At 40.5% G+C, this 576,716-nt stretch overlaps 16 protein-coding genes and 3 long non-coding RNA genes across 47 annotated transcripts; 10 read left to right on the forward strand and 9 right to left on the reverse strand.

The window, feature by feature from the left end:
- The first annotated feature begins 1,283 nt into the window (after positions 1-1,283).
- Positions 1,284-28,740, forward strand: prrc2c (proline-rich coiled-coil 2C). 2 transcript variants are annotated; one of them, XM_028027079.1, is made up of 34 exons: positions 1,284-1,677; positions 5,111-5,280; positions 5,985-6,159; positions 6,271-6,380; positions 8,108-8,233; positions 9,511-9,809; positions 9,902-9,981; positions 10,102-10,247; positions 10,352-10,439; positions 11,947-12,112; positions 12,205-12,814; positions 12,886-13,058; positions 14,299-14,554; positions 14,774-14,984; positions 15,059-17,524; positions 18,037-18,200; positions 18,309-18,463; positions 19,127-19,520; positions 19,834-19,919; positions 19,997-20,191; positions 20,270-20,527; positions 21,183-21,275; positions 21,367-21,468; positions 21,553-21,724; positions 22,505-22,729; positions 22,808-22,929; positions 23,688-23,842; positions 23,931-24,162; positions 24,241-24,351; positions 24,435-24,629; positions 25,167-25,267; positions 25,711-25,837; positions 26,533-26,775; positions 26,884-28,740. In XM_028027079.1, the coding sequence occupies exons 2-34, from the start codon at positions 5,166-5,168 to the stop codon at positions 27,136-27,138; spliced, it is 8,406 nt and encodes a 2,801-aa protein (XP_027882880.1). In that variant the 5' UTR covers positions 1,284-1,677; positions 5,111-5,165; the 3' UTR covers positions 27,139-28,740. The 2 variants fall into 2 exon arrangements, with proteins under 2 accessions (XP_027882880.1, XP_027882881.1); XM_028027080.1 differs by having other exon boundaries at positions 10,111-10,247.
- An 865-nt stretch (positions 28,741-29,605) lies between these two features.
- Positions 29,606-39,190, reverse strand: myoc (myocilin). 2 transcript variants are annotated; one of them, XM_028028963.1, is made up of 5 exons: positions 38,665-39,190; positions 34,380-34,445; positions 33,765-33,857; positions 32,537-32,748; positions 29,606-30,902 (listed from the first exon to the last, which is right to left on the reverse strand). In XM_028028963.1, exons 1-5 carry the CDS (start codon positions 39,158-39,160, stop codon positions 30,321-30,323), a joined length of 1,449 nt encoding a protein of 482 aa, XP_027884764.1. In that variant the 5' UTR covers positions 39,161-39,190; the 3' UTR covers positions 29,606-30,320. The 2 variants fall into 2 exon arrangements, with proteins under 2 accessions (XP_027884764.1, XP_027884766.1); XM_028028965.1 differs by lacking the exon at positions 34,380-34,445.
- Positions 39,191-39,255: 65 nt separating this feature from the next.
- vamp4 (vesicle-associated membrane protein 4) lies at positions 39,256-58,066 on the reverse strand. Of its 5 annotated transcripts, none has more exons than XM_028028969.1 (9): positions 57,842-58,065; positions 54,805-54,920; positions 53,460-53,561; positions 52,023-52,069; positions 51,123-51,173; positions 49,758-49,858; positions 46,461-46,540; positions 45,878-45,929; positions 39,256-45,782 (listed from the first exon to the last, which is right to left on the reverse strand). In XM_028028969.1, exons 2-9 carry the CDS (start codon positions 54,805-54,807, stop codon positions 45,754-45,756), a joined length of 465 nt encoding a protein of 154 aa, XP_027884770.1. In that variant the 5' UTR covers positions 54,808-54,920; positions 57,842-58,065; the 3' UTR covers positions 39,256-45,753. The 5 variants fall into 5 exon arrangements, with proteins under 5 accessions (XP_027884770.1, XP_027884768.1, XP_027884772.1 ...); XM_028028967.1 differs by having other exon boundaries at positions 57,835-58,065; XM_028028971.1 differs by lacking the exon at positions 54,805-54,920 and having other exon boundaries at positions 57,842-58,066.
- Positions 58,067-58,542: 476 nt separating this feature from the next.
- Positions 58,543-60,724, forward strand: rangrf (RAN guanine nucleotide release factor). The gene is made up of 2 exons (XM_028028966.1): positions 58,543-58,913; positions 59,023-60,724. The coding sequence occupies exons 1-2, from the start codon at positions 58,883-58,885 to the stop codon at positions 59,628-59,630; spliced, it is 639 nt and encodes a 212-aa protein (XP_027884767.1). The 5' UTR covers positions 58,543-58,882; the 3' UTR covers positions 59,631-60,724.
- A 3,794-nt stretch (positions 60,725-64,518) lies between these two features.
- itpa (inosine triphosphatase (nucleoside triphosphate pyrophosphatase)) lies at positions 64,519-66,363 on the reverse strand. Its single transcript, XM_028027840.1, has 8 exons — positions 66,204-66,363; positions 65,981-66,038; positions 65,659-65,723; positions 65,488-65,561; positions 65,366-65,397; positions 65,147-65,259; positions 64,989-65,065; positions 64,519-64,801 (listed from the first exon to the last, which is right to left on the reverse strand). The coding sequence occupies exons 1-8, from the start codon at positions 66,264-66,266 to the stop codon at positions 64,669-64,671; spliced, it is 615 nt and encodes a 204-aa protein (XP_027883641.1). The 5' UTR covers positions 66,267-66,363; the 3' UTR covers positions 64,519-64,668.
- Positions 66,364-66,376: 13 nt separating this feature from the next.
- Positions 66,377-71,593, forward strand: mettl13 (methyltransferase 13, eEF1A lysine and N-terminal methyltransferase). Its single transcript, XM_028027839.1, has 9 exons — positions 66,377-66,671; positions 66,780-67,052; positions 67,134-67,605; positions 67,695-67,894; positions 68,530-68,713; positions 69,634-69,789; positions 69,896-70,108; positions 70,212-70,343; positions 71,235-71,593. Exons 1-9 carry the CDS (start codon positions 66,519-66,521, stop codon positions 71,516-71,518), a joined length of 2,067 nt encoding a protein of 688 aa, XP_027883640.1. The 5' UTR covers positions 66,377-66,518; the 3' UTR covers positions 71,519-71,593.
- A 302-nt stretch (positions 71,594-71,895) lies between these two features.
- dnm3a (dynamin 3a) lies at positions 71,896-99,960 on the forward strand. 4 transcript variants are annotated; one of them, XM_028027834.1, is made up of 21 exons: positions 71,898-72,501; positions 75,426-75,499; positions 75,761-75,910; positions 76,020-76,223; positions 77,230-77,328; positions 79,147-79,307; positions 79,384-79,526; positions 79,611-79,746; positions 79,858-79,925; positions 80,009-80,147; positions 81,320-81,406; positions 81,516-81,586; positions 81,665-81,725; positions 82,361-82,387; positions 84,285-84,398; positions 91,367-91,476; positions 95,806-95,917; positions 96,529-96,687; positions 96,837-97,060; positions 98,385-98,543; positions 99,589-99,960. In XM_028027834.1, exons 1-21 carry the CDS (start codon positions 72,341-72,343, stop codon positions 99,620-99,622), a joined length of 2,493 nt encoding a protein of 830 aa, XP_027883635.1. In that variant the 5' UTR covers positions 71,898-72,340; the 3' UTR covers positions 99,623-99,960. The 4 variants fall into 4 exon arrangements, with proteins under 4 accessions (XP_027883638.1, XP_027883635.1, XP_027883637.1 ...); XM_028027836.1 differs by lacking the exon at positions 98,385-98,543; XM_028027835.1 differs by lacking the exon at positions 82,361-82,387.
- A 1,787-nt stretch (positions 99,961-101,747) lies between these two features.
- pigc (phosphatidylinositol glycan anchor biosynthesis, class C) lies at positions 101,748-105,677 on the reverse strand. The gene is made up of 3 exons (XM_028027978.1): positions 105,601-105,677; positions 103,877-104,110; positions 101,748-103,782 (listed from the first exon to the last, which is right to left on the reverse strand). The coding sequence occupies exons 2-3, from the start codon at positions 104,102-104,104 to the stop codon at positions 103,126-103,128; spliced, it is 885 nt and encodes a 294-aa protein (XP_027883779.1). The 5' UTR covers positions 104,105-104,110; positions 105,601-105,677; the 3' UTR covers positions 101,748-103,125.
- A 3,002-nt stretch (positions 105,678-108,679) lies between these two features.
- On the reverse strand, positions 108,680-113,606 carry tmed5 (transmembrane p24 trafficking protein 5). The gene is made up of 4 exons (XM_028027979.1): positions 113,257-113,606; positions 112,067-112,164; positions 111,806-111,989; positions 108,680-110,535 (listed from the first exon to the last, which is right to left on the reverse strand). The coding sequence occupies exons 1-4, from the start codon at positions 113,443-113,445 to the stop codon at positions 110,317-110,319; spliced, it is 690 nt and encodes a 229-aa protein (XP_027883780.1). The 5' UTR covers positions 113,446-113,606; the 3' UTR covers positions 108,680-110,316.
- Positions 113,607-115,127: 1,521 nt separating this feature from the next.
- On the forward strand, positions 115,128-152,021 carry suco (SUN domain containing ossification factor). 6 transcript variants are annotated; one of them, XM_028027403.1, is made up of 24 exons: positions 115,128-115,411; positions 128,130-128,244; positions 128,885-128,980; positions 129,232-129,575; positions 130,171-130,311; positions 130,611-130,809; positions 132,357-132,468; positions 133,557-133,684; positions 133,867-133,934; positions 134,017-134,124; positions 134,739-134,844; positions 136,107-136,127; positions 136,412-136,467; positions 137,706-137,797; positions 138,082-138,147; positions 139,223-139,306; positions 142,113-142,197; positions 142,958-144,322; positions 144,441-144,528; positions 144,630-144,734; positions 145,583-145,737; positions 146,004-146,095; positions 147,695-147,750; positions 149,106-152,021. In XM_028027403.1, exons 1-24 carry the CDS (start codon positions 115,359-115,361, stop codon positions 149,679-149,681), a joined length of 4,311 nt encoding a protein of 1,436 aa, XP_027883204.1. In that variant the 5' UTR covers positions 115,128-115,358; the 3' UTR covers positions 149,682-152,021. The 6 variants fall into 6 exon arrangements, with proteins under 6 accessions (XP_027883204.1, XP_027883205.1, XP_027883206.1 ...); XM_028027404.1 differs by having other exon boundaries at positions 147,698-147,750; XM_028027405.1 differs by lacking the exon at positions 136,107-136,127.
- Positions 152,022-152,596: 575 nt separating this feature from the next.
- On the forward strand, positions 152,597-159,476 carry mysm1 (Myb-like, SWIRM and MPN domains 1). 2 transcript variants are annotated; one of them, XM_028028793.1, is made up of 20 exons: positions 152,597-152,745; positions 152,868-152,940; positions 153,023-153,093; positions 153,857-153,928; positions 154,015-154,096; positions 154,394-154,492; positions 154,583-155,081; positions 155,389-155,614; positions 155,701-155,831; positions 155,921-156,024; positions 156,100-156,177; positions 156,256-156,338; positions 156,420-156,474; positions 157,374-157,424; positions 157,555-157,629; positions 157,698-157,886; positions 158,185-158,317; positions 158,488-158,593; positions 158,693-158,750; positions 158,820-159,476. In XM_028028793.1, exons 1-20 carry the CDS (start codon positions 152,690-152,692, stop codon positions 159,114-159,116), a joined length of 2,538 nt encoding a protein of 845 aa, XP_027884594.1. In that variant the 5' UTR covers positions 152,597-152,689; the 3' UTR covers positions 159,117-159,476. The 2 variants fall into 2 exon arrangements, with proteins under 2 accessions (XP_027884594.1, XP_027884595.1); XM_028028794.1 differs by having other exon boundaries at positions 154,583-155,048.
- A 606-nt stretch (positions 159,477-160,082) lies between these two features.
- oma1 (OMA1 zinc metallopeptidase) lies at positions 160,083-170,342 on the forward strand. Its single transcript, XM_028028468.1, has 8 exons — positions 160,083-160,802; positions 161,992-162,220; positions 162,404-162,577; positions 162,704-162,811; positions 163,971-164,099; positions 164,284-164,358; positions 164,762-164,911; positions 168,285-170,342. Exons 1-8 carry the CDS (start codon positions 160,453-160,455, stop codon positions 168,594-168,596), a joined length of 1,527 nt encoding a protein of 508 aa, XP_027884269.1. The 5' UTR covers positions 160,083-160,452; the 3' UTR covers positions 168,597-170,342.
- Positions 170,343-222,645: 52,303 nt separating this feature from the next.
- dab1a (DAB adaptor protein 1a) lies at positions 222,646-483,024 on the forward strand. 11 transcript variants are annotated; one of them, XM_028028174.1, is made up of 19 exons: positions 222,646-222,953; positions 272,461-272,534; positions 314,685-314,780; positions 351,701-351,757; positions 407,416-407,701; positions 439,307-439,446; positions 443,105-443,203; positions 451,481-451,612; positions 456,512-456,631; positions 457,039-457,077; positions 457,562-457,624; positions 459,752-459,805; positions 470,100-470,162; positions 470,270-470,366; positions 472,660-473,066; positions 473,546-473,741; positions 473,840-473,988; positions 475,231-475,327; positions 480,175-483,024. In XM_028028174.1, the coding sequence occupies exons 5-18, from the start codon at positions 407,632-407,634 to the stop codon at positions 475,309-475,311; spliced, it is 1,710 nt and encodes a 569-aa protein (XP_027883975.1). In that variant the 5' UTR covers positions 222,646-222,953; positions 272,461-272,534; positions 314,685-314,780; positions 351,701-351,757; positions 407,416-407,631; the 3' UTR covers positions 475,312-475,327; positions 480,175-483,024. The 11 variants fall into 11 exon arrangements, with proteins under 11 accessions (XP_027883975.1, XP_027883976.1, XP_027883977.1 ...); XM_028028175.1 differs by lacking the exon at positions 314,685-314,780; XM_028028176.1 differs by lacking the exons at positions 272,461-272,534; positions 314,685-314,780.
- LOC114151161 (uncharacterized) lies at positions 389,662-390,314 on the reverse strand. The gene is made up of 2 exons (XR_003596892.1): positions 390,208-390,314; positions 389,662-389,880 (listed from the first exon to the last, which is right to left on the reverse strand). It is a non-coding gene; the product is annotated as an uncharacterized LOC114151161 (long non-coding RNA).
- LOC114151160 (uncharacterized) lies at positions 432,751-433,237 on the reverse strand. Its single transcript, XR_003596891.1, has 2 exons — positions 433,098-433,237; positions 432,751-433,067 (listed from the first exon to the last, which is right to left on the reverse strand). It is a non-coding gene; the product is annotated as an uncharacterized LOC114151160 (long non-coding RNA).
- Positions 483,025-485,339: 2,315 nt separating the features above from the next.
- LOC114150900 (titin) lies at positions 485,340-500,476 on the forward strand. The gene is made up of 20 exons (XM_028027684.1): positions 485,340-485,687; positions 486,489-487,765; positions 487,852-487,994; positions 489,801-489,992; positions 490,074-490,344; positions 490,439-490,566; positions 490,975-491,003; positions 492,300-492,334; positions 492,523-492,691; positions 493,953-494,112; positions 494,199-494,313; positions 494,410-494,444; positions 494,546-494,624; positions 495,075-495,109; positions 496,700-496,766; positions 496,855-496,926; positions 497,018-497,040; positions 497,144-497,177; positions 498,967-499,075; positions 499,159-500,476. The coding sequence occupies exons 1-20, from the start codon at positions 485,679-485,681 to the stop codon at positions 499,180-499,182; spliced, it is 3,006 nt and encodes a 1,001-aa protein (XP_027883485.1). The 5' UTR covers positions 485,340-485,678; the 3' UTR covers positions 499,183-500,476.
- A 464-nt stretch (positions 500,477-500,940) lies between these two features.
- prkaa2 (protein kinase, AMP-activated, alpha 2 catalytic subunit) lies at positions 500,941-512,610 on the reverse strand. 3 transcript variants are annotated; one of them, XM_028027685.1, is made up of 10 exons: positions 512,438-512,610; positions 510,592-510,733; positions 509,539-509,632; positions 508,274-508,418; positions 506,860-506,947; positions 505,473-505,697; positions 504,553-504,715; positions 503,986-504,324; positions 503,770-503,896; positions 500,941-503,249 (listed from the first exon to the last, which is right to left on the reverse strand). In XM_028027685.1, the coding sequence occupies exons 1-10, from the start codon at positions 512,535-512,537 to the stop codon at positions 502,999-503,001; spliced, it is 1,674 nt and encodes a 557-aa protein (XP_027883486.1). In that variant the 5' UTR covers positions 512,538-512,610; the 3' UTR covers positions 500,941-502,998. The 3 variants fall into 3 exon arrangements, with proteins under 3 accessions (XP_027883486.1, XP_027883488.1, XP_027883487.1); XM_028027687.1 differs by having other exon boundaries at positions 502,999-503,249; positions 512,502-512,594; XM_028027686.1 differs by lacking the exon at positions 512,438-512,610 and adding an exon at positions 510,848-512,426 and having other exon boundaries at positions 502,999-503,249.
- Positions 512,611-514,465: 1,855 nt separating this feature from the next.
- On the forward strand, positions 514,466-554,421 carry plpp3 (phospholipid phosphatase 3). Of its 2 annotated transcripts, none has more exons than XM_028027688.1 (7): positions 514,466-515,030; positions 534,694-534,851; positions 538,435-538,527; positions 539,719-539,906; positions 540,004-540,061; positions 545,772-545,948; positions 552,316-554,421. In XM_028027688.1, exons 1-7 carry the CDS (start codon positions 514,892-514,894, stop codon positions 552,439-552,441), a joined length of 939 nt encoding a protein of 312 aa, XP_027883489.1. In that variant the 5' UTR covers positions 514,466-514,891; the 3' UTR covers positions 552,442-554,421. The 2 variants fall into 2 exon arrangements, with proteins under 2 accessions (XP_027883489.1, XP_027883490.1); XM_028027689.1 differs by lacking the exon at positions 534,694-534,851 and adding an exon at positions 534,053-534,207 and having other exon boundaries at positions 552,316-552,483.
- A 3,298-nt stretch (positions 554,422-557,719) lies between these two features.
- Positions 557,720-563,259, reverse strand: LOC114150463 (uncharacterized). Its single transcript, XR_003596753.1, has 2 exons — positions 560,846-563,259; positions 557,720-560,807 (listed from the first exon to the last, which is right to left on the reverse strand). It is a non-coding gene; the product is annotated as an uncharacterized LOC114150463 (long non-coding RNA).
- Between the last annotated feature and the right edge of the window lie 13,457 nt (positions 563,260-576,716).

Below are 576,716 nucleotides of genomic sequence, written 5' to 3' on the forward strand. Positions count from 1 at the left end.
AATAAACTATGTAAATTACAGAGATTTAAATGACAAGCTAGAGAAAAAGTTACCTCCCGTTCTGTAGCAGCCTTTCTTATGAAAAGATTTTTACAAATTGGAAAATAACTGAAAAGAGGCCAGGGTGTGGACCTGATTGCAAAATATTATTTATTAAAGTACCCATTGTCTTAAAGGGGTATCAAAAATAACATGAAAATCATCAATGATATCAAATCTAAAGGTTCTGCTCAGATTTTATCATCTTCAGCCAAATGAAAAACTAAAGTTAATGAGGCCTCCAACTCATTTGTCTGTTCTATTCAATTATGTAAAACCAGTATTTTCAAATCCTTGTCGCAAAAGACATTTTGCATCAAAATTAATCTTAATGAACTTGCAAATTGTTCAGCTATCGTTTGACACACTGATTGTTTTTTGAATAGCCAAAAAACAACAACATTTTCAAAAATCAGACTGTAAATTTTTATAAATATTTGCCTCTTCCAGAGTTAAGCAAGTGAAAGTCTGACAATTTTTTCTCATGTTCTAATATCAAATAGAAAATAGCCAACAAGGTCTATGTTGTAAAAAATGATATGAAGAAACAAAAACAACTGAAAACAATGTGTGTCCCAGTCTACCATTTTAACCTTACAGTAATTATTATTATGCTTCATTAGTTGCTACATTGGTTCATTAGGTTATAAAGAGTTTATACTTGCTGTTTTTAAATCAACTCAGTTTTAGTTTTTATATGTTTAAATTAATTACCTTTAATACATTTTTTTGTATACATTTTAATGAACCTCAGCACACATCTCTGAGCATCAGCAACCGTACACTTAAAGAAGTTGAGAACATTACATTCCTTCAAACACAGAGCTCTGTTTACCTCTTAGTAGGCATTTTCATAAAGTTCCAGAAGGGTTTTTTTTCTCTAGGTGTTCTAGGTATTGAATCAAAAATCATAATGGGATTTATCATGCTTTTGGGACAATGTCTTGGAATAGGAGAGGAAGCCGCTATATTGTATTGGTTTTGTAGGTCTGTACCAAAACCAATACAATATATTATAAACGTATTAAAAAAATAAATATTACTATTACTACTAATAAACTATTTTTGCTTCACAATGAAGTGACAATAAATGAATATGTTTGAATATGACCTTATTTTATTTGAATGAATGCTTCCCAGCGGAAGCTTACTCGATAAAACAGCAAACGCAGCTGGCTATACATGTTTGATCTCCTATGCAGACTGTTGAAGCTCTGAAGGGGGATAGCAGGCGATAAATCTGGCAACCTGCGTCTGCCATCTTTGATTTTTTGGGGACAGGCCGCGGCGCGAGCGGGGCCTCACTCAACCAGAAAAACGGTCTGGCACGAGATAACGGAGCCACGGGACAACCGGGAATACCGCGCGCCGGCTCCCGCATCAAAGGCCGAGCACACGAGGACAGACGGGGGGCTAGAAGCGTCGGAGGACGCAGAGAGCAACCAGCCGCCCCCCCCGCATTTTTGCATGTGGACAGCGGCTTGTTGGCAGCTAGCGACCAGAGCTAAACGGAGCTAGCCAGCTTTTGTAATCCGCCGGCCAGACAGACAGTCGTTCACCTCCGACCAGGCCGAAACCGGACTTTGAGTGGTGGACGCGAAACATCGCAGAGGACAAGGGACACAGCGACGGTGGCAGGTGGGTCTGCGTTTAACGCTGGAGTGTGTGGCTTCCCTGCTCTCTCTCTCTCTCACACACACACACACACACACACACACCGCACAGCGCTAGCTGGTTAGCATACGGACGGGCTGTGAGTGGATGTGATGGCGACCAGTGAGGAAACGAAACTACGCTGAAAGATGCGAGCTTGTGGCCTGCTCTGTTGCAGCACCACGTTCAGAACCACACATGTCGGGTCGAGCTGCCGAGGACACTACAGCACTTTTAAGTGCGGCTTTTGTGGACTTAGGAGGTGGCATTTGGTTCGTTTCTGGTGTATTTCTGGGCGAAGAAGGCCTGTACCCCCCTGCCGGTATGAGCCACCCGCCCTGTCCGTTGTTTGATTCATGGGAAAGGATGTTGACCCATCAGCGGCAGTGGGTCTGAAAACTTAAAGAAAGCTGCCAAATGTGCTTTGTTCAAGCAGCGAAACCTGTGGTTCTTATTGGGTTAGATACGCGTTTAATTGTGAGTAACGTGTGAATTAAGTCAAAATGGCTTTTCTTGTGAAACTAGTAGATGATCTTATGGGTTTTGTTCATTCAAAAACTCACTAATTGATGAGCAGGAAGCTGTTCAGATATCGATTGAAGCTTTGCTTATCGATTGACTGGTCCGACATATGACGGGGCTCATGGAAAAATATGGAAGTAGTTTCCAGGTCTGGATCAGCATGGGGAAAATCAAAATGGGTTGGGGATTTTTAAGTCTCACCTTTTCCTAAAGTTGCATTCATCCATCTGAATACTTATCAGGCTTTCAGCTCATCTATGCTGACATCCAGCCATCGATCTGTCCCATCCATTCCTCCATCAGTGCAGCGATCCACCCATCAATCCACGCATCTGTCCATGCATCCATCTTTAAACCTGTTGACTATTCACTTTTCCATCCTTCTCTCAAATTTTCTGTCCTCTATCATCTATTCCGTCTGTCCATTCATCCTTCCTTCCTGGTCCAATCTTTGGTTTGTCCAGCCATCCATTTATCTTTTATGGTATCCTTTCATTCGTCATCATCTTTCATTCTTGAGTCCTTTTCACTCAGATGTTGGCAGGTGCCAGATTTAAAGTTTGACCATTGTTGCAGTAACTACACAAAACTAAAAATAAAAGGGTTGCAAACCAGAAAGGTATGGAGTCTTCTGAAAAATGTGCAGGAAACAAGGATGCCTTGTTGAACAAGAGTGATTTATTTTTTAATAAATACATTTTCAGGAGTCGTACTTGGGGTTTCTTCTGACAAGAATCAGACATGGGTGAAGTCTCACTTTATGTTCCACTTTCCACACTTTAGATAAGTTAATTAACACTTGTATTTACCACAATATTTGCACTTGTAAACTTAAAGATATCCACTTCCCTTTAAGACTGACGAAACTATAGTTTCTTTGACTGAACAACCTGATTTGAACCACAGTAATTTGACATTATCTCCATTGCAAATCCCTCTTGATGACTGTATGGACTGGAAAATCAGGATGATGGCGAAGATGCTTAAGCCTTCTTCTTGTATTTAATTGAAAAGGAGACTGGATCCATGCTGTATCTGGTCATCAGAGCATTTTCTTTACACAAGATTCCAATTAGCAGTATAGGAAACCATTATCCTCAGAATGTTTGGTTGTTCTGTATCAGCGAAGGAGCAATTGTTTTAAAGAGCATGTGGCTTAACGATTGCCTGATTTGTACAGGTCTTTCATTTTAATCTCGAGCCTCATAGCCGTTCCTGAAATTTGCCGAGTTGGATGGAGTTTGTCTGTCTGTACGATAGAAAATGCCCGTGATTAAGATGTTGCTCGATGACATCTGGCAACCAGGGTTGCAGCTAAAAAGCTAAGTCCGGCCGTCCTAATGCACTTGGAGACGGATCTGCGGACTTTAATGGTCCGTCTTTGTCCCGGTCTTCCTGTGCTGACCTTTCATTAGGGAGGAAATTAGTGAATTCCTCAAGGGATTTACCCTGATTCATGCCTTTCGACGGTGTTGCTTTCTGAATGTTTGATCCTACCACCTTCGTGCCTCTCTGTCATTAGCAGTAGTTCATACGTCTGCGTTTGCCCTTTTATTTTGTCTCTGAGATGAGTGATTTGTCTCACCTTAAATTTCACATCAAACTGCTCACTTTTCTGTCTTGCTTTTAGAGCATTTAGGTTAATTGGGATTGAGAATTTTGACTCATCTTGTCGTTTATAGTATTTTAAAAAGTGTTGGTTTTTTTGGCACTTTTCCAACTTTAGTTTAGCTTTTCTTTTCTATTTTTGCATCGCATACCTCCATTGATTGAAATATTAGCAGCAATGGTTTTGCTGGAAAGATCACAAAAAGATCAGTTGCATTTACTGCAAATTCAGTTTTATACTTTTGACATTTTACTGACTGGTAACATCTGTTTGCTTTCCTCTTGCTTTCCTCTCGCTCGCTGATTCCGATTACAGCCAAATTCCTTAAAAAGAAACTCCTCTACAGACATTTCTGTTCCCGTTGTTAAAGAGAGAGGTGTGAATATAGTGGTGCTCTGATAAAAGCTCTGTTTGTTTTCTGTTTAACGAGATATCTGCAAAAATATCAGTCGTCTTTTGTTTAAAAAGGTGTTCTATAACATGATATAAAAGATGTAAACAGGGTTTTTTTCTGACCTTTTATTTCTGTAGTTCCTCGTAAGAAAAGACGAGGACAAGTCAAAGCAGGAAGTCGCCTCAGCTGTAGCTAGGCGTGCGTCAGTGTGGCGGTATAACCTTGAGTAAAATTACCTTGGTTTTAAGTCGCATCATTCCCAGCAAAAAAGACATAAAATTTTACTGTAAAACGGAAACGCAGCAATTGTTCGTAGTGCTGCTAAAACAATATACAGTTGGTCTAGTTCTAATTTTGCTGGACCATTTGATACCAAGACTTCATCTGAATGTCGGCTCCCTGGTCGTAGCTAAATAGGTCTTTATAAATATGGTTACTTTGTGAGCCTTTGTTTTTAGGGAGATGTACCTTCTGCCTATTTAAGGGGCGAGTTCAAACATTTAGCCCCGACTGATCAGAGCTGTCAGGTCTTTTCAGCATAATGCACACTTCAACTACAATGGTCACAAGCTCTGTTACGCCAATCCACTGTTAATAATAAATGACCTCTGTGTTGCTTGAGAAAGACACTGCAGTCCCAAATGTGTTGTGTCTCTTGTCTTTGACGATCCACATTTTAATTCACATTCTGGACTATGAGCCTAGCAACATTCCCTTCAAATATCGTATTATTGTTTCCTTCCTGCCGTGTTGACATAAAACTGCAACTATAGGTGAAATTCACCTTCCCTCATAATGTCTGTGTTTAAAATCAGCAACAAAGCTCAATATTATAAAAAAAACCCAACAATCTTCTGCTCTATTTGAGATGTTTTTTCTTCTTCTTCGTGCAGGAGGCTGGTTCTGGGGGCGAGGCCAAAGGACCAGACTCAATGAGTTTCCAGCGAAATGTCAGAGAAGTCAGGGCAGAGCACCAAGGCAAAGGATGGCAAAACAAAGTATGCAACCCTTAGCCTTTTCAACACCTACAAAGGCAAATCTCTGGAGACCCAGAAAACTGCTGGTAAGAGTCTGCCGCCGTCATTTGCTTTGTTTTAACTAAACCATGCTGGTTTTGACTAAGCCTGTTGCAGTTAATCACCTAAATCAAAATGAGCTTGATGATTTCCATTCTGATGTTTTTGAAGGGCAGTTTTGTTTACAGAGACTTCATGATCAGTTTTTTTTATTATTTGATTGTGTGTGGTCTTTTTTACCTTTTTCTTTATTAGGGTTTTATTTAAAATGCCTCCCAGTTCCAGTGTGAAGATTTCTGTACAAAGCCTATGAGATGGTGAACTTGCATTATTATGCCATTATCTTTATACTTGTTGAATATATTGTCTCAAAACCACTAAATTATTATTTATCACAATAATTTCTAGGGCAATTTAGCATCCAGGAGAATTTGCTATTGTAACATGCCTACTTTTAACTAGTATAACCAGTGTTATACAGGAAATTACCATCAGCTGTTTGACGCAACATATTTGATGTATGTTGTCGAACGCTAAAGAAGAAATTGTGAAACTAGCTCTTTTTGTAATGGAGTTTTAAGGCCCTGTTTTGCATAACTTAATGTCAAAGAGCTTTAATTGGCTGATCAGTGATTTTCATTTTCAGAGTTGCTTCCAAGCAGACCTGTGTTGACTTTTCGTTTGTTTTCTGAAAACCGTATGAAAGCTTCTGATAGTGATACTTTTTTTATGTCTGAAATGTTCCCTCCAGTGGCTGCCAGACATGGCCTCCAGAGTTTGGGTAAAGTTGCGGTCAGCCGGCGCATGCCCCCCCCAGCTAACCTGCCCAGCTTGAAGGCGGAGAACAAGGGAAACGACCCCAACGTCAACATCGTCCCCAAAGACGGCAGCGGCTGGGCGTCCAGAACCGAGGCAGGAGACGAGAGGTACACTACTGTTTGCTTTGGTTAAAAAAAAAAAAAAAATGTTGACTTAAAGAGGAGTTGGTGATTTAATTAAAAAAACAATTTGTTTAATAATGCCATTATCTTCAACAGGCAGCAGGAAACGCCACCACCCCAAAACAAACCAGCACCACTCCAGTCTCAAGAGCTTCCTACCGGGGGAAGCCGCTCCTGGGCAAACAACAAGCAGCCGCAGGTTGATGGTAAATATTGTTCCCATCTGCTCCCAAAATCTCATATCTACTTAAAAAAAAACTTTCTATGTTGCAGCTTCATCTGTTACTGTTAAACAAGAGTTAAACATAATTCAAACTCTCCCCATTGATGAAATTTATTAAGACCGAATTTGGCAAATTGCCTCAAATGTGACTTTTGGTTTAATGTAGGGCTGTTGTAAAGAAATATTTTAGTAATCGCGTTATCTATCGATTATTCTTACGATTAATCGAGTAATCGGATAAAAAAAAAAAGATAAAGTAAAACATTGGTAAATCTAACATAACAGCAGTAGTACTATTGTATATCAACATCAGTCCAATTTTTCAGTTGAGCTTCCCTAACAATAACTTTTCTGTAGTTTAGAAAATGAACTCCTAACAATAATAGCTCACTTTCCAAATCAACCTGAAGAAAAGTTATACAAGAATCTGAAATTATAGAGGCAGGCTCACAAATAAGCTTATAAATTGTCTATACTCCAGCTTTTCATTTCTGTATTCATCTTCAGTCAATTTAATAGATGAACTCTCACCTTGCCCAGACATTTAAAGCGTTTGTGTTCATGTTAGCGATGGGATTTGACACATTCGTTCGTCACACACAGAAACTCATCTACCTGCTGCGTGCCGTCACGATGCACTACGCCACCCATTTGTTGAGACCGAGATGATATGAAATTAATTTTCTGTTTCGTCCGTAAAGCTACAATTACGTTAATCATCTAATGCGCAGCCGCCCGCAATGTTCAGTCTATCCGCTCACCTGTATAAATACACCTGCAGCGCTCTTCCCCGCTGTTCGCTCTTCCCCGCCACCAGGCAGCAGCTCCGGGAAGAGAAAAGCTGCCGTACTCCAGGCATCGCGCCAGTCATTTTAAGGATGCTTATTGGTCCCCCGAAAAACGACAAAAACCCAGACATTATCATGAATTAATCAAATCCTCCCAGGCCGAACTTGAAAACTGCACGTTATGCTGCTAACACTTAGCTTTCGTTAACAACTCAGGCGGAAGTGAGAGCTCTGTGCAACGCAAGTAATAAACCAGCTGGAACATGGTGCGCTAAATAATAAAACATAAATTAACGAAGCTTCGAGGCAGGTAAATTTTCCTTAAGAAATTGTAATAATCGAGGTACTCAAGTCACTCGAGGAATCGCTGCCGCCCTAGTTTAATGTTAGCAAAGTTTTTGCATAAGAGCATCACACACTGCCACCACCATGTTTCCCTGTGGAAGCATGGTAATATGCACTGCACAGTTTCCCAATAATTTAACCCAAAAGTTACATTTTTAGATCACGTTACTGGTCAAACTTCTCTGTTTCCTGGTTTTCCGCTATACGACTTGTGGGAAATATTAAACTGGATTTCTTTTCAGTCACCATTCATTCATTAAACCTTTTTTTTTTTTTTTAAGTTTGCGACTAATTGTCTTCTAGTGATTCTCTCGCCTGAGCCGTAGATCTCTCCAGATTTAGACATTAAGAGTTTTCCCTTTCAAATTTTTAATGTGTGCCTTTTGTTTGACATAATATTAAGACATACTTATTTCTGTGATTGCAATGTGAAAAAGTTCTTTTTGTGTACTTTTTGCTAATTCTGAATTAAAATGACTGATTTGTCCCTGTTTTATTTGGTTACAGCTTTCATTCAGCTCCATAATCTGTAAAACCTTCTAACATTATGGTTTTTTTGTTGTTGTTGTTGTTGAAGGAGCTCCTCGCGTAAGCACCCAGTTTCACCAAGAGTTTCCCAGCCTGCAGGCAGCTGGTGAAGCAGAGAAAGGCGATGATCAAGATGAAGAGCCCTATGGACCAGGCCCAAGCCTCAGACCACAAAGTAGGGCCACACTCACACACATAAGCATGAGGCTGTGTTAAACCAAATGGTTTAAAGAGGAAGCTTAAGGAAAGGGGGAAAAAAAAGAGTAACCCCTCTTAGAAGAGGGAATGTCTTCAAAGTTCAGCTTATGTTGTATTTGTAGCACAGATGGAAACACTAAAGTTTTGTTTGAATCACCTTACAGAAGAAAAGTCTTTCATTCCTCCGTTGCGTATAAACAAACCTTGGCATGTACTGTAATTTATGAGATTTGTATTGCTGTCTTATTATGACTTTGGCATTTTTGTTTTACTTTATTCCTTATGTGACGTTTAACAATCTCTGAGATTGTAAGGATTGTTTCAAGTTGTCAGCTGTTTGTGAGTTGTCAGACCTTATTCCCTGTTCCATTGTCTTAAATATATGGTCCGTTTCATTCATTCTTTACTCGCCTGTTAATTTCTCCATGAAATACTTCATTGTCTGTTATCTGTTCATGACCTTTTATCAATTTTTTTATTTTATTTGTTTTTGATCCATCAATCTGGCCATCCTTCCTTCCTTTCAGACACTTCTATAGCATCACCTTCATAAAACAAGTCATTTTTTGCCAAGAGGGATTTTATTTGGAAAAACGGAGGTGTTCATTTTTTTAATTATTATTATTTGCCAAATCAAAAAATGCCTAAAGCCTTTATTTTAGGAAGGTGACGATGTGTAAAGCTGGACCACAGAGCTTCTATATTTATGCCTTAAAATTGTTCACAAGTGACTGGGAACCAGGATTAATGCGTCTAACCCAGTCTTCTGCATCACACGTTTCAAACTCGAGGCTTGGGGGCCGTATTCGGCCCGCCATGAGTTTAAATGTGGCCCTCTAGGCTACATTTGGGCCACGTCAATGTAACTGTCAAGATTAAATTTGAGAGATTAAGTACTATCTGTCAAAGTACTTATCTGTATACCGCTAAATTCCATCAATGTGCAAAGATGTTCAATATTATTTAACTTTAAGAAGTACTAGTGTGATGCAGATACTGCTATTTATTAATATTTTAACAGTTTGGTAATGCGCAGTTTTATCAATGCACTCTGCCACACCCTTTGAGGACTTTCGTAATCTTGATGTGACCCGAAATGAAAATGAGTTTGACGGCCCTGTTTGAGAAAATCTGCTTTCACTTTCAATTAAACCACACATTTTTATATGTTTGAATGACTCCAAAGTCGGCTTAATGTGGCCCTGTCTCACAAACAGGAACTGTCCAACACCTCCTTCCTTCTTGTGATTTCAGACGTTGGCAGTTGGCGTGAAGGTGGAGGCAGGAATCTGAACAGTGCATCCAGCCCACCTGAAATGGACGCCAAGCCTCAGGAGGAGGGCAGCACGAGCCTCGGTACCACCACGCCCCCCGCGGAGGCTGAAGAACCCGGCCGAAATGCAGCAGGTGACGCTCAAAGGGAGAAAAGGGACGCCCGAGAGAGGTTTCCCCCCGCCGCTGCTTCTCAGCCTAAACTCAACGGGGGGCAGCAGCCTCCTGCGGGGGTGCCAACCCACTTTGACCCGGCTTTCAGGAGCATGATGCCACCTTATGTAAGTCTCGTTTGGCAAAGACGTCAATAGCAGCAGAATCACTAACTTTTCGATTGTTTTTACCCTGTATGACAATATTTGTTGTTGTGTAGATGTTCCATGCCTACCCACAAATGTCGTTTGCCCCGGGACAGGGTAACTTCAGATACCCTGTGCCACAAGATGGGGGAAAGTGAGTTTTTTTTCTATTCAGAATCATTTAAATTACATTTAATAGTCGCACTAAGATGGCACAATTAATCTCCTGCTTGAGCCAAAATATATAAGCTTGTTTCTGCTTTACCCTCCGTTGGATCCTCAGGGGTCCTCGTTCGGCCCGCCCCCAGCAGCCGCCCCCTCAGTCTTGGCTCCAAGACCCCGACAGACCCTCAATCATCAGCGCAACAGAACTGAAAGAACTCGACAATTTGGACACCGATGCAGATGAAGGCTGGGCAGGTCAGTAGCTTCAGCTTGGCTCATTTTTACAACTCATTAACCACATTTAGGCGGATTAAAGATCATTTCAAGTATCAATGGATTGCGTCCTGTGTGCCATTAAGGAGCTCAGATGGAGGTCGACTACACCGAGAAACTGAACTTCAGCGACGACGAGGAAAACCAAGCTGCTAAAGACAAAGCAGAAAACTGGTGAGGATTTGAGCCATCTTTTCAGTTTTTTGTTTTAAACTTATTGGGCTTGCTTCTGTCTGTAACTTCAGCAGCAGGTGCCAGTGCTTTAAAGAACAGAAAGCTTTTAGAGACTTGAATCTTTCTCCTACCTGGAATTGTGCCTGAGAATCATTGCTAAATTATATTGAGTGAAGAACAATGCAGTGAATTACAGGTCCCTCTCTGAAACTACTCTACAGTAAAAGCTTTTTTTGCTGTCTAAATGCTGGAGACAACTGTTTGGTAATTTATTATTTTAGAGTAATCTTAAACAACCATTTTCTAAGCTTTCTGGAGGGCTTTCAAATCTGTTTATAAATGTGTGATTCTTTCATTTTTGGAGAGAGCATGGCCAGATTTTGATGCGACCAGTTTTAAACTTGAGTACTATGAAGTCAGTGTTGGATCATCTCAATATGGAAGATGAGGAGCAGCATCTGACATGAAAGAATATCTGTGAAAGTCTTGTTTTAGAGATCTTCATGAATAACTTGGACAAAAATACAACAAAATGTTCCTAAATGTCCAGATATTATTTCAGAACAACCCCTCTCTTACCAAAAATTTAATTTAAAGAGGGTTATCAGGCAAATAGCCTATTTTTTTTTTTAGCTTTGTTATAATGTTATTCCTTCATCAAAAACACACCGGGATTGTTGCTTTCATTCCTTCATGCATTTTTGAGGAATCCTTGAATGGCACCCATTCAAATCTGCAAAGCAATTTCTCTCACCAAGCTGCACTTATTTCCACAAAACTCTTCTCTGGCCCTACGGTCTCCAAGCCGAGCTTCCGCCTCACAAAGCACCCCTCTCCTCCGACTGCCCCTCTCAGCTCCTCCAGACTAGCCAGTAGCAATTAGCAAACATCTGATGGAACTGGGTGTCTCCTGAGCTCAGCATAGGATTTACTGCTGAGTCCAACTCAACTGAGTGGTTGTAACTTTAAGGGTGAAACTTTGTTGAGATGTGCTGAAGGCGGAGTGTTGGAAAGAGCAATAGCTTCTTAAAGAAACAGAGGCCCCATTTCAAGGAGACAAATTTATTTTAGGTTTGATGTCTGCAGCATTTTCATAATAATTGAAGCTCACTTAATTACTTGATTGTGCTATAAAATGACACAAAGTGCCTGGAACATGCATAATACCAGTCTTAAAACACGTTTTGAATTTCCACACTGACATGGCTTTGTCACCCATAGCAATGACCCCACTGTGATTTGGCATACAGAAAAAAGAAGATGACCAATTACCAGCTCATCACCTTAGAAATCTGAATATTTCTAAGGTGAAATTTACTGCAATTTGCAGTAAATTGCTGCAAACTATAAAACCTAAATGGTGGCTCAGGATTTTCCATAATTACCATAGACTTTTTAGCCACAGTATAAAGTTAATTGTGTTGTCGCATTTGAAGCTTCAGAGCAGAGATTAGTGAGAAGACTGTTGATTCTGCCTAGTTGACTGCTTCTTTAATGATATTCTCAGGGAGTGGATGAGAGCTCGGATATCGGACAATCAAGAAGGCTGGAAGGAGGGACCTGAAGACCGTGGGGGCACCAAGGCCTCCTGGGCTGACAGCGGTGATCCTAGAGCGCCCTCACCTGGCAGTGTGGGGCAATACAATAAATCAGCTGCTTCACAGGACTACCAGGTAGAGCAGGTTTGGATTGCATGAGCCCAGTGTGAGGTGCTCACTCCTCCTTAATGGTTTCTCACGCTGTGTGCGTTTGTTTTCGTCCGTAGAGCGGCGCTCGATCCGTCGGCAGCGGCGCTCCACGGGGGAACAAGCCACAGGCGACCGTCGCACCAGGAGCTGATGAGGATTCTGACGCTTGGCGACAGAAGCGAAAGAAGCAGTCCGAAGTCTCTGAGGCGGTAGAGCGAGCAAGACGGAGGAGAGAAGAAGAGGAGCGGCGCATGGAGGAACAGAGGCTCGCTGCTTGCGCTGAGAAACTAAAGCGTCTAAATGAAAAACACAGACAGGCCAATGAGGGAAAAGCGGCCGTTGGCGATCAGACCACTAATGAAGAAGCGGGAGCTGCTGGGGAGGAAGTCCTGTCGGCATCTGACCCTGCGTCCAGCCCTGTGCCGGCGGTCCCAGTCCCACAGCCAGAGCTCCCAGTTGTTCAAGCTGAGAGGGAGCGAATGGAACAAGTGGAAACAAATGCTGAGGAAGAGCCTGAGCTGGCCCGTCAGGCCAGTCCCCCTATCCAGAGACCTGTAGCTGTAGCCCCGGACCCTCCAGGCGATGGAGAGACTGCTCTGGCTGAGGTCGGACCCTTGGTGCCGGAGAACCAGTCCGATCGGGCTGCAGCGCCTATTCGGGACTATTTCAACATGGAGGACAACAGAGGTAGGCCAAGTCCTATCAGATGTTTTAATATCTGGATTCCTTCCTGGTCTTAGACTGTGATGTGTTTGCAGTGGATGAGCCCCACCTGTCCCTGTCTCACATGGAGCCTCCTGGAGGGGACGAAGTCTCCATCGCTCCTCCACAGCTGGAAGGAGAGGCAGCCGCTGCTATGCGTCCCTCTGTCATGTCAGGCTACTCGAAACAGTTTCAAAAGTCTCTGCCTCCGCGTTTCCTCAGACAACAGGTAAAACTGTCTCAATCAAGCGCACTGATTTCTTCCAGGCTTGAAGATGCAGTTATGACATTATTATTTGCTGATGGCTCAATGTGTGGAGAATATTTATGGTCGCCATCAATTACTAGAATATAAGATGATCTCCGATCACTTTAAATATATATATATATACCTTATATATATATTTTAGTTTTCCTGTAGTGTGTTATCAATGATTATATTGGGAACTGTATGTGTGAGAACAGCTGCTGAAGAAAATGTGATCTTATTTTAAAATGGTAGAGCTGACATCAACTTCATCATCTCATTTTAGATACCTTAGCATTGCATAAAAGATTTTCTTCAATTTATCACCTCAATGATACTGAAAAGCTTTATTTCTGTATCGGATTATTCCCCCCTGCACCTAAAATCTTCGATAGTAGCACCCCGCCCCAGCATTTCTATCCAGCAGCATTTGAAACCCTCACCAGACTCATTGGTTACTAATTAATGGATGGATTGTTCTCATAACTATTGTTGTATTGTTTTCTGTAATCTCACTTGGGCAAGCCTTTTCTAACATCCACACTACAAAATAAGTAATAAAAGTATTTATTTGTGCCGATATTAAATTGGGTTAATATTTGCAGTGAACGATACTTGGACTGCAATATCAATATTGTATTGGAAGTGAAATAGCTGTAATGGGGCACCCATATTAGTAGCAGTACCTTTTTAAAAGAAAAAAAAAACACAACCAGCAAACTGTTGGCATTGTGAGAGTGCAGCAAACAATCTCTTGCAGATTATTTTTATATGTTTGACCAGGCTTGTGAAGCTGTTAATGTATTTAAGTGTACTATGCTGGAGCAGAGATATCAAATAAATTTGTAATTAAATACTTTTATGTGTGCATTTTAAAAGCCAATGTTTTAAGTCAGTTTAGCTGTATTTCTTTACCAAATTTCTTACCGGCAGATACTAAATTTCAGATATCTGCATTGGTATCAAAAGTGAAAAAAAAACAGCCAAAACGTATTCATACATTTCTAAAATTATTGAGGAGTCGTCAGATTTGTTAGATCACATTCGTATGTTAACATATTTATTAACTCAGCATTATTCAGTGGATTCCTACATTGTGTTCTTTATGGTGATCTAATTATTACAGGGAAAGCCTAATTTTCTTTACGAAAATGTATGCTTGTCTGTCACTGATGAAAATGGAGCAATGTGTTGTTAAAACGGTAAATCGTTGTCTCCCCAGGAGCAGATGAAGCAGCAACAATGGCAACAGCAGCAGCAGCAAAGTGGAGGAACTGTGTCTCCGTCAAGTGGCAGCAACGTTGCAGCTACCCAGCAGCAGCAGCAGCACCGCTCCATGTATCAGCCTATGGGCCCCCACCACCAGCACTTGCCCTCCATGGGGTTCGACCCCCGCTGGCTCATGATGCAGCCCTACATGGACCCCCGCATGATGTCGGGACGCCCCCCTATGGACATTCCTGCAAACATTCACCCTGGTGAGCGTAAATAGAAATAAGTTTGGGGAAACTGGTTGAAAAGTGATTTTTACATAGCAAAATGCCACAATAATTCACATAATTTTGGTAATCCTGACTTAAAGGCGTATGCACAACTCTCAGACGTCGAGCGAAGAAAAAGGCAGTCTGCCTTTCTTTAGTGTAATGATGGTTGTCAGATCAGCTGAGCAGATTTGCTCTTGCTCTCAACGTTTTCAGGGCGAATGCCTCAGAAGCAGATTGTCCGCAGAGAACCAGGTGACAACTCCAGTTCCAGCTCCGATTCATTCGACCACCTGTCGCGACCAGTTCGAGACCACGGCTTCCCCTCTGACTCACGGATGGTATGGGGATCGGACCCGTACCCTCCGTCAGAACCGCTGCCATCTGTAACTCCTCCAAAAGGACGTGAGGATAACAAGGAGCAACGGTATGGCAAAACGTTTTGCACTAGAACTGTTAGTTTATTGTAACAGTGTGGTGAAACTCCCTTCTTCTCTTCAGGATGGACTCTGGTTTGGATCTGGACAGGGGTCTTCCAGCTATTTACGCTCAGGATCACGGTGCTGTGGACTCTCTGAAAAATAACTTCTTTCGGGACTCGGATTCCCTGTCTGCGTTTACTCAGGGCCCAGAGGATGTGCCGGGGCCTCTAGATAGGCCGCCTGTAAGCTCGGCCTTTGACGCTGATGAGCGAGGCCTGCCTAGTGGGGAGGAGGTGGAGGCCCTTGGTCACGCCATGCTCCAGAGAAGTGTCTCTCAGGGTTCCAGCCACTCCATTAAGCTGGATGAGCCCAGGTTTGACGGGTTACCCCTAGCAACAAAATCACTCGAGCTCCAGGACGCAGGGGACCGGGCCTCTGATAAGCCCCAAAGCGAGCTCTACTCCCAGGCTGCCCTTACAAGCAACAGGGCGACTCCTCCAGCAGATGGATTACACAAACCGGAGAAGCTCCCTCTGCCAGCTCCCAGCAAGCAGAAAGCCGAGCTGCGTTGGGGCGGGAGATCCGGGTCTGGTCGCAGAGATGGACCGGGAGGAGAGAGACCCGTTCGCAGGTCGGGCCCCATTAAAAAGCCCGTCCTGAGGGACATGAAAGAAGAGCGGGAGCAACGAGAGGAGCGGGAGAAGCGTCACGAGAGAGGAGACAGAGGGGATAAAAGCGAGCGGTCCAAAAAGGATCAGTCGACCAAAGCTCCGTCAGCAGCTGCAGCGGTGTCCGAAAGCTCTCGGGCTCAGGGCGATGGGAAGAGGGAACCTACCGAGGCAGACGAAGCCCCGGCGTCCCACCATAGGGCCAGAGACTCGCAGCCTTCCTCGGGGGTTCCTACCTCTTCCTCCCAGGAGGAGAAAGCGGACAAACTGCCTAGTAACGACAAACATCCAGAACCAAAACTACCCAGTCGGAAAGAGTCTCATCTTCCTGCACGTGCCTACAGAAGAGAGGAGAGGGAGAGGGAGAGGGAAAGGGATCGGGACCGGGACCGAGACCGGGACAAGGAGGCTGACAAGGAGAGGGAATGGCCCATTGACTCCAGTTTCAAAGGACGCGGGCGAGGGGAGTACTACTCCAGAGGACGGAGCTACAGAGGAACTTACAGCGGTCGCAGCAGAGGGAGTCGCGGTCGTAGCCGGCCAGAGTATCCCTACCGAGAGCCTCGCTTGCGCTCTGATTTACCCTCCGCTGGAGGCGCAGCTGCCTTTCGCAACAGGGAGGAAAGCGAAACGCGTAGCGAGAGCTCGGACTTTGAAGTCATTCCGAAACGTAGGCGGCAGCGCGGTTCAGACACAGACTCTGAAAGCGAAGGTGGGAGAGAATCAGCCAGCGACACCGGACCCTCCGACCGGGAGCCAAGCACTAAACCTAGCCGTCCGCTAAGAAGAGATCTCCCTGGTGACGGGCATACAGGACCCCACAAGCTGAGCTTTGAGCCGCCTCACATTGGTGAAAAGGGTGGAATGAGAGGGGATGACGACAGCCGGCCCAAACCGGGGTTTCTTCCCAAGGGGGAGCCTTCCCGCCGAGGAAGAGGAGGATTATATAGCAGACGAGGCGGCGCAAGAGAGCGTGGCGGTCCTCGCTCAGCCCCCCTCAGAAGGCCAGGACCCAGAGACTCTTCCTCTCAGTGGCCTTCCAAACCGATGGAGACGTTCAGGCTGGAGGATGCAGAGTCCTCAACAAGATACAACAATCCTCCTACTGACCGTCGACCCCCGAAGTTGGAGGGAAAGAAATTTGGAGAAGTGGCTCCTCAGGGCAGCAGAGAGCGGCCTCGTCGATCTCGACCGGCCCGACCCCCGCGGCAGGACAAACCTCCTCGCTTCAGGCGCTTGAAAGAGCGGGAGGCTGGCGTATTGGGTACCGGAGATCCTGCTACGAGTCCTTCTGCAACTTTGGCATCTGTGCCCTCTTCAACCACCCCAAGTTCTGCTCCCGCTCCGGCATCCCTCTCTCCAAAGATGTCCAGAGCTCCAGGGACTCCTCTTACTGTGCCTGCAGATGTGGCAGCCACCACATCTGCACATGACCAAACGTCTCTTGTCGAAGCCTCCCGGCCTGAGGCCAGCAGCCCCACCATCACCGCAGTGGGCAGCAAGTCCCCTGACCTGTCCAACCAGAACTCCTCGGATCAAGCCAATGAGGAGTGGGAGACCGCTTCCGAGAGCAGCGACTTCAACGAAAGGCGAGAACGGGAAGAGAGGAAAGGAGCGCTGGAGGCTGCCAACGAGGCAACCTCCGCCTCTGCCCCAGCACCCACTCCCTCTCAGGGCACACTGACGCCCAATAAGAGTCTGCTGGATGGAGGTGTGACTCCGAAGCGAGAGGGGTCCCAGGCAGCCAAGAGGAGCTTCTCAAGTCAGAGGCCCACAGAGAGGCAGAACCGCAGGGGCAACAGCGGCGCCAAACCAGGCCGGAGTTACGCAGGAGGCAAGGGGGAGAGGAGAGGCGGCGGCAAGGCTGGCCGCAAAGGGTGAGTCTCAAACAAGGGGCCTCTGTCTGCTGTCACTCTTTCTGTTCTTCCATTAACATTTGCACAAAGAAATTGACTCGATGAAACAGTGTGCCACAAACTGAGATCTTCAAACAATAAACCTTTGTGAAATTTGGCTACACGATTGAGATCAGACTACCCAAACATTTGTGGGAAAGAGGATTTGATTGGAGTATTTTCCAAAAATAAATAAATAAATAGATTAGAGATATATTTGCATTTCCAGACTTTATATAACATCTAATTATCCAATAATAATGCGAGTTTTGGCACCTTTTACATTAAACCTGTTGACTTAAATCTCTGTGAATCATATTTATTGACCTTTTATTTACTTTTTTTTTGCTTATCTTATGTTAGAAATTAGATGAGAGCAGTCCTAATACTTGGTGCATCAGCCTTCTTCCCATCTAAATTTACTACTGTCCAATACATTTACAGGTTTATCCTATTCTGAAGTTGTTGTTGTTTTTTTTTTATCTGAATAACAGCCCTCCAGCCCAGCAGAACTCCGAAGCATCAGCCCCAACATCTGGAGGAACCTCTCAGCGGCCTGCCAAAGAGCAGCCTGCACGACGCAAGGATGAGGCCAAACAGACCGCCAAGAAACCAAAGGAGAACGCTCTTTCCCAGTTTGACCTCAACAATTATGCAAGTCAGTAAATAATGTTTTTCAACCGGGTCGTTTCGTTTACCAGTAAATAAGCATGCATTGGTTTGATGGACACACAAGGGCTAAAACGCATATTTCTGTTTATTGTAGGTGTTGTGATTATTGATGACCATCCTGAGGTGACCACCACAGAGGATCCACAGTCCAGTGCCAACGACGATGGTTTCACCGAGGTCGTTTCCCGCAAGCAGCAGAAACGGCTGCAGGATGAAGAGAAACGCAAAAAGGAGGAGCAGACATCTCAAGTAAAGATTCCCTGAAATATTAAGAAATGTCACCTTCTAAAATGTCTGGATTTAAATTAGATTTCATAACTTTAATTGAAGCTTCCAGAATTTCTACTTTTCTTAAAGGATTTGTTTTTACTTTTCGTCACCTTTTCTTAGTTTATTTGTGTGGTGTTTTTGGGGGGCTTCCTGACAAAAATCCCACAGAAAGAAATAATCCATGCAAAAGTCAAACATGGACCTGTCACTGATTTCAAGTTTAAATTTGGGCTTTTAACATGATCTGTAGTTTGTATTTTTTTGGCCATTTCAATTGGACTCATTTTACAAGTATTTTTTGCTAAGTAAGAATCAAAGATTACAAACTGTGCTTGAAAGAATCAATATTTAGTGTACGGTAATGCAGTAAGGGTTTGAGAAATGTGAATGTTATGAATATTAAAATACATCACAGTTCAGGCTCAGATCCTCTAAAACACTGTTAAATAGCTTAATCCAAATCCAGGTGTCCGAGAATTGTATAGCTGTATAAAACCCAGCTAGGTAAGTATTTCAGAATGCTGCAAAAAAAAGTAGTAAAAATTTTTTAGAAATGTCATTCTGGGAAAGTAGACGCAGAGATTTGTAGAAATTTTGATATTGTCATCAAGCCTGAAAGTAAAGTTGTTGCTTCTCCTTCAGAACTGGGGTAAGAAAGGCGAGAAGAGCAGAGGAAGCGGAGGAAAGCTGCCACCTAGATTTGCCAAAAAGCAGTCTTCCCAGCAGCAGCATCCTCAGCAGCCGCCACAGCAACAAGCGGCGCAGCCTCAGCCTCCTGCAGCCTCGGCGCCCTCTGCCCAGCAGCAGCTGGCTGCTTCTGCTGCACAGCATCCCCACCACTCTCCCTCACAACCTGCTGCTTCTCCTCAAACTCTGGACGGGCCGCCAGCTCCTCTGCCCTCCATCTCCACAGCAACTGTGGAGTTCGCCTCAAAGAGCCTCCCCCCTGCGCCTGCACAGCCGCACAGCGCTCTCGGTACAGAACTGTGGGAGAACAAGGTGGCAGGCTCCACTGTCCTTACTGATGTCAAGAAACGTAAGCATTAGGGATGAAAGTTATCGATTAGTGAGTTTATCTGATGTTGGTTTATCTTATACATCAACCCGCTATTAATTGATAAGCGGCCATTTTCTTAAAAACCTGAGTTTTCACTTGCATCGAGAGGGCTGACCCTATTTCCATAGCATAACATGCTAATTTAATCATAACTGTCTAATGAACTATTAATTGACAATTAATCGTAACTTGATTAATTGTTTGCATCTCTTAACTGTGAAAGTTTTACTTTCCTGCTGATAATAGGATTTATCAACACAGTACGTGTGAAATGTTGCTTTGTTTATTCCAGTGGGTCCCATCAGCCCCCCACAGCCACCCTCTGTGAGCGCTTGGAACAAACCTCTAACCTCCTTTACAGGCACCGTGCCGTCTGAGGTAAGTTGAATAAATAAGCTGGTTTGTTCTGACTGGTTCTGCCACCTGATATTCTTCATTAACATGTCTCCCTGCAGGGTGGGAAGCCTGGCGCTGACGGCAGCGTGGAGTTGGGCATAGACAGTATTCAGTTTGGCGCGCCGTCGTCTGCAGGAAGCACCGACAGTGACGGAGGACCAGCGCTGTTGGAGACGGTCTCCGAAAGCAAACTACCTGCTCCCAAAGAACAAAGACAGAAACAACCTCGAACCGGTCCAATCAAAACGCAAAAGGTAACCCTCGCTTTCCAGGTGAATAATGTGGATTCATTATCTGTCCCCTCTCTTAACATTTGACCTGTCTTGGTTAAGCTGCCCGAAATGGAGCCAGTAGAACCCAAGGAGTACAAGCCGGGTCCAATCGGTAAAGAGCGCTCTCTGAAGAACCGCAAGGCCAAAGACGCACGTGGAGGCGAGGCCGAAGGGATGGAGGGAGCAGTGACTGGAGGAGGGGTCAGCAGAGCCACAGACTCCAGTCCTCCCACCAGTGACACCACAGTGCCAGAACTGGGAGGGGACATTGAGGGTATGATCACGGTCCCCTCAGCAGAGTACACTAGCAACTCTAAGGTATGTTGTTCCTCTGTTCCTAAAATAATAAATACATTTAGGGTGCATCCACACCAGCCCTGTTAGTCCGCTTTAATCAAACTCTAGTTCTTTTGTCCAGAAAGTTTGGTTCGATTGGGGAGATGTGAATGTGAAAGCCAACCATGATGTGGACAAAAAAAAAGTAAACTGTGTCTCGGTCTCAGTTCAGTTGAGTGAACTCTGGTGCGGTTTGAATGCATATGTGGATACGAGCGGACTGGAGACTACTAAAAAAGCAGGAAGAGAACTATAGCGTAGTTGGTTGTATTCTGGGTAAATACAACAAAAACAACCGCACAAGCCTGACGCTAGTGAGAGAAATGACTTGTGGTCTTTTACCAAAAACAAAAGAGAAATCCTACAAAAGCTTCATGTTTGTTTACATTTGGCGAAGAAGATGGCTGTTCTCGTGTCTTCTTCAGAGGTTTTTGTGATTTCCTTCAGTAGTTGTTGGTGCAACACAGGCGAGGGGAGGGGAACAGGTCTTTCCATTTGTTTGGATGGTTTCACACCAGCGAACCACACCAGCTGAAAATGTAACAATGTTGCAACTTTGGTCCACAGTCAAACCAGACTATCAGGTGTGAAAACGCCCTTAAGTTGTTGAATCTTGATTCACTTTTTGTTCTCCCAGGAGTCTGTCACAGACTACACCGCCCCCTCTTCTTCTCTGGCTGACAGCGTTCCCACAGGAGGCAACAAAATGGAGGAGAGCATAGTGGCTAATGTGGGTACAAATCCTTTTTCCTGCACACATTTTCTAAAAAAAAAAAGTATAAGTATTTCAGGTTGTGTGTTAACTGCAATTTGTTTCCCAGGTGGCTCTCCCCCACTCACTGCCCCTTCCACGCAGAGAGACCCTCCAACAGAGCTCCAGCCTCAGCACAGTTTCTCCTGCTACTGTTGACCTAACACTAAAGGTAAGGGAATCATTTTGGCCTCAACCAGGAAACGATTTGAACTCCAATGAAATGTTACGCCCCCGTTTTGCTGTCCCTCCTCAGATGGAGTCGGCTCGGAAAGCTTGGGAAAACTCCCCGAGTTTGGAGAAAAGCTCCCCAGTCACCTCCTCTTCCTCGCCCATCACTTCCTGCGCTTCCTCGTACTCGTCTTTCTCCTCAGCCTCCATGCCCCAGATCCCTGTGGCTTCTGTTACCCCCAGCACCTCACTGTCAGGTAACGAGTCCCTCACTTTAGAGTGTACAGTGCCTGGTTAATGGATTCAGATGGAGAACCTCGTCAGAGGGTAATTAGCTGGAAAACCGTTTGTCCACCCGGATAACCACCCTAAACATGCAGCTAGAACTATACTGGAATGGTTTAGAAGAAAGCATGTACACTTGTTAGAATAACCTAGTCAAAGTCCTAGATCCCTAAATCTATTTAATTACGTGAAAATGAGTCTAAGCCACAGGGTCTGTAACCTTTAAAACCTAAACATCAATTTTCTTCTCCGGACTGCCAAATAATTTGAGAGCCGCAAACGCCATATGCACATTTTTAGACAAATATCTGCTTTAATAAAATTCTTGTCATGTTTTAAAAAAGAAATGGTTTTATTTCTGTTTTTAGGATTTAAAATAAGCATAAAATAGGAGGATATGTTTTGTTTTTTTAACTCATCCTTAAGCATACTATTGGTACTTTTCGTGTCATTCTTGGTGATAATTAAATTCAAATATTGCAGGAAAAATTAGTTAAAAATCTGCTTCATTGTATATGTATTTAAATACATTAACTGGTTCCTTTTAGTTTTTATCCAGTTATTAAAAGCCGTTTTGGGAGACCCAAAGAGCCACTTGTGGTTCCGGAGCTGCGGGTTGCAGACGTTCTCCATCTACTCCGACTGAGCTTGAGCTGATTTGTAAAAGAATGGGCTGAGCTTTCATTCTGAAGATGTGCAAAACAAAAAAAAAGAAAAAGGTGATTAATGTGTGCTGCCTCTTTTCCAAGCAGCAGGTTCTGGTACCTACACCACCTCATCTCTCAGCACGAAGACCACCTCAGCCTCCGACCCCCCTAACATCTGCAAGGTGAAGCCGCAGCAGCTGCAGGGCGGGAGCCTGTCCTCCTCCACCAGCAGCAGCAGTAGCAGCAGCTTCTCCCAGCTCGGCTGCGTGCCCCCTCTCCTGCCTCAGCAGCAGCAGACGCCGCAGGTGTACGTCTCCCAGGCTGCAGCGGGTGAGAGAAACTACAGCTGCTCGAATACAGTTTGCTGCATATTAGGAGCTTCTCGTGACCAGGTGATTGCTTGTTCAGGTTCTGCAGCTCAGATTCCAGCCTTCTACATGGACACTAGCCACCTCTTCAGCAACCCGCACCCCCGCCTGGCGGCGCCTTCGCTGGCTCAGCAGCAGGGCTTTCAGCCCGGCCTCTCGCAGGTGGGACTTTATCGCTTCACAGTTACAATGCTGAAACGATTAAGTGTTGCTGAATCAATTGTTAAAATAATCAACTAATTTAATAACCGATTAACAGGAGTACACAGACAAAACTGGCCAACAAATGTATACATTTTCCATTTAAAATAGAAATCTACTTTGTCTGTAAATATGTCCTACTCAGAACTCGAGGGGCATAGACGTAGCTTCACCTGGTTCCAATTCTGTCTCGTGTTAAGCCCCTTGTGAAATAGAATTTATTAATTGGTTAATCAAAAAATAACCAATTTTTTTCTCAAGTGGTGAAACAAACATTGGATTATATTGGTAAATCTAGCAGAAAGAGCCGAGCTTTTCACATGTTGGAATTATTGTTTTAGCTGCAGATGCATCCTTTGCTACAGATGATTAAGCTTAAACTGTAGCATTGCATTTCAGACATTAAAATATTTATTTTCTTGTTTAAAAAATGAATTGAATTATTTATTTGCATCTTTTATTGTATGTATTTCTAATATTGTATAAAGAGGCTCAAGTGGTTAAACAAAAAAATCTGCAGAATGTCTCCCCCCCCCCTTTTTTAAAAATCCAGAATAATTGATAGACTAAATTATTAAATTATAATAATTTAATAATTATTAAATTATTATAATAAAAGAAAAAAAATTCAAAATGGTGCTCTAAAAAGAAAAGATGAGACAGGAAGAGGGGGTTGCTTGCTAGGATGTGGTGTTGAATGTTTCGCCTTGCTTTCGTAGCCAACAGCAGTGCAGCAGATTCCCATTCCCATCTACGCTCCCCTGCAAGGCCAGCCTCAGCACCAACACACCCACCAGGCTCAGCTCGGACTCGGCACAGGTCCTCCGGTTTCCCAGCCGCAGGACCTGTTCAGCTCTTCACTTCAGCCCTACAGGTAAAACCCACTCCTCTCCAGTTCAGGCTCCTACGCTCCAGATTTGATCGTTTCTGTCGTCTGATCCCTCCGCTCCGTCCTCTCCCAGGTCGCAGCAGGCCTTCATGCAGGGCAACCTGTCGCAGCCGTCTATGATGGTCTCCGGCCCGTCCCTGCACAGCTACCCCGGAGTGCAAGCTCCCGAACTGGGCAAGCCTCAGTCCAGTCTGGCCTACCAGCAGCACTCCTCCACCCAGCACATTCCCATTCTGTTTGAGCCGCAGCTCAACCAGGCCTCAGGGATGGGAGGCTCCCAGCTCATCGACACGCATCTGCTGCAGGTAAACCTCGCCTTGCTGTGTCGCAAAGCTGCTGCGCGTCGTCACGTTCCTCCACCTACAGTGTTGCTTTCTGCTCAGGCTCGACAGGGCATGAATCAACATTCGAACATTTACTCGGGGCAGGTGCAGCAGCACGGTCAGAGTAGCTACTATAGCAACACTCAGTCTCCCAGCTCTGCAATGCAGCAGGTAATGCAGCCATAAACGGATCTGTTTGTGTCAAATAAGCTGCCAAGTTTCTTCTCAGGTCATTAATTTCTCTCTGTCTGCAGGTGAACGTCCCTCTGCCGGGCTCCCAGTTGTCTCTGCCTAACTTTGGGTCGGGGGGAGGTCAGCCCCTGCTGGCTCTGCCCCCCACTCCTCCCCAAGCCCAGCCTCCCAACATCAACCGGCAGCCCCCTATTTCTCAGCCCTACCGAGGCATCATGGGTCCCAACCATAACATGATGCAGCCGCCGACCAGCAAGGTGCTTTCCTTCATATGGGTCTCACCGTGCAGTGACTGCACACCATTAAACGGTCTTAAAGTCATTGAAAACAATAAATTGGCCTTAAGTACGTTAATCACTGGTCTTAAATGTAGGGCTAGCAGAACTATGTAATCTCGTATTCTATGTTGTTTTTTATTTTCTTGCAGGACTTTACTATGGTAGATCTCAGTGCGTTCTGTGACTCAATTCAATTGCAGCTACTGCTAACTAGCTGCTAAGAGATCCTTAGCAGCTAGCTGGATATATTTTTTTTTAATCATCTCCAAGTTCAAAATTACCACCAGTTGGCTGGACAATGTCTGTCTTAGTCGTTGACTCACTTCTGTTACCAAACCAAAAGATTTATTTAATGCGATTTTTTTTTTTTTACAATTTTTTGTACACCTGTGATTCGGGTCTTAAATTCGATTCATAATGATCTTAAAACAAATCCTAAATTTGAGTTGGTGAAACCTGCAAGTACCCAAGTTTGGGCATCAGGTTAATGAGTTTCTGTTTTTTTTCTTTATGCAGATGGACATGGATCTCAAACTGTTTGGCAGCGGGATGGACGTGAAGCCTGGAACTCCTCCGATCAGTGGCCGGAGCACCACACCCACCTCCAGTCCTTACAGGTAATCATCTTCATTTTTCTGTGGATCTGGTGGATCACCCCTCCCTTGGACTCTTGTTTTTATGAATTGCCTTTCAAAATAAATGTCCTTTATGACATAGCTGTGGTCCCTCAGGGCTCATTTTTAATCTGAGTTGTGTTTATGTGACAGCATAATCTGCCAAAGACGCTGACATGAAGTAGCTGGAGGCATTACATGATGCAGTTCTTGTTTATCATTTCAGATGGTTTGTTTTAAAGATTGGAGGCAGTGTTTTTTTTATTTTTTTATTTGGATTGTAATGTGTCTTTTACATGTAAAGAGAGTAAAAATAAAATCAGTTCCTGCGCAACAGAGCCCTCACACCAGACCTTACTTGATTGTCTTTAGCCACTGAAAGCCTTTCCTCTGCCTTTGTTTTGCTCTTTGTGTCACTGTAATGGTTTCCTGTCTGTGCGCTGCAGGGCCAGCTCCACTTCTCCCAGTAGCCAGTCCAGTAAGATGAACAGCATGCTGTACCAGAAGCAGTTCCCGCCGAGTTCTGCAGGCATGAGAATAACTCCGCATTTCCCTGGCCAGTTCAACCCACAGGTAACGCATTAAATAATATGGATCAGCATATTTGTGTGTTTTTATGCACGGGCTAGTTGGAAAAATAACAAATGGAAAAAATACTCTTGGGTTATGATTGACCCACTTTTTTCTGACTGGTATATTCCCCCACCATATTTCTGAGAGCTTTAGCATCTTATGATACATTTGGTTTGTAGTACAGATATTTAATAACCATTAAATTGACTTTTTACTTTCAGAGGTGAATTGCAGTCTGGTATTTGCAAAATAGAAATCTAAAATAAACACCTGCATAATTGTGTGATTCTAAATTAAATTGATTAAGCAGAATATTATCCGTCTTAGTTTTTCTGCTCTTCGCAGAGTAGCAAGAAGTAAAACAAGCTAACATGAGCAAGGTAATTGCTAAGACATCCTTAGCAGCTAGCTGGATTTTTTTCTATTTTATCCAGCTAGCTGGATAAAATATAACCTTGCTCATTACCTAACATGGGCAAGGTAATTGCTCATGTTAGCTTGGTCCAGCAGAGCCTGATAACCTGTAACCTGTACATTCATAACATAATTTGTGATTTAGCTTTAGTCCCATGATTCCTTGAGTTATTGCTATCAGAAAAAAATCCAAAAAGGGAAATATCTGAGCCAGCTGACTGGCAGTGCTCTTCACCCACTGAGTCATTGATATTGCCGTGTCTTTTTCTTTCCTCTTTTAGATCCTGTCTCAGCCCAGCATCGTGTCTCCTCTGGTTCGCCCTCCTCACGCGAACTCCTTCGGCGGAGGCGTTCAGCGCTCTCCCATGGGTCCCCCCATTTCACCCAACGTGAGCGGGGGCCTCATGCCCCACCCGCGGCCTCAGCACCCGCAGCACAGTCAGCACCCTCCCCGAGGGCCTCCCGGTTCTTCCCTTCCACCCAGAGGCACACAGGCGGCTCTGAAGGCCGAGCAGGACCTCAAGGTGAGGCGCTGCTGGCGTTTTTTTTTTTTTTGTTTGTTTGTTTTTTGTTTTTTAACAACGCGTCGCTCTGTCCCGATTGGTTGATTCATTTCCTCGTTTCCTCTAAAGGCAAAGCAGCGAGCCGAGGTTCTTCAGTCCACTCATAGGTTCTTCTCAGAGCAGCAACAGCAGCAACTGAAGGCGCCTCCGGTCAGCAAGCCTCGGCTCGATCAGGGAGGAAAGGCTCCGCTCGACCCTGCGGCCTCAAACCACCAGGCCGGCGCCGAACGGCCAGACGCAGACAAACCCCCCATCTCCATGGCTAAGCCCATCCGAACTGGCCCCATTAAACCGCAAGCCATCAAACCGGAAGAGGGCAAATAAAAAGACGACTGAACATCTAGATGGAAGAGAGACTCGACCCCCCCACCATTTCCGCAATCACAGCCTCATATCAGCCCAGGAGGACGGTGTGGGGGATGAGGACGAACCCGTTGGCGTCACGAACAGGAAGCACTGTCATATACAAGTGTAATCCTCTTCCTCCTCTTTCTCTCCCTGCCTCGCCTTGCTGCAGGTGGGGCGACTTTCATCACACTTAGATGCTGATAAAATTGCTGCTCAAGTTGTTCCATAGAAATCCACCATCTGACTGAGAGTTAGAGAGAAATCTGAGAATTGCTGCTGAGTTAGCCATTTTTATAGCTAATTTTAGTTCTTTTTTTCCCCCCAACCCACCTAATAGCTTGAGACATATTATTGGAGAAACATGTTTTTGTTTACAAAATAATAAATAAATCAAATTTGTTTTCTTAAGATATCATTTATTGGAGCACACCTTCTTGTTTGACCTGTCGTAACTAATCCAGAAAATTTAGTGCTGAACGGTTGGAACATGATGCCGCAGGAAGACGTGAAATCAGAAATAATGATTTTTTTTGTTGTTTTTGTTTTTATCAGAATGAAAATGTGAAAATCTGCAGCATTTGATTGACTGTAATGATCGATTTCTTGATTTGTGAGCCTTCTGCTCCTGCCTTCTGCTCTCATCTCCTTACCTGAGAAGTGCTTGTGTGTGTGTGTGTCTGTGTGTATGTATGCGTTCAAGGGGAGAGGGGAAAAGCATGGCGCCGGACTCTCGCGTGTTTTCTTTTAGCCAAAGGTTAAAACGGCGCAGAGGTGGCATCAGAACCCTGCAGGGTCGCTCGTTCCCGCTGCAGCAGTTTGCATGCAGGATGGAGTCGGTAACTAGGATCGTTTATTTACAGCTGCTCCGTTCTCAGAGCAGTCCTCCACACACAACCTTGCACTGCTTTCACACCCATCCCAGTGTGGTCACACGAATACTCGTATACACACACCTGACTGTAAAAAAACCCCCAACAAAAACAAACAAGAAAAGCATCCAGAGCTGCTGCTAACGACTGATTTCAGTGCCCTTAGCTAGTGTTTTAGCAGGACAGGGCTGTTTAGAAGAAATGAGGCAGAGAGTTAACTTTTTGTTTTGTTTTTTTTGAGCGTGCATGTTGACCTTCATAACGAGAAGGAACAGGACGAAGAACAAGGAAAAAAGATGAAATGCAAAGCCAGAAGTACTAAAGCGGTTGTGCAGAAGGACACTTGCTGTTTCGTTTTGTCTCTACTGATGAGAGCAATCAGCGCTGTTTTCCTTTCTCTGCCTCGGTCCCGTCGGCTGTCCTACCCGCAGCAAAACTCTCATCCGGGGGGCTTGCAGATACGAGACGGTCCTTCAGAAATGTATAATAGTATACACCCCGAGATGGCGAGGGGACTCCCTTCACATCTGCCCTAGCTGGGGGGAGACTCCTTTATTTGGAGAATAAAAGAGGGAGGGAAGGTAATGACTTTTTTTTCTTTCTTTTTTTTTTTGTTGTACAGGGGTTTCATCACTGTATTAAGATATGTACGGTCTTATTTACATTCTCTTGGTTTGGTTACAGAAACTAATAAAAATAATATACTGTTGAGATTTGTGTTATGTTCTCTTTGTTAGGTGTGCCACGTTTGACCACAAGGTGTCAGTAGAGAGCCTTTATGTCACATCGACAAGCACGTCATGTGCAGTGATGCGCAGGGACTGGAGGCTGAAACTGCTAATATTTATGCAGGCTTAGGATGTGATAACATGATTCCCGTTTGTTTGGTTGTTGTTTTTTGTTTGGATAAGTATCTGAAAACATAAGAGGAAGGAAAGATATTTGTATTTATTTATTTTCTATATGTTGAAAACTTCTATCCTTCCTTCCTACCATCATTCCTTAATATTTTTAGGCCCGAGCAGCTAATCGCTGCGAACGCCTGTTATAATCGTACTGTTTATTATTACGATTCTGCCCCCCTAAAGAGGTGGACATTGGCTCAATAACCACCAGTTTTGGCACCTCGCATGAACTATGTGACCTTTAAGGAGTTTTTCCACTGGCAATTTTGTGCGCTAACCACTTAGTATCTGGTTCACTTCTACCCCAAGCAGTGAGCTTTTCCATTATCTGCTCTGTTCCTCACTGGGCGGGACGTGAGCAGATCTGCAGTGACCACAGCTGCGAGGCACACTCAACGATGAGAACCTTCACGTTTTGGTTCGGATGAACCAAAATAAACCCAAATATTAAATTTTGTCTAACAGAAATTAAGTAATTTGACTCCAATACGCCCCCTTGGTTATCCCATCAGCTATATCTCCTCACTGCGTCAGTCGATCTCCACCAGATTTTTGGTGCATTAGAAAGTGGTGCATGTTGTCTCTATTTTTAGTTCATCATCTTGTTGAAACCTCCTGGATGAAATTGTTTCTAATCTTTTGATTCAAAAGTGAAACAATAAACAGGGCCGTCGTTAATAAACTTTATTTTATGAGGATTTTGGACACATGTTGCAACATTCAATACATGCTTTATTGGAGCAGTTTTATAGAGGGATGTTGGCTGGTAAATCCCTGCGGGGCATGTAAAACCACAGGAGTTTTCATCATAGCGTTACTGAATCAAATGCATCTCATGTTTTTGGTTAAACTGATTCGTGGTTTATTTAATTCACAAATATATAGCTTTACACGGAAAACAACGAAATCACATACATGGATTAAAGGCGGTACAAAAATAATTCCTCTGAAAACAACATCGTGGACCATGCCACGGCGAAATAAGGAACGGGAATAAAGGAAAAGCAGGCCTGCGGGAGGCACCGTGCCTCCAATGTTTATGGAGTTTGGTAGTTTTCCTACAGGTGAACTGGCGTTAGCTTTCTATGGAAAGACAAAAGGGCCACAATTTGTCCGACTCACTTTAAGAGATTATGTACAAAATCAGCGGATTGAGTCAGGATGCTGTAAAAGGTCAGAAAACACTATTTTATTCTGTTTTAAATCATCCTGACTAATTAAAGAAGGATTTTCTTTTCATAACTTCTTACACATATTGGGTGGAAACTGACTAATTGTGAGCTTTTTGCTTTTCCATATCTTTGTAACTGCTGCTCATGTTATGGTCTAAAACTGAGAGTCTCTGAAGCAGGAACAGGTGAGCAAACAGTCATTGATGCTGGCCTCAGTTAGCCTGCTGACGACCCAGCCTGAGGTCGTAGGACACTAGGTGGAAGTTGTCCCAGGCAAACAGCTTCCTTTGGGCCAAGCTGTAGTCAATCATGCTGTTGTAGCCGTACTTGTTCTTGAAGGGAATGGACACGGCCTTCAGCTGGCTGGTTGCTGTGTCGTACACCTGGTTGATGGTGGTGTCACGGGCTGCGTAGCTGGCCACGGTGTAAAGCTTCCCGCAGATCATGAAGGAGTTGGCCACGGACGCCTTCCTGATGCTCGTCTCCCAGCTCCTCTTCACCTCCAGACTGTGTGGGTCCAGCTTCGAGATCACAATGGCTCCTTGGGCCTTGCTGGTGGAGTATACGGCCCACAGCCCCTTCTCGTCCACAGACAGGTCGATGTCCGTGTACCCGCCCCAGGAGTAGGGGAACTGGCCATGGAAGCCAGCGTGGGGGAGTTCGCGACGGGCCGCCACGTTCTCAGAGGCCAGGTCATAGCGGATCAGGGTGCGACTCAGCCGTCTCTGGTAGTACAGGGACCCTCGGTATATCGTGGCCCCGGTGCTTTCCAATGGGTCTGGCAGCAGCAGGACCTGTCACAGCAAAACATGAGGCAATAACTAGGACTGATCCGAGACTTTGAGGCGCTGTCCAGGCACCTCAAGGGATTTGAGGCACCTTGATTTTCACAAATTAGGACATAATTATGAAGTGGAAGGGGAAAGACCCATGGTTTTCAAGAGGGTTTGCAGAAGAAAGCCATAAGAGTCAAGAATATATTTTTATACACATGTTAAGGGGTTGTCGTCCTGTTGGGAGGTGAGCCTCTGCCCCAGCTGGAAATACATTGCAACCTTTAGCAGCCTTCATTTTCCACAACAACTCTAACCAGTTTTCCTGTTTTGGTAGAAAAAGCATCTGCTTACCATGACGCTGCCACCAACATGTTTCACTGCTGTGGTAGTGTGCTCAGGGCGATGTTCAGATCTGCATGCAGGGTCTGGTCTCTCACCAACTCAAAATTAAGGCTATTCAAGGACTTTCTAAGACCAATATGAATAATATTTAAGACCTGCATCATGATAGAAATGTACAAAAGAAAACTACATATTTTACATTACTAAAAAGCTTGGCACTTTAGAAACTACCAATGCTTGGTGCTACTGTATGCCCATCGGTATACAATACTTGGCATTGTATGCTAATGTATGGGTTGGCATCAGAAGTGAACCAGTGGCAAACACAGATAAATTTGCACTTACCCATGATAGAAGGGTATATTAGAAGTTAGCTTAAGACAGAACATAATGAAGATATCTAAGTGCGACCCAAACGTTTGCCTGAATAAAAATGCACCGGAGAAAAAGAAACTACATAGAATACACAAGATTAAATAGTTCAGGCACAACAAAATGTAAGACTTGTGATTAATGTATTTAAGGCAAACTTGCATTTTTAAACTGAATTTAAGACATTTTAAGGCCTTAATAGATTAATGTAAGACCTAAAATGTTTTAAGGATGTGTGGACACCCTGACAGATAGCATTTTACATGTTGGCTAAAAGTTACAGAAATGATCCAAAACTGTAAACTGTATGTTTTATGGTTTTTGCTTAACAGAGTCTTTCTTCTTGCCACTTTTCCATGAAGACCAGAATTGCAGAGAGCTCAGCTAACAGCTGTCCTGTTAACAGCTTTCCCCACCTAAGCTGTGCAGCTCCTCCAGAGTGACCATGCACACCTTGGCTGTTCCTGATTATATTGGAGCTTTCTGTCAGGTAATCTGGCCGTGCTTTTTTCGTCTTAACCATGCTTCATGAGATGAAATCTAAAAATTGTTTTCTAACCCAATTCTTTCTTAAAACCTTTCCACAACCTCAGTACTGTCCTGCAGTGCTTTGGTCATCATGATGACAAACCTCTGAGACCTTAACAGAACAAATGTGAAGGTCTCAAATACTGACATCAAATAACTCACCAGTCATTTAAAGACTACCATTGATCATTAATTTGGCATCTTCTAAAGGCAAATGGCTAGATTTATGTTGGGTTATCTGTGTTGGGAAGCTCAACACAAATGCATGTTACGACTTTCAGATTTTAATTGTACGTAGTTCTGAAAACCATGTATAATTTTCCTTCCCTTTCATAAGTATGCACTGCTTTAGTAGTGCACTAGTTTGTGGTAGGAGCATGAATACTTTTGCAAGGCCCTGCTACACCTACCTTGGAAGGGAAGCCTTTGGAGAGCTGCTCCATGTCATCATACCCATACAGCTGCCTGACCTCGGTGCCAATCGTGTCGATGCGCCAGAGCATGCTGGCTCCATAGGGGGAAACGGCCTCAGGATCCTGCATCCAGACACCGTATTTACCTGCGATGTTGTCGGCCTTCCTGTGGGTGACCGGCTCGCCCACGGAGATCAGCTGCCCGCATCCTGCAGGGCAAGGAAGACGAGACGCGGGAGACGGGAACGATGAAGAGACTCAACGTAGTTGTCACAAGTCAACAGAAGCTGTGATGAAAGACAAGTCTTAAATCATGTCAAAGCTTTGAGATGTTCAGTCTGCAAGACTTTGAAGGTCATTGGATGGCCCGAATCTGGCAGGCCTGCGATATAGAGCTACACTTCCAGAATCAAACCAAACATGGAACCGCAGTGGTTTTTAAACCAAATACGCGTGTTTCATCCTCAAACAGACTTGCGTCAAGGAGGTAACACAACCGTTTGGTTTTCTCTGAGTCACTACCTTCAGAGGAGAGGCTGCGTGACGCAACTCATCCAGGATCTCAGAGAAAACGATAAGGTTGGCTTTATATTTATCTCTTCCTAAAATACCACCTTCCTCTCGGGTTCCGGATGTAGCCCCAGATTTAAGATTGGATGGCAATGTGTCTTATAAATACGCCCAATTACTATGTTGCCTCAGAGCGCTTTGGTCTCAAGGAAGATGGAAAGATGCGACGCGTTGACTCTTTGTGTTTCCCTATAGAAAGCTGTGAGACGCAGGGTGTGGGTTTGGGGGGGAGCCCACCCGAGGAAACGTTTAACAGCCACATTAAACGACAGCCTTGTTAAAGGTGCTTTCCCTCTTCATTTATGAGGCAAACATGAAACTCAGAGGGCGCCTCATACCGACGGTTCGGCATGACGTCGGTATTCTCACCCTGAATGCCTCGGTATTAATAGTCGTATTTGCTTTGAGGCTGTCAGCAGGAGGGGTGAGTGTCATGTTTGCCCGGTCACACCAAAGGAGGACGATGAAACGGGGCCTGTCTTTAAATTTCAGCTTCTTTTATGTCTTTTTATGGACACATTGGCTTCTAATTGTGTGTGATATTCTCTCTCTCTCTCTCTCTCTCTCTCAAAAAAATAGAAGCTGGATTTGGGTTAGTGCGCTTGGTGGAGAACATCCCGTATGTTTAGCTTATTTCAGGCTAAAGAAGAAACACCTGTGTTGTCGACATTGCCGTCTGGTGCAGGCACCTCGGTCACCTCAGCCTTCACCTCCTGAAAGCCCTGGGCTCCATGCAGCCAGGTTGAATCTAAACCAACAAGAGAAACACTGATTTATATGCAAATAATTACAACATTCATTCAAATAAGAATTGTTAGGGATTAACATCTAAAAAAATTTTTTTTAAAAACTCCCACAAAAACACAAAATGTTTTTTTGTCTAGTTTGCAATAAGACAAAACTAACTTACAAGTACATTTTTAGCAACGTATAGGAGTTTGTGTTATGTAAGTAATTCCTCAATATTGATTTTTAAAAATACTATTCAACTGGCAGATTTGTTTTCACTTATAACAAGACATTTTCCCCATGATATAAGTGTAATAATCTGCCAGTGGAACTAGTATTTTTTTTTAGCAAACATTGAGGAATTAGTGATTCAAAACAAGCTCCTATTTCTTGCTGAAAAGTTGCTTGTGAGTCAGTTTTGTCCTGCTTCAGAGGTACTAGGATACTTGCTCTAGGAACTAGGCCAGAAATACTTGGTGACATTTTGCGTTTTTACAGTGCGGCCCCAGGAAGGAAATGTTCTGCAGAAAACCGGCCTCACCTCTCGGGTTGCTGCTGTCGCCCTGCCGGTTGGGCCTCGTCATCAGGTGGGACATCTGACTGGAACCTAAATGCACAGACACACCGCAGCTGACTGATGCGTGTCGCGGGTTTTGAGGTTTGTGCAGAGTGCCTTGGAGTGTGACTCCAACCACCTGACGAGCTGAACAAGTCTGGGTCTGGCTCTGTACTTTGACTAGGTCATTCTAACACACGGACAAACATTTATCGAAACCATTCAGTAGTAGCTGGGACTTGTGTGCTTGGAGTCGTTTTGTTTGGGGGATTTTTTTAGCCTGCAACCAGTTTCCTTAATATTACTTGGCTGCATTCAAATAATATGCAGCCAAAGTGGCTTTCCCCACAGCATGATGTAGCCACTGCCGTGTCTCATCGTGAAGATCATGTGTTCAGGGTGATGTGCAGTGCTAGTTTTCTGCTACGTAGGCCAAAGGGTTTGATTCTGGTCTCTAACTCCTTTCGCATGTGAGCTGTGATCGTTACTGTTGTGGTTTACAACTGGGATTGAAGTGGAAACATGTATAATCTATTTGAATCAGTCTGTGTGAATGAATCAATTTGATTATATTTAAAAATATATATATAAATAAATAAATTGGATCTGCTTGCCTTGAGTTGATGTTTGTTGTAAATTAGGGCTCAACTCTTAGTTGTTTTTGCCTAATTAGGGGAATCTGGAAAGTCACGTAGTCGCACAGTTTGCCATTATTTCTTTGAAATGAAATATAAGCTATTTATCATTTTTCTTCACCGTTTCGAACTACTTTGTGTTAATCTGTGATGTGGGATCCACAGAAATAAAACACAGGGTGTGGTTGTGGACAAAGTTATAGTTAAGTGGGTATGATTACCTCTAAAAAAGCTCCGTATGTCTTTCATTTACCACTATGACTTTGTTATATTTTTGCTCTCCTCCGACCAATTTCTTTTTCTTTTTTTTTTTTTTTAGCTTGTTTACTTCCCAAACCCATCACAGCGAAACGTAAACCCTGTCAAACTGAATCTGACAAACTGTAAACAGCTCCGTACGGAGGCTCCTCACGGTCTAAACACTGCCTTGATTACAAAAGAGAAAGTGAGACGCCTGGATGTGTTTTGGTGAAAGCTGTTGGTGCGCGAGTCCACATGGGATTTTTATTTATTTATTTTTCTCCGCAGCTTATCGCACACGCCTGTTGCGCAAAAATGTTCCGCCGTGTCGGGCAGGCAGCGAACCCCAACGACCCGGAGAGCATTAAGAGTCAACATCTGGAAGCTGATGTTGATTTTTTTCCCCCGTTAATCAACAGAAGCAGCAGGTCCGTAAATGGGCCAGATGATGACCAACAGGTGCTGTCGGAAAAAACAAAACCGGTGCAAAGAGTCTCGGTCGCTCATAGACTTTGACTCGTTTCCTTGTTTTTACGACGGAGCTTCGAGAAGCATTGATGGTTTGGGGATTTCATGTGACAAACCAAACCAAAATAGTCCGTAACTGTGAAGCGGGATTAAGGGTTGTGTTCGTAACTTTTGGAAAAAGTCTGAAAGGTTTAGCATTCATTTGATTACGGGCTCATATCCGGATAGCACTTTTAAAAATGAGTACAGCTGATTGGCTTCAGAAGTCAGCTGTAGGTCTCTGCACATCTGCAGGCCTAAATCATCCTGTGTAGCCTTGCAAAAATAGCTCAATCTCAGTCAGATTAGACAGATTAGAGCGAATGTGAACATCTATTTTCAAGCTTCTCCACAGGTTCTCAGAAAGATTTAAGTTTGGACTTTGACTGGGACGTTCTTTGACATGAAAATGCTCTGAGCTAAATCATTTGGATAAAGTTCTTGTTGTCGTCCAAGATGTTTGCTTCCAGGAATGTGTTTAACTCCATCCGTTGTCCCTTCAGCTCTAAGAATTTTCCTTGGATTGTGGCACATCGATAACTGACTTGGTTTCACAGAATTTCTCTTCGGGGTGTCTGAGTGAAGAGGCTGAGTACAGGTGGATTACACACTTTTCAGATTCTTTCTATCCTCCAATTCACTATTGTGCTTTACTTTGTGTTGGTCTACCGTTAAAAAAAAAATCCAGACATTTATGGCTGTGAACATTTGGAAAATGTTCTTTGGGTGTTAACATATTTGAAAGGCACTGACTGTATCGACAAGTTATTTAAATAGTGACTCCATCGCTGAAGTTCAATCTTCATCCCGCACTCCTCCAGAAATTTGTTATTTTTTTCTCTTCTTTTCTTCATCCCGTGTGCTCTCTTCTATCTTGCCACCTTTTTTTGAGGGGTTGCGAGTCAAAACTCTGCATGTTTTTTGAAAGTCACGTATCGATGCTGTTGCAGCGACATTAACGACCGTTTTACGCCTTGGCAGCACTTTCAGAAATCACCGTGACCCGCTGTAATCTGGAAAGGAATTTGGTGCAAATCACGCCTCACTTTTCGATCTGGATTCAAAGTCGTGAAACACTGAAATATGTCGGACCTCGGTGATCCTCAAACTTGTAAATTCGACTGAGCGCAACAGGCCAGGCCTCATATAAGAAAGATTAATACCGTTTGCAGCGTAGGGTTAGCACGTGCGCTGGCGGCTGTATTTAAAAGCCTATTTTCAGTGCAAAACATAACAATCAGAGAACATCAACTCGTATGTTTTAACTGTTTAAAAAGGTCAACGAAATACTGTGGGAGTTGTGAGAGATAAAAATCCTCCTGTCAAGGGTTTCACTCTTCACTACAAGCCAAAATGGTTTGATTTATGTTCTCTCTCTCTCTGTCTGCTCTGCCCTGGTCCTGCAAGCCTCGCTCTGAGCATGATCTATCCGGCATCTGCCTGTCACCCATATGGGGCCCTCCCTGTGTATTTCAGTCTGCGGGTGAAAACACGAGGAGCTACACCCACAGCTGAGAGGATGTCGGAGGTATACAAGCATCCGGAAGCAGAAGGGGTAGAGGTGGTTTTGTAGGACGACGGGAAAAAAAAAAGATTTATCGGTCCAGGAAATCTCAATGTTAAAACCCAATGATGCATAATTCCAGGTGGGTAAACAGAGAGACGCTTCGCTGGAAAGTAAAGGAGGAGCGGTGACTAAAGAGGGAGGAGGAGATGGAGGTGGAGGGGCAGGGGAAGGATTTGCACCGGGGCACGTCGTCCTCCTCGTGCTCTCTCCTTTTATGGCCGCTCGCGCGCATTTCCCGCCATGCTGAAGGGGGGAAACACCAGCCATAAAGGCAGCAGGGCCTGCCCTTAAATATAAAGCTGATCCTCCATGGCTGCCCTCCAGCGTTTCTAAAAGTAAAGGCAGGAAGACGGGACGGTTGGGAGGGGGGGAGGGAAACCCGAGCCGGGGGTCTCTGCGGTATAAAGGGGAAACCAAAACATTACCATGCAAACGCAAACACACAAAGACGTATGTGGCATGAAAACATGGAGGTCATCCATTTTTGGTTTTTTAACCCTTAAAAGCCTGACGCAACTAGTCCGAAATAATCAACTTTGCTGTTTAAATGCTTTAGACAAAATACCTGTTTAATTATTAATAGTGCTACACCGACTAGCTATAGTGACAATTACAATAGAAATAAATGTCAAATTACAATCAAAATATGTTGAAATCTAGATAAAGTTTTCAGTATAAATAGAATAAATTTAACATCCACTAAATAGCACGCTGTACACTGATGAATGAAATTTACTTAGATAAGTTTTTTTAAAAAAACAATACACATTTTGACCAGTCTTTCTGTAAAGCTGTCAATGATAATTATGTTTGGGTCTTTTGGTTTGTTTTTTCCTGTATGACTCTAAAACCAATTTTTTTTAGTTAACATCTTCTCATTCCTTGGAAATAAACTTTGTAATCCATGCAAACTGTTTCTTATTAGCTGCTCACAGCCACTGTGGGTCTTTGAATAAAACTGACACCTGTCCTCTGCAGGACCTGCAGGATGAGACAAGCTAGAGGGTTTGATAGAGCAGATTTAGTTTTTAGAGGTTTCAGAAATATCTGTATAAAAAGTGCAACATTTCGCGATGCAGGATTATCAAGCCAGATATACATTTGTCATTATGAATAAAAGCTATCAGAAATGCATGTATCAAAAACAATACATTTGGCAATATAAATTTTAATATTGATTAAATGAATGCAGATCACAAATTGTGGAAAACTAAGCAACATTTTTTAAATTGAGAAATGAATTTTATGGAATAGTTTTTTAATTTTCCTGATCAACATTTAAGCAGATGGAGAGGGGGGGGTTGTTTGTATTGTCTCTTACCAGCAGCCAGTCTGCCTCTGCCCCAGTCTTGCTGGGTGGCGGTGGCAGCTGCCATTGGGCTCTGAGACAGGCAGGGTCTGCTCCTCAGCCTCTCCGTCTCCCGCCTCATCTCCTCCATCCTGAGCTTCAGCGTGTCCAGCTCCCTCTGCAGCCTCTCTTTCTCCCCTTGCAGCAGGTTCCTCTCTGCCACCGCTCGGCTGAGAGCCTCCTGGAGCTCGGGCTGCGGTCTGGCAGCGGCCCCCGGCTGGCCTCCCCGCGGCTGAACGTCCTTCCCGCCGAGCTGGGCCACCAGCGCCTCCAGCACACCGAGCCTGGCCTTCAGGCCGTCCAGCTCTGGACCTCCAGCCTGAGGGCAGGTGGCCTCCGCGGGGCTGGGCACGGTGAAGGTGTACTGGCATCGGCCGCTCCGGTCATTCCCCCTCCACAGGGAGGCTCGGTCCTGGGCATCACCTCGCAGCAGGAGACCACATATGCACAGCAAGGAGAGGAAGAACATCTTTCAAACACACCTGAGCAATTTATACTAATATCTTAAGTCTTTTTGTTTGTTTGTTTTCCCACAATCCAACTTTCTGTTCCTGTGCAAATTGATTTTTTTTTTTTTTATCCAAGCCAATTTCCAGATTTAACTCAGAGGTTTTTTCTCTTATCAGGTCGTCTTGCCCTCTCCCCTTGTCTTGTTCTCTCTTCTATGAGCAGCTCTGCAACACTGAGCTCTTCCCATCTGCTCTCAGATATTTATACAGTCTGGAAGGGACACAAGGAGGGAAACTGGAAAACAGGGAGGAGAGGAGAGGTGAAAGGAAGAGAGGGGGGCAGAGGGGGAAAGGAAAAGGTGTAGGGAAAAGGACAAAAACACAGGATTTTTTTTTGAATGATGCTAAATTTGCAAAATGATGTTTTGGGATATTAGGATGTTAAATCTGACGCTTTGTAATAGTTGGGATTTTGGAGATCTCATCTGGAAAAACTGTCCTTTTTTTACGTGTCGTGCATAAAAAAAAGAAAGTTCCTGTTCAAATTCTCAGGAATTTAAAGAAAACTTCTTTTTTTTTAAAGGGTTTGTTAAAAGTTTACAAACAGTTGTAGTAAATTACTCTTTTGGCTTCATTATTTGGTATAAAAACAGATTATTTGATCCCAGAGGCTGAACACCTAGCTCAGGAGTTGGACTGCTCCCAGCGTAAAATGTCTCAGCAGTGCATGCAGACGCTGGTTAAATGGTTATTGACAAAAAAAAAAAAAAGCTGATGATTTTTTTAAGCATAAATTTGGAGGTAGTGCGTCATAAATGATGTGTGGTCAAGTTGACTGGCTCCACCTCCAACCTCCACATCCACAGTAAATAATCATCAGCATCGGCAAGACAGTTATCACACTTAAAACCTTTCAACAGGACCTTCCTTCAACTACCCCTGCAAGGTTTGGGTCCAACATGGTGGCGAGACATGATCCCTGTTGGACACAGTTTCCTCCTGAGGAGCCGGTGTCTCCTTACATATGGGGGGCATTAGTGATCGGATAGGACGCTGACCCCCCAGCACACAGTGTCCCTCAGAGCTGAGACTCTTAGGTGTGAAGTGTGAGTCCGTGCTTCAGACTCCACACTGTCTCTGCAATGCGTTTATACTCTCTCACGTTTAAAACAACTAAAATTAGCTTCTTTTTTTTCTTCTTCTTCTTTTTCTTTTACGCTCGCTTCCTCTCCGGTCACCCAAAATTTAACACGGTATCTCATTGCGTCACCTCTTGCCCTTCACATTTTCACTTCTCCTTTCTTTCATGTGCATAAATTTCTCATCCATCCGTCTCTGCTGACCCGACCGGCCGTGACGTCCAAAGCATCTCTGGGTCGCAAAGGGCCTGAACGCCCGAAACCGGATGAAAACTTTTAGTTTACTAGCTGAGAAAGGCAGCGTCAACAGTAGTAACATGGGAACAACAGTAGCTAAAGCTAAAAAACAAGGGGGGGGGGGGAATGTTCTTGGGAAAATGATGGGACGGAGAAAGTAGTTTGAAAACATTGCAAAAGTCGATGTTATGATACAGTAATTAATTAGAGTAATTTAGCCCTATCTCCAAAGAAAATACAAGTTCAAACAAAAACAATAGAAAGGCTGCCACTTTCTCTGGGCCTCAACTCGTTTCAATAAATCATCATGCAGGTGGACCAAATCATTTAATTGCTTTTATAAATCATAGATGCGGCACTATGCCTTATACACACACCAAATAATAACAACGTACGTCTAGACAACATGACTTGCCGTGCAGATTGTCTATCTATGGATAAAAACAGCAAGACTCGACATACATAAGCCCACAGAGTTGAACTGTGGATTCATTTGTCTACACTATAACGAATATATTTACTTTTAGGATGTATTGTCCTTTTTTTTTGTGGCTATTCTCATTTTTGGACGCGTGAAGCCGAGCTGGTGAAGCGCTCCAGAACAGAGTTACCTTTGTCGTACAAAAGCAGAGAGGTATATGAAAAAGAATATGGCAGCAGTTTCACTTTAGATGTACTTTCTTACATGTCTGAGAGGCTTCACAGAAATTGTTTTGAAATTTTACAGGGAGGTTTGGTAAAACGGTTATAAGCAGTTAATATCTTTCTTCCAGTATATAGCTCTCTTGGTGACCACGATAAGCAGAAATCCATGTTGTTCACAGAGGCGGAAGCTGCCAGCCCAGAGAGGAACCAAAACCAAAGTGGACGTCTGCTGTCTTAAAATACCTCAAATTGGAAAACATTATTGTGAACCTAACACTGTGAACCTTTGAAGTATTGTGAGAGAGGGAGTATTTAAAGAAAAGTTGATCATTACTTATAAGTTGGGGGCAAAACCAGCAATCTTCCTGCGTAGAACAACTTAAAAAGAAAACTTAGATAGAAGCATGTAAGGCTTTTTAAGTCAGAGTAAACTGTCCAACAATATGTATAGCATTTAAAAAAAATGTGAAATAATATAGCAATTTAATTGAAACCTATTTATTTTTTAAAGGGCTTATTTCTCTTATCATGTAGATACTCAAACATGTCTTGTTCTGAATTCTTGCTTCAGACAGGAAGATTATTAGTGGCGCACACCCTCCAACGTCCATTAATGTGAACATAAACACATTAATGGATGTGTTTATGGACACACGGTTTGTTTCTGTGTAACAAACTGACCAATCCAAACGTGACAAAGGTTTAAAGATTCTGGAAACAGTATTGACATAAACTATGCCACATGGATTGGAGCAGTGATCCAATCCATGGTCCGCCCTGGTCCAGGCTCCTCTGAAGCTAGCAGCTAGCTTTAGCCTCCAGAACCCGGGTAAACTAGAGTTATACTGTATGAAGACGACAAGAGATCTACTGCAGAGACAGACATTAACTTTTTCACGTTCTCATAAAAAGTCTTGGATAATCCCTTTAATAATTCACAGCTGTTTAGTTCTGAAAGATTGACTCATACTCTGATAAACGTACAAAGTGATTGTTAGCCTTAATTTGGTCAATATCCTAAGTTGTTGTACTTGCTAGAGCAGTCTGACACAGAGAAACATCTTTGCCATTACACAAGTTGAGTTTTTGTTTTGTTTGTTTCTGCTATATTGTTGAGTGAATCTGAAATTAATCCCTGTCATCGAGTTAGGTGTTGGTCTCTGAAACCTTTTATTAGTCAGCATAGTATTACTATTTTCCAGTGCAAGGCTCTGTTTATTTTCTAAAATACACATGAAGCCCAAGTACTGCCAAAACTGCTACTGTCCCTGCTTTGTAGTATCATAATGAGAATAAGCATATTTATATTTTTATCACAACCTTTCTGTGACCTGAACTGTGAAATGTAATAGACCAGGGACTTATTCATCAGTGTCAAAATGTCTGGGCAGGCTGGTTGGCACATTGTCCACTCTCCTCCCCCCGTTAAATTAACTCACTTTTATGTGACTCATATAACCATCACTATGCCCGGAATCTGAGGTCATCCAGCCGAAGGATCAAAACATCCTCTGCTGCCAGCGTGGGTGTGTTTGTGTAGGCAGACAGGAAAAAAAGACCGTCTCATTTATGGGTTGTAGTAAAATCTGTCTAAACTGCACAGGTACTGGCCCAAGGCAAGCTCTTTCAATAACAAATGCGGCGTTGCCACTATTAATCCGACCATCATTGGTTCTCAAAATGAGGCACCTCAAATGACCAATATCACATTATATCTTAAACGTTGTTTTTATTTAATTAAAAAAAAAAAAAAAAAAAAAAAAAGCAAAAATCTATAAAAAAGGGAAAGGAAAAAGTAAGTAAGTACTCACTGTTTCCAAAGGACTTTGGAGGGTAGGGAGCAGTCATGTGTAGCTCGTAAAATGCACCGAGTAAGTAAAGATGTGCTGGTGGCCAATGGCTCGGGGAGTTTATGAGCTTTCACGTGCGGTAACTCAAAGCAGACAAGAAAAATTTCATCTGTGATTGATGCTATCCATCAGTTTGGAAACTATATGATTGTCAACAAACAAACAAAAATTGACAATCTTTCCAAGAGTTGACAGGAAGATATGCAAATGAGCTGATTAGAAAGGAATTCAGCAAGAAGTTCCTGAGCTCAGATCCTGGCTTATGGTTTTTAGAGGCTCTCCTGGTGCATGTCTGTCTTCTCCTGAGGGACGATGAATTAATTATGCCACCTTCAGTTGTCATAAAAATGCTGTATGTGTCCAACAGGACTTAAAAGAAATTTGATTTTGCAATTTCATGCCTTAATATTGGGCCTCTGTCTCTTTCTTTCTTTCTCTAGCGTTCCTCTATCGAGGCTTTACAAACATTCAGGGGAGCACTGGACATAGAAGTAGCTCATACAATGAGGTCAGCAGACGCGCAGCTTCACCAGGTGTTGGCTAATTGCTGCTGGCTAGTCTGGAGGAGCAGAGTGCGGGGAGTCGAAATCCCTGAAAACTGTAGGTCTGTGGAGGAGCTGCGTATTGAAGGTGCCACTTGGTTCCCCCAAGCGTTTTACAAACCTGAATGGTTGCCAAGGGAGATTTTACTAACAGGTATGAAATGTTTTTGATTAGGGAACAACTCTATAACACGGTGCAAAGCTCAAAAATGTCGACTTTATGTTATAATGCCCCTTTAACCATGACAGACTGGGAGATGCCTTGCATGCAGCACCCCGTCCAATGAGTTGAGATTGATTTAAGGCTTTTAACACATCTTTTCCACAACTTTCCATAAATGTGGCTAGCATTGTATGCACAAACAAAACCTGTCAAGTTCTGGAATCATAAATTCAGTTACCATTTTAGCACTCATTGAACGTACTGAACTTTAGGAATTGGTAAGGATCAAAAGGTCTTTAATATGTGCCAGTCCATAAAACCTTAGACCTGAAAGAAGGTCTGCTTACTTTGAGTTTCTTTGACCTATGACCTTTCTGGAGTGTTACTGATTTATAGGTGCTGGTGCAGCCAGGGGGGAGGGGCTCTGAACAGCTTTACCTATGCCTGCTTTAATCAACATCCAAACAGTGCGTAGCGGATTAAATTACCGCTTCGACTTCGGAGCGGAAACAAAGCCACCGTCACTGTTGTGTGCATCAGTGGCAGATGTGACCCCTAACGTCCAGCCGCCATATATCAGCAAAGCAAATTGTCCCTCGGGGCCAGTTTAATGTCTGTTCCTGCAGTGGAGTTGGGCAGTTCTGGCTCAGTGTTTGTGCCTGCGGTACTGGGAGGAAGAAAGGCCGAGGGTCTGTCAGAGCAATAACGCTTCATGGGCTCCAGACCCCTCAACTTTAATGCCATCTGGGGACTCGGCGATGCCAGTAAAGTCACGAGCCAGCAACAGTCGGATAAATGAGAAGATAAAAGTCCTGGAATTTTGCAAGCTCTGTAAGCTATTGGACACTTAACCTGTGCTTAAAACTTTAGGGATGGCATGACGATTGTTTCTGTTTTTTGTTTTGTTTTTTTACTTCATCCACTTTTTCCTACTGCTGATTCTCGTTCAAACCAGAACAAACCAGACATATTGCCCTTTAATATCACTTTATTCCAGAGCAAAAGGAATCACAGTCTTCCAATGCAATGCCACAGAGTACTGTACAGTATCGTTACAGAATCCATATTTACAGCTAAAATAAATACACAAAAATAATCAAATTACCATGTAGACTTTAACCAATCACAACTACACCTATGGTTTCCATTCACATTACATAAGACCTTCCATCTCAGTCATAACAGTGCAGAGATAAACCGTCCCCCTCAGTAGCAAATACCAGCGCTCATACAGAACTTCATAAACCAGAAATAATAGTAACAACTTAAAAGGGAAAGTAAGCAAAAAGCAGCTTTAAACCGAACAGAACCGGTTGCAGAGTTGGGAGTAAATTGAAAACCTGAACAGTTGTGATCAAAGGAGTCCAGAGATCAGCACAGTCCTGCAGGAAGTAAGAGGTTTAGAGCACAGAACGGTGAACAGACATTCAGAACGTGGCTGTTTTGGTTTCCCATTGTTCTTTTCTTCACATTAAAATGAAAAAAAAAAAAAAAAAGAACCTCAGATGAGACTCAGATGTCTTCTCGCTTCGTGCGGGAGAGAATTTTAAAAATGTGCTTTGTACTACTTAGGTGTCCCCTTTAAAACTGTCTCTGCCGTTGGTGTTTGAGATGCACATGTGGGAAGACATCAGAGGTTCATCTGCTCGGAGTTTACAGCCTCTTCATGCGAGGGTGCTGCAGCAGATTCACAGGAGATAAACTAACGCAGACTGTCGGATTCCCCCGGTCCTGGAGAATTTATCTGAGATGCAACACGAAGGACAAAGGCCCAAAACCCCCAGCGCCTGTGATATGTGTCGTGGCACGAAGCGTTCCCTTTACACGGACAACAGGGCCAAAACATAAGTCAATGTTTTTGCTTTCCCTTAACTTCATCGAGCAGAACTGATCTCGGATCAGGATGTGATTGTAAGATCTGAACTGAGGGTGAAGAGGAGAACTCTGAAGATGGTTTGGACAGTTGAGAAGCTGCAGGTGGGCCGGGAGCGGGGGGTGGGGGGGATGAGGAGGAACGGTCCACCTCATCCTCATCGGTCACTTACGATATCGAAGGATTACTGGAACTGGAAAACAGAAGAGAGGCGTAACATTAAAGGACATAACTACGTGTTTGTAGATTTCAACTCTGCCGAAGTTTATAAGACATTCAAATGCTCACTGATGATGATCAGCAGAAGAGCGACGACTACCAGTGCAATAATCATCTTCATCTGTTGGGGAAATAAAACATTTGTCTCAAAACAAAACGTGGACAAAAGCCAACAGACATAGAGCCTTGCAGAAGTCCTCAGATTATTAAGGCCAACGCAGAGCGTTATATAATAACTGGAAAGTGATGCATGGTTTACAGTTTTGACCCTTTATTCAATACTTTTAGAGACGCAAAATCACTCATGATGCTGCCGCCGCCATGGCCCACCATAGTGAGTTCAGTGTTAGTTTTTCACCACACAGTTGTAAGAGGAGGTGCAACCCTCCTCTTACAACCCTCCTTCCTTTCTGGCTTTATTTAACACACACACACAAAAATCGATATCAGCAGGTCAGGTTTTTTTAAAGATCAGTGATCAGCCAGAAAACTACAATTGGTGCTTGTAGTCCAGAGAAAGTTCCTTTTTGATGGGGCTAGAGCACATTCTTCCACATGCTTGGTGGGTACACTACATGACTTGGGTAAAAATCAGGGACATTTTTTTAAATGTTTGTATGCAGATAGTCTGAAAACAAGACAGATACCCCACCTTCATGTCTCTCCACCACATCCTCCTGTGCAGCTGTTTGGCTCGGCTGCTGAATGCAGACGCATGGTCCGACAAGCTCTCTGCACCACGATGCGACCGCAGCGCAGAGCCAGGGAGCACACAATGAGAGACGACAGAACAAAAAGGACAAGTCAGTCACCGAAAAAACAAACAGGTTTCACTTAAGGCGTTGGATACACTGGCTTTACTGCCCTGGGTAGATGCGACAACTCTTTTGGCACGGGCTCATACATTTCCAAAATAGCAACATTTCCTCCAGCTTCCTTGTCGTAACATCTCCCCGCCGCCAGCTCGCCCCCGCGCTGCGGTCTGTTTCTGCGATATCGTTGTTAACGTGGTGTCTCTGAATGTTAACAGGAAGTGTCCGGCTCCCTAGCGTGCGGCGCTGCTCACCCTCTCTCTCTCTCTTTTTGCGTCTGCTGTTTCCATCTCCGTGTGCCTGTTTACGACCCGTCCCTACTACAAAGCGGCGCGCCCACACAGGGGCTTCTGGGAAGACGCTCGTTAATCCCGAGGAATTTGACGAGGGGTCACCTGCCCGCGCGAGGTGTCAGCCGGAGCGCCGCGTCGTTCACGCGTTAAGGATGAGACGCGCGGTCGAGACGGGCCATAAGTCACAAACGCGTCGCATAAACAAGCAGACAAGAATGTCCTCCAGATGTGCATCATTGTTGTGGCAGGCGGGTCAACATGAGAGAGCGGAGCGCCTGTGTAGCATCTGTGTGTGTGAGTGTGTTGACGATGCACGAGACAGGAAACACAAACACGTGGATTTCAGCATCGTGTCTTCATCAGCGAGGTGAAACAGCGGCGGTCTCTTTGTTTGGAGCCTGGCTAGCGCGTAAATGTTACGTAACGGAGGGAAGACAACACAGCAGAGAGAGCTAGAGTCGTTCAGAGTTTTCAGATGGACAGCTGGGAAATCACTCAGAACCTGAACATAAAGCGAACAGCGCGTATTTACACAGAGACATCTACTCACTACAAGGGAAGTGTCTTTAATCAACCATGGAAAATGGTTTTGCTGTTTAATCTAGCTGTAATGTATAATCAATTGTTTTCTATTCGAGACTATATGAAAATATTTACAGGGGCTCCTTCACGATCTGATTAAGTCACTCAATCAGAAAGGAACAACTATTTGAAAGAAATCCCATTCACTTCATAACACACACCTGTTCTGCTGCTCATTTACAAGTTCAATATGATGTGTAAAGCTGCAGAGTATTTAGGTAGAAAGCTGAAAAGACGCATCTATTTTAGTTCTGATGCTCTTGATCATCTCATACCGCTTCACTGTTTGTCTTCGCTTCACTGAAGATAAACAGTGATTCGGACTTTTCCCTCGCAACCCTGTGCTGCGGTGTGCCTCGGGTTAGTAGTTGGACCTGTTTCTTCCTTTTCTCTCTGTGCCTCTCGTGTTTTTTACCACTTCTACGCTGATGACACACAGATTGACCCTTCCCTAAAGCCAGATGATCTCCCAACTCTCAAGAGCTCCACACTTATGCTTAGCAGATATTAGCAAATTTAGTCCTGAGGACCATTAAACTATCATTAATGGTCATAAAATAATGTTTTCTGTTACTGTTGGACCGGATTCTAGTGCAGACACCTCACAAATGCATCACACTTTACCTTGTGACGACTTGAATTGCCTCCAACTGAATGGACCTGTTCTGACTTTCTGTACAAACAGTTTTTTTTAAGTGGATTCTCACTCAATAATACTTATTGGAAAAAAAATTTACAAAAACATATTTGTTGGTGTATTTCAGCCAATATCTAATCAGTCTATTTATATAGGAAAATGAGGACATGCAAATATGGCTACCTGGATCTAGTTAAACTAAAGCAAAGGATCAGAAAATACAAAAAAAAAAGAAAACTTGAGAGAAATTGTACTCAAATGTTTTGTCACTCACAGAAATACTGCCTCAGTGTTCTTATATCTTTTTGTCATATGTTCTTACTGTATACTGAAGTCCTATAATAGTTTTTTGAGTACTTTAAAAGGTTTTCATTAAAAATCATTTCTGTCAATATTTACAGATTTGGTTTTTCTTTTTTCTTTTGGTGGTGTGGCCACAAGTTCTTAATATGATGAAGATGTGAAGAGTTTCCTGGCCTCACCCCAAAAGCGTCCATGTTGTGATCTCCGTACCATTTATGACTTTTTTGCTTCGTTACATGCTGTTCCCTTACGCATAAAAACAAACGTCCTCCATCGTCAGATTTTTACTGGATGTGTGAGCGAGCCGGTTCCCGTTGAAGGGGAGGCGCTCCCACTCTCATTAAATCCATCACGACACCGAATAGTGTCGTGATCATTCACCTCTTCATCTGCAGACAGTTTCTAATTTTCCACATTTCCTGAACAGATGCTGCCCTTCCCCCGTCCCACAGAAAATTGATTTTACCCCCATCCAATCAAATCCTGGTTCTTTCTACAGAATCTCAGTCTTTCTTGGACAAAAATGGTTTCTTTATGCCCGGACGTTGTTTAAAAGTGCCAATCCTGAGCAAGCTCTGCAGTGATAACGATAATCTGCAACCAGATAATGCAGTTGGATGCTCTTAAGGGAAAAAAGCAAAGAGTAGATTTGTAGTAATCATAGTTGAGAAAAGAATGATTTCAAGGAGAACTTCCTTTGTTCAAGCATTCAATCTGCTCTTCTGCACTCACTAGAGAATTCGCTCAGAGACAAATAGACTTACGAGTTATTAGATCTAAACCTTAACATTAATAAATGATTGGTAATGATGTTTAGGTTTAGATCTGGACAGCGTACTGTCTAATTTTAACTGCGGCACCTATTTAACTCTCTATGTCCGAGGCATTGTTTTGTTCATTCTGCACAGAGAAGTCAAGGTGGTCCCAAGGACAAAACGGGACTCGGCCCAGCATGACGAATCCTAAGTCAGGCGGATAATGCTCTAAAATCCGGCATCTTTTGCAGTAGCTGTAACTTCAACTACTGCCTGGTAATTTGAGGATTTTTTTCCCTTTAGAAACGAATAACCCTAATTATATTAATTGTGTTTTTCTCTTAAATTGGAAGCACATTGCGGAGAGTCTCAGTCCCACTCGAGTGTTTCCTTGACGCCGTTGTACGCCCCCAGGGCCCGAGAGCTCTGATTGCAAAGTAAATGTTAGTAAAAACAACACTGATGCTCTCTCTGTGGAGTCGGTTCGAGTGGATGAAAAGCACAAACGTCCCGCGCACGCGCAAAACCCAGAAGAAGTGTGACAGAAGGTGTGACATTGCGACTCACCGGACTTGACCTGCAGGTCATCGAGGTGTTCGCCCCTCTCTATCACCTTGGAGATGTTCTCCTGCATCACGTCGATCACCTCGTCAACCTGGGACTGCACACTGAGGACACAAATTAAAGCAGGGCACATACGGAATAATTTTTTCTTTTTTTTTTAAAGTATATTTGTTGCAAAAATCTAGAGTTATTGCCTTGTTGAAAAAGAAGCACAAGCTCTTCTGCTTACCCCTGATCTACCGTATTAACATTTTGAGGATTCAAAATAAAATTAAACTGAAATAATTTTCTTTTTATGTGATGTCATGCAAAAGCAGATGCATAAAAGACTCCAGTCAGGAATTGGACGGGGGCGGGAGGGGTGGCATAAGAAAACAGGCCGCCGTCGCAAACACCTGAGGAATCTAACGGCCCGGGTTCAGACGAGCGGACGCATTGAAAGCCTGAACTTCTTACACAGGACATTCCTGCCCTCAGTAATGACGGCGTCTAATTTCACGTGGGCACGACTGTGACAGACTGCAAGGTATGGAGCGAGCATGAAGAAACAGCTTTGCGTGCCAGACGGTCTCAACAATGACCTCCTCTGTTCTCCGGCTGTCTGCGAGGCGCTGGCAAAGATCGAAACAGAGCCTGCGCGATAAATTCTCTTGCACAACAACCAGCCACTTCTGGTAAACACGTCGGAGCCACGGTTACATAACGGCAGCTTCAAAAAGTGTGGGGCCTCTGCCCCGGCCCCCGGTGTTTTACGGGGTTCGTACACTTTTCCCACAGTAAAATCCAAGCGTTTTCAAGTGCTTTCAAGGCAGCTTTTCAAACTTTTCCAGCACCACCAGCGTCTGGAGATAATATCAGTACAAATGAACTAAAGAAAAAAAAAAGATAGTTTCAATTCACTGTTATATGGCTTCATTTAATACTGTTATTAATAATATCTTGTGACAGTATTCCACATTCTACAGCCGAGACAAGATTTGAAATGTGTCTCTTTTACACACGTGACTGGGTCCAAGAAAACTACAACAAAAAAAATCTATAAAGAAATGTTCTTGCTACATTTTTTGACATTTTTCAAATAGAAATAATTTTGGCAATTCCAACTGGCCTAAAACAAGAGATGTTTGGTGTGATTTAACTTCACACCCTGAGAAAAAAAAAATGTATGTGTCCTTTTATTATCCTTCAAATACAGTACTTGTTTTCAGCCGTTAACAACAAGCATTATCAAGCACTTTCAAGGACTTTGTAGAGATACCAAGCACTTCCCAAATCTTGATGACACCTAAATGAAATCTAATCATTTTCAAGGATTTCAAAAACACATGCATATCCTGTTTTTAGCTGCGATGAGGAATCCGTACTTACTGCTTCATTTTGTCATTCTGAGGTCCAAATCTGGGTCCGGTTGGACCTCTCCTGGAAAAAAAATATATTAAGGAAGTTAAAGTTACCAGGTAATGTTTGAGTTGGGCCACTCAGGAAATCTAAACTGCGTTCTAAGATTAAGAACTGAGGTGCACAAGAACTTAGCTATTGTGGATTTCCTCCAGTTCACACATGGTCAAACATAAAAATACACCCCTACTAATATTTGGTTAAAAAAATCAAACTAAAATGAGACAAACCACTAATTTTCAGTGGGGTTCAGTGGGTCGGATCTCCCTGCTGTCCTGGTGGAACACACACTTCTCTTCTTATTTACACAGAATAAAACATTTCAGATAGCCCTCCGTTCTTTAATTTGTCCAATTGTTTAATGTACATGTGCTCAGGGTTTCTGCAGGTTCCACCAACTCAAATTTACTGCTTTTTAAAACCCCTTACAAATGGAATTTAAGACCTACATCTCCACAGAAATGCACCACATCAGTGGTAAAGCGTCTCGCAGCATCTTCAAGTTTGCAACAGGCCTAACTTTTGGTAGTTTTTTGTTTTGTTTTGTTTGTCCCAGTTTGGATTGCATGAGTGAAACTTGGGACGCATAGCTGCGAGTTCCAACTGGAAAACTACTCCAAACTGGTTTTGGAACAGATGAAACAGGATAACGGTTCATATCTGAAGAAGGCCCTGATCTCAACTCTGTTGAACATTCTCAGGCTGTTGCTTAAAAGTGGAACTCTTCACAGAAAAGAAAACAATTTAAATGAGTTCTACAATTTTTGTGGTGAAAACTGAACAAATATCCAGTTAGGTTTATGCCAGGAACTGGTAGATGGCTACAAAAAAACAACAACAAAAAAACCATATATTCCAACACAAACTCACAGAAAAAAGTCTTCCTCTTCATCAGAGTCTTCCTCCAGCAGATTCCTCTGTCGAAAAAAGAAAATATTGCAGCTCAGACAAAGATAAGATCAAGATGAGGCATCCTTGGAGTTGAGAACACTGATAAAAGAAATGGCTTTTTCCCCCCTCCAAAACACTATTTCAATGTTTATTTTTCTTTTCTTATTAACATGAATAAATTCAGTTTAGAGTTTAATAGATTAACACCTGTTTATGGGGATTATTTTGTTTCGGGACACTACCGCGCACGCAGCATCTCGTCTGTTTGGTGGATGACAGGGTGTGGTTCATCCGAGGCGCCTAGTGGTGATGCTGCTGATGCAGAAATAGAAACATTTCCCTACAATACGGCCGAAATAAGCGATCGATAGGAGCCTTTTTCCTTTTGCTCTCTGACGGCAACGCCAATAGTGAGATCAATCTGTGATGACTGGATGTCGTCTGTGCAGCTGTGCGTGCCAAAGCTCGATCCCCTGAACGTCGTCTAACTCCGAGCAAAAACAATCAATACGCTGGGAAGTCAAAGTCAAAGTAAGAACAATACAACAATTATGAGATCTTAAAGTTGATTATTTTTCTAAGGCACAATCTTGGCCCAAAACCTCTGATTGCTTTAATCTGGGCACACAGTGCTTTTGTGTAAAATCCTATTCAGTGGGGGAAAAAAACCCCCAAAAAGCTGCATTAAATACTCATAGGAGCGGACGGATGAAGAAAAACAAAACTCAGCTCTGCTTAGACGGAGTTTCTTTTGTGAGTAGTTTAACTAATAACATTCCAGTTATAGAAGCTGCAGCCATTACCATCGTCTTCCGAGCACTTCAACGCTACAAAGAGCAGAGAGACGAGGAAGGACCCGCATACCTTAATACACGTTCTACACACGCTTCATTTCCTTTGCAGGTCATCTGCAAGAAATCTGAAAAGATGGCGGCCACGTGAACATAAGGCTCTTCATGAGTGCGAGGGCTAATGCTCTCCTTCTGCGCGACCTCCCTCCCGGTACCGGAGATGCGAGGAGAACTGGTAGTAATTATCAGAAGCAGAAAACTAGAAGGAGAGGAGAATGTTACGCAAGCGTCCCACCCGCAAGGTCCCCCGACAGTAATCGTGGCTTTGATCCGAGTTAAAAACAACACAAAAGAAGAAGGGATGGGTGAGGAAGAGGAGGTGGGACAGGATGGGCAGCCTGATGAGGAGCAGATATTTGGCCGCGAGACTTTCTGGAGACTCCACTGTGTCGCCAATATTTTTATTGTTTGTTTGCTGTTTAATCCAAACCGTGATTTCTATTTATTCCATCTCTCTCTTCCATCATCATGTATGTTTGCGTCTGTCGCTCCTTGTTTACTCGAGCCCTCCTGACAAACCAGAACCCCAAAACGCGTGATTTTTTCCACCGCGTCTGGACCTCACCCTCTCGCTGCGGACGGATCCGGTGACCTCGTCGTCGTTGAGGTGTCGCTTAAACTTGGGGGGCATGTTGTCTTCGGGCTGCTCCTCCCGTTCTGGCTCCCTCTGTAGGACAGGAGGAGAAGATCACCAGTTTGAACAGAAAAGAGGGAGAGGACGGTTTTGATGTTTTCCATCCTCCAACAAGAGAAAACGAGTTAGCTGCCAACGCTGCCAATTGATCCATCTAAAATATAAAGATTGACTTATGAAGTCAATTATTCAAAGGGGCATCTCAAGAAATTAGATAATTTAAAAAAAAAAGGCAGAACCAGGATATCCTGAACACCTCTCTGAGAGGTTTTTCTTTTATATATGCTAAAAGCTTTTCAATAAAATGTATTCCAAAACGTGATATTTCAGTATTAAATTATTTTTTCTTTGTCTTATGTCATATTATGGCTTAATTATCAAATTAAACAAAAACAAAGCCTTCCCTTAGGACTGGACAATAAATCAATAACAATATACATAATGATAGATGCTTGATCAACATCAATAGATAACCCGGCATAGGAATGACTTTAGCTGGCAACCTCTCACGGCCAACTTCGAAAGGTGAGTGGCATCAACTAACTAACTCACTCGCTCACTCTTTGGTTACCTAGCAACAGCCTGTTGAGCACCTGGCGCATTAGCAGTTTCAGGTTTTGCCACCGCGCCACATAGCTGCTTAAAAATAAAAAAAACAACAAACAGGAAAGGTCGTGGCACCAGTTTGATAGTATATCTAATATTAAAAACAAAAAACTAATCAATATTAAACGCTTATGTTTTTGATTCGTTTTTCAGCCATATCATCCAGCCTAACCTTTCAAGTAATGAGTCACTATATTATGTATTACATAAGTATAGTATATCAACTGAAATATGTTATCTTTTCGCTGATATTCTCAGAATTTGTATGAATTTGTACAGCTTTTAAATTATTTTTAATTTTTACATTTCTGACAGATTTAAAACTAAGATTGACTGGTTACTAAAAAAAGGAAATGTCATCACTGCTCTGGATGCCACTGGGCCAAAAACAAATTCTACGAAGCGGATCTGGGAAACACGCTGTCCTTCCAAAAACACATCCTTGAATCTTAGTTTGGGTGCTATGTCTTCCAAAGAGGGAGGGAGGGAGGGAGAACACACAAACACAACTCAATAAAATCCCTCTGTGACACTGAGCTAAAAAACATGTGACCCAAGAACAACGAGCAATCATCCGAGGGGCGGGGAAGCATTCACACACACATACACACACACACACACACGCATACACACACCACCCCATTTCTCACTGCGACAGTAAGACTTGTACCATTGATTCCGGTTAAGTCTGATACTTTCTTAACGTCCGCTTCTGGCGTTGCGTTTGGAAAAAAACAGCCTTTCCCCAGCCAAGAGAGCAGAGGGGAGGAGAAGCAGGGGACAGATCTGAAGAAAGTGAAGAAACACAGAGAGAAACAGGAGACTGCAGACTGAGCTAACGGGACGATTTACAGAGACAAATGCACTAATTCAACTAAATTCTTTGAAAGCCTCTACCAATGAAAAACACTGCAGAATTCACATCAAAGCACACAGATTTTTTAGCTAAACTTTGACAAGAATTGCTTAATAATTAGGCTTGTAAAGTAGTAATAATTATGAGGGGGTTTATAGATAATAGTCTTAATTAAATGGAAAGAGAGAACAGAGTTTCTACACATCTTTCATTTCAAAATGACATTTTTTTTTACCTTTATTTCCCAGTTCTGGACATTTCATTTGAAGTCATTAACACTCATGCAACAGACAGATTATTTTCTCTGTATGATCCATAAAATACAAAATAACTTGATGGAGGGGTTGACGTTTGAGCAGTGTAGTGAAGCTCTGTTTCACAACTCTGAACAAAATTACGTCACTTCAAAATCACTGAGGCTCAGATTTCTCAAATCAGGACAGATTTGGAACTTTGAAATTATTATTTTTTTAAATTTAACTCTCTTAAATTAATTAAAAATAATTTTAAAAATAGCTCTTCCATTGCCTTTTCATTTTCAAATGAGTGTGTGTTAACGTGAGGCCTCTTGGCTAGAAGCTTAAAATCCCCAAAAAGGATGACTAAAATATTAAAGCTTCATCTGGCAATTGAAAGATAAAGAATGTCAAATATATATACGTATATGGAAACTGAGATTTGTATCTAAAACAAATTAAGTGAGAACATTGGGAAGAATGCATTTTCTAAAAGTCCTGTCAGCCTGCTGCACTTTCCCCTGAATTATTATTCAGCTTCATCAATGTAATTTCCCTTGAGAATTAATTAATGAAGTATTTCTGACTCGAAGTTGAACTGAATAAGTATTTATGGAAACATTTAGACGAGGGGTTCCCATCTCCAGTCCTCAAAAGCCAACACGCTGCTTCAACACGACTGAATAAATGGATGAATTCCCTGCGACGCAGGCTGCCAAGCTCTGCACAGGCCTGACTTCCAAGCATAAAAACATGCAGGACTCTTGAGAACTGGAGTTGGACACTCTTGGTTTGGATGCATGTGTGTGTTAATGTGCAGCCTCTTTCACATGTAATTGTGTAGATGTTGATATCTAAAGTGCATTAAAGTGAAACGAATAAACTCAGAAATTCCTCACACGGTGTACATGAACACAAAGCACTTGCAAGATGCATGGAAATGCTAGTCTCTGTTATTTTGTAAATAAATGTCGTAATAGAAAGACATTGTCTTCTGTTTGAGTTCATTCTCATTTAAAATTTTTGAGTAATATTGATTAGCAATGCTAACATATGGGCATTAAGATCAAAGTTAGTCATTTTCAACATACTGGTAGCTGTTCAATAAGTACAGCTGGGCCGATGTTAATGACCACTGTTTATTTCCATCTTGTTGACATTTGTGTATATGTTTCTAGATGGGCGGACATTTGGTCATGTCACAGTGATAGTGATGCAGTAAAGGACTGTAGGATGTTTAACTGAAGTAAAGATGTAATGTCAGCAGTGTGGTCATTTTTCATGGTGGAAAAAAGAGTACAGAAACATATACAATATAAATAACATTGGGAAATATCAAATATCAGCCATGATGTCGATATTGGCCTAAATGTTCGTATAGGTGCATCACTAGTATTGACAAAGACATAAATAATAAAAGCTCAATTTGAGCTTTTATACAACAATGTATTTATTGCTTTAATAGTTAAATCGGTGTATTGAAAATACACTTTCAAATTTACAATATTCCTAAAAAAAATATATAAATAAATTCCTACAAACATTTTCCATTCTTGTAGGAACATGTGAAAGAGCAGAGCTACTCAATATCATGGAAACATCACGTTCTGATGTGAATGTGAAGAATATTGTTTACCCTTGTAAACAATATTCTTCATCATAACTCCCTTTTCATTCAACTGGATGTTTTCACCATCTCTCTGAGACTGAGGTTATCTCTCCTCAATATCAAGTGAGGGCGTAAAGGACAGTAAAAGTCCATCCATGTGGACAAATACATTATTGGAAAGCAGGAAGTTTCGATGTCCCGCATGTACTACTGAATATTCTTTCCATGCACTCTTTTGTGGCTGAGATACCGCAGACTTTGATGGCAGACATGATGTCGTGTGCAGCTCCGACTTAAATGAACGGAAAAATTTTAATTGCTTTATTTTGATGTTATTTATAGATGTTTTCAGCACACAACAATTTATATATATATATATATATTTTTAAAAACGAGGTAAAAGTTTGTTGTTGCTTCTTAATGTCAAATCCAAACAGCGTTTTCTTTAAAAGATTAAATAATCTGGTGCAGGAGTGACCCTATATTCAAACAACAATTGCCATTTCCTTTTTTTTTTTACCTACTTTCTATGTCGTTGCTCGTGTCTATCAACTATTATTTTAACGGCACAATCTGCACAAATCTTCATTGTGAAGCTGTTATAGCCAGTTGTGTCTTCTTGTGAAGTTTGGGTGGTAGGACGCGGGGAGAGCCCAAAACACACCCTATTAAAAGCAGATAGTACAGCAAGATGCTTATTTTTAACCTGCGCGTATCCAGAAACACTGATTTATGTCACATCACACCCATTTCAACTTTAGCTTTTCATTAAGCTTTGTTTATATTACCCTGAAAAAAACAACCTCACTCGAGTCTCGTTTTCTACAACACACGTAACTTATTATAGACGTTTAAAGCAGAAACTACCGTAAGAACTAGTCAACTGCAAAACCCCACAGAGTAATTACAATATAATAAACCCATGTAAAACAGGCCGCTTCTAGGCTAGGCTAGGCTAAGCTAAAGTAAGCTAGGTTAGGCTAAGGATGCCAACGTCACCAGCTACCTGCTGTTCGTCCGGAGATCCGCTGAATAAACTCCTCCACACAGAGCTCTGTTGCCAGTCCAGAGATGTCACACTTTTAGAAGCCTTATAGATCGCTCCGGTTCATTTTACAGGCTGTCCTGAACGATGGGACACCGTAATCATTGTGGATGTTAGAGCTGAACCTCCGGCCTCTTTCCTCGGTCTGAATCAGCTGACCACAGGCTGGCAGGAAGTCGCAAACAGCTGGATGAGGAGAGAGATCGCCACCGATTTTTGAGGGTTGCGCGATTATTTCCGCCTCTTCTTTCAGTGTTATTTCATATGCTTTTATATGTTCCGGTTCTACCCAACAATGTGTTGATGATTTATTGGTTATTGGTGGTGGTGACTGAGTGGAGTAAAATAAACAGAACATCGTTTTGAGAACATCGTTCTCAAAAAGATACTGATGGAGTCTATTAAATCAAAAGTTTTCATAAATTACAAAATTTTGCTCATATATAATTGTAAAAGTATAAACCGATTTTTTTTTAGGTCATCTTCCTCCAAAGCAATAATTTCTGATAAATATCTACCATAAGAAATATATTGCTGTTACCCCCCATTTTATTCGTACTTTTAGGTTTTAAAATGAAGAAAAACTCAAAACCTTTGCAGAAAAAAAAGAAAAAAGTGTAGACACTTTTTATTTTATGGGACATTGGTATTTGTGGGAAATTGTGTAGAAAAATAGACATATTAATGCAGTTTCAAATCTAGGCCCAGATAACTGCTTGTGGCGTCTGGTTGGTGATGTTTAGGTCACTATCTTAAGCCTCAGGAAAAGTTCAAAAGTATTTCACTACATGAAATCTCAGAAAGCCTTTGATAAAATACAGGTTTTATATTGCTTTCCTTCCAGACTTCTTAGTTTCAATCTGTCTACTGTTGCTCAGTTTGTCAGATTTTTATCAGCACGTTTGGCGCTCCACGTCCTCCTCGCCTTTAGGGGGCAGCAGAACGCCTGTTGAACACATAGGAACCAAAACACGAAGCAGCGCAAAGGTTGAACCAGAGTGCATGTGGATATTTTTGCACGACTACGCCGCATGTAAGTCAATGTGTATTTCGGTTCTAATCCTTTAAACATGTAGTGTTTGTGTGCCTGTAGTTAGTCCGTAATACTCTACGTGTTAGCTGACGTTTCTCTTCCTCGGCAGCTGTCTTTATCCCTAAAAGTGAGATGCAGACCGCAGCAGGAGTGGGCTCTCCTCAGCTTCGCCCTCTATTTGGCGGAGCTCTGTCGGCGGTCATCCCCTACAACGTCACCGACATTAGCGAGCTGAGGGAGATCCCGGACAACCAGGAGGTGTTCGCCCACCCCCACACCGACCAGAGCCTGATCGTGGAGCTGCTGGAGTACCAGGGCCAGGTGGCCGACCAGGACGCAGCCAGGTACCACTTTGAGGACATCGCGGGCAGCAACAAAGCTCAGGAGCCAGGAGCCTTCGACGTGAGTAATGTTGCGGCCCTACCCAAAGCCGAGGTGTCCCTGTCGGAGTGCAGCAGCGCCTGGATGCTGAAGGGGACACAGTGTGTGTCCAAGTTCAACGAAGAGGCCAGGAACACGGTGAGCATCCACTTGGGTCTGCTCCGCCTGCCGCAGTTCTCCACAGATATCCTGATAACCTTCAACGACCCGCAGAGCATCAGCCCCGACAGCAGCAGCGCCTCTGCAGCGCTGACACACAGAGAGCCGTGGACCGTGGACGACTTCCGGCGCACTTTACTGTCTCTGACTTTGCACGACCCTGGCCTGTTTGGCTAGGACTTTCACTTCTTGCACCACCAGACTGGGACTATTTATTGTTTTTCTCTCACACACGTTATAGAAAAGACATGATTTTAAGAACCAGAGATTATAGGTGAAATACGGTCTCCTTTTTTTCTGGCAGGCAAATTAAATTATAATCAAACTTCTTGTCATGTGGTCATAGCTTTTGTTATAAATGATGTTTCATGTAACTCTGACCTATGAATGACTGGCACGCAAACGTCCCCTTTAATATCCATCCTATTGAGTATTAAAAACGACATGCTTGTATAATTTATATACTTTATACATCTGAATAAGCATGATGGAAGTTCAGAATTAAAAAGAATAAGACGCTTAAAAAAAGCACTGAGTTTGTCCCGCTGTAGCATGCCAGCTACAGTTGCAAAAGCATCAGTTTGTTGAGATTTTGTAAACCACAAACTTCAGTTTGTTTCCTAGAATCTTATGCAACACACCACCTCACGTTAGTGCATAATTGTTGAGTGAAAGGGAAATTATATGTTCATCTTCATTTCTATTTCGATCCCCGTAAACAGAACCCAGTGCCACTAATTGACTTCAGAAGTAGCGTATGTAAATTATCCTTACTAGAATAACTCCAGTTCTTCTGTGAAGGCCTGAGAGGTTTGCTAGAGAACAAGCAACATCACGAAGATCAAGCAACTTCAGACAGTTATGGGAGAAAGTTGTGGCAAAGTTTAAAGCCAAGTTAAGTTCTTCATTCCAAATTTTGGACATCTTACGAAGAATTCTTTAAAATATCTAAAAACATAAAAAGTTCAAGAACACTGAAATCCTAAAGACCCACAGTTGTCCAAAAAGAAAAAAAAAAGAAACACGATGGAAGGTGTTTTGGTTAGATAAGATCAAAAGACAATTTTTGATCAATATCCCAAATTATGTAAATGTAGAAACACTAACACTGGATTTTTATTTGATCATTTATAATTCTAGTTTATTGTCACAATAAATTCCAGTTAATGTTTAGAAGAAAAAAAAACAACTACCCATATTGTCAGGATTGTTAGGTTTACTGTTTTCTCCACTGTTTGTTCAATGGGATCAATAAAGTATTTTTGAATAAATATCAGCAAACTTGAAAATATGATTAAATGCAGCTGCTGAGTGCAGATTAGTGATACAAATCACAATTCTTTATGTGGCTCCTAAAGAAGTCTTTTTTTTTTTACAAATCGGTATGTTTTTCAAGAGCTGCAGTTGTGTTTGTGGGGCTATGATTACTGTACCATACCTAAAAAAAATGTCCTAAATAGTTCTAATCATCACTTTTGTTATTATCACAATAGAACCTTGAATATTATGATAAAACTTTAAGTCCATATCATCTCCCCCACCCCCTGCTTACAATGCCCATAGCGTCATGCTAGCACAATGTTTTTCTTCAGCAAAGACGAGGAAGCTCAGAGTTGATGGAAAGATGGAGCTAAAAACGTGAGCAGTCCTGTTTACGCCTACAAAAGACTTGAGGTGGAGGATACAGCCGTAGGTGCAGCTACAGATGTGTTTGTGGTATTAAATCTTGGCTTATGCTTTCTGAATTCTGCTGCATCAGAATCTGCATGTGTGACCGCAGGCTTGAAGAAAGTAACTACAAAACCAGAAATTGTTAAGATTTTTATGTTAAGCATTAATTAAAAAGAAAGACATGGACATATTTATGCTTGTCTGCGGTAGGACCTGGCCTGATCATCACCATAGAATCATTATGAATTCTATTATGTATCAGAGGGTGCTTGGGGAAAATATGAGACCAGCTGTTAAAAAAAAAAATTAAAAAAAAGATCAAGTAAAAGCTGAAGCAGAATGGGGCCCTGTGGCATGACAACGACCCGAAACCTGCCAGGAAATCCACCGAGGACTGGTTGAGAGTTAATGGAAGAAATGGAAAGTCTTGGAAATGAGTCAGAGCCCAGACCTTTTTACAGACTGTGCATAATAGTTCTTAATCATTAATTTATTCAACACAATCTTTGTTGTTTACTTGAAGCAGTGTGGGTTTTGTGTGTGTGTGCTACAGAAATATCAGGTAGATGCGCAACTGTGTGTCAACCGGGTCGTGGCAGAAACACATTCTGGCCCAGAGCGACTCTTTAGAAGTGCACTTAAACCATAACCTTCCGTCGCAGACTATATTATTAGTCCGGTTAGTGTCTGCCAGCTTGGACTCCACAGTTTAAATCACCATATTTCTAAGAGTACAGTGGTAATACAAACTGTCTCAATGGTAAAGTTCATATTAGTTAAGGGGAAATGTGATCACACAGATGGGGAAGGGGGAAAAGGTAAACTGTAAGTACTAAACCACAAAACTGAGTGTTTCGGTGCTCTGGATTTGGTCATAAACAGAGAGCAGCCTGGGGATGACTCTCAGCAGGAATATGTATTAGGTCATGTGTTTCCATCATTCACAGCAGCGGGTTCATGGTGGAATAATTCATCCTTCTGAACCTTTTAAATGTCTTGGAGAGACTTCATTCACAAGAGAGTTTGTTGAAACGCAAAATTTATGGGACGGAAAATGGACGTCGCTTTGAAAGGTGAAACCAGTCTTTTCAGATTTGAAGTCGCGCATAACATATTTTGAGCTGTTTTAAGGACGAGGTTCAATCATTAGAAAGAAAAGAAAAAAAAAAAGAGTCAAGTATCAGCAGGCGTTTACTGTTTTAATAAAACCCGCCACAGCGGGAGACGGCAGGTAAGTCTTGCATACCAGTTAAAAGGAAGTGCAGCTTGTCTCCCCAAAGCCACATCAAACTCTCCTCTTCCTCTGGCTTAATCCTAATGGATGAAAAGCTCATAAAGTCAGGCATCCTTTTCTCCTGGAGCAACGCATTCCTTTAGCAAACACAACATTGCAGCAGCAGTCTCCTTCAGATCACTTTGGATAAACCGGCTATTACTGGTTCTGCTTGTCGTAAAGTTGATAATGTCCTGTTTGCCGGGCCTGATGAAGAGGTTTCGGGAAAATGCATCCAAGTTAATGTCCGGAGATGGTTTTCCAAACTCTTATCAGGCTGAGGCTTTTCCGGAGCTTAAAAACATCATCAAGTTTCCCTACTCGTAATCACAGCAATCATTTTTAAATGCTGTCATGAAGGTTTATGTCCTAACTACTGAAAATGTTGCCAACATGTCCACGCCGAAAGGATGTGAGTATGAATACTAAACATGCTTTGCCCCAGTATATCTGATACTTGCTTTAAAACAAACTGGTTTTCATTAGTCAAGCAAAACGCATGAGTTTTTATTGAAACGTAGCAGTTTGTCAAGACATGTCTTCACTAAAATGCTCCAGTTTTACAGTAAGACATTTCATATCTTACATATGCTTATTGCATATTAACCCAGAGCCAACCTGAAGCGTAAACAAGCTGACCATCTGCTTCCTAAAGATTCTGACGACAAATTAGAGAAGTTTGATGTTTTTTAGGTTTTGGGCCCATCTTTTGTAACTCTAATAACTTCAACTCTTCTGAAGAGGCTTTCCACAAGGTTTATGGTGATGTTTATGGGAATGTTTTTTGACAATTTCTTAATTTATAAGGCCTGAGTCACAGTCCTTGCTTCATATTTATCCCAAATGTGCTCGCTTGGGTTGATGTCAGGACTCATTTCTTTTTGAACCTTGCGTCGTGCGCTGGTGAGCAGTCCTGTTGGAACAGGAAGGGCCCATCCTGAAGCTGTTCCAACAAAGTTGGGAGCATGAAATTGTCCAAAATGTCTTGGTTGAGTTATTGAGTTCATATGCTGACACAACATATAAAGCAAGAAGAAAAAAGTTATTTTTACATCCTATCAAGGTTCAGGGACTACTGTTATTCAGGATTGAAAAAAATACAACATTCATTAAATTAAAACTAGAATTAAATGCATAAGTGTGAATTTATTGTGATTTTTTTTTTATTTAGTCATGGTAAAAATTACCACCACATATGGAACAAAAGGATGGTATAGCCAGCCAGTTATTTCAGAAGCTTGTTGATGGCTTCAGAAACATGTATCAAAGGTACAACATGGTAAAGGACATTTGATTAAAGATTAGTGAGTGTGTGTGTAACTTTGATCCCTTTTAAACTAGACAAAACTCTAAATTCAAATTTGTCCACCAAATTGTTTTTTAAAACTCGTTTAAGTTGTTAGCTGGATTATCATTTCATCTGGATAAAACAGCAGCTTAAATAAGTCACTAAAAATCAAATCTAACCAAAGTTCACTAAAAACAACACTCGTTTATGTGATAAGCATGCGTGGAGTGCTTATCTGGTATATCTATATATATACCAGAACTGTACCAATATAAGTATTCCAGACATGTTCCAACTGGTCTAAAAGAAAACACGTTTATGAGCCTGACTCTTCCTCAGTGCTTCTAATAGGCATCAGTCACAGGTGAATGCGTAGTTCCTGTTCAGAGACCAGTCTTTTTTTTTTTACCAAATCTCTTCTGGTATCACTGTGCTATGTCCACTGAACACCCCACTCTCCCCATCAGGGGCCGTCTCCTCCCAAACTCCCTTCCCTCCATCTTTTTTGGACTCCATCTTGAACAACTTTCTGCTTCTTGTGCCAAAATCCACAGGCCCAGCCTTAGAAACAGAGAGATCTGCTGCTCTCATCAGGACCCAGGAGCTTTTCATTTTATGAATTATGGTCTTTTCTGAGTCTATCTTTGTCAGTCCCAGGAAACTAAAACTCAAACAGGCGACTTGGAGATTCTACTTTGGCACAGGAGAGCAAAACTGGAGGAAGTGATCGCTGCCTTTTTTAAAAAAAATTACCTTACAGTTATTGTGATCATGGTATTTATAAATAAAACATATTCCAAAACAATTTGTGTCAAAGACTGACTCACAAAATAGAACCTTCGAAAATAAAAGTTTATTCAAATTAAGACAGAAACAGATATAACCCAAGCCCCGTTCAGCGGTAGGCTTCACAACACAGTAATTACAAGGTGAACCATCTAATTTCAATCCAGGTCGGTGCACTTTTTGAAACCAAAGAACTTTTACTCATTCTGCTTGTTCTTCTTGCTCTCTTGTGAGGTACGGTTGATTTTTGCAAAGTGCTCGGACATGGCCGCAAGTGCCCGGTAGCGGTGAGAGATTGAATTCTTTACTTCTTTGGGAAGTTCGGCATAACTACAGATAAGAGAGAAAAGAAAACGTTAGAGGACAAAGAAAAAGTAAGCATTTCTAAAACAGTGCATTGACAAAGGCACTTTATCCCTAATAGGATGGGGGTTCTGATTTGGTATTTTCTATATCCACTCTAACAGCGTGTTATCCTCTGGCTCCCTCTTGTGGTAAAAAGCAAATAGTTGTTTACGTTTTGTCATATCCGTCTGGCTCGAAACAGGGATCCCATCCAAAGTCTGGAGGCCCCCTGGGCTCCACAATCATCCCCTAAATTATGTTGAGAAGTATGTCAGAGGCAAAACTACACAACGCAGCCACTAAAGAAATGTCAGTGAGACCGAATCTAACCTCAACTTTCCCTCTGAAGAGCTGCACGGGTTCACCTCTACCAGCGCTGAATGCAAAGGTGCAGAGAGCCCACGCTGATTTATCCTCAAAGCCAGCTAAGAGCGTGTGGAGGCCTGAATTACAATCCCACAACCAAATACCAAAAGATTAGAAATATTGCAGAGCTTTAATCACAATTTGTTTACCCAACATTAAATGAACAATTACTTTACTACTTACCTGTTGGCTTTAGTTGATTAAGAAACCATTTGCTAGAAACAAACAAAAAAAAACCTGTTAACTTTGGTAAAGTTTTCTGATCTGAGATGTACGACTTTATTAGGAATAGGAACTGCACTTACATGTAAGGACCAGGCAGTCCTCCTAAAGCCCGGAAACACAGACAGGTGTCCTCCACTATGACTGGTCCATCAATCTTCAGGATAAAAACGGCAGTTTCACTTTTATGCTGACAAAATTAGGTGAAAATGAGGGGGGGGGTCTTGCAGTTATACAGTTACAATATAATGTACCTGCCGTGCGGCCTCCTTACACTTCTGTATGCAAACTTCGTCCGGCTCCCCCTGGTACTCAGGCACTGGAGTATAGTGGGCAGAGCGTGAAGCGTGGGCAGAGACAGAGAGTTATATTGTTTATATGTATCTTGACTTGTGGTGAACACGTAAAACACACAAGTAAAACAGAACGTTTTACTTTTGCCACGTTGCTACGTTTAACTTAACGTAGCAACGTTTTACTTGTGGTCACAAAATGCCTCTGCTTCCTTAGCTGCTACTGAATGAGGCTGTTCAGTAGCAGCTCATTTTAAGTCAGGTGTCTCCTTTAAGTACTTACAATCAATCTTTTTCGACACGACTTTGTAGGGAAATTGGTCTCCGAGTATATGGACAACCTGAAAGATGTGGGGGGGGGGGGGGGGGAACGAAGTTAGAAATATAAACGGTACATCTAAAACGCAGCTCACGGATGTAACAAACAAATTTGATACGTGTAAGAAAAATAGAGACTTTAAACATAAAACAAGACAGTAGCAAATAACAAAATGTCAAACTCTTACTTCTTCGACTTTCTTTGGGTTTCCAGTCACAAAGACGACAGTTTTTCTTGCTGGGGCAGCCATGTTTAACCACACCGGGAGAACTAAAAAAACCCGAACCTTCAGAGTTCCACTTTAGCCAATGAAATCACTCCCTTCACCTCGCAGCGAATCAGGTACCAGCAAGCGTCCTCGCGAACGAAAGAATTCACCAATCACCTTGAGGTACTGTCAGAAATGTTGTCCGGGCAGACAACCGAGTCCGAGGAGCCATGCGGAGTGAAAAATAGTTCTGGAAAGTAGCTGTAGAAACGAGTTCACACCCTAGAGGACAAAATGAGCCTTTTACCTCGCACCGCCGAGGAGTTCAGCTCTGCAGAGTACTGGGAGAGGTTCTTCAAGAAGCGAGGGGAGAGAGCTTTTGAGTGGTATGGAGACTACAACAAATTGTGCGGCGTTCTTCACAAATACATCAAAGTGCAGGATAAGGTGGGAGAAACAGTATCCTGCCACAGTTTAAAACTTTTATAAACCCATGACTGCAGAACACAAGCCTTTTATTTACAGTTCTCCATGTCGTTGCATTCCTCCCTGTAGGTTCTGGTCGTCGGCTGTGGTAACTCTGAGCTGAGTGAGCAGCTGTATGACGTTGGCTACAAACACCTGACTAACATCGACATCAGCGAGACCGTAGTGGCTCACATGAGCCAGCGAAATGCAGAGCGCCGACCAGACCTGACCTTCCATCAGGTGGATGCCACCCAGACTCCCTATGAGGATGCCAGCTTCCAGGCCGCTCTGGACAAAGGCACTCTGGATGCAATGGCATCTGAAGAGGAAGGAGCTCTGGCCAGGAGGATGATCACTGAGGTAAGACAGCAGCAGATGCAGCACCAGACAAAATATGAAAAGGATTTACGTTTTTGTCCACCCGTCATTGTGTGCTTCCAGGTTGGTCGGGTCCTTAAAGTCGGTGGGCGGTATGTGTGTGTGACTCTGGCTCAGGAGGTTGTGGTCAAGCTGGCTGTGGAGCACTTTGTTCACATGGGCTGGGCGGTCAGGCTTCACTGTCTGCAGGAAGAAAGGGGGAAAGAAGAAGAAGACACCTTCGCTTTACCTGTTTTTGTTCTCATCTGCACCAAGTTCCGCCAACCCATGCCTACTCCCATTCTAGAGATGTGTGTCGGCGATGATGGAGCGCCTGTCAGACACACACAGGTGTGTGAGCTGTTGTCTGCTGTGAGGGAGTATCAGGCTTATTCTGTTCTGAGGAAGAGACTTCGTACAAGCACAGACCCTGGCTCGAGTCTTTCCCTTACGCTCTGTAATGCCAAGACAGGTCTTCCCAGATACACTCTCACAGTGCAAGATTGTCCGCCTGGAGCCAAAGTGCCGAGATCCAACCAATTTGCTATATTTATAGGTGAGCTCTTCATTTCTCCATCACATTGCTTTTATATTTTGTTTGTTCTTACATTGATTCTAGTTGCCTGACTTGTCTTGTTTTGACAGTACCCAGAGGGAGTGAGACGGCTTGGCTCTATAGCTCCACTGAGGGCAGGAGGCAGCTGGCTGCCAGCGCCAATTTTCGTCGCCTGGTTATTGCTTCAATGCACAGGAATCAGGAGTACACAGACATGCAAGCAGTCCAATCAGAGCTCTCACCGGTGGTGATGGACTTGGCTCCACCGGGTATGCCAACCAACCAGCAGGTAAACACGCAAGTATTCGTGTCCGCGTAAGTGTTTTTGCATTTTGTCACTGTACGACCACAAATTTCAAAGATTTTATTTGATAGATAAACACAAAGCAGTATATCATTAAAAAAATATGGAATGCATTTGTATCTATCCCTCATGAGTAAATAGTTTGTAGAGCCACCATCTTTCTGGGGTATGTTTGAGTTAGCTTTGGACATCTAGGACATGAAGGGTTTCCCCATGATTGTTTGCAAAATAGCTCAGACTTTTTCAGGCTGGTTGAAGAAGAACATTTCAGAAAATCAACTTTCAAGTCTTGTCATAAATTGTTATATGGATTTATTTGAACTAGGTCATTCTAACTCATGAATATGCTTTGATCCAACCAACCCCTCAGAAGCTCTCCTGCATTATAAGCATTACGATTGTTCTGGAAGTGAAACCACTTTCATGGCCTCAAGTTTTTTTCTGCTGCACCTAATGTTTTGTATGCAAGACAAAAAGTCAAACATTGGTCTCACTCGACCAGAGCGCCTTCCTCTACGTTCGGATGTTGTTTTCTAAAACTGCCTTCAACAAAAATGAGCTTGTTGTGGCTCTAGAAAAGCTCATCCGGTAATCCATTGGGACCCTGGTTCTTCTTGTAGGTGCCGTTTCTGTCAGTGGGAGGGGATCTCGGTTGGCGAGAAGAAGTCAGCAGGGGTGTGAGTCAGCTCAGTGGGGAGTACTGTGTGGAGAACGTCAGAGGAGAAGATGGAGAACTGTATCGCAGGCTGGTGTTCCTGTCCAACATTTCCTTGGTTCAGTCAGAGAGCCGACTCGTCCCATCAAGTACTGGTCATTCTTTTTATTTTGCATGTAGATTTTCTTTACCGTACTGCATTAAAAAAATAATCTTTTAACATTTAAGCAAGATCAGCACATTTGCAGTGCATTGTTAAACATTTAGTGGGACATTTCCCATTGTGCCACATTTTGTGGCACAATGGAACCAAATGAAAATCAACAAGGCAACTATTAGCCATCAGCTCAGCAGTTACAGTAACACAAAAATCTTCACACAGATATTATTTATGGAAAATAATAAAAAGTGAGAAAAACTCAATCATAACATTAATAAATGTATATATGTGCCATCAAGACATTTGTAGTTTCCTTAAATTAAATATTCAAATGGGTTTGTTTGCAACTCTAAGCAAAATTAGCAGCATATTTGAATTTATTATTAGAATTAGGAACTCCCTAGTTACATGACAGTGTGCAGCCCTGAAAGGAGGGGGAGCAGAAAACAGCTGCACACTCACATGAACACACTTCTTGCACTGTCACTCGGTTTGGGAAGATGGCTTGATTTAGGCAGATTTACACGTGCCATATGCCTTCCATCTTTTGATGATGGATTAAACTGAACTCTAGATTTTTTTGTATCCATTCCCTAACATATACTTTTCAATAACCCTTTCTCTGATTTGCTTGGAATGTCCTTTTGTCTTCATGCTATAATGGTAGCCAGTAATACTGATTAACCAGTGAGTGTTTGTGCTGTTGTTGCAGTCAAAGGTGCATCTACCAAGTACTGACTTGAATGTGGCAAATATTTAAGCAATCACTTATTTTATGCTACATATTTTTATTTAACTGTCATTATGTTGTACAAATTAGTTTTCACTTTGACATTAAAGGTTTTATTTTAATATAATAAAATGGGGAGCAATAATATGAATAAATTAAATGGATGAAAATTTGTGCAGCATCAAGTCACAAGAAGAAGAACAAAAAGAAGACCAAGGCAGCAGTTACACCTTCAGCCTGTGTGTCAGTGGACAGCGGCTTCCTGTGCTGTGCTCACCATGAGGTCATGGTGGCTGGTCTTTCTATGCTTGGCGTGGGGACCCCACAGAACAAAGGTGTGTGTCTGTGCAGACCCCTCCATTTTTGGATCTAGCAGAACCTCTGCATGATTTAGCATTGGATTCATCTTTACAAACGTCTTCTGACCGTCTTCCTTCCTAGACGCTCCGGTTTCGGTGCTCCTGGTGGGCCTCGGCGGAGGAGGCCTGCCTCAGTTCCTCCGAGACTTTGTGCCTGATGCCGCCGTCGAGATAGTAGAATTAGACCCAGTTGTGCTGGAGGTGGCAAAGGAATGGTTCGGATTCCGACCGGACGATCGTTTGACCGTCACCCTTGGCGATGGCCTGGAGCGCATCTGTTTCCTGGAGAAAGAAGGTCAGCGTGAAAATAAGGCGTCAGGAACGTTGACAGAAAAAAAAAAAAGTGGATATATCAACAAACTCACATCTGACTGGGTTTTTTTTTCTTTCTTTACAAGGTGGCCATTTATTTGATGTCGTCATGTTTGATGTAGACAACAAAGACAGCTCTGTGGGGATGAGCTGCCCTCCTGCTGCCTTTGTAGAAACTGCTGTTCTGCAGAAAGTTTTTAACTTGCTCACTCCTAGAGGTAAACAAGGGTTCAATTTTACTACATATATATTTCTGGGGGAAAAAAAGCTTAGAATAATCTGCAATAGTCTTGAGATCAAAGTGGAAGTACACATCTAGCAAAAAGGTACAACAGCACGGTTTTGATAAAACCTAGACCCTTCTCAAAGTCTTGACCTACTTGCAATTAAAGATCACTGATGAGACTTGGAATCTGCTAATCTCAGACACCCACTATTAAGTCTATATGTGATTGAACTATTTTGCAAAGAAGAATGATTTCAGTTTCTAGATGTACAAAACTGATAAAACGTTTTGACTTGGGGTTAATTACACTTCAGATTTATTTTTATGAAGAAAGAAAAACATTGAAAGCCTTCATCACTCTCCTTCCATTTAAATTGACTTCAGTCTGCAGCACTTTGTGTTCTGTCACATAAAATCCCGATAAAATACACTTAAGTTTATAGTTGCAACGTGACAAAATGCGGAAAAGTTCAAGGATTATAATAATTGTATTGGAAGCCACAGAATCCCAAACATGCCTTATTGTAGCTTTTAATTCCAGAATGATTTAAGATGTGTGGCAGTGTCTTTACATATGTTTTGGGATTATGTTATAATTCTGGAATGCAGAAGTAGAGGAATCAAGTGTGTGTGGGGGTGTGTGTGCGTGTGTGTTTGGGAAGTGGGAAGGTGCCTGACAAGACCAAACAGGAAATAACTTGGGATCACGTATCCGAAACAAAACTAAAAGTAAATGCAATAATTTTATCTTCATTTGAGTACATTAAATGTTACCATTGCATTTTACACACATCCCCGACTTATTTAGATTTGAGGCTATTAAAACGGAAATATAGTTTTTCATTTGTTTGTAATACCATCCTTTTGAATCTTTTGCTGCCAGGTCTGTTCATATTAAACCTCGTGTGCCGCGATCCAGTCCTGAGGACGGACGTGCTCGAGCGTGTCAAGAGCGTGTTTCCCACTGTGCTCTCTCGAAAGATCGCCGAGGAGATCAACGAGGTCCTCCTGTGCTCCCGAGAAGAAAAGAATGCCGCGCACATCCTTCCATCCTCCAGCCAAGCAGCCAAGAATTTCCAGAGCATGTTGTCCTGTGACAGAACTGAACCCAAACGAAGGCCACTCATAGACATTGCAGAGATGATAAAAGATCTGAAGCTAGAGTAACTTTTTAAGCACAGGGTTAGACTGATGGAAAAAAAAATGTATCACTAATAAATATCGTGTACATTTTTTCTTTCACTTGCCTCTGGTTTCTCTTTCACTCCATGAGTGCACACTCCCTCACAGGCTAAGAATGCAGCAGCGTTATTTACAGTGGATGAACTACACACTCTGGCTCTGGTTGCTGTGTTTATAGGGCTGCAGCTTGTGCCCTACCCTACTCCAGACCTGTGGAAGTTTAAATAGCTGCAACCCCAGAGCAGTGATTGCATTTTTAGGTGCTAGCTAATTGGCTACAAAGTTTGTCTGTCTTCTGATTTCGGAGAAGGAGGGGGGACAGAGGAAGGGCTGCTCAGGGGAGGCAGATTTGTTCGCTTATGCGCATGCGCAGAAAACTTCATTCCGTTAGCTGTCAAAGCAGAACGTTCCTACTTCTGTTTTCCATGGAGCTACCTTAGGGAAGAGGGGGAACTACGGAAACCTGTCCGGAGTTTTAAGGAGAGGAAACACTACAAATGTTTTAAGGTTTGAGTGAAGAAACATGTCTTTAGCGAACTTTATAGGGGATATTCTTTCTTTGACAACGACAAGGACCGATGTTACTTTCTGTACTCTGAAGTGCTAACGGCTGGTCCTGCCTTGGAAAAAGCAGCAGCAGCCCTGTTTCGCGTGTTCTGTGTTTTAAGTTTTTATGTTTTCACTTCATAAAGACTTTATAACCCCGAGTAACATTAAAATATGGTAGTTTCGCTGTCGAGTGGCGTTGACTAGAAAGGGTGGGGAAACGGGAAAATTGGGGCTGGACAGGTAGCAGCCCTCGTTGCGATGGGCAACCGTGGGATGGAGGACCTGATCCCGCTGGTCAACCGCCTCCAGGAAGCTCTGGGCACCGTGGGACAGAGCTGCAGCCTCCACCTGCCGCAGATCGCCGTGGTGGGCGGCCAGAGCGCGGGTAAGAGCTCCGTGCTGGAAAACTTTGTTGGCAGGTAAGATCATCATCACTCAAATGTTAACCGAAAGAACAACAACAACAAAAAATTCCCCTTTGTGCGTGAATCACTCCACGTGGAGTTTCACTATCTGCAGGGGCGCATCCAGAATGAAGGGGGAATCTCGGAGTGGCCCACTAAAACAAAAAGCTAAAACAGGACTTCAGGTTTATTTATGTATTTACCGTATATGTTCTGTTGGAACTTTACATCTTTTACATTTTAAACAACCTAATAATTTGTATATTGTGTTTGTTAGTAGCTACACACTAAAAATCAGCTATTTTAATATGTTAAGACATTTTTAAATCCCTGCAAAAAGTTGAAAATCATGCTATTACATGAATATCTATATTCACAGAGGAATGTTATCCCTCTCCCTAAAAGCCATGCATTAAAATATTAGGAGCGGGGGGGGGGTACGTACTAATATCATAAGATGTCCATTCCCGGCCACCTCTTGGCTGTCCCACTGCATAACTGTGAAAATGTGGAAAAATAAAAAATGCACAGGTGGGTTTAGTTTTTCAGCCAAAGTTACTCATCACATCCTTATGATTGGGATTTATTCATGCTTATCGAATAATATGCTGTAAGTAATTTGACATGTTTTATAGTTAGATAACTGATGTTTCTATTGACATAATGCCATACAGAGAAGAAACTCTTACCGCTTAAGAAAAATTATGAATTACCATCTCTTGTAGAACTTGGAGGAAGACTGGAAAGGCAAAGGATAAATGCTATGCCTTCCACAATCTAGTATTGGTGGTTCTAACCTGAATTGTGTGCTGGGTGAACCCCTCTTGTTGCTGACTCACACACATTCGCACCAAAAAACCCCCCACATTTATTTGTCCATTATCTATACCAGTTACATTTGCAAGGTGCCGGACCACAGTGGAAGAAAACTGGAGTATCTGGTGAAAACCCACTTACGCATGTGGAGAACATTCAGTCTCTATAGAGGAAGGGTGCAGGCTAGGATTCAAAATTAGAACCTCCTTGCTGCAAAGCAGAAGTTCTAACAACTGCTCCACCAACACATTTTATTATGTATAATGTCAGAAACATTGAAAAAAAAAAAAAAATCTGAATCCCCCTTTTCCAAATATATTGCTTTCAGTATAAGCCTTCTCAATATGAAGTGGTAAACAATGGCATACAAGCATTCAAATTCTCTTTGGTATTTACAAAACAAAAAGAAATATTTTGTAAATCTCAAATTGTGTCTTAAAAAACTTTGCTCACTTTTGTGAAGTAGTTTTGACATCTGACTCGTCTAAATATGCAAGATACTGAACTAGAGATGGTAAAATGTCTGCACTACCTAAACAGCTCTTCAATTTTGAGTTGCGTCACAAGCTTTAAATCATATACCAACTTCAGTAGCATATGCCAACAGCCATATTTTCTCCACTGTGCGCAGCAAAGGTGGTGCCTACTTCCTATTGACTGGACATGCAAGTAGGAAATAGAAAGCTATTTCTGGGTTTAACTGCGTCAAAACCGTACCACTAAAGTTAAAAACCGCCACTGCTACATTTTATTAAATACTTCTGAACGCCAATAACTTAATGCTCTTAATTAACAGCGTAAAAAGAAGTGTAGGGAGTGAGGAATAGAAAAGGTCTAATGAATATGATCTAAGCTTCTGCCTAATTTGTAGCTATCTAGTTTAGATTTTTCTTGCTTTTGTTTGTGTCTCACTCTGAATATTTTATTTTTATTCAGAGAAGGGAAGGATGGATATTTATTTGCTGGTGTTTGAGTCGTCACCCTCTTGTGGGTCAATTTATCAGCAATTTGTCTTTAAAACATCTGTATGTTTGTTGTTATTGGTCACTCTCAGAACTACTTCTGAGTCTTTATTAATTTATCCTCTATTCCTTTAAACTCCCATCCAAAAATAACCCCAACAAATAATCAAATCTATTGATACTGCAAGTCTTATATGCATAAATTTGTAAAGTACTGCGGGGTGATTTATATGGTCAAAAGTAAAACAATGAGGGCCTCTCAGCGACCAGGACATGATCAAGTGAAACGTATATTTCAGGCATCTCCCAGTGTTTGTATGTTCTACATCATGGAGTCCGACAGAGCGTCCTGGACATGTTTGCCAGTGTGAAGTGGTGGGTGCCAGACGTGGTGGTGTGACGGCACTCAGAGCACCATGAGCACTCAGAGTTTATCTCACACGCAGACTTTGTTGAAGGCAGTAAGGAGGACTGAGGTCAACGTGACTCCTGGAGCACAACCCTAGTCAGCTTACAAGTTATTCATGTGAATAAAAATGGCCCGAACAAAGCCTTATTTTGTCCCATCTTGACTAGACGGATGAAAGATGTTATGGTTTTAACAATATTCCTGCTCTCTGGTGAATAGCGTGGTTGTTTGAATAAGTTACAAAGCAAACTGAAGCAGCAGTTGTGATGAACACACTAGTTCCCATCTGTGTCCATGTTGATATTTTAGCCCTGATTTGCAGGCCTTTGTTTCAGGATTGTGTTATGACAACCCTTTCTGTAGTGAACTGTCTGACCGGCAACAGGATGTAGTAAAACAAACTTCCTGAAAAGGATTTTTAATAGGAAAGGGGAGGGTTATTTTGCACCCGCTGCGTCACTTTCCTCAAACAATAATCTGTGTGTTTGGTGAAAACCATTTTTGTGGTCTTTGTCATCACGTTTATCCTGTAAATGCTGCGTAAATTGTATGACGCTTTGTATGAGGAAATCATGATATCATCATAGCAGTTATTGTCATAGCTTGGTTTGCTCCAAATAGAATTAAACCCATGTTTCTGAAACACTGACTGCTTCTTGCCCATTGTCTGTCTGTGTGTGTGTGTAGGCGTGGGGGTGTGTCTGCATATATATATATATTTTTTTTCAAAATCGATCTTTCTTATCTAACAGAGACTTCCTTCCACGGGGTTCAGGAATTGTCACACGGAGACCGTTAATCCTTCAGCTCCTAAACTCAAGCGCAGGTAAACATCACAGATGCAGTTCATGTGTCACTCCTTAGTACGTCCTCCCTGTTACCACTAGATGGCAGCATATGTTATACCTTAAAACGCTGGAGTAGTGTTCAACACTCCTGTATTTCTTCTCGTTTAATAAAATGCTTGCAAATAGAAATAGAATTGCTTTAGCACTGTGTCGGTGATAACGAGAGTCAAGCAGACTTCTATTGATGACGTTGCGCTTGTTTCACTCATGTTTCTTTTGCTTACTGTGTATCCTTCAAGAATACGGGGAATTCTTCCACTGCAAGGGAAGGAAGTTCACAGATTTCGGTGATATCCGCAGGGAAATTGAGTCAGAGACACGCAGACTCACAGGATCAAATAAAGGCATCTCTCCTGTTCCCATCACCCTCAAGATTTACTCGCCTCATGGTAACGCAGCTTGTTTTTCTGTGTTACTCATTACCCATCCACTAGATACCATATATCTGGTATAGCTGGTATAGATGTGACCTGCATGTGCTTATTTCTGTGCTTAAAGTGCTGAACCTGACTCTTGTGGACTTGCCTGGCATCACCAAAGTACCTGTGGGAGACCAGCCAGCGGACATAGAGTACCAGATACGAGACATAATCATGCAGTATATCTGTAAGGAGAACTGTCTTATTCTGGCTGTCACGCCCGCTAACACTGACCTGGCCAACTCAGATGCACTTAAGCTGGCCAAAGACGTTGACCCGCAAGGTAACTTGCATCTATGTGGGGGATGACTGGCAGATCAATGTTGGCGTTAACTTTTTTTCTTTGTACTGTTGCTCATACAGCTACACAACTGCGTACAACTGTTTGGATAATTGTGTCTGAACTTAAAACACACCAGGCATGGCGCACTGGTGCAGTAGATCCACTCCCCTCTTCTTCAAAACTGTAATTCTGCAATCGACCACTAACTTGCACTTGGATATTTTTCCTAATTTTTACTCATTAAGTTCTTGTTTTTGATTGAAAACTCTCGATTGTGTGTAAATATCCCCAGCAAATGGAATACCAGAAGTGATGTTGACCAATGAAAGTGTTAAAGATTCTCCTACTGACAAATACTGGTTAACCAAGCTCAGCTGATTAGTACCCAGTATAGATGAAAAGCACTGGAATAACTTGAAACTGACAAAAAGGAATTTGTTGAAACAGAATCATTAAAAAAAAAAATAAGGAGACATTATGAAATCTTGAGTAAAACACTTAAAATCAATACGATTGATAGTAAAACACTAGGACTGAGACAGTAAACCATCTTAAAACTTTACTGCAGAGGCTGCCTTGGTGGAATAGTTTTGTTGCTGATTTATTCTTACAGATGGAACAGGAACGCTAGTTCCAGAGATATATGTGCAGCAGGGAATCTAAGTGGAAAAACACAACAATAATTGTACATTATGAATCAATATATTATGTTAAATGTTTGTAACTGTTTTTGTAACAAATTTATTTTTTTAATGCTGTAGACCCAAGGAAGAGTGGTCATTATTACAGCAATGGCTAATGAGGATTCAAATAAACAAACAAACAAACCATGAAACTGTGCGAAAACAAATAAGCATCTCTTATAAGAATATCCTCCTGATTAATAAAAAAATATATTTGGCCAAAGTTTTAGAATGTATTTGAAAACTGATATAACATTGAAATAATATATTGTAAAAAATAAAAAAATAAAAATTTAAAGATAGTTTTTTTTTCTTCGCCCCAGGTCAGCGGACAATTGGTGTAATCACAAAACTGGATCTGATGGATAAAGGAACTGATGCCAAGGAAATACTAGAAAACCGGTTGCTCCCCTTACGCAGAGGTGTGTTGACAAAAAGAAATGATCTTTTTTTTATATATAATTTGTCACACTTCCAGTTTTACCCTTTTTTATTATTATAACTGAAATAGTGTGTAGATCATGCCTACGTGCATGCATTTGTACTTTGTAATAATATACATTGTTGTTGAGTGGTTAGGGGTGAGAAATGTGGGCAATGTAGACTGCAGGCGTTTGAGTGTGTGAGGGAGAGAGTGTGTCTGTGTGCAGAATGAGTAAAGCACTTCCAGTTGCTGGGATCCTTCATGCTTCTCCTGCAGTGGAAATCCATTAGCCATGGGAGCCCACTGGTATAAGTGCTCATGTAGCAGCACTGAGCTGCTGCATTATATTTGAAGTCTGCTGCTATTACATCTATCACTGTTCTAAGTCAGGGATTTGGTCCACTTCGTACAACATGCCCCTCTGTTATACATACACACACATTTCTCACTGTTGTCATAATGGGAAAAAAAAATGGCTGTAAGGGGAAAGTTCCCAAGGACACATCAGAAAATGCAAGCTGAATTTGTCTCACATGAGAAGACTGTGTATCTTGCAAAAGTGTCCATATCATTCAAACTTTTCCACATTATGTCATGTTACAACTACAAACTTTAGCATGTTGTAAATTTTCTGATTATCATACACAAAATAGTACATTATTGTAAAGAAAATGATGCATGGTTATATTTCTTTTTTGGTGTTTTATGGTGGTGTTGGCCACAAGTGTGGCATGCTTTTGAATACAGTCTCCCCGAGGCAATACATTGTAGATCCACCTTCTGCAATCAAAGCTGTAACTCTTTCTGGGTGTGTCTGTATCATTTGGTTGGAGGCTGAAATTGTTGCTCATAGCTCAAGCTTAGTCGGGCTGGATAGAGAACAACCAATTTTTTCAAACATATTGCCACAGTCTATCAGTGGGATTTGAAGTCTAGACTTTGACTGGGCCATTTTGTCTGTTGAAAAGACTTTGACACAAACTGTTATATTACTGACAGGGTATTTGTGCGTTTGCAGTTATGCCACACTCCATTGTCAGATGAATTAAACAGTTAGTTATTGAAGCTTGGGGTATTGTTTTATTACCTAACAAACCTCTGAGGGGTTCACCGAGTAGCAACTCATAGTAACATAGTAACATTAAACTACTCACAGGTGTAGAAGCTACTTGTGAAGGAAGCTGGTTGCACTGCAATTGATTTAGATGTATCAAAGTAAAAGTGGTTATACACACATAATATGCACTCCACACATTTTCAAAATTATTTACACAAAACAAATCATTTTCCTTTTAATTACTGACATCAAAACCAGATTAAATCATGAAAGTTTGTGAATGTAACATGTACAGGGTTGAAAACGTTCAAGTGATGTGAACTTGAACTTTTTCAAGTTCACATCACTTGAACTTGATGTGAACTTGAGAAAGTTCACATTAAGTGAAAAAGTTTTATTTTTTACTTTTCCTCGTAGTAGAGCTGTGCAGGTAATTCGTGTCATCTTTGGTTGACTGCAGTACTGAAGAGAAAGTTAATATGATCTGAAAATAAACTCCAAACAAACAAAAGTGTTGTTGGGAAAACGGCATCAACTCTCGGCAGACAGCTGCGCCTCAATGCCCGCTCTCCACTGGTTTACCAGTAAACATGGACCCGCACGTGTTTAAAATAAACAAAAACATCAAACTCACTTCCACAAGAAGCATAGTAAAGCTGGTACTTATATACACATATACAGTATGTTCCTCATATTACTGTTGGTGTTGCCTACAGTGACCAGATGCTCATTGCTTGTGCTTTACCTCTTTCTCCCCAGGTTACATAGGGATTGTGAACCGCAGCCAGAAGGACATTGATGGGAACAAGGACATCATGGCAGCCCTGGAATCAGAGAGAGATTTCTTTCTGTTCCATCCAGCTTACAAACACATAGCAGAACGCATGGGGACCCCATATTTACAAAGAATACTTAACCAGGTTAACGTCAATTCACGCATGCCCACTTGGGAATAGAAACGCATTGCACCTGAGCATTGACAGTACTTGTTTGCAGCAACTGACAAACCACATCAGGGAAGCGCTGCCGGCCTTTCGTAGCCACCTACAGAGCCAGCTTCTGGCCTTGAATAAAAAGGCTGAAGAATACAGGAAGTTCAGTCCAGACGATGCTTCACGCAGGACCAAGACACTGCTACAGTTAGTCGTTCTTTGTGTTTATTCTTATGTACACCTTTTAATTGATGTGCATGTGGATGTCCAATGTGTTTTTTCTGTCTTTAGATTGGTTCAGCGTTTGGCTGTTGACTTTGAGAAGCTAATCGAAGGGTCCGGTGACAAAGTGGACACAGTGACACTCTCTGGAGGGGCTAGGATCAACCAAATCTTCCACGAACGCTTCCCCAGCGAGCTGGTCAAGGTTTGTGTGTTTGAGTTGCACTTGGCAAGCGGCTATACAACTGTTCTCTGATAAATTATGACCCTCAGTAGCTGTAATGTTTAACTGTAATGGTGCGATGTCCTCACCAAGATTGAGTCTGACGAGAGGAAGCTCCGCCAGGAGATCAACTATGCCATACGAAACATACATGGAGTCAGGTGCAGTACAGAGTTCAGCCCCCTTTCCTCATTTGTAGTTTTCAGTTCCAAAATATAATTCTATGTTTTTTCTCCCCTCACAGGACAGGCTTGTTTACACCTGATATGGCATTTGAAGCCATAGTAAAGAAACAGATAACAAGTCTTAAAGGGCCGTGCATTAAATTCATTGACATGGTCAGTCAGGAACTGATTACGACTGTTTACCAGTGTATTAGCAAGGTATGAAAATGCTGTACTTTGCAAATGTGTTCAGACCCATTAAACTGTCTCTTTTTACAAAAATGAAAAAAAAAAAGTCTGAAAAGTGTGGTGTGCATTTATGTTCAGCCCCTGTTACTGTGATACCTCTAAATAAAATCCAGTCCAACCAAATGGCTTAGACGATCACCTAAGTAATAAATGAAATCCGTCCTTGTGCAATTCAATCACAGTTTTCTGTAAAGAACATAAGAGAACAAACGCATCATGAAGACAATGGAACACAGCTGACAGGTTAACAATAAGGTTTGGGGAACATTTTATGTAGTGTTAAATAAAAAAATCCATCATCAAAATGATAGAGAATATGGATCAACTGGAAACCTAGCAACAAATGGCTGCCCTCCGAAAACTGAGAATGCAGACAGAGGATAATTGTCAGAAGGCCCATTATTACTTTATTGCAGCTGCAGAGATTCACAGCTAAGGTGGGAAGAATCTATGAACAGGACAGTTATTAGTCCTGTAATTCACAAATCTGACCGTTACGGAAGAGTGGCAAGAAGACTTATCGTTTAAAGTCACAAGCCATACAGGAGACACAGCAACCTGTGAAGGAAGGTTGTCTGGTCACATTAAACCAAAGTAAAGTCTTTTGGCCTGTATGTGTGGAGGAAAAGTAGCACTAGACCTAACCTGGAACACACCGTTGCTGCAGTAAAAAGTAAAATACAACGGAGGTAGCATTATGTTGCGGGGACTCCATTTTTTCAGTAGGGATCATCTTTTTTCCTCCAATAAAAGATGATCGGAGGATGAATGGAGCTGAAAGACTTGAGACAAATGTTCTACTTCCAGCAGTACAACAACCTAAGTCTACAGTCAGAGATACTTGAAATATTTCAAATCAAATCCTTGCCCACTTTTTTTAGACAAAAATTTGTTAAACAAAATTTTTACAAACATGTCTCATTTTCCTTCCACTTGTTGTACGTTGGTTCAGACTGTCACATAAAATCCAGAGAAATTACATTGGGAGTTTGTGGTCATATTGCTAAAACTAATGCGGCGGTGTTAAAGGGGTTATGAATACGTTTGAAAGGCACTCGACATGTCTGGTGTGTGTTCGTTGTATATTTACACGGTGTCGAAGCCGCCCCGTATGTGATTTCCTCTCTGTTTCTGCCACACAGCTCAGCGCCTTTCCCCAACTGCGAGAAGAGACGGAGAGGATTATTATCACTGAAATCCGAGAGCAGGAAAATAAATGCAGAGAGCAGGTTGTTCACACACACTTACACAGTGCAAAGGAAAATATTTTAGGTAATTTAGCTAAAATAACAACGTGTATAACGGCCCATTTCTCTGATTAATGTCTCCTCTGTTTAGGTCTTGTTGCTTATTGACATCCAGCTTGCCTACATAAACACCAAACATGAAGACTTTATTGGCTTCACTAAGTGAGTCGCTGAATTTGTATTATTGGGAAATAGAAGTTGAAACAAGGAGTGAGAATATGTGCTATTTATCCCTCTCAGCTCCCAGCAAGTGAACAGCCAAAGCAATATGAACTCGTCAGTACAGATTGCAAGGAACCAGGTGAGGTTTAAGCAGATAAGTTCATTTCTTGTTATTTGCCGTATTTCACAAAAATTAAGACAGATCAAACATGCTTTTTAAAGAGATTTTCAACTGGACTATCTTGTAAAATTCAATTATTATACAGTGAAATTGGGCTCATTTAATTTTTCTACATTATACTATATCTTAAGCTATATTATTGTGCCATGCGTTATTGATGGAAGTTTTTTCTGTTCTGGTAGCTTCAAGTGAACTTGTTTTGTATGAACTGGAGTCTTGGGTCCTGCAATGAAACCATAATTGTTTTTGAATTTTCCCAGAAATGAAGACTTTTTTTTTTTGTCCCAGTCTGCTATGATTTATTGGTAACACATTTATGCAAAAGCAGGAATAATGGAAAACACATTTCCCGTGTCTTGCATCGGGAACCTTGACGTATGAAGCTGACAGTATTTGTTCAACAGCAGCAGATTGTAACTACGGCCTGGGGAAAATAAAAAAAAGAACATCGTGCTCTTGCACAATCTATCACAGAGCTTTTACAGTAGTTAGCTTAGAAAGGATCAGCATCTATGAGAAATTCTCAAAAACACAGTAGATAAAAAAGCCAAGTTAACGTTAATGGTGGTACTTTATCTTCTGCTTTTCTACAGGGTGTGGTGTTTCGCTCGAATCGAATAGTAGGAGTCAAATCTTTTTTTAGTTTTTGTTGTTTTTTTTACATACACTTCTTTTTCACTGCCGCTACTTCTTTTAAAGATTCGTGTGCCAGATTCAGGCTCCAGGGCTTCGGGGTCAGCATGCTGCTTCTGTTGAACCTCGTTACTTCTTCACATTTTTCTCAGTCGCAATACCTATACTGCACTACCGTAACAATATGCATGTGCTGTTCTTTTCTTATTTTTAAAATATCTACAGATGTCATGCAAGGTTTTCCTATTTGCAGGATGTATGTGCCACATCATGGCATTATGTCCTGTTTCCTCTGGTTTTACTCATGGTACATCTTTCCTCTACAGTGCATTGTCTGTCACCCATGTTGAACTCTTCCTTCCTGTTGTTGTTTTTTTTTTCTCTCAGATGAGCTGTTACTCCTGTCTTTGCTTATTACAAAGTCTTTACCTGTTTAATAGATCTTTGATTACTAAATCCTAACTGGTGGTAAAACATTCTGGGCACCATGCAATATCAGAAAACATATGTGATGCAAGTTTACAACTTACTAATTTGCACAATCTTTTTTTTTCACTTAGGTTTAAGCTGTTTTTTCTACCAGCAAGGTCTATTCTCTTTGTGTTACTGAGGGGAGAATAAACATTGAAGCTATCAGTGTTTTTTCAAGTAAATTTATTTCTGAAAAGGCCAGTTGACATGAAATGAAACAGACCAGTTGTCGGGACAACCCAAACGATACACACATACAAAGAAATAAAAAATAATTGAATAAATTAATCAACTCGTTAAGCTATGTTATTTGTAATAATGGGATGCAAACTCCAGAATGTTAAGTTCTTTCCATTGGATTCTTTTGGTGATTGACTTGGCCACTGAGCAGCTTTATTTTCTTTAGCTGAAACCATTTAAAACTGTACTTGGCGCTGTGGTCGGACACATTATCTAGCTGAAAAAAATCCACTGTTGTTTTATCTTCACGTTCTTATCGAGAACACTTACGTAAAATTCATTCTTTCTTTAATTATATGAAAGCCTGCATTGCTAGAACCATGTGCAAAAAAACAGTGATATTATAATATTCCCACCTCCAAACTTTATTGTTGTTATAGGACTTTTGGGGTGATGTGCAGTTGTGTTCCTGCTCCAATTACGGTCCATGACAGATATATCCAGGAGATTTAGCTTAGGACTCGTCTGTATTAAATTAACTGCTGAGTCCAGGTTTTTATGAAGCTCTTTGCCATAAGCAGCTGTCTTTACAGATATTCTAATTATTCTTTTTGACTATCAGAAATCTCACAAGGAAAATCCAGTTGCTGCTGGTTAATGTTGTTTTTTCACTTCTAAATTATGATCCAACATTTAGAAATTTAGAATTATGCCTGCAACCTGTATCATTTGTATTTTTTCCAAAAACAATGTTGTGATATTCTTTACTGTTAGCTATTATTATATGTTTCTTGTGAGATACTTTGATAATAAGAAGCATGTTTTTTGGCACCCATTTAGATCTGAATCAGCTTATGTTAGTTTGAATTTCTATGATGCAATAATTCTTTCTAAATATGACAGATTTCAGCTATTTTATTTGCTTTCAATAAGTCTTTGCACCTCATTTTCTTTCAGTTCTTTTTCATTTTTTTCCCCACTTCATTACAAATATTTTCTGAAATGTTTTTGGTGGTTTCTTTTTATTTATTGTTTGTCTGGGTTGTCACCAACATTTGGTGTGAGTCTCAATGTGCCCATTAGAAATATATTTACTGAGATGGTCAATTATTATTCTCCCCGCCATATTTGCTTTGCTTAGCATCTCACTGCTTCCAACAAGCCAAACCTCTCAACTTTTCCGCGGTGTTGTCATTGTGCTTTCTCAGCTTCTTGTTCTTGGCTGATTTTCAGGTCATACAAAAGGGCTGGCTCACCATCAGTAACATTGGCATAATGAAAGGTGGAGCCAAGGAGTTTTGGTTCATCCTCTCTACAGAGAGCCTATCCTGGTACAAAGATGGAGAGGTGAGGCCCCAGATGTTCACATTTTTTATTTTTATGTTCATTAAACAAGAAAATCAGCAGTCCAGTCAGTTCACCCAAAGTTTATTAACACACATCACAGCTTGGAGCAGTATGTTGAAGTGGTTAAGCACAGGGAATTAGACAGAGTGACGAGCTATTACTTTTGTGATCACAGCTTGAAAAGGTCGTTAAGCCATTCTGATGTCAGTGGGGCTGCCATCTGTCTGCCTGTCTGTGCCTGCTGTACAGGAGCAGAAGGTCTGCACAGCAAGTGTAGACAGGCAGACACACCACAACAGTCTCATCCGGTCACTGCTGATGACACTGGAAGAAGGGACGGCCTGAGTATTGGGATGTTGGTCAGAAAAGATGGAAAAAGGCATAGCAGCAAAGATTCCAATCAACACCCTAAAACTTAGGAAAAATAATAGTAATGCTAATGAAATTTTACTTCACTCCTAATTAACTTTCAAATAACGTGGTTTGTTGAGCATTTTCGTAGCATGCTTTTGCATATACTGTGGCTGAATAGTTTGAAGACCGTGTTAAATAGCTAATTAAGGTTTCTGTCTCTTTAGAAAAGTTATGACTGCATTACTTGCAGAACTGAAAGAGCATCTTGAAGCTTTTTTTCTCTGACCAGCTAACTCTTACTCTCCTCTCCTGCCACCTGGACCTGCAATTGACCCCCACCATTTCCCCCATTCATTCCTCCGACAACCCCCACTTCCCCGTCTTCCTCCCAGTTCCCCCCTCGCTCGTTCCCCCTTTACTCCTCCTTTTCTTCCTCTTCTGGGAGTTCAGGCATTTGGAGCGGCTCACTTTGACACAGCTGGAGCTGCCCCAAGCCAAACTAAGACACACACACTAACACTGAGTGGCCTGAGTTGTATACACAGCATACAGAGCACATGTTGGCTCTGATGTAAACAAAGTGGCATGCAAATAGCAGAGAAAAATATACACTCACTCAGACATACACACAGTCACTTTTCAGATAAACAGTGGATTGCTTGAACACAGCGTTCCAGATGCAGCCCCAGGCATACACGCCGTACACACACTGTGTGTGTTAGAGAGGCCTCTGCTGGTATGACCTTACTAAGCATTTACTTACTCATAGAACATCTGCTAGGAATGATATAAATACAAGCACCCTTTGGTCACATCAAAACAACAATGTCTTGCTGCTTGCAGAACTCAGATTTGTTCTGCAACATCATCCATTGATGCATCTAAGTTGCATCAATGGATTTTGGCATAGTCAGACAAGTTCCTGGTCAACGCTCGCATCCCCTCCCCGTTTTGAGGTTTATCAGCTGTTTGTGTTTGGAAGGCCTGATTACATTCTCAGTCACGCGTGTTATCACAGTAGATCAGATCCACGGCCTTTGTGTGAACACCCGCGCGCAGACACGCACGTACAGAGAGTTGCACAAATCAAAACTTCTGCTTCTTCTCTCGCTCGGTTCCCGCCCTCGTAACTCCCCCACCCACGCTCTACCTCCACAGACATTTCTCTTTTCTTTGACTGCTGCCTTCTTTTATTTTCTCTTTTCTTGGGCCTCCGTTGCCTTTTACTCCTCCTTTACTCTGCCTCTCTCAGTCTGGCTCACCCCTTCCCCAAACGCCCCCCCCACCTCTGTGGTTGGCAGTCTCTCTGGGACTGTGCACATTCCTGGCTGGAAAATCTGAAGCTTTGTCCAAACACCAGCGTCCAAGATCTGCCCAGAGAAATCCCACATGGCTGAACCTATACTGCAGGCCTCCCCTTTGTGACACTCCCCAGCCCCTCCAACTCAGTCCCACCTTTTCTTTTCTCTACTTCTCCACAGCAAATACTCCACCTCCCATCTCTCCCACCATCCTTGTGTCAGCTAATTACAAGTATCCACACTTTAAAAAAAAAAACTGCAGCTGTGCATTGCATCTGCCTTCTATGCATTTGCGCCCTGCATTGACCTCATACCGAGGGCATAGAATAATAGTTCAGAGTTTAAACTGAGCAGCACACTGAGCAGACACACATTCCTGCACCCATTTCACTGCCAGGGCTCCACCAGGCATCCTGAAGAAAAACAGACGGCTCATGCCTATATACACTCAATCTGGATGCTACTACTCTGTGTGTGTGAGAGAGGCCTGTTCCATATCACAAATCCATTAGTTTCAAGGAAAAGGAGTGGACGACTTCAAACACCACAGCTCGGATCCACAGTGCTTCGCAAACCGTCCTGATATCACAGAAGACGACTTCCACACACATATGCACCAACATATGGTACATTCCTGCGAATAAAAACTATGATTAAGAGCTGCTATCTTCCAATTGAGATCCAAAAAACCTAAAAAGGTTGCTGTACAGTTATTGATGCAAGACGTTTACATTTAATACTAAGGGATTATCACAATGGTAGTCACTTTAAGTCATGCATTCTCTTCCTTTAGCTTGTACTCTCTGACTTAGACATCCCTTCACTTTTACAGACGACAGCTGAAAAATCTACAAAATCGATATCACTTGTCTTGACATTGAATTGATTTCTATGTAATAAAAATTAGAACTGAACAGACTGTTGAAAGCATTTGAACATCTTGCACAACACGGCAATGCTAGACCGACAATGTTAGACCATACAGACTCAGGCGACTGAGTCTTTGCTCAGTTGCCTGAGCAAAGACTACGTGCTAGTTGTCATGTCCTTGCAAGCAGATGCTGCTGATGTCTTGGCTGTTGATGCTCTTCCATGCACAGTCTAACCAATGTGCAGACTACTGTACACCAGAAAGATCCTGAACAGGTAGTCTGAACACTGGGATGACGGAGCAGGACCCCTTTTCTCGTTTTCTCTTCCCTCTCTCCGGCCTCGCCCCTTCCATCAGTGGTCGTCTGCTAGCTCTCCCTCCAGAAGCTAGAGGAAGAGTTGGCGAAAAGTTTCCTCTATAATTCAGCTGCTTTTCCCGCTATCCGGTCTGGACGCCAGGTCGAGGGAGCAAGAGGTCTTCATGTGCATCGGACATCCACTCCAATGGGTGTCTGTCCTGCACGGATGTTAGCGTATTTCAGGCCGGCTGTCCACAGGACTGTGTCCCAGCTTAGTATCCAGTCTTGACGTGGCACATTCGCTCATTCAGCCAGAGATCTGCCTGTTCACTCTGGGAAGGCATAAGGAAATAAGGGGAGTGAGAGAAGGAGAGAGAGTTAGGGAGGAACTTAGCAGCCATATATGGGTTGATGGAACCCATGGGGAATCAACTTTGCAGTGGTCTGGATTTTTTCGCCATTTCTTCTTCACTGCCTCCTCTGCTTTCCATGTTCCTCAAAGTTTCCTTGTCTACTTTTGTAAAATTCACGTCCCTCTATCCCTCTTGTCATCCCCTATCCGTCCACTTCCTCTCTTTTTACATCTATACTTTCTACTTCTACCCCATCAGAGCACCCTTTACTCACTCCATTCCCCTCCCCTCTTTCTAAAGCGATCCCAGATGTTGCTGTACTAGCGCCAATCGCGTTCTGTCATTTTTTTTCAATGCCTGTTACAGGAAGTGGGCCTCTTTTGGAAAAAAAAGGAAAGGGGAGAAAAGGAAGAGAGTCATAGGGTTCAGGGGAGCACTGAGAGAGGGAAGACCTAAATGTAGTGTCAAATGTCAGTACGCATATTTGCACATTTTTACTCACAGAGCATCCAGGACAGTTAGCAGATCCTCTGAGTACCCAGGTTTCTATGGATGTCATTATTTGTTTTACAACATCCATGGCTGTTCCTATGACTAGTGTTTCTGGAAGGCCTCTTCTCCAAGGTTAGTCAGAGGGGCTGGGGAAGAATGAGGGGGAAGGGTTGCATTTCAGGAGAAATGTTGTGTTAGAGCTTTAGTCCTGAGTAATGACTTTCACATGTGGGCCCGGCATCTTTCTTGTTTTTTTTTTTTTTGTACTCCCCTCCTTGTCTCCCTCCTCTCTTCACTTCGACATCATACCCTGCCTCCATACCGTCTGCTTCTCCTCACACCGGCTTCTCAACTCCTTCAGCTGTTTTCTGCCATTCAAGAGTCTCAGTGTAGAAACTTATAGACATCTCTTTGGCTCTTTTCTGTGGTGTATCTGTTGTCTCTCTTTTATCTGTGAGTGAGTAACTGGGTAGCAGAAGAATTATCTCATAAACAGTGCCTTGAAATGTATGCATACCTCTTTTTGTCATGTTAAAGCAATACATTTTAATTTAGTTTATTGAGATGTTATGGGATGGTTCATCACAAAGTAGTGTGGAAGGAAAATGATACATGGATATCAAACAGTTTTACTAATAGAAATCTGAAAAGGCGTGGCTCCCATTGCCTTCAGTTTCCCAAAAAGTCAATACTTGGTAAAACCACATGAAATTATAGCTTCAGGGTTTTTGCTGTATGTCTCAGCCAGTTTTGAACATCTCAATACTTTTTTTTGGTCCTTTGCTGCATGTGCATCTGTGAATATCAGTTTTTAGGTCTTGCCACAGATTCTCAATTATATATGGGCCCAGACTCTGACTGTACAGTTCTAGTACATAATTATGCTTTGATCTGAACCAGCTCTGATTGAACGGAGCATCCGGAAAGTTTTTTGACGCCGCTTCACCTTTTCCACATTTTGCTATGTTACAACCTTATTCCAAATAATTAATCTCTTTTCTCAAAATTGTACACAAAATACTTAATTATGGCCATGTGGAAAACATTTGCAAAAACATTTGTCAATGTCTTTTGCAAATTCATTAATAGTGGAAAATGAAGACCTGACATTTGCGTAAGTAATCACAGCTCATAAAGCTCACAATTAAGCTGTTTCCACTGATCATCCTTGAGACCTTTCCACAACCTAAATGGTAAATTTAGTTGATTGGATTTGATTTGGAAAGGCACACATCTGTCTATGTAAGGTCCAACAGTTGATGGTGCAGGTCAGAGGTCAAGCACCACGTATGAAATCAAAGAAATTGTCTGTAGACCTCAGAGACAGTATTGTCTTGAAGCACAAATTTGGGGAAAGATACAGAAAAAATCCTGTTGCTTTGAAGGTCCCAATGAGCTCAGTGGCCATCATTGGTTAATAATAGAACCTTGGAACCTCCAGGACTCTTCCTAGAGCTGGTCGGCCATCTGAACTGAGCAATCTGGGGAGAAGGGCCTTAGTGAGGGAGGCGACCAAGAACCTGATGGTCACTCTGTCAGAGCTCCAGTGTTTCTCTATGGAGAGAGGAGAACCTCCCAGAAGGATAGCCACCTGCAGCAATCCACCAGTTGGGCCTGTAAGGTAGAGAGTTCAGATGAAATACACTTCTTAATAAAGGACACATGGCAGCAACTCTGGAGTTTGCCAAAAGGCACCTGAAGAACTCGGATCAGGAGAAGCAAGATTCTCTGGTCTGATGAGACAAAGATTGAACTTTGGTGTGATTGCTAGGCACATCATGTTTGAAAAAACCAGGCACGACTCATCCCCAGTTCAATACAGTCCCCACAGTGAAGCATGGTGGTGGCAGGATCATGCTATGGTAATGTTTTGCAGCTGCAGGGAACTGTCAGACTAGTCTTGATCTCATACTGGGGGTGACGGTTCATTTCTCAGCAGGACAACGACCCAAACTCATGGCCGAGATCTCAAAGGAATAATTTCAGAATTACTCACCTGGAGTGGCCAAACCAGAGTCCAGACTTGAATCTGATTGAATATCTTTGGAGAGATCTGGGGAGGGGAAAAACGTCTGCACAGACATCTCCATCCAACCTGATGGAGTGTGTGGAAAAAACTACTTACAGATACAGTAGGTGAGCTATTTCAATTTCATCAATTTCAAAAAGACTTCAAGCTGTAAATGCTTCCAAAAGCAGATCAATAAAGTATTAAGCAACAGCAGTGAATACTCTGCATAAATGTGATTTATTGGTTTTCTATTTGGATCAAATTAGAAACAATTCAAAAATTTTTTCCACATTTCCATAATGAGATATTTGTGTATAGAATTTTGAGGAAAGGCATTCATTTAGTTCTATTTGGAACAAGGCTGTGACGAGGCAAAATGTAAAAAAAAAAGCTTCTGCCTAAATTTAAAACCTTTTCCAACCTCAAATAGTTTATCTTTTAGAATCGTCATGTACGTACGTAGAAACTAATAGTTCTCCCCTTGATAGATTCTCCCACCCGTGCTGTGGATTCCCGCAGCTGCTCCAGAGATATCTGCCTTTTTTTTTTTTCTTGTTAATTAGTTCTCCGGCCTGCCAGGTTAGGTGGATAGTAATGTCTTTACAGGTATGCAGTTGTGCCTCTCTTTTTTGGAGAATGTCTTGAACAATCCTCTGTACATTTCTACGAGCTTTGAATTTTTCTTTACAGTCTAACCCTACTTTAAATTACCTTTAATTCTGATTTCCCCGGAGTGGTCCTTGGTCTTCATGATGTTCACTAATATTCTTTCACAATCTTCTAAGCCCTTCATTGAACATTATGGTGGCATATCAAAGTAAACGGCGCTCACTATAAATGCATGCTCAACTTTTCATATTTGTATTTGTAAAACAACTTTGGAAACCTGAACCTAAAGTGTCATTTTTCTGATTTACAGTTTAATACAACTTGGTGTTGGTCCATCGCATAAAAAACCCAATGAAATCTGTTAAAGTTTGTGGTTCTAACATTACCCAATGTAAAATAGCTCTGTGAAAGTACTGTATAATTGAGAGGCTCTATTAATACAGTAGTCAATAAGCCCTCCTCCCCTCTCCTTGCCCTCCCGTCTCCTGGCCCTTCTCTCTTTAAGGCAGAGAGTGGGATGTATTTACTACCAGACAACTTTTTATCTTTAGCCCCCAAATGAACCTGCTTCAGTCTCTGTTGTCTCTTGCTATCAACACTAATGTTGCCTTTTTTGTGATGTCATATTTTACTCTGCGTGCCTCTGTCAAATTTTATCTTTCCACACTCTCTTTTCCAGGAGAAGGAGAAGAAGTACATGCTTCCTCTGGACAACTTAAAGCTCAGAGATGTGGAAAAGGGCTTCATGTCCAGCAAATTTGTTTTTGCTATCTTCAACACGGAGTTAAGGTTTGTGTGCTTGGGGGCCTGGGGGCGTGTGTGTCTGTGTTTGTTTGGTGAGTCAGCGTCTGAGTCAGAAATGGGAGTGCTGCTCATGTCACCTGTGTGTTCGAGTTGTTGGTGATATTTTATGAGGGTGGACAGCGTCAGGCAAGGAAAAGGAGGAGATGTTAGATTGGTAATTTGCCCTTGCACTAACCCTCTTTCATTCAGCTTCGCCACTTTAACTAAAAGCATTTGCATTTGGGCACTGGAGTATGTCCCAGGCTGTTAAGGGGAAGATTTTATGAGTGTGAAAAAGGGAGAAAAAAGTGAAAGCAGTTGAGAAATGAGAACAACAGTGTTTAGGAGCTGGAGCTGGAGCTGACCCAAAGCCTGGCTGATTGTACAAAAGCATATGGGCTTTGTCTATAATTCTGCTCGGTGCTGTGATTCGGACGCAAAAACCCCCCAAAGTTTGAAGGTGGCCACAGGCGTTTGTGCGTTTGTGTACGCGTCTTTGCAAAGAATGCGCCTGTGGACCGCAGCATACCGACGGCAGGCTCATTAAGCAGCTAATCAAAGCCAGAGAGCTTGGATCAGAGATGAGGCTGCTCATGTTTGGAAAGAATTGCTCGACTCACCACAAAAAGGAGAAGGGGGGAGAAGAATTGGAAGAGCAGAGAGAAGAAAGAAGGCAGGAGAGAGAGTATCAGAGCCATCAGCCAGGAATGTGTCAGTCTGTCCTGTGGCGCCCCCCCCACCCTCCTTCACACACACATGCGCGCACGCACGCACACTCCCCACCTCTTTCTGAGACCTCATGCTCTCTGTTTCTCTTTCTGTGTTTGTGTGTGTGGAGGGGGTCCCTACATGACAGTAATCAAAAACCTCAGGAAACTTTAAATCTGAGGCGGTTGTGGCTCTGCAAAAATTCCCAAAGTGAGTGAGTGAAAAAGAAAAAAAATAAATAAAAAAATAAAAACCTCCCAATGGTTATGAGCAGAGCAGAGGCTAGTAAAGAAAATGAGCGAAATCATGATGTAGGTGATAAATCAGACATGAGAACATTTATAGTGTATGTACGGATGTTAGTATCTTTCTTGTAGCGTAGTAGCGGTCCAGTATTGTCATGGTTGGCCTAACTCCCTCTCCGTTAGGCCACCACACCCTGACATATTAGCCTCACCCATCATAGACCAGTTATAAGCCTACCAACTGAAAGACCATTTCCTGATCTTTCTATATAACTCTCTCTTTTTTTGGTACAGCCTTCCCAGTTTCTCGTTTTTATTCCTACTGTTTTTTTATACAAAGGTTTCGCATTTTTGAGGTTCATTGCTGCATGTTCCGAATGTGAGAGAGGAACAACAAAACAACTGGGCGATTAAAGAAAAATGTTTAACAGATGGGCCACGGCCCGCTCCGCTGCCTGAAGTTGTGTCTTACTTCGCCGTGCTGGCTCCACAGCCGCTGCACAGAGACTGTAATGCAGACTAAAGTGGGTGTGATATTTAAGACCAACAGCTAAGAGAAAGATGAGTTTTAAAAGTGGGAAGGTGCATGATGGAAATAACAGCAAAAGGTTTTCAAGCAAATTTATGGGGGCTGAAATTCAGAAATCGTCTTTCTCTTTAAGTGCAGGACTGTTTTTGAATGTGTGAATGAGGGGCTGTTGCTGGAATCAAGGTATTGCAAGGATTTAATACATTTAAGAAACACAAAACCTTTACATAATACCATTCCCACGGTCCTTGTAATGAGACGCCACAGAAAGAATGAGTGAGTTTTCCCAACTTACAGGAAAGCAGTGCCGATCAGCTGGCAGTAAGAAGACTCCCACATTTTGCCTTCACTTACAAGAAAAAAAATCATTCATGGTGTGTAAACTAAAAGAGCCCCACCTATCACTCCTATTATTTAGAATGCTTCGTTTAGCTAACTCTCTAGTATTTGGAATTTTCTTGCTTAGACTTGACTTGATTCATTTTTTTAAATATATTTACAACATGCAAAATGACTTGTTGTTTTGTTGGGATTTTTTTTTTTTTTTTTACACTAAAGCTCTTGTATATCTTCTCAACCCTAAAACCAAGCCCTTCTTTTCTTTGGTTAACATTTATTTTTCAAGAGTCTGGTCTCCAAGGGAAAATCAAGAAAAATGCCGCAAAAACAGATCGCACGGTAAATGCATTCCAAAGTCCAAAGAAATACGAGACTTTAAGTTATTTTCAAGTGTTTGGTATGCATCGTAATTTTTAGCTCTTAGGATACGAGCGCTATGTCTGTAAAGCAGCTGACTGCAGGCTACGTACCCAAGAGATAGCCCAACCTTGTAACTATCTACTTTCAGTTCGTCATACTCGCAGTACCATACAGAGAGTAAAACGATTAGAATTTTCTGCATAATAAGCACTTTAAAATCACATTCAATTTTGAGGGATGCTTCTTCAATATTTTTCCTATAGTCTATGACTCAAAATCAGATTAACATGTAATAGTGTTATCATAACTGTAACAATCAAATTGTGCTGTTTTAGCACCAGCAGGAACAATGTGTATGTGTAAAATGTTTTTTCTTTGTCTTCTTCTGCATCAGTTTCTCTTTACACTTGATTTGACTGCAGCCCATCAAGTAAATCTGCTGAATACAGCCCAACCACGGAAATGTCTTCTGCTTCTTTTTTTTATTATTATTTTTATTTTTTACAAGAAGCTGTTCTCCCTCTGCGGTTCCCATATTAAAGCTGACCCAGCTTCGTTTTACACAGAACAATCATGCTGCGGTAATCATTACAGTGTATCCAGTCATTCAAAGAGAACACGGGGGAGGCCAGTCCGACTTTCACGAGTCTTCCCGCCGTAAATTGGATTGGTCGTAAACATCGTCCGGTATTTTGTTCAAGTGATATGTTTGTAATGACTCGATAATAGCTTTCCCTTACCTATTGATTCAAACTGAGTCCAATGGCTGAAATCTCGAAAACCTATTAGCATAGAGAGCAATATTTACAACACACTTAGGGTATAGTTGTTCTGGTGACATTTACTTTGTGACATGGGAAGCGGTGGCAGTCATGATAATTTAAAACAAATACACCTCAATCAATTGGAATGTGTCTTCCAGTGACGGTTGCTGTCACAGTAAAACTACATTTTTGTGTTTACCTCCCTGATCAATGCTAAGTAGAGCCACATTTTCCTGCTGTTTCAGCTACGAGTCTTTAGGGGAATGTCTCTTACAACATTGCATATGATGTGACCCATTCTTCCTTGAAAATATCTGAATCTCAGTCAGAGGGGATAGAGAGCATTTGGAAGCACTCATTTTTCAAAGATTCTTAATGGAATTTAAGCCCAAGTTTTGACTGGGCCATTTTTTTTATTTTTTTTTACCCTTCCAGGGGGTCTTTTTGTGGGCTCTAGTGTCCCTTTTACGAAAGTAGGCTGACAGGAATGGGGAAGGAGAGGAGGGAAGACATGCGGCAAATATCGTCGGGTCCGGGAGTCGAACCCGCGACGGCCGCGTCGAGGACTCAAGGCCTCCAAATATGGGTCGCGCTAACCGCTATGCCACCACGGCACGCCCCTGACTGGGCCATTTTAACACATTGATATGCTTTGATCGGAGTCATTCAATTGAAACTTTGGCTGAATGTTTAGGTTGTCCTGCTGGAAGACGAACCTCTGCCTCAAGTCCTACGGACTCTGTTTCTCTCTCTCTCTCTGTCTCTCTCCCGGACTTACCTCCATCTATTTTCCAGTCAAATCTGACCAACTTCTCTGTCCCAGCTGAAGAATGATCCCCACATCATGAGACTGCCACCTCCATGTTTTGCAAGGGAGAAGACATGATTAAGACATGATGATTGCTGTTGATGTGCACCAATCATCAAAGTGTGCACATAATGTTTTGCTTGTTGGCCCAAAAGTTAAATATTCAGCACCTTCTTCCACATGCTTGCTGTGTCCCCAGTATGGCTTGTGGAAAACTCAAAATGAGACTTCTCGTACGTTTCTTTTGACATCAGTTTATTTAAGGGCATGACAATAAGGGAGGCTGAAAAGAAATTCACACTTTTCATTTATTTATTTTTTTTTAAGTGAAGGCTTTATTTTTTTCTATATCTACTCCACAAATTTGCATTGCATTGTGTTGGCTTATGACATAAAATCCCATAAAATGAAATATATGACAGTGTGTGGTTGTAACATGACTAGGTATAAACAAAAAATGAAAGGTATAAATGATTTTCTACCAGCCAGTGTTTACATTTTTTAGGGATTTGGAAATATCTGTCTGCGTGTGTGTGTTTTTTTTCTTTTCTCCACTTCTAACATTATTGTAATGAATTGCAGAAACGTGTACAAGGACTACAAATGCTTGGAGTTGGCCTGTAACTCTCAGGAGGAGCTGGACAGCTGGAAGGCATCTCTGCTGCGGGCCGGAGTCTACCCCGAGAGAGACGCCGTCAGTACTTTAACCCCCGATTCAGCCTAAATAAATCAAAGCCTGACCTTTGACGCACCGGGGCACCACCTGCATGCACCGTACCTTTGTGTCCCATGCACCCCATTGCCTTTGCTAACCTTAAACCTGAGGAACAACCCTGCAGCCCTCTCTCTCCATGCTCCCCTTTTACTCCCCCCCCTTTTGCCAAAGTGAAAAAGTGAGCCCTCCACCCCTTCCATCCCGCTCTGTTGTTGGCTCTTTAGCCCACATTCTTGGTCAGTGATGTCACTGCAACGTGTGTGTGTGTGTGTGTGTGTGTGTGTGAGAGAGAGGGAGCGAGAGAGCGTGTGTGTTCTAGTCTGTTTCTAATCAGCAGCTCTCCAACCCTTACCAGTTCAACTTTTTTTTCTTTCCTCTTTTCCCCCTCCTCTCTCCCTCCATCTTTTTGTGTTCACCCCATTCTTGTCTCTTGTTCTTTTTCTGTCAATTGTGTTTCTTCTTGACTCCCTACGTGACACAATATTACGCTGCATACACATTTATGAGTAACTTTATCCCCGCACTACTTCATGCTGTGCTATTTATTGTCAGTATGTCAGGTATACTGAATTGTTTCCTATGTCACACAGGCAGAGGAGCAGGAAAGCGGAGCTCAGAGCTTCACAGATCCTCAGCTGGAGAGGCAGGTGGAGACCATCCGTAACCTGGTTGACTCCTACATGAGCATCATCTATAAGACCGTGAGGGATCTGATGCCAAAGACCATTATGCACCTCATGATCAATAGTGTAAGCTCTTTAGACTGCACTGTTGGATCGTTTGTCATTTGTGCTTTCCACCATATGGACTGTAGCACATGAAATTTTGAAATTCGAAGCCAGATTGCTTTGCCCCTCGGTTAAGGCTCATCACGTCAGTGTCCGGTCCCTTTGTGCAGGTGAAGGAGTTCATTAGCTCCGAGCTCCTGGCTCAGCTCTACGCTCTGGGGGAATCCTCGGCTCTGATGGATGAGTCACCAGAGCAGAAGCAACACCGCGAGGAAGTGCTCCGTAAACACTCTGCCCTGAAGGAGGCGCTCACCGTCATCGGAGAGATCTCCTCCTCTACCTTCACCACCCCGCTTCCTCCACCCGTAGACTCTTCCTGGATACAGCACCAAAGGTACAAATCTGATGCGTTTAGAGGCTCTTGAAGCTGCTGAAATGTCAGGTTTTTATGATGTATAAAACAAAGATTAAACTTTGATAACCGATTGTTGACTTTCTTCCACATATGGGACATAAATCCAAAAGACGAAGCACCTTCTTCGAGAAAGAAAAAGGAAAAGTTGCAATAATCTTGCGTATAAATGAACATTCTGAAGCGGTTACTTAATTAAAGCAGCTTTTGATTTCTGAATCCAGTTGGAGTGAATCTGATGAGCCAGAAATAAATTCAAGCATTCCATGTAGAAATTTCATGCCATTTGCGTCTTTAGCTAAAGTGAACCTTAAAGGAATCTCACTGTACTACGGTATCAGTCAGGACAAGGGTAAAACAAAATTGACTGCATCACATGTTGACCATGGCACTGAGAAGACAACCACCAATAAATGAGAGACAACACTGACAAAAAGAGACATTTCAGAAAATTAGAGAAACTAACCAGAGAGCCTGACAAGACGAAGGAAAGGCCTGCAGAAACTTCTTAAGTACTGGTTGTGTTGTACAGGTGACAACAATCTCCTGCACTCCATGTTTCTGGACAAGACGGCATTCTTTTCTTCCAAAGTGACCAAAACAAAGCTGATATTTTACGCCACAGTTCTATAAAGTAAATTTGGCCAAAATAAACAACAACACAACATTCGCAGAAAGAACACTACGCCCACGTTGCATTTACGTTGTAACACTGTGAGTAACTAGCATCATCATCTGGGGTTACTTCTTGGAGATGATGCTGTTTTCGTCTCTCTGGGTGAAACTGCGAAAAGTTTCAAATACCAGTTAGTTTGACCCAAAACCTTCAGGTTTCTGCTGGAATGGTGAAGATTCCAGCAGAATCTGGAATCTGGTCTCGTTATCCAAATAAACAAAAGAATGACTTAATTCGATGAAAATGCAAAAGGTTTGAAAATCGTCCAGCTGTCACTGGGAAATTTGTAGGGTCACCCAAAGAGTGCTGTGGACAAGAGATGTTCGTACAATCTGGTGGACTTGGACGCAACTTCGGGTCAAGACAGAAGCATGAGTACTGATACTGAACCAAAAGGTGTTTTAAGAAAGGGTGTGCATACGTTTACAGCCAGCTTATTGCTGATTGTTGATATTTTTTGCCCATCCTAAGAGACCTAATTCTATTTGGGGGGGAAAAAAGTTTGAGAAAGTTTTTCATAGTTTTGATTTTTACATCACAAAAGCCTGGGATTTGAGCAGGATGTCATGGATGCAGGACATAAGGGGATGAAAGTTAAGTTATTTGAGGTTCTCTTCTCCCTCAACACAGCTCAACACAACGTAAAAACTCGGCGACCGCTGGCAGGCTGGTGATCCGGGGCCACGCTCCGCCTGTTCCTCGTGTAAATCCCTCCGGACCCAACTCTTCCTCTGACGGTCTCCAGCAGCTCACCGGTCAACACAACCGCGTCACAACCAGTGTGCCAAGGTGACTTCGAAACAGAGAAACCCTAACCGCAAACGCAACTCTTTGTATCACTTTGAGCCGAAGGTCTCGAAAGATCTGGATATTTAGGCACTCACTCTGAGCAAGTACACAATCACCAGCTACTCTGCAGAGGCACAGGGGCAGAGACTTGATATTTGAGCTGGGTGGGGGTCTGCTGGAAAATGTGTTTCTCATATTCCCCCCCCCTTCCCAACAGCGTCAGTAGACAGGACTTTTCTTCTTGCAGCTTTCTACGAGAGCCAGAAACAACAGGCTGAGTTCTTTGTCAAGTTTTCATCTTTACATCAGTCATTCATCTCCCCCCCATTTTCCCCTTTTCCTCAAGCATGCATTTGTTTTATGGCCGTTCAGAGTTTCCCCTCATGCAGTAACAATTATTTTTCCGTTTCTCCATATGCCTCTTTCTGGTGCTTTTTCTTCATTTCTTCTCGCTGGTTCCTCCCCTGCTTTTGGCGTGGCTCTTCTTTTTCGCTCTGCCTCATTTCCTCTGTGCTCTCCAATGGTTCCTTAGGTGCTTTCGTGCACTCAGTCTTTCTTTCACTGCTTCTTGCAACCACACTAACCTCTCTTTAGGATTCTCTACACATTGCAGTGCTTCTGGAATTATGAGCTAATAGAAATAAGTCTTGCAAAAGTATTCATAGCCTTTGAACGTTTTTGCGTTTTGTCTGCAACGAACATTTGACGCCTTCAGGAGTAAAATAGTCCTGCTTGCTTTTTAAAAGTGGTTTCAGAGTAAAACTGACTGGGTACAAAATGAATGACGAGCTTTTCAAATTTTATTTGAACAACAATTTTGAAAACATATATCCTTTCCCGACCAATTAGATTTATTTCATGTTGGTCTTTTGCGAGATTGAGGTTAAAATGTGAGATAATCTGGAAAACGTTCGCCATGCCCTGCATGCACAGGAACTGCTCTGGCCAAAGGCTGTCCAAATTATCTTCCTCAAATGATTTCTCTCTAACATACTCCTCGTTGTCCAACCCTACAGTGATATATTGTGTCTGATCTTCCCTCCAGGAGGCAACCCCCAGCAATCCCAGGTGTGAAATAGGTCCGTTCCGCAGGGCTTCCTTCCAGCTCTCGTTGACCACTACCAAGAAACGCCCATGACCTGCATGATGTATAATCCGGCTGAAGCACTTTCCTGGGCTTCTCTCCTTCTCCGCTGGGAACTGATGTCTGCAAAATTCACTCCGTCCTGCAGCCTGTCTTGTATATGATGTGTCTGCCCATTAAAAGCTGGAATGTGTGCGGCTGTCTGCTGATTTTTCTCAAGTGCCTCAACTATGTATTATATAAACCAATATGCTTGAAATTATTCTTATACAGAAGAATACAAATGTATTGTTCTCACTTCTATTGTTTGTGAATAAAAGTGAGTTTATTTTCCGTATGTTTTGTTGTTTGAAAAAGCCCCAGGAGGGGTAAAAAAAAAAAAAAAATCACAATCATTGTTAGTTATTTTTGTTTTTCAAAATATGTTTATATGGCTGGACATTTTCAGCCATACATCCTTTAACGGTGTCACCACCAGGAGAGGGCCAGAGTTCCTTTTGTGGGTTGAAAGTTTGTACTATTAGGAAGTCTGCTGCAGTTTTTGCCCCAACTGCTTAATCTGTGATTACGCTGCAGCACATCCCCTCAAGAACAGCTTCTTGTCTGCTACTGTGGAGTACAGTCTTGAAAATCCTTGTGGATAACAAAAGAAAATACCCAGAATATAAATTGGTGTCTTTTTTTTCAGCTCCATTAGCAAAACTTGCAGCGACTTGTTAATTTACTTGACGATGGGTGGACTTTTTTTTTTTTTAAGTTAAAGACTATGGTATGTTTTCAAGTATCCATATGGTAAAGTTAATTTAATGCAGGAGCACAGGCTTGATTATCCTACAAGTGCCAGGTTCCATTGAAAATCGTATTTTCAGAATTTGTGTTTCTTGAAAAAGAACATTTTCAAATGTTAAGTAGAATTTTTTTTCTGTTTGTTTTTTTATTGGCAGAATATTTCTAAATAATGAAAATATGTTTAACATTGAGTTTGACCTTTTGGGAAAAAAATGAAAATGTCAATTAACTAACATTCAGCTACTAAAAGAAAAAAAGCATGCAATGTTCAAAACGATGTTTATGTCAATGTTTTTGTGTGTGTGTCACATATCAGTTCAGCTTTCCATGTGAGTATTAGCCATTAGCCAAGAGTTTCATCTTTTAACACTCTAAATTTTGAATCTTTCCCGCTCATTCTGATTGATATTTGAAACCACGGAGGAATTTAGAAATGTTCGAAACTACCTTGTTAAGAATCCGGCATTTTCACCATAGCAACAGCATAACGACGCTCAAATTCCGTTATGACTTTTTGTTTTTGTCTGACCTCCATAACTATTAGGAGTCCGTTTGAACTATTTTCTTGATGCCCCTCCCCCCCTTTTTTTAGGCTTTTTAGGAACGTTTTTTTTTATTATTATTTTACAGAAATACAACTTTTTGCTCCTCCTGAATTTCGAAACCACCGTCATCTCCAAACTCCCCGACATGATTCACTCAGTTTAAGACAGGCTTGTTTCCATGACGACCTCTGATCCTTGCGGTTCTCTGAGGACGCCGCACTGCTGAAGACGGGTGAATCCGTATTGAAAGTGCAGCTTCTTCCGCAGCGCTGTTTCAGCCATGGCACCGACTAGGTTGCCAACTCCAAAGCCCCCAGTCACATCCCGAAGCAAGACGCACCGAACTGAGGTGAAGGTATGACACCTAGCGACCACAGCGCACTACTGGTAGACCGGCTGCATTCAAGTTCTTTATCAAGTTAGCGGAACATGCAATTCATAACTGACAGCTAAAAAAAAACACCAAAATCTTCGCTGTAGCGGTTTTATAACACATTGCCTCTTACAACCGCACTGAAAGGTAAAATGAAAAAAAAAACAACACTTTGTCTTGTTGATTTGTACTTTATTTAGACCCACTATATATATATATATATATATATATATATATATATATATATATATATATAATTAACATTAAACAACAGTAAAAGTCAGCGACAAGTTTGATCAGCTTACTCAATATAAGATTAAAATTGGCAATAAAAAGTGACTTTTATGCGAGATATTTCAATTAGCCAAACAGCTGTTTGTAATCAGCAAAAAGCTGACGTCACTGTCTTTTTTAAATCAACATGGCGGACTTTCTGCTCATCAGGGACTGAGTGAGCCGAATATAACCGTGGCCTAGCTAAGCAGTCCGACATAAAAACAGAAGTTCTGTTTATATAAATAATGGCTCACATTGTTGCAACTAATAGCTTAAGAACTTGACCTTTCCCTAAAAAAATAAAATAAAATTGCAACATTGATAGTGGTTTTTAAAAAAAATATTTCTGCCCTTTATTTTACAGAGTGATTAATTATTCACATAAGAAAAAGAGGCAAATTGTTCAACTGTGCTTTTTTTTAAAAAAATAATGTTTTAAAACAAAGATAACATTTGGAGTTAGAACATTTTTAATGTTCTTTAGCATCCTATTTTGACCAGTAGTGTGTGGATAGCATTACTTACTGTAAAAACAAACCGAGGGTAGGTCATATACCTAAACTCTTAAGATGTCTAAAAGGTTGCCAGCATTTCTAAAAACAGGATCTCCTAAAACGAAGGGCTCAAAACAGTAATGTTTCTGTAATTAAATAAATTTGGCAAAATGTTGCAAGGTCTTCTTTTTGTTTGAAATGATGGAGCAAAATGACCCTCGCCTGATGAAGTCTAGTTCTTTGTTACAGGAGCCTGAATGAACACCTGCCAGAAAATACAGTTTCATTTTAAACAACTGTTGTGACTCCTCTGACAACAGATTTGAACACCTCATTGAACGTTAAAACAACAACTTGGAGTCTTCTCCCCGCAGTAACAACTTGCACAACTTGGACTTTGGTACTTAGTGCAACTTTGAAGCACTGAGTAGGTGTATCCACTTGTCAAAGAAGAATGGACTTTTCTAGTTTTTGGCAGGCTGATTTTTTTTAGTGCACCTCTTAAGAAACTGCGGCAATTTCAAAACCGTTTCTAAGTACCACATTCTAAGCAAATAAAAGTTACAATCATGCACATATCACTGTTAAAACCGAGCTAAAACTTCCACCGTAAGTTACACACAGCATCACTGCAGCCCAGATAGGAAAATTATTCTCAGTACATCATGAGGTTTACTCAACTGAAGTAAAATAACCCAGGTAATCGGAGCCCTTATTCCTATGTACAACAGACGTCCTTAAAACTCAGAACATTAAAAACTGGATGCATGGCTTCATATTGTTCGGTAGTTCAGGTCAGCCCAGCACACTGATTCATACCTTCTGTAGAAGAATTGAGGTCAGTGCGTGGAAAACAGTAGCAGCGTTATCATTAGGAACCATCTGTGGAAAGCAGTTTGCTGTGGCTGTCCAAACAGACCATTGAGAAAATCTGTCAGAAAAGACATACAGTACCAACAGGAGTGGTGTAAAATTAGCCAATTGCCAGTTTGCTCATAACTAGTTTAGTTTGTTCTGTTCTTCAGTGGAGGAAGCGGCTGAGGTCCTCGTGAATCTCAGCCTCATCCCACGGCCCGTGGATGTTGTCCTTGTGCCTTTGCAGCCTGACCAACAGCAGGGGACAGATTAATGTGACACTCACTAAGGCCAGGGATAAGAGCACAGCTCCCCCAAGTGACTGGGATCCCAGACCCCCTACTCCTCCGACACACACTCCCACACACACCCCAGTAAACTGGCCAGGCGCATTCGCCCTTATCCTCTGGAGTAGACAAGGCCACAGGGCGAACACTAGCAGTGCACAGGTGAGCATGGCGAAGGTGTGCAGAGCACCAGGTAACCTCGAGGCCAAGCACACAGAGGCAAACAACGCAGCGTTCAAAGAGAGGCTGCCCGGGGGAGAGGGGTGGGCGTAGGGAAATGACACCAGGTGGGCCAACAGCATCAGAGCTGACATGGCGTACACAGTGTCTGTGCTAACAGACTCTGTTAACGTTTTGAGTACTGGCGAGAAGCCGAAGGTGAAGGAAAGGAACAGGGCGGCGCTCTGTGAATCCGCCAAATGTGTGCGGTGGTCACTGCAGGATTCAGTCTGAGAGGTCAATGCTTGGTACAGTCCATAACCCAGGAGGGCACATGTGAGACTGGTCCAAAACAATGTCTCAGGAGCAAGGAGACCCTGTGAGAGAAACAAAAGAACAAGATGTCGACCAATCAGAGGTTTCCTTCAGAACAAGAACAGTATGAAGTTAAAAGCTGTTCTACAGGTGTACCTGCTCCATGTAGAACCAGAGGGTGATAAAAATGGCCACACAGGACAGCTGTTGTCCCACAAAGCCTGCTTCTTTCACTACGGCCCAGTAGCGGTACTGCCGGATTCCCTCGTTCCTCCGTAATTCCTCCAGGAACCTCTGGTCCACGTAGTTGTCAGGAAACGGCTGCCATTCCCATAGCACCTTCCGCCAGGGCACAGACTGGCTCGGGGCCCCATCAGGCCCCATTGCCCTCTTTACCAAACAGAAACATACAGAGAGCAGCACGGTCAAAGTAGCTGTTAGTTGATTTTTTCCTTTTGCAAAGCACTTAAAAAACAGGCAAATAAAGTGAACAGCTAACTAAATGAGTACCTAATATTAGGTCTTGTCTTTAATTACTTTAAATATCTTGGACACTTCTGTTTACGAACCACACTTAGTGGTGTTTATTTGTTCTTCACCCACACACCCATGAAGCTCTTAATCAATGAACTCCAAAACATACTTTGCTAAAATTTGTAATGTTATGTGTATTTTCACCAGTCCTGGGAGAAAGTTTGTGTTTGTACAACATACCTCATGGATGTAGGAGCACCTTTTAAATGGTTCATAAACTTAAATTAGACAGAAAAACACTAATATCCATATTGGTGGGAGTCGATGAAGGGGTAAGAGCTTCTCGTTTAAACCTCCCTTTATTGACCACTAGGTGTCCTACTTGAGCAATGTTATTGAAAGGCTCAAGTAGTAAACCATTTTATGAATGAAGTAAGGATCACTAACTGAAGGGGAATGCATGGTGGTGCTAACAGCTACCGTTACCTACTCATAGGCAACTCTGTCTGCCTGGCAATTGTTTTGGATGGAAGTCTCGAGTTGGACCCTAGTTCTTCAGAAAATTCTTGAAAATCCTCTTAATGTAACACAGCTCAAAACGACCAATGAATATATTTTACAATCAAATCTGGCCATTCCAATTTGTCCTGTATGTTTAATAAAAGCATACTATGATATTCATAGTAGGTCATATAGAACACATGGGAAATGCAAACCATCAAGCATTTAGTTGATCATTGAAATCTGTCTTTTAATTATTTAACAAAAAATAATAAATAAATAGGTAAATAAATAAAAAGAAAGACAAAAATCCAAATCGCCCCGAGTCTGAAATAAAGCAACAGGGACAAGAGAAATACAGATAAATGCAAGTCTTATCATTTCTTTTATGCCTTCTGTGAGGTCACCGGGGTACAGGTACATGTGGTCGTTTTGGGGAGAGATTTTAGTTTCTTAAAATGACGATATAAAACAAACGGCCAAACCAATAGGAAACCAAACAGACGGCAACTTGTTGCTTCATAGATGAAAAGAAAACTGTACTGGAAATGAATGCTAAGGCTAGTAGCTTTAACGCCAGTAAAGCATCTAGCGATATTTAGCCCAGTAAGCGAATTTAGTTTCAAGTTATTGATAACTTTGGATGTAATTTAAGAAGTTGTTATTGATAATCACTGCTATTACTATTAAAAGAAGGAAGTAAAGGATAAAGCTGGGATGTATGATTAGCGTTTTCTGTTAAATTGATGTTAAGCTGATCAGGCTTGATTCACAGGCTCTTCCGGTTTGGTGTGAATATAAAACTAGCCTTGTTCTACTGAAGACGCATTTAGAGATAAATATATATTCAGGGTTGGTTATAATCCTCCTGTAGTTGAATATGATCAAAAACATTATCCACCTACCTAGGCTGCTTTTATTCGTCGCTATGGGCGCAGACGCTTTAACTTCATCAAATGATTATCCCGGAAGTAAATCAATCCGTTGGTGCTCACAGCGCCCCCTGCTGTTAGAGGTTTCTAAAGTAATGAATCGATTATTTCTGCTCTGTCCAGCTCCAGAAGTTTTGTAATTTAATTGATAGATAAATGAGTCGCTAACTTAATAACTACGCGTGATTGAAAATTGAAAAATCATACACTAACCAAATAAAAGATTCTCAGAAATTAACGTTGACAACTGTCTGAATGTTTAAATAATTTGACTTACATAAATCTTTACTGAAATGTGAGAATCTTTATTTGATTATTTTTTCAATTATTTCGGCCCAATGCAGCACAATAAATATATAGCATCTATATATTATATAGTATACAGTACATGGCAGTTAAGTTTTAATTCACATTTTACAAATGTAGTTAATTTCATTTCAAAATTATTGACACATATATGTAAATATCGTTAGAATTTTGTTGTATTTGTTCATAAATATGTAAATAAAATTGCATTTCTAATTCTGAATATCTGCCAGCCATTTTCTCATTAATTTTATCTGTTTCTTTTTTTTTTGTTTGACAAGATGTCTATAGTGAACATATGTGGCCCTTTCTCCACTGAACTTTTAAGTCGGAATCAACAGATCAGCCCATCCCACCAAAGGTATCCTGATATTTTTCAGCTTACAAGTCTTACAGTTAAGAGGGCCTGTGTCCCACTTTTACACATTCTTGTGTTTTACACAGCTTCTCAGAAAATGGACAACAGCCGGAAAAGAGATCTATCGAAGTCAGCAGGCGATTTGAGGAACTGCAAACATCCAGAACAGCAAGTTCTACCAAAATTCCAACCCAATGGATAGAAATCACTTAAACAGTTTAAAGGCTATTAATGCCGGAAATGTCTCCGATGCATCTTAATTAGGATAATTATGCAAATAAGAGTGAATCTAATTAATTGCTAGTAATTCTAAATGCTCGATGGTACTTAGCAACACCAATTACTAAGCTTAGGAGACACTTTTTCACCAAGAGTGAAGTTGATTTGAGTAGTTTTATTTCATCTTACTGAAATCAGTTAAAGCTGCTCTTTGCATTTACTGAGATTATGTCCTTTTTTGATGATATGAAACACTTAAGTGTGGGGAAAACCCCTCAAGAAGAAATCTGTAAGGAGAGAAATGGCTCAAGGTCATCTATTTCTGTTCTCGGTGTGGTTCACCAAATACTTCTCCACTGCACTTTTTCCTTGAGCAGTTTTTGATGAAGCTAAGATCCATATCCTTGAACAATTCTTCTTTTTTTGCTGTTAGCTCTTCTAAGCTCTTAATTAATTAGATTACATTTACCTGAAATAGATAGTAAAAAAAAAAAATCTACCACTAAGAGAGAACCAGTGGTGATTGTATGCCAGTTTGAGAACAATTGAAGGTCCTTAGTTTCATTTTAGGAAAAAAAATAAATACTCCAGACATTTACTGGTTTGCATTTCCATTTCATATGACATATATTTCTTTCAGACGGCGTCAAACTTCAACAGCGTTTCCAGGACTCGTTCATCCACATGGTACCTAATAGAAGGTTAAGCATTATGGGTCAAAATGAAAAACATTTCAAACATTTCTGACAAGAATCCCAAATATTGTGTTTCAACTCTCCAAGCATTCACTGCGCAGAAAGGCCGTCTTCCGCTGAACTGAAGAACTGTCTAATCATCTCGTCTCTGCAGCTTCACTCAAAGAAAAAAGCAGATATCCATTAAAGCTTTTCTCTCTACCAGTAAACCAGAAATACTTTATTCTGTTCTGCTGCGACATCTGAACTACTGACTGATATAGAATCTCTTTAGCAGTCCAGCATTTCTGAAACCTCAGACCTCAGGTTTAAAGTGTATTTTCATGAGATAGCAGAGAAAGTGCTAAAGTGTAGAGTAATACAACATTGCCGCTGTAGCTTTTGCTGCTGCACACTGAAACCCAGCAGACAGAAATAAGCTATAGGACACTGTACTCATGCTTACTAAAAAGACAAATTTGTTGTTTGGAAATATTAACAATTGCAAAAAAAAAAAAGAAAAAAAAGATCTAAAACAGTCTAGGAGTGAAAACTAAGTAACCATCTATAGCTTCTTTTTTTAAAAACAGCATTTCTGTTAAGCAGTTCACTGCAGGCTGTACGGAGTAGATAGCCTAACTAATTTTTACACCATAATTATTCTAGTCTTGAATTGTGACGCTCATGGTGGCAACATGTTGAAGGAGCTCTCTCATGCACTGCATGTTTAGACAATTATTCTGTCTGTATATGCTGCTGGATTTTTGCTCTAGCGTATATTTTTTCCAGACAATTGTTATGACGAGTAACAGGGACAAAGAGGTATTCTTCTTACAACTGGAAGCAGCTGATGAGGATTTTAAAAGCTGGAATAACACCTGCCCTACGAGGCTCCATGTATGGAGAGCAGGATCAATAGAGAGAGAGAGAAGGAGGAAGTTCGAATCTCTGAGGGGTTTTCACCATTCGGCAGACATGGACCTAAAGAGGAGTGGCAAAAGCAAATGAGGTGGATTAGCAGTGCTTGTCAACAACAGATGGTGCCATGCAGGAAATTTTAATATATCTGCTGCCTGGAAATAGAGAAATTAGTGTGTCACACAGCATTCCGATCAGAGCCTTCTTCAGGCTCACTGGGATGCCGACTGCTACTGGAGATCCTTCCCATCCACAACAACAATGGCTTGAAGACACATGGACGATACGACTTATGACACCTGGTTTCCTTTTAGGATAAAGAAGAATTTTTTGAATTGAATTGCATAAGGAAGAGAACGACACAGTCATCTGAAAACCACAACTAAATTTAGCGGGTGTTAGATTTTTGTCTATGTCTGAGACAAAATAACAGTAAAAGGTATGTCATTTTTTCAACAATAATTGAAATGTTACATAAATATTGTTTAAATCTTCAAAACTGTGGTATTTCTACCGAAGGTCCCCTTAAAAAAAAACCTCCTGCCTGCCTGTGTAGACACACAAGGAAAGACACAGATCAGAAAAGATAGATTTGTTTAATTTATACACATCTACAAGTGCAGGACATTGGTGGAATAAATGTCACATTCCCTCAACCTGCCTCCACTGCTTCATCAAAATAGTAGAAAATATATGTTTTAAAAGAGTAACAGAGTACTTTATTCCTTCTCAGTAACATAGAAATACTATTAGAAATTTTTTTTAATCTACCAGGATTGCAAAAGCGTTTTAAATCGACCTTTTGTAAGAATACCAGAATCTTAACAAACACGCCCACACAGTGATGAAAGCCGAGCAGATGAATGCTTCATATAGATTAATGATAAACAAATTACACAGTTAATTTGCATAATATTAATACAGCTAGTAAATGTTTGGTTTTAAGAACTTTAAACATAAGGCTCTGAAGTAAAGGCCTGATCTCATGATGCGTCTTTACTCTTATAGCACAAGTCGTTTAACAGTGAAGTCAAGTATAAAGAAAACATTTAGGGGAAAAGAAAAAAAAAATCAGCATAATTTTAACAGAGAAAAGGCACAAAAAAAAAAAGAATGAAGACCTTCAGTAGGCGGTCCGAGATGGAGCTCTGTTCTTTACTGGACCTTCCTCTAACCCACCTCCAAAGTTCCAGTCCTCAAAGTCAATTTGTCAACAATGTTTTTCAAAGGCAGTGCAATAATCATGAGTTGTTTTTGTTTTTTTTAAAGTATAGATTTAGCACAGATAGTAGCATCTAAGAGAACACTGAAGTAGGGGAGGATCATGTTAAACGGAGTGAGTTTTCATTGACCTTCCAGGTGTCAGTCACACAGAAATAGCCCTCTGTCACTAGAGAGACAAGCGGACCCGTCGTCTTCACAGAGTAGGCAGACTAAGCAGACACCCACCAGCAGCCACGGGCCTTCACAGCGGGATGACTGTGCCGTGGACACCGTGGCGCCCATCTCTTCTGCTCCACAGTCCCTAGGGTTAGCAGCGCAGCCCCACCCCACCTATCCACACACCTGACTGTTCAGCAGCTGTGTGGAAACAAAGCATGGCTAATTTTCAACAGCATTCATACTTGCTGCCAACTTCACAGACCTCAGAGATGAGTTCAAAACTGACCGGTAGATTTGTCTTTTTCTCTAGAGTAGTTAAGACATGCTACCTAACTGGTTGCTCCTCCTCTTCCTGTTTGGCAAAAATAAGTTATCCCAGCAGCAGGCGACTACTTCAACTACTTTCATTCAAGAAAAAAACAAGACAATATTTGCAAATTGGCCACTGGCCTGGTAACGCTCCGGCTCTATTAGAAAAGTAGTTGCATATCGTAAACTTGTTATGACGTGTTGTGTAAACCACTACAGCAGCTAAGAAGGACCTTAAAACGGTATAAAGCTATAAAGAGAGAGAAGAACATTTTTCTTGTTAAAAGGTTGTTGAGTGGAGGTATGGCTAGTCGACACTTGTGATTCATTCCCAAACTCCAGTGGACAGAAAACTTGAAGCAACAACAGTGGCGAATTAGTCCTGAACCTCTGTTGGTTTCTGCAAACATTTAAAAGACATAATGGAAAACAAAAACAAACAAACAAAAAAAAGCATCTCTAATGTAACCGTGTTAACGTGTGTTAGTTTCATGATTTCTGTTCGTCCAGTTCTAGGCGATGTTATGTGCGAATTTTCCTCTTGTCCTCGAACAACGAGCGGACTAAATAGACCTGGACGGCCGACACCACCATCATCATGACGAGGTTGAAAACCGACCAAAAGTTCACCCTGTCGAAGTTGCTCTCCTGGATGTTCCGGTCGCGAGCCTCGAACGCCCGCAGCAGCGTCTGGATCTGCGCGCTTTTCCCCAGGCGAGACTTCACGTTGTTGATGGTGTCCTGGGAGACAGAAGATAAAAAAAAAAATTAAAAAAATTATATATATACTTATGAAGGAAACCGAACAAGGGACACTGTTACAAATACTTTAAACGTCATACGCATTTATGTTTAACTCCCTTCACTCTGATGCCACTAAATAAAACCCAGAGGAGCCACTTGCTTTCAGATGTCACCTCATTATTTTATAATTAAAGTTGATAAAGTCATGTGCACTTTAATCTCAGAATAAATCCACCTGGATTAATGAACACTTAATGTTTGTCGACATTAATTGTTCATTAATGTTGAACAAGCAGCGCTGTGAAAACCAAGGACCACAGCAGATATGGTGATCCACATCACCTTATAAGAATAAGGATCCCATTCAACCTGTTCAACTTTGCTTATATACTGCAAAACACAAAATCTTACCAAGTATTTTTGTTCTAGTTTCTGGTGCAAATATCTTGGTACACTTGGAATAAGATAAAACTAATTTACAAGTGACTTTTGAGCAAGAAACAGGAGCTTGTTTTAAGTCAATAATTCCTTAACATTGATGAAACCGTGCTAGTTATGAAATAATCTGCCAGTGGAACAAGACATTTTTGCCATATTATAAGTTAAAAATTGTTTTTCCACTGGAGGATTTTGTCACTTATAACTAGTACTTTCTAGTAACTAGTAAAAAAAATATTAAGTTATTGACTTAAAACAAGCTCCTATATCTTGCAGAAAATGTCCACATGAGTTAGTTTTGTCCTATTTCAATTGTCCTAAAATATTTGCACTAGAAACTTGACCAAAAATACTGGGTAAGACTTTGTGGGTTTGCCGTGCATCTGCAAAGCAAAGCTGGAGCATATTCCTAAGCAAGCTGTGGGAGTCAGGTATACTCCTTCCTTTCGTAAGAAAGCAACTTCCTCCACTTCTGGAAAACACGTTTCCTGCTCTTTACCACGTCATGGCTCTGTGACTTCTGACACAAATAAGAGCCATTCATAGTGACGGGGCAGTGCTAGTCACTGTGGCGAAACGAATAACAAGCTGAGTGTTCATGGCGCTCTACGTTCTTGTGACACATGCTGAATCTCTTAGGATGCTGCTTTGTGGGGAAATTATTGGGTCATTAATGGGATTGTGTCAAGACAATAGAGGGACAACGTCTAAAACACTAAAGTGGAAATATAAAGGAAAACTATGCATGTCAGATTTTTTGTTATGCTACTGAGATCAGATGGTTTAGAAACATGTTAAACTATACGTTGTGTCAAAATGTCTGCCTCACCATAATGTCTTCCAGCTTCATGTCCAGCGAATCTGTCCCAATGATGTGCTCCTTCCAGTTGTCGGAGTCTTCCTCCTGGTCCATGTTGTCCAGGATCAGCTCGAAGAAGACGAGCTTCTCGGATATGGAGCTGAACGTGTTGTCAAAGCAAAACACGTAGTCCCCGTCCTCATGGGTTTCCACGCTGAAGGACAGAACGAGCTGTAAGGACACCTTGGACGTGCAAAATAAATCAATGGACGTGCTGTTCGAGACGCTCACGTGTGGACGCCGTCCGACTTGCGCTGATCGCTGAAAAGCAACTGGCCGGAAGGAGAAGAGATGGAGAAGTCCACGTCGAGACCGGCGCCGTCTAACACCTGTTGATGGCGAAGGCAAGAGAAACGGGCACAGGTGTCACCAGGGCTCAAACACACAACTTACCAGAAGACAAAATAGTTAACCTGCCAGTATTCAGAGCCTTGCAAAAGTATTCACACTGCTTTAATCTTTTACGTGCTCCCATATGTGGTAGATCAGCATTAAAAAATGCAGGAGAAATAATAGTTTTTAACATCTTTTCACAAATACATTTCTAAAAACTGTTCTATGCAAAGGCCCCTTTAATCTGATATCCCAAAATAAAAATCATCACTTCATTTGTAAACAGTGTGTGGATTTTTGCTTTAATACAGCTGTTTACTGGATATTTTAACAGAACAATTATTAGACATGTTCTCCACAAATTTTACCTTTACGGTAAGGTAGCAAGAAGAAAACCCTTATTGAAAGAAACCAATAAGAAGCCCTGTGTGGCTCCATTTGAATTGATAATTTGTGGAAAGACTTGAATATTTATTCCAGACTGTGCATAAATGTTATTCTCTATTTGTTTAAAGCTGATAAGAGACATACTCAAAAAAATAAAATAAAATCTGAAGCTGTAGTTTTGCAAAGTATTGACTCAGGGGAGCTGGATATATTATTTTTAAAAATATTATTAACATTTTGAAAACCACAAATAATTGAATTACTTTGTAGTACTCTGTGATGTTTTATCACATGAAATCCCAACAAAACACATTAACGTTTGGGCAGTAGTGAAAAATCATATGAACAATTCAAACATTTGTAAGGCATTGAATATGTTTCACCCAAATAGTTATAGTTTTTCATCATTTTACAGTGAAAACAAAACCCCTACAGCTACACATTACAATGTTAAGAAACTGCTAGGAATGTCCATCATGGCCAGACAGTCAGACGGGATTGCTAAATGTTTGTGCATGTCAGGGTCAAACAGAGAGATTCATTTTGGGAAATAATTTGTGCACTGACAGGCAAAACTGGTTCCTGACAATATGAAACATCAAGGTGTGAGCCACAAAGCCAACTGGTTCTGCTAATACGTATTAATTTAACACCGCAAAGCAGTATTGTGGGTAACAGGCAGTCCAATCTTTGTTTATGACCTGATATTCAATCTCCAGGGAAGCCTCTTTCTTCATGGTTTGGTAGAAACATTCCTTTCGGCCAGCAGGCAAGCTGAAGGTGAAGTCGCTGTCCGTAGCCTGGGAGAAGGAAGCCAACACCACCAACCTGTCCGAGACCAGCGAAATAAACACGGACAGCAAACACAGAACCATCCGGGCCGGCTCCATGCTCGAACCTGTGATCCTGAGAGTCCAAAACGCTAAAGTTGTGTTTCAGCGGCCAAACACAGCGTCACAGAGATGAAGCAAATGCTTCGGTGAAATTTTCTGACGTTCACCCAAAGTTGACTTCTGTTAAACTGTGCTCAGCCTCAGCGAAGACTGCTAAAGCATCAGGACCCCGCCTGTTCATAACAACAATTTTATTTTTTTTTGGCTCAAATTAATGAAGTTACAATATGTTTCAAAAATGTTTTATTCCTTTTGTGAAATATGACGTCCATATATTTGGCTAATAAACAAAAAATATCTCTAAAAAGCAGCTTTAAGGGCCTTGCTCGAATTGCATTGTGGGATATATAGTTTATTTGTACCATGTGTGACTGACGACTGAATTCGATGTAATCAAAAATAATCAAAACAAATAAAATTAAATTTCGAACTTCAACAGTTTACTTCAGTGTTAAAATTAAAATGTGTTTGTACCATTAAACCTTTAAATGTGTAACGTTTTTGCAGTGTTGCTTATTACATATATCCAACTTTTCCGGAGTGAATTCTAGATGTATGCCAAAAGCTTCACACTGAGCATGCGTTAATTCTTCCGTAACCCCCAGAGTGAACTTTTTTAAACCTTTTGAGGTTTAGTTAATTTTTCTGTCATCAGTTCTTATCTCAGCTCTCAAAATAACAGTTAAATTCATGAGTCAATCAAAGCCAATATATTTCTATTTCTTCTAAAATGTTTCATGTAAATATCCTTTGCATTGACCCTTTTTATATATAGTTTTTTGTTTTTTTTTTAAGAGAAGAGGATCTTAAAACTTTATGCTTGGTTTGCGATTCCCAGATCCTAACACCCCAAATTATTTTGAGAACCACAAATCGATTGTAAGATATGGAGTAATGAATGTGATTATGAGTAAATAAATGATATTTACTTTACAAGCAAGAGTTGCTCAGAGTTTGTCAATAATCTGCTGTGCGTCAGAAGAATCAAGTCCAAACTGGAATCAGAGCCAAAATTAGAAAAATAAAAAAAAAATCTTGTGGAAATAATATATAATTAACTTATACGTTTGCATTGCTATCTAACACCATATTGAATTTAAAAAATACCGACCAAAATACCAACCACACAAAAAATAAGCCTAAATACAATGCACATGATGTGGTTTGTTTGTGAGAGAATTTGCAAACAAAATATAAGAACGAAGGGACAATTTCGCAACCCTAGTGCACAAAATGGGTTAAATAACAAGCACACACATACAAACAATGTTTTCTCTTTGCAGTCATAAAATTAGTTATTTATGGTTCCAGGCTAAAGTAGCCACAGGTAAACAGACAATTCTAGTGGATAAATATCAGTCTAATTTATACTAAGACATATTTGAATTTAATCAAAGAAAAACGGTTTTAATGACATCAATTCCGATTACATACGAAAAAACAAGTCAAATCGTAATGTTATTGTGCAATAAGTTGAAATAAGGCGTGCTTTGCTTATCAGTTTACCAAAAAGCGTGACGCGTCCAGTCGTACAGCCACCAGCTCATCCTCAATGCTGGGGACGGGGCATTTTTTCAAATACGACACAACCAAGTCTCCTATGATTGGTCGATTATTTCCTTTCTGTGATTTGATTGGTTATCTCTGGGGCAGGCGTTACATTACCCGGAGCACGGCAACTCGTCAGTAGCAGTGGCTGTTGAAACTGAAAAGGAGGCGGACGAGAGGTTCGTGTGATGAATGATACTGCTCCTGAAGTGTGGGTTTTACCTTCAGAGCGTCGTGGCTTGCTTGTTTCCTAATTAAGGCAGACTCACGGCCAACACACAGCTGGTTTTCGGTGTATTGTGCAGCCGCGACAGACCAGAAACAAACCAAATAGCGAGGATGTCGGTCCCCGCTGGAAGATAATGAAGAGGCTGCGCGTTTTGTTGGTGTGCCTCATTGTAGCTCTCCCGTGCTGGTAAGCTTGGCCTCATGTTTACACCCAGTATTACGAAATGTTTGGCAGATAGGTCTTTAAAGAACAGGTTGACCACGTCAAGCATACATTTGTGCCCAGGCATATGTATTTATTTTTTGTCTTTTGCTGCACAATTTTTACCAGTACTGAGACGAGTCACCCCTGCTACATTAGCTAACAACATATGCCTGTTTCAGTGTGGTAGATTCAGTGTATGTGTGAGTTTTAAGAAAATAACTGACTTTTGTTCTGCTTAACATCGTCGCTAACCCCCTTTGCTGGTTAAATGGGTGTGTTTGTGGGGTTGGTGATGAGGCCAGCTGCTGATAGCAGCTCAGCTAGCTAAATCCAAGTTCGTCAGTGTTGGAATATGTTACTCAGGTGGGTGACTGTGGCTGTGTTCATGTAGGTAAAAACAATTCAAAGAACTATGTTTCACATTTCATTTTTTACTAGTCTGTAGTTTAAGATAGCCAAACAAAGATAATTTATGTTTATTTTTCTTAACTAACAAAATATTACGACACATAATGGAAAAACTATATGAATAAATCAAAGTATTGTCTTTTGGTTATTATAATTTTTTTCGTTAAATCATGTCACTAGTTATGCAGAGATCAGAATCGGCCCATTTTAACTGTCATTGCTAGGATAAATCCCAGGACCCCAGAATAAAAAGCACCAAATCTAAGAATTTCCACAATTTTATTTACTATAAACGCACCATGACACAGCATGCACGGTTTTGAGTTGATTAAAAATGAGATAAATGTTGGTATGCATTGTTCTGACATGTACTGTTAAATATGCACCTTTGAATAAACAAAACAAAAAAAAATTATTCGTTTTGTTCCAGGAAGTATATTTAAATAGTAACTGGCAGATCTTAATTTATAGAACGAAGGTAAACCGAGGCTTGTAAATGAGTTGCATACTTGAAATAATGATGCATGTTTAGGGAGTTTTTCTTTCGTAGCTCCGACACAGCTCATACATTTGCTTAATCTTGGAGGCACGCAGCAGGTAACAATGTGCTGGGGTTGTAGAATTGGATTAACAGTCCAGCTAACATTCCAACTTTATCCAGATTGTTTGCTAAGTAGAGGCTAACTATCCCATTGGAGGCACGCAAACTGAACTTCTGATTCTGTCTGCCATGGAGATTTTGTTGTTTTAGCCTATTGTAGTGTTTGTGTTTGAACATATGAAAGGTTTGTTTCATGCACAGTTGAAAAATAAACGGCTTAATTTTCTTTTTTGCTGTCTTTAATTGACTTCCAAGAAAATTTCCAAATTGCTTTTTATGTCCAGTTTCAGAACTAAGTTTGTTTTTGTACACAGGGCATCAGACTCACTTCCTCCTTCCTGAGGCCTATGGACAATACAACATAAACATCAAAACCGTATTTTTCTCATTTCCTCATTGCCTTAGAATCAGACTTTTAGTCTTCATATTTTATTAATCGTGCCAGGGATTAGTGTTTTGTAAAGCCATCATTAATAAATAAAAACTTTCCTAGCTCAGGAAAGTGCAAAACCACGGCAGCACACATTCCTCAGAAAGGAAATTTTGTTTTGGTTCTGTATTTGATGGAAATGAGAAACAGAATTTGAGTATTATATATTTAGTAGTCCACATAATCGCAAAATATTCCTATTTTTTTCCTCTAATGAATTAATTCCAATTCCTTTAGATAATTTTTTGAAGAGGTTTTGTGAGATGGCCTTTGATTGCAGCTTTTTAGGTGAGATGTTTTGTAGAACTCAGTAAATTTTTTCTTACAAATATCTCATTCTTCAATATTTTTTTAATCCTAGCCAATTCAGTATTTTCAGATGGACATGTTTGTCTCAGAAAACAAATGCTAAAGGAAAAGTCTCAAGAAAAACACAGCGCAAAAAGAATACAACAGACTTTTAAGGAACCGTTTGCTTGTCAAAATCATTGATTCCCTCTTTGGGCTTTCCTGCATAGCGACTAATGGCTGCGCTCTGACATGTTCAGCAGTCATTACTAATTCAAACTCTTTTTAGCGTGCTGCTGTTGGCTTCTCCTCCCCTGGTGCCAGCTCTCAACAAATTCCCAGTAGGAGCAGGGAGAAATAAAAAAAGGGGAATGAAGTCCTTGCAGCAAAACCCGGGGTTTCCAAGCAAGCAGTGATTTTTAGGTTTGAACAGCAACTGTTTGTTTAAAAGGGTGGTGGGGAAGGATCACTTGGAGGTTTGTCGTAGCCAAGCTGCTAGCATTAACCAAATACTGCTTTAAACTGCCAGGGCCAACGCTGATATTTCTGGTATGTCTATTTCTTATGTGAATTCTCGTCCTTCGCGTAGCTGCAGTACACAGCCCCACAGCAGACTGCTTTCTGTGGGTGTCATGCTTCTCCTCCACTCTCACGTTGTCAGCAAAAGAGATCTCACTGCTCCCACGGCATGCCAGCTCCGGCTGTTGACATCGGCGCTGTTGAGTCTCTGTGTGAATGTCTTTGTGTGAAGGTGCACATTTCCAGCCAGGTGCATTGTCAGTAATGGTAGCTTTCTTGCAAACCTAGCCATTTTCTCTCTGTTTAAAAGGTATTTTCTTACTGCATTAGGTTTTATGGCAGGTTATTACTGTTTATGTTGTGTGAAAGCTAGCATAAACACACAGAAATAAAAAAGGAATCAGATTGTATTGATTATATTTGCAGCGCAGGATTTTAAACAGAGGGTGTCTTCATTAGCTCAATTGTCGATTTTCCATAAGCTTATTAGATTCACAGTCATTGGAAGGTTATTATTATGTAATGTGATTGGATTAAAAGATAATTCAACAGTGGGTTGATCAGTAATGCGCCATAGACTGTGGATGGTTGAGCAAACACAAGTACAGTATCTGCAGGAATCCAGAAACGCTGAATTTCTGAAGCCAGTTGAGACCTTCTGTTATCTAACTATTAATAATGAAGATTACTATTGTTTTCCATTTATTAAGCAAGTTATTTTTTCATTAACACCTACTAAGTTTAGTTGTATGTTTAATAAAAAAGAAAAAAGGTTTGTGGCACAAAATACCTTTTTGCAGCTGGTTCATTAGTCAGCCTGCAGTCTGCTGTTTAGCGGACATGTCGCTTGTATTTCGCCACCTCTGAGCTCCTTTTGACCAATAAATCACAAGTGAATACCGCAATATCTTTCACAAAATGTGAATGTACAGAAAATATAGCTAGCAGTGCAAGATGACGAAACATAATTCGACATCCACTATGAATGAATCTGTTGTAAGTGTTCCTTTAAAAGTATAATGATTGATGAACTTTGTGTATCTGTGTTGCTAGCCAAAAATATCCTAAATTAAATTGTATCTCAGCTTCATCGTCTTATGTCTGAGTTTTGTTTACGCTTGTAGATCCTGCTGCTGGTTGGTTGCTCAAACAGGTGTCATCACTACGTCACTCCGTTTACCTGTGTAGGTGGCTTTCCCTTATGGAAGTCAACCGAGGCGGCCGTTGGACTACTTGGCTTAACGAATAAGAGGCGGAGCAGAGGCAGACTGACTTTAATACTTTTGCCACATTGTTTTTGTTGTTTTTTCCCACAATACAATCTAAGGCGGCAAGTAAGCGCCTTAACCACCTTGAAGTGTTTTGTGTAAGGGGCTAGTGATGCATTTTGCACCTTGTAAGGCAATGGACTATTGATTTATAGCATGTGTCCGTGTTCCTCTTAACTCGGCCTTTATCGAGCTTCCCCAAGTTGTTGTTGCTTTTCTCTGGTGTTGTTCACTTGAGGCGCCTGCTGTCTGTTATGTAAAGGTGAAAGAATTTGAAGACTCTCAATTGTGTTTATCCTCATTTTAATACAGGTTCAGCAAGTGCAGATTTTATTTTCTTCCTGGTTTTGAAATAACACATTTGTCAGTAAAAATAAATTCACTTTATTAAACTATTATTTCTTTGACATTGATTTGATTTAGCCAGTTTTACCTGGTACTCAATCATATGAGATAAAGTTGTATGTGTTGCCATTTGCATAAATGCTCAGGGTTTGAAGAGTGTCACAAGCAATTGTTAAAGTTCAAAACAGCTTACTGTAACTCATTAATTCAACATTCTGAACATACTTTTATGGAAGAGGAAAGTTAAGTAAGCGTACAGAACAAGACATTACAGAACAACTGCATGGTTATTTATTACAAAGATAATGTTTTGCTAGTTCACTCTTTGTTTTTTTTTTTCCTGAAAGAGATTTTATGCAACGTTTTGCACCTTTAAGGAGCGTTATGTATTTTCTGTATTTAAGCTAAAATAAAATAAAACAAATGCATTACAAGGGTTACTTAAAACGAATATCTGATATTAGGGAGAAGAGAAAGTATTCCTCTAAAATGTAATGAGTAAACATTGTCATATATATATACATATACGTATATACATATATATGTATATACTGTATATCTGTATATATATATATATATATATATATTGCTAGTTCTCAGTCCTTTGAGTGTTTTTGTTTTACTTTAAAATGTATAAGAGAATTTAAAGCACTTGTAACTCTTGCTCAGAAATTTAGAGCAGTGGAAATTTTGTGAAGTGTTAAATGAACTAGCCTGTGGGGTATTTACCTAACTAATTTAGTTTAAAATCAGTCTAAAAGCCTTTTATTTCTCAACTTCTTCTCGCATAGAACTGCGTATTTATTGTCCGGCCTCTGTTATTACAGCCTTAGGCTCAACACTGTGGTTTGGCAGGTCCAGTCTTATGTGATGAGACCGAGCCGGTCCCAACACGGGGTTTTGTTCCTGCCCACTGGCCATGCAGGCTAATGAACACAAAGAGCTTTCTTGCTTCCTGCTCTTCCTATGCCCCACTTTTCACTGCACATTTCTGATGTGATATCAAAAGCCTTTTCAGACAAGGCTTCAAGATTACAGTTACAACTAAAGCTCTAAAAACAATGTGAAGGAAGTCTAAAAGTAGCTACTAAGCATTAAGGATGGTTTCTCACTTGAGGTGTGATCTGCAACTGCACCTTGAAATGGCCCGGCTTTTAAAAGAAATCGCTATTGTTTTTGTTCACGTTAAAATATAAAGACAGAATCCTCTCCTGTTTCTCCCTTGCAGAAAGGTGATATTTTTCTGGGAAGAGGTAGGCTTGTGTTTTTAATTGAATTCAAGCTAATAGCCTGAGGCTTTGTTGGTGGTTTAAAAGAAAAATACTTCTGTTTGCTGTGCTGGTGAATCATGTTCAGAGGGTGGAGAGTGTAATTATTTTTTAAGGTAACGTCATAAACATTATCATGCATGTATTTGCCTGTATCACAAGAGGGCACAACTCAGGACAAAGACTGGATGAATAGAAGCATTTAAATGTTTTATGATCAAACATACTTACCACATCTTTATTGTATGTACATGTTGTTGTTCTTTGAGAACATTTCTAATATCTAGAGGCAGTAAAATTTAAGTTTTTTTCCATTTAAATTTTCTCCCTTCCCTTGTTTTGTTGTTTCATAGATTTTTGCAGCTTTGGCAACTCTCACTTTCAGCACTGTATATTTTTTCTTTTTTTGGTTTTCCCTGCAGATGCATTTGTACCTGTGTTTTTTTTTTTTTTTTTAATTCATGGAAAAAGCCCCGTCAATGGCAGACCAATGGAACGACTAAAGAACAATGTGAGCTGAGGGAGGGATGTTCGGCTGGAGCGTTTTGCATAAAACATTCACCATCAACTGGCTACTTGAAGCAAGATGCTGAAGTAACTGGCTGTAATTTTTAGATGGTGAAACATTAGACCTAAACGCATGTTGTTTCATTGTTTCATTTGCTAAATTAGAAAACAATTTAAAAATGATCCGCGGCGTTCAGATCCAAAATGTGAGCCTTCAGTATTTATCAGTATTTATTTTAAATAACCTAATATTTTGGAGGCTGTTGTGTACATGTGAATTCATGACTCAGCAGTTCGGTAAAATGTGTTAGGTTGATTTTGTTTTTGTTTTTTTGTTTCCCCGGCTGTCCCGACAGTATTGTGGTACTGACGCTCACCCAAAATAACCCGGACATGGACTCTGGCTTCTGCTTTCAAACTGAATTATATCACATGAATGAATCCTTCCACTCCATTGTTCTGCTCTGATGTTCCCAACATCACATTCCCAGGCTTGTTTGATCCCAGTCTGACTGGAACCAGTGAGATGCTCCACAGCACTACACTGCTTCTCTGGGTTATTAGCATAGATGGATAAAGACCCAGAGTTGCAGTTTCTCTAAATTATAAAGCAAAATTATACATTTTAATTTAGAAGACAAAATTATATATTGTTTTCAGAAAACCTGAAAAGTGTGGTATGCTTTTGTCTTCCCCCTTTTTAATGTGATACCATACATAAAATCCAGTGATCCAATTGCCCTCAGAGGTCTCTTACGTGATGGAGTCCATCTGTGTGTAATTTAATCTCGTCAGATATTTGTTAAAAGAACATGAGACCAAGGAACGCAGCAGGCAGATCAGGGATGACATTGTGGAGATGTTTAAAGTGTGACGTATTAATTTATAACCCCACTGTGCTTTAAACGCCTCAGGGGGCACCACTACATCTGCTGTCTATAAATGGAAAGAGTATGGCACCACTGACAGCCTTCGTGGACATGGCCATCCACCTAAAGCCATTTTTCAGAGAAAACCTTAACAAGTCTTCAGCAGGTGAATTAAAGCAGGTCAGAGTTCATGGGAAGATCAATTGAGTGAAATGTGGAGCAATGCTGGAAGAAACCTAACGGAGGCTGTTGAAAACTTGAGAAGGAGGTTCACCTTCCAGCTGGACAATAACCATAAACATACAGCCAGAACTGCAATGAAATGATTTAGATCAAGGCATATTTATTTGTTTAAACAGTCCAGACTTAAGTCAAATTGAGAATCTGTGGCAGTACCTGAAAACTTGCTAACACTCTCCTTTTGTCCAGTTTTTTAAAATTTTTTTAATTTAATTTCCCTTTGGGATTAGTAAAGTATTTTTAAATTTGAGCTTGAGCTGTTTTGCAGCGCAGAATGGACAAAGCCATCAGTCTGTACGTGTTCAGAGCTGCACAACGTGTTTCTACAGAAGATCGACTCTGTAGAAACACAAGCTACACATAAATCCACGCTACACATTTTAGATTATTTTCTTGAGTTATAACACCTTTTTAAAAAATATATTTTTCTCTGCGACTTCACAGCTATGCGCTATTTTACGTGGTCTATCACGTAAAATCGCAATTAAATAAATTGAAGTTTGTGTTTGCAATAGGGCAAAATGTAGGCTGTATAAAGGGACACAAATGTTCTTGCAAGGAATTGTAGATGGAAGAGTATAAACACGTTCAATGTGATCAGACTTTTTGTTTGTTTAATGGATAACTGGGTAAGGCTAATTGTCTTCTTTAATGGATTTTACATGACGTGTAAATCTCCGGTCTGTGTTGTTCTGCTGTTCGTCAGAGGGCTTCTGGCATGTTAGCTTAACAGGATCCATTGCCTTGTTCTTCGTCACCTGGTGACTTGACCCGGTTGATGTTGGCAGTAGTGCAGCCAAACAGAGGTGTGTCTGTTCAGCCCTCGGAGAAAAGCTTCTGTGTACATTTGGGAGGATTTGTGTGTGTCAAGAGTTTTTTGTAGTCAGACAGGGATTCTTGCAGATCAGATAGCAACACAAGCCTTACAAGAGGCCTAAATTATAGTGTATTAAATTGGTTGGTGACCTCTTAATATTAAAATGTACTTTTATTAAATTCTTGTCTCACATTTATAAGAATTAAGATCAAGTAATTTAATTTAGTCGGTAGCTAACAAGGTCGTGCCGATGCACATCCTTCTTTTTGCCTTTCAGCGAGTTTAAAAATAGAATCTCTCACAACTTGAGTTATAAGCAACACAAAGCTGTTGTTGCAGACGTGACATTAAAACGATAAATCCCACCACTATCGTAAAATTTATAGTTTGTTTTAAAAGTCTTGTTGTGAAAACATATCACTTAATTTTGCGTACAAAATGACAAACTGTCTGGAAAGTCTCTGCATCCTTTTTTAAAAAAGGTGTTTGTTCCCTTTTAAGCAAATGAAGTAGTTCTAAAAAAAAAAACCCCGTGTTACTTTTAGTGGGTAACATCATTTGCACAGTCTGTTACCGGGTGAGTTTGCATGGCCATCTGTACTGAAAGTTGGTGCTGAGAGCAGCAGGTTTTGGTTGCGATTCCTCGATTTAAGGGAAACGGAAAGCAGTATCTTATTTACTTTGGTGTGCATCCTAAAAAAAGAGGTTTGTTACATCAAGAAGAGTTTTTATTTCAATAGTGTTTTATCCTGGCAGAATAAATATTCATATTTTAATACAAGTTAAATTGTGATTTGTGTGTGTGTTTTCTGTGACTTACTGACATATTTTTGGCTCAAACATTGACTTTCTGATCTGTAAAGTTATTCAGCTTTCTATTTTGGAGCCTTGGGTCAGGAATCACCATGGGTCATATTTCTTAAAGTGTACTGTTACATCTATTCCTCCAATATAGCAAGTCAGCACAAACCACTGAACTACTTATGGAAATAAGCTCCCAAATTAAACTCAGATATTTGGGGGGGAGAAATGCAGTTTTCACATCATTATTGAACGTTGTAGGGACAATATTTATTGTGATTAAGGAAGATTTATTTTTCACCCTGATCCATAAAACTGTACAAATGTGTTGGGGTTAACGAACAGCCAAGCAAATATTGTGTGCAAGTTGGGATTTTGTTCAAAATATTCCACAGCTTTCATGAAAACTAAAGTGGTCATTTCAATTTTTTCAATATTCCAATAATTGTGACATATTGGTGCTATGTAGCAATAGGCATGAAATTCTTGATCTCTTTGTCTGAGATTTTTAATTTTTTTTTTAATCTTTTGACCTTCAACCCAGTAAAAAGAGTCTGGGATAAGGTAGAGTTCGCTTCGCTTCTTGCACCAGACCTGTGTTCGCAGGAAGTCTCAGAGCGGTGGCCATGTGGGCAGCAACAGAGCTATTTGCCAGTTCAGCCACTGTCTCTCGGCTGCTATGACGACACACAAACGGGTGGGGGGATTATGGAGGATCAGCAGGCTTTAAAACAAACTGCTGCTCTACATTGTTTCCTGCTTCGATGTGGAAGAAAAGCAGTCCTAACTTGCACACACATACATCCAGTCGTCCCAAAGCCGGGCATTTTCGCCTCTCCCTCCCTCCTCCTTCAAATAGTGATGGCATGTTTTTGTCTGCTGGCCAGATGCAATGGCCTACTTTGTCTAGGCAGGCCTGGCACATCTCCCTGCTCTACAATCCTCGTCTGCCCGCGTGGATCCTGGATTGTCTCCTGTGCTCTTTTTTTCATCTCTACTATTGCTTGCAAGGATGTAAAGCTTGTTCTTAAATAAATCCATCAGCTTGACTGCTTTGTGCCTCTTAGTTGGCATTTTTTGCCCCAAAAAAGATGATGTTCAACAGCTTGAAATTTATCTTTCTGGCAGAATTAACTACAGTCTCGAGCTCCTAACTTCACATAATATGATCAGCGAATATGCCGAGGATCAGTGAAAAACATCACAAGACTTTCCGTCAGAACACCAGACGGCAGTAACTTAGTTTAGTTTTTGTGACTGCTCAGCTTTTTGAAGCTTATCGTTGCATAAATTAGATTAAATTATATTTTAAAACATTTTTTTATTTTAGCAAAGTGCTGACACCAGGTTCAGGTCAGCAGAGGTAAAGAGAGCTCCTTATTTGCTCCGGTTAGGTTACCACCAGTGAGAGTTGCAGCGTAATGCTTTGACAAATGGGTTTGAATGAGTGGGCAGAATTACAGGGTGAGCTTAAAGTGTCACGCTGGTTAAAAATAAACGTGAAGACGAGCAGGACCCGGAGCTACAGCTGGTTACGTGTTTGCACACTCGTTGCCTTTGAAAACTTGTGTTCGCCAGGAAAACATCCTGCCTCCGCGGGGATGAAAGCACACTTTGCATGTCGGGCAGCTGGCGATAATTTTGACTTTTTACCACAGATGTCACTCTGCCACTGGAAGGCTTGGAGTAAACAGAGTGATGAAAAGTCGCTTGACTGGTTGAATGATGCAGCACACTCTCTCAGGAGTTATGAGTTGTAGCGTGCTGGATCTGGTATCCTGTGTTTATAGATAAGGACATTTGTGGTTTTAAACAGTCACTTTCCAACATTCACTCTTAGTTAATTGATCATTTTCATTTTCACTGCTTACTCTAAAATTGCAGGCATGATCTGTTTGCTCCTGGAGCTTAAGGCTTGTAAGTTGTGACCACTTTTGCTCCTGTTGGTGTGGAAGGACCAGTTATGGCATGCAGGTTTTGTATTTATGAATTTTGTTGTTGCTTGACATGTTTGCCGTCTGTCAGTACATAAGCTTTTTATAAACGTATCCTGTTTTTATCATTTTTATTTGAAAAGGAAATAATTATTTAGCATTGTTGATGGCATTTTACATCTTGCCTTTTGTAAGTTTCTGGCGGTTTTAAGATGTCACTATTCAATTATTTAATGTGCATGATAGACACTTGTCTAAACCTCGACTTAGATATTGTTTGTAATTTCCTGTAGCTTTTATTTTTTGTAAAGTTTGTGGGATTTTATGTGTACAACATTCACTTTACAGCTAACAAAATTGGAATATAACCAAAAAAGTGGTTTTATTCTATGAATTTGCATTAAAATGTGATATTCATATTTTATTCTGATTGAATATTTGCACATTTCACACATGTATTGCTGTTCCTTTTTGTGAATTATGGCTTAGAGCTAATGAAAATCCAAAATCAAATAATCTTATAACCTACACATATGACTGTGTAGGTTGCAACCTACATATCAAGACTGCAGACTTGATATCGTCAATGCTGTGTGAGTTGCTACAAACAAATAAATGGAAAATTGAGTGGAAGAAAAAATACAGGGATAATCCCAGCCTCTAGATAATTGAGTGTGCACCAGAGTCAGAAGGAAGAGCAGAGGAACACAGAATTAAAGTTATATTTAGTGTGAAATTTGGAGAGTTGCGTCATCTGCTGGCGTTGATCCAATGTGTTTTATTGAGGAGCAAAGTCACTGCCACTGTAGGAAATTATGCAGCACTTCCTGCTTCCTTCTGCTCAAAAGCTTTATGGAGATATTTTCCAGCAGGACTTGGCAGCTGCTCACAATGCTAAAGGCACCTGTAGCAGGTTTATTGATCACTGCACTTGATTGGCCAGTAAAACTTTCCCGACCTAAGCCCAATTAGTTCTCGAGAGACGATGTCCTGCAACTTTTAGATGCACCCCTGCTCCTAACTAGCTGAATCGAATGACTCTTTCATTTTCTCAGCCTGTCATCAAGTTCTCTAGTGGCCTGGTAATGAGCCATGGACAGGATTTCAGGTAACACTTACAGCAGTTCAGCTTGGTTTGCAGGTCGGGGGGGTGGAGCTCAAAAGTCTCACTGAAAGCAACATGATCAATTTGGTAAATCGGCATACAAATGGTGCACACCTTTAAATAAATCTTTAACAACTTCAGGTTTTGTTTGACTTGTTTGTGAACTTAAGCAGAATAGCACTTAGAAACTCTTAATCTAGCCACATGTTGTTGTCCGTTATCTGTCAGCACTCAGTTACCCTTTGATGTTAATGAATAAGAAACAGATGGCAAAGTCTCTCTTGATGGCTGGAAAACAGGTTTGCACAGATGGCTGGGTCTTATTGCTTGTGGGTATGCATGTTCAGGACTTCTCTTCCTCTTGACAAGCTGGCTGACAAGGTGCTAACAAAAGTGTCCATGTGAGCCGTTCTCCAGTGACGCAATTATATTTGACTACTACTGCACTTTCTTTTTACCACGTTTACAGATGTAGCTGTGGACTTATGAGGTCATTGATTACAGAATGACCTCTTGCTTAGTTTTCATCTCTTTGTGTTTGTTTTTTGTTGTTTTTGTTTCAGTTGCTTTTATAAGTTTTCACTTTTTTTAACTTATTTATCTTTCTGGTCCTGATTGTGCTCCCTTGTCTATTGTTTTATCAAGCTGAATTAGGAACAATTACTTTTAAAAGCAGTACACTCGACTTACAGAATTAACCAAACAGCTTCAGCTCAGTTTTATCATGCTAGTTCCTGTAAGCAAGATCTTTAGGCCTTTTTGGCATCAAACTCTCTGACTTAAAAGGAAGCTGGTAGGATTAACAGTGATCCACGTTTTGGCAAGCCTTTTTATGAGAAAGGTGCAACCAGGAAGAGAATCAACGGAAGCGAAAGTGGAGATGATTGAATTATATGAAGCAGTTCTTATTGAATAACCTTAAAAACATAAACAAAGAATTCAACTTTGTGTCCAAGCAGTTCTGTTACTTTACCCTTTTCTTGCTTTATGCTTCTACTTAAATGAATTGTCTCAGATGATTCTGTAATTTCTAATCTCTTCTAATCTCTTTTTTTTTTGGCTTCTGTCATCTACTAGTTTTATAACCTGTATTTTAGACATCTTGCATCACTTCCCTTCCACTAAAAAAAGCATGATATGCGCATTACAAGCATTCTTGTTGATCATAGCTTGTTTTTGTGCTGCATACTGTGTATTTTTCTTCTTTAACAGATTTAGTCCTGTTTCCCATCTAATGCAGTTGCTTTATTTATTTTTTCCTGATGTTAATTTTGTGCTGACCAGTGCCACTCTGTTGTAGGTACCCCAGTCAAGATGTATATTGTTCAGAGCAGAGCTCGTCTGGCTCGGGTCACTCTGCCCAGGACGGAGACCCTGAAATCCACGAGCAGAAGCAGGAGTCCACACAAAACAAGGTAAGGCCTTACCACTTCTACTTTGCTCAAACTTGTTGCACATTTAACATGTCATATTCTTGCTGCTTTAATGAGTTGCATATTTCTGAACAACGTAAATTTCCAACATCAAAGCTTTTTCTGTCAGTGGCAACAAAAATAGACGAGATGTTTAGGCCATCTTCTATGGCCTTTGATTATTAATCTTCAGTTATTGTCAAGCTCTTTTCTTTTCCTTTGGAGTAATGGATTGAATTGGCTCAAAGCTCAGCCTAGATCAAACATTTTTTAATTTGTTAGTTCTCCTTACTCAGGTGTTTAACAGGGCAGCATTGTGTTTACTTGCAGCCACATATCAAGTGAAGGATAATTTGTAGCAGTGAGTGTTCGGTGCACGGGCTGAAGAAGGGGAGTCATTGTGAGATCCAGGCACAAACAGCCTTGCAGGGGCAGTTCAGCAGGCCTGACAGTCTGTCATCAGCCCCAGAACATGGGCTTTGTCCAACAACAAAAGCCCTTTCACATCCAGAAATGCAAATACCTTCCATTCCTTCTTGTTAAATATGCATTTGAAATCTATATTCTCTTGCCAAATGTTCTTTTTTTCATGCGCTTTCATGGTTTTGTTTCTGTTAATAAATCAGATGTTGTTTTGCTGTAGGTGGTGGAAGAACGGTCGACACACACCTCATACGAAATAGGATTAGAGACGGAGAGGGCAGCACTAGAGAAGCTAGCAAGCGTACAACATGAACAGGTGAGAAGAAACATGGCTCTCAGTAAATGTTTTCTACATTACACAGTAGAGCACAAAATTATTAACCCCATTTATCTGACTTGGATATGAAGTGATCTTTTTTCTTTCCACATGATTTTTTTTTTTTGTTGAAGCTCTAGCATTTTTGACATGTAATATTTTTAGTAGAAAACGCATAATTATTTTCAAAATGTAGTTTCTTTTATTTTGTTTTGTTTTTAGTCACACATTTTTCTGTTTTCTCTCTGCAGACTGTGAATCATTTAGAAGCCGAGGCAAAAGAGACCAAACAAAGCCAAGAGTTGGATACTGTACCTGTTCTTGATGAGCCAGAACTTCCCACAGAGCCAACAGCTCACCCTGACTTGCCGACTGACCCACAGGACCACGACGGTGACAAAGCAGGCCCAGAGTCCCCCACTCCAGAACCATTGCCAGAACTGGTCCATGTGTCACCAGACGCTGTAGTCCAAGCTGAGTCCTCTAGTGATGATCACACCGCACAGCCGCGCCTGGACTCAGACCCATCGACACCTTCAGATGAAGCTGAAAACTTACCTACCTCAAAGAGCGCTGGCCCCACCGACACAGGAGGGTAAGTTCAGATCCTCTTTACCAGTAACCAAACGTCACATCAGATGTTATATATTTTATTTGGAATTTTGTGTTTGTTAATCTTTTGGTTTTCCCCTCAGTTTTTTTGTTTTAACTTCTTTTTTATTTTAATAATAATAATAATAAACTGCTGATCTAAAAAGAGGTGTTTGCATCTTGGACAAAACCTTTTAAGGAACTGCTGACCTGCTTTGAGAAAATATGAGACTGTTGGCACTTTTTCTTTGTTTTGTTTTTAATGCCGAAAGGACATTCATGGAAATTCAAAAGCATTTTGGAGACTCAACACTCTGGACATGAAAGCTGAACTTTAAAAGAAGAGCCTGCTCCTTCCGTAGCAATGTGTTTGTCGGGACATTTCAGATCTTTGTACCAAGCCCTTCAACGGCCCAACCAACAACCGACCTCCATCCCTACTGTCAGTCCATCTGCTTTCTCTCTTTCTTGCTTCCTGCCCCCTGCCCCCTGCCCCCTGCCCCCTATTTCCCCCTCCAGACCCTGTCCTTCTGTCTCTGCTCTCTGCCCTTCCCAGTGCTAGGAGGTGTGGTAAAAGCCATGTCCTTTCTTTCCCTCAGTGCAGTGCGGGTTGCCAGTGCAGGCGATGAACTCCCAGTAGACAGCTTTGTCTTTGCTGAGCACTCTGATTCACAGTGCAGGGTCATTCCCCCCAAACTGGCAATCTGTGAAAACTCCCCTTTTGGCCGCCCTCTCTTCAGGTGAGTTTCTATCCACCGCCAGCCAATCAAAGCAAAGAGACAGGTAATCAAGCTAGAAGCTACACCTCTCTGCTGTGCGTAACCATCAATTGCTGGCCTTATACTCAATTTATGCTTCTTTTTATTTTTTTTAAGTTTAATTTCCTCTTATTGCCTGCTCCAACCCAGGACTGTCTAATAAAACAATTATCGATCACATTTAACTCAATATTTCCAGCATTTGTGAGGACTAATTTGTTTTTCTGTATTCCTCCCTTGTCCATTTTCTCTCCTCCATTGGACCCATGTCTGTGATGCAGTGTGGAAGAAGCTGGCACAGATGACCAGATGTCGAACCAGAGCTCTGATCTCGAAACAGAGTCCAGTCAGTCCAGTTCAGATTTAGCAGAGCCAGAAGCAGCAGAACCTGGAAGCCGGAAAGAGGAAGAGCAGTTGGAAGATGTGCTATCCAGTTTGGAGCAGGAGGGCAACACTTCCCACCTCCACCATAAGCAGCAGGTCAGCAGCTTTACAGTCTCTTAACCATCATAAGAGGTTTTAAAAGTAGTTTAATTGGATTGGAACCATGGTTGGACAAATGGGAATTCAAAAATCTGTTTTCCTAGTGAGTGAATGTATTATACCTGAGCAGTCTTTGCTCTGAAAGTTACAACTGAGAAAAGGAAACTCAAAGCTACTTGCTACTTTTATTATCAGTAAGGTGTTTGAAAATGAAGTTCGTGCGAGAGACACCATTGCAACAGATAACAGGAAGCTAGAGCAGAGTACAGCAAAGTTGCAATGTTTTGTCTTCTTTCAGTATTCAACCTCAGACTATTTTTGGATATACTCGATTTGGAAATGTTGGCAAAGTTTTCTAAAGTTCAGAATTACAGTAACATTGTATCTTTTCAAAGCACTATACACTGGGACGGCTGCGTTAGTTACCGTAGTAGAGATAATCGCTAATATAAGATTCTAAAGTCTATCAACAATGTCAACTCTACAATCATGTTATCTTTGCTTTAAAATGGTAGAACCTATTTTACATTAGGGCTTCTCTTGTTCACGATATCATAATCAGTATCAAAAAGCTTTTATTATTTGAACTCGCAAGGAATTCAAGATAAACACAGAATAAGAAAGTCATGCTTGGAAGATATTATGAGCCGCCAGATATGTAAAATACATTGTCAAGATGCTGTTCATGTACACTATTTGTCAGCTGTTCTCTAAATTATTGCTTTATTGACAACATTGCCAAATGCCAAATGTTCCAGCTGCAAACAGGCAAGAGGTGAAAAATGAGGAACAACAATCATTCATACTTACACTCACCTTTCACTAATTTTGTATCAATCTCTTGCTCAACTTTAAGAAGAAATGTGAACATCAACTAACAAATGACTCAACTCATGAATAAATATGAGACTAAGCGAACTCTAAGCAGAAAGATCCTGAGACCCCTTTCGGATTACTTCTGAAAAACTGCAGCATCTTAACAGTATGATCAGTGACTAACAGATGTTGGCTCAAAACTGCACATCTGATACAATAAGTCAACAAACGGCAGTGTGTTTTAGCGCTCTTTTAGCCTGCTTTAAAATGTTTTGCTCATTTAAAAAAAAAAAAAAAAAAAGCTAGGACATGTTTTTTTTCAAACAAATGATTTGCATTCAATGGGATTGAGCTAATCAGGTATGTCAACATTGTTTTGCTGATTTGGAGCACAGAGCTAATGGCTAATCTCACTGTTGCTGGCAAAGAGCCTTGTCTGGGTGTTTATGTAACTAGTGGATTTCTAAGATCAGATGCAATTGTGAGATATAGAAGGTCACTTACATAATACATCAAAAATATTATTCCCATCTCGGTGGATCTCTGTAGCCTTGGGCTAGTTGAGCACCATTAGCTGAAAATGGATATCTCTTAGTTTTTACTAAACTTGAATGCTATCAGATATGACCCATAACTCTTATCCTATGTAACTGACCTTAAATAACTTTATTATTCATATTCACTGACCTACAATGGATCTGTGCATGGTTGGCATGTTTCTGTTTCAGATGGGAGATGCTAATGTTGCCAGAGAAGCTGATCCCTCTGTACCCAGCAAAGATGACATCCCCACCTTTGATGAGTGGAAGAAACAGGTTATGGAGGTGGAAAAGGAAAAAAGTAAGTGCATACAAGCCTGAAAGTTTGGAGCTATTGTCAAATGCAGGTTAACATGATCACATAGACTTAAATTTATTCACAGAAAACCAAAATAAACACACTAAATGTTTAAGCTGAGAAGAAAGAGAAATAATTTTGAATTTGCTGGAAGCTGCACAAGTGAATCAAAATTTAGGGACAAAGTAATGTTTACCACTTTCCAATACTCAAATAACTCAAATGTTGGAACCAAGAAGACAAGAGACTGAAAAATGTGGAGGGGAATATTTGATTCTTGTAGGATGTGGGATTCTAGCTGTTCTCCAGTTCTGGATTTTTCTGATTTTTGTTTCCTGATGAGCCAAATGTTTTCAATTGGTTCACTTCAGGTGATTTTTTTTTTATAAATGAATTTTTTGTCTCAAGACACTTTACAAAAGAAAAAGCCAATAAAATCCAATTCTACAGATTGTTTCCAAGTCAGTCACATGTGTTCCTACTTATGAAAACATGCAGTCAAGTTAATTTTATTCAAATTAGTTAAAACATTTTCTGTCCAGGATTCCATTGAGTCTGAGAGGTTTCATCTGAGTTTTATATTATGAATCCATCCCGTCAGAAATGCTGAAATAACCAAAGCTTGGTCAGAAAAGATTTTACACTAATGGCTGCACAAATGTTTGTATTCCAAAGTTGCTGTGAAACATTATTCAGGAAATGTCTGACTATTTTTATCCACTGTTTTGCTCTGATTGACATCTTATCTGCACATATGAGACTTTCATATCTAAGACTCACATTTTAAACAACATCTCAGCTTTTTTTAGATTTTGAGTTGCAGATTATTATACTCCAGCAGTATTGTTGTTCATTTCAGTTCTGAATAGGTTTGTGAAAATGTTTTTTTTTTTATTACATAAGGACTAAGTTAAAAGAATAAAGATCATGAGCCCTTTGGTGCAGTTTACTACTGCATACCTTTTACCTCACTCTTTTCTGTGAGCTTCAGTGCAGCATTCTCTTGAGTATTTCCTAACTTTTCTCCTTTCCAGAATTTTTTTTCCACCACGTCCTGTAATCAACTTAATCTAAATCCTTTTTCTTTCCAGGTCAGACTCTCCATACCTCAACCAGTGGCAGCCCACATTCAGTGAAAAAGGTCCAGAAAAACTTTAAGAATAACTACGCCTCTGTAGAGTGTGGTGCCAAGATCCTCTCTGCCAATAATGAGGCCAAGGTGAAACGCATTTCTTTTATGCTACCAACAAACACATATGCTCTCACATGTCATGTCATGCTGTATAAGCAGAGAAATTAACATGATTTCAGATATTGTGAATGTTGTTTGTGCATTTGAAGTATGAATGTAATGCTAGTAATGGCAGGGAATGCTTAATTATGTCATTTGCAATCTTTTAGAGTACGTCAGCTATCCTTATGGAAAATATGGACCTCTATATGCTAAATCCATGCAGCACCAAAATCTGGTAGGGGCTCTGTTGCACACTGTTCACTGACTTTTTCTGCTTTTACAAAGCTTCCTCTTCACAAGCATTTCGCTCTCTGTAGGTTCGTAATAGAGCTCTGTGAGCCGATACAAGTCAAACAGCTGGATATAGCCAACTTTGAGCTTTTCTCTTCAACACCTAAAGACTTTCTAGTTTCCATCAGTGACAGGTAAGCTCTCGTTGTTTCCTGCATGTCAGCACAGTGTCGTGTAAGCTCATAAACCAGGTGCTTATTTTCACCCTGCTCTGTAATGTTAGGCAGCTGTCAATTCCTCCATTTCTGAGTGTGAGTTATAGCTGCACAGCTGTCATTTCGACTAAACCTAACCTCATGCAGCAAAAATATCCATACCCATCCAAACCTTTTATTGGAATTTTATGTGATAAACAAACACTCAATGCATACCTGAAGTAAAAGACAAGTGCCATTCTTCACAGAACAGTTTTATTTATCCTGAGATTAAATTGCACACCATGCCGCGCTTTTTAGATTTTTATTTCTAAAAATGTTACATTGTTTTGAGTATCCACAAAACACAAGTATGTCGTCATCATCTCTGCAGTCTTACCTCCATGTCTGGCTACGTTAGAGACGCTGTTGTGTTTGTCCAAGATATTATCCCTCAGGATTTATTTCCAGCTAAATCTGTTTCCATCAACCTTAAATAAATTCCTCCCTTTGGCATGGAACAGTAGATCCTCAGACATGATAAATGCAGTGTCTTTCACATCGACCCTGTGAGAACATGCTGGTTGATTTCACATTTCTCGTTCTTTTTGCAGATATCCCACCAACAAGTGGGTGAAGCTGGGTACTTTCCATGCACGTGATGAGCGGATAGTACAGAGTTTTCCACTGGATGAACAACTTTATGCTAAATATGTGAAGGTACTTTTTTTTTTTTTTTTAAATCTGTAGTGGTGCACTTTGGAGTGTTGAATGAACACTGGATTTATCCTGCAGCCACCTCATTAGTGTAAAATCAACAGCTAAATAAAGAAGGGTGATGTGTTTCTCCTGTAAGAACCCAAGTTCTTAAAATCTTATAGAGGTGATAACCAAGAGATCAAAATCATGCAGTGTGCAAATTTAGAGAACTTCAGCGATTTTTCTTTCTTCTATATTTTTCTTTTCCTTTAGTTTAAAATTGGTAAAGATGGGATTTAATGCGTTTATAATAACTGAAAGGGATTCGTGGCTACACAGGTAGAGCATCTGAAAAAGCAGCAGGAAAAAGATTCTCATAAATTGAGAACTTAAAACACAGACTTTCTATTTGCTGTGTGTTTTCAGTTTAGTCAAATCAAGGTTTCTATGCAGTCCCGTTCAGTAACTTTAAGATTAAACTTTCTTAAACTAGTTATCATAGTTATTGTTTACCACATGGAAAATGTTACTTTTAAAACAATGCTAATAATGACATTAGTGACACTAACGATACAGATGTTTGTTTTTTAAAATCTTTAATATCATGAAGTCATCACTGTTTTTTCCTTTTTTGTTTTTTGTCAAATAAGCTGTGTTTTTTTGTTTGTGCTTTTAATTAAATGGTCTCATGACAACAATAGAGTTTTAATAAATTTTCACTTTTTATTGATTATGTAATCGACTTTTAGATATCTAGTGTTTTTAGCTTGACTTTATAATGCATTCACTAAACATGAATGTTGAAATGCAAACATTCAACATCTCTGTGTTCTCTGTGTGGATGTACTGAATGTGTTTCTCTCTCATCTCACTGCCCTAAGCTCAGTATTTGCAGTTCTGGCATGTTAATTTATTCCGTTTACTAGTACCGTATATTTTTTTTAATGTAATGAGTAGATTTTCTCTGTGTGAGCCTTCATTTCTGTTTCTGTTTAGCTTGATAGTCACTTTTATGACACAAACAGATTTTATTTTTGTATATAGGGCTTGTCTGTGCATCTTTTCCATCATTTGTTCACAATTTCTCACTTCCCCTGAAGTATCTTTCTGCCGTGCCTGTGAAGTGTAACTGTACATATCAGCCGTACATGTGTTTTATCAGAAAGCTGAAATGTTTGCAGATTCTTGACTTGCTTGTAGCTCCATACGATCTTTACTGATTGCTTTTTCTTGTTTTATTTCTCTCTTACTCTGTCCCTCTCCTGCTCTTCTGCTCACATCAGATGTTCATCAAATACATAAAGGTTAGCACTCTTCTCCTGCTGTCAGAGCCTCACATGTGCTAAAAACATGCTCTCTTAAAGGGTGACTTATCTTAATGGATGGCCTTTAACTAGAATCCTTCCTTTTTTGCATGTGGAATATGCTAAAGGGTTAAAACATGTACACAGTTAGTATTATCACAACCTTCTCATCTGGTGGATATTGGTGTATGAAGTGGGCATATAAAGGCTTTTTTAAATGTCTTTTTTTTTTTTTAAATTAAAATGTCATGTTATTTTTAACAGTTTGCTTGTTTTCCCTGCAGGTCGAGCTCCTCTCTCACTTTGGAGCTGAACACTTCTGTCCCCTCAGTCTCATCAGGTACAATCTTAAATTGCTGAATTTAAAGTCTTAACAATCCTAAACATGAATGTTTTTTTTTTTTTATTCCTGAATCATATTTGAAGAAGGATTCACAATTCTCTGACTGAACATTTTTCTTCACTTTTGTTTTTCTTCTGAGGGATGCATGTTTAAGATGTGGATTTACAGCTTACAGCAGGTTATTCAGAGACATTTCAAGTTCGCTGCTGTGTTTATCCCTCAGGCTGTTGTACTTCAAACCGCAGCTTTTTAAACGGCAATATTTGCCATATTAAAAAAAATGTTTCCTGTAATACATGGGTGGGGAAGATGCTTAGGAACCAGTTTAACAACCTAAATCTGTCTCTGTGCTCGTCAGTTCTTCATACTGTCTCATTGTAGTTTTAAGAAGTTTTCTTTTTACATTCTTCTCTTGTACAATAGTTCAAACGTATGCAAAGTATAGCCATCTAGTGAAATTCACTTCCTGTATTTATGTTGCACAGTACAATTATGCTCTTTTTTTATGCTTTAGTTTTTCAGAAACGCGTGTTGGTGCCTGTAAGGCACGTTTTACCCGTTACAGGTTAAAATGGCCATAAAACCCACATCTTTATGCAAGCATGCGGTGTTTAGTAGGGAAAGTAATATTTTTATGCATGTTATTAAATCTTGATCTCAGAAGTGAGTTTCTGCATTTGCTTTTACCCTCCAAAATGAAACATTAACCTTTTCTGTGCACAAAGCACACATGTCACAGTCACAAAATTTATTGTATTTCAGTTAAAATCTGAAAGGTGTGCCATGCATGAAGCTCGTTCAGCTGTTTTTACTGATAATCCTAAATAAAACCCAGTGGGACCAGTACTGGGTGCAATTTAATCTGGTTTATAAGTCCAGGTGTTCACAAAGGCCTCAGGATTGGGAGAACATCTGTGATTAGACTTGAAAAGAATTCACGGGCCCTGATCTGATCTGACTGAGCTTGAGCTGTTTAACAGAGGAAAATGAGTAATAATCTTTGGCTCCAGATGTTTAAAGCTGGTAGACTTATCTAACTCTTCAGATATGTATTGGCCAAAAAGATTTGAAAAGTGGATTTCTTCTACTTTGCAATTATGAATGAATTTCTAATCATCTGGAACGTAACATTCAATGAATTTTGATATGTTGAATGATGTGAAAAGACAACTGTATTGAATATGTTTGGAAAGACTGTAGGCTGTTTTTTGTAACACATTACTCTTGTTGTGTAGGGTGTTCGGCACCAGCATGGTGGAGGAGTATGAGGAGATAGCAGATTCCCAGTATCCCTCAGAGAGGCTGGAGTATCTGGACGAAGACTACGGTGAGATGCTAAAGTGCAGTCAAAGGAGATATAATCAGCTAGACGCATCTGAATATCCATCGCTTGCAGCTGCAAGCTTTAAATAATTCAACTCCAAAGGAAAAACTCTAAAAAATGTACTTTTTAATTTAGTTGTCCAGTACCTGCTGCTTATAGAACCACATCACATTTAGACCACATGTTTTCTACATCTGTTTGTTCCTTTCATTTTCAAATCCTGTTATTCAGCCTTGATGTAAGATGTTTTTGCCCACTTTGTTGACTTATCTTGTAATTGTGTGCAGACTATCCTCCTGGTTATCAACCGTCAGAAGAAAAGGTCTCTAAAAACCTGCTTGGTTCAGCAACCAGTATGTATACACACATGCAGCACACACAGACATGCAAACCCTTTTGCTCATACTTGCAGTCACTTTACTGTCTAAAGACCAAATGTCTACAGATGTATTGCAACAGTGCAGAAAATATCTGACACCCACTATAAGGTTGTTGAAAGATTGTGGAAAAACTATTGCGCAATGTTGTAAGATGCTTATGACATTTAAAAAAAAAAATCTAAAGTAAAAAAAAAAAATGAAAAAATCGAAGTGTACAAAAACTCAGTACATCCAAAGTACCATTTTTAAAAGGTTGTATGTTTTCTTTTTATATAGTTGTATTGTAATGTTTATGTTGTCTCATCATAAATGTTGCAGTTCATTAGTGGTTTAACACTTTAAACTCCAGAAATCTGAACTTTTTGCTGCAACATAAAAGGCATAATTGCTCTCTGTTTTGTATGAATATTTGTTTTTGCTGTTATTTTTTATGGTCTCTAAATGAAAAGCTAAAACTTTTACGAGCAGCTGTGGTTTCATATAGTGGGCAAAAGGCCCTAACTTTATGAGCTCAGTCAGGTAATTATTTAAATTATCAATTTATTCCTCTGGTAGCAGAGTTGAATGCTTTATTAATATTTTAGCCAGCTTGCTATCATAAATCCATATGCTGGGTTTCTTTGGATGCATAAACCTTTGCTGTTTGCTTTTTATCTCTTCATTTAAACACAACATGCCACTCCAAAAATACACTTTTGTTTTTCTGCATCCTGAATTAGCCAATGTAGGACTGGAGGATCCCTCCCAAACACTCTGACCATAAACCAGTAAACACATCAGCAGGGCGTTTTGTGTTCTCTTGCCTTATTGGAACGCTTTGGAAAAGATGTGGGGAGGAAAAATCAAAGAACACAAGTGGTAGAGAAGTTGGAAAAACGGAAATAAACAGGAAAAACTTTCAGCATCAGATTGGATTGTGTGTGGGGGGAAAAATAAAAAAAAAATAAACGGTGGTTGATGCTATGGTGTTTTTAACCTCAGGCTGCTGCATGTTAGGAGTCACACGTTCACAGATGAAGTGAAGCGTGTTTCTGTTTCTGTTCTCCAGATGCGATCCTCAACATGGTGAACAACATTGCTGCTAACGTCCTCGGTGGCAAGCCGGAAATAGAGGGTGGAGCAGAAATAGGAGGTACTCGCTGTTCACGCTCTGAAATATTGATGTCCGTCTGGTTTCTTCACATTTTATTCGTTAAAGTCCTCAACAAAAAGCCAGCCCCAATCTATGTAACCTAACAGACATTTCACCTTCTCTGCATTTGAGGCTGTTTCAATTTTCTAACATTAAAACATCCAAGGTTTTTCTTTTTTTGTTTGCGCACCAAAGTACTAATGTTGAGACTTTTTTAATATAACAAAACGCAACAAAATAAAATTGAGACAAAGACACTAATGCTACTATTACTCATAAATAATAGTAGCATTTTTAAGCAACTATTACAAAAATCTGCTATCAGTATTGGATATTTGTTCTAGGTAAGGTTACACTAAACAGTTAATGCTACAGAAGCTACAGTAGAGTTCTGCCCTTAATTTTGGGAATCATACAAGTAAAACTACTAAAGAATATTATTTCTATACATCAATGGGCCATGTTATCTCTGTTTGCATTCTTAAATACAAGTTTTTTCACCAAATGCATCAACAAAAAAGTAGTACTTTTATTTTGAGTTGTCTGTCCATGCAAGTACAAATGGTTTTTATACATCAAAGGGAATTATCTAACAACTCCTTGACATTCTGTTGGACTTAAATTAATGATTTTATTTTTCTTTTATTTTCATAAATGGGTTAGTGTGTCAATCTTTACACAAAAAGCCACATGGAGCAAACAACTGAGATGTCATATTCAAAATAAAGAAGGAAACTGAAAATGTATGCCTGTCAGTAATCTGTGTTTATACACTCTTACATTGCCTCATCTAAATGAAATGTACTTGTTGAAGCATTTTAGTGAGCGTCAAGTACTTACTTTCGTCGTGCCATACAATAAAAGGATTAGGCTTTGTCTGAAGCTGTCATCTGTACTGAGTCAGCCTCTTTTCTATTTGAAAAGCAGGCCTCTGACATTGATCCTTTTATTGAGCAGCCACTCCTCCGCTGCAGAACAGTATGAAGTAAAACAGGTTTGTCCATATGAATTAGACTGTTCTTTCTAGGTTGGTGACTTTGTACCTCATCGTTTAGGAAGAGTCATCCATAGAGATTTAACTGTCATGAAGTATTTGTTGTTTAGAGCAGCAAATTATTCAGTTATTGCATGTCCATACATGCCTCTCCAGAGGAAAGTTGGGAGACGATTTGAGGGATTTCCCTGAATCGACTGCATCATTGGTTCAAAGTGTGTCATGCTGACACCTTTAGTTCATTCTTTGTATGAAAGTACATTAATTGCAGATGACACTGAAGGAGATAACAAGCTGATATTACATATGGGTGGGAGGACTCTCATCATTACTACCTTTTCAGTAACTTTAGATTTGGGCTTTTGATGTCTGATTTCTTGTTTCAGAAAAGTACAGAAAAGTGAGTAATGTGGACATCCTATCAAAGTGTTTGTTTTTTTTCTAACAAATTCAGACATGGGTACTTTTATATCAATATTAATACTGAGAAACCCCAGTAATACAAAATTATAATAAATAATAAACGATACATTTAAAATTGTACACTGTAAGAGTGAACACAATGATGAGATCAAACAAGCTGCCGGAGGAAAATGTAGCAGCTTCACATCACAGATGTGATGTGAAACAACCTGTAAGGGAAAAAAAAGTTAAGGCGAATCGGGACCCTGCAACATGTCAATTACTCATACCATACCAGTAAATCAGCAGAACACTGTGTGAGAGTTGAGAAATTTGTCCTGGACTGAGTCAAAGTCCAGATCTTTTTCCTCAGCTGAAAAAACACATTTTTATTGATTTACAACTTAATAAAACCGGGTTATTTGTTTTTTTTGTCGGCGTGCAGATAAGTCATATTTTTCCAGTGATCTAAAAAATTAAGTTGGACAACAGCATACGAAATTTAGTAAAGCCGTAATAATTTTTTCACGAGGCTGAATGTGGCAAAATCAGCCAAACCTCAAAGATGCTTCAGCAGTCAGACAGACCAGCACAGTTCCTCTTTTTATCCACTCTGCTTGTCTTGTTTTTTTGTGTGTGTCATTTCCTGCCTTTCCTCCACTCTCTGTAACCACTAGCTGCTCCGTCTTTCCACATATTGTTTATATTACCTCCTTTTAAAACTGGGTCACTTTATTTCCCCCCTCCCGGCATGAGTGTACGTGAAGCCAGAGTGTGTGCTGAAGGACCAAGATGTTTACTCTGCCTCTGACTGGAGGTCTTCAGCAGCATTTCAGCATTTCAGGACTTTGGCTGTCTGTTTCCAGATTCTTGGCAGAATCCTCAGCTATGCTGGAACCACGGGGGGCGGCGGTGGGGGGGGACGCCAAAACCTCTAGTAGCTCTGTTTACCACACGGAGAGCTTTCTGAGAAAAACTCCAGCTTTATTTTCTCCACTGCGATCATGTTCAAGTGGAGAGTAAAAAATAACACTTTTCCATTTGATACGAAAATAGTTAGAAAAACAGTTTGCAAAAGCAACAGAAGTGGAGCAGATTTCTCTTTGCCTTTCTTTAAAAAGTGCATATGTTACTCCTGGCCCGTCACAGCTAAAGAGCCTGATTCCAGTTTACACCCACAAAGTTGGAGGCAGGCTGCAGGAGAGCTCAGTTCAAACTGGCCTGAACTGGTTCTCTTTTACAAGGAACAGGGGCTCTTGGCATACTTTACAATACGTCTACCTCCAATGGCTGCCAAAGGAGGTGGGGCTATTATTCAACTGCTGAATTATGTTTTTCACTCACTGATTGTTCTGATGCATATGTCTTTTTATTAGTTTGTTTATTGAAGTCTTCTTGTTAAAATCACAGGGAATACAACAGAGGAGATGAGTGAGAAGAAGGCGAGCACAGATGGAAAAGTTGTCTCGCCTGAAGCGTCTCGCGGCTCTGCAGGGTAAGAGCAACAAAAGATTTTAGCGTTTTGCGCAGTTGTACTCTCTATTCTTTAATCTGACACCCCTAAGCAAAATCCAGTGCATATTAAAATAGCCTAATCTAAGTCAAGACCGTGAAGAAATTTAGCATCACAGAGCATACTAATCTAATCTTACTTAAGAGTCAGTCAGGCTGAGTACAAATGGATGCCTCACTTCAGATTTCTTAATTGTGAAACATTTTGAAAGCCTTGTATTCATTTCTGTTTCTCTTTATGCTAACTTTGTGTTGACCTCATGTAAAATTATATAAAATATCCCCAAAGTTTAAATAGGGGCGTCCCGTTAAAACTTTTTCCACTTCAGATGTGATGCCAATATTGCAGCCAATACAGCTATTGATATGATATCAGTGCCAAACGTACATACTTTTATTACTTATTTTGTAGTGTTGAATGTTAGAAAAGGCTTGACTAAGTGATATTATTCAGAGAACAATAGTCAACAATATTCATGAGAACAATGGACACATTTATTATTAACCAATGGGTTTATATGAGGATCACAAGCTCTGCTGGATAGAAATGCTGGGACAGAGTACTTCTATTGGAGATTTTAGATGCAATATCAAAAATCCAATTTTGATTTCCGATATCAATGTCAGATCGGGGTAGCTTTAAAATTGTAACGTAATAAAATCTAAAAAGTTAAGAGTGTGAATACTTTTGCAAGACTCTGTGTAAGCCAGTAAAATACTGCCTGTTTTTGGTTTTTCCTCAGTCTGGACCCTGAAAAATCTGAACAGCCTTCATCGGAGGAGGGTTCCAATGCCTCTAGTGACTCCAGTTCTTCCTCCTCGTTACCTGAATCCAGCGAAGACAGACAGATTGTCACACTTGTGGAGGAGGACGAAGATGAGGAGCCAAAACAGTCGACTGTGACGCTGCTGGAGGAGGTGGAGGAAGAGGAGGAGAAGAGTGAGGAGAAAGCAAGGAGGGATGCTGACAGGAACCAGTGGGAGAGTCAGGCATACTGTCCTTTCTCGTCCCTGTCCTCCCTGTCTTTGTCCTGCATGGCCACGCTGCCGGAGCTGCTTCACCGCTGGTGCTCCGCCAGGCTGGCAAAGGAGCGCCTGCGCAGCCTCAGGAGGCGGCAGCTTCACACTCATACTCAGACTGATGAGAGCATCCCCGTCCTGACACACACACCCCCACCCATCCCTGTCCCGTCTCCTACCCAGGAAGTCCTCCTCCCTTTGACGGAGAAAGCTCCAGATCCAGAGGTGCTGCAGGATAAAGTAAATGAGGGGGAGTCCTCTGCTGAGCTACAGACAGATTTACAACTTAGAGTTCAACCATCTGATATTTATACTCCATATGCAGTAAACGACATGCTACTAGAGCCCAGCAGAACCGCTACCATTCCTCCCCATAGTTCATCAGCCCCTCACAGCACCTTAATGCGACCCACCCCCACACACGAGGAGAAGCCGTTGCCTCCTGTAAAGGATGAATCCCTGGACCTTGTCCCCACTCCTCCCCTCCAAGCTGCCTCAATCCCAGAGACGCAGCAGGCCATCAGCGCCGCATCAACGCTTTCCGTCAGTCCTCCCCCACAGGCTCCGTCTCCTGAGACGGCCTCTTCTGTTTTCTCGGTGACTCCCGTCAAAGAGCAGCCCACGCTTTCTCTTCCTACCGCATCAAGACCAGAGAACCTTCTACCCCCTCCTACCGAGCTGCCAGCCGCCGTCCCAGCAGCCGACAGCCACACAGATTCGGTGAAGTCGGCTACTGATGTCGGTGGGAGCAAACAAAAACAGAGCACAGATGCTCCTCAAATCCAGGCAGAGCAGGGGAGCAATCTCTCCCAGACAGGAGAGCCCCATCGGACAGACGACTCTGTGGAGGAGGAACTGTTAAACACTAACGTTCAGCGAACGGCAACTGATTTCTACGCAGAGCTGCAGAACGGAGGAGATTACACGGGGGGAACGCTGAACGGCAACGGCATGTTGTTGAACGGAGGCGGCGCCGTTCATGGCTCCAGTCAGAAGGAGAGCGTGTTCATGAGGCTGAACAACAGGATCAAAGCTCTGGAGATGAACATGAGTCTATCCAGCAGATACCTGGAGGAGTTGAGTCAGAGGTAAAACTCTTCAGGAATCCTTAATTTAATATTTATGAAAATCCTGGAGTATTTGTTTAGTTGTTAAATTTAGTGAACCATATGAAACATTGTCATTTGTTTGTCTCCTCCTCTCCAGGTATCGTAAACAGATGGAAGAGATGCAAAAAGCCTTTAACAAGACCATCATAAAGCTACAGAATACCTCCCGCATTGCTCAGGAGCAGGTCAAGCAAAACCCAAATACCATGAAACAACTTGACCAGTTAGCTAATGCTTGCTTTACAACTGAACCGCACTTTTTGTTCGTTTCTGTAAATAAATACAGGACCAGAAGCAGACCGATTCCATCCAGTTTTTACAGAGCCAGTTGGAGGATGTTACCAAACTGATGCTCAATCTTACAGCTACAGTGAGCCAGCTGCAACGAGAGGTAGCAGACACAATATTGTTGACACACTATCTTCGTGCATGCATTAAAAAAAAAGAAAAAAAAAGAAGCTCAAATTAACACACTCTATGTACTGAAAGGACAACCAAATATGCACAAATACAAAGTTGTACTTCTGCAAAAAGTTACATATGAGCAAAAGGAAAGCTCTACTGCTAGCATGGGCATCCTGACTGTTATGGGCTCTGCAAATCCATATGCAGTAAACTAGGATCCACTGACACATTTCTCTTAAAACCAGCATTAACTGTTTCAGCAATTTTGTTGCTGCCTCAAAAATGTTAGTGCACCTTTAAACCATCCTTCATCTTATGATAAAAGTGAAGGATGGTTTGGAGGAAAATTAATTGTGAGAAACACTGTCTATGTGAGCTCAAAGGTCTTCAGATTCAAGGCTCTTAAGACCTTTTGTAATACTTTTCTGGTCATCTAAGGTTGACATTTTTAAAAAAAAGATAATGAATTGTTTCTTGGCTTTACTGCAGTTTACATTCAATTGTAGAGTAAGATTTATTGTCCCATCTACTGACTTATTGTCCAGATTTCTACTGGAAAATAAGTTGCTTGTCTCCACACGGTGCCCACATGGGTTAAAATGCATGAAAAATGCCTCCATGTGAAATGATTTGAGAGCAGCTAATTGTTAGGCAGCTGGTATCTCCCAGAAAAGATTTTCTATTAAATTTGTACACCACACCCAGAAAATTCCTCATCTTGCCTAAATCAAACGTTTGTGCAGTCCTTACCATAGAAATGCGTAATTCTTTGTGTGTTTTGATCACTTTTATCTAATCTCCTCTTATTTTTTTGACCGATCATTTCCTCTACAGGTATCTGACCGCCAGAGCTACCTGGTGCTCTCTCTGATTCTCTGCCTGTTGCTGGGCGTCCTGCTTTGTCTGCAGTGCTGCCGCAGTTCATCCCCCAAGCCTAAAGCCAACTTCACCCCCCTTCCCAAGAGCAACCACTACCCCAGCCCCAAGAGGTTTGCCTCGCCCTCTTTGTCTGAAGGTCTTCCAGTGAATTCAACACTTTGTCTCTGCATGCGTCTCATTTAAAGCTCCTCGAATTACTCAACTCCTGTCAGAGATATAGTTATGCAACATCTTTATGGGATTCCTGGAACATGTTGGACTTCTTCCACTCTTTGATTTTGTTAAATACCACCGAATCCTGTCCTACCAACTGAGGTGAGCTTGGCGGCAAGGTTAATAACTCGTTATTAATGTCATTCATGTTTTCCCTCATCAGATGTTTCTCTTCTTATGACGATATGAGCCTAAGACGTAGGGTCACCTCCCCGCTTGTCCGCTCCAAGTCGTTTCAGCTTTCATCAACAGAAGGTGAGATCCCTCGCCACTCTCGCCACGTCTCTCCTTCAACTTACCGTATTTTAAGTCCGTCCACTGTTACTCTTTTAGTCTCTGTCACTGAAACCTAAGCAGCGATTATACTTGACACCACAGTCACTGCATTGCAAAGACTTGTCACGACTATTTCAGGCCAGCTGCTTTTAAACGCTGCGCTGCAGCGCCCAGGCATTTCCAAAACTCTGTTCATTTTCTCCATCTCTCGCTTGGAAAACCTTTCGCTGTTTGCTCATACCAGCCGGAGCCAAGAGGCAACGCACAACCACAGATGGAAAGCTTTAACCTGCAGTGCCTTGCAAAAACGTTCATTCCTCTTTGAAGATTTTCACATTACAACCACAAACAGATTTGTTGAATTGGTTTTGATTTTGTGTGACATACCTACAGGATGGAGTGACATAATAAAAAGTCGTATTATCTGTGCTGCCTGTATAGCCTGTAGCAAACATGGAGAGGAAGATGCTTTGGTTAGATGACAAAATTGCACTTTTTTACAGGGAAAGTTCAGTGAGAGTCAGAAAACTAACATTCCACATTGCCCCTAAATTCAACATTTCCACCGCAAGCCATTATGGTGCCAGCATAACTCTTAACTGAGCAGTGATAGGAAAATCTGGTCAGTTGATTGAAAAATTGAGAGTTAAACTAAATTTTAAATAAATAAAAAAGAAATGTTCAGTAGCTGCAAAAAAAAACACACACACACACACAAAAAAAAAAACCCTGAGGCCTTGCTTGATGTTCACCTTCTAGCAGGACAAGGACCCAAACATTACAGCCAAAGCTACAATTTCTATATTAGAAGAGTCTAGTCAAAGTACAGACATAACTCCAATCCACAGTCTCTGGAAAATACTTGAGAAATTCTTTACAGATGCAGTCCAGCTAATCGTGCTGAGCTCAATTCATTTTGAGAAAAATAGGCAAAAATGTATATACAAATGCATGCCACACTTTTCAGATTATTTGTTTTAAAACTCTTGAAAAACAGTGTATCATTTTCCTTCCACTACACATCGATGCACTGCTTTTTGCTGGTCTGCACATAAACTCTCAATAAAACACATTGAAGTTGGTTTCAAAGCGGAATGTGGAAAATTTCAGTGGTTATGAATAGTTTTACAAGGCGCCGTACACCGCCCCCTACTGGCCATTGCTGATCAGCTGTGTGTGCGTGTGTGAGAGCCTCTCGCCCTTGAGGCGGCGCGGCCGTCATTGCCAACTTGTGTCCACATGCAGGCTTCGGGAGTGTAATAATAGAGCACAAAGCTTCACTGGCTCATGCTAGATGTTTGCAAGTAGTGACGCCTACTGAACCAGCAGAATCTGTATTTCCTACAATGTTAGTTTGATGTTAGAATATATATTTGTTTTCTAATTATTAGTTTTCCTTACTGCTTTCTCACATCTGTAATCTATAATCAGAAGGTAGTTGTTGTTGTTCCCCCCCCCCCCCCCCACACCTTTTTGTTACAAGTAAAAACTACTTGCAAGGTCATTTCATGCTTGTTACATGTATGTATTCCTGTTTGCCATTCCATCATTAACCTGGCCCCTCTCTCCCCTCCCCAGTAGGTCCAGATGACTTGTTCATTGTAGAACCTCTAAGGTTTTCTCCAGAGAAAAAGGTACAGTGTCTGCCGGCTGTGACGGCCGCCTTACATAAGTGCTGTGTGTTCTCTAGTGTCAGTCGGTGTGTACAGTGGGTGTGTTACGTAAAGCAGGGAATCACTTCCTGGTCAGATCTCTAATGTCCCTGCAGTTGCCAAGTCGAGGGATACGGTGATGTCTTGAGTTTCAGTCCATAAACACCTCCTCCTATACTGACACTGTTATTGCTGCTACACATCTTAGTCATCTCACACATTTCTGGAGGCAGAGATTTGACAGTACATCACAAGTATTTTTATTAACATTACCTTTTTCCAGATCATATTCTCCCTTTATTCCCTAATAAACATTCCCCTCATGCTCTGACCAGTTTGTGTGCCATCAGTGTCTAGCTCTAAAAACTTTAATGTGATCATGTATTATTATTGTTATTATTACAGGTGCATCTCAGTAATTTAGAGCAAAATCGAAATATTACTGTGTTTCAGTAATTAAGTTGTGAAAGTGAGATCCATATTGTATAGATCTATGATATACAGAGTGAGATATTTCAAGCTTTTGTTTCTGTTCATTGCTTTATTGGCCAAGTTTGTTGGGTCAGACAAGCACCATGTTGCTTTTATAGCAGCCTTTAGCTCATCTGCATGGTTGGCTCTGGTGTGAGTAATCATCATTTTCTTAACAATTCTCCATAGATTCTTTGTTGGGTTCAGATCGGGGCATGTTTGCTAGTCAATCTAGCACATTGATACCATGATCAACAGACCAGATATTGTTTCTTTTGGCTGTGTGGACGGGTTTGAAGTCTTGCTGGAAAATTGAATCAGAGTCTCCATAAAATTTGTCAACAGAGGGAAACATGATGTACTCTTAAAATCTCCTGATACTCGTCTACTTTGAGAAAACACAGATGACATGGCACCCCAAACCATTACTGACTGTGGAAACTTCACTCTGAACCTCAAATAACTTTCTGTCCTTTCAGTCTCTGGGACCTTAGTTATCCAATGGTTCAGCAGTGACTCAACATAAGGAATTTGATAGTTTGTGTCTCTGATGACTATTGAAGACTCCAGCTGCAGTCTCCACCTTGTGAATCTCCCCCAAAATGTTGATTAGGCTTTGTTTCATAATCCTCCAAAAGCTCAATGTTGATTTTCAGTAGCTATAAGCCATAATCATCAAAATTGAGAGAAATCAACTCTTGAAATATATCACTTTGTGCATAATCTATGAGTTGGAATTGAATTACTGAAATTAAATCAGCTTTCGATTAATATGTTAACTTGTTGACATGCACCTGTAAATGTATCTTTTCTTCCTCTGAATTTTAGAGTAAAGTTTTCCTCCTCTGTTGTGTTTCATCCTGCAGAAAAAACGTGGCAAAACAAAATCTCTGGACAAAGTTGAGACCCTGAAGCCGTTTGATCCCTTTCTGCCCCTCACAAACGGCGATCCGAAATGCAACGGCTTCCATTCGAGCCTCCCTGCTTCGCTTCCCCCACCTGCTCCTCCTCCACCACCTCCGCCTCCTCCCCCTCCTCCTGCTCCTCCCCCAGCGTCGCATCCTCTTCAATCCACAGACCAGGTGTCGTCTTTGCCCACCTTGACGTCTAAGGAGCTCCCCTCTGAAACCAGCAGCTGCAGCTCCTCCACTCACTCCGAGGAGTCGTACACTAGCCGCCTCCCGCCACCTCCTCCCATCTGTCCCTCCACCGGCGTGTGCAACGGCCACGGCCTTTCTTTCCCCCTCACCCAGCCTCCCGCCAAATCCCGTCAGGAAAAGCGTTCCCTGAAGCGGCGGAAGTCTCGTCAGACGGAGCTGCAATTCACCCCCGTGCCAGGGGGAGGCGTCGACTCTCTGCCCAGCCTGCAGAAACTCATGAAGGGAAACAAAGAGATGAGCGTTGGGACCATCAGGGTGACCGCCGTCACTGGACATGTCTGAAATGCCACACTTACCAATTACTCACCCTGCTCACGAAAAGAATGACTTTATCCCAAAGAACCACAATTCGCATGAGCGCCCCCAGACTCACAGGTGAAGTTAAAATGAGTTTAGCAGCATTAGCTCATCCAGACCGTATCCACTCTTGTCAAAGACCCGTTTACGGTTACGTGCCTTTATATGTGTTGGAAACCTTTTAATTGTTTAAAACTTTAGTGCTTAGAGAGCTGCTGATGTGTAAGGAGAGAAACATTGTGGATGGGGGAGGGAGCGACATGTCAGCACACATTTGGTACAACAAGACTTTGTTTTTCTGAAGAAAAAAGCACATTGTCCCCAGACAGCGGAGCATCAGTTAATGTTTTCCGCCGGTTCTGAGCACAGCGAGACAGGCGCCGACCTCGACTACGCTCCTTCAACAAGTATTAGGCTGCTGGTGTTGGATAAAAAGTGTCATTATAGAAGAAATGTGGAGCGCACAACTTTGTCTCATCATTTTTTCCTTGTGTTATCTCTTGTTTCTTTTTTCTCATCTATCCTTATTTGACTGAAGGTGTTTGAATGGGACCAGTGTTTAAAATCTTACTGTGAACCTGTCTGATGCTCTCGCTGCATCTCCATTACTGTTTGAAACCAACCACAGGAGCTGAGTGAAGAAAATAGCCTGCATTTCTTTATCCTTTTTATCTTTGTTTAATTTCAGACTATAGTTACAGAAGCAGCAGTCTGCACATCCTACAAGTCCATAATGAATCATTCCCCCACTTTTAATAGTTGGGCTGGGCCCATAATAATCATGCACACATGTAGAAAGTTAATATTTGATTCTATATATATATGCATGTGAACAAGCCAGAGGCACTCTGGGTTTTGTTTTAAATGGTTTTTTTTGTTGTTTTTTTTTTTTTTTTAGCCAGTCTGAGCCATGATTGTTTCATATCCCTTATTTTTTTCCCAACTTCATCACGTCTGTTTTGAGTCTAATGAAGTTGTAATAACACACTGGGGAAGCAGAGTTGATTGTTTACGCTCGTTTTACTCGCACGGCCACCGGGACCCTGCAGATGACTCTGACCGACCAGTTTTATTTATCTATTTATTTATTTAAAAGTCTGTAGATTTTTCTAATTGAGGCACTGGTTTGCCAGCTTCCCAGTTCTGTGGGGTCACTGTGGTCGATGTGAGTTTGTTACACAGAGAAATTTGTAGTTTAGACGGTCATAATGGGTTTCTAATATCCTTAGTTATATTATGTGTTACATTTTCAGTTTATAAAAAAGCTTTTGTGTTTGTCTCTCAACTATCATTTCACATCCTACTTATTTGGTTTCAGTCGGTAGGACTGTGGGTTTATTTGGATCAGACGACTGCTGCTTCTGCTTTCAGAGCTGCTGTTTAGTTAAAAGTAGGTGAAAGTGCTCAACTAAGTCTTTATGGCCATGTCTCTGTTTTTTGTTTTTTTTTATTTATTTGCCCTGTTTATTACAATAAATACAGTTCTCTTTAAATTCTGCGAAAAGGCTGCATGCAGGATAACAAAAAACACCCTGCAGAGTTTGGGGGAATTTGTTTTTACAGGCGAAATGTTTCTTCGTGTGCATCGGGTTTCTGATTGGCTCCTTGTGGTTGGTGTTGTCATTGCCACTTCCTCACTGCATGCTTCTGTCAGTTGCGGTGGAGAAAACCAGCCTGCTTGCATTCATGTTTTAGTTCTGCGTGTGCTCCGTCACTAAGATGTTTCAGCGTTCTTACCCTCTCGTTACACTCCATTTTCCTTCTGTTTACTCGTCTTGTGCCCCACCTTGAGTGACCCCGGGGTTATGTAAACAGGAAATGAACTGTTATTGAATTAAAGGGAACGCAAGAAAGATTGATCCGATTTGCAACACTATTAATGTGATTACAAAGGTTCCACAAGCTGAGTAAATCCTTTTATTTTTTTTCCCCACTTTTTCTTTTTTTTTATCTTTATGATGTACGTTTACCTGTATGAATGGGAGATTGTGGTAACTTCATGGGTGTATGTTTGTATTATGAAAAAGACTACTTGGAACCTGCTTCAATCCATAAAACGGAAGAGGAGGAAGCACTTGCAGAGAGTTTCTAGAGACGCACGTGCACTTTGTATGACTCCTCATGCCTTCTTTTTGTTTTTCTACTTTAAATGTCAAGTGCTTTTTTTTTTTTTTCTTCCCAGTTTCTCCCACCCCTTCTTTTCCTTTGTGATCACTCCTAAAAGCTGCACAGTATTTTTGAGCAGGAGCGAGTTACTACAATAAACTGTAGTGCCATTAGAAACTGTGAATTCTTTCTAAATAAAACCTTTTTTGTTGTCTTTCATCTGGTGGTTGGATTTTATTTACTTGCCTCCATGTTCTATTGAGTGGGTGAACAGTTTTAGGGGAAAGTGTCTCTGAATTTAGGGTTTCAAAAAAGGCTAGTACATTTTTTTTAACTGTCGGTTTGTCTTAAAATGTGTGTGAAGTAATATAGTTGTTGGAGAGGCTTGAGCAATTCAACATTGGGAGAAAGCAAAATGTTTGCAAATATGGAAAAAATTACATTTCTAAATTTATTATTTTTAGGTTGTTCTAGATGACTACACTTCCTGTAGTTTTCTACAAATCTTATTCAGACATACTGCTTGATACTTTGCTATGAACTATTGAACATTATATAAAAACTAGATGCATTGATCATCATTTTGACAGGTCTGAGATGTCAAACGTTCTCACATTGCTGCTGATTATTATAAATTCATCAGAAAAAAGTGAATTTATTTCACAAATTTCACTAACTGTTGGTCATGGTTATCAAAATTAATCAACTTGAACAACTATTTACCTTGTATTTAAAAAATATCTTTTGATATTCTATTTAAACTTTTCAATGTGAAGAAAAACGCCAGTGTCGCTCTTCCAGCCACCAGGCGGCGCTGTAGGTGAAACTAAACTACTTCCTTTCAGAGCGGGACTGCCTCTCTTCTCTGTTTACGTTTGTCCTGAAACATGGAGGACGAAGTGGATGTTGACATCGAGGGAGACGATTTTGATAGTAATGTTGGGTAAGAAGTGTCTCTATTTCCAACCGTGTGCAGTCTGGGGGAGCTTTGCGAAGCTAAATGCTAGCTAAAAGGATTATTTTCAGTGTTTCGGTGTCTGTTAGCAACCTGCTTCCTTGTTGCAGAGAGATGGACGCTGCAGGATTAGTCCAGGAGCAGTTCATCCAGCCTGCGGACAGAACCAGCTCCTGGAGCCTGGTAGGACCTCGAGAAATCCCGCTGTTTGTACACTACGTGTGACTGTGGGACTTTGTGATGAGTGATCCGGTGTTGTCTGCAGCCCTGGGAGCTGGACAGCTCCATCAGCCCGGAGAACAGAGAGGCGATAGAGAGGATGCTGCTGGAGGAACAGTATCCTGTAACCACAGCTGACAGGCTGCGCCGAAGGATGCGCTGTAAAGGATGCAGCAGTCCTTATAGCGTCTTGCAGACGTTTTCAATTTTGTAACTTTACAACTTCAAACGACAATGAGTTTATTGGGATTTAATGTAATAGACCAACTAAAAAAAAAAAAAAGAAGCACAGAATAGTGAGGTGAAAGGAAAACCATACATTTTGGAGTACGTCTCGGCTTATGATATTGAGTGAAGTACATTTAGCAGAATAACTCAAGCTTAATCAGACTGGACGCATAATATTTGTGAATAATGTCTGGTTCTGGGCTTGGACTGGACCATTCTGTCACACGTTTGCTGTGTTCTTTCACAAACTCTTCACAAACTGGTCTTATGACTTTCCAGTCTCCCATAAGGGATAGATTTGTTAAGTTTACACCTTCTTCTGAGTTACCATGGACCTCTTGGCTGACTTTCTCATTGATGCTTATCAGATTTGATATACTGACATGTCTTGGTTGGTTTGGAACGGTGCTTTGCTCTTTTGACTTTCTTATAACGAACTGGATATGTTCCTTTACAAATATGTGCTTATAGATCAAAGCAAGAAATAGTTTTGAAATTTTGCAGGCTGCTATTTAATTAAAATAAAGGTTAAATCTGTGAAACAGGGAGCTGGCGTGAAAAATAAAATAATTTATCAAGTTAGTTTTTAGTGCTCCGGTAGGAAAATTGATATAAACAGCTGTAAAGCAACTGCACTTAACTCTACTTGAAGATATTATTTGACGGGTGGCAGGATTCCTGACATTTTGCCCAGTGATCCAAGTAAGAAGCCCAAAGTAAAGAAGTAAGTATCTTTTCATTTTAGAGTTCTCCCCCACCTGTTGTTCATGTTGAAAATCACACCGACGTGTTTCTCTTGTGAACGTTCAGATCTCCGACCAAAAGCTCGACCTCGGCCTCTGCTTCATCTCGCTGGTCCAAACAGGAAAAAGAGCTGTTTGAGGAGGGACTGGTGAGCGCCTTAGTTTCAATAAAATCTGTAGGCCTGAAGTGAATTTATGAGTAATATGACTTATTACTATTGCATATTACTTGCATCCTGTCCTAAATTTAGACATTAAATCAAAGTCTAAATTTTCACAATACAACATTCTGGTATTTTAAGGGTCTGCACACTTTTTACAACCGCTGGTGATCGTTGAGGTGTTCTCTCTTATTTCTGTTTATTCTTTCATTAAAAAAAATGCTTATGTATTTCAGTATTATGACCCTTTTTGGAACTAAGTTATTCTTCTTTCTACTTTTTAAGGCTCAATATGGTCGAAGGTGGACAAAAATCGCCAAGCTCGTTGACACCCGAAGTGTCCTTCAGGTCAAGAGTTATGCCAGACAGTACTTCAAACACAAGGTGACATTACCTGACTGTTTTCACACTGCCATGAAGCATATACAAACACATTCTTAGTCTTATGGACTCTTCTTCTTATTCCAACTAAAGGGTAAATCAGAATCTGGAGCTGCAGCTCCCTCTACAGGTCCAGAGCAGCAGCTGCGGCCTCCTCGGCCCACTATGACCAATGCTGTCCGTATAGAGAGGCTTTCCGATGACGAGGACGTAGACATCACCGATGACCTGAGCGAGGGTGAAGGGGAGGACATCAAAACTGAACTGAGTGGACCAGCAGGGCAACCAGAGACTCACGCTACAGCAGAAGAGCAAAAAGAGCTGACAGTGTCAGAGAGCATCCATGAGACGAAGTGCCGACCCTGCCTGAGCTCTCCTTCTGAGCAAAGTCCTCCATCCTCTTTTAACTTGTTTTGCGCTGAGAAAGACAGAAAAACTACGTCAGATGAGAATGTTGTAAAGACGGAACCTCCTGAGACAGAAGCAGAGACAGAGTCAAAACTGACAATTAATCCTAGTGATGACCAGAGCTGCCAGAGTCACACCTTGGCACATGACGGTGAGCTCATTGAAGAATGCCATGACTCCACAGGTAATACATATCAGGAGTTTGTTTGTGTCTTACAGGGTTTCCCCAAGAAAACCTGCTAAACCGGTTTTTGTGTTGAAAAATGTGAAAATTAAAAAAATTCTGAGGTGCACAAGGAGTTTAATGCTTGAAATATAGACTTAGCTTAATCCATCTTTACTGTTACTGGTGTATAGAAAACCCTATTTAAAATAAACAATGCTTAGCCTGGTGGGAGGGGAAGAAAAGTCTGGTGACCCGCCAGGCTCACGAGGCTTTTACTGACAGCCTCGCACACCTGTCAGTAAAAGGGATTCTGTTTTGTTGGTAGATTCTGTTGAAAACCCGGACATCCAGGGACCAGACGGAGACCCAGAGGAGCAGGATGAGGAAGACGAGGAAGTGGAAGAGCTGAAGGCCCCCGAGCAGGAAGTTGAGCTGGACACAGAGACGATCACGGAGGACGAGAAACAAGCCATCCCCGAGTTCTTCGAGGGTCGACCATCGAAGACGCCTGAGAGATATCTGAAGATCAGGAACTACATCTTGGACCAATGGTGGCGCCAAACCGTTCTCACACCGACTTCTCTACAGTTTTTCTCATCTGTAGAGAAGAACTGAACGCTTTTGTGTTTATCGTTAGGCTGAAGAGCAAGCCCCGATACCTGAACAAGACGTCGGTCCGTCCCGGCCTGAAGAATTGTGGAGACGTGAACTGCATCGGGAGGATACACACGTACCTCGAGCTCATTGGAGCCATCAATTTCAATTGTGGTAAATCTGCAATCGTTGACCTACAGTTACTCCTGCTGCTTTTATCTTTCCTCCAGCTCAGTGTGTGGGCTCTTGTTTTCTTCTTGTAGAGCAAGCGGTGTATAATCGACCAAAGGTGGTGGACCGGACCAAGCCGAAGGAGGGCAAGGATGTGCTTGAGGCTTACCAGCTAGCTCAGAGATTGCAGAGCATGGTAGGCTCCTGAAAACCGTGATCAGCTGCAAAACCTGAGCTTTTCGGACCCGAGCTAACATCTGATTGGTTGCAGCGGACCAGGAAGAGGCGTGTGCGAGACATATGGGGGAACTGGTGTGATGCTAGAGATTTGGAAGGACAGACTTATGAGGTATGGACACTGTCTTACATGCACTTCAGCTGCTTTGAATCTGTATCGTCCTTTCTGCTGAATCTGTGTGTTTCTCAGCATCTGAGCGCTGAAGAGCTGGCTCAGCGGAGAGAAGAGATGAAGAAGCAGCCTAAACCCGGCAAGACATCCAGATACAGAGGGTGAGCATGATGGATTCATGTATCAAGTAACAAATAATACGCTGGAGAAGATTAATCATATAATCAATCTCCCTACAACAGGTCCTTTGATCCATTCCAGCTGATTCCTTGCAGATCTTTTGAGAGAGATGTTCAGGTCAGTGACCATTTGTCTCATTGTTTAATCATACTGCCACATATATATCTTGTGCTAAAAAGGCATAGGAAGATACTCCGCTTTAAGTAAATAACATTCCAACATTTATTGTGTATCATTTTTTAGGCATACTTTCCAGATAAACTATGTCAAGTCAAGTTTATTTGAAGAGCACATTTCAGCAACCAGGCAGTTCAAAGTGCTTTACACCATAACAACATCATACAGTACAAACTTATGAAACAAGCATACAAATGTTGCTCAAATGTTTCGTCAAACCATCCTAATAACAATGCTACTTAATGTCACGTTATGATATGCAGACACTTTGTCTGCACTAATGAAAATTCCCTTACCTCAGCATGGCGAATGCTTGAAGTGGCGTCAACAGTAGGACAGTCTGACCTACTTATTCTATGTTTAATGTAATTTCTGCTGTTAGATTAAGATTATTGATATGCAAAAAGACTTATTCAAAACCTGTACTGTACTTCTTGTAATCTCTCATCAGACAATCAAATTAGAGCACAAACTAGAGCCACCTGTCCAGCTCAGTATTGTGCTGAACAGTGTCATACACTGACTTACTTGGATGTGTACAGCAAAGTTTCTCCAGCTGAGCTAAGGCAGCGCCATTTCTCCCTCAGTACTCCTGTAGAACCGCCGCACTGTGACCTGCTTTCAATGTCCACACCCTCTTAGAAACCATATATTGTACCAATATTTGTCTCACCTAATATTTGTACAGATATTGTACTAATATCTGTACTAATATAGGTAGAGGTTTTCTTCTAAATGTTTTTTTATGAAAGTGCTTGTGGAGAAAGTTGTATTTTACTTTGTTTTATTGTAATATTTCATGAGTACTGCTAAACTTTTCAAAATGTTACTTTCTCCAGGAGCCGTTCCAGGTCATCGTGTGTGCTGAGACTCTTCTCATCATGGACATGGTACTTTATAAACACAGCCTCATAGAAAATAGCTTCTTATTTTGTTTTGCGTTGCATCATTCAGTAGCACATGCCAGGTGTGTCATCTTACTTTCTAATGCTATAAAGCGCTTCGTCATCTTGTGTTCAGCATGCCCACGTTTCAAGAGGGGAAGTCATTGGTCTTCTGGGTGGAACGTTCAACCAGGAAGAGAAAGTTCTCAAGGTAGGAAGTGATCCAGGTTCATCTTTATTCTAATTATTCTGAAGGCTGACAAACAGTCTTGTGTGCAGATCTGTGCAGCAGAACCGTGTAACAGTGTGAGCACGGGTCTGCAGTGCGAGATGGACCCGGTGTCACAGACTCAGGCCTGTGACGTGCTCTCGTCTCTGGGCTTCAGCGTCGTGGGCTGGTACCACTCACACCCCTCCTTTCACCCAAACCCGTCAGTGCGGGACATCAACACGCAGGACCAGTTCCAGGTAAAACAGAAACAATAAAAGAACCTGTACAAGTTTCTCTTCAGTTGGACTTTTCCAAATTAGCAAAACGGCTGAAGTTGAGTTCATTTGGATGGAAGCACTATGTCAGTAGCAAACTTTTCAGACTTTTATTTGTGAACACTTTGAAAGTTATTTGCACTTCCCATTTGTGTAATAGTTTGTTCTATTGCAGGAAATGCCAATAAAATTCTTCTGTTGCATAATAAAGGTTGAAGGGGTGTGAATACTTTTGCGTGTGGACATGCAGTATAATTTTTTTGTCCTCTGACTCACCCAGAGTTATTTTTCCCGCGGCGGAGCCCCCTTCATTGGGATGATAGTGAGCCCGTATGACCCCGCTAATCCCTCAACCCACTCCCAGATCACCTGCTTGTTGGTGAAAGAAAGCCAAGAGCCCTCAAGCCAAAACAGTATGTGAAACACACACAGTAAGACACGACTCAAAAACATCAAAACAGTCCAGATCAAGAGGCCTTGCAATCAAGCTGACAATGTAGGTCAGTGATTCGGTTTCTATCCTCCAGCTGAGTTTTTTTCTCTCTCTCTCTTTCTGTCTCTTTCTCTCTGTGTTTCTCCACAGAGCTCCCTTACAGATTCAACTTTCTGTCATCACAAGATTCTCCTGACTGGGAGCAGACCATGAGGAGGGCTCAGTGGATCGTCCAGAAGTATGCTCAAGCACACGGGTCAGTGGTAATCAGTACTGTAATTCCCAGCAGCCAGAGGGTGGTTTGATTGTGAATTTGCTGTAATTTTTCTCTAAAAAGTTTGTTCTGGTTGTGCAGGAGCGTCCAGATGGACAGATTGTTTCGCAGAGACTCCAGTTTTACCTGTTTGGAAAAGGTGAATTTGACCCTTTGCTTATTTCAGTTGGACACTCTCAGTAGCTCACGGTTGTAACTTTCTCTCCAGATGATGGCGTCTTTGGCAAGACACTTGGAAGCCCTCCCAGATGGTGAAGGAGACCAGTTCCTCTCTGAGATCCAGTCCCGGTTCCTGTCGGACTTTGTCTCCAAGCAGAAATCCTCATATAAGGAAGAAGAAGAACATTTAAACATCTCAAGCTCTGTGCAATCAGACGACGCCACTTTTGATCAGCTGATCAGTCAGGAGGAGTTCCCCAAGGGAGGAGAGAGTGCTGAAACAAACAGTAGCTCAGTTTTGCATTTAGGATCAGTGTTATCAACTGAGCATGACTATTTACTGTGAAAAAACAAAGTTTTTTATTACAGTTTTAAGCCTGGTGTAAGATTTGAAGTACATGCGTTGAAGTTTACGTATAGTTTTATACAAAACCTGATTTTGTTGAATTGTTTGACTAAAAGATCTCTTGTAGAAAATCATTTAAGTTCCAGGTGTCATGGTTTACTGTAGTGAAGGAACTAGTTCAATATGATTGTCAGGGTCGACTCTGATATAAGCTGGTTATAAGTATTGATACTGTTCTTTGATATCAACAGAGTCCTCAGTAACTGTAAAACAAGTTCATGTTTGAGAGTGTGTTTGTAAGAGAGAGAGCATCTGATCAGTTCCTGTGTTACCAAATAAAACTATTTTTATATTTGCTGATTTACTGCATTTATGGATTTATTTATTTGAAACTCTTCTGGAGAAAAAGACAAAGTTGAGCTGCAGCAAAGGCAAACTTTTCAACTGCTTTGGCTCCCATGTCAACAGATGTCGCCAGAGTCGTAATTTAATCCTAATTTAGTCATTTTTGTGTCTGTTCCGGGATCATATTTTTTTCTGCACAATGTGATGTTTTTAAGTACTTGAACAAGTGGCATTTATATTTTCTGTAGCTGCTTATGAGTGCAACATTTGATCTATGTTCTCTAAAGAGTTTGTGTGCTATCTGAAAGTATTAATATTTACCTTCATGCTCTTTACATGGTCATGAATGCTGCAACAGATTGTAGTGATACTGTGATGATTAATGATGTGATTTACCCCAAAGTGGCCCTCCAAATAATTTGGTCCCAATATAACTTTGAGCCGGCCCTGCAAAGAGGGATAATAAAGCCAAACTACTTTTTTTTTTACCCCATGAAAGTTAACCACATGGTACGTAAAGCCATATTCCTCATTTGTAGCGGATTTAGGCCATAATGTGACCGATATGTGAAGAGGAACCTTCATTGCGGAAGTGTTTCTGCGGGGAATCATTTGAGAAGCAGGAACAGCATTCGTTCCTTTATTTTTCTTAACACCCGACGTAACGTAACATGTCCTGTCATATGGGGCAGGTGAGGGATTAAGATGTTTTAACTATGTGCCTGGCTGTTATTGCAAGGTTTGGACCATCGTGAACACCAGAACGGTACCGGCGCCATCGCTGGAAAGTAGTTGCCAAGGTTACAAGCTACCAACCGACCAGTGGGAATGACTTTGAAGGTTGAAACCGGAAGAAAAGCTAAACATGGCACCAAGATACTTGAAACACTTTAAGGTCTCTGCATCGTCCTACGTTATAGTTATCGGTGTTACACGAATGTTTTATCACACCTGCCTTATGAAGTAGCGCTTGTTAAATTTTTTGACAACAATGGCTTTTCTATGTGGTAACTTATTAAGAAACACGTCCAGTTTTTACTTTCACATGAATTTGACTCGACATTTCCAGCTCTGTAAACGAGCTGATTTTCCTCTGAAGAAGGAGAAGACCCCGTTCTCAGTATGTTCTCCAAAAATCTCGTCTAATTTGAGAGTCTGTGCAACTAGACAGTCTTTTCCAATATGTGGCAACGTGCGGACGGCGTGTTCCCGGATAGGTTCCGTCCAGACCCAGTGGGGCCACCACTTCCACACCTCCTCCTCCAGGAGAGCTCTTCCTGCTCCCCTCCTATGGATGGTCCTCAAACCTCTGCAGAAGCTTCTGGCTATACTACTGGGCAGGTAGGGAACGGATGTCGGATGTATTATTGTTCCCGATTTCAGTTATGTTTTACAAACAAGGTTTTTCTAACATAAGTACATTGATATTTAATATAATGTTATCAATACTGAACAATCCATGTAATGGAAATAAACAATAGAAACTGAATAAATTTCCACTCGACTAAAATCACACAGAAATATCACATGAGGACATAATTTCTCTGCATTTTAAAGAAGGGTTTTTAAACTGAAGACAATTAGTTTACAGCGCTTTGGGTTGTTTAAGCTGGAGTGAGCAAAGTGGTACGATCTAAAGAGCTTTCAGAGACCTTCTAAAAAAAGATTGTTGCAAGAATTTTACCGTGTTAAATAGATTTATTCTAAAAGAAGTTACCAAAACCCCCTAACATGTCCTCAAGTACATCCAGCAAGTTCATGTAAGTTCATTAAAAAAATTACATTTGAAAAAGAGTGTTTAAATTTCATAAAAGATATGAAAAAAGAAATCTCTATGCTTAAAGGAAAACATGAAGCTATTAAATGCATTTTTGTTGAAATATACAGTTTACTAACCAAAACTGGGTTAATTCTTGTTTAAGTTTATTTATTTTCCAGACTTAAACTGTAGATTAGATATTTTCTAATACATGACAAGGTGTCCTTTATTTACTTGATTATAAAACAATAAACATCATTCACCAATGTCATTTAAGGACATTTGTATTATGAAGTAAAACAAACATATTGCTTTACAGGCAATAGATTCCTTTATTTGTTGATTAAGACAATAAACAATTATCTTAAAAAAACTGCTTAATGCTGAGTTAAAAAACAATGCCGTTTGAGTTCACTAAAATAAAATCCAAACTCAGCTTTATTCAGGCCTTTAGGGAAGTGATTCCAGGCACCTGCACCATATGTTTTGGTTCTCACTTTGGGATAATTAAAAACCTGCCACTTAGCGGGTTCGTCAGACCCTCGGGCCTTCCATTGCCTCTTTGAAGATTAAAGGATTAATCTCAGTCTGTATTTCCACAATTCTGTTTTATAATCTCCTTGTTTTTCATTCTCTGCCATGAGAGATGACAGTTTTCCTAACATGAAGGAAGCTTTAAACGATTACAATCTTTGTAGTATTGAGCACCACTGGCCCATGTGTGATTTTTAAACTTACTACCCGACTGTTTCTCCTCCCTTTTCTGGGCAGGAGTCTAAGGAAATGGTGGGGCTCTCTACCAGACAATCGCCGACAGCTCGTGCACGAATGGCTCCGGAGGCGCCGCTGGCATCTGGCGACGGGAGCAGGAGTTGCTTTGGTGATCGTGGCCCTTCTGCTCCTAACACACCTGGATGAGTCCCCAGTGACGGGGAGGATCCGCCTCCTGGTGTTCAGCAGGGAGAAGTACATGGAGCTGGCTGCTCTGACTTCAGAAGCGGTGAGAAACGAGGGCAGGCACTAATCCCTACACTGTTACTTAAATATTCAGGCTGCTGAACTGTGATTCTCAGTAGCAGCTTTACTCAGATCCTCATAATCTGCTATGAAAATGATATCTTGGAAAATGATATCTGGGGGAAATAAAACGGGACCAATATTTACAAGTAACCGTGTGTTTCAGCACCTGGAGGAGTTTGCGGAGCTGCTTCTTCCTGTCACTGACCCGCTTCACCAGATGGTGGAGCAGGCGGTGCAGCTCCTAGCACAAAGGAACAAGGACATCCCAGAAGTGTCTGAAGTCCCCTGGAGTGTTCATGTGGTAGAAAGTCCCCAAATCAATGCCTTTGTCCTTCCAGTAAGTATAAAAAGAGACACAGACCCAAAACTTTTTTTCTTGTTCATACCCCTCGTGACTTCAGTACTGTGTGTGGCTCAGGCATGCATTCTGATTATGCTTGTTCTGTTTTTGTTTTTTTTGTAGAATGGGAAAGTGTTTGTGTTCACTGGGATGTTGGGAGCCGTGGCAGATCTGGACCAGCTCATGATTGTACTTGGACATGAAATGGCTCATGCTATACTGGACCATTCGGTATACTGGACTTTATGCAGTTGGTGTTGCTTTATTGTTTTTGTTAAAGCAATTTAACCTGTCATTTTTTTAATTATTTGGAATCTGTTTTAATGTTTATTTAGATTTGTTTTGATAGGCCAACGTACTGTATAAATGTGAATTAGGAAAAATTTTAAAATGACAAAAAACATTTCCAGAAACCAATATGAACTAGATAAAAGTTCTTGAATTCCCAAGTGTTGCTGCCCCTTTTTCCTGTTGGCACAATGTCCAGGTTTTGGAATATGAAATCAGTCTCTTGTATCTTTTCCGTCATGCCTTCTAGAAAATTACCCTATTTATATACCTTTCTTACATATCATTCTAATTTTGTTGCCATTTTCATACATGCAAGATTTGCGAAGTGTATGACTAATAATAGTTGTCGTGCCGACAGTTTCTCCAACCTGAGCCGGCCTCACATATGAGGAAAAGTTAAGAGCACTGCAAATTCAAATGTTTGGCATTTGAATTGGTAAACTTGCCATTAAAAATGGCCTTTGTTCATGAATAGGAAGTTGCTTCTTGAATTTTTTTTAATTGTCTTCTTTGAGTTTTATGACTTTGTCATTTTGGGATGCATCAATTAATACCACCTTGACTAGATATCACCCTTTGCTCCATCTGAGTTGGCTTATTTTGACTGTGGCACCACTTTCGGATTTCTTGCATCAGACTTTGCTGCGACTCTGTGACAGTCCCCTCCAAACAGCTGCCTAGGGCTGATTTATCAGTGCTCATTTCTTTTTCAGAAACATTCTTCTCCCTGCAGTTCTATAATCCCCATTCACTCTGTTCTAAAAGTGCCTAATAACGTTTCGGGCATTTCAAGTCTGTAGACGTCCGGGGAGGAGATGCTCGGAGGAGATTTTAATTAGCCGAAGGGGAATGAACGTCGATGACCTCGAAGTTACAAAGTTAGTGTGCCGTAACGGATAGACTCTTAAAACCTCTAAATCTGTTGTAGCGCAAAGTGTTTCAGCAGAATAGATGAGAACAATCAATATGTTGAAGCTGCACCATTCCCCTCTCCCCCTCAGAAAGTTTTCAGCTCTGGTTTTCTTTCTTTAACCTTATTCCTGCTGTTGATATGCTGTTGCTTACCTCCTCGTTTCATCTTCTGCCCCGCTCCCTCCAGGCAGAACAGGCCAGCCTGTCTCATGTTGTGGACCTCCTGTCTCTTATTGTGGTGACAGCCATCTGGGCTCTGTGTCCCGGGGACATCTTGGCAGTGGTGGGAGGGTGGGCAAAGGACAAGCTCACGGAGGTGAGGTATTACTATTCATGATTTGAGTCATTTGAATATTTGGAGCTGCAGGGTGTCGAAGCTAAAGTGAGAATGGTAGGAAAAATTACAATGTCCAAGAGTTGCGTCAGTTTTAAACTGTAAAATGTGAAAGTTGTGTTTCTGGATTGTTGTGTGTAAAAGTTCTCTTCTTTCACTTTTGCAGCTGATGTTCAACCATCCCTACAGTCGTAAACTGGAAGCTGAGGCAGATCAAGTTGGATTGCATTTAGCTGCTAAGGTAACACTACTAAGTTTGTGTCATGTTAGTCCTGAATCTAGCTACAATATTGCTGCAAAGTCTACTGTAGATTCCAACCATTTATTATTGGTATTACAAAGTACTGACTTGTGCTACACACATCTGCCAACAATTTGATAATAATGAAAGGTGCTCCGTGTTTAGTTTAATGTTTAATGTACACTGTAAAAAAATTAAAGTAACAAATAGAATCATTTTCTATGTATGTTTTGCTGAAACACTTTGCAATCTGCCAACGAGGCACAAGGGGGCACTGTTGTCAAACTAAATTAAGCTCCTTTAGAAAGGCTTTTCATTTGTGTGCTGCTGTGTTACTTGTGTATTTTTTGATTAAGAATTGTATATGGATATGTGTGTGTGTGTGTGTGTACATCTTTCCCAGGCTTGTGCAGATGTGCGAGCAGGCCCCGTGTTCTGGCAGCAGATGGAACTTGTAGACAATCTTACAGGGAATCCCACTTTACCCGAGTGGCTGTCGACACACCCCTCACACAGAAACAGGTCCGGTCAGATGGACCGCCTCGTCCCACAGGTAGAATAACACACAACAAGCCACATTTAGCGGTGTCTCCACCGGTTAATAAACAAAAGCATTTCTTCTTGGGATTGTCACAAGCCGCCGACTGAAGCGAGAGCATTTTTTATCCTCGTCGGACGTTTGTTGTTTTGAACAAAATGTGTAGCTTTAGGTGCTATGTGAAGATATCTTAATAGAACTAATGAAGCATCTGGAGAGATGTGTGCCCACCTGCAGACACGGAGAGGGAGCCACAGAGGAAGCAGAGACTCGGGGAAAGGGAGGAAAGGATGCAGGGCCTTAGGAAGACAGGAAAACCATTTTGTAGTGCCAGGCCCTGGATGCTTGGCACAGGCAAAATGTCGTGTAGGATTTGAATGTTTTGGATCTGGAAGAGAACAGCTCTTATCATTAGCCAATCAGTCTCACAGGACGGGACTCTCTGCTGGCGTGGTGGGAAGACAATCATTACTATCTTAAGGCTAAAAAGAAATCAAGAGGCACTAAAAATGAAAAACAGCTTCGGTGGTTGTGTGCTTTATATCTGTGAGTATTTTAACTAGCCGTACGTGTTGCTGTAGTCGGAATATCGTCACTCCATCAGATGCTCCAAGCGGTAACGTCGAACAGATGGGCAAAGCCTCTAATTGTCCATCAGGTGGCAAAGTTGTGGAGTTTGTGCATCGCTTACTTCCCTGTGAGACAGGCTGACCTCTAGCAGCAGTTGTTGTCGAGGCCAGGATGTAGCTGCAGGCAGTGAAGTGATGAACGCTGCGGCGTGGGTATTGTTTGTGTGCACGAGCTGATAAAACTCTGTCTCTGGTGCGATAATATATAATACCCAGCTCACGCCAAGCAGTTTGATCCAGCCAAGCAGCACAGATGAACCGGCTAACAGCTGAGCTTCATCAGCTGAAAGTGATGCATAATATGATGTTTTTAACCTTGCGAAGGGGTGACAGCCTCAAGCTACTTAACCCGACTCTTCTGGGGGCACTCCTCCTCCACAAGTGCGCTCGTCATCCTTAAGCAAAGCAAATTAAGTCCACAGGTAGCATGAGAAGGACAGGCTGTCGAGTGGATAGCTGAGTGCATGTTTGTACACGGACACGCACATTTGTTTTGGAAAGCATTCACCCCCTTTCTGATTGTTTTCTTTTTTAATGGGTTTTTTAAATGATGGGTTGAAACAAAAGTGGTGTGTAGATTGAAGTGAGAAAAAAGCACATTTGGAAATCGAAGTGGGCATTTATCATATCGGTTTTCATTTATCGTGATACATTTCTTGTGCTGGTAGGAATTTTGATTTATTGTTGCCACGATAAATTCCAATTAATGGTGTTTAAAACTCCCCCAAACTGTCCGCATTGTTATTTTTCTGATTTTCTCCACTGTTTGTTCAATAAGAATATCAACAAATATCTGCAAAATTTGAAAATGTGACTATTAGCTGTGGGTGTGTCCAGTTTAGTGATACAGATCACACTTCTTTATGTGACTGGCGTCACAAAGGAGTGTATTAGCAATGGGAATGTTCTTCAAGAGCTGCATTTGTGTTTGTGGGGCCGTGATCGCTGTGTCATGCCTTCACAGCTGTTCAGTTACCTAAAATGAGATGACAAAATATTGCGGTAAAACCTTTAGGTTCATATCGTCCACCTCTATCTAGAGATAGAAATCAGCATAAACCCAGCTGTTCTGTGAAGGACTCAGAGGTTTGATGGAGAATATCTGTGAACAAACAGCATTACAAAAACTAAGAAGCACATCAAACATGGACAGAAGTTCCAAAGCAGGGTTTGGTTATAAGACAATACCCCAAGCTTTGGACGCCTCAAAAAGAAATTGGTAAAAAAAAAAAAAAAAAAAAAAAAAAAAATGTCAGTATGGCACAACTACAAACCTAGTTGTAGTTGAAAGAGGAGCATTAATCAGAGAAGTAGCAAGAGGCCCCGTGGTAACTCTGGAGGGATCCAGAGCTCAGGTGGGACAATCTGTCAACATGATTACTGTTAGTCATACAATCCATAAGTCTGGCCTTTATGGAAGAGTAGCAAAGAGAAAGCCATTTTTTAAAGGAAGCCATTAGAGGACCCATTTAAAGAGTCCCACGGGAAATGTAGGGAACACGGCTAACATGTGAAAGGATGTACTTTGGTCAGGTCAGACCAAAACTGACATTTCCATCGCACCTAACCCATCAAAATTTCTATTTAATCTGAAATCCTACAATGCAGAACACAGTTAACATATCAGCTCCACAGTGAAACATGGTGGTGGCAGTATTATGCTCATGGGAACATGGATACAGGTAAATATTTAGTCATCTTGAGGCTGCAAATGAATGGGGTTGAGGTTCTCCTTCCAGCAGAGCTTTATGTAAAATCCCACTAAAATACATAGAAGTTAAGGTCAGTAAGTTATAAAATATGAAAAATGTTGAAGGGATGTGAATATTTTCACAATGTATATGAGATTCTAAGTATAGAAGAGGGAATATACTGTATTTAACTACTACAAGTATATTTATTACAAAAATATGCTGTTTAATAGATATATTCAGTAGTACTTGGGTAATTCACACAAACATTTATTTTTTCAACCTGGTGTGATAATATTAACTTATGAGTTAGGTGAGCTCTACACCTAACTCACTAAACTCACCAAAGCTCACTAAAACCAGGAAGATAGAGCACATAACACCAGTTTTAAAGTCCCTCCACTGGCTCCCTGTAGCTCAAAGAATAGACTTTAAAATACTGTTGTTAGTTTATAAATCACTGAATGACTTAGCACCACAATACATTAAAGATCTGCTGTTGTTGTATCAACCTTCCAGACCTCTCAGGTCTTCCGGTTCTGGTTCTGCTCTGCATCCCCAGAACCAGAACCAAACGAGGAGAAGCAGCTTTCAGCATCTATGCACCACAAATTTGGAACAAACTTCCAGAAAACTGTAAAACAGCTGAAACACTGACTTCCTTTAAATCTCAACTAAAAACCCACCTGTTTAGGATTGTATTTGAAATGTAATCAATTACAAATTTATTGATGTAACTTGACTAAATGATTGATTCTATATTGCATTCTGTGTTTGTAATGATGTAAAGCACTTTGAAATGTCTTGCTGCTGAAATGTGCTATACAAATAAAATTTGATTGATTGATTGATTGATTGATACATCTAGTTGACCAGCGTGTTTGCAGTGGCAGAGCAGATATGACCATTTATTCATGAAGAAAGAAGAACATCTTGAATTAGCAGGATTTGCTTCAGATTCAGTATTGACTGATCAAAGCTACTTGGTGGATAGACACGCTGCATCATGATTTAGCGCTGTCATCGATTAAAACTATACACGTATCTGCTTTTTGTTCATCTGTGCAGGCTCTGGAGCTGAGGGAAACTTGTTCATGCCCCGCGCTCTCTCCTGTTGACCCTCGAGTTGTCTTCTCAAAGACCGTCAGCGAGTTGCTGGCAAAAGCTAAGCAGGGGGTCGGAGGGTTGGAGGGGACGCACGAGCCACAACCCGTTTCTGCCTCCGTAGCACTGCCGGTTTCTCAAACGGCACTCGCTTCTCCCTCAAAAGTGGATCGGTTTAACAAAGACAGGGTCCCTGCTGTCACGTCTCCTCTCCCCACCGCTGCAGGGGAAGGATCCCAGCATGTGCTGCAGAACACCAACCAGCAGGGGAGTTAAAACCCAAACAAACCTTCAACAAACTTCACACACTCTATTGACAAACTTGATACAGTTTGAAGAGGCAGGATTATGTATTGTATAGACACATTTTATAGCACAATCAAGTAACTACGTTAGTTTCAGTCGTTATGAAAATGCTGTATAAATCAAACATGACTTGAAAGAAATTTGACTTTGCAATCTTACGCCTTGAAATTGGGCCTCTGTCTCTTTAAGAAGCTCCTGCTTTTACAAAGACTCCGCCTTCAACACGTCATCCCAACAACATTTCTCTTTTAAAGCTTTTACAACATTTTTACCAGCTTTTCACTGAGAAGTACTTCATGCGATGAGCTCAGCGGATGCACAGTTCCAGCAGGTGTTTGCTAATTGCTGCTGCCGCTAGTCTGAAGGAGATAGCTAGCATTTTGCACCTCTGAATGGTTGCCACGGGAGATTCAAGGATTTCTCAAACATGCATGAAAGAATCAAAGCAACTCTCCTGGTGTGTCTTTGATGAAGGAAAAACATTATAAAATTCGAAAAAGTCCAATTTACATAATACTGCCCCTCTAAAGCTTTTTGTTTCTTTCCTACATCTATATGCAGCCTCTTAAAGTGGTCCCTAAGTGCCCAACACTTTAAGATTCCAACCATTATAGTCTTGGCCACAGTGGAAGATGGTGTTTGGAAAAGTTTTCCAAAAACAGATTGCTGAGAGTATAATAAATAATTGGGTTTTTTTTTAAATGGGGCAAAAAGTCAGCAAAACCAAATTGAGAATGCTGTCCATGTCTAGTGTCCGTAAAGATGCCACTTTAATTAGCTAACCTTGACCAGGGAAATGCTGCATTAATTAGCAAAGCTCCCATACTTTGTGAGATTAATATGTGCATTATTCATCAATGCACGGCAACAGCCAGGAAGAAGCACTTAGGTGTGCATGTTTGATGCTGCGTCCATAGCGAGGTGAGGCCTTCTACGTTCCGGCTGCGACCGTCGCATTCTCATGCAGCACACACCCTATGCACTTTATGCATTTTCTAGCCTGGGGGACCTAATCGGGCGAATTGATGCTGGCCTGATTTAGGACGCAGCCCTCTGCACAGGAATACCAATGTCAAGGTGTTGAGCTTTGAGGGTGAAAAAAAAAATGATGGGAATTTTTGCTTTTAAGACTCTCATTTAATAAGGCAAGCAGAGTGAGAAAACATTGGTATTTACAGCAACAGCCTTGGGGAGCAGTCACGCACCGAGCAGGGGAGGGCAGTTATGGTTCAAAGCTAATGGTGTTCTTTTATGTGTGAGTGTGTGCTGAAATTAAATGGTACACTTGGATACACCATGAAATCAAATTCTACAACTGTGTTATCATTGCTGAAAATTGGTTTATTTACGTTATGCTTTTTAGATTCAGACCCAGCCGCCAAAAAGTTTTTCCATGTAGCTGGCGGTGGCGGCAGGAGTTTGTGCTTTTACCGGTGGGTTGCGGGTTCGAACCCCGCTTTGTCCGGCTCAGTTGTTGGGTTTTTGGGCAGGGCACGTCGCCTGCCTTGTCTGGTGGTGGTGCGTAGCTTCAGCCCCCGGGCGGCCGTGGCTACAAACTTGTAGCTTACCACCGTCAGCTTGTGAATGTGTGTGGGAATCGCTGAACGTAATGTGAAATACTTTGTAGAAACTGTCAAGAAACTGTTTTCTTTCAGCAATTCAAGAGAAATATGTCCTGTAAACGCTTTTATTAAATTAAAATTGTACTTGAATCAAGTTTATCTTGCCTGTTTTTATTCCTCTGTCAGATCCATAATCTGACATGGATTAAATTGCAGAAAAAAAGGAATAAAATATTTTTGTTTTGTCTATAATCAATGGCCACCTACAAAGAGCAACACAAGATAGTTCCAAACACAGTGAAGTGTGGGGATCCTATTTAAAGAGTTAGCTTGAGGTCCTGTACGTCATCATTATTTACAGATAATGTCACGCTCCTAGATTCGTAGACTGCTTCCTTGCGGGCCCCTCACAGCTCATTAGAAAGATGTAAAGTTATGAAATCTCATGAAATATTACCACAAGACAATCATTGCGTGATGAACGCTGTCAAAACGCCCAAGAGTCAGCCTCGGTACTGCTCCTTTGAAACGTCTGCCAACTGTTACAAGCTCCATCTTCTTGAATACAAGATCAATTTGGTCATGTCTGCCACTGCCTTGTATTCATACGTATTGGACTTTTTCACATTTTGTAACCGTATCTCATTTTTATACAAGTGTAACAGGATCTGATTTGGAGTTGATGTGATAAACCAACATAAAATGAGGAGAAGTGGGAGTGGTGTGTTCTTTTTTTAAAGAGTTTTTAGAAATAGAAACCTGAAATGTTTCGGCATGAATTTGTATTCATCATCCTCGAGTCAATCTTTTCTAGAACCACTTCTTGCTGCAAGTACAGCTGCTGGGTTGCAACATGCAGACCTTGACATTTTTTCCCCCAGTTCTTTGCAAAATTGCTCACCTTCAACACTGGTTTTAAAGTTTTGCCATACATTTTCAATTGATTTTAGATCTAAACTTTTTACTAGACCATTATAACACATGAACTGTTACATTGTAGCTCTGATAGATGGCTTACGTTGAGTCATCCAGCAAGAAGGCAAACCTCAACCCCACTCTCAAGTCTTCATCAACCAGTAGCAGGTTTTCTTTTAGCAATTTCCTGTGTTTACTTCAGTATCTCTGCCTATCTTCTCCTACATTGCATGGTAACTGTGACTAAAAATCTCAACAACAAAAAAAGCAACTGATTATTTCCCGTGCTGAAGAGAATTATCCCATCAACATAATCCTGCCACCACTATGTTTCACAATTGAGATTGTATGTTTATACTGTTTGGTGTTAATTATTATCATCTTTCACAGACATCAAAAAAAAGTTCAATTTCAGTTTTCTGTGTCCCCTTTTGGCAAACTGCAAATGAAACCTCTAATGGCTTCTTTCTTGCCAGTCTTCCATTAAGGCCAGATTTGTGGAGTACACGACTAATAGCTGCTCCGCAGATAGATCCTCCCACCTGAGCTGTGGCTCCCTTAGCTCTTCCAGAGCTGCCACGGGCCTCTTGGCTGCTTCTCTGATTCTGTCTTAGTATGTTTGCAGTGTTGCATTCTATTTGCTTTTTTTTTTTTTTGGCTGAAAAAATCTGTGGGGTATAAATAGTTTTGCAAAGCACTCAGTGTACTAAAACAGCTGTGGAGTATATGCGCCTGCTGGATACGTGCTGCTGTTAAATAAAATTGAGAGGAAAGCACGAATCACAGCTTGTAATACAGATTTCCTTCCCCTCTCCTGGTCACATTGTTGCGTTGCACAGTGAGGCGGGCGTTTCCCTCGCCACTCTTGGAGAAATTGGAACATGAGCAGGCAACAGATGACACACTTACACCCAGAGGTAATTGTAATGAGCATGATACAATACACACACACACCCCCGCACACACAGCAGAGTGAGTAATTGTAGCTCACTCTTGGACTGCGACAGAAGTCTTCATCAAGGAAAACCAAGAGACAACAGCAGAAAGACTGAGAGCACAGAAATAGAGAAGTAGTTGAAATGAAACCTTGGTGCTCTGACAGGAGAAAAGAAATGTTTTATTTCAAGTATAGTGAGTGACATAATGTTTTCATTTAAATCAAGATGTTTGATTTTTAACATGCCATCATATGAAGGCTGTATGCAAAAAGCCTCGTCTCTGAAGTGTTTCTGCAAACACACACTGCCTTAGGCAAAAAAATAAAAAGTGAAAATCTTATCTCTGTTTTATGCCTATAAATTCACCTCAAGTCTCAGTTTGTTTTGTTTGTATTTCCTCCCACCCACTGGAGACGCCAGACAAGCTTCTGAGACCCTAGACAAAGGGCTTGCGGGTATTTTCAGGTACAGACGAGCGAAGAAAAGCCGAAGACGGCGCAGGATGAAGGCAGCACACCCACCAGAGAAAGCTGGACGCCTGGTAGTGGGCAAACTCAAGATGCTGTTCCTCCTCACCCCCAAACAACAACACTCCCAGAGAGTCAGGCCAGTGAAAGTGCAGCCCGGCACATCTGCTGTGTAGGTGACTGAATGACGTCCCAGAGTGCGAGCTGCCTGGCCTCTGACCTCCCCGCTGAGAGTTGCTTAAAGTGGCTCCTTCTCGGCTCCATTTCGTGGAAACACACACCGACACGCACGCAGCTGCCCATCCGCGTCGCGCGCGCAGGGAATATGGTGACGGAGAGGCAACGTCTGGTTGTGGTAAAAGTTGCCACGTCCTTCCGCTTGTGCATTAATTATAGACGTGGCATGTGGGTGTCTGATTGATATGAATATTTTACTGCTTTTAATCACTGCCATTGCCAGAGTGATGGAGCATCTGGCTGTATTACCTGGGTAATTAAAGGAGCTGTCTCACAAACGCGCTCACGCAACTCTCAGAGGCTGTGTCTGCGATATGAGACAGAAGTACTCAGGAGGCTTACTAATGAGTCCAAATTAAATTTGGACTGTTTTGAGGCAATGGAGCCTGAGAAAAAGTAGATGCCGCTCCACATTCATTCTTGTTGTCTCTCGTCTCTGTTCAGCAAAATGCTTTTCAAATTGGCTGGATGCAAAACAGAAAATGGAAAAAAAAAAAAAAATCTATCTGTAGTTAAATGTCTAAACCTAAATTTTGTGTGTTCAGTCACAATTATCCTCTTGACTGATTGTAAATCCATCTGTGTTTACAGTGTTCAGTGGCAGCAGGGGGAAATTGTTATGACCAGGTTCATCTGCCACTACTGTATGGATTATAATCATAAATACTGTCTCACCGTGTCCATTCTTTTGCTGCTGGAGCCAAAAAATACTATTTATAGCAATCAGGGCAAAACCGTGGGGCTCAGGCAGCCTGGTTTTTCTTTCAGGTGCTGTCTAGTTTCATTTAAGTAGGTTGACAGCGCAGAGCCGCTTTTCAACTTCATAAAAATGCTTGTCCGAAGCAGCTTCAACACTTTCCACAAAGCAGCTCTCTGTACTCAGACCAGCTCTGTGCCAGTAATTGAAAACAAATCAAAAGCCATTCTTTGAAGACTGCCAAGCATGGCATGTTGAATGAAGCAGCCTGCTAGTGTGACGGCGATAACACTGGCTGCACCTCTGCTACTCTTCATCTTCATCTACCTGCGGTTAGTGCGATACTATTAATTTGAAGTGTCCTCTCTCTCTTTCCGTAGAAGGAGCACCCGGGCCTGTTTTTTTTAGGTTCAGTCAGCTGTGTTGTAGCTGTTGTTCTAATTTATTTTACGTTACTACTTTGTAGTACTTTGTACTTCTAGGAGGAAGTGCATTTGTGTCTGGCTGTATGCTTTTGTACAACTCCTACGCACCACAAATCTGGAACAAACTCCCAGAAAACTGCAAAACAGCTGAAATGCTGAACTCCTTTAAATCAAGACTAAAGACCCGCCTGCTTAGAGTTGCTTTTGAACCATAATAAATGAAACGTTGACCAACATATTTGATGTGTATTGATGATGGCACCCGTCACAATGTAACTTTTGTCACCGGTGTTCTCATTTGTTGACTGCACGGTGCCTTTTACGACTTTGTGTTTTTGTGTTTTTATGACGTAAAGCACTTAAAAACTGGCATGTTGCTGAGATGTCTATATAAATAAACTTGATTGATTGATGCATAATTTTCTTGCCCATAGAAATCTATACTGGCTTAGTGCTTCTGTGTTTAACTGTGTTCCCTTCTGGGACAAAGCCACTAACATTCCTATTCCTGCAATTATCTTATCTTCTCTTTCTTTGTTTTGTTTTGTTTTGACAGAAGGTATGTCTAAGGGTTGGCCGTGTATTTTCTTTGCTTTTCTTCTCTGGAAAAATCAGCTCACTGCTTCTCTGTTTAGCTGTGTTCCTCTCCTAAGTGAAGCACCTTCTGAATATTTATTGCAGAGCCCAGCTCTGTAAGCTTTGTTTACAGACTCTTGGTCAACAACCTCTGTGTTTAGCAGTATCTCTTTCTTTGTCAAAGGGACTGATGGAGTTATTGCTACTGTCAATATTTATTTCCCATTGAAAACACTCATGAACCAGTGCTTCAGCTTTCCTTTTTCTTGCTCTGGTTTCTGTGCTTTTAGCCTATTGCGGCAGAACACCGAGTCTGGTTCTGCTGGAGGTCTCTATCTATTAAGACACAGCAATCCTCCATCTTGTCGCTACAGGATTGGCCCAGGGGGGAGAGATTGGTGCAAAGTCGCTGACTCCATAAAATCAGCTGGGCTTCGTTTAAGAGCTTTTTTTATCTTTTCGCATTAATGATCGCATAACTGCTATTGCATTGTTTCGTCATTTCATTTGAATACTCACCACTATTAGTTGAAGTGGAGCTGCCATGACCAATTGTGAGCTTTTTTTCTTACTACCTTGTTGCTGGACACACATTGAAAAATACTTCTGGCACTTTTAAATGATAATAAATCTGTTTTTTTTTTTCTTCCAGACTTGAACAAATCTGAGGTCTATCTATATTTTCTCCTCCACCCTGTAGTTCAGCTCCGGCTCTGATGGCCTGTCGTGCCTTCACCCCCGTCCTTCTTATCTTCTAATCTGTGCGTTGGGTGTGTGTTCATGACTGAACTGGTGGAGTTTTTATAGTCTGGCTGCTCTGATGCTATTAGAGATTAGGATGTTAACACAGTCCTTCATCTGACTGCATCGATCCCAACGCTCGCAGTGGAATCGCATTAATACTAACAACGTCAGGTACAAGCTTTACCCCTCGCTCTCTGTTCTACATCTGCTTCCCCGTCAGTGTTGATTTAGATTTAAATAACCAGCCCTCTTCCTGGTCTTTCAACGCTGGGAGGAGCCAATTTAACCAGAGGATGATGGAACGGAAGATTGCAGACGCTGATGGGGGACTGGAGGATGTGGAGATGAGATGAATCTGCTATAATTGATCTTCCTGGTTTTAGTGATGAGGCGAATATATTAGGTATAAAACCTCAAACTAAAAGCATTGAGACGGGATTCTACATGATCTGTATCAGATTTCACAACATGAAGCTGCATAATAAATACCAAATATACTCAGCTGCCTATAGTTTTATAGTTAAAGTTTTGGGTTTTTGCCTTCTGCTCTTAAATGTTTCAGATCATCAAATATTTTAATCAGACAAAGACAGCCAGAGTAAACACAAACAGCAGGTTTCAATAGAAAATGGAGAAAAGATATCCAGTCCAACCTGGCCCTTAAACCTAACCTAATTAGGTGTCTGTGACTGGTACCGAGCGTCCGCAATAGCAATATGTTTTAATATTGCAGTGGAAGAATTTGAACCCACTCTTATTAACCCAAACTTATTTTAATTCAGCCACATTAGAGGACATTCAGGCATTGTCTCCAAATCTCAACAAGCTTTCCGTTTGGACTCTCACTAGATCTTAAATCCTCCTTTAGTAATTTTTTGGCTGGACTTACTGCTGTGCTTTGGATCATTATTCTGCTTCATAACACAAGTCTGCTTAAGTTCAGGGTTGCAAACTGATGACCTAGATAATCACCACCACCATGTTTGCCCACAGTGAACATGGTGGTGGTGTTAAACTAAATACTGAGTTAGTTTAACGGAGCATACACTCTTTAAGTTTCACTTCTGGGTTGTCAGTCAATTAGTGTTGTGGATCATCAAAATGTATTGTTTTTTTGTGCTAAATTTTTAGGAGGATGCATCTTTCCCTTTTTGTCCACAAAGCAAATGACTTTACAAACTTTGTTGGATGTCAGTGACATTGCCTCTCGTCTGTTTTTGAATTTTGTTAGGTTGGGTCTTGATGTGTTCCTTTTTTCGTGATTTTGTCTACTTCGTGCTGTCAAACAGGCTCTTCATTTTGCTGATCAGGGATTTATAGGGCCTAGGAATTGCTAGTGAAAATGAACCCCAAAAATTTGAACAGTCAGTAAATTCATGATTTAGCAATTACCCAAAGCCAAGCTGCTTTTTTCTTTGCCTTTAAGAAATTGCCATTCGAAAACTGCTTTTGTATTTACTCAAGTTATCGTTGTCTGCTCATCTGTTTGATGAGCAATTTTGTTTTTACTGTATAATCTAATCTAAGGCCCAAATGCTTTTTACATCACTGTACCCTTACAATACTAAGTCATTTTTTTCCAGTCCTTAATTTAATGACAATGAGACATGCTTGTTTTGCTCGGGCTCATTCTCTGTCGTCGCTAAAGAAGAAAAGAAGGAAAAATAAACACAAGCAGCAGCACCAATCTCCAATTCTAAGTCTGCCAGGGCAGCAGTGCATTGTGCTTTTCCTCTCTGCTTCTCTGTGATCCCCGTAAATCCACAAGAATAACATGGCAGAGCAAAACTCAGACCAAAACACTGTCAGTCAATGTCAGCCAAATTCAGCAAACTGTGACGGACCCCGTTGTGCATGTACACCTAAAATAAAGTGCAGCTAGTAAGCACAGCAGGTGTGTTTTGATGGCTTTGGCAGCACATATTCAACACAGATGCTGTTATCTTCTGATTTCATTCATCAGCACGCTGTATGGCCAGCTCTTACATGCTCAGTTACGGCTTGCTTCACTGGCTCATGAATGCTCCACGACTGTTACTTTGCCGTGTTTAGTCATGCAGCTTTATGTTCAGTGGAAGACCTTCTTCCCATAAAGCGGTCAGACCACGCAACTTATTAATGTCTTAGAATGTTTGTCTTCAAAAACATATGTAGTGTTTTTCTTTTTCAGTAATACAAGACAAAAAAATATAAACAAGTACAATCTGGCAACAAAAGGACACAAAATAAAATGGTCAAAATAAACTGCGTAAAACAACAGTAAATTAAATCATGTAAAATATAATAATGTAACAAAAAATATAACATACTCTTATTACACAATAAAAGCATTATCAGTCTCAAACAACATAACAAAAAACTCGCATAAATAAAATAATAATGGGTTATTTTTCTTTTTTGTGTTTGAAATGGAAAAATCATTGTTTTCTGTTGTATTATTTAAATTATTATTATTTTTTTAAAAACCCTAGTTTCACAGCTTTGTGTATCTTGCACAGCTGCCTTAAATTACAATAATTACGACATTTCAATGTAAGAGACCTTTTTCTTTTCAGAACCAGTGTAAAGCAGTTTATAAAGGCCTTTCTGTGACTAATACTGTGTATGTTGAACAAAAAGTAGTAGATGTTATTACAAAAAAGGAACAAAAGTGCAACGGAAGAGACAGAGAGGTGGTTGATAAATTAATAAGGTATGTTTAAAAAACGCTATAGCGGAGCTGGCGCAATCCTTTTTAAGCAAGGCTAATAATGTCATTGCGAAATAGTGAAGAGAGTTGTTTAATTTATTAATGCTTTGAAAATATATATTTTTAGTTTGAACACAGGGGAGCAGCAGTGAGTAAAAACTACTTTCCCTCCTGTTTTGGATGACGTCACGCCGAAAAAAAGCACAAGCGGTAGGTCCTGCTTTACAAAACAAAACTTTGGGGGAGATTTGTTTACACGGGTATAAACGACATTGTCGGCTGTTAACATTGTTTTTTCCTGTTAAAAAGGTCACCATGATGAAAGGTTCAGTTGCCAACTTTATGTTGGGAGCTTAGATAGAGACGGCGTTGAGGGTGGGGTCAATAATAAAAATGGCGACAGATGTGTGTCGTAATGGCTGGAAGATTCACAAAGTTAGTAAGTGCACAGAAATAAGCTAATAAGAAGACAACCAGCGAACGAACTTTCAACATTAACATGCAAGGTTTGTTTCCATTATTTGGCTTGTGATTGTGATGGTTTATTTTAGTTATATGATTATATTTACGTTTGTTCTTGAGCCAATTGAGCCAAACACACAAACAGGTATGTCCAAAATAGTAGATTGTCAAATTACAACGAGATTATGTGTAGCTCTTGGTGGTTTATGATTTTTTTTTATCATCAAACTTGGAAGAATTATGCTTCTCTGAACTTGGTTTGGTCAGATAAATGAAATCATGCTGTGATTAAACCCAAAACAAACGTGATGCAGACTAGTGGTTTTATAGCCTTCAGTTGTACGGAGACCTTTAAGGGACATGCGGATTATTTTTTTTCTTTAGCGTTACCTTGCAAAACTTTTGCATTCTCTCCCAATAATGTACTGATTAGTTAATGCGGCATAATTAAATAAAGTAAGCTTTTCTTACGGTGCCCATTGTACTTTCTGCTAGAATATAAGGCTTTCGTGGAGTTTTTCCATGCATGTTAATGTCTTGTTGTGAAATATCTGAAGTTTTACATCTTTGGGATATATATGCACCACAAACCTGTGATATAAACGGAAACTTTTTATATGAAGGAAAGAAATAAAAAATACACCCAAACTATTTGAACTATTTCTGAGTTATCAGATCATCTGACAGTTTTAATTGTCTCCTTTTGTGTTGGTCTGAATGGTTTAAAAAGGGCTAAAGAAGCTAATTATGTTAAAACAGCCTGACATAAGGATATATAATTAGGCACATTGTTGTTGTTGTTGTTTTTTTTTTTTACTACTGATCTATCAGCATGCCACTGAATGTTGTTTTAAAATAAAAACATACCCGTCTACACATCCAGTTAAATTGTTGAAGTAGTACAAATGTGCTGCTAAACATGCTGCACTGATTCCAGTAAATCGCACGTGGAAACTGAAACATATGTAGTTGATGTTAACCTTGTTTACATTATTTAAAAAAATTCCCCTTGAGTTCATTTGTGCTTTATTAAACCAACACCTTTTCCCAAAGTCAGAACAGTGAAGTAAAACCTGACTTGTCGGGGTGGAACTTGCAAGATAACTAGAGGCTTTAATGTCTTTGTGGGTCTATGTGCATCTGCCTGCTTACAGCTACTTATGAGAGCTATAATGAGGGATTAGGCCTGGAATAAATTAGAATAAATTCACACTCAAATCCTTGAGTGTTTATTCTTGTGTAGTTTATTTTAAATTTGGCATTATAATTCCAGGTAACTCCTGGAGAAAACCAGCATAGCATCTTAGGAAACCATAAGCCACTGCATGCTGTGAGCTAAGACTCATAAAATATACTTTGTGCCAAATTCTTAGTGACTGGGAATAACTCAATACTTTTTTTCTGGTTTGATTCCAATCCTCTGGCCTCTATACGTTTAATGAGTAACTTGGATAGCTAAGACTCAGAAATTATGAAGAAAACCCCACAGAGTCCTTATTAAGCCAAAACACCGACTCGCATTATTCCTCAAAGTCCTGCAGATATGCCAAGAAAATGAAGTTCTGGTTGCCGCTTCGGCGCTTATGTCTCGATGTGCTAGTAGTCAGACATGCATATAAGGGAGAGGATGTCAGGATCTTGTGTTGGAAATCATATTTTCTCCCACATATTATCTCAGTTCAGCTCCCCTTCACACGTCCTTTGAGAAAACCCCATCTAACTGTAGATCCATCAGTCCTCACTCGAGCACTGCTGTCTATTTGCTGTCACGTTGCCATGGTTTCCATTATGCCTCCTGCCTGCTCTGCTTTGAAGGACAAAGCACTGATGAGGGGCTGTATTTAGATAAATAGTGAGTAAAAATTGTGTTGGAGGATGTTTGTGTACAGCGCCTTTCCAAAGTATTCATACCGTTTGAACTTCCCCATATTTTTAGGATTTTATATGGTAGACCAATCAACACAAAGTCTGGCATTATAATGAAGTGGAGGGAAAAGGACATGTTTTACCTTTTCATCACAAATAAAAAAAAAAAAAAAATGAAGTGTGGTCTGCATTTTTACATGAATTACAGCTGCAAATAGTTAGGGCTGAATCTCTACCAAACTGGTAAATCTAGAAATTGGTTTAAAAATATATGTATTATTTTCTATATATCTCAAGATCAGTCAGATTACAAAGAGAGCATCTTTAACATCATTCATGTCTTGTAATAGGTTTTCAGTTAGAAACAGGTCTGGACTTTGACTGGGCCGTTAAAACACAGTGTTTTCTCTAGACCTTTCCATTGTAGAACTGGTTGTATCTTTAGGCTCATTGTCCAGCTGGAAGGTGAACCTCCACACTAATCCCAAATCACTTTCAGCCAATTTTTTTTCTCCCAGGATTCCCTTTAAATCTGAGCTGCTTTCATGTCCCCTCAGCATGATGCTGTCGTCATTGAGGGGGATTTTGTGTTCAGGGCAATTTGTAGCTTCAGTGTTCTCATTTGACTTTCTCATTGGAGCATCTATTACCACATATTTGCTGTGTCCTTTTGTCAGTCGCTCACAAAGAGTAACGCTAACGTTCTCCAACAAACCTGTGGCCTTCACAGAGCAGCTGGAAGGCCTTTATTGATTTCCTTACACTTTTCAATCCTGTGCTACTTCATATTAGCCTCTCTCCCATAAAAGATTTTGGCTATAATGTTTAATAAAGATGGAAAAAAATTTAACGGGTGTTAATGTTTTGGCATGTGGCTGTGTAATTGCATCACACACATGTGCTGAGACCTTTGAACCATGTCCCCATGGTTCTGTGGAAGGAAGAAAGTCAACCACACTCAAACATTTCCCTTAAACTTAGTTGCTAAGCTCTAGCCGGCCTTATCTTTAACTGATCAATAAGCAGGTGGTGCAATGCTCCTCCTATTCTCTGTGGTATATGCTGCAGCTTGACAGGACTGCACCAAACTTCAGTCAGCCTGCATATTGCCGTGACTCTGCTGCACACTGGCCAAGCAAAGCATGTAAAGGAATTTGTGAAAATCTAAGATCTGCACTTGCACTTGATGACTTGTGGGGGTGTGTGTGGTTGCTTGTTGCTACATTTATGTGAAGACTTGCTGCTGTCAAAATCAGGCTAAACCATGCACTTTATTTAGCTGACCTGATTGCAGAGGGAGAACGAGTCCCTGCAGTTGAGTGAGGAGAAATATGGCCATTTAGTGAGCTGGAAAAGAGGAAAAGAATAGAGAGCCCAGGAAGGAGAGCTTAAGCTGAATCCCTTCACCGCCACACACATCACCCTCTGCTTGTGTGATTCACTCACTCCCCCCCTCCAATCTTATTTTAAGGTTCTTAGGGCCTTCCTTAACTTTTAATAAGAGTCTTTAATAAGTCCCCAGATCATGGCTTGGTCGGTTAGGGCTTCTATTTCAACACAGCTCAGCTTAATCTCACTCTAAAATAGATCTGCCCCCCCTTTCATGTCCGCTCAGTTTCCTGCTTCGTGTCTTTGTATTTCTTCACTGCATCATAAAAGTATTCTATAAACTTATTGGGAAGGAAGATTGTGTTGACCTTTCCCCTTTGCATGTGTGGAAAACATATATTTTGTAGGGTACACCAGGCATTTTAATGGAGAAATTACCTTTTTAACTTGAATGAGGAAAGGTGGTTATCATCAACTGTAAAGAGAGAAACGAGCCATGCGGAGATTTTGTTTAGACTCACAAAGCCAGACTAAACTACCAAAGCAGCTCCTAGAAAATGTTACCTGTCCTTGGACCTCTTATGATGCATATTGCTGTGCTGTGATGCATCTGCATGTCATACTTTAGACAGTCTCTTTGGCCTACTTAGGCATATTTTAAGTAGCACACCGAGCTGCTTGTTCTGTCCCTGTGGACCCAGGCAGAATAATTGAGTGGCGCTGAGGCAGAGTAATAAGCTGCACTGCCAGTGTAATAAGCTGCCGGACGATGCACAGGAGCAGTAATGACTGCCATTACTTGAAGGCCTGAAAAGCAAACATGCTGGTTAAGGAACCAGATGTATAATGTGACCATGTGTTTGTGTGTCATGTATGCAGAATTAAGCATAGCATGTTATGTTATCCAATTCAGTATCAACCAAATAGAGACGTGTCCTTCAGAGGACCTTGTCATTCTGTTTTACTCGTCCCTCAAACAGTTGCTATTTTTTGTTTTCTGTGTGCTACGTGGTCCATTGTACAGTCTGTTTTTTGGAATGTTCTGGTGATAAATCATTCAGAAAATGATTGATGAAACAAAGTTAAGTTGTTTGTTATTAGTATTTTGTAAACGTACGTCTTTCTTTGTGATTCTATTTTTGGAAATTTGATTCTTAGTTTCAAGTCGGCATATAGACAAATGAAGAAGGAGGTAAGCAGTTTAAATAACCTGCTAAATCAAAGATGACCACTATTTTTTTTATTATTATTATTTTTTAGATAATTATATTATTTGTGTGCTCTTATCCGTCCATCTGTCAGCAGTTAACCAGCAGAAAGGCATAATCATCCATCCATCCAAAATGGATGGATGGATTTTACTCATCCATTTCTTCTCTTCTTTATATTTGGGGTAAACAAATCCTCATCAAATGACAAATACGTTCTAGCATATTTAGGACTGGCAGTGTGACCAGTTGCACAATCAAAATGTTTTTCTAAGATTACTGTGAACATGTTTATACGTTATCCTTCCCTCCAGCCTTACCCTCGCTTTGGAGACAATCTGAAATGTGGAGGTTTTGTTTGTAAAGCATAAACGGTTAATTTGATTCCAGATAAATGACTGTTTTTATCATCATTAAGTGAATTATTAATTTAAGAGCCAGTACAAACCATAGTCCTGCCAATGAAATAGAGAAAATGGCAATTAAATTAGTAATCACAATTATTTGTATGACTATTAATCTTTACATAAATACGATTACTGTGACAGCCTTAATTCCCCCTTTTCTCTGCTTGCCAAGTGCCAGTGTCACCACACAGCTGAGTAAACTCCTTTCTGCTATGTTGAACTAGCAACACTTAAATCTCATAAATGTTTCATGCAAACATGTAAACCTGAAATGCTTGAAAGCCAGTTTCAAGTTTCTCTCTCCCCGCTCTCTTTCATCTGCCTCCTCTTAGACAGCTGACTCTATGGGTGCATATTTAATTTTATTGGCTTATTTACTTAATTTAACTTAAGTATAATTTTCTGGCGCTGAGCAGACTTGTAGTTTGGCTCGCAAAAGTGTTCATATCCCTGGAACTTTTTTATATTTCGTCACATTATAACCAAAAACTACAACGCATTTTATCACCAGACTGTGGTGCACTATTAAGTGGAATAAAAATAATTTTATTCTTTCACAAACTCTGAAATGTGTGGTTTGCATTTTTCGTCTGAAGGCTACTTATGCCTTCATAAATTATACAGTGAGCTAAAATGCCACTTGCGTGTAATTTTAATGTGTGTGCAAGATGAATACAAATGGATGCCACTCATTTCAGATTTTTATTTGCAATATATATTTTTTTATAAAATTTTTTCCTCTACTTTGTTTCGGCTTATCCCATAAAATTATTTCACTTTGTGGTTGTAATGAGAGAAAATGTCTGAAAACATTTGCAAGGAACTATATCTTTAATTATGTGGCGTTAGGATCATTTTGTCTTATACTTTGTAACTTTTTTGTAGATGAAAGTGATACCTCCTAGTTATGAACAAGTCAGATAAAAGGATAAGAAACCCTAGTCATCAAAAACCTGGAGATAAATATTACCTTGCAAGGAGGTTTCCGCTTATTTAGTGTTTGCTTTGAAGTGTGCACTTGCTGCCATGCTCTCTGTGAATAAAACAGTTGGCTAGAAATATGTACTGCAGAGTTTTTCTCCTGGCAACCTATGTCACCCCGCGTCTACTTATTGTCAGTCTTCCCTTGTCTCCATTTTTTTCTCTGACGTTTATCCGCAGCTTTATGTTGCCAGCCAATATAATACTCTGTCAGTCACTCAGCTTGTATCTTGGCTTAGGTAGCTCTCACAAAAAAAACACCCTTTTACCCGACTAACTAACTTATTATATCACACAAGGGCACACATGCTGGGTTTAAGCTGTCTGTGTGATGGATGTGCCCTCTCAGACAGAACTGCTGTGTGTTGCATCTCAACCTGCACCCTCACCTTCAGGCTGCACTGTATTCCCTACCACTGCAACGTACTGTTTTTTTTGTTTTTTGTTTTCACAGGGAGAGGTTTAAAAATCAATATTTTTAGCAAAAAATACAGCACAGTCTTTTAAAACACATGAAGGCTGAGGGACTCTGCCCCTTTCAGCCTGACTGTCGCACACACAGGCAACCCAGGCTCCTAGAGGCTGATAAAGACCTTTTTGGCAAAGGCTCTCCTCTGTGCTGTGGGCTCATTAATGCTCTGAGTGTGTCCCTGCGAGTGAGGACTAAGCCCTCAGCCCTTATCAACAACACCAGGCCCGGTCGGTTACACACATACACACACCGGTGTGGACAAAAATACACACACAATGGATTATGAAGAGTGCGGATAAGTCGCCAACATCATCTCAGATATCCCCTTACAGGACAATGACAGACACCCCCACTCCCATCCCAGTGTTGCAGTCATGGATAGTGTGTGTTTGTGCTTGAGGCTGGGTGGGAGAGGGGATGCAGTGCCATCCAATTGATCAATTTGTATTTGTTGATCCATCTGTACACTGCTGCCATAAGGAATAGGTCATTGGGACTATGTGCTTTTTGGAGGTGTGTGTGTGCTGGGTTTGAACTTAAGCATTGTTTTGTATGCTACCTCAACGCTGGATGTTATAAAAGCCCCCAACTGCTGTCTTTATAGGTGCTGTTTGTTTCCTGTAAAACACGCACGGCCTGGGTTATTTGCATATTTATTGCGGTGTTGTGTTTGTGCTTCTTAAATTGATATCACATGTGTGTGTGCCGGCGAGTGCACGTGTGTGTGCATGCGTTGCTGCAGAGTAATGTTACAAGGCTGGCTCAGTAAAGACAGTGTAGGCGGCTGCTGGTTTGTGCCTGTTTCAAGTTGGTATGTGCATGAATTGTTTCCATGTTTTGTCTGAGCCTTCAGGCTGTATCTATTCAGCTTGGCAGTGAATTGTTATTACTTTTATTTCCAGGGAGGGCAAGGGTGACACACAACAATACCCACCTCCACATCCTGCCACGTTCCACAGAGTATGCAAAAAAAACAACAAAAAAAAACAACACTGGTCAACTTGACAAAATCTTTCATCTTCAGTCCATAAAATAGAAACTCGGAAAGCAGGTGAGTCATTATTTTCTGCTTGATAATGACTGAACAGTTTCATGCAACATTTGTCTCCCTTTTAACATTTAGTTAAAAAAATTTCTTCTCTTGATTTTTAATCAGGTTTACAGTTTATGCATTCAGAGCTACTGATTTCGAAGTGATAATTTTCTGCAGCCATCAACAAGCTTCTGGTGTCATTCCATAATTGTATTTTATTTAACTCTTAATGAACGCACTGGTTGGGGTTCTTTAACATGTTTAGTTTTCTGACACAAACCCCAAAGTCCATAAAATGTAAATAAAGTTGACATAATTTCAGAAGTTTAGCTGAAGTTGTCCATTCCAAAACTATTTTTGATGTGTGTTTGGGGTCATCCAATATTTATCCAAAATTCATTCTAGAGATAGATGACCTTCATTTTTATGTGTCTTATGTGCAGCGGCTCTATTTCCCTCTTCTTCTGCCAGATTGATAGCCCTCAACTTAAAAGCTGCATCATATGAACTTTGACTTCCAATGATTCACTTCCTACAGAAAAGCCTCACCGGGCTACAAGCCGCATGGTTCAAAGCGTGGGAAAAAAGAGCGGCTTTTAGTACTAAAAATACGGTACGATGTTCTGAAGTCAAAAAGCCTTAGGTTGACCCTTCCAAACATGCCTTTTGTCACTGTGGACATGTTTGTCACATCTCACCACAGAAAATGTTTTTTAGATGCTGTTTGCTTTGTTTATACTTAAGGGTGATTTTTTTCAGCAGGGGCTTTTTCTTTTTGGCTCCGCTGTGGACAGTGAAATGGTATTCTAGCATCACTCAGTGTTGGTAAAGGCTTCGGTCTTTGAGTTGTTGAACATCTTGAACAATTTTCTTTCAGCCTGAAGGTGATAGTTTGGCCTAAAGCAGTGATACTTTGACACATTTACTCTTCTAGCTGGATTATGATCGCAAAAACGCATCCAAACTAGTTTTGGAAGGACTACATGAATCTTCTTGAGAGGTTTTCCCAAAACCTTTCAATCTTGTATTGGCAGTTGAATTATTACTCTATTCTAAGATAACATCCCAAACGCATCATTATTAAACTCAAATTTGATATTTGTGGCAATAATATAATCTTCTTACTGCAGCTGTAAAAAAAAAAAATATATATATATATATATATATATATATATACACACCAGCGGTGTGTGTATATATATATATATATATATATATAGACTATATAATTTCGTCTCTATAAGAACAAGTAAAATAGACTGTGTGGTCTGATATAATTGCATTGAAAAGCACCTAGTGAAGCTCGCAGTGGCCGATAATTGGTTGACCTCTGAGACACTTCAGCTCTTGAGGATTTTATGTCTTACAGCTAATGCTGGAACATGGGCCGCTGGTCTTAATTCATCAAATTGTCCTCCTAGTTTTAGGACCGTCAGGCAGCTGGTTACTTATTCACAACTATCTTACCAATAATATGGCTCATTAATGGCTGCATCTGGGGCTCTCGGAGATGAAGAAGCACAGAGGGCAGTTTCCAGTGAACAACGGCAGGAAAGCTCCATTAAGTGATGTAACACTTGGGCATGTGGGCTAACCTGAGGACGCAATCTGAAATTACAGTTTGTGCAATTACTTGCTGCTTGTTTGTGTTAAATTCTCGGCACATAGCAGATGTTGAGAGTGTGTAGACGCGCGTGTGTGGCTGTTGGACTGGGTGGGTGTAGGGGTCTTTGCGTTTGTCCGTTTGATGTCAGCCCTGGTGTTTCTGGTGCATGCGTGTGTTCCCTTTGTCTGTTAAGGGAGTTGTGAAGCATCTCTTTAATTTGGCCTATAATTGAATTTGGCCCGTGGGCATGCCATGCTCTTCAGAGAGATGGCAGCAGATTAGAAGGGGAAGGAAAGAAGAGACAGCGGGAAAGAGAAGGGAACAAGAGGAGACGTGGCTGAGAGGGGGAGAGCGAGCTGAGAAAGAGGAGGTGGCATAAGGATGGCAGATGAGGAAAGGGAGATTGAGGAAGAGGACGCTGGGGGAGGACACAGCATTGCATCCTCAGTCATCTGTGAGACTTCATAAGTACTGGGTGCATGGGCGAGTGGCTGGCAGTCAAGTCAATATGACATATGAATATTGCAGAAGCTATTCTCTCGCCTCGTGCCCTCCTAAATTATTAATGTCTGGCTTGGAGTTGGCTCAACTTTTACTTGAGGCACTATATTCTCATATACTCATGAAAATGAGTGAGAACTCTTTAGCAGAAGGACCGACAGACATATAAAAGACGGAGACGGTGTCTCAGCAGACAGGGAACTCATGCACTCAGCGTAGACTGAGCCCATATCATAGACATGACCAAACTATTCCTGAGGGCTGCAGCAGAAATGCAGCTCGCTGCCATATTTAATCTCTTGCATTTCTGGACTTAGACATAGCATGATTGTATCAGTTTCAAGCATTTGTGGGCATCAAATTAAATTTAAAATGTTGAACATGGAAGGTGTCGGGTCACTGCCATTTGATACCAAGATGTCTACTGAATTTACTGGTGATTTAGAAATATTTTTCAAGACAAAGAAATTACTCTGATTATGACCATCACCGTTTGTGACTGATTTTTGGATTGCTGCTCATGACACATGCAGAAAGATGTTAAAGGTACCAAATTAAGAGTATGATGGCGATAAGTAGTAGTGCTGCATGTAGGCTTGTCACGATAGCAAATTTTGCTGAACGATTAATTGTCTCAACAATTATTGCGATAAACGATAATATTGTTTGAAGACCTTTTTACACTGAAAATGATGTAATAACGCATGCGATTTCTTGCCAAAGTTAGATACACTTTATTTTCAAAAGAACACTAAACACTGGAACTGGTAAACAAAATAAACAAAACAACCAAAAACAAAAATAAAATGGATTCTCAGTCTCCATTAACAAAAAATGTACTGGAAAAAAAACTCAACATAAAGCCAAAGTGGAAATAAATACTGCATTCAACCAAAAGAGGGCAGATTATGAAGTGTGTATATTGTGTTGCCCTTCAGTAATAATTAGAGTTAAATAGAGAAGATGGGCACATCAACTACTTGATGCAATAGTTCACACTACATGATTTTTTGCTCCTATTTTTCCCCTTATGACAATCTTAGCACGTTGGTCTTCCTAAGATTGTGTGGTGTGTTACGGTAGATCCTCGTTGCCGCTCCGATCTAAATCAGGGGTTTTTCCCCGACTGGGATCCTTAACGCAGCCTGTTGAATGTGACAGGCAGCCAATCAGAAAGCGGGGATTCTCCTCTATGCTTTCTGAGGGGAAATTACAGAGGGGAATCCCAAACAGCTGACACGGAGCAACCCGAAGTCCAGCGGACATTGGAGATGATATGTGGAAACAACATTAATGTTTATTCAACATGCAAAGAATATAGAAATGACAAGGGGAGGAGTTGGAGCGAAACCGGTAACTTTTCAGCTGTTCTTCGTTAACGTGATGTAAATAGGTTCTAATGATTTTCATTCAGTCAGGACTTTACGCTGACACTAGAGCCACATGCATTGCAGGTAGATTGTAGTAAAGCATTGATTAATGCCTGGTTTTAAAATTAGTTCACTGAACTTGTAGCCATTATTTTGTGCCCATTGTTGGACACCACACGGCAGGAACGAACCCGATCGAACCGTTATACCTAGGATTTCTGTCGGCTAATGTGTGATCTGTCAGGTTTTGAAAATGGGCCGACAATCGGCAGACAGCTCTAAGATCGTGTCGTGTGCGCTGGGCTTTACACTAAGGAAATGAGGAAGGGAGGAGTCAAGAGATATAGCCGGCATTAGGAGAGCAAGCTGAGTAGTATAAAAGTTGAATGTTGAAAATAGCACAAAGTATGCAGGAGAAGAAGCGTGGCGAAATTTACGGAGCAACCAGGAAAGTGGAACTCAATAGTGTGAATGAATGCCTGCAGCATTCACACTAATAAAAATGTGTAGGGCGGTAAAGTGGAGGGACCAATGGTTCCCTGGCCCAACCTGTTCTGGCGAAGCTGCGCAGGTCACTTCCAGTTCAGACTTGTGGGAATAATGTATTTAGTGCCCACAGATAATTTATTTTCATAGCGCATGCTCACTGTGAGCTATTAGTACCCCAGCAACAGTTGCCATGCTGCTGACAATGATGTCATCAGCCTGATTTCAAATGATGTCAGTGCCAGGAGGCCCTTCTAAGGATGCCTCTGTGATGTCATAGTCCATGACATCACCAACTGATCAGTTGAGTCTCTGGTCAGTCAACACAAAATTCATTTGGACACTTTAGCTGACGGAATAAAGATGAGCAACGAAAGCGACGTTTATGTGAGACCCAAGGTCTCCTTTTGGAGCAAAGTCAGAAAGACGTGTTCTAACAGAGTTCATCCTGGGCAAACCACCCCAGATTATAGGAAGAAGAAATTCCTTGGAGAACTTCTTTGGAAAATAATAGAGAAAGTGGCAGACGGCCCCACCATGCATCTCGTCAGAGAAATCTTTTTTGAACAGCACAAAAAACTTTTGGCCTTACTGCTAAGGAAAACAGGGGAAATAAACGTGGACGTACTTTCAGACGTAGCAGAGGAACTGAGCGAACGAATTTTCCAAAGTATTGCGAGGGACGCGTTCCACTATGCTTCAGGACTTAATTTGATTGCCCTTCTTGACTACCCAGAAGGACATGTATTTATTGTAAGAAAATTCAAACGCCACTTGGAGAATCCGGTTCCTAAAAAGAAAATGTTTACGACTACAAAAATGAAGATCAGGAGGACATTGTTTCCCAATGAGGATTTGTATAGTGATGAAAATTGCCTGAGTGAGTCTTACACTCAGGCAGAAATGGATCCAGAACAGTTTTTAAAGGACGCAAATGAAATGGGATTTAAACGGGGAACTGAAGCTCAAAGAAAAAATATGGTGGAAAGAATATTTTGGAGACTGATTTACATATCAAGTTACAGATCCAGCTATGGCGCTTATAAAATGAAGGACACCGACCCCGTCCACAAGAAGCTTGGTCCAAAACTTTGGGAAGCAGTAAAGCACATAGATTTTGTATTTTTTGAGGAGATGGAGACAAAACTCGGCCAGGACATATTTCAACTTCTGAGCGGAAATGATGACGTAGTTCAAGAATTATTGTTTAAAATGATAAAAAGTGAAAACCCGATAGTGATTTACAAACTAACCGAATGTTTCCGAAGAACCCTGGCACGTCCAAGAAAAATTCATTTTAAGAAAAATTATATTAGAAAGGCGTGGAAGTGGATTGAACAGGCAATCTGCTGTGGAGAAGATTTAGAAGAAAGTCAAGATGTTTTTAACAATGGACCAAATGTTGAGCCTCGCCCTGCCTCTGACTCGGTACCAGCCTCTGACTCGGGACCGGCCTGTGACTCGGGACCGGCCTGTGACTCGGGACCGGCCTCTGACTCGGGACCGGCCTCTGACTCGAGACCGGCCTCTGAGTCCGGTCCAGCCCCTGGCTCGGGACCGGCCTCTGACTCGGGGCTGGCCTCTGACTCGGGACCGGCCTCTGACTCGGGACCGGCCTCTGAGTCCTGTCCGGCCTCTGAGTCGGGACCGGCCCCCGAGTCCTGTCCGGCCTCTGAGTCCTGTCCGGCCTCTGAGTCGGGACCGGCCCCCGAGTCCTGTCCGGCCTCTGAGTCCTGTCCGGCCTCTGAGTCGGGACCGGCCCCTGAGTCCTGTCCGGCCCCTGAGTCCTGTCCGGCCTCTGAGTCGGGGCTGGCCTCTGAGTCGGGGCCGGCCTCTGACTTGGGGCCGGCCTCTGAGTCCGGTCCGGCCTCTGACTCGGGACCGGCCTCTGAGTCGGGACCGGCTCCTGGCTCGGGACCGGCTCCTGGCTCGGGACCGGCCTCTGAGTCCGGTCCGGCCCCTGACTCGGGTCCAGCCTCTGAATCGGGACCGGCCTCTGAGTCGGGGCTGGCCCCTGGCTCGGGACCGGCTCCTGGCTCGGGACCTGCCTCTGACTCAGGACCGGCCTCTGAGTCCGGTCCGGCCCCTGACTCGGGTCCGGCCTCTGACTCGGGACCGGCCCCTGACTCGGGACCGGCCTCTGAGTCGGGGCAGTCCTCTGAGTCGGGACTGGCCCCTGGCTCGGGACCGGCTCCTGGCTCGGGACCTGCCTCTGACTCGGGACCGGCCTCTGAGTCCGGTCCGGCCCCTGACTCGGGACCGGCCCCTGACTCGGAACCGGCCCCTGACTCGGGGCTGGCCTCTGAGTCGGGACCGGCCTCTGACTCGGGGCCGGCCTCTGACTCGGGGTCGAGTTGGGACCGGCCTCCGAGTCAGGACTGACCTCTGAGTCGGGCAATAGGGCGAGTCGCCCTTCGGCATTTCAACTTAGGAAAGCCCAAATAAATAGACATGTCCCCAAAATAAAACACCCCTCAACAATGCAGACTAAAACACAACCCAAAGAAATAGCTGGAGCATTCGCAGAATACTATAAAAACTATATAACACGGACAAAAACACTCAGGAAGATGTAACATCCTCTTTTTTCAAAAAGATTAATCTCCCAACTTTGTCAGAAGAAGAGTCGCTGGAAATGACCCGACCTATAACTTCACAGGAAATTAGGAATGTTATTAAAAACCTCAAAAACAACAAATCCCCGAGGACAGATGGACTGCCAGGGGAATTCTACAAAACATTTAGCCAAGAACTAGCGCCAGCAATATGTAAGGTATTCAACTATGCACTAACAGAGGGGGACCCCCCTAAATCACGGTCTGAAACCATTATATCGGTAATCTATAAAGAAGGTAAAGACCCAACTATGTGTGAAGGCTACAGACCCGTGAGCTTATTATGCAACGATTTAAAAATACTAACAAGTATAATGGCAAAAATATATAGCTAAATTGATTAAACCAGACCAAACGCAATTTATTCTGGGGAGGCAGGGAGCAAACAATATTAGAAGAATATTAAATGTAATGTCATATACAAAATTTAAATCATTATCCTCCCTTTTAATTAGTTTAGATGCCCAAAAGGCTTTTGACAAGGTAAAATGGAGTTTTTTTATACCAGACATTATTGAGATTTGGATTTTCACAGCAATTTGTTGAATGGGTGAAAGTAATCTATAAAAATCCAAAATCCCGAATTCGAATTAATGGGTAATGTTCAGAATTTTTTGATCTCAAGAGAGGAGTTAGACAGGGGCACTGTCTAAGCCCTCTACTATTCGCGGTTAATATTGAACCGATGGCAGAAACAATAAGACAGAATAAACAAATCCAGGGAATAAGAGACGAGGGAGGGGTGGAACATAAAATATCACTGTTTGCCGACGATCTATTAGTACTCCTAACAGAACCACTCCGGTCAGTACCAGCTCTACTAGAAAGCCTTAAAGAATATGGGAATATCTCTGGGTATGCGAGTAACGAAAGTAAATCAGTAGCAATGATGGTATCAGGGGAATTCTCAGCACAGCTAAGAGATAAAGTAAAGTTCAAATGGACCGATAAAGGATTTAGATACTTGGGCATAATTATCACACCTCCAACTTCACAATTATTCAAAGCAAATTATGAGAAACTGAAGAAGGAAATTATAAAAGACCTAGAAAGATGGGAGATCCTACCACTGACCCTCAGGGGGAGGGTAGAAACAGTCAGAATGAATGTATTACCAAGACTACTGTTTGTATTCCAATCACTCCCAGTTTCCATTCCTAACTCCTTTTTTAAAGAGATGGATAAAAGAATATCAAGGTTTGTATGGCAAATAAAAAGGCAAGAATCAAATTTAAAATACTTCAGTCTTCAAAGAGTAATGGAGGGTTAGATTTACCGGAAGTAGAGAATTATTATTTAGCTGCTCAACTGAGAGCCATAGCTCTATGGTTAGCAAAGGATCAAGAGACAATATGGGTATATATGGAGCAAAGAGCCTGCCCAAATCTGTCCCTAGAGTCACTGCCCTTTACAACAAGGAGGGTTCAAAGAAATCTCAAAATTCAAAATTGCTGGATTAAGGAAACGATTAACATTTGGTCAAGAATAAAAAAGAAATTGAATTTCCCTGACTCTATATCAAAAATTATAAAAATAGCGAAGATTCCAGATTTTACCCCAGCTACTATGGATACAGGGTTTGAGAGATGGACAAAAGGGGGACTGGTATTTATAGCACAGCTTTTTAATGGATCAATAATGAAATCTTTTGAACAAATCCAAAGGGAATTTAATCCACAAAAAACTGATTTTTACAGATACTTGCAACTTAGACATTATCTCCAGAATCATAGTGAATGGCAAAAAATCTCAACAGATATGACCAAGACCGAAGAAATTTTATTATCAATAGCAAAAGGTGAATCAACAAAAGGCATGATCTCAAAACTATACAAAAGCCTGCAATATGAATCCAGTGTTAATAATAAGTAGGCCTGTCACGATAGCAAATTTTGCTGAACGATTAATTGTCTCAACAATTATTGCGATAAACGATAATATTGTTTGAAGACCTTTTTACACTGAAAATGATGTAATAACGCATGTGATTTCTTGCCAAAGATAGATACACTTTATTTTCAAAAGAACACTAAACACTGGAACTGGTAAACAAAATAAACAAAACAACCAAAAACAAAAATAAAATGGATTCTCAGTCTCCATTAACAAAAAATGTACTGGAAAAAAAACTCAACATAAAGCCAAAGTGGAAATAAATACTGCATTCAACCAAAAGAGGGCAGATTATGAAGTGTGTATATTGTGTTGCCCTTCAGTAATAATTAGAGTTAAATAGAGAAGATGGGCACATCAACTACTTGATGCAATAGTTCACACTACATGATTTTTTGCTCCTATTTTTCCCCTTATGACAATCTTAGCACGTTGGTCTTCCTAAGATTGTGTGGTGTGTTACGGTAGATCCTCGTTGCCGCTCCGATCTAAATCAGGGGTTTTTCCCCGACTGGGATCCTTAACGCAGCCTGTTGAATGTGACAGGTAGCCAATCAGAAAGCGAGGATTCTCCTTTTTCTGAGGGGAAATTACGAGTGGAATCCCCAACAGCTGACACGGTGCAACCCGAAGTCCAGCGGACATTGGAGATGATATGTGGAAACAACATTAATGTTTATTCAACATGCAAAGAATATAGAAATGACAAGGGGAGGAGTTGGAGCGAAACCAGTAACTTTTCAGCTGTTCTTCGTTAACGTGATGTAAATAGGTTCTAATGATTTTCATTCAGTCAGGACTTTACGCTGACACTAGCCACATGCATTGCAGGTAGATTGTAGTAAAGCATTGATTAATGCCTGGTTTTAAAATTAGTTCACTGAACTTGTAGCCATTATTTTGTGCCCATTGTTGGACACCACACGGCAGGAACGAACCCGATGAACCGTTATACCTAGGATTTCTGTCGGCTAATGTGTGATCTGTCAGGTTTTGAAAATGGGCCGACAATCAGCCCACAGCTCTAAGATCGTGTCGTGTGTGCTGGGCTTTACACTAAGGAAATGAGGAAGGGAGGAGTCAGTGGAGATCACCGGAGTTGAGCCTTTTTTCATTCAATGTCATTAACAGAAAGAGGAAAAGGCCGGAAGAGACGATAATGCCGATAATTAAAATGGGGTCGGTAGTTTTAATTTATCATACGATTAATTGATTTATCGTTTATCGCGACAGGCCTAGTTGCATGGCAAAAGTATTCACAACCCTTGAACACAGCCTTTATTGTATGTAAATAAGACTTATTGCTATATCCCAACAAAAATAGGACAATTATAAAGGGAAAAAGAGTGACACATTGTTTAAAAAATATAGATAAAAATACAAAGATAATGTGTGCATTTGTCTTCAGAGCCTCTGAGTCGATAGAAAATCTTTTGAGGCTTTGAAATGAGACTGCCTGAAAACAGCAGTTTTAAAGTCTTGCTGCAGAGTCGTAATTTGATTTGATTTGACTGGGCCATTCTAACTTCATGGCCCAGTCAAGTCAAATCAGATTAGATCTGCTAATTCTGATCTGATAACGAGGCTCTGACTCCATATTTCGGGTTGTTGTCTTGCTGGAAGGTGTATTTCTGCTCCTTCTCAGGTCTTTTTCAGCTCTAACAAGTTTCACTGCAAAACTGTATTTAGTTCCATTGATCTATCAACTCTGACTAGTTTTCCTGTCCTTGCTGATCTTTCACTTATTTGATGTTTTCCTGCATGACTTGTGGCAATTTCTTATTTCTGTCTTTCAACAACGACTTTCTTCCTGCTACTCTTCTGTAAGGGTCTGATTTCCTATTCATTGTCCTTAAGCTGTGTTTCTCTGCAGCGCCTCAAAAGTTACCAGCATCCTCTATGTTGCTTCTCTAATTAATGCTCTATTGGCCTTTTCTGTCAGTTCAGATGAATGATCATGTCTTGATTGGTTTGTTATTATTAGTCTTTGATTTTTGCAGATATAAAACACAACTTTGTGAGAGTTGTACAGTTCTGGGTATTATCTTACAACCCAACTCTGCTTCAAATGTCTCCAACGTTATTGCTGACCTGTCTGCTCTGTCCCTTGGTCTTCACAATACTGCTTGCAGCTGCATTTAAACCGTCATTTAATTATACACAATTTGAAATCTTTACCAACTAGGTAATTTACAAAGGCAATAAGCAGCACTGGGTTTTTATTTTGGTACATCAGAGAAAAGGGGGTTGAAGACTTGCCCTTTCACACTTCCCAGATTTCTACTTTGAAATTATGCACTGCTGTGCAGCACTGTTAAATAAAAGCCAAATAAAATCCAAGTGTGTATAGTTGTAATGAAATAAAAAATTTCAAAATGTTCAAATTGAGTGAAAACATTTACATGCTATGTTAAGATTACATTTTAAGACAAAATGGACATAATAGATGGCTAATAATAGTCAAGGCTTGCTTTAACTGGTTTAAGTTTGTCTACATTTCAGTCTGGCTAAATGCAAGTTTAAAGTATTAAATGGGTCACAAAAGCTGCACTAATTCACTGCAAATGCTTTTCCTTTAGTGCCATCCTTGTTTGTCACTGTTACCATGACATCAGCCAGTTTTCTGACCAGATCAACAAGTGCTAAATGAAAGTAATGCTAGAGAGGGGAAAAGGAGACAAGAATAGAGTTTGGGCAGGGTCAGTGTGACTGACAAAGTCCTGGCAGGACGCTGGCTTAGCAGCAGGCTGGTTAACCCCGGCTGGATGGTTGGAGTTGGGAGCAGATGTCAAGGTCCTTCCTGTTAGTGGACTCCATGACAGTGCTACTAAACATTTATGCCCACATGTAACTATAAATGCACCCTTTTTCTCACAGTCGATCTCTCTCGCACACACTGCTGGTGTTTTTACCATTGACCTTGTTGGTCCGACAAAGTTCGGAGGTACAACACCTCTCTTTGGCAGCTTCATCTGTTTGCTTACAGCAGTGCAGTGTGTGTGTGTGTAAATGTGTGCATTCCAGGAAAATCACTGTAGTTTTAGCTTAATTCCCACTGGACTTGATGAGTCATCCCATATGTATCAACAAGTCGAGAGAGAGAAAAAAAGCAGAAAGGGTAGAGAGGAGCAGTGGGATTTCAGTTTGTCTGCCAGGGGCTTACAGTACAGCCTGGAGGAAGCTTGTAGTGCTGGCTTTGGCAAGAATAGTGCTCAGATTCAATTGATTCATTCTTTGAACTGAGCTGAGGAAAAGCAAATTTTGCAAGTTGAATTCACACAAATGCAGTCTGGTACATGGTTCATAAACTGCTTTATTTTTTATACTATGCATTAAAACAGCATAAACAAGATGACCAACTAAAACTTTTTTTTCCCTTTTAGGCTGACAAGATATGAAAATAATTATGACCATTTTCCTTTAGAGGAGCAGTGAGACATTGACTGGGGAGTGGAGTCGCCTGAATCCCATTTTTCTGACCAGAATGTAGAGTTGTTGGTCTGAGATTCAAAATTCACACTAAACACTCTTTAGTGTGAACACAGTTACTGAGAGAGGAGGACTAAAGTGGAGCTGTTTTCAGTGTGGTGTTTGAAAATGAAGTGAAAGAGTAAACACAAAATATGTGAGAAGTCATTTTAGTGTCTCATTCATTTAGACTGTGAGAGAATGAGGCTTTCAGGAGACGGGATGAATGTTGTACAATGATCTGTTTTATCTTGTGGAACTTGCTGGATTTGCCAGCATTTTACCATATTCTCTGCTGGTTCAGTAACACGTGATGCACCAACATTGCTGCTCACTAATCTAAATGCTAAAGATGGTTCTAAAATGAAAATTTTGTAATCAGTTTTTTGTTTTAAATGATAAAACCCTGTTTTACAGCAGCTGCTGTCGTGCACTAGCAGAGTACAAAGTCCCTTGATTAAGGGGTAAATTACTTTATTTAATTTAAATTATTGACGACCACTCACTTCAGGAAGACTAGAGAAAAATCAGTACTGTTCTTAAATTGGCACCTGCAAGCTTTTCAAAATTGGAAACTAGAGATAGGATCGCTATTGTTGCATTTATAGTGCACTCAGGTCCCTTAAAGTTGTTTTTATTTAAGTTTTTACGGAAACATGATTTCTATTCAAAAATTAAAAGCTCCACATTTGCAAATGAATATACAATATATACATTGTTACTGCATTTTTTTAGGAAAACATTTGCTGCATTTTGTAGAACTCTTGAAATTGATGGAGAATGATTTTGCGTCTGTATTTATTGTGTAAGGCAAATCCAAGATGGACAAAATTGTTTGCTGCAGCTACTGTGGCAGGGATTTACTGTGAATATGTTAGAAGAGGACTGAACCCCAACTCAATTACATGTAAATATTTTATTCTGCTGCCTCAGCAAGTCTGCATATATAGTAGAAATGGATCACACACTGACAGCGCATAAGCAGAAAGAAAGCAGGAGATTTGGAAGAACTTTACTAGTATTGTGACTGAAACGGGGACAGTGAATAGAAATGGAGCAAAGAGAGAGGAATGGCCCGGCAGAGCATCAGGGCTGCAACATTGAGCCCACTAGAACCACCCAGCAGCAAACACAGATGATCACCCCGCGTTTTTCCCTTATGTTGTCATGGTTTGGATTTTGCATATTTTTTTTTTATAAAGCCACGTCAACAAACAGTAACTGCTCAAGTTTTGAGTCAAATCGTAGCTTTGACTTTCATGGAGCAATAAAGAATAAAACCCAACAATAAATGAGGCCTGGATGATACTATGACACGCCTCCTAAGTATTGTTTTATGGAAAGATTTGATCACTGCAGTCCCTTGTTAGGTTGAGGGAAGATGAAAGAGAGAGTTCAGGATTAGTGCTCTATTTTGAAATGGTTTTTAAAAACCTAAATGCACAACTCATTTTGCTGTCTCACTATTTCATACCCAAAGTAGCATCCGCTGCTAGTTGGTTCCCTGCATCAATTAGTACCCTTCATGCAGTGCAAAGTTGTTTAGGAAACACAACTTGATGCTAAAACTCTGACCGATGTAACACAGTTTTTGATTTTCAGATATGTTTATTAGTGGAGAGCAGGAAGGTGCTAAGTGTTTGAGTGTTAGTCTGCTGCTCTGCTTTGAGAAATTCTGCACCAACCCAGGGAGATAATAAATAAATTTTAAAATTTCAGTTTTTGGTATACACCAGATCCAGATATTTGTGCACAAAACAATTACTACTTTTTTCAAAAGGCAAAAAAAATTCACAGTAGTGTGAATTTATTTGCATTATTTTCTGGTTGTTCTCAAACATATTTGCACTTTGAAAAGTACAGTAAATGAATAAACTGCTGGTTAGGAAAGTGTGACTTTTTAAAGTATATAGTGCTTAAATTAATTTGTGGTTCAAATGAGCAATCTTTGAAAAGTAAACCTTTTAAGTTATTAATGTTTCATTGACTATTCCAATTAACTCTTAGTATTTCTTGAAACAGTTAAAATCTTAGTCTTTTAAGTTGACACTGTGTTGTGGTGATTGTTGAAACCATTCAAAAAAGAAAAAAAGTTTAGTGCCAGCTCTACAAAAATGAACTATTTTGACAATGCCAACAAGAAATAAAGTTTGAAAATGAGTCTGTGGTTAATACCAAACAGGAGAAATAAACCTTGAACCTGCCCCAGAAAACTAGCTAGGTGCGGTAAGAAGGCCATCTTATTTTTGTTTTAAAAATGTTATAAGTTCACACGAAATTTGAAAATGTGACTTGGTAGTGATGTATATTTGGAAGATATTGACTATATTTAGACACCAACTATGGAGTCTTGGTGAGGGACATGTATCTATTAGTGTATGTGTACACATTTGAACTTTATGTAAAATGTTCACCAGAAGAAATTTAGAATAAATTAAAACATGTGCACTCAATTTTTGTTTTCTACACCTCAATAGAATTGTCTATTGGATGATCATTCCACCCTAAAACACAGTTTAATCATTAAATCGTTCAATCTTTAAAACTTCAAAATAAAATTAATTTCCATGTTGCTACACTAACCTTTTTAGTGGAGCTCTAAGGTCTGCTGTTCAGCTCTCTGTTGGGGAGAACTAATCCTCAGCTTCAGATGAAATGGACCCTGTCAGATATAAGAAGTGGTTCCTGCAGTGGGGCATTTCAGGCTAATTTAAAAAGGTAAAAGCTGGTGTTTAGTCATGACCTTTTCATAAATCGGTTTCTTTCACACAAATCTGACTGATGCGCTGCACTTGCACAGAATGCATGAAATGTTTTTACTCTCTTTTTACTCCCCCCTATACTCCCTTCACAGCAGTGATATACCAAGTGTTTTGTTGTGGAACTAAAATCTTTAAAACCACTTTGTTTGGTTGGTCCACTGGCTTACGCTATTCAGTGTGAAATAAAATTGTGAGCTTCTGTGAGGCATGTCCAAGTTTTGATTCAAAGGCCTGCAGCTTCTTTAAAGAAGGATTTAAACAGAGGAGAGTTTTGACACAAAGTGGCTTTGTTGATTGCATGAAATTAGGTCCCGCACATAGGCTTTTCACTCTGCTCTGCTCTCGCACAAGACGCTGTGCTGCCTTTTGCTTATATAGACCCCACTAGCATTTCCATTACTTTTTGGCATAAGTACATGACAATAGCTTTCCTGTGTGGTAACATGATTACGTTTACACAAGAGAACTGAGCTTGGTGCTCAGAGAAGGCAAAATTCAAACATGCTACTTTATGAATGCCTAAATTTACCAAAACAATTAATGCTTTACTGTAACCCCAATTTTTATTTCAGCCATCATAACTTTTTACAAATTTACTTCCTAATAGCATTTTATTTGGGCAGCGAGGGAGCGAGATTTTCTTCACCATGGTTTTATGTAGGAATAGTGTGCTGTTTCAGGGTTATAATGAGGTGCAGTGTATTTGGGTAAAGACGACAGAATCTCACAGAAATTACCTGAAAAGCTGCAAATGAAGCAAAGCTATGCACTTCTTTGCTTTGCTCTGCAGCTTGAGTTATTCTTGATGTGGTGTGCAAAAACCGGTGATGAAATCTTTCTATAAGTGCACTCTCATGTAGAGTTTTGTTGTTTCCTCTAAAGGAGAATATGATTGTTGAGCACGTTGAATAACAAACGTGGGATTGGATGTCAACATCTTCAGTTTGTCTGGATCTATTTCTGTGACTTTCTATCCGTTTCGACTGTTTCAGCAAATCTCTTAAGTACTTTGTTTTTATTTTAAACAGTCTTTTTTGAACTTTTGTATTTTCCGCATGTTGGAGGCTGTCAAAATACAATCTAAACTCAATACCACAGCAGATTCACTCTGATGCTCTTCTCCTAGGATATTATACAAAGCACTCCAGGACACTATAATAGGAAGCCACTAAAGGAAAACATTGATGCAATGTTTGCACTGCAGTTTCATTCAGCTGTCATGTTTTGTTTTCAAATTGTTTATAAATGGTTTAAGTAAAATGAGTTTACGTCATCAGTTTATATCATTTTACATGTTTTTAGCTGGGCTACAGATTAATAACTCGAATAAGTTGCTGAGAATATTCTTAGGTTTGATTTTATTTCATGAATATAACTTTCCAGACAATATTTTTTGCAATTTCTTGCAACAATAGAGACAGTGGTAGGTGTTTTTCCTGTAATTGGTGGCTTGCCAGTTTGAATCCCTGCTCTGTCTGTCTGTTGTCAGACCGTCTACAGTCCAGTAGCTTACCACAATTATCTTGTGAATGTGTGCGAGAGTTACTGAACGTAGTGCGAAGTGCTTTGGGGCCTTCTGGAGTAGATACATTGCTATACAAATGCAGGTCATTTGCTATTGGAATGCCCAGCCACAACCCATACCCAATGCTCTTGTTTTGGGAAGGAGGTTGTTGGCCATAATCTTGCGATACATGGTCCCATCCATCCCCTACTCGACAAGGTGCAGTCATCCCGTTCCCTTTGCAGAAAAACACCTTCAAAACAAGATACTTTATAGTTGGGTTCTTGTTCTTGGGATTGTACTATTCTATCATCTGACCAAACACTTCCATGCTTCCTCTGGATCTTCCAGATGGTCAATGGCAAACTTAGACGGGCCCGGACATGTGATGACTTAAGCACGGAGACCTGGGACGTACTACAGGATTTTAAGACGTGACGAATGTGTTACTATGGTAACCTTTGAGACTGTGGTCCCAGCTGTGTTCAGTTCACATCCTCCTGTGTATTTCTGGGCTGATCCTTTATGTTTCTCATAATCATCGTCTCTCGATCTTGTGAGATCTTGCATGGAACCCCAATCCAAAGGAGACAGTCAACTTGAGTTTTTCCTTTTCTAATAACTACACCAACAGTTGTTTCCTTCTCACCAACCTTGACTGCTTGCTGTCCTGTAACGCAGCTCAGTCTTGTGCTCTTGGGCCAAAATACTTGTTAGTAGGTGATCAAATACTTATTTCCTGCAATAAAATGATAATTATTTCAAAATTGTACAGTAGGGTTTTCTGGAATCTTTTTTTGTCTAAAAATTAGTGCACTATTAAATACTTAGCATTAGGCCTGTCACAATAAACAATAAATCCATTAATTACATGATAAATTAAAAGAAACGCATTTATTTTCATTGGCTTGATTTATTGTTTTTCTCTTTTCCTTCCCTTTTTACCAAAAACTGAATGATAAAAGTATTTAGTCTGGCGCTTTGATCTCAACTATCCCTTTTTTTGAAAGATAATTTTGCTTACAGAGACGTCATAGCTAATTTTATTTGTTGTTTCTGTTTTCTTTATTTATTTTGGACATTTAAAATGTCTTCCAGTTCTAGTCTTTCAATGTTATTAAAGTCATTCTGTTAAAGGTTATTGATCCTTGAGAATGTGTTCTTGCATTATTGTGCCATTACTACTATTATATTACTTGAAAATGGTCTCAAAACAACAATATTATCGTTTATTGAAATACATTCTGGGACAATTTATTGTCTAGCAAAATTTGTTATTGTGACAGGCCTACTTAGCATATCACCCAGGACCCCCTAAAACTATTGCAGTATGGCTATGCTTGTTTTTTTTTTCTATTACTTTTATATTCAGTGTCAACATAGACCATTAAGAAAACTCCTACGTGTGACTGAGGATGGGTGAAAGGAACAGGAGACGTAACCTCAATATGACCATAAGTTGTCCTTGTAATTAACAGATAACCTTTAATGAAGCTTTGGCCTCACAAGCTCTCAGCCAAGGAAATGTCACATTTAACCAGAGAGAAACAGCACATGCACACCCCTACATGCTCAGATAAACACATGTACTTGCGCACAGACACATGCAGTTGAAAAAGTGTTAAAAGTGCCCTGTCAACCTATAAATGTCATCTGTCTGTAGCATTCAGGAAAAGCCTCTGTGCTCTTTACAGATGGTTTGTGTGGGTGGTATAGGAAGAGGCTGGGAAATATCAGCCTGTCACAATGTGTTGTCATCTTGCACTGAGGAGAAAAGTGAGCTGAACACATGAACAAATTAATTCAAGGACAATTTTTTTTAATTAAATTTACCACACACAATTAATAATAATTGACATAAGGTTGTTGATGCAGATATTTTTTGACATTAAAGTGTCAGACTCTCTTATGTAAAAAAGGAAAGAGGGAATCATTACAAATACCGTAAGACCTGGTGGTATAATCAGATCCAACCCTCTGTCTGTGTACTGCATTGATCTTTTCTATTTCTTTTAGTTTTCTGCTCTTTCTTGAAACGATTCTGTTGGTTTTCTTGTGTTTTAAACTCAGAATAAGGCTTCTTTCAGATTCGAGGCAGCAGACGCTGAGCTCACTGCAGGTCTAGAGCCAAAAGCAAGAGAAAAATGCTGAGCTGGGCACAAATGTGTTAATGAGGGCATCAATTGTGAACAAAACCATTGTCATTTACTGTCACATGGTACTCACCGATGCCAGAGTAAATTGATTGAGAAATATGATTGTATCAATGGACAGTTTTTGGATTGTAAAGATTCTTATCTTGTCTCCAATGCTATGTAAAATAGCAATTTGCTCCCAAATTGCTAGGTACTTTCATATCACAACTTTTGGTTGGGTCACAGTTTCTTTTTTTCTGGTGTCAAAGGATTCAAATATTGAGACATTACCAGTTTATTTTTTGTCTTGGCTTTCTGGACAAGTGCCAGGTTGTCTCTGATTTGAGCTGCCTAGATTATGTCACAGAGAGCCGTGCCCAAGGGCAGGGCAGCATCAAGCATGATGAGGCATAGAGCAACACAAACACAACAATGGATTTAAGAGCAGGGCTATGTGAAAAGCAGCCGTATGCTCAAAATTGTTCTCACAAAGAGCTATGTTGTATCAAGAAAGATATTTGAAACTATGATTGGTGTTTCGACAGCATCTACTGACTGTAAATCTGTACAATTGTCTTCCTAACTCCATATCTCTGTGCAGTGAGATCCTGGTATTCCTGAGGGTTGGTTGCCACACTAATAGTTAAAATCTACAAATACTTGGGAATGCTTTTAGGTGCCCATTTTAATAGTTCAAACTAGGCCTGTCGTGATAAACGGTATATCAATTAATCCACGTCATTTTAATTATCGGCATTATCGTCTCTTCCGGCCTTTTCCTCTTTCTGTTAATGACATTGAATGAAAAAAGGCTCAACTCCGGTGCTCTCCACTGACTCCTCCCTTCCTCATTTCCTCAGTGTAAAGCCCAGCGCACACGACACGATCTTAGAGCTGTCAGCCGATTGTCGGCCCATTTTCAAAACCTGACAGATCACACATTAGCCGACAGAAATCCTAGGTATAACGGTTCGATCGGGTTCGGTCCTGCTGTGTGGTTTCCAACAATGGGAACAAAATAATGGCTACAAATCCAGTGAACTAATTTTAAAACCAGACATTAATCAATGCTTTACTACAATCTACCTGCAATGCATGTGGCTAGTGTCAGCGTAAAGTCCTGACTGAATGAAAATCATTATAATCTATTTACGTCACGTTAACGAAGAACGTTTCGCTCCAACTCCTCCTCTTGTCATTTCTATATTCTTTGCATGTTGAATAAACATTAATGTTGTTTCCACATATCATCTCCGATGTCCGCTGGACTTCGGGTTGCACCGTGTCAGCTGTTGGGGATTCCCCTCCGTAATTTCCCCTCAGAAAGCACGAGGAGAATCCGCGCTTTCTGATTGGCTACCTGTCACATTCAACAGGCTGAGTTAACGATCCCAGTGGGGAAAACCCCTGATTTGGATCGGAGAGGCAACGACGATCTACCATAACACACCACACAACCTTAGAAAGACCAACGTTTTAAGATTGTTGTATGGGGAAAAATAGGAGCAAAAAATCTGTAGTGTGAACTATTGCATCAGGTAGTCGATGTGCCCATCTTCTCTATTTAACTCTAATTATTACTGAAGGGCAACATAATATTCAGACTTCATAATCTGCCCTCTTTTGGTTGAATGCAGTATTTATTTACACTTTGGCTTTATGTTGAGTTTTTTTTTTTCAAGTGAGTTTTTTGGTAATGGAGACTGAGAATCCATTTTAATTTTGTTTTTGGTTGTTTTGTTTATTTTGTTTATTAGCTCAAGTGTTAAATGTTCTTTTGAAAATAAAGTGTATCTATCTTTGGCAGGAAATCGCATGCATTATTACGTCATTTCCATTAAATCAGTGTAAAAAGGTCTTCAAACAATATTATCGTTTATCGCAATAATTTTTGAGACAATTAATCGTTGAGCAAAATTTGCTATCGTGACAGGCCTAGTTCAAACACAAAGTATAACCTCAATATGCACAAGCTTGATACTACCACAGAAGTTAACATCTGGAGCAAGGGTCTCCAACTCCAGTCCTTGAGAGCTACAATCATGCTGGTTTTAGATGCATCCTTCCTCCAACACATCTGAATCAAATAAAAGACTCGTTGCCCGTCCTTTGCCAAACTTGATTGTATGTTGAAGAGGTAATTCAATCATTTGATTAGTCTTTGTTAGAGGAGGGATGTATCTAAAAGTTAGACTCCTCATGGTATTATTTCCTCCCTTGAGGATGCTGCCAATCAGATCCAGCCAAGAAAAATAAATGTTACTCTGCGGTTGGCTGCTTTGAAATCACCAGCCAATGGCACATCAAGTAGCATTACACCCTGGTATTTCAGCTCCCCTGAGTCTGATGTACATTTGTCCATATGTCAGCAGGGTTCACAAAAACGTTTGGGCTACTTTTGCCACGCTGGCAGACATGGGAGAGCAGAACACTTTTGAAACTCGTAGGACAATGTACTTTGCGTGCTACAGATTTGTATCATTGGTTAAAATGCCTGACCATTTTAAGTTTGTCGAACAAATTAAATAACATTGGTAATGTCCGACTGCCTGTCTTTTTGCAAACACTGCGTCAATATCTCCATTCATGTGTCTGAGCTATCAATAAATTGTCAGCATATAAATCTGTCACTACATCCATTTAATATGCCCACCCATCCATACAGAACTACATCTCCGTCCATCCGTTCATCAATCTATGCATCCATTTGTTATTCCATCTGTCAATAAAAGTGCAACTGTTGATGCATCCATCTGTTTGCTCACCTCTCCATCCATTAATATGTCAGTCTGTCTATCCATCTACTAATCAATCCTTATGCTATTTTTGCAGGTTCAGTTTTTAAAGCCTCACTGCTCTGAAAGTATCTATAATTCATGGTAACCATTTGTGTTTACCATGACAAAGTAAACACAATGGTAAACACAAACACTTGTGTCTACCAAGTCAATTTCAGCATTGGTTCTGAAATTGACATCAGAAACAGGAAAAATAAGAAATTATGACTTGGAAAATAGTTAGAAAATTTGTACCGGAAATAGGAAAATATTAATTCAGTCACTTAAGCAGTCCCACGCACCACGATGAACTCTTGCTTGAACTCCAGTAGTTTACGATCACTCCACAGACATTTCTTAATTTTCTCTGGAGTGGAAAATGCAGCTGTATTAAACTATTCATGAATGCCATAAATATAAATGTCTTCATAAGTGAACTGCTGAGCACAAATTTTGGGAAGTAAATTGGGTTTCAGAGGCTAACATTTATTAAATCCTTCTAGGTCTACAGCATACATGAACGATCATGATTATTTATATGTGCATACATCCAGTGAACTTTAGGAGTAATTGGTGAAGGAGGGAAAAAAAATACATGTTGACTATTCATGGCCTCTGTGGCAGTGAATGTGGGTTTGTGAGTGTCCTTTCACTGGAAATTGGTTCAGAAGTGATGCTGTCAACTTGGATGAAACAGATATGTGATGGCCAGTGAATCTTAAAGTGTGTGTGTGCGTGGGTGTGTGAGTGACAGTCAAGTTCCTGCACTGCAGCCTAATGTGCAGATTTTACTCATGAACTGAATCGGCTTCATCCCACACCTCCACACACACTTGTGGGTACAGCCGCGCACCCCCGATCGTTGTGTCAAGATGTACAAATACGACCACATAGACATTCTCTCTGCATCTTGTGCTCTCGTCACGCCTCTCTGACATTCTCTCATTGTCGGAATGCGAGATGAATTCACACTCAACTTTGACACAAACGCACCGATACACGCTTGGAGTCGCACAAATTATGCAGCCCACACAAACACATTCTTTAGGTTACAGGACAATTTGTTCAGCATCTGTGAAATTAGACACGGGTTTACAATGTAGCCCTTTCAATACTGATCATTGTCATTCCTGTTTGAGTTTGTGTATGTTTGGGGGTTTTATCCTGTAGAGCTGATAGATGTTTGAAGTGTGATTTAACTTGATTCAGAGCCAGTATGTGAACTGCAATTAATTGTGTTGTACACTTTAAATTGCTGACGTACCTGAAACAAGCTTGCAGATGTTGTTGCCCCAGTTCATCCCTAACGAGAGCTATTTCTAAATTCAGTTCAGCTAGGTTAAAATGAGATGATTTATGTTCATAATTCACCATCTAAGCTAAGCTCACAGCTACAACTGTGATCAACAAGTTTTGATCATTTATTCTATATTATCTGAAATACAAATTAAAAGGTAATTCACAATTTAGCATACTGATGATGCTAAATTGCCTGACCCACATGTCAGCAACCAGCTGACCTTCAAAATATGGAGTTTAGTTGACATCGGCTCAACCTGAGGGACGTCGGATTGAGCTGCAGTCGCTGAAAGTCAGTTAGCAAAGCATTCTGTCTGTTCAGTCCAAGGGTCTCAAATTTGAACTTCATGAATGTTTTTAACCTATTCATACACAACTTTAGGGCTGCAACTAACAATCAGCTTAGTAATCAATTATTGTGTTTGCTCTGACAATTAATCGGATTTAAAAATGGCACATTATGCATATTTTTTATTTAACCCTAGGTTTTTATATGCAACATCAGCGATGCATTAAAAGATGCAAATAATTAAATGCCTCTTTTAAATGAGAAAATAAACATTTTACTGCCTGAAATGCAATAATATAGCATTCCTTCACTGAATTTGAACTAGATGAAGCTAAGACAATGCCACCTGAGGAGTTTTGGGTGAAACATTTTTACAGACAAAGAAGTTTTAACTTAAATGCAAAATGTATTTATATTTATTTTTGTGGAGATCTTTAAAAAAACGACTTTTATTGAGTCTGCATGCTCCAGTTAACGATTAATTAATTACTAAATTAGCTGATCGTTTCAATTATTGATTCATCAAGATTAATCCAACAAATTGTTTTAGTTCTACACAGCTGTAACACTGCATTTATATAAGACCTATATCAACTTTATACCTGTTTTATTTAAAGGTCTGACCATTTACTGTTTTTTTCTTCATATATTTCAGCGTCTGTGTTGAGTGGCATGACAGCACACCTCCTTACTCTGCTACCTGGCCTGAATGTAAGATAGATGTTTACAACAGATCCTGCAGCAATGCACCCCACAGTGAGATTGGATATTTAAGCTCTAAAAGCTGATGTCTACTGAAATAACAATGTCAAGAAATGTTGACACTGACATGTAAATTTTTTGTACATTGACACAAACCTACCTGTTACTCATACTCCCACATTTAGTAATACCTAATACAGTCATAGGTTTTTACGATCATTGATGATTTGTATTTTTTGGGGGGGAGAGGGGATATGAATCAATGTTGATTAATATTTGAAGTTCTTAAATAATAAATGTAGCCTCTCTGCCTTCTTCCAGACAGCCACATTTTCTGATCTTGGAGGGCCATGTGAGGAAGCTGTTCTCAACAATTGGTTTCGCACAAGGTAAGACTTTAGAAACTGAAGTTTAACTTTTTGAGAGGTGCATCCAACCTCCAATGCCCACATTTACAACATATTGTCTGCTATTTAAACACCTAACTAGGAAAATGTTTTGAGAAACTGTCAGCATGAAGAATTATATTTATCTTGCATAATCATAGCTGATTCTGCTGTATAGATGGAACGATGTGCATATTTGAAAAAATACACACTATAATCCAGTACATAAGCAGCAAACAACAATGAAACACATTACAGTTCAATCCAAACCTAGTAGAAAGATGCATTTTATTTAGCGCAGTGCAATTCAATGTGGTGCAATAACATGAAGGATATGAAATATGCCCAAAGTTTGCAAGTCATCTATGAGAATTAGAATGCTTTTCTATACTGTTAGCTGTTGAAAATTAATACATGTCATGATTTTAATAGTCATAGCACAAAGTTAGCTTAGCAATGGCTGGAATTAAATTTCAGCAGCTGTAATATGCTTCATAGCATCACCACATCAGTTTATAAAACTTTACTTTTGTAAGGCATTTCTGCACTTCTTTTGTCAGACCTACTTTAGAGTTCAAGGGTCATGTCAACAGTATTTCCAGTGATAATTAAAATGTAGTCACAGACGTTAACTACAACAGCTATGGTCTGCTAGTTGTAATGGATTTGGCATCATAAAAAAAAGAAGCAGATTTGTAATAATTTTTTTTTCTCAGAAGTGCTGTGGTGACTATTGAAGGGGAGCTGTTATCGAAGCATATCAGGAAGCTGTATTACAGGCTAACATGCGTTTTTGTGTGGATGTGTGTGTATTAGAGTGCGTGTAAGAGAGAGAGAGATTGAACTTTGAGTTAAATCAAAGCTGCTGCTGTAGCTGCTACTCAAATCCCCTGTTGGTGAAAACTAAGTTTGTCCGGGAGCGAAGAGAGGCTGGTGAATTATTAATGCCTGCTGAAGCTTCACTCACAGTGAACCAGCAGACCACTGAGACACCACTGCTCCGAGACGCATGCTGAGGCCAGTTCAGTGCTATGCCCACAGCGTCCCTTTTCTCACAATCACTACACATGAAGAATTTCGACTGCTCATGCTGAGTACAGCTGGTGGATTCTGGTGTTGGTGAATGCTGATGGAATGCAGCAATCTTTCAAGCAACTATCTGCAGGCTACTCTGGTTACACCACACTAATGCTGATTTATTTATTTTTTCGTCACTTGTATATCGGTTAGTAGGAACAACCAGTAATCTGAGGCCTACTTCAGTAGCAAATAAGTTTATAAATTACTGTTATACATGTTGTATTTATGTTATTCTAAGCTATTAAGATTATAATTGGGATAAAACAAATGCAGACATAGTCTTGTAACATAGTCCATTAGTAGTTATACATTTAAATCAGATGTTTGCATATGCTGTGTTAGATCAGCTAGGAATTAGCATAATGTTGGCTAATGGCCACCATAATTGGAGACCTTCTATTACTTTGATTAAACTCCTCAGTTTACACACAATGATTACTGTGCCTTTAACAATTTGTTAAAACCTGGATGATGTCATGGCTTTTACATTTCTTAATGAGTTGATTTAAAAGATTAGAATATATTTGAATCCCACCTGTAAATGTCTTTTAGGACAATGGCTCAAAGACACTGCTTCCTAGTGTTGCAACATGGGGGAAAAATGGCCAAGTTATAAAGAACATTGTGAACCCCCAGAAGTCTGGCTCATACTTTAGTATAATTTTCAGATTCCTAAATGTTCCACATTCATCTGCAGTGTCCATGAAAACATTTGAGCTACTTTCACCAAATTGGTCAACTGTCTCAGGCAGGATATTTTCTTAAAATTTTTGTAAGTTTTAAATGTTTTGTCAGACAGGAAAGTGGTTTGTGAGAGAGGGCAAGGCATGTGACAAGTGTCATCGAGTCGGGACTTGAACCTGTGACGTTCACGTCAAGGACTTAAACGATTACAGGTCCAAGATAGAATGAACAGTCAGGTCTGCAGAGAGATCACTGGGGCTCACTTTCACTCCATCCAGGAGTTGTACAGGTCTAGAGTCTGGAAAAAGACGTTGTGCAGACCCCACACATCCATGACGCACTGTTCAATCTGTTACCTTTTGCTGCTACAGAGCACTATTTGTGAAAACCTGCCACCAAATACAGTTTCTTTCCCCAGTTTGTCTCTGAACACAGTGAACACCTTACATACAGAGCAGTCAGCTACTCTGCTGTGAAATAAAATAATTTAATATGTGCACTACTACAGCTTGCTTTTTTCTTTCTTTGTATATATACTGTATATATACATGTACAGTACAGACCAAAAGTTTGGACACACCTTCTAATTCAATGGGTTTTCTTTATTTTCATGACTATTTATAAGGCAAGAAATCCCACTTATTAACCTGACAGGGCAGGTTGACCTATGAAGTGAAAACCATTTCAGGTGACTACCTCTTGAAGCTCATCAAGAAAATGCAGAGTGTGTGCAAAGCAGTAATCACAGCAAAAGGTTGCTACTTTGAAGAAACTAGAATATAAGGGGTATTTTCAGTAGTTTTACACTTTTTTGTTTAGTGCATATTTCCACATGTGTTATTCATAGTTTTGATGCCTTCAGTGTGAATCTACAATGTCAATAGTCATGAAAATAAAGGAAACTCATTGAATTAAAAGTTGTGTCCAAACTTTTGGTCTGTACTGTATATGTATATATATGGTACCTAACCATATATGTGCCCATTTTCCTTTTATCCTTTATTTCCTCTAAAGTTTATATATTTATACTTAATGTCTGTTTATTCAGCATGAAGTCCAATTCCTTATTTGTGAAGAGTCTTGGCCAGTACAGATGATTATCTGCATCTCTTCTTTATCTAGTTTGAGACTAGACACATCGTTGCTAATGTTAATGTGTTTTTATAGATTTGCTTTCTCGTCACACTCATTTCTTATTTTTTTCTACCACAACATTAAGAGAATAGGACCTTTGGCACTATAAGCTTGTGGGTGGACTGAACATTTGCTTTCAGTGTTTCAGTACAGTTATCCACTTGAGAAATGGTGAGAACAGAGAAAAATAAAGCTACAATTATTGTGCCTTGTGGTTTAATTAACTACCTTAAACAGAGCCAACAGTGTTGGTCTTCTGCAGGAACAGAGTAATTTGTGCCTCCTAAATGAGCTGATGATCAGCTGATTCCTTTAAGTGCCATCTTCATATCCATTTAGATAATAAAGAGGTCTTCTCAAACACTTGGCACTATACATCCACTCCTCGCCTGCTTACTGCCCACTGCTGCATTGCAGAGTGGAAGCATTTACCCATTCTGAGATTCATAAATTAGCCCTTTCATACATAGAGAGCAGTAAAATGAATAGTTTTAAGTGTGTATGCGGGTTTCACAGCATGCATTTCTACCTATTGGAAAACTTCTGCAAGTTCACAAAAACTGTCTTTATAGATAATGAATTAACAGAAATACATTGTGAAAAATTTTCTGAGGCCACCCTTGAGTTAATCCAAAACGGCTGAAATTATTTAGACAAGAAATGGTGGCGCAGAGCTAATTTGGTTGATTTTTAGTTTTATTTTTTACATGTCCCAAATATTTGAACATAATGGTGATCAGATAGAGTAAAGGTAGATTTAAAAAAATCCAAAAAAATATTTAGTTATTAACTGTAAGCCATAATCATGAAAATACATCAAAAGCTTGAAATATTTAAGTGTTTAATGCACCTATATGACTTGCTCTTTTTGAAATAAGTGACAAATACTTAACTTAATCATGATATCATTTTTGAGATATACCTTTAGCCTACAGTGTTGAATGTGCAGAAAGGGGATATTGGAGCAACATAATTCTTATGAAAGTTGAAGTTTTGTCATCTGGCAGATCATCCTTTATAATTTTTGACTTTTGATTTCTCAAAGCTTAAATAGAACCTGCTTTAATGTGGGAACTTCTTTGTGTTAACAGCAATATCAGTATATTTCTATAATTAAATCCTTATTTCAAGGTCTGATTTCATTGGACCTGATTGGACATATGAAAAAAACTTTAAAAAAAATGCATGTAGGCAGAAAGATAGGAAAGAATAATCCTGACATAAGGTTATTAAAATTCATCCTTGCACGAGTGAGAACACCTGATTCTTTTGGCTAGTTTCTAATAAAAGATTGATTCATACCTGCGATGGCATTAATCACACTGCAATAAATTAATCACCAAAATATTATCCAAATTTATTCCAACAGTTTGAACCTCGGAGGACTTGCCGTGTTGTCCCCTGTGATAAATGCCAACAATCTGCCTATTCTAGAGAGGTTTAAATAAATGTGTTCCATTATTTGCAAAAGCTGCTCCATCCAGGTATAGCGTACAGTAATTGGGCGAGTCTTTCATGGTCCACAGTTTCTATCTGCCTTTGCCATTTGGTATCATTTTCTCGCCGTGACAGATTGCAGCTTATCTATTCTTTTAAGCTGGTGGCAAGTTGCAGCGCTATCTGCTGTGTGAGGCCGCCTCCATTGACTGCTGCTAGTCAAGCTGGCATTCATTATCAAGCAGGTAATAACACAGAGCACTGGGCCTAACTCGAGCGGCAGTGGGCTCATTAATACAAACAGGACCCTAAACCCAAACTCAATTTACTTGAAAGCCTCTTTGGAGTTGGGAGTTCAGTGAAGAGTCTTTGTGTGTGTATGCGTACACGTGTGTGGGTGCGTGTGCATGCATGAATATCCATCTGTGTGTCCAAGAAAGGTATTAATCATCCCTCTCCCACAGCCCAACACAAATACACAAACAGTGCGGACGAGTGTGCATGTGCATCACAAAGCTCCAATTATATAGCTGATCAGTGGTGTATGTTTAAGTAGTCACTCACCTCTTTCCTCTCCCCATCCTCCCTCATATCTCTGCCATTAATGAGTCCAATTAGCACATGCAAATATTTATTTCCAGCTAACAGTTGTGATTTATCACACTGTTCTGTCTTTAAAACAAACGGTGTTTGTAATTTGTGTGTTTTGTACACGCACATATGTGTTTGCGCGTCCCCTCTCTCTGTTCACAGAGACACATCCACTCATTAGGCCCTCCTGGTGCGTTAGATCATCAGCAGCACAAGTTGAGGAATCAAAAGACGGCATAAAGAGGAGGAAAAAGAACATAACAAATTCATCACTGGAATATTCAACTGCGCACATACACCCTCCTCATGTAACAGTCATTGATTTAGGGTGTGCGACTGTAATGGGTACCACTCCACTATCGTCAGATTAATGACACCCAGACATTGCAGAAGGCACTGAGAAGAGTGGGAGGAAGGAGGAGATTAAATAGAGGGAAACAGAGATGCTCTTTTGGGGAGTTATTGCTGAGAGGTACTTAAATCTGCTGCACATAGCATTTTAAAATATCAATAAATCACAGAGAAATGTGTTATGACGCCTTGGTAGAATTGAAGTAAACAAATGGCCGCCGTTGTAAATGCTTGTTTCTCAAAAATAAAAGCAGATTTTCTTTGAATACTTGTTTCTTTCTATTCTATGCAAGTTCTGCTGTAAACCTTCCTTTATCTGCAAAACCTGAGTTGATTCTGCACAAGGAATTCAGTGCATTAGGCATGTGCTGATATGAGATTCTCTCACCAAGATAACCTGGAGAAAAACCATGATTTCACAGTGTTAACACAAAGATTACATACTATGATGTAACAGCTTTGATTGGAAAAAGAGAAGCAACATTTGAGTTGCTCTGTTTAAAATCTGTGATTTTTCTGTATCAAACTTCAGTGAAAGACTTTTTTTGAAGGTCATAATGAAACTAAACTTAGTTTCAGCTACAACTATGAGCCAGCAGATTGCTTTAAAAATGTATCATTGTTTCTTTTAATAGATGTACAGAGTGGTAAAAGAAAATATAACTTTTGGGATAAACATGTTTTTTTTATTGCTAAACATACAAATTTTGCAGAATTGTATCCCTTTAGCTGCTCTTTTACAGAAAAAGACAGAGATTAATGAGCTGCTTAGCAGGCGTGTCACTCCCCCCCTCAAGTTGTAGTTTCAAAACAGCATTACTGTTCAGTGGATGGGTGACACTCCTTAGGTTTCCACAACATAACTTTCTTTATAGGCAGCTTTGTCTTGTTTGTAAGTACTGGAACTAGCAGTTTTCAGCAACATGTGAGGGAGGGGCAGTGCCATTACTTTATGCTGCATCCAGACAGAATAAGTCACTGTCGCACTTTCGCTGGCCCCCGAAAATAGGAGTTTAACACAAAGATGTTAGACATTTTAGCAGTTTTAAACCGTAAAACTTTTCAGACCTTGGTATTCCTAGACGTCGGGTACCGCCTCATGACTATTTTTCATAAAAAACTATTTGCATGATGACACTACCAAGTACAAACTATAAGTTACAAAACGTTCCATTCAGGGTTTTGGACATATTTGTGTGTACATACAACATAATGAACTCTTGATTTCTTAAGTTGCACTTCAGGTCTAACCTTTAGGGATTTTTTTTTTTTACTTTTACAAGTTAAAAAAAAAAATCATCATGCCTTGAGAGACCTAGTAATTGGTCTGTCAAAGCCTAATTTTTTAGACTATGCTGTTTGTATTTCAGTTGACTCCTTAAAAATAAAATTAGCTACTTTTTAAATATACATGATGAATTGATGTCTGTTACCTTTCTGCAGCATTATAAAACAGTAATCTGATTAGCATAGACCTTGCAACAAATCTGTCCCACTTTCAGTGCCACTGCGGTCACTTTATCCGGTGCATGCACAGAGAGCAGCCGGGGCTTAATTTGCCTTTTGATGAGCTTTGATCAAAGAGTGAGGTTTTTACTTGCCTAATATTGACGAGCTCCTCTTTTGCCACCAAAAGAGCTCTGATCTGGCAAGGCATTGAAGTGTTGTAAGTGACCTGGTAATGTGTTGGTGACAAAACCTCTTAGCCATTGAATAAGTGAGTGGGGTCTCTGTAGATTTACTGTGACTCCCACAGATTAGAATTAGAAGGGAAGATTTGTATCAGGGAAGTTTGGAGGTCATGTTAACACATCTTTGTTCTTTGAGCTGTTGAGCAGTTTTTGCAGAGTTAGCAGATGTTGAGAAAGGAGAAAGCTTAGGTCAGAGTGGTGAAATGATTACACAATAATTAACCTCTGCACTAAAGTTGAACTGAATCAAAATACATTCTTCCACTACAACCCTGTGGTGAAATGTGCAGTGAAGATCATTTTCCTTGCCTTTGGTCAAACAGGTGAAGATGATCAAACTACAGCTTTGCTTTGTCTCGAGAAAGAAAATGGACAACGTTCTAGTCTGAAAGCCTTCTAAGATGGTGGATATAGATGGGATTTCCGAAAGCTGCAAGTGAAACCAATTCCAGCATTGCCTGTCAGAAGCTGAAAGCTTAAAAGGTTAATGAAAAACATCTTTTCTGTATTCCATTTAGCCTTCCTGTTATCTGTTAAATCTCACTCTGTGGCTGCTTGAAGAACTGCAGACATGCCTCAAAATGTCGTAGAGAATATTTTATGCTTGAAATTAAAATCAGAGGAAATGCAGAGATGCAAGAAGGTATTCAAACACCTCTCTGATGCTGAAAATACCAGTGAAGTTTTGGATCTTTGTTCTACAACATCCACACCAAAAACTGTTGTTGCCATTCTTTGATGTATTGGCACTTAGATATGCAATGTTTGAGATCTGAACATTATGAGGGGCCTCATAAACTTTTCTTGTTCACAAAAGCATTGTTTTACGCACAAGTCCGCATGTATAAAAATGAACGTTTCGTGAAAGTTTGGGTAAATCTACACAAACTTTTTACCTGTCATGAAAATGTGCGGCAGGAATCCAAACTTTTCCAGTCAGCAATAAGAAACTATAAAGCACCGAAGAGCATGTAAAAAAACTGAACTATGACTCCATCCGGTGTTATTTCACCACAGGAGCAAAGACCCCAATGCTTTTTCATAATTTTAATATTATATTGTTTAACCCTGTCATGGAAAAAATATTATTTCCAAGCACTGTTCAGGTAAAATCACTCAATCAGGTTTAATCATATATTGTGCACAATACAGAGAGCTTGTAGGACAATCCATAATGAAGCAGGTCTGAATGCAAAGCTCTGCCAGGCAGAGACAACACATGAGTTTTATACCAAGGATAAAGAATTAAGAACAAAGGGCGAGACAGCCTGGTTCTGATGCAGCTGTAGAAAACAACTTCCAACCTTCTACATGTAACCCAAATAGTTCTTTTGGTGAGAGTTCACAATCATTCATATAATATGACTAGCAGATGTGACCTTATTGTAATTTTTCATCACAACACTAAATAGTGAAACTGAATCACATTTAGTCTAATAACGTAACATGTTTGTAAATTAATGGGAAAACATTAATTTAATAAGTATTAGGGAAAATGGTAAACTTCCCCCATTTTTGTCCGTAGAGGTAAATGCGCATTGGACTGTATGGAGAAGCGCATGAAATGCATGTAATTTGAGCTGCACTTTAATTCTCACTGAAATCAAAGACGGAGTCGGATCATCAGATAAACTGAACAGGTTTGACAAAGCAGATAAAGTGTAGACAGTCACGTGTCCATAAATAGCAATTCAAACGTGTGCATAATTGTGGAACAATTGCAGTTTTGGCACTGCTGGAGGACATCGCCAATGGAAGGATTCAAAGGGAGCATGTGTTTAGAGATCAGACTGATCAGACGGGCACATGATGAAGAATCACTGATTAGCCTTCAGATTGCCCAGAGCGATCCTGGAGCAGGAAATTGCCCCAGCATTAGTGAGGGACACCAGAAAGAGCCGTGTGCTACTGCTGCTGGCTCAGGTTCTCGCATTTTAGCGGGAAATAGCTGACAGGTGGAGAATCTGACAGTCACCCCTCAGCCGAGCCATGGCAGCCGAATGGGTCGGCCCCATCCGGTTGTTTCGTAGGTACACAAGTTTCCCCAACGCTGTGGCTGAACCGGCAGAAATTACATTGCTATTGGTAACAATGAGCCGATTTCGTAATGTGATTGGATCTGTCCACTGCACTCGTATAAGGGCACCGTCTGTTTATGAATGTGCCTTTGTGCATAGATAGCATTTCCATTATGTAACTGTGCAACTTGTATGCAAGGTGCAAACGTGCCTAACAAATGTAGCAACACGCTGGCCTGGTTCAACACTCGATTCCTTCATAGTGCGGCTCAACAGCATGTTGATTTCCCCTCTAACTACAAAGGACTACCTGGTATACTGTCTCTGTTTTTAAATCCCAGTTGAAAACAGACTCACCTGTTCAAACAATCATTTTCACTTTGATCATTCTACTCTATAAAAGCGGTTCTCTAATTCAGGCCTCGAAGGCCCGTGTCCTTCAACTTTTATGTGTGTTCCTGGCCCAACACACCTCAATCAAATGATTGAGTTACCTCCTCAGTATGCAGTTAAGTTCTTTAAAGTCCTGCTAATTACCTCATTATTTGACTTAGGTGTGTTGATGTAGAAATGCATCTAAAACCTGTAGGACATCAACCCTCAAGGATTGGATTTGGAGATCCATTCTATAAAATCTTTTCTATTTTAATTCTTTTGCTGTCATTTTTTTGTAAGGTGTTCTCCTTTTAAAAAATGCATTGCTTTTACCAGCCTACAATTGGAAAGCAGAGACCATTGCCATGGTTCTTTGGACATTTTGTGGAAGCCATCCGGGGCAGCTGCGCTCTAGTTCACATATATTGTGGATGTATGAAGGAAAGGTGTGCAGTCACATTTGTGTGCAGAGTTTTATGCATTTAAATTTTATGCACAGACTGGTCTGTTATCACTCTGGGCTGATCAAGTTAAAAGTTTCCTGGTTCTGGTCAGCAGCTGATTTCTTCACCTACCTCTACTTCGGAATTATAAGTAAAGACACCCGTCAATAAGCCTATGACGAGTAAAAAAGCAAAAACACACATGCAGTGACGATAGGCAGGCAAAGGTGTTAGTGAATTTCAACTCAAGTCCTTAACCAGTAAGCTGCTCATTTCTCTTATTTAGTTAAAATGCCTGAGTTTAAATATTCCTTTGAGTAAGAATGTACTTCACACATCTGATTATTCCTTCATTGGGCAGGTTTCACAAACAGGACTTGTTTTGTTGACATTACAAAAACAAACAGATAATTAAGTAAATTTTTCTTATATATTTTCCACTTAGACATGTTTGTATATGTTTCTATATGTTGTACTTCTACTGTAATATTTTTGTATTTATTGCTGTGGAATAGGCCTGTGTAATTTTAGCGATTTTACGATATTTATCAAGATTTTTTTCTTTGAAAGTATCGATTTTTCATCCGCCAGTATCGATACATTAAATCCTACTTTGAGTTTTATGTCAAATCCACATGAATTAAATTACAGCTATCACACATGAAATTTTTTACCCAGTTGCAAATGTACATCAAAAATGACATGTAGTGAAAGAACCAGTTACAATTAATTAAACTAATTAAATGGATAAATTGCATTATCTAAAATAAGTGAATAAGTCAGAAAAGGTTCCTTTTCTACATAACCAAATACACAAAGCCACACAATTAACATTTAAATAAAGCAATTGTATAACAAAAACATTTATTGCACCATCAGCTCAATTAATTCAATCAATGTCTATGGAGCAGTCACAAATCGTCACCAAAATCACTCACTATAAAATCTTTCAGAAAATCTGAATGCATCGAATCATATCGTTTGCTGAATATCGTGATATATATATATTATGAGCAGAATATCTCATGTTGTATTGTATCATGAGATCAGTGTATCGCTTCAGCCCTACTGTGAAAGCCTCTCCAAAGAAATGTAGCACCATGAAACAGTCTTCTATAGAATATTTCTTAATCATTAGCATTGCAGTATTTCACTTTATCCATTTTCTCACCCATCTGTCCCCCTTCCTCACCTCCACTGGTCTACTTCCCCCCCTTTTTTTCCCTGTCGCACAGCAACCATTTGTAATTAATGAGCTTTTACGGTTCGATCTGATCTTCCTCGGGGTTGGACACGTCTGATAAGCCAAATGGAATATTCACAAGGACCAGGCCTTCTCTCCTTAGCACTGCCTGGAAATATAATGAGCGGCAAATGAATACACTCGCATACATATAGATGCATGAAGCCAAACACTTTAATGCACACCAACTGTGCAAGCTCAGGTTAGTACAAATGTTTTTTTGCTCTGATCTGCACTAATGAGAGATGTACCAACAAGTGATTTGTTTTGAACTTGAAGGCGATGTGCACTTGTTGTCATTCAGAGATTCAGAACCTTATATAATTAAATCTATTCAGTGAAATGCCTGAGTGAACAGGAGGGTGTATGTTGAACTCTGATGGTTTAATGAGCATGTGACATTAGTAAGGAAGAAAACAGGAGTTCGCTTCTAAATACTCTTCAGCCAATCATTAAATGTAATCTATCCACACTTTGTCAAATGACACTTAACATCCTTGCTTATCACTTTGCCCTGTTAGCCCCACTCGACAGCTGTCAATAGACTGCTCAAGTGGTTCTTTATAGATGTTAATTTGCAGCAAGAGGATGGAAACCAATTTCCCAAATGAAATGATTGCCAAATATCGCTGTAATTTTTGCTGCGAAGATCTGTGGTAAATGTCAACATGTGAGTTTTATAATATTTGATGTAGTCAGCATGGAAGGACATAAGGATATCCTACAGAGCCTTTCATTTTGCTCAGAATCAGTCAGGTTTATTGCTGTGTCCATGGCAACAACCAAGACTGGTGATGGAGATGACATTTTTTCTAGTGATGACGTTCTGAACATCCTTGTTCAAACGAGAGAGACGGTTGGAAGCACACCCGGCCACAGCGATGCAGAGGGAGAGAAGGGAGAGTGGTAAGGGCTGTAAGAAATTTCAGATAAGACTGCGCTCAGGCTTTCTGTCATATCCTTTGAGCTGTTTGTTCTACAAGCTAGAGGAGCTTTGAGATGTACTTAGTTTCATATTTTTTTTCTGTCTGCTTATACCCACAGATGTAGTTTTGTGCAAAATCAGAAAAGGTTGCAGTGCTCTTCTACTTAGGTCTAAGCTTAGGTGTTTTTTTTTATTTTTTTAAATCTACTCAGGCTGCAAGATCAAGGTCAGCACTTGTAGAGCCAAAACAAGTGGAGAGTAGCTTTACCAACATGTTTCTTGAGGTGTTTCTTTTAAAAACATTGGTGCTTCACTGAACCATGAAATTCATATTATTGCAATTGTAAAACAGTACAATTGTTTCACAAACAAAAATAGAGATGCAACTTTAACATTTAATGTTAACAAAACCAAGAAAGTGCCAAATAAAGTCAGTGTTGTCACTGGGCACTTCCCAAAACAAGACACACTTGTTCAGAATATATAAAAATTACATATGCATATGTATTCAAACTCAAATTATTTGGACATGATTTGAAAAAGGTACACACCTGTCCATATAAGTTCCAGTGCATGTAAGAGCACAAACCAGTCAAAGGGCTGGTCTGGAGGACATCCAAGACAGAGTTGTCTCAAGGAACAAATCTGGGGAAGGTACAGAGACATTTCTGCTGGTTTGAAGATCCCAATGAGTGACTTTCATTCATAAATGGAAGAAGTTTGTAACCTCCAGGCTGGTCATCTAAACAGAGCGACTATGTATCAAGTTGATGACTGAGAACCAGATAACTGTGCAAGAGCTCCAACCTTACTTTGTAAGGGAACCTTAATAAAGGAAAAGTTTTGAGGAGAAACAAATTTTGTGATCAATTTTAAAATAAGGCAGCCTCATAACAAAATGTAAAAATATGTAAGAGGATTTTCTGATCTGCTATTTGTAGTTTGACATTTGTTCTTTACGTTGCAGTTTTGAAGGATCTACTCGCTATCATTTCAACACACAGGTCGCCATGACTGTTTGCACTGTAATTACCTAACAGAAGATGAATCACTCATCTCTGTTGAGATGTTAACAGAGGAAAGGATGGAGACGGAAATCTGTCTCGTAATGCTGGGATTGTGGAAACTATGAGGAAAAGGAGAGGAGGGAGTGAAAGCAAAATGAGAGCAAAACCGAGCCGAGCAGGGAGGGGAGCTCGGCTGCTGACTCGAAGCTCTGCAGCGTGGAGCTTTGAGCAAGAGACTCGCTAAGCCGTGTATGTGTCTGTCGTACTTGCTGTGGTGCAGACTTGCCTTGCCTCGATAGCCTTCCACCACTCAGGCAGCTGGCTGCGCCGCTGTGTTTCAACAGCAGCTGCTGGGCTCCACAATCTTTAAGTATCTCTTTCAGTGACTGAGGATTTCCTGCCCCTTGGAGGATTCCCTCTCATTTTGACTTAAGTAGGCTGAGAAAAAGAGACAGATTGTAGAAGGAGAGGAGGACACAGCGGGCCGGGAGTGACCTTCGGTGTTGTGGTAAGAAGAGGAGAATCGGTAACGTGCGGGATCCATCAGGTGTGTCACCACTTAAAGGGATGAGTAAGAGAAACTACTGTGGGTTTGAAGTGCCAGTACGTTCAGAGGCAGTGCATGTTGCAGTGAAATAAATGCTCTGTATTGAATAGTTTGTATTCTGTATTCGATTTGTGCTGAAATGCTTTGAAGTGTTTTTGTTTTTTCCTCTATACTACTCTGTTGAAGCATGCCAGTCTAATGAGGACAAGTTTCAAGAAAGTAGGCAAAATAGAGATGCAACTACGTGTTGATAAATGCATTTTAACATCAGATGGATATTGAGAGCAAGGGAAATATAAATGGATAATGCTGCAGATGGATGGAGCAGGAGACTGGGCAGATGTACTTTCTGCCAGCTACAGCTCAGTGATGACAGACATGTTTTCTTGTGTTTTGTTTTGCCGGCCTGGACCTGACTGGTGAGAAAAATGTCTGTTTTGAGTATCAATCATCATGAGCTGGGTGCTGCCTCAAGGTTGCAGAAGTGCTCCTACAGATTACTTGGACTGTCTGTGTACCTTTTTTATTTATTGATTTGTTGCATTGTGCAATTTTACTGCAGCAATCAGCCATGTGGACAGATGAAGGAAATAACATTGACCATCTTGCAACAATTCCAACCTTGGGTCATGGAAGGTCATGCCACTGTTTAGTCATGTTCCCTAAACATTGATACTGAAAACAAGTGATAGACTTTCATGAGAACTGTTAACCCCGATGATAGCTGTTTTCTGCAGGACAGTGCAGTTCTCCCTCTAGCCACCTAGCTGGCTAAAGAACATGATGAAAGCACAATGTACTGGTGTATCTTCTAAACTTCCTGGATTACAATCTGATTAGATGTCAGTGACACACAGGAAAAAAGGTCAGTCTTCAAAAGCTTCAGTCTGCAACTCGCTTGACCCAGTGAGCTACACACACTAAAACCCTTTAAGTTACTCTGTGTCCATGCCTTGTCAGTTTAGAACCATTTTGCCAAAAGAAATTGACGTCTTTTAACAAAGCGGATGATCTGTGTGTAACTTTTTATGTTCAGTCGGGTCTCTACAGTCTGAAAACCATGTCTGTGTTGATTGTTGACATGCAGTTTTTTTTTCAGGTGTAAGAATTGCTGTTCTTACACCTGGAACAGCACAATTTATTTTTACAAAAAGAAAAAATAGGTACGTTAAAATGTGAACAGCACTCTCTGGCTGGTGACAAGGTGTTTGTGTGGTCATTATTTTCTTAGATCATTTCCTGCATCTCTACACCTTTGTGCACATTTCTCTGCATAACCATCATTACCAGATATTACAGCAGACAAACACAATGTTCGAAGCCTGCAAAAGTTTTCTTTACCCATCTTGGTTAGGTGTGGCAAAATGGCCTCCATATTCTTTCCAGATATTTAACAAAAATCTGTAGTTTTTATAACTATATGCAAAAGTCTAAAAACGGATCAGAAAAGAAAAGCAATAGAGGGTGAAATACAACCACAGGTAGAGTAATAAATATTAATTTAACAATTTCTTCAAAAACAGACAGCTTTAAGTTCCATTCACACTGAGTATAAAGTATAAAATACAGTCATGTTAAAAAGAGACCATAAATTAAAATTTGAGGGTTTATGGTCTTGGTTCTCCCTGTCACAACAGCTGCTACCTTCCACATTTTGTACCCTCCACATTGTCAGGAAGTTTCTCTCACAACTGTGTTTGAAGGTTGATTATGCAAATTAACAATGTGCTAGTGTTTGTTTAATTATCACCTCCAACGTCTTCAACTGGTTCTTGTTTGTGACTTACCCATGCTCTTCCTCTTTAGCTGTACCTGTTGCAACTTTTAGACAAGTCTGTACTTCAACATATCTGAATCAAATGGCTGAATTCCCTCCTCAGTAAGCAGTCAAGTTCTCCGGAGTCCTGCTGATCACTTCATTGTTTGACTTGGGCGTGTTGAAGCAGAGATGCATATAAACGTTGTAGGACACTGGCCCTTGAGAGCTGGACCTGAAGACACCTGGTCTAGAGCGTCTCATTAACTTAATTGCATTTAATCAACCCAGACTTGAAAACTGATGGATAGGATTAATCCCAAAAAACTGATTTATCTTTTTCATCTTGTTGTACTGCCCTGCCAGTGTGCTCCAGTGTTGATGCAGTTTTGTTCACAGTAACATTCCCATTTGGAATAGTAGGGAATGTTACTGTTGTGGTTTTTCTATTGACTTTCAATGGTGTCTAAAAAACTGCCACCTATATTGAACTGTAGACACAAATTATGTGCACTCAAGATTGTCATTGTGGCGTCATAGCAGCGTGCTCATATGGTTGATATTACATTTTACTTACCGAATTAAAATGTATTATGGTTCTATAGTTGAGTTAGTATTTTTTTCATGTTATCATATTGGGTTGTCTCCAGTTAACAACGGCACACTGACTTGCATAGAATTAGGTTTTACTCTGGCCAATCCATTTTGTGATCTGTGACTCAGCAGCACTTTCTGTACTAACACACACACACGCCCGCACACACACCCCGCCTTGTGCTGCTGTTGAGGTTGTTAGGATTCTGTCCTCGCCTCTGTATTGGTATACCACAGAATATTGACTGTGAATATGTGCCCTGATGTAGTGGGTATGAGCTGGAAGATTACTCTGTCTGAAAAGAATAGAGGTCTACTCCATAACACTGGCTTGTGTAATATTGCATTGTTTGCTTAACTAGATTTTCTGTATTCATGTGTGTCTTAATGTCTGTAACTGTGCTCTGCAGCACTCATAAATTTCTACCTTCTCTAGAGCTTTTAGACCAGGGGGTGGGGGATATTAAGTTACTTTCTCTTTGCACTGTCTGCCAACCATGAGCCAGGTTTATAATATCTTTGATTTAACAAATCTCTCTCAATCATCAAATGGGCTAAATGTACGCAAAACGTTATGCTTTTACTGTATTCATTTAGCCTCTAGCATGGCTGTGGGGGGGTAAAGTTTTGTGGAAAAAAAGTGTTTCTGTGTGTGTGTGTGTTTTCAGCTCAGGATAAACGTGTTATCTGTGTGTGGAGGGAAGAAGGGGGAGATATTTTCCATGATAGATTCTGACAGAAAATTTCATTCCCTATATAAGTGCTGCTGGAGTCTGTTTTTGAAGCTTGCAGAAGAGTGTGAGTGTTTATGAATGAGCAATATAAATGCACATATTTGTGTACATATAGGTGCTCTAACATTTTTTTAAATAAAATTTCCACTCTGTACTTTGTCCTTTTTGTGTCCTTTATGCTTTTAGGATCTGTTAGACAAGGCAAATTTGGGATGGAAGGAGAGGAAGGGAGATTGCATCTTCTTCCTCACTTTCCCCTTACTGGTCCTCCTTTGTGCTATTATGGCTATAATGAAGGCTCATTTATCTCAATCTCAGCACAATCTCATCTTTCACAATGTGACTGCTGTGCTTCTGGAATGAGGATGAGTGGGCCTTTTTTAGGGACCAGTCACGCCTGTGCCTGCTTTAAAGGTAGATGCTCGAATGCATTTGGGGATTCAGTGACTGACACGTTGACAGTGGGCACAGGTCAGTACCAGGCATGCAAAGGTTTTTAAAAGTAAGTTTCAAAATCAGAGATATATGCAGTCAAAGTATAAAGTCTAGAAGAAAGTGTGTAAAGAGAGTAAACAGAGTTTTTGTAATTGTCTCTTACTTTCTGCATTTGGCTTTCTGCATTTGGCTGTCCCTTTCTTATCTATGCAGTGTTTGTAATCTGCAGGAAAAGAAGACAATAGGTATAAACTGCAGAAAGCGCTTGAATAGTACAACTATTTTTAGCAGGTGTTTATCTATATTTTTGCTTAAGGCTAGTAATACAAATTTATGCAACAATAAATTAATGTTATGGGTAACATAATTTGCAATAACTATATAACTAGTTCTATGCTTCAGCAGAGGGAACATCTTTTTTCTGTTTTTAAGTAACAGCAGTTGATTGTTTTTGTTGTAATATTGTGTTAATACCACAAAACCATAATATTTCTGCTCTGGTTATAATACTGTCCGAATCTCACACCAGCTCGTGCCTAGTTGACAACACTCTTTGAAAGTGGATCTCATTTGATACAAAAAGGGCTGTGCATTGTTTATTTGGTTATCATTATGAGGGCACACTGCTGGGAATAAACTGGATCAGTAAACACAGATTACATAAAGAGCTTAGATTAAGTAAGAATCCTTTTGAGCTCATGGGTTCTCCTTGTCCTACTGGAGCGACTAAGGAATGACGAGCAGAGGACGAGGTGGATTTCGAGGCAGACGCACAGAAACATGGATGTGAGCAGAAAGATAATGGCTGACTAATATCATCACTGGTCCCATATCCTCCAGGTCTGATGAAGAGCCTCTCTGAGCGTTCCCAAATGCCGTGCTATGATCAGCCAAGGTCACAGAGATTCATGGCACCGCGCTGCAGATTGATGCTTAACTCTGTCTGGAAATGGCACAATCTAATTTGGCCAATGGGCTTCCTCCCTACTTCAGATGAAAAGGATGATTCTCTTCACCCTGGGGCCCTTTGAAGAAGCCAGTGTGTATGTGTGCATAATATAGTGTGCTAGCTCACAGCTTGTTTAGTCGAAGGTGCGTGTTTCTCTGGACATCTGGTTTTATTACTTCTTGTGTGTACACACCAGCATAGATATGTGTGGATGTGTTTAGTACTTGGATTCAGATGTATATCCCTCTTCTCCAGTTTGTGTGCTGCCACAGCATGTTGTTAGGTAATCCATTGGAAGTGATTGGCAGGCCATGATATTGGTTTGGGAATAATAGTGCTATGATAACTCAGCAGTGTTTGCATCCAGAGGGAGACTCCCAGGTAATCGCATTGACTCAACGCAATTACGGTCTTGAATGCATGTGCCTATGACAAGACATTGCTATTTTTCATTTCCTCCTATAAATGTCACAAGCTGTGGCATTTATGACTTATCGGTGTGCTGGGGTGTGTGTGTGTGTGTAATGCTGTCTTGCAGCTTAACAGACAGAAGATTGCTTGTGAGATTTCTGTAATGTCTATAGTTACGTTGCAAGTAGGCTTAGTAGGCTGAGATTGTAAGGATATGATAACCTTGAGATAAAATACTATATTTTTATGGTATTACTGTAATAACACAAACATTTAAAGCTAAAAAAATAAAATGCCATTATTTAATGTATTTAAAACTGAATAGCAACAATTTTTACTATTAAAGTACTATGTTGACTTTTTGTCAGAGTCAGAATGTTATTTATTCTTCTGTGAAAAGTGTTTGAATCCTTGCACTTCTGTTTTTCTTTTTTGTTGCACATAAATGTTTTATCCTCCAACAAACTTTACTAACAAGGAGCAATAGCCTGAGTAAAAGGAAAGTTACAAAAATGAATGAAACAGTGGTGAAACTTCCCTGGATTGGGGATCCTACAAAAATTATTTATAGAGGCAAGTATTTAAAGAGTGCCTTCAGTTCAGGAGGCTAGAAACAAACTCAAAGCAACATTCAAAACATTGGAGATGTTTCTTGGGTCAGTTAAGGTCAGTTCATGGTTCAACAATAAAAAGAAACTCTCATGGAAGATTTTTTTGCATAGAGAGTTCGAAGGTCAAAACATCTACTGACCAAGAGGAACACTAAAACCCATTTCACATTTACCAAAACCCCCCCCAAAAAACAAATGATGATCCAAAGACATTAGGAAACTGAAAAGCAAAATATAGGTTTTCAAGTTCTAGTCAAAGACCAGATTTGCATCAGATCGAATACATGTAGAGTAAAACCCTCATTCAGGGAAGTATTTGTAATGTGAAGGGGGACATATTGGTTTCAGTGGCTCACAAGCTGCTTGCGATTCTCTCTCCTGTCCAGCTTACGGCAACTTGACTCGTCTGCCAAGGTTCTCATTTTAATAGCAGCTGGTAGATGATTTTATTTAGAAAAGTTTTATTTTGAATTTCCACCTCTCTTCCCCTCTTCCCAGTTATCCTCTTTGGAGTGTGTAGTGTTGTGGGTTGTTGCAGGTAATCAGGAAAACTCAAACATAGACTGGAGTCTTAGCAGTATGTATTCTGTCAAGTGGAATAGATTCTTTCACAAAGCAATAGAAACAGCACCGAGAGAGGTAAGTTTGTAAATGTCGAGGGGTCCAAATAAATATTTTTCAAATGTGAGGAAGACATGTCCCCTACACATATAATTGTTGTGACGTCTATGACCTCCTTGCCAGTTGTCCTTGATGTTAGTTGTTGGTATCAGCATTGCTCAACCAGTTATTAGGTTTAGGGGCCAATTACTTACGCCTGGGATCAATTGAATGTTTTTTTCTGCTTAAATCCTTTTAAAAATGTCACTGTTTTAAATTTGATCTTTCACTGATGCTAACATTTGCTTCATCTGAAACAGCTAAGTGTGACAATAAGAAAAAGCTAAGTAAATCTGTAAGATGAATAATTTTCTCCACACTAACAACTTACTTTAGAACAACCATTTGAGCAGAACAATCTCTGAATGCAGTAGCTCAAATTTATCAAAGTGAAACCACCAGGCTGTGTGCCTGTATAGGCAAAAGAAAGCTTTTTATTGCAGTACTTGTAGAAAGTCACAGCTGCAACAGAAACTCTTGGCATCACTCTTAGAGAAGTTGAAAATAATGAAAGTACATCAACAAAGTGCACAGTCACAGTTTTTGTCCAGGTTGATTCAAGGAGCTGTTGTAGGTGAAATGCAATGCAGCAGAAACTTGAACATCAATTACAGTGATGGAGTGAGCCAGTGCTAGCAGTGTCAGAAAATACAATCTCCTCATCTACACTTTTTTTTGTTTTTATTGGGCAAAATTTCACCATCCTTGATCAAATTTTGTGACGACAATTAAGATTAAGGCTCAAGAAAAGAATAAACGAAAATGCACAAAGTTTTGCGAATATAATGCCACATGCAGTTGACACCAGATATTTATTTCTGTTTGCTAAATTCCACAATGAGAGAATATAAAAATGTATTTGTTAGTTTTTTCAAGATAAGTTTCCAGGCAGAATGATTTAACTTCAATGAGGAGATAAAACGATGTACTGTGGTGTGAAAAAGTGTTTATTAAAACATTGCCTCTTTGATTAAATTTATTTTTTGCTTGTCACACTTCAGTGTTTCAGAACATCTAACCAAATTCAATTATTTTCAATGCAAGTAAATACAGAATGCATTTGTAAATTGGTGTTTATTGTTAAGGGTGGGGAGAAAAAATCATCCAAACTTGTGTGAAAAAGTGATTCTTCCTAAACCTATTAACTGGTTTGGCTGAATGTTTCGCTAAAGGTCTTAGAGATTATGTATTTCTTAGAGATGTATCCTGGAAAATTAATTAAATTGGTTTGATATCCTGAGACACTGAAAGTGTGACAAACATGTCAAAAGGAAAAAGGAAATCAGAAACGCTTTTTCACACCACTGTAACAGTAGAAACTTCTGTGATCTGCTTTACATCAAAATATATTGATCAGAGACCCAGACAGATCTGCAACGCCAGTGGATCAAAACTCCAGTACCTTTAGTTTAGCCTACACTGTTTTATTTTAACCACTTAGCAGTCATTAACTGCATATAAGGAATCGTTAAGAATATAATTGTTGTTCTTAAAGTGCTGATCATAAAGAGCTAGGGCAACACATAGTGCTTTAAATTAAAAAAAACAAACAAATAAGTAATGCAGGTGAATGGTAGGGGTCACTGGGTGAAATAAAAGGACTGCATGTTCTTAGAAGTTGACAAGAGTAAACCAGCATTTGCATGTTGGTCCAATTCATAAATCTCTGATAAGGAATTTACTCCTCAAATTGTACTGCCAAGTGAAAAGTGTCTTTCTGCAACAGTAAAGTCTCTCCACTTCTAAAGGAAATTTATATACATTCAGAAGAAAGTTGATGCTATTTATATTTATATAAAAGTGTTCAGTTCTACAAAGTGAACCCTTTAGTAACACAGTTTTTGTGAAACTGTGTTACCATCCTCTATAAAAGCGTAACGGAGGTTATGTGGATCTATTCATTTCATTTAAAGTTGTAATGGCAATAAGGATTACAACTTGCTTCATAAAAATGCTTCATACAGTTTTATATGCAGCAAACATGTGTGAAAGCACAATAAAGATCAGGAATAAATGTAAGTAAGTAAAGCTCTTTATTTGTAAAGAGCTTTTAAGAGGCATAAAATCACAAAGCGCTGTACAATAGAAATCAAACTTAAAACCATAGAAAACATAAAACCAACATAAGAAACACAATAAAATCAAGAGATAAAAGCCTGGGAAAATAAAAATGATTTTAGTTGCTTTTTAAAAACCTCCACAGAGTCAGCAAAACGGAGCTGCAAGGGCAAGCTGTTCCACAGCCTTGGGGCCACCGACTGAAGGGCCCGGTCCCCGTTAGTTTTTAACCGTGTTTGTGGAACAACCAAAAGATTGTTCCACGAACACAACGAAAATGTCATGTTAGTGTGACAGTAACTGGCAATTCAACCTGCTAACGTGTTGCTTTCATGTATAGCAAAAAAGCAGACTATTTATATTCTTTATGGAAGTATGTACCTTGGATTCAGGGATGTAATATATTTGAAAAAATATACTTTTTACATCTAAACAAGAATTTGGACCTCACAAGATATTTGTTTTACACTATAAACAATGTTTTGTTTGTTTCTAGGAGCTTTGCATCATTTTCTTTGGTTATCAACTAAAATCAGCAGGTTTAGCTGTTACACTGACAACCTTTCTGATTGTCAGCTTCAGTCTAGGTTTTTAATGTCGACCGGTTTTATTATTAGCCACCTTTGCTGCCGATACCTTTTTTTCTGAACAGAAGAAAAATGGAGTGTGCTTTGCTACTTTACAGTTTCTTACCCGATGGAGCTGTGTGGATGTTTCCCTTGCACGAGTTTGTGTCCATGGTAGCATGGAGCCTTTGATCAATGTGGAGTTAAAGTTGCTAATATTTATGCAAATGTTAATTTATACCGTCTGGCATGTTTACTACTACCTCGTTGCAAATGCTGAGGCTTTACTGACCTTTTAAAATCCCTTTCAAACATCTGAGCATCAGCTTTTAAGAAACTTTGCTGGGGTTGTAGCGTTTCTCACCCCTAGAAGGAAGTCGGCATGAGGGCCTAATATTCGCCTGGTTTACAGAAACAATCCCTCTGACCAAAACCTTTTGAGCTAAAGAACGTCACAAAGGCAAACAATTGTCTGTGTTTATCTCCACTCCCTTGAATTGTGATGTCACTTCATATAGTATACTACTTTTAAAAAGTTGGGTGACAAAGCAATTCTTCTTGCAGATGCTCTGAATATGTAGATTTAAAGATTAATTAACAAATTCCTATCAAGCATCACTGGTAGTGCATCCCACATTAAGATACTTTGCAGTGTTTTTACAAGCCATGGTTGGCAAAGGTAACTTTAAACTGTAAGACTGTAGTTTGTGGATGTTGTACTCAACTTATACGGCCTTCTGCTTATGTCACCAGATGCGGCAGTGTTGAACAATAAAAAACCCCAGAGATATTGAGCCTGGTCATTGAATACAGTTTTAATGATGATGTAATTTTAAATCTGTAACATCGATTGTTGGAAATTTTTTATCATCGTTAAAGCTGCAAATGATCTCATCTCTTGTGCGATTTTGTCAGGAAAGTGAAGACGTAGGACCATGAGGAATTTATAAAATATGTTCCTAATCCATACAAAAACAATGCAAGAGAAAGTAAAGAATGAGACTAACATGAGTCGTTATTGAGGATGGTTGAGACATCTGTGGTTCAGCTGTTGGGGAAGCAGAAGGTGAACAGGGTGTACCAGGATAACAATACGAGGCTGTGGATCGATAATGTACTCTCCAATCCATAACATATTAATTGGGGGAAATGCATTATTACTGTTAAGAGATGTCAGGTGTACAGGGCAAACTCTCACACTCTGAAACAAAGATTTGCAGCCAAACAAGGCTGAGGGACAGAACACTGGATCTGGGAACAAAGCCAAAGAATAAACATCAATCCTCCCCCCTTTCTCTTCTTCTCTTCCCTTTTCTTTCCTCTTCTCCTCTGTCAGGATTCATTTTCCCAATGCGCCTTTTTTGTTCATTTCATTTCCTTTTTTAATATCCTGATTGAAGTGGCCACCTTTTCTTGTTGTGGTTAATGAGGAGCATGTGTCAAAGTCCAACTCACTCGACCGTAGAGCCAGGGATGGCAGTGAAGCTTCTTTCTCTGCCTGAATAAAAGGAGCCTGCAATCCGTATTTAAAGTGAAACGGCTAAATGTAACATTTTTGATTTCACGTGAACCTGAATGTTTTCTCTGTTGTTGTTTTTTTAACAGCTGTACTGCATTTTCTAATTGTTTGAAAAGCAGCAACCTATTTAGAAATATGTGATCAGGTCTCATTTCCCATATATTATTTAATTCATGATTCATTCATTCAGTTATACCACATCTTCTTGTCAATACAGTAACACACTAAATATAAATCCTGTGTGCAAAAAAAGTCCGTAAGTTGCAAGGTTTGCAGGACCTCATCATATACGGTGCTTTAGCATTACACATGTATGGGTGGACATGTTGAACTACTGCATGTGTACTGACACTCTGGACTTTGTATTTGGCATAGTTTCTTTTAACAGTGCCGTGTCTGACAGGACCATCCTGGCTCTGTGTAGTGCAGTAGATTGTACTATGGATTTTATACGTTGAAATGAGGTTATTAGACTTGACAATAAGTGTGAAAAGACTTGACAGTCTTGTTAAAAATAGAATGAGCAGTGGCTTTGTAATGTCATTAACGCTCAGTTGTGCTTGGACTTTAATGCACAATGTGTTGTGCCAACCTAGACAAATTACCATTTTGAGGAAACTCTACTAATTTTAATAGAAAAGGTTATCTTCTTTGATTTACCGTGAATTGCCCTCATATTCCTTGAACTTTCAATCTTTGTTAGGTTTTATGAAATCAGCTGCAGTGGAGAGAAAACTGAAAATACTAAGCTACTTGTCATAATAACAAAGGTTGTAAGTTTGTTCATTTTCTCTACTGATGCTACTCTTATCACAATCAGCATCGTAACCATAATTACAACAATTACACAGCTCAGCCTCTCAAGTAATCAACTTTCATTACAATTTAGCAAAAAATACCAATACAAGCCATGTATTTTCAAAACAGTGTCTTATTTAACATTTGTCCTCTTTCAAACAGTTGTGTTTACTCCTGCTGCAGCTGCATTTTGGATCTGTGCCCCCCTGAGTCTACATTACTACAGTTATTCACAGCAATGCTTCATCTGTGCACATTTTTACTACCGACACCCTTCATCAGAAACTTACTCGTATGTCGCTTTATAAAAAAATCCAGTATGTATCAAACAAACAAACAAAAAAAAGCTAAATATTTAGCAAAATTCCCACAATTGTTTGTTTCTGGGAGGTTTTTTACTTTCCCTAAACAATTAAACTCCCTTCTTGAACCGTCCCTAGCTTCCAAAGCATTCTTCCTATCCCTGCCACCCACCTTGTGATGGAAAAACATTTTATATTAATTTGAAGATCTAGGGATTTTGTAGGCTGAGCTGATTATTAAAAACTACCCAGTAGACAGCTGGTACAACCATATTGTGAAATTGCCACAATAGTAGTAAACTGGATTTAAGTGATGGATTTAAACAACTTGCAGGGATGCCATTTCTTTCTCTCATACAATCCACTCTCTGACCATCTTTTGCTGGAACAGGACCTGTGTACCCCCTCATTTAGATAGTCTTGGAGCTAATTTGATGAAGCACGCAACCTAAAGGACAAATCAGTGTTCAGAACAAAGCTCAAGTAAGATTATAAAGTCCAAGCAGGAATGTACACCTTAAGACTTATCAGATATGTTAGACTGCTGGACGTGAAACTGGATTTACCTACTTGATCTACAGTGAAACATTTATTTACAACATTTATTGACGTCTACTGTGCCTTTGATTGCATCATTTGAATAGAAATGTGTGAACTACATGTTTAATCACTAACAATTAGTTGCTCAGTCAAAAAAAAAGTTTAGAAGTTTAACAAAGTCTAAATTTCATCCATAAATATTCTTTGTGCATGGCATTAATGTGATGCATCAGACTCTATTGTGAGACTCTTCTAACATCTCCAGTCTACCTTTTTGTACTAAAATCACTCAGGTTCTGCTGGTGACTCAACTAATTGGTGTTTGAATAGACTTTTTTTATTGTAGACTTTTAGAAGTAGATGATTTAAAGTACTGTACCAAACATAATGCCCTGAGCATTACAGTATTAGTTCTCTGGTAAATGCTTATTACTATTCGAGGATCAGATAGCTGGATAGACTTTGAAGACGGAACTTTTACAAATGATTTTGTCCTTCCTACAGTAGCACTGGTGTGCTCTATTTGTTATTTAGTGGTTTGTGGCAGAGGGAAGTCTTGCTAGAATGTTAATGAGCCTCTGCAAATTGAACTCGACGACTTTTGTTCTGCATTGGAAGAGCTTGGCGAGAATAAAAAGCTTATATGGGATAGACATAGGGCAGGACCCTGTGGATTTACTGGGTGGTGCATGGCCCTGCTCTCAGATGTGGGTCTGACCTCAATGATAAAACCACAATGATTGTGAATAAAACCTTCTCTCAATAGGCAAAAATAAACTATTGCACAATTTTCCCCCTGTGCCTTACCTTACACTCATAAAATGAGTCAGAATGTATTTAGTGTAAGAGGAGATCCTCTGGTCCTTGACAGAAAGGTGAGCCAGAGATGTCTAATTTTCCTTCCTGCAGATAATCATCAACACATGAGGGATTCTTTGCAGTGAATTGTAGAAATAGCTCTTGATCAAACATCAAATGAGAAGGAAACTTATATCTGCAATATGTTCGACTGGCACATATTTTTCTAATTTCATTCTAGGTTCAGTTCAAGTGTGGTTCAGCCACTGTTTGAAAGATGGTGAAATATTTAACTACATTCTAGATACTCGTAAGTAAGAAGTCGTCCTTCACCAAAAAACAATATTCAGTTGAGGGCACTGAGTAATTAATGTAAGAAAGGCTAAAATCTGGTGTATTAATTGAAGCAACGTGATATGAAGCATAGTTAAGATGCACAGCTGCTGAAAAACATAATAATCACCACATTACATACCATCTTTGTAACATTATCTGAAGTTGAACTCTGAATGAACTACTGTGACAATCTCATGATCCTAAAAAGTGCAAACTTTGCACATTTAAAGTGGTTTCTGCTTTGCACTCATCTCCTACAGCAGCAAAACTAGCAGCTTTGGTTCACTGTTTTAAATAAATATTTGAAACAGGAAAAAAGAGGGTCACCAACTATTATGTGCATGATTTTTTGCTAGAGGAAATCCTGCGTTATTCAGAAAACTGTTTTCTCAGGAGGAACGGCTTGGTTTATACTTGTCTCTACGTTTGTAGAACAAAGCCTCTTACTGCACCTAATTTTGGTGTCTGGGTTTTTTCACTAGGCTTTTGCTTTTCCACTTTTGTTCTACTTTGACCGGCATACTTTTCTGCTTTATTTCTCGAGTTTTTTCCCTGCAACTTTACTCAAACTTTTAAAATATTTTTAATGAGGTACAGGTACATTTTCTAACATCTGATTAGAAATTTGTGAAATTAAAACGGGTCAAAGACCAGCTGAATTTTTTTTTTTTAAATGCCGCATTGTTACGGCTAATAAACATGCGCCACTTAGAGTCGTACAGGAACTGCTCTACAGTATTGTTATATCAATATGGTCAAGTAGGAAGCCATATGTAATTTAGTTTATTGTCGCTGCAACAGTTTGATTAAAACAAATCTAAGTTTATTTCTTTATCGTTCTCAGGACCTCAGATTTCTGTGGTTGACTTACAGGTGGATGCTGAGTGAGCGCTAACAACTGTGTCTTCTGAAATCTGAAAGGATAAAATGGTTAAATGAAGCCAGCATGTCTGAACCTGTCGTATTTGTGTTTTTCAGTTAGAAATAGCAACGGTTTATTGATGGCCTTGTGTTTGCGGAAAATCGGCACGAGTGAGAGAAAAGGGAAGTGTGCGAAGCGTCCAACTCCAGCTTTATGCATTTATCTCAAAGCCGCAGCTAAGCTTAAGCAAGGACAGAGGGGAAAATGGTGGACATTCAGACATGGAGGGGGTGAGAGAGAGCACAGAATCAGGAGGGTTGCCAGAAGCCTGGCTCAGGTTTTGTATCTATGATGGACATGGATGCTGGAGCTCTATATGCAGTCAGAGATCGTATTTGTTCAGAGAACAAGGACTGTGCATGTGAGAGAGAAATAAAAAAAGAGATACTGTAGTTTTGCTACTAGTGTGAGAAAAGCGGTTTCTGCACTTCCTTCCTTGCCATCTCTGTCCTCTCTCTCCTCTTCTCTCTCTGCAGTGAGAGGAAGGTAAGGCCAGATGAGTTGCTGTGTTACCGGGAATGCAGCAGTGAGGGAGGTGAAGCTTTATTTTCCAGTGAAAGGTGTATTTTTCTCTTGTCAACAGCCAAGAGAAACTCCCCCTCCCAAACTCCATCTTATTCCTTACATTTCTCTCTGCTTCCTATCTTCTCCCTTTCTCGTTTCTTGTCTCCTACGTGAAGCTGTACAGGACAGATTGGGGGTATTATTTTTTTTTTTCCTCTGAGTTTTTCCTTCCATGTTGTGATACTGGAAGTCCCTCTCTGCTCCTGTTTCCAAGATAAATTTAAAAACATTTTTTCTACAGCTGCACTCAAAGTCACCCCCCCTTACACTCCCTGCTTCTGCCCCTCTATCCTACACATACACACCCACTCTCTCAAGCCTCACATACACAACCCGTCTCTTCATTTCTTCCTGTGGCTGTGCTTCTTTCTTGAACACTGACATCAGATAGCCTCCCTCCAGCAGTCCACTCCTCTGGGAGGGATTTGCATCTTATTTGCATCTCATGACAGATTAAATAGAGCAAACTGTGCTCAATCTGGAGTGGAAATGATGAGGAGGGAGGAGAGGAAAGGTGAAAGGAACCGGGGAGAGGCGGTAGACTGGTGACAGAGGTGCACCTCTGAGCAGCTGTTACTGTGACTCTCCTGTCCCATACCCAGCTAATGTGGCCCCAGAATGAACCAGTTTATATAAAACAGAGTCGAACTGGTCAGTGGTTAGTTTTACCTTTTAATGTGCTCTAATCAGTACCATACGGCTAAACATGACTTAAAATATTGCGTTTTAGGATATGCATAAGACACAGTTAAGGATCAAATTGTTTTTACATCTGGCAGATTTAGGTTTCAAATAATTCAATTTTGCCTAGTTTTTGTTCTGACTGGAAGAAGCGTCAAAATTTTAGAAAGGCCCAGTTAGAGTCCTAATTTGAAGCTGATGTGGAAGGAGCTAAAGATTAGGGTGATGGCAAGGAGCCTTTCCAACCCTTGGAGTTAATCACCAAGCAAAAATCATTAAAATACCAACAGACAAACTAGAAACTGTTGAGCAATTATGTAATTATAAGAATGGCTAAAATGCTGCAATACAAATAAAGAAGAAAGGTGTAATCATCAACCATTTTTAATTTAAATTAGTGGTGGAATTCATTTAAAAATTTTTCATTGCGTTGATTGCAAGACTTGTAATTAATCACAGTTAATCAAACTACTTCAACAAATAAACATTCTCAATTTAAAACCATTTTTGCTGCTAAATTGAATAAATAGACATGTGAACTCAACAACAAATATATTTTTTGTTTTTAAATCTTAGCTTTCTCAACCATCCACCTAATGGAAAGTAGTAAACTACGTCCATTCCGAACTCAAGTGTTTCAGAAACTTTTTGTACACACAAAAGACATTTCCAACGTCCCATCAGATTATGTTTTGAAGCAAAAAATTAACCCCCATTGGACCAAGAGAAGCGGCCACACCAAAACCCGCTGTGGTTTCGCAAACCACAGCGTTTATACCCGCAAATCTAATATACCGCAGATTTACGGTTATCTCAGAAACCGATGAATTTAAAAATTTGTAGCGCATCAAAAACTTTGAAATTGATTAATCAGAATGAATGCACTAATATGTGCAAGACATATCACAACATTCTCTAATATTATAAATTGTGCAGTGAATCGTTCAGCCCCAATGAGAATCATGTTCATCAAAATTTCCCAGGATAAATGTTGCCGTTTGATTGTAAGGAATAGCACGTAATAGTACGACTAAACGTTGTTTTCCCAGTTAATGGTGTCTCCACTCAATAGTTTCTTCCTATCCATAAAATCTGATAATAGCGTAGGAAAATGAGAGTGCCTATTAAAAATAGAATATGATTGCATTCTCTGAATGGTGAGAGGTTATACTGTTTAAAAAAAACATTTTGCCATATTTTGTAGAGCCAAGTTCAAAAACTGTGGCAAACTGATTTTTAACAAAGATGTGTAAATAAGATCATTTTAAATCTGAAACTTTCAAGCCATGCAGAGCTCAGGTGGTTAGTAACATTACAAATTAATGTTGCCTTTTAACCGTGCTTGATTCGGAGCCAAGTGTTGTTTACATTCAGTCACTGTCTGTCTAATTTTTCTTGCAGTGCATCAATTCTAACAAGGAAATGTTCTGGTAAATCAAACAAGCTTTTGCACTCAGAGATTGAAGTAGCAAGTTTTGTTTGGCATTTACAGCTTGTTGGTTTTCTATTGAATTTATTAACATTACTCTAAAAATGAAACGTACCTCACGCTCATCTGTTGTTGCTAGTAGGAGTGTCATTACAATATTGTTAAATATTCCTTTTGCAAACTGATTAGAAACAATGTCATCTTTAACCATTGGCAAGCTACAATTCTTTTATTTCTAGCTGTGTGTTGTCTTTAACAATTTACTTTGGACATTTATTCAAACAGAAATGAGAGTGAATGTGTTTTTTTGATCCCCTGTATGTTGAATTTTGTGTGCATTATATTTCTAACTTGTGCACCCAGCTCTTATTCTTACAAATATGTGAATGAGTATTTTCTGTGATAATCTACACTCAAATAAGGTTTTGAAAGACATAATCAACCCTGAAATTAAATTAGCATTCCACTATGAGGGGATGAATGTGGACTAAAAACCAGAACTGTATTAGTAGCTTGGGAATGTTTACAGTAAATCCACACACACACACAGAGTTTCTTCTTATTTAGTCAGCCATTTCGCTTATTGCTGCCATCTGGAGAATTTCTAGAGTGAGAAGTATACAAGATTTTACTCATAAAACTTTGATCAAAATGTATTCATGAATCCTGGTAAATGTAATAACACTTAAGGAAACAAAACCACAGGCGCAAAATGATGATAAATGATCATAATTTTCACATCTTGCTGCTTTTATTAAATCCATGCCAGTCAGCACTGACTCTGAAGTATGTACTTATGGTCAAAATAAATCAACCTCTTTAGCAGAGTAGTTTCATTCAAGTTCATACACTGTACTGAACAGACATGTTTTTTGGGGGGGGATATGTTTGATAGGGCAGAAGATATTTGTTTGTGTAATTTCATATAAGTCAGTGTGTGACAATGCTGAGATGAACCCTGACTCATCGTGCAGCTCCGTTATAATTACCTTATTGCGTTGTCTCCTCAACGGCAAACGCCTGTGAGGAAGAGGCTTTTTCAATTAGAGCTTATTCTCTGTCTGAGCTCCAGTCTCTGCCACATGCTCTGTGATTCTCTGTGTGTGTATTCGGTAACCTTTCTAATTTCACACTTGTTAAGTTTCCTTGTAAAAGCCAACATTTTAGTAAGAAGCCCTCAGGATGGGTGAATGTCATTAGTAATTGTGTGGAAGTGTGTGTTGCTCTGTTAGATAGAGCAGAGATTAATTTAGTAAGTGAAGAGACGAAGACTCGCCCACAGACCTTTTACTACATTGTCTTGGACAGAGACCCAAACACACACACGCACATATTACAAGCAGAATACATTACCATGCTGTTGCTTACATTCCTGTGACAAAATGAGGTGATCAGCCGTTTGCTGTTGCTGGTGATCCCAGACCTCTGCAGGCATATTTTGCCTTGTGTGTTTCATGTTGATGATTATGCTCTCTTTCCGTTTGTTTCTCTACATGTGTGTGTGCCTCTCTCACTCCTCCTCTCTCTCTGTAATTTATGTGTTGTTGTTGGAGCTGGTGCTGATAGGCCCAGAGATGGCATTTAACTAAAGAGCAGAGAGGCTGTTAGCTTCTCCATTCATCTAATCAATCTCACTAATGAAACCACTGTCCTCTCCACAGCCGCTTTCTTCCCTGTCTTCCTTCATTCTGCCCTCTACCTTCTCATCATTTGCTCTCCATGTGCCTGCATCCATTCACTCGGTATCCTGTTGGATTTTCACGGCTGTTGTTTGGTTTCCTTTTATCCTCGCTCGCTTCAAACATCTGGCCTAGATTAGCGAGCAGCAGAATCGTTCCCAATGAGCCTGCTTTTTTTTTTTTTCTTTATCACCATTTCAGCAAAAACTTGCAACTCCTCCTTCCCCCGCCAGAATGTATGGTGGATTGACCCAGTTAGGGTGAGAATGGGTATTGTGCCTACATGGTAGTGTGTATGTGTCAAAGTGTGTACTTCTGCCTACTTGAGGTTGTGTCTTCTCCTGAATGTTTCACAAAGAAGCTGACATGATATCCCTGCAGGAGTGGATTATTTTGTCCATATCGGGGAAACTGCTTATATTGATTTGCCTTTAAAAAGCAGTTTGAACACCAGGTTTATTTTAAAATTAGATCTATATTACCGTGTTTCTGAAATGATATGTAATAGTCAGTCTACCAAGCCGTATGTTGCACATTTTGTAGAGGCTGAATGGAAAAACATATTTATTTAAACAGATTGGTTAAACATAAAACAGAGTTATTGTTGCACTCCACAGGCTGTACTTACTCAGGACTTAGATCAGTGAGATAATGACAATCTAAAGATATGTCATTTAACACAATGTGTGTTAAAAGAGCTGTTTTTCAAAAACCAATAGTATTTCCTTTGCAGGCCCAATCATCCGCATGCTTAATGCTGTTTTGCTATCAGGCAATGACATGAAATTTAGTTTGCTGTCTCATTACTTCAAATAGAAAAAGCTGATGAGAAAGAAAGGATCTCAGATTTTCTGCCAGTCTCGATTTTCATCCCACATTCTTGAGCAGGCCACTTAATGAATTTGAAGATATTTGGCGTACACTGAATGTGGCAGTGAGTTTTTAACCAACCATTCCAAAGAAGAAAGCATCAGTCTAAAACGACAATATCAACTAATTAAACATGCTTTAACAGACTTAAGTCCATGTAAAGTCAACAAAGAACAAAATATAAAATTAAGAAAATAGAAAAAAAAGAATAATGGAAAAAGGGGGGAACCTAATATAATGAACTAAATCTATCTACTGCACGTATAGGCAATCAAGTAGCAAATGTAATTCAAAATAATTTATCTGTACATTAAAGTCTTTGAGGAGCCTCAGAGCAAGAAAGGAGGCGCCGACACTAGAAGAGCAGCCATCATTAAAACAATCAAAATCAAAAGGCACTTGAGAATCCAGGCAGAAACCTGGGATCAGACTGGGGAAGCCCCAGAAAGAAAAAAATGGCAAATGACTATAAACGAGACTTATTATGGACAGATGCAAGATTGATACAAATATTGCTACTTAATTAAATTCACACTCAGATCTTTCAAACCATGCGTATTTTTATTAAACAATCGGTAGAAACAACTGAATTTATTCAGCTGTAAATTAAAGCTTTTTAGCTGATTTTATTTTTCTCCAGCAGTGAGGTAACAAGATAAATAAAGCAACGATTTCATTACTGGGGAGCTGAGGAGAAAGAAAACAAGTAGAACAAAAGTGATGAAAATTTTGGTGAAACATTGCCCTTGTATAAATTGCTGTTGTGGTTGTTAGCGCTCAGCCCTGAGGTCCTGATGTGAGGTGGACAGAGACCTTACAAAGGGTCTTTTTGGAAAGGTTTTTCCTGCAGCGAGGTCACTCCTCTACTCCATCCACCAGTGGTTCTTGGTCTGAATCCGCCAAACATCCAGAGGGTTTTCTTTGACCTCTGAGGACAGTCCTGTGTGTCTACTTTTATGAATATCAATTTAAAAACTAACGTAATAGTTACTTATTTTAAAAAATCCAAATTGATTTCCTGATATAAAATTATAGCATACACTTTGGAACTGTAATGTCCAGAGTGGCGGTGTGCCAGTGTTCCTCACACACTGACACACAAACACGCATACAGGGACAGAAAAACACACGCAACATAAATCAGTTTCTTGAAGGCTGGTCTCTAGTGGGGCCATTTTAACTTCAGTGTATAAATACATATGTTATGGAGAGCGCACTTTTGCTTGTGTTTGAGTGTTTGCATCTTTGACTTTGGATAAATCTGCTGAGTAACGGTGCAGAATAGGTTTGCTGACCTATGTAGGACAAAATATATCATTCATAGTGCATTCCCTGCACACATACGGACATGCATAAATAAATGTAGAAGGCCGTGCACCTGAAAACTGTAAGACCTTTCGCTAAGCAGATCCTAGTGCTCTGCAGTGTGTACTAGTGATGCACAGATGAGATCTTTGTAGCTCATTTCTGAGTTCCAGTATTGATAAAGCTTTGATGCCCGTTTTAGACAAGTGACTTATTTTTAGGAAATATAATATAAACGGATATTGGGGCCTGACTGACAGGCAGCCTCACTTCTGCCTTCTGTTATTTGGATTGTTAATAGTGTTTGCATGCAAAACATTTTAAATAAGTTTTTAACTTTGACCTACCGTAGGTTGATAGGTGGATGGTCTTAAAATCCAAAACAGAAAAGTTATCTGGTAAAATTTTATGTCTCAAGGCTACTTTTTAAGGCTGCATTTTTTTTTTTACAAAGTCGATAAATAATTATTTCAAGTAATCATCATGTTACTAACCAAAACAATCCTTAAGAGTGGCATCTCACGACTAGTCGGCAATTGGAGGCAACATTACACTGTGCATCGGGAGGTGCAGATTTACAGAATAATTTCTAGATACACTAAACATCAACATCTTGATATGTTGGTTTTATTCTTAAATGGCATCTTTCTCTGTGACTCGTCTCACTTTCATTGGAAATACCTCAGTGGCCGTGATAATACCTAACCTTGAGTCTTCTTCCTCACATTCAAAATTGTCATTTTTGCGATCTGATAGCATTCACTGTTTGGAGGAAGATATGATTGACAGGTCATCGTGAGGGGTGGTCGAGCTGAAAGTCAGTAAATTGTGGTCAATACTTTCTAGATGTATAAATAAAGACGCAGTATTATTATTCATTTGTTTAAAAAAATCATATACAATGTGGAATTCTGCCCTTGACATGTTTTGAGTCACCTTTTGAATTGCACCATTAAGGAGGAAACGGCAAAACAGAGATCCTGTAATTTTTCTCTGTCCCACTGTGAGCAGAAGATTATTGCAACAATTTCAGCTTTGACTCCGTTTTCAAACTCGATACACATGCATACACGGCTCATACACGGATGGGCATCAATCACTCCTCAAAGCTTACATGTCAGGTGTGTTTGCTGCCACTTACTCCTACATACCTCTCCAGGCTCACCGACCAAAGACCTCAATCAGGATTTACATTCACTGCACAGCACCTTTTTGCTCCTTTACACACTCACTCCCCGGAAAGACGAAGAGGAACACACACTTGTGTCCAAGAATGGAACCTACAGTGGTGTTTCGCTCTACAAATTACAGTAAAACTAGATGATGAAATAGAGACTTGAGTCTTTTATTTTGTGAGATAAATGAGTGTGTGAATATGATAAGAGGAGGAAAAGAGTGGATAAAAAAGATGTACAGAGTAAAGGTGTGAAATTGAAAGAATCAAGGCAGGAGGAGGGACAGGGTAGATGTCTGTGTGTGTTTGAGATGAGTCTGCATAATCGTGCACGGAGCTGAATGCTGATCAGGGACAATAAAACCTCCATTAAAGATTTATCCTGGAGAGACAGAAGGAGGAAGGGCTGCATGATGGAGAGAGAAAGAAAAAAGCTAGAGGGCAGGCATGGAGGTAGAGAAAGCGCTCAGGTTTGTGTCATGGAGTGGATTATAGCAAAGACACCTCTCTCCACCCATCACCGCAACACACACACACACACACGCCCCTATACACAGGGTGTTCAGACTCTGTGCATTTTAATGGCCCTGTCACCTCCAGCTATAATACCAGACAATGGCTCTTTGAGCAGACACTCGTCTTCAGAAGTGTCTTTCGTGCTTTCTGACAGGCTCATGCGTGAGCTAACTGGCTAACTCACCACAATTATAGATCCCATCTGTGTAGTCACTGTGCAGCAGCAAACCTTAGCAAAACAAGCCCAGGACCACTCTGTCAAAATGTCACTAGGCTGTGCTCCAGGCGAGACACTCAGGCGCTTTTTAGTTAATATCTACAATAGCTTTCCAGGGAGGCGAAGGCTTGGGGGTTGGGGGGAAATGAAATGAAATGACATGGAGAAAATGTAATCTAATTCACCGCACCCCTCCTCTTTCTCCTCCAATGAAGTCTGCTGTCAGTTTTATCTCAGCTCTCCAACCTCATACCTCCGTCTTTAAACCCCCCACCAGTTTCATCATGTTTGAAATGACTGAGATTCTGGATTGATGCTGATGACATTTGAGCATGTGCTTTAGTGTTTCACTTTTAAGTGACTGACTGGTTGACTCACAGACTGGATGTATGTCGAGACGAAGGAGGAAGAAGGGCTGAATCAGTGAAACAGAGGAAATGGGAGTTGAGATGGACTAAGAACAGGATAGTGTCTAAAGTTAGTCACCTTTCTGAGGCTTTTATAAGATATTGTGAACTTTTGTTAGAAACAAAAAATCTGATGAAGTGTCTTTTTATTTAGTGAGAAGTCATTACGGAATCACTGCATTATATTTTTCTTTGCAGCTGACTCTAGGGTTTGTAGTTCCTGTTTTGAGCCAGGTTTGGTCTTGGTTTCTTAGTTATATTGACAAATCCCACCTATTGACTCTTGAACATTGTTATTACCACAAACTATTTTAGTTCTACAACTGTTCTATCTGTGTCTCACTTTCTATTATCTTGCCATTTGCTTTGGTATCTACAAAAAAGTTTCACATAGGGGCAAAAGTTGAGAAATCAAGCTCTCTTAATTGGAAAATAACTCATCTAATGTCTTTGTCCTGGGTGTGTCAATTTTTCTGTTTCGTGTAATGCACATAATGACGAAGGGTGTAAATGTTAGGATGTATGACTGCATCATTACGTAGTAGCTGATTAGTCGGTACTCGACTTCCAGTGTCCTGCATGTCTACAGTTTTTCCCTCCCTCAACGCATGGAGAAATAAATGAGTGTTCATTATGAAGTCTTTGAATAAGTTTATTATCCTCCTGTGTTGGAGCAGGGACTCTTCTAAAATATCCAGGACAACAACACTTACAGCCTGAAGTTCAACATCCGTAGAGTAAAGTACATTTGTTTCTTTCCTATGCCGACACGATTCATGAGTGCAAAAAAATATATTATTGGTGAAACACATGATAGGATCATTCAGACTGCCATAATTTGGAGCTGCTTTTGGAGCGTCTACTTTTTACATAGATATTCGGGTCAATTTGACCCGGCAGTCCAGTTGAAGTGCAAAAAAAGATAAAAAATGTCAATTTCTCTATGTTTCCCTGCAGCTATGAACCATATTTCACCACACACGCACAAACACAACACACCACCCGCATACATGCACACCCCGACACACACAAGCCCACTTTCTATTCTCTTTACTTCACTAGGAAACTGCGAGAAAGCAGGTGTTCATACAACTTTTGACGGGAATCTTTTCTGTTCCCGTGGACAAACTCCACCCACAGTGAGTGACACTCAACAGATGTGGAGAACTCATTTATGACTCATTTATTTTGATTTTAATCAGCGAGTCAATTTGACCCTGAACAGTATGTGTGTCTCAAGTTCAGTTATAAAGATCACCCATTGAAAAAAAAAAGTGTAATATAAATTTTTTTACCAAAGATCAATTTCAAGGAAATTATTGTTTTTTGTGTGTCTAGGTTTTTTTCAGTGGACATTAAAAATGTAAATTTCATTTTTTATGTCCAAATGAGTAAATGAGCAGGTTGTCATCATTGATCTTTAATTTCTGAGAAATAAAAAATCATTATTGGACAAATATTGATTGAAATGGTTAGTATTGGAGTTAATAATCAAAAATATTTTGGAGGAATTCTTTGGTTTCTGACACTATTGCATGATTAAACACTCCCCGGGTCAAATTGACCCACGCACATTATTGCTGTACCTCAGAAACGAACATAAACAGGAGGGTTAAGATGGTATACATTTCAGACTCAAATGTTTTAAATCCCAAGAAAAGTGACATTTTTCAAAGTTTTGTGATTATTCATAAATGATTAGTGTGTCCATAACTGCTAACTAAAGTGATTACTGGTGTTTTTGAGAACACTAAAACAGGGAAATAAGAAAATAACATAACTCGCCATGAAAGCTTGCAGAAATACCCACGTGTTCTCAAATGGACAATAGTTTTTGAATTCAGTATATATAAAGTTTTATCTGTGGTTGATTGAAATCATTTTCTCTTTTCCCTTCACAATGTTAAATGGTCTAATTTGAAAAGGCTTTATATATATATATATATATATATATATATATATATATATATATTTTTTTTAAAGATAATAGAAAAACACAAAGATTGAGGCTGAAATGAACATCTAAAAGAAATCAATGAAGGCAAATTACATATATAAATTACTGACAAACTGATGTAGTAAAAATCTATTTAAAAAAATCAATAAATTTAACTTTCTTTTTATTGCCCGATGAAGTTTCCAAGACATCTTCTTGGCTGACGATTACACTTATACTGGCTTTTAATTGGTTATGCCACGGCTAAGATAAGATATGCAGCGCTAGCCACATTATTGGCTTTCCAGAGCAAGATGGTAAAAAATCTTAAAATAAATACTTTTATTGCAGGAGCATTGATCTCACATAGAACCTTTAATTTGATTAGATCTTTTTCAGAGGGGCAAAGTGCCACATTAAACAATTGTTTTAAGCAAACATGTCAATTTTGAGTATAGGTATTCTTAGCAATATCTGAATTTCTACTTTTGCTAAGCACATTTAGGTGAACGCCGCCATAGATGATTGAATGGAAAAGGACCTGTATTATCTGATAAGAGGGTAAACAAACTCTTTCGACTTTATCATCATGTCAACCGGTTGTTTGGGAGAGATTGTAGGAAAAAATATTTCCTGACATCATCAGCATGTGGAATAAATACATTCCGTTTGTTCATTATTCTCTGATCACAACTTTCTAGTTAAAATTCCTCCTTAACTTTGTCTTGTTTGTTTCGTCTTCTGTATTTGTATCTATTTTTGGAAAGAGGATTTGCTGGTTATTAACTGTTTGATCCCCATTTTATTGTGTGATGAAGTCTGAAGTTGAGCCAAGGCCTCCTGTCCAACTCCACTGAGCCTGATGACGGCCAAAACCTTTGGCTGTTCTCATTTGTCTGTGTTCCTTGCATTTGAGACAGTTGGCACTGTCACGGCTAACTTCAATTTTTTTCTCAAATATGCACATTCATGCTTCTGCAATACTCTGGTTGTCACATGTCAGTTACTGTTAGCAGTGATCTTACTGCGCAGCTTTCTCTTCTCCATCTGCTACAACTGGCTGCCAGAACTCGTGTGTGTGTGTGTGTGTGTGTGTGCTTTGCCTGTTTGCTGCAGAACAGATAGTTTGTTTCTTCTTTATTTCTCTCTCTTTTTTTAAGCCAGCAGATTCACAAGTTATTGTCTTGTTCCTAGTGGTTTATATAGCTGCCTTTTTTTCTGTGATATTCAAATGCAAACAAATTTGCTTCTCTACATTGAGAAATAAAAATGGAGACAATCTTTGAAATAAAAACACAAATCAAATGGAGGAAGTACTTGGGTGTAGTCTTTGTCTATATGGCATCTGAACTCCTCTCTACTGGGACTTGCAATAAATTTTCTAAGTTCTTTGCAGAAAAAAATCTGGAAATTTGTAGGTTAGTCTGTGCATCAATATAAAGTCCAGCACCAAATCAAATTAAATCTGGAGAAAATGACACAATTTTACCAATCCCAAAAGTTCAAAAGAAATTATGCATCAATTAACTTCCTGCTTCACAGGAATAGTTTGTACTTTGTAACTCAAAGAAGACACTAATATCAGTGATTGTCTATATTTCATAAGTATGCCTCAGGGATTTTAATTGGCTGGAAAAAAAATTGTCTTTAAAGAAATTCCTCAGTTTCATTTTTTTAAGATCATGTAGAGGCTATTCATAATTCTGCTAACTGTGATTTTAGTAATACCGGTTCTTTTTTAAACAAATTGGGGGTGGGATTTTTTTCCCTACTGAATTCACTCAATTTAAAGAGTGGATTCTTCTAAGATTAACCTTTAATTTGAGGCAGCTTTGAAAGATGAATCTAATTTGAAAATCTTTACACATTTCTCAAGGATGTCGAGAAAGGTGTGCTATTCTTCATATGCAACACTTCCATATGATCAAAACTTTTCTATCTTTTAGACACAAACTAGTTCATAACAATAGCACCTTAAACATCCTTTCCTCTCAGTTTCTTGTTTTGTGCCTCACAGCCATTTTTCCTTTCATTTAATCTATTTAAACCTTCGTCTCAAATGCCGAGGTAACACTAATGGTTTATCTGCGAGAGTGGAGCTGTCCATGGTGCTGAATCCCAAAGCTTGTGTTGCTTCTGCTTCAGACTGATTCATTGAACAGCGTAGCAGTGGGTTATTTTATAAGGATGAATAAATACTCACAGATGTCCTGATGCCGCTGCGGTGTGACCTGCAGCCTGTAAGATTTTCTTGAGTGGTGTATTTTCAGAGCGCTTTTGAACCTCCCCCTCCTGGCGTGTCCTCCTCCTGGCAAACTTCAGGTCAGACGGTCTATTTGAGTTCAGACCAGAGACAGCTTTAGTTTTCACAGCTCAATCCTGCTGAGGCGCTCTATCACGAGCACCTCGGTGTGTCTTCTTCCCTCCCGTTCCCAGTGAATGTGGGCCGTTTGCCGCTCTCCCTCTGCTTTGTACTGATTCCTTCTCCCACACATTTCACACTGTGGTGTTTCAAACTCATCTACTCTCTCTTTCCTTTGGGCACTATGTCTGCAAGGAAAGATTTCATTATTGTCATCTTTGACTAAGATTTAATGACAAAATTGGGGCATTCGACTCCCTCCTCCCCCATATACACGATATTCTCTTCTCTGAATATGAGGCCTTCACTGCAACTTGTCAGTAGCTGCCTTTGAACTTTACAATTATTGTATGTGTTTCTTATCTAAGTTATTAGTTTATCTCCATGACTATCTAGGCTTCGTATAGCTACTCACTCTCTGTCCCTCCTCCACATATTAATCCATTAACTCCCTGTTCACCAGCTCTATCTGAGCTCAGCCCACAAACAGACTAAAGGCCAAAGATAAGACTAACATGCTCTTGTATTGGTTCCCTCTAATTGAATTGGCATCATTTGTTCTGCCTCAACACTACACTCAACCTCTTGTGACATTTGGCTTATTTCAAGTTATTTTTCATTTTTTTTATTTATCCACTGGCTCTACATTCTGATTTGTCAGCTTACCGTGATTGACGGCGTAAGTAAAGTGGTTCTGGGAGTGTGCGTTCTTAAATGCGACACACAGCCCTTTTGGTGTGCGGCGGGTGAGCTTCTCCTAAGCAGGGAAATCGGCTTATTTCCAACAGCCCTTAAAAACACCTCAGAGGTGTGTTAATGAAACGGCGTAAAAGTGGGATGAACGTTACTCTAATCCTAATTTTTGTCTGCCTCTGTTGCCCAGCGGCTCCAGCCCTTCCAGCCCCCTTAAATCTCTCATTTCCCCTTTTAATTGGGCAGCACTCAAATTCATGGACGTAACATTTCTCTCTGAAAACCTTCATTTTCCTTGCAAGCTGAGGAATGGCTTGGGAATATTAATGATTTTTGCACATATTTTACCGTACGAGTTGTGTAAGCTGCAATTCTGGCTGTGTGCCCTGGTACTGTGGTTGCCTTATTAGGGAGCATTTAGCAGAAATGCTCACATTTCTTTCTAGAGGGAACCCCGAAACAGATCCAGTACTTTGAAAATGTATTCAAAAACCTTGAGCTTTTTTATGATTTTTTTTTTTTTGTCACATTAAAATCCCCAAAGTCCGTGTGTTTTCCAGGAATTATTTGTGACAGAGAAAAACGATATAACATGAAGTGAAAGAAACATTCTTCACTTCATGACATTTAAATTTGATGCAAAAAATATATATAAAAAATGTGGTTTGCATTTTTATTGTCTCCATTACTCTGATGCCATCAATAAAACCCAGTAGTGACAATTGACTGCAGTGTTCACTTAATTAGTAAATAGTTTACTTTCCTCTACATCTGTGAGGTAAAAGTCTAAGATGTTTGCTAAAGAACATTAATGAACTGCTAACTGCTTGGCATTTGCAAATCTGGTAAGAAAAATAGCCAAGAATTTGATGATAACTCTGCAGAGTTGCTTTAAAGTGAAACACAAAATATAAAATTTTTTAGTTATTGGCACCGTGGAGCTAAATTCATATGCAGGCTACACTTTTCAGATTTGTACTTGGGGAAAACAAAATGTTAAACCAATTTCCTTCCACCTCATAATTACACACCTTGTGTCCATCAGAAAAAAGTACCTTTTTTTTCTGACCTGAGAAATCCTGAAAATTTCAAAGGGCATGCATACATTTACAAAACAGTCTCTTTGTCATTGTTTTATCCTTAACATAAATTGCACTCGGTTATAAAAGAGCATTTGCTTTTGAGAGATGCAGAAGCAAACACTGCATGTGTTGGAGGAGGGAAGCAAAAAAATGAGACGGGGCTCTGGGGGTAGAGCCGTGTTGTTGCACTGCGAGCTTTAGGGCAGGCTTAACTTTAATGGCTGGACTGGGGCTAAATGAGCTGAATTAATAGGGTCTGCTCAGAGCACTTACATGCTTGCTAAACATACGTGTGTGCGTGCGTGTGTGTGCTTGTCATTAATAATTGGGTCATCGTTCCACCATTTCATACCCTCCCAGGCCTCAAACTGCGAGGGTGTGTTTTTGTTGGACACATTTTTTAATTTAATCTTTTTGTAATGTGTCTGATTCCTTCAGAGCATGCCTTGATGCCTATTATTATTGATTTTCAACATACTATCTATGTTTTTTTTGTTTTTCATTTGCATCTTTTTTTGTGTTACTCTGTCTTATCAGAAATTTTCAGGCAGATGCAGAATTTCAATTGGGGTTTGCACATACTCTGTCTGCCCCGGGGTGGGTGGGTGGGTTGTGTGTGTGTGTGTGTGTGTGTGTGTGTGTGTGTGTGTGTGTGTGTGTGTGTGTGTGCCTCATGTTAAATGTTGCCTTAGAATTAAAGGGTCATTCCCTTGTGTGTTCATTGAATCTGTCTGGTGCAGAATCTGCTCCACCTCCCCCAGCTCCATCCCTTGTTCCTCTCGCCGCTCCAGCTCATTAACCCCAAGTTTCACCACCTACAGAATCTTTTCCTTTTCCACAAATTGCTATCACCATTCATCTCTCAGCATTCATGAGAAATTCCTCCTCCCTTCCCCCTACTCCAGACTAGTTAGGTGCAGTCCAGGTCGGCCTCGGCAGCAGTTCGAGTCCCAACAAATAAGGCCAGACACACCGGCATGAAAAAGTCCAGCCATGTAGGAACAAAGAACGATTTGTGTGAGGAGGTGGTTACACCAAACATATATGTATGAATATGCGCTTTTACAGAGTTGTCTTGTTTAACAGAAAGGAAGAAGAAGGTGAAAAGGCTCTTTTTCATCGCTCCCTCCTCCTCTTTGGCTTAGCAAGGCACCTCAGGAAACCCACAGATGATAAAATGAGACGTGGAGGGGAAACAGTGAAATAGAGAATAAGCTGTGTTGGCTAAACTGAGTCGGAGGCCTTTTGTCTCTCCAGCTATCTGGACATGTGGCAAAGTTTTCTTTGACATTTGTCTGTTTCTTATTCAGACGGTTTTGCCCCTGAAAACATCCCATCCAATCCTGACCTCAGACAGATTACCCAGACAGCGAGAGGAGTGTGTTTAATGAGTCATGCAGGCTGTTCCATCCGAAAGCAAAAGAAACACAAAAAAAAACACAGAGTCACTGTGACTCACTTTGTATCACTGTAGGAAATCCTCTTGGTGATAATTGAACCCAGATATCGTACTGCATCCTTTCCTACAAAGCTGCAAACTTACTGCTGTTACATTGCGGGTAACTCTAAAGAAATATGCCTACATTTCATGTAAGATATCACACAAGTGTTTTCTCAGCAATATACCACCTGAATAGGCAGAATTAATGAGACCCAGTGGAATAGTAAAGCTCATTTGCATCCTTCCCTCTAGTTATCTCACCATCCTGTCATCCTCTACCTCTTCCTATGACACTCCATTCACCCTTTAGCACTCCAGATTTTACATTTTCCCTGCGTATTACTTATAGTGCCTTGTAAAAGTATTAACCCTCCTTGAACTTTTTCCTATTTTTGTCACTTTACAACAGCAAACGTTATTGCATTGTTCTGGGATTACATGTGATAGGCTAACACAAAGGAGGAGATGATTATGCAATAATGGAAACGGATGCAATGATGACAAACATTTCAAAAATATGATGCATTTTTGATCTGAGTTAACACTTGTAGAACCATCTTTCATTGCAGTTACATCTGTATGTCTTTCGGGTTACGTCTCCACCAGCTTTGCACATCAAAAGACTGTTGCCTCTCCTCAGGTTAAACTCAGACAGGATGAAGAGTGTCTGTGAACATCAATTTTTAAGTCTTTCTACAGATTCTGAATTTTATTCAGGTCTGGCATTTGTCTGTGGCATTCTAACACATGAGCGCTCTTTGTTCTAAAGTCCAACACATTCAATTGTGGCTCTGGCTGTATTTCTAGGTCAGATGTTTTACTGAAAGGCGTCTCTTTCAGTAAGTATCAAGCACTATCCATCAACTAAGCTTCCTTGTCCCTGCCCAAGAAAAGCATTCCCACAGTATGTTGCTGCCACCACAAGGTTTCACTATAGGAAACGTATTTTCAAGGCTATGAACGACATTAGTTTTCTGCCATGCAGAATGCTATTTTATTTTAGTAGGTTAGAAAGTTTAACGTTTGTCTAAACCAACCAACGCATCTTCTCCTATGTTCGCTGTAGCCTCTACATGGCTGACTGCTTCTTTTACCAATGGTTCTCTTTCTTCTATTCTTCTCTAGAGGTCAGATTTGTGGAGTGTATGACTAATAATTTGTGCAAGACTCTCACCTCAGAATCTTTACAGCTCTTCCAAAACATCATAACCTTTAGGCTGCTTCTCTTATTATTGCTCTCCTTTCCAAGCCTGTAAGCTGAAATCAACAGCCATGTCTCGGTAGTCTTGCAGCTATGGAGTACTTGTTCCTTTTTAAGATGTTTGATTAATCAGTACTTTGAGATGTTCAATGCTTAGGTTAGAAGTTTATTACCTAAATCTCCGTTCTGCAACTTTATCCCTGATCTGTCTGCTGTGTTGGTGTTTGCTTACAAACCTCTGATGCCTTCACAGAACGGCTGGATGAATGCTGAGATTAAATTTCACACTAATGGATTTTATTTACTAATGTGTTGCATCAGAAGACAATAGGTTTCAATAGATTTTCATTATTCATATTTTAATTGTAAAAACATTTGAAAAAAATGTATAAGTTTGTGCTGGTCTGTCACATAAAAAATTATTAAATGCATTGGAGTTTATTATTTTACAAAATTATCTTAAGTTTTGTATTTGTATGCACTTTGTACTTGCCTCTTATTCTCTGGTAAAGTAAGTAAACTTGTGTGACAATATTTGCATCACTCCTTAGTAGTTCACATATGAGATGTGCTTGTTCAATCTGCTTCAGTCTGATTTTTAAATCAGACAAGTGTTACAAATTGCTGCTCTTAAATATGGGAAACTCCTCTAATAAAAACTAGCTGTGTTTTTCTAAATTCCATATATGTTTACCCTTGAGCATTTCTGATTAAAACAAGGCAACACTCTTTGTTTTGCCAGTGGGTTTTATTATATCTGTTCTCACGTAGCATGATGTGCAACAAATTTGGGCTTGATGTGTGTAGCAGTAAGGAGAAGCTGGTGGCTTTAACCAGCTGCCTGTTTTAATATGAGATCTGACATGAAAAGGGCAGGCGGGAGATCCCCTCATTTCACCGTCTGCTTTTCTTATTAAATACTTGCTGCTTGTAGAACTCGGCTCCCACTGACACGCTGTGGTCGGTGTGACTGTGTGTGTAAAGTTTGACGTTTCTTCATTAACCGCGACACCAAAAGTCTAAAAATGGGACAAAAGCTGCACATTTCTAAAGATTTAAGTTTTATTTACTTTAACCCTGTTGGGAAAGTATAGTAACTATAATGCAGCTAATTCCTGGAATGTTAAGTGATTAAGTTTAATAGCGATTAAGGGTAGAATTAAATCTGCTGCAATTTCAAGCATATCTAAAGCTCTGTTACCTTCAATAAAGTACCACAACTTCACTAGGAGTGGATTCATTGGTACTGATTTGGCAGGATCTTTCTTCTTCATTGAATAAAGTAGCATTAGCAAACAGTCAATTATTGGATAGATGGATTACACAACCGTATAACCATGTGAAAGCTGTAGGTGTTACTGTTTCGACAAGGTTTGATTATAAAACAAACAAAAACCCAAATGTTGACACATAGTGTGGAGCAGATTCAGATGCTCACTAGATCTCTGTCTGGTGAGGATGCAGATTGAACAAGCAAGCAAGTGTTCAAACAAGTGATCACAGTTAACATCTTATCTGATATCTGATATTTAGCTGGGGGAGTTTCAAACCATCAAGTGCAAGTACCAAGTCCAACTTCCAAAATATCATAAGTGTCCCATAAACCTGTGGAGAACAAGGACTCAGAGGGAAGAACATGAAGTTTATCCAAGCAGCTTGAGTGTACACTTGAACAAACTGTTTGGAAATGGAGCAGAGAACATTGGCAGGTTTTTGGTAAGAACTTGCTTAGCTTGAGGCCAGGGTTTTAGAGTGGGGCAGTAAAATTCCTGAAAGTACGCCAAATTGTTTAGAATTACTATGATTTTGATTAAAAAATAAAGCATTAGGCCTTTGCAGTCTTAGATGGGCTAAGACCACACTATTACATTAAAAAACCACCAGAGCTCGACTCATAACCTTAGAATCTCAAGTAGGTTTTCTGGGGTGCATTAAGAAAGCAGCACTCATTACATTACGCCTCATGGAGTGTGAGAAATCCTTGACTGTTTTCAGCATGCACAAAATGTCTGTGGGGAGCTCGCGTTGGCTCATTGTCATTGTTCCAGCATAGCTGGTTCCTTAGTGCAGCGTAGAGGAACCTGATAGCAGCCATAGTCATTTGTTCATTACATGTGATGAATCAGTCATCAGATAATTTGAGGCAGTAGCGCCATCATGCCAAGGCTACCACCTAATCAGTTCAGCACCCAAGTAGCAGTGCTCCATGTAGCTTAATATAATGTGGCTTTCAGACCAGAAGAGGCTGAAGCTTGTTGCAGGGTATAGTCACTGCTCTGTCTGCACTGTCTCCTGCTATCATCAAGTGGGCGACACAAGCAATCCAGAAAGTCCCTGCCAAGAAACATAGCACCACGATCAAGCACCTCTGGACATAGAAATTGGTTTGTGCAAGAGCTCAGTGCTATAAACATGCCAGCTTTGGAGGAATGTGCATATCTCCAATTTACACGTAGGCTGGTTGATCAAAAAATAGTTGCATTTTTTCAGTCTGTAGTTTGATTGCGAGATGTATTTGTCATGCTATCAAACAGATGTCAAGAAGAAAAATGCCAAAAGCAGCACATTAAGTGGCTCAAAATATTATTCTCTAATAGTTTTAGGGAAACTACAAGTTTAACCATGAGGGTCTTGGTGCCTCGTTTCAAAACCTTGCTCCTCCACAGCAAGGCTGAAACTAATGATGAAGGTGTGGAAACCTTCACCATCACCTGCTACTACTACTATGGGAGTTTCCAAATATAGAGGAATCTTGTTTCTTAGTTTTGCTGTGAAAATTTTACTCCAGGGTGTTGGAAAGAGGGCCATGACTAACTTAAGAACCTTGAGCTCAATCACTGTGGCTTTCATACTGGAATATTGGAGCAGGTCTCTTTTGTGAACTTGCTCAATGGGTCACTGGAATTTGCTTGCCCAGATCACATGTGATTTAGAATGGTCTTCTCTGCATTTTCAGCAAAAGGAAAAGCTTGTTTGCAGATCCAGCAAGTCTGCCACTGATCATTTCTGTGCTGTTCATGATGGGATCTGGGAACAACTTGGTATCCCCCAGAATGAGATAGAGAGTCTTACCGGATCAAAGGATGGCTTGCTTTCCTGCTTTATCCTGCTGCTCCACAGACCCATCATGGATATGTGGTTTACAACTGGAAGATTGATGGATCAACCATGAGATCAAACGCCAGACAGTAGCTGACACTGTGAATGGTGCGGTGCTGTTGTGTTTTTTTTTTTTCACATAGAAGCACGGACTAGTATGCTTTCTACTTCATGCAGAGCAGATTATTTTGCACAAACTGATGATTTATTGTTTTCTTGCCATAATATTTAACATTTGGCAGCTCTTGATATATGCTAACGATGTACTTTCACACTGCTTTGTTTTATACAATTTGAATAATGGCTGAGACGTTTAATCTTTTATTTACATCCAAATTAAATGATTACTAGAAAGTGTATACAAATCTTTAACATAGTATTTTCATTGTGAGCTGGTCGCACTTGCTCTCTTTCCGTCTTCCCTCTTTCTTTCTTTCTTTTTTTTTGTTTGTCCCAATCCAAGTGTGCAGGACAAACAATGATTCAGCTCAGGTTTTGATTAATAGCTCCACATTTAATTCAAGGAGTTGGCTTGTGAGAGAGAGAGAAATGGACAAAGAAAATAATAAAAGATAGTGAAGATGGAAGTAGATACTGGCTTTGCAGAAACACACAGTCTCTCCAATAACAAAAGTTTTTCTTTTGGGTTTACACAGCAAAGACTTTCTGTTCAGTTTATTTTACTTTAGTTCAACAGTTGAGTGATTTAAAATAAATATTGCTGCATCTTCAACATGAAAATACTGTTGACCTTTTCTTTTTCTGCCACATTTCTATTGCACAAATAAATATAAACAATTTCATGAGTATGTATGAGCTTTGTTTGAATTGACAGTTTTGATTGAGGCCAAAGACAAGGTTGCAATTACGCTCTAATAGCAAAAACTGTAGTAAGTTGATTCTTAATCAGTTGCGTCTGAAGTGTAAAACCATGTAATCGATAATGTGCTGCAGCTTTATGCTACTTATAAATTAATTAATCTAATAGAGTAACGGATATTATATAGTAAGTATTGGGTGAGTTTTTCTTTTGAAACCTAACACATTTATCTATTATTTAGCCATAATACTTTAATATATTCAGTGGATTTAATTGTTTTAGTTACATCATTCCAAAGATGCTTTAACAATTTGCCACTAATTGTTGTTTTTGGACTTCAAGCTCCAAAAAGTATGTCATATTTTCTCCTTCTCATAAATAACAATCTGGAAAATGGAGAAATGCTTCATCATATCAGCTTCTCTCAAACTTCTGACTTTTGTTACTTGATATTTACTGAAACGTAGGTTCTCGTCAGTATGTGCTGTTAAAACAGAGCAAGTACACACGTGTTGAGTCGATTTTAATTTTAACTCATGCCAGCAAAAATTGGATTCTCTGATGCTAAACACTGAGCCACTGTGTGAAAGCAGCAAACTGTGTATCATTAGTCGAATGCATTAGCCTCTTCTGTCTGCTTGCCAGGTAATACACCTATTATTATTCACATCCCACTCTTAGTGAAATTAGAGGATCCAAAATTAGATTCCTTTTTAGTGAAAACTTTGCAGATAAGACCAGGTCAGAGAACCCACAGCACAGACAGGTAGAAGAGATGCAGCTCTATTTACAAGATGAAGATTAATACTTTCCTAAGGTACAGCCACATATCACTCTGTGTGTGTGTCTTTAGATTACAAAAGGTAGAAAATAGGCTTACATGTGGTGAAATGGAATTTTAATTGAAAGTGAAGATCAAGAGATTAATCAGATTTCTCTTCAGAGTTTCTGTGTTAATATAAATCCTTTTTGGGTAAGGTACATCACCTTACACAATTAACATTTAGGTGCTTTTAGAGTCTGACTTTTTTTTTTTTTATCGTGTTTGGAAAAGGGACATATTTCTTTTTCTAATTTAGCTCCCATATTGATTTTACTTTTTTCACTGCTTTCCAAGTTGGCCCTTACATGCCTCATTCTTGATTGTGGAGTGACACAGATATGTAGAGTGGGTCAGGTTGTCCTTCCCCCATCTGTGCAGTAAAATGTAATTTTGTAGATGCTGTTTGAAAGGAGCTGATATTTACTCAGCCTCCCACTCTCCAGAACTTCCTGTCATATTGCCTCTTCCTTGCGTGTTGCTCAGAAATGCAAGCCTCAATTGGTCTTTTCTGACCCAGTGGTGCATTTCTGCATATGGCAGGAGGACCACAGGGAGGAGGCAGAGAAGGGCAGCAACAATATATATTTTTACTAAGTAAAATGAGAAAATGGTAAGGCACTAACTTTGATTACTTTATCTGAGTACACGATTGGAAATAATTAGGGGTGCACCGATTTATTGGCCGATCGATTTATCTGTGCCAATTTTCTTAATTCTGGGAGATCATTGATCGGCCGATTTTTACATATGAAGTTGATCTTATCCACCGATCTTATCTAGCTTGGCAAAGGTCTAAGAATCAACCACTATCCTCTTTTGTTCTCTGGTAAGAAAGGTTTGACTGACAGTCCGGCCCACCAAGTCATGTCTGCACGTTTACATTTAACAGTAGTTACCCCACTGTTGCCAACTCAACAACTTCTTGCTATATTGAGCAACATATCAGACAAAAAAAAATCGACCAAAATCAGAATTGACAGGTTAAGGTTTTTAAAAGATCGATAATCGGCCACCGGCCAGAAAACTGCCTTCCATGCAGCACTAGAAATAATAAAGCATTATATTACTCATTACTGAAAAAAGGGTTCGGATTAAAGCAAAGCATTACTAAGCAATGTGTTACTGATATCACTGATCACAAAATAGTGACTGGACAAATATATAAAAGAAATTTTTTTGTAAACGTTACCTACTGCTGCTTTACAGTAATTAGTCGTATTGAATTGCCTTTAGGGACTTTAAAGTTAAGAGTATGACACTTTTCAAGTTTTTTAGGTAACAAAAGTCTGAAATCTACTCATCATTTTACATCCATGTTAGTGTTTGAGTGAAAAGTGAACTGCTGGAATGCTCATAACATATCTGCTGGATGTGTGAGGTTATGTGGCATATAGTGATTTGTTCCATGAGATATTTGCTGTATACAGATGTGTGTTCATTAATGTTGTTCACTGGAATGCTGTTCCACCAGGTGTATTGATCCACACCAGCCTCTTTGAGCGTGTGTGTGTGTTTGTGTTTGTGGCAGTGAGATTATTGATCTCTACTATTCCCAGTTGTGTTTATTCCTACAGCAAATCTGTCAAAAGGCAAGAGTAACTAATCCTTCTTCCCTTGCTCTCCTTTTTTGCAGCACTCTCCTTCTTGCACACAATTTTTTTTACACTTGTTTAATTTTTTTTATCAACACTGCTTATATATATATAATTCTTTAAACTTTGATTTACTTGGTCAGACCCAAAAGCTTAAATACATATTTTTGACATTTCCCTTAAGTTGTAAATAGAGTCCACCTTTGTGTAAGTACAAATGTTTTGTGAAGGCCTCAGAGACACTTGTGAACAAACAGAAAACCAATAATATGTCAGGCATAAAGTAATTTATAAAGTTTAAAGCAGCAGGATTACATTATAAAACTATACTTCAGTTTTGAATGTCTTAGAGAGAACTGAGTCTACCATTTGAAAATGTATCGTACATTTCCATCTACAAAGATTAGGTTGTCCACCATATGTTTGGAGGTAGACAACCACCCCAACCCTAAACCTAAATTCATCATTCTTACAGTGAAACACAGAGGTGGCAGCTTCAGGCTCTGGACAAGAAAACTAGTCAGATTGATGAGAACGTTGAAATGAGCTCACACCAGGGCCACCCTTAGGAAACAAGTCGGCAACTGTAAAAGACATGCAGCAACAATGGTATGGTTTCCATCCATCCATCCATCCATCCATCCATCCATCCATCCATCCATCCATCCATTTACTGTTCACCCTTTGTCCCTAATGGGGTAGCGAGGGGTGCTGGTGCCTCTCCAGCTACGTTCCAGGCAGGAGGCAGGGTACACCCTGGACAGGTCGCCAGTCTGTCGCAGGGCAACACAAAGACATACAGGACACACAACCCTGCACACACACACACACTCACACCTAGGGAGAATTTAGAGAGACCAATTAACCTGACAGTCATGTTTTTGGACTGTGGGAGGAAGCCGGAGAGAACCCACCATGCACAGGGAGAACATGCAAACTCCTTGCAGAAAGGCCCAGGACCTTCTTGCTGCAAGGCAACAGTGCTACCAACTGCGCCACTGTGCAGCCCGGTTAAAAAACATATTTCTTTGCAAGACTAACAAAAAATAAAGTTAAAAAACTCATCTTTCTTATGCTAACATTACACAAACCAACTCTACACCTAAATGTAACTTTTAAACACAATAGCATAACATGACTTTGAATCTCTGGAGTTTTGTGTTGGCGTTTAAGCATGGCTGGTGGAAACATAACATAATCATTGATGCTGTATAACCATGGCCCACTTTTCCCTCTGTGATTTGATCAGCTCTTAAGTGTGCATGATTCTGAAGACCACAGGACGGTGAAGTGCCACTGCAGACATGTATTTCGCTCTCATATAGAGTAGAGTTAGACTTATAAAGTCTGGAGGTAAAGAAATATTTTCAAATTTGACTGTTTCAGTTTTTCTGGCTTCACGATCTCACTGCAGTTGTTTGAGGCATGAGAACATCAGCCAAATAATAGAAAATAAAATGACATGCCTCTTTTAAAATTGAAAGCATGGCTGAGAAATCCTAACATGTAATAATTTGTTGTTGGTGTCATAGTGATTGAAAACGCTTTTAAATAAATCTTAAACTACAAATAAACCTTTTAACTTTTTTCCTAAAACAGACAAGAAAAGAACAAGAAGATATTTTACATTTACATCCCACTGTGAGGGAAACATCCTCATTCAGCAGCGACTGTGATTCACCATCAGTCTGGTGGAGGGAGGTGTTCCTAGCTTAACAAAAAAATAAGACGATAATGATAAATTATTTCAATAACAAGGAAAAATTGAAGAAGAAAAAAAGCAAAACTCATCATATACACATCCTAAAGCAAACTATTTTCAGAACCTGGCAGCAACATTAATTCGATTTCACCCCATGCATCCAAATGCATCAAGTTAAAGACATCTAATCTTTAGAGACATCACAGCAGATGGTTTGTTTATGTCTGATATAAGACTGTATTCTGCTTCTTTTAGTGAGTGTGTGTGTGGGGCTTTATTCACCTTACTGAAAAGTTATAAATAATCATTAAACTGTACTAACTTCTCTTTGGGCAGCTCCCAATTACTTAGCCAAGAACTTTAAAAATACCAAAGCCAAGAGTTTTTATTTCCCTCTGAGTACCTTTAGTAAAATGTATGCAGTGGTGATAAATGGTTGGATAGTCGATTAGATCCCTCAGGACTGGAGGGTAGCTCAATGGTGGAAGGGGGCAACGGTTGAAAAGAGAGGTGAGATAGTAATAATAAAATTGGATAAGAAAGGGGAGGAGAGAGATGGAGGGCAGCAGGGGTGTTATAAGGGAGGAAAGCAGTTGTTCAGGGTTGAGCAGTGAAGCAGAGAGGCTATTGCACACTGAAGCAGATTTGTTAGAGCGTGTGACTCTGTGTGTGTTTGTAAGAACGAATCTCCCCGAGATGAGTTTTTACCCAAGAACTTAAGGAACAAAGTGTCCTTCTGAAGCCTGAAAGTCACTTTGTGTCTCCACCTCTTCAGGGGTCCATCCAGCTCTGGCATTGCGATTCACATCACAGCCGAGGATGACAATGCTATATATTGCTCTCCTCCTCTCCTTCCCCTTAACTTCTCAACATCTAACCTGTGTTCTCAGTAAAACCTGGACTCCCGTGAATGTTTATATTGCACATAACACAGCTCCGCATGCGCTGACAGCATGTTGAGATATTGGTGTGTATTCAGACATAAATGTGTGTTGTCTCCACTTTTCTCCTTTCTGTGCCGGCCTTGGGATTGCTCCTCATTTCTAAATTTATCCTCAAAGTGTGCCACCTCTCCTGTGAGCTGCTGCTGGGATTCTGTTGTGGGGTAGTGGGAGGTAGACGGGTGAAGTGGGGTGTGGAGACGGCAGAGAAGAGGGAGTGCAGTGGGGAGGGGATGGCTATATGAGCGTTGAAGAAGGCAGGCAGTGTGTCGAGAATGTATGTGGGACACAGCGGTTTGCATTGCTCTCTCTCCTGCCGACATGCCAGACTGCTGGGTTTATTTTTTTGAGATTACCATTGTATGTGTTTGTATGTATTTGCTGCTGCCTTCCTGCCTTAAGTTATTATTTTGTTTATAATAAAAGCAGAGGTGATGTCACACTGTGTGTGTGTGTGTGTGTGTGTGGGTGTGTGTGTGTGTGTGCATGTGTGTGTGTGTGTGAAAAAGGAGTCCTTCCAAAGCGAAACACTGTTGTGACCATTAGTACTTTGATTTTATATGTTGATTATTTTCCAAATATAACATACTGAATTTAGTTTATTCCTCAGTTTTATATCATTGGGCTGTGTTCTGCTCTTTAGGAATTTCTTACATTTAGATTTGCAGATGGTAGTTTCTGTTTTATTTTGAAGATGTCTTCCTTCAAGTTGGCATTTTTATGTTTGCTTTTGTTGAATTGCAAATTAGATAAATGACAATTCTTAATTGCAAAGGACTGTTTGTCCAGACCTTTTTTGTTTCTGTTTTTCATCATACCTTTACTCCAGGCTTCCTTTGTGATTGAGCCTTTTGTTGGATTGTGTTATTTTTCTGGTTTTTGTGAATTCCCTAGATCTCCGTGTTCATTTTGTATTCTGTTTCCCTCGTCATAGTCCTCCTCCCCTCACAGTAGTTGAGTATTTTCTTAATTAACTCACCTGTGAACCATGTCAACAATCACTCCTCCTTAGAAGTTAAAGCATCTTCACTGCCTGGCCCACCAAAAAAGACACCACCTGGATTTCACTTAGCAAACGGGTATGAGCTTCCTATTAGTTAATTGCAGCATGGGTAATTGTCTTTCAGCTGATCACAAGTTATTTACCTCCGACTGATGAAATAAGAAGCTTCTCTTTACTTCAAATACCCTGTCACGAGATGTTGGTCTGTTTAAGAACGGATAAATAATCGACATGCATCAGGCAGAGAAAAAATCTAAGGAAATTGCAAATATTGTTCTACAAAAATGTTCTGTGCAATTAAATAGGTAGAAGCACTGGAACTCCTGACTACGATAGTTAGTGAATGTAAGAGCATTTCCACACACAAAATGCAAAACGGAACCCCAGGAACTGAAAGTGATTATCTGTGTAGCCCAAATAAAACCACTAATCAATGTGGCTAACCAGAGAAAAAGGCTTCAATTTGCAAGGCAGCATAAGGATTGGACTCTGAAGCAATTGAAGATGGTCATGTTGTTTTCATGAGTCCAGACTCCCCTTCTTCCAGAGTGGATCGGTTTCAGAAGAGCAGAAGGTGAACTGTTGCTCCCATCATGCCTAGTGTCTCCTGTTAAGCCTGTGGTGGAGCGCTATGATCTGGATCTGGTCAGGTCCAACTTCAGCATCAATATTTGCAGATGGGATGAAGTTTATCTGGCTCAAATTGTGAAAGTGTGTTTTAGGGAGAATGAGCTGTCATTTTCACACGTTGACTGGCCACCACAAAGTTCCAACTTTAGCTCCATTGAGCAGCAATAACTTCCACACTAAAGAGTGCTGCTAGAGGAATCTTTTTCTTTTGTGCACATTTGCGTGATGATATCATTGTGTTGTACAAAAGTATGTATCTGAATGTGAGAGACGGACAAAAACACACACAGTACATGCAGCAGATTAGCATCGGCCGGATCTTGGACATGGATGTAATCTGCAGCTCCCATACAGCAGATTAGGGAATAACATCCAGACGACTCCATTTCCTTACAGTGTGCTTACATCTGAGCCCGATAAAGATATGTATCTGCTTGTGTACTCCCCTCCATAGAAAATCAATATCCTCAGCAGGATTACTTACCCAGCACACAGCCCAAGTGAGCACCCCTGCTTGCATACACACTCTTGATATTTGCCCACTTTGTACAATATTAGTAGGAGAATCTACAAGAATAGTGTTACACTGTAGTCTGCCATTTCACATCTTCATTGCTGTTAAACAAAAGCTGTTATGTTGAGGGAATATGTGCTTCTGCATGTGTCAGGATATGTGCGAGTGTGTGTTGTAGAATAGCTGTCATGTGTGGTTAATCTTTCTCTGACAATAGCCTCCCAGAGCTGCCAGCTCGCAGACCCACAGGCCTGGAGGAAAGCCTGGGGAGCACTGTTGGAAGTCACCCATCTAGGGCTCAAGGGAATGGGCTTGGACCGCCTCCAACTCTAGCTGTGTGTGGTTGATTGAGGGGGCTGCAAGGACAACTGCTCAGCTCAGAGGAGACCAAGAGAGGAGACAAGAGGACAGCAGAGGAGAGATAATGAAAGGAGAGGAGAACAGATGGAAATGAGTAGGAAGGACACAGAGTGAACTGAACAGGGTGGGAAAGGATCTGCTGACTCTGAGGTGTAGCTGCAAAAAAAGATTGTAATCTAGATTGTTCTAAAAAGTGAAAAAAGGGACAAAAAACACATTTATTCACCATACTGTTTGATTTTACCGTAAAAGAGCATTACTATACTGAAAGGTTATATTGACAGTTATTTTTTATTTGTACTTTTATGTCTCAAATAACTCTGGTTATTTGAAATGTCTTGAGGCATAATGTCCTCTTTTGTTGAAGCGTATCTTCCTTTATAGATGACAACCCCCCCCCCCCCCCCCACACACACACACACAAAAGAAGTTGCATTTTCTTACTCAAAGATGGTGGATTAACTATTAAATCATATGGTTAGCACTTTAGTGTTTTCAAATGTAAAGTTACATAGTAAGATTATCGGTATTTTCATTATTCCTTTGACTATGTTGTATGCATCAGTGCTTCCATGCTGGCAGACAACGTCCCCAACATTATGTCATAAAATCAACGTGATCCGAAAGTTTTCTTTTATACAAGTTTCTAAATATTTTGTAATTGTATAACGCAAATCATGAAATATTTCAAAAACTGATTTTTATTCTAATTCTTCTCAATTACTTTACAAGCAACATGAGCTCTGCTTTTCTAACATTTTTGAAGTTTAGTTCTGCTTGTTGGTTGTTTTGGGAAACTAATTAATCTTTTTGCTCTGAATAAATCACAGATTTGTTAAAATTACTCGCTTAAGACTAATTAAATAATTGCTTGTTCAAATTTAAACTTCAGGACTTGGATTTGGATGCATTTACTTGAGACTTGACTTCTCAATGATTGAGCTATTTGGCCACGATGATGATATGAATGTTTTAGAAGGGTTGACGTGATTCATTCAAACCTCAGATAATTGTAGCCTCTGTCAAACAAAGTAGCGGCAGCACTATGCTGTGGGGCAGCCAGTGGTACTGGCACATTGAATAAAGTGGACAGAATCATAGAGACAGAAGATTGCTCCAAATTTCTCAACTTGTTCTCAAATCAACAGCTTGGTAGCTGGAACATGAGCTTAACTAGGTTTTCCAGCATGTCAACAAGCTCAAATGATCCCAGTGTGAATTTCAGAAAATTCACAATTAATTCAAACTTGTGTACACAATTGTTTTTTTATATGTATAATTCTATATTACACAATCACTCCATCCTGGAAAAAAAAAATTAATGCACAATTAAAAGCTCAAAATTTAATGTGACATTTATGTCATTGATAAGTGTAAGTAAACAATGGTAGGATGGATGTAAACATCTGGCAGTAACTCAATGGTCATGTATTATCTGTTTTAAGAATCCCTGTCAGATATTCTGAATTGAAACAAATGGCTCTTGAGGGGAGAAGTTTCATAAGGTGAAACATAAAAAATAGGCATGTTTTGTGACTTTTGTCATTAAAACATCAGTCCTTCTGCTGAATGCCAAATAAAACATAACCTGCACAGCTTGCAGCTTTACAAAAGTTTAACATAGGGGACACAGGGACATATATCTGTATGATCTAAAGAGCCATTTGTGCCTTTGGTAGAGCTAAACAAAACTTAGAGCTGCAAATGTTACATGACCTTTTGAAAAAGGACAAATTATAATAATTTTTAAACAGAACTACCATTCTGTTTTAAATTTGTAGCTTTTAAATTAAAAGCTAACTTTTGATTGTGGAAAAAAAAATGTGTAAAAGGAAAAAAAGAGTACATCCCCAATTACTGATACTGATGGTACTTTTGGTGTCATTCTGTTGGATACATCTATATTTAAAAGCATTAGTTTGTTCGTAAGAACCATTGAGGAAGATCCAAAGAGCCACAACTCTCAAAATGAATGTCACATTCCTGCGTAGAATCATTAAAAATGCAGAGAGACGTAAATACAGAGACTATCCTTTGCTATGGTAAAACTGCAGTTTTATGGATACACCATGTTTGGAGCTGTAGTAAGGTATAGCACCGTCTGACAGAAAAGACATAAACCAAACGGACATATCCATCACTGCTCGTCTTGAATGTGTTTACATTGGCCCTGAAGTGGACTGTTAAGCTGCACGGGCTTTTCCCCGTCTCGCACTTGTTGATTGTTGGGATAGCTCCCCTGTGACTGTAAATGGGACAAAGTTAAAATAGAAATTGAATGAATTATTTAAAGGAGCAATAGTCGTATTGCAAAAGGTTAGCTTACTTGTTGTTAACCGAGCCTTTATTCCCGTATCCCCAGATTCAAGTGAAGCTACTTTAAAAACTAAAATTGCATCTTGTCTGTTGAGCACTTTGGCTCTGCATCTGTGGTTTTGCTGTTTTAGATCAATAACTGCTGAGGAATGTTGGTCAGTGCTTGGTTTATTTATGTGCATTCTGACTGCAGTGAGAATGCACAACTTTTCAAGATGTTCACATTACATTTAATAACTTTGTTCAAGATGATGAACAAATGGCAGAATGAATGGAAAAATTGGTGGGTGAATGGAAAAAGGAAAATGGCTGGATGAATAGATTGACAATGGGTTGAAAAATGGTTCGAAAACTACAAAACTTGAATTAAACTCCAGAAACTGATGTGAAGCTTCCTAATACCAACTTAGTTTTAACTTAGTTTTTTCTTAAATACTATATAAAAACAATTTGCCAATTTATTTGAGTTTATTGATTTGGTCCTTGATAAAGTTCATTGCAATAGGCAAACTTATTCATGTTATTAATAAAAAAAATAAGTTAGTCACTATGTAATTTAGCAATCGAACCCTTGACCATGTTAAAGTTTTGTGAAATTTCAAACTAATGTATTTTTCTTGAGCTTAGTTAGCTTGTTGTATCAGGTATTTGGGGAACTCACTTAGAAACATCATGCATTGAAGATACAGAAAGCCTGTGTAAAATTTCGCCATTGTTCAATATGAATATTAGGGATTTGTACTTTCTCAGTGCTTAACGGTGGCTTAGACCACCAGTTGTTTCTCATGGACAGTATTCATGTCAGTGTTTCCATTAACTGAGAAATGTGTTCAGGTGATGGGATTGTGTTTTGTTTTATGTGCTTTGGTGTCACAACATGGTCAGGCAGAAAACAAGGTTATATTTCCTCATTGATACACTCAGTTATCACCAAATGCACAATTCATAAGGCCTAAAACAACACTGTAAGTTCTTTGTATAAACACACAATCCACCACAAATTCTTGATGGTGTTAAATTTAAAAGGACTGTTACCTAGGATTATGTGACACATGATGGCAAGCCAGATATCTCATTTTAAGCACAATGACTGGCTGGAAAAAAGTAAGAAATAACCAGGGATTGTTTTTTTTTCCACAATGGGTCTCTGTAGAAACAGGCGAGGTAAAACATAGACTTAATGAAGAAAAGATCCATGCTGTCAGAAGCTAGAAATGGCTCATTCTGAGGAAAAGGTTCATTTAACGATTTTATTTCTAGTTGGTTTTACTCTAAAATGAACCCAAAGCTGCCTGTTGACTATATTGTTATTCAGAGGACACCTGCTATGAATTTGAATAAGGAACTCATTTTTTTCACATGTAGTGAGTAGCTGCAAACTGAAATTGTACATTTGCTCACAGTGCTGATGAAAGGGGTGACATTTAAATGGCAACAACACCTAATTTGTAAATGCATTCACATAGTTTGAAATGGGCTTAATTGCCTACATTTAATAACCCTCTTGACACCAAGTCTAAGGCTACAGATGGTGCAGTTTCAGTGAGTTTTTCTCATTTCCCTACTGACACGGTAGTCTCTGAAAGAAAGAACATATTCAGAGTTTAACATCTGTATCTTTATGCCCCATAATGAGTAAGATATAATTTTGAAATCTTACACTGGCACCAAGCCACCATAAATGAATCTCATTTCCTATTCAACCTTAAGTATTTTGTCATTTAGTCTACTCTAAGAATGTCTACAGAAGGGCTTCAAATAATCTTAAACAATTAAGAAGATACAACAGTAGTTTTAATACGGTAAATGTTAATAATGTCTGATTCATTCATGGTGGAAAATCTGCTGTTTAAGATTTAAGATGGTACAAATAATACATTTGATGAAGTGATCTGTAGCTGTGATCATCAGCACAGACGCAGGGGTTTTAACAACTGTGTGTTAATACAATTTGAAGAGGGTACAGACATCAGTAATAATAGTCACAAAGAGTTTTGTACAGTTCGATTATTCTCAAAAGGACAACATTTAACGTCCTTTAAAGTTTAACCTATTTTAATACTTTAAAAATCAGTCATAATCAAAAGTGAAGTGAATACTGATTTCTACAAAATGACACAAATATAAAACAACATAAGTGACTCCATAGATATTCACCCTGTTCAAGTCAGTATTTGCTAGATACCTTTGGGTGCAACCCCAACATGGAGTCTATGTGGATAGCTCTAAATCAGGCTTGATGTAGAAAATGTAAATTTTTCCTTGTAAAACTGTTCCAGCTCTGACAGGTTATGTGGGGATCATCTGCGATCAGCCCCTTTTCAAGCCCAGCTACAAATTATCTATTGGATTGAGATCTGGGCTTTGATTGGACCACTTCAGATCACCACCTTGTCTTCAAACCATTTCTGCGCAGCTTTAGCTCGATGCTTCGGCTCGTCATCTTGCTGGAAAACAAATATCCTCCATAGCCGTAGTTCTCTTACAGATGAAAACATTGTTCCATCTAAAACAGGGGTGTCAAACTCCAGTCCTCAAGGGCAGTGTCCTGCAGTTTTTAGATGTGCCACAGGTACAAAACACTGGAATGAAATAGCTTAATCACCTCCTTCTTGTGTAGATTAGTTCCCCAGAGCCTTAATGACCTAATTATTCTGTTCAGGTGTGGTGCAGCAGAGGCACATCTAAAGGTTGCAGGGCAGTGGCCCTCCAGGACCGGAGTTTGACACCTGTGATCTAAAATAAAAATGTTTGAAAAGAAAATTATGACTTCAAGTTGTTATTGGTAAATGTAGTTTTACAAATTTTTTTGAATGGTGAGGTGAACTAAGTTTTAGTCCCGATGACATTCTTTAAACCAGAATACTGAAGGAAGGGGATTCTTTTTTAAAACATTACTCATTAAAAATGTAAAAAAAAAAATACTAATGAAGAAAAGAATGAAAAATAGATGAAATATGAGAGATTTAAAATCATTGGAGAGGTCTTCCAACCTGACCCGACTGGCTTGCTATATTATTATTTGAGTGTTTGCAGTGCTGCATTGACTAACATGAGCCAGGTTACTCTATGTCTCACAATCAGACTCTCGTTGTCTAAATACAAAAGTGGAATTACAAATGGGGAAACCATTTGGTACCAAAAATGATACTAAAAGATTTCGTCCAAATTTATGCCAAATAAAGACTGGTTTGATGTGTGGTGCTGTGATTGCATGACTGCGTACTGTAAGCTGTTTTCAAGGATTCATGTTTCAGTCTGGAAGCGCATCTTAAAGGGTGCATGTTTCATGGAAGAAAGGGTGGAGTTTTCTCTCTACTCCTTTTTTAAATACCACTGTTGAGATTTAAATAAGTTGTTAAATAAGGAAATATTCTTGTTTTTTTTTTAAACGCTGAATGCAAATATTGTTACCACAAAAATGAGGTGCTTTGGAAAATCCTTAGAAAATCTTTTATAAAAACATCACACTCCATAGCTTTGTTTATTGTAACAAATTGGTTTTCTACTCGGTGCTTATATTTACAAAGCTTTTCATACCTTGCAGGTTTCTAAAGATGAATATGACAAATGTCTCCTGACATTTTGGCAATGAGTTCCTGCCTTTTTGATTTTGTGAGCCAGCCAACATAATTGAGATGCCTGAAAGCTACTCTCGTTTTAAGAGCTTCTGCAGTGATCCTATGTTTTACTCTAAAATGTACACATGCATGACCATTTTCTTTTTGATTCAAACTTGATGTTTTCCCCATTCATTTTCATTTGCAGACCAGCATTTCTGTGGGCATCTGTACTCACTACAGACAAAAACAAACACATTCACAGATTGCAGAGAGCATCTACTGTACGGTGAGAAATGTGTTTTCAATAAGACCGTGACTTAGCGCAGTGTGCGTTAAGAGGAGAGCAAAATGAGCAGTTTTTCTCCAAGGAAATATCTAGAAAGAGATTGGACAGCTACACGACTATTGGAGATAGCACATGGTAAATGAGCTCAGACCGTGGTAGTCAACGGGGAGATGACTATCTCTCTTCCTTCGCTGCTTTAGGTTTTCTTTTTCTCCCTCATTCCATTTTTAATATGCAGTTTTTTCCACTGCACATCACCAAGCGCGAGCTGCTGCTACAACAAATCCATCTTGTAATTTTTTTCTTCTTTAGGAGGTGGATGAAAGCGAGAGAGACGGAGAAGGAAAGACAGAACTATCCTGGCGTATTTACCTGAGAGTGCATCTGTAAGTGGATCTGTGTGTGTTTGTGACTGCTACAGTTGTGCATGCCTGCCTTCAGGGCCAGGCATAAATCATCATTAGAGATGGCAGATGTGGGTATTTATGCTGTAGTGTGTTTGCCGGTATTTGAATTTATGTGTGCACTTGCACCACACGCAGCAACTGTAGCTTTCCGTGTTCAACAGGCTGCCTTGTTGTTACAGCTCTGATGCTCTGTTCTGCTTTCCAAGGTTTTTGAGGCCTGCACAGCTTTAAACTCTTGCACACATACACAGATACACATCCCCTCATGGCCTGGACTGTCACTGGGAATGGTTGACCTTGCACCAGTGATGGGAAACTGGTTGATAAACTCTGCTGAGAGTTTACACCACCTCCATAAAATAGATCATGGATCGCTAGCGGGCTTGGTTTTTTTTTTGTGCTTTGTGCATTGCCATGTGGCCTTTGCAGAGCAGCCGTTTTTATCATCTGACATCACAGGAGACAGAAGCTGACTCACACTGACGCTTCCTTTAAGCCCAGAATGAGATAAACTTGGGCTTTACTTCAAAATGCTGTCTTTAAAAGTGTGACTGAATTATGAAGTTTAATGCTGTCAAAATTCTTCACGCTCATCATTATTCAACTGAAGTTTCTTGTAGAACTCAATTTCAAATTTTGTCGAAATTATTTTACCTTGTGCATCACAGACTTCAATACAATCATGTATTAATGACATATTTTGTCTGTGATTTCTCTATAGTCATTGTGTAGAATGTTTTTTTGGTATTCTGCATGATTCTAAGTAATGCTAGGAGTATAGCAAGCTGGTATTGGTTGTTTGAATAGTCAGACTGTCTGCATCTTTATGGTACGGCAAGTGTAGCTTTAAGAGTTTAACCATTTTAAAAAATATAGGTGCCACTCCTGTAGTTCCCACTTCAAGTGCTTGATGCTGCAGGAAATATTAAAAAGCATCCAATATAGTCCTTCTTCTAAGCAAGATGGAAATTGTAGGAGTGCACAGCAAAAGTTGGAGGTGAAGGAGCATCATTTGTTGAAACCTCAGAAGGGGTTTGATGGGAAATCAGAAATTCAGTGAACCTCAATATATTTTCATGCTGGCTACTTATTCCTTGCCCTCAGTTATTTCTAAGGCACAAAAACTGTCCAAATTTGTTACCTTCATAACTAATTTTAATTATAGCATACTGTGGTCAAATAAATGGTAAATGGCCTGAACTTAATAGTGCCTTCTTGTCAAACCAGCTACTTGAAGCACTTCATCACATTCACAGATCTGCACTCATAAACATAAACATTCACACGTTGATATGCAGATGGTTCTCATTTGTTTCAGAATGAAGTTGTATAGTTTTCTCTAAAAGAGGAATGTTGGCTACAGAGATGTAATTTGGAGGCATACAATTAGCTGATGTGTGTTGATTATTAATGATAATGTCCTACTGCCTACCTACAGTCAGCTTTTGGTTTTAGTTAAAAGCTCCCTGCCGGCTTCTCTTCTCTCATCCTCCATCTCATTATACGGGATCTCTCTAACCTGTTTGAATGTCATTCAGTGTCAGATCCTCTTTGCTTCTCCTTTTAGCGTTTTCTCTTCATATAAAAATGCAAACTGTTTGTAGTCCCTTTGGAGATTTAATTGCATTCAAATCATTTTGACAATCCATTTGTGTCGAGCTTGATTCAACTTGCGAACCTCAACTATTTAAAATGCATTTTTGAAGATGTGAGCGTGTGATTCACAATCTTTGGCAGCCCTTGTCCAGGGAGGTGTCAGAACTGATATGTTCTTTTTCATCCATTTCATTCGTATTCTTTTATCTGTTTGCTTAGTGTGTGTGTGTGTGTTAAAAGAGAAGGAAGGTGTCCTGCAGTACAGCGATCCAAAGATCCATTATCCTCAGCCTACCTTCTGACCAGCTGGGGTGTGTTCCTGTGTGTGTGCTCGTAATTGTGTGTATGATGCGTGTGTGTCTGTTGGACACTGGGCAAAGGAAAATCAATGGTATTAATTTGCAGAGGCAGTGGTGTGAGCTGAGGCAATCTGCTGCACACAGGGAGCCACGCTTTTCTCTGATTTACCGCACACACATATACAGCCTCAGTCCCCTGCCCCATCCCCGCCTCCCCCGAAATCACACCTTGCCTTGGTTTGCATTCAGTGACAATATCAGTTCAAAGTTTATGAGGCACAGTGAAGTGTCACGCATGACCCGCTCGCTCTCTTTATCGTGCAGCTGGTAATTAAAAGGCAGGCAGCTCCACTGTGGCAGCTGGGAGGACAGGACTGGAGGGAAGGGCAGGTTAGACGGCTGCACTCCTGCCACACGGAGCTGTGTTCATCCACGCTCACACGCACACACGCCAACTCATAAAGTACCGTCTGGGTTATTCACACTGTCCCTTCAAAAGGAAAGATGAAGTGGATTTCCAGCAGTGATGGTACTGTTCATGACTTCATGTTTCTGATTCATGAATGTTTCAGGAGAGTCACATTTTAGTAGAGAAAAATGTGACTTACAGACTATCTTGGGTGAAATGAGTCAAACTTTATTGAAAATGCTTGTTGCATCAAGTGACCCATGCACACTACAGATGGTCATCAAGATATATTGTGGCCATCTCACTGTTTTGACATTAATTATTCTATATATAAATAGATATACACTATATAAGCAATCCCATGCCAGAACTCTAGGCTAAGCATTTTTTCCCCATAAACTAGTAAATACTGCATTAGGTGAAGTCATAAAGACTGTTTTCTTGACTGATGTAAATGGCTTCTCAGTGATGGTTATGGTGATCAGGTCCATCGTTTGATGTGGAAGCAGATATTGGAGCAATAATCTGCCTTCATTCCTCGTCCTCTTTTATTACAGTAATCATGAGCATTTGTCACATTTACCTTCAAACTCACCCTATTAATCCTAGGATTTATCTCTTCACATGATAAAATGCTTTTCTCTCAGATGTGGTTCTCGCTACCTACCAATCTCTTACCTTTGCCGTGTTTCTTGGGTCAGTGTCCAGTTGCAGTGTTTTTTTTTACCAAACAAGAAAAATGTACTCGCCAACTAGATATACAAGGAGTGAGAAAATGTTGATGAAAGAGTTTGATTGCTTCTGTGTTGACTCATCATTGAATATTTGCTGTTTGCCAAGTGTACGCAGAAAACGGATGCGCTATAGGTTTTCTGAGTCTTTTCTGCTGTCTGCTTTCATCTCTGGGACCTCAGACTGTATGGAAGAGCTGAGGAATCATTTTCTAGTCCTTGTGTCGCGAAGGAAGAAATTCACACAAGACAAATGGTCCAATTCTACTTGAACAGGCCCATTCATATTGTAATAGAGGACTGGAACAAAGAAAGGAGGGAGCTGGGACATTACGAATGGCGCAGTCAGCCTTATTCACTGCGTTTGACTCTGTGTCAGTATGTGTGTGTATGAGGGGGAGACAGTGAAATACAAGCACTGTAAGAGGCAAAGGCAGAGGGGCAGAGTGAGAGAGGGAGAGGTTTTTCTCTTTAATTCTCCCTGTTGGAGATGTACTACCTCAGGGATATTCTGCCATCTGATCCACTTTAGCAGTGTGGCAAACAGCCAGGGCATCTTTTCAATTACAGAGAAATGGATAGTGTGCTGGTGTCCGTGTGAGTGTGCATGTATCGTTCTGTATGTGGTGTGTGTATACGACGTATACGGAGGGAGCAGAAAAGGCAAACCATCGCAGAGCAAACCTGGAAGACAAAAATATCCCATCTCTTCAGAAAACATGTTGTTAAAACGTGAATGTGTGAGACAACAGGGGCCCATATTCCTTCTCTGCTAGCCTGAGATTTAGGAGAGAAGAAACAAAGAGCAAGATGAAAGAAGTAAGGTAAGACAGAAAGAACAGAGGGTTTTGCCATGAAGGGAGAAAATACAGCTCGTCCCCAGTCTTTAAGCTGAGCAATAATTTAAAGTCTTGGGCCTCTGAAGCCTTGAATCCACATTGACTGGTCATCTTAAATCAAATCAGGGCACTGGGCTGGCTGCTTGGTGTGGGGGTGTGCATGTGTGCATTACTGCATTGGTCCACATACACAGAAGGCCCCTGGTCTACTCTGAATTATTGACTGTGGAGAATAATTGATTGTTTCACCTTCAAGCCTATCAGCCTTCGTCTGAGTGCACCATGCCTCTTCCATTTTTACTCTCACGCTAACACTTTTCATTACCACTTAACATCTAACTATTCCTTTTTGTTAGACTTCGGATTTCTCCAAGAAAAATACTTGCATATTTTTTCAACTAAGAGGAAGGAAACTGAGCTTAAACGATGGTTTTAGGTTCATGGATTGAAACACTGACAATAGCCTCTGATGTAATTAGTCACCTGTAGTTTTTGTTTAAAAACATTATAAGCAATGACTGATCTTAAAAACGGTTTTCGTTCACTGTCCACTAAGGCTATGTTAAAAAATAATCTCCTGGTTAATAACTATATGAACAGTGCCTTGCAGAAATATTCATACCACTTTTCAGATTTTTTGCTTTTTAAAACTGGTTTTTTACTTGCCTATTATGCACTAGTCTTTTCTAATGTAGCTTAAAATGAAAGTAAATTGAAAGTTTGTGGTTGCAGAGGATAAAATGTAATGAAGTTCAATGGGTATGACTACTTTTGCAAAGTATAGTAAAGAGAAAAGAAAAGTGAAGATTTCTTAGGATTAAGAGGTTTGGGTGCACTGACCTTCTCTACCCTCTCAGAAAAGGTCTGAAAGGGCTTCCAATCGTACATGCACCTTTTCCCTCCTCCCCTTTCTTCTACTTCTTATCACCTTTTCAGCCCTAGAACAGATGCTGTGCAGCATACGATCAGTCTCGGATGCCTACAGTGCAGTGCAACATGCATCCAATCAATAACATGATTCTGTGGGCAGAAGATGTCCATGACATACAACCACTCCCCTGGAACACATGCACATAGACTAATGCACACTCAGGAGCAGGGGTGCACACACGTACTGGGCTGACATACGACTCTGCTGCTTTGACAGGCCGGAGATGAGGTAAAGATGGATGGATGGATAGATAGATAAATGGATAGATGGGGGATGGAATGAAGGTAATGGGGAGAGGTGAATTGTGTGGATGCTGTTGCTGGATCACTGTCAGCTGTGATGGAGTTTTACCCTGTCTGTCCTGCAGCATTGAGAGCTAGAATGCTTGAGGTTGGTCTCCGGGTATGCAACCACCACAAACCCAAAGGCTCATCTTAAGGTCTCAACATACTTGTGAGTCAGTGAACGTAAGTTTCTGGTATCTCAGAGACACTGAGATGCCTTTATTCAATCTATTTTTATCAGTCTTTTAATCAGAGACGCACAACTTTCTTTCTGCTTGTCTAAACGGTGCATTTCATTGTATAGTAAACATTATGTAGCTCCCAATTCACCAAACAGGTCTTGGTTTGGATGGATCAGTATTTTTCTTCACATTAGAGCATTATCAATACATAGAAAGAATATGACATTATGCATTACTAATCTTGTGATGCTCAGTGACTCCCCATGGCTGTTTAGGTCCCTTTTTATTGCAGATTTAAAACACCCTGTCCTCTTCTTTGTGGTAACAATTCCAGTAATGTAGATGAGAAATGTGTTGCGAAGATCCCTTATGACTTTCTCCTGTGTTGTAGATACCGCTCTTATTCCAAACAACATAATCTTCTTATAGCCAGTAGGTGCTTCAGAAAGAATTCATGGTTATTATGCAGGCCTTAAAACTATTTTAGTGCTCCTAACTCAGAAGCTCTGCTACATCGCAGCACAAACTGCGTGCTCTGATTCAGCATTATTTTAGCTATAAAGGAGCTGCTGCAAATCCCCTACCAGTAATTCTCAATTCCCCTTCTTTTGTTAGTGTAAACAGTCTGCACCTAGTGCTCATTGTATCCATATCAGGGCTGCTCTGGTGGGATTCCTCCAGTGCTCAGGTGTGTTATGTAAATATGGAGCCCGGATTAGACCAATGGGAGGGTATGGATAGTGTAATCCTCTCCCCTGTACATTTCATTATCATTTTTGCGTTGCAGCATTACAGGCCTCGTCCCGTGTAATAATCTCTCAGCCTCCACCCATCTCCGAGAAAAACTGAGAAATGCATCCTTTTGTAACCTCTGTTCTTCTTCCACCTCTAAATGTGCTGACTCCATCAAAATGTTTCAGAGCTGAAAGAGGAGTTGATTAACATGCACACATTTCTGCTCACTCTCTTGTGTATATGTAGAAAGTTGATGTGTCTTAGTGAGCACGTCTGATGTGCAATACAATCCTGTACATTGTTTGATAGCAAACACATAATGCAACCCCCCCTATGAAATCTAAATGCAGTGTTTATTTCAGTCTAAAATTATTCCAAAACAAAGTAATGCAAAGTGTAGTTTAAGGAAAATGAGCCATGGTTTGATTTTATAAACAAATAAAAATTCTTTAAGTGCTGTATGCAAATGTAATCGGAACCCCTGCTAATTTGGAGAACCACCATTTGCTGCAATTACAACAGCGAGTCTCCAACAAATTTCCACAGCAACAGATGGCCAACCCCAATTCTTCTTTGTATATTATCTTTTGGTTCAGATTGTCCGCAGAGCATCTGAAAAATAACACATAAAAGGCAAATTAAATAGATTGACGTTTCTGGTAGTAATGTGACAGAAAAGTTAAGGAGTTTTAAATACTTTTTGCAAGACACTGAACATTTGAAGATGCTCTTAAAATAAATTAGATTAAAAAAAGTGTAGAATTGTTCCTCGCAGGGGTGTCCAAAGTTGGTCCTCGAGGGCCGGCATCCTGCACGTTTTAGTTCTCTCGCTGGTGGTACCAACAACCTTTTCAGCAGGTCAATGTTCTTCTTAAGCCTTCTAACGAGCCATCATTTGATCCAGGTGCGTTAAACCAGGGAGAAAACTAAAACATGCAGGATGCCGGCCCTCGAGGACCGACTTTGGGCACCCTTGCTATATATCTGTCCAATGCATTTGATTGATGCCTCTATTTCCCACTGTCCAGCTGGACCCATCCTTTGCTTTCCCTGCCGGATTCTGATGGGAAAATACAACTTCTCTTTGGGGTGGAAAAAAATAGATTGTCTTTTGTGTCATCTGGGAGCGTCCCTGACTTAGCTGTGGCAGTACGGAGGGGGAGAGCAGGAGAAAGAGAGCCCATAATTGAGACAGACAGAGCGAGCGGGAGAGACCAGGGTACGCACTACCAGAGGTAATTAGCAGAGCAGCTGTTTGAGAGGGGGAAGCTATAGCCGTGACACTACAGGAAGGAGCTGGGGGAATAATTAGCCCGTAACACCCGTCAAGCTCTCACAAAGCGGAGATGTGTTATTTTGCTTGTGCTCTCCACTGAGGAATGCTAGACCTCCACACAGTCTTTCAGTTGTTGAGTTACAGTGGGCCAGTCCTCCTAGTTCAGATGGAATGGGCTGTCAAAGGTGGATGTGTTGTTGTGAGTGTGATGTATCTGCTCCATGGGCCACATTTGGAGCATGTTAATTGAGTATTGATCGGTCTGTTAGTTAGTAATGATGTATGACAGTTTCAGGTGATTCTATAAGTAGTGGAGTACCTGTTTTATAGGTATATAAATGTATGTGTGTGTGCATGAGTGTGTGCAGTTCCTCCATAGTCAATAACCATGCACTGTATTCAATCAGAGCTCCTCAGTGGAAAGCATTACTCTTTTCTCTTTATACTTCAATCAATGCACGCCAGCTAAGCAGGCCAGTCACTAATAAGCATAACATTTCTATACAACTAAGCAATACAAAAGAAGGCAAATAAGCCTTTGTGAAATAATAGACTTCAAACAGCAGGAGATCTATAATATATTTATTTTTTTATTTTAAATGGAATTAAAGTAGTTTTTGGTCTCTGGCTAGTGTAGCTCTCCCTTTATCCAGAAGCTCATTAAAGATGTGCACTGAAGTGACCGACACTTTAAAGATTTTATTTGTAAAATAGTTTGATTTAAACTCTTCTGGCTGCATGATGGGTCCAATTGTTAGTAGTGTCACCTCGCAGATCTTAGGTTTATCCCAGCAGGGGCCTTGCATGTTCTCCACAGATAGTCTGGCTTCCTCCTACAATCAAAACCTTTGGGTTGGTTAATTGCCCCTGGGTATGACTGCATCTGTGCATGGCTGTGTGTCCTGTGTCTCCATATGATAGAGTTGAATTCTATCATATGGAGACACTCTGAATAACCCAGACAGATGTTCTCTGTCCCACCTCTCATCCATTGAACACTAGATAGGTCTCATCTCTCTCACCATCCTGCAGGTAGGCTTAGACAATAGATGGATGGATGTTAACTTTTCCTTCCACTTTAGTTTCACACTAGTTTATGTGGGTCATTTAAAATATATTCAAGATGGTGGTTGTACTCTGACAAAATGGAGAACGGTTTAAGGGTTATGAATACATTTGCAAGGAACTTTAAGTTTATTGTCATATATTTCCCATTGATCCCTTCTGTCTTTGTCACAGCTATTGTCCAACGTGATGCAATGATAGACTGAGGTGCTGGCATATTGGGACTATTATCTCCCCCATCTGGGAACCTAAATAAAGTTTAACCATGTATTTCATGACATTTTTACTGTGTGATAACAGTTTGTGTTGTAGTCATTGGTATATATTTGGATTGATGTTTCCCTGCAGTCACTCTGCAGTGCAGAGCGTCGTCTATGAAAACCCACCTCCACAGCTCCAAATAAAGTTACGGATGCCATTGCCATCCGTCTCCACATAGCCACCACTGGAGCAATAACCTAGTTAAGGTGTACCTTTCCAAAGCTATGTCATATACCGACATTATCTGCCTCAGAGACCCTCAGTGTCACTATCTGACCATCTTTCAACTGAAGAGGCAGAAATTTCAGGGTAAACATGAATAAAATGGTGAAACTAATATAATTGATGTTAAAACCATGACAAATGTCTCAAAAGTTTAAATTCCAACTTTGATTCCAATTCTAGTTCTAGCTAGCTTTCTGAAAAGACGTAGTGGGTTTATTTAACATTAATATTTAACATTATTTACTGTATTTTGGGGTTCCAAGAATGCTTCCCAGGAGTTGTTTTGTGCTTCATTCACTCCATTTGAGGCAGAGGAGAGAAGAACAGAAGCTCCAAATTATATTATAAGCCAGTATTTTATAGCAATGAGCACTTTGTTTTATTACAGAAATTTTATTCCAAAAATAAATGAAAATTCATTGAAATGTCCAGCTTTATAAAGTAAGCTGGATATTTCTCAAAAGGTACTGTTGATCCTGGTTTCTTTTTTTTATCTTTACGTTTTTCAGAATCTAAGTGCTGTAAATCATTCTTGCATAAATAATTGAAACCTGTAGATGTTCTTTTTGAAGTTTTAGTTTCTGTCTCCACACATACTGAAAATTTTAGTCTTTAATTTATTAGCTAACTAATAACTGAGTTTTAACTCGCATGCATAATTATTAACTGATATCAGACCTTTGCCATGCCTAGTTGAGATGACTGCTTCATTTCTGCTCTGTATTGTGGATGACTGCCTCTCGCTTTCAGCAGTAGTGCGGCCATGAATAGGTTCTTTGGTGCATTGACTGTGCAAGTATGTCTGTCGAAGTTTGAGTCCACTGTGAATCCCTTTTTACTTTGCTGAGATATTAGGGCAGCTGCTCTCTTTCTCTCTAGACATTTTCAAAAGTGTGTGTGTGTGACTTTTTTATGCTCTAAGCACTCTCTACCTAGAGATTACCCTTCATTTTGCAGCAGGCTACCAGAGCTGCTGACACAGCTACTTTTAACAGGGAAACTTTGCATATGGATTGACTGTGTGGATATCTGTGAGTGTTTGCCTGTCACAGGTTCGCAGCCCTATTCCCTTCCCAAAGCCTGCTTGTGAATATTGTACCTCAGTCTTTTTATACTATAATTCTTCTTTCTCTCCTTTCATTTCATTAATTACTTCTCAGAACTATGAGGGAGATTCATTTTTGTAGGGCTTCAGTTGAGATTTTCAATATCCTGAAGTATCACAATTCTTGGCTTTGGATTGCAAGGTTTTTATGTTGTGCTCTTCTGACTATTTGTTCTCATTTCAGCATTTAAATATACCCGTTTATCTCATAATGTTCCAAGTTTTAGCTTAATAGCTTTCATGTTCAGATTGCCTGAACAGTGCTTGTGGGGTGTTCAGAGTTTGGGGTATTATAACTCCCTGATGTGTCTGCTGGTTTGTACGATGGTAAAAATGTTCTCTAATTCAGGTGCACCTGAATGTGATACTTACTAGATTACATCTTAAGGTCTATTCCTTGCATTAACTCTTTTTCAGAGTTTAATACAAATGCACACTGCAATTTTCAGATTTATTTTTAATGATGTGTTACTTAGTTTTTGCCTCTCACATAAAATCACATTAAAATACACAGAGGTTTGTGGTTATAACATGACAGAATGCGACAAAAGTCATAGATCGTGACAAACTATACTTTTGCAGGACACTGTTGTTTGAGAATACATGTTCTGAACATGCCCGTTTCCACAGCCGCCCCTTCTTTTGGGTTCCTTATTATGCACAGGCAAATGAAAGTCCCTCCACGAGTCTTAGAAAGTAACCAAAAACTTGTACGGTTGAGTAGGAATGGTGTTATGACAGGGCTCCTATTCCCAGCACTTCTGAGACAGCAGTCAGACGAGTCATAAATATACAGGAGCATCTGTTTGAGTTTTACACCCAGACACACACAAGACTGTCCTACCCACCGGAAGGGCGTTGGCTCTATTTCTCCCCTGACTACACTGACACGTCCCAGTGGGAGCCGGCATTGTTATGGCAACTGAGACAGTTGGATTTCCATATTCATGAATACTAATAGAGGTCCTGGGACGTATCTTGAATGTTAAACTTTTTCTAAGGGCATATGGTGGACAGCACCCTGAGAAGAGCTGGAGTTCACTTTTAATTTGTTTATGCATATTGTTATAGGAAGGATAAAAGCAGGGCTGATCATGCTGAGTGTTTGAGTCAGCTGATAGTTAAGGGCAAAGGAGTGAGAGTTTGTTTGGTAGGTTCACGGCACTCCTGCTTTTCAGAAGGAGAGGACCTCACATGCTGCTTGTTCTGCAAGATTTAATGTGTATTGTTGAAATGTAGCAACAGAAAGTAATTTTAATAATCTGCGTTTATCAGTCTAAAATCACAAAATCAGTTTTTTTAAAGAACATGTGGAGTTGTGTAGGATCTCTGTAGCTGATGAATTGTGAAATAAATTTTTGCAGCTTGAGTCAAACCAGGCTGTGCTATTTCTGAACGTGTCTCCTTAAGGAAAAGCACGTGACTTTTGACACACATCTAACTCTTCACCTGATGAGACTGTATTCTGAATAACAAGCTAAAGTTGGTGAAAAAAAAAAGATTTAACTCTCTCTACCAACAATCTGCGCTTCTATTTGTGTTTTACATTTTAATCCCATTAACAGCAATACATCACAACAAAACTTTTATTTTCTAGGCTCTTTGCTTTTCTTACCTTTCCCTTCCATTCATTCCTCCCACATATCACCAGTTTTCATGCCTATCTGACAACACAAGCCCATCAGCGTTTCTACTGCTTTTAAGCCTGCCATTTATTTCAGATCACACACCTCAAGTAATTGCGAAATGTTGTCACCCCATTTAAAATGATAAGTGCCACCTTTCCTCTCAAAACAGAAAAGATGAAAGTACTCCTCCGAGCATTTAGTTTCTTGGTGCTGAGGCACACACACACATGCAGCGAAGTAATGGAAGAAAGAGGATTCCCCAGAGATTATTGCTTCTCAAACAGGAGACATTTACAACTGTTCCAGCTCATCAGGCCCCCACTCTTCCCCCTCTTTCCTCTCTTCCAGCTCAGCACCATCACAGAGGGAGGAATACAGGTTAAGTTGTGTGAAATCACCGTGACAGTACATGCAAATTCACCGCAGCCCACCCACAATGGAACCTGTCACTCAGAGGGGCTTCCACCCTCCTTCTGTGTACACTTGAGTATATAGCTAATCAAAATGTACCTTTTTCCTGGTGCCATCGTGATACTAAAACAGATCTGCTCAAGGCTGTTGGGATCCAGCCTGTGTCTTATTAATTGCAGTCTCTGGGTTTTTTTATTATTATCTTTTTTCTTTTTTTACATGTTTTTGTCAGTAGTTTACTTATTTCTGCATGAATAAGTTTGAATTTGTGTTCTCTCTCTCTCTCTTTTTAAAGAAACTTGCATAAACCTAAGAGCAAAGTCAGGCAATTAGGTTTAAGCCTGGTAAGAAAATATTCTGCCTGCTCTTATTGTGAAAATGTGGGTGTTTTTTTTTATTGCCTAGAACATCTTACATGTTATTTTAATGCTAAATTTAGTTTTAAAATCCATTCAATGCTTTGCAGGATTAAATTATCATTTGCATATCTTTGAGAGGTGCTATGCTTTGCTTTTAAGATTCACTGCAATTAAGTTGCACAATGGCTGCTACTTCAGTGCTTTGAAAAACTATTCATACCTCTGTAGCTTTTGGCACATGACAACCACAAACTTCAGTGTATTTTGTTAAGATTTTGATTCAAAGATTTCTTTTAGCCTTCTTCTTATGATTGCTTTATTCAACAGACTTGTGGTCCACGAAGAGATGATGCACAACAACACGACATATAAAAAACAAGAAAAAATAAAATAAAATCTTATAAAAGACTTGCATACCAATGTTTCCACAGAGCCGACTGGTATCTTAGTGCACTGAGAGGGGATGTGAAAACATTACAATAAGACTGTTCAATGAGCTGCCCAAACCACACATAAGCTTGTATATCAGATTTCTCAAAAGTGCCTGGACTATTCTGACATGTGCGTTACAAAACTGCTGTACCTGGGTTTCTTAAGCAGAATTAAGCAGAATTCTCAGGGAGTCATTATAAGCAACCTTAAGCTTCTGCATGCTAGCTTTTTAAAATTTACACCACAAAGGAGATGTATACAAGGATGTACAGTAAACTTTAAACAGGCTTATTTTTACCTCATCAGTGCACATATGAAATTTCCTCCCCCAGAATGTTTGCCTGGGCGTACAACATGCGACACTGCCGATAAATGTCATCATCATCACAGAGCTGGTCGGTGATGTAGTGACCCAGATGTTTAGTTTTGGAACAAACATTTAACTTTTGCCCTGACAGAAAAAAATCTGGGAAACAAAGTTGTTTGTCTGCTTTAGTCCTACATACTAGTACAACAGTTTTCTTGGCATTATACTGCACATCAAATCTCAACCCATAATCAGAGCAGATATTCAGTAACTGCTGAAGACCAGCACTCCTGGGTGAGAGGACAGCCAGGTCATCAGCTTACATAAAGTGATTGACCAAAGTATCACCAATCATACATCCAGTTTTACAGAGGTTCATTTCTGTTGACAGGTCATCCATGTACAAGGCAGGTGAAGGAAGCCCACCATTACTCACACCATAGGAAGCAGAGATGTTATTGCCCCATTTTACATGCATTTTCTGGTTAGAATACCAGTAAACTAAAATTTGTATAAGAATATCTGGAACACCTCTCTGTTTTAATTTGTCAAATAACTTGTATTGATTGACACGATCAAAGGTCTTAGAGGCATCAATAAACCCAATTAACACAGATGAATTTTTCTTGTATATGCTCTCGCTGCCTCTTTCAGTGCCATTTGACATTGACATAAATACAGAAATCAGTTCCCAACTTGGCTTTGAAACCAAATTGATTATCTGTTGTACTAATAAACTGACTGAGCTAACCAAGCAAGATTTTTACTAATACTTTAGGTATCACATTAGCTAAAGCTATTGGTCTGTAGTTACTAAGGCCACCAACCTTACTAGTTTTGTCCTTAATTACCGGCACAAGGGTAACAGATAATAAGGAATCAGGCAACTGCCCATGGGTCATAAACCCAGAGAAACACATTGCAAGCAGCACAGCCACTTTTTGGCTAGCATATTTCAGATGTTCTGCTGTAATGCTATCAGAACCTGTTGCCTTATTCTCACACAAGTACTCTATAGCCTGCTGGACTTCACTAGGGGTTATTATAACCGCATCACTCTTAGCAATGTTTCCCAATCCATAGGGTTAACTTTTTACACAGTTAAATAAGGCAGAATAGTGCTGTCTCCATAGATCTGCTATATTATGAGTGCCAGATATGTACTAGGGAGTAATGCAGCAGGCCTGTTTAAGGCTCTGACATCATTCCAAAAGCCAGTGGCATTATTACAAAGCAATTTTTCAACCTTGGAGTCTGCTCTCATGTTCTGCTCACATTTGGAAATGTATCGAATGGCACATTTTAACTTTGCACTGGCTAATTTTTTATAATCTAGGAGAGTCCCATCTATTGGTCTACCTGCTTGTACCCACATCTTATATGCCTGTTTAGCTTCTGCATGGTGTCCTGACACGTTTATTCCAACCTGGCCTGATGTTATTAGCCTTTCTGCATGTGAGGTATGGTCTTGTACTCTCATACAAAGCATCCACAATGCCATCATACATAGTATGAAGGTCTATACAGTGAGAAATATCACTGCAATTAACATCTGAGCACACAATAGACTGAAGAGGAAAACTTATTTTACTCAAAAGAAGATCAGTTTTCATATGATATGCTAATAAGTCATCTTTAAAGAGGCTGGACCATTTTAAATGTAACATAGTTATACAGCAATACTATTTTCTGTCTGGGTGCTGGAGTCAGATCGACAGCTTCATAATGTCTTTCAAGTTAATCAGAACAAGAAAGAACGAAAGTTGTAGATATGACAATGACCTTTCCACCATCTCATTTATGTTTTAAATTATGTGATGAGATCCTCTGCTTCAAATATTATTTTTTCTTTCTTTTTACTTTTAGATTGAGTTAAGGTAGACATTTTTACTTTTGTTCTTGTTTCTGATTAAGCAAAAACAAAACCATCAGAGAGGATGTCAGGATTTCCAAGAAGAAAACTGAACAAATAGCTTGTTTTCCATGGACTCTTTCAAACAAACTCAAATCTCTTTGTGTTTCATAGTAAATGTATTCAAAGCCATTTTTGACATTTTGTCCCCACGTTCCTCTTGCTTCTATAATTTAATGACTGTGGACACATTTTCTAAATATTGACTAAGGCAGATATTGTTCAATTAATGCCTGGAATTTTTTATTTTGTTTTATTTGGCTTCTAAACTCTACTATCAATCAACAAGGGTGAAAGTCTCAACTCCCTTTCTGTGGGAAAAAGCTGGTTACCTCAGTAGTCCTGAGGTCGGAGGTCAAGCCAGCTCTTCTTCCAAGAAAATATTGACTCAATGCAAGTAAGCAACTTAAATTTCGTGATGTACTTTATTCTTGTTTTTGGAGAGGATATGAGTTTAGATGTGCATTTGCATAATTTTAATGCCGCCATCTTCATCTTGGTATGAGCCCAAGTATTTGTGTTTGTGTTTGTAAGTCAGATAACCAAGTTAAGACTCAGACAAACATGGTATGTGACTCTTAATTATTCATACGTTGACACCCACCCTCTGTGTTACAAATGACTCTATTGTTTCTTTTGTCGGCTTGCCAACTTTAACTTCCTGAAGGACTGGATGAGAAGGCTTTGTGTTTACTTTGTTTATAAATGTGTATAAACCTCCATGTACCTCAGCTCTTGATCCTGAGCCAAGAAGCTAGTGAGTAACAACTAAACATAACCATTTAACTGGAGTTAAATTCCTATCTGTTAAACACTGGAAGTATTTTGTACTGTATCAAGTTAAAATAACAAGGAATAAGGTGAAAGATAAAGAGGGAGAATCGCCATCCTTTCTACCTTCTTTTACAATCTGTTGCCAGGCATGAAAAACTTAGACATCTTGTTTGGGTTAGAAACACCAAACGAAGGTGAACCTCGATTTCTTTTCTTGCAGTTTTGAGTAGCCTCTTGGTACTTTGTCCATTGATTTCTGGAACATGCTGTAATCAATCATTTTGAAGGGGGGCTGTCCTCTCTCGTTTGTTTGTTTGTTTGTTTGTAGCAAAAGCAAATGTTTAGATAGTGAAGTGGGCAAAGAATTCACCTGGCCGGCTGTACTTGATGAGAAGCTGTACTTGGTGAACATGAGACACATGAGCAGAAAGAAGGAACAAATAATGTGCAGAAATGCGAGAAAACAGTAAATCCAGAACATTACTAGACTAAGTTCACACAGCATGTCTTAATTCTTTTTTTTTTCTCCTGAAGTTCAATTTTGTTTCTTCTTTCCTGCATGGTCGTTCTTGCTACTGATTCAAGGCAACAGCAATCAGACTTCTGTGTGAACGCTTTATGACCCCAAAGTGACCCACTTTTACAGAAGAACGACGCTGTGAACGTTGTCACACAGCAGAGCACGGTTTACAGACGTAATAATGGACGCCACTGTCCATGGAACGATTTTAAAGTTATTCAGCAATGAAAACTGGCAGTATTGTCACAAGATTTAAAGGAAGCTAATAAAAAGCACAACTGCAACCTCTGTTTCAGAGCAGAGTAAAATCAGACTTTATGCTATACACTATGTGAAATGTAATACCAAGTTTTAAGGCATTTAAATTGCTTGGCTTTTGGTCTTTGAAGTAAAAGAAAATCAGCACATTATAAAGAAATTTCTAAGCCACCAAGTGATATTTGAAGATGCATTTATCGAACCTGTGATCAGACTTGATAATCAGCAAGTGGAGCAGACAGACAGTGGGTGTACTGTGACTCAGCTCCTTGTGTCTGCATCTCACTGTCTGTGGGCTCTCCAGCCGCTCCCCGCAGTCCTAAACATCGATGGGAAAACCTTCTGTTCATCTTGATGACGCACAAAACTTATTCCAGTCATGAATTCACAGGGCATTAGGCTAGGTTGCACACCAACATTTATGCAGACACCCACACGCAAAGCAAATGATCACAGGTTGACTGATGGGAGCTCCTAGTGCATCTGCCTCTTTCTTTGCGTAGCCCGTGTTAAAGCTGCAGAACGCTTATTGACTTGACCCAAGGGGCCGATTCAGTGCTTGAATGAAGTGTTTGCTAATAGGTTCGCATTTGAATGGATGCATACAGAAACACATGCCACAGATAAACCAACTCTCTCTATAAGTAAGCTCGCCTCTCCACAGAAATACAAAATGCTGCCACTCTCCTCCCTGTCAAGCAGAATGAGCGAGATTTGCCAAGAACAGTCTGTCAAAGGAGAGGAAAACACCAACAGAGCGAGAGGAGAGAAACGGTGAAAGATGTGCTTGTCAACTCTTTTTCTAAATAGCTTTTTATTTTTCTCTAACTGGCATGAGTCTTGTTGAGGTTTTGCAGTTCAAACATGACGAATTGTTTGTTTTTATGCACAAGAAGGACTTTGAGGAGAGCTGATTGAGTCAGACACCAGTCACTTGTCTCTAATCATCACATTATGAGAGAAACAGCCAATGTAAAATTAAATGTAAATTTTGGAGTTAAGAAAATAATATATACATTATGAATTGTACATATGAAACTGTAAGGTCATGTACTACACTATGAAAACAATGCACTCCCCATAACAGAGTAACAATGTTCTTGATTTAAAAGCTGCTTTTGACATTGTGTTGTCTAAATTTTGCAAGTGAACACTTTCTGTAACACATGCTGCTCTCTCACAGCCTGTTTAACTGCTGTAGAAATAATTTAGGGTCTTTAGTCTCTGCATTTCCTTAATTTTTATTTTTGAATGCATCATTGGTAATTTACTGTATATGGTCAAATGTTTTAGTTTTGAACAGCTGGCCTTTAGTCAGGGTTGGTGAAGCTCTGACTAAAGGGCTTGATCTGACCGATTTGACCAATTTCTGGGTACTTATCTAATTCACACCTTTACATTTCTTGCATCGCAATGTTCACTTTGCAGAACGATGGTGTCTTATGTGCACTGTCACAGTTCAGCTGTACGACTATTCAAATGTACCATTTTATTTTCTCGGCAAATTAGTCATGCTGAAGTTTTAATGCCGTCTTTCAGTGTAATTCATTTATGGACTTCAAAGGACTAGTCGGGTATACAAAATGCAGTTTTTCATTAGTTTGTTTTGATTAAATGTAAGCGTATGTTGAGCAAATGCATAACCATAACTTTCGTAGTTTGAACAAGAACGTCAGCCATGTAATCCTTCTTATTTCAAGGTGGGAAAACTGAGCTGTGAACTTTACTTAGAAATAACTTTGCTAAGTATGAGTAAAAAGCCTTACAAGAGAAGCAATGATGGTAATCCAAGACTCATCTTAGATTATATTAGGATATATTATTTTATTTCCTTTCTTAAAAAAATAAATTCTTGCCTGGATTCAAAAGTATAAATTGTGGCTATAGTTTTGTAAGAGCTTCATTGTTGTTTATTCACAGCTTTTATAAAACAGTTGATATTAATGTGCTGTAATAAGAATATGTTTGGAGACTCTCATTATAAAACAAGCAGAGAGGGTGGTCGACTTAAATCAGTCAAGCTGTCATTCTGGTAGGACTAATATCTGGAATCTGGTGCAGAAATGAGAAAATCAAAATAAGAAAAAGTGAAGAAGTTGGAAATGATCTAAGTAATGTGACCAAATTATTAAATGATTGATTTCAGTTGTTATCCTGAGTCTCAGATGCAGGAAACTGTTTTGTAGGTTTTTTTTCAAATGCAAAAATACCTCTCGCTTAGAATCAAGTCTAAATAAAATGTTTTTGTTACAACAAGCCACTGCAAAAGTGCAAAAAATAACTCTGCAAAGATGCAGAGGGGTTTTGAAGCGATGCAAGCTTCACTTTAAAAAGGATTATCTGCCATAATGGTTCTCGATAGGGTTAGCACTACCGCTGTATGTCTAAGTAGGGCTAGCGATTGCAGCATGTGCTTTGGTAATCATGACATTTGTTCTCCGCTGAATGCTAACGTCGATGCTAACCCAGTTTCATCAATGTTAACGCTGTCTTTCAAATTGAATTAATTCACAGGAGGATGTTGACAATATTCCCTACAGCGTGTTTGAGAGGGAACAGCTGAACATCTTTTCTTTTCTCCACTTTGATACAAATGAAACCTTGCCTTGCAGCAGGGACTGTCTTTTGAAATGTCTTGTAATTTTCTCGCATTTTTAAAGAAAATCAAATGCATATTCATTCCAGATCCTGCAAAGACTCTTACTGCTTTTAATCTCAAAAGGATCACAGATAATTGCAGGTTAAGAGCTGGCAGATGTACAGTACATCATGTCAGAATGTGCGAAGTCAAGTTAATGCTGAGCTTCTTTCATTATTACTTGACAGTGCAGCGTGTTTGCACTGTGTTTACACAGTGGCTTGCTGGCGGCTGTGTGCATGGCAATAAACTGCCTTTTGGTTACTGTTTGGTTATGATTTTAATATAAAATAACCAACCTAAACTTAAAATGTGCAAAAAATACATTCAATGTAAAAACAGATCAATATATTTTCTTGTAACATTTTCTATTCGCTATAAACGCAGTAAAAGATAAAGCTCAAGGTGAAGTTCCATCAAGATTTGCCTTCACAAGGGTTTATTTTCATATAAAACACCATCCTTTGTGAAAAACAATCATAATCTGTTACACATGCAACACACCATATGCCGGTCATGTAAAACTGGCATCAGTCATTATCAGCCAATTCTAATGAATCAATTGTAGTGGAGTTTTTTCCTCATCTTCAGTTGATAGTGAGAATCATATTCTGCTTTTCTTTACTGCACCTCATTAATTTAAGGGAAACAATATTTGAACTCCAGCCCAGCTGTTTAAAAAGCATCATATTAACTTGATACCAATACTGACTAATAAACAGCTGGTTTAAACTTGATTTATTGCTAAAGACAAGCCAAAATGATATTAGCCAGATAAGACAATCCTTGGAATTACCTTGACTTAAGTCAGACCCAATGATGTATGCAGATGTGTTCAAAGTCAGCCCACGAGGGCCGGTATCCTGAAGTGCTTTAGTTCTCGAATGTACACTTGATTATCTCCAAATTCACATACCACATTCAGAGTAGCAACGATCGGTTATCAATCAGACTGTCACTCATCTCTACTTGTAGTTTGTTTCACAAGTGAGAGTCTCTACAAAGACCAGGTTTTTTTTCTATCAGTGTCACTCAAACCAAGCCTCACTTTTGTCCCACCTGACAAATCCCAGCTGTTAGTGAACACACCTTTACTTCCGCACATCTGGACCTCAGCAGATACGGATTTGATTTCAGGGCATCAGCCCAACAGGTCAGCTGAACAGACAGCTAAACCAAAATCAGAACGAGCTAAGCCTTAATTAGCGTGGGGACAATGCTGTTTACTCACATCTGTTTTTTGAAAGCATTTTTTTTGTGTGGTGCTTTAAATCACACGGGTGCCCTGTGTTTTGTGTTGCTATAGAAACCCCAAAGGTCAATAGTGTCTTTTGAGTGGGAATGTGAAGGCTATGTGTAGGAGACAAATGTACCTTTCGGATTGATGGAGAAGGAGAGAGTTTCTTTTTCTTTCTCCCAACACCCTTTTATACATATCAAGTGTAGTTTTTGTATTCCCGTACATTAGCCCCTCTCTTTTTACCCTGCTCAGTTTATAGACTGATCTTATCTCATCACTTGCGCCATGCATTGTGCTTTTAGAGAGTTACCAGTGGCACTGACAGGTATTTAATTGCCCTTACATCCTAATGGATGACTGTGGAGCTTTCTTGCGCGTCATCCACCCCCCAAAAAGCTTATCAGACCCGGTTCCTCGGAACAATGGGTGGTATTTTGTAGGGTGTCTTTCAAAGACACTGACTGCAGCCAGTAGTGCCTCATCAACCTACCGGTCGATAGAGTAGTTCAGTCCAGGATTTCTGTCAATGATGGGAGATGGGAAAATCAAGGGAGGGTAGAATGAGCAGGGAGGAGGTCACAAGAAACTTTTTTTGTTGTTCTTTTTTACATATATGTGTTTGTTTTGTTTTTTGGGGGGGAGAATGGGGAAGTCTTTGCTCACAAACATCGTTTCATTACTTGAAAAGCATTACCTTATGTAGCACTGCAGTGATACAGATGAAAACATAATGCTAGCTTACGCAGATCCAAGCAACTGGTAACTGCCTCAACCATTTTTTCTGTCGAATGATCCAGTTCTTATCTCTTCTAAGCCTGAACGTTGATGATTATCCATGTCAGAATGTACTCATTATCAGTTACCGTGTGAGAAAGAAGAATATATTTGACATTGCAGAGGAATTTAGCCTCTTTTCCCAGGTATTAAAAATGACTGAGAGTCTGAAGCTTTGAGCTGAAACCTGTTCTGTTTGTTGCCTGATGCGATTGGATTAGCTGCTTCCAAGAATGCCGAGCTGAGCTTCAAGGCTACAGCTTGTTTTATAACACCCAAACCTCAGAGTGGGTGGATTGAGTTGCATGTCCTTGGAGAAAGAGAGGGCTGGTGAAACAGACAGACTGGGTGTGTGTTGTGCTTGTATTAGTGTTTATTTACGTATGCCTGTATGTTGTGTTGAATTTAAAGCCTATTTGAAGAGGATCAGACAGACAAATCTCAGAATGTATTGATTCAGTACTTTATGCCCCCTCTTGGGAATAAACCACACTACATCTTACTTTCGGCACTTAAGTGCATCTTTGTCTGTGTGTTTGTGTGTTTAATAGCTCAACGTGAGCGCTCTGTGGGGTTACATTATGCTGTGTGATTCCCATGGGAAAACATGAAGCATCAGGATTATCCTCTCCTGGCCAGTTTCGCTTCTCCTGAACCAAGTCATCAATCGCTGCAGTCTATGTCTTAGTGCCTCGGGGTGTGTGTGTGTCTGAGAACGAGGAAGTTGCTGGTGATGTAATAATTTTGATGAAGATATTCCCCAAGCTAAAACAGAGGTTTATGTCAGATAAAAGTGTCAGTTTTTTAACTTTATTTTATATTCAAGATCATCCAGATAAGCTCATCGCCTTGCAGAAATATTCATGCTCTCTGAGCTGTTCCGTATTTTGTTCACCTGTAATTACAGTGACAATTTTTTCAGACTTTAATTTTATAAAATTGTGAAGTTATGTATTTGTTTCCACTTTCAAAGTTTGGCTTTTACTTTATGTTGGTCTTCCACATAAAATGCCGATTAAATACATTTAAGTGTACAACGGTACATAAGAAAAGTGAAATCTACTATAACTAAATGCAAACACTCTTCTACCAAAAGTTTACTTATTCTAACATTTCTTTACAAGGTTGAACATTGATTATATGAAATCCCATAAATGTTGTTTTTTTCTGTCTGTGGTAAAACTCTGTTCACTAATGAACTTAAGACAGAAACAAACAAAGAAATCCCTTTAGACTACAAAAGCCAAGAAAATATTTTCACAGAAAAGTGTGTGTGTTTTTCAGATCCACTTGCAAAGTCTTTGAACAATGCTCATTATTGCATACAACAAAAACATGATTCTTTATTGTGCTCTGGGTTATTTCATCTATAAAAATAACTTGGATTTTAATTTATTATGTTTGCAACTTGTCTTGCGTCTTAAAGCAGCACTCTAGATATCTTTAGTAACCTTTCTTGTTGATCTTCTTGGTTATGGTTCTCTCTCAGTTGTTCTGTTGGCAATTTATGACAGTCTCAGATATTTTCTTTCAAAGAAATGATCTGCAGCCTTAAAATCCAGCTCCACACAGGGCTAACTTGTATTAAAAATTGTTTTCAAAAGCATCAGAAAATTGAATGCCTCTTGTTTCAGCTTAGCTATTCCCAAAATGTATAAAGCAACAGCAGGAGACATCCAACTGCCCCACTTTCACTAGAAATGCCATTTTATAGGGTAAAAAAAATAGTTAGATTGCTTGGGATAACCCAGACTCAAATCAGCAAAATACTTTGCAGTACCTACTTGATGGGACAGTTTTCCAGCCATAGACACAAAAAGACGATTGAAAAATTAAAATAACAGTACGAAGTGTGACTAAGTTCAACTAAGTGCTAAAAACAGGAATCAGCCACTGGGTTTAGTCAGGAACTTCAGAACGGATCATTTTAGAATGATGATCAATGCATAAGTGAATGGGGAGGTTTCAGGTTTGTCTTTACTAAGGCTATGATTACACAATACCGCTGTCTGGAAACTGCTGGTGTTTTTGGATGTTTAATGTTCCACATTTTGATGGAAGTCCAAGACACCTTAAATCTGCTGTAGTTGTCATGCCAAGCCACTATATGGCACTGTAATTTTAACATGTTGTTGAAATGCACATGCACTTCTGACCCTCTCTAACTTCCACTTCATTTGGAAACCAGTAACTCATCTCCAATGGACCAAGGTTTCCTGACAAATTTATATTCCTCATCAGACGTTGTGTCAAACTGATCAGGCAAAGTATCACAATGCTGCACAATGCTCTCTGTTTTTCATATCTGCCTGTGCTTGCACTGAACAAACCTTGCAGTTATCTGTTGCTTTCACACCTGCGAAGTATACGTCATACCTCTGTGGGCCATGTTTCCAAAAGTGCCGGTGTCATAAACTCTGATCTCTGGAAACATGTCAAAAAGCATCAGGATCACAACAAAATGTTTTGGTTTCACTGAAAACCAGCTCTGTGGAAACGATGCTGAACCCTCATTTCTATTAATATGTAGCATATGTAAGAGTGTTTCAGTGCCATGTGACTGTTAAAACAAAAAATAAAATATCTTAAGGATGCAGACTGTGCCAATATATTTTCTTCTATAAACGTTTCTTCGGTTTCAGTATTTATAGTGCATTGCCAATAGATTTTCAGTACAGGGGTCAGGTGGGGGGTAGGTGGTTTTTTTCTGCATCGACTCCAGCAACTTCCCAGACCTCCCCCAGAAATTTCTCATCTAAACGCTGTGTTACGGGTCAGCTTACTGATTGTGATTCTGGTATGAGGTTGACTTGTTTTTAGGAAGAACTGGTTCAAGATCAGACAAAGCAGGGATTTATTGAGGTCGACTGAAGGGGTAAAGGTTGAGTAATTGGTTGTGAACTGGAGATTGAAGGCTGGGGGAAGCATGAATAGTGGCCTGAAATGTGTGACCTACAAGGCCTTTATATCACATCTACATTTCAGTTTTACAAACTAACTTTAGAGGAGGACACTTGAACCTCTAAAACATTGTGAGGACATTTTTTTTATATGGTTGATTACTAACAGAACTCGCTAAATAAATTAGGACAAAGGATCTGTGTTTTGGTGCCAAAACAACTTCAAGTCCAATTTGTTTCCCATTGTAGCAGCAAATTGAGAGGACTGAAATTAAGGACTAAGCCAGGGCAAATTTGTTCTACTTTGGCCTGCTGATTCATTATATAACTAATTTTCTCTCTCTAATATTGCAGTGCATGTAATTTCCCTGCAAATTGCTTTAAAAACTATGTATTAATGTTGTCTGGCTTTGGGCGCTCTGATCTGTGCTGATACATCTGAAGGTCAAACCGAATAGTGGAAATGGAAGTAAAGAGAATAATTTAATATCAAGAGTATTAAAATTAAACTAGACACACAAAGTGGTCAGCAGTGCTCAGTTGTTTTAAAAGCTGATGGCCTAATTGTATTGCGGCATGGACCACTTTGGAATAAAAGAACGGTTCCAGAGATGCATAATAAAACAGAAGCCCAGAGGACTGGGGGAATGGAAATGCCTCTTGTGTTTGTGCCTGAAGGAGGAAACTCTGCAGACACTCTTCCTTGACTCTGTGTTAATTTACTTGGAGCCATCTGCTGTGTGCATTTTTCCTTGTCATGTTCTGACTCCAACTCCTTTTCTACTGTTTCCTGTGAGAGAGCGAATCGAATGTTATACTTGAAAATTGGAGATCAGATCCTATTAAATAATATTTATTAAAATGACCGAAATTTTAATCGAGCATTTTAGTTTGTAAATGCTCAGTTTTGATTAAATTCAAAATATAATAAACTAAAACAGCTTACAACAACATTTTTGGTCTACTATGTTTATATTAGTTGTATATTAGTTTAAATATGTGAACATAATATTAGTTAAAAGCTCTCGTGAGACTTTTGGCTCAAATATTTCTGTGTTGTATCAAGGATTTGAGTCTGTCCAACTTTATCCAGTGTATCATGCATTAAATTTTCTTAAATATCGCTGAGGTTTGTAAACCAATTAGTGTAACAATCAAAAATACATTTGTCCAAATCAATTCTGTTACTTTCCATTAAATGACCTCCATCATATAAAAAAGCATGACGAAATAACTGTGTATTTCTCAGGGTCAAAATAATTACAACTCCAGAAAGACTCTGCAAAGAATTAAGCGCTAATCAATAAAACTAAGGATTCATTTTAGTTTCCTAATGATAAACTAAGTTTAAAAACACACACAAGCAAGCAACCATCTAATAAACAATGGTACATCTATTCTACTTTATTAAGCACTATAAGGGGTAAGCTTGAGGACTAGAAGGTGATTGTTCAAGATTTTAATTAAATTGGTTAAAGACCTGACCTTTACCGAGATTTTATTGGTTTTTCAGGAACCAAAGGAAATTAGTTATGTCCTAATCTCGATTTAAGCATTGAAGTGGCAAAGAAAAATAAAAAGGCCTGATGAATTGAAAGTCTTGGCACCATTTTTGATCTGTCGGCTTTTAGCTCTGCACCCACAAATCTGTCTATCAACCTGGATGACGGGGAAATCCAGGCACAAACAGCTGCTGCTTTGCCTGGAAGGTCCGACTGAGACGGGTCAGGTTTTTTGATATCGCAGTACTTCCACACTGCATATCAAAAGTGGGTTGGATATGAAAGGATATACTCTTAAATTTGAGATCTGTGCCACACTGAACAGCCGATACTGGAAATGGATCCGATTACTTTCACTAAAGCTGAATTCCTTAGACTGAAAGAGACATCTCTAAGCTCAAAAATGTCTTTTTGAAAAGCTTTTACTTTAGACATTGCAATTTTCCACATTACTTTGTTGTTTTTCAATTATTCTTTTAAATGATTATTTCAATTATTCTTTTAAATTGTGTTCTCCTCATTAGTTACCATTAATTCAAGTTAGACCTTTCTAAAATTCTAAATTAAAATACATATTCATAAAAGCTTAAATAATTTGATTTGTTTCATCTTAATAGCATGAAGTAGAAGTAATGTTAGTATTTATTTTAATTTAGTTAACTGTATATTTAAATTAGCAGGAAATTACGTCCGCTTACCATCTTTTACCAGGTGTTTTTTTTTTTAAATATATATTTGAATAAAATCTATTATTTAATAAAATGCTAAACAACTGCTGCACCAGTTGGCTTGGTGAAATTCTTGCAGGTTGTTGTTCCTATTGTGCTGACTCCAGGCCAACTGTGTTTTGTCTCTCACAAAGACTAATAATTACTAATGTGTCGGCTGTTTTGTTGCTGTTTTTCTACACGGAAAAGTGCCAGACTTTCAGAGGAAATGGCGACGCCACTTCAATTTGCACCCCGTCTTTAGAAATGTGTGAACAGCACAGGGCGAGCGCTCAGCAACCCTTAGGGAAAGGAGCCTTGTGCGATACTCATTATCAAAAAAATGTGAGAAAACAAGAGAGAGAGGGCATCATTAAGAGAGAATGTGTTGAATTTTTATAGACAAAAGTGCTCCTGCGGTCTATTTTTCACCCTAAAGATGCAGCAAAGATTAAAGATGACATTGATTCATGTAAGGTTGAGCTCCATCTATAGATATGTGAAATGAATCACATACAATAAAAAATACAATTTTGTCAGTAATGTGGAGGATTGGGCCTCTGTGACAGTCTCTATAAAGACACTTAATGTCCCCCTCAGTGGCTCCCCTGTCCCAAAGTCTCACTGCCACCCCTTCATACATAAACATGGCTACTAAAGAGGTGATTCATGAATACTATCAAGGTCTCCTCTGTGATAGTTTTGTCATTGGCACTACGTGAGTATGTTTCAGATTATGTTGTGACTATTGTTTTCTCTCATAAATACTATTACTGTCTGTTTTGCATGATCATTCCCACCAGAGTGGTCTTTAGACCCGACATATCATCAAGCTTTAAATTTGAACCATTCCTAACTGGGTAAGTGTTGAGTGTGTATTGCCTCTGAAAATGTGTTTCTAAAGATTTCTTCCATTGTTATGTGTTCAGGTGGATAAAAATGTTTTATGCAACTGTTTATCAGAGGAAAAGCCTGAGGGCTAAAATCTTTCTCTTTCTCCCTCTCTTTCCCTCTCACACACATTCATACACCGACCCACACACATGCCCTTTAATGAAATGTTAGCTGTTATGGAGTTTTGTGCTAGGTTTGTGTGTCTCGGGTTTTGAGTCTTTATTAATAATGACTTAATATTGTGTGTGTTTAGGGGGAGTTGGTGGTGTTTGGGTGCAGCTGCAAGCAGGCTTCCTTTTATTACTTTATATATTGTAGCTCAGCTGGAGAATTAATCCAGAATCTTCCCTCTGTCTCTGTTCCAATGTGTGCATGAGTTTCTGTGTGTACCTGTGGTAGCTGCTGTCTAATTATGTAATGTGTCACTCTGCAGAGCGAGACAAAATCCACACTCTGCTTGCTGTCACTCTTATCATTAAGATATCACACCTCTGTGTTTGGGTAGAGGTTTAGCATACTGCAATGGAAGTGTGCATTTATTATATTACTAGAACCCTGTGATGTTGCTTGTTTCATCGTCACTTTAGAATCTCATGGTTTCCCTTTCAACATCCATTGCCTTGTCATTTTTCACTCAAATCTGCAACTAAACATTTTGCAAGAATAATTTTTTTTTTGTCTGCTAAGCCTCTTATTACTGACATAAATCACTCAAGCATTAAACCTATCTGAACTTGTGCATTAAAGTAAAGACGTGCTTGTACTTCTATGAATTTTGTTACTAGCAGTCAGTTTTTAAATGAGTGACATCTGGTCTTGAGTTGAAAATCTGGAAAATAACTGCTTCACTTACATGCATATGCTTACATTTACTTCATTTTTCAAATTTCTTCTTACAATATGCCGTTATATTTTATGTTTTGGTTAAAAGTTCCTATTCTGTCTCCGCTTTAGTAGAAATGTTAAGTTTGTTTTTCTAGTAATGTATTTAAGTAATACCAAGAAGAGCTACTGGAGACAAAAGATCCAGTTCAATATATTTTCTGTGGACACAACACAGGTTTAAACATTCATGTCTGGGAGTCTATACTTGGCTGAAGGATTCATATTTCAAGAGTTGAAGGGTTTACAAAACAAAAACCTTGTACTCCTGTCGCAACATACAAAGATAAGGAGATGAGCTGAAGCCTGATGCAAAGCTGCCCATTGGTCTGTCTTCAGATTATCTGGTCATTTTTAGTTAATTTTATTAATGTCAGTCAATGCAAACTAGATCTGAGATTGACGTTCATTTAATTTTCTGACATTTTTCAATGAATCTGCATTCTGAGTGACCCGGAAAGGAATTTCTTCAGGATTATCATTTCAACCATATGAAGCGGTTATTAATATATTCACATTTAAGACCAAGAATGTAATTTTCATTCTTCCAGCATGCTATTGTGCATCAGGCTGGCATTTCAAAGCATATGATGATATGAGGCTTGAAGTTAATTGAATTTCAGCATAGCCTGTGTGCTTCTGATGCAGCATCATACTCAGGTTGATGTCCAGCAAAGCGTGGCTGTTATATATTATTTTGTAAATGTCAAAGTCTGTAGTATGAGTTCCGTCAAATGATCCTTTAGTGTGGCAGCAAAAACGGAATTATTATTTTACTTAAAATTGTTTCTAAATTATGCAGATGTTCTGTCTACGCTGGTGAAGTTCAACTCAGTTCATCATGTGGATAAGACCATTTGAAGGCACACAGAATCTGTATGAAGCACTTAACTTCCATCATCACACAGTCGGGTAATCATTAATATGGGAAAGCGTAAATCACAACAAAGCAATGGTCTTTTATTGCAGAATGACAAACCTAAAATCTACAAACTGAACTTAACAGGCAACATATCTTAATAAAAAATACACTTTCTACTCTACAGGGTGGGACATAAGTTTCCATACATTCAGTATATATATATATACATATCTTTTATATATATATATTGGACAACCGTTATTATTTTTGTGGGACTCTGTAATCGCTGCACGTCTTGGACCACTTCGTGGTTGATCTGCAACATTTCCAGTTTTCTGAAACTTGTAAATAAGTTTTGCCACAGTGTCGTGTGTGATGCTCGTTCCATGTTTTCTGTTAAAGTTTTGTGCAACCATGCGACTGCTACCCGATCCAGCCATCAGTACAATTTCAATTCTTTACTCTTTCATGAAGATCCAAGAAGATGCGTTTGTCAAACGCATCTCCTTGGGTATCTGAAATATGAAAGAAATATACATTTCACATTCTCCTATGTATGGAAACTCATGGCCCACCCTGTAGATGCTTTTCAAAAAGGGACGCTGAAACATCTTCATTTAAGTCATCTTCCTTTCTGAAGAGCACAACTCAGTAGGGCTTGATTTGATGTGAATTGGTGCTTTGCAAACTACATTTAATTGAATTGAAATAATTAAAAGATCAAAACATGATCAGACAGATGAGTTTCTGTCTACCGATCCACATTGCAATCACCAATGCAATCACCATAAAGCCAAGTTTGGTGTTAAATATGTATTAAAGTTGCATCACTGATGCATTGTTGTAGATGTAGGCCACGCTCCAGCAGTCCACTAAGAACAAACCAGATAAAAAGGTGGATCCAAACAGCATCTTGTTGCAACACTTGTCAATATAAAATCTTCCTGGCAGGACCAGCGTTAGCATCTTTTAATGAATTTGACCTCCACATCTCCAAGACTGCATAATGACGGGGACTGGAGTGCCATCAATGTACCTCTGTGACTGATGTAGTCAGAAGGTTGCCAACGCACAACAACAAAGGCCTTGCTCTCTGACAGACCCTGTGCCGGCTCTTTTTAAAATATGACTCCAGGTGACTTACACTACTAATTAAAATTGATTTCAGAGGATTGCTGGTTTTGTGCCCTTCAGTAATAGCTCTACTGTCTCGGTGCACTTGATTTTTTTATTCAGTTTTTTTAACAGCTTTTTGAACACTCTCATATTTACTCCTATTTTTCTCTTTTGTGACAAGATGTTGAAGTATCTGCTAATGGTTGCAATACTATTGCCATTTGTTACAATTTAGTGTGCACTTATTCTCATACAAACTTGCAAAAGCACACATGTAATCACAGATACACACAGACGCTAGGACTTCCCAGCATGACCTTATTAGACGAAGTCATCATCGTTAGAGGGAAAAGCTAAGTACTTTTGCAGAAAATGACACTGCTGTTAATGAGGACACTGCAAAGACTTTCGGAATGAGCATTAGATACCAAGATGGAGGAGATGAAAAATGGATGTGGGGCTAAAAAAAACAGAAAGTAATGAGAGAAAAGGTGAAAATGATCTGAGCACACAGTAGAGGTGGGTGTGACTGCCAAGCCAAAGCTGTAAAATGTCTAGTGGGTTCTCAGCAATAGAGAAGAGAACAAAGGCATCAATACATCAACACCTCGTTCTTCTTGACCACCTGTATCTCTCAAACACCCTGTCAGAGAAGAAGGTGGAAAACATTTTCCCTCGAAGCCATTCCCTTGGTTATTTTTATGGCATTATTTTTCTTTGTCTCTCAGATGTCACACACTCCGTAGTCCTCGGCCTGCAGTGTCCACACAGAGTTCAGAGGCAGATACTGGGCCGTTTGCAGCTCTGTGTGAGATTACGTATTGTTAAAATATTTTTCCACTATATAATTATTTTCCACTAATATAATTATATTCCTCTACACCACATCGTGTCACTTTACAACCTCAATGTAAAATGGGATTTTTTAGGATAAAGAAATCTGAACTGTGCAGTGTGCATTTGTATTCAAGCCCTGAAGATCATTTTAACGGTAATTACTACTGCTAATATTGTTAGGTTTGTCTCCACCAGCAATGCACATTTAAGGACTGGAAGTTTTATTAATTCTTGCACAAAAGCTCAAGCTCAGTCAGATTGGTTGAGGAGAAACGGTTACTAAAAATGTTCAAGTATTCTCACAGATTCCCAATCAAATTTAAGTCTGGACTTTGACTGGGCCATTCTAATTCAGTTGTAATTGAACCTCGACAGCTACCATCAGCTCTTTTGCAGATTAACAGGATTTATTCTCACATTTATCTCAGCTGGCCTTCCATTCATCTCTCTCCAGCTTCCCTTTCTGTATTAAGGACAAAAGATCCACAGATCATGATGCTCCCTCCATCATGTTTTGGTGGAGATGGTGTACTTAAGATAATGCACAATAATATTTTTGTAATTTATGGAGGAGAAATGAATGGGATTCATGACTAATAGTGGCATATTTTTTATTCACACTTGAGTTGTAGATTTTTTTCTGCTCATTGAAATGTTCACTGATTTTATTTAACACACCTATAACTCCCCTTGCATAAAAGCTGTACCCATACCAATAGTAAACTACACTTATGGATGTTATGTAGGGGTAAAAGAGTAATGGAGGCTGTATACAAATGCATATCCAACTTTTCACATTTTTGTTTGTGATAATCCTATTCGACAACTTTGTGTCAATCTATACAAGAACAATCTTTGAGGTTTGTGGCTGTGACAAAATGTGGAAATGTTTTGTGGGATATGAATTTCCAATGTGGCTGTGGAAGTGATGGAAGGAGGAGGAGTGTTTTCAAACCATGTCCATTTGTGTCCATCTCTTTTTCTCCACAGACTTCTGATTAAATGTCAGGCCTGTAGATTGATGTTCTCTCTGATTCAACATCACAGCAGGAATGAATCCCACTGCAGCTCCCAAAAAGCCACATGTGGGAAAAAAAAAGATGAAGACGATGCATATAGGGTAAAAAAAAAAAGTCTGAAACCGAGTGATTTCTTTTCAGTGACACGCTGCACCAGTCCTTTCCCCATTCACCACACAAACAAAATCCTGCAGTCCATATTCAAAATGGAATGAGAATGCATGAGGGAGCATCAGTGGGACAGGCCAGGAGGTTAAATGCTTCCTTTTTTTCTGTGGGTAGGGGTCGCACACTGGTAATGCGCTGAGTGGCTGGCAGTGTGCCATACAGAGGGCACACCACTTTACTTCAGTTTCAGCAAAGTGGAAGAGTGCAGTAGACCTCCAGTGTGAGTGTGTGTGCATAAATGTAAAAAACAACAACAAAAAAAACAGAACAGTGTGTGTGTGATTTAGATGGTGATACAGAGAATAATGCACCTCTGTTGCAGTTCTGGCAGTCATCCACTTTTTGGAGACTCTTTTATCAGACAAGAGTGACCTCACTAATTTGCTTGTATACACTTTATTGCTTGACTTGCTTGCATTTACACATTTAACAGGATGATGATTCCTAAATAATAAATGAGCCAGCATTTGATTCATTAGCTGAATGTTGCTGCTTTTCAGTATAATGATAAACATTTACATTCTGGGTTTTAATGTGAGGGTTTACACTTTTTCACATTGTAAACCATCACAAAAAATTGTAAAACAAAAATTTGATTTCAGATTTTTTGCAATTTATGTAAACATGTAGCTGTATGTATAACTTGCATCAGAACCTCTTGGAGCTGTTCTTGCAGGTTAATACATTTATGTCACCATTTTATCTTGACATGCCACCTTCATAGGCTTTTATTGATGCCAAATTATTGTTATTGCATGTGCACAGTCTGCAGTTACTCCTGCTTCAAACCAGCTAAAAAACATGACTGCCAGGTTAAATGGTTACTTTAAAAAGCCCTTAGATATGAAGGTATATGTGTGTGGTTGTTTCTCTTGTATGTCTCTGTGTTACACTATAGTGGACTAGTGATCAGTCCAGGGTGTTTGGGCACCAAACCCACTTTGTGCTGCAATGACAAGTTGGTATAGACAATAGATGGATGGATGGAAGTTCATGTAAGTGTGATTTAATCCCAACATGTATGTAGCTGTTATCAGAGAGCTCAGAGGTTTGATGGAATACATTTGTTTTATTGAAACAGCAACTTCCAAAATGGCTCTTTATAACTTTTGCTAAAATAATAAAGAGCCAACCATTATTTTTAAATAAAGGTAAAATAACAAACATGGGTTTTAGCAGTTTTTCATCGACATTTATCAAACATAAATTATCTATCATGTAACATTTGTTTGTTGAAATTACTTTTTATTTAGCCGGGCTCGGGGCAAAAATGGCTGTAACAGTTTACGTGTCTTTCAGTGGCTTTGCAAGGCAGTTTAATAAATTTTACTTTGTTTTTACTGACAAACTTATTCCTTTTGTTGTTTGATTGTAGCATCTCCGTTTTATGACATCAAGTTGCAGTCGATTGTTTTGCTTGACAACTGCTTCACATCGACTTCAGACATGACTATTGGACAGTTTGGTAGTCGTCTTGTATGAACACCTAAAGATGGTGTTATGGATCCAAGCTGGTGTGTTTGGTAGAAATCCAACGTGAGCTGATGCAGCACCGTCTGTGGAAGGCTGATGGACTTGGCTCTTTCTACAAGACCACAGCAGATGTAGCATCGCTGCATGGGGCTGAAGTCAGACAAAAACTTCAGTGCTGATGTTTTATTGTTTCTGACTGGAATTGAATTGTGCTTTGCTGTGTTTTTTTTTTTTTTTTTCCTGACCAGAGGACCCACAGGGACCCATTACAGACCTGTTGTGCAGTTTCAAAGGGCCCAGGTATCAGTCGAGAAATCCAGCTGGATGTTACTCAGCACTTTACAAAAACACACATTTCAGCCTGACAAGAGTCTGACAGCAGCAGGTGTGATTAGTGTGTGCCAACAGATGGTGGAGAGCAGAGATGGCACGGGGCTCAGAACTGTCTTCACTTCCTGCTCGTCTCTCTTTATGTACATGAATCTCAGCTTGCATCACACTGAGAAATGCCTCCAGCAACATCTTTCCTGCTGGTCTGTGTTCTTCAACTCGGTCGGATGCAACAGATATATACAGTACAGTACGCTGCACACAAACATCCCTTTACTATTCGCATACTTTTTCCTCTCCGCAGGGATGTCCATCAGATGTGTCCCTACCTTGCTGTCCATCTGCCTTTTTTTTTTTTGTCGTTTGGTGACTGTATTTGTGTTTGCACACAAGGCTCTCTGCGGTAAAATGCACACTCACTTGATGTATATTCTAAAACACACTAATTAACAGCCTCATTAAGGCTTAAGCAGTTCTCCTGCTGAGGCTGTGAGATAGGCACTCGCACACATACGTATGCTGAGGCCTGCACTTGTTAGTCCTCCTTTTCTGTTTGTTCTTCTTTTAATTATGTTTGATACTGCACATATTAGTCAGTTGTCCTTTTGAAATCCCTGCTGTTTGGGAGAGGTCTTACATTTTTCATATCTTCCCTGAAAAGGTTTCCCCAAATGTATAAATTTATATGAAAAAAGCAGGAGCCATTCTTTAATTAATCCACTGTGGGGTATGTCTGTATCTATCTATCTTTCAGTCTGTAGATGGAAACCATCAAAGTTTCTTCTGCTGCCCGTTTGTTCATCAATAGATGGATGGATGTACAAAGTACAAAGCAAGAGGAGCTGTGGTGGTTGCTACATACAGTATATTACTGAGGAAGCACACTGTATCCGCTCTGATTGAAACTAAAGCTCACCTTTGAATTTATTTAGTGCAAATATCAAAATGTGATCATTAAAAGGTGAGTAGTGCCTCAATCTTGTTAGAATGAGCACTTTCTGGGTAGAAAAAGAAACGAACAAAAAAACTCAAAACTTTAATGCTAAATTTTTATCTTGTGTTTGTTGCTTAATTTTCTACACTGACGTGATTTAAAAACAGGTGCAGATCCTCACATAGTGTGGACTTTATGTATATGGATGCATTTAGTGCTAGTAGCTTGTGTACAGCAGTGCAGAAATAAAGCAGAAAACATGTGTAAATTATGGCGCAAATTGTTCTGCCATGTGCATTCTGCCAAAGTCTCAATATAAAATTGTCCTAATAAAACCATTCATGCTGTATGTGAATACATTTCTCTAAATCAAGAGTCTTTCCCTTAGCAGAAGAGTTGAATATTTTGATGTGACTGCAGTGAGAGAGACTTCTGTCAGATGGATTAGCACACCATATGGAAATCCCTTCACATGGGAACCAAGCAGCAGCATCTTTACACCCATGCGCCTTTTTTTTTTCACAGGTCACTCTCTCAATCTGTTATTGTCTGCACATGATGCACATATGTAAATATGGGGAAATACTCCCAGTGCAGCTTTCACAACACCTCACTATAACAGACTGTTTGTTACTTGCTGCATTCTGCCTACATAACGCTGCTCCCACCAGGGGACTTGTTGATTCCATAATTTAGCCCTTATCTCGCTTGTGGAGATTGTGTGAGTGTGTTTGCTCTTAAGCAGCCATTCTTCCACCTGTAAACTGGGCTCCTGCGACTCTGCAGTGCTTTTTTTCCTCCCCCTTTCTTTTTGCCGCCTTGATTTGTTCTATTGTTTGTCTTCAGAACATTTTCCATTTGCTACCATTCTCTGGTATTTTGCAAAATCACTACATTGCATTGAGTGGGTGGTGCAGTGAAAAGGGAACTCGCAGGCAGCAGATTATAAAAATCACATTGTGTTTAGTCAATCATCCAAGTAACTTACAGTTTAAATGTGAAAGTTAAACTTCAGTGATTATTGATGCAGAAAGCTTTCTGCAAAAAATAAAGGAGGGTTAGTAATTGTGGACTGACTGGCCTTCAGCAAACTCACATTTACAGAAGCTAGAGGCTGAGAACTGAGACAGGATCAATGCTGCAGGTCCTATTTACATTCCAATCGCAGCCTTTTCTGATCAATTGGTGCCTCTCCTCCCCTGAAAACCAGCACTGGTGCCTCTGATTGGTGAACACATAAGACATAACCCCAAACCTACTTCAGCCTTTTTCTTTCTTTATTCTTCTGTCACGTACGCGAACGTGTTCGAAACTCCCCTTGAAAAACAATCCAAATGTGTTGGATCGAAGCTCAGTCAGCCTGAAAGCGGGATCTGCATTATTTCATGCTCTGTAGCTTAAATTGATCACAGAATAAAATGATTAGTGAAGGAATCTTTCATGTCGTTATTTTCCTTTTTCCTAGTATCGAACCTGCTTGAATTCATTAGCGAGGAGATGCTCCCGTCCTTGCATGCGAGTATCTGCGAGACGAGTTTTGATCTTTAAATATGCAACCCAGTACATATTAACCAGAATCATTGATTACATTTGTAAAAATAGAGCAAAAAAAAAAAGATTTTACAAAGAGGTTATGTTTTCTGTACTGGCGTGTTTAGAATAATGACAGAAAAGTCAAGAGTCTTTGATACGTTTTACAACAATAACATTTTTAACTTATAGACCAACACAAAGAAAACATAAACTGTGAAATATGTTTGTGTAAATTGTAAATATGTAAATTGTGAAATATGTGTGTGAAATTCAAAAAGATGGATTTATTTTAATATCCAGAAGACCCAGAATTAGTGCTTTGTTAAACCAGCTGTATACATCTAGAGAGTGAATTTTTGCCTTATCTTGTTTGCTGCTCACCACAATGTCTGAGCAGCAATTTTCTAGTCTTACCACAGCTTCACAATTGGATTTAAGTCTGGACTGACAGGAGCTTTCTGGCCTTTTAATAGGCTTTGATGTAGAGTATGCTTTGGTTCTTCCTGCTGTGAGGTGCTTCCTGAGGTCTTCACAGAACAGCTGTTTTTATACTGATACAAAGTCACACACAAATGGACTGTGTTTACTAATTAGGTGACTATAGAAGGAAATACTTATACTGGTTTTAATTTAAAAGCATTTGTGGAAATGAGAAGGAATACAAATGCATGTCACACATATTCGATTTTTATTAGTATACAAATTATGCACTGGATTGTGTTGACTAATCACCCAAAATCCCTGTGATTTTTTTTTTTACTTTTGGAAGCAGTAATCTTAGCGGTATTCTTACTCTGCGAGGGGAGCAAAGGAATGTTGCTAAAAGCCGTTTCTGGGTTACATAAACCATGAATCTCTAAACTCCTCCTGTGTGTTGCTGCAACATTTGAAGCCATTTAGAGTCATTTAGAGTCTTGTTTAAGCCACCTGGTGAGAGTAAGCCTTGTATTTGCTCTGTTTAAGCTTCGTTGTCAATCAACTCCACGGGGAAATGTCTGGTTCTTTTACTGCTAAATGCTCCACTTCATTCTCAGCCTAACCCTGTTGAGTTTCTGACATAAACCATACATGGCAGAAAAATGACTTTGGAAGAGAATCAATAAAATAATTTTTTAGACCAAATAGGTTGGTCCTTTTTTCCCCACATTGTGTATGTAAAGTATTGGATATAGAAGCAATTTGAACGGCGTCCTCACTGCTTAACGTCCTATCAAGCAAGACTGTTATTTGTTGTCAGAAATACTCTATTTTGCACTTTTAACAATACACAACTGTGCTTCATTCTATCACTGTATAGATTCTGTTGGATGTTCTTTTGATCTCAGTCCTGTATCTTCTATTTTCTGTTCAATTTCACACAATCTTTTCATTATCTGTGTTCACACCATCGGCTAGAAATGTCCGCAGTCTTTTTTTTTGGGAACACAAAGTGGTAGAACCATCTGGTCTGACAAGCTAAGATTGTTCAAGGGAAATACTTCAGAGATTTTGACTCTACTTTGAATGCAATTATAAATATATTTATTTCAGCTAATGCACTATACACCAGATAAAAATCTATTTGCATTTGTGTCAGTATCCTTTGCACAGATCGTTATATTTGTGAACATACTTTTTTTGTTTGCCTTAAATATATCCAAGCACAATTTGTACTTGATGTTGATGCATGTGTAACATTTTATTTGTACATTTCCTGTTAATTGATATTTTTATGGTTTTCACTTTGCATTTTGTTACATCTTCACTGTTTTTACTCACATGTTTCGCTACTGTTCTCGTGCATTTGAAGTATTTGCTTGGTTTTATGATTGTGTTGTACTTAACACACATACAAATGATGTTCTGGGTGCTGAAGTTTTTTTTGACAGTCACATTTTGTCCCACAGGGGTTTCTGCAGGTCTAAAATAGATTTTCTTAACATGCATAGTCAATAAAATGCCTTGCTCCTACTCACACTATAGAACAGTTTGCTTAAATGCTATTTGAACCCTTGCTTATTTTCTTTTCTGTTCAGATATGACTTCATAATCAGACACCTAAAGTATACCAGAGCGGTTCTGGTTAATTGTGTGCAGACAACACGGAGAGAAAAAAAAAAATTCATTAACTTTGCCATTTGGTCTGAACGTCAAATTTTAATGCATTGAGTTTCAGCTGCCTTTGTGTCCGACTCTGAGAGGTGTGGGGAAAACACCTTGTTGAGGGGAAAAAAAGATATGAAGGTAATCAACATAGTGTGCATGGTCTTTATGGAGAAATTGGAAAATGGTCAAAGTTCCCAACAATTCTAAAATGCAATTTCAGGGATCGGGTTGGGTCATGCATATCCCTGATGCAGTCTATTTTACACATACACATTATGGCGTGTTGACAAAATCTGAAAATACCTTTTTAGTCTGGATATTGGAAAGCACAGCATTAATGAACAAAACTTTGGCAAAAGCCTGTCACAATGTGAAAGGATTTGATTGCAATGTGTAAGCATCAGCTGCTTAAGATTTGTTCTGTCTACTAGAGGTTTTCTTTGAAAAATGCCCCAAGACTCTATAATAAAATTGTGAAAGATGTTTATATGCAAAACTGAATCCATATGCATATCCATCACAAAAGACAGATCCGGAAAAACCATGCATGCAAATTTAAGTGGGTGGTTTGAGTAAGCTGAAGAAATGAGGAGGAGAACAGTTTTGTTTAAGATTCTCTAAACGACCTTTAAGTGATGGCTTCACGCAAGATGCTTCGCCACAAATATTCTCACACACCCATCTGTAAACTGCTCCCGCACACTCCTCCACGCTGCGTCTGTGTCAATATGTTTGCTCTGTTTGGAAGCGTCGGGTTTATTTTGTTGACTTATTTTCTGCATCAGAAACAATCGCTGCAGATATTGCGAGGGGGATTAATTTTATGCAAATGTATGCAAATAACTGTGTCACAGAACTTCATCCGCATTGGTGCTATGCAAATTGTGTTTGCTAAACAGCCACATTGGAAGCGTCCGTAATTCCCAGCCCCCTCACATCCCACCCACCTCTTAACTCGCTTCCCAGCCCAAACTCTCTGCATCCTCTTTCTCCCGCCAGCATATCACCAAGGCTTCAGTGTCTGCTCTTCAGTCTCCATTAATCCTTTTCCAACCTTTTTCCTCTCCTGGCCAATGTCTCTGCCCAGACCCTGTCCCATCCGGCACCTCTGCCCAGCCCAGCCTCCCCTGTAATCCTCCTCTTCTTCCTTTCCTCCCCCTCTCATGCGTCTGTGTTCTGCATGGCTGTTAGTGGTGTGAAGAGCTGCTAATAAGGCTTGAGGAAAATATTGTCATAGTGCCAGGAAAGTGCAGAGCAGGGAGCCATGCAAGAGGCAGCCAGAAAGGCCTGGCATCGGACTCGCTAATGGAAGGCTAACAGAGCACCAACAAGAGAAAATTGAGAAGAGAAAAATAAAAACGTGGAAAAATAAATTGCGACATCAGGGCTTCATAGACAGGATGAAGGACTGGAAGATGAACGACAGATTGAATCCGCCAATATTGAGGGGAGTCATACTTTACTGTGTGTGGGGCTGATTGGGTGTATTCTTTCTGAATTTATGCCTCAATCATCTTTTCTAGTTTTCCATTTTATAAGGATGTTGCAGCACCATGCGTGATGCGTTCCCCCCCAAACGGCAGGGATTATGTGCATGTTTTTAAATGTAAAGGCCTTCTAACCAACAACCCACCTTAGTTTTTTAGAGAAGCATATGCCATAACCCTCAAAGCAAGACTGAGATTCCAGCTGCTTAAGCCTGTGTACTTTTTTTTTTAGTAGCACCAATTAGGGTTCCCCAGCTCCAAAACAGTGATTTTACAAAATGAAACCTTGAAAAAGAGTTTGTCACACCGTGATTGAAGTGCTGAAACGGTGCTGCGTCAAGCTGTATGAGCTCCATGTGGTGCACTGAGGCAGTCAGTCACGGGAATATGGCTGAGAGGAAAACTATTTCCATACTGCATGCAAGCAACAGCCAGCCACAGTCTCACACCTAAATGGCATTTGTGAGTAATATGCTTTCCTTTGCTGCAAATGCAAGCAGTGCAATACAGCTAAGTAATATCTTTCTGCAGAGCAATACTGGCTGTCAGCATTATATGGATGAGTTGATGTCTGGGGTGTGCGTGTGTGTGTGTGTTGGAGGAGGGTAGATGTGTGTGTCTGTGCACGCTTGTCAGATCCATTTAGATAGCAGGTATAGTGGTTGGAATGAACTGTTTGGAGAAAGGGGGACAGTATTTCGTTAGACATGCATCATTACAGTTTGTGACCAGTCACATGGTTGATGTTTCTGAGCCGTTCCAAAGGGACTGTGAAATATTACAGGCCCAAAAGGAAAGTGTCGCCAAATCTAACGCATGCACAAAATTTGCCTTTGTGGCAGTTACGCAGTCTCATGGTTAACCTTCACATTAAAGTAACATTCCAGAGTATTGCACTTAGCACTTATTTTTGCAGTTCGGTATGTCAGGAAATGGAGTATTGTGCACATTCGGAGTGTCTGCTAAATTTATATGCTATGGATTTCTAACAAGGAAGCCAGAAGCGCAACTTAATGTGGACTTGGAGGCTGTGGCACAAAATATTCATTTGCAGTCAAGCTAGCATTGTTGTATTTATGAGATCCACCAGCTAGAGTCTGCAGGTGAGCCATTCTGTGGAAGTAACTGTGACAGGCTTTGTCTGGTTTCCTGGGCACATCTCTCAAAACCTGAAAAAAGTAGAATTTTTCATTTATTTACTTATCTAGATCAAATTATTAGCATTTTTTGGCCTCTGTTACACATTATGCCCTCAGCCTTTCTTGCTAATCCAGATACCGTGATTGTTGTTGTTTGTGCTGTTATCACTGTCTGACTAATCGGATGCCGACTGCTGGGATAAGCCTGCCAGTTGGCTGCTTACTGCAGGTGATGTTCTCCCATTTGAACACTTGCATATTTATTATTTTTTTAATACCCAGCAATGGGAAGTAAAAAAAAAAACCCTCCAGCCTACAACAAATGGCCTTAAAATGGCAAGTGTTCAGATTTTGCCCTGGTTAATTCATCAAAATCTACCGCTGGAAAGTGAAGCAACAGTGATTTATCTGTAAATGGTGGCGCTCATTCACATTAGGTTTTGCCTCATCAGCAAAGCCAAATTAAAATCCATTTTTTTGTAATGAAATATCCAAATACATAATTGGTTCGTATTAATGTGTTGCTTTGATTTGGTTATATGAGCGTACTTTTCAGTGAACTTAATCTATTTTTGATAGTTATTTGTAGTCATATTATACATTACATTGCAAAAGAGCTCATTTATGTTTTTTAAAGTGCAATGCTATGTAATTCAATGTAACAATGTGAGGCAAAAAAGATAACATACTTTTGCCATAAAGTAAACTCAATTAATTAATAAAACAGCTACCTCTCACAAGCAGATGCTGTCCATATGTGATGCACTTAAATAAAATCTGAGTGCACCATTGGAGAAAAAAAAAACCTTCAGGGCTACAAATGTGATTAACACTGATTCAGTAACTGAGAAGTAAAGTGCTTTTTCTATATTGTGAACAATAAAACATCTTCTGTCATTAAACATTTAATGCTGTTATAAATTAACACCAGAACCTCTTATAAAATATCACTAAGTAACATAGTAATGCTCGATATCTTTACAGTTTACAAGGCAATGATATCTGTTAACTGTCTCTGAATGAGTAAAGCCTGCAAAGAAGCTGGAATCTCCTGCATTTTGCTTTTGCAGCTCGTCACTCAAGACGTATCTGAACCTGAAGCAGGTGAAGCTGGAGCGCTACCGGACCTCCACTTTCACAGCATGTCCATCGCTCCAGTGTATAAGGTTAGTCGTGCAAATTTAAACCTACCTGTTGTTGTTATCTAAAGTGCAAAGAATAATCTTCATTGTTTGATTGGTGTGTTGACATAGCTACAGTCTGATGCTGAGTTTAATCTTTTGTGTTTAGGCTTGATTTGTTCACAAATACATCTCAGTAAATAATAACCCTCATGATTGTCCCAAATTCTACCAGATGTGTATTGAACGCAGTTAGTGGTGGCGATATGTTAAACAAGAAAAGAGGCCTTAAATCAAATTTTGCTTAAGGCTTTGTATACGCTTGATCTAGCCCTGCATGTGTAGGTATATCAGCAGTTTTCGGTTAATCCTGAATGCAGAGATGATGAAAAAACCAACATCAAGTTTAGCAGAGGTAAATAACTTGCAACTATTTCTTTTCCATCTGGTTGTAGTTGTCTTGAGGTGCTAGCACAGCAAATTCAGAATTGTTGAAAAAGAGGGAAACAAACATTTAATAAACTAATGAACTTGGAATGATGCATTTGACAGAAACTTAAATATATCATAGTAGAAGATCAGCCCCTCACCTGAGCTTACAAAACACCCTTTACCAGCAGCATTACAGCGTGATTTGATAACACCACCCTGGCTGCAGCGGCTCATCACAGCTGCTGAGAGGGTCATCTGCATACGGTAAATATACACCATCCAGTGCATGAACACAGGCTACGACCTGAGACTCCACAGACCTGTGAGCACTAGCACTCACAGGATTCATTTCTAGAACAGTTTGTTCCCAGCCACTGTTAGGCTAGTGGCACAGGACCTTAAAGAGGGAAAATATTTCACTTCACAACCCACTCAGATACTGGAAAATTAATCTGCTTCACACCATCTCATAAATATGCTCAATAGTCTCGCTTTTATTTCATTCAGTTTATGTAGTGCTTATTTGTGCATCTGTATGTGTTTTTGTTTTGTATTTTACTGACTGGGAGATACGAATAAGAGCTTAACTTCTAGGTATAGCAACAAAAATCTATTCTATTATTACTTAACATTATACTAAACTCAAAAAATTGCTTATAAAATTTCACTTTATAAATTAAAATAATTTTTTTGATATATGTTGGAAAATGATGCCTGAATATTCTTATGTTTCTACTTCAAATGACCTTTTCTGAAATTCCTGTCCTGTTCTTTGTAAAGGTAACAGGTTTTTCTATTTTTTCCTTTGTCACAAAATAACCACCTGCTTTCTGATCTACACACGCTTAACGTTGACAGCTAGTTTTTTAAATTTGCTCAGCTTTTTACACTTTTCTTGAGTCCAGTCAGTCACCTCCATGTTGTCACAAAGGCACCTCTTTCTTACACAAAGCCTAAAAATCATATTGAAGTCCCGTGGCTGCTGTTTAGTTTAGAGTGAGTTAAAACATTGTTTATATTGGTGATTGATCAGCTGAAACTGAAATACTTACCACTGAATGTATGTCAGATTTTATTTAAGTCTTAATTCTGAGTGTTTTTATTCACCAAACCCTCATGTATCGTCTTTCCAATGTTTTCTGTCAAACCAACCTTCGTATAAACTTATATGGAATGAACAATGTAGCCCCACTCTGTGCTTCATTTTAGCAAGAAACAAAAAAGTCTATATCAGAGTTCAACCCAGAGCTGGTGTATTATTAAACAAGATTTTTTTTACTTTAATTCATACAAACAGAACCAGCACCACAAAGGGACAGTGGAATATTCAAAGCAGCAGAAAAGCATAGAAACACACACAGAGTTAATTAGACAATACAGATGTGTGTGTCAGTATAATGGTGTGGCACTTGGTGACAGCCACTGCGCTGACATCCAAACCTAGAAAGCCTCCGGCTCTGTGCTCTGCGCCTGCATGTACAGACTCCAGTGTCTCCAGCTGCTCTCATCTGTCAACCAAACAGATAACGGCTGTGCCACCATGAGCCGTTGCTCTTTGGTTATGACATTTCTCTCAGTGTGTGTGCCTGTGTGTGGCTGTTTGTTTTCCATTCTAACTGAATGACTCCAAACCAGCAGTTTCAGAAAACGTATGGTCACACATGAATCTTTGTGTCCCTATAAAGAGGGCTCATGTTGTAACATTATGTTCTATGCTTTCTTTTTTGCCCACTCTTAGATCCACACAATATATACTGTTACATTTGAGAGAACAAAGTGAGTTGAGATGGATGGGAGGGCAGGTTATTGAGCTAAAGACTTGCAACATGTGGTGAACAAAATGTGAAAAAAGTATGATGGAGTAAGACAATGTTGGGAGTTTTATTCCTCTGGTTGTCAGAGGTGCTGCATTATTGATGTGCTCAGGATCCCACATTGTTGCCTGGATTCGTAGTCTGTCACGTCATGTCCTGTACATCTCCGAGAGTGTGCGTATGTGCAAACCACACGCGTGCGCTGTGGTTTGCACGTGTCCCACCGGAGCGCTACCTGTCAACACCTCCATATCACAGGGAGCTCAGTCGGCGAGAGTACTGCTTTTCTTTTTTGCGCTGACCACTTGGGAAGGCTGGCCTCGCACACCAGTTCTTACGGAAAGCCACTTGTATGCCTAAGACGGTATTTGTTTTATACTGAGGAGTCTCCTGGGCCTTGATGCTGTTTCCACTGCGATTTGGCTTTGTCAGCCTGCAGTGTGGAGTTTGGAGAAGCTCTGCGTGTTCGAGTGTTGACACACACAGTGTCTGAATGTCTGACATCGAGCGATGGCCCGTCTGCTCTGAGCTTTGTCTCATGAATTCTTTACAGCAGACAGGATGGCCTATTAGATACAAACACAGCAGCACATGATCAGTAAGTTTATGTCACACTGCGCATCTCCCTTATCAAATCAAAGGATTGTAACCAACTCTCTGTTCTTTCTTTTTTCATCTAACTGAAAGTATACTCGTCTTACACACACTCTCCTCTATTCATACCGCAAGACTCTTTTTAGAACATCCTTGTAGGAAACATTCAGCTTTGTTATTGAGTTTGTATGATTACATGCCTTTGGATTTATTTATTCATAACAAAGAGCTGCACTGCTCAAAAATGTTGTTCCTTATTTCTGGTCACCGATTATTTTTATTTTTATTTTTTTACAGCTTTGATTTGCAGTCATGGATTGTAGCCAATTTTAATTTACTTTGGCAACATGAATTGACTTTCTTTGGTCTTCATGCCCACAACCGACATACAGTAGATCTTCACAACTAACATAAGGAAGTTCAAAGACAATGGTGAAAACATTTTGATGATGGAAAAGAGAGAAATGTAGGGAAAATGTGGCTTATTTGTTGAAAAGTAATAATGTGAAGTCGTCTTTTCCAAATATCATGCAACTCTAATCTGTATATTTGTACATTTTGGTGCACCTTCTTAGAGAAGGAGGGAATTAAATACATCATAATGAATAAACTTAATCTTTTTGATTATAACTTGTCTTAAAAAGTATTAATTAAAAGGTAAAAGTGAAAGAGGTGAGACTGCCAATGATTGGGTGTAAAGGAAGTATCTAAATTTTAGACAGATGATTGATGAGGGTTCTCCATTTATATTAAACTCTATTCAAAAGTCATTAATCAGCAGAGACGGTTCAGCATAAATTGAAGAAATAAATTCATTGACTCTGGGGGAAAAAATACAAAGGTCTGGAACCTATAGTAGATGCATGTGACCTTCAAGCCCTCAGGCTCTACTGCATGAGAGAACCAGCATGTCAATAAGATCAATAACTTGATGAGCTCAGCAGTCTCTCTGAAAGCCATTGTCACTGAACAAACTTCGCCACAGCATCAAGATACTTGCATGGAGATGTTCTTAAGCACTCGGGAAGCCAAGTTTGAGATTTGTATAAAAACACCACCAAGTTTTCTCTACACAAAGTTCATCTTAGACAGAAAGTCAAAATCTGTGACCAGGTTACATGTTTTATGCTTGTGTCTGTCAAGCATAAATCCTGAATGTTTTTTTTATTCCCTGTTTTTAAGGGAACGCTGATCTTCCCAACATGCCTCACTGTTCTGTGGGAAAAGGTGTTCAATTAAATTTTTAAGTGATCAAAAGGATTTTGATCACTGCTTAATAAAGAACAGCTTTGCTTTCTTTCCTCACCTCGTGTTTTCTGTGACACATTATGATCTGCTGCCGGCCTGTCACTTAAGCAGTGTATTAGTTGTCTCCTTTGAGGTGCCTTTTGTCAATAGCCTCTTTTTTGTCTGCTGGCAAACATGTAGCTAATTACTGTGAAGAGCTTCAGTAATGATAAAATGGAACAAAAAACACAAAAGGGCTCTTTAATGATTTGTGTAGCTTAACGTCAGCAGAACATTTTTTTAAATTTATTTATCATTGAGGAATAATGGATTGCTTCTAATTTACAATATAATCTAGTTTTATTCATCGGCACATCTTTTGTGCTGAAGCACATTAAACAGAGGGAGGTGTAATGTTGTTGAAACAGACATGCTTAGCAATTTCAATTAAACCGCAGAGCTCACAGTAAGTTACTGCGAGGAGAGTAATAAACATGTTTGACTCAAATCATATTTTACAAGTGCTTTCTCTGGTTTTATCGCTGTGACCTTAACGGATGTATATTCAGCCTCTCCCTTTGGGCTCTGGGCAGCCACTGCCATAAAAATGACCCAGAGTTACCCAAGCACACACACACACAGACACACCCCATTCAAATGACAAAACTCCACATCGTATTTTCCTTTTATCACTCGCTTTGAACAGAACTCTGGATTCAATTTGGCTAGGATTGTAAATATAAGAACTTTCATGATAATTTGTTCATTGCACAGGACTTGTGCAGTGAAAATCAATTATCTAAGAATACGTTCGGTGGTAGAAATCAAATGACAAACAGACAGATAAAAAAAAGAGCAGAAGACAGAGAGAAAGGAGGAGATGGATGGAGAGACAGAGAGCCTATTGTGCTGGCCGTCTTCCCAGAGAAGAGGAATCGATCAGCATCGTGAGGGAGCCTCACTATTTCCTCTGTCAGGAGAATGAGCCAGTTTAATAATGGAAAGCAGTCTTCATCTTTCCTTACACTCTCCCTTTCTCTCCTTTCATTCCATTTTTCTAGAAAAACAATCACACTCTCGTCAGTGGGCTACCTCGCTCTCCCACCATCGTCTGACATTTGAAAAGCAAACCTGTTTGGCCGGAGATGTAGGCGTCAAACAGGAATGAGTCTTCTGAAACACTGACTCACGACATCCGGCACTTGTCAAAGTGTGCAGACACACACACACACACACCCCTGCACGCACGCCCTCATTTGGTGTGTTGTACAAAAGTGTCAAAACCCCTCAGCTTACTGCAGCTTCACATCAGAAACAATAGGGGAATCAAGAAGCCTCCAGCTCAATGGTCCAATCATGGCAGCCACATCCAAAGTGGCGTTAACCTGCTCGTCATAACGAGCTAAACGACCTTTCCACCGCACTCGTTTCTGCCACTCAAACCCTCATCAGTCTCTTAGCTTCGATACACAATTACCGCCATTCATGAATTCGAGAGGCCAAATGTTTGCTGCTTGCCATATATGCAACTGTTATTTCTTTCTCTGTGTGAGATTATATGTTAATGGGTTCAGTAAAATTTGTAAAAAAAAAAAAAAAGTAGTGGGAGAAAAACATACATTAGTTCATGTCTTTGCCTAGAAAATGCATACATCAGTCTTTTTTTTTTTTAAAGTTTCAACGCTGGTTTACTCTTGCAGAGTATCTTGCTTGTTGAAACCCAACTTAAAATGTTTGTGAAATTCATTTTCTTTTGTAAAATAGAAATGTATAAATGTTAATGTTAGAAAATTTTAATGAAGAGTGTGATGTAAATACACACACAGGTTCTTGTGCAAGTAATTGAGCTCAGGGTCCAATGTTTCCTCCTCTTTTCATTCTTGTTCTCACTTTTATCCAGTGACAGATATGCCTCTCTGTAATTGCTAACATCTTTGCGTTTGTATTTTTGTCTGTCTTATCTTGCTGAACTGAAGTCTCAGAAGTGAAGCATAACAACCATCAAAAAGTTCATTCAATTTTATTAAATTCTGTGACCCACTTTAAAGTAGACGCTTTTCCATGGAGTAGTATTCAACCTCCATAGTTTAAGTTTCTTCCTCATAATGTTTATTTATTTATTTTTATTTTTAGAAAGCCGCGAAACAATACGTTAAAAGCATAAATGAATTTTATTGTTTTGCAGCAACTCTCATTGCATTCTTCTCTTTATGTGATATTATATTTAACACGGCTTCCATTGCTGGGTTGCAAATTAGACACATTAATGCTGAGAATCTCTGAAAGAGAGCGAGGAAAAAAAAAGCGTTGCACGTTCTTGAAGCTATATTTTGAAGTGAACTAAGTCTGCTTGGTTTTCAACCCTGAAGTAAACACCACAGGTTAGTGCATGTGTGTATAAATGTCTATGTAAGTGTGTTGGGATGTGTGCACCTCATTTAAGAGAGAAAGCTGTCAGTCAGACACAGAGATCACAGCAGGGGTCTGACATGAGATTGACACACACTAGCACAACTGTGTGTCTGCTGTCTGACGCATCGGATAGAAAGAATGCAGATAGATGGAGAACAGTTTACTGCCGATGCACACTGGGCTAAAAAACTCACGTGTTACGTTTTATCCATATTTACTCACCTTTTTTGGCATTATATTGTAATTTTGCAGCTCCACATTTATTCCTCTATTCACACAATTAGCTCAGTACTTCTGTCTAAGTTGAGACTCACTTAAAATTCTGCAACCTTTCACAAAAACTTCAAAGCCTTTAGTGAAATAAACCTCTAATGGGGAGCATGTTTTCTTCTCATCTCAATATTCTTTATGTGTTTCTCCTGCTTAGATATAAACAGATTCATAAAACGGCGTACTTTGAGGCTTGGGGTTTTTTGGTTACATGCTTTAAAATTGCATAGCATAAGAGTACTTTTAGATTTAGTCCAATACGTCAAATTTAAATTTCTAAATGACTTTCTAAAAACGCTGCTCAACATCACCATTAAATATCACTGGTTTGCCAAAGGAGTTAAGAATTTCACGTTTTTTTTTCTTAGGAAGAATTCTTACATCAAGTTTTGTTGGTTCAAGAAGGTCAGGGGTTTTGCAAAGAAAAAAAATGTACCAAAGCTCTTAAACTGCAATTACTCAGTATGCCCTTTTAATTGATGAATAACCTTTGCATGCTTGGATTAGCCTTATGTCTGATTAATAGCTCCCAGCTCTCCCACTTGTTCCTTATGAGCACAGAGGGTGTGCAGCATAGGAACAAAAATTGAGATCTTGCAGCGGATAATCATTGTTAACTTAAATCTGCCCTTTTTCTGCTGTTCTGACAGATAAAGTCAAACAGAACTGTTGAGATACACAAGAAAGGCCTTGTGCAATGTGTCATCACTTGCTGAGGTTTGAAGTAGTCTAACAATCATTTCTTAAAGGACCTTGAGACATGTGGGACTAAAAAGTTAAGTACTAGACTCTGTGAAGAAGTCGCCTGCCCTGAGTTGGAAGATTCAGTGGGGTGTCAATGAAGACATGGACAGATCCTTGACCTAAATTGAAGACCTTACTAACGGTGACCAAAAGATGGCATCTGTGAAGGAAGAGCAAAAAAGGCCTTCAACGGCTAAACGTCCCCTTCACAAACTAATGTGTGTAGATGTGGAAGAGGGCACAGACAGTCAGTAATATTGTCCCTGAGTTAGGGGCATCATTTTTGCTTTTGAATTGATCATGAAGTGTTAAGCACAAAAATGTATAGATTATTGAACAAAAAAGATGATCTAAAGGGGGTTTAATATTACTACTTCTATCTGTAGACTTTTTTTGGTGTGTCTGACGGCTTATTGATAACTCTTGATTGCATCTCTTCATAAAGTCAAGGAAGTACCATGTGAGGTAATATCTTACAGTAGTTTGATTACTCAAGAGAAATCCTGCATCTTCCATTAATATTTGCAGCTCTGGAACTTACTTCCATCTTATGACTTTTCACTGGGAAACTGAAAAAAATGAGCAGACGTTTCTCTTTTTTCCCCCTGAATCTCTTTGTTGTGCTGTTGATCAATACCTCCTGGGGTCTCTGTAGAAGAAGAATCATGTTGGGTGTGTTCTTGTTATGCATGAGTTACATGTGTTGCACAGTCCTTGCACATAGATTTCTCCTAGGTAAGGTTAAATAATTAATGGACAAACCTTCAAGTTGCTGTTAACTTTAGTTACTGGGGTTGAACTGCAGAGAGAACAGCTCTATGTTGTGTTTCCTGGCAGGTTAGCAGTGCACAGACAAAAAGGTATCTGTTTCTCAGAAAATGGCATTTCAACAGTTTGATAAAAATTAACAATTTTTATGCATGTAAAATTGTGTGTGTGTAAGGTTGGTGGTCAGTAGATATTACAGTACATTGAGATACCATATGTTCATAACAGGCCTGTATGTCTGCCATAACCCAACAGTTTGCTCCAATATGAGGATGTGGTTGGCTTTTTTATTGTCTTTTTAGGGGTTTTTTTGAGAGATTTTATAAAAATTATGACGCCCTTTCTTGCATTTAAAGCTATTGAAATTTAGCTGTGATTATGAGGGAAGAAGCAGAAGCTAAACAACCAACTGAGGCAGCAATAAAAACATTAATGCAGTGGCAGGAGCAGGATAAATAAGAAGAAACAAAATATCTTGGTATCAAAAATGCCTTTATAAGTGATGTGATGGTACAGTAACTCGTAGCATTGGGTGCTTTGTTTTTGAGCACCCAACAGACAAAGCACTGAGATTTGTTCCATGAATGAGGATTGTCACGGAACAAACTGTCACTTTGTTCCATGACCATTGCTTCTTATATTTTAAATATAAAATATAGACTTAAAAAAATCTATTAGAAAGCCCTAAAATGCCCGAAAATGCATGCAGTAATTATACATCACAAATTTATGCAGACAGATTGAGAACTTCTTGATGATATATCAAAAAATAAATGTAAGGCGGAGGGGTTAGCACGACCCACATTGTGGCCTCGACGCGGCTGTCGCGGGTTCGACTCCCAGACCCGATGATGTTTACCGACGTCTTCTCCCCTCTCTTCCCCCCTTTCCTGTCAGCCTACTTTGAAAAAAAAGGGACACTAGAGCCCACAAAAAGACCCCTTGTGGGGTGATAAAATAAATAAATGTATTAAAACCTTAGTGCGCATGAACTGTGTAAATGCAAAAACCTTATTGATGTCAGAAGTGAGAGAAAACGGGGCAGATAGGTTAGAGATGACAAAAAGGTAAAAGTACGAGTTATTAAAATTCATTAGTCGAATTATACCGAACCCTGACAAAACACTTTCATCATCAAGATCCCCACATTGATTTGGCATCCATGATAATTATGGGCCAGAGTTGAGCCGTTCCCTCCCAAGTAGGACAGGTACTTTGGAGCTGCAGGCAGGGAAACCCCATCAGAGTTAGAAAGGTGAAGCGAAACAAAACACTGAATATTCACTGTATCATTTTCTGAAGAAATTGTCTCAAAGTGTAACTGAGAGATGTTCAAACAGTATGCATATATTCATACTTCTACAGGCAGAAGCACCATGTGCGCTGGTAGATCAAACATTACAAAGCGCCTGGGAGTCTCCTAATCCTGATTTGTGTGTCCATGTGTGTGTGGATATGAGCATCCATATGTGAGACAGCACTTCGCTGACGGGTTTTTGTGCGAATGGCGGGTTTGGGAATCACTTAACTTCTGTCACTAGTTGTTACGTCTCTTCCAGCCGGAGGGACCGATGAGCAGAGAGAGGAGAAGAAGGGAAATGACAGGGTGAGAAACGGAGAAGGACGGAGAGAAGAGCTGAACAGGCTGGAAATGCTACTTTTTGGTAAATATTGGGTTTCAATAGTTGTGTAAGTATCTGCTCTTTTCTCCGTTCAGTAATACTCAAAATCAATGTTTTGGAAAGTCACGCTTTAGTAGTGTGCAAGGTTTAGTTCATATAGATTCAAAGTGGCGTGGTTCTGGTGTTTTTTATCACTACTTTTTATACTTTTACCACAGCCTTTACTCATTTTGAACTACAAACATGTTTCCACTATGAAGTACTTCATGTTCTAGAAATGGGCTATTAAATATCGGTAGATTTCATCAAACACAAACTAACAGGTTATACTTGCAGGCTTGGCCTTGCTGGCTGATATACATCTACATTCTTTCTCATTCTTTATGCTCACACATTTACCTTATTAACATGGATGCATTTTAACACACTGCCAGGTTGAAGCTCTGCTTTATCATAATCCTGATTTGATTTAGGATGGATTATGTCCAGATCATCGCTGTGACATCCGAAATGCATAGCTTGAATTCTTCAGTTTCATTGCCCAAGCCCACATGTGCTGTCTAGGCAGCATCACTAAATTGAGATGATCATACCGCAGATTTTTTTTTTATACACCTTTAAGGAATCAGAGGCAATTTGCCTGAAGCTAGATTTATAGATGAAGCATTGAACCTGGCGCTAGGGCGCACATGTTAACAGCGCTGTCCCCTTCCCTGCACATTCAAGTCTGAAGTTTTGTAATTAGGCACAGATCACAAACGCCACCTTTCACTCAAATTGGACCTGCACGCACTGAATGGAACCTTCCAGAAGTGTGATTGTAACTCAGCCCTTAAATGGAGATCAAATTGTTTATGCTAGAAGTGGTGATGCTGTAGTTACTTGCAGTATTTTCTCATGCTGTGCCCTGCACTGCAATGGCAGGCATAACTCACTCCAGTTGTTTCTAAGAATGCTGAGAATCCACACTTTCTGAATCTTTAAATAACTCAAAACGCCCCCAGGGAGACTTGTTCCCGGTTTTGTCACGGCCAGCCAAATACATTAATGCAACCCAAGGATGGGTCATAGAGACTTAAAATTTCAGCATTTTTTTTTGTGTGGAATTTATTTTGAAAACTATACAAATAATAGTAAAAAAGAAGAGCATTCCAGCTGAAGATGTGTGGTCAGAGAGCAGGCGGAGGCTCAGATAAAAGGAAGACTAGCCAGAAAAGTGGAAAACACATATAAAGCTGAAACATGTTAAAACATGAACATAAAACTGTCCCCAAAATGGAACTAATCATACAAACATACATTGTTGTCATCACTGCCAACATTATATGAGTATTTACATTGAGAATAATGTTGTTTACATCACAGAATTAAGACTATGAACTTAATTCATAGTCTTAATTATCACGTTTTTCAATAGGTTCATTTTGGAACCGGATTCTCACCGTCCTTTTACTCCCCACAGTCAAAAACAGATCCACCGTTGACCCGCAGCTTTTCTGTCACACCTCAAATGCTTTATCTTCCACTTAGGCCTGTTTTCAATCCGAGGTTTCCACTGTGATACTGACTACTGTGGTATTACAATGGGTGGCCAGCCATCATCTTCTACAACAACTCCAATCGCAACATGTTGCATGTTATAATATAAAAAAACAAAGCATCTATACAGTTAAATGAGGTAAAATTAGCAAATAAAGAGAAAGTACACAGGAAAAGAGGAGAACTAAACCTCCCCCCACCCCAGGCCCTAAATAACCAAATAATGAGCTTTCTCATTCACCTGCTGACCGACAGGAGTCCACACCACCAAGCTGACGTTAACATTAGCCAATATGATGACATGAATCAGAGTCAAAATTCTTCTTGATAATCTTTTCACATAAGGAAACAACACTATAATTGCATTTCCTAATGCAATGTATCAGTGTAGTCATTTAAATGTGTTTTTGCACAACACTTCCCTGCTTTTGATGTTTCATGCTACACATCTCACCATTTACTGTTTGGAAGTACCAGGAACAGCAGTAAACATTGTCTGGCCGTGGCAGCCAAACCCGTCAGTCTCTGTCTTGGTCCCATTATTCCACACCATACGCTGCATATGTCTCATACTGTAAGCCTTATTTGACAAGCACAGATGCATCATACCTCAGTGCATGGGGACAAACACAATTGTGCTTAAAAACACAATAACATACGGACAGAAATGGATGCATATAAGGTCATCCGTATTTTCCCTGTGCATGTGTCACCCAGCCACTCCTACAACAGCGAGTCCCGCATCTACATTTTCCTCCTCTCATACTGAAAGGTCAGGCCTTATCACCATGTCAGATGGAGTTTATTCATTCCTCTTCTCTGAAACGTCATTCTCACCAACTAGGCTGTCAGAGTGGGTGAATATCGTGCGTGCACTTGTGAAAAATCAGTGTCCTTTCTACCATGAGGATAAGGAACCTCTCCCTATGCGCTGTTCTTTTACATATTATCTAAAAATATGTCCACATATGTGAATAGATACGCATTTCTTCATTGCACATCTCGTAGCTCTTGAATCGGATTTGCTTCCAGGTGAAGAGAAGAAAGCATGTGATGAGATTTTGCTTATTCCTAGCTGCTATCTTCCCTCAGAGCTCAGTCTTTCCTGCTCTGCTGCATATTATGTGATTGCATACGGAAATTTGATCATGCTGTCTGTGCAAATTGGTTTGCCAGACGCCGTACAGCAAGAAAAAAAATCTCTGAGTGAGGGAGAGGACGAGGAATCGGTGGCAATTAACATCACCTCTTTACCGAATATACTTTAAATGCCTTCACCCTCAGCATAAAGAAGTCACTTTGTTCTTTTTTCTATCTTCCTTATCTGGGTTCACCCACTCCTTTCTACATCTTCAACAAAATATAAGTCTTTGAACTCTCCTGTTGGAGTAGGGAAGCGCAGAGGAATCAAACAGCCCATGTCTGCACACACTCCGACTCTTGTTAGAGAATTGCTTGTGTCAAGATACATTAAGCAGGTCAGGCTGAGAGCGGCACGATGTGAGCTAATTTAAGGCGCTAAACCAAACGAGGCTAAATGCTTTTGCCAAATAGCCTAAAGCTAGAGTCAAAGCAGATTAGAGGTGGGGGCTTACATCTAAAATTGAAATTTGGTGTCAGATGTTACACTGAGAGCAGAAATACTACATGCCAGAAGATGCAGCTTGGTGAAGTTGGCCCATAATTGCCCTTCTTGTAAAAACCTGGTGCAAAAATTAACAGTTTGTGATTTCTGGCAGCCGTAATGGCCATCATTAATTCTTGTCTGCTTTTCTGCTGTGGTCCTCCAGCTCCTATTGTCCTTAAAGCTGGAGATAATATGAGTGTGGCGTATTGAGCTTTCATTCCTGCTCTGCTACCAATTAGAGCGACAGCAGCTCATCTATTTGGACCAGTGGAGCACGTCTCTGGTTATGTCCACAGCTGACCTCTCTGCTCCTCCCACTGAAAGCCTCCTTGGCAGCAGTACAGTGAATTACTGGCAGGTCACATTTGTGGGCAACTGTGTCAATTGTGAGAGGTCTTTGAGGCTTGTGTGATCTACCCTGCAGAGGATTTGCTCTGAGCTCTCCCGGTGAATAACATCAATGGCCAATTCGGCTATCGTGTCATCGAAAGGTTGTACATGCAGTGATGCCATCTTATTAATTTTTATGTTTGTTAGAAATATCTTCTTGAACTGTCTTTTCCAGGGTGAAACAATTAGTCTTCAATTAATTTCTAAAATAAGAGTAGTTTGTGGAAACGTAAATTTTGGTTCTTCATTCCTGACTGACTCAAAATAATACTCACGTTTGTCAGCCAGTTGAAGAAAAATCACATCAGACACCACATCAGCGTGGTTCAGGCGTAATTATGATCGAGAATATGCTCAGGCTGTTCAACAACATAAGTAACATTAATTTAAAACTGAGTGTTTATTGGCCCTTACCCAACTTTTTAAACATAGTTCTTGAATATTTTAATTGAGTTAAACCCAATGTTAATCTGCTCCATTCATTTCAAAACCGGGTTTGATTTGTGTTTCTGAACAGATGGAGCAACTGTTGGGACACTTAGTTGTGTGCATGCGTCAATTCTTCAACGTTTGATTTGACGTTGAAGAATTTGAAGTAAGGCTTCCTTATTCTTTGCACCAACCACTTTTCCACAGCACCACACCATGAAGCTGACATCAACATGCATTTTCTAGCAGTTGATGTGGCTGTTTTGAGTATGAAAGCATCATTTTGGCCCCTCCAGACATTTTTCTTGTAACTTGTAAGCTTCTCTGACTATGAAGCTTCTCATCAGAAGACATTTAGCTTGACAATGCGGCACTTGCAAACTTAAGTTGAAAGTGAAGGTGTCGGTTTTGGGTGTCTTTTTCATTGGTTAGCGCTTTCTAAGTCCAAACCAAGTCTTACTGTGGAGAGTGACATTAGTGTTCCTTTCAGGTTGTGGTAAACTTTACCCTAGGTGGGTCTTAGACATCCTAGCCAATTTCTTTTCCTCTTTTCATATTTGGCTCAGATAGTTGAGACTTGGATTCAGTTAAGAGCATAAACAGGACAAATGAATCTTAAAACACATCAAAACATATAGGCTATGGACAAATTAGGCTTCAACCAATGGTCTTTCCTAAAACCTCTGTGGAAAATTCGTAGATTTTACCTAGTTGTATCTCAGCCTTTAAATTGGCCCAAGAAATTCACAAAAATGCAAACATGTGCACCCATTTCTCTGGTGTTTTGACTTTTGCAAATTGTTTCACAATAACTCCATCCTGAAAAATGGACAGCTCAAATGGATCCACTAAGGCACAAAACTAACAACCTCCATGTCCTTTGTGTGTATGTACTGTAAGCTGTTTAGTAGCATTGTGTTTGTGCAGATGTACATGTTGGTTATTTTATCCTTATCAGCCAAAAAAAACCTGTTATTTACCTACTTACAGCTAAATAAAATACACCAAACATAAATCTCATACCTTAATTTCTATAGTAGTCAAAACATGAGGGACAAAAAAGCAAACAAATTGAGTTTTCTTCAGTTTTTGTAAGTCATGTAAACATGATCGAAAGGAAGGTAGAAGTTGGGACATTTGATACCTTATGTACTGCGAAAACGTTAAACCTAAATTCTCTTAGGTTTGCTTTATTGATGTGGTTGTGGTTGATTTGATGCACCAGCAGATGTGAGCCCCTTTTTATCCAGCAACACTGCAGGATCACAGGCCCAGCCTCCCAGGGAAGCCACGTGTTACCCACACACAACTCTGCTATGGATCAAAACAAATAGTGGATGAATTTTTTTGTATATTTCACTCTAAGGAAATACATATTTGAAATATCCTACAATAACATAATTAGTGTAGATGTGCTTCTTGTCATGTATTAGATACATCATTTCTTTGTTCCTTTGGTCCAATCGTTTTCGGCTCAAATTCAACACATCCTGTAAACCAGCTCATGGTCAGATGTCCAGGACCACATACCGTAGGTCTGCATGTACAGCCTGTGCTGTATTTTAGCTGTCAGAGAACATGGGGAGTCCATGGGGAAAGCTCGCAATCACCCTCAATAACAGGCTCGCACTGACACCCAGCCTTTTCTGTTCATCAGCCGGCCGACCCAGCTCGTCCTTACGCTCCTATCACCACTGCTGGTTCAGATAACTTCTGCTTTTCATCCTTTTGCTTGTTTCTATGCAATATTTTCTGAGCTTTAACAAGAAATGCTTTGATGCATTTTTTGGTAAAATCAGAATCAGCTTTATCCACCAAGGCCTGAAGCCTTCAGAGAACAGCTGGATTTGTGCAGGATTCTATTTTAGTTATTCTGAATTTAATTGGGGGCATCATAATAAGGGAGGCTGAACACACATAAATGGCAGATAAATCCACACATAAACCCACCTTTATCTGAAAAGCATTTTGAACACCGTGTATAATTTTCCCTCGATTTTTTTTCTACTAACTTTATGATGATTATAAAGATATCTATGGATGTAGCTATTCACACTTCATAATTGTGCTGAAAAGAATCTGTGTAGACGGCTTTAGTCTGAAGTCCACACACTTTCATGTATGTGAACTCTAAAGTGGAAGAGGATCAACATGAGGTGTAAATCACTGATTTTGATTAAACAATATTTAATGTCCTTCAAATAAATGAAGATTAATAAAATGAGTTTGTTTCAGTGACACGTTTCTCTTTGTAACGTCTGCACTCCTGCTTATGGTCTGATAGTTCACTATCTATGCCTCTTCTTCGATTCAGTCTGTTGATGCCATAAATTAAAACGTCATATTAAAATATAAAACTTAAACTTTTAACATTTGCTTAGTTTATTGTCTCTGTCCTCCTCCTTCTGGTATTTCCTCTTTCTTGTCCCTCTCTCCTTTCTTTTCTCTCCCCTGGCATTTTTATTTTGTCTCCGCCTGTTGCCACGCTCTCTGTCTTCTGGTTCCCTGAAGTCCTAATCAAGGCGCTCACATGAGGCACACACAGAGACAGAGAGAAGAAAGCCCAGAGCTTCCCTGTTCACTAATAGGGCAGAGGTTGGAATCTGTCAGTTGTGCCCATAAAGACTTTGGTGCTTCGGCTCTGACAACACAAAGCCTTTTTTTAAAAAATTTTCTTCCCCAAGTAACCATGAGACCAAAGTGCTAATGCAGTTGGCACTGTGCGGTCACAGGCTAACCGCTAGCAGCAATACTGTTTGCATGCAGTGAGGGGATCAGGACAACACAAAGGAAAGAAAACATTGTTTTTAGAAATTACGCTAATAGCTGTCTTGTCTCCGTTTTTCTTTTTTACTCTGATTCCTCTGTTTTCCTTCTTGCAGCTTCCCCCCTCCACCCCTTTAGATCTTCCATCTCCTTCCATATTTCCTGTGGATCTCAGCTAATTTGAATATGCAGATGTGAATCATAAATGATTAATTAGGGTTATACTGGGGCATTTGAAACACAAAATTTCTTTCATCTGAATTTATAATAACTGAAACTAATTTGCATGGATTTTAACCTCATTACTCTTGAGCTATGGAAACCATATGTGTCCTTTCTGAGTAAATTCCTCTCCCCAAAAAAATGAAAACAGACAAATTAATCAATCTAAAATATTCCGGTTTGTGCTTGTGTCATTGACGGTTTGCCTCCCCCCCTCATCCAGCAAACCAGCTTACAGCTTCAACGTTCAAGTCACTGTGGGATTGTCAGCGATTTCTGGGTCAACAAATGTGTTACTTAATGTGTTGGCCTGGCACATAACCTGACATGTTACATATATATGTTACACACACAGGGTCATTTTGATCAATATTTCTCCCCGCACTGACCACTTTGATTTTCTTTCTTCTCTAATTGGACTCTGGGGAACTGCAGAGACAGAAAGGCCTGCGATATGATCAGATTGTCATGTCACTCTGGCCTCAAGCCATCCAGTGCATTCTCTCTGTGCCCATACACCCAAGGTTATTTACTGCAGATTGGTTTCATTTATTTGAAATAACCTGCGGGACACAAATGCCTTTACGTTGAGCATTTATCCAAATGATCATTTTCTCATTAGGCTGAGGGTGTTTTGTGTGAATTAAGCTACAGCAATTTAGTCAAAGACCAACTGGATGCTGGATGTCTAATTTCAGACCCCTCTCTCCTCTGACTCAGTGAAGCTAGCAGGAAAAAAAAAATGCAAGGATTGAAATATAGTCGGAAATGATTTTTGTAATGTTAAGCTGAGTTTGATAACCTCCAAACTGTCTACATATTTGCATATTTTTAATTAAATATCTGTGCATTTTTCACAACCATCTAAACCTGCTTGTCATTACAGCAGTAACTAATTAATGTTTGCTTTGCTCTGTCGGTATATGTTTGTTTTCTTGTCATTTATGATGCAAAGATTTTGAGACCTTAAACTCTGTGTGTGTGTGTGTCTCTGTGTGTGTGTGTGTGTGGCCCTACAGTGCTCTTGTCAGCTGCAGGTTCACACTGTGTGCTACATATTTACACATCTTGTCTGCAAACATCTTCATGCATGCCATTTTCTTGACCCAATCACACCTTTTTGCAGTGTTGTTGCCATGACATCCTTAGCTCCTAGAGACTGCTGGTAGTGCTTGTTTGCTTTAGGTACATTTATGTTTCTGCTATGAACACATTGCCAGAGAAAGGAATTGGGTAATGAGGTCAAATGGTGGTGGTTGTTTTCTTTTAATCCTGTAGAGCCCGTTTCTATTTGGGCTGTGACAGAAAATATTCTTTGGAGAATTTTGCAGGCGTATCAATTTAAATGATACATGTCAGGCTTAGTTTTGTAAAAGAAAAAATGCTAATAAATAAATAAATAAATAAAAGAATGACCACCATTATCTCTTTGTCACATTATTTTTTTATTATATGCTTTGTTAAAAAAGGAGTATTTGAACTCTGAAAAAAAAAAAATTGCCGGCATTCCCAATGCAAATTCCCTTTATGTTCCAGATTCGGATTTGTAGGACGCAAAGAAACGAAGAGTGGGAAACAGTTTAATACTAGTGAATTCACAAAGTAGGAAGGATGGATTAACACAACCAAAATGGACAACCTGGTACCAGTTTAGAATCCTGCTGGTCCTCCAATGCTGTGACTTGAAAAACGGTAACAAGTCAGTAAGCAACACAGAGGCGTTGCCCCTCTTTCATTTATGCATTTCCTTGCCAAAAGTAGACGTTTCTTGTTCGCATCCTATTTTTCATCTGTGTGGGACCATTTGTGTTTTGCTTTTGCTCCTACATTTGCGTGTGCTTGAAAGGCATTAAACTTTATACGGTCGAGTCTTGAAGACACAGTAGGAGGATCAGAAAGGAAGATTTTCCTTTAATTCTGTGTTTTACTCAGTGCTATAAATGGCACCCATAAATTGAGGAAATGAGTGTTTAGATTATTCAAATCTGTCCCATATTTATTCCGTTAGTACTTCTGCTCTTCTCTGCAGTTCGATTCACAAATGTGCGCGCTCTGACTGCTCAGCATGCACACCCCGTACATGTTTGCTCATAGAAAGTCGCACATAATGGATGTCAAGAAGAATTGTTTGGCTTCCTCACCAAGACCTGGGGCGCATGGCAGCTGAGACGTGAATACTTAATCACTCGCACCCGAGCAAAGGCACAGACACAATGCACAGCCACCCACATACATTCAGAAGATTGAGCGTGTATGCGAAGAATGCTCGATGCCTCAAATGTCCGGTGAGAGTTTCAGAGGCATCGGTATAGGGGCAATCGCGGGTCAATTAGTATTCATAAAAGACAAATGAATCCATAGCTGCGGCCTAATTCCAATTACTTTTGATCACCTAATCAATTAGAGTTGGTTAGGGTTACTGTCGCTAAATAGAAAATTAACTGCAACATTAAATGTCGTTGTCGAGATGACTTTTCATCAGCCTCTATATCGGACCTATTAATTTCCTCATCAAGGTGGAAAATGGGGGGATATTCCTCTGCCTGGTCAAAAGGGTGCACCCTGACACACGCATGGATGCACACTCACACACACACCCTCACACACAGAGGTATTACAGTCCCTTTATTAAATATCCCTGTGGCCCCTGATAGACAAATAGCATCTGATCCTATCAGGCAGTGTATAGTGAGAGGGAGTGTGAGGGAGGAGAGAAAATTACCAGAGTCCTCGGTGGCAGAGAAAATACAGCACTGAAATAAGGAATAAATGAGTAATTCAGAACTGATTGATTGTACAAGAGAGGATGAAAAATGGAGAATGAGTAAGAAAGCACAATTCTGAGAAATATAAAGAGAGGAGTGAAAGGACAAAAAAAAAAAAAAAAACACCATAACGTCAATTGGAAAGGAAGGGGAGGAACTCGAAGAGAGAGAGAAAATCAGAGATGGAGCTTTTGATAGATGGATACCAAGTGTGGAAGAGTAAGATGGAGATGTAGTCACTTCTCAAATCTATTCCTTGATGCTTATTAAGTTTACACTGCTCTACACGCAGAGGCTGATGTTGGTGGACACTTTTCCCTTTCCATTGCAACAGAGCTTAAGTTCAGGCATCGCCTCAGGCTCGTAGAAGAGGAGTGGCAGCAATATCAGTTCCGACCCAGGGAGGAGGTGAGCCTGGTGGGGAGACTGTCAAAAGCAGACGGACCTGAGGGAGCTGGAAGAGAAGTGGGGCTGGTGGCAGCACAGAGGATATGTCTGAGAGACATGGAATGACTCACCTAAAATAAAAAAAAATGCAAGTAATGGAAAAGCAAAGTTAATTTGTTTCTTTTATAATACCTATTTGTGTTCCTGGAGTGTGTCCAAAGACTTATCGTCTCAGTCTTGAGTCTCACGAACAATTTTGAGCTCATTTAATCAGCTCAAAATTGATATTGAGTTTTTTACAAACATGTAGTCCACATGTATGCAGCCTACATGTGAGCTACATATTGCAGCTGTGGTGGCTGATGTGCAAATGATGCTGAAGGGATGTGTTTGTGTTGCAAAATAAGACTGACTCATTCAAACTGGTAGATCTTTTGAGTGCATATTATGGTCCAAGTAAAGCAACAAACATTTTGATTCTTCATCATCAGCACTGTAATACTAAAGCAATTGTTGTTAGTTTCAGATAAATCCAAAGTTAGATTGAAAAAAATTGTAGTTTTTATTAGTTTGTTTCAGATATAAATTGATGCACGCATCTCTTAAGTTAACAAAACAATATAAAAGGATCAGCTTTGAAGAGAATCTTTTTTTTTTTTTACATCTTATTAAACATGCGATATATAGAATGAATACTTATTAATCAGAGGAAAAGTCTTTGTTGGTCCCTAATCAAACCCTTCCTATAATTGCTGACCAGCTTTTTGTATGCTTCAGCTAAGGTTTTTTGAGATTGGAAAGTCTCCTTCCCATCACCCTAATCTTTTTTAGGCTAGTCATTTTCATATCAGAAATATGAAATAGATGCCCAGCACGAGTCACATGTGTACCTCCATCATGTGTAGGTGCTGGAGATCAGACATTTGCAAGCTGACCCTTGGGTCAATAGGGTCAGGGCTCACATTGCTATAGTAAGGATTGCATCACAATTAGCTTAAATTAATTTCCATTTCTGCAGATTTATTCCTGTCTGCCCTCTTTGTCTTAACCTAGCTCTAATTTGCCTTTCTTTCCCTGCCCTCTCAATCCCGCGCTGCCTTTGTGTTTTCAAGGCCAGTGGCCGAGACGGGGCTGCACACTGCGGTATTGATGTGGACGGTTTGCTGGCTCTTCCTCCACATAAAGTCCTCCCTGTCTAATTAGTGTCGATGGAGAGGAGTATGAGCTGTTCGTGTATGTGTGTACATGGGCGTCCTGGCCTCTGCTCTCTTATCTCAAGACTCTCATTAACCAGGCTTTGTTTTCTTTACCTTCATTAGCATTCCCAGAGCAGCAGCTTTTACCTCTGCACTGGGCTAAATGCTAGGCTAAACAGTAGCCAAAAGAAGCCACTTTGCCCCTTTTCATTAACATTTGTGTGTTTACGTTATCACTTTGTAAGTGCAGTGACACAGCTTTCCCTGAATCCCTTTGGCAGTGCTTCGGCATAAATAAATATCAGCTCTAACTCGGTGAGGCAAATCGTTTCCTTTTTTTTTTTTAAATATTTTAAGCCCTTTTTCAACTCTGGAGGAATCTGGTTTGTGCAAGGAAGAACTTCAGACTGCTCTATCAACATGATGGCAGCACATATAGGCAGAGCTATGGTTCTGTCAGGTGTTGCACCGTGTGTGCAATCTTTCATATCAGCCTATCTCCAGAATGCAGAGAGGAAACAGGAAATAAGAAAAAACAGGGAGAGCACAAGGAAGGTTGCTGATCCAGGCACAGATGTCAGGGAAGGTGAAGGGAGAAAAATGAAATATTGGATAAGGAAAGCAGGAGAGGGTGAAGAGGGTGGAAGATATTCTTTCAGGGGTCTCCATGCATGTTCCTCGTTGAGATGGGGCCTTTTTTCTGGTGTAGGGAGTGTTTCAAATCCAAGAGCAGATGTGTAAAATAGACCTGACAAGCAAGAGGTGCAGGTACTATTCATAAATATTGTCATATATATAAAGAGAGGAGATGATTGTCTGTTGAAAGGTGGTTGAATGAAGTTTGTGTTGCATTTCCTTCAGCAGTTCTTTCTTTATTCATTTTAATCAGCCATAAGAAGTTAAATGTATAGATTAGACCCTCACATAAATCCCTAGAATCAAAAAATATTGCTTCTAGTTCTTAGAGACCCACTGATTAGAGATATGTGGTCTACTTCTGATCTTTGGTTTTTCTAAAGCTTAACCTGTCTATAGCAATGTTGTTCAATTGCCATTATATTTGCAATTAGCATGGTTAGTGCATGTAAATGTAAGTTACTGTGTCTATTCCCAAGAAAATCTAGAGAAGAGGTATTTAACTCCAGTCCACTGCTGTCTTGCAGCTTTTTTGTTTTACTTTTTTAGCACATCACTAAACTTTTACAGTCATACCAGAGCATTAAAATCTGTCCCACTTTGCTGTACCACAACTTTGATCTTAAAATACTTCCCTACAAAAAATCCCCACATCATTCTAATAACATTCCTTTTTTTTTAAAGTTTTAGTAAAGCTTTTATTTTTGATTATTTCTTTTTTCCTGTTAGGAGCTTTTTAATTGCTTTTCCTCACAAAATCCCAAGACTCACTGAAACAAATGGCGAAGGCTGTGTTTTGACTCAATATCGCTGTGAGGTTAAAGAAAATTATTAGCGGGGAAGTTAGCTTTGTTCACAAGCTCTATTAAAACTGATCATCATGTTTCACTGCCACAAGAACAATAACATAAAAATCTATTATAGAGGAGAAAGAGGTTCTCCGGCTGACAGCTGAAAAAATGATTCAAGGTGTGCACCATGCAGTGTGTGTATTTTGAGTTAGAGCTGTCTTTTTCATGTCAGATAAACACTGTCCGGGGATTGAATGTGGCCAGACAGATGGGAGTTAATATGAAGAATGCTGTCATGCCTTTTATCCATCCCTTCTTACCATCCTCTCCCTCATCCTATCATGTTTCACTTCTTCACTTTCTAAACTGCCTTCTAAGCTCGTCTTTCAGAGGCCAAGGCTTTGTTCTGGGAAATGGCCAACCTGTGTTCAGAAACACAATTTAACATAGCGATTAGCACGGCTGTTTCACATGTTAACCTCTCGGGACTCAAACAGTGAGACGTTACAAAACACACCTAATGAAATGACATGCATTTCCACCAGACACTCTTACCTCACAGAGGAAGGAGGGGATGTGAGTGCTAATAATAAATGGAAGAAAATAAACAATATGTTCCCTACTTTGTTGTGTTCTTAAGTGTAATTTTTTTTTTTTCATTTGCTTCCTCCTTCAATCTCGACATCAGATTTTTTTTCCGTCCCTGGGTCAGTTTAGCCTTTTTGTCCACAAAATCCCCTAATGACCCTTTTTGCTAAATGGAAAACTCTACGCTGATGGATTTATACGCACGCACACACACCCCCACACACAAACATTGAGCACAAAGTGGCAATATCATAATGTTGTTCTGTGGCCAGTGACCCCTCTAAAATCATCTTTGCCTTGGCTCTGTACACATAACCTCAGTAATACACTCACACCACACTCTCAGACATGCACAGTCACACAATGAAAAGGTCTAAATTATTTACTGAGAGAGATGTATGGCCTCGGGCATGAATAAATAAATGTCGGCCCATTGGCCAATTGCATCCCTCTCATAGCTCCTCTTATACTACGTACACAGTTTAATCAACTCATAAATGTTGCATTAGTTGCCTGCTCCATAGTCTCACTAATTCTGTATTCATTTTGTTGTCATTAACTACCACTTACTGGGTCTACAAATTGTGATGATCAGAGGCATGGGATATTTTTTCCTCAAGCTTTTTTATCATTATTAACTGGAGTAAACAAGTGCTTATATTGCTGTTGTTGTAATCAAATAGCAATAAGCTGAAGTACGCCTCTCTAGACTCGTTTTGATTATTTAGTCAAACAGTCAAATCATAAGGCTTGTAAATTTTCTGACCTCAGGCCTCTTGGGTCACAAGGTTTCTGTTGCGTTTACGTTGTAGCCCAGATTTTAGTGACCATGCTGGCTGTACTTCCTGACAGAGGCAATAATAGTCCGAATCAGAGAGAGGCGCCAAGCATATAATAGAAAAACAACAATAAAGCTTGTTGCAAAGACATACAGTGGAGAAATATCTGCATTTTCCAAGAGTAAATCATTTATCTCTCAAGGACAATAGTGATACAGATCAGCTCTGATATTCTGGTGATAAACCTATGAACCTTTTTTTTTATTATTATTCTTTTCTGAGCACAGTTGGTAAACCAGCATATTATTATTGCACCCCGAGAGGCCGTAGTGAGAACTGTATATCTAGTGTAACTGCAGTTCAACTAAGCTACAAAATTGTACACATGTTGGCAGGTGAGAGGTGTAAGGGGTGTATGGACCCTGATTTGTACATCCAGAATTATTTGGGACTGGAATTAATCTGCACTTTTATTTAAAATTTTCACAGAATATATAACTTATATGAATGAAGAAAGATTAAAAAAGAGGAATTACTGTGAAGTAGAAATTGACTGTATGACAAATTATGTTTTATGACAATTAAAAACAGTCTGCATCTATTGTGTTATGTTTCTCTGTTAAATTATTAAAAGGAGACCATGCTTGGTAAATATGAGTATTTAACACTCATATTTAACACTCACATTTTTGAAGTGCTGGATAAAGCTCAGCCTCTGACAAACAGTCATGAGGCTTGTATCTGTTCATTTGGCTACATAGCATCTTACTAGACGCTGACTGGACTAGGCTAAACTACGAAATAGTCAGAGCTTAAACATGACCTAATAAACTGAAAGATTCCTGATCAAAGACCAAAGCTCTTCAGGTCTGGAGTTGAGCGCTGACTTTTCAAGATGGGCTCTGTGATCTTTTATCTCTAACTTTTACTGCGCAGTTCACAGCCAAGTATAAAATGTCCAGGATAACAGTCAGCACCTCCAGACATGAGACCATGGTCTCCGTAAGTGAAGGAGTTTAATTGTTTTGTTCTCAAATGAGGAGATTGATAGGCGGATTGGAGCGGCGTTTTAATGTGAGGGATGTACTGGTTTGTTGTGGTGAAGCTCTCCATTTGGGTGGGTTGATGGGAACTGTGACATAGCTGTCAGTACCTTCTCTGATGTTAAAAGAGGCAATGGCAAACTAAGTTTGAGCTGTGAAAACAAGCTGTTCCAACCTGTAGTAGCATCAGCTCTTGCAATTTTACACTGAAAGCCTCTGCATGTGCTCCCAGTCAAATCAATATGAATTTCTCAGTTTCTCCAAAGTGAGTTCTCTAAAACTTTTGTGTATTGCACGTCAGTTGCCAAATACTTCAAAAGTGGGAAAAAAACCCACAAACAAATCAATAAATGATCAAAAGAAAAGAAAACTATTACCTTTTAAGTCAAAAGCTTGAGGCAACCAGTGCCACAATAGCTCTGTATAATTTGGTGCCACGGGCAAGATTTGGGTTTGGTGTCCTAGATCTACAGACTGGGCTGTAGTTCTTTTTCAGTTCTATAAAGTTGTTTTGACTGCATTTGACTGTCTCTAGCAACAATACATAGAACATGGATTCTTCAAAGAACCATTTGAGTCATGAAATCTTTGTGAAAACACAAAAAAGGAGCATTTGCAATGTTGTTCTGACATCTAGACCACCTTAGCTTCAGGCAAGCATAATGATCACATCATAAGGCGTAACACTGACACGTGAATATACCACCCTCTCTTCATTGTGGCACTTGTGAATAGGTGGGTTGTAATAGGTGGCAAGTGGAGATTTTGTCCTGAATGGATCTGAGGGAAGCAGGACAGAGAGACAGGAGTAAGGATTTGACTAATCTAATTTGGGCCAGATTGTGATGGCTAAATGTTTGGGTCTCGGCATATTTAAAACTGCAGTTTTGTGGACTGAACCAAGTCTGCAGCCAGGATCTGTCAAAAGTGGTCCAAGACGAGAAAAAGACAACAGGGCTCATTGGAACAGGAGGATCAGTTTGTGTGAGCCAATCCAACGGAGGAGTTACTGTATGTCAAATGGTGAAGAAATTAATGATGATTCTGATAGAATATCATAATATGCCATGGATCATATTTTATTGCCATATTATCGCATTTTGTTCATAATTCACATTCATAATATTGGTTTTGCAGCCTGGGGTGAAGTTGTTTTCTACAGGTGCTGCAGTTGTTTTTACAATCAGTTTGTGATTTGTGAAACTTTCAGTCTGTTAAAAGAAAACTTGGGGATTTGTAGTTTTCCCTACAATATTATTGTTACCATTTTCCTTTTTTTATTGCCTCATAAGCTGGATGTATTGTTAATTTTTACCTCAAATTACTTTAGTTTATGATGGAACAGCATCAAAATCCAGTTAACCTTATTAAAATTGGAAAATATATATTCTTGTCTGTGCAGCAAAAAGGGAGAATAAAGGTGCAAGGTTCAACAGTTCATCAAGACTCCCAAAGGAAAGGACAGAGAGACAAATCAGAATTAATCTGAATATTTTATCCATTTATTTTTTTCATACTTATGTTTATACTCGTGGTGGTTCAAAGAAGAACCACCACAGCAGGTGGTTCTTCTTTCTCCCGTGGTTCTCCTGAGTTTGCTTGGTAATTAAACGAACTGGTTAAACAAGTGAAGCAGATAAAGGACCCAGGCTCCTGTTTTATCCCTGGCTCCATTTTACAGCAGAAGCGTCTGTAGCATGAAATGTAATAAATCTGTCTCAGGACAGCCTCTGCAGATGGAATCTGCACTGTAGGCAGGCGACAGGTAAAGGCAGAGCTGCAATAGAGAAAAGATGTATAAGAAGAGGAGAGTAGGAATAATTATGTAAAGAGAAAAAAACTGACTATAGAAAGGCGGAGGTAAAGGGCGACAGGAAGCAGCACAGCATAAACTGCTGTGTGCAGGGTGCTGCATGTCGGCTGGTGTCAGGGGGAGTATTTGGTGGCTGGTAGCCAGTATGAGTGAGATGAGGGGAGGCGAGTCTGCAGAGCCAATAAATTACAGGCCTTCAAGCCCCACTTTACATTAATGGAATGTGCAGCGCTGCTCTCTCCAGTCGGCCGCTGAGATTAAAGAGTGGGGAAATGGCTGTGGACAGGCTATACCCAGCCTGGGTCCCTGTGTCTTGTGGGACTTGAGCAATGCACAGAGTTGCCCCATGGTTTCACAGCCCTGCAGAACAGTAAAGGCAGTATGCAAATCTTAACATCTGAAAGGGGCGGTATCGTGGAAAGTTGACCTTTTTGGGCTTTGCATCATGTTATAGCGTTATTCCCTAATCAAAAACATACGGGGAGTGTTACATTGATTCTTGAATGATACACGAATGTTTGCTAAATCTTTTAATCTCCCGTGGAAACCATTCAGCTGTGCAAAACATCTGGGTGGACCTAGCTCCGCCTTTTGAAGACGAAGCTCCTCCTCAGAGCTGCAGTTTACAAGCTTCCGCCTCACAGAGCAGCCTTCCCCCAATCAGCTCCTTCAGACTAGCCGGTAGCAATTAGCAAACATCTAGTGGAGCTGCATATCTGCTCAGCTCATTGTAGGAGCTGATAAAAATGTTAAAGGGTTTATAGAGGAGTGATGTGATGACTTCCTGAAGGCGGAGTTTCAGAAAGAGAAGGACTTTCTTAAAAAGACAGAGGCACAATTTCAAGACGTTAAATAAGAAAGTCAGATTTCTTTTAGGTCATATTTGATATAAATAGAATTTCTAAAACAACTGAATGTAACACGGTTACTTGATGTGGATGGGAAATACACAATACTGCCCCTTTAAGATTACATCCAAACAAAACTCTTAAGGTGGGAGCAACAAAGCCGACAGCTTCCGTTGCTTAAGGCCCTGACATGGCTCTGAGACAATTAGCAATAATGAAGTGAAAACCACATTTGGGCCATTCATAAGAAAAGCCACATAAAGGATAAAGTCAACCTTCGTACCCAGCGCTACAGCACAGATTTCTAACAGATTATGTGGGATAAAGAGCACAAGTACGAAAGAATGGCTGAAGCATATCCAGCTAAACCCTGCTCCCTTTCACAGCCTCTAAACCTATTACTCCACAATTCATCTCTCAATTGAACAGCTCTGCTGCCGCGTCTCTGTCTGTCTCCTGGTGCCTTTGCACTTGTTTGATGGAATCAGTCGCATCTCGGAAGATTCAATTAAAATGCTGTTGCCTTTCTTAACTACTTCTCATTGCTTGCTTGTCTCCTGCCAGTCTTTTAAAGTGATTACACAGAAAATTATTTCAATTAGTGGTCAGGAAGTGGTGCCATCATCATCAGAGTCTCCCACCGCTTCACCACAACTTGATTAGGTTTGTGGTGAAGCGGTGGGAGACGGACAGAAACAGCTCTGATCTGTCATTAAAGACAGAAAGAAAGCTTTCTTTTTCTTTTTTTAAAATTTTTTTTAGCATTTCTAGTTAGTTTTTTTTCTCAATATAGCACACTTTGAGTAAAATTGAAAAATGGCACCGTTTTTACCCCCTGCATTCTGCTCTCATCTCTGCTAATGAATCAAATCCGTTTTTTGGATCCCTCTATGAGACCAGTAGAGATGAGGGATCGAGGGCGAAACAAATAAACAGCGAACCTCCTGCCGTCTACTGAACAGAGTCGAATACTGGCAATTGGAAAAGACCTGATGGCTAATAATTTAAAATTGAGGCAGTCCCTGTAATACCTAACTGTTCCCATTGTTTTACTGACAATTTCAAAAGAATTGTTCAAATTTTGTAGTGGGTGTCACAAACACTTTACTTCCATCTCCTCATATCTTTGTCTTCTTTCACAACCCTAAACATAAACATTTATTAAATATTGAATTGGAAAGAAACCAAAAAATTCTTGTTTTATTTAGATTGATGACAAATTGAGCTATTAGTAAATAACATGACACAAGTTACTTTAATTAGATTATTACAGAATTCTGAAGCATTTCAATTGCTACATGCTCAATCTTTTGAGTTTGACTCTGAAGCCATGATGGATTCTGTCATTCTGTAACAAAAACAATGATCAGAAGCTTTTTATGTTTTATTATTCTTCTTGTGCCACTTTTACAAGATACAACTTCCCAATACAGATGCATCTCTAGCAGTCTGAACTCATTCTACTTAAGCTTGGTGAAATTATGTTTTTTCTTGCGGTTGATTGGATTGATGACGGTGGTCTACGCTGTACTGAAAGCACATGCATGGTGATGCTTACTGCTAGTGCAGGGCTCAATATCAGTCTGCCTGGTGATAATTTTCACTGGAAGGACAGGCTGAGGCAGCAGTTCTGGAGAAAACATCAATGAGACCTGAAAATCATTTCCGAGGAGCACACTGACCAGACCGTGTGTTTTTTATAACACCGCCTGACAAGATCACCGAAGATCTGAGATAATGAAATCTGGCCATTCCAATCTGCCTTGGTCTGCTTCATAAACCTCTTCTCTGTGTTTTTTGCTGTCAGATTTTTCTGAAATCTATTCAGTGATCTCACATGTGGCTCTTTATTGTTTTGCTTCAACTATGTACAGGAATTTGATTAAACGAGATTTGATTAAAACTCGTTAAAGAGGAAAAATAACAGGTAAAATACAAATGCAAAATAACCCTGATCATTTTCAAATGATCAAAGATCCTACCTATTTAGAAAACTGACCTTTGTTTTCCTTTGTTTAACAGAGAAGTTTTGATGAGGGAAGATTTTATATTCATTTCTTGTTTTCAAGCTTAAATTACTTATGTACTTTAAACAGTTTTATCCCCTCAAATTTACATTTTCATGCTTTAATGTGTGTAGCACAGTGGAACTGGCTTGACAGCAAAACAAAACTTCATTGTGCATTATAGGTACGCTATAAATTCTTTTAGCCTGACTGGTTTTATAGAAAAATCGGGCTCCACGATTTTCAAATGGCAACATTTAGGCATATTTTGGGGCTTTAGACAGTAAATTGCTATCCATGTCTTAGTGGGAACTACAAGCTCCTCACAAAGAAGCCCTGTGCTGTTCTGACAGTTATTACCACTTTCTCATTGTTGAGTGATTTACTCTACTTTTTCTGCTTGCAAACAGATGTGCAGCGGTATATGGTTTTTTACAGGCACAACGCATGTAACCATATAGCAAAATTTTAAAGAGTGTTATTGTCACATTTACAAACTCCCTCATGGGCACAGGTTTATTTATTTTTATTTTTTTTGCTATTGTCATGAAAGGAACAAGTCTTCCTGTCACCTACCTGCAATAGTATGCATTTTAGTATGAAAATGTATGGAGATTTGTATCAGTGAGTGGTACATTACGGTTCCTATTTTTCAGTTTTTTTGAGTCCTTAAAATTTTCAAATGATCTAAGATCCTACCTATTTAGAAAACTGACCTTTGTTTTCCATATCTTGTCTTAATCTTTTCAACATTTACTCATCACACTCACCTTTACATGCTTCCATGCTGCATTGAAAGCTGTTTCAATCAGTTTCAGCAATGTCCATGTCTGATGCACGACACAGGAAATTACAAATCGTGCCAGGCTTTCCAGTAAGACATAGTCATTGGTTATTTATGATCTCCACCATCGTGTTCACACAAACTTGGGAGATAAACCTCATCTAAGAAAGGCAAATGAACCAGCAGGTGAGATCCAAATCAGGACAGAGGCTTCTAACAATAAATATCTACATGGTCGTCATAACCATGATCCTGCATCTTTATTAAACTGAATGCTTTGAGAGATGCTTATGTCAGGAAAGGTGAAAATCATCTGACCAAAGCATCTCCTTTGCCATTCATGGCTTGTGACAAACAGAAAATAGGTCTTATTATAGCTTTCTTTCAACAATGACTCCTTTGCTTTTTTTTTTCTTGACACTTTTTCATAAAATATATATATAAAATTTTATGAATACAATCCACCCATTTTCCCAAGTGAACTGTGGATCTCTGAAGCTCCTCTAATCTTTAGGACAGACTGTTTCTCTTGAGTCCAATAATTTTCTCACGCTTTTGTTTTCAAACTGGAAATTGTTTGCCCATTATTTTCTCCTCAAAGGCCTGAGCTAATTCTACTTTAGTACCAAATTATGATCATAATCTGTTGAAATTACTTTTCTGAACTGGATTCAACCACATTTCTTACACTGCATTGCTGCCATTCTACCTTTTCTTTTTTAGCTTTAGGTCCAAAACAGAATAACTGCTTTGCACTATATTGAAAAGTTGAATGAAACAGAGGAGAAAATATATACGGCTGTTTCAAAGAGACTCACAGTTTGCAATGAAATAAATAACATGTTTTTAATTAGCTTTTATAGTTTGGATCAGAAACTTTTTTTGGTGCGAACAATAAGTAAGCTGGAAAAGTTGAAATGCAATGTGTGCAGTTCAAATCCAAATGCCCATAGTTCCCTCTTTTCATACCAGTAATACACATGGTCAGCCTGTTGGATAGAGTCTCCCTGCACTAGATAGTCATAGATTATGTCTATGACTATATGCAAAAGGTTAAAGAGAGCATAGAAGGCATCATAATGAAAAAGGGAGGAGTCAGAAAATCTTTTACCAATATCGTCACCAATGTATATCATATTTAGTCATTTCTTGTTTTCTAAATATCTCATATACATTGTATAAATGAATCTAATGCAACACTCGGGGGGGGGGGGGGGGGGGGGGGGAATTTTTGCTGTGTTTTTGTTCACCAGATTGGTGATCTGTAGGTGATCCTGTGTGCTCGTCTTGGAAAGCTGAATATGTAATGGGAGTTCCCCTGAGACTATGCTATAGAAAGAAAGCTGCACAGGAGCTGCATGGGCTCCTTGTTGTGATAACAGAGGCTTTGTAGGAAGAGACACATGCAGCATAATGAACAACCCCCCATCGCTGGAGCACACCACTGTTTACACGCACCTGTATGACCATATAACAATCAAACCTGACGCATTAATATGCAACATGCCCTCCTCTAATGTCCTCCTCCCTGTTTTGTGCTCACCATGTACCAAACGATGAAGGTGCAGTTACTGTACCGGGAGGCAGCCCAGCCCTGTGCAGCACGCGTGGGGCTGTCTAGCCAAGGCCACTCAGATTGCATGCATGCTTTATAGCTGCATCAGTATGCTACAGGCACAGTCCTGTGTCTGCACCGCTCTCCTCTCCCTCCTTTGGACCATCTCTTCTTTGTGCCTCCCCTTCAGTTTGCTGTCTTGCCTCGATCGCTTCCTCCATGCTCACTTGGCTCTGCTACTCCTTCTGTCCTTGATTGCTTCCTTCAACAGTGTGAAACAGAGTCAGTTTGGAACTTCTTGCTATACGACAAAGAGGATGATCATATTTCTCTATTTATTTATTCATTGTTCTAGCTTGGAATAATGCGAATTTAATTTTTTTCTCCATTACAAATGAACAGATCTCTCGACTTTGTTCCAGCCTCACTGCTGGCTGGGCCTCTTTGGTGCAAGTGGAGGTCTAATTATGCCATTAGGATTCAGCTGTATTGGCTAATGTTGTTTTTCTGCTTCCTCTCAGTTTGTATTGTATCCAGGGGACAGGCCCATTAATTGCCCTGCTGATGGCTGTCATCATCCACACTGTTCTATGTCCAACACAGGAGGTGTGTGTGTGCGTGTGGGGGTGCGCTTGTGTGTTTGGGTCTCAGCAGTCATCAGATGGGAGGGTGCTCAAGTGTGGAGGACTCATCATAGGTTATTAGGAACATGCAGGGGGGCCATCAAGTATGGGAAAGAGAGAGAGAGAGAGAGAGGATAGTTCCTCAAGTAAGCAATTGCTGGTCCTGAAGTCCTTCCTATAGCAGAGTCTTTGATTTTTTTAGACATCCAGACTCACACATTTATTAAGTCTTAATGTGGACTTGTTTCAGAAGAGACTGAATATCATGCCACAAAACAGTGACTGGAGCCGGTCTGAAACTCATGACCCATGGTTTTTATTTTTACTTTGTTTTTTACAAGCTGTACTCCTCCTCTGCTTTGGCAACATTTTGTCAGTAGTCTGCTAGTATTTGACAACTTTTGCTGCACAATTGACATTTTTCTTGGAACAATCTTAACCTCATCTCTGATTTCGAGGAAGCATCTTTCTGCCTATGCACACTTTCAACAGTTCAGTTTTATTTTTTAGGCCACTTTGCATTAAAATCCATGTTTTTGTCCATTATTATCATATGTACCATTATTCTCCTAATCTTTCACCGCACTTTGATAATATCACCAAATTGTCAACAGGAGCATGGATTAAATTCACTTATAAAACTAGGTCAAATGATGCTGTCTTCATGCATCTGTGTGCAAAAAAGTTTGAAATTAAAGAAGAATGCATGCAAAATCTTTTTTAAAGGACTGTTGTGGTTCTAGTGGCCTTTATTTCACAGTAGATTGACAGGAAAGTGGGTTGCAAGAGCTTGGGAAGACGTACGGCAAAGGTCAACAAGCTGGGACTCGAACTCGTGACGGCTGTGACGAGGACTGAGGCCTCCGTTCATGAGTCGGACGCTCCGCCCCATGCATCACCGCTGTAAAATCATGAGAACCGTCACTTGGGTTATCCATAGTTCAGTGCTGTTTGTGCCTCCAGCCCCAATCTATTCTAAGTTCGTTGTAGCATCATCAAAGTAGTATTTTCATTCATAGCTTGTTTTCATCGCACAAGCCACATCAGACAACTGTTTGCATGAGATCAGCTCCCCGACCAGAATGGACTAATGGATAAAACATGGTTGGTCTTAACTGCACATAGACGACACATAAGATAAGCAGTAGACATATAGACCTTAAATGGGATGATCATTACACAAAGATATACTTATACACACACACACACACACAGTCACGTATTACTGTAATGGTCTTTCATAGACCACTGTTAATTTCCTGCCAAGCATCCTCACATCACACAAAGGCAGATAAAGAAGGAAGGATAAAAATCTGGACAGCCAAGTACGCCATGATTAATTCATTTCATATTCTGCTTTCTCCATAATACATGTGGGATTAATATTTAATATTTTTGTGCTTTTTTCTTTTTTTTTTTACACAACTCTAAGATAATTATGTGAGAAACGTGTTGTGATTGTGCACGTTTGGACACGTCTTGGAAGTTCTGTATTTTCTAAATTGCCTGATTTTTTTTTTCTTTTTTGCACTTACAATGAACTTTAATGTGGTGTTTAAGAAATGGGAATGAAGATCAAGAAATAGAATGAGGCAACGACTGACCTACTGATGACTGGGCTAGAAGAGGGCTGTACAGTTAGTGCATCCTACATGCAGATTAATGTGGGAAATGAAAGTATTCCTAACAGTTTTCTGCTGTACATTATAGAAGCACATGAATGAACAGAATGAACCTCTGTTTATTTCATGATGTGTAATGAACAGTTATTTATTTAGTTGGGTGCAGTAATAAATATGTTGCATTATGTTTATGGCCTTTAGCATGAAATAAAGTTGAACAGAAGAAAGTAGAAATAATGACGGATGTCCTAAACACAATACTTTTACATAATACAGGATTAGCAAGAGTAATAAGAGTCAATGGTCATTTCTTATATTTCTTCTCAAACGACTACTATAAATGCCTTTCTGCTTTTCTGTGAACATTTGTACAATTAAACGTTTCTGAATCCATATACAACAGCCACAAGCTGATGAAGTGCTGAACTGCGGCAGACATCGCATATTTTACGTCGTTGCACATTACAGGACAAGCTTCACTCATGTTTGTGTTGAATCTGTTTGCAAATATGATTTTTTTCTTGTCTTGTTCTGAGAGGTGTGTTGGAACAGTGGACAGGTCTGTCTGAGACTGGGCTAACCTTGGTTGCCATCTTGTTTCTCAGATTCTGAGTGCATTGTGTCATTTTATAATTATAAATCTAGACCAACAAAGAGCTTCATTGTAGGGCTGCTTTTATTCAACCTATATGATCCTCAAGCTTGTGTTAGGAAGAACTACAGCATGTTCTATATTTGTGATGACGACATTCATCTTTATATTTCTGTGTCACCACTTAATTATAGTCCACTACACCATGGGCATAAAATGAATTAAATTGGTTGGTCATAACTTCCACCAAGTTATTATAGAAGAAAAACAAGACAAAATTAGAAAATATGGCTGAAATGGACACAACTGGGCCAAAAAGCACAGAACAAGCAGAAAAGCAATAAATAAGCATGTTAAATGTTGCCTCACTTAAGAGAAGTGCATTTTGTACTTCTGATAAATTGGCAACATTTCCACTAAAACAGCTTGTATATCACTGTGTGTGAGATTCAATGCGGTAAACAATCCCCTATAGAGCAAATAAACTGCATGATTAAAGTAGAATGGCGGTATGGAGTAGCTACTGCTGCTAATATAAATATGAGATAATGAAGGGAGCATTTTTAACTTCATGTCTTGTCATGTACTCTATTAACGAACAGTACAACCGTATTGGGACCAAGAGCGTGGCATTCAGTGTTCACTAATATTGGATATCAGGACCTCTGTGATACTTTGCAGTGATGTCATCATCATCACAGTATGGGAATTAAATTTCAGCCTTCTGCGATTTGTCCAAAACAAATACATATTTATTAGCCAAATTAAAAAAGTAGGTTAAGCCATCAACTTCACTCTCAATTTCAAATGTCCTACATGGCGAGGTGAGAGACTCATCATCAGTACTGACATACTAACACACACACACACACAACAAATGCATATAATAATACACATGTATTATTGTGCATATGTATGTATTATTTGGTTGTTTTTATAATATCTGATTATCAGTTGAGAAAATGTTGCAGCAGTGACACATTTGCTCCATTATTATAATTGATCATTTTAATTATATTTAATTATTAGAATAATAAATGTATCATTTATGTTCAATATAATTAAAAATCTATTTTTATTTTGTACATTTAATATAAATTAAATTTAAAATGTATGTTAAATTTTCAATATAATACAGTCATATGGTGATGTATGCACCTACAACACTGAAGCAGAGGGCAGACACAGAGCAGGTAATAGATGGATTTGTATTTACCAAGACGCAAAAAAAACCATAGCTGAAATATTTTAAATCACAAGTTAAATCTATTTAGAAAAACACCCACCTTGTATGAATGTGAGATCAGTGTATAAAGGGAAGCCTTGATGTGCCTTTCTGTTTTGCACTTTGATGTAGCAGTAACATCTGCTAGGCTTCAGCATGCAACATGAAATGAGAGCTGTGGGGCTGATGGTGAAGTTAATTAGAGCCCAGGTCAGTCACCTCCTGACCCACTTCCACCTTTCCTGCCTTTGCATACCCACTCCTCTTTCATACCAGCTCCTATGACTGCTAATAGCCACATTCTGAGCAACATCCTCTTTGCAGCACTTTTTCCTTGTGTACTGGATGAGGACTCCCCCCGTCCCCCCTCCTGCACCCTGTCTATTTGTTCCCACCGTGTCTCCAATTAGATACTCTTCTACTCATCCTTCTGTCATATCCCTCCTCTCTGTATCCTCCTGTTTCTCTCATCTGATGCTGTTGGAAGCGGGTTGTAAAACAGGCCGCCTTACCCAAATGGAGACGAGCCCTGCGGTCACCATAGTTTTGTTACTGAGGCAGAGCCACATTATTCTCTTTAGTCCGCCTGCGCGTATGCTTATGTGTGTATGTGTGCAAGTGTGTTTTTAGGCCGCGCTTGACATTAGCCTCGCAGTCGCAGGTAATGATCTCATCTCCCCGCTAGTGACTAGAGGCACACCAAGAGAATTACACGCACACTGTGAAAAGGAAAGATGGGGAACAGAGATTGGTACTGTAATGGTCCTCTAATGGGCGACCTGACAAGTGCTTTTTCTTAATGTTATACCTCCCTCTCTCCCTCCCAACCCCCTCTCTCTCTGTTTGTCTGTTTTAGGGGCTTTGTCCTTCTTTGAGGAACAACAACATGGACACCAGGTGTGGTGAAGACCAGGTAGGCATTTGCTTCTGATAGGTCAATGTCATGTCTCTTTTCGTTTTCAGCATTACACAAATTGAGACAGACTGTTCTCCCACCAAATCCATGTTTTTATTCCTCCCACACTGTAAGATGTTGCTTTGCTGCCCTATGTTCAGAGCAGAATAGTTCTATCAGCCTCACACAAGCATCTGGTTTTCTCAACTATTTATGAAACAAAATCCCTAGAATGGATTTAATATCTTAATGGGTAATGTTGGGCTTTTGTCTATTTAAAGTACGGTTACCCCAAATATTAAACTTAGTTGTCTTTTAATGTTTGCAAAATGAAACAAATTGGTGACCTTCTTGTTGAATCATTAAGTAATGTCTTACTTTAGTTATTAGGAGATCAGTTTTTAGAAGTGGGGCAGCAACTGTCACATTTCCTGATGATGCAGCATTGCGACTCATTGCGACTCCTCAGTCAGCAATGCCTATCTACCAGCCCAGTTCAGTACCAGAGGTAGCATTTTCACTGATCAAAGCTCAGGTTTGGCTCAGGTTTACACCACAGGATCACTACTAAGGTTCTGCAGCAGATCTACTGCTTTGTCATCTGGGCAGAAATATTTTAAATGCCAACACTGCCAGCATGTCTTGGTTGATGAATGTATCTCTGTCGGTGCATATTCTGCTTGTAAACTTGCAGCTGTAAATAATTCATCCATTTATCTAGAGGTCAAACATTTAATAAGAAATTGCTGTGTTGTAGTTTGTTTTTCTTCCTGCAGATCAATAATGGGTATAGTGCCCAGCATCTGTCTTGAAGCACACAGACTCATGTAGCTCTCATACATGGTGTATACCTGTTGTTTCTGTCCTCATGAACAGTGTCTCTCAGGTGAAGCAGAAAGACAAACACTGTCTGTGCATGGCACAGAGGGAATAATTATTGCAAAACGTTGCACTGAAAACAGCTAAAAATTAACACTTACATGGCCAAACACTGTCATTAGAGTTGCATTAGGATGTACCATATTTTCTTAAACATGCAGTAAAAAAACTAAAGCAACACACTGTATGTTTTTGAAGAGGGAATAAAGTTATAACATGATTTAAAGATTTTTAAAAAGTAGATTTTGCAAATATACCTCCACTGATTAGTTTAATTTTGTTATGGTAGTTATTTTGCCTTTTGTATTTCACTTCCACCAGGTTCTTCCAATTGTTGCAATTTACAGCTGCCCATCCCTCTTAATTAGAAGTAATTGCCATATTTTAAATTCATTCTGTTTCCGTACGCGCCCATCAAATACTCCTGGTTTCTCCATGTTTGCTGTCAGATCCTCTCCTAATGTTTGAGTTTTTGTTTTTTACTTCTGACTTCTGATTCATGTTGTTTTTTTGTAACGTAGCTTTCGTTAAGTATAACTAGTAAGACGTATTTCAGTGCCTCCATTCTATCTGAGTGCTCAAATCACCAGCGTTACAATAAATGTGTCAGATATCAGATAAAAATCTATTTTACAAGAGTTTACTTAAAACAAGGAGTGTATTAGGCAGATATTGTAATACCATAAAGGCAACCTTTTTGCCTAAGTGACCAAAATACCACTATAGAGCTAGAGTTGCATGTTGCTTCCTTCAGAATCGCTGCAGCCTGTCATGCTGAGTCTAGAGCACCTTGACAGACGCTGCATTAAAAAACATAACATGAAAGCATTTTCATAGCCTTGAATCCACCTGCTCTCAGATCTGATGGTTTTTTAGCTTTCTCTCTTTCTCTCAGACATGATGATGCCTGTACATTCCTGGCTTTCTATTTTTCTATTTTTACCCACTGAGATGAACAATGAGCCTCAGGCTCCCCTCACTCACCCACCTAAGTGCACACAGGCTCATGCTGGCACAGAAACACACTTTCTCCCTGCAGCACAAGTATACATATGTGGCGAGTTCAGGCTGAGGTGGAGGTTAGAGGGTTTCATCAACTGGGTGTCTGACCGTGTGTTCTTACTTAATGCAGTTAGCAGCTGCGTGAAGCACCAGAAAGCGCACTGAGGACTGGAGTTCCTGCTGTGTCCTTGCTTGCAGCCTCGTGCTGCACGGCGTCAAAGGGGAAAGCAATTGTGAACATTTAAGAGCACTTTGTTTCATCATTTGGAAGACATGGGCGGCTTTGTAAACAGGAAAATGTTATAAAGTTAAGTAAGAAGTTTGTTTTTAATATCCACAGAATCTCAAAGCACTGTATAACACAGATTAAACAAAAATCACAAACCTTTTTGTGCAAGTGATTTAAAGTTTGTCAGAAAAAAAGGATCACATAAAATCATTGTAAAACAAGGTTTTCAGCTGTTTCTTTTAAGGCATCTACAGAGTCAGCCATTTCTGATCCACATCTAATGAGGTGCATACTTAAATGCCTGGCCTTACTTTAGTTTGTAGCCTCGTATGAAGAACAGCTAACAGATTCAGTCTGTGGTGGAGGGCAACGAGCAGCAGTGTGTTTGATAAAAGCTGACATGAATAATCGGGATCTTGACCATTTAGAGCTCTGAAGGTGAGTGCAAATAATTTAAAACTATTTCTAAATTTTGCTGGGAACCAGTGTAAAGAGTACATGATTACTGCAATGTGAGTTTTTTCTTTTTTCTTTTTCTTTTTTACTAGATTTAGTCAGGAGCTCCATTGGTGCATTCTGAGTGGCTTGGAGCTGTGAGAGCATTGATCTATCCAGACCGATAAATTTGCTGTTACAGTAATTTAAGCATGATGCCACAAATTCATGTTGTTCTAAAGGGCAAACCAGATCATATAGTTTAGAGATATTTCTTAAGTAAAAGAAACAAGAACAAGAAGTGGAATTCTGTCGGTCTGGACTGGTGCAGAGACAACAGCCTGATCCTGAACGTTGACAAGACGAAGGAGATGATCGTCGACTTCAGGAAGAACCGGCCCAGCCACGCTCCACTGCTCATCAACAGCTCGGCTGTGGAGGTGGTCAGCAGCACCAAATTCCTGGGGGTGCACATCACTAACGACCTCACCTGGACTGTGAACACCACGTCTCTGGCCAAGAGGGCACAGAAACGTTTGTATTTCCTGCGGAGGATGAGAAGAGCACACCTGCCCCCGCCCATCCTCAAGACGTTCTACAGAAGCACCATAGAGAGCATTCTGACCAGCTGCCTCTCTGTGTGGTGTGGAGGCTGCAGCGCCTCCGACTGGAAGAACGGGAGGAGAGTGGTGCGGACAGCAGAAAGGATCATCGGGGCCCCCCTTCCCTCCATTCAGGACATTTCATCCCAGCGCTGCATCGTCAGTGACCCCTCACACCCCCACCATGGACTGTTCTCCCTGCTGCCCTCTGGAAAGAGGTTCTGCAGCATCCGGTGCAGGTCCATCAGGTTCCGAAACAGCTTTTTCCCACTTGCCATCAGACTGCTGAACTCTTAACTGGACTGCACTTAAAATCTGGTCTCCACTTCATACCTTGCACATGTACAGAGCTAAATAACTTATATTTTACTGTCATTCCTGCACTTTATATTTTATATTTAGATTTATATTCATATTTTATACTGTATTTTATTTTATTCTGGAGTAACCTCACAACATTGAAAGCTCAAAACACTGTCCTGAGCCGTATGCAACGAAATTTCGTTCTGTATTCACCCTGTGCATGCAAAATGACAATAAAGTCAGTCTAAGTCTAAGAATTCTGTCGGTCAAAGCCTAAAGCTGAATCAAATCTTGCTTTTAGGTTTTGCACACAGAACATATCGGCTGATTAAACAGAAACAACAACCTACTTGACTTTTAGAGCGTAGTTCGGCAGCAGCTGTGCTCGGGATCTCTGTCTTGTTAGTATTTAAAATAAGAAAATTGCTGTAGAGTCAGGCACTAAGCTGGTTTACGCAGTGGCTGGTAAAGCTTGAAAGAAAGAAATCAAGTTTGTCAAGTTTATTTGTGTAGCACATTTCACCAACAAGGCATGATTAAAAAGAAACGTGAGCCAAACAAAAAGCATTATGTAGCAGTGGGAAACTAACGAGAAATACTGAAAAGTGTCAATCCAAACTAGAATTAGTTTGTTTCACTTATTATTAATTTATTTTCTAATATAAACAGGTGGGTTATTAGCCTTGAATTTTTCAGTTTTGCAGTTTTCTGGGAGTTTGTTCCAGATTAGTGGAGCAGAAAAAACAAATGCTGCTTCTCCATGTTGGGTTCTGGTTCTGGGGGTGCAGAGTAGCCTAGAACCAAAAGACCTGAGAGGTTTGGAGGGTTGATATGACAGCAGGTCTATTTTAGTGCTAAGCCTTTCAGTGGTTTATAAACTAACAGAAGTATTTTAGTGCATATTTGTCTGAGCTACATGGAGCCAGTGTAAATGAAACTGATTGTTGTGGGCAAATGCAGTGGTGATGTGGTTATAATGATGGACCAACTACTAAACCTTGTTTCAAACTCACAAGTTTAGTTATTGAAGATTCTTCATGGGACTCATCCTCCAGCACCATTGATAAAAACAGTGATGGTTTCATGAGTGACATTTTTTCTTGCACTAAGCTTTTGTCAAAACAAATGGTGTAAATGTTTATATTTGTTAACCAAAGGACTTCTCGTTTTGAATTCCTTCTTTTTAGTGTCGGTCTTAAAACTTTAATTAACTCCAGCAATCAAAAAGCAATTAGCAGCAAGCCATTAACCTGCCTGTTCTTTGTGACCTCAACTAAAAGGTGTGTTTGTCATGTAAAATACACACATCGACATCGGCCCATAAGCTCAAACACACATTTCCAACGCAGAGGGACAGAAAGAAATCTGGACTACTGCTGTGTAAGTGAACCTGTTAAAAATGAATGACGACAACGTCCCTGGGACATAGCTCATTCTGCATTATTTAAAATGTTGGGAATACAAGAAAACTGCGTCTCTTTGACTTTTTCCACCTCCACTGGGCTCCTTCCCTCTTCTTGAAGTTTAAGCCTCTTTCCTCCAAGCAACACACACATACACATACATGTACACACGTTATTTAATTCCCTTGACAATATGTATTTTCTCTGCATGATGCTCAGTAACAGCAGGTTCTCTATAAATTTGGACAGGCATTAATTTGCTACAGTGCCTCGTGAAAGTTATTTCTACTAAAAACAAATGAAATTTGAAAATTGTGGCATACGTACGACTTCAATCCATCTTGCTTTAATCCCCCTGCATAAAATCCACCTGTCTAAATTGATATGAGTTTAAATCCAGCTGTTCTGGTTCATATGGAACATTAGTGAACAAGCAGCATCAGGAATGCAGCAGACAGCTGTGGAGGAATTGATAAAACAATTTCCCAAGCTTTGGACATCTAATTGACCTCTGTTAAATCCATTATCCAAAAATAGGAAACCGTAATGTACAAGTGTAACCCTAACATGGCTCCCCTCATAGTTAAATGGGGTGAGTAATTATTCAATAAATTAACCAAGAAACTATGGTCCCTCTGGGGGGGAGTGCCCATGTCGAAACAGCCACTGTTGTGAGGTGTTACTCACTTCTCGCCAGGCCCTGTATTACTACACAATGCACAACACAGAATCGCAGAAATTGTTGGATGACTGGAAACTTGTCTGAAAATGGAACAAAAATCACAATGTGTATATGTCCATCCTAAGAAAACAAAACTTATTTCCTACATTGTCTCTCTGTTAAACTAGCTGCCACATTACAGACACCTCTAGCTGAAAATATTGACAGTGGGGTTTAAATGTGAATTTAGAAAATGCTTTCCCAATGCTATCAAACATTCTCCAGCTTCAGAAGAAAGTCCTCCAAACCTTATTTAGTGTATTGACCACTCCTTTGTCAGTGTATCACAAAGGAGTGGTCAATACGAGGACGGGGATAAGCAGGTGTTAACTTAATGCAGGGTTAGAGGTGTGCTGGATGTTTTGGATTTGTTTATCATGTTTAATTCAAGATATGGGAGACTTGAGTCTTGACTCTGAATTGATGTGAAAGACTTGAAAGTTAAAATGATTCCTTAACTTTGCTGTTGGCCAGATTATGTTTCATCTGAGGACCTGTTTTGTGCTCATTAACAAATTAAAAAAGAAAACATCTGGCTCATTCTTTGGTCTCAAATAATGAACCTTTCAAAAAAATTTGGACGTTGCCTTGGTTGGTGGGGTTTATTAAAACAATGGTCAGTGCTAATTATATTGTTCCCAATTGCATTGATTTGCAGCATATCTGCTGATCAAACAGTCCAAAACGTAGCAAATCTATTAGTTTTTCTAATAGTTACGCAACTGAAACAAAACCATTAATTATTTTTTTGCATTATGTAGTGTCTACAGTTGTAAAGTGAAAACGTTTCCCAGGAAAAAACGAAAGCTTTGAAAAACAAAGCCTCATTAACGGCTTTATTTCTTGGACAACAAAATCGGCATTTACTCAAAATACACAAATCGGCTGCTGAGGTGAAAACGTTGCTTCATTCAACTTTGTGTGAAGCCCCCTATCTTTCTCTGCCACTAACCTTTTCTAATTACTTTTCAGGCCTTAATTATGCTTCTGTTTTATTGCATGTGTACATTCATTACTTTGGTACATCACTATTGTTTTTTATGCCTATTGGAATAAAAAAATATGTTCACAATCCTCTTTTGTCTAAGACATTCACAACCCACCAGGATTCTAGAGTTATGTAGATGTTAAATATGGTTTTTGAGAAAATGACAAGCATGCGACAGCACTACGTAAAATAATAGTTTAAATTTTCTTTTTCAATTGGATTCAGACTTGTGGCTCAAAGAACCTGTATTGATTTTTAAATGACAAATGTATAAAAGTGCATTTTTTAACTTAAAAAAAAAAAAACAATCAAAGTGCTCACAGGTGTTCAAAATTGAAACATTAGCATAATAAACTTTGTAAAAGAAAAAAAGACACCAACTGAGACATCAAGGTGTAACAAAATAGCCACCAAATATTTAAGTGATGACAAAATATCCAACAATTATTGTTTTGCAGCTTGTTCAGAGTGAGAGCAGTACCTTGAAATCTTACAAAACTGGCACCCTGCTCAGAGTTTTAAAAGCTCTTTCTGGTAAGCTGATCTGCTTGTGATTCGCCACATTAATGAATGACTACTTACAACAGAAATTGTAAATAAACTACAATCCTTTAAAGGCAATACCGCATCATCGCAGTATTTTATATACTAGGGGTTCCTGCACTAGCTGCGTAAAACACATTTGCATTGAATGGAAGCAGCAGAAAGTCTACATGTAAAGGTTTTACAGCACTTCAGTAATGTAACAAATATTATTCCAAGGACATCTTCAATCACATTACTCAAACTGAATAATCTATCCACAGTTTTCCCACAATAACATGTCGTTTGCCCCGATAAAGTCACCTCAGTGTTATGCTAAATGCGTAGTGATGGGAATGGCTGATAAAATGCAGCTGTACAATCTATCAGCAATTTGGCTCAGACAATGCATAAAAATGAGTCTTTGTCTGCAGATAATTATCATCAGCAAACATTCATGAGGACAGTTTGGACAGACGGGTTATTGATTATTTAGTATGTTCCTGACAGAGGACGCATAAACAGTAAAAACGCTAAAACAACATTTCTTTCACCCGAGGAACCTCATTGTCACAAAGAATCCGACTGGTTGCTGATTATGCCAGTCACATCTTACATTGCCGCGGTCTAAACCATCCTGCGCTCTCAGCTATGTCAAGAAGTAAATTGTCATAATTCTGAGGCAAACTTTTTTTTGAACAGGAAGACCATTTTTAGTTCAGGATGAGAAATGTGACTTTTATTATTCATCTACTTTTAACAAATGTCACTCACTTTTCTCATGTGGATTTTGGAGAAAAGTGTTGGTGGGCTTGTAAAAACAGCTTTTTGTTGTTGTTTTTTCAAGAAAAATCACCTCTACAAATTTAAGTTGCTTCACAGTTGCTTCATCATATTTTGATGAAGCAAGAATTTTGCGTTGCCAACACAATGCCCAAAGAACTGTGGCAGCTTTGGCATCCCATACTAATGTTGAAACATCACTATCTCCAGGTTGTGGCAATTAAGAATCAGCCTGAAAAACTTGCTTTTTTTCTGGATCTAACATCTTATTGAAAGGAGCTGAACATTATGGTGCATAATAGCCTACCTGTTGTTTTAATAATGCTATGTGAAGCTATTTTTTCTTTTGTCAACTTTGCACATGTGTGCTGATGAAAGGACTTCTTTGCTGTCATTGTAGGATACTTGAGAACAGCAGGTAAACATTACAATAGATGCAGCGTGCTTGTTGTAGCAACAAGAGAAGAGAAATTGTAAAATGGCAGGGTGCGTGATGTGGGCTGGAGCGCCCAGCTGGCGTGGTTCCATTGTTGTACGCCTAGCACTTTTTCTTTTTATCATACTTTTGTGTACGATATCAAGTCTGCCCTTAGCTGTTAAAGGAATTGAGTTGAAGGGAAATCACAAAAGTTGTGAAAGTTTGAGCCCAAAGGAGCACAGAGAAGGATACAAAGGGAGAGGAGAGGAGAAAGAAAATGTATGCATCTAATCAGTATAATGGATTAAACTTGTTAAAACCAACAAAGTTTTTTATGATTTCATCTAGTCATTAAATTTGAGGCACATGAATCAAGTTCACAACTCTGGCTCAGCTAGTTCATAGTGCTAGAAGACTTCATAGTGGTTCTGAGTTTAAGGTGGCATTGTATGAAGAAGATATTGGTGCATATTTGAGCCGAAGCAAGGAGTAGTGGGTTCACTCTATCATGATGTCTATTGAGTATGGAGCCTGGCAGATAGACGGCCATAAATTAATAGTAACCGGAGTGGGGAACAAGAAGCCTGTCTGCATAAACTTCATCACATCAGCCCGTAGTGATATCGACACAAGGCAGCAAAGAAGTCAGAAGTAATTAGAATAATACCAGGCGGTATGTTCCTCAAATTTAAATTTTTTCGTAAGTCCAACACTAAACTTTGAAACGCTGGAAAAAAATTGCCTTTTTCACACTTCCTGTTAAAAAAAAGTCAATCCTTAGGGCTCATATCTTGGGAAGCTGTGGGTTGATGTAAGAATTCATGCTAATAAATACAACCAACAACAGAACATTTCCCCAAGTGAAGCATGCTTGGTTGTTCTATTACATAGAATGAAAGAGAATATTCAGGGCGGACCTCAAAGGGTCGACCTCGAGCAGCGGGTGGAGACGAAGACGTGCAGGCAGAATAATTCAGCTCTGACTTTGTAAAGACTCTTATTTTTCACATGCTCTCACTGAACGGCACACTTTCGAACCAAGGCAGACCTGAACAAAGTCACAGCACTGATCTTTTTTTTCCTGTTGGTATCATGAGTTGTTATTGACTGCAGATACCGAATGATATGAAGCAAAAAAATAGTAATAATAAAGGGATTTCTTTTTCACAAGACATCCCCATTAATGAAACATGATTAGGAGTGATGGATTCTCCCAAAAGGCAGAAGCCCTCAAAGTACACACGCTGATAAAATCATAAACATTTGAGAACTTTCAGCAGAGCACATCTTCATATCTTGCCCTCTGTGAGTTCAGGCTCATGCATGCACACCAACTCCCTCTCCTGTATGTTGATCAGCATCACACAAGTCAACCTGTCACCTCTGATATTTTTTATTTGTTCCTAGCTACTTCCCTGCTACTGTTTTCCATTTCTAACTGTATTTACATATAAAGAGTTCAGCTTGAACAACCTGTCATGATGTCTGAAGCTGCTCTACATGCGTGCACATCCATCGTTTTTAAATCTGCCACGCTTCCCTCTCGTGAACCTTCTCTCCTCTTCTTCACATGCTTTTTTTTTCTCTTCACATGTGTCACCCTCTTGATATGCCGATGTATCTGAGTTGCTCTCGCACACATCAGTAGTGTCATGCTTTGATAGCTGTGGGTGTGCTCTGATGTCTTGTCTTCTGTTCTGTCTGCTTCTTGCGCTACCTTTTTTCCTCCTATATTCTTCAAGTGTGACACATACACACCCCCGGACGCCCACACACACACATACCCACACACACACACACCGACACACACCTCCAAGCCCTCACTGTAAATAAATGAATAGGTCTATGTAGTGCTTTGCAAAACATATTCATACAATTTGAACATTTTCTTCTTTAGAACCACAAATTTCAAAATTCTTTGTCAGGATCATAGACTAGCAAAAAGTAGCATGTATTTGTGAAGCGTAAACAACTTTTGGAAATGTCCTCCTTTTTAGCAAATTTTCCTGGACTTGGCTCTTAGCTCTTTTTGTCTTCCCATCAACTCTGATCAGCTTTCTTGTGCTTTCTCAAATAAGGATTCCCCCTGGGCATGATGCTGCTGCAACTGTGTTCCAAATCGTACATGGTGTGTTAAGGGTGACTTGCAGTGTTGGTTTTCCTCTACACATAGTGTTTTACATGTAGGCTAAAAAGCTTAATTTTAGAGGTGCCATGTGGCGTAGCTGTAGAGCAGCGCCCCCGTATACACAGGCTATTAGTGCCGTAAACGGCCATCTGGGGTCCAATTCCCAACCTTGAGACTCTTCCAACATGTCATCCACTCTTCTCTCTCTGCTTGTTTCCTGTCGGATTACTGTAAATAAAGATGACTATCGCCAGAAACACTTAAACTACTCATCCTGTTTCCACGTCTGCTATGAGACAATCAGGTCTTTTCATGACTTTCTTCTCACTACTGTTTGATAAACTCTAGATTTGCAAAGTGCAAAACCAAAAGTGTATTTTTAGCCTCTTTCATGGGTCTCTCAGCTTCATTTCTGATGCATGCTCCTGCCCATCAGGTGTTTGGCCATATCTTAGTAGATTATTAGTTGTTTACATTTATGGATAAAGGATTAAAAACATGCTTTAACACATGAACACAAAACACGTTGTTTTATTCTTCCACTTCACTGCACTACTTTGTGTTGGTCTATTACATAAAATCTTCATAAAATGTGTTATTGTAGTGTGATAAAATGTGAAGAACGTCTTGGGGTAAGAATACTTTTACAAGTTTAATTTCATTGTAAAGACAATAGATAGGTCGTTGTGTTGTTGGGTCAAAGTGAATCTTAATCTTGTCAACAATGTTTCCCAAATTCACCTCTAGACGTATTGACATCTTTGAAGAGGTGACTGTCTCGTTCACAGCCATCAACTGATTGCAGTTGTTTGATTGCAATGTCATCTAGCCGCTGCAGGCCATTTCTGAATATAACAAGGCTGGCTAAGAACTGGAGCCTCGATTAGAGCTTTAATAAGGTGTAGCAGCTAATGTCCCATACTGTGTCCTATGGGTGTTGTCCTGTGGCTGTTGCTTTAGTCCAGCCGGATGATAATTTGTCTAACTTTGACATCACCAGTTCAGGAATAATCCACCAATATTTTTGTTTTGTTTTTTGTAAACAACAATTACACCCCTATCAATATGAAATAAGAAAAAAAAAAAAAAAAAAATATATATATATATATATACTGTATATACTGTATATATTACATCCACCACTTTGAATTTCCATTCAAATCAATTTATTTTTCAATGTTTTAAAATAGGCATGTTTAAACTAAAAATAATAAATTAAACAGTGTTTAAATGATTAATTGTCATCAGGTCTTTTCTACTCTAGGACCTAAAATGCTATATTTGATTATTTATTTTGCATAGAGCAGAATGCACTTACATTTACACTGAAGACTTCCTCGGGAAGTTAAACTGGAATAGATTTAGATTTACATTACAACATGACTTAAACTTAATTTAAGCTGAATGACTGTTTGGTTATGGCACTGGTAAAATGAATTTTCTATCTAATATCTTGGGCTGCTAAACTTATTAGAAATGCTGCCAGTGCTTTTCACTGCAACATGCTGTACAGATCTTCTCATCATTAATTTGTTGATCCACTTGTTTGATGTCTGATTTTGCCACTTTGATGTCCTCATCCATATTTAAACATGTTTTACATTAAATCTGATGGCTGTGCATTCTGCATGACTTCCGGTCAACGTGTTAAACAGTTTAAGATTTATTTCAGACTCAGATAATCTAACTGATGTAAACCCGAGGTTCCACTGCACTGCAACGTTTTGCCGAGCTACGTTCAGGCAATTAGAGTTCTTCCTTTGTTGGTTTCAACCAGTTTGACCCGTTTTGCTGATTAGATGCATACATTTCCTTCTTCTCTCATTTTATATCCTTCTCTCTGCTCCTGTCTTTCTCTTCCTCCTCACTTTTTCCATGACTTTTGCAAATGTGTGGAAGTTAGACAAACTTTCATCTTGTACAACGCAGAGTCTTTACCCATCTGGACATTCGCTGGCAGATTTCTGTGTGCATTTGTGTTAGCGTGTCTTTGCATATGTGATTGCATCATCTCAGGTGTGTGTGTGTGTGGGCGTGTTCGTATGACAGGAAAGAGAGAAAATGGAGAAAGCAAGCTGCTGGCTTGCCTTCATGAACATATCGGCTTTATCTGCTCAGCCAAGCTGAGACAGAGCGACAGAGACTGAGAGCAGAAGAAGGTAAGCGAGGGAGGCAGATATGCACGGAGGGAGATACGGCAGAAAAGGCAAAGATACTGGAGTGTGGGAGGGAGCCAGAGAGGAGGGCTTTACACAGATAGAGAAGGTAAACTACAGCCAGAGCTGTGAGGGACAAGATGACTTAAGGACAGAGAGAGCTGGAAAACTGCATGAGGTTGTCTGATTTCAAAAATGAAGGTTTTGAACAAATCAGAGGAAAAGTGGGTGGGTTAATAATAAATGTTTTAAATAGGTTTTGCAATTGTAGTAGTAGATCTGTCCAGGAAGGATGTAGAGCTGCCGCATGCCTTCAAATATAATGTTGGAAAAAATGTAATTATTTGCTCCCCTGGTAAGATGAAAGAACGCCTTGAAATAATAATAATAACCCATTATTAAAACAGGTTATATGACCTACTCATTTCTACATATTTCACACTGAAATATATTCGACAGCATGTTTACGCTACCTAAAAGTGAAAAGTCATACTGATGTCAACAGGAGACAAAAGCAAATCTACTGACCTCAAGAAGCAAATGTTCTGATAAAAATATCTTGTCTTTCGTAAGTGGCATTTTGTAATTTCACATTGGAGATCAGGGAATAATCTGAAGTTTTTGCGCTGACAGACTGCAACTACTCAGGTCTGAGCAAGGTTTGCTGTGTTTCACTTTCACACCACCACATACGGTAAGCAGTCTCCTCAATTCGGAAGAAGTAGCTTTCTATTCGTCCGACACACTTTGTGGAGGAAAATTCCCACTGTGGCCGGATAATGAGTCATAACACAAAGAAGAGACTGGAAGAACGGTGTGACTATGCACATTACGGTCTCTGGCTCAGAGTAAGAAAAAGCTCTGTGTTTTTTTGGATTTCCTGAAATCTACCGCAATTATCCTGAATTGCACTATGCCTTAAATGCAGCAACAAAACCCTTTGGCTGTTTTGTGCCTGCAACACAGCCAAAGGGTAAATATGTATAAATGCCCCAGGTAATGTAAAAAAAAAAAAAAAAAAATCTCCTGGCTTCTTGCCATTTACTAATATTTTCAGTGCTCACAAGAGCACTGAAAATATTTTCAGTGAGGCTGGTTGCATTGTTCAAGTAGCAATTCTTACATCTACCTGCAAAATCCATCTAGAGCAGTGTTTCTCAAACTTTTTCAGGCCGAGGACCACTTACCCCAAACAAACACTCACAGACCACCTAACTTGAAATTGCCACGCAATATCACATCTTACTATGTACTACATATATTAGATATGAAAATATTATCCTCTGTACTCGTTGTCTTTGTACCTCCTAATATGAAGGGTGGCTTTGTGGTTGTGACCACAATAAGACCACAAACGAGTCTACTCGGAGTGTTTTGAGTTATTTACAGCATGGATTCTAAGCTTTCCCATGACAGAAAATACATTGAAATCAAAAATGTTATTTACTACGATTGTTGTGTGTACTATAATGAGAGCTATTTATAATTTAGAAGCATAATAATAGAAAAATATACTTGAGTTGCATTGGCAAAAACAAACATTTCCTTTCAGCCTGTAGATAGCCCAGCATAAATAATTTTATTTTGGGTGTTAAGTTGCAGTTAGTCAGCGTGGGGCGCAGCTCTTTCACCGTCTTGTGACAGATCTAGGTCTAGCCACAGACCTGGATCTGCATACTCTGCATCGTAATAGTGTTCAAAGACAAAAGTTCCTGCAACTTACCCTAAGAAACGTTCCACAGGTATCTTCAGGTTTTTGGTTTATTCTTTAGTGACCGCGTTTTAAGCCGCTTATCCATTATTATTTTTAAACACAATATTTTGGTAAGCTAACTGTAGCATCGCACTTTGAGCTCACATCACGGCAAATAAGCAGTTGTTTACATGCAGTACCTTGAGGTAGAAAGACTGATCTAGAGGTACCATGTAGTCAGACCAAGCACAAATGGATATATATTTTAGTGGCAACTAAAATATATATAGTTGCCACTAACATTTTCACAATCTGTCACCATACAACCACAATTTTAGGTGCATTGCACAACTGCAAATACCAAGACATGGCAATCCACTTGGCTGTCAGGGAAAGCAGAGCATTATTAAGAGAAGATGCCAAGAGGCCCATGTTGAGCTGCAAAGATCCACAGCTTACGTGCGTTGATCAGTGGACCAGACGGCAATTAGCCTTGCAATTCGTCTCCACAAATCTGGCCTTCATGAAAGAGTTTCAAGAATCCAAACCTTTTAAAAAAAACTTCCATAAGACGTTCTGTGCAGTTTGTCACAAGCTGTAAAAACGAAAGGGGGTAAACATTCTAGAAAAATGTGCTCTGGACAATTGAGACCAGACTGAAACCAGAACCGTGTGGCAAAAGAGAAACACAACACATCGCTGCGGCCACCCCATCACCATGGTGATACATGGTGTAAGCAGGATCGTGCAGGTTAGGTTTTTCTTAAACAGGGAAAGAGGAAAGCTGGAAGAAAAGTTGGTGGAAACATGGATGCAGCTGACTACGGGACGGTCCTGTAAGAAAACTTAGAGGCTGGAAAACACTTGAGACTTAGATGGAAGTGAATTTTTCAATCAGACAATTACTTGAAACATTCAGTCAGAGGAACAGAGGAATGATTTTAGATCAAAGCATATTCATGTTGTTCAGTGACCCAGTCAGTCCAGACCTGAATCAGGTTAAGAACCAGTAATAAAGTTGTACATTGCAGTTCACCTATCATTTCATATATTTCAGTTTCTAGATATGCAAAACAGTTATATTTAAAATAAAAAGATAAAGAAAAAATTATGCTGTAATTGCAGTGAAAGATTGTTCTACTTAAGGTGTACAGCAAATGTTTATTTTTATTTGTAGGAACAAAATGTAATAACTTTCACTTTACGATTACTTGCCACTTTGTGTTAAAAGTTCCAGAAAAATCCATTGACATTTGCAGCTGTATGAGGTTCAAGGGAATTGATAATGTGGGATCTCTCCCCACCCGCCACTCTCAAACTATGAATAAATTACATTGTGAAAGCATTAGTCTTTGTGTTTCCCCTTTGTTGCTCTGACTTTTTCGTAGTTTAGGATCTTTGTGCTGGTACAAAGGTCAGAAGTGATTTTTCTCAAACGCATGACTCACCTCTGATGGAGACTGCATGATTGCACTGTGGGTGGTGATCCAATCAATAGTGTTAGCTGAATGAGTGGATGAAGGCTGCATCACGACTGGTTATTTGGTGTCTCTGTCAGCGTGCAGTACTATGAATGTGTAGTGAAGGAGTGGGCGTGTGATGACGGTGAAGTCTGGACAGCACACTCATCTAATAAAGTACAGTCCAGACTCAAAGATCTGATAGTTCTCATCTCTTCATCTGCACCTCCCTCTTAATTCTTCCTCATTATATGTCTCATATGTTTTCTAAACCCTTGGTTCCCTCCTCCTCCTCATTTCCCTCTTCCACCCTTGAAAGATGGAAATCAGGACAGTTCAGCAGCGGAGGGGTTAAGAAGAACCCAGCTTTGTGATTGGCTGCCGGCCGGCGGTCTGATCCAGCCTACAGAAAGAGGTAACCAGGCAACCTCAGAGAGGGAGAGGAGAGAAGAGGGGGCAGAGGACCGGGGAGTTAGAGCAAGAGAGGAAAAAAAAAAAAGAAGCGCTGAAAGAAGCCTGACATAGTTTTGTAAGAAAATGTGGAAAAAGATGTAAGGGAGGTTGGGAGCGCTCTCCCCGGGATGGAAGACGGGATTACTGGCCCTGCTGAAACACACTGTGGATGTCTGAGGAACGCAGCAGGAGATAACGCGGGGATGACTGGATTCTTGCAGCCTTTTTCTCGAAATGGGAACTAACTGTGCCCAGTTTCGCTGTAGTGCAAAGGTAAGTGCGCAAACGGCCGGGAGTGAAGCGGAGCCGCCTAAAGACTGCTGTGCAGAAAGTGTGCGCACTTTAGACGCCTGTGGATTCAGTGTGCGGGGCTCCTCTCTATCTGCAATGAATTATCCACTACTACTGCTGCTGGTGCATCGGGATTCTACTGCGCTCATTTGTATGTGTGTGTGGGGGGGGGGGTGGGGGGGGGGGGGGTGTTTGGCGGTTAAAGAAGAGTGACCCCCCCACTCCCTCCCACTGGCACAGTGGTCAGAGTCGTTTGTGTGTCTTTCGGCGGGAGAAAAGCTGCATTTTGGCGTGTGTGGTGACGGGACGCCCCCTCCCCTTCGCCTGCAGATCCAGCCGCACTTCCTGCGTAATAATTTATAATCAGGCGAGATAATCTTAACTTTGTATCCCCCCCCCCTCCCCTTCTCCTCTCAGAGACTCAGCGTTACTGATTACCAGGCTCTTCAATGTGCTTCACTGGATGCTGCCACTGCCTCCAGTAGGGGGGGAAAGTCTTCGGGGCCAGGGCAGGCTGTGTGCGACTTTACAGTAACCTATTAAACCTCGTGGCCTTTCTTTATTATATTTTCTACACGGGTTCACCCTTAATCCTGGTTGTTGCATTATGTGGCCATAATGCGCCTACAACTTACAGTGGGAAAAACTTCCTTTACGCGCCCACTGATTCGGTTCCTGGCCGGCGCACAATGGGAGCAAGGTGAAATTGACCGAAACGCGGAGGTTACGTTGATGAAGTTTTAGTGCAGAAATGTAGTCAATGGGCTGTGGGCCGCAGCTGCCTCTCAGCCACCGGGTCTTGGTTGATGGAGTAAAGAAGGGTCGGGGATGAATGAGCGCAGCCCCGACCAGTTTGCTTTAAGGGGGGCCCATGCAGGCTCCGCTGCAGCTAAAAGCCGCATTAATCATGAGGCTGTGGCGCTCTGCAGACCCTCACTCTCTTCTCTGCTTCTGCCTGCAAGGCACACGACCCGCATCAGCTGCAGATGCAGCATGTACCTGCTGTCGGCACACGGCTGAACACAGAATCCCCGTTTAAAGTTTTTATTGTGAATTCCTCTTAGAGAACCACTTCTTTTTTTTTTTTTTTTTTTGTATTGAAATAGTTTTATTTTTCAGAACGTTAAATTGTTGCTACCGCTGCTGCCCCTACCAATGATCAATTTTAGATTCATCCAAATCAACTCAATAATTGGACGCATGTAAAACACGTGAACGTTTATCAGAATTTTCTTTTTGCGAAAACATTCAATTAATGCTGTTAATAGGCCTTAATGTTTACATTTGTGTTCAAAAAGGTTATTTAGGATCAAATTCTGTGAAGTGTCTAACTAAAATAAAGGAAGAGCTTTTACTTTGAAAGACCGGAAGTGTTTGCTTAACATTGTATGTGAATAAAAACAATTGGAGTGAAGTTAGGTGTATTTAGTTCTGAAATGACATGAAGTGATAGTACAGAGCTCAGTTTGAGAGACGTCCTGTGGTTATTAAGACAAAACTAACTTGTATGTAATTTTTTAGCAAGATAGAGAAGCCTACTTTAAGTAAATAATTCCTTAATATTGATGAATAAGTACTAGTTTCATTGGCATATTTTTTAACTTATAACAAGACATTTTTCCCACATTATAAGTTAATTTGTCTGCCAATAGAACTAGTACTTTTTCATCAATATTAAGGAATTATTTACTTAAAACAAGCCTCTGTTTTACTGAAAAGTTAGTTTTAAGTTAATTTGTCATATTTCAAGTGTAATAAGGTATTTGCACTAGAAACTAGACCAAAATTACTTGGTAAGATTTTGTGTTTTTGCAGTGCGACTCTCGTTGTGTGTACCGTTTCTATGACAACCAGTTATTTGTGTACACTGTGATAAATCAGGGGACATGAATCGTTTACTCAGCTGTTCTATATTAACTAGATAACATAAAAAACAACTTTCTTTATGACACTAAAGCCTTTCAAGCTCAAATTGGTTTTGTGACCTCATTGTGACATGAAGACTTAAATCCCCACCTCTGATTATACACTATTGATCATAGTTAGGGTAGCCATGGTTGAATCACTTACTTGCAGGAATTGTTCTTTTATGAGATAGCCTTCAATGACCATTCCCTCATAAATCAAAACCTAATTAGAGTAGACTAATAATTGGTATTGTTTTCATTTTTGCAATAAAAATTATTTCATTTACTGCCGTCAGTGCGCTGATGTTTTTTATTACCAGCTACATATCAGGGTTTGTTGCCCTATTGTTTCAGCAAATTTTCAGTAAAAAATTAAAAAAAGCCATTTATTCTCCTTATTTTTTCCAATAGTCAGAGTTTAGAAATGGATACAACTATGGTGAAGTAAAATTAAGACATTCGGAGCATTTTATATAGAAGCTTTTGTTTAAGCCACCAGACCAGAGTCCACATTACATAAATGTGTGTTACACTCTACCGTTCATGTGTGACAACCCCAGTCCAGTGCCAGTGGTAACTATCAACTGAGTTCATGAGAAACATTTTGTCAGCTTCTCCATGGCAGTAAAAACTGATTCAAAGCAAACAGGATTTCACAGCGCCCCCTTTAGTGTTCCTTACAATGTACACACTAAGCTGAATATAATCCTAACATATGGCTAATCAAGGTAATTGTGAATACCTCATTAATGTTTTACTGTGAAATACACTTTCAGGGATGTTTTTTTTTAGTAGAAAATGTGAAAAAAGTCAATCGGTTGCTCAGAAGCATTTTACTAAGTCTGCTATGTATATAATTGTTGCATTCTACACTAACTGATTAAAACCTGGAAAGATTTTTAAGTATTTTTCTATTGCAGTGGTGCTACTTTGGAATGAAGGAGAAGAGCAGATTACTTATTCCAGTTCTTCCAAACAAACCTCTTACTTCTGCCTGTATGGGCCCAGCTGGCGACACCAAGTTGTCATAGAAACCCACAGAGTATTGTGAGGAAACTCTAAAAGAAAACACTGGTGCAGGCCCTCTTTCTCTTCCTCCTTCAGTTCTCCTCTTGGTTTTGCTCTATTCACGGCCGGTCCTTTTTCATTTTCAGACCAGTTGAAGTTTTCAGATCGGCCTGCTCTTACAAAACAAACTGTTACAATTTAGCCATCGAAGTTTTGTGTAGCAAATTGTACACATTTTATTTGCTATTTCAGAGTAGAAATTATGTAAGTTTGACAACCAAAGGTTAGTTTACTAAATAAGTTACATTTCAGATAATTATTAAACTCATCTTTATCAACCTGGCATGTAAATCTTTTCTCAGGCAGTCACCACTAGAGTTAGATCCACAGAATGTGTGACACTATCACAGTATCAGTCTGCCAAATCTTTATCAAGAACTACTTGAACTGGAGTAAATATCTGCTATATTATTTCAGTATCACATTTTCACTTTGTAAATATAACATTATTGGATATCAGATGTCAAATATGCAAGCTAGCACTGTTGCTAAGCTAATTAAAGTGTAAGCTACGAGTAAGTTGACTCACTGATTTGTAATACAAGCCCCATAAACATATTGGCATCACTGTGCTTGACTATAATGTTGGTCAATTTAATTGCTGAAACATATTTATCTTGAAATTTTATTTTATATTGTGCACCTTTGCTATCACAGACCGCACAGAAGCTTCTCTGACCGTCTTTGAGTGTTCAGGCCTTTTAACGAGCTTCATTCACTTAAATCCTGACCATGCTGTGGGCGTGCATGGCTGCTTTCTTTCTAGTTCAGTTTAATTGGCTCTGATTCTTTAGTTTGTAGAAAACAGACCAAGGAAATATGCAGGACAATACACGTTGAATGAATTTTTAACTAGACAACACCCACTGATTTTATTTTGTTGTAGCACAAACGAAAGATGATAAAGAGCAGAGTGGTGCAATTCTTCTCATAACAAAACACAAGTTTGACTGCAGTCTCATAATTGTAGCCCGGCTGCCGTTTTTTTTTTTTTTTTTTTTTGGCTCTGGCACCCTAGTGACAGTTGTTGCTATGGATACAATTCAACACTAAAATAAATTGACAGCCTATTCAAGTCACCTGCTCAATGAGACAGGGCTGTGTCTCAGCGGCGTTCTTCAAAAACACTGTGGTGAAAACAATGCGCAGGCAGCTGCAGTCAAATTAAAATTTGGAAGTTAAGCTAACGATTACAAATGTTGTGATCTGGAGGTGGAGAAACAAAGTTGTAATTTTTCTTTTATTCTGTCAGTGACGTCAAATTAAGTTAAAGCATATATACAGTACAGACCAAAAGTTTGGACACACCTTTTAATTCAATGGGTTTCCTTTATTTTCATGACTATTGACATTGTAGATTCACACTGAAGGCATCAAAACTATGAATAACACATGTGGAAATATGCACTAAACAAAAAAGTGTAAAACAACTGAAAATACCCCTTATATTCTAGTTTCTTCAAAGTAGCAACCTTTTGCTGTGATTACTGCTTTGCACACACTCTGCATTTTCTTGATGAGGTCGTCACCTGAAATGGTTTTCACTTCATAGGTGTGCTCTGTCAGGTTAATAAGTGGGATTTATTGCCTTATAAATAGTCATGAAAATAAAGAAAACCCATTGAATTAGAAAGGTGTGTCCAAACTTTTGGTCTGTACTGTATATAAAGTTGTTTTGGCCCCAGTTCAAGAAACATTCTGAATCTATAAGTGAGTATTTTTAGGTTTAAAGTAGCTGTAAATTCATCTTTGACTTTCTCTGCTTCACTTTTGTGCAAAACTATCCTCCGTATTTGCAGAAGTACATGTGTGAAAACGCCTGCCTGTCCACTCGTGGCCTCAGAGTTCGGTCCAGTGCATAGCAGGTGTCCCAGTGACGCTCTGACCCTTGACTGAGCAGCGCTGAATTCACCTCTGTATGGAAGACAATTTCATACACCAGTTTCATGTTCTCCTTCAATGTGCAGCATTGCTGAAATGTTTAATTTTTACACGTATGAGACACTAGCAGACAGTAGAACAACACGGTGCACTTTTGCTTTGCTGTTTGCTGTATTCTAAACTTGCTGTAACAAGAAAAGTATCGGTATTTTTCAGAAATTCCTCTGTTAAACACAGAGGGAAATAGAAGAATTGAGTGGCTCTTGGCTGGCTGCCCTTTCCATTGATCCACTTCCTCTGCAAGTTTGTGTGTCTGTGCTTATGGCTGACATTTTCCTAGATACAGGAAAATGTAGATATAATTGGCATCAGGAATATCTTCACAGACTGTTGGGACTATGTCGGTGTATATCGAATACCTTATTATTTACTGTGAAGGAAATTAAGCGTCTCTTGAAATAAATAATTACTTGACTAAACATGGATGCATTTTTTAAACCTTTAGCTATTATGTATTTGCCCTTTGAAGGTAGCAGTCATGATTACCTGTTGATGATTACCAGGAATGTCTTTTGAACATTCATAAAGGAGCTAATATCTCTTTAGAGTTTGCATCTTTTTTAGAAAACCTAATCTGTTCAGACTCGGATTAGGCTCTGTTGACATTAATGGTGTGCAAAGGCACGTTTGATTGAACGTTTGCAAACTTAAAACAAAAAAATCTATGTACAAAAACTTTGAGTTTTTGCATAAAACAAAAACTCGTAAAAACAAAATAAAATCTGTTTATGTCCTTTGTAATTTAAGTGATAAACCAAGAATCAAAACTGTACATAGTTTTCAGACTTTCCACCATCCAAAAGTGTGGCATGCATTTTTGTTTAAGTCCACCCGACCTGATGTGGCCATAAGTGCAGCTGGTTCTTCAGAGCGTTAGCTTAAGAGAAAGGAATTCACATTACTGACACACTTCTCACATTTCCATTGGTAAAACATTTTTGAAAACCTTTTACCGTTTCTTCAAATTCCACTCAAAAAGACCTAAACATCAAACAGTTTAGAATATTTGGCTCTCCAAAATATGTTTTAGTAAACATTAATATGTTTACTAAAATTATAATGGTGCATGTAGAGCCATCTGTAGAACATGCAAAAGGATACAGATCTTAAATGTTAGATCATCTGGCAAGATACATTATTATGTTCCAGAATTGGTTTCATATTCTCATTTTTTTAGAGCCCCTTGCTTTCCTGTACATTATCTTCATGATTTCTGTGTTTTATTATAAATTTATTCCCATTTTTTTGTCTTCTTGATTGGACTGAACTTACTTTAATCACCCACCAACCCTTCAACTCTCTCCGCATGTTGGTTATGCAGCTGCAAGTTTTGATTCTCCACCCTCTTCCCTCTACCCTCCACCATGGTCGCTGTTACATCTCCAGGTTTACACTACGCCACATCGCCATAATCACACGTAATCCCATATAATCCCAGCATCCACCTACCCAGCAACCCGTGCGTCTTCCAACGAGTGCCACTTTGGGGCGAGATCACCGAGGTCTTCACACCATTAATGAGCTTTCACAGTAAACAAAAGCACTCTAGTCGAGGCATTTTCAGGAGGTAGAGATGTATGCACATGCAGAAGCAAGCGCAGCACATTAACACTTCAATTAATTCAGCGCTTCACATTCTAATTTCCCCAGAAGTCAAGAAGTCAGACCACCCTCCTCCTTCGAGCCACACACACCCATACACCACCACACTGCTCAGTGTCCTGTGTCGTTCTTCAGCACATCTCAGCAGTATTACACTCTCCTTGTGACATTTTCGATGCCTGAGAGAGAATGACAAACAAAGCTTTACAAATGACATTTTAATATGTTTTCTTTGTCTTTTGCGTGGTGATGATCAAAGAAGCAGAGCTGTCTCCTTTCACACGGTATTCTTTTGTCAAACACAATAGATATTGGATATGTATATAAGTCGGAGGCAGAATGGGATTGGGCCGAGTCTTTTTTAAATATTTTTTGTCTTCTTCTTTTGGCGGTTGTAAGCCGCTCCTCCCTGTGGAGCAGCTCGCCTGATTTCCACCCTCACTGTGAGACGCCAACAAAGTAAGAGAAAGAAACGGATGAAGACGGGAACGGATAGATGTTTTCCTCAGAGGATTTTGTCGTCTTTTATTTTTCCCAAACTTATTCTCCCTCAGGAATTTTCTCAGCCTGTGCTTCTTTGTTGCTTTCTAATGTCTTCTTAACGTTCTGCGATTCTTTCCTTTTTTCCCTCCGTCTCTCTTTGTTACTTTCAGTATGAGCAACCGAACACACCAAAGTCAAGCCTGAGAGTTTAGGAAAGGAATCAAAGGGGCTCATCTCCCTAAGCATACCCACGCACAGGGGTGGCAGCATCATGCTTTGGGGTCAGATTTGGTCGGGAAATTGTTAGGGATATGAAAAAAAAATTGTAGTGGCACACATCTCATGTTTTTATTTGTGGGGGAAAAAAAAGTGGAGTCATACGTGTGAGCTTGTGTTGGTTTGTCATAAAATTGCTGTAAAATAAATGTTTAAAATTGATGAAAGTTCTCTTGCAAGTCCATCTAACTGGGTTTGGTGACCTTGAAGGGGTTGCGTGTTTGTCCAGGACTGAGGACACGGAGGCTTGAGTTGAACCGTGACATACGCTGTCTTCTTTTGAGCACCTGACCCATGACTTTTGTTTTATTTATTTATTTTTTCTTGGAGTTTTTCTTATCTAGCTCACAGGAGCGGCTGGATGTTCAAAAGCGGTCTGGAAAGGTCAGACCCTCAAACATGCACTTCACCCATGAGACACATCCTGTGCGTCTCCGCAGAGATGCTCCTACGCATTCTCAAACGTTTGTGCTCAGAGCGCCACGGTGCCTCGGTGTCGCAGAAACCACTTTCGAGATCACAGAAAGAAGGTTACGCGGTTTCACGGGTCATGAAATCCGCTCAGCCCATAAAGCAAGTTGAAGTTCAATTAAGGTGGAAACATAACAATGATATAAGCAGGAATCTTTTTTTTTAATTATTTTATTTTCATGCAAAGAAGATGCAGCTCAGCTGAGGTGAGTAATAACTGAAGCCTCTCGGGTGGCAGAGCTCTGAGTGGCCATTTCGCTGCTCAGCCCAAGTCGTTTGTCCTCCATGCTGACTCGTCACGTTTAAGAACACGCTCGCACACATACATGAACACCTGTGAGTTGGGGTGGGGAAAAAATGGACGCTGGATTTCTTTTCACATTATGCCCTGGTTGGTTCACGCACACACACACAAGGCCACGCACACATCACCACACATCCAGAGAGGTGAGAGGAGCAGATTTGAAAGCAGGCCTTCATATTTTCAGTCAGCGTCTGTCAAGAAAATCCGAGCTCATCCCGCTTCCCCATGCTGGAGATTTTAGTTTAACAGTAATAATAAATAAAGTTATCTTTAAAATGAATCACTCAAGTGACATCTAGGCCCAACAGTAGACTTAAGTGTCAATAAAATAAATCTGGTTGTGTGTGTTGTTTTTGTCTCATGCAAACTTTGCTTTAATTCTACTTTTTTCTATCTAATCATAAGAAATCATAGTCAGTCAGAGAGAGTCATTAAACAGGAAAAGCAGGTTTCCTGGAAAAAGAGGAAGTTTCCAGCCTGCAGATTTATAAAAATAGCTGAGACTATTCCTTAGTTTAAAGGTAAAGTTTTAAAGAATGAAATCTAAACATTATTAGTAATTGGATAAGATTCAAAGTAAAATACTTATATTAATATTGGTTTACTTGTAATAATACTTACACTTATATTTGTGGGAACACTTACAAGAAAAACAAGTAACTGTAACTTTAGTAGTAAATAATTAGAATCATGTATTATTCTTGGTTTCTTTTCAGAAAAACATCTGTAATAACTCACATTAAGATCATAATAAGAGTAACTAATAAGTTATGGTTATAAAATCATAAATGAATGATAGATCAGAGAAGCTGAAGAAAATAAATGTGATATAAGTTATGGTTATAAAATTATAAATGAATGCTAAATCAGAGAAGCTAAAGAAAATAAATGTGATATAAATGTGATTTTGACATTAAACTTGAAATGGTGTAAAAAGGTGTAACTGCAATTAAACATCACTGATATGTTGGAGGTAGAGAGTAGGTGAAAGGTTGTGCAGGCAAGGGACATAGGAGGTTGAGCAACCCTGAGACATTGGCACAGACATCATGACATGATGTCTCTTAAGACAGTGATGGATATGAGATCATCTGTCTAAGCAGACAGCCAATGCAAACGCACCAAAAGGGTGGATAAACCCTATATAAGGTGGGTGCAAAAGAGGAACCGTTCGTTGGATCCTCCGGGCAGCTTCGAGCCAAGAGATGGACAAAGAACTCTGCAGCTGAAGAAGAGCCGGGGCCACAGAGACGAAGACTGTCCTGCTCATGGAGACCAACCCGTCAGGCCCACAATCTGTGGCTTCGAATCGCACTTCTCTCATCGGCTGGGTTCAGACCCCAAAGACAAAGATGAAGACAAAGGCAAAGACAAAGAAGAAGAACTGGTGCCTTTTTTCCTGCCAGCACCAAGTCCTGTGTGACCTCAGCATCCATGCGGAGAGGAGGCTCATCAGACCTGCGGAGATCCTGGCCTTCATCGATCGGCGTCTTCCTCCTGCTGCAGCACCTTCTTCGTCGTCGTGCCAGGTCTGGGGTTCGAGGCGCCAGGCTCCGTCCGTCTCTCTCAAAGGTTCCCTTTTTTAGTTCTCAGTGTCAGCAGTAGGGAAAGATAGACTAGATGATTGATTTACTTATTTGATTATTTCTGCTACTGAATGAAGCTGTACTGACCCTTGCAAAAATGCCTTACTAATAAAATATTTAGCATAAAGAAAATCTAAAAGATGTTGTGGACATTCAGTTAATGAGTCACCTTAAAGTTCTTTGATGGTTGTAAAATAGCTGTGATGTTTGATTCTGGAGAGGAAAAAGTGGAAAATGTTTTTAGGTTGCTGGTAGCCCATATTTAAAACATCATCCTTGGGACTCGCCCGAGTTACTAAAACCTACCTGGTTCAATAACAAATGCAAGTTGTAAAATAGAGAACGAGCGACCGTTAACAGGTGTGCTCTGTGAAACTAGTTGGCTGTAGGCTGCTCAGTCTGGCTAATTCACAGGGGGAAGAAGGGTGGGACACCTGGATGTAGGCCGTCAGATAACCAGGCGAATCGTTTCTCGAAACCAGCTTAAACAGAGTTTACTTCAGTTCTGGACAGGGTAAATCCCAGCAGATTTAGGAAACTCAACGTACCCGTTAGACGGAGAGCTGGTAGCACATCTCCCCTCTCAGAAGAGGAAGTACGAGAGTGAGAGAGTAGAGACAGAAAGGAGGGGGGGGGGTGTTGCGCAACAACACGTCTCTGTAAGCCATTTCCTGGGCCTGCTGTGCAGAACTGAATAGCTTTGGCTGCAGCAGCCACCAGAGGCAAAGAGAGAGAGAGGGTGGAGGTGTTCCTGTGTGTGTGTGTGCGTATGTGGTTTCAGGTGGGCTTAAGATAATCAACAAGCTGCTGGAATTCATTTAAAAAGAGGTGGGACTAAATAAAGACCTGCTATGTATGGAAAGCTGTCACTGTGAAGCTTGTCATTATTTATCTTTATGATGTGAATTGGCAGGGGTCAAAGTGTATACGAAAATTTCAGGAATGTATAACATTATCTCATTGCTTCAATGTAGAGCAGAAAGGAAGTTATTATGTAATTCAGGGTTCCCCCCAAGGTATTGTAAGCCTGGCGGGCCACCAGGCTTTATTTGTGCCCCCACCAGGCTTAGCATTGCTTATTTATTTAAATTTTTATTAAATGTTAGCATTTTTTAAGACTTTATAGTTAGTGTTCAGATATTAATCTTCCAATAACACATTGTGATATTCAAATTCAAGTGATATTTTCAAATTTCCTGTCAATTTTAAATATTTTTAAAATATTTTTTATCCAGCGCTGGACTTGCTAAGTCCAGCGCTGGATGAACCACTGAACTTAGCAAGTTTTCTGGGGGAAACCTTGTAATATATTGACTAGTTTAGTTCTAACATGTTTGAAACTTTTTTGTGATTTTTAAGTTTCATACATAGACGCTAAACATAGCACCAGTTTTCAGGTGGTGTGAAAAATCGTCCACCTTCTTGCCATGTCTCTCTCCAAAATAGGAATAGCATAGCAACCTGACAGCAGCTTCCTGCCATCTGCTCTGTTATCCAGCCTGTAGTTTGCTACTTTACACACATGCTGCTTTTAGTTTACCGACTCTAGCTTTAAAACTTTATCAGACAGATAATTGGCCGCAGACAAATTTCAGAGAAATTTTCTACTAATTCTCACTTTCGGGTTAATAAAGTATTTTTTAAATTGGATTTACCATTGTTTGAGTTTTAATTTAACTAATGGCCTTTAAAACAAGTTCAACCTGAAACACTTTATGATAAATGCTTAATTTATATTATATTTAACAACTCAAAATTTCAGGTGATGGGCTCGATCCTCAAAATAATTCAGAAAGTAGAAATGACTGTCTTAAGTCCTTAAATCGATTGCCATGTTTAATTTCCCTACAGTTTTTTTCTCGGTGTGTTGAGTGGTTACAACATATTTAAATTGGAAAGAGGCTCAAACTTCACTGGGCGTGTAATGAACAGATTGCGCTCTTATTGCAGTCTGAAAGCAGAGGCTCATAATTAAGAAGATTGTAATATTTTGGTGAGATATGTCTCTTGTCACCCCCCAGACTGTGCTTTGCTCATTATACGTGCATATTATGTGCTTCTCAAAAAAAATATCTTTAAACAGTTTCAGTGTAAATTCAAAGTGCTCTGTCTTTTTTTTTTTTCAAAGTTGTTGAGCATTCCCTTGCATCAGTCATCATCTTGATCCAGTCCCGTTTGAACTGTCTGCTCGGGTTGTCTTGAAGCTCAGGTTGGGTAAAGATATAGTTTGGGCTTTGACTGCTGCTGCAGTTTGATCCAAAGTGCTCTAGATGTCCCCAACTACTGCCTGCAGCGCCTCATGACAGACGTGTGACCGTCACTCAGGAATATGACGGCTTTGGGACAACAGTCATAGACAGCAGAGCAGCTACAACAGAGGCTAGCACACACAGACGCGCGCGCCCACACACACTCCAACACACCCCATGCAGTTAGCGTTGCAACCGTAGAAAATGCATGTGTCACAGAGAGATGTGGAGAGCACAGCCAGGGGCACACGGCCCGGTGGAGAGGGTAAAGATGATGCAGTTGAAGGTGCAGACTTTCACTATAAAATACCAAAAAAAAAAAAAAGCATGTTATAGGATACAGTTCTGCTTTAATCTCTGGCCTCAAGCAAATTTAAATAAAGGAAGAGCCCAGATGCAGATTCTTACCACCACACTATCAAAGACTCCATTTCTTCTTTTGCAGTAGACGATCATTTTCTACCAGCTTTACAGTCTTGAATTAAATGTTAAAACTTAATTTATTGCCAGGGTTTTGGCCTGGAGAGATGTCTCCGCTGTCAAATAATGCCCTGAGGCTTTCGCACACCTTGTCTAAAGCTCTGCTTAGGACAATAAAAAGGATTTTATAACGAAAGCTTGTTAATGCTGTAATATACAATGATGTTCTTCTACAGCACCTCCCCAGAGTCTTCCTTCCACTTGTTGATGTTGTTTACAGGCAGGCGTGTAAGAGGATTTGACCAGCAGATGCATAAATACACATTAGAAATAGAGATCAAATGGAGAAGTCCTCTCTGAACTGCTCCGAATTTCCAGCTCAGATCATCCCAGAGCCACTTAATGTGGCTTTGTGTGCTAGATTTGGCTTTAGAGATTTAAACTTTAAGTATGTATTTAGTTGAGCGGCATTTACAGGAAATGAAAATTTGCCTCAGCTATTTATTCATGTAAAGCAAAAGCAGCTTAAAACTACATTAAGTTATTCTGACTATAAATGGGAATGACAGAGGATGTTTGGTGCAAAGGCCTTTTGGCCTTGGGTCTGACTGTTTTTGTAAGCCAGCAAATTTAAAACAGTTGAACTTAATTTGGCTGTTGCAGCAAATGAAGTAGAGGAGATTCTCTTGTGTAGCAAAGTTGGAGGTGCCTGGTGTGTTTATTTTAGTGGTTCTAAGTAAGAATTTGGACAGAATTGAGTAAAGCTGTCTTTGACTGAAGTCTTGATGAACCAATAATGTCCTGTGCAAAAACTACCAGAGCCAAAACACCCAATAATGAGAAGAGATGCATCTATCAGGATTTTGTGGCTGATGACTACTTTAAAATAGCTGCTTACGTCTTTCTGCTTCTTCTGGCGTACTTTCTTCATGCAGTAGCATCTTCCGCACTGAAGAATGTTGACATCAGAAAAAGTTGTGGGGTCCAGGACTCGAGTATTTACTAAAATATTTGTGGTTGTTTTTTTGGGGGTTTTTTAAAGTTCAACAGGCACTTGTCAGGATCAGTTGAGCTAAAATTTAAAAATCGACCAAATTTCCCTCACTAGTCCGTTTCTTGGTCCATCTCTAACCATCTACTAAACTTTATGTCTAATGATTATAGCCACCAGTTTCTCTCAATAAACACTCAAGTTTGCTATTAACTTGAGTACTGATTTTTTTTATTATTATTATTTTTAGCAATGAGTCAGAATCCCAATTTTGCAAACACATCTAATTCAGAAGTTGAATTAAGTTTATTTTTAAAATGATAATTTCATTAATAATTTTTCTGGTTTCAACATCAAAGCCATGTTATTGTAAAACAAAGTCTCTGGGCCATGTTTGTAAACCTCAAGAAGTCTCTCCCACAGTTTTCTTTTTTAGTTAATATCTGAAAATCTGAGGAATTACAGAGGAACATTTACTCTTTCTGGGTTGACATCAGCCATTAAAAGTCAGCGTTTGAGTCGAACAGTTCATTCTCCATAAACAGTTGTGATTTTTTTTATCAGTTGTAGAAAATGAATATTCTTCATTAATTTACCCAGTGTTTGTTATTCTTTTCCTTTTTTAAAAAAAAAATAGAAGATTATGAGGATGAGATTCACTAGAGATTCAATGTAGAAGTCTGCCACCTATTGAACATTGAAGAAAATTATCTGAAAAAGAGTTGACGTGCTAAAGGAAAGGTGGAAACTCATTTGGTAAAATAAGTTCTGACGTATCGAACATTTACCTCACATGACTGATCATGCATTTCTTTCCTGTCCTCTCTTTATGGCTCCAGACAGCATGTAACAATGCTAATACTAGTTGAGATCACAAAACAATTACAACTTGCCTGATAAGTAGCAACACATTCCTGAAAACCTCCGATTCTCTGAGATGTGTGCTCCATTCTAGTTTGGAAACTCTACTTCCTGATTATTACAGCCATGCTCATCATCAACATCTGACAAAATGATGCTTTGAGGAGCCTGGTTGGTTCGCTTCAAACCAGAAGATGGAAACACGCCTAATTCACTTTTTTTTGTCTAATTGCAACAAGATATCAGGCGATCAATAAATATGGAATATTAAACATTTATATTTCTATTAAAAAAAATACAGTTTCTAGTTTCTCTAGTTCTATATATATAAAAAAAACATACAGCACAGCGAAAGATCAAAACACTCAATGAAGGGTCACACGCTCCATATTATTCCTGTACTGAATAGTCATTTTATCCCTCAAGCCTTTTTCAAGCTTAGCTTCTTTAAACTGTTGTTTCATTTCATAAAACATCTCTTATGAATACAAGTGACTCGTGGGTAGAACGTAAAAGCACCAATAAAAGAGCGAGATGTCACGTGAAAATAAAAAAAAAATTCTATCTCAGTGTGGTTTAGAGGGAGAAATGAAGGAGCAGCAGGAAGTGAGAGATGGAGAGAGGTGAGGTGAGAAATGGTTGTGATTGCCTGGTGAGCCTCACTCAGTCCGGCTGTGTTATTAGCTCCTGTGATCTGCTCTGCTCACCCAGCCCAGTCTTCACCTGCAGCCTCCTTTGTGCGCTGTTTGTGCGAGCGCTGAATTGGTTCTTTAGCCGCTGATGAGACTTTTGTCTCACCTTTCTCCGGCTGCTGTCTCTAGAGAGCCTCCGGTCTCCCAGAGAAAACGGACTTGTACTTTGGCATTTGCTGCGAATTGCCGCCTCGAGTGACTTCTTACTGCAGCTCATTCACGCCGCCTTGAACCACAGCTCTCATGGGAGAACAATTTAGGAATCACCTCTCTGATAAACAGAGGTCTGAGGGATGAATGGGAATTTAGACTAAAAAGAGAATTTGAAGCTCATGTTATCTGTCAGGTGAGCAACCCTGCTTCCAAACCTCCTCGTGAGAGTTGCTCGACCTCTGCAATTTATTACCAACGCTGGTGATTTTCATCAAACGTCAGCCCTCAGGAACACAAACGCTGTAAAAAAAAACAATCCCTGCAGAAACATGCTCCTGACCATACGACTGCCCTGCTGCTGCCTACATGGTTTATTAAATAAGAGAGAAGGTGATCCTGTTTTTCCTCCATGGGTTTTCTGCGCAACATGCAGTCTCATACTGTGACTTTAGGTGTTAAATTGATTACATGCTTGGGTACCTCTAGCTTTATGTTTGAGAGTAACACGGGCAATAATGCCATTCCTCCAACCCTATAACCCCAGCAGTCTCCCAAAGGACTTTCTCTTTCCTTTCCTCACAGTCACACGTTTTTCCCATTAAAGTAAATCCTTGTATTTAACGTTGCAGTAAGTTTCCTAATCTTCCAAATGTAGTGCCATTTTGCATCCCATCAGATGCTAATCTTATCACGTGCTAATCATGCTAATCGCTGTGATAAGATGCTAAGACAAAACGGGAAAACCAGACGTGAAATCTGTAATCATTTTGTCTTTGTTTTAAACCCTTTTTTTCCATATCTTATAACTTTTGTACTTTGTACAAATTTAATTTTAAACAGCTTACAGTTACTGAAAAAACTAGTTAACTTTGAATCCTCTTTTAGTTAGCCGTAACATCTGTACTACTGATTGTTGTTTTCTGACAAAAAAAAAATAGAATTTCTAAACTGATCATCTCTTATCAAAGCCAGTTAACCTGAAAATTGGCCCCATTCTTGTGAAGTGCTGGTTTGTTGCTTTATTGAGTTTTAAAGAGATTCTTCTTTGCATTTTGTGTTTTCAAAAGGATAAAATAATCCTATGAAAACCGCACTTATTTCTTTTAAATTTTGAAAATCTTCTTCCATGCGGCTTGCTTCCTGCGCAGACAGCCCAAGCCATTTATATTCAACTTGTGAGCAAATGAGATCAGAGTCTGCTTAGCACCATTTAAAACAGGAAGCTAATAAATTATAAAATGACGAGTACTGATGAGAACATTTATTAGAGAACCGTCTCGTGAGAACTAGCAAGCATAACTAGTTGTGCACAGCGAGTATTAATTAAAGCTTCTATTGCAAACTGAGTCTGAGGTACATGAATGAGCATTGAGTTAGGAAAATGAAAACACTCCCAGGTGTGTTTCTGAAGCTGCAGGTGCCACCACTTATTCTTGGTCGCCTGAGATTATTACTTTATCGTTATGTCTCGAAACTTTCCTCACAGTCATTATAGACTTTACATTAAACAAACCATCTGGCCCTCATTTATCTTCCTAACACACAAAAACACACACACACATAGAGAGTGCTAAATGTGCTGAAATGCTATTTTGACTAATGGGAGTAGCCAGAAGTCACTGTTTAGTGCAAGAACTCTGACATATATGCACAACTAAGGTTAAAGGTTAAAGTGTTTGCTTGTTAGCCATTTTTCCAAGCCGCAGCTGACACACCCACATTAAATTTATTGGCACTATTAGAGTCAGTAATAACTTATGAAACCAAGAATTTATATTTCAAACATCCTCTGTCTTGTCGAGTTGTAATATCTTCATGTAGACCAAGTGATTGGAGAATTGTAGTTGTACTTGCTCATTGTTTTGTGGTGATGTTTGCTGGTTGAAATGCTGATGAGAAGGAACTGGACCTGGGTCTTTCACAAGCACAAATATTGCTCTAAAGACAAAGTTTCTCCATTAGCCCATCAGTTCTACACGTAGAGCAGTTGTAGCACTAAACAGAACACAGCAGCTGCATTTTATCCAAATTTTATATGTGTTTACATTTATTGATGCAGTTATGGAACCAAGAGTAAATGAAAAATGTTAAAACTGCAGAAGTAACAATCCCAACAAGTTTTGTGTCACTTTTGGGTTCAAATATCTTTAGGTATTTTGTGTATCTTGTCATTATGTTTAGTTTTTTTGTTTTTTTATGAAAATGACCTTTCGACATGATCATGAGAAAAGTTATAGCAACTACTGTCTTTTTAAAGACATTTTTGTGGCTTTGACCTGGCCTGAATTGTTAGTCAGAGGCTCTTTGGTGCTACAGGCAGCTGAGTTACTTTGTCTGTGCTATCCATACTGTTTGGTTTTCATTTGCTGCTTTTTCAAATTTACACTTAGTTTTACGTTTTAGCTCTGCACATCAGCATTTCTTTTCTTGCAAAGACTCCATATTTACTCTGAAATGTCTGCACTGTAAATGTACAGAATGAGTGCAGGTGGTGCTGCACCACTGCTTATGTTTTCAACAGCATTGCTAAATCATTCACCGACTGCAGTGGAATGCTCTGTAGTGTTTTTCTGTTTTCTTACCTGCTTGTTTATCTAAAGGATGAAGCATTGGATGGATATACGATATCTGATGTAGAGGCTAGGGGTGCACCGATTGCAGTTTTCTGGTTGATCACTGAACTTTAAAAACCCTGACACCAATTTTTTTATATATATATATATATAAATATATATATATATATATATATATATACAGTATATATGTAACTGACACTGTCATGAATTATAATGTCACAATACACTTTCATTGTGCCACTCTTATTTTACTAAAAAACATAGAACAGTACAGACTTGTTTTCTGTTGGTTTGCTGTCCCTCACAGCAGAGCAAAAAAGGACAGTGGCTGATGAGATCAGTGGATAAGGCTGGTTTCACATTAAGCGTCGGCCAATCACGATCACCCAAAATTAAGGAACTTGGGGCAGACTGATCTGTGCATCCCTAGTTAATGCTCTGCCTTAATATAAGGCTGACACAGGGCCACAGATTACTTCCCACTTTGCCAGCTAATCTTGATATGATAAAGTACCATATAATATTTTTTAATACAAATACAATAACAAATGCTGGTTTTTGCTGTTTTTTCCCCCATGGAATAACTGTGTTGAAATTTTCCAATAGAATGACACTAAATGTACCAGTAATATTTAGATTTGTCACCATTATTTAATATATTACTTAATATACACTTAGTTTTACGTTTTAGCTCTGTATATATCTATATATATATATATAATATATATAAATATATTATATATTTAATATATTAAATATATTATTTAATATATTACTTAATATATTAAATAATATTTAACTGTTATTTAAAATAATTAAATAATACTTAATTATTTTCCAAAAATATCAACATTTAAAGAAAATGTATTCTTTCTTTTTTTTTGAAAACCTAAAAATAGAAATAAAATAGTGGTTTCTTCTCCAAAAGTCATGTAATATTTGTGATTCTAAATTTGTTTTATTGAGGTGGACTGAAGGGAAAACTGTTTTTTTTTTTTTTTGGTTTGTAAAGATTGCAGGCCTCGACTGTAGATTTTTAGTAGATTATAAAAATTTACTTCATTTAATTGTCTGTGAGAGAAGAAATTAAGTATGTCACTGCTGGGTATAAATTAACCCATGGTTGGCGTCCAGCATCCCATGGTATGGACAAAAATGCAGATATAAACAGGATTCATCTGCTTGGGAACTGCAAAAGACTGACATGGCAAAGGGGCAAAATGACCTGCTGTATCTCACGCCGGTCACTTTCCCCCCTCATTGTTTGTGAGCAGAGGGGTCATCATGATGTGGGGAAACGGTGCTGTGATTATTCTGTCACGTTTTGGGTCTTAACTTTCTGAAACATATTCTCCCTGATAATGACATATACACAGTAGTGGAGCCAGTAGTAATTTCCTATCAAAAAGTTTCCCGACATGCAGCCTCGGTGTTTGCATGTGGGGATTGATCCGGAAAAGTACTGAGGTGTGTATAGCTGTGAATATTTACAATCCTCAGAAATGGAAGGAGGAACTCTTCCAGGTGTTGCAGAGCATTTAATCACTCACCTGTGAGACTAATAAGATGGGCCATCGGGCCACACACACACATACACGCACCCATATGGCCTAATGTGTGTATGCACACTCGTAGGCTGGTGGGACTAATTAGCCAAACTGAAAACACCGCCCCAGCACGGCTGGTAAAGGCTCATTCAGACGCAGTGCAAATGCATAACAGCTTGCTTGCTGCTTCCCTAAAACACTCCACCGCTACTCTTTTTCTCTCTTGTTGGCATCTGAAACAGTCAACAGGGAAGGAAGACAAGGAGACTGGAGCAGTAGCGAGTAAGTCGGGAGCCAGATAGGCAGAAGTAGCTACACTCAATGCAGACTGTGGCTGCAGGCAGCGCTACAGGTAACAAACACATCAGTCATACACACAGCACACCTGTTACGGTACAGATGGGAAGCCCTGGGAGAGAGGCGAGGCAGAGCAATGAAGAAAGATGAGCAATCAGAGGAAGCAACACAGAAGTGGGGAGGGGAAGGGAGACAAAGGAAGCGGGTGGAATCACATTTTTCATGGAGACGTTCGAGGAGATCGCGAAGGAAGAGATTGAGGTGGGGAGTTTGAGGTCAGAGGTGCTGCACCTGTTTGTGTTATTCCGCGACGACGGCAGAGCTGCTGAGAAAGAAGTAGGGCAGAGGAAAAAAGAGGACTTCCTCGCCCGCATCCTTCTCCCTTGAGAAGATACTACTCCCTCATTGTACAACTTCAGACATCATTTTTATTTAATCTGACTGTCAAATTCAGCTTTACACATAAGAAGTAATTTTCCCCCAATGCTTGTCTCATCAAGACATGGTGAGGTTCTCCAAAGCCCTCTCTGCTCTTGAGATCTACCATCATCATTTTGTCCTCTGTAATCATTGAATAAAAGGCTTCAGTGTGTGGAAGTGAGTGAAGCTGGTTAGGTGCCCCAAGCTATAAATCATAATCTGATGTCTATTAGCATATAATTCAGAATTTTCCCTTGGCTGTTGGAGGCATCTGATAGGCTAATTTAAGCGCTCAACTGGCCCTCATCTTGCTCGAGGAATTTGAATATAAAATTGTGGCGTATAATGTGAAGATCCTCTCCAGGTTTTTCCTCTCATGCTGGAGGTCTGGGTTGATCAAGATGTTTTCTTAATGAGACTAAAAAGATAATACTTCTCTTTTTTTGCACATGTGATTGTAGTCATTGGCTTACCAGCAGTAAACAGTGTGTAATAAAGAAGGTGCAAGATAGTGTTGCGCTTCAGCGTTCATCTGATGCTGCAGCCTACACAGTGCAGCTAAAACAAGATTTTGACAGATTTTTATGACTTTTTAAGGCTAGTTTGCCTCTTGTTCTATACGCTTTGCCTCTTACAAAGGCATTGAGAACTATTGAGAGTAGATTCTCAACTTATTGAGAAACGATTGCTTGTTGCAGACTAGGACTGAACAACATGGCTGAGAAATGGTAATTATTGATTTTTCTTTTGTTTTAAATATTTGAAATACTTCCAAACTGTTTTATCCACAGTTTTCAAATGTAACACAGTTTTCATATGTAACTATTAAAGTTTTAAACTATTAAAGTTTTAAACTTTAATAGTTTAAAAACTATTAAAGTTGCGGAACTTTAATAGTTTGTAAAACTATTAAAAACTATTTTAATAGTTTTAAAATTATTTACATTTAAATTAATTTAAATAATTTATTTAAATTATTAATTTAAATAATTTGCTCTGGCGCGTTGAAAGGCTTTGCACCGACAGTAAAGTTGCCTGCTATCTCAGATCAACATGTTTCTGTCAGGGTGAATTTTATCATTGAAAAATATGCTACTACATTCCATGTGTTGTATTATTAAAACATGATGTAACAAAATCCCTATTTAAGAGTGTTAATATTTTATGTTTCAGATGCTTTTAAAAAAAACAAACAATAAACACATTCAAGTAAAGTAATTCCTCAGCCCAGATATTTCTTTCTGTAAGTTACTCCCATACTGACACATTTATTTCCTGTCCTGTAACTGCTCTTGCAAGAGTTGAATATGAATTAGGCAGGTTTTATTTTTAACCACATTCAAGCAGATAAAAAGTTCGTTTTAGAGCTGCTGTTTTACAAATATTAACTCCTCTCTCTACTGTTCCTGCTTAATGTTATTCTCTCTTCAGCTTGCTGACTGAAGACTTTCAGAATTAGTGTGGCAGTCATGAAAAGAAAGGACTTCAATGTTCAAATGTTGCACAATTGTGTCTCATCATTTTTGATGTGTGGAAATTGTGTTTAAAGTCACCAGTCGTGGCAGCAGGCTCTTTGCTCCAGGATTGCAAAAATAGTTCCCTCAGAGTACTCTTAGTTTTTAGTGCATTTATTCATTAGTTTGCAATGTGCATTTTTGTGAGCTTGCGATTCGCTGTGTGCTTGGAGTAAAGAACCAGGAAATCAGATTGCCCACTCCAGTCACAGCGTCACATTTCCACTCAGCTTGTGACGGTGCATTTCCTTCCCTCTTCATGCTGGTTGCGTTCGGTCTTTCAGCCCTTGCACACTTCTCCTCTCTCTCTGTCTTTCCTGTCCAAATGCATATTGATATTGGCGATAAAGATGCAGCGATCAGAAATTTTGTTGCTGATACCAATTGATTGATTTTCCAATTTTATTGACATCAAAAGATTCTTAAACTGTTATAAATGTTCATTATTTTTTTCTTAACAGCAAAAGAGAGAGTGAGCAGTCAGTGTTACACAGCTCTGCACCTAAACAGGATCTGACTAGTGTTTCAAAACAAGCAGGAGTTGACATTTTAAGTTCTTTGGTGGCTTATTTCTTAGCATGAGCTTGTATGACATGGTTAGCAGTTCTAAGTATCTCTTCCCTATGAATTAAGAAGACCCTTACCTTAACTCTGTTATTTCCAAAAGCCTCACATTTCCTAATTCAGCATGCTCCATGACAGTGAATGAGGACAGTCTTCCTCATTCAGTAAGCACTTCAACACAGAAGAGAGTTTTCAGCAAAACCTGAAAGTGCTTGTCATGGTGCGTTCACCCATTTCATAGCTCTGACTAGCCAATTACAGACAAAGGCTGGTCATGCTTAAAATAATTGATTTGGGTTACCAGCTGATTTTTTTTTTTTTTGTTGGTGCATTTCTAGTTGTACGACATGGCAAGTAATCATTCTAAAAGTTAAAACATGTTAAACCTTACATACTGGAGTATATTTTTCTCAGCTCCTGTTTTCAGTTATCTGCTGTACCTTTCTCTAAACTCTTTTTTTTCTCCCCCTCATCCTCTGTGCTCCTCATTTTTTCTTCCCTTTCCACACACCGCTCCCCTGGTTTCCAGTCGCTGTGTGCTGCTGTATGTATTGGTATCATTAGCAGCCACAGTATGATGGATGGCGCTGAGAGGCTGGGCCCTGACGGGGTGGGACTCTGCCTAAGCACACCATGATTACCTTCAGCACACACACACACACCTGCATGCACCTGTGAGGCTGTTTCACTCTAATGCTATGCTCCTACCTGTGTACGGATTTCTAACTAATGCTTCTCAGAATAACACAATATCATGTAGATAACTACCCAGAGATGGATAAAATTGCTATTGAATTGCGGCAGCCACCCTCCCCTTATTTTTTCCATCTGGAACACACACAAGCGGGCTCATACGAAGAAACACACACAGCATTTGGAGTTTTAAGAGGTTTGTATTGACTCAGATCCCCACAGGGAAGTGAATGCCAAGAGCCCCGCCACTCTGTGTGAGAGTTCTGACAGACCAGCAGCCCAACAGACCGCGGGGTGTTAAAAGGGTTTATTTCAAGAACTGGCAGAAAGTTTCACCTCCGGGAAGTTTTTCAGACTCTTCATGCGGCACAAGATTCCTGCACATTACCATGTTGTGTGTACTGCATGTGTGTGTGTAAAGTTCAAAGAGCTTCAAATGAAAAAGAAAAAAAAATTAAGCCATGCAAATTGTGTGTCTGACAGTCCCATGATGATTCAGTCAGACGTTTGCGCTCGCTGCTTACCGATGCTGTCGGGGTGTGTGTGTGTGTGTGTGTTAGCGATAGGCACAGAGATGGACCTGAAGCCGGGGTTAGCTCTATGTGAAATTGTGTGGCAGCTGATCATGTCAGAGTCAATAAGAAACAACAGGCTTTATTAAAGCTAGAGACTGAGTAAAGATTGATTTTGTTTGGCTGTCTGCGTTTTAACTGGAACAGCGAGCGACTGTGTGACGGCGTGTGTGGGTGGTTAGGCACACCGGCAAGGAGCAGGAGCTGCGACTGACTGATGGGTACTTGTGGCAGAAGACATTAAGGGGAAAAGCAGGGTAGATGATGCTCTTGTACCCCCTTTGGGAGTCTCCCCCAGGTGCTGGTTTTAACGTAGCCCCTTCCCCTGCAGCGCAGTTGGACAGAGTTTCTACCTTATTGTGTCTCGGTTCGACTTGCTGTCAGTGGGGTGTGCAGTTGGGGATCGCTGGCGGCTTGCAAGCCAAGAGGTTTTAGTCTGTCCCTGTGCAAGATTTAGCCCTAAAGCAACTTTAGCTTCTCTTAGTCACTTCAGTCTCGTCTCTGCTGCCATCAAATCCTTCCCCTTCTTGATAACTGCCTTACTATTTGCCACTAAAAGCCTGTGCAGAAACAACAACAAAAAAATCTGTCCTACAATGTTTTGAGAAGCAAGATCTTTCAAATAGGCACTGCATACAATTCCTGAATCCTTTCATTTGGGTGAATAAGCAGTTTGATTGAAACAGCTCTAACACCCAGAGGGAGAAAAGCTACAAGATTTTAAAAGCTGTTATTTAGTAGCACATCCTGAGATACATACTATTAGAAAAGCTTAAGGGTTTTTCTAATAGTCAATTTGAGCCAAAAGAAACCTTAAGTCGCTCAACAATCTCAAGCAGAAGAAAATCTAGAATGATCTGTTGAACAAAACAAGATGTTTTGTTTTTCTTAGGGGTTGACATTTTTGTGTTGAATTTTCCATGTTTTTTAACAACACATACAAACACATTTTTGTAAACCTTGTCTTAATTCAGCAGTTAAATGTAAACACTTACAATGTAACATAAAATGTGCCAAAGGAAATGAAGGAGTTGGAAATCTCTCCCCATTTTTTCGTCAATGCGTAGCTGTGTGAGTGGTGAATCATTTGAAGGGAGAACAATATAGGAAAAAATAAACCTCACAAAAAACAGGAACTATAGAGTGAAGGATTCTTCAGATTAGAGAAATATGAGTGAGAAATAATAAATTGTTGGCAGGGTAGTGAAGTGGACAGGCAAAATGGTAACGAGATGGTTGTATGGCCACTGAATTAGTATTCAAATATCTACTGTAGTCTTAGTAAGCCACAAAAAAACTGAATCTGTCTGGTTTTGTTGGGAAAATTTCATGGTGTTCTTCAAACAGGATATGGACCTTACCAAGCTCCGCCCACAACCGACCCACGTGACCGCAAGTCTCACAAGCAAAGCCTCGTCGATTAGTGCATCATTTCTACCGGATTTTCACAATATATCAGCCATTAAATGGACAGAGGAACTAACAAGTTCATGTCATCATCTGGGAGGAGGTTACTGGTTTCTCAGTCACAAGCTGGTTGCAAACCTGAGGCCAGCAGGTGTCAGTCAGTGTTACGACCCGTCTAGGGGTGGCCAGATCATAACATGAAAGGTCCCTCCTCGTCCCATCCGAAACAGCCAACACATACAAAGTTAAACATTTTACAGTAATATTTATTAAAAAGTATATATGTTTGATTTAAATATAACAAAAATGGAGCATATAACTTCAGAATGAGCTAGTGCCAAAACAACAAATAAAAGGAACTATCTAAATAATAATCAACTTACCTAACCGAAAATAAATAAACCAAATGACAAAACTTACCTCCCTAACTAAAAAAACAGGAAAGAACTAAGGCAACATAAATGGCAGCTCACTCCTACAAACTCCAAACCAAGAAGTTTAACAAATAAAACAAACAGTGTGGCCGGTTGAGATGAGCAGAGGAGGGATCCCTCAGGAAGTCCACATCAGCCGCTTTTATACTCGTCACATCCGGGAAGCCACCAATCGGACGTCCCCCGTCGTCCTCCAGGCACCAATCAAAAACAAGTACCTGCACACTCATTTACATAATAACATTTAACGACTCCAGTCGTAACAGTCAGTTATGGTAGATCTGAAATTTGGTTTGATGACGTCAATATGAGAAGCTACAGACTGATAGGAGGAACCAAAGAGCTCTGTAAAGGTAAAGGCAAGTCTTCTGAAGTTGGGATATAATTAATTTAATTTCACATAATTATCGCGGTAGAAGCCATTTGTTTGTTAAAATTTTATGAATTATATTTGTTCTATTTGATGTTTGTTGTGAATGACGTAAACTCACAAACGAACGAGGTAATTAGTCCAACGTTTAGAAACTACAGCGGCTGTAATGCGCCACAGCAAAGGCAAACAAAGGTAAAATAACCTGAACAGGTGATCAACTCAAAACCACTCCTACCTTTTTACTCTCTCTCTCTCTGTAGTTTAAGCACACCTGTTACCGTGGTAACCGCCTGCGCCCCGCTAGACGAGCCCAGATTACGTTAGAAACAAAACATTCAGTCCGTTACGATATCAAGTTTCCAGGCTTGATATTTATTTCTCGATTATTAATCAGCGCTTCCCTGAACACAGCGACGGTTGATTGACTAGCTGTACTTGGTGCTAACGTGGCTAACACGAGTAACAGTTTAGTCCAAAGTATTTTCTGCTAAAATAAAATCTGTAGTGTATGACAGATACAGACACATTGTATTGATCTGTTTAGGTAACGTAAGACTGTGTAGCAGACAGGCTTCAAGGTGTAGAAGTTGTATCAGTGCTGCCATTATGCTGTACTTAGCTAACGGGAAGCTAAGTGTGTTTGTGAGACGGCCACGCACGTGACCAGGTAGAACGGGCATCAGCCAATGAAAAGCGGCTCCTCTGGTAAGGTCCATATGGAAAGGCTTCATTTGTTGACTTTATTTTATGATGCAGTTTTTAATTTATCATTTCCAGAGTTTCCCCCAGAAAACTTGCTAAGTCTGGTGCTCAGGGCCCCACAGCAGTCATCCAGCCGGCCGCCATGTTTTTGAGTTGAAAAATGTTTAAAGTTGACAGAAAATTTGAAAATATCATCTGATAGTTATGCATTTTTTCGAAGACTGTAATATTAATACCTTTGCCCAGGCCAACTATAAAGTCTTAAAAAAGTTATTAAAAGAAACCTAATAACCTAATAAATCAACAGCATTTGATTTACCTGGTGGTGAAGCCACAGGTAAAGCCTGGTGGCCTGCCAGGCTTATAATACACTGAGGAAAACCCTGATTTCTGATAACAGTATGCTTCAAATGTGATTTCTAACAACCTGCTGATTTGGATTTTGAGAAAACTGAAGCCGAGTTTATAAGCTGAGCTATGGAGCTTACTGAGTTTGTAGGATTATGTCAGTTTGACATAGTAACCATGTTGGCAGTCCAATCAAATGTATAGAGTACAACACTTTAAGTTGTTGCATTATAAAAGGAGACGGATTAGATCACATTTCATTTGTGGACACATCAGACTTAGTTTACATTTTTTTGTCACGAGTAAGAGTTTTTATCTGTAATTTATTAAATCTCATGTATTTCTTCTCTCTGTGTTTATTTCTCTCATTGAGTGCATTACTTTATGTTGAGGGTTGAGTACTCGCTGTCTTCTACTGTAGCTGATGTAAAGCCAGCTGATGTAAAGCCAGCTGCTGAAAACATCTGTTTAGCTTGAACAGATGTCTGCAGGTGCTGTCGCTTGAACTTTATCAATCAGTCATGTTCTGACACCGTTAACATGTATTTATGTTGAAACCAGATGTCTGACAGAATCCTGCTGCTCATGAAATTTCATGCTGTGGGTAGTGTGGGAATATATCTGCTCTTTTTACTGTATGGGATTACCTTTATTCTGTTATTACAACATGTTAGTTAGCAGGCATTGAAGCAGTAGTATCAGATCATAGTATCATGCTGTATCAGAGCATAGCTTTGACTGTTCTGGAATACTGTAGATCGATCGATCGATCTACAGTATTACCTGGGTTTTTCTTCAGTGAGACATAGCTGCATTTTAAGTTATTTTATTAAATACTTTAGCATAGAAACCAACAACTAATTGTAATAATGACATTTTTATGCATGATTCAGATTTGAATGAGATTCGCCAATTTAATAACATATCGAATAATAAATTAGGATTTTTGAAATAGACTAAAAATAATATTAGATTTTTTTTTTTCCAATTGTATTCAAATTGTCACATAAATCACAGTTAAGTGTCAATGGCAGGAAGAGGTAATTTAGTGCCCGATCTGTGGCAGAACATTTAAAAACCAAAGTATGGAGCAGATAAGAAGGGTGGGGAGTAATGGAAGAGAAGAGCAAGGGAGAAGATTAATCATGTCTTTGAATTGTAAATATTCATTAATTTTCTACTAGTTACAGAAAGCTGTGCGCCGTATAAGTTTAATGTTTTCTTTGCCCAGGCCAAGCTGTGAGCTGGCCTGCCTTGGAGCAATGGGAGATGGTGCTCTGTTCTGATGAATCATGTTTTTGTTTGCATCATGTGGCTGTTACCTGGTGAGCACATAGCAGAAGGTGAAGCCGGTGGTTGCAGATGCCAAAGCAGACCTCCAGCAGTTTAGTGGACTCAATATCTCAATCGGTTCGGCCTATTGTGACAGCAAACGGGTAAAAAAAGACAAACAAAACACCATCTCTGAAAGGCAACTGGTCATCATTTTATGCCTGATTGATGTGTTTTACCTTTAATTAACAACATGTATACAAACTGAAGTGACAGAGGAGCATTATGTTTGTGTTTTTAAAAGTCTGGTTGTGTTTATTTGAATTGGGCGACAAAATAAGATAAGATAAAAATAAAATAAGATTTATTTGTCATTGTCATCAACAGATTACAACGAGATTGAGATTTGCTCGACTCGAGTTAAGATGCAGGTTATGTGTATATAGATAATATACAAAGATAAAGAAATCAAAATCAAATCTCTTAAATCAATGTTTAAGAGGTAAAGAAAGTTTTTTTTTTTCCTGTTATTGTTCAAAATCCATGATCTTTGCTTTCTACATGCTTTTATAAGACGTGGTGTGTTTGTTTTGTGTGTGCATGTGTGTTTTCGTGCAACAATGCTGTGCAGCGGTCATGATTAAGTGTTTTGAATAATTGATGATTGCATCCCTCATTAAGTCTCAGTCTTGTGCTCGGGTAGACTCTGCCTCTGTTTTTATGCATCAGAGTCCTCGTATTTTCTCCTCCTCTCCACAGATGGGGCGAATTCATCACTCATTTAGGGCTCATGGAGGGGGCTTTAGAGGGGCTGTGAGGGATCTAAATCATGTTGAGTGGATATTTTTACCTGGCAACTATCACAGTGCGCAAAATTTGGAACGACTGCTTCTCCTGACGAGCAGAACGCTTTTACTGACGGCTCAGGATGAATGCAACAGGTAACCTCAGAAAAGTCTGTTTGTTTTTCCTTTTGTCATTTCCTGGGAAGGTTTCAGTCCGTCTCTGTTAGAGCAAATGCTGCTGAATATTTCAGCAAACACGTATTTTATCGAATAATAACTTGATTATTGAGTAATCGGAAAGACTTGCAACTCACCACACGTTCTCAGGATTTTCTTTTTTGAGGCCTCCTTCTCAAGCCAACAGCAACAGCTGTGCCTCCTTCTTTCCTCCATGACAAATGTGCACGCACACACACACACACACACATTCCTGCCAACCATCTATAGTCAATGCAGTGTTTTAATCTCAGAATTTAAAAAAAAGATGTTTATGTAAAAAGTCGACTGAATACCTTTGATTACACTAGTGGGCCCATTTATAATACAGAACATGTTTGTGTTTTGACAGTATTTCGTTGTCTTCAGTTAATCTGAAGCCATGGCAGCTCCTTGTAGCTGTTGTAAGATGAAAAAAATCCACCAATTCATAATTTTTTTTCTTGTATCGGGATGTTGTCTGGATAATTAAAGCGTGAGCCCAATTTTTATTTGGACGTTTGTGAAAATATGTGCATAAAATAAGAGCTTAGAAATATGGCCTGCTTCATCATTAAAATTATTTTCACTCCTCTTTCGACACTTTTTTTTTTCTCTACGGTTCAGGATAATGCCTTGTTTTTGCTGTAATAATAAAGATTTTAAAGGTCTCCAGGAGAATCACTTTGAAATAGGTCAATATTGCCCACCAGTAAAGTTTTATCTCAATATTTGGTGTTATAACAATGACAGTGATGATAAAAGACGCTTACAACTCCTTTGCAGTTTTCCTTTATTGGAAGCTTTATGACTTTAACTGCATGTCACTGCAGTCAAAAATCCATGTGCACAAATGTTGATTTTACAAAAAGCATAATCATTTTTATAATGGCTTTCATCAGGTCCCCAGCTGCAGATAGCAGGTAAAAGTATCGGGATTTTTTTTATTACAAAATTACACACACAAAATGTATTTAATCATATTTTCAAATGTATTGATCCTGTCATGGCACCAACGGTGGGGAAAATAGTATAAGTAATTCTGACTATGCAGTCAGTTATTGGGGATTTTCAAACGTTACTTGAAAGTTATTGTTGTCATGTAATTTCCTATCACAATTGGAACATTTTCACTAAATGTGAATGCCCATTCCTACAATCAGAATTGCAGTTGTTTTCCTGGGATTGTTGTTCTTTTTCCATTTCTTTTCAAACTGAAGCATGTTGTCTGTTGCAATACATGCACAAATGAAATGCATGATCCTCTAGCTAGTATGCAGTTTTGGGTGAAAAAATTAAGCATTGCGTTTTTGCTTTGAGATTTATATATGTTCTTTTTAAATCAAGTCCCTTAAGCCACTAGAGGAATGATTTCCCCCTGAGATGGAAATGCTGAAGTGAGCCAGCTCAGTTTTGGCATTGTTGAAGCTGAGCTCGAGTTTCCATCTGAGGTTGTTGAAAATCAGTGCATGAAGATGCACACTCATAACCACTGGGTCCACCCATCTGTGGAGTATTTATTTAATAAATTAAACTGAATGTTGAAATCAAGATTAGGAAACTTTTTTCTGATCTTCTCCTATTCAGTCTTATTTAACCTGTGCAAATTGTAGCATCAGCGATTGTATTCTGCATACCTTGATTGTAATAAGGAGTTATTTGAACTACATTTGCCTTTACAACATCTCATATCAGATTACCCATTCTTCTCTGACATCAACAAGTCATTTTTGCTCACAGATCTGCTGCTCTTTGGGTATTTTTTTTCTTTTCAGACCATTCTGTGTGTATCTGGGAGGCATTTGTTCATGAAAATCTCAGTGGATCAGCAGTTTCTGAACTACTAAAACCATCATGTCTGGTAGCAACAAGCATGCCACGATCAAAGTCCCTTAAATCCTCTTTCTTCCCAACTGGGATGCGAGATTTGAACTTCAGCAAGTCGTTGTCACCAAGAGTTGCTGCCATGTGATTGGTTGGTGAGCTATTTGTGTTAACAAGCAGTTGAACAGATGTGCCTAATAACGTGGCTGGTGAGCAGATTTGTTCCCTTTTCTGCGTTTAAAAATATGATGAATAGCAATTATTGTGCGTTGGTTAATGGTGAGTTTGCACTACTGACTGGTGATGTAGCTTTAATGATGATGGTAGGTTAGATTTATAGAGCAGTGTTTATGTTTGAGGCACTGACTATCACTCTTTGGAGTGATAGATTTGTAGCCAAAAAAAATTATTTTTCTTCTGTTTTATTGTCACTTCAAACATTATAATAAATACCACAGAATGGCAGTGATGGCATTTTAACTCCATATTACTCAGCCGCTATCATTCATGCGTTCATCCTCTGCTCAACCATAAAATTAAACCCTTTAAAACCCCATCAAAATATATAAAATTGTACTAATGTGTATCTGAAGGCATGAGGAAGTATTGGTCATGGGTGCAGCTCCTGGTATGTGTTTATAATGTGCTCTGGCGGTCATGAAAATCAATTTCCATATTGCTTACGTGGCCCGTTTCTGCTTACTACAAGCAGCCACAAATCACTGAATAATTCCCAGTGGGGGTGGAGGCAAACCTCCGGCTCCACAAAATGCTTTATGTCGAGGAAGATGAGTAACACGCAGGCGTCTGTGGCAGAATGAAGGGACATCTGAATTGACAACTTAAGAAACGAGAAGAAAGAAAATACCCCATCTGAATAAAACCTCACTGCTTATGTTACCAGTTAGACCCCGAATTGAGTCTTAAACCCCAGCAAGTGTGTTTTGCTTGCGTTAATCACCGGGGTGAGTGGCGTAGGTCTGAAGGACGAAGCGTAGAGGTGCAGTCAGAGAGGTGGAATCAGAGTGTGGGTTTATTAATAAAGGCATAACCACAATCTGTCAGCAAAACTGCTGCTTCCTCTTTGCATAAAAGAGACTGCTTCACACACTTCTGAATAGGAATGGATTTACATTTTAGCACATTAACAAGGCAGAAGAGACACACACCCCCTCTTGTACACTGGGGAGGTGCAGGGAAAACGAGATTCGTTTTCATCTATTTCCCCTGAAAACATGAAAAGGGAGGAATTCCCCATAGACAGTGCAGTTCTTTGATATCTACAGCCTGGTGTCTGTAAATAGGTTAGGTGAAGATGATGATGGTGTGTGTGTGTGTGTATTTTGTTAGATTGGGTTCGGCACATGTGTCTGTCATCCTATTCCTGGCATGTCATTGTGGGTGGGGAAGTACATGTGTGCGTGAACGTATGTTTACCTTTTCCTTCTGAGGCCTCTGCTGACTGCTCCCTCTTGTCATTCATGCAGTCATGTGGGGCTCTCGAAGCGGCTCAGCGCCTCATGTTTCTACGTTTCCGTTGAAGCTTGCTGTTGTCCCGACCGGTGACCAGTTTTAATTGCATGCTGGACACTCGTGATCGTGGCGTTGGTGTATTTATCCAGTGCAAAGCAGCAAAAAGTGCATTGAAAAGAAGTGTTTGTTGTGACTAGTGTCTATGTCAGACCTTTAAAGGGCAACCCAGAGACACATAAGACCACAACCTTGCACTCACAAACGGTTGAGTGCAGGATTCATACATGCATAAAGTATTCATACCTTGGCCCGTCGCAATAAGCAATTACTCAATTAATTGCATAGTAAATTAAAATGAGCTCAATGATTTACATTTGCATGATTTATCATATTTCTCTTTTTGCTCTCTATCTGCAAAAAGCTGGATGACAAAAGTTTTTAGTCTAGTGCTTTGGTCACAACTAGTCCCTTTTTTGAAGGATAATTCTGCTTACAGAATTCCCCTCTTTTATGCAAAGAGGGGAACATTTTCACTCTCAACATGTACAAGGCAGGAATTACAGCAAATGGTTTCTCTGCAAAGTATAGACTCAATACAAATGCACTAATTTGAGTCCCATGAAATCCACATAAAATGCGTTGCAGTGTGTGGCTGGAATGTGAACACAAGTTTAAAAGTTTTGGGGATTAGGGCTACTTTTTCAAGGTACCGTATATGACTTCCTCTGTGGTGCTTTAAGGCATTATTGGTATGAGGCACATTTATAAATGTTGCCTCCTCCTTTAGAGGAATCATTTCAAATCCAGATATGCTGATGTGATGTAGTAGTGAATTCGACTATTTATATACGTGTCAAAAATTCTGCAGCGCCAGTACATGGAGCTAGTTGGACTTCGGTTTGTAGAACTGTGAATGTCTGCATTTGGGCAGCTACCTCTCAGCTGGTGACGGCTGCACTGACCCACGTTGCTGCGTCTTTGCTCAGCATCTAGAGGTTAACAACCTCTTTCTTAGGCAAGAGCTGCACGAGTCGCTGAGCCCCGGACCAGGTTCGTCAGGTTTTCAGCTCCATCGGCCATGACAGGTGACGGCCGGCCAGCCCTCAATCTATCGCACTCTGTGCTGGTCAGATTTCACCCGCATGAGCTGCTGGACGCGTCGGGTCATGCGTGCAGTGACACAGACTTAAACGTCACAACAAGATACGTGCTAACATGTCATCAGAGTGAAGTTTTTTAACTTTAAGACAACTAGATCTGCAAACCTTGGGTGAAAATGTAACAGTTTGAGTAGATTTATTACTTCTTTTTGTAACTGCTATTGCAGTGGAGGGAAAGAAAATGTTTCTTAGTCTATCAATATGCCATAATTATTATAGCTTTAGTCTTATGGGTTGTATTTACTTATTTTACTGTAAAATCTGTGTCAGGTGGCATGTCTGACGCTGGCTGTAAAGGAATAGTTAAAATTTTTGCGAGTGAGATTCTGTGAAGTTATTATTATCCACAGCCTTGTTGAAAATAGCTTTGGAAATCCTCATTTGCAAAAGGTTGAATGTTTCTCTTTGAAACTAGTGTCCTAATTTTTCCAAATAGAGTTTATGTCAGCGATCTAAGTTAACCTCATTAGCTGCTCTGGTGGCTCATTATTATGTAAACTGTTAGCATACTTGCTAATTCTCTCTCTGTTGCAAACAGTTGTTCCAAAACAGCATAGTGTACAATGATCAATGGGCAACAGGACTGAACAATATATTGGCAAAATATTATCATCACTTAATTTTGCAAAGGCCTGTTTGGAACGCTTTAGCTTCTGGCTAATATCTTACAAGGGTCATGAGTTCACACTTTTAGTGTCACCCTGCAGTAAATGCCCACAGCTGACACAGATTGCGCTGCATTTGTGTGTGTGTGTTTGTTGATATTTAACTGGGCTTTTAACCACTTGAGTTTTGATTAAGTCTGCATTACTGTTATATTGAAGATTACAAAGAGTTGGGACCATAGATGGCTGGGAGAAGAGGGACGAAAATGTGGATTTATCACACCAGATATTGTAAATAATATCTCTATTACAGGATTTTCTAACATCATGAAACAAATTTAGTTTATTAAAAGACATTTAAATAATAAATAAAAGAGTTGACTTTCAGTGTGGCATGCTTTTTTGATGCCAGACGGGACTGATTTGATCAGTTCTATGGTTTATATGCAAAACCGTCTCTCAGAAACTATTCTGAGTTAACAGCAGCTGTCTGGAAGAAGATTCTGTGCTGATGTAAAAGGATTCTGGACAGGCTGGTTTAAGATAATAGAAAGGAATGAGTAGTTCAATAAATCATCTGTTGTAACCAAAGAATCCCATCTACAGCAGCAGACGACCTCTGCTATCTAAGAACAGGAACAGGAAACTGAGGCTGCAGTTCACACAGTCAGCTTGTGAATTACAAATGACCTTTGCCTTAGTGAGCTAATGAAGACCAAAAACATTGGTTAAGTTTTTAAATAAGTTAAGGCTTAAATTGTTTGAAAGAAGATGGCAGACTTTAGCTATCAAGTCCTCAAAGACGTACTTTCTGCTCCTATCGTCAGATAGATGTTTGGTTTGGATGAAGGACATGGAAAGAGACAAAGTACGGTGATAAGCCACAGATGTCTCTGGGTGTGACACTGAACTTTGATCCACTCTGCACGTGTCTTTATATATATATATCTCCATTTGTCCTGACGATTTTTATATCTCACCCACCCATAACACGTCATGTCTTCCAACCTCCATTAGTTGATCTTTTGCCCCTATTTCTCACTTTTCTTCTTTTACGCTCTGTTTCATTCCCCTCTGCTGTGTGTCTCCTGAGCTGGACGTATTTTATCTTCTGCTGCCCATAAGCGGGTAGGTTTTATATCCCTGGTTTCTTGTCCTGTTTTTTGGGTAAAGCAAACATTAATTGACATTATTCCTCTTCTTGAATTGTGTGCGTGTGTGTGTGTGTGTGGTCGGCTTGTTGATATTTAACTGGGCTTTTAACCACTTGAGTTTTGATTAAGGCTGCATTACTGTTAAATAGTTAAGCATCTGATGTGTTTCAGAACAGAACACATGCTAACCTTTAAAAATGGCTATCATGGTTGCTCATCAGCGAGCTGAGCTCAAAGGTGGAATGAGATAAGGACTTGATGCGGTGGTGTCAGGGTACAAAGGTTCGATGGCTTCGAAGAGACAGACGGCGCACATGTACAGAGAAAACTGGCATATAGGTGGTCTCTATGATATGATAATTCATTATTGAGATGGCAGGAGAGCTGAATGACTGGAGCCACTAATTTAACTGAGTCTGATGGACAGAATGCAATTACTCTGAGAGTAGAAGGTGGAAGAAAGGGGAACAGCGTACAGAGCCAGTGCCCCTCTTTCTTTTTTCTTTTGACTTGTCTGGCAGGCTTTCCTATAGCTACAGATGATTTCTGGGCTCTAAGCTCCTGTTGGCAGCTTTTAGTTTGTGGAGTCACACACACACACACATACAGTAGCACACAAGGGATGGGGGGTGGTTCACACACGCGCATATGCAGATCTTCACATCACCCTCCCGCCCGGCACCTGCTGGCAGTTACGGCCGTCCAATTTAGCGCTCGCCTCTCCTTTCCTCCCCTCTGCGGCTCCGCTGGTTCGGCATCAGATTGCCGTCTAAATCCAGACCCGCTAAGCCGTGTTCACTTCCTGCTCCGCTGCCACATTTAGCTCATGAGCCGATTCCAGGTCAAACCACCACCACGCTGTTCATAGTAACTAACGTGTGTTTTGGCACGAGTTTTCAGAGGTTTTCACTTCTTCTCCCCCCTCAAGTTTAGTCTCAGGTTTTCTGTCTTAAATTGAAGTCAGGTCTGGAGTTGGTCATGACTGAAACATTTTTATCATATTGATGCCATTAGATAAGACTGTTCAGCTTTAGGTTAGGAATTCAAACCTGTGACCTTTAGCATCACACCAAAACTATGGATCATGTTTAGGCATTAAGGTTAGTTAAAAGTCTCTCTGACTGGACTAATAAGTTATAAATATATATTAGAAAACAATGTCTGACACTAAAACTATTAGTAAGAGATAATGTTCTATTGTATCCAAATAGTCCTTTGGGATTGCTAGATTTAGCACACAAATATGACCGGGATTTATTGTGCAGCCTTAATGTGCTTTTGGGCTAGAAAAATAATAAAACACGATAAATTCCTGTCAATTCTGAATTTCTGATTGAAGCAGAAGAGTTTTTTATTTTATTTTCAAAATCAATTGGATCCAATTTGTTAAAATTGTTTCATTTGAAGAATTTAGAATGTCATCGATATCATGACATTTTCATATTCTAAATGTTCAGCACCTGAAACGCATCCAAAAACAAATCCAAAAACCTGGTAAACTTTGCTTTATTTTGACGATAAAATGCTGCAAACATTGACTGTAAAAGAAAATATTTGCTCCAGTCTGCTTCCTAGATGATAATTTTTCAAATAACAAATTACAAGATATTTCATTTTATGCATCAAAACATCTGATTCTTTCATTTTTACAACATTGGAAACAATGTGCATAAAACAGCATCCCGGGGAGTTTGCATTTTATGTTAGGAAGAATTAATAAAATATATCAAATTCAGATTGCTCAGTACTTCATCAACTATTCCCAGGTCAGAACTGATCCAGTGAATTAACAACAGAGGTAAACAACAAAGCCAGTTGACTGGTAAATTACTCTGGTTCTTTTTTAATTCTAATAAACTGCTTAGTTTTTGCTCTTCCGATGAGGTTGAGATGTCTGGATTTTGGACTAACAAGCTGCTTTTCTTTAACTCCACATGGTGTCTTAAAGACTTGACACCTAGAAGATAAAAAACCCCCCAGTAAGGCAGAGTCTGGAAAGGCAAGAACAGATGGGGACTTGCTCATGGTGAAAGCTGAGGCTCCTCAAACTCCATCCTGTCTATTCTGAATTTACTTCTTGCTTTTTTTTTTTCTCTCTCTCTCGCTCCCCTTTTACCCTTTTGCTCATTATCTTACTCACCCACTCTATGTTCCCTCACTCCTCATTTTCTTTCCACTCTGTTCATTTCTCTTCCCACTAACCCCTCTCTCTTCATACTCGCTCTCTCGCCATCCATTTGGTGGAACAGTGCTGCTGATAATGCCTGTAATTGGAGTGACTCACACTTTTCCAGTGTGTTTGGACCAGATAAAGAATATTGTCAGCATTTTGCCGACATGGCCTCTGCTGGCAGAATTAAATGGACTCTGTTCTGTTCTGTCTGCAGCAAATTAAAAGCCTCTCAATTCATCTGTTCTCGCCCGAGGCTTACAGGGCCCTCCTATTCAGGCTGAAACGCCGTGGAGAGGGGGCGGCACAGTATGAGAGAGATTTCCCTCTTCCCCAAGAAGCACCAGCCGTTTGGTTTTGTTCTACTCTGCACTCGGTCGCCGTTTGCCGGAGAACGAGAGAGAAGGAGAGAGAGAGAGGTCGAGACCGGTAGTCTTAAGAAGTGGGGACGAACATCTCGGAGAGTAGTCAACTTCATTATGTGGCTTGTCACCTTGCAGCTGTGCCTTGCTGTTTTTGTTCCTTGGTATCTCTCGCCAAAGAAAGGAGCTTTTCTTCAAGTGTGCTCGTAAACGTGCATGTTTGTGAAAAGGAGAACAAACTGTGAGTTTGAGTGCCTTTGGCTGCCGGGTTATGCAGCCACTGCCAGTCAACACTTCAGATTAGAGTAGAGGCAGATGGGCTCCCAAAGGGGCAGAGTGATGGGGCTCCAGGGCTCACCAGGCTCAGAGAGTTCAACCGGTGTCGGTGTTGAAGAAAAAGGTGCGTAATTCTGCCTTCTGGCATGATTTCTGCTAAGGGTCTTTAGCAAAGATTATATGGGCAATTACAATGTGCGGCCAGAGTTTTAAGAAATGAGCAAGGTAAAAATGAGTATTTTTGTAATCTTCCTTCACCATTAAATATTTCTATTTTCAATTTTAATATACTGTATTTATTGAGATTAGAACTTGTGGATTTTTTTTCTTTTTAGAAATGGTGATATTTGATATTTGACTTCAGATTTTTAATTATATTTTGCTGTCATCCTGGAGTGTAAACAAACATAATCCTTGGCAAACATATGTTACTAGCATGGCAACCAGTCAAAACCTACAAAACAAGGTTAATTTATGAAGAAAACAGGAAATAAAACTGATGTGTGTGAGCAAAAGCAAAGTGCTGGAATTTTTCTCTGGCAGGGACTAACCCATCCCAATATTACTCACCCATACTCACAATTTACCCTTAACAGCAGCATATTTTGTGTCCCAAACAAAGTTTCTACAGATGGACCTTGGTACGATGCTCCAACATGAGATTAACTAGGTTAAAAAAAAACTATAATGTACAAAACAGGCGCATTTTGATTTTTTTTTTGCAAACATTTTGTTCAACCCACCACATACAGATTGTCTTTGACGTGATTCAAAGTAATTATGGGAACAGACCTTATAGAAAAAGCTGTTTGATAAGAAATTTTTGCAGAGTGTTTCAGCTGCTTTTTAAGAACCGAGCTGAGCTAAAAGACATACAGAGCTGTAGCAGTTAACACGCCATCAACGTTAGGTATAGGGAATTTTTAGCCAGATCCTAATTAGATTTTATTACGATGCTAAAGGCTGTAATGTAAATAATTTGTTGCCCCTACTCCCTTACCCAAAACACTGCTGGTGATTTGCCTGTTCTTGACTTATTCCTGCTTCAGCCAACTTACTAAGTCATCAGCAGCGCCCTGCAGAACATGGTGCGATGTGGAGGGACTAAGTAGACTAATTGATTTAGAGGTGTTGGTTAATAAAATCTCACTTGGCACCAGGCATAAAACTTCTGTCTAAATGTTAATTAGTTGCACTTCTAGACTCTTAAAAATTAGCTTTGTAATTAAAGAATGAAGTGTGTGCTGGAGAGGTGGATTGTTCTTCAGTAAATGTCCTTGCTGAGCCGCGTTATTGACAGAAAGCACAAAGTGGAGAGCAGGTCTCTCTACTCCGTTACCATGGGCAACTTCTACTCAGGGCAGATCAGAAACGAGCTCATTCTCATGCCTGCTGATAACCCTTGCTTGGTTTCTCCCGCTCTGGGTAAGCATGACCTAACAAAAGCAAACCTGTTTGTTCCTGTCTGTCTCTCTCGCTCCAGATCTCCGTGGGTGTGTGTGGGATGTTGTGTCAGGGCTGAAACCCATCCCTCTCCCATGAGCCTGTGTGCCCACACACACACACACGGCGCCTCGACGCACGCACTCGGCGCCCACGCACCCACAGCCGGCACCGACGCTGTGAACTGGACCCTCGGAGCCCGGCGGAGCCCAGCCGAGCCAAGCGGAGCCGAGTCTAGCCCACTTGGAGCCTGAGGATGTCAACAGAGACAGAGCTACAGCCAGCGGTCAGGCCCAGCAGCGTTAGACGGGACTCCAGGAGGAAAGGTAAGCAAATGGTCGACGTTTGCTCAAGATACGAATTATTCCAAACAGAGTAATCTATTTTTTTTATTAGGATCTTGACTGTAATACATTCTGATTTTATTTTTTACTTGTTTTTAGTAACCTACCAGAATTCAATGTTATATCAAATTTTTCTGTTCTTAGATTGACTTGCAGAACAATTCATACCCCCTTTTTTATATTTGGTTAAATTACATTCATAAACTTTGTTGGGATTTTTATTTGATAGATCAACAAAACAAATTGCATTATTGTAATGTGGAAGGATTTTTTTTTTAGTTTTTAAAAGTTATTCAAAGTAAAATGTAGCAATCCCCTTTGTATTCAATCCCCTTTACTCTGATACACCTAAATAAAAATCTGTGCAACCAGTTAACCAGTTGGTTCCAGATGTGACCTTACTACAAAGATAAGGTCACATCTGAGGCCTTCTGGTCTGTGAAGGCCTCAGATGTTTGTTGGAGAACATTAGTGAAAAAATAATATTAGGTCAGGGATAAAGTTGATAAGCTTAAAGTAGCATTTTCAAAAATGATTGTTGAAAGGAAGCCACATTTAAAGTGTCTAACAAGTCATATAAAAGACATGAAATATATCAAAGGAGGTGCTCTGGTCAGATCAGACCAAAACTGAATATTTTGGCTGGCATGTAGCTGGTTGAAAACTAACATGACCATGAGAACACCTTCACCTGAGTAGAACATGGTGGCAGCATTATGCTGTGGGAATGCTTGTTCAGCAGGAACAAGGCAGCTGGTCAGGATTTTTAAAGGAAGGTGGACCTTTTAGAAAACAGCAATTCTGAAGGAAACATAGAGGCTGAAAAAGACCTGAGACTGAAGGTCAGGTTCACTGACCCTACACTTTACACCATGGGCTGTGCTAGAATAGTTTAGATCAAAGTTTTATGGCCCAGTCAAAGTCCAGACTTATTCTTACTGAGATTAAGTGGCAAGACTTGAAAACTGTTCTTTGTAGATGTTCTTCGCTCAGTTTGTCTGAGTTTAAAGTGTGTTAGATGCAGTAAAAGTGTTGACTCAGCAGGACTTTATATTCCTTTGTAACACTCTGGAATGCTGGTTAATCAAAAAAATAATAATTTGAAAATGACATGCAGAAATATTTAGCTATTATGTGACAAATCTGAAAAGTTCAAGGGTTGTAAATAGACTGTCATATGCCACCATGCACTTTCTTAAGCTGCGTTTGTTTTGAAAGCTTCTTTCTCACTGGCTGGCAAAATAGGCTGAGAGGCCGATGGAAGAACAGTCAGGTGTGGGGTTGCTGTGTTCAGTGAAGATTCCAGATGTGAAAACCTCCAGAGGCGAGCAGCTAGCAGGTGTAAAGCAGCGGGCCTGGCTGGCCTCAGGGCAGAGGTGACGGCGTCTTGCCGCACGGCGCCACCTGCCCGTCTGTTAGAGCGACGCCGGGGCCTCCTCCAAATAAGCCTCTGATTGATGTTGCAAAAACTCCGGACGCTGTCGGGGATGACACTTAATGGATTCGTGCGAGCGCGCAGGATCCCACACACTCGCTATCACCTGGAACAGACGCCTCATTGAGCCCGGCGTGCTTCAGCTCCCGCAGACAAGCGCCGGTCGTCCCAAGCACAGAGAGTGAGGGAAGGCTGAATGCCTCTCATGTCCTACTTAGAACAAGCATTGTTCTACTGCAATGGAGATCATGTTCATCATTCAGTCTGCTCTCCGTATTTAGAAGACACACACACACACACACACACACACACACACACACACACACACACACCGTTGCTGGGATAGAAGCCCAGAAGAGCATATGAGAGGGAAGATGAATGGTTTGCTTTCCGCTTTGAGACTTGAGGGTTTGTTCTCGCTGTCTTTCTCTTTTCATCTGCACACACACACACACACACACACACACACACACACACACACGCCTGCACACCCCTTTTCACACACAAATCACCTTGTCTTTATTTGTATCTCTTTTTTGTACAAGTGGAATGAAGGATTTGCTCAGCTACAAAGCTTTGCTCACACAGGATGTATTCATCTTTCCTCTGATCTGGGTCAGTCTTCCCAGAAGATGCACTCACGTACATGCAATCACTTGGAGATGGGTGATGAAAGCCAAACGCAATCACGTACCACACACGCGCTTCGAACGTGCTTGTCTGTGGGAATGAGGAACTTCGTTGGCGTGCCTTGCTTGTGGGACCTGTAGCCTATTTTTTTTTCTTCCTTTCTTCTTCTTCTTGCTGTGCTCGCACTCGTTTCTAGCCAGCTGTCTAGTTTCTGTCTCGCCAGAGAAGCTGAATTTAAAGGAAAATAGCCCTGCTGAATCGCTGATCTTCATTAGGATATAAACGCTTGCTTTACTGATGTGAAAATCCCTGCAGGACACTCCCCTCGTCCCCCCGCCCGTCGGTCTTCAGACATCCTCCCTCTCCTCTCTCCTCCCACTCCTCAGACTCCGACATGACCTTGTCCTGGATGTGTGAAACTCGGAGCAGAGAAGGATCATGAAGAAAGGGAGAGAGTGAGAAAAGACTAATGAGTCGGTCTGAATGAGAGCTTTTTAATCTCAGTCCTTTGTTTCACAGCCCTGTGGAGACGAATGTGATGGGAAAAAACTACCGGACTGCTACGTGTCACACATTAATCACAGCGGCGCCGTGCGCTTTGTCGATGCATCGCTCTTCTTGCGTGCCTGCGTGTTGATTTTACATGTAATTATGACTCAACTGAGGGCAAACTTATGGGTCGTATGAGAACTGCTATCTAGGGAGGTTGAACAGCAAGCAGAAAGTTGTAATCTTTGAACTCTGCCATTTACTCAACCGTCACCTGAAGAACCTCAGCTTCAGTTGCTACAAAACCAGTCCGCCATGCTGGTCAGATTTTAATATTTAACCTTTAACCATGTTCATGCACTGCAAAAACAAAGCCTATTTTGGTCTGGTTTCTAGTGCAAATGTCTTGGTAGACTTAAAATAAGGTAAAACTAACTTTATAAGTAACTTTTCAGCAAGATATAGAAGCTTGTTTTAAGTCAATTTCTTAGTTTAGTTCTAGTTCCATTGGCAGAATATTTTCCTTGTAATATGAGAAAAATGTCTTGCAATAAGTGAAATAATCTACCAATGGAACAAGTACTTTTTTATCAATGTTGAGAAATGATTGACGTGGCTCTTATATCTTATTGAAAAGATACTTTTGAGATAGTTTTGTCTTATTTCAAGTGTACTAAGATATTTGCACTAGGAACTAGACCAACATGACTTGGTAATATTTTGTATTTTTACAGTCTACTAAGTCCGAGGCATTGCTTATCTCTACTTCAGTCTCTATTTCAGTTCCCTGCAAAATCATACGTCACTTGAACTTTAAAAAAAAAAAAATCACATTACAACCACAAACTTTTTTTTCCCAAGATATATTATGATAAAGAAACATAAAGTGAAGGAGAATAGAAAATTATTTTTGGTTTTCATATTCAATTTACGAATGAGTCACAAGTCACAACGGTGTCCACCTGTTTGCAACATTATCATCGTTCTGTGAAGGCCTCAGGGGTTTTTGAGAGAACATTAGTAAACAAACAGCAAAGAGCAAGGAACACACCAGACAGATCAGGGCGAGAGTTGGTAATGTTTAAAGCAGGCTGAGGTGATAAAACAAAATCACAAGGTCTGAATATCTCACAGAGCTCTGTCCACTCATAATCTAAAAGTTATACATGGTGCTACTGTAAACCTACCAAGATCTGGCCGGTTGACCTAAATTGACAAGCTGGAAAGAGAGAGCGCTAATCATAGAAGAAAAAATAGCTAAACAGCTCAAGTGCGAGAAAATATTAACAATCTACAAATCTGGAAGAATGTCATGAAGGAAGCAGCTATTGACAGAAAGCTTTAAGTAGTTCTGCTTGCCATTTACTCCAATCCCAACAAAGTACGCAGTCTGGTCAGATGAGACCACAGGGGTAGTTTTGGCATACATCCACGTCTATGTGTTTAAACAAAGCTAACGTCGCACGTTATCCTGATCCCCACACCCAATGTGAGACACAGCGGTGGCAGCATCATGCTGTGGGGATACTTCTTCAGCAGGGATAAGGAAGCTGGGCAGAGTTGATGGGAAGATAAAGACAGCAAAATCCTTAAAAATGACACAGAAGGGCTATTTTACAGTTGAAGCCAAAAGTTTACATTAAGATTTTAATTTGTATTCAGACAAAAAAAAATCTCTGATTTATTTCAAGATTCCAAAAAAATACGTGTATTTACTAGCTACCAGAATAGTAAGAGAGATAATGTTTTGGAAATTTATGAGTCTTTGTCAGAGAAGGAGGAAAAAGTTTTGTGTTTTTAATGCAAGTAAATATCTGCTATTATGTTTCTGTCTGCTTTAAAAAACCCTGACAAATACTTTTCCAAGGCGCTGCACCTCTCCTGCCCCCCCTGGACCTCCTCTGTTTCCTTCCCTCTCTTGCGATGCGACCTAAAAGTTAAAGGATGACACAGCTTCAGTGAGACGATGCTGCTTAATTAATGCAGCTGCTAGTTTCTTAAAAAGCAGCACATTTTAGGTTGTTTATTATTAATAAAACAAGGAGTTGATAGCCTGCCAGAGCAGACACTTTTATGTGAATGTCAAACTAGAACAAGAAAACAAGTCTGACATTTATGAAGAGCCCAGCAGCTGCAGGCTGCACAGCTTTTTTCTCCGTGCTCAGAACCTTTACATCGCCGCGCCCACCTTGTTGATGAATTATGATGAACAGTAGAGGCTTCTTTCAGTCATATATCCCCTTTTCACCATGCGCGAAAATTGTCCTGACATTACAGTGCAGTATTTCAGCAATGCTCCACTCTGTCAAATATGGTTTAATTAGTGGAGTTGCATAATTCACGCAAACCGTTACTAGACGGTCGATGAACTTATTTCTTCTCCTCTTCTCCCTCCAGAGGAGCTGAAGTTGACTGTCAAAACAGGGCAGTGAGATTGGTTTGCTAACACGCTGGCAGGGAGTCAGCAGCGTTTATTCACACTGTTCTAATTCAGTGCAGTTCTGTAACAGCTGAAGAATAAATGTCAACACTATTTATTTAGAGTTGATGCAGGTTAGAGCTCCTGACTGCCACTGAAAAGAGTTGATTTTTTCCTTTGGCAATAGGCTCTTATTAATGTGGAGACATGGCAAGGCTTTGAAACTAATCCTTTCTCTTTTTTCATATTCTTAAATCTCAATTTAAGTTTCAAACGTTACAGCTGTTTCAAAGGTTTGCAAAAAGTAGGAGATGGCATATTTTAGCTCTGACAACATCCGGTCAGCTCTGCTTCTGCTTGTTTTCCCGTTGTGGGTTCAGCTACCTTCACCGCTTATTTCAGAGTCTTTTCAAGGTTTCTATTTTTTCTCTGCTTTGTTCTCTTCACTCTTGAATGGACAGGTATCAAGACTTAGAGAAACTGTAGCAAACTCTTTACCTTAAGGTAGTGTTAATCATTAACAGGTTATTGAAAAAGGATATACTGCTTTAGCAATTTTTTTTATGTTGGTGTAGTTAAAATATGTTTTACATTGATTCATATATGAAGAAATAAAGTGCATTTTGAGAAATATCAAGTTCTACCGTGTCATTGAAGTATTTTTGTGGCCTTTAATGCACCCCTGATTTGTATAGTGTTAATTTATCAGGATTTAGCGTGTAAAACTACCATGTCAGGAAGAAAGTTACTTTATTTTCTAAGCAACCGTTAAGACTTGATCTGTGAATAAATGTTTAATACTTGGTACACAATCGATGTAAGTGGTTAAAAAAACCCGATTTGCTCAATAATCCTAAAATTTGACAGACGATTGGAAACTCCTGAAATTTTCAGGATGCTGAGAAGTCAATCTTCACAAATGCAGACGGTGTGTCTGCATAATGTAGTATGCGATTAAGACGTGTTTTACAGGATAACTGCGTCCATACTTATTTTGAAGCATGAAATAATTATTCAGCAGTGACATATGTTCTTTAGACATGGCACCTTTAGGTCGAGACAGTCATTACATGGAAGTTTTCAACATGTCCACAGTAATCCATCAACATCACAAGTTGCTGTTTACACTTTGAAATATATTACTCTTTAGTTCCATCATGAACAGTGAGCAGGTCTCTAAGAAAATTAAACAGTTGAACTCTATTGAAGTTCGTCTATAGAGCCCCAATTCACAAAAAAGTTAATCTCACAATGCTTTAAAAGGCAGGTACGTTCATGTGCAGAAATATATAATCGACCTTTCCATTCATGTAGACACATTCAAATTCTGCCCCTTAAATTTCAGTTTAATCCTGGTTATACTCCAAAGCAGTCAAGTACACCTAATTGGGCTAATTGATTAAAATGAAACACTAAACAGCAGGAGTACCAGCAAAGGAAAAGTTGTACTGAAGGTAACCTTTTCACGCAAAAAACAAATATTAGTTTTAACACAATCAGGCACCGCTGGAATGAATTATGCTGCTATAAAAGGTGGCGTTCAGAAAAATATCAGCACTACTTTTAGAACACACCCAGTAACTTAATCACTGCCCAACATTGCAACGCGCATGAACCAAGTGTTGGAAAATGTGTAATTTTAATTGCTAGACAAGTCTATCCAAAGCAGCGACTCTGGCAGCTAATCAACATTTAATTTGAATCATTTGAATGCCGCGCAAGCGTGTGGGATTTATCACAGAAAAATGTTCATCAGCTGAGAAATTTTCACCTCGCTGTGTATTTATAATAGCGGTAAATGTGTAAATATAACATTCAGTGATGCCTGTCTGTCTTCCATGATGTGACAGCGAATGTGATTACAAGTTCTAATAACTTCCACTGCTGTCAGCACATGCAGCCGACTGTCATCACAACTCTGGGAAAAAACATCGCCACTCTCCCACAGTGGGATCGAGCCAAGGGTGCGTGTGTTGGCGTGCGTGTGTGAGGGTGGATCCGGAGAGTAGCTGGCAGTCAGCGGCGTGAAAAGAGTGGTTAAAGGTTATAGCTGTGCAGCTGTTAGCCTTTGTGTTTGTGTGCGAGCGTCTCTTTGCTTGTCTCTGGTGTGCGATTAGCAAACACATTATCTGCTTTGTGTGGATATTATGCACACAACTAGTCTATCTGGCACAATCACTGCAGTCATTTACTCCCATATCTTTCCCCAGGGAATCTTAGAGCGCAAACAACTGCATTTTGTGAGTGTGAGGGTGTGGGTGGGTGTGTGCGTGTGTGATGTGTGCTTGCCATGAGAGGAAATCAAATCCGCTCCCTCCAATCAGACAGAGATTGAATTGAATTGGTTGTGTGTTGTTATTATTGTTGTGGAGGCCAGCAGTGGATAGTCGGCGACAGAAGATGAAACATAAACTCTCAAGCAGATTGTGACACTTGCTTTCCAGAGGTGTATCTCCAAGTTCAAAATCTATTTTTAGAGATTACTGCTCCTTCTGCCGAATGTTTTCTCCTCTGTCTTTCTCATCTACTTATCCATATATCCAATCTGCTGTCTTGTTATTTACCAGCCCAATCAAAGTTTTCTTTTTTTACATCACTGTTTTTTTTGTGGTGGGACGACAGAAGAAGGTTTTTTGTGTGTGTTTTTTTATGACTGTAGTAATAAAAAATTTCAATAATTTTCAAAAATCGAAATATGTGATCCTACATAAACTAAAAACACAGTTTTTGCTTCATTATTGACATTCAGTCTTCTTTCTTAGGAGTCCATCAGCAATCCACTCTACGACATTTATGCCTGCACCTTGCAAAACTTCTCCTAATCAGTCAAATTGTGAGAAGAGCCCTCTTCAGCTGACCCTTCCTGACATTTAGTTCAGGAATTGGGCGAGGCCACTCCTAAACTTTCAGGAACAAGATAAACTTTGCGATCCCAACATTTCTGAGATGCTCTCTGGTAACTTGAAAGTGGCCAACAAATGATTGTATTTAGATTAACAGACTGACTACGTTTCATTTCGAAATCCGGAAAGCTGGTAAAAAAGCAACCGATCACAGAAATACATATCAGCAAATGCTTTTTCAGCTCCTTTGCTACAATCTTGTAGCAAAGATTACTATCTTTGGTCCTTTGCTACAAAGGAGCAACAGTTTTTGTTCTGTTCTAAACATGAACACTCAAGTGTTTTGAGTGTGTGGACAGTCCATGTGTGTGGCTGTACTCTGTCAAACAGAATATGTTCAGCTCCATCCTCCCTACACACTAGTTGATGTGGCTTTGCCCACCGCATCACTAACTACAGTCTCCATAGCAACACTTTTCCTCCGTGCTCATAATTTACACAAAGGGAAAATGTCCCAATGTCACACATACACACCCCCTCTATTAGAGGCCGGGGCTCTGACCCTGCTGTGCTGGATGAAGGACTGCGTACTGAAAGGGCATTTATTATTTGTTTGAGGCAGGCATGTTTCTGGTTTTTACCTCAGTTCTCCTGCAATATAAAAACATGAATCGCTTTTCTAAGACATTAGAAACGTATTGTGAGGTGGAGGTGGAATAAGAAAGGATGTCTGGTCGATTTAGTTGACTGCAGCTGTGAATGTGGATTTTCTCAAATCCACTACAGCAGTTTTTTTTACGTTACGCCCACTGCTCTACAGCCGATAGTTCTGCTATAATATAGTTATGTTAAAAAAAGATCAGGTAGAGGACAACTTTAATACACATATTAAGTAGCTGTTCATAGCGGATCAAGGTTTTCTATAGATTATAATACATTGACTGTCTTGTTCTGACAAATGTGTGAATGAACAGCTTCAGCTAATAGGGAAAAGGCAATAACTGTATGTCCCTAGCAAATAATTCACAACATAATTTAGCTCAACAGTGCTAAAAAAATATAGTTTACGTGTGGCAAAGGAACAAAAAAATGCAATGGATTGCCTATATGAGGCAGAAAGTGAAGTTTTGTCCTATAAATTGTTGGGGAAAGGTTAAGAACAAGAGCCAAGTTGTGACGGCCAGACGTCTTGGTCAGAGAATCTCCTAAACTGCAGCTCTTGTGTTCCTGTTCTGTTTTGGTCGGTGTCTCTGTGGAAAGAACCAGCTCGTCAATAATTGTGGGGATTGAAGTCTTGGCTTGTGTTGTAGGATCCAGCAGACAAGCTACTACAGCTCAGACTACTGAAGAAGTTATTGGTGGAAGGGTTGTGAGTTTGATTTCAGCTTCATCCACCATATTGATGTGTTGTTGTGCAGGTTGCCTGCTGATTTGCGTATCAGTGTATGAATGAGTAATTCGAGTCAAGAGCGTGAGTAGAAAAGTTTGCTCTCTATGGATTTGCCTCGAAATTTCTCAGATCAGAAGCAGGTCTATGGTGTAGAGACGCCACCTCACAACTTATAAGAGTAATAATAACATTATATTGGTGCCAGATAACACACTATGACTTCAGGTTTCTGCTGGGGTCCATGACTCAAAGGCAGAACAGGTAAAACCAAGACACTACTAGGTAGGTTGTCATGATTTTATGCCTGATTATTGAAACGTTTTGCTATCTGTGTCCTTTTTTGTTGTTTTCTTACAACCATTGTTACATATTTTTTGAGCAAATGGCTGTGAGTGTTTTGTTTTTATGCATTTGTAATCGATCTCTGCAGTCATCTGTTTGAAAGAGTTCAGTGTTACGCGTTCAGTGTTCCTGAAGGCACCATTTGAGTTTGTTTTCCTTTCTGTTTAGTTAGCTGTTGTTCATGCTTGACTTTATTCTTCCTGTTTCTTTAGCTAAAGCTCAGAAAAGATGCAATGCAAAAAAGATGAAAAAATAAATGCATCTGTTTTCTTCATGTTTTCATGTCATGTTTTCAAACATAAGTAGGAACACTAAATGCTAAGCCAAAGCTGTCTTAAACATAAAGTGGAGCAATTTTAGATAAGTTTAAGAAAGTAGTGTGTGTGGGCGTGTGTGTGTCGGGGTGTACCTGCTAAAAGACTAAGAGTTAGACCCTGTGGCAGATGGCAGAGCTTCGTCTTTGTTTTTGTGCTGTATGATGTTCAGCAGCCCTCCTTTGCTCCATCATTCTCCCAGGAAGCTTGTTGAGTAGATGAAGGGAGAAGGAGCATTACTCAAGATGAAACGCAAAGAGACCGAGAAGGGAAAGACGACAACTTCCAGTTACTTCCGGTTACTTCCAGTTCTGTGTTTTGGCTGGGATGATAGACATGAGAGAATACTTTGTTCTGACGTACTCAGCCTGGCATGAAAGCAGGACTGCTGAGGAGTTAGCTGTGTTTGCTGATGCTTTGAAAGTCGCAGTGTTTGACAGTCAGACACACAAACACACATTCACCCAGACAGGTGGATTAAAGAAGCAAATAGGCCTGACACTTTAGGTTTTTAGTTAGACATATCTTTTAGACTAAAAATGTGTTTTTTTGCTCAGGGCTGGGAGATTAAGGGAAAGATGAGAGGGACGGAGCAGGAGAGGCTTTTTCTTCTTCTTTTGATGATGGTTGGGCCTTTGGAGAGCTACAGGTTTCTCTTTTGCTGCTGTTAATGAACAGCTAGACAAAGAAAGCCCTGGGATTAGGTGTGTGTGTGCAGCATACACTGTTGCGGTCCCTATGGGTGCCGCTTCATCTTTTCATCTGAATATTTAAATACAAATTTGCAAGATGGGCATAGTCAGACTTAATCTGGAAAAAACTTAACCTTTTAGACTCAGCTGAGTACGGCTTTAGATATTGAATATTTTAGTAATCTATCAAAATGTACTCAATTAATTGGGTGATTGAATGTGCACACCAGGTGTGTTAAACCAGGTGCATATGCATTAAAAAAAAAAAAAAATCTTTCATCTTTTTCTATAAATGTTTTCATATCCTCACATAGACACACCACAGTCGCCATTTTTCTGTTCATAGAATCAAAAGGCTTGGTTTTCTTCAAATACCTAAACATCTTCTCAGCACGTTCGCCTTCATTACTGAGTCCAATTACCTAATGCAACAGTGAGACGGGAGATTTACCTCCAAGAGCCCTTAGAAGACAGAGGGACGCTGCGATAGTGGCTAAAAGATATGAAAAAAAGTCAAGAGGGTTGAGGCTGGCCTCTCGCTAACGTAGCTTTTGTTGGTTTCATATTAAAATGAAGAGGAGATAGAAAAGGCTGAGATGAGATGAAAGGGAGAAGAGATGATTAAATCACCTTGTCTCCCTATAGAAAATATGTGTGTGTGTGTGTTGGATGACTTGCATTTCTCCAGATAAGAGCAGGACTTGGATGCCTCCTGCTTTTCGCTTCATTTAGACTTTACTCCTAATCAGGATGTGAACTTGTAACGCATCGTTTCATTTTTTTTTTTCCCTCAACATATTCTTGGTGTTTTTATTCGCATTGTACCTCTTCCTCTCAGATCTGGTTTGATGACAATACAGTCAGTATTCTCGCAGCCAGGAGAGGTGTTTCTGCATCAGACGTTTAAAGCTTTATGTGTTGATCAGATCCTGCTTCCTTGCTCACTAGATGAGAATTAATTCATAGATATGAAGCGATCAGGGTGAGAGTTCGCTCCTCTGAGCATAAAACCACAGTTGTTAACTGGAAAAAAGGTAAACCTCCTTTAGGTGAGTATGGACCTCTGATCTCAGCTGAAAAGGTTTGGAGTGAAACCAGCCTGTTTGTATCTTGAAAATGCGCATTTGAAGACATGTTTCCCTACTGAAGATAATGGAAAGTAAAACAACTCGTTCCAATCCCCCACCACGCTCCCAACCAAACTCTTCCAAGACATGCTTACCACTGGAAATCACTTTCATTTTCAACATAATAGACTAATTACTTTGCATTGCGTTCTGCATCCTAGGGATTTGTGCATTGGGCTCAAAATCCAACACAGCATTAGGAAATTTCAGCATCACTGGCTTTCCGTAAAGATTTCTGCCAGGAGTACTGGCAGAAATCGCATTCAAAATCTCAAGGCTTGCGATTAAAAAGAAATCAGTTCATTGACGCTCGCCTGTGCCTGTGGTCCAAAGTGTTTGGAAAAAGTCTTCCTGAATCTGTAACAGCTCAGAGTTATGAGATAGCTGTGAGATGTCTGAATTTAGAAAAGCTGGTATTAATGTTCAGTCCTATTAAGCGCTTTTCTTACTTTTATTTTTACCTTACTTTTCTTCATCTCCAAGTTGAATCAGGACAAAATGCCTCCGGCCGACCCCAAGGACATTAGCAGTATTATACAACGACTTCAGTCTATAGAAATGAAGATCAAACAGCTGGAAGTGAACTTTGAAATCAACGCTAACTGTGGAAATCAGACAACTCTTCCTCAAATCAACGGAAAGGTTGTACGCCTCGCATCAAGCAGCTCACCCTGGAACGCTCTGGGTGCCAAGCCGAAGCAAATGTCTCACACCGCAGATCCGATGAGGCGACTGACAGGGAGAACCCCTCACCTTGACGAATCAGCGTGGCCGGCTCTGAGCCGAAACCCACCTTCAACCTCAACACCTGCTCCACCAAAGAAAAACAAACAAGCAGCTGCAACCAAAACGGTTCCACCGACCCCGCTCCCAAGGACAGAGCGACCAGCCCGGGCCTCAAAACATTCTGACTCTGTGGGAATCCCACTGAAAAACAGATTTTCTGTACTCCAGCCTGAGCCTCTGAGTGAAACCTCGCTTTCAAACACCAACAATGAGGCAAGACCATCACATCCACCCCCTAAAGACAAAGCGGCTACCAGGAAAACGAAAGGTATGCCAAAAGTGCTTATTGTTGGAGATGAGGCAGTAAATGGAATCAGTCACGTTTGCAATCCCAAGAAAACGAGAGTGATTTCTTTTCCTGGTGACACTGTATCTGATTTAACTCGTAAAGTTCTTTCGCTGACCGCTGATCAGCCAGATATTGAGTCCTTAGTTGTGCATGTTGGAGCCAACGATATGGCAAAGCAGAAATCTGAGATTCTGAAAAAGGACTTTAATATTCTACTGAACACTATGGGAAAGTTAAAAATGAAGTTATTTCTCAGTGGTCCAATTCCATCACCTCAATGGGGAGACGAAAAACACTCCAGGCTGGACATGATAAACAAATGGCTGATTAAAAGCTGCTCTGCCAGCTCAGTGACCTTCATCGATAACCTCTGGATCTATTGGCAGCGCTTTCACCTTTTTGGAAGAAGCGGACGCAATCTTAATAAACATGGGATAAAGCTACTCTCTGCAAATCTTTTTCATTTTATCAACAAGGACAGCAACGTGATCATCACTTCAGAAGAACAGGCTCAAGGATTTCTGACTAGGAAGAAACCTTATCAGGAACAAACAGTTTCAAAAGCAGCTGATACATCGACTGGAGGCGGAGCGACTGGTTCCCTTCCTCCTTCTCCCCTCCCTCTCTGCTCACCCACTTATTCACAGGATTCACAAGATACACATGGAGAAATGTCTTCTGGACCGGAGTTTCTTAAATTTACAGATGGAATGAATCAACAGGTTGTACTTGGGACGTCACTCCTTAGTGCTCACGTAGCAGACCTCACTTCATTTAAGCCACCTGACTCTAACGTCCCAGAGGATCCATCACTCTGCGTTTCTGAGGTCTGAGGCCGGGGTCCAGACTTTATCTTTACACCCTTCTTGCTCCAGAATGTGTCTGGCCCCTCGGCACTGCAGAACAGGACATTACCTGCCCAGATCACTACAAGAAAATTTACAAGAAACAGAAACATAAAATATAGGGGACCTAATTCAAACATCAGACTGTTCCCCTGCCTAAAAGAACCCCAGACTGAAGATTTCTTGGCCTCCAAGTCACTTAAACTAGCTCTTTTAAATACCAGATCTCTCTGTGCTAAAGCTCTATTAATTAATGATTTCATCACTGAGCATAATATTGATGTTATGTTTCTGACAGAAACATGGTTGAATGATAATAATGAATCGATCGTACTAATTGAATCTGCGCCTCCTAACTACAATTTCTTCAATGAGAATAGAAAACACAAAAAAGGAGGAGGCGTGGCTTCAATATTTAAGAATACCATAAATTGTAGTAAAATCTCTTTGGGTCACTTCACCTCTTTTGAGTATCTTGGAATTGAGGTTAAAGGCCGCAAACGAACTTTGACTGTAACTCTATACAAAACTCCAACTTTTGTGGAAAATTTCTTTACTGACTTGAATGAACTTCTATCTCTCATATGTATAGATTATGATTGTTTAATAATTGTTGGTGATTTCAACATTCATGTTGACAACCCCCAAGACAGAGGGGCAAAAAAGCTTGCTAATATTTTAGAGACTTTTGGTCTAACACAACATGTCAAACAAGCAACACACACTCAAGGACACACACTGGACCTGGTTATCAGTAAGGGTGTGAATATTTCCAATGTCTCTGTAACTGATGTCGCCCTGTCAGATCACTTCGCTGTTATTTTTGAAAGCTCTTTATCTTTTAACCCACTTGGACAAACAGCAACCATCACATAACGTTCTCTCACTGAAAACACAGCAGAAACTTTTAATCAAATCTACTCTTCTTCCTCACCCTTAAGTTGTAATGATGTAGATAAGTTGGTAAATGATTTTCAGTCTAAAGTTTCAGATATTATTGATTCCATTGCCCCAGTTAAAATGAAGGTTGTGTCTGGTAAAAAGAAATCTCCATGGAGAAATGCACAAACAGTTAGATCGGCAAGACAACTCTGCCGTAGGGCAGAACGAAAATGGCGTAAAACTCAACTCCACGTTCATTGTGACATATATAAGGAAAGACTACGTAACTATCATCTAACACTAAAACATGCAAGAGAGGCTTTCTTTGCAGATGTCATAAACAAAAACATTAATAATGCTCGAGCTTTATTTGCAACAGTTGACAGAATCACAAACCCTCCTGTGACGTTACCGCCTGAATTCCAATGTATTGCCGCCTGCAACCAGTTTTCCAGCTTCTTTTCAGAGAAAATTCAAAAAATCAGAGGATTAATCTGTACATCCACTATAAAGTCAGTACCAATGCTGTGCCCAAACAAAACAAATACAGGAAAAATGACCCAATTTCAACTACTTAATTTTAAAACCTTAGAGGAAATTATAAGTCAACTAAGCTCCAGTTCCTGCTGTCTGGATGTTTTACCCACAAATTTCTTTAAGAACGTCCTGCCTGTTATTGCTGCTGATCTGATCCAAATAGTAAACTCATCGCTCTCATCAGGCGTTTTCCCCCAGGCTCTGAAAACAGCAGTAATCAAACCACTTATAAAAAAGAACAATCTGGACAAATCACTAATGCAGAATTACAGGCCGATCTCCAACCTCCCATTCATCAGCAAAGTTATTGAAAAAGCTGTGTGTAAACAATTAACTAGCTTCCTAACGATAACCAACCTCTTTGACTCCTTCCAGTCTGGTTTTCGTGCTCACCACAGCACGGAGACCGCCCTCATAAAAGTGTTCAATGACATCCATATAAATACAGACTGTGGGAGAACCACAGTGCTGGTTCTGTTGGACCTCAGTGCAGCTTTTGACACTGTTGACCATGACATATTACTGAATCGACTGGAGAGTTGGGTCGGACTCTCCGGTCCAGTGCTTAACTGGTTTAAATCCTACATAAAGAACAGGGATTTCTTTGTTTCAATAGAGAACTTTTCATCAAAGAGGTCAAAGGTCACATGTGGGGTACCCCAAGGTTCAATCCTAGGGCCCCTTTTATTCAATATTTATATGCTCCCACTAGCTCAGGTTACAACAGGAAATAATATTAGCTACCATAACTATGCAGATGACACACAGCTCTACATTACAATGTCACCAGGTGACCTTTGACCCCATCCAATCACTGAACAGATGCTTAGAACAGATAAATGTGTGGATGTGCCAAAACTTTCTCCAGTTGAACAGAAACAAAACTGAAGTTATTATTTTTGGACCTAAAGAGGAACGATCTAGAGTCAATGCACAGCTTCAGTTATTACAACTAAAAACCAGCGATCAGGCCCGAAACCTGGGAGTAGTGATGGACTCTGACCTGAACCTCCAGAGCCACATAAAGACAGTTACAAAGTCGGCCTTCTATCACCTGAAGAACATTTCCAGGATTAAAGGACTGATGTCTCAGCCAGATCTAGAGAAGCTCATCCATGCATTCATCTTCAGTCGTATTGATTATTGCAACAGCGTCTTCACAGGTCTGTCCAACAAATCAATCAAACAGCTGCAGCTGATCCAGAATGCTGCTGCTCGCGTTCTCACTAAAACCAGGAAGATAGAGCACATAACACCAGTTTTAAAGTCCCTCCACTGGCTCCCTGTAGCTCAAAGAATAGACTTTAAAATACTGTTGTTAGTTTATAAATCACTGAACGGCTTAGCACCACAATACATTAAAGATCTGCTGTTGTTGTATGAACCTTCCAGACCTCTCAGGTCTTCCGGTTCTGGTCTGCTCTGCATCCCCAGAACCAGAACCAAACGAGGAGAAGCAGCTTTCAGCATCTATGCACCACAAATTTGGAACAAACTTCCAGAAAACTGTAAAACAGCTGAAACACTGACTTCTTTTAAATCTCAACTAAAAACCCACCTGTTTAGAATTGTATTTGAAACATAATCAATTACAAATTTATGGATGGAACTTGACTTAATGCTTTGTTTTGATTATTGATTCTATATTGCATTGTGTTTCTGTGTTTGTAATGATGTAAAGCACTTTGAAATGTCTTGCTGCTGAAATGTGCTATACAAATAAAATTTGATTGATTGATTGATTTCACTTTTTCTTAAGTACGACTGATGGTAGAATCCAGATGTGTCTGATATAATTTTGGTACTCCTCCAGTCTGTGATGTAGAATAAAGGGTTGAGGGCATTAGACGTGAATATGACAGTGTCCTTACCAGGACACTGTCAGTGCCATGTTTCTGAACAGACCAGTTGTATCAATACCTTCATAATTCAAAAGTTATATTCAATCAACCCTGTTATAATGCTAACTTTCTACTTTCTGTTTCGTGTGTCTGGGTCGACGTTACATGTCACACACACCAATTGTTATGAGACTGTATAGGAAGTGTAACAGGTTTTTGTCCTGCAATTTCTTGAAAAAAAAAACAGCAACAACAATTTTGCACCTCCACACTTGTTTTCTTAAATCTTTAATAATAATGACAGGCTTGAAAGAAAGAGGCCCCCAAATTAAAATCTGCTCAGAACCTCCCACAAGCCTGGGCTGGATATGGATGGATGTACAGATGGATGTGTAAGGATGGATGCATTGTGAATGATTAACAAGTTATGGAAAAAATAACAATATGTGGGTGACATTTAAAAAAAACTATAAAAATAACAAAACTTTCTTGGAACTTCCAAACTCAAAAAATATCATATAATTAAGCAAAGAGGAATTAAAGAAGAAACTAGAAGACAGATAAGAGACATACATCAAGCTCCACAGAGGAATATCACTAATGATCTCCAAACACAAAACAGTTTTTTTTGGTTTTTTTTTACATAAAAGCAGTTCACCGTAAAGTCTTAGAATTGCCATAACTGGAAAGTCTTTGAAATAAGATGAAAGATGAAAAGTTTCATCTGCTGTACAAGTAAGCGGCTCAGAAGTGGCTTGTCTGTGTTCCCAACTCTGACTGTACAATCAAGTCGAGGGTTTTTCTCTGTCTGCTTTTTAAAGTGACCTTCACTCAGAGTGTGGGTGTTTCAGAGTGGGTGGGATGGCAATGTGCAGTGCTGTACGTCTGATCTTTATTTTATTTTATTTTTTTTTCCAGCTCAAATTTGTCCTGTGTGTTCAGAAAGAGAAAATGGCCTCATAACACAGATTGACTGTAATGTAACTCAGGTTCACTTCTCTGGCCTCTTTATCCCAGTCAAAACTGCAGGCGAGGAGGTAAATGTGTGAGACGAAGACAAATCTTTGATGTAAAAGGAAGATTATTGTTAGGTCTAAATACCTATTAAACAAAACACAGGAAAGACAAGAGAGTTAAATTCTTTTTGTACTCGCGAGGAGAGCAGACAGAGAGATGCTTTCAGTTACAAATCTCCAACCGCTCTGAAAACACATCTCCCGCTCCCTCTATTTTATTGCTTTTTTAGGGGACCCTCTTACACTGAGCGCTTTAACTCTCAAAGGGAGGGGAAAACAATTTATCACATTGTTGCAGCGCTAATGACATTTACTATTAGACACATGTTATCTACACTCTAAATCTTTCTGCTCCAGTCGAGTACCAGACACGGCGTCGAGTACCACAGGAGAGCAGACAGAGTTGTCTCCGCTATCTCCATGAAGGCTTCACTGCTCTCTTTCTCAAAGAGGTCACAGGAAGGAATCATAATTATTCAACACACAGAGACATTACTTAGAATAGAGGAAAAAGAGAAAAAGCATATAATTAAACATTATCTAAATGTTACTACAAAGCTACATGATACAACGAATATTTGATAATTACTAAAAATACAATTTATCCAACAATTATTAAATGTTTTCATATGCTTTTCATAATTTAAGGTCACGTTAAAGCACAATAGGCACACTCACACCCCTGCACCTCCACACGCCTTCAGACACATTAATACATCCTGTAGATCCGCTTTTAGCGTCTGAATTAAATGTGCATTCTGGTGTTTTTGCAATTTAGAAAACAGTGCTTATGTATTTATGTGTTTCAAAAGACACAAAGGCAAAGCCATTATTTATTCAGATTAGCCATAGTGCTATAATTTTATTCCACTTGGAGCTTGGAGTGCAGATTTGTGGCTCTGCAAAGTGACCTCAGGTTTAATTCCTCCTGCTCTGCACACAGATATTTCACTTCCTACCTGGAAGCTCAGCTGCTCCAGGGCAGGTCAGTAGAGTGAGAGACAAAGATTTAAACTGAACTAAGATGCACTCTGTGGAAACATCTGTGCTTTCTGCCTGCCTTAGTTTTGGTGAGACCATTAATATTAATGGTATTGAGCTGTAAACATTTCCGTCCAGGTTTGTAAAAATGAAGACATACAAAACAAAAAACCAAAGCATGTGTTAATCAAAACATTTTAGTAAAAGAAGCATCTAAAAAGAAACATTACTGTTCCTTTCTTTGCAGACGACAGGCAGATTATTTGCAATTATCATACAAATATTGGAAGATTTTTGGCTTATTAATGTAAAAAATTATGCATATATATTTTAACACGTGCATAGAGTTTCCTGTTTCCTGCCTCTCCACTGTGTACCTTTAAAGCTTTATTAGTCGATGAACAGTGTATGGCAAACCTTTTAATAAATGTACACAAGAAGTATTGAGAATAACAAAGCTGGCATTCTTCATATATTATCATTTTTTGTTCTTTAAGAATTATATGGATCTGCATTTAACATTTCAATATTCAAAATGTGTATTTAGTGAGACTGGGAAGCCAACTACAGCTGAAAGGAGCATAGCTTTATCATTTATTTCCTCACATATGTCTGATGTTGATGAAGTGCTGAGTTAAAATTAGCTTTTTTTTCTATGTTTTGATCTGAGTCATTGATGATTTGATCGTCAGTGGAGTTCCGGTTGTGGAAACTGTCATTCTTTTATTTTTGTAACTCAGCGCATTGCTTTGAATGTCGTAAAATTTATCAAATGACGTTTCAGCTGCTCTCTTCTTGACAGTGGGGATGTGTAAGCACAACGAGCAAAACAACTGTGGAAAAACAGTGCAGCTGTCAATATGGTTTTTATGTCAACATTAGCTTTATTGCAAAAGGTGAAAAACATTAAGATTGTTATGCAACAGCCAGATTGACAAAATAATCTATAATACAGATTTGCAAACTGTGCACCTGAAAATGTATGATTTTTTTTAAACTTCCAGCAAAAATAATAATAAAAATAATAATTAAAAAAGTGAGGGATTTTGATGATTTAAAAATGCTTTGGATATTCCTTACTAGCAATTCTCCCTACTTTGCATATGCAGCTTCAGCAACTTGAAGCTACAAAATATATATTTATTATAATAGAGAGAACTGGGCTTCTCTCTAGGATGTTAGTTGGTTATATATTGGATATGCATTAAAACATGGATGTAAAAATTCAAAACCATCATTCTAATTGTAATAGTTTTAGGGTTAATTGAATATTTATGGCAGCCCATGGAGCCCTCCTCCATGGGCTGCCACCTTATCGTGGTGGAGGGGTTTGAGTGCCCCAATGATCCTAGGAGCTATGCTGTCTGGGGCTTCATGCCCCTGGTAGGGTCACCCAAGGCAGACAGGTCCTAGGTGAGGGACCAGACAAAGTGCAGCCCGAAGACCCCAATGATGAAGGAAAACCTTGGACTTGGTGTTCCCTCGCCCGGACGCGGGTCACCGGGGCCCCACTCTGGAGCCAGGCCTGGAGGGGGGGCACGATGGCGAGCGTCTGGTGGCCGGGCTTTTACCCATGGAGCCCGGCCGGGCTCAGCCCGAAGAGGAAACATGGGCCCCCCCACCCGTGCGAGGGGCCAAAGGGGTCGGGTGCACTGTGTGATGGGTGGCGGCCAAGGGAGGGGACCCTGGCGGTCCGATCCTCGGTTGCAGAAACTGGCTCTTGGGACGTGGAATGTCACCTCTCTGGTGGGGAAGGAGCCGGAGCTAGTGCGTGAGGTCGAGAGGTTCCGGCTAGAAATAGTCGGTCTCACCTCGACGCATGGCTCTGGTTCTGGAACCAGTCTCCTTGAGAGGGGCTGGACATACTTCCACTCTGGAGTTGCCCAGGGAGAGAGACGTCGGGCAGGAGTGGGCATACTTGTTGCTCCCCATCTCGGCGCCTGTACGTTGGGGTTTACCCCGGTGAACGAGAGGGTAGGATCCCTCCGCCTACGGGTGGGGGGACGGGTTCTGACTGTCGTTTGTGCTTACGGGCCGAACGACAGTTCAGATTACCCACCCTTTTTGGAGTCCTTAGAGGGGGTACTGGAGAGTGCTCCTCCTGGGGACTCCCTTGTTCTGCTGGGGGACTTCAACGCTCACGTGGGCAACGACAGTGAGACCTGGAGGGGCGTGGTTGGGAGGAACGGCCCACCCGACCTGAACTCGAGCGGTGTTCTGTTGCTGGACTTCTGTGCTCGCCATGGATTGTCCATAACGAACACCATGTTCAAGCATAAGGGTGTCCATATGTGCACTTGGCACCAGGACACCCTAGGCCGCAGTTCGATGATCGACTTTGTCATCGTTTCATCGGATCTGCGGCCGTATGTCTTGGACACTCGGGTGAAGAGAGGTGCGGAGCTGTCCACTGACCACTACCTGGTGGTGAGTTGGCTCCGGTGGCGGGGGCGAAAGCCGGTCAGACCTGGCAGGCCCAAACGTGTTGTGAGGGTCTGCTGGGAACGTCTGGCGGAATCCCCTGTGAGACGGAGCTTTAACTCCCATCTCCGGCAAAACTTCGAACACGTCCCGGGGGAGGTGGGGGACATGGAGTCTGAGTGGACCGTGTTCCGTGCCTCCATTGTCGAGGCGGCCGATCGGAGCTGTGGCCGCAAGGTTGTCGGTGCCTGTCGCGGCGGCAACCCTCGAACCCGTTGGTGGACACCTTCGGTGAGGGATGCCGTCAGGCTGAAGAAGGAGTCCTATCGAGCCTTTTTGGCCTGTGGGACTCCGGAAGCAGCTGATGGGTACCGGCGGGCGAAGCGGCATGCGGCTCGGGCGGTTGCTGAGGCAAAAACTCGGGTGTGGGAGGAGTTTGGAGAGGCCATGGAGAAAGACTTCCGCACGGCTTCGAGGCGATTCTGGTCCACCATCCGGCGTCTCAGGGGGGGGAAGCGGTGCAGCACCAACACTGTTTATAGTGGGGATGGTGTGCTGCTGACCTCTACTCGGGACGTTGTGGGCCGGTGGGCAGAGTACTTCGAAGACCTCCTCAATCCCACCAACATGCCTTCCACTGAGGAAGCGGAGCCTGGGGACTCTGGGTTGGGCTCTCCAATCTCTGGGGGCGAGGTCGCCGAGGTGGTTAAAAAGCTCCGCGGTGGCAAGGCCCCGGGGGTGGATGAGATCCGCCCGGAGTTCCTTAAGGCTCTGGATGTTGTAGGGTTGTGTTGGTTGACGCGACTCTGCAATATCGCATGGACATCGGGGGCAGTTCCCCTGGATTGGCAGACTGGGGTGGTGGTCCCCCTGTTCAAAAAGGGGGACCGGAGGGTGTGCTCCAATTATAGAGGGGTCACACTCTTAAGCCTCCCTGGCAAGGTCTATTCAGGGGTCCTGGAGAGGAGGGTCCGTCGGATAGTCGAACCTCGGATTCAGGAAGAGCAGTGTGGTTTTCGTCCTGGTCGTGGAACACTGGACCAGCTCTACACCCTCAGCAGGGTCCTGGAGGGTGCATGGGAGTTCGCCCAACCAGTCTACATGTGTTTTGTGGACTTGGAGAAGGCGTTCGACCGTGTCCCTCGGGGAGCCCTGTGGGGGGTTCTCCGGGAGTATGGGGTACCGGGCCCTTTGATACGGGCTGTCAGGTCCCTGTATGACCGGTGTCAGAGTCTGGTCCGCATTGCCGGCAGTAAGTCGGGCTCGTTTCCGGTGAGAGTTGGACTCCGCCAGGGCTGCCCTTTGTCACCGATTCTGTTCATCACTTTCATGGACAGAATTTCTAGGCGCAGCCAAGGTGTTGAGGGGATCCGATTTGGTGGCCTCAGGATCTCATCTCTGCTTTTCGCAGACGATGTGGTCCTTTTGGCTTCATCAGATCGTGATCTGCAGCTCTCGCTGGATCGGTTCGCAGCCGAGTGTGAAGCGGCCGGGATGGGGATCAGTGCCTCCAAATCCGAGGCCATGGTCTTGAGCCGGAAAAGGGTAGAGTGCCTTCTCCGGGTCAGGGGGGGTGTCCTGCCCCAAGTGGAGGAGTTTAAGTATCTCGGGATCTTGTTCACGAATGGGGGAAGAAGGGAGCGGGAGATTGACAGGCGGATTGGCGCAGCGTCTGCTGTCAAGCGGGCGCTGTACCGGTCCGTCGTGGTGAAGAGAGAGCTGAGCCAAAAAGCGAAGCTCTCGATTTACCGGTCGATCTACGTTCCCACCCTCATCTATGGTCATGAGCTTTGGGTCATGACCGAAAGAACGAGATCGCGGATACAAGCGGCCGAAATGGGTTTTCTCCGTAGGGTGGCTGGGCTCTCCCTTAGAGATAGGGTGAGAAGCTCAGTCATCCGGGAGGGACTCAGAGTAGAGCCGCTGCTCCTTCACATCGAGAGGAGCCAGTTGAGGTGGCTTGGGCATCTGGTCAGGATGCCTCCTGGACGCCTCCCTGGTGAGGTGTTCCGGGCACGTCCCACCGGGAGGAGGCCCGGGGAAGACCCAGGACACGCTGGAGGGACTATGTCTCTCGGCTGGCCTGGGAACGCCTCGGGATTCCCCCGGAGGAGCTGGAAGAAGTGGCTGGGGAGAGGGAAGTCTGGGCCTCCCTTCTGAAGCTGCTACCCCCGCGACCCGACCTCGGATAAGCGGAAGAAGATGGATGGATGGATGGATGGATGAATATTTATGTCTTAACTTAATTGGTTAAGTAATTACTTAATTACTTAACCAATTAAGTAATTGGTTACTTAAATGACCAATTTAAGTAATAAATTGGTCATTGGAAAAATAAAATAAGTAGTAAAAAAAAAAAACTCTAGTAAGGTTAACTTTACTTTGATGCAAAGACAAGCCATGTTTCACTTTGACAACTGTGGTTACGCTTCTGCAGCGCGTGCATCCAGTCACTGCAGAGAGAATCAAGCAGAAGCAGCAACATGTTTTCTTAACACATGCTGTTTTGTGGGTTCAAATGTGTCTGTGTGAGGGATAGTACCAGAGTGTGCTTCCTTTGAACAAGCTTCTGACAGGTAAAGAAAGATACGCACCCACACACAGCAGTAGGGTTTAGAGGCAGGATTAATTGGAGAGTTCCCTCATGTGCTGTTGAGTGTGTGTTGGGAACCATCCCAGCTGTAGTTAAGGAGCCTCTGGGAGCTTTTTCATCTGGAACGCAGTGAAACAAACAGCCACCACAAACAAGTTAGGCCTGTTGGAAACAAACCGAGATGCACCGTCGGTGGTACGTGCAAAATATCTGACGTTATTTCTGAGGGAAAGCAAACATCTTCCCAGCAACTTCCCTGACACAAACTGGAAAGTCAAGATTGTGCACAGGAGTTTAGCATCAGATCTCTATAAAGTAATTTATGGAATAAACCTTTCTTTAAAACCTTCAAACTTTCTGACATGAAGAAAACTTCTCTCTTACTGTGTTTTTTGGCGCTTGAATAAGTTAAATGGTAGAATTTTCTTTACTTTTGAAATCAGCTTTACTAAAAATACCTTTGAATAAATCACACAAAAACTTTACAAAATGCTTTAGATTGTTACAAGAGATCATAAGAAGTTTTTTCTCTTCTTTAGATCCAGCTCTCGGGGCATTTAATCTGACTGCTCTTATCTTGCCCTTCCCAAACTGCAATAATGAAAAGAAATGGTAGATATGGTCTGCAAAACCTGCTGATAGAGAGATGTAAATACCCAGAATGCGTAATTGAAATGTAACCCTTTTTTAGTGTAGTAGATGGCGGTGAAAAAGGAGAATCAGTTGGGAGAGAGTGATGGAGGGGCACGCAGGAGGCAGAAGGCTACAGTTGCCAGGGGCAATGCTGGGGGCTTTCCTTAAGGGCTCAGTGCGTGGTACCAGCAGTCACCTGCCGTCTATCACCTGTGTGTTTGCGTGCGCACGCTAAAGCGAGCTGGTCGAGTTCTGCCTGTCATAATGCTTTAATCCTGACTGACATTTATCCAATGGGGGCTTGGCTCATTCATCCATCCATCACGTTCTATCCCCCCTTCTCCATCCTTGCTCTAGGCTTTATGTCCGTCCCTCCCTCTCTGCTTGTTGCAACAGACAGACAGTTATGAAATAACTCTGCATACCAAGTGCTATCTCACCATGGAGCACACCGGTTCCATGGTGAGGAGGAGGGGAGCAGATCTGTGTCCTCTAACTCTCAAATTATGGGCAATAATATATTTTTTAAAAACGGTTTGTGAATAAAAACGTAGGTCTGATGTTGACGTTAGAAAAACTGTTTCTATTTATATTTTTATAATTGTCCTTGCAATAGCGAGACAAAACCTGCCTCGCCCCTAAACACAGAAATGCTTCGGCTGCAGAGAAACTTCTGACTTTAACTTCATCATTCTGCTAAAGGCCCGGTTCACTACAGGCAGCTTGAGTCGGTCCACTGACAGATATAAAGAATATCTGTCTTTATATCAGACATCCTGATATAAGACACGGTACTGTGATTGTCACCGCGAGTCGCAACGCAGCTCAAAGCCCCGGTACCACCTGGTACCACCTGGTACCACCCGGTACCACCTGCTGACTGTTTGCTCTGATTCTCCTTAACGTTTCTACCAGGCGGATTAAAGCCGCTGCTGACGGGATCTGGGCTGGAGGTTCGCGGCTGTAAATAGAAGTTATTGCAGAACCTCAAGTGTTAAAGGAAGATTTGGCCCAGAGCATTTAGAGTTCACTAAATAAACATCAGAGAAAAAACTGTAGCAATAATTAGAACCACAGCAAAAAGCCAAACATGCCACAATGAAATGAACCAAAATGTCTCCAAAGCATCGGGGGACTGACATAGGGGCCACCGGGGGATTCCAGGTAGATTCCAGGTAGATTCCAGAGATGCGCATCTTAGCAGCTCTTCATGCAGGGCCAGACCAAGGTAATATGGGGCCTTAGACAGAACCACCCGGCCCCCGAAACTTTTCCTACTAAGAACCTCAGCATCGCTAACATGTTTAAATATCGATAAGGTGAATCTGTGAGAGGGAGACCAGGTTTATTGGCCGAGTTTAAAATCAATCACTGATTATTGGTTATTTGCTGTGATGTATTTGTGAACAAACCCAACTCAAACACAAAGATTACACCATATTGTAGCCATGGTAACACAACAATCAAACTATCAAGATGATTCTTGAAACTTTAACAAAGTAAACTTCCTTAATAAATCCTAAATGTACTTTATTTGTCTCAGCTGAATGCATTAAGTAAAATTTAATAACATTGTCATTCTCTATAAATGAATGCTACAGGTTTAAATTTATGGTCTGTCTTACAATTAGGATCATGATTCATGATTAGTATGGGTTGTTGCTATGTTGTTGTTTGGTGTTTTAAGATCTTGTTCTATGTGCCCTTTTTCAACTTTGAGCTCCTGCCCCTCCAAAGGTCTCTGCACGGCCCTGCACACACTGATGAGGGAATTTAGCTTAAATAGCTACATGCCACTCATTCTACCCACTGGTATCAAAGCAGAGCAATTAAAAAAAAAAAGTTTAAATGTGCTTACATCTGTTTTCTCCATGTTGGATGACGCATGGATTAATATAGTGCCACCACTTTTCACCTGTTGCTGCACCAGGGAAACAACAGGCCACACTTTTCCTTTGCTTACAAGAAACACCAATAGAGTTGTTTGGAAGTTTGAGTGCATCTCAGTATATCAAAAATGTATTTCAGTATTTCAGATTATAGTGTTAAAACTCAATTGCCTTATAGATCCTCACAGAATTATATATTTCAAGTGTTTTAACAACAAAGTAACAAAAAAAGGATTTCTAATACAGAAATATCAACCTGGTTCATCATCTTCTTAGCAATCCTCCTTTTATCTTTGGAGTTTAGGTCAGGCATGTGTGCTGGCCACCCAAGCATAGCGATACAGTCATTAAAACAGGTAGTGGTTCTTTTGGCAGTGTGTGCACGTACCAAATCTCTTCATGGAGGGAATCATGAATGTCTTGGCATATCTCTGCACTGACTTTTAGACTTAATAGATGCCTGACTATCTGTTGCAAAAACATGAAGTCATGAATCTTCCCTCTGCATGATTAGGTTGTAAGATAAGATTTATGTGTTAAAATCACATTCAGTTGGTTCATGTAATTTTAAAATCATCAGAAAATCTGAATTTTGGATGTTTGTCATTGGGGTAAGCCCATAGCCATCAAAGTACACCACTGAAATATGAAGATAACACTGTTTTGAAGTGTTTGACCTCCACTTTGCAGTATGATTTATTATTTTTGCAGCAGTAGGATTATTTGTTGCTACTCTGTGTTAAATTAAACCAAGTAGCTCATTTTACATTTTATTTGATTTCCATGTAAATTTTACTCAAGCTTACCATATTGGGAGAATCTCATAGCGGCCCATGCTTTACTCCGACTCTGATGTTAGTAGTCTCTCTGTGTATTAGCATGTGTGTTCACCTGTGAAGTTACTGAGATTGATGCTGCACAAGATTCTTTCATCTCTATGGCAAACTAGTTATGATCGCTGCATACATGCTGCCACACATGTCTGGGTGAGCATGGTAGTAAGTGACACTATGCTGCTCGTGTTCCTCTGCGTGTGTGTGCGTGTGTGTGTGTGTGTGTGTGTGGAACAGCATGACAGATGAAACGAAAGATTCTTTCATTAGTTGTGTTTGAAGCTCAGTGGGGTCACAGCAATACCAGACATTTAATTACAGCAGACCGAATGGCTCCCCCTGCCTGAAACACACATTCACACACCCGCTGACGCAGACACACACAGACACATGGGGAGGTCTTTCATGGAAGATGCTTCCAAAAGGTAATAATATAAACCACTCAGCAGGAGAAATAACCCCGAACTCTCCCCGCCTTTCTCCCCTTCCTCTCTTGGCCTTTTCCAACCTCGCTGCCTCGCTTTGACTCTAAGTATAGCTGCGGTAATGGTGATGGATGCAGATGGAGCAAGCAGGTCTTAAATGTCAGACTCAAATGAAAACTGCTGTTCCATTGAGACAAAAGCAGCTGGACACATCTAGTGTTATTTAACACTCACACAGATCCATGCCCCTGAAGTGACAGATAAACTCTGCTCCCTGCACACGGTGGGATTCTAGAAACAGGGAGAAATGTGTCTTTTGTTCAAATCTAACTGTAAATATTAATGGATGCGGTTTTTATGCTTACTTTGTAAAACAATAAATTTAGTCATTTAAATTAAAGACCCAGGGGGGGATTTACAAAGCAAAACCATTTTCTCCATTTATTGCAGCTGTTGCAATAGATCTGTGCATCCGTTGCTTTCCCCCTATTTTTCAGTTTGGTTTTCATCTGCTGCTCAGTTGAGCTTTAATACGTCTGGATATTTTCACTCAGTGTAGATCTTTGATCTGTGTTGTGGTGTTTGGTGTTCTGTTTGCTGTACACTTGCTACTGCCTCAACCCAACCCCATAACATATCGCTGGTACTCTAACCATCATTTTTTACAACATTATTTGCAAGTCAGAGGTCTAGCCAGTCACCTTTTTCCATTTCCTCCATCGGTTTTCAGCAGATGTACTTTTTCGCAAATTTATAGTAATACAATGCAATTTTGCACAATTTAGACCTACAAAGCTCTATAATTTAAGTAGATTTTCTTCCTCATTATAAGCAAAATACTTCATTTGAGGTTTAGCAATCCACAGAAAGATATTATTTGCTCAATAGAGTAATTTCAGAAGCAGGTCTGTGTCTTACTTGAGGCGTTTCAAATTTGTGAACATATTATAACCATGACATAGGGAGAAATTTGTTTTATGTAATGCTCAAAAATAACTGAAATGCAAAACTAGATTTCGCAGTGTGTTGTGATATACCAACACACTGCAACGCTAATTATTCATGCTGATGATGTTGCCTTGACAGATGTCTTTGATGTTTTCATAAACGTTTTCCTGGAGTACAGTGTTTTAGTGGCAACATAAGTTAAAACTCACTATAACCTCAACAAAACACAGTTGTGGTAACGCAATATAAGCAAAATCTGTTTTAAAAAAAGTGTCGTATTTGCTGTTTTGGGGGTAATGAAACCTTAATATTCAACATGAAGCATTACATTTCCACATATGTTTGATAAATCTTTCCAAATCAGTTTTCAAGCACATGGATTAAGAGCACCCAGCTACTCAGAAATGTGTCACGTTTTAATGTAAAGGAATTATGAATTGGCATCTTAAGACTTTTGTAGCAGGAACACATTTCATGTTGTTGATTCCACGAGAAGAAAGGACGAGTTTGGAGGAGCTGTTGTAGCATCGTTGTGTTAACATTCAACAGGGTTGTTGAGTACATTTCCCAAACTTGTCAGTTTGCGGGGCATTTTTAAATGAAATGAAAGCAGACCAGCCTCGTGATTAAAACGCCTCCATTCATCTGAATCCCCACTGAGGCGACACATCTGAACGAGTCGTTCTCTACAAAACAAGGGCAGAAATTCTTTAGCTGTTTTGTCTCTTAGGGTTTTGAGGCAGTGATGAATTACTCAAAGTATGGCTGTGGCTGAGTCTGTCTCTTTAGTGAGTCAGCACTGCGAGTTCATACACAGTGTCTGTGTGTAGGATTTTCTTTTTTATCAATGGGGAAAACTGTTTCCTTTACAAGTATTATATGAGACAAAAGATTTTAAATAGAGATGCACCGATCAGAATTTTGTGTTTAACTTCCGGTCTCTAATCTTTTAGAGAGGATTGACCTTGGGCGATTCAGATTTCTCTTTAACCCCTTCAGAGGTCTTAGAGCAGTCGGGCAGTTGGGGAAAAGGGGTTGAGAGTTGTCCCGTCAGACCGTCAGTTCCTGAAACCACATAACTCAAAAAATGTCACAGTAAAAGTTGATTTCATTTTAGTGATTAGCACAGTTAGCATGACTAAAAGAGAAGCATTTGCAGAGCGTTTATCCTTGCTTGTGAGATTTCCTAAACAATGCAAACATTTCAAAATGCACCAACATGTTCAATTAAGATAAAGAAGTTTAAAGCTCGGACGGATAAAACACAAACAAATTTGCTGTAGTGAATTCAGTCTTCATTGTATCTAGTATAGTTGGATTTAGGCCAATGCAGCATCCCCAGTTAAGAGCCGACATTATTCAGTATAAAATACAGTTTCCTTTTAAACAGATTCTGACTTAAATCACTTCTATTTAGACAGTTCACCAGCAAACAAAAATAGCTATTTTTGAGTCATTTTTGTTCAGGAACAACTCCCACACTGAAGAGTGTTTTTGGTAGTGTGAATTGTTGGTTCTTCTTCTTGGTAGCGGTGTAAAGACTGGATTTCTGAATATTGATCACAGTGGCTTTGGGCAATACAGACTTAAAAAACGATTTTAAAAAATACTTTACAGATAACTGTATGGCTTTGACTGCATGACAGTCATAATCCCCACAAACACAAATACTAAAACTCTTCTTTAAGAAGTGTGATTTGTATCACTAAGCTGCATATTTTCTAAATTTATTGATATTTATTGATGCTTTTATTGAGTAAACAGTGGAGAAAATAGTGAAACTAGTAATCCAATGTGGAGAGATTTGGGTGGTTAACATCGTTAATTGGAATTTATCGTGATAACAATGAGTCAAAATTCTTATCCTGATATGAAATTTATCACAATAAATGACAAACGATGAGATAAATGCCCACCCATTGTTCACACACACAAATTGCTGTAAATATGATTCACATAATGTGATGTTGATGCAGATTTAAAGTTGCATAAGTAAGCAAGTAACACAGACATAAAATAGATTAGCGGTGGGCAACTATGATTAAGTAGCGCTGTGAAACGTGACATCCCCGTCCCTCCCCCTCTCCCCGGGTTTGTGTGAGTGGAGGGAGTGTAAAAGAGTGAGAAAAGGAGGAGTGGGACCTCTCCATCACTCCGAGTCTGACCTTCCAAAGAGTCATGCATCAGCATGACTCATACAGAGTACAGAACTAATGCCTCTATATATTATCTGAATTTGCTGCATTATCATTACACCTCTCGCTCTTGCCCTCACACTCCTTTTCCCCGCGCCGCATGCACACGACACGCGACGAGGAGTCGACCGGGAGACTCGCTGGTGCTCCTCCGGATGGGAAAAGCGTTGATGAACTGCTCACCCGCGGCATCTTGGAGGCTGAAAAACGGTCTGAAGAAGAATGGTGACACCGTGACACAAAGGGAGCGAGAGTTTAGCCTTATGAGAAGCTGCTCTGCCCGCGTCTTGTATTGTGTGTGCGAGAGGGAGCACAGGAGATAACACAGAGACTTCCTGTACAAGAGCAAGGTCAACACATTCACGCCACGGCTGACACGCACTAATGCATTCGCACCGTGTCGGCAATCGGGAGCACAATAGAAGAAGAGGAGAGAGGAAGGACTGCAGCAGACGAGGGAGATAAGAGCAAAATGTCACCATTATTTTGAGTTTCAACATTATTCCTTCTGAATGATACAGGCATATCCGCTTAGTATTTTGACCAATTTCAACACCATCACTTCTGAGTTAGTCCTGAAACAAGATGTTGTTAAATCTTTAGCTTTAACTTTTATTTTTGTTTTTGTTTTGTTTGGGGGGCGTTTCTATCCCAAAGAATTACAGTTTCAAGCCTTTTTGTTGCCCACTTGATTGATGTCCCTGAGGTTATAGTGCTGGTCCGAGGTAGATTGAGGTCCTTGACTGGAAGCCACACTGTTGACTGAGGTGTGTGTGTGGTTTGTGTCTGCAGGGCAGGATCGCAGTGAGGCAGCTCTCATCAGGCGTTTTAAGGGCGATGGCGTCCGCTACAAGGCCAAACTCATCGGCCTGGACGAGGTCACCGCCGCCCGCGGAGACAAGCTCTGCCAGGACTCAATGATGAAACTCAAGGTAAGAACACCCTCCCCTCTCCTTTTATTTTTCTGCTGTTGCAAACAAACAGAGATTTGCGTGGACACAATCTGGAAACTTTAAATTTGCATGATAATTTAAAATAACAGCAAAAAAAAAAAGAAGAACGTGGAGAAACAACGCGGCAAGCATCGCCTCAGGCCGGATGAAGTTCCTGCTCTCTCAAAACCTACAAACATCAGTGGCTGTTCATTTTTTTTGGTCCATAAAGAGTTCATCTTCATGCATATTCTAGTGTTGAACATTTAAATATGCATGTTTAATACATCACAGCGTAAGTGCGCTTTCCTATATAGCCATGCATGCAGGGTTTGTCTGCCCCCCCCCCCCCCCATATGCAAATTTCCAGGGTAGAAAAGTTCAAGTACAAAGATAGGAGGGAAAAAAATGTGCATGCTTTAATTTATAGGCATGATGATGATGGGTGCAGGAGGAAGTGAGGAGGTTAGCCATATGGATGAGAAGGGGATTGCGGTGAATGTCTCATTTGGCAGGACAGGAACAATTAGAGGGGGAGTTAGACAGATGGGGCAGTTAACAAAGAAGAGAAGTCATACAGGAAGAGGGATCATTTAGATGATGGGTAGGAGACAGGTGAGTGAAGATGACAGCAGATTGGCCATTTTATTATAATTCATGGAAAAAAAGGAGCGCCGTTTATAAAAAAAAAAAAAATTGATTGACTTTTGCAACATGAAGAAACTCGTGCTAAAAACAGCCGCATTTTTTCAACAAATCTTTGCTTTTTCTTTTTCTTCCTGCGGATTTTTGTCAAAGATATAAGGCGAGGAGCAGCTCGTTCATTATTAATTATCCCTAAGTCATGCTGCCAGTGGAAATTAAATAGAGAAAATTACATTTGTGTTTTGTTTTGTGTGGAGTGAAAACTCCACCCAGTGGAGACCTATAAGGGTGAGAAGCGGACAGACAGCTCATTGATCAAACGGGATCCCTCCTTCTCATTTATTCCGACAGAAAATCCATCAACTCTTTTACTCTCGTCTCTCCACCTCTTATTTCACGTGGCTCCTCCTGCGCCTCGTTCAACTGCTCTGGTTCTCTGTTCTTGTTCCACCCTTTTCTTCTCCTCTTTTTGTGATTAAACAATGCAAATCAACATGAAAGTAATGCCCGTTCTAATACTGGGCCCTGACTTTCTTCCGTTTTTCAGAACTTGCGTCGTGATAGAACGTTTTCCATCTTGATATTGTTTGACTGCTCTAAAAGATGTGTATCATGTGCATAATAAGGCTTCCAGTGTTTAAAAAAATAATCTTTTGAGCCAGTTTGATAATTGAAATCTGAAGAACGATAAAGGCTGTTGAGCTCTTCAAAACCTTGTTAAACTAACATGAGAAAGACTGTAGGATTTTTAACATACATATCAACCATGTGTATGAACAGTAAGTATTATTTTTGACTTAAACAACTGAAAGTCTTCCAGAAGAGTTGTTTTGACTTCATTTCTGGCATCTACATAGACACCAGTGAATCATATCCAGCCCAGAGGTTCATAGGGCGCAAACCACTCATTAATCTATGTAGTCAGATGTCACAAACTGTTCTGGACCAAGACTCTCAGGAAATCAGACCTTCAATGTACAAAAATAGTAGGTCTGCAAAAAATGCTGCATCCAGAGTTGACCTTCAATACGGCAACTGGGAAATGTTAGCACCAAACAAACAAATAATCAGCAGAATAAAGATGCAACTTCACCTAAAGGACGTCATAAGATGCTCGACGAACAACATAGTGGGCTTTTGATATCATTGACATCACTCTGAAATATAGACACGCAGGGCGTGCATTGGAAAATTTAAATGAAGAAATAACAAATCAAACATTTGATTAATCGATAAAATCGACTTATTTGGAAGTGTTTATCTAGAGACGATCCATTGTAGGAGTTGTAACTGAATGCACCTTAGAAGCGTAGCTGTTGGAGAAAATCCCTCTGTAGAAACCTCCATGGTATTTAGGGCTGGTTGAATGGATTTGGACTTCAACCTATTTCTCTGTGCACCAGTGTTTTACTTTTGGCTTAACATTATTTTAAGTGAGTAATTAAGTGTCATTTGTCTTATTGCGGTTGTGAAATGCTAACTTTGGTTTGGTCTGCCTTTCTCTTTCAATTTTTATTTTTTTTACTTGGCCTTTATGTAAACAGGATAAATCTCATTAGAAAAATCTATTTTCTATGTCAGGAGAGAATTATTCAAATATTAAATAAAATCACAAAGGTCATGTAGAAAACAACAGTTCGAGTTCATATTAAGGTGCATTGTGAAAATGTGGCAGACTTTAGTGGTAGCTGGAAGACTTCTCTACTTTTGGTGCCACTTTTAAAACTGCTTAGTGGAACGAAGAGCTCATGCACAGACGTTGTGCATACTTGTATATTTAATATGGCTCTATACATTTAGTACAGATGTGTGCTGAACTGAAAGACCTGTACCGTCACACCGCTAATATTGACACATTTAAATTTGTGCTAAGTTATTGTTCGCATTCAAGCTTAGGAATATGTCAGTGGACCTAAACAAGACAACGCAAGACATCCTTTGCAGGTTATAGAAATATGCGCAAATTTTCATCAGTAATTCAACATGTGTGCATGACTTAAAATTAAATGTTGCATTCAGTTAAGGGGGGTGGGTGGCGTTTGAATTAAACAATTCCAAGATGACACAAATGAGGAATATTTGTTTTTCTTTGCTGAATAAATCAAACACGCAAGAAACCATTTTAAGCTTTGCTTAAAACTATGTTAAAAACATTTTTTATGACAAGTGTATTTGTAATATCTTCAAATGGAGAGTTAGTATACATAGCAGACGTTTTGGGACATTTCAAAAAAATTTTCTTTGGATGATCACTGCGACTTGGAGGCACCAAAGATGCTCTACTGCTGCTCAAAAGTTGCAGTACTGACCGAAAAACCTATCTTAGGTCAGACAAGACTACACTCTGAATCCCTCACCTCACCTTGCCAAATGTTTGAAATACATCCACCAGCAGGGAAGGCCAGCTGTTACTTTCTGATTCGTTTTGTTAATTATTATTTCACCACTTGGGAGCAGTTGTAGACTATATATAAACTTATATAATCTTTCTTCTCTAGATCATCATTAAGAAAAGAGACATGGGGAATATGACATCATGGCAAAAGTAACTTATTTGGTTCAGCACAGTAGCAAACTGTACATTTTGTACACTGTTGTGCTTCTTGGCCAAGTCTCCCTCGAAAAGAGACTTTATCTTAAGGGGCTTTATGATAAAATAATGGTTAACTAAAAAATATATTCTATAACATTCTAATTTATTCAAACAGAATAAATTATACAACCCAATACCTGTCACATCTATACCAAATAGATGTGACAGGACTTGATGTTTAGCAGCATAATCTTCTGCTAAACGTGTTGGTAAAATGTCTGTTTGTGGCTGTAAATGGTCTCATCCTAAACTGATGCCACCGTGTGTGGCTTGTTACCAATACTGAGGGGTAATCCACCAAGAGAACAATCTTTTACTCAGAGACTCTGCTTAATGTGCATTCCCTTTCCACTCTTCATGTATTTCATTTCTGTTCCTAATGCGATTGTTTTGCATCGTGTGTGTGTGTCTCATCCGCAGGGTATAGCGGCTGCAGCGCGGTCTAAAGGAGAACACAAGCAGAAGGTGTTTCTAACCGTTTCCTTTGGAGGGATCAAGATCTTTGATGAGAAGACGGGGGTAAGCTCTGAAGGAGACGTGGGTCTGTTTATATGTGTGAGCACCACCGCGCGCAGCCCTGCTGTGTGTGCATGTATTTCTGTTTCTTCTGTTAATGAGGCCTCTCCATGAAAGGGAGTGGCCCCTGGGGAAATCAGGAGGCCCAAATTGAAACCCTGAGAACAAGGCTGTAGTAGATGAGAGAACATGGCTATCCCATTGTATGCCTTTTTGCAAACAGCGACAACACTGGTTTCATATTGTGCTCCAGGATTATGCGTATTCCATCTTACTTGGCTGTTTTCCTGGCTGACCAATGGGATCTGTCCTGACTTCATCATATGTTTTATTTCAGCACTTCCAATAACGAGGCATGGAGCCCAGTGCCGGTTTTTGGTATGGTTTTTGCTGAATGGTGTTAGAACGGAGGGGGAGGATGATCACCCACTGTGTCTATTTCTAAAGGGCTTATTTTAGAGAATATTATGTGTTTTTGCCATCCTGCTCTTTATAAAGTAACACTTGAAGTTCAATGAGCTGTTAGCTGGTTATTTAGTTGGTCTGTTTGCAAACTAACAGACATGCTGCTCATAGCTTGTGAACTTTAGTGTGAAACATTGTTAGGCGAGACGAATTGGGGAACACTTCTTCACAGTTATAAAGAACAATTTGGGAATCTATTCCATTATTTCCAAACATCCACATTTTATCTGTCATGTTAATAAGGGAACCTTCCTGTCGTAGGAGCTGAATTTCAATCAACGGACTGGCAGTGAGAGTTACTCTATGCTTCACAAAGTAGAAAAACTGTTGCGGTTTTACTTTTTTGCAACCCCACTTCAGGTCAGGGCTCAGTCTCCGCCTCTAGCTGAGGACTGCAAGTATCTTGATGTCTTGCTGATGAGTGATTGTAGGATGGAGCGGAAAAAAGATTGACAGATTAGGTTTTATTCTGCAGCAACGTTGGTTCTGCTCTGCTCTGTCATTCCGAACAGAGCTAAGACAAAAAATGTTGCAACGAATGTACAAGTCATTGAAATACTCATTCTCCATATTTGGCTGGACTCAAACCGTAGAGATAGGGTAACAAGTCAGTTAAAGGGGAATTGGTCTCTGCCAAGATGGCTTCCTGGATGGCTCCCTTTAAAGGCTTTCCAGGCATGTGCCACTGGTATCCTGCTGGTATATCACTTCTTAGTCCCCTCTTGAATCTCTTGCACCCGCAAGACTCAGGTAAATGAGGGGACAATGGAAGAATGAATGGAGGCAACTTTTTGAAACCATTTGTATTCCCCCCACTCTCCCATCGCCTTCCATTTACAAAGTTATCTTATTTACCTCACAGTTTGCCGTCAGTCACCGTTTTCCCTCTGCCTAATGAAAGCTAAAAATACCTTAAAACCCAGCAAAACCACAATAAAAGTGAGATTTTCTTGGCTTCTGTCAGACATCTTGACATCTTGGAGATTTACACCAACAGTGGCAGTCATAAATAGAGGGCAGTCTGTGGAGAGAGCTCAGAAGTCAGTTATTAAATGCTGTTGCAGATTGAGTGTGCTTGTAGCTCCGAGGAAAGTGGCCAGAAGTGCCGGGTGATTTCTTTTTAAATTTTCCTACCCAAGGATCCGCTGACAGCTTTTATTGAGGCTCAATACCCTACCCGGCTATACCTGGTAATGTATCCTTGAGCAAGAAATATAATGCGCTCCAACCCCAGCCCCCGATCCCCAAGCATAGCAGCTTTCCTGTCATTAAACAAGCCAGTTTTCTTTCTTTTAGTGCTGGTGATTGAGAGTCATTCCTGCATTAAGAGCCAGGTACATGAGAGAGAAATTAATTTTAAGATGCTTGGCACGGTTTACTCTGGAAGCCTGTTAAGATTTTCAGTGTTTGCTTGTTTTTATGGGGTTTTTTGTTTGTTTTTTGGGGGTTTTTTGTGGCAGCTGGAGGAAAACAGCCTTATTTCTATACCATAATTCAACATCTGTGTCGTATAAATGTGCGTGGCGTGCTGTCTGGTCGGTCTGAGCCGTGAACGAAGCCCGCAGCTCAACACCTGGTGTTCAGCTGCGAGATTTACACCCCAGCGTGAGTCGGATGTCGTTCATGCTGCACGTCGTGCGCGTGCGTGTGTATATGTGTGTTTGCCCGTCGTTCACCTTCAAACCTCGTTTTACAGCCCTCATAAAGTCGTGTCCCTCACCCCTCCTTGACGCGTAAACATTTCTATGATGAAAGACAGAGTGATAAAGAAAATAAAACAATAGATACTAAAAAAAAAAAAAACAGGCAAAAAGCCGAGGGAGTGAAGAGGGGGAGAGAGTAAAAGAAGCTGGGAAAGGGTTGGGTGAAACGATAAGAGGAAACGAGGATGTAGAAAAGATTGATAGAGGAGGGTGGGGCTGTGATGGAGGGACAGAGATGGACTGAAACAGAGTTAGAGAGATAGGTAGGGAATCAGGGAGCATATGTCAGAGTAAAGCTCTCTTCAGGGAGACCTTGTCCTCTGTCTCCTCGCATTAATATTAACTATAAAGATATGCAGTCGTCACTATCAGTCCTTCAACCGCTCCTTATGCCAAGGGAAGAGAGCAAGACGGAGAGAATGACTCTGCTTAGGTTCATGGATCTCGACGATCTCAAACCCCCCGCCACACCCTCAGCATGCATCCGTCACCCAGATGGGAGGACGGATGGATGTACAGGTGAAGGAATAGATGAATGGCCCCCCCGCCGTCGAAGGAGAGAAGGTCACGCGCAGGATGGAGGGGAGTGTTGTTTGAGATGCAGAAGAAGAAGAGGTGGAGACATTAATCTCAGAGAGAGCAGGTCGGCACGTCTCTCTTTCGGGTCGGCCTCTATCTCGATAAACACACTCACACACACACGTCCACGCACCCCAACGCACATACAGGTGCTGGCCTCATTAGCGTCTGGCGCCAAGCGCAGAAACCTTTATGTCAGGAGTCGAGGGTTGAACCTTGTGAGTCACAAAGATGAGATACATCCGGTTCATTCCACAAAATGCTATGATTTCAATCACATCATTTAAAAACAAAAATGCAGATACTAAAGAAGTAGCCATCATTTGTGAGGTTGATTTCTGATCTTAAGAACAACAACTTTGATGTGCAGATTCTGATTTATCTCGTTCCAATAGCTCTTTAAAAAGACCAGGATGGCTCTTCAGATAATTCTTTCCTGCCTTTCGGCGGTGAATGGTCGTTAGTTATTTTTATCTGGTGCTGTGTGAGAGTGTTGTGATGGACTGGCGACCTGTCCAGGGTGTACCCCACCTCTCCCTCAATGACCTCTGGCTATAAGACCCAGCCCCTCCCCTTTGACCCTGCAAGGACGAGTGGGTATAAATGATGGACGGATGGATATGTGACAGTAGTAGTCAGGCCATTTCTATTATTTCAAAATAAATCCAAAGTCATTGCTGAGTTGATATTTTAAACAGTCTTTAGCATTGTACTTTAAAGCAACTAAGAGCAGTTGCTTTAAATCAATGTTCTCCGTTGTCGTTCCTTAGAGAATGTCAGTCCTTATGGTTCCAAATCCATCAATTTCCATGATAGGCAGAGGCTAAGAGGTACAAAGCATTAAACAGAGCAACTTCTTAAAGTCTTCATCTCTTTCTTGGCCAGAATTAACCACAGACATGCTGTAGAGAAACTTTTTCATTTTTAAAAAGCTTCTTGCAGCTTTTATGCTTCCGTCGTTGCTTTCCATGTGTTGGGTTCACCCTGAGTCAAGAAAAACATTTGCCTTTCGCTGTCGATTGTCGTTCCCCCGTGTGTCACGCTGCTCTGCACCAGGTTGCATTACGCAGGAGAGAGACTTAGGTAATCCGATTAATCTGTATTATGTAACATCTATGCATTAAACTTTATAGACTAATCGTATGTGTAGTAAGTTAATATTGGCAGTTCTGCTTATCCAAAAGAATAAAGAGAAATAAAAAGATTGGGTGTCCAAGTTTGAATTTATTGTGGATTCTCTCTTTTCAACACAAGGTCAAATTCATTCATACGATCTCAAAAGCATGCACACACATCCACTAATATTTGGTTAAAATATCCCTTGTAAAGTTGTGAAGAATGTCTAGCTATCAACAAGCTGCCAGCATCATTTATCTGGATAAGTGACATCTCGTCTTTTCAGAAAAAGTTGGTTTTGATTTTCTGGCCGTTTTTAGACGTAGTTCAAACAGATTCTGCATAGTTCCCTAATGTTAGCCTGCTTTATCCATCCCAAAGCCAGTTTCAGTGCATGTTTGGAACATCTCTGTTTCACCCGTCTAGCTTCTGATTTAAGGTGAAGTTAAAGAATTTGTAGTCAGTGCTACACCTTCAGTATTTCAGCGCTGGTGTACCCAGCGATACTGATGCAACATTACTACTGAGAATGAAACCATGCTTGACAGCTGGTACAGTGTACAACTTACTAAAGGGCATTTGATGAAATATTAATGAGCTGTGTGTTTACATTTGAGTCTGTATGTATAATTTTGAACTTGTGCTTCCTATTCTTGTTTTTCAAAAACTCCCACTTGTAAAGAACGGTTCAAATACGTCGTTAGAAAACCTTGTTACAGTAATACAACCTTATTGTAACAAGGTTGTACTGTATGTGATCAGTTTATCACTCCCAGCATGTCAAGACAATCTCAATGTTCAGCTTCTGTTATCTGACTACGCGGAGTCTTGTGCGTTTTATTCTTTTGCCTTCATTTTAGCCGAGCTCCACAGAGATTTTTTCATTCAAGCGACTAATTACACCTCAAAGCTAAGTACTCTGACGGTCCGGGCCTGCTGGTTGGAGACTGGGCAGCCTCAGTGGGCTGCTTTCCAGGAGAGGGATGTGAAGGTTAGGGGAGGTTAGACCGACAGTATCCCGCTGCTTCCTTTCCTCCCTCCTCAATCCCGGCATCAGAGCAGAAAATCTTGGGTCAGTGGCCAGCAGCTCTTCAAGGACACGCTGCCCACAATCCCCTGAGAGACACCGATGCCATGCGGGACTGTTGTCCATATCAGCATATCTGGACGGACAGACAGAGAGAGAGCATAAAGTCATTATTGAATTTTTACATGCCTTTGCAAGCAATCAACTACCCTGGAATGCCATTTTATAGCATAATCAAGTAACTATCTTACCTTCAATTGTTATAAAACTGCTGGATATATCAAACATGATTTAAAAGAAATTTTATTTGCAATTTAACGCCTTGAAATTTCTGTCTTTTTAGGGAGTCAGAAACCGTCACTTCCCCTTCAGCACGTCATCATAACGTTTCTCTGTTAAGCCTTTAAAATCGTTTTTAGCAGCGTTTCACTGAGAAGTGGTTCCCATGACGGGCTCAGCAGATGCGCAGTTCCGCCCGATGTTTTCTAAAAACTGCTAGCGCTAGTCTGAAGGAGCTGAGTAGGAGATTCAATTATTCCTTTAACATGCATGAAAGAATTAAGACAACACCGCAGGTATGCCTTTGATGATGGAATAACATTGTAACATGATGCAAAGCACAAAACGTTGAGCCAGTACATAGCATGTTAGCAGCAGAGCCTGTCGGTGAATAAAATGTGGCAGGATACAACCAGTTTTCACCAATTTATAAAAATAAGAATATTTTTGGGGGCGGCTGAGGAGCTCCACGAAATTGTCTGATTTATTTTTATTTCTATCCTTTTCCTACCATTTTTTTTCTCTAGGTTATTACGACTGAAGCAAAGATTGTCCGAAACCTACGCACGCATGATCTAAATCGGCCCACACAAACTTCTTTCATTTTCAGCTTTTATTTGGATAGCCATAAGCGCCTGCTTTGTGAGCATTTGTTGTTTTTGCAACAGTTAATGTACAGGGATGCTGAGAGTGTAGTATGATCAGAATCAGGTCAGCATCTTCGAAACATTTGAGGGTGATTGCTGATGTCTTTCTGACCCAGTATTTAATACAAACGGCCAGAAACTTTTCGAGGTGCTCGTAATAATTATTTTTAGAGTTTTTTTCAGCAATGAACCGTTGCGTCTTGAAAATATCTTTGGGAACAGTAACAGTGGAGTTAAATGTGCTAAATGTGCCATTTTGGGTTAGTTTTTCTTAATTAGTGTGTTATGCATTAACTCACTAATGAATACAGTCTTCATCCCAGACTGTATTCCTCTTTTTATGAGATGTATGGTTAGCATGTGTTGCTTAATGATAATCCGCCATGGAACAGATCTACCTTGTAAAACCAGCAACTTTCTGCCTCCCGGAGAATGTCGCAGGATTGATGTTTTAATAACGCGACCTTTGTGCTGAGAAACTGGCTCAAAAGATGTCAAAGTCCAAGTAAAACAATCCCAGCTTCATTTTTAAACGCTGGTGATCCAACCTGCTGACTGTGCATGCGAGGTGCTTCTGCTGTTGAAGCTTTACTTGCTGCCAAGATGAAGAGGAGCGTTTTGAATTTATCCAGTCATTTCATTGTGCGCTCTTTTTGAATCAGAGTCTCTCTTTGTCACCTCGCCGCCCACCCAGAGATAATTCAATAACCTCTGTAAATGAGCTGTGTGTGTGCGTGTGCGTTGTGTGTTTTTCACACACTGCCTTAGCTGTCATTTTCAGGTCAATCAAAGGTGATAATAATAATCATTACTCCAATTATTAAATGTAGAAGGCATGACTCATACAGCGATTATGTGCCTCTGCTGGGGTTTACAGTGTGTGTGGTTGTTCGCGGCCCCCCGTGTTTAAACTGCTGTCACTCCTCCCCGCCACGTCTCACCTCTGGATTCACTACAGAGGGAGCAGATGCGTGTGTTTGTTGTGTGATTGTACAGGGCCCCGGCCCCTCTGATGAACTGAAGGGCCGCAGGATCATTATGTTGACTGCGCGCCTCTCCTCGCAGCGGGCAGCTGGCACAGACAACAATAACAAAGCAGACATTTAGTGTGACTTAACAGAGGGCCTTTGCAGATTAAGCTGTGAATTCTGTGCATGCGGGGAGCGAGGGCGCAGATGAAGTGATCAAGTCCGACAGCTTGCCGAGCTGTGATTGTCACTGATCCCCCCCCCCTCTGTCCTCAGGACAAACAGTGCCATCTGCCACAGGCAATGCCAGCTTGGCAGATCCAACCCAAACTAAACCATAGAGGGCAGAAGAGCTGCAAATAATTCAGTGAAGAATAAAAGGTCTCTAACCGAGTGTTCAGAGTGTACTCTCAGGGAGGGTTGCAAAAGTTTGTGTCGGGTGTGAACTTACAGTACCTTGTAAAAATATCCATACACGGTGAGCATTTACACATTTCATATCAGTCGATATCGATAATTATTGATTGGTTTTTGGTTTTAAATTGCTGAAGTCCTGCCAGATTGGTGGCGTGACTTTTATTTTATGCGGTCATGAGGCACAGAAACCAGAAACTGCTGCTGCGCCAGTTACTCAACAGGTTGTTGCTAGGCAACCAAAGAACGAGTTAGTTGATGCCACCGTGAGAGGTTGAGCAGCAAGAACCTTTTCCTCTGCCTACATCGCCCAGAATGCTGTGCGGTTCTGGATCAGAGTTTCGTGGAATTATTGAATATTCTACTGGCCGTATTGATATCTATTGATATCTATTGATACTGATCACGTGTCAATCGTGATATGTATTGTTATTGAGTGATTGTACAGGACTAGTGTTGAATAATTATTGTGAGGAGTTAAAACGGTTTTTAATCTTTAAATAAAAAAAATATATATATTGATATTTATCATCTGCTAAATATTGTGATTATGATTGTTTATTTTCTGTAATGAGTTTTTCTACAGACTTAGTTTAATTTGCTGCACATAGATATAATAAGGCAGAGTTGATGAGAATGTGTGTGGATATAAATTTCCAGTAATACTGGAAGAAAACTTAAAAGGTTCACATTTCCAAAAGGCAACTTGCCAAACAAATAATTTAGTTTAAAGTGTATTCATGTGCTGGAATGGCTCAGTCAAAGTCTAAATCTAAATCCAAATAAAAATCTGTAGGACATTACTTTTTGAGAAGTACAGTAATGTCCTCTGTAGATTCTCCTTGTTTGATGAGAAGGAGCTTATGCTATTTTTTTTCAAAGAACAGACAAAGGCTTTCATTTCTAGATATCCAAACCGGATAAAGAGATACCCCAAGAGACTTGTAGCTGCAATTGCAGTGAAATTCGGTACAACTTTATGTATTTTGCTGACATCATGCTTTTGTGGAGCGTGAAGACACAGAACTATTTGACTTTTGTCTGCACAGCAAAAGCTCATACTTCATTGTTTTCTTTCACAGATCCTCCAACACCACCATGCAGTCCATGAAATCTCCTACATTGCCAAGGACATCACGGACCACAGAGCCTTCGGTTATGTCTGCGGGAAGGAGGGAAATCACAGATTTGTGGCCATCAAAACTGCACAGTCGGTCAGTGTTTGACTGCGCGTCAATTTTTAATGTTGGTGAAGCGTTTGCACACACTCATCCTGGAAGGTGAGATCTTTTTGACTCACCTTAGGCCTTTAGCAATATATTTGCACTATTTGTTTTCAAACAGGAAATGGAAATATTGTAAAAATGGTTGTATAGTAAAGCAACAACAATGAATGTCAAAAGCAAGAATTTGATGCGGAAGTTTGAATTTGTAGATTTTCTCAACATACATTCAAATATTTACATATACCCTCATTTATCTCTGCATATCCCTTCAGAGGTGGCAGAGAAAAAACACGTCACCTTCTTTCTTTTTTTTTTTTACCGACAAGCTTTTGGCATAAAAATTACTTGATATTTGCCTACTCTTCTCAAAAATGGTAGCACTCATTTACATAAACAGTTTTCCCTGGTGCGAATCTGGCTTCTGAGTACAACATATCCCACACATTAGATATGCTGATAAAACCCAACCAGTTCCCAACACACTGAACCGGATCGTCACTCTTGGATGTTCGAGCACAACCCAGAAATACCTTCATAGTAAAAGCTCATCATAACCTGAAACATGCCAGCGCATCCTCAAGCTCAGGCAAATGTCTTCTGGAGACAAACATTGTGGAAGGTCCAAATTAACACAACATATTGTAGATGATGAATGTATGTAATGTTCACACTGTTACTGTAAGAACTGCTACGTCATACGTGTGTGCAGGTTAAAGTGATTCATTCAGCTCATTTCTCGCTGGTGCAAACCTCTTGACATTTCGCTCATGCAGGTGTGTGTTGTGCATCAGACACACCGTTTACTGTGCATGAGGGCACAGCATAAGGCAGAAGGTCCAGGTCAGTCCTGCAGCAGCACCAGTGGCACACTCTACATGATATTGAGTACCTCTCTGGGCTCTGATATGATTGTTGTTGCTGCTGTTGCATCTGTGTGCCTGGCTTGTTTTATCTGGATCCAGCTGCCTTGCTCTGTAGCCATATTGATTTCCCATAGTGAGTCAATGAGGGTTTGAGTGTGTGTCACCAGCTCTAATGGCATATCCATCCTCCCAGGGCCATGAACCGTGGCTCTCTGACTTAGACTGATTCCCACACACACACCCTGTGATTGAAAAGGGGTTGCTTTTTCAACGTTGCCCTGCCTAACAGTGTATCACAGAGTGGTGTTTTCCTCACTCAGCTAAGCTGCCATTTACCTGGTGTGTGCCTGAGGAAAGGTCATAATTATATTTTACTCTCTCTCTCTCTCTCTCTCTCGGACTTGAACCCGCCATCGCTCGGGCTGTTAGTCGTGGTGGAAACAATGAGAGGGATGAAAGCGCAGAGCTTATTGCTGTGGCTGTAATTGGAAAGTAACCACTTTGATGTGAATTAACAAAGTGTCTCTGTCGTCATGAAGTCTAAGACTTAAAGTTGTTCAGAAAAGGCCAATTTAGGGTTACATTCAAAAGTAATTGGCTTACTGCTCAAAGTCCCAGAACAAGAAAGACGTGTCTTATTTGGTCAGCTCGTTGTGCAGATGGAGGAGCCCTAATTGTGTCAGAAAGGATTGCCTCAGAGTTCAGTCTTTGTTGTAACTTTATGCAAAACTTACCAGAGTTAATATTATGAATAAAAATCAGCTTTTCGGGGTTATGGGAGAACTACACGTCAAAATTCTCGTCATTGTTTAAATGTGTGAAAAAAAATACTCCCACCATAGAAAATACAAACCAAAGAAAAAAAACAAAAGGACGGTGCTGTGAATATTTCTTCTGTTTTTGCTCTTTTTTTGTCGCATATTTCAGAAGGTACAATAATATTTTTCTGAAATGCTTTGATGAGCACCACCAAAAAGTTCCACTTTTTGCTTTGCAGTCTACAGAATATTTTCCCCCAGATTCCTTTGGATGTTTTTTTGAGCAAAGGTGAGGCAGACCCTTGTGTTTCCCATCTCGAAACTCTCCCAAGGAAGCCATTTTTTTGCCCTGTCTCTTTCTTATTGTTGAATCATCAATCATGACCATAGCTGAAGAAAGTGAGACCTGCAGTGCTTATTAAGTTATCTTTTTTCGGACATAATGTTAGCTGTGGTTTACCAGAGTCCCAAAGCCTTGGAAAAAAGCTTTCTAACCCTTCCAAGACTGATAGATGCCAATGCCTTTGATTTATTTATTTTTTTTTTTTTACCTGTTCTTGTATTTCAGGTTGTGATGTGTTTACTCTTTTTCAAAGTGCTTTACACCATAAAAATATAATACAGTAACCAATTATGAAACAAGCAATGAACATTACATTTTGTCGCATGTAATCATCAAAAATGATTCTACGGGTTGTGGCAGTAATCAGACCTGGGTGTGGCAAATGAAATAGAAATATCTTTCATTGTTCCACTGTGGAGAAATTCGGGAGATTCCTCAGCTCAACCTGAGAAAGGCGACAACTTATGGAAATATTTGACTCTCATATCCACGCAAGCAAATTCTGAGATACAAACATTGTATCCTCGCGTTAGTGTGAATTACGAGCTCAAATTTATTTTAGGACCCTCCAAACTTTGCTTCTTGTTTTTCCAGCGTTCTTTATTGTAGTTTTCTGTCATTACTGCTTCTCTTCTGCTGCGTCATCTGCTCTGTTGTTACTTTACTTTCTGTTAGACTCTGAATTTTTTGTAGAATCGCAATACTTCTTAAAAAGAGTGAAAGCTGATAAGATTTGAATGTTTATTTAATTTTAAACTGTTGTTGCGTCCTGTCGGACTTTTAATAATCGTATTTATTAAAACAAGTAAACATTTCATGCTTTTTTTCCTTAGAGCAAAAAGTATAATTTCAGTGCTGTGAACATTCATTCATTCATTCATTCATTCAAAAAACAAACACAAAAACCACCTCAGTGGCATCTCTGTGAGTAAATGACAGGGAAATCCGTAACACACAGTTCCGCTATGGACTCTATTTGTTCAGGAAAGTTCAAGTCACTATAGAAAATACTCAAACAAAAGCTTTTACTCCCGCTTCTAGCGTTTAGACATTATGCAAATCAAACTGTGGGCTGCCGTGAATCTTTTTACTGAACCTCAGATTAATTTAGGAGGAGCATATCTCACACCTTCCAGCTCCATCTTGAAATCTCTACAGATTGAACTGTCCTATAGAAGCAGCTGTCATTAACTAGGCTAATTTGTCACACAAGCACAGAGGGATTTTTGTTGTGTGTGCGTGTGTCTTCTAAGCACTCAGTTAAGTCTCCATAAATCGTGTTGCCGTTAAAGTAGTAATAAATAAGACACAACTTTAGCAAATAAACGGGTTTGTCATAAACTCCCAAAATGGATCCGTTTATTAATTTTATTTATGTTTTGGGGAGTGTGAGTTAGGACTCCTGCCAAAATAAATGAATGTGAACGCTATCAAAACTTCCTCCTGGGCGTGCCGTGGTGGCGTAGTGGTTAGTGCGATCCATATTTGGAGGCCTTGAGTCCTCGACTCGGCTGTCGCGGGTTCGACTCCCGGACCCGACGATATTTGCTGCATGTCTTCCCCCCTCTCCTTCCCAGTTTCCTGTCAGCCTACTGTCGTATGGCCTACTGTCGTATAAGGGACACTAGAGCCCACAAAAAACACCCCCTGGAGGGGTAAAGAAAAAAAAAAAAAAAAAAAACCTCCTCCTGAGGTCCAGAAAACACTGCGTCGGTTTCATCTGCTCATGGATCTAAAATGCCGTCTGCCTAAGCTGGTACTTTGGCAGGTCTGCATTTTTATTCTTCTGCTACTGACGTGGCGTGCATTGTGAAATGTAAAGCGGATTTGAATTTGAAAGAGTGACAGTATCTTTCACCGTTGGCTCAGTTGGAGGGGAGGGGGGGTGTAGAAAGATTACCGCAGCGTGTCTGTCTTGTCACCAGAAGTGGGATGGCTGAGAATATCTCGCAGAGAGACAACATTAAAGGAGAACCACTTTATGCAAAGCACTGTTCAGTCTATGAACTCTCAGTGCACTCTGATCTCTTATCTTCAGTCAATAATTGATTAGGTCTCAAACACGGCTGCACTATTAGACTTTCTTGCGGTCGTGCCGCCGCGATGGTCGCACACTTGGGTTTGTTTCCAGAGGATGCACGAGGTAAGACCGGGGGGGGGGGGGGCTTTAACCCGGTTTTCAATTCGGGTGTCCCAACAGCAAGAATGTATTAAACTCAATCGGGAAGTCCCATTTTCCTCTGAAAGCAATCAGTTCAAGAGCTGCGTTACCTGTAATGAAAGATTTTAAACTCGCTGATTGCATTGTTTGTTTTTCCCTGATCCTAATTCATTCGGTCGACTCGCGCAAAGTGCTGTGTTTGTTTTCAGATGGAAATGATCCATCTTGTTCCTGTTCCATTTGGAAATCAGATTGCTTGATTTTTATTTGTTTATTTATTTATTTTTAAGGCTGGTAATCCTCTCTAGTCAGAACTTGAAGAAACACAAACTAAGAGGTTTCAAGGGAAGATTTTTTTGTAGACAGCACAAGGTAGAATTTTGCTAAATGGACGGTTAATTGGCTTATTTTTAAATTTCCATAAGCTGTTTGTGCTCCAGATGTTTTCTACAAAACATCTGGATTCACACTGAGATTAAATACACACGCCCAGGCTGTGTGTAATTCACAAGCACGCACTTTATTTGTAGATCTATCGCATAAAATCCCTATAAAACACATTGAATTTGGTGTTTTATAACGCGGCAAAATGCAAATGTCATTGGACTGTGCCTGAACAGAATGTAATCAGCCTCCAGGTGAAGGACAATCAGGTTTCAGTCACCCCAGGTTAGTCAATCATTATTAAAACAGTCTTTCAGAGCGACAGAATGTGAGTTTTAGATTAACGCCGCTGGTTAACACGTTCTCTCGTGGTTCTAGGCCGAACCTGTGATTCTGGACCTGCGGGACTTGTTCCAGCTCATTTATGACATAAAGCAGAGAGAGGAGATGGAGAAGAAGGCCCAGAAAGACAAGCAGTGTGAGCAGGCCGTCTACCAGGTACTTGTGAAGCATTTTTATTCATTTATTTTATTTTTGTCTTATGTAATACACCTGTCAAGCATTCCCTGCCTTAAAACGAGAGCCTTTTGACAGGCGAGTTCTGAATATAGACAAAAAGAATGCCGGATAGACACTTTTCGGTTCCGTTAATGGCACCATCTGCACATTGTGCTTATTCCTCCCCCTCTTCGCATCTCCTGCTTAATTTCTTTTTATCTCGCTGTAATTTTCTCTTTGATGATTGCCCAATGATTGTCTGAATGCTGGGAAGTCTCTCTGCGCTTTCCGCCTACCGCTTCCACTCCACTGGCTTAACTCTCCACCTCTCTTCTGTCCTTTGCTCTTCCTCTCTTCTGTTTTATTTCTCTCTCCTTCCCTCGCTCCCGCCGGTGTGCCTGCTTCAGACGATACTGGAGGAGGACCTGGAAGACCCGGTCTACCAGGTAACTCCCTGACCAATCACATCGCCTCACTGCACTTTCTAGCTTGCTCCTCTCTGTGTGCACTGTGGGGAGACAGCTCTGGGATGGGGGACAGTATGGGAGTAGCTGGATAAATAAAAGGTGGAAGGTTTCCAGAATCATATATTAGAGACATCATTGTGTGTGTGGGCGTGTGTGTGTGTGTGTGCGCGTGTTGGTGCAGCCAAGAAAATGAGTGCATGTGGAGCTCAAGTGTGTGCTAATGAGTTGTTTCTGGGTTTTTTTTCTTTCTTGCTGCTTAAAGTCTCCATATATGTCTGAGATCTGTTCTTCAACTGCTTTTTAATGACGATGCTCTTTACTAATCACCTCTGCAGTTTCCCCACTTTTCTCTCAATTTCTCAAAATCACCCAATTTTTCCTTCTTCTTTTTTTCTTCTTTTTTATTTTCCCCCTCCGTCTCCTTTCCCCCCCCCCCAACCCTCCGCTGCTGCTGACGTTGTAGTACATTGTGTTTGAGGCCGGACACGAACCCATCCGTGACCAATCAGAGGAAAGCATTTATCAGGTACTCGCAAGCTCACGTCCTCCGCTTGTGTCTTGCTTAGCTTTTAAGCTGTGAGTAAACTGCTGACGAGACGCTGAAAGCGTGTAAAGTTCCACAGATTTGATCTCCTCAATTTACCGGACGATCTTTATGGGCTGCATTGCTCTTTAATGGGATCAAATTAATTGCTCCTGTTTTTAAAGCACAGAATGTGCTGTTGGGGGAAGTAAAAGGCTGTAAATATGGGCGGAAATGTAGCAGCCAAAGAGTTTCTCGGAGGACCTGTCATGTAAAAGCCCGTAAGTCTAGGGAGATGAGTCATTTTCTCTGCTCCTTAGAGATGGGGGCAGACCTCTGAGGGATGATGAAGTGGGGTGGGGGGATGCAGAGAGACGAGACGCTGTGGTTATTTCAGGCGTCACCGTGGAAGGCAGACCCACCGTCCCTGTGTACCACACCTCCGTTCCCCTCTTTTCCAAGCAGATGAAAGAAAGTGGAAGGGGGGGAAGAAAGATTAATCACCAGCCCCTCGTTTGATCTTTAAATAAAATGGATTGAAAGGGTTGGGGTGGCGGGCAGGGGGGTGTATGGATTGTGCTGGCACATGCACAATCGTACAAAAACAAACACACATGCTAGCAAATCCCTGCGCATACATCAGGCGTAGGAAACCAGCAGGCTGAGCCGGCCTGCAGCTGCTGGATGAATGAAGATGGCCGCTTCCGGAAATAGGCCTGTGTAAGACGTAAACAAGGCGCTGAAAGGAGGCGACGGGATGACGGAAACTGTGCCAGCTTTACTTCCAGATTATTTATTTATTATTTTAGCAGTGTTGTTTTTCATTCACAACTCAATCTAATTAGAACACAGCAACAGTGCCCTTCAAAAGTATTAATATCCTCTGAACCGCAATCGTCAACGTATTTATTTGGGATATTATGTCACAAGAATGCGGTGCATGGCTTTTTAATTCTTTTACAGGTACAAAAACTTAAACGCATTTGTATTTGATAGTTAAATTCAGCTACCTTTACTCTAGAGTGCAAACAGCTGCCTTCGAATGTCCCCTAATTAGTGAAGTAATGTAATCTCTATATACAGATCTAGCTGAAATTGAGTGTTAAGAAGTTCCATTTAAAGTTTACCACAACCCATGCAAGGGACACAACAAACAGGTGGCGGACGAGGTTCCTGTGATAAAAACATGGTGGTGGCAGTATTATGCTGTGCAAATACTTGCCTCTAACAGACACAAGGAAAGCTGGTCAGAGCTGAGATAAAGGGCAATTCTGGGGTGAAAACATGCAAAAGACTTATTGGAGTTTAATCTGGAATCCTAAACTTAATTAGTATGAGAATAGTGTATATCAAAGCATATTTATATATTTGAATGCCCAAAATCAGTGGCATGACCTAACAGAGCTCCTTCAAGTCTGACTGAGTTTGAGTTATTATGCAAAGAATAGCAGTCCTTTGATGTTCAAAACGGGTAGAAATATCCCCCAAAAGACTTGCGCAAAAGCTGATTCTACAAAATATTGATAGAAACTGAATAGAATAACTCGTTGCACAATTTCTACGTTAAAAAAAATCTTTAAAAGCCAACCATGTATCCCAACCCTGATTTATGTTGGTTTGTCATCTGAAATCCTAACAACATACACTAATGGCCATGGTTGGAAAATGTGAAAAGTTCAGAGGGTGTGAATACTTTCGCAAGACGCTGTAGCTGCACGAGTGCATTTCTAAACTCTGTGCAATCGACGGAGAAAGCAAACAAAAGAAGTGACTTGATTCATACGTGCATTCTACTATCACATTTTGAGATTGCACTCATACAAAGCAGTCGGTCTGACACTGAGATATTACATGTCTCCCATGTGTGACAATGTGAGTTATTACATGTCTGAAGGTGTGATCGGCAACCTGGATAAGGCCTTTATTAACCTAGTCGATGAGCTTTCAATCCACCGATTTTAATCCCGATGATTTCCCAGCACCACACAAAGAAGCCAGTCGCAGGGATTCGTGTTGGCTACCTGTACGTCACTGTGCTTGGAACAGTGACGTGTAATGTCAGATTGCCTATTGATCTGGAGGTAACGGGCTCTCTTGGCTGTTCTCTGAATCCATTGGTCAATTGTGTAGGTGCCCACCAGTCAGCAGAAGGAAGGGGTCTATGACGTCCCAAAGCGACACCCCGTGAGTGACCGAGTGTTGTCGCCCATGTTCCTGGTTATCTACCTCAGCCTGCCTCCCCATTCCCAGACAAACCTCTCAGCTGATTCAGCATCACTCAATTGGAATGAAAACACCTCCTAGATTACAGCTTTAACCTTTGATTCTCCTTCAGATTAACAGCCGTCCCTTACACTGATCAGGATTATCTGATCACTTGCCCTGAGAGGTTTGCTGGGATTCAGTGCCCTGTGCGGTGTGCTGTTCCGGTGTTACTGCTTGTGCCGTGACCAGTGGTGGCTCATGTCCTGGTCCTCGTTGCTCCACGGTGCCTGCTTCCGATGGTTTTCTGGGAATGTGTGTATGGCATGTGAGTCCGCTCGGCGAAGCATGCCTGGCGATGGTTAGACAGTTGTGAGTCCTGTGAAAACCTGCATGGCCGTGTGTCAGATTGCATTGAACTCATGCTGTGTCTGTGTTATCTTTTGAGTCCCATTGTGCATGGCATTACTTTGAAAATGTATTTTGTATTTGGAGTGGTGGAGCATATCTTTATCTTGTTCTTGTGAATGTGTGGATTACAGATGTGGTGAAATTTAATGGCACCTCTTTTAAAGATTTGCAAAAACTGTAAAATAAATTAATTTTTTGATGAATTTCTAAGAAACTAACCTATTATATCAAGTGCACATAACACATAGGCCCGTTTATTTTACCCACTGGTAACATTCTGATCAAGCCCTGGTGTTAAATTAGCCATGAGTAAGCAGATTGAGAGCTGAAAAAACATTGCCAATACTCACTTTTAGATATCTGTAGCAAAGAGTAGCATCTTAGGGAGACCATGTGTTCATTACACCCATTAAACACTACAACATGCCAACCAGTGGCTTGATCAGCATCCCAGAAAACAGTCTTTTCTGTTCTGCCATCACCAGCGTAAGCATGGAGTTTGATGAATTCCACATGAGCCATGTGATTTGGTCACATTTGACTTAAAACATCATCTCCCTTTCTATTTGTTTGCTTTCACTTCAGTGGTACTGGAAAACATCACACGATATGAAAATAACACTGGTTTCATCTTCCAACGCATTTGGCACTGTAGCATACACTATTTAATCACCAGCTGTCCCAGCCTGCCAGGAGGTTTTTGGACATGTTGAAAAGCTCAACCACATTAGAACTGCAAGTCTCATATGAGATATATATTTATTAATTACACAGTATTATGTAAAATTATTTTTTTAGCTCTATTTTATATTAAAACGTTGCCCCCTTACCAAAACATACCTGGAGTATTGCCTTGATCCTTTCATGCATGTTTAATCTCCCGTGGCAGCTATTCAGTCTTCGAGGCGCAGCTCCTCCTCAGAGCTTCAGTCTCCAAGGTTCCACTTCACAGAGCAATTCCCCAACTCAGCTCCTTCAGACTAGCCAGTAGCAATTAGCAATCACCTGGTGGAACTGCGTATCTGCTGAGTTCATTACAGGAGCTACTTCTCAATCAGTCAATCAAATTTTATTTGTATAGCACATTTCAGCAGCAAGGCATTTCAAAGTGCTTTACATCATTACAAACACAGAAACACAATGCAACATAGAATCAACAATTAAAACACAGCATTAAGTCTCAGTTGATAAAAGGTTAATAGAGGAGAATGTCATGATGACTTACTGAAGGCAGAGTGTCACAAAGAGCAGGAGTTTTTAAAGAGACAGAGGTCCAATTTCAAGGCGTTAAATTACAGGGTCAAATTTCTTTTAAGCCATATTTGACAGAGCATTTTATAACAACTGAAGGAAACAAAGTTACTCAATTGCGCTATAAAATGGTATTATGTGCCTAGAAAATACATACTACTTCCCCTTTAATGCATCAATAACAATTCAAATGTAACAAGAACTCTGCTTGATCTGACAAACACTGTGACATATACTATCTCACCTCGGGATGCTGGATGCTTGAAATTAAAACTTTGACCACTCAATGTCTAGGTAATTTAGCTCTTTATTAACTAAACTCTTTGAGTGTTTCTATTTCACGTCAATTTATCCTTTTCATATTGGGAAAAACATTAGTTGTTGCTGTAGTAAAGCAATGCACCCAATCAGAACACGATGAGTTCCACAGAGTCGAGTTTTTCAAACTGTGAGTCTACATGGCAAGACAAGAAACGGAGTGACAGCAGCTTAAGGTTGAACTTTTCAGCAGCAAACACTCCAGGTCGGTTTGACATGAAACAAAGGAATATGTGGAACAGGAGCTCTTACTCACTGTAGTGGGTTTTGAGGGATTTGTGATGTTTTTGGGTCTATTACTCTTTCCATAGAAACCTGGTTAGAATGCGGTGCAGTTTTAGCAGGAAAATGGTCATAAATGTTTAACCAAATTCCTACAGAAATAGTACATCTGACACAAAATCAACCACCCTTGGGTCTCACAACCTGGTATATAGGAAGACTAAGTATTGTCCTGTTGGTGAAACGGAGAGGGATCCAGGGGTGCCAATAACTGTAGCACTATTGGACTGAATGGACTTGTAGTGGCTGATAGCGAACTTGGGGTTTAATTAAAGGTCTGTAGATCTGTTCCTTTTTTTTATTTTTTTTTTACCGATTCCAACGTCTGGCCAATTGATTGGCGTATTTGAATTCCGATGAATTTGTTGAAAATGTTGTTTCTAAAAAGCATTTTCTTCCCAAATGTATTCAGATTAATAGTTGGATATTTCTACGTATTTATTAGAGCTAGATTATGCTACTGCGTCGAGAGAGAAAAAAATCCACCATGTGTTCATGTGTGTATATCTGTAAATGCTTGTTACTGTGCCAATAATGAAAGATGACCTTCACTTGTGTCAGGCCGCCTTATATCTCATCTGCTCTCTATCTGACTATAAAGATGATCGTTTTATTGCCGCCCGATTCAATCTTCTATAATCCAAACACTCGCAATAATCAGGCTCCTGTCCTGTGGATATGTGGGAGTGGATGTCTGGTTATATGTGACACCTCCTCCCGTCGAGCTTATTGTATTCCACGTTCACATGCGCCCTCATTACAATGCAGATCCCACCATGTTTGTCTGCATCCCTCAGCAGTAGGTCTTTTTTTTTTCTCTACCCTCTCACCCCCCCTTTAAATTGCTATCCTTGTACTCTGCTGGCAGTCACATTCCCAATACCATAAATTTAGGTAGCATCAGTCTCTCAGTTTTCTGGATGCTTATTATCTCCACATTTGGTAAGAAGCTTACAGGCAACGTAGTACTTTTTTTGTTCTCCCCGCACCGGCTTACAGCACATGCTGCTTTTTGGATTGCCTTTGTGCCGGTAGGTGTCTGGATGGGACCGAATCCAACACGTTTCTGTTGTCGTGGAACCAATTGGACGTTGCAGCACTCTGAAGACACTTTAATTTGATTTGAAGATAAATCCAGCTTCAGAGGTTGGCACGCTGCCGCTCTAATGCTCTTCAATCTTCTGAGCGTGAGACGCAGCATTCTCTAAAGCCACTACACGAGGAGCATATTGTGTTTTCCAACAGGAACCCATTCCCGACGCTCCGGAAGTCAGAGACATAATTCAGAGAGCATGATGGGTACACGCTGACAAAGCTTTGGCATGGCGGCATGTAAACTGTTGGAAAGTGGAAATATCTCTTGAATAAAGTCAGCAGGATGTATTTTTCTCTTGGTCCAGTCTGACCAGAAGCAACCACAGGCTTGTAGTCTTTAACTTCTCACATCACTTGCTTTTTTGTTTTGTTTGTTTGTATTCAAGGTGAAGTATGAGGCAACTTTTAGATGTTACAATTTGGAGTAGGGTGTATTGCCCAGAAACACACTGACCTGTCAGGAAGAAGCTGGAATCAAACCCGTAACTTTCTGATTGCAGGAAGACTTCTTTACCCGCTGGTCCACAGGCAGTTAATTGACAGTTTTTCGTATGTGCTTCTAATCAAATCTAATTACAAATTTAAATTTAAGTCAGTAAAATAACACAATTGCCACAACTAAAAGCTTTTAAGATTTGAAACACTTTAGTCTAGCTGATGGTTGTTGATTAAATATTGCAAATGGATTGATATGATTCTCCTATTGTCAATAAAAAAACAAAACATTTATATACCTGTAAGATACAAACTAAAAAGCACATTTTGAAAACTGTTAAGCAGGGTGCCTCCCAAATGTAAATTCTGCTCAGAGCCCAAATGTAACCTATGGCCGGCCCTGCCACGGCTTTCACTACTGATATAAATCTGCAGCGCTCTCAGCCGGGTGGATGCTGGACGGTGGCATTAAGTGACGTGTGCGCATGTGTGCACACCATACCTCAGACAAAATGATCCCATCAGTACAGACGTGACCTCCTGTCTGCGGCGGTCCCTTCTGGTGTTTACTCTGTCACCTTCTTAAACGATGGCAAATCAATAAAACACACACAGACACCCCTCCACACACACCCCCCCACACACACACACACCCAAAAAAGCCATCCCAATCTACAGAGCTCTTGATCTGGTCAGACCTGTAATAGTGCGTTGAATCAACACAAGCCTCAGAGTCCGCATGTAGAGGTCAGCATATCACATTTCCAGCGGACAGACGCAACAGCTCCACTCAAACACTGGATTACCGATAACGTGGTATGATAGGATCACGACTGTGAATTACACTCTGGGTTGTTTTAGCTTTGGAGTTTATACAAAGGTTATGCCACGCAGACACACACGCCTACACACGTGAAGAGTAGAGTCAGCCGTCCTGTTTGTGTTTCTGCAGCTCCGGATCATCCGTTTTATGTGATAGACCAACGCAGATCAGTGCAAATTGTGAAGCGAAAAAGAAAACGAAGCATGGTTTTCAACAACTTTTTTGCAAATAACTACTGAAAAGTGTGACATGCATTTCTATGCAGCACCTCTGATACAATACTTTGTAGAACTACCTCTAGTTGTTAAAAAAAAACAGCACATCTTTTGAGTTTTCTCTCTACTGGCTTTGCCTATTAAAGTTTTGTTTTTTTTAATCATTTGTCATGACTCTCATTAAATTCTCAAATGGATTTAGGTCTGGACTGGACCATTCCACTCCATTAATCATGTCATTAGCTCCAATCAGCTTTCCCATTGGTGCCAAATAAAACATGCTTTGGGGATGTCAGGATATCAGATTATATAATCTGAACACATTAGGAAATCATTTGCTTTCTGAAGTTAGAAAGTCGATGAAAACCGTAGCAAAGTACTTACTCTGGGTTGCTGAATATGAAGGCATCCCACATTTGTAAGATCTCTGTTTGTAGGAAATGTTGAAGATATTTGATGACTTTCCTTCCAATTCAGAATTGCATTATATTTTTTGTTGGATGGTTACATAAAAACCTAAGGAAATACATTAAAGTTTGAGGTTGGGATATGACAAAATCTGAACATTTTTTTAGGAAATATGGATACTTTTTAAAGGCACTGTAACTATTCATGGATCCTCCGAGGTTTAGGAGATGCACCCGGTTTCAGATGGTAAATGAAAGAAGATTCAGTCGTAGCATATATGATTTTATTTTTCTGATGTGTGTGCATTGTTTGCACAAGGTCAGCGATGCTTGCGCCGCTTGCCAGCGCAATCAGTCACTCGGCAGGGAATCAACAAGGTGGTGTTAATTAAAGGGGATGCATTAATTGTATGCCGAACACATGTGCACAGGTAATTACTGTTTCCCTGGAGATGGCTAATTGATAGGTTTGCGGCTGCGATGATGAGGACTATACAGGCTGGGCGAACGGATGGAGAGAGCGTCTAATGGGCACAAAGGGATAATTGGCAGGACAGGAAGCGAGAGAGTGAGGACAGAAGGACAAACTGAGGGAAAGCCAGCAGCAGGCTGCAACTTTCAGCAAAGATGGCAGATACTGTATGATTCAATAGATGATACACACCAACACACACCCACGCCACAAATTCAGACAAATGTGTTTCATCAGCTAGATTGAAATGAGCGATTATGAGTTCAGATTTTTTGAGGGAAAAAAAGCTCAGTAGAAAAATGAGCTGTGCTTTTACACCTGATTACGACTGGGCAATGTATTATTGTTTTTCAACATCAGCTAATGATGGCCATATCTCATGCTTTCATCCAATGAAAGCAGCACACTCAGTAATATTGTCATGCAACAAATACGGTACTGGCCTGGCTTAGTTAGACCAGTCTGCACCTCGTGTTTGGGCCAGAGCTGGAAACGGGAACGGAGGAGGCCTTCGTCACACTGTTTTTTCTGCAGACAGAGGAGGGTGGTATCTGGTGGAAAGATTTTGCAATAGACATACAATACCTTGTGAAATTATTCTGACACTCTGAGCCTTTCACATTTTTGTGAAACACAAACTTTATTGTACTTTATTGGTATTTCGCGTGATGGACCAACAAAGAGTAGTGAAAAGCTGTAATGTAGAAAGAGTTATGTGGTTTTCAAAAAATATTTCACTAATAAAATCTCAAACTGATGTGGCAAACCAGTTCACCGCATGTAGAGATGGAACATTTTCAACATCAATTTTCAAGTTTTGCTGCAGATTCTCAGTTGAATTTAGAGCTAGACTTTGATCAGTCTATTGACATTTGCACTGCTGCCAATAATCTTCTCCTATGCTATATTCACATTTCCTTGTATTTTAATTTATATAGTATAAAGTTTATGTATCGAGAGATTACTTTTATCCTGTTATTGGTACTTGTAGGTAATATTTTGCTACATTTAGAAGGTTATTTCACATTTTGTACTTTTTCCAACCTTTTTTTTTAAGTGGCGTTCTTGCAGACAGCAAAGTAAGTTTTTTATTACATAAGGAAATGTGTTTGTACTGTGCACATGACAATTAAACGTTGAACTTGAACACTTGAATAAGCTTTGATTTAAACCATTCATTAGTAGCTCTACATGTATTTTAAGAACATTGAAGTTTCCATCCATCCATCTTCCCGTCTTACCTGCTCCCACAAGAAAAGAATTCCCACAGCATGATGATTATCCAGAAATCAATATTATCAATATTACCAGGTAGTTCAGTTTTTAACCAGAAGAGAGCACTGTCTCCCACTTTCTTCTTACCTCTTGACAAACTTTTAAACAAGACTTCTTAGTGAGCATTTTCTGACGTTCCACCAAATTTGTGAAATGCTCCACTTATTAGCCGTCCTGTCAACAGATTCTCCCGCCCCAGCTACGGATCTCTGCTCCTTGTCCGGGGAAATCATGTATCATTTTTCATTCCACAGAATAATTGTGAGCAACTTTGTGTTTTTGGCACGTAAAAATCCCGGTAAAATAGATTTAGGTGTCAAAATATGGACAAGTTCAGGCTCTTGCAAAGCCCTGCGTTTGTGTCATGATTAGCAGACAAGCTAACACGGCGTATTCAAGAGATCAAACTTCACTGCTTCTGTTTGTGTGTTTGTGTGAATTGAAAATAACTAACATGTTTGTGTGTGAGAACATTTTCATCCCACCTGTCATCTAACACTGGGGTTTGGATTACAGAACGGACATAAAAAAAAATCCCACCACCATCATCATCATCAACATAAGCGCGAGAAACCTGTCGAAGTTCAACAGCAGCCGAAGCAGCAGGAAGTTGCAGATCTGATAGACTTAAACCTGGACATGGTGACTCAGGTAAGGCGCTGTACATACATACCAGGACGCCTTCCTCTGTTTTGAAGCGGGGAGCCGTAAAGGTTAGCTCTCAGCCCTCGTTAGCTGCTTCGCTAGTCACTTCCTCAGATGAGCTTTTGTCGCCACATCCTGATCGGTTCTGCACCTCTTGTTCTTCTTTCGTCTGAAGTGACCCCAACCGCAGACCTCTGTCATTACTGAATAAAACATGCGCCTTTCCTGTTGCCATAGCAGCCAAGTTTGGCCAGGAGGACATTAGGATGCTGCGCTGCTGCGGTCCCACGTTCACACCTGTGTGTTTGTCTAAAACTGAAAAATAGGAGCAGCAGAGACGACGCCCCCCGTCCATTAGCGCCGCCGGGAGGTCTTTCAGGAGAGAAAATATCTCGCAGACAAAGTTCAAACTCGAGCAAAACACGGGATCACTTCTCTGGGAGTGAATTCAGTCAGTTATTTTTTTTAAACTGTTTGTAGAGAAAAGAATTAAATCCCAGAAATTCTTTTCTATGATTCAGTTCCCTTAACTTTTTTAAACGGATGACATTTTAAGAACTGGTTGCTAATCTTTCAACAACAAAAAAACAAATAACGAGATCTTTCAGTGTTAAAAAAAACAACGAACAGGCATCCATCTAATTTGCATATCTAAAACAAATGTTTTCACCACTCTAATCATGCAGTTGAGCATCCAGTTAAGAGACTCTCATATCTTAATCAGTTGCTGCTGATAGACAGGTTACACAGCCCCAACAAGACAGCTGTCAGCGCCAACAATGAAAAGCATTCGAAGCGTCTTTCCAGAAGGTAAACCAACACGGGTTGTAACAAAAGTTGCCGGTTGCTCCCTGTCTGCTGGGTCCAAAATCTGGAGCCAATGCAAATACATTGGGAAGGTAATAAAACACACAGGTAGACAAAGGAAGACTTCAAGGCAATATAGTAAAAAAAATCAAGTGGAGAAAATGAAGCAACTTTTAGCTTTCATTTTAAATTAAAGTGTTGCTCTCTCTAGCTTTGTTGCCTAAATGAATGGCAAACATGTCTCAACATGCCATCAGACGTATGATTGCCTTTTAAATCATTTTTGCATGATTGATTAATTAACTTCAATCTCTTATTCCCAGAACTCATTTGCAGTTAGTTAAGCCTGTTTTGGTAAAGAGAACTTTGAAATTGGTTTCAAATTAAGTTTCTGTACAACCCTTTTTGGTCCATCATCAGTATTTTAAATAATACTGTAAATTCACAACAGTAGTAAAAAGCTTTATTGGTCCTTGATGTTTGTGGAATCTGCATCAGCCAGTACCCTGGTTGAATTAAGGATGCAGATTCAGGCGATTTTGATATTAATGTTCTTGCTAGTGTTAAAATGACTCGTTTTAAGCCTTATTTACTCCGTAACAACATCTACACTCAAGAGAGTTGTCATTATTATATTGCTTCAAAGTGCATCCACTGATCATTAAAGATTGGCTATTTGAATTTATTACTGGCCTTTCATCTACGTATGTAGTTTATGTGAGCTGAAAATCTCTGTTTTCATGTGCATCACTAATTGTAATTCTTTTTAAAAGCAAATAAAGAATTTCTTCATACTCCAAAAATTCCAAGTCAGTGATGCAGCTCTGAACAGGAAGTTTAAAAATGTCTCCCTGAGCTAAATGTGTTTTTTCTTCCCCTGAACATTTCTTTAAAAAAAACTGCTAATTTTGGCACTTATGTGTAAAAATTAATCCCATTGAAATTTTGTCATTGCTTCTTGTCGCATCTGTATCTTAACTACTTAATCTCTCTACAAGAGCAGCTTCTGCTGCAATGAAATATACATGCCATGGCCTCAGATCTTCTCCCAGGCTTTGTGAAAGTAAACTCTTCATGACTCAACGTCGTGATCGCAGATCCATTTTCTGATAGATGCACAAAAGAACTTTCCGGTCCGCATGACCCATGAGTGAATGGAGGAGGAGAGGAGATATTCTAGGAACATTCATTATCTCTGCAAGAAATTATCCGCATCCATGATTTATGCAAATCTCTGACCATGTATTCAAGGCTTAAATTCTTTTTATCGACTAAAAATAGTTTCCTTCGGTTGCCACTGGCCAAAAGATATTAGTAATGCGCAACAAAAAGGAGAGAGTTATTAAAGAGAACCATGGGAAGGAAATGATACAGAACAAGTTCAGATCAAAAAGATCTGTAGTTATTCCCTCTGAGACACAACACACATCCTCCACGAGAGGAAAACAATGACGACTCAGGCTCAGAAGGAGACTCTGGTACGGTAAAGATGTGAGGCGGTGTATACCTCAGCTAGCAGAGAGCGTGGCTATCAGAGGCAGATGACAAGTGTAATAAGTCATGGTGGGTATTGTCATCCTGATCATTTCATCTCATTCTCCCATCTCTGCTCACCTCTCTCGTTCCCCCTCCTCTGTGTTGCTGCAGCGGCTTTCAGGTAGGTGGCGTTTTACTCCCATGTAGCTGCTCCCGCGTTGCATGCGGTGTGCGATGCATGTTGCACCGGAATGCTGACCACTTCACGATTCGTCTCCCAGACGAGCATAGCAGCCATCGCTCCCTGACCGACTGTGTTTGTTTCCTTTTTCTTTTTTTTCCCCCACCCCTCTCTGTTTCTCAGAACATCAGCCAGTTAGAGATTTTCGGAGACATGTCCACGCCGCCTGACATAACCTCCCCGTCTGTGAGTAGCAGCCATGCCGACATAATGTGTTTCCCTTTTAATCAAACTGCATTTTTTATGGGTTTTTTTGTATTGTTGCTTGCTCACCTGACATTCGATTCCCACAGACCCCGGCGTCCCCCGCCAACACCCTCGACCCCTCGCAGGGCCTGCAGCCGCCTACGGAACTGTTCGCTCCCTTCAATCCTGCGTCCGTGCCCTCAGGTGAGGCCTCGCTTATTCGCCGTCGCCTCCGCCACTACAGGCACCGGGCAAACAAACGCGTTGGGCGATAAGGAGAAGCTGTGAAGTCAAAGGATTAGGATGCAGAGGACGGAGGGAGAAGGGAGGGGAGGTTCTGTTGGAATAAACAGAGACGGAACAGAATTGAAATGCAGATGACTGGAGACTGGAGGAAAGGTGGAGTCGGTTGTGTGCTGAATATGAAACGCTTTATTAGCTTGCCGCCTCGGATGCTACTGCTGACTTACATGAAGCTGAGGCGGCAGTGGCAGTCGAAGGAAAAGCAGTGGCAAAAGATGAGAAGACTGAAGTTCATGTTGGTCACTGTGGAACTACGAGCTCCGGCTTCTTGTGCCAACGAGCCAATGTTGCACACAAAGCAATGAAGCCTCTTTACTTTCACATTCTTAAATAAAGTCAAGTGTCATGAAGCATCATCCTTAACACACCGTCCTCACTGTGAAGCAGGTGTTGAGAATAGATGAATTATGTGCTTTCCTTCTATCCCTTTTAGCTAGTTGCTAAGCTAAACCTACAGGAAATGACATTCAAAGTAGAGCTCTGCTTAGAAGAAATGACACACTAGGGAACGCCCTCTTTGGGGCGTAGCTTAGACAGAGGTTAATAAAAGAAGTTATCAATTGTTGCATGTTAGCCCTTAAAGGTAGCATGTCAGAACGGACCAGCTGTCGAAGGAAATGGAATTCATGAACTCAAGTCACCGACTCTTCTTCAGCATCATACATCAAAACCTCAGCATGGAGAACTGATGATTCTCCACAGGGTAGTGACAGTATCATGCTGGGAGGATGCTAAACACAAGACAAATCTGAAAGAGAGACTGGGTCACTTTTTGTGTTAAAATGGCCCAGTCAAAGTCCAGACCTGTATCCAACTGCGACTTGAAAACGTATGCACACAGATACTCTCCATCCATTCTGATTGCGCTATCTGAGAAGAATAATCGATGAAATCTGCCAGTGTGTTGTTGTGCGAGGCTGGTAGAGACACGTCTCCAAAGACTTGAAGCTTTAACTGCAGAGAATGGTGTTTCTAATAAGAGTCGATTCGTGGAGGTTAAATACAAATGCGCTGCTATGTTTTCATTTGTATTTGTGAAAGCAGGGTGTCCGCACATCCTTAAAAAGTCTTGAATCATTTATCTAACATTAAAGCCTTAAAATGTCTTAAATTGATTCAAATAAAGAAGTAAGTTGTTCCTAAGTGCATTAGTTGCAGGTGTTAAATTTTGTTGTGGCAGGACTATTTAATCTTCAATATACTATGTAGTTTATTTTTCTTGCGGGACTTTTCTGTTCGAGTCGCACACAGACATCTTCGTTTCATTCTGTGATTTGAGGCAGTTGAGGCTACCGCTAACTAGCTGCTAATAGAGTTGCTAGCTAGCTTTTTTGCATCTATCATGGGTAAGTGTAAATCTTTCACTATCTGGCTGGATGACCGTCTGACTTCTGTTGCTAGTCCGAATGATATTATGGGCATTCTGTGAAAAAAACTGAACTTCTACAATATAAAATGTGCAATTTTCTTTTGTGCATTTTTGTCTTAAATTTCCATTCATTGTGGTGTTAAAAATGTCCTTAAATTTGAGTTGGTGAAACAGAAACCCTGAAAAAAAAAAAAAAGAAAGCCATGCATAATTTTGCTTCCACTTCACAGTTACTCTCCACTCTGAGTTATTTGTGCCCATTAGATTAAAAGCCAAAATGAAACACTTTTTATGTGAGAAACAATGGAAAAGTGAAAGGGGTTACGAATTCTTTGGCAAGCTGTTTCACTTCCTACCTTTTCAGGGTGTCTTTATTTGCTCCCCTCCTGGCCTTTGGTCGTCGCTCTGTGTGTCTGTGTCAGAGCGGCTGAGGGTAAATGTCAATCTCCTCTTCTGTAGTTAACTACCAGAGAGCAGAAGCTGCGAACTAGAGACTGTGTAATAAGAAGTACCTTTTGCTGATGAGTTTGAGTGATTTTAATGAGACTGCGTTGTGCTCTGCCTTCCCATAATGATCCTGCCTCATTCTGGAGGTAATTATTATAGTTCACCATGACCATTAAGCGGCTCCGCATTAGCTGCAGGCGGAAGTAGGGCAGCGCTCTCTGGTGATGCATGTCTTATTATCTTTGTGGGTTTGTGCACAGAGGAGAAGCACCAAATGTGGGTTTTCTAATCATAAGAGTGTCCTCTCTTAGACTTTATGAAACGAATGAGGGGGAAATGGAATGACTCTTTCTAATGTTGCCCAATCTGTGCTTCCAGGTTATGTGACGATGGGAGCAGTACCTTCTGGCCATTGGTCCCAGCAGGCGTTTGCTGCCCAGACGCCGCTAGCCTTCGGGGTCCAGTCTCCTCTGGGCCCCGTAGCCCAGGTGATACCGGGCGGGCAGCCTCTGATCTGGGGCCAGGCCAACATCTTCCCCGCAACCCAGCAGCAGTGGGCCGCCATGACGGCTGGAGCCTTCTCCCCGACAGCCTACCTCCCAGCCCAACCCGTGGGGGCTCTGCCGGCTGCGATGTTCCAGACGCTCGCCCCGGTCACCACCGTGACTCCGGCCAGCGAGAGCCAGTTGGGCGCCGGGGCCGGCGCCTCCGCTCCGTCCCCGTCGGCTTCTTCGAGTCCACAGCACGGAGAGGGGCCGAAGAAGATGGGCAAGGAGATGTTCAAGGTGGGAGAGCAGCAGCTTCGGTTCAGGGCTTGAGTTGAACCAAATGCAAATTTGAAGGTGTAATGATTATACAGCATATAGTTTTCATAAAAATTTATTTAGCATTTTCTTTAAAAACTCAGGCACTTTACGGGGATCCGAAATTACAAGCAGAACACTTGAGTGCATCAAAGAAAAGGATAAAAGAAAAAACCTACTGAAATCACAGCAGTGGGCATCAAAAGACACGATAAACATAAAACATAACATTAATTATACATCTAAAGCTGTTCTGAGAAGATATTTTGAGATATGAACATATTTAATAACATAAATAAGGTGCAAAATAAGCTCAGGTCACACATAATCCACTATTAACTGTATTAAAGCTGCAATCAGCTGAGCTACATTTGAACAGCTTGTTCATTGTATTAAAAAAGAACCCTCTAAAGTTACTCTAATGTGCGCTTCTCTGACCAGACGTCACCTTGTGCTCTCAGGATTTCCAGCTGGCGAAGCCTCCAGCCATGCCGTCCAAGAAGGGCGAACAGCCCAGTCTAACGGGAACCTCAGAGGCGTTCAGCTCTTACTTCAGCCGCGTGGGCACCGCCCAGGACACGGACGACTGTGACGACTTCGACATTTCCCAAATGAACCTGACGCCGGTCACTTCCACGACGCCGTCCACCAACTCCCGTGAGCGCGCCGCCGACGCCGACGACCTTCCAGCACCTCGTGCATCACAGTGCCCGTCACCGTGAAAAAAAAAAAAGCCCGTCTGTTCTCCTCTGCAGCTCCTACGCCGGCTCCCAGGAAGGGCTCCCCATCCAAGTCCTCGGCTTCTCACGTCAGCGACCCGCCCACGGACGCCACAGACCCGCCCACGGACGACTCGTTCGGGGAAGCGGAGGGCAGCCCCAGTCGTAGCGGGGAGGAGGACGCTGTAAGTGTGTGTATGCCTTTAAAACCTCCCTTTTTCGTGATGCCTCTGTAACCTACACGGTGCGTTAATGTGCGCTGATAAATAGCCTTTGCTGCCGTGTTGACGGGCCAGGTAATCACTCTGGCTGATTAGCGGGCCGACGTTGCCCTTGATGAACGCGCATTCGTACCAACACACGTAAAAATGCACATCAGACGTGGTTTACTGCATGAATAGCAGCGCGCGGTGGAGTGTGTGTCCGTGTGTGTGTGCGTGTGTGTGTGCATGGTCAACACAGCGTTAAATTAGCTGGTGGAATTGTCAGAGACATCATTAAGCTGTTATTAATATCAGCCAGGTAGCGTCCATACATCACCACTTCTAAACAGACAGGTTCATCTCTGCCGGGACGGCTGGAGGAGGCAGAGTGCCCCGCTTCCTCTTCCTGGGGCAATTAATAGTTTTTTTTTTCCCACCCTAACCGACAATAAGCAGTGGGAGAAAAGATAAAGAAGAAGAGTAGTAGAATGTCTGACCTTCTAAGAAACAAGGCTTTACTCTTCGATTTTTCCTCTCTTTTCTATTTCTTTGCATCTTTTCTCCCTCTCTCTCTCTCTTTCCTGCTCTCCACTCCCCCGGCGTGAAACACTACTTTTATGCCTCCAGTCCAGCTATTATTGGAAAAAAAAAAAAGAGGACTTTCACGCTGTTGAAAATGTCAGTAGGCCTAAATAACACGCATATGCCTTTTCACAACCCTGACCCCTTAAAAAAAAAAAAGGGGAAGGGGGAGAAAAAAAATTGCAGAACTGGTGGCGGCACCGAGTGAGTGCAGTGAAAAGGTTACGGAGGGAGAGAAGAGGACAGGAAGGATGGCGTGAACGCAGAGAAACGGCGGCCCGCTCTCTGCGGGGAGAGGTGTAAAAAGCAGAAGTGTTTTAGCGCCGGCTCGATGGAGCTAACTCCACGGAGGCTTTACTAATTGACCACTGTAAACGAGCGCGTGCACGAGTGTTGTGTTTGTGCGCGCTTGAAATGATGTTTCTGAGAAAAGGGACAAACTGGATGGGGTTTTTTTCCCCCCTCTCCTTCAGGTTGCTAAAACCTTTATCTTTGCTTGCTTTCTGCTCTGTTAGTCTTTACCGATCCTTCAGTCTCTCAGATTTATTCTTCTCGATCTTCTCTTTCCTTCTCTCTTTTTTTTCCCCCTCTGTCACTTTCACCTCCTTTTCCCTCCTTCCTCCCCCTTTCTCCCGTCTTTAGGCGTGTGGTTCTGGGTCACCCTGCCCCAGTGAGACAGCAGAGCCCAGCCCAGAACAGGCCAGTCCAGAGGCTGGGAGCTAGATGGCAGCAGGGCAGGGTAGGTATGACTCCCCCCTCTTCAGCCTTCACTTTCACTCCTCCCCCATCATTTCTCTGCATGTATCTGTTCTTCCTTTTGCTTGTCATCTTTTTACTCCTGTGTTGTATTTCTTGGTCATTTTTTTGTTTTACTTTGTTACCTCAGTTGTTGTGCGATTGTTCTTTTTATGACACATCCTAATTCAGTGTGGGTTTTGCAGTGTCTTTCATACTCATTGAACTATTTTACATTTTGGCATAGCTGCAAAATATAATTGTTTTGTTTTTTTTTCTTTGTGACCAACCTAGAATAGTGGAGGATTCTGAAGGAAAAGGATGCAAAGAAATTTTTTTATCTACATTTGTGTTCATCTCCTTTACTCTAATACACCTAAATAAAGTCCAGCACATTCACAGACTCTTTCACAGAGGTTTTCTAAAACATTTGAAAATAATTTAAGTCCGGAAAGCTGGAATACCAAGACACAATCCTAATGGACATGATACTGACGCTTGCAAAAAATGCTTCTCCAATCCAGGAGAAGCATTCGTTTTCCTTGGTGCCGATTGGCTATTCCCCTAAAGGTGGAGATAAGGGAGACTGTGGATATTAACTTTTGTGGCACAACATTAAAAATAGCAAAGAAGCTGCTCCTAGACCATACGGAGCCCATAATCTGTGGTCCCAAAACCAGATTGCTAATCTCACATTAGTAGCTTTATGGAAGAAATCATCAGAGCGCCTGTACAGTGGGAAAATTTCTCATTTATTTATAGGAATTACAGCAAATCTTGGAAAATTGAACACGTCACATGGAAGAGCCACTTTTTGTAGACCTTCTAACGGGAAAGAAATTAGCCTGGTCTTCTGTGGAATCAAAGACAATGCCAATCTGCAGCGCCACCATTTGGCTGGAGGGTAAAACACTGCAAAAACACGAAATCTTAGCAAGTGTTTTTGTTTAGTTTCTAGTGCACATATCTTAGCACATTTGAACTAACTTACAAGTAGCTTTTCAGCAAGATATAGTAGCTTGTTTTCAACAATTCCTTAATATTTATTTTTTTAAAAGTCCTAGTTATTTATGACAAGACATTTTTCCCCATGTTATCAGTAAAATAATCGTCCAGTGGAACTAGTACTTTTTTAAAGAAATAATTTACTTAAGCTAAGCTTGAACATTTTGCCGAAAACTTAGTTTGTTTTTTCAAGTGTGCCAAGATATTTGCACTAAAAACTAGACCAACATCTCACCATAAAACTAGATTTTGTGGCGTTGCAGTGTATCGCTGAGCTTTGTTACTCCAATAAAACAGCATTATCCAACACTACGTGTGGCAGTACAACAAGATGATTTCCACTCTGAATACTAATGAATATTAAAGTATATTTGGTGGGTGAACTATTACAAAAGGCATTTTTAGAAGAGGTTTCAAATATTCGCAAATGGTAGCTGTTCGCGGCATCTGTCGTCCCCGCAGCAGTCAGTGTAAATAATTATCATTTTCATTCTACGACAAAATATTGTTGCACTTTGTGTTGGTCTGTTGCATAAAATACATTGAACTGGTTGTACTGAGATCAAACGTGATGAAGTTCGAGGTTAATAGATGCTCTGTAAGACCAGAGGCTCTCCATATGTGACATTTGACTCAAACTGCAAGGACCTTTTGAGCGTCAACACTTTTGCCATTGTGCTCCGATTGTGTCCTGCATTCACACCCCGATCCCTAAATGGCACACATCTCCGAGGGACAGACGGCGTGACAGCTAATCAGAAACTGTGCACTTGGATGAGCATCTCATCTGCTGGGATTTCAGCACAATATGTTAATCTTGGATTCTTTGCTCAGTGAAACCGTGATCTATGCTGACATGCTATGAATTATATATGTAATCTAACAGGTCATACGCTCGCCGCCGCTAAAAGTGACGAAACTCGTATAGACAAGCTAAAATAATCCTCCATCGGCCGGAAATTTCAGCCAGGAACATGTGGAGGTGCAGTATGCTTATTTAATAAGCCACAGAGAGAGAGAGAGAGACCCACACACACTCCAAAGAGGAGAGCCATTTTGATCCCCTGCCTCCCCGCCCGGCGTCCTCACCCACACGGTTCTCAACAGCGGCTCCTTAATGATAGCTGCTGGCACTCACACTGGGAAAAAAAAAATCGAATGGTTTTGTTTTCATCAGCTAATACTTGGGTGCCAAGATTAATGACTAGCCCCATATAATTGGCATTAATTAAAGCAGAAGAAGCCCTGAAGTGCCTTCTGATTCCAGAAGAGGAGGAGGTGGATGGTTGGCTGAGCAGCAAGTCTCCCCCTTCCCTTTTCTTTCTCTTTTTTTTTTTTTTCTTTTTCCTTTTGGACCCTGGTTCTGCAGGGCAGCAGGTGGATGTGAGGTCCTGAGTGTTGAATCTGGCTGAAACTTGAAGCCTCCTCCTTCTGCGGGAGGCGGACCCTCTCCGGTCCAGCGACGCCGCTCCCATCTGGTGTTTACTTGCTCAATCACGTCAACTTCAGACATCTTCCCAAACACACACCTGTCCAATAGCCTCGGCCCGTTCCCTGGACGAACACACCTGTGATCGATGCTTTCACCACCTGTGCTCGAATCGGAGCCAAAAGCCGAGCCCCTCCCAGGCTGGTGGGGGAGTTAAGTGGTTTTTTTTGTTGTTTTTTTTTCTCGGGTCATCTCATCATGTCCAGCGAACGCTCTCTGGTGTCTACCGTGAAATGACCAGTTTCCACGGTTCGCTGATAAAATCGCGCGCACACACACACAAAGGTAGATCAAACTCCTGGGCCTCCAGGTCGGGCCACGTCAGCACATCACTCATACCTCTGCCGAGCCTCCATCATCCCTCCCCTCCTTCCATCCCCGCTTCGTCTTGGCCCGGGATGAAGTGGCCCCGCCTGGCAGCGCCGGGCGGACGCGAGGCGACGCTGCGGGGCGGTGGCGGTGCTGCGTTGGCTGATCGTGAAGTGTGTGCTTGCTGTCACTGCTCGTCTCAGCCCCTCTGTCACTTCTCTCAGGCCTGCAGGCAGCTACTTTCTGCTGACTGCTTGGCCTTACCCACTGCCACATTTACAGCCCACAGCCGAGGTCGCTGGCCCAGCCTCAGACCCAGCTGCTGTGAGAGAGTCATGAGACGGTTTTTTTAGGGTTTTCTTACAGTTTTCTAAACTTTCATCCTCATACTTTTGATGTGCAATTTTCTATTATCAATCTGCATTCATATGTGATACCTTTAAAGTCCAGATCTAAGTCCAGTTGAGAATCTGTGGCACATTAAAATGCAGAGAAAGGTGATTCTAGAACGTATCGGTTCTGCAACCCGTGGCTCTGGAGCCGCAAGTGGCCCTTTGGACCTTAAGCATTGGCTCTTCATAACTTTGGCTAAAAATGATAGAGAACCAACTCGTGTTATCAATTATAGAAATGTGGGTTTAAGAAGTGTTTTTCATAGAATTATTGTCTTGCATGTTCACAGAATGAGACTAAAAGTGCCTGTCTTAATGGTCATTTGGTTGAAATGATTTTTTTTTTTAAACATAATATTTCCATAAACATCGACAAGCATAGAAAACTTGTCAAACTCGGGGTCTGCAGGCCAAATCCGGTCCACCACAGTTATTTCTCTAAGCCTCAGAGGACCAAAGAAATATAACCTTCTAGATTACAGTTAAGTCAACTCAGTTTTTATTTGCATACTGTCAAATTACATCAATTTGAAAAGATTTGAAATAGTATTTTAAGAAGGAGTCATTGAATGCAGAAACAGCTGAAATACTTTAATTAGTAGATTTATTAGTACAGTCTCTGCCACAACCAGCCCTTTGAAGACATTTATGATCTGAATGTGACCCAAAATAAAAGTGGGTTTGACAAACTTGCTACAGAAGAACATCCATCCATCTATTATCTGCAAACTGTTTTATAACCTACATATAGGAAATGAAATGGTGATGGTTTAAAAATAGCCAATTGTTCTGCAGTACATGTGTATTAGAAATGATATATTTCACAGCAGGGTTTTTTTAATGAAAAGATCAACTAACTTTTGTGGCTCTAAAAGTGTTTTATTCAGCTGGACTGAGAGCAAATATGGCTACTTGGAAGGTAAAGGTTGCACAACCCTGGGTGTTGAACATAAGTATCCCAATTTGTATCAGTTCCTTCTGCCTCACAGTTTGTTTTGAGAGTTTTATCTGAAACAATACACTAATGTTGAATTTCTAACATGACCAAGCAGGAAATAGTTGCTACCATTCAGTATGAGCAGCTACTGCCTCCTCAGAGGCTCGACTTCAACCTCTAAATCTTTTGCTTCTCTATGAGAGGAAGAGATTCGATATAGTAGGCCGGCTCCAGACCAAGCTGCCAGTGTGGCGGACTGAATTATGGTGATCTGTAATAACCGCCCAGATGTGAGCGTTGTGCAGCGGGGCTCGGTGCGCCGGCTGCAGGGTCTGCCACCCTGCACCGTCGTCTTCTGGCTCAGTCGTAGGGAGACTCAGACGTGACGACTTATAGCCGGTCTTTCAAAGTCTCTGGCTTATACGTCTGATTCATGCTGGTCCTGGAGGTGAGCCCGAGGTGGGAGCAAACACACATGTCAGCGCACGGCGACACAGAGAAACAATAACGAATGTATATTTTTTTTAAAAGTGGGCGAAGGAAGAACTGACTGAAGTCTGGGTTTTAGGGCAGTGCGCTACTGACACCTGGTGGCGGAGTGAGATGCGACCGACGCAGCTCTGGGTTGCACCTGTCACGGCTTGTGGGTTTTAGTATGTTTGCGGCTATGCAAAGAAAAACGCGTCTGATTTTCTGTTTTCTCTCTATCTCATCAGCAGAAGGGGAAGGATCCTCTCTACGCCCAGATCAACAAGGGGAAGAAATAAAGAAATACCCAGGAAAACAGACCTGACCAGCACTGAGTGAACAGGAGGAGAACCCTTTACCTCTGAGCGTGCGTGCGCGTGTGTGTGTGTTTGCGTGTGCGTGCATGTCTGGCACATCCCGGCCTGACCAAGCCCTTCATCTTCTTTTCCTGCTAACAACCTCCCAGGAGGAGCTTCAACACTCCCACACGCCTCCTCCTCCTCCTCCTCTCTGCAGTTGTTCCTCCTCCTCAGAGGAGCGAGCCCTCTCAGTCATTCTCCACAGGCAGGAGGCACATCCATCACCCAGACAGGTCCAGCTCTCCCTCCGCCGCGCTGTCTTCTCCGCTCCTCTCTCCTCTCCCCTTCGGCAACTCACACCCAGCCTTACGGACATGAGCCACTCCTCTCCCTTCTTCCTTTCCCTCCCTCCGTCACTTTCACACCCTTTCCTCTGCCTATCGCGTCTGACCAGAGACTCTGCTGCCTGGAAGAGACTGAGTCGAGTGCCTCCCTGTTTGTGACACGCACGCACGCGCACACACTCCGCACTCGTCGTGTGTAACGGACAGAACCTGCATCCGTCTAGCGAGGCGATCCCTCGGGGAGGTGCCCAGACTCTTAGGGATGGCCCGTTACCCGGGGGGGGGGAGGGGGATCACTGCTTCTGATTGGTTGGTTGATTGATTTTTGGGTATTTTCTGCCCCTTGCTTGTGAGTGTCTGCTGGATCACTATGCAGAATCACTCTCTGGGAGCTACTCACACACCAACACACATCCTTTGCACACAGCAGTGAGCCTACATGCAAAGACACACACACCCACACACACATGCACACACACAGAGCCATGCCACACCTTGTGTAACATGCGTACGCGCAGTAATTTGCCAAACGTCTCTGCGACGCACAGCCAGACTGGTGAACCGGACCGCTGGTGGAGGAATGGACCCCGGGAGGGACAAGTTGAAACGGATTCTGTGATTGAACTCTTCATTCTCTATAGCTTTTGTACAATAATGATTTAAAAAGTAAAAAAGAGAGATCAACCTGGGAAAATTTAATTTTTATTTTATAAAGTCAATCAAGCCGCTGGAGTCAGCTCTACCGGGTAATATAGAGTCAACATGGCTTTAAGGCATCTGAGCGTTGATTTGCCAAAACTCATTTTTGTAAATAATGAGAAGGACAACCATTCTGTCCGCTGGACATCTGTGCCATAAAATGGGAAGGCTTCGGTTATGCAAGACTCTTGATGTTAATCCAAGCAATACCAACACACAGTGCCTTGCAGAGGTATTCATACACCTGACTTTTGTTTGGTTTTTTTTTCTTTTTAACACTTTGTCTCCTTACAACCGCAAACTTTATCGTATCTTGTTGCGATTCTATGAGACAGACCAACACGAAGTAATGCATATTTGTGAAGTAGAAGGAAAAGATGACATTATTTTTAAGTTTCGCCACCAATTTAAACCTGAAAGGTTGTGCGTTTGTGTCTTACCTCCCATCTACCGGGTTCCCCCAGTATAAAATCTGGCGCTACTAGTTGCTTTCAAAGGTTCACTCAAATGAAAACAAATTCATGTAAAAGGTGGTTTCTACTGAATTTGCACTCAGCTCTTACTCTCACAACCCAAATTAAGACTGTTTGCCTTTAGAAGTCACCTGATTAGGGAATAGAGTCCTGGCAGAGGCGATGCCACAAAGTATTCAGTCCCCTTCACCCATTTGCCTGAATAAAATCTAGTCCGTTTAATTGAAAGTATTTGTGTCCAGCTCCCAATGCTGTTCATCCATTAGATGTCACCTAATTAGTAAAATGGTTCAGCATTGTTATTCCACGCTGAGCAGATTAGGTTTTTAATAGTAAGCACAAAAGCTGAAAACCACGTTTACCTTTTCCTTCCACATTCATGCATTATTCCGTGTTGACGTATCGCAAAACATATCCCCTCTGCTCCCCACTTCCCCAATATGTTTTGAGGTTTGAGGTTGCAATGTGACAAAATGTCAAAACATCCTGTGTTGTGAATATTTTTGCAAAGCACTGCATGGTTTTTTTTCTTTCTCTCCCAGTTTGCTTTGTTTTGTTTTGCAGCTTCAGCTCTGCGTCGTTTTTTTTTTTTTTTTTGTGCAGCGTTTTAAATGAGAGCCACTCGGTGATTTCCAGCTCCGGAGTCGCGCGTCACCACCCCGCTTTGTCTTCTGAGGTCCCGTCACTGCAGATTACGTTTATGTCCAAAGCATATTAGCTTCTACAGTTTGTGTTTGCGCCCAACACCCTCCTCTCCGTGGCACAGGCCTGCGCTTTTTCAACCACAAAACATTCATTATTGTGTTGCAGGCAGCACCGACTGACTGCAGCCATGTCTGCGGGCCTCCATCATCCATTGCCCCCGTTTGGTCAGGTGCCGAATCCCCCCCAACCCCACCCCCCACCGCTACAGCTTCGTTAACTGTGATGCCAATATATCCCTATTTTATGGCCAGTGTCCCCACGCCACTCAAAAGCTCTTTTTGGACTTGGGATAACAAACTAGACAAACTCTGACACTACTAGAAGGTGAGGAAAGAAGCTGAATTAAAAACAAAGGGAACCGTTGCTGTTTGAGTACATAACATTTCTAGACCTATTTTAACTTTACCTCAGCTAACACTTTCTTAATGTAAATTGAAGCATTATTTTTATCTTTATTGAATATGACATTCTACAGTGGGTTTTTAGATTATTATTTTTTTCTTTTTTTCTGGGGGTTCTATCTTGATTTACGTATTCCACCCTGTATTATTACCTGTTACAAATAAACACTCCCCAAATGATTCACGTGTCTTTTTATTGCCTCTGACTTTTGGTGTGTTTGAGTAAGAGAGAGTGAACCTAATGGGGTGTAGCTGCCAGGGGTGACCCCCCGCCCAGCATGTCTTTAGTTATTATTAAGCGAGTGCCACAGCATTCATGTTGTTATTTAACACTGTTTTAATGACCTGTCACAAGCTGCTGCACAGGCAAACCCTGATCCAAGCTGTCATGAGTTTTATTACCATGCAAGGACCTGAGCAAACTTCCCCTTTCCGTCTGGCTTAGGATGCACTGCAAACTTTCATGCTGAATTTTTTTTTTTTTTTTTTTTTTATTCAGGCTGGTTCAATTCACTCCTACAACTTAACAGAGAAAACATCTAGGCATTGATTCTGCCCAGGACTTTGATTTTTCTTACTCTCGACCAGTCCTAATACGCTTTTTAGTATTGTTATGCTGTAGGGCACAGGTGTCAAACTCCAGTCCTGGAGGGCCACTGCCCAGCAACTTTTAGATGTGCCTCTGCTGCACCACACCTGAATAGAATAATTAAGTCATTAGCAAGACTCTGGAGAACTGATCTACACAAGAAGGAGTGTTTTGTACCTGTGGCACATCTAAAAACTGCAGGACACCGGTCCTTGAGGACTGGAGTTTGACACACCTGCTAGGGCCTCTTTTTAAAAAAAAAAAAAAGATTGTTTCACATTTTCCTGAAAACACACATATGGTAGATTTCATGATGGTTAGCTGGTTCAGGAAAGCATCCCCAAATTTCCACCTCCATGCTTCCCAGTTGGTGTGAGGTCATTTTCTTGGAATGTTGTTTGGGGGTTTTTTTGCCAGGCATGTCCGTCTGTTCTTCTGTCCAAAGATTTCAGTTTTTAAGTTCATCGCGCCAAAGAATATTATTCTGGTCTTTATCTACGCTCTGTGTCAAATGCAACTCTTTGAATTTTTCTTAGAAAAGATAGGTATGATGCTTGCTTACCTCCCGTAAAAGTTAAGTTAAAGCATGCACTGCTGCAGGTGAGTTGGCGACATTTTGGATTTTGTAGAGACTTCCTTAAAACGTCTTGGACAGCCTGTAGATTCTCTTTTGTCTCTTTTCAGTGCAGTCCAACCATCAGGACCGTTCAGTCGTTCCATGGTGTTCACCCTCACTTCAAAGGTCAGGCGCAAACCGAACCAAATGTCAAGAGATTTAAACAGAGCCAACCGCCTTCAGAGGACAAGGGTCATATAAGGTGATATTAAATTCGGGGTTACTCCTAATTTGCTCAGCAGAAAATTTTATTACATTTTGTAGAAAATTAAAAACTCTTGACATTTGTAGGATTAACATTAAATATCCAAAACATATAAGCTTGGATGTCACAAGTTTCAGAATCCTACTAACATACCAACCCTTGGTGAGGTGGTATGAATGTGTTGGCAAGATGGTTTGTCACTGACATCATAGCGGCTTTGGCACGCCCTTTTCCATTTCCTGTGACAGTTTATAGAAATAGTCTCACTTCAACTGCCATTGTGGCACCTGGTGGTTTCAGATTAGCCAAGCCCTTTTTGTTTCAACACAGTCATCTGTATCCACCACCCAGAAGCAGTTTTGTGACGAATGGATAATCAAGCTGTTGTTAAGGAGGAGATTTATTTAATTCAGTCAGTTAATGCAAATCCAGAAGTGGCATGATGCGACATGTTTGTCGTCGGTATATTTCTTTGAGGAATGCTGTCAGCAGTAACATTTGGGAAATATCCAAGCAAAAACTGGAAATTGGGTGGATTCAACAGGAGCAGGCGACATAGATTTAAACATTTCAGATATCAGACAAGTGGATCTGTTAGCTGAATAAATAGAACTGGACTTCAGTGGTTCAGGGTTGGAGGCCTCAGATGCTCCCTGACACCTGTCACTTTCAGCTCTATTTGTTAGAATGTCTCCATAGCTTTCAAAGCTGTAATACAGAGGTATCTGTGGCAGGTGGTGTATTTACTTATGCATATTAGAAATACTTCTTTAAGTACTTCTGCATTCTGCAACAGAGCTGGAATGTTGCCTGACCTCTATTGCCTCATTTTTCGCAGCCCTCCTTTTATCTGGAAGATTCACACTTTGCGCACAGATTTGACTTGCACTAAAATATAAAGATTTTATACTGTTGAGTTTTTTTTATTTATTTTTTTTATTTAGTTGTCTAAATGTCTATGACAGACGAGGTGAAGGGAAACTAGTCCATAAAGAAGACTCATGTTGGTGAGTCACTGCGGGCATGCAGCTCCAGCCTGGCGGCATTCCACCTGTGTTCAGTCTTACAGAGGAAGAAGAAAATCTATCCGAGAGTCACCGAGTTACGTTAATCTGAGCCAGACCCGTTTGTCGAGCTAGACTGTTTTCTTCCACATGACGAGTGAGTTTTCCAACTCCAACCTTGTTCCAACCCAGAAACCATATTCTGCGCGCGTCCTGGACGCACAAAGGGACGCATTGTGGGTCTGAATACAGAAAGTAGCCTAACATCTCGATTTTCTTTTTTTTTTTAAAATAATAAACTTTTACTACAATCGCCGCCAGAATGCGAGGCTGAAGAAGACAATTATTTGGTTCATTCTGGAGATTTTTTCTCTCTCTCTCGGTTTTTTTTGGGGTGGGGGGAGGATTTAAAACCTCGCGATGGATGAGGTGAGTTGACTTAAATTAGCCACGTTACGTCTTACGATAAATATTGTTTAAGTAGTGAAACACGTGTATGTTAATGCCACCTGTTTAAATATTTCAACAGAGCTGCGTTGATATGTAAACAACTTGGACACGTATTGGTCCTAAATCTCGCTCAAACTAGTCATTTTTAATCAGGCCTATCAGTTGTATATATATAATATTGCCTATTATATATATATATACATATGTTTTCAATTTACAGTCAGTCCTCAAAACAAACCTTTACAGGCGATAGAAGTAATAGAGTTTAATCCAATAGGAAACGAAAGAATTAGAAGACTATGCCAAATATTGCATGGAGGCTCATGCCACTAGCCTTTCTTATTTTTGTGTAACAGAAATACACGTGCACTAAGGTGCATGTTGTTGGCTGAGGCATTTATAAACCAAAAATTAGTGGGAATTTTTTTTTTCCCAAACCATTCAAACAATATACCATTTGGCGGCATCTACTGCAAAAATATTTCCAACACCTTTAATATGAGAAAGGAGCAGAATTATGTTAAAACCCAGATTGGGATAATTGTCAAATGTACAAAAATGTGTTTATGAAATAAAATAAAAATCAGGGTGTGTGTGGGGGGGAGGTGGTTACCCCACCCACATTCTGCACAATTCTTCCTAAGGGCAAAAATTTATGTCTGCATGTTTCTATGACATAGTGTCAGAAATAAAAGCAAATATGTTGGCTCAGTAAATGTTGTGCATAGACTTTGTAAACCAGAACAAATAGCTGTTTCACTTTTTGTCTGACACTTTTAGCAAGAGAGTCCGTTAGACTTCCAGGCGCTGAGGGCCAAGTTCCAGGACAAAGAATTCCTGCTGGGGCCACCAAAGCCCAAACCTGTTGTTGCTGAGAAACCAAAGGTCATCCCTCCTCCCCTTAGCCTCACTCAGCACCTTCCACCAGGAGCACGCCCCTCCCTGCTCTCCTCCATCAACCAGGCCTTGGAATCAAAGTCGGTTAATTCCCCCAGAGTGATATTCAAGGATGAGAACAAGGACAACAAGAAGATTTTTATCCATGGTAACTCAAAACCCAAAGACAAATCTGACGGGAAGACAAAGGAAAGCAAGGAGAAGCTGAATGAAAACTCATCGGATCACAAGGAGAAGAACGGAAAGAAGCCTCCGTTCTTTGGGACACAGAAGGAGAGCACAGCTGAGCTGGTGCCAGCCTTGCCTCCTCCGAAGTCCAAAACACAGAGGAAGAAGAATATTCTTGGTTTCATAAAATCTTCCAAGAAGGATCCAGCAGCGACCTCAGCTGACTCAATCCTAGACTCTACGAACGTGAACCTTCCTGGACCCACACCGCTGATCCCATTGGCTTCTGATGCTGACGAGGAGGAGTCTATATACTTGGTACCTAGGCAGATCCCACGAAAGATCACCATCCCTGAATCCAGGGTGGACCTGACAACCCTCTCTCCAATTCCCGACCCTCCCGACTTCTCTCCTCCACCTGCCATGATCCCAGCTACCCCAGCTTTCAAAATCCCACCCCCACAGAGTGAAACCCCACCTCAGATTGAAAGTCCTGCTTTGTCAGTTTCTGACCTGCCCAGCCAAAACAAAATTGTTCCCATTCCTTCTACTGATGCTCCCCCTCGCCCAATCATTCCTGCTCCCTCTCCTCCACTTGCTAATGCGCTCTCTCTTGCCGTTGCAACTCCTTCCCCTCCAACCGTTGTGACTCCCTCCCCTTCAGATACCGTGGATCCTTCTCCTCCACCCAGAGCTACAGATGCCCCACCCAGAGCTATTTTCTCTCCTCCACCGAGTTTTACCAACTCCGATCCTTTTCCCGAGTTCTCTGCTCCCTCCACCGAGCTTCAGGCAGTAGCTGGTTCTGACGTGGAGGTGGCTCTTCCAGCTGCTGTAGAAGCGATGGACTCTACTCCTTCCAAACTAGAACGTCCCATCTCTGCCCTGTCCGTCCTGGGGAGGGCGGAGGACATGAGTACTGGGAAGAGAACCCCTCCGAGTGACCCGAGGATCTTAAGCGCTCTGGAGAAGGCGCGCAAGAAGGCCGCCAGGTAGAACTCCCTTCCAGGAGCTTGGTTCATTTAGCCAAGTTTAGTATGCAAATGATCACTTACAAGTATGCTTTATCTGCTTCCAGCCCCATGTCTAGCCCCACTCCTCCACCCAAAGTCTTTCCTTCTCACCTGGATCCCGCCCTCAGCGATGCAGAGTTTCCGCCCTTCGAGGATGAGGGAAAGAAACTCCCGTCGATTAAAGCAGAAGCTAACTTCCCTGACCACAGTGAGTTTCAGCTCAGCTTTGTGTCTTTTCCCACTGTCTTGGAATTTAGTCTGAATTGATTTCACCTCAACATGACGAGCAGAACAAACTTCCCAGTTATCAGGACCTCAGGTATGTGCTGGAATGCTGCAGAATTGGAAGGTTTATATTGAACCAAAAGCGTGGTGGTATTCATGTATAGGTGTTAGAATAAATCTGTGTAGCTTCCCACACAAACAATAGACCTAACATTCTTCTTCAGTGCCAGGAACAACTGAGCTGAGCTGTGAAGGTATGTCAGCTATGATAGAGCTGCTAAGTTTCTTTAAAGTCTGACAAGCAGGACTCAAATTTAACCTAGACTCTCGTGGAGATTTTATATCCAGGTCATGAACTAATTTTTAACTTTTTTTTTTTTTGAAATCACATTCTTCTAAATGAAACATAAAAAACATGCTTACATCTTAGAGTTGCGGATTTACTTTGTATTTTATACCTTTTCTATACTTTTAACTTTTCTAGAGCAGGAAACTAAGTTAGAAAACTTGAAAGTAGACCAGACAAAAATACAAGGAAGACTCTGTTTGTTGACAAATGTATGACTAAAGACAGCAACTTCAACATTGTTTGACAAGTTGGGTTTCCATGTGAAATCAATTTTCTGTTGCACTTGTTTTTTCTTCCTCTCTTCCTTGTTTCATACTGCAGGCTGTAGAGTTTTAAAGGGATGTGTTAGACTGGCACAAAGTTAGGTCCTATGAAAATAAGCAAGGCCATGGCAATTTAATTTATTAGAACATTTCAGCAAACAAGATAATTCAAAGAGCTTTACATTATAAAAATAAAAAAAGGAGTTCATAGTAATTCTAAATCAAGGAAAACTAGACTACAAACTACAATTATTTATGTTCCAGGTAACATTATACATAGAACAATCAGCTCTGACTAAATGGGTTTTATAAGAACTCAGGTTCCAGCATTTTTATTAATTAAATTTATGGTTTTGTTATCTAGAAGATTTCATATCAATGTGTGTGAGTTTGGAGAAACAAAATGAAGAAATCATCAAAGCAGAGGAAAGCTGACAGCTGATCAACTGATTTTAGAAATTTAAAGCAACTCGATTAGAAAATGTTCGTAGCAGGCCTATCAGTTTAAATAAAATACTGTATTAACAATCAGCACTTTAACAAAAGCGTTAACTTTTTCTTTGTAGATTTCTTAATTTAGCCTGCTGGCTGTAGTCAGTGGCTCTGAGTAAAACCAAGCCAACTACATGCTAACTGTACAGATAATATAATGCATCATATTGGCATATTTTTTACATATAGACATGGATTTCAAGGTGTTGAAGTTGTTTTCACATTCCTGGTGGAATGACTGACCTCTTCAGTTTGAGTTAAATTTCCAAATATCAGCTTAAGCGGGGGTCCCTGTCTGACTGTTAGCATACATGCTAGCATGTAAAGTAACTATGAAGGAGGTATTGTTTACATTTTCAAAAGAGAATGTTATTAGCTACTAAGCTAGCCAAGAGTGGAGCAAACTTTCTGAGAAGTGTATAGTATGACCTTGTGTAGAAACACATTTGTAGCTAGGCTGAGAAAACGCTGGATGAAGTATCAGTCTTTGTGACCAGCTGTTAGCCTTCCTCTGCTATGAAGATTTCTTCACTTTTCCACATAGTCATGGTGATGTGACATCTTAGAGGTAAGACAACAATTACAAAACCTCACTTCAGCAAATTCAAGCTATCCCTTTAATGTGAGACTTTAAGGTGTAAATCAGCTGAGCAAATGTAAACTATTGTGATGTGATTCCTCACAGGAGCAGCTTCTCCGGCATTGCAAAGCCTCACGGAGGAGGGGTCCAACCCTCCCCTAGTTGCGGTTGCGGCTTCTCCACCCAGAGGGGTCCTACCAGACCGAGAGACTTTGGGTCCGGCGCCAGAGAAACCTAAAAGACCTCAGTCTGTCAACTTGAGCCAGTTCATCCCCCCTCCTCCTATTATACCTGAAGGTAGTTTCACATCCACCAACATTGCACTTGGAAATCCTTTCCATTCACTCGGGGATGCATTTCTCCATCTCTGTCACGCAGAGATTCCGGTTCCACTTGAGAGTTTAGAGGCCGAAGCCACAGACGTACCAGGATTTGACGATTTGGAGGATGCCTACAGCCCAGAGCTGCCGGTGTCCCGATGTGGGACTGAGGAGCACACGGGTACCGACGTTCCAGACAAACCAACCCAGTCAGAGTTTTATGGCAACGGGATAACTCATCCAGAAACAGAGGTCCAAACTAAGACAGCATATGGAGAAATTAAGCTGGACAGTCCTCTGCAGGAACAATCCCTAAAACCCACTGAGGAGTAAGATCAGGAAGTTCAGCTGTATATCTATTCAGTTTAAAGTGGCGAGTTGTATCCCAAGAAACTGTGTTAATCAATATTTTGTTCTTTGTAGCCCTCAAGCACTACTCCAAAACATTATGTACGAAAGCAACGACGACGTGTACGAATTCATCAACGTCAGCTCCAGCAAAAAGAAGGCGAAGAGCAGCAACGGCAAGAAACGCAAAGGGGCCCCACAAAGTGAGTCTCACACATTCTTCTTATTTAATACATTCTTATGCTAGAAATCGATATAAAATTTTGGAGAATTGATTGGAAAAGTTGCATTATCGAGAAAAAAAATATACTGGACATAAACCCAAGTTGTTGTTTTTTTTGTTGTTGTCTTTTTGCATTTTACAAGCACAAGTAGAACGCTTCGGCTTCTAGAGATTGTTCGGCAGAATAGCTGTGCTGAGGCTCCTTCACCCATACATGTTCACATTTTGCTTTTTAACAAGCATTAACTACTATTTTCCAAACAAAATAACCAGATTTTCTGAATTTGAACGTTTCACGTGTTGCTTTTCGAAACTTTAGTTGATTAATCAATGTTTTTGAAGATTTCTGCAGGCTCTAACGTGACCTGTTGTTTGCTTTAACTCACAGATCCGTATGTCGAGACGGGACAGGAAACGGTAGGCACCGAGGAGTTGAACGTTTCGTTAGAGCTTTTGTATTTTCACTTTTGTCATGTTGCAACTGCAGCTCCAGATTTTGGGTTATATCTCGACTAGAGTCACATACATAGAAACAGATTTTTTTTTCTTCTACTTTTCTAAATACCGCAGTCAGATTGAATGGTGAGTGATCACCTAATCATTTTTTTAAAGATTCCCCTCAGATTTTCATTTGGATTTTGGTCCTGACTTTGACTGAGCCGTTTCCCTCCCGTGAATATGATCTAAGTCATTCTGTTGTTGCTCTGGCTGCATCATTACAGTGGTGAGCACTGTTAGTTTTCCGCCACTCATTCGTTTTGCTTCTTTGTTGTCTCTGATTCACAGGCTGTGGCAAACTGCATCCAAAACGTCTTGTGGATTTCTTTTAAACATTTAATTTCCTCTTGACATTCTGACCATAAAAGATGGATTTACAGGCACAAGTTATAGATTAATGAGTTAATCTAAAGTTGATTAATCTTATCGATCGACCAGCGATTCATTTTTAAGAGGACATTTTCTTAAAAACATCTTTTCTCTTGTATTAAGAGGGTCGACCGTTTTTCCGTAACATGCTGACTTTTCCATAAAATATCGAATAATCATAAAAAAAAAAAAAAAAACATTCTGAAATTTTAACATTATTTGTGTCAGCTGGATTAAATACTGACTGAATAAATAGAAAATTGTGGTTTTCTCACATCATTACACATATTTTTAGGTTGCTGAACAGAAAAAAGATGAAAAGAATAAAACATGCGCGACACTTAACTCTTAGCTCTTGTACTTCGCTCCATGAAGTGCATTAAATCACGACGTTCCTCGAAAGCAACCTTGCTTATCTGCATCATGTTTTTTTCCGCCATGTTACAATTTTTCTGTGCTATCCCCTCCACTTTTTTTGTCACCACATCCTCAGTAACGTTTAATTAAGGAGCTGACGCTGCTCTGTTATGCATCTCAGATCTATTAAAGTGACACTTAAGGAGCTTGTCGAGTGTTTATATTTCAAATCTGCGTCCCACACCGGACTCTGTTTTGTCTTTCCCGGTCGCAGGTGGAGTTTGTTCTCTAAACTCCACCTCCACATTTTCTAAATTTTCTGGCAAATTCTGAAAATGTATGTATCCTGTGGCTGTAATGTGGCAAAATGTGAACATGTTTAAGGCGTTTTTGATGCTCTCAAAGGGCGTTCACCTTCAAAATCAGAGGCGTAGTGTCTTTTATTTTCATCTAAAGCAAATTAATTCTTATCTCTGTGAATATTTACAGTTTCGGGAGAAAACCAAGACGAGCAGGTTCGGCAGGTAGGACCTTGTTGTTGGGTTTTCTTTGGACCCACTTCTCCAGTTTTCATTCCTCCTGCTCTCCCGAGAGTTTCTGAGGAGAGTCGTGTTTCCCTCCCTTGCAACCGCCCCCTGCTGTTCAGACATGCCGCGAGGCAAAACCAACTTTCGTAAAGGACAATGACGTGTGCGTCTCCTCTTCCCCGCAGGAGCGAGAAGAAGCACGCCTCAGAAAAGCCGGATGAGAAGGAGCTGAAAAAGAAGGAGAAGCAGCGGCTGGAGAAGGAGAAGAAGGAGCTGAAGGAGAAACAGGAGCGGGAGAAGAAGGAGCAGAAGGAGAGGGAAAAGAAGGAGAATGAGATGAAGAAAAAATTCAATGTGAGTCCTGTTATTTTTGACAGAGAACAGAAAGAGGAGGAGGAGGTGGAGGAAGGTGACTGAGTGGCAGAGGAGGAGGGTGGAGTAAACGTCTGGCCTCTCAAACCTGTCAGGATTCATTCCTCGCTGTGGAAGAGCTGAGCAACATGACTAAACACACGTTTCACCGCTGGCAACACCTTCCTCACATTAGAGATTTTAACTCAGACCTCTGTTTGTGTAGCAGAAATGTTGGAACAAGACTTTAGTTTCTACGGAGACCGGATGATAAAAGACCTTTCAGTATTTTAATCAAGTGTTTAATCACCGGTCCTGAATAGCATTGCCTCAGACGACGGGCGAGACACAAAGAAATGAATCATTTTTTGCAAACTGGTTTCAAGTGCCGTGTTCTCGTTTCTTTTTTCCTCAGTGGCTCACGGACGTGTGTGTTTCTTTTTCCTTTATCGAATTACTGTTCTTTTTTTTATTTCCTCAACATTGTAAGCATAAATACGCTTTACCGTCATATTTGTGGCGTCGCTTGTTTCTTTGTAACTCCCAGTGGGAAAGCACAGGTTTCAAGTCGTTCCGAGGAACAGCCCTGAAACAGAGACAAAAACTTTTCTTAATGTGTTAAGACAGAAATGAACAAAACAATAGATGAAAAAAAAAATGAGCAAAGTTTTTAAAAAAGTCGATGGTTCCACGTCAAACTGGTTTGGGCTTCACTCCCCTGAATCCCATCAAATGGGTTTCTGAGGAGTTTTTTTTTTTTTTTTTTCCCCCATGACTCATCACTTTACTGCAGCTGTAAGATGATGGCTGGTCCTGATGTGGGAGGGGTGGCTGCAAAATGTTTCATAGTCTGTATGAAGCTAAATGACAAATTAACGTTAAGAAACATCTGAAAACATTTTCTCTGCTTCAAAATGTGTTTTTGCCTAAGTGTCTGAAACAAAGCGTCAATCTGAGACGCTTCATCCACGACCCGTCTCACTTGTTGTTAGCTCAGACATTGACCCTTGACCTCCCCAATCCCCTATTTCAACTCAGTCACTTTCTGTGCATACAGTTCATTTAGGGTCTTTGTAGTAGTTCCATATCATCAAGTCCTTGTTATTGCAGTATTCCTCAGTGAGCACAGTGGTGAGTTGTGTACTCACTTTCTTTTTCCTTGAATTAATGTTAAATGAGCCCACTAGGTTAGATTCAATTAGCGTGACTACTTGGCCGTGTTAAAGCAGGGCCACTGTGTAACATCTCCGTTTGTGTGTTTCAGGTCACAGGGCAGGAGGAAGCCATGTACCAGGCAAAGGTAAAGGTCACCGCAAAGGGCCGTAAGCACGATCTGCCCGTCAAGAGCGGCGACGTCATCAGCATCATCCGAACCACCGAGTGCCCCAAGGGGAAGTGGCTGGCCAGGGACAGCAGCAACACCTGTGAGCCGACAGCAGAGTGTTCGTCTCTGGGAAAGAGAAGGCGACGAAGCGACTCGCCTACAAAAATCTGTGTTTGTTCACTCTAGATGGGTACATTCCCGTGGATCACGTGGAGATGGACTTCAAGGAGATTTTGGAGCTGGGAAAGAAGACTCCCCGCAACAGCGCCATCATCGAGGCCGAAGCCGCCACGGACGGCATGTACGTGTCCCCACCTCAACACCGAGTCCGTCAGCAGGTAGAGGAGAAGCCGACGCTGTCCTGATGACGAGCGTCTGCTTTCTGTTTCTTTCGCAGGGTGCTGAATCACTTCAGTCGTTCGCCGGGAAGCTGTAAGTGTTTGCGAGTGGCGCTCCTGATTGGAGCACGCGTTAAATCGGTCAGCAGCTGTTTGACGCAGACCGCTTCTTCATGCTGTCCTTGATGTGTTCAGTCTCGGACGACAGTGAGGAGTGGACCGGTGACGACGAGACGCTCTCACCCAACCCTGAAGCTTCTGACCAGTTGCCCGGGTAACCTGATATCCTCACTGTAAAAACACAAAATCCTACCAAGTATTTTCATCTCGTTTCTAGAGCAAACATCCTATGCACTTGAAATAAGACAAAACTAACTTAAACGCAACTTTTCACCAAGATATATAGGCATATTTTAAGTAAATACATATAGCTGGAAATATATCTTCCTATAAATGAAAGTATCTGGATGTAGGACTTATACTTCTTTTAATCTATATTCAATAATTATTTTTCTTAAATCAAGCTTACATATCGTGCTGAAAAGTAACTTTTAGTGAGTTTTGTCTTATTTCAAGTGTACCAACAAGACAAAACGAGACAAATACTTAGCAAGATTTTGTTTTTGCAGTGCAGCCTGTTTACCAAATTGTTTTTTGACACAGTGATTGATTAGTTCTTAATCACGTTTTTTTTTTTTTTTTTTACCTTCTCTTCCCTCCTCAGGGTTCACACACGGACTATCTCCATGCCAGAGATGGGTAAGATAGACATGCTCCATATTTGTTGCTTTCTAGACAGGCTCACTTGAAACATTACCTCGAAGGCAGATGTTAATACTGATCAAGGCAATGAAAATGTCGCACAGCTCATTTCCTGAAGCTCTACAATCATTCTGATAATATTTTGTACACCAGAGTCAATTGGTGGTAAATCGTGAACTGCACCTCGTTAGGTAACGCGACACAAATCGTAGTTTCTAGAATAAAGGAAGATAATTTTGAAACTTTTTATTAATATATTTTGTATCTTAAAAGGGACTTTCATTTCTAAAGGGCGGTAATTAATTAAGCAGCATTTTGGATTTTTGTTTTCAAGGTAAAGGTGCAGAGATTTTTCAACTTGAGGCTATAAATGTCCTTTAATATGCAGAACACTGAGGTCGAATTGCTTTATGAGTTTTACACACCTTTTAATTAGTAAACCACACAGCTACATTTTTAGTGTCATCTGACAATTGTATGCTTGACCTACTTTTATAATTAGCTCACAAATAAAATTGTTTACAGAACCTTCCAAAAGTACTTATACCCCTTGAACTTTTCTACTCCGTGTCATGTGACAAGTACAAAACTTGTAGAGTGTGTTTTTTTTGGAAATTCCTGTAAAAAAAAAAAAAACAACAACAACAAAAAAACAATACAAAGTAGAACAAAACTGTTAAGTGGAGGGGAAATTATGTTTTAAAAAAATAGAAATAAATACCAGAAAGGTTGAGTTCAGCCTCCCTCAGTCGGTACTTTACAGAATTACATTTTGTTGCTGTATGAAATATCTCATATCTTTAGATTTCGGTTTGGACTTTGACTGGATCTTTCAAACACATTCTCACTTTGTGTTGGTTTTTCGCATAAACTCTCGATGAAATACTACGAGGTCTGTCGTAAGATGACCAAATGTGGGAAACTTTAAATGTCTTGAATGTTATGGAAATGACTGAGAGTGGACCCCTCAGTCCTCTGTCTGGAAAATTAAACGCATCAGTGCGTTTGAGATGAGTCTGTAGTCACAGATCCAACAAAAAGTGACAAATCTTGCAGCACTATGGTGCTGCAAGATTTTCTTTTCTGCTTTAAAAGAAAAGAAGTAAGCATTTCCTGTGAAAACAAAATGTGTGTGATTTTCCAAGAAATGGCATTCAAGTGATGTAACAGGTGTGTTGATGTGTAGCAACAGCAACGAATCCAAGCATCTTTGTCAACAGATGAATTCAGTAGTATTCAGCTGCACTAGTGAGCATATAATAATAGCTTAATTGAGGTAAAAGGTAGTCTTAAAATCAGTTTATTTTTAGCACACAACTTATTACATGTTGGCAAGTATTTGTTTTCCTTTGTGACCCCTAGAGTCACAAAGTTTTTGAATTTTAAAATCCTGTCGCTCTGCATGCCTCTCGAACTGAATCACTGCTTTGTGACTTGAAGGATAAACATGTCGGTTGTGTAACCGGAAACTGTTAACAATCGAAAATGTGTTGATAAGTTTGAGGTAGTGTCGTCCGAAAGAAGATTTGTTTTGTTTTATCGCGACTTGTTAACAATAAATGGCTCTGTTTCATTTTCTCCTTAAAGGAAACCAGGACCTCGACGTAAACCACCAGCACAGTCACAGTGACATGAGCCAAAACTCTCAGATCCAGTCAGTTCATCTTCTGATCATTTTGAGCCAAAAAAAAAAAAAAAAAAGTTTGAAAATACTGTATGGTGTGTGCCTATCTTTGTACCAGAGCGAGACAAGAAGCACTTTACAAGTTGGTGACATTCTTCAACACACCGAAATCTGCGCATCCGACTCCAAAGTAGGTGTTTTATAAACATCCTGATTCTGTGCACATTTTAAACTTTACTGATTACTCATTTGTTGTTTTTGTTTTGTTTTGTTTTTTCAAGTGAGCCCGAACCAGAAAGGAGGAGTAAGCTCAGCCCAATCCATCTTATTTTCAAATTCTTAGCTTTATTACTTTTGTTTTTTTTTTTCTTAATAATTTCTTAATCTTCATCCTGGTTTCTCTGTAGGTCCTACACCTGTGCAGGAAGAAGCTGCTAGTGCGTAAGTAGCCCAAAACTAACGCACACACACACACACACTCGCCCAAAAAAATCCCAGACATGTTGCTCAACCAGTAGACAGACAGGTTCCCTTCTTTTTTTGTTCAGAATGAGCTGCTAAGCAGGAAAAGATGTGAACGTGTTAGTTTAGGTGTCTAAGAGAAAATCAGGTGGACTGGAAAATCAGTCCGATCCTCCCAACAAGCCGGGTCCTGTTCAGATGCAGTCGCATTGTGATCAAAACACTGCCACTAGGCATGGCCTAGTTACACGGTTTAAGGTCCGCCTTTTTAAGAAAAGCTTTTGGCTTCAGGTTAGGTTTGAAATTTTCCATCATACGGCCTTGGTTTTTAATTTGGATTAATTCAGAAATTAGCAGTGATTCATTCAGGTAATAATTATTTGCACACACGGCGTCGCTCATGGACTGCGTCTAGGGCATTGGACTTTCAATAAGTGGACTACAGATGAAAAACTGAAGAAAACAAGCCGGTGATGTCAGCGTAAAAGCAACATACCCCACCCTGATGTGGCAGAACGTCACATTTTAACCTCTTAATAGACACACACTACATAAAACAGGGTTGTGTGTAGTGAGTAATATACATATTTCATAGATGGTAAGACAGGATTTGATAATCCACAGGCTGCAGCTCATTTCCTCCTATTAAGACCCAAGTTAGAAGTGTTTTTTGGTTTGTCAGTATAATAACAGCAAAATAACAGTATTACTCAGGCTCAAATGGAGCAACACCCATCACTGTTATAAAGCTGATGATAGGCGAGGCAGGTTTATTTTTTATAGCCCAATTCCTTCGCAGGGTAATTCCAGGCTACAAGGAATAGAAATAAGACATACATCAAAAACATGGAATATAAATGAAAAACACATCGTATGAAAACAAACATTGTAATGCAAATTTAGACTAATGAAATGATAAACCAGTCTTTGGACTTTACGGATGAGTGGTCATAAACAGACACGTTTTCAGTCTTGGTATAAAGAACAGTTTCTGCACATCTCAGGTTTTCAGGCAGCTGTGTCCTGAGCAATTAAATGCTGCTTTCTTCTGTTTAGTTCAAGTTCTCAGAACAGTAAGTGAACGTGTCAGGTGACTTGAGGGGGCCTACATGGTTCACACCTGATCAGAAACTCTGAAATGTGCTGCAGAGATTAAAGGTCATTCAGTGGCTTACAGGCCAGTGAAAAGTTTTAAGCTCAATCTAAGACAAAGAGAGTCAGTGCAGTCATTTCAGGACTGTTGTTTCATTTTGTGGTGTTGATCGAGACTCAAGAATTTTAGAAGAGCTGCAGCTGCCCTAATTCATTTTTGATCGGTTTTACCAAAACCTAATAGAGAGAAGTGTGTATTCTGACAGATCCACTGATGGACACTTTGGACACAGTGACTGTGGGAGGCTATGGTCAAGAGAAACGTTAACATATATGTCATCAGCACTCCAAAATCTCAGCAAATTGGGACCATGTATATTTTGAATAAAATCAGTCTAGCAATAAAGCCCTGAGGAACTCTACGTGTGATCTTTGTTTGCTCAGATTTATAATTATAAATAAGTATACAGTAACTTTAGTATCAGTAGGAATAATTGCTGATTTTCTGTAATAGGAACAATTAAATGATGTTACACATTTTCGATTTCAATATTTGCATGAAGAACATGGTACTGTAGTATTTCTACTGGCCTATACCTAATTGTGATGGGATGGTTATACATGGGTAAGTGCAATATGTATTCAGTCATGATAAATATATAATTTTTTTAAACAGGCCACAGGAAAGTTCAACTCCGGAGAGAGAGTTTGACCCTTCAGCCATCATTTTACCTCCTCCTGACATGTACGCAGACTCCATGCTGGATTCATCGCTGTACAGCGAGGTGAGGATAAATCATACAGACTCTCCCAACGTCTGCCTGCCTTCCTGATATGTTGAAACAATGTTTCTTTCTGCTTCTACCAGCCAGTCAAAAATCTCCCACGTTGACCAGGATCTTCCTGCCGTGGCAAGCCGCAGCCATGTGATCCTTTGCCAAGAAACGACATCTTCCCGACTTCAATATTTATCTGAGAACTGCAACCATGGATCAATACACTGAGGAGTGAACCAGCGTCTAGGCAAATGGATATGTTACTGCTGTTCCTTGAAGATGTTGGTAGGAGGATTCTTTACGTTGGACCTAGATGAAGTCTTCTTTTCTCAAGAGAGAGCATAAAAGCAACAATAACAACTTTACAGACCGACACAGACTGGGTAATACCAGAAAAGTACAACTTGTGGTGGAAGTAAAGGATTAATTAAACTGCAGTTTTTCTACTTTCCTATGCAAACTAAGGGAAGTCTTGCAATCAACTTTTCTTCAGATTAACCGTCGATCCAAAGTTGGATCACAGCTCAAATAACCCGACAAGAGCCTGAATCTTTGTTCTTGTCTGCATGAAGCGTCAAGAAGAGTAGGATCATTATTATCTACAAAAGTCTCAGGGTTTGCTGCAAGGGACTGAATATTTGAAATGAGCTAAGACATAAATAACCACCTTTTGTTTCCTCCAACAATTTAACAGTTTCCACAGAATTATCCGGAACTGGTCAGTTTAATTTCCAAGTGTTTGAATCACTGTTTGTTTTTTTAACTTTACATGGATCTTTTTCTTAAAAATTCAAATTTAAAATTTCAGATAACCACTTTAGCTTGTTTAAGAGTATGTATCTATTGTTGTTGTGATATTTAAATGATCACTGAAAAGGATGGTTTTTTGAAGAGAGATTCAATGACGTTATCAGTAACACCCGTAGTAGAAAGATGAATGTAGCGCTTGAAGGTTGCCCGTTTTAGATTGCAAAAATTTGCTAAACCTGGGCTAGCTACTAGCTTCCACATTTCTATGGACTTATTCACTTTTCTACAACTCACTGCAAAATGGCATCTTTCCAGCAAAGGCAAAGGAGAAATTGCTGATAACTTCACAGAAACCTCACTTCAAAAATTCCAGACTGCTAGGTTTACTGCCTTGCATTACATAAGATCTAAGGACTGCGATGTTAAATGTGTAACTTCAGAATGGCGTTAGCGTTTCTACAGGTCAAACTTTTGGATAAAAACGTCAACATCCAGCTTTCTTTTCTATAATTTAACGGCTCTGCAGGTGTCCATGATGCGTCCTCACAAGCCGATGTAAAAACGTAAATGTGTGTGTAAAAGCTCGGCAGTGGAAAGACACTCGATGACGACATTGCTGTTTTTGCATGTTTATTTTAATAAATACTCCTTAAAGTGCAAGTCATAACAGTAATATCATGCAGTGCATAACAAGGTCCGAACCCCAATCTTAGACACAAAGATGGAGAAAGACAAGCACACACACACACACACACACGCGCGCAGACAGACAGAGGAAAACACCTTTGTACAAGATAACAGTAAGTAATGTGTACCCACACACACACACATCAAACACTCACAACATAGACGGGGTTGTTTAAGGTCACCATTTAACTACAGCTAAACAGAGAGAATAGCTTTGCAGTGGAAAACTCTCCCTTTGGTAAAATCTGTATTTCATGAGGCCTGCTGGCACATTGCTGAGGATTCATGGGTAACATGCCACTGCAGCTGTAAAAGGTAGAGAGCTACACCTGTTGGTAAGTACTGGTTATATGAGAACAGTTTGTATACATCCGACCTATCTCTTCTGTAGAACCCTCCGCGTCTTCCATAGATTTTGTGCACGATGTTTTTTTTTCCGGGCAGCAGTGCCGCGGGCCAATGCATATTTATAGACAGAATCTGTGTTATGAGGAGAGTCTGGGTTATACAGCTGCATTTATGTTGCAGGTGTGCAAGTAATAAAGGGTTTCAGGAGTGGATTAAAAAGTACAGCTCGCACCGTTTCAAAGAAAATGCTTCAGAAAGTCTTCGTTCCCTTTCAAACTGGACGGACTTTAGACCCAGTCCTGCGGTCCAGACTCAAACCCTTCAACATCATGTAGACGAGTGTTGGGCGGGAACATGTCACAGTTGTTCCAGCACTGGTAGATTTAGTGACAGGGGAAGTTGCTCGCCACCCAGAGTGGCAGGCCAGGAGAGTGGTGTGGCCGCACAAGAAAGGGGAAAGAAATGGCCAATGAGTTGCAGCCTGGATGATTTTTCTCCAGCGTTTGTGCATGTAGCTAATGATGACGGAGTTGGAATCTCATAGCTTATGATTGAGATAGGGGAAACCTTTACTGGTTTTGATGTCTTTCCAGTTAAAAGGTTAAAATAGGCTTACTGTAGACTGATCAAATAATTCTGCTTAGTTACATTAGACTGTAAAGATTCACCGCTGTGTACCAATATTTTCTTTTTAAGGTGTAGTGTTTCTCCTGGGATGCACAGTATTTTGAAGTCTGAGATCATCGCACTGAAATTTAAAACAGCCTCAGGTGATTAAAAAAGTGGTTAAAGCTTAATTTAAAGAAGCACCTTTCAAACTAATTACAGCTCCACCACTCCGACGGTACTGAGAATCGCAAATCTGAAAGAATCCATTCAGTAACATCTGTGAGCGCTCCTGGAGAGTGGAGCAGTGAACTGCTGAGCCCAGTGACAAGAGTGAAGGTGGAGACGGGACAGCAAAGATGAACCAAACGGCGCAGACAGCAGCTCAGATGGTAACAGTACACAACAACATCAAGGTTGAATTGTTTTGACTCCAGCATCTCTGACCTTCCAGGCTTTAAATGTAAAACACATGACGAACTCTCCCTCTGGCCTTCGGCACACATCAGACTTTCACATAAACATTGCGTTGCATTCTTTTAAGGCATCTGTGGGCAGTTTTCTGTGGCTTCTGTTCTCCTGCGGCAGTAACACACCATCTCACATGACACACACACACACACACACACACACACACACACACACAGAGTTGCTGATCTCCAGATTGACCGCCTCACTCCGATTCAAGTGTTTTAGTCACGGCTTGAAAAGTTAGCGCAAAGATGTTTGTAACCCTGAACCGTTCCAGAGCCACATCTGTTGTTATTCAGCTCAGCGCCGACTTCCTGATGTCGCAGGCCTCCGTGTTTTTCTAAAATGAAATTCTGTTCAAGCGCCGCCGACAAGCCGAGCGGCAGCTTGCTTTATCAGAGCCTTTGAATGTGCCGAGCGTCGGGTGAAATGACGCAGGTGTGTGACGCGGTCAGATGGCGTGGGTGTGTGGGTGTGTGTGTGTGTGTGAGTATGTGCGGCGCAGGGCAGTTTCAAGCAGAAAAATCAATGTTGCATCCAACTGTCTGCCGTGCTTTGTTAAATTATTCAACAATTCGTTCAGTGGAGATGTTTCGAATAAAACTAGTGTTTAAAAAAAGAAAATCTAAAAATAAATATGAATTTGATATCTAAATAATATTCTTTTTGGTATATAGTTCGATCTACAATAAAATACAAATATACATCAATAACAAAACGCTTCTTGCATTATAAAACTTGAAATCTATGAAGTAATGTTCCTCCAGACACAGCTGTAATAGCGATCGGTAAGACAAGCGGCAGAACTGACCTCGGATCAGCGTCTGAGGACAACTCAGCAGGATGTCCGGTCGTTACATGTTGACGCAGCTGATAAAGGACTGAGGGGATTTGTGACGGTAAACTAGACCTTTGCCGACTCTGATGCGATTCTGACCTCTCCCTTATTTCGATTTTTTTTCTCTGGCTTCCATAAGTTCTTTGATACATCTCGGACTTTGCAGCTATTAGCTCTAAAACACCCCCACCGACTTCCGGGTTAACAAGGCAGTTTGGGATTTAGCAGGTTCTCAGCGAGCCAGCGTGGTGATGAGACTGGCGCACATTTCGAAGAAGTCCATGGTGTGAGAGCCCTGACGCGCGGCGAGCAGTGGGGAGCTGCCGGACAGCGAGCCCGGCAGGGAGGAGCTGAGCTGGGGCAGGTCGATGGCGGGGCTGGCCGAGTCGATGCTCAGTCGGGGTCTGTGGAAGCCGGCGGTGGAGCCCGACCGCTGAGGGGTGGACGACCCAGATTTAAAGCTGACCGCCTCCATGATGTCGTCTGTGGGTGACGTCACGGCAGATTGACAATGCAGTAGCATTAGGTAACAGATCATTGAATTTCTATGAAACAAGCCTCAAAGTGTGTGAGCTAAAAGAGAAAGCACCTTGAATGGGTATTTCTGACTACACTTCATCTAAGATATACAGTACAGATGTTTTTTTAAAAAAAGGCTCATTTATGTATAAACTGCCTCTTGTGACAAAATATTACAAAAAACCTGATAGTTGGTTTAATAAGGACAAGTCAAAGCATGATACTTTCTTGTGATGAACCAAAAAAAAAAAAACAGCTGCAAATAAAACTGAATGTGATCCATTTTTTATCTAGGGGCAAAACGAAAAATTCCCCAAGCTCAGTTAGAGAACTCCTACACAGATCAATATACAGTATTTGGGTCATCAAGTCTCAGTAACAACTATAGATGCCATCTATTTGACAATCAGTTGTTCAAAAGTTTTAAAAAATTGATACTGTTTGTAAATTTTGCATTTTGAGCAGAAATACGTTCACCACTTACCATCGATGCTCTTGAAGTCGAGGAGGTAGGATCTGTTGTCAACTTGGTAGAGCTGCAGGCTCATTTTCACCAGATTTCCTGTGACTGGATTCTTCCGGCGGACACGAAGATGATACGGGTTCACCACCTGCCAACCAGTAACCAAATGTAGACCTGGACTTTTAAGTTACGATTCTTTACCTTACAAAAAAAGCAACAAAAAAAAAACACTGTTACCTTCCAGTCAAAGTTGAGTTGTTTCATGGCTCTGTACACCTCAGCCATGATGTCATACGGTCTGCTCTGACTCCTGATCCCCAGGTGCCATTTGGCTTTCTTCACAGCGAGCGGTTTGGGCCGGGTTGTGTTCAGGGCATCCAGAGGACAACGGGATTTGGGGCTGTCGGCCAGAAGCGGGGGCATCCTCTCTGGGTGGGGTTTGACGCCGGGGGGCAGCAGCATGCCTTCTTCTATGAAGGAGCCCTGCGGAGGACTGGAGGCCAGGTAGAACTCACTGGCTTGGGTCATGATGCGTCGGTTGTCTATGATGAGGTGATAAGCTACTGCTAACTGATCCTACAAACACAGAGGTAGAATTGGAAATGAAATGTTTAACTTTTTTTGAAAATCCGTTTCAATTTATAGAATCATGAAAGTTTCTAAATAATATATTGCACACGTTAAATATTTTCTGGTGTGAGGGAAGAGGATGCAGAGGATAGGACTAAATGAGGGACAGATGATTTGCTGTTTCGACCCATGAAGAAGAAGTTGTTGCGTATTTTCTGACATGGTTCTGGGTACCTGTGGATCGCCGCTGTAGAGACTGGAGACCACTTCAGACTCGGTGCATTCAAACTTCTCACACACTTCCTTGACCGCCTCTTCGTCCAGCACGGTGGCATCGTACGATGGGTCCTCTGGGAACAAGTAGCCCGGCAGGTCCTTCTTAAACCACTCGTGTTCCCTGACGGAACAAAGAAAGGCCACGTGCAAAAGTAATAATTAATGTACAAGAGCTGCAAAAAAATGTGTTTGGTGAAGGAATTTTCAGGTGACAAGATTCTCAACAGTCATTTGGAGATGTTTGTAGAGATCGAAGAGAGGAAAATATCTTCTGACCTACAGCTTTTGGTGAACCTGTGGGATAAACTGAAGAGCAGCGTGCAGAAGAGAGGACACACTAATAATAGCGCATTTAACTACCAAAGACTATTTTACCAGCGCTAATAAGAGAGCATGTGTAACACAGAGGCCAGATTAATCTACAGCAGAAAACCTAATCTGTGCCTAAAAAAAGTTTTGGTTTCTTCAGATTAGAAAGAAAAGATGAGAAGAGAGGAAAGATTAAAATCTCCAGACAAAGTGATTAAAGGTGGTTAGAGTTTTTATCCCCAAAGGAGAAAGTACCAGGCAGACGTGAATGCTTGATTGCCTCTCTTAGAGAGGTGTGTATTTCTATAGTGTTTGCATAAGTTTACCTAAAGGCATGTCATTACAACGTGTCAAAAGTGTTTTTTGTTTGGGTATTCATTTTTGCCACCACAAGGGGAGGGGCAACATTATGCGCGACAGGTTTAAAGAGGTTGACGTGTTGTTTTCAACATACACCGAGCCTGTTTGGTTCCCTACTGGGACCACACAGGCTTTGCAGCAAATCCTTGGGACTCAAAGCGGCTAAACAGCTGATTAAATTGGACTCGGAACACAGCGCGACTCGTTACCTGATGTCTTTGATGGTGGCTCTCTTAAGTGGATCCACCTGCAGCATGAGCATGAGCAGCGACGCCACGGAGCGGTTCAGGTGCTCGGGGATGTAGAAGACGCCTCCTCTGATCTTCTTGAACAGCGTGGGGACGTGCTCGTCGTCAAAGGGCAGAGTGCCACACAGCAGGGCGTACAGGATCACTCCGCAGCTCCAGATGTCCACCTCTGGGCCTGCGTACAGCCTGAAAGAGATAGGAACATGAATGAAAACGCTTTTCACTGTGTTCGTCTGCAAGACGTTTAGTAAAAGCTGCGATCATCTGCCACATTTCTCACTTCTAACAAAAACATATAGATGTTCTGCAGAAACACAACATATGCACACGTTGACACGTCCACATAAACACAAAGTTGTGTTGTTGTCCGAAGCTTCTAGCAGACTGACAGATTTCGGTTTTAGTCTCATCCGACTAGAGAATCTTCTTTAATGTGTGTCTGTGTTCCCAACATCAAATGTGGAAAAATTATTTACGCTGATATTAAATTACAGAAAGGGCAACTCCATTAACAGGGGAGAGCAAATGCACACCACACTTCTCCAGATTTTTTGCTGTGAAAATATAAAAATAAAATAACAATAGCAATTTCCTTCCTCTTCACAACGATGGATGACTTGAATTTGACAGTCAGATAAAATCCCAGTAAACTAAACTTAGCCTGTAATGTGACAATATGGATGTAAACTGTGAAATGAAGCTAAAAATGGCTTCAGATTAGATATAAAAACTTAATATCTTGCTATGAAACAAGTCACTCTGTAAGGTTGGACAGCCCTATTATTCACTGGTCTCTTTACGATAGTCTGGGAAAGTACTGGGCCACTCCTCATTTGTTTATCTTTCAGTTTGACAAAAACATGACATTGTTTCAAAGAGGTCTCAAAGAACCAAATCTTAACAGCATTGAAATATTTTTCAATTTGTATTTTTCTCACAACAATGAGAGCTATTTTTTTTTTCCCATTCCTGGTTCTTCAAAACAACCCAATACTTTTTTCTTGGACAACAAGGCACCTTGTGATAAGAATAAAAGTAGGAAATTGACTTTTTTTTTTATTGGTAAGGGCCTAATATTAGGCTTGACAATGATCAAAAACTCTCTGACAATTCAGTATAAGAATAACTTGACTAAAAATCCAAAATGAACCTAGATAAAAGATCATTGTTTTTATTGTGATCCAGAATGGAACAAAAGGCAGCCAACACCAAAAGCAAAACTATTGGCTTCTCCTTTAGCAGGCAAGAATACTAGAGGTTTGTAGATTTATATAAATCACTGCTTCTGCTTAGTTCATTAATAACGTCGATCTGAATTATTCATGTGATTACAAATCTAAGCACACACCTTCCTGAGATGACCTCTGGAGCTGCGTAGTTGGGCGACCCACAGCTCGTTCGTAAGAACTCTCCGTCTGACATCATGTTTGAAAGTCCTGTAAGCCAATCAGAAGGCAAGCACACATTAACAACCGTCTTTTATCGCTCTGACAGTAACAGGCAAGACCCAAAGAGCCCCCCGTGATCAAATTATTGCCTTTAATCCTTCGATACTGACAGGCTAAATTGAATATTGCCATGCAGCGAGGGCAGAGTTACACACTGTGGACACTGTGAGATCTTTATCCTCCTTCACCCACCAAGAGCCTAAGCTCTAAACACAAAGCTCTTCTAATTGGATGAGCCTCTCTCTGACTAGCACAGCCTGTGCCAAACACCAAACATCAGACACGGTGCGAGTTGCTGACCTTCACTTTATCTGTCCCTTAGCACTCCCTCTCTCTCTGCTCACCAGAGTCTCTTAGCTCGAAGCCAAAACACTTCTCCCGCTGTAACCCTCAAACCCCCCGCCGATTCCTTCCCTATCAGATGACACTGGGCCTCAAGGCTTCCTGCCAGACTTGATATGAGACCTGGCCGTTGCTAGGGGACGTCTGGCTGCGCACGAGGACCCTCGCCTGTTTCAGAAAATATTTGCCTTCTTTCTTGGTCATATTGCATCAGCCATTCTGTCTTCAACCGGAAAAATGAATTCTCCGACAGGACTCTGACGACGTCCTTATTCTTATTTGAATGACTCAGTGCAAAACTACAGTAACGTAATTCAAGCTTAATCAAACTTTTACTTAGTATCTCCGATATACAGTATATTCTTCCTAAACCATTATGGAAGAGGGGTGTCCATACTTTTGGTTACTTAGATTAATTTTTTTGAGGGTCAATAAAAATGTATCTACTCAACAATAAACTAACTATGCAACACTTTAATTAAACAAACAAAATAGTCAGATTTGTTGCTTTTAAGAGAAGTGTAAATTATAAATAAATTATGATTTTTTCATTGGTATGCAGGGTAATAATATATCTTATTAAAAGAAATGTGCAAATTTTCTAGATTTAGAGTTTTAAAAAACTAGAACAAAATGTAGTCCTTTCTGAGCTGTAACATCAAGATTTAGTCACTCTTTGTGAATGCTTGCTTTAGCAAAGTTTAATAAATTAATTAAAAGAACATTTGAGGGCAGCAAAGTCAAGTTTTGAGTAAACGTTGGTAGATAGATTTGGTTCTTACAAGCAAATGCAAAAAATGTGGTTATTTAAAGACAAATAATTGGTGTTCTCGCTAACTTTTTCTATCGTAAACTTTTTACTTTGTCTGTGACAACTTTACCTAATTAAAAATAGAACATTTCTACGTACATCAAACACCAGGGCACACTTTGGATGCCCCTGCTTTATGGTGTATTTCTATGGGATCTTACCAAAGTCGGCAATCTTGGCGTTTTTGTTGGCGTCGAGCAGGACGTTCTCGGGTTTGAGGTCTCTGTGGACCACCATGTGCCTGTGACAGTAGTCCACAGCTGAGATGATCTGCTGGAAAAGACGGCAAGCTTCTGAATCCTCCACCTAAGGGACACGGCGGGAATTAAAATGCATCAGACGACGTGAGGCAATTCGGCTTGATTTTCTGTTTTTCTTTTCATCTAAGGTTTCGTGTTAGACGTGAGAACTGAGAGAATAACTCCACAATCTTAACTCCACAAATTCTTGTCTGATCTTGTGGCTGTATTCCAAGACTTATTCGTAAACAGACTGAAAGTGTTGCCATGCAAATAGTTAAAGCTGCATTAGTTGCTTGCTGGCCCTGGGGGTGGGGGGCAGTGCATTAGATGTGATAAACATCAACATGACATCACCTTACTATTCTGAGAAAAGTGAAAAATTGCCTTTTTGTTAGAAATCAACAAGAAAATTGGCCAGTGATCAAAATCAGTCTGTTTTCCCCTCATCAACTCTAGTTGATGAAGGGAATACTCAAATACTCAACAATCTACTTTTAGGAAAATTCCTAACAGAATTATGTAGTGAAGTGAAACAAAGTCAAAACACACTTCAGTTTACAAGTACATACAAAAAACATATTTTTGAATGGATATAAATCTGAAGAGTAGTAGTTTATCCTGGACCTAATTGCTCTGTAGCAATTATAACTGTTGCATTTAAGTTGTTGTTTTTGTCAGATATGAGACACAGAAGAGGTATTAAAAGCAACTGTGCAACATAAACCGATAGAAAAGGCTAATCAGCTCCTCTCTCCATATAGTCAATATTTTCGAAGAATGTATTTTTGGATTTCTACGGTAAAACATTTGTCCAGTTTTAAAAAGTAAAAAAAAAAAGAAATCAGGTAAGAGTAACAAAGAGCTAGATAAAATGCTAATGGAATATAATTAGATAGAACATATAGTTTCCTGAAATTTATAAATATATGACAGGAATTATGTTGCATCTATATGAGCTGAGTTTGAAGATGCAGACTTATTACAAAAACTGGAGTCCAGTTCACAAAAATCTGGTTTTGCCTGAGTCACTGACTTATTCTTCATATGTATTTTTAGATCAATTTAACAGAACTGTTGTAAAGTAAACTATTTAACCCACTTCAAAAATCTCCTTCGTAATTTAACCTAGTGATTATGAATATTAATCTATACGTTAGAGCAGTTGACAGAAAATAATGTTTTACCCTTCCGTTTTTGCAGATGTAGTCAAACAGCTCGCCTCCAGACACATACTCCATGACCATGAAGAAATCTGTTGGTGTACTTATTACCTGGTAGCTGGAACAAGAACACGGTGTGTTAAAATGAGCTCACTCCAATTTGAATCACATCTTTGCCTCTCAACTCTGTTTATAAGTAGAGAATTTGTGCCCAACTTGACTGAGAACACAAGATAACAGCAAAGCCCGACTGGTGCAGGTAATCCTTTCATAAAGGTCGGGTTTATTACACCGCAAGATCAATCTCATAAATTGCTGCTTTGGGGAGATTCTGCACTTCATCACAATCTACTTCACTCCTGTTAGAGGAGCGCTACAGGCCCAGTACCGTGGGGGGAAGAAATCCAAACTAAATCTCAATCCTTTCCCCTCTATGTAAACATGCAAAGCTTTAATGAAGTCAAGTTAATAAAATCACTGTGATCCCAACATCTGGAATGTGCTGGGTCGCCCACCCTGCTTTGGTCTGCTTGTTGTTGTGTAGACGATGCTGGAAATATACGCCTCTGTCTAAGTCACACAGCTTTCCCGGAAAAGACCTGAGCACTCACATATCTGTCACCACCAAACAGCGTGGAAGTGTGGACTAAACCCTTCTCTCACCTTAAAATAACACAGAAATTGTTGGGTGATGGAAGAAAAAACCCAAATGGTTTGTAAGTGAGGATTTCAAGAAACCTCTACCACCTTAAGCAGAGATTTGAAGTGGAAAAGGGGAGTAGATTACTTCACATAGGCCCACGCATGGGGGCTTGTGTGTGTTTAAGAAAGAGGTAATGTTATTATCATTGTGTGTTCTAACTCGTGGGAACCCTGTAGGCATGACCCGCACAGAACCGCGATAGTAAACACGCAGGAACAAGAGAGCCCTGCCACCATAAACAGGCAACACAACATAGCACAATACCCGCATTAAGCGCAGCCGGTTATAGAGTGCCGATAAGTTTGAAGCCAGCTGCTTGTCAGCAGAGAGGCTCTCACACTCGCCAGAGGAGTGTGTTGTCACTCTAAACTTACAGCTTGATGATGTGCGGGTGTCTGAACAGTTTGAGGTTCTGGATCTCCCGCTTGATTTTCCCCACCACATCGAGACTGCGGATCTTCTGTCTGTTGAGGATCTTCACGGCGACTTTGTGGCCCGTTAATTGATGTTGTCCGACTGCAACAGCAAAAAACACAAGCAGGACGTCGGTTTCATAAATATGTGGAGAATTAAGCACAGAGTGTGGGCTTAACAACATGAGATCATTTTTGAAACTGCAATTGTGTAAACCTTTTGAGCTCAATGGCACTGTTGATGTGGGAAATAGGCTCACCGCCCAGGGCGGCATCAAGTCAGGAGTGGCACAAACAAAAAGATATGAAATGGGTTGAAACCTGCATTCTATTTCTTTAAAACAGAATGTACTTTTTTCTCCTTTTTTTGCATAATGAATACTTATACAAGATTAAGTACCAGTATACAAAAAACTAGTTTAACCTGCTTTTGAATAATTGAAGATAATAAAGACCTGAATGCTGACTGGAGAAAAAAAAGATGAGGGAGATATCAGCAACAGATTAAATCCAATCAGATCTCATTTTACCTGTGTGTAAAGGCAGACTGGTTTTTTTGCTTTTTTTTTAAATAGCCAATGGGACTTAAAGTTGTTTCAAATAAAAGGGTAAACAATTCACCTAAGTTGAGGCAAATGTTTTTGTTTTTCCCAAGATGTAGAAAGCTCAAGAAATCCATTCTTCTATGACTTCATAATTCAGTTGAGTAAAGATAATATAAATTTAGCAGACTAAAACTAAAATTACAAGACAATTAAATTGTGAATAAAACCATACTATGTTTTATTCAGACGACTAAAAGTAAATTAAAATTTGAATCAATGCAATGACTACAGGAAGGCTTCAGTGATTTTTTTATACATTTTGGCTCTTATTTTTCCTGTCTTTGTTGAGGGGTGTCGGACATTTCTGTCAGAAACGGTGAATTGATCATATTATTGCAACTGTCAACCCTTTATTTTTATGTTGTATTTATTTATTTTTAGCTGTCGACGCTTACCTATAGAGATGAAACAGATAATACATTTATAAAACATTAAATGCAATTAACTTATTGTTTTATTATTTTTTTTTACAATTGTTCTAATTCGGCATTAAAATATCTATTTACAAATCCTTTTTATGATTTGCTTGCTGTTATATAAATGGTATAAATAGCAGCTGAAGGTGAGTTAGCTTAAAACATAACTTAAGCTACACTCTCAGCAAACAGGCAGGGTGAAAGAGCTCACAAGGTCATTGTGAGAAAACTAGCTAAGAGAAGATAAATACCCAGCAATGTGCTTTTGAAGCACAACTCGGTGAATGGCTTTCTTGCCTTGACAATAAAAGCTAACCCGGTGTAAACATACTGAACTACAACCCGGTACACGGCTACCTTAAAATCCGTTAACTACATGTTTAGGCTTACGACCAAACTTCACGGTTCATGCGTCTTTCATAGTCCTGATTAAAAATCCCCACCGCAACACAAAGGCTCCTCTTTTTTTAAAAACACAACAATGTAAAGGTGTGAACATTTGGTTTTGAATCGCGTTATTACACCTGCCACCGCTGATAACTGGACCTACAGAGAGGTTCTTCGGTGAAAGAATTTGACTTTGAAGCGGTCGAATTCGCAGGCGACCTCTACGCAAAAATCCAGTCGGAGTCCGCCTCTAAAGACGTAGAGTTACGCTGACTGCGTACTGTCAAGTTCAACGCGGTACGCTACGACAGGAGGCAGGGCCACTGACATTAACTACTCCGACTGACAGCCGCAAATGCACACATTTATGTTTGACGTGACACGAAAACATGACTTAACTCTTTACTTTCCCGAACGTCCCCACTCCGAGCGTGTCGCCGAGGATGTAATGGCCGATCTTTACCCTGCCTTCGTGTTTCTGTTGCTGCCGCTCTGCCATCTTCTCCGTTACCGACAGCTGGGCTCGCTCGCTCGCTCGCGCGATGCGCTCCGCTGCGGTGCGGTGCGGTGGGGTGGGTGTGCTTCTTGTCTGCTGTCTGTGGGGCAGCACGGAGGGGCGGGGACAATTCTGACTCCTCTCACCGCGAGGAATCACCGACGACTTGAACCCGCTGCTGCTGAGATGAATGGAAATGCTAGAAACAAGCATCCATCCCCAAGCAAAAATAGTGCAATCCATTCCCTCCAGAAGGTCGTCTCATTATCAGATAGAAACCGTCTCAGTACAGCCGTTCCGTGAAAACTTTAGAATCAAAGCGAACACGTCCTTATTGGAACATGGTGGTGGCAGCATTATGCTATGCTATGGGGATGTTTTTGTTCAACAGGGACATGGAAGATGTTCATAGTTGGTGGGAATGCAAAAAAAACTGCGACAATCAAAAGAGGAGGAACCAATTTAGTCAGAGCACACGTGCTGACAAAGTCTTATTTTCAAAGTCTGGACTAAATGACTCGTCAACTTGATAAAGTTATAAGAAAATATGTTTTTAGTTGTCTCTCTTAGACTTTATACTGACTGAATGTATTACAGCATAAAGTCTAAAAAGTATAAAACTCTTTCGGAAAGATTGCTTTGTCGTCTGTTTTTGGCAGCTGGACCAGTAATGTATTTTTTTTTTCTTTGTAAAAATGTAAATTTGTTAAGAGGCTATTAACTCGATGGCTCTCCTGCAGTCCAGTGATTAAAGGTCCAGACTCCATTGGGTCTAAGTGGTTTTTATGTAATGGCAAATTCCATTTGCATTTTCTTTACTTTTTTCAGCACGCAATCTACATAAAAAATAATAAATACTATGAGGCCCTAAAGGTAAGACTACAAAAATTCCTAACTGTGGGTCTGGATCACTAAATGTGTCCATCACAGACGCTGAAGTCCTTAGTTAGGTGATACATTTAATCAAAGAAATGTGTGCATGCATGATTATGTTTGTAATGTTTTTATTAATAGTAGCCTATTTTAATTTTAGATTTTTCTACGTTATTTGTACTGAGGAGTCTGTTGTTTTGCCAATTAAGTGTGGGGTTTCATAAATTGTAGGTGATATTTTATTATTTTATTTAGTATATATAAGCTAACCGTACTGTACATTCACATATTTCTTACAAAAATATATATATTTAAATGTTTGTACACTGAAGGCTACGTCGTACCGTGATCATAATTGTTATGTGGGTCCACAAAGTTGGCCAGTAACAATGATTCTGACATTTAATAAAAATAAAAAAAACTGTAAAAACAATTCACCAGTGAATGTGAACTACTTGAATTTTACCACTAGATGTCAGTGTTTGATCAATGTATCAACCTGCTGCTGGGGGAGCTTAACCCAGGATTGGGAGAGGAGGGTTATATATATATATATATAACATCTATTGCGCTATACATTCACACACACACACACACACACATATACAGTATATATATCTATATCTATATCTATAGATATAGATATATATCTATGTATATAGATATATATATATATATATAGATAGATAGATAGATAGATAGATAGATAGATAGATAGATAGATAGATAGATAGATAAGGGCTGTGCATCAGCCCGTATCTTGTACATATGTATATATGTGCTATTTAAACTTAAATCCCGTATTTTCTTATGTATTGTGAAAGATAAAGTTTATAGAAGTAACTTATTTTATTGTTTTAGCAACTCCATCACCTGTAGAGTCGCTATTTATCCACACTCTGGGCCGAGCTGATCCTGAGCGCGGTGCGCCTGGACAGGGGCCACGGGGGCCGCTGCCTCCCTGCTCCGATCAGAGCTCACTCACAAAGATATCCATGCAGGGGATGACGGCCCACCGCTAGTGAAGGGAAGAGGAGGAGGGCCGAGCCTTGAAGCTGCCGGGGGAACTTGAAGAGAGCAGGAGGAGGAGGAGGAGGAGGAGAGGAAGAATTGATATAACCAGAGCGGCTTTCGATGGGCAGCGCAATTTTCTCTCACTCCAAGAGTTTGAGTTGAGACCGATAGACGGGGAGCGGGCTTTCCATTCATTTCGGCCGCCGCAGACAACTTTTTCTTGCGCGGATCCGTTCAACTTTTATTTACGCTCACCTACTTTTTTTCCCTTCTTATTCTGTTACTTCTATAATCCACGACAAGCCGTCATAACCAAGAGACTCCGCGGTATCTCCGAGTGAGAAAGTTTAGAATTTAAAAGGACGCTTCCAGATCCTGACACTTTTTTTCCCTCCTCCTCCTCCTCCTCTTCCTCCTCCAAGACCTGCAGCGCGCTGCGGGATTCCGAGCCGAAAACTGCGAGTTCTTCAATGCAACAGTACGTGTATGAGAAAGCAATGGCCCAAGAGACGAGGAACGGCGGAAGCTCTACGTTAAACAACAACAACGGCGTGGACAACAGCAAGAAGAAGCTGCTCATAGCGCTCGACATCTTCTGCCTCCTGCTTGGTAAGTTCACATGAACTTTCCCTATCTCTGGTAAGAGTTTGCATTGACAGCGGCTCTCATGCAAAACAAAAAAAAGATGAAACACCTCCAAAAGTGGATAAGCAAAGCACAAGCCCGCGCTTTCTGAAGGCGTTATCGTTTCCAAAGTTGTTGTTTTTGATGCCAGCCATCTGCAAGCGCTAGACAAGTTATTAATCGCCAGCATCCCCTTATCATCCAGCTCCAACATGGCATGGCAAGCGAGGGAAACCAATCACTAAACAGTCCACTGACACCTTTTTTCTCTCTAAAGGACAAACACATTATTTTTTATATATGTATATATATATATATATATATATATATATATATATATATATATATATATATATATATATATCCAGAAAACTGCAGTAACGCATGTTGAAAACATTAAGCTCATCCAGTCTGAAAGGAAAAAAAAAAAATACTGTCATTTTGTGTTACTGGCAGGTGGAGAGTTTTTTGGGGGGGTTCTCAGCTACCACAGCTGCAGATGAAATGCCCTGTCATCGCCTAATATAGTGATCATTTCAAAGCATTCGGGCTGTACTCCCTCAGAAGCCTGCCAGCATGCCCCGGGGGCTGCGGTGGTGGGCAAAGAGCAGAGATGCACCAGCCATTTGCCCCCTGATCGGTTCTGATTGGTCGAATAGTGTAAAATCTGCTTCCAAACTTGGTATTGAGTTCAGTGAAGATGACTTGCTTTGATGCAAAATTGAGGATAATCTTGTTATTCACTTGTCGTTCGATAACTTTAAACCACGGCCCATTTGTTTCTCTTTTAGGTGTTGCAGCCCTTAGACTTAAAACACATTCGGTCAAATCCAGTAAAGTTTTAAAAAAAACCAAACAGGAATCAGTACCGGTCAGGAAAAGCCGGATCGGTGAAACTCTAATACAAATGTTTTGCAGTCTCTTCTAACCTGCCCTCATTTACTGCCCTCAAAAATAGCCAGTCCACCCCACTGCCCCTGTTTCTACCCCTCCCAGTCCATCTTCCACAGCTCGCCCCAGTTACCCTGTTCGTGTGAACTTTAACCCACAGGGGTGCCTCCCAGCTAGAGACGTCCTAACTCAGAGATGAGGGATGTCAATGGAAAAAGTCTGACCGCTATCGGTATCGATTTACAGCTGACGAACTGTCCCAAAATGAGAGGCGAGGCCGGTGGTGTGAGCTTGTTTGTGCGACGTCCAGTTTGTGCACTTGGTATTCAGTGGGTGTCCCGTCCAGATTCTGGACTCGCTTGGTGTGTGTGTGTGTGTGTGTGTGTGTGTGTGTGTGTGTGTGCGTGTGTGTGTGTGTCTTTCTTTGATAGCTGCTTTGTTTTTGGCTGCTGTCACTGTTGCCCGGTCCATTCAGTTTTCAGTCCCCTTCGTCTCCCCTCGTTTCTTTTCTCCCCTTTTTTTTCTTTTGGAGGGGATTATGGGAGTTGAGCTTAACTTCTCCACATTCTCTCCCAGAAACCTTGCAAATCTCTGGCCAGCTGCCCCCCCGAATCACTTTCCTTCTCCCTCTCTGTCCAGGGGAATAATTTCTTCAGCAGGTGCTGGGGCCGAGGAATGCCTCTCCAACCTGCTGTACGACTGAGTGGGCTTCAGAGGAAGCAGGTGGGAGTCCCGGCGACCGCGCCACCAGATCTGAGAATTTGACTTTGATGCACAGAAGCAAATTTTTATGTTATTTTTTACTACCCGGGCTGCAACAAATGGTGCATATTAACTCCATGTTCCCCTCTAAAATGCTCCAGAGTGACAACAAATCTGCAAAACAGATGCAGAGTTTTCCATTTACATCGGCTTGCCTGTTAAAGAACCCCCAGACAGAGATACGGCGTTTCATCTGCGCTCGTATAAATGTGGAAGAGCTTCGAGCACATGTGGAGCGAATTTCCTGCACAAACCAACTTCCTTTACTGGTCCATCTAAAGTCAAACACACACACACACACACACGCACGCCCGCAGGCACGCCCTCATGCAAATGTATGCCTGTAAACACACGCTCATGTAAACACACAATTGCAAGTGGGCGCACAAATTCTCCTTTGTCATGCTAAACACAAGTCTGGCTCTTGGATGATTATTGGTTGGCCCACTTTAGCGGTTTAGGGGGTAGGTGGGTGGGTGTAGGGGCCGGAGGGGAGGGGGTAAAAGAGAACAGAAGGGAGGGTGGGGGTTATCAGACGCTCTGAATGAGGAGTGAGGAATGCGGGTGTGCAGGGGGCTCAGATGCAGGCCTGGTGTTGTTGAGCAGCTTTTGTCCGCTGCGTATCAGAAAAAGGTTGCGTTCTTCTCCTGTGCATTAATGTACCATTAGCTTTAATTAGTCAATACCAAGCCAGCTGCGGTCCACACATTCAAAGTGTGGGTAGTGTCATCTTTCAGCCAACCCGACCATCACATAACCTCAGGCTCCGCTAATGCGTCTGTTTCGCATATATAATAAGTCTGGTCGTTCGTAATACACAAGGGAAATTTTGATCTAGACAACTTCGCTTACGGTGCTGTGAAAAAAAATACCACAGGTTTCTATTGCTCTGTTGTTGTTGTTTTTTTTACTTTTTGGTTACACTTAATTCAGACCATCAAACAACTTTTAATATCAAACTAAGATAATGTGAGTAAATGCAATAATGACTTTTAATTCTGATGGGCAGAGGCTATCCACATCAAACCACCTTGTCGCCCTTGTTCAATCGTTAATTAGGGGAGATTAACTTTTTTTTTTTCCAGCTGAGGTCAGCTTTGGTTGCCACATCCCAGCCTTAATCACCGCCAGGCCTGCATAAAGTAGTCGTTTAAACAGAACCTGCCTGACAACATTAAGGAGGCTAAGGCGCCCCAATCTAAAAGCATGTACGACAGATGGGAAGCAAATCCACTGACATTTATTAGTCTAGGAAAATGTTACAGAGTCTTTTTTTTAGGGCTTTTGGGCTCCAGAGAACCACAGCGAGAGTCCTTATCCACAACCGTAGAAGACGTTGACCAGTGAAGAACCATCCCTGAAGTGACCGTCGTACCAAAACTGCTCAACACACCTCTGGCGACTGATGCCGGAGGTCACCGAAACCTTTTAAAGTTTTGGATTTTGTTGCGTCTTATCATAAACTAGCATGGCATTTTCAGAAAAAGAACAGTACATTGACGATAAAAGGTAGTGGTGGTGGTGTGATGGTCTGGGACTGCGGTGCTACTTCAACCCTAGACGACTGTATGTAATTAAAGCAACAACGGATCGTGCTCTCTGCCAAAAACCTGGACTTGCCAAGTCATAGCCAAAGCTTACACTTGATCGAATTAACATGGACTGACCTTAAACAGATGGGAGGTGTTGGAAAACCTCCCAGTGTGGCTGAATTTAAACAATTCGGTGAAAGATTCCCCACAGTTGTGTAGAAAAACTCTTTGCCTTTTATAATAAATGCATGATGACACAACCATCTATCCAGTACAGTTGGCATTTACTGGTTTAGGTGGCTTTTTCCCGTGATTAATCATTTGAAAGTTGCATTTTATATTTACTCAGCTTATCTTTGTCTTATTACAAGAAAAAAAAGTGGATTCACAATGACGCAATGGACCGTACCAAGCTCCGCCCACAACCGACCCACCTGACCGCAGGTCTCACAAGCAAAGCCTCGCGGCGTTGTTTCTATGTAAACATGACTCCATTAGTGCATCATTTCTACCGGATTTTCACAATATATCAGCTACTAAATGGACAGAGGAACTAACAAGTTCATGTCATCATCTGGGAGGAGGTTACTGGTTTCTCAGTCACAAGCTGGTTGCAAACCTGAGGCCAGCAGGTGTCAGTCAGTTATGGTAGATCTGACATTTGGTTTGATGACGTCAATATGAGAAGCTACAGACTGATAGGAGGAACCAAAGAGCTCTGTAAAGGTAAAGGCAAGTCTTCTGAAGCTGGGATATAATTAATTTAATTTCACATAATTATCGCGGTAGAAGCCATTTGTTTGTTAAAATTTTATGAAATATATTTGTTCTATTTGATGTTTGTTGTGAATGACGTAAACTCACAAACGAACGAGGTAATTAGTCCAACGTTTAGAAACTACAGCGGCTGTAATGCGCCACAGCAAAGGGAAACAAAGGTAAAATAACCTGAACAGGTGATCAACTCAAAACCACTCCTACCTTTTTACTCTCTCTCTCTCTGTAGTTTAAGCACACCTGTTACCGTGGCAACCGCCTGCGCCCCGCTAGACGAGCCCAGATTACGTTAGAAACAAAACATTCAGTCCGTTACGATATCAAGTTTCCAGGCTTGATATTTATTTCTCGATTATTAATCAGCGCTTCCCTGAACACAGCGGCGGTTGATTGACTAGCTGTACTTGGTGCTAACGTGGCTAACACGAGTAAGAAGTTTAGTCCAAAGCCTTTTCTGCTAAAATAAAATCTTTAGTGTATGTCAGATACAGACACATTGCATATTGATCTGTGTAGCTAACGTAAGACTGTGTAGCAGACAGGCTTCAAGGTGTAGAAGTTGTATCAGTTCTGCCATTTTGCTGTACTTAGCTAACGGGAAGCTAAGTGTGTTTGTGAGACGGCCACGCACGTGACCACGTAGAATGGGCATCAGCCAATGAAAAGCGGCCACTTGGTAAGGTCCATTGGTAGTTTTGTTGCTTTTTATCAACAATGGATATATGGATGGATATTAAACATATAACTTTGACAAAAATAATAATAAAAAACAGAGAGAATCTGTTAGGGAGACAATACTTCTTCCAAGCACTGTAATAGAGGCTGAGATTACGTATGCAGTGGGAAAACATGAAGCCAAATACTCCTCAACACCCAGCTGCTGAAAACCAGAGTCACCGCTTATGATCCCTGGCAGCTGAGCCTGAGCTGTATGTGCTGATTTCACCCTTGCTCCACTTCCAGCCCCTTACAGAGCAAGCACCACGCGCTTGCACTATAAATACGCAGACTGTCGAGTTTTGCTCTCTCGCGTTTGGCGACGCGCTGTCCGCTGGAGCCTCCGGCGGGCAGTTTCGCAACATGTTTATTGTGAAAACGCTCGGCGAAAGCGGCGGCCACCCGAGCCCTCAGGAAACCGTGCTCTCTAAGTGTAGGCTGCACTTAAACTCTGATTAAGTTTTACACAATGCAAAGGAAAATACAGCATTGTGTGGCTGCGCGTTCGCATGTGTGCAGACGTGGTTCCGAGTTCCAGGTCATGTACGACCATTTCGGATTGCTGCTCGGTCTTGTGGCTCGCATTCAAGGCTCTTTCTGTGTCTTAAAAATTTCGAATCCATTATCCAAAGTTCTGTGATCTATAAAGCATTAAGGGGAATCCATTTCAACACTGGCCCCTGAAGCACTAACCTTATATCTCTACCTTTAACAGCAGTTAGTCACCGAGTCCCGTCATTAAAGCTGGAGATTTAACTTGTAAACACCCCCCCAGCAGGCCTATTTCCACTTTATTGAGAAATTCTGGGCAAATGTTTTTCCGAATTTCCCAAATTCCTCTTTTGCCCAGACAGTCTTGCTGAGGCATCTGGGGGAGTGAGTGAACCAGGGGGCACAGGATGTGTGTGTGTGTCTTGGAGCTCAGGAAAGGGTGGGAAACGGAAAGGTAGTATAGGTCGAAGGAAGGTGTGGTTGTGAAATGAGATCCTGTCTTTTTTTTTTCTCCTCTCACAATCTGTTTCCAGCCTCACCTCCCCTCCCTCTGGCACTCCATCCTCATCTTAATTGCCAAGAGAGAGCCTTAAGTCATAAATAAGAAAGGGAGGGAGTGGGGGGGAGCACAAGCAGAAGAACAATTTAGGTAAATGCATGTTTATGCTTTCCATTTTTATTTCACAAGCTCTAGAAAATAAGTCACATTTGAATTAAAGGATTGTGTGGCACTTCCTAGAAACCCAGCTTTCAGAGAGCAGGAGATAACTACTATTTGCCAAGTGTCTACAAGCAAACTGTAATCAAACAGAAAGTGGGAGGTCCGTGCACACAAACCCAAATATAGGCTCCTATCCAAAACTGCTGACCTTAATCTAAGGGCAAATATGTTTAGAGCTGCATGAGCCTGCAGGGACCAAAAAGAAGTTTTCTTGCTTATATAGTCAATTCACAGAGACCGTTTTAGCCCAGAAAAGGGACGATAGTCGTCAGAACTGATCATTTTTGACAAATAGCTACTTATTTATTCATACTATGGAGAGGCCACTGAACTCTCTCATGTCTTCTGTGTCGCTCTCTGCCAAGCTCAAAGGTAGCACAGAAGATTGGTTTAGATGAGATAAATGGTTTTGGTACACCGACTCTTATAATTACAGCCAAAAACGTCATAAAACACTATTTTATTGTGATTTTATGTGATTGACAAACACAGAGAAGTGCAAAAGAGTGAAGTACACAAAAATAACGCAACCTTATGTATTTAATGCTTACAAATCAAATTCTGGAAAGTTCTCAGTTCGTTGTTGTCCTATTTCGTCCCATTTTAGGCCTGACTGTTAAACTCGTCTTAACTTGGAGCGCCTTTTTCAGCATTTATCGTGTCTCCTGTGATTTTTTGCTAATGCTAATACCAATTTCTGTGCATTTGAGAATGACCAATTCAAGCGCTGTGTGGCATTTCTAAGCTTCAGAAATTCTTCACAACACGTCGCGGTTTTAAACTTTTCCGAAACCATCCCTCTGATTTGTTTGTTCCTTGATCTTCATGCAGTTTGTTCCAAAAAAAATCCCAGAGGCCTTCACAGAACAGCTGAATTTATACACTAATGAATTAGGCTGGTTTTAAAATTGTTGAATTAGAAAAAATGGGACTAACTACAAGTGCATTCCATACTTTTCCGATTTGTATTTAGAAAACCATTTGAAAACAAAAGATTTCTTTTCCTCTGCTTCACAAGTCTGCTCTGCTGTGTGTTGGCTTTATACATGAAATCCCAACAAAGTCTATTAAAATTTGGGGTAGTAAGTAGGGATGCACCAATTCACTTTTTCCACTTCTGATACCAATACCGATATCTAAGGTTTAGCATTGGTCGACCTGCTACAGAAAAAGTGCTGAACTGACCTAAAACGTTTTGGTTTTTTTTTCTTTAAAACACAGACATCAATGTACTGAATTAGATGTTTATTTGATAACTCTGCACCAGAACAGCACACTTATATGCACCAATAGCTTCACAAGCTTGGTCAAACATGTAAAAACAACACAACTTGAATTTGTTCATTCAGTGCAGTTAGGAGTAAAACAATCAATGCTATTTAAATAATAAAGAAACTGACAAACAATGATGACTATCTTGGTCAGACTTAAAAGAAAAACAACAAACCTTCCTTTAAATGGTTCATAAAGAGCTATTAGGATTTCTAACGATAATGCTAACCAAAAAGTAAAGCCTGATGTCGCTCAGAGCACACAACATAGAATTAGGCTGAACAGACCCGACATATTGCCACCGTCTTGAATTTTTCTCAACATTGGGATCGGTACAGACATGGATATCGGATCGGATCTGCCATCTCATCTAATGGTAAGATGACTGCATGTGGAAAAAGTTCAAGAGTTACTCCTCCTGGTGTGATTACATAGCAGTGTGTACCATTAAAGGATTTAGTGTCTGCCCCATGGCTGCAGGCCAAGGAGAGGTAAGGACAAGTTAAGAAGGTGACGAGTGTCCTCCGTCAGGAGAGAATCCTCGCATTATGTAACAAGATAAAGATCAGCAGATGTTTGTGGCAACAGTGGCTACTACCTCCCCAAGAATGGCTGGCATGCAGAGTGTGCATACTGTGCCTGAATGTGTGTGTTTGTGCGCGGTGTGACGGAGAGCAGACGGGGTAATAATGTTTCTTTAACATATTCGGCCCGTCGCTGGGGACATGTGGCCGGTCCATGCACGAGTTTTAAAGACAGACCCCTGGGGGAAGAGTCTGACTCTGCACAGGGCTGTGATTAGAGGCGTGTGGGTGTGAGTGTGTGTATTTTGGGGGTTTCATGATGTAGATTTAGAGGCTAAGAGCTGTCATTAAACAGACAGCGGAGGCCTCCAAGCCGACGCGTCTGAATATGAGAATCACGTGTGTCTCACGTTTATCCCGCGTTCCTTGGTATTCCCGTTAGCCAGCCGGAGGCGACAAGCTGACTGATGCTCCTCGATTCTTTGCACGGATCAGACACATTCATCTCCTTTAACTGCCAAACAATCCGTTTCCACAATAAAACTAAGACAATGGCTTGTCGTTTGCACTTTTCCGACAACGGGGCAGTAAACCCTCCGTCCACGCGGTTGTCTGTGATTATGTCCCTCCTGTATAAACACCTTCAGACCGCTTATTTAGAGCGTTTTGGATTACCGGGCAGGACCCTGATGTAAACCTCTGTCAGCACTGGTCCGTGCATGTGTTTGAACTCGCGTTGAAGTTTCCATAAAGTATTCTAAATGTGTGTTTGACGAAGTTTTTCTGTGTGGGCGTTGAGGTAAATCACGAGGTTCGCAACTGCAAAAATACAAAAAAAAAAGTGCCATCAGGGTTTCTGTTTACTTTCTTGCTTCTTCTCCTCTTCATCCTTCGGCTTGTCGGCTTCATGAACCGAGCTCCCGAAGCATTCATCGTCCGTCAGAGCTTTAGGCAGCAGACGATGTGAAGCTGTAGGTTTCATTGCTTCTCTCTGTGTTCTTCCTCGGGGGCCTCCCTGCTGCTACACAGGCCCCCCTGTCTGTCACTTTCTCTTATAGCATTACAATCCTCTGTATTTTGTTTTTTCATACTGCGTTCATCCAGAGATTGAAGGAAGGGGTTGTGGGTGAAGGGGGGCAGGGAGATTTCACTGTTTCACAGGGAACAATGCCCCTTTTGATGCATCTCAGCGCCCTTTGTTTCATTAACAAGGACCAGTTGGCCGGTGGCAGACAGACGGAGGATGAAATGGAGGGAGAGGAGTGGGGCGGGGGTGATGGTGAATGGGATAAGGATGAGAGAGCATAAGGATCTTCTCACTGAGAACTCCAGGCCAGGCAGCTCTATGTGGCGGCAGCTTAGGCCTGCCGTATTGTCGAGCAGTGCCGCTTATCTCGCGTGAATCAGGTCAGCATCTTTATTGGCGCTGACCTTATCTGAGCTGCAACCAGTGAGCTTTATCCTGTTTGCATACAGTGACGAGAACCGCCGCCACCTTAGAGGAACTCTGAGATGCTTTCACGTGCTGGCAGAGATTTTTACACTCATTCTCTTTCAGATAAAGACCTATTCACCACATTTGATTATGCTACAGCCAAAAAACCGGAAGGGATTTTTATTGGGATTCTGCACAACAGAAAGTTCAACATAATTGTGACGGGGAAGGAATATGACACATGGATTTAAAAGGGTTGTGTAGATTTTTGCGTTGTCAGTGTGGCTGTATGTTTAGGGTTGCTGTCTTACTGGAATGTGGTGGAGTGTGTGGCACTCTCTATCAGGTTTCCAGGTTGCCATGTATTCAGTATCATCCATTTTCCACTCAAACCTACCATGGCCATGTTCAAGAAATCCTCACTGCATGATGCTGCCACCACCATGTGTCACTGCAGTAATAGTTTTTCTTCACAGCAGGTCTAAAATTTAACAGGAGTGACTATACTAAGATAAGAAATTAAAGAAAATGACAAGAATAAAGTCATAAAAGTACGAGAATAAAATCAGAATATTATGAGAATGAAGTCGTAAAATTAATACTTTATTCTCATATGTCACTCTACTAGTGAATGAGGGCCACCAGCTATAAAATCAGTAAAAAATGTCTATATCTTCCAAAGGGTCATGCAGGACTCACTTCTCCTAAGAAAATGTCTACAGGGGTTTTGAAGTTGTGCCTTTCTTCCATTATGATACAATAAGATTAAAAAGTGCTAAGTGGGAAGTTAAGAGCTTGGAATATTGTTTTTAAACTAACCTTGCTTTAAACTTCTCCACAGTTTTATTCTCCGCTGCGTTCATTTTGCTCCAGGAATCACTTTGTCTACTAATGTTTTCTTGCAAACCTGTGAGGCCTTCACAGAGTAGCTGGATCTATAGTGAGATTCAATTACACACAGACACAGGCGCCTCCTGAATTTTATTTAGGGGTATCAGAGTTACTAAAGAGAGTGAGCGTAAGTGCATGACACTTTTTGACTTTTAGTTGTAAAAATATTTGCAAGCAACGTCTCATTTCCCTTCCACTTTCCAATTACACACTAATTTCAGTTGCTCTAGCACATGAAATAAATCCCAATACAATTATGTTGAAATTTGTGGTTGTGAATCAAAGCATCCCAGCCGTATGAACACTTTCACTCTGCATATTTCTAAAACTGTCACACTCTATATGTTCCATCTGTGCGTTTTAGATAAAAGGAGTCCGATTTCAAGGGGTTCAGATCCGTCTTCTCCACAGCCAGGCTTTTGTGTGAGGAGGTAATAATAGCATTATGACAACACCGGAGGATCTCCCTGCCCGCCCATCGGCCCCTCTAGGCCCCTGGGCCCTGCTCGGGTTTCGCCTAACTGGAGCAGCTGCGCGTTCGTGCTGCACTTTAAACAGTCAGAGCTGTAACCGAGCTTCCTTAAATGCGTTAATATCCTCTTCCCACACATTCAGGGAAATATGGACGAGAGAAGGTTCCCCCCCCCCCCCCCCCAGAAACAGCGGAGCAGCTCCTCATACAAGCCCCCAAACTAACAGCGACAGACGGGCCTGGAAGCAGCATTCAGCAGAGGCTGCCTGAACAGGTGCCTGCTGGTAGGAGTCCCCCTCGAGAGTGTCCCAACACATGCCTGTGTGTTAAAGGCATTTATTCCTATGAATAAAATCTTTCTGAGTAAGCACATGTTTCAGCCGGTGGCCTCCCTTTTGCCGTGGCATTCACTCTGACAGGGGGATTCAATGTGTGGACAACTCTGCTGACCTCAGCCACTCCTGTGTGTCGCCGTATGTGTGCGCGCTTGCGTGCGTGTGTGTGCGTGCATGGCTGATACACATCAGCAGCCAGTGGGAACAATAAAGCGGCATCCTGAGCCAAACATCTGTATCGGCGTTTCATCGCGCATGCTCGAGCTCATGTTTATGAGAGTAGCTTTTCCTAAACAGTGATTATGTAAATGCATGGAGCTTGGGTGGTTTTTATGGAGCCCAGATTGTTTATTTGGATTGCAAGGACGTTGTTAAAGTCCTTTGTGGTCGACAAGTTAAAACTGAGAGAGACAGAAAGAGAGAGAGAGAGAGGCTTTGGCAATGTTGCCCCGGTGGAACCACAGTAATTCACTTTAACAGCCACACACCCAGCGACACACTCCCACAGATAATAGGCAGTGTTACTGTGGCATTTCTGGCCCTCGCATGCTACAGAATGGTGTCACAGCAACGCTGCAGCCCTCTCTGCTGACCTGTAGCTCTAGTTTTTGTGAGTGGTTTGTCATGAGCCTCAATTAAACTAAGCACTCCATTCCTAAACGGCTTTCATTCTCAAACCTGTGACTGACCTGAAGGTAAAAGCTATGTGGGCACCTTGACGCCCAGGTATTGATGCTGCTGCTGGGCTCCCTCCCTGCTCACCTGCCTTCACTTTAACAACATCCACCAACAGATGCACTTGGCAGCTCACCGCTAGTTATCTAATTCTTATCAGAAACTCTCACTCCCACTGTTTGCACACAGTGCTTATCACACCTAAACAAACATGCTTGAGTTGGCATCCACATTGCAGCTGCACCCTGATTTGCAACTTGTAGAGGCATTCAAGCCCAAGAGAACCTTACAGTTTTTTTTTTTCCTCTCGTGTCTCTGTCACGCACATATCATATAGCTACAGAGTAATCTCCACCCATTCTGCTGCTTAGCAATACAGTACACTTTAATACCCAGTGCAGATTAGGTTACAGAGTGCACAAGTCGATCCACGACTGAGTGTTAAAACTATGACAGTAGTTTCCTGCAGGAGACTTGGAACAAAGATAAACAAGAAAATGTAGCAGATCTATATATCAGGGGTGTATTAAGGTCTTGACTTGCCTAGCCAAAGTGAGCAACAGTCAAAGTCATATGTCTGGTAGTATTTGGGGTACTACTTGTACAGTCAAAGCAACAACATATTGAATTTGGTTGCGGTCCATGGTAGTTCCACCCCTCTTCACTTCACATTACATTCACATCATCATTTAATCACTTCCTGCTTCCATTCTGCTCCCATAAACTAACCCTTTTGTAGATGGCGTGCAAGTTTAATTTCATTGGGGTTTTTTTATGAACTCTGGTGGTAGATGATATAAAAAGAAGTACAATGCATAAATTTGGGTATGAAACAACGAAACTGTAAACGTGCAAAATGGCAAAAGATGCAAAATGACATTGTTTAATTAGCCTGTTTTCAGGTCAATTAGAGGGAGAAAGGAGATTTCCCTCCTTTAGTTGACTTTATTAAACTTAATCAGATTTGAGCAACAGAGTAGGCAGGTCACAAGGGTCATAAGGGCACTGAGGTGGTGGAGTGGTGACATGTGGGGACCGTCGCAATTTTATTCAGTTTTAGATTTAGTCGTTTCACCCTCACCATTTCCAGGACATTGGGCAACATGAAGGTATAAAATTGGGTTATGATTTGGCAAATGGGCTAAATGACCTGCGGTCGTGTCAAACAAAACACACAAAACAGCAATAACAAGAATAAAGGGGAAACATCAGTGGCTAAGGACAGTAATTGCTTTTAAGAGTCTGATTTGGATGGCGTTGAATCATTTATCATAAATCCAGCTAATTCATGTCAGGAAAATGTCTATATCCAAGCACTAGCAGCTCTGAAGAGGTTGCCATTCTTCACTAGAACAATTTGAGGTGCTCAAAGCTCAACCACTGACAGCCCAGCTTCATTTCAATCAGCTAGACAAGCAGCGAAAGAAACAAAAGGAGAAAGCACGGCAAAGTTTCACTGATTTATTGAGTAAATCTATGAAGTCAAGTCCAATGTGGCCTCCGCCCTCTGTACCCTTCCTCCACATTCCCCCACTCCTTGACAGGAAAGGTCACATGGGTGTGCTGGAGAGACAGGAGTAGGAAATCCTCCATTAGCCTGGTCTACAATACCTCTTCCTCCGGCCTGCCCCGCCTCCCATTCACCTCTCACTCACTGATGACTATAGGGCTCAGGCGCCATAATCACAATATCATTCCACTTCAGCCCCCAGAAGCCATGGAAGCACATTAAAATGTCAATAGAGAGTGATGCGCGAGTCGAGAGAGGTCAGCAGTGTGGACAGTCAGGTGTTGTTTCTGCTGGGGCATTAGTTCCGTGTCAGGAAGAATTAACCTTTGAAAGGGGCACAGAGGGGTAGTTGGCATTAGAATGGCTATTGTTTCCTCTTATATAATAAATCTCTAAATAATAGAGACCTCCTGATCTTTCTTCACACAAAAAAGGGCATAAAAAGTAATGAAGATGTTTTTAAATCAAAAGCATCGAGTTAGGCACATGCTCTTACTCTCTGCTGGTTCCAGCAATAGAACCTCTAACCTACTCTACTAAATTTAACCCCAAAAGCCAATCAAAAAGGAGGCCCTGCTGGGTAATCCTGTCGCATAAACATATGCATGCACACACACACACAAGCACCGCTAGTAGCATACACATGCCCACAGTGTGCATACACATGCACACACAATACTTTAGAAAGCCTAGTATGAACATGTGAGCGGATTTGCAGATGGAAAATAAATGCGGCGGTTTCACACTCACACACACACGCCCACCCTTGTGCACGCATGAAGGCCCTGCCGTGACCTCGGCAATAAAAACACTAATTCAAGCAGCCAAAGAGAAAAGCCTCCCTCTGACCTGCGGTATGTAGTGTTTAGCGGTCTGCAGTGGTTCTCCTCATGGGATGAAAGAGAGAAATGCATGTCGGAATCTGATAAGACAAATAGAACTTTTCCCAAACCCAACAAGCCACCCACTTTGGATAGTCACTTTCTGGCCTTCTCCCCTTTCTACCTCTAGGACCTCTGCAGATTTTTGGAGGCTCGAATTATTCTCAGGCGCCTGTTTTTGGCATTTGAAAGCACCTCAGTGGCTTGATAACTTGTAAGGCTCATTTGCCCCAACAAGCACCTCATGTACAAGATCTCCCGACAAAGTGAAACAGAACAACACAAGTAAATGGGTTGAGAAAACGGTTTCCTCTTTGGGCGCAGTGGAACCAAAACTGGACTTCACCCTTTCTTTGGGGATTCCAAAAATGTGAATCATTCCTAAATGTCCCTGATTATATGACGGGGGTAGTAAAGTGAATGCCTTATTAATTTAGTGATGGACCACAAGCCTTTGCCAACAGGCCTGCCCGCTTTTTTCGCTTGTTTCTTTCTCTTTCCCTCCGACACTCCCCCATCTCTCGATCTTCCTCTGTTTGCGTCAACAGGACCCTCTGAAGGTCACTTGTCCTTTATTCTCCTGCCGAAAAAGGGGTCATATTTCATCACACCACTACAAACGTGAACAGATGATTCAGGATCTGTGAGGTTCTGTTTAAACATTATAAGCTGTCTTACTTGTTGTAGGTAACACTTTTGGTGTCTTGATGTAGTATAAATTCAGATTAGTTGGCTCCCCAGGAGGGGTAAAGCCAATAGGTGATTTGAGTGGAATCAAGACCAACCGCCAAACTATCCTACCTTTAAATGATCATCTCATTTTCAATTGGATGATTATTTGAAGAGAATTGCATAATTATTCACGCAGAAAATGAATGTAGGAGGTTCTTCCTGTGGAAAACGTATACCTAGAAGAGAATATGTGAAGAATTTCTGGTCAAAACTGTTTTATTTATTTTTATACTGCTTTACTTTTTTGTTAGTACATGTTTCTAGCAGGAAGACCATCAGTGGTGCGCCGCCACCTATCTCCAATTTGTGTGTAAATAACAATCTTCTTTGGAAATAACCATGATATTCCCATTTTACAGCAGCTTAAAGGTGAATAAAAATAAAAAATTAGCAGAAACTGCTTTGACGATTTTGAGACTGTAGTTGTTTCACTATAGTTTAGGTCCAGTTTGGTCACGTTAACCATTCGCTTCATAGTTTCGGACCAACTAATCTGGACCTAAACTACATGGAAACGTCAAGAGCGTTAAATATTGCAGGCATTGCCTGTGTGTAGCCTGTTAATAGATCCTTGCGTCAGAAACACGCATGTTCCCCTGTCAGATGTGACAGAGTCAACAATATTCAGCAGGAAGAGCTTCATGGATGGACTGTGGAATGAGGAGAATGTCCACATGGCAGGCTGTTTTATTCTCAGGGTGGGGGGAATAAAACAGCCTGGCATCTCGGGGCTGGGTAGCGTGCAGACAGAGAGCCTTTCACTAATTATCAATAGAGAGTGTCGTGATGGTCGGCCGCTCGATCTCACTTTACTCTTTCAGTTGTTCAGCTCGTCAAAGGTTCCCATGGTGTTCTCCAATCGGCGAAGCCTTTACTTGGTTGCCGTGTATGTGCTCGCGTCTGAGTGTTTGTGACCTTTTCTTCACTTCTGCTTATTTGCATTTGAATCCCCCCTCCAGAAGTAGCCGAGGGACGGAAAAGATGGCGAGGGTCCAGAGGAAGAAAGTCCTTCGAGATTCCCGTGTGAGAAAGCGCAGTCCCATTTCTAAACTTCTTTTAATCAAAATACCTGCATATGCATAGTAGATGCTTTGTTTACGGTATTATTTGTGGCTACGTGACCCTGAGCCACAAGACACACATGAAGATACAACCCATATCTGCTGTACAATCAGCCAGTCTTAAGTTCTGTTGACCGTCCTGCCCTGCTTTGGTCTGCCTGAACTTCCACAGTTCTGTGCTCACCTAAAGCTAACCCTGCATGGTGTGTGGACAGCTTGGTTCTCAGACACCACCAAAGCCTGGCCAAGCCCTGTGTGGGCCCACCAGCAAGCTTACTGAAACCCTCTGCTGCATACTGTTTATGCAGGTGTCTGGCTGAGTGGCCATCCCGTCCATTTGCCCTTTGGTAACCACTGCAGAGAGAAACATTACGGACAGAGATATTTTAACTTACACTTAGACATCCAGGTATTTCTGCTCCTTTTTTACAAAGTCATCAGGGAGAAGAAGATGAATGTCTAGCTTAGTGTCAAGGGAAGTCAAAGCATCCTGGCATTCCCGAAATCATTGTTAGGTGTGTTTGTCGACTGGCTTTCTTTCTTCTTATAGAAATATTTTTGTTCTATTACGAGACCTTGTCTTTGGAAACATTTAGATTCGGAGATGAAGGGAAAGATTCATTTGCTTTAGGAAATATACCAAGTAGTTTATCCTTTTTAAAGAAGTTACCCAAAAACTACCACTTTAGATCTCCTTGACATCAACATATGCAAATTTGCCTCGTAGCTAAGAGTCTGTATGTTGAATCCTGTGCATGAGTTGGTTCTTTCTGGGTACTCCCAGAGAGAGTACCCAGTATTATGTAAGCCAAAATTGACCTAGAATTATGAGTTGGGTGCATGGTTGTGATTCTCTGTGTTTTACCCCTTTGTGGTCAGTGGTCCGTTCCATATCCCGTTCCACATCCACACCCGAGAACTCATTATCACTGGATTAGATGTTTTTTGTTTTTTTTCCCTTTTTTTTCTCTGAAGAGTTTTTGCTGCGCTAGTGGCTCGTATTTCTTCTACAGTAGGCAGACAGGAAGGAGTGTGAGGAGAGGGGGAAGACATGCGGCAAAGGTCGCCGGGACCGGGAGTCGAACCCGCGACGTCCGCATCGAGGACTAAGGCCTCCAAACGTGGGGCGTGCTAACCCCCTGCGCCACCACAGCACGCCCCACTGGATTAGATTTGCCCATAACATCAGGTTTCACTTTATTTTCCTTTGGGCTTTAGCCACAATACTATTGACAGAGTCTAAGCGTCCGCTCACTGATGTGGTACACACCTGAGACAACATCTCCCCTTCTCTCCGTCGGTAGCAGGATGTGAGTCTGGGAGCTGAGAGTGCACAACTCACCGGCATGCTTAATGTGAAGTTCATCTGAGTGGTTTCTGGTCCGTGTTGTGTTTTTACAGAACAAACCAGTAACATAATCTTCCAGTCCGATCGCTGGTGTAGACGACACATGCGGTTCTTGGCCAAATTAAGTACTTTCATGATCAGATCTCTGACTTTAATTCTAATGTTTCGAAAGCCCCTGTGTGTGATTTGAACTAACCCCATAGCTGCGGGCAGACACTCTCTGGGCAGACATCGAATGTATATACTGGTGTGTCTGCGTGTGGCTCGTCGGGATGCCTTCGTGTCTTCTGCTCCCTCTGTTTTTATGAGTAACTATGGTCACACGCATCCACGCCAAAACATGTTCTCATGCGAAAAATGTTCCAGACTCGGGTGGGCTTGCTTTTGTTTTTCTTAGGTTTCACACTTTTTAAATCCCTCATGGAAATCTTCTGAGGCCCAGGCCAAAGTTTGTTCGACTGTACGCGTTTTGCTTTTATTGGAGACATGTTTTTTTATTTTCTGCCAATTGGATGGGATTTTGGCTTAGTGTGTCCATTTGTGCGCGTGGTGTTGGTGTTGGTGCATACCTTTTCTTTCTTGAAATTTGTTTGAAAGAGGTTTTAGATGAAAATAAGACAAGATAACTCTCCAAATTAGTCTCCAAATTATTGGTTGGAGAAAAAAAGCGGACAGATTTGTTAGCATTCTTAGTAAATACTTAAAAAGCTTGAAAATAAATTCCTCTCAAGTCTGTATTTCCCCTTGGGATTTTTTTTAAACTACAGCCTTTAATTATTGTACATTATTTCATTGGATAATAAAATAAATATCTGTTTTTAATCAGAAGTGGCACCATTATCATTATATTCTTTTTACAACCCCTTTCGGCCAATAGGACTGATTCTTCTGTAGCACTGCACAAAGTTTAAGAGAATAATGTTTCATTTCTTTAGACTATAGCATATCCAGAATCCTATCTTTTCTCCTCGGGTCTTTTCGCAGAAAAATAAAATTTATTTAACAGGCATCAGAGAAAGTTGATTTATGTGTCTGGTGAACCATTTCTGTTGATTGCGCCACATGTTTGGATTGCTTTCAAGTTGAAAAGCCCAGTGATTATCTGTTTTTATTGTTCTGCCAAAGTCGAGCAACTTTGTATTTAAAATTTCCTGGTAATTCAAACTAATCGTGACACTCTGTGCCCTACAGGGTCCCCAGGGCCTTTGGAATAGAACAAAACACAGTGTTCACAGTGGACACAAGGTGCTTTTCCAAATAGCGATCCTTTGTTTCACTTCAACTCCACCTGGAGTGTTTGTTGTCAAAAAGCTCAGGCTTAGTCTTATCTGACCACTGTACGTGATGGCTGGATAAATGTGGGTTCTCATCCAGGCTTAGTGAGCAGCGGCCAGAAGAAATGACACTGTGTCACGTCTCATTTATACTTAAGGGAAACAGAAAGTTGTGGGTTATTAACCAGAGTATCACAATGTTTTTGAAACAGACAAAAGACATCTGAAGGCGTTTGCACATCCTCACCAGAGATACCTTGATTTCTCTCTAAAAGTCCTAGTGAACTGCAGCGCTCGCTTCAGATCATCTCCATCGAATTAAACCATTAAGTCGTGGCTCAACTCGCGCGTCGACGAGCTTCTGTTGTCCTAATAGGTGGGCCCGTGGGTCTGTTTGTTCAGTCAGAGGGGAGTGATCCTACAGGATCAACTTCAGCACTTAAACGGCTTGTCAACAATTGCAGCAGCGGAAAGTCTGCTGAGTCAACAGCTTTTTAAAGTGAAGCTCAAACACACGTGTGAAGGTTTTATGTGTTAATGTGTGTTTTAACAGTATCCTTTTCCCAACAGCTTACAGGTAAGTGGATTTGACACTGAATAAATTCCCTTTTAGGTGTGTCCAGTGCCAGACTTGTACAAAAGCGTGTGTGTATGTGTGAGTTCATACCTCTATCCATATGTGTGTGTGTGTGCGTGTGTGTGTAGCTATGCTGCCGAGCCTGGTTCTGCATCGTTCATCTGTTCGTCCATACCAGAGGGGGTTCTACTGCAGTGACTCCAGCCTGAAATACCCCTACAAGAGGAGCACCGTGCCCTCTTCAGTGCTGGTTTCTGTTGGTCTGACACTGCCCATGGTGTCCGTAAGTCCCCCCACTCGTGCCCCGCCCCGACACGGCACCGACCTGTGGGCTTTTTTTTCTTCCTGATGCCACAAAGACCGACCGGCCGTGGAGAGCAATCGAAACAGAAACAGGGAGGGCTCGAGGCTCATGATGTAGCTGCGGAGGAGTGACGGTGCAAACGTTTTGTCAGATGCTCGTCATAAACTCCAGATCTGACACTGGAGTCAGATCTTGTGTTATTTCCGCATACTTGGAAAACTGTCACTTCTTTAAGCCGAGGTGTCAACCCATGGCCTCCTCAAGCCCCACCCTTTTTCTGACGACCCATGATCCCCCTGGTGCCAGCATGCTCCCTGTGCTGCTCCTGTTCTGTCCTGTTTATGTCTGTGTCACTGACCTGGGGCGTTTATGCCTTTCTTTCTTCTCTCCCTCTCTTCCTGTCCTTCTCTCTCTCTCTCTCTCCTTCTTGCCCTCTCTCTCTCTTTCTTTGTGTCTTTTTTGTAGCTAGCCTGCCTTTCCTGATCATTGAGACTAGCACCATAAAGCCATACCAGCGCGGGTTTTACTGTTCGGACGAGTCCATCCGCTTCCCCCGAAAAGAGGGAGAGACCATTAGTGATGCCGTGCTTTGTGGCGTTGGCATTCTTATTGGCACCGTCTCTGTAAGTCGACCCTATAACATCTCCCTTTAATTGCTGCTTCCTTCTTCTCAGACTCCTAGACTCCTCTCATGGACATGTCATCAAGCGTCTTAGCTATTTGTTATATAAAATTAAAAAGAAAAACACCCCCATGCAGTGCCTTGCAGATTACCCCTAATTTTTTTTTAAGTCTACAAATTTAAACATATTTGGGATTATATGTTGTGGACTAACACAAAGTAGCTCATAATTGTGGAGAGGAAACAAAGTATTAGACGGTTTTCAAAACTTTTTTGAAAGTCAGAAAATTGGGATTTGTGTTTTCATTCAGACCCTCTTTACACTGATACTCCAAATAAAATCCAGAATAAAATTCAGAGCAAAGAAATAAAGCCACAAATGGCAAACTTGAAAGAAAACAAGTCAGAAGGTGCAAAACTTAAAAAACAAACAAACCTGGGAATAAAGTCATATTACTGTGACTTATTCATGTAGTAATATGACTTTATTCTCGAAATGTTGATTTTATTCTGATATTATCACAACTCTATTCTTGTGTTATTTAACCTTTTGTAATTGTATTACTTTATTCTCATAATTTAATTTTATTCTATTGTATTATTATTATTATGGCCCTAATACTTGTACAAAAAAAGTGAGACTGTGGAAGTTCAGTATCCAGCTGGACAACAATCCTTAACAGCCAGAACTACAACGAAATGAATTTCCTAGTCAAAGTCAGACTAGGACTTAGAGTGCCATAAAAATGTATGCCACTCTATTCTGATTTTAATTCACTTCTGATTTATGCACTACTTTGTGTTTTGCTCTGTCACATAAAATCCCAATAAAACATATAAATGTGACAAACCTCTACAGGACACTGTAAATGGGTCATACATGTATCCCACCTCCATCTCTAGTTTGTTTTTTCACCCTTTGTTCTTCAACTGCTGCTTTGAGTCATTTTTTTGTTGTTGTTTTTTTTCAATACTACCTTAGTATCATGACTGGTTAAGTAGGTCAGAGGTAGTGAGATTAAAGAGTTGGGTGTTTGGGTATGTAGAAAGTAACTTAGATGACACGGACCAAAGAGATGTTGCTGGATCCCTTGGTGCTCCACGCTGTACTTTGGTTAAATGCGATGTTGTTCTCTCCCATGACGTCGGAGCCTCACTAGTTGTGTTTCCATTAACCATTTGACATTTCGAATAGAAATTCACTTAGTGTAAACACTCCAATTTCGGAAAAAAAAAAAAAGTCTTGTTTTTTTATAAAACATTTTGGAGCTGGGATGAGATGGATTTTTGGTCATATAGAAACGAGTTTATTTGACAGTGGAAACCCTTTTTTTTTGCATCACATGAGTCATGTGATCAACGACTGGCTGTTAATACTGGTGCAAACCACGTAGTAGACAACAAGAAGTATTTGGAGGATTTTTATTAATGACTTATCACATGAACAAACTTACTCACATGTGATTTTAATTGCGTTTTTTATTTTGTGGAATCACAGCAATTGCCAAATTGTGGAGGGGGTTCAGCGTTAGCGGAATATTGACAAAGTTTTGCCGCATTTCTAATGGAAACACAGCTAATGATAGCCCGGAGTGTCTCACAGCATGAAGCTCTTGCTGGTTTTGCTGCGTTCATACTTGAGTAAAGCGGAATAACTCCAGTGCCGTGTGAGCAAATTATGATGGGGCCAGGCGTAATGGAAATATACTCTAATCAATTAGTGCCACATGGTTAGTGTAGGTGAAGTTTACAGTCCCCAGACTTAGGGGTTCCCAGGCTCAGCTGTCGCCTCACCGGCGTCTCGTTGTGATCTCCTTAGTGGGCACACACACACATTTATATGCACTGTACCACAGTACCAGCTCAGCTCTTCTGCTTATTGAAAGCAGGAGCATAAGCGTGGGCTAGTTAGCCCCCCTCACATGTTCACATGTGGGCAAAGCTGGCGTGTCTCACACAGCTGTCTTCCATTAGAGGCGTCTACTGCCATGCCAGCACCGTTCCTGCTAACAAGCTTGCGCGCACACGTAGATGCGCGCATGTACACCAATGCACTTGGTTTAGAAGAGCAGATTCCACTTCGGCTGGAACCGTAGGATGTGTCTGCTCCTACACAGCCAGAAACCGAGGGGATAAACCTGGAGTAGTGGGACTAGAAGAAGAAGAGGAGAGCTCTGAATGTAAATGCTGAGAATCCAAATAAACTAGTGTGCACGCTTCTAATCTTCCACTCTGATCAGAGCAATTCAGCGGCACACAAAGTCCACCTTCCTGTTTGTGTCTGCTGGTTCTGAGTCACTTATCTGCCCACACGACGCTGAGGAAAGGCTGGGATATCGACACTAAAAACTTAACAACATAACACTCAATAGCAGGGTTCATATTCCATTAACCTAGCTTGTCTCATATTCAGCTTAAAAAGAATTTCATAGGAACACAATTGTATAAACTCTCTAAAGTCATGGAAGAGAGAACAGATGACAATGGACACCTTTTGATGTCTAACTAGCGAGAATTATCATTTAGTTTGTGGATCAGAAGGACACAGAAAAGAGAAACTGGGCACTTAAAGGGGCAGTTTAGTTCAGGGGCGTTTACAAGGGTCTTGACATTTTACCTCCTGTAAGTAACTCTTATTGTATCTTCATGTTGTACAAATCCAGATTTGCTCCAAAAAGAGGCTGAATCTAATGGCCAATTGCCAAGACGAAACCCACACCTTCTGTTTTAAACACTTCTAATCTCAAAAACACGATATTTTAAACAAACGGTATTTGTGAACGCGTAATCGTCTGTGACATTTTCAGTGGGTGATGACTCACGAAAACACTACGATACAAACTCCTCATAGTGCGATTGGCTGCGAAGGGAGAGTCAAAGTGCCAGAGCAGCAGCTGTCTGTTGGGATACAGGTGGGCAGGTAAACATTTTCATAAGATGAAGACCTGTTTGGAAGGAAAGAGTAGCCAGTCCGTAGGTTCCTCTGGTTGGTAAGGATTTGATTGATGTCTCTGTGCTTTGAGCTTTGGCTCGTCTTGAGTCCCCTTAGAGCAGCTAAGGTTCTTTCCATGAGGCCCAACGCTACTTAAAACCACCTGGCTAGAATACCACAGAAGTCACGGTATGGCCTGCTGGACTTGAACTATGTAGCAGATGACATATCGTAAACCCTTTTTATATCAAAGACTAGTCAGACTGATTCATATACCCTCCCAGTCATAGTGATTTGTTGAACTTTGATCATTTTTCTCCCCCTTTCACATCTGAGCTTTTGTTATTGTGTTTTATCATTATGCAAAGCCCTTTCATTCTCCATCTACCCAAACTGCCTAATGGAAAGGCAGGCCATGCTTAATATATGTGTTTTTTTCTGTGTGCATCTCCTGCTGTTTGTTCTTTACATACCGTCTGCTAAATCTCACTCCCCATCCTGGAAATGAGTTTGAATTTTTTATTTTTGCATGAATCGTACTAAAACATTAACATGTTGTAGTGTCTCATAGCGCCTTGCATGTAAATCCATTCTCTAACTGTGGGCTTCACAAGCACTCGTCTTACCGTCATGACCAAATTGTTTCTTTTAGATTGTGATCGGAGAATGCTTCAGGATTCACCAGCTGCACGTGGGAACCAAGTCGTTTGTTGGGAATTCTTACGTGGCGGCGCTCTACAAACAGGTCAGCTCGGGTTTTGCTCAAATGCCATTCACTGAACTCCCGTCACACACGGCATCTTCTCAGCTGCAGATCAGAGGTCGGATGGTAATTGTGCCACTGAGTCAGAGCAAGCTGCAGCGGTGGCGGTGCCAGAGGAAGTGAAATTACAAGAACAATGCAGTTTCACGTTTGTCAGCGTGATTGCTGCTTTGATTAAAATCTTAACCTTGTTATTTTGGGTATCTTCAAAAGACTCTAAGAAACATTTGCATGTAAACAAATAGATTATCTGAGGACGGCAATGAACCATTTATCGATAAAGTGATAAAGTTCCTAGCAGCACATTAATTCCCTGCCAGCAGAAAGTCTAGATACTGGAAATGAGAAACCTGCTTCTGCCTTCAACACGCTAAGAATTTATAAACTCTCTCTTATAAATTGGTTTCTTAGGAGGGCCAGGACTTTTAACAAATTAATTTGGGTTATTTAGTTGCATAGAATTTAACGTGCTAAAAATGTTAACACAATTAGTTGCTTTTTTTACATACGAAAGTTCAGAGTGAAATCTTTGTCTACACGTGTCATCAGGTACGGCCATACATCAATGGGCGACAAAAACGCTTCTCTTAACCAACTGGAAGTTAATTCTTGCTTCCTGAAATGATCTGATGGGACGCTGGATAATGCTATTGTTGTGTGCACATAGTTGTTAGCCTCTCATGGAGGCTAACCAAGCCTAAAATACCATCCTAATGAAAACATCAGCAACAATCACAGACTTCACCAACGCTAAGGTCCGCGGGCATATCCCACATTTCTACGGAAGTGATTCTTGAAAGAAGAATCACTTCCGTACGATCCGGGATTCATGAATCGCTTGAAAACTGAGTGGGTGTAACTGCACTTTACACCAAATCCGATTGCTGAAAAACCTAAATAACAGATTTAAAACAAAAAATATGTTTGTGGTTGATTTTGTGGGTCTATCTATTAAATAATTTAGCAAATAAATGTTTTGTGAATTGAAAATGTTGCAATGTTCCAACTAAAATGCAAATAAGTACAGACCTTGCAATTGACTCGATTAAAAAATTTGAATTGATTCCCCCGTCTTATTCTTCTCAGTGCTTCTACTGTGTTTTAATTTTTGTGTTTTGCTCTACCATGGTGCGTTCCGCATGTATCTGACCTTCACGGCGCTTCATCTTGCAGATAGGCGTGTTTCTGTTCGGCTGTGCCGTCAGCCAGTCATTCACGGACATCGCCAAGGTGTCGGTGGGTCGGATGAGACCCCACTTCCTGGATGTCTGCAAACCGGACTTCTCCACCATCAACTGTTCCCTCGGATACATCACCAACTACACTTGCACCGGGGACGAGAGTGAAGTGCAGGAAGCCAGGTGTGTAAAGACGCGGCCGTGCGTTCACATGAAGGCACTTCTCGAACAGCCAAACAGAAAACAATGGGCCTAAAATAATCTCTTTCTCCCTCTGCAGGAAATCCTTCTTCTCAGGACATGCCTCCTTTTCCCTGTTTAGTATGCTCTACTTGGCTGTAAGTAATCATTATTTTCTCTCACGCGCTTGCGGCCTCATTGGCAGACAATAACAGCAACAAAGCATTGCATTGTTAAAAGCAGTCATGGGAAGAAAGAAGGCTGGGCTCTGATTAGGGGATTCCTCCTTTTAAAAACGGGGTGTGTGGGAATATTGTTTTGATTCTTTCATCACTTCGTCTCCTCCCTCTTTTTTTATGCTCCCTTTGAACCCCGAGGAGACGAATGAGTGTTCTCCACCTGTTTTCGTTGGGGCAGCTGCATGTTCATTTCCTGTTCTGTCCCTTTAACCTTGTGGGTGTCAGGTGAGACTTAGAGCTTCGGGATGAATCATGCCTCTAATGGTTTTAATTACAGTCCTTTGCCGAAAAAGTTATGCAGCTTGATTTATTTGTTTATTTTTTCTTCTCTTGTCACCTGAAAACTGCAAAATTTTTTCCAGGGTTGGGACAACCTTAAACATACAGTCTGGGCTACAGTTAGATCAAAGTCTGAACTTTAACTAGCCCAGTGAACGTTCAGACTTAAATTCAATTTACGATCTGTGGCAAGAGAGGCTTGAGCATTTTTTGCTGCAGGGACTGCTCACACTAAAACAATAGCTTGATGCCTCCCGTCTTTTTTGTTCCTACGTTTATACAGCGATTGTTTTAAACTCGCTTTATGTGCCTACGAAGTAAAGACATAAAGTCAAGGAAGCGGTCATTTTGCCAATACGCAGTGAAATTTTAGCTGGATCGCCTTTATTGCACATCGGTGAAACTACAAAAACAGAGAGTTTGGGGGATGAAATTCAGTTGCTTGCTGATTAAACTCCAAAGCAAAAAAGGCAAGTGTGTGCCACTTGATACCGTTGTCATTCGGCTGATTGTGCAACGCCAGCAAAGTCTTGACTGGTTTGCGGAAAGCACCAAAATGGGAACGGAGCTGATCAACAGGGATGCCTTTTTTGTTGCAGTAATTGGTGCAGCCGATGCATACATGACAAAATGTTACAGCTTGGCGTGCCGTGGTGACAGGCCAGCCCCCGGTTCTCACACTGGATTGACATTTGGAGTTTTGGTTTATTGTCGCATATCGCCATGGAGAGGCGGCTTGTTGTGGGCATTTCCCGGCCTCTGGGTGAACCTACAACCACACTCTGGGCAGAGAGAGGAGTAGAGCTAAATAAAATGTCAAGAGTGGGGAAAAAAAGAGCAGGGAGGGATTGGAGATGTGCTGCATCCAGGCCGCAGCTTAACACACTAGTCAGACCGATGCTCCAGATGTGGCAAACCCCAGGACTCTGGCCAGAGGAGGTTGGTCTAAACAAGGGGATGGAGAGCAGCTGATGGGTGCAAAGGAGAGCCTGACAGCTTTTAGAGAACATTTCAGTGTACATAACCCAACCAGAAAAAAAAAAAAAGTCAAGAGCGAAGGCATTCTTTGTGGAAACAGGAACTGGCTGGATTCTTTTTTGTTTGTGCCAGCTGAAAACCAGTCATGTGACTTTAGACCCGGCACCCTCTCTCGTGAAGTCAGCTTAGAACAGCTTTCTTTGGGTTTTCATAGTGCAGCTTTAATTCAATATGCAGTCATATGTAAAAACAAGGCCCACCCTGAAGGTTTCCAAAGGATTTAAGAGGGAAAATAGTAAACAGTCTGTCTCGGATGGAGTTTACTTCCAAACAAGTTAAAGTACATAATAGAAAAAAGTATTCCCAACAACAAAACATTCACCACAGCAGCTAATCTTCCCAGGAGTGGATGTGCCAGCAAGTTCGTCCCAATTTCAGACCCTGCAGAGCTCAAAGAAATGATAAACAAAGACCCAAGAGCCACAATTCAGACTCTATGGTCCTCAGTTTGCATGTGAAATATTAAAGAGGATTAGAGCACACTTAAAGAGTTGAACAAGAAAACCCCAATTCTTCAATAAGGCAGCAGAGTTTAGTTTCCAAAAATGCATCTGAAAGAACAGAACAGATCACAACAATGTGAAGAGCTGAGAAAGTTGTACAGAAAATCACTACTTTGGTTTATTGCTGCTAAAGACAGCTCTACAAGCTGTTGGATCACGTACTGTACCGTTATATTTTGAGCACTATCTATTTGATCTTTTTTATTTTTTTTAATATTTGACATGATCAATAACTACAACATCCACTTTATTCCCTAATTAAGCTTGTCTTTTTAAGTCTCCCCTACAGCTAGAAAATATATAGCTATATATATACACATATACATATATAACTGTATTGAAGTTTGTTCAATTTGTGACAATTCAAGTAGAAAAGTGACAACTGACAATTTTATAAGCAACATGCTGCTTAAAGTAGTTAGGCCTGTCGCCATAACAAATTTTGCTAGACGATAAATTGTCCCAGAGCTTATTGTGATAAACGATAATATTGCTGTTTTGAGACCAAGTAATATAATGGTAATAACGGCAAGAACACGTTTAAATTCTAATAAACATTTAAACTCTGGAACTGGAAGACATTTGAAATATCCAAGATAAATAAAGAAAACGACAGAAACAACAAATAAAATTAATTATCCCTGTAAACAAAATTATCTTTCAATAAAAAAGGGGCAAGGTGAGACCAAAGCACCAGACTGACGACTTTTATCGTTCAGTTTTTGGTAAAAAGAGAAAGAAAGGAATAAGAGTAGTTACCAACAAGCAGAGGTTTAACCAAGAAACCGTGTTTGAGTCATTACATATTAAATGTTTTGGAATATGCCATGGACCTGCTCTTTTGCTGCATCTTTTTTTACAAGTCTGAGTCACTAGTTGCAATATTCCTCCTTGCCGACTACTTATTGGCAAATAAAAAATGTTTATACCCACTTGCATTTATGCTATTTTCATAATGATGAAGTGTCCCTTCTGTGAATTGGCTCTGGCAAAGCACACAATCAGTTTTGTTTTGTGCTCAACAAAAACTCCCCTCTTCCTACCAGCACAAAAAAAAAAGAAAAGATGGGTTCTTCCCCTCATTCTTTCATCGTGTTTTTGCTCAGAAAGCGTCAGTCATTTCCACAGCGCCTGTCTGTGATTCTGAAGCTTTTCGCTTCCTGTCAGGCCGCCATGGTCGGAGCCGGGCCCTGCTCGGCTCATTCTGAAATGACACAGATAACTGGCACAGACCGCACGGCACGGCGCGCAGCAACACCACAGCCGCAGCTAGCAGGCATGTGCGTGTATTCAGCTGGCTTGCGTTTTCTCTCATCTGCACGCAACATTACCATAAGTTCATGCCATCCGGTAGCAAACAGGGCCCATCGTTTGTCAAACAGGAAACAATATTTGCGTTTGACATGCGAGCGGCTCTGTTATGTTCCTTTCGTCTCAAAACGAAGAGAGGGGCATGTGAAACGAGTCCGCGTCCTCATTCCTTCTCGCTTTGTTGTGTTTGTTTGTGCTTCTCAGCGCGCCTAACACTTTGACTTTGAGTCCGAGCGGGAGAGGCCCCTCAGGGAGCGGGTCTCGGCGGAGGCCGAGCTGGATTCTTTCGGAAACCGCTAGACTCTTTGCCGCTCCAGGGTCCCCGGTGTCATGGGAATCTGCCGGGGCTCCTTTTGTTGCGTTTTACTGTCGCGTTCCTCGGATCTTATTATTGGAGGAAGATTTGGAGTTTTAAAAGGGAAACGTTTTGGTTCAGATGGTCGTCGACTCTCTCGGTGGCTCATCGGGACTTTCTTTCAGCTTCTGCTGAATCAGGCTTTTAGCTAGGCTGTCTGGGTCTACTCACTTTAGATAAGGTGATGTTGTCTGGCAGGTCAGTGCAAGTCTTTGTTCTGACAAAGGCATTATTTCTTTCACCTCTAATCTCCGATGAAGCTTTCTTGACTTCATAAGCCGTGGGTGGCGGGAAGCTCTGTGACTCAAGTCCTTATCGACAACCCAGACCCCTCTACCTGACAACCGCAGTAAAGGAAGCCTGCAATCTAAACATCCCAGGGAGGAGGAGACTGAGACAAGAAGGCACGGGAGGGATTGCTTCCTCCGCGTCTGGGAGCAGAACAATAATTTTGTACCGGAGCGGAAATATGTGTAAGATTTACGGCCACACCTTCAGTGCTGAGAAAAGTATTTGCCCCCCTGACAGAGTTCTTCTTTGTTTCCTTTACAACTTAAGGTTTCATGTCACCAAAACACATTTTAAGATCAGACAACAAAACCCTGAAGAATGGAGTAGGGTTGAAACGATTAATCGGATTAATCGGTTATTGAAATCATCGCCAACGAATTTAGTAAACGATTAATCGTTATCTGCACTATCCAGATTTTAAAGAATGACCATTTGTTGAAGGAACAACATATTCAGGGCAGTAATTAAGCATTGAAGATAAAATACATTCTGTTGAAAAAAACCCCCAAAGCTATTTAGCACCTTTTTCTATCCAATGAGTTAATCAGTTCATAAAAAAGATCAAGTGTGCAGATTAAAGAAAGAGTTTCAGTCAGTAAAATATTTATTTTCTTATTAAAATGTGAATCAAGTCATTTGTTTATTTGCATCTTTTAATGTGCTTCTAACATTGTACAGGATGGCTTAAATGAAAAATCAGCAGAATTTGCTGTTATTTTTTATGCAATTAATCAATTAATTACAAGAATAGTCGCTCGAGTAATTGAATGCTGAAATAATTAGTTGCAGCCTTAAAATGGAGTTTTCAAATGTTTGAATTTTATTTTATAAAATAAAGAGAAATCTAACTAAACCAACCACTTTGAGAATTAATTGTGTTTGACCACATCTATTTTTGAAAGCTGACCTCTGTGTCACTACCCACACCACGGCCTGATTACTGTCAAACCCTTGGGATCAAGAAATCACTTATATATATCTATCGGTATGAAACTAAAACAGCTTTTTAGAAAAGACTCACACCTATACAGGGAGGTGGTAGTGTGATGGTTTGGGTCTGGAATCAAGACGTCTGCCAGAAAACCCTGGAGTATTTCCCTGCACGTATTGTAAGCTAAGTGGATTACATGACTGAAGTAATGAGGAGTGGGTTGAGTACTTGAAATTGGCTTAGGCCGACTTTCGCAGGAACTCTGTCTACTAGGTGTGAGAGACAGGAAGCTGAGGGCATGTCTGTGTGCAGAAACACAGGATGTCCACAGAACCTGGGTCGACCTCAAACCTCTACATTTTAAGTGAATGAAGAACAAAAAAAAAAAGGAGCAAGGAATGTGTATGTTTTGCACTCAAGCAAGTGACTGAAAGTGGCCTTGAATTGACTTGTTCCTGTTTTGGTTCCCTTCAGCTTTTATTTTGACCCAGAGAGGAGTCTATGGCTGGGAGCGGGGTCAGACGGAGGGGGACGCTTCTATTTTATATGCAGTTCACACCAAAAAAAAAAAAAAAAAAGGCAGAGAGTTCATCACAAGTAAAAACGCTGCTGAAACATCCTCTTTTAGATTTACATCAATGTGTGTGTGGGGGTGTGTGAGTGTGTGTAATCCACTGGTTCCCTGTGGTTGTGCTGTTTTTACAGCTGCGATGTGTAACCATTAATCAGTCATGTCCGGACCTCAACCAGTCAGGCATAAGCTTGTGTTGTGGCTGTGTCTCCCCTGCCCACTTTGATTCAGTCTAGACCTCTCAGACTGTAATAACACACACACCCGCACACGCACGCCTGCTGCAGGTGCATGGATGAAGAAGGACTTGAATAAAATGACACTGATTTTCTTCCTCTCTCTGTCTCCAGTTCTACATCCAGTCCAGGTTCACTTGGCGCGGCGCTCGCCTCCTCCGCCCGTTGCTCCAGTTCACCTTGGTGATGATGGCCTTCTACACCGGATTATCACGCATCTCTGACCACAAGCACCACCCGACCGACGTGCTGGCGGGATTTGTGCAGGGAGCCCTGGTGGCCTACTGCATAGTGAGTCTATACCCGACACAATACACGCTAAAAAAAAAACCTTCTGCTGAATAGGAATGGAAGGCAAACTTAAAAGAAAGTTGGGATTTTATGAGACACGAAATAGAGCGAGGAAGTCATTGTTGAGAGAAATGTCTTTTTCAGCAGAGGCAGAAAGGTTTGTGGATGGAACTAGACTCAGGACAAACCCGGAAGAAAACCTTTTTAAAGGTCCCAAAAACATAATTTTCACTTTTTTTTTTGTTCAGATTTTTGAAAACAACATAGAGCTGGACAATAAATCAACAACAATATGTATCGCAATAAACAAGTGATCGATATCAATAGACATTATGTCCAATAGCGTTCAATAATTTTACTGAACTCCTATCCAGAACCGCACAGCATTCTGGGGGATGTAGGCAGAGGAAAGGTTTTAGCCGCTCGGCCCCTCACAGCTAGCAAATCGAGGTTGGTGGCACCAACTAAATCACTCGCTCTTTGGTTACCTACCAACAATCTGTTAACAAGTTGACTTTCAGCCGTTTCAAGTTTCGCCAACATGACTCCTAACTTCTTAAAAATAAAAAGCGACGCAGTGCAGTGAAAACTGCAGATAACACAGGAAAGGTCACGTTGCCACTTGGCAGTATTTCAGATATTTAAAACAAAAAAGAAAATACAAATCAATAATTATCGTTATCGAATGATGTGAAACACTGATATAGCGGTGCATTTTCAGCCGTATCGTCCAGTTATAAAACAATGCATCTTTTCCTTTATCTTCACAATTCTGCACTAAGTATGTGGTTGTAACAAAATGTGAAACATTTTTCTTATGTACATATATACTTTAGCAGGTAGTGAAGAGAAGAGAGGCCCGTAATGACTAACACATTGGTCTTTGCTCAGGGACGCAGACACTCCAACCTTCCTCCCTGCTAAAGCTACATATTATCGAAGTGGTTTCCAGATGATGTTTCTAACCCTCATCATTACTCTAAGCTCACACAGGGCCAAGGAAAATTTGAAAATGGGTCAAGAGAATGACGAGCAGGGTGTTAAAAGAGAGAGAGGGTGAGTAAGAAAGAAAGGATTAGGTTTAGAAACCAGAACGAGGCTGGTAATTATTTTTGGGGGGAAGGGGAGGGCATTTTTTAAAAATTTGGTGGCTCTGGTTGTATCAACATAGCAGGCTCTGGCTACAACTACACTGCCTCTGGCAAAAGACGGGAAGATGCACAAACGCAGCCCCGGCCTCTCTCACCTTTGCGCCCGGACAAGGGATGGAGAATGTGGAAAGAATTAGATTTTGTAAAATCGAGGGAGAGCTCAGCAGTGGCGCCTGGGCAGATGTTGGGATTGCACGCGGTGCGACGGCGTTCCGGTGATGCCAGGGGCGGGGGTGTTAAAGGATTTGTGATCAGAAACCTGAGCGCAAAAAAAAAAAAAAAAAGAGGCTCAAACTCTGGGAAAAAAAAAAGCCGGCGATCGGCCAGCTGGGCGCAGCTCGGGTTGACGGCGTCGGCCTTGACGAGTGAGAAAATGACGTTTTTCGGAGAGAGGGCGCTGAGTGTGTGTGAGCCCGACCTCCGAAGAGGCAGGCCTGGCAAGAGGACTGAAGGGAGGGAGGTGACAGGAGAGAGGAGCCTTGTCTTCATCTTGGCTCGGGATGAGTGTGTGGGTTTCTTCTGAATCCACAGGCCTCCCCGCCTCGCAGTGAGACAGCTTAATGCTGTCTCACTGCTTAATGCTGTCTCACTGCATTATTCACATCCGCACACATGTACAGGCACGCTGTGAAAGCTGAGGTTGATCAAGGCGGAGAGGTTAGCTTTACAATCCCTGACACCCCCGCCGCTCCCCCCCCCTCTCTCTCAGATTGGCCCCGGTCTTTGGAGAAGCACACATCTGTGAGCACTTTAGCGCGGCTGCGTTAGCCTCTTGGCGAGCAGCGGAGCAGAAAGGGCCTGACAGGAGATGAGTGGAGGCCTGACAGAGGAGGTGCAAGCGCTCGGCCGCTTAGAAGCTCCCGCCCTGAAGTCCCAAATCAAGGTGTGAACATCTTTAGATCTTCAGGTGTTTCACATGTTTCACCCCGAGTCTGTTAAAGTGAGAAATGAAGAACTAAAGAGTGAGTTCACACCTCGAGATGCTGCAGAACCCAGAAACTGATTTTTTTTTTTCGCTTAACGTCTTCTCTTTTACTTACTGCATGTGCATTTAGTGTAAGATGTTCTGTAAAAGTAATACATTTTGGGGGGAGATTTTTTTTAGATGCAGTTGTGACCTGGATAAAAAATACCCATCTCATTATGCAAATTGTCACTATCACAAATTTTTAAAAACAGCAGCTGTGACGGTTACATATAAACGTTGCATTGTTAGAACAGCTTGATTTGCTCACTTTGTGGTTTCCCTGGGATTTTCCCAGTTGAATGTCGGTACCAGGATTAGCATAGTTTTAAGCTGCTTTCCTTCACATTTCCACTCGATTCTCATCCTCTTTCAGTGCTCCATCTGGGATTTCTCCCATTGAGCTCAATTTCTTCTGTTAGCGTTCCGCCTGTCCAATCAGCAAGCAGAAAGAGAAGTTGTGAAGTTTCTCCATATCAAAAAAAACTTTCACTGCAGGAACCATATGATGGGAAATTTTTTAAACCTTGGTATTCTTCTATACACACTGGTCTAAGGTAACCAAGCCTTAGACCAGTGTGAAGGTATTTCTTGCCGAGTTTGTGGTTGAGAAGAAATACACTCATAGGTATTTACATGCATGTCACTGTTGGGCTTTACAGTCCCTAAATGTAGTGCAGTCACGTCCTTTGTGACTCAAGCTTTCTCAGTGACTGGGTTAATTTTACTGATGGTTAGAGGTCTATAGGTAAAGACTCATTGTTTGTGCTTCAGGTGTGAGGCAAGAAAGTGCTGAGTTGCTTTCTTCAACTGGATGCGTCACGATCCCACCCTCCACCCCGGGTCTGCAATTGTCTGGGTGGCAAGGACCTGTTGCCACTGGATTTGATGGTTTTTAAGTGCCTTTCGTTCAGATTAAAGCACAATTTTTATATTACTGTTTTCATAAGAACACAAGTATAACAAGCTGATGGATACAGTCATGTCAACTGTAGTTTTTTTAATATTATATTGACTCAGTAAGAGTAACAGCTGGGATATGTTCGGTTTTCCTCCCATGGCGGTGATAGTTTGTAACAACTGGAAATATGTGTTAGTTTCAAATGTTGCCTTCCTTGTAAGCAAAAGGGGAAGTGTACAAGCCTTTTTTTAGCCATCTGATTGGCAGCGTGCAGCAAACACAGTCCTTCCATGACGTGAGAAATCAAGCCACTAAAACTGCTTCTTGGGCATCCCATAAAAATAACTTTACAACTGAAATAGATACTTTGTCACTTTTGAAACCTAAAATGTTGTATCAAAGATTATTGAGCAAGTTCAATCCTCTAGCTTTTTGAGCAATACATTTATAAACAAATAAAAGCTTGGTTTGAGAGAGGAAGTTCATTGCAGTGTTGTGAGGTATATCATTAGAGGCTCCTTATGTCTCCCACATGGCACTTCTAATGCAGAAACTATTAGTTTCATGTTTCCAGATGAGGAATAAATAATTTGGTAATATGTTTTTGTATTTTCGCCACATTTAAGGATCAACAGTGAGACACAGCTGGCATGCACTTTAGATTTAGACGTTAGATTCTCATTGAATGATAACCTTGACTGAAAACACGACACATGACGAATAAGAAACCCAGATGGTCTTATTCTTTTTTTTATTTGAAAAGCAGCAATTATTCTGTCTTCTGATCAAATAACTTAATACGTTACCCATAACAATATCGCTTTTACATAATCTTGTTATTTTAGTTTGATACATAGACTCGATACATAGACTTGTATAGTTCCCACACCAGCGATGTTTTTTGACAGTAAGATATATTCATTTATATTTGTCTGTCAGGCGAGGAAACAGTGCGGTAGCCGACTGAGAGCAACAACTGGGCCAGGTTTTATGTGGGTTATGTGAAAACAAGTTCACAGTTTTATTCTCAGACACACAAATGACCTGATTAGTTATTTAGTTGGGGGTTTTTTATCATTATTATTATCGTACAGTCCCTAAAGTTAGTGCAGTCACATCCTTTGTGACTCAAGCCTCTTCATGTGTCTGGGGTCATTTTTAAACACCTAAGCAGAGTCTTTCTCACTCATGCCTTTAGAGATTCATCTCTTGTGCTCCAGGTGTGAGGCAAGAAAGAGCTGAGTTGCTTTGCCAGACAACAATGGGGCAACAGGGCTGTGCATGCCTGTGTCAGTGGCAGGATGTGGTGTGGTCACGATAACCCCCCTCCAGCCTGGCAGCTGGGGAGCGATAGGTTGGTGTTTTGGTGACGCAGCAACTGCGCCCGGCTGCCATTGGACGCCGATGGGAAACGAGCGCGGAGGGTTTCCCATGCGGGCTGGCGTGACTCTGGGAGATATGAACTCACATCCTTTCCGCTCTCCTAATCATATCATAATATTCTACATGGGACACACACACACACACCAACCGCCGCATAGTGAAAGAGCCCGTTTAGGGAAGTGTGACAGCGGCTGTGTGTATCTACAGCTTATCTATCGCTTACTGTTCTGCAGCGATGGTCACTGCGTGGTCAGGAAATGTCAAGCTCTCGCAGAAAAGGCTCCCTTTGTGCTGATCATAGCCTTCAAAATGAGATGCTTGTAGTCAGAGTGTATAAATACATCAGTGACCACATGTTGAGCAGTTTTCCAGAAAACAATGATGGAAGTCAAATTGGTTCCTCGGGGTATTCCCCAATGTAGGAACGGCATGCAAAATCCCTGTTGGATTTATCCGCTGGCATCACAAAGCTGGCTGTCCTGGCAGAGTGTGAGGGTAAATGCCAGGCTCTACCCTCAACTTCTTCAGCTTGTTTGAAGGAAAAGCAGCTCCGCCGGCCAGTTCTTTGTGCCTGGCCAAACCACCGTTTGTCATGGGTGACCCCGGGGTAGAGGGCGTGGATGTAGGAGTTCACTGTTAAAATGCTTTCACGCTTCCTGTCCATGCCTCGCTGTTTTCGTGTTTGACATATGACGTCACTGAGATTCCAGAAAGAGATTTCATTTTGGATTTTAGCCCTCCCCTATTTCTCTTTGTTTGTTCATCAATGCCAAGGAGACTTAACTCATGCGCTGATGTAAAAGTTACCTTTAGTGACATGTCATGATTGCCAAAATCTGATATTTTAGAGTGAGTCACACTTGACTCACTGTCGTATTACTCAGACTTGAACTGCACAAAATGGGATGGAAAAATTGAGGAAACCAGCAGGATGGGGTGTTCCTTTTAATCATATCATAATAATAATAATGCATCATGAAAAAAGAAAGAGGAGTTGTGTATTTAGTGTGCACCTCTTTTGGATTGCTCTGAATTATTTATATCCTACAAGTTTCTTTAAAAAAAATTATTTTAAACATATCCTCATTACTCTGTGTTTTGAAAGACTGGACATAGTATTTCACTGTGTTGTGGTACTCACTCATTGGGCGTGCAAGATGCTTGAAACTGAAAGTGAAACTGACAGCTTGACCTGCTTTCTGATTAATTCTGCTTGTGTTCAACAGACTACTGAGGGGACACTATTAGAGCCTCAGTCAACATGACAAATTATTAAATAAATAAAAAGAGATGTTGATGTCATGGAAGAGGTGATGTGTCTTGAAACGGTACAACAATGAATTCCACACCCTTGATCCAAATAGAGATGCACTATTCAGAGCAGAAGAAGCCGCCAACATTTTCAAATCCAGCATATTCCACATCAGACTTAGGCTAAAACCTCGAAAACATAAAACAGATTAACTTTGCCGCAAGATGTTCAGCCTTCCTGTTGTCTGTGATCTCAACATCTGCTTGTTTGAATGAACATCTTGGTTGTACCAGATATAGCTTCCTTTGAAAAACTAGGCTAGCACACAGTAGCAGCATCCATGTTGAAGAGTGTTGATGCTAGCAAAGCCAGTTAGTGCTAAGTTGTGGTGAGTTTAGTGAGTGGAAAACGATAGGATCTTTGAGTTTTCTACGGGATGGTCAAAAACTCAATGTACAATGTCATTCATCTGTCAATTTCTTGGCACATCTCTATTTATTTATATTTCGCTTTGCAATAAATTAGAAAACTTGACTAGGTGTGGTAGTTTTCTCAGTCGTGACAATTTGTGTTATTTATCATATTTCATTCAGCTATGATTGCAGAATCACAATCCACTGAAACCTAATAAAGAAAATCCCCAGGTGCATTTATACTCCCTCCATTCTTCCTTTCCTTCACACCTCCTAACTTTTGCCTCCATCCGTTTCCTCCAGGTATTCTACGTGTCCGACCTGTTCAAGCCCGGCCTGAAGCTGGCCACGCCCCCACCCTCCCCGATCAAGAAGGAGCTGCTCCCTTCGTCCGACATCGACAGGAACAATCACCACAACATGGTGTGAGGGAGGCCCCACTTCCTTCGCCCTGACCGACGAGCCGATCACAGCGCTGCTCATCACTCCCCTCACTCTCCCCCCAGCCCCTCATTGGACAGTAGAATGTAGCGACAAGAGACTGTAGCTGCTTCCTCCTTCCCATCCTCCCAGTGCCCAGTGAGGCGCTCTTTGTGGACTAGGGTGTCAGATTTGCACAGCAGAGTCCACTCTCACTACCCAGACTTGTTGTCTCCCTAATATACTGGTAACTACTAATCAACATTTGAGCCCATCTGTTTGTCTGTCGGAGCACAAGCAAAGAAGTACCTGAGAGATGAACGAGGAAAGGAAAAACTAAAAACGATGGAAACTGATGAGCTGACGGCAGGAGCTGCAGTTGCAGAGGTTTGACTGAAGCGTAGCCACACGAATGAAACCGGTGGACTGTAAAACCCCTGAGCAGCGGGGAGAGGACGCGTCCTCTCCCAACCCTGTGAGGCCTTGGACAACAACTTCCTCAACCGAGGGAAGGATCTTAACTTCAATAGTTAGCAGCAGAGAATATAAGTGAGATAGAAATATGTAACTGAAAGCACTGTTTGAACTTCATTGTCCATTATCACCACTTGCTGCCTGAGTTGTTTGGCTGATAAAGAAAAAAACAAAAAAAACTCGACGGCGTTGAGCCCTGAGACCGGGTTACGTCTTGATCTACGCAAAACTCAGAGGCCTTTCGCAGAGCTCTTTTTGGAAAGTGAAGCCCGTACAGCCTTACACTGTCTCTGTCTCAGCATTAGCCAGTCAAGGTTTTTTTGTTTGGTTTTTTGCGGTCGACTCTCAGTGCAGCCCAAACCCGGGATGTTGCAGTTCTCGAAGGTAGATGTAGTAACGGGGGGAAAGAGGTCGGAGCATTGTCTGTGGAAGAAGGCAGGTTTTCCTCCCAGCAGCTTCCCGACAGCCGTGTGGCAGGCGTGGCTGTGCCGTGCCTCTGCCGGGCTCTGGGGCCACCTGCCTGGGATTCCAGACAGGTGGAGGAAGCGATAGGGGCCCGTTGCCATGGAGAATGCATAATGAGCTCCAACTAAAGCTGGCACATCGTTTTAGGGATGATTTAGGCTCCTTCTGCTGGCAGGGAGGAGCTTTCACCCACCCAATCCGTCATCGGCAATGGATGCTCGTCTCTCGGTGCGCGTGTTGGCGTGTGTGTGTGTGTGTTTGTTGTTGTATGTTACGTCATGTGTGTGTAGCAGCGCTGTGCCCTGTGAAAAGGAACTCCGTCTTGACAAAACTGTGGTGTGTGTGACAGTTGAAAACGCACACAAGCACGCCGTCGGCTGTGCTGAGTGTGCATTGGCGTGTGCCACTGAGTGTCGCGGAGCGAGATGAATGTTCTAAAAACTGTGGATCTAATATTTTATCTGAGGAGCATCTTTAGCCTTGCATGTGTAGAGGTAGCCCTGTGTAATCACTAACAATTACCGGACACAGAGGTGCTTTTTTTATTATTATTTACAGCCCACCAAGACTTCCTCATCCAACAACACACCACTATGTTGCACATCTTTTCTTTTTTTTTCTTCCACTGTATAGTCCGTCCTATCAATTTCACCAAGCCGTTCTCTCTCTTTTATTTTTTTTTATTATAAATATATAAATAATGTATAGATCACTAATATGAACTCTGTAAAATATTGTTTAACATATTTTAGATATATCCACTATAATTACAGACCTATGTTCTTTACAAAATGCTGCTTAAAAAGCATCGATTGACAAGATTCTTTTGTATTTAGATAAACTATTGTAGATGGTAATAGTTACATTTGTAATGTGCATTAAAACAAAATACACCCCCGATTGTATTGAAACTCGATATTAGTATTTTTGTATCGTCTCGTTTTTTTATTGTACAAACAAAATGTAGTTATGCTGTTTTTGTTTTTTCTGCTAAATGTATTTAGCTCCGATATATGTGCTTTTAAATAAAAAGCTCATTATGAACACATATTTTGGCTTCAGGCAGTGAAGGTGTTTTGCTTGACTTGATGTCCTTGGTGTAACTGCGTGTTCCCACTGGTATCTAAAGGGTTAATTTTGGCCGATGAGCTCCAAGCCTTTGAGGTAAGAGGACCGCTGTGCCATCACCCTAATCTTCAGCTCCCTCCAAAGATCTAATTTAATCCAGGACTTTGGCTGGGCCCCTCAAAAGCATTAATATCACACGTCAGAAAAGACATGTTGGTTGAATTAAAGGATTAGTTTCAACCAAGAGAGAATAACTTTTCTTTCTTTTTCTTATGAAAAATAGCAGTGCCATCAATTTAAAAAACTGTCTGCTGAACATTTAAGCCTCTTCTGTTAGATAATTTATTTTTTAACAATCTGATGGTAACAAGACGCCAGAGAACAAAAATATACACAGAATTTTTATGCGGCTGTTTAGTGCAAAAGGTTTTAAAACAGAACTTTAATCTTATATCCAAACCAAAAACGGCTTTTCAGAAGAATAGGTGGCAAAAAGTCCATCTAATGTACACAAAACCAGACAAATCTAAAGAAAGATAAGTGCCAAAGAATCTATTTAAGACATGAACTAATAATTAAACTTCCCCTGAGCTTTTGGTCATTTGGGCCAGCTGATCTGAGGTCAGCCTTAGCATAGATTTATGGTGCCGGCGAACAGCTGGCAGGTCTGGGGTCAGCCATGCGTGGCTGTAATAGTAGACGGGCTGCTGCCGAGGCGGAGAGGCCCATGTTGTGGTCTTGTTTGGCTGCAAGAGAGCAGAGCGAAGCTGGCAGAGGGCCACCACAGACAGAGCCAAGGTATTACATACTGCTGTGCACCTCTTCTGCAGTAATGGGTGTGCGGCCGTGGCCATGACATGCCGTACAATCCACTCCCTCCATTTCTATTACTCATCCCTCACTGCCATCTCCATGCTAGTGTTCTGTGTTTCCTAAAACATCAAGTCAGACTTCCTGTTTGCGTGAGAAATACGTAGTCATAATGCTGGTAACATTTTTGGCATGTTGGGTGTATTACATCTTGTTTTCTGGGTTAAAAAAAAAAAAAACACACCCTGGATCTTATAAAGTTTAGAGTAACTCTTGAGATTCGCAAAAAATAAAAAATAAAAAATGTGTTCTGGTACTGGGGCTCCTTTTATTGTCAAGTTTCCTATAACTAGGACACTTCCACATGCAAAAGTGTACAATAGCAAACTAAACATGATATATATATATATATATATATATATATATATATATATATAAACAGCAAGAGGATTCATTTGTTTAAGCACTGACCCAGTTTTCTTAAATCCACATTGTTTCATGGCTATCTGTGATTATAAGAAGGCTAGCGGAGTGACGGGATGATGCTTAATATAAGCACATCCCTAAACAGCGCGAGGATTACTGCGTGAGATTAACACCTACTCTTTGTCTCGGATGTTGCGACACGCTTCGATAGGTGAATGAAGCCTCAATCCGGCGTAAAATGCTGTCAGACATGATAGTCTGATTATTGTGACTGAAAGGGAAGGAAAAGATTAACCTATTTCCTCTGCTCCACTTGAAAGATTTTGTTTTTCCACCAGGAGAATATCAGTAGTCGCTGTGAAGGAAAACTATTCTGTCGTTTTAAAATGCAGGGGAAAACATTGATTACAGTTTATGCCGTTTGATTTTGCATTAATATTTTCCAGGGTCTTTCTCAATGATAACAGTGAAGCAAGTAAGCTTTGCCCATTATCACCTTTAAATGAGGTAGAAGATCAAAAATGTTCAATATAATGCTCTAAATCAAATGTAGAGCATTTATTAAAGCGTTGTAGAATTTAAAAAGAGCCTTTTGACTATAAAACTACCACTGAACTATCACTTCCCACTCCAGCAAATGAGGCCATTCCTAAAAAATATTTCATTTCCAAATTCGATTGGAGGAACTCAGAACCTTATCTGCTAAAAAAAAAAAGAAAGAGAAAAAGAAACAGTTCAATGTAGAAGTGAAATCCAGACTCGCTGGATTAGGTGAAAAGCAATCCCATATAGAAATAATAATATTGCAAAAAGACAGATCTGCACATCAAATAGATAGAATTTATTAAAAGTGAGTTTCTAGTCACACAGCTGTTTTTAAGGTTAACATCATGCAAAAACAAAGACTTTTCAGCTTTAAATACCATCTTTCCCTCGCGTCACATGACATGCAAACACCTATTGATTAACATTGTCTTGTGAAAGCTTCAAAAGAGAAACAAAATTCAAATAGCACATATTGTCTCAAAATGCATCTGAAAATAATATTTCATAGTTAACAAATATAATCTCAAACTAAATAAATATATATATATTTCCACCTTCCTAAAATAATGTTGTATTTTTTGTTGTTGTTTTTTGTCAAAAATCACTTTTGGCGGAAAAAAAAGGCCATCATTTTAGGAGGGTGACAATATGTGTTTTTGATCATGTTTCGTTACTCTTAATAAAAAAATAAAGAACAACTAAAATCTCTCCTGAATAACAAACGTTTTTGAGTATCTTACCCAAAACCCACACAACTACTGGGCTGGGATTGGATTGATGCTACTGCATTTTTAGCTAGCAGTAGCTAAAAATGCTCGCATTTAGCTAGCATTTTTAGCTAGTATTTGTTATCCCTGCTACACCATACATTTCACTTTTTAAACTTTTGAAAGTTGGACATATTTGAGTGTAAGGATGCCGACTCTCGCTCTCCCTCTAGAGGGACGTGAGCAGAGCGCCGACGCCTGGCCACTGTGTGAACTCCTCTGTCGTATGGCTGTACGAACCTACAGAGAAGAGGGCAAAACATGAATGTAAATTGTACATGATTATGAAGCACAATTACCCACTCCACACTTAACAGCACAGCCTTTGCGTGACTTAGTGTCTGCGCAGATGGATGGAAATAGTGTGTGAAGAGACAACAGGATAGGAAGGTAATAAACTTTGCAGATGTTGGCTCTACGTGGGGGCCAGCAGGTGATTATGTCATCTTCACATAAATGCTCTCAGTGTCCACCTCATCTCCCTCGCCCAGGTTGTTTCTCGTTAAAAGATTTATCCAATGTGTCTCCTAAAATTCACTTTCCCCACTTTTCTTCACCAAACCTCAACGCCAAAATGGCTTTTCCGTCGTGGGCAAGGCTAAATCCTATTATTTTACCTCCCTTAAACTGTTTGCCAGTAAAGGAACATCAGTCCAATTTAGGCCTATCTGGAGAACTTGGATGGGTCGGAAATGGAGAAGCAGGATTTTTAGTTGCTCTAAACTTTTTTCTTTTTTTACAAGACAAAGTTTCTGACGGACGCTAAGTTTTATTAAGAGTTATATTTTTTCATTCTGTGGTACATCTCATCGCTGCAGAAAACAGCTTGTTAGTGCATAAACTTTAGACTGAGAAGCTATTATTTATATCTTGACCGCAACAAAAAGTCAGTGACGCAGACAGGTGACGCTTATCTGGAGCAGGAATTAGCTTCAGTCAGCAGTTTATTGCTAAGGACTAGCACAATGTGTCTTTAGACAAGACGGGAGGACGTAGAGAAGGAAAGGAAGACAAACAGCGAGAGTTTCAAAGAAAATTGATTTAGAAGACTGGAGCACAGGCGTCTGTGATCCCTTACATCTTAAAATATGGGGTTAAGCGAGAATCCTTCTTGTCTCTGTGCCCGCTCTTCTCCCAGCTTTGCCAGAGGACTCGCTCGTCCCGCCAAAATCACCTCAACCCGTCACCTGCTCGGAGCCGAACCTGATACTCTGCCGGGTTATGAGTTATAGCGAGTCAGGACTCAGCTCCTTTCCTCTAGCTCTTATCCAGATGTGGATGATTTAGTAGCCATCCTTGTGTCTGTGCAACATTTTCATATCTGTTGAGTCATTCTGCAGGGTGCCAAGTCGTGAGGTCAGCTCACGGGGACCGTCCGTCTTTCTCGCTGACAACGAGCCGAGCAGCGCGTCCAGATCCTCGGCCCATCTATCGTGCTCATAAAGCCGTGATGCTAGCTTCCAGGAATTTACTGGACAATGCGTGCTTTTCTGGCTTGAAGACTGTAATTTGACAATTTACTGCGAAGAAGCGAGGGACAGTAAAGCTTGTGATTCAATTGATGTATCAGTAGATTTTGCCTGGAGGGGAAAAAACAAAACAAAACTGGTGGTGGGATGAAACGTTGAATCTTCTAAGCTACTCAAGATTTTGAGTCATTTTTATGCGTTTAATTAAGCTCCATTGTTTCATCTTTACTCAAATTACTCAATTCAGTGCTTAATTAAAGATGATTCTTTACAAATTAGGACAAACCTTTGCCAATAATGGCATCTGTTCCACCCATCTTATTTTAAGCATGCAGTTAAAAATCCTGCACATTATTTTGGCAGAATATTACCCACACAAAAACACTAAATCTTACCAAGCAGTTTTGGTCTAGTTTCTAGTGAAAATATCTTAGTGCACTTGCAACAAGACAACACAAGCTCCTACATCGCACTGAAAAGTCGTGCGTCTTATTTCAAATGTACTGAGATATTCGCTCTAGAAACTAGACCAAAAATACTTTGTAAGGTTTTGTGTTCTTGCGGGTTTGATTTCAGCTTCCTCCCAGGCTTCATGCGAATGTGTCCCTGTGGGGAGGCATTCGTCTAAACCTAGATGTGTGGGTTCTAGTGGGTGAATGTGGCTCTAGCGTGACATGCTTTGAATAGTCAGCATGACTAAGATACCACGTCAAGCGAAACACCACTAACCAAACAACAGAGGTTAATAAACTATTTTTTTACATTTATTTTTAATGTTTTTAAATGCTCATGAGGTTAAAGGAACGTACTACAGATGTTTAGTTTTCTAAGCAAGGATTTATAAGTACATGTTGTTGTGGCTTTCCTGACATCATACATTGGGAATAGGATATACATTATCCTCCACTTTGTGATTATAAACTGATATTCTCCTTTAGTCATTGTTGGAAAGAAACAAAACAGTGCCAGAAGTTCTATTTTGTGGCTTTAAAAAACCCAAAAAACCCGATATGTACCTCAGGAGAATCTGAAAAACTTTATTGAACCACGTTGAATCATTTCAGATTGAACAATATTGAAAGTTTGTTCATTTCTTGAGTGTTTCTGCCCTTGTGATTGACACAATTGTCTGGAAAAAAACTATTGATGAGCAGCATTAGATTAGATTAGAACGCCAGAGAGCTCATTGATCTTTGATTGGGAACCGATTTCCTGCTACTGGATTGGATTCTTCAGTCACTTGTATCTCATTGAACATCATCGAGTCTTCATCAGGGTATCAAAGATTTTCAATGAACCAGGACACAACTTTACCGTCAATGCAAACAGTCATGTGACAAAAAAAAAACAAAACACAAAGTAAAACTCATATTCACTTATGAATTGAGAGACAGACTGATCTCACTCTTGAGATTGCTCTTTTTTTTTTTTATGTTAACCGTCATTGACAAAATTACTCACCACAAGCCACACATATGAGGAAAAGGGGGAAGTTACTCAACCACATTTTTAATCTCTTGCTCCTCAATAGCCTCCCTTGGTGTAAACATTTACAACACATGGTGAAAAGGGAATAACAGGAGGCTGCTTTCGCTTGTAATCCACTCCCAGTGCGGGAGACACGGTTTCGAAAAATCTGACGAGTCACAGAGTTGTAAAGAGGAATCCGTCGGATGATTGGTTGTTGTCTTTTTTTAAGGCCTGCACTTGAACATGGTAACGACTCCTCTGGGAGTCCAAACAATAGGTGTCGGCGGATGTTTTATGGTTTCTCGGAGAGACAATGGGTCGGGTGTCTTTACCGTTGATGCACAAATGAGAAAGAACGTCCTCCTGACAGGAAGCTGTTTTTCCAGACCTATTCCTTTTTTAAAAAAAATGTTTGTCAGATTGTTTGGCGTATCACTAATGCTGCTTGCGGTGGCATCGTGGCTTTCAAGTTGACTGATGTGAATGATTTCTGTAAACAACCAGACCATCAGAATATGTGCGTGCGGTTCAAATGCAGGAAATGCCAGAAGCAGACAAAGAAAGGTTCTGCTGAGGAAAGTTGTGGCTGTGTGAAAAATAAAAAAACAGCAGAAGATAAACTACTGGTGAAGTGGTGTTGATGTTATGTTTCTCCTTCCTCCTCTTCATGGTTTAGCTCAAGAACACAGCGAGACTCTTTGCTTCATTAAACATCTGTTTTTCTGTGAGTACGAAATTAAACGAGCGTCTGCTTAAATTTGATACGTCAGGGATTCATTGACGTTGCAGTAGGTTACTTTTCTTTACGTTTTTTGTTGTTGTTGTTTTTACATATTTGCTAAAACTGTCACTATGAAAAGCTCAATGGTTTGTAAGAAACCTCTTCATGGTTTCTTAGCTCAATGGTTTGTAAGAAACCATTGAGCTTTTCTGCTTGCTTCTTGCAAAAAAATACATTGCTCCCGCCAGTCACAAGCGACCAATCAGAGCAGGAAGAAATGTCTTAAAACTCTCAGAGCAAGATCAGCAGCCGGTCAAGTAAAGCCACATTTAATTCCAATTGTTTGATTTTGTTTCACCGTAACTGGGGTCAAACAACAGAACAAACTGAATATGGAACTAAAACAATGTCCAAGCATCAGCCAGTTTTATGATTTTTTTCCTTCCTTTATTCTGCTACTGTTACCATTATTGGTATTAGTGTTGGTATTATTGGTAGTATTGGTATTGAACTTATCTTCCTACCACTTTTTTTCCTCTCTGTTCCTCTAAATTGTATTTATTGTTACATAAGACAGATTAAGAAGGATTCATAGCTGGACATTGGCAAGGAGTTGGTAATTATTCTGATGCTGTTCATATCTACAGTTGTCTTTATTTCTATTATCACAATCCGTAGACTTTCTTGCCTGTTATGAATTAGTTTGTCTATGTAATATAATTTATTTGTTGGCCCGGTATATTGAACAGGCACATGGATATTATAACATGATTTTAATTACAAATTGTTGATAATTAGTGGGTTGGTAGGTAATATATTTTATTAAACCGAGATAAGGAGTGGGCTTACATACAGTAAGTGTTAACTTCTTCCTCCTCCTTTTCAAACAGAAAAGTAATGGTAAACAACTTTTCTGTCCTACTGATTGCTTGTCTTCTTGTTTTTTAAAACCAGTGTTTTTATTTTTTTTCTCTTCTTTTATTGTCATATTCAAATAATACACTCTTTCACCACTTTGTGACATTTACTGCGACCCTGCTGTTTTTCTGTAGCAGGGGGCGAACATTGCTGCAACTGATTACAAAGTACTGTGGGGTTGTTCACTTTCTGGTCAGTGAACTCATCTTGAAAACTGAGATTTTTATGTTTTTTGCTCCTTTAAAGAAGCAGGTCAAAAAAAACTCCCAAACTGAAGTCATCACAAGTCACAGATTAAGCAAATTGGCTTTTTGGGAGTCGTATTGTCGCCGTTTGTGTATCGCTGATGTAGAGAAAAAGACGTAAAATGAAAAAGGAAATATTCCTTTAGTAACATAAAGGAAGGAAGGTCTGGTGACAACCCTTCAAAACTTTACGCCAAGTCCTGTCAAGTTTATTAAAACCAGGAAAATCAGCAGATTTATGAGGTCTGGCAGAGCGCTCTCACTGGTTCTCGTTTTCTTTCTGCCATTCCACGGCTGGCATTTGGGATTTAAACCCGAGCCAGTCAGGGGTTACACGCTGTTATTCTTCTCCCCTGCCCTTCACCTACCATCTCTCCTCTGAGTCCTCCTCCTTCGGCCTCCCGGCTCTCCTCATCGTGACATCTGGTTTCAATCTCTGCCGAGATTACGAACACAGGCAAGCAGCACATCGGCCGTCCCGCTCGGCCCCGTCTTCTCGTTACGATTTGTTGATCGCTTCCCGGCGGTCCGCAGCTCTCGCTTCGGTGGTGTAGCCAGCCTGTTGTTGGGAAATGCACACTGTTTCACTTAAAGAAAACGCCGAAGTAACAGAGTTTGTTTGATGAATTACAGGATTGGGCGGGAGGGGGGGGGAGAGAAAGGCCAAAGGTCAGGATGCAGGAGATTGTGGTTGCCGGGGTCACAGGTTAACAGGTAGCGCAGAGAAATGGGGATGAAAGGTAAAGCGGTTTGTTTTATGGCTGCTGCTGCTGCTGCAGAGGGCACAGGCAGGTCCATCTGTATGCCGAGTGTCTGTCTATCATCTGCTGTCCGACTCGGCGGCTGTCTGGATCTCAAACTTTTCTGCGCTTCTAGTAGAGGGGCTCGCTATCTCACGAGAAAAAAAGAAAAAGAAGTAAAGAATAGTGCAGATTGACTTCTCACGATCTCCCACACAATCTCCATGACCATAACCTGTGAGGTGAAGGAAAACTGATATGGAGTCTGAAATGTGTGGCGTGCATTTGCGTTTAGTTTCCTTTACTTTGATGTTTGTACGTAAATTTCAGAGCAAAGTTTCCTTCGAATCCCAGGATAAGTCCGGCTGTCCTCTTGAGGATTCGGTGGTTGGTTAGAGGAAATCAAACGCCATCTTGGAAATGAAGAAACACAGCGAAGAGGTCGAGGAGGAAGACGTTGGTACGTTTCGAAAGCAGTGCTGAGTTCCAAAACAGTGTTGCAGCATTTGAATATTTCACAGAGCTTTTGTTCATTCAATCATCTGGACATGGAAAGTGGATTTGCATGACTGCAAACTCAGCAGGACGTGATCGGGTTCCTAAACCGGTAACCCAGGAGAGTTGAGATTAACACTTTTATCACCATTTTACAGCTAATTATTGGCTAATGGACCAGCAATAGGCTAATGCAGAGTGGTGGTGCAAAATAAAAAATTTTTAAAAAATTAATAATTAATACATTTCAACATTTATTTTCCCTTTGGGGTCAATAAAGTGCTTTTGAATTTGAAATATTTTTTAAAACCGAGCAACTACATAAAATAATAGAAAGACATGCAATGCAAAAACACAGAAGTCAATACATTCTAATTGTTTTATGTAAAAGAGTGGTCTCTTTTTATTAAATTCACGTGTGTGTGTGTGTGCATGCGTGGGGGAGCACGTGCGTGTGTGTGTGTTTTAAACTTGCATTTAATGGAAAGAAACACTTCAAATTCACAAACTCCAGAGTTATTTCACAATAAAACCAGTTTCTGTTCACCACTCAGTGCTTCAGTCTGATTGAATCCAGCTGGCAGTGGATCTTACTAAAATAAAAATGTTCACTTTTTTGGTTTTAGGAAGGAAAAACACACTGAACAGACGCTGAGGCCTCTCAACGAGTGTGTGTGAAGCACAGAATGATTAAACCAGGTAGTGGCAGTATCATGCAGCTGTGATTTTGTTTTGTAGAGAGATAAATACAGGACAAACCAAGAAAAAAATGTGCTACAATAACAAATCCGGATCTAAATCTAAATGTGAATCTTTGGCATGAATTGAAAACTGAACCTCACTGGAGCTCTCCATGAGAACAGAGAGAATGGAAACAGTTTTTGTCTCTAGATGCAGAAGCGGAAAGAAAACGCACTCCAAAAGACTTGTAGTCGTAAATCTTGTGGAATAAGCTGTTACAAACGGATACAAATGGACACCAACAATGTGTAAACATGATCCAAACCGATTCAGATCGTCTGAATCTCATGTGTTTTATGGGGCAGACAGATTGATCCTCTATGTTTACGGCTTTATGCTAAAAAAAAAAAAAACAACAAAAAAAACATCTGTAACATAGAAAGGATTTAAATAATACTAATTTTAAAAAAGCCTTTTCAAAATGAGTCGAAGCAGATGTTTCATGTCGGAAGCTGATCTTCCATTGTTAGCTGTGTTTGTCTTGGAATGCTCTGACTCACCAGATGTTAGACGAGCCGCTCAGATCGTTCCCGAAGACGACTGCTTGTTCCGAAGAAAGTGCTTTTTCTTCATTTCCCTCTCAGGAATGCTTAAACTTTGACTGCAGTCATGATGGACTTTTCCAAGGAATTGCAACAGCAGCAACGAAACCCAGCATGCTGCAGTGCTTGCATGCACAGACCGAGGAGTCACCCCAGTGAATAATTCACCGTATCGACCAGAGCCTGTCACAAATACACTGTTAAATCTTGACTATCCTGATTGGCCAAAATTGGCACTTTTAATGGAATTTATTTGCAAATTTTTATAGAACTTTGCATTAAAAGGGTCATTGTCGACCTAATAATGCAAATTTGACCTTTCTAATGGACTTTTTACCGAATGCCACTTCATGACAACAGTTGTAAACATTCATAAAGACTCCTTCATGTTTATGGCCGTGTCATGTCAGTCTTACTCACACCCCTTAAAATAAAGTGTTACCACTTAATCAAAGTCAGACCTGGAGTGTCAAATCCATTAAGTATCAGTGCAACACTTAAATTATTAGGGGTTTTTTTGTTGTTTGTTTAAAAAAAGAAAAAAGTATACTGCATTTTAAATGAATGAATTCCATATATAGATAGACAGATAGACAGATAGACAGATAGATAGATAGATAGATAGATAGATAGATAGATAGATAGATAGATAGATGTAGATTTTATTTGGTTGTGTAATCATTAAAAACAACAAAACAAAAAAAAACTTAAATAATTTTATGTTTGTTTGGAAAATAAAGGAAGGACAACATATTGGATTCATTGGATTCCATGTTTGCATCAAAATGAAGCAACAATGAGGTAATGACATTCTTTGCCCTGATGTGGCCCCGTGCACAAGACAGCTACGTAAACACAATCACAGATAAATTAAAAGCTCAAGTCACGCAGTTGCACAACTTTAGCGATTCTTGTCCAGTTTTACTCCGACTACCTGTTGTGAACCTTTACAGCAGCTGTAAAATAAAATTTAAAAAATGGTAAAAACAGAACAGCAGCAACACTGAGATGGGTATAAATCACTGTAAACCACTAAACTCAGCAGGCTTACTGTAGATCTCATTCATATATTTCACATCTGCAGCCCTGCTGTCTAAAAGGAGCCTCTGTGAACGTCAAAAGTGTAAAAATGTTCAAACACAAGCTGCGTCCACGGCGGGAGAACGCTCTGCCTGCGTTCAGGGTATCAGCGTCCGGTCTGAGGCCTCTGTCTCTACCTGTGCCGCACAGGGGAAAAAAAACTAATATAGAAATGTGTCTGTGTGTGAGCGAAGGATTTTGGCTCGGCGACCGCAGCTGCTGCTGCAAACAGGGAACAGAAACAGGACACTTCCCAGCTGGACCAGAGCCCTAACCTGGACACACACTCTGAGCTGTGAGGATAAAACCTCGGAGCCGGGGGGGGGATACATGCCACCCTGTTCCTGTCCTCATCCAAATGCATCCCCCCGCATCGCAGGAGGAGGCAAACTCCACGGGAAAATGGGCGCTCTGTTCAGGAAGTCAAGAATGTCGTCTGAGCTGTAAAGGTAAACGAGCAGAAATTTGAAATCCAGGTAAGAAGTTAGTTTTAACTAGCAAACAAAATGACCAGAGTGTAAAGAACCTGCTTAAGGTCATGTCACATCATCTCGATTGTTTTTTGTATTTTTTAGGGGGTCTTGCTAATGTGCTTTACATCACTGACCCTCCACATAATGATTGAACTGGGTCAAGAACTGAGCAAAGCAAACTGTTTGCTATAGATAGATAGGCAGACAGACACTGTAAATTCATCATTTTCAAATAGAGTATTGTTTATATACAGTATATACAGTTTATAAAAAATCCCAAACTATTATTACAACTCACCTGATATGAACTTGTGACTCTTATATAAAGCATAATGTTTGCAAAACATACATTCATTAAAAAAAAAAAAGAACAAAAAAAGTCTGTACCAATTGGCTACTGCCCATTATTGGCTATTACGGAAATGTTGCTCTGGTCCTTTTTAAATTATGTTATTTTACTTTTGTTCTGCCATAGAGTGCTATGCAACTCTATCTTCCCTTATTCAGTCCTCTTAGAAAAGTTTGATAAAATCACTTATAAATCACCTGCTCACTTTGCTGAGGTACGCCAAGCGCTTTGGCTAACATCTACCTCGGATCGCTTGTTAACTGTATGGACGTCATAAACACAGCTTAAGGAATCCGTGGATTTCTTAAACATGCATGGCTTTGCAACTGTACAAAAATCTCCTGCAACATTTGAAGCAAAACATAGGCAGACAGTCAGTTGTTTAGGGTGGCTGAGCAGTACAGTAGAATGCACATTAATTCCCATTTTCCCATCTGAGATGGAGTGTAGAACACAAACTTCTTGTTTGTGTTCAACATCAGCGACAGGAGAAACCACTTGGCCAAATGTGTTTGCGCATTAAATGTTTCCCATGTGAATCACAGGTTGCCGCAGAGCAGCCAGAGAATGTGCGGACACAGAGATTGCGGTTTGGTCATAATTGGCTCTGGCAATCCCTCTGTTTACGGTCTTATTATGGCTGTCAGAGCGCGTTCTTTATAAAATGTCTGAGTCCTTCTTTTGGCCGTTCGCTGAAATCATTGGTAACTTTCCACATGCGACAACAGCTCGCTCTTGCAAATGGATGAGTTAAGAGATGTTGGACGGCTTCCACTGAAACACGAGTCTTTAACTCAGGACGACCGGGTTTTACAAGACAAACAGCACCTGAGTTAGACGTACTGCTTCATTGGACCAAACTTAGTCCATCCAGGGAGACTTTCTGCACTATAACCTTCTGCAGAGCGTAATGTACCAAGAGAGGAATTTTAGAGTTTGACAGATCAAATCTGTGCGCGTGTGTTTCTGCAGACTGTGTGCATGATGGAGACCAGAGCACTGTTCCTCCTAAGACTTGGAGCATGGGGAAACCACACTCATGTTCGCTGGCTTTGCAGGCTGGATGTCTTTTAGAGTTATGAGAAATGTTCTAAATCTTTCCACGCCAAGTCCTTTCTTTAAAAAAAAGAAAAAAAAGAAGAACCAGGCTCATTTAGTGTGAAATTAGCACTGGCATCGACATGCTTTTCCAACCCCGAAACCGAACGCAGGGACCATCTACCACACTTAAAGTGAAGTGGAGAAAGAATACGTGAGATGGTAGAAGGAGGAAGAAGAAAAAAAAAATACAGAGTAAAATGAAGCTCTCTGGTTTTGGAGACGTGCCTGTTTGTATTATTAAAGAAGAGAAGATGGGCTCCTCTGAGAGCTGGTGGGGGTCTGAGGCTGTCAAGGCAGGCTGGAGTTTCTGGTCACGATCCAACATATGCAAACATGAAGCCATGCAGATGCCAGCCAGTCCTCGTTGTTTAAACGTCGACAAAAATACAACGGAAAACCAAAGTTTCAGGGTCTGGATCAAGTTTTCAAGAGTGTCAAAACATACACTGACTTCACATCTGTACACCAACCCTTTCATAACTGTGAGCCTAAACGTCTTATAACCGTGTATTTCTTGGATGTTTTTGATTATTTATGCAGCTCCGTGTCTAGTTGAAACCAGAAGTTTACATGCATGAATTAAAGACATCCACTTTTGTTTCTCACTGTCTGAAGTTGAATGAGATCAAACTTCTCTGTTTTTAGATTAATTAGAATTATCACAATTATTTCTATTTGCTAAATGCCAGAAAGATTAGCGAGAACATTTGTATTTAGAGACTTTTGTTTGTGTGACTTTCTTCAAAATTCAGAAGTTTTTCAGTATCAGGGGTCACTGTATATTTTTAATTGTGCAAATGACTGATTTAGATATTTCTACGTAACCTAAAACAGGAGAAGTTTGTTCCGATTTAACTTCAGACGGAGAGAAAACAAAAATGTGCACGGGTCTTTTCAGTTGGTGTATGCAAATATCCGGCTACAACTGTACATTTAAACTTCATTGTAATGCCTATTTTTACCTAAATATTTCACATTTACAACCTGCTTTTGTTCGTCTCATGAAAGATGACACGTTTGGAACAAAATAACTCTCTAAAATCTGGAGGTTAATTACTATTATATTGTTAAGAAACATTTAAAAATAGACTCCCCGTAATGGCTGGTGGGAAAATTGCTCCATGCGGTGAAGATACGGCTTATTAAGGAGGCATCTGTGGTCGGGAATCTAAGTCTGTCTTTGTCAACCTCCTTTGCCATCTACCACAAAAAGCTTTCAGTGCGGTTTAAATCGGGGGAACATGCAGAACGGCCCAAAACAAAGACATCATTCTCTCCTGGAAGAAGTCTTTTTGTCAGTGTGGAGGGATTTCTGCTACAGCGTCTGCAGTTTTGCGTGATGCTGTTGTATACGTCTCGATTGGGATTATGCCGGGTAAAAATTGGTTGTCTTGTGGTTATTGGGCTGCAGTTAGCGTTACCAAGGGTCTTGATTTGGCTCAAAGATCCGCCTTTGTTTTCATGGACATCCGTTGGTATTGAAGGTGTTTTAGCTCTGCTGCTAATCCTCTCCGGGTCAATGTTGCTTATGAGAGACCTCGCTTGTCCAACTGAAGGATCCTGCTTGACAGGAAGCCATTTTTGCTTCTGCCATGATGGGCCTGTCAGTACTTAAACCTAAAACCTAAAAACATAAGATGTTTTGTTTCTTCTTTTTGCATGTTGAAGCTTTATTTAGACCGTAGTTGAGTCACCAGCAGGAAATCCAAATACTTTAGTTCTTCCCTGGTCTTAAGATTTCAATCAGGAATATCTTATTGATTGGAGTCACAAATCCGCATTTTCTTTCAGTTAACTATGAGCAGATTATTATTACTATTTCCATGGCTGTCAAAGTGGGTACAAAGCATATGGACACACATACTTCAAACATCCAGCAGCAGAATGCTCCATTTTCTAGCTGAAAAAGTGGGGGGCAATTATGCTTACAGAGGCATAAAATGATGAAACCATATAAACCATTCTTTTACACCGCACATATACATTTTTTTTCTCATTCATACTTTAATGTAATTTCATGTTAGTTTCTGAAGATTGTGTGACACTACAGGTCACAATAAGTCAGAGTGACCTCTTGCTGATTGAAGTGTTTCTCTGGAGTTATAGAATCACCGTTCAGATTTGGTTCTCAAATGTGGAACCAATTCTGCACTCAGTGGCTGTAAACTAACGCATAAAAACTTCTGTGACAAACAAAACTTTCTTAGACATCAAGACATGGGCACAAAAATGACCAAAAGTACAAAATACCAGGATCTCATGGGGCCAAGACAAGCAACTGCAAACTAGAAGATAAACTTGAAATTTTAGCAACGTGAGGTTCACAAAATAGTAAAATAAATATATTTGTTTAGCAGTACAAGAAATCGAACTTAATGACGCAACAAATTGAATAGTTAACAATTAAAACATTCAGAGATGGTTGTGTCTCTACATACTGACTCCAGTTTAACGTCCAAATTAAAATACACACTTCCTCTGGCATGGTGTCCTTAGCAACAAGCTCTGTGATCCGTTTCTAACTCAGGATTCAATCTCTTTCTGTTTTTTTTCTTTTAGAAGACTCCTGCACTGTGTCTCGGAAGCCCAAACAACAGAGATGAGATTCCATGACACTAAATCTTTGCGCAGTTTCTGTTCCTCCCTGTCCTAACAGAAATCAAGTCTCACAAAAAGCTCTTACCTCAACAAGTTGCCACACCTATTTGGCGGTGAGAAACCTCTTCAATCTGAAGAGATTCATACACACGCTTCATCATTTTTAACATGCTGGTTGTAACACAGTGAGTCAGTTTGCCTGGAAGCACCATCATTCTGAGGTAAATGTCTCTCCATCCTGCAGCAGAGGTTCTCAGCATTTCCTGGGATGTTGAGCAGACACCAGGAGGAGAGCAGCCGAAAGAGGACTTCATCATTGCGTAACTTTGGGAAGCATGTTTTGCAGACACGGAGTGTCCCGCAGGTTTGCTTCGGATTACCAAAGACTCTTTCCTCCAAATTGTAAGAGAACTTTGTGTTGGCAGATTACTTGATACCAAAATGGCTTGATTGAAAACAAGCCTCTCTGTCATCGGATCTTCCAAACTGAATGCCAGAATGGACGCAGACACGCAGTTTGGTATTTTCATTGTTGAACACTTTTGGCATATTCATCTGGAATGTTCTACTTAGGTCTACCACTGGCAACATTGTAGCTTCATCGGGTGATTAAATTGCGGTGTGCGGAAAATATATGTTTGGCGGCAAGGCTCTGGTCTTACAACTGCTCTCTCCTCAAAACACTAAACCTGTACCTGGTACAATAAGGAGAAGCAGCTAAACAACTCCCAACTCAGAGACCAAATCTGTCAGTAAGTCAAAAAAACACATGACACTGACCCTTGACCTTTACAAGCAGAGACCTAGATTAAAAAATGGATTTGGTTGTAAAGGTGAATTATTGGTGAATCTGGCTGTAAACATCCGATGCTAATCTGAATGTCTGTAAAACAAGAGATGGAGACTCAGGTTTGGGACTTGTTGCACTTCGCATGCAAAAATAAAAGACTTCAGAATTGATTTAGATTTGTTTATTTGTGCTTTAAAGACTTGAGACTTGACTTGCACTCCTGGACTGAGACTCAAGTCTTAGTTTTTATCTTGGGAATTTAAAAGCGAAAGGAAGCCAATAGAGAGGCGCACACGGTAACCACTGTGCTTTTTCCTTTTTCTGTGAAAGAATGCACTTGATTTTCTGCCAGCGACATCAGAGGATTATGGTTCATATTTGTTCATGTTACCTGGAGCTTTATTAAAACCCCTTAACCGTCACCCCCAGAAAATACAATGGAAAAACAGAAAATGGGCGTTCCGTTGCACGTTAAGGGGTTCAAATGAACCACATGAATGTCTCTAAAAAACTTATTATATGAAATAACTTTGAATCATTTAGGAATCAAAATTAATGTCATTCTCTCACTTTTAAACTAGCTTCAAAGTTACAAGCACAGTTCTGACTGAAAACAACAAAATCAAAGCACTTCCTGTTCTGTCCATTCAGAAGCTTTAGTCATTTATTCACTTGCTGCAATTTGTGTGGTTTCTTTTGTTGTGATTTACGACTTCAATTTTAACATCTTGTTGGTGTTTGTTTAGAAAAGGAGGCTCTTCGAGCCTTATTTAGTGGAATATTAAAGACGGGGGTGAACAGGTTTTACTTTGTTACTATGAAGACCAAAAAAAAAAAAAAAAAAAAAAAGTTTGATTCAATCAGAAATTCAAAATTTACAGGTTTTAATCCTGTTCTGTTGTTTCTTGTAGAGTGAGTACTGTTATAAATAGAGCATAAATCTCAGCGCAGCAATCGATACAGATGAGTTATTACGTCTGAGTCATTTTGGTTATTTATGACTGAAGATAAGCGAAGGGGAGCTGTTCCTCTGAGACACCATAACTGACCGACTGCCCGGGTTTGTTTTGTTAGGTTGGCCATCTATTAGGCGGAGCTGCCCTGTCTGACGGTTACCCCATACATCTGCGTGACCTTTCATCTGCTGTGAGTCAAAAGGTCCAGTAAGATCTCTAAACACAAATTAAATAAGAATTCAGCCTCCTTTTTGTCTCGTGCGTGTTCGGATCGCGGCAATCAGTCGGCATTTACAAGACGGATATGGTGTGGACGCGAGAGCGGTAACACAAAGACACCAGCCTGAAGTCAACCTACAACTGCCGCTGCTCGTTTGCGAACACGCAAACACGCTCGCAGTCAAAACAGCGTCCCCCCTCCCAACTCCTGTCCATGTACGGCTAAAATATGCGAGGTGTGTTTTGGAGGTGAGTGGTAATATATGAGAAACACATGGCGAGCTTTGCACGCTCCGTCCCCTGCTCTTGTGCCTCATATATTCTTTCACTGCTCTCTGCCCTCTTGCTTCTTCGTTTACACTGCTGCCAGAGTCAGGGGGAATCCTCCACTCTTAGTTTGGGACATCGAGGTCTGCATGGTAAAAGATCGCACTTGCTAGACTGTGAAAATGTGCAAGTTCTTTTAAAAAAAGTTAGAAACTGGTCTTTCCTGATTAGTGGACGACAATCCAATTCTCATATGCTCCTACTTGGCTTTTTACTCCTCCATGTGGAAATCTTGCTTTCTGTCCAGAGCTGTCTTTAAGTACACCAAAACACGTCCTCTTTTGCCTTATGAGAAATTTGGGGAAACGTCTGGGTAGGATGCATTCCCAAAAGATAGCGCAACCTCTAGAAATCTAACATAAACTCTAGAAATGTAGAGTTTAAGTTGAATTTGTCTCAACCCCGAGGATCGCTTTGGAGGCACAATAATTGCATCTTAAATCCTGACAAATTTCAAATCTCAAGACCAGCTTTAAGTCGACTGTTTGTGATTATGTCGGTTGCAACTCCGCTCAGCCAGGCAGCAATTTTTACAAGGTATTTCTGACTGCGAAATTGTATTATTTTTCATTGTTCACATTCACAGTGAAAAACAGGGACCCTATTGGCTGCTGTAGCGATCTATCATGTGACCTGCTGTGCCCTCAGTGGCTAATAGCTCTCAGAGGAGAGAGAGCTGCTGAAATATCAGTCATTAAATTTTACAACGTTCAAAGCAAAGTACTTAGTTATCAGAGTAAGAACTTTTTTTTTTACAATACTTAAAACCATTTTTACATTTTAACAAATTTCAACAACACCAAGCTTCTGAAACAACTATTTTTTTGTATGTTTTGTTGACACACAACTAAATACAACTGCACTGAGATATGCCATTAGCCGATTTATCAACAAGTGGTATCAAAATAAAGAGTAAACGTGCCGGCACTTCGTCAAACTGCTTCACAAGGAAACAAAATCAGCGCGAACAAGACGTGAGCTTATTAAAGACTACAGCTCTGTGTCTTGTCTTTGGAAAACAAAAACAATAAAGCTAAGAATGTATCGAATTAATGTTCTGGCAACTTTGTGAACCAAGTTAAATTGTGTTGTTGCAGCGTTCTGTGGCCAAAAATATGTGTTGGAGAAACTGTAATTAACTTTATTAACCAGATTGAGATGCTACAAGATCCCTGTCAGGAGAGATAAACACAATTTAAGACTGGGTGACCTTTTTTAAAAAAAAAAATTCAAAATACACTGTACATTCGTACGACACAATGATTGATGCTAAGGCAAAAGGTCACAAACACTAGATGGGAGAGAAAAGCGAGAGCGAGAGGTGATGAAGGATGCGTGAGTGGAGGTGGCAGCAGGGTTGTTTTTCACCACCTCGTCTGCCCTTTTCTCCAGCGCTCAGCAGGAGTAACACACAGGCCGTCTGCTCGGCCGCATATCATGCATTCCTGTGTGGATGAAGGGAGGGAGGGGATACGGAAAAAAGAAGCAAAGATGAAGACGAGGGGAGAGAGAGAGATTCGACACACATGGGTGGGCATCAACTGTGGAAAAGAAAGAAGGAGAGAAAACAAAAAGGGAAGAAAGAGGCTGGCACGCAGCGCAAAACGCAACCGAAAGAAACCGATTAAGCTCAAGATGACACCGATAAACAGAAGAGATGATTCATCAGTCCGATGCTGCATGTAAGTGCAATGTTCAGTCCTTATTTAGAGCTGGACATGCGCTGCTGTGGGTGTTCCTCCAGTATAGTTTGTGAACTCAGTGTGGGCATGTATATTTAGGTTGGCTCGGTTCCCCCGGGGGCCCACCTCTTTAGGGAAATGAGGTTTAGGAACTGGACGTTTCCCTGCCCTTCATGAATGACATCACTGATACATAATGGTGCGAAAGCTTCTCAACCTTTTCTTCATTGATACCCTAAAGAATAAATAAATACAGCCTAACTATTTAAATGCAGAGAAAAAAAAAAGTGTCAGCCTTGGGCTTTGAGTTTTAAGGAAAACTAGAGCCAAGCAATAACGCTCTGCCACAAGTTATCGTCAACTTGTGGCCTCTACAATGTATCCGGACTTGTGTTTCATTCCAGCCTGACTCATGTTTGCCCTACCTGTCCCTACGCCCCGGGGGGGACTTGACATTTGGTTTAGGTGAAACATTTAGCTGCGTAACGGGACGTCAACTCTGCAACGTCATTATGGCCATACATGTGGCGTAATCGACTTCAGAGGTTGTAATAATAATAATATGATGGTAATTGTCTTTAAAAAAAAGAGAAAAAAAGAGCAAAGAGAATTGTCAAAATAATCAACATTTTGATAAAGCACTAAAACAAAAAAAAAAACTGAGCTGTTTTTATCTTTTTATATTGGCCCAATATGCCGATATTTGATGTAAAGATATTTAAATCACAATGGAATATGTAATTTGGATTTGGAGTTTAGCTGATATTTTTCCCACCAAACCGAAGATGTTAACATTTAGATTGACGTAGCTACAGGTGAGCAATGAAGTTCAACGTAGAGCCAGGTACGTACTCTGTCGCTGTTGGAAATTGCTGATATGAAATCGGCTCAGTCCATGTTTCTTGAGAAAATCTCATGTTCCCAAATAGCAAACTTTAATGAGTCCTTGTTCTGATGGTGCGTTTCCAGGCTATTCAGCAAAATGTGACAATTTGCACATAAATGTTCTGCGTGCGTTTATGTGCAAACGCAAATGCATGTGCAAATACAGCCATGCTTAAAGCAAAGCTGTATTTGTTTGGTACTCATCCATGCTGCATGAAGTTCTTTGGTACACTGCAGGGTGACACTCTTAATTCAAAAAGTTCTGCAACAGCGCCACCTTGGCCCACTCCCAAAGAACTGGTGTCCTGCATGTTTTAGATTTCTCCCTGCAAATGATCCAAGTTTAATAGCATGATCCTGTTGAATTGATAATAAATTGATTTATGACATAAACATTTTTAAGAATTGCCAATATGCCAAAGCTTTGCACGCAAAAACCCTTTAAAAGGAAGTTCTCAGGATAAATGAGTGACAAATATTTTCGCTCGCATTGGAAATGCTTCATTTGGGAAAAGAGCATCGAAACACAAGAAAGCATCGTCGTTGTTGTTTATCTAGGCACACTGGGTGTGCCAGTGGAGAAAAGCGTTGCGGAGTTAGCATTTAGCTTGCTCGACGCTGCCCCCACAACTTCCTGTTGTGCACTGCAGCCATACTGATGTTGCTTTGAACGGAGAAATTGTCAAAACGTTTTCCAAGGTAATTTGCGAGACTGCAAAGAAATGTACTTAAAAGCAAAGCTTCACATATATTGGCCCCTCTTTGTCAAAATGTATACTTTTATTCATTTATTTATTTAAAGGAATTAACCAGACACTTTGGAAGTTGGAGTGGGTAGGATTAGCACATACACTATTGCAGGAAAAAGAGCTCTTAGTGACTCAGATCTTTTTGTGTCACTGTTTCTGGCAAATTTACTAAAAAAAAAAAAGAAAAGAAAAAGAAAAAACCCACACTGAAATACCGATACTGGTGTCAAGCCGCTATAACCTCTCAAAATTTCCCAAATTTATGAAATCCAATTAAGCTGTCAGCACTCTCCAGAATTATGTTTGGTTTTAATTATCTAGCAGTTATTCAGTGTGCAAGGACGTCAAAGTTCAGCCTCTTTGCCTTGTTTTTATCATAAGTTGTAAAATGGAAAATTCCCAACCATTCTTTCATACTTATGAACAAACTACTCTTTGCTCAGAATGGCCATAATGACCTGTGGGGAAACGAGGGGGAAGGTTTCCAGAAAATAAAGAGTCACGATGGAAAAAAAAAAAAAAGTAGAGGAGTGTGACATGAATGATGGGGAGGCTTTACCCAAGAGATAAGCCTAAGAAAGTGAAGAGGGCAGATAAATATGTTGTGGTAACACCATCCTCCCTGGACACAGAGCAGCAGAGATCAAGAGGGCATTACAGGGAGTGTTAGCAAGTCTGCTATCTGTCTGCCAGCTGCCGCTAAAACCTGTCATATCGCAGATACTGTCTGTCGGAGTCGAGGCAAAAACACAAAGATACGGGCAAAAACGAGCAAGAGCTCTCCTCCGACCTTTGACACCTCCCTCCTCCCCTGTAAGGCTCTGGGAACGCAGGGGCGCCATCAGGAAAAGGAGCGCCGCGTGCGTCAGAGCGTACAGAAAAAAGCCTTCACTCACCTCGTCCACTCAGCTTATCTAGCCCCTTACTAAATGATCCTATTTCCACAGGAAGAGAGGGAGAGGGAGGCGGGGTGAGTCCCCTGCATCAACAAAACGTATAAAACTCAACAGTTCAGGAGCGTTAGGTTATGTCACGACGGGCGAGACACGGAGAAAGAGCCAAAAAATGATTATTTCATTACATTTTGTTTCCCAGTCCCTTTGAAAAAAGTGTTCATAGCACTCTTTCCTGTTTGTGTTGGTATGTAGAAACAAGTTGTCCATATAATCTGACTGAAC

The sequence above is a fragment of the Xiphophorus couchianus genome, chromosome 9, assembly GCF_001444195.1.
Source record: "Xiphophorus couchianus chromosome 9, X_couchianus-1.0, whole genome shotgun sequence".
Lineage (NCBI taxonomy): Eukaryota > Metazoa > Chordata > Actinopteri > Cyprinodontiformes > Poeciliidae > Xiphophorus > Xiphophorus couchianus.

Coding starts and splice junctions, on each gene's coding strand:
- prrc2c (XM_028027079.1), top strand. CDS start 5,166: ATGTCAGAGAAGTCAGGGCAGAGCACCAAGGCAAAGGATGGCAAAACA. Junction 9,810..9,901: donor GGAGCATGATGCCACCTTAT/GTAAGTCTCGTT, acceptor GTTGTTGTGTAG/ATGTTCCATGCCTACCCACA. Junction 21,725..22,504: donor CCCCAGCACCTCACTGTCAG/GTAACGAGTCCC, acceptor TTTTCCAAGCAG/CAGGTTCTGGTACCTACACC.
- myoc (XM_028028963.1), bottom strand. CDS start 39,160: ATGTTCTTCCTCTCCTTGCTGTGCATATGTGGTCTCCTGCTGCGAGGT. Junction 33,858..34,379: donor CGACAGCAGCAACCCGAGAG/GTGAGGCCGGTT, acceptor TTGTTGGTTTAG/ATTCAACCTGGCTGCATGGA. Junction 32,749..33,764: donor CGGCAATGTCGACAACACAG/GTGTTTCTTCTT, acceptor CTTGCCCTGCAG/GATGCGGGCAGCTGATCTCC.
- vamp4 (XM_028028969.1), bottom strand. Junction 51,174..52,022: donor GAAGAGGAAGACTTTTTTCT/GTGAGTTTGTGT, acceptor TTTTTTTTCCAG/GAGAGGTCCAACCGGACCCA. Junction 46,541..49,757: donor TGACCTGCAGGTCAAGTCCG/GTGAGTCGCAAT, acceptor ATCGTGGTGCAG/AGAGCTTGTCGGACCATGCG.
- rangrf (XM_028028966.1), top strand. CDS start 58,883: ATGTGGATATTTTTGCACGACTACGCCGCAT. Junction 58,914..59,022: donor TTTGCACGACTACGCCGCAT/GTAAGTCAATGT, acceptor CTTCCTCGGCAG/CTGTCTTTATCCCTAAAAGT.
- itpa (XM_028027840.1), bottom strand. CDS start 66,266: ATGGCTGCCCCAGCAAGAAAAACTGTCGTCTTTGTGACTGGAAACCCA. Junction 65,398..65,487: donor GGACTGCCTGGTCCTTACAT/GTAAGTGCAGTT, acceptor GTTTGTTTCTAG/CAAATGGTTTCTTAATCAAC. Junction 65,260..65,365: donor TAATCAACTAAAGCCAACAG/GTAAGTAGTAAA, acceptor ATTGTAATTCAG/GCCTCCACACGCTCTTAGCT.
- mettl13 (XM_028027839.1), top strand. CDS start 66,519: ATGAGCCTTTTACCTCGCACCGCCGAGGAGTTCAGCTCTGCAGAGTAC. Junction 66,672..66,779: donor ACATCAAAGTGCAGGATAAG/GTGGGAGAAACA, acceptor TCCTCCCTGTAG/GTTCTGGTCGTCGGCTGTGG. Junction 67,053..67,133: donor CCAGGAGGATGATCACTGAG/GTAAGACAGCAG, acceptor GTGTGCTTCCAG/GTTGGTCGGGTCCTTAAAGT.
- dnm3a (XM_028027834.1), top strand. CDS start 72,341: ATGGGCAACCGTGGGATGGAGGACCTGATCCCGCTGGTCAACCGCCTC. Junction 79,527..79,610: donor AGGACCAAGACACTGCTACA/GTTAGTCGTTCT, acceptor TTCTGTCTTTAG/ATTGGTTCAGCGTTTGGCTG. Junction 81,587..81,664: donor GACTTTATTGGCTTCACTAA/GTGAGTCGCTGA, acceptor TATCCCTCTCAG/CTCCCAGCAAGTGAACAGCC.
- pigc (XM_028027978.1), bottom strand. CDS start 104,104: ATGGGGCCTGATGGGGCCCCGAGCCAGTCTGTGCCCTGGCGGAAGGTG. Junction 103,783..103,876: donor TCTGGTTCTACATGGAGCAG/GTACACCTGTAG, acceptor TTTCTCTCACAG/GGTCTCCTTGCTCCTGAGAC.
- tmed5 (XM_028027979.1), bottom strand. CDS start 113,445: ATGGAGCCGGCCCGGATGGTTCTGTGTTTGCTGTCCGTGTTTATTTCG. Junction 112,165..113,256: donor CCCTGGAGATTGAATATCAG/GTCATAAACAAA, acceptor CGCCATCAACAG/GTGTTAGACGGCGCCGGTCT. Junction 111,990..112,066: donor AAGTCGGACGGCGTCCACAC/GTGAGCGTCTCG, acceptor TCTGTCCTTCAG/CGTGGAAACCCATGAGGACG.
- suco (XM_028027403.1), top strand. CDS start 115,359: ATGAAGAGGCTGCGCGTTTTGTTGGTGTGCCTCATTGTAGCTCTCCCG. Junction 133,685..133,866: donor CTGCCAATAATGAGGCCAAG/GTGAAACGCATT, acceptor GCAATCTTTTAG/AGTACGTCAGCTATCCTTAT. Junction 133,935..134,016: donor CCATGCAGCACCAAAATCTG/GTAGGGGCTCTG, acceptor CGCTCTCTGTAG/GTTCGTAATAGAGCTCTGTG.
- mysm1 (XM_028028793.1), top strand. CDS start 152,690: ATGGAGGACGAAGTGGATGTTGACATCGAGGGAGACGATTTTGATAGT. Junction 153,929..154,014: donor AAGAAGCCCAAAGTAAAGAA/GTAAGTATCTTT, acceptor GTGAACGTTCAG/ATCTCCGACCAAAAGCTCGA. Junction 154,097..154,393: donor AGCTGTTTGAGGAGGGACTG/GTGAGCGCCTTA, acceptor CTACTTTTTAAG/GCTCAATATGGTCGAAGGTG.
- oma1 (XM_028028468.1), top strand. CDS start 160,453: ATGGCTTTTCTATGTGGTAACTTATTAAGAAACACGTCCAGTTTTTAC. Junction 162,812..163,970: donor ATGCTATACTGGACCATTCG/GTATACTGGACT, acceptor CGCTCCCTCCAG/GCAGAACAGGCCAGCCTGTC. Junction 164,359..164,761: donor GATTGCATTTAGCTGCTAAG/GTAACACTACTA, acceptor CATCTTTCCCAG/GCTTGTGCAGATGTGCGAGC.
- dab1a (XM_028028174.1), top strand. CDS start 407,632: ATGTCAACAGAGACAGAGCTACAGCCAGCGGTCAGGCCCAGCAGCGTT. Junction 439,447..443,104: donor ACTCAATGATGAAACTCAAG/GTAAGAACACCC, acceptor TCTCATCCGCAG/GGTATAGCGGCTGCAGCGCG. Junction 470,367..472,659: donor TCCTGCGTCCGTGCCCTCAG/GTGAGGCCTCGC, acceptor CTGTGCTTCCAG/GTTATGTGACGATGGGAGCA.
- LOC114150900 (XM_028027684.1), top strand. Junction 494,445..494,545: donor CAGTCGTTCGCCGGGAAGCT/GTAAGTGTTTGC, acceptor TGATGTGTTCAG/TCTCGGACGACAGTGAGGAG. Junction 495,110..496,699: donor TATCTCCATGCCAGAGATGG/GTAAGATAGACA, acceptor TTCTCCTTAAAG/GAAACCAGGACCTCGACGTA.
- prkaa2 (XM_028027685.1), bottom strand. CDS start 512,537: ATGGCAGAGCGGCAGCAACAGAAACACGAAGGCAGGGTAAAGATCGGC. Junction 510,734..512,437: donor GACGTTCGGGAAAGTAAAGA/GTTAAGTCATGT, acceptor TTGCTGTTGCAG/TCGGACAACATCAATTAACG. Junction 504,716..505,472: donor GCCACCATCAAAGACATCAG/GTAACGAGTCGC, acceptor TTGTTCCGTCAG/GGAACACGAGTGGTTTAAGA.
- plpp3 (XM_028027688.1), top strand. CDS start 514,892: ATGCAACAGTACGTGTATGAGAAAGCAATGGCCCAAGAGACGAGGAAC. Junction 540,062..545,771: donor TTAGTATGCTCTACTTGGCT/GTAAGTAATCAT, acceptor CTCTGTCTCCAG/TTCTACATCCAGTCCAGGTT. Junction 545,949..552,315: donor CCCTGGTGGCCTACTGCATA/GTGAGTCTATAC, acceptor CGTTTCCTCCAG/GTATTCTACGTGTCCGACCT.